Below are 527,755 nucleotides of genomic sequence, written 5' to 3' on the forward strand. Positions count from 1 at the left end.
AGTGAATTCCCATTGTTCACAGCAGAACATGAAGGTTGATGAATTTATCCTCACATTACTCTCTGGAAGGCAGAGAAGTGTCAACTTCTCATCTGCAAAAGGGTGATAATTAAATGCTGAGAGAATAAATGACTCGCACAAGGTCACTTGGGAAGTATGTGGCAGAGCTGAAAATTAAATGCAGATCTCCAGAGCTGCAGGTCAAGGCCCAGAACACAAAATCTTTCTGCCCTCGTGGCACAGTGGAGATCAGGTTCCCAGCATACCATAAGACCCTCTGTAGGAATGTGTGTGTTAGTGCTACATCTTGCATGTAGTTTATCTGTAGGAAGAATTGAATACATTTTAAAGAATCAGCTAAATATCAAAGATCACGCAAAGAGGAAAGCAACACAGGATCTACCTGAAAAGTTATGAAAGGCCTTTTCAACATCTTGTATAAGGCAAATATGCCCCTATAGCCTTCTTCTCTTGGGCATACTACTAGTACAGGGCAAAAGCTGACATCAACATCATGTTTAATGTGTAGAAATCACAAAATGCAACCATAGAGTTATCTTTGCAATTTAACATAAAACTTGTTAACAGATTAAACATTTTGGTTTAGGTAGTGTTTTGCTACAGGTAGTGTCACAGTTACAGTTTAATAACTATTTATCTGCACCTACACGTCTTGCTTGCTATGCAAACTTCTGCTAAACAAGCTCTTTTAACCTTCCTTCTCTTCTTTCATTTGCAGATACTTCCCGCCGATGTATGTGATCAGATTTCTCCCCATATGTGCAACAGGTTTCCTGCATATCTCCCCCTAAAAAAGCTTTAAACCCTCAGGCTTTCAAGAGGAAATGAGGCACTGGAACAGGCTGCCCAGAGAAGTTGTGGATGCCCCATCTCTGGAAGTGTTCAAGGCCAGGTTGGACAGGACTTTGAGCAACCTGATCTATTGGAAGGCACCCCTGCTCATGGCAGGGGGCTGGAATGAGATGATCTTTGAGGTCCCTTCTGCCCCAAACCATTCTATGATCTTAACTAGTATGTGGGTCCTCCATCTTGTGTGTTTTGGAGCTAGGAGTGACACAACATTGTCTCCATAGGGGAAATGTAGGGGTACTGTAAATCATAAAGCCTCTGTTCCGGTTTGAAAGAAACCAGCCTCCTTAAGAAAGAAACCAGCAAGGTATCAGGAAGATGCCTGGGAAGCAGCACAGAGCTGAGCTGTTACAGAAGTGACACTGGGCAGTGGGGCAGGGGGTACTTTTGAAGGTACTAAGAGAGGAGCACATAAAAAAAAAGGCGGAGAGCTGAGAGAGGAAGAAACTCATTCAAGTGAAGACCTGAACTAGCTGGATTCCAGTCCCATCTTTGATTTCATAACAACCAGGCAAGGCGTAACAGTATTCTGTAATTCTTCAACTGCTGGTGCTCCTTTTTAAGAGGTATCAGTACCATGATGGATTCTAGTGACTCTGCTCATCACTAATCCCAGGTGTTTGCCTCATGTCAGTGGTGATTCCTCCTCATGTCTAATGCATGTTGCTACACTGCTTTGCTGCTGTCTGAACTCTGCTGTAAAGTCCCAGAGTGGCCTTTGTTCTTAATGTGTGCACAGAAGAAAGCAGATGGGTAAAGCTTAACTCTGAAAGTAATAATAATAATAGTTGGGGTAATAATAATAAATCAGATGCTGTCATCACAGTTCTGAAAAATTGATACTGATTTTGCAAAATTTGTGTTTGTATTCAAAAAACTCAACTACAAAGTTGTGACATTAATTCCCTGCTTCACTTGGACAGCTCAGCTTTTCATATTGCATTCTAGTTTCCACATAATTCCATGGTGTTCCATCAAATAAAATATTAGGAAAAATTCTGACTATAATATTTTCTTTCAAGACACACTTCACCATCAAAATAAGCTCATATTTATTTTGCATTTTTCTAAAGTAATATAAGTATTCATGGTCAGAAATAGTATTTGGAGTAAAGAAAAAGATCAAATGCCTATAAATCATAGCCCAAAGGGGGTTAATAACTATACTCCATTTTTTCTAGTAAGTTAAAGTACTGAGGAAAAATTTCACTGTGAAAAACTTCTCTGAAATAACTGGGGGAAAAAACAACCAAACAAGTTTTTATGTTTCTCAACTTTTTTTATGCTTTTGCTTAATACTCTTAACGTGGTCACTATAGGGTGTCATCAAATTACACCTTTGGAATTACAATCAAGTTAGGATTATCCAAAGGCTTAATTCATCCTAAAGAACATCCCCAGATGAGACATCCAACTGTTCTGTATAAGAACCCAACTTTACCCTCTACTCCTATGTGAATATTGCAGTGTCCATAGACAAATCTCTGCTCTACTGTCAGTGAAGAGTAAATTCTGCTGCCCTGTCTTGCTCCTGCATTCACACAGCAATTTTGGTTCAAAAAAACCCCCAAACAATCAACAAGAAAACTTAAAGTCAATATCCTAAAGCCTTTCTTGCCCTGTTTTTGGAGGATGTATATGCTGGTACATAAGAATAATCTCAGACATCTTTTATTAATATCTCAGCAATACAACACTGTATCCCTATCAGGTCTACCTAACCACTGCCCACTGACTCCAGTTGATTACATCTGTTTACAGTGCCTTTGCAGAGATACTTTATAGATCTAATACACCAGAACTGCCAATGGCCCAAAGCTGATGAGTGGATTTGGCTGCTAGAACCAAAGCTGCACACCCCCTTCACAGCCAACATCTCTGCTAATGAAAAAGGAAAGGAAGACTCACCAAGCTGGTGTCACTAGAAGACTCGCCCCCTCCTTAACAAATCTTTTTTGTCCATCTTCTTTCTTCTCGAAATCCACTGCTCTTAGCCCTAAGAGGCAAATTTCAGTAGGGCACCATGCAATAGCTGTCCAAAACAAACAGAAAAAGCTAAACTCAGTAAAACTTGAGCAGCAGCTAGGTCAGGACTAATAACCTCCATGGAAGAAGAAAACTAAAAGTACTTTCAGTATTAATAGGGCAACTATGGGAGTAAGGACCATCAACAAGGGCTCAGGTACAGCAGATCTCTGTACACAAGATGACACCTCTGGTTGCCCCACTGCCAACACTACCCCAGTGGATCTTACAGCCAGGGCTGACAATAAAAATAAAACAGGACAACTCTCCCTGCAAGCTGCCACTCTGTCCTCTGAGCAGCACTACACACACTGTAATGGGGCAGCATAACCATTATCAGGAGAGGAGCTGTGGGAGCTGGGCTGAATGCAGACATAAGCTGCCCAAGAGACCACAAGGGAAAGAGAGATGCAGCATCCTACTCGGTTCAGGAAGAAGTATTCCCAAGTGTGTGAAGCAGACCCAGAATGCCCTCCCACAGCAGCTGCAGCCTGCATGGATGCATGGGTTTTGCACCCATGAATATACTTACAGTATGATAAAAGAAGTGGGGAGATGCTGCAGATGGGGAAATGAAGTCTCTACATTTTCATGGAACAATAGTTTGAGGGGTCCCACAGGGTCACATGCATCATTTTCAACCTGGCAACCCCAAACATGCAAGGTACTGGGTGACAAAGACACAAAATTAGGCACATAGAAATGATTTGTTTTCACACCCTGGGTGTTTCTCCCTTTGATGTAAACATCTCTTCCCATTGCTGCAGCTTCATCATCTTTGCTTTTGAGGGAAGCAAATTTTGATGACTCCAGCGGAAGAAAACCAAACCCTGGATGGGAGTCAGAGCTTTGACATCAAAGTCAGCAATGCCCCTGCAAAATGAGGTGCAACTGAGAAGCACAAGCACAATCACAGACACCTTTTTTTTTTTTTTTTTTAATTTTGCCTTCAGCATGCTCACCCTTCCCAGAGAGGAGGGAAAGGACACAATGACGGCTTCACCACACCTTTGCTGGGATTGGCAGCTTCACACTATGTGAATACCACATTCTTCTCTCCCTGATCTCTCATTTTCCACTCTCTAGTTAAAAACATCATCCCTGCTGTGCCCTTCACACTCTTTCCCTCTCAGATACACTTCAGCATCTCAGCCCTTTCCCTCCTTTTTGCCACCTTCTGTCCTCCATGCAACCCCATTCCCAGTCCTTCTCAACTGCTCCCACCTACACATCTCTTACTCTTTCCCTCCTCAGCCTTATCCCCTCTGTAACCCTTTCACCCTTTCCCTGCTCTCCTCACATCTACGGCTGTAATCCCATTGTCCTGGGTTGCAGTGTATTCTATTACCATCCTCATGAGCTGTTGCAATCAGGTGGGGCAGTATTTTCCTTGCCTCCTCCCCCCAGACTATCTTTCTATTAATGGCCCATCATTGTCCTGCTGCCTGACTCAGAGATAACTCCCTCCGGACTATCTTCTGTTAATGAGCCTAATCAACACTTTGCCTCATGACTTGTTACCCCACTGTGAGATGCTCCACCCAGAGGGAGGAACCAAGCATCCCATCGTGGATAAAATCTGAGATGCTGAACACTAGAGACAACCCTTCCACTGGATTTCCTGAGGACAGGAGCTACACAGCAACCACTGGACCTCCTGAGGAAGAGCAGACCCTTTTCTACAGGATCACTGCTTCAGAGGACTGCAACCAACATTCTCCCAGACTGCTACAACAGGGATTCAGGTTGTATCTTGACTCTGTCAGTTTGAGCCAGTGTTTTCTTTTTTTTTTTTTTTTTTCCCTTCTTTTTTTTTTTTTTCCCCTTTTCTTTAATTTCCCCATTAAATTGTTATTCTAACTTGGTGCCTCCCACTGGTTTGTTTTCAAACTAGTACACCCGTTCTCTTACCTACTCCTCCAGCCAGTTTGTACTCCATTCTCAAACCTTCTTGCTCCCTCAGCCCCTGTTCCCTGCCCCACACCTCACTTTTCTTTCTCAGCTCCCACACAGGTGTTTCTCAGCTCTCACCACTTTTCTGTGGGATCATCCATCCCACTAGGCCCAGCTTGCCGCCTTTTGTTTATACACACAGTCAGGTCTTCCCTCTCCAGCTTTGCTTCTACATCTGCCACATTTAGAGAGTCACCCTGACCTACTTAGGTTCCCTGACCTAGTTATAGCAGAAATACTAATTCTAAACACTTGAGAAAAAAGGGCAGTAGGAGGAGGGAAATAATATTATATTTTGAAATAAAAACAAATCCACCAGCACAGGGCTGCTGAGTTATTTCACCTCTGGCCATTCCCCCAGGGAAGCAAGAGCAGCAGTTCACTTAAATGCCAGTGTGGCCATAGACAATTCAAACCTAGACATCACCTGGAAAGATGGTCTGTAGTCTCTATCATCCCATTTTCCTTTTTTTATTCCAGCCCCATGGTGTCTGGCCTTACTCACCCAGAGCTTATCTTGAGCTCCACATACATATTTCATAGCAAATCTGGTTTTTCCCAGCGCTCACACCAGCCTTCCTTGACTGTGGATCCAAGCTACAGCAGCAACCTGTTTGCTCAAGAACATTTCTACAGCTGAGAGTTATTCAGAAATCAAGCAATGCTCTGCATCTATTTGTATGACCTCCTCAGCCCTTTTATTCTACTTCAGCTATTGTCACAGCTGTCTTCTCCCTTCTCCTCTAACCTGTGCTATTCACTCGCCTTGCTTCTCTACCTGGCTCCATGTTGCAGTGCTGTCACACCTTTTCTTTACCAGCTTGACAAATGGTGTCAGCAGTGCCAACACTGACACAGAAACCCAACCAGAAATAGCGGATATTTTTCAGAACTAGTCAGGAGTCTCTGGGTTAGCAAGGCCCATTCACTTGTGTTCTGTGCTCATGACTTAGTAGCCAGGAACCACTGCTCTGTGACAGCTGGGTCTATGATTCACTTCCAGCTAGGCTTTTATTTTAGTCACAGTTAATAGATTTCCCTGTAGTGTTTGTATTTTAGGAATCGTATTAGCTCCTTAGTTGCCTGGATGAGTTCATTAAATCAAATCATGTCTCCTTACAGCTGACACATGTGGTGCTGACCCTCCCTGTATAGGGCCAGTGCCCTGACTGACACTAAAAGCAGCCTGTTTTGCACCCTGAGCTCACGAGGTACTCCCACCACCACTGCTTCAAATCCTGCCAAATATTCCAGCAGAGGCTCTCCCTCCATCGCCAAAGTCCTGTCAAAAAATGTAGCTGAGTGCACTGTAGCCCTCTCACAATTCCACCAGATGTATTTATACAGGCATGAGAGTGTAGTCATTCTGCATTTATTTACTGTGATTTTGTACCTGTTTGCCAGTTTCAACATAAAACACACTTTTTGGCAATTGATTTCCTGGGTTATGCACTAATCTACTGAGCAAATGGCTTTGGAAATTTATTGTGCAGCCCCCAAATCCCTACATTGTCATCAGCCACTGCCCGCTAAATGAGCACTTGTGGATACATTAAACTGCAGTTTCAGCTCCTGCATTTCATTACCTGATTTCTCTGATCTGTCCCTCTACCTGTTGGTTTTGTATTCCTCCATGTACTGTATCTACCTTTGGGTCTGGTCCTACAAAGGCAGTGCACATCCACAGTCAAGTCAACCACCGTTGGTTTTGACTAACAGCATCACTCGCTGTTAAGATCCAATTTTTGAAATTATTACAGAGATGCCTCTGCCTGAATTAAAAAGCAAGCAAGACCACATGCCAAAGTCAATGGTAAGGATTTTATTTAACAGTGAATGTGAGGTATAAAGACAAATAGAAAGAAATAGAAAAGCTGGGGGAGGGGGGGGGGGAAGGGCAGAAAGAGAGTCAGAGAGAGACAGAATAAGTAAAAAGATATCACCATTCTGTGGGCCCAGTGGCATCGTGTTGGTCCTCTTCTTCAGTCTTCTCAGTGGTGGGGGTTCCACAAAACACAGAGTTCTATGGATTAATATAATTCAGGTATATGTGGGAATGCCCAAGCACTTACCCTGCAGGGGGAAGTTTTATACTGTCTTTTGCAACGAACTCTGGATCTGTTGCAACACTTTGGATCATGTGCGGCCCTCTGGTGGAAGGCCTCAGAAATGAGTCTGGGGGCACTTTGGGGGTGTTTGATGGTTTATGACATCTTTTAGGTCATGACAGCTGCCTCTCACGTGAATGTCCCATGAGAATGTGACCTTACCAGGGGCAGGGAGTATTACAGCAGAGCCCATTTGTGCAAAGGAGGATTTTCCACAGGGTCTCCTTTTTATCTGGCTTGTAGCCTCTGGTGGTGGGTGTTCAGCCCCTCTGTCTTATCCTAACCAGAGGTTACACCATCACACACCCAAAAGCTCTCCTCTTCCCTTTGGCTGAGGGAAGAAGAGTGTGCAAACCCAGCCTCAGCAAATATGTTAGAGGGCTATGGCCTCCGCCCGCCAAATCTAGCCAGAGCTGATTTTCAGCACAGCTGCTGAGTTTGGCTTTCCTTGTGGATATATTCTCCTCCCCCAGTCTTGTTTACTTCCCCCATCAGGTGGCTTACCTCATGGCCCAAATTCCCATCAGGAGGTATATTTGGGGGGTGGGCTTCAGTGGTCACAGATCAGCAGTTACTTCTTTGCACAGTTTGGTACAACGGGCAAAGTTCCTCAGCAATTTTAACAATGTTTGAGCCATTACCCATTTCAGTGTCTCACACTTGCCTCCCTGCTCTTTCCCCCATACGACTTTGCTCTCCCAGCCTACATCAGCACCAGCCAGCCCAGCCACAGGCCTCCACACCATTCTGATAATGGCCTCTGACCTGCATGTTTAGTCAGAGCAAAATTGAATTCTTCCAGCATGCAGAACTGACAAGTAGGGTCTGCAGTTTCAACAAGTCTTAAATCCTGAATACAGTGAAAAAGTGCCTTATGCCACAGGCAGGAACATCCTGTGTTAGCATCACTCCCTACTTCCATCTATAGACTGCCAAAAAGGGGTAAAAGGACTGGAAAAGGACAAAGCTGTGCCTGCACAAGCTATGTGCAGAGGACCCTTGTCAGCTTCTCAAGACAATATAGACCCAATGAATTAAGACAATTCCAGACATGCTAATTACATTTGCCTTAGCAATTTCTGATGGGATTTTCAGATGTCTCCAAGCATCTCTACCTGGCATGTGTCAGCCACACTTCACTGCTGCTTTTATGCTATTAATATTGACAGCCACTCAGTTTAAACACAGGTTAGGTTTGAAATCCTGTCTGTTTGCTTATCTCTGCCTTTTGATCTTGTTTGTTTCCATTCATTATAGAGAAATCCTTCTTTCCATAAAGCCCCTTTGAATGCGTCAGCAAACATGCAAACACAATGCTAAATGGATTAACTGGGAGGTACTGGGGTCTGAAGCTTGCCTGAATAGATGCTCCTGGATCAATCAGCTCTGTGTACCAACTAATGGTCTAAGTTCCCCTAATGGTCTGAGTTCTTTCTTTTGTGGAGTTCAGAACAGGTCCAGTGGCATGCTGGATATAACTCCATGCAATTTGAAACAAGCCATTCACAATTCAGTGTGTTTAATGAGGTTCTGGTAATAAGCACTGACTGCCTAGGAGCATGGGAACAGAATAACCAAACTGAAGCTTTGGAATCTTTGTGGAAGAGTCAGCTTAACAAAGCTGTTACAAGAGGGGACTGCTCTAACAGAAAAGACATGTATGAGCATAGGAAACACGGATGATGGTCTGTGAGCTCTAGGAGGAGCTGTAAAACACAGAAGACCTAGCCATGATTACTCATCAGATCATAGCATTTCCTGGCTTTGACATATTGTAAGGTTGTGGAGGAAGGACAGGAAGGAAGCAGTTGCTTATACTTCACACAAGTAGGAGTTGATGAGGTGTGTGGTCAGAATAGGGAATATGACCTTGCATTTCAAGAGCAACCAGGATAGACCCAAACCACCTTGGATTGCACCTCCAACCTTGATAAGCCGTTTTGTTCATTCTTAAAGTTCTTCTTCTGCGTATTAATGTCCTGATGATGAAAAGTGACAAGCTCCTGATGAACAAAAGCAGACAAGCAGACCCCATGAGAGCAGAAGGAAGATGCCTGTTAACTTTCGTGTTAGCTTTTGGGGGCAAAATCCCATCCCTAAAGTGGTTCATTTTTATCCATTCATAGAGGTATTTTGATGTCATAGGCAAAAACAGATTCTGATTTGGGGGGGAATTTTCAACCAGTTTAATTCACTGTCAATGAACAAAGTTCTAACTATCGATTCTGGTACTGAGACAAATAAATGAGCATACAGGGAAAACAGCCTTTGCCTCTGCCAAGACTCTCTTTCTCTACTTTCTTCTCCCCAGTACCCTTGCCGCACCTTATACGTCGTCCCTCTGACTGCCCCTGCGCGCAAGAACAATGCAGGAAAGCGGGGTCAGTGCCTTCGCCTCCTCCGACTGCAGCTGCAGCCCCCGCCCAGCCCGCCCGACGCGGCTCAGCTGCTCCTCTGCTCCAACGCGGCCTTGGACTCCTCCTCGGTCTCCCCTGCTGCTCTGGCCTCTGAGCATGGCACTTGCCGCTCTTCCCAAAAATGCTCTGACGGAGGTGCCAAAGACTCCCCAGGCGGCTCTGGGGCTCACACAGCGGCCCCCGGCCAAGCCCACCCGCGCCCTGAGCCCGCAGCACTGGGACGCGCTGCCCTTCCCCTCCCGCCGATCTGGGGAGGGAAAGCTGCCAGCTCCCCAGGGGAAGCTACTGTCCCCCACAGACCCTGTCCCTTCCTGCCCCCTGCAGAAGCCCCGGTCCCCGCGCCTGCCGCCAAAGGTGGCAGTGCCAGCGATGTCAGGAGCGGCCCCTGTGCCACCGACCACTCCTGCTTTGACTGATACATACATTTTCTGCCTATTATACATATATATTGGTTTTCAGGGAGAAAAGCATTTTTTGCTTTTAGCACACTTAGGAATTTAAATAAAAACAAATATATCTGTATTGACTGTAGTTATTATGCTTGGTTTCATATGGAGTAAGTGGTTCAAATAAAAATAGATTGGTTGGAGTGAATGTGCATCAGTTCCAATAATAACACAGGCAGCTTCAAGAAGCATGTAAGTTTCATTTAATGTGCACTGGGCTTTCAAAGACGAGGCAAGAAACATTGGATCAGAACAGCTTTTAGTCTACATTTTCTGTCTAAAGCTTCTGCATTTACCAGATTTCTGAAATAGAATGAAAGTCCATCAACAAGTGGAGAGAGGGGTCTGTTAGGAGGCCAGAGGGAGGAAGTGATATACGGTAAAACTTGACCCTGAGGTAGAAATTCCCAACTATAGTATCTCTCTACAGTTATTCCCCTACGTGTGGTATTATCTCCTTGCATAAAGATGGCTTCAAACTGGAGCAAACAAAAACGGTATAACAAAGGATCGTAGGTTTTGAGAAAACCACAGCTGAGGGCCAGTTTTCAAAGGGAAAATTAAGAACAACTACAAACTTATTAGAGGTTTGTGGTGGTGCAAGGGGCTGCAGCGACCCTAACCCCAGAGAAAACTCCAAAATCCATAACAATAACCAAAGTGTGGTGGTTGGGCACCAATGTTTAGTACCATACGCCGTGGTTAGGGTGAGAACTCCCTATCCCCCAGTTTAATAATTTGTGTATTTCAAGTTGATTGGTTAACACTTTCCCCTCCTTGTTTTATGTATAAAGTTCTGAATATTCATTTTCTTTAGTTAACTAAATTCTGCACCCCTCAACATGCCATTGGTTGTTTGGACATTAGTCCCACCTATGTGTTAATTCCATTGGTTCCCTCTACCTCAACCCCGCCTCCTATCCCATATCCCATTGGCTGTATCCTTTATCCCCGCCTGTCCTATCCCCACTATAAAATCCCTGGACACCCCGTCAGATCCTCGCCTCTTTGTCCCTACCCTTTCACGTGAGTAAGTGTTCTGCGTGGAATCTACATGAGGAGTCCCTTCACTCTGCTTATTCACCTCCACCTGCGTGCCCTCACACCCTGCTCAGAGACGGCTCCCTCGGGTGAGGAGCTCATCCCCTCCTGCGTCCTGTCTTTTTGTGTGGACCACCTAGGACCAGTCAGGTTGCGGCTAGACCTCCGGGCGCTCTTTGAGCTAGCACGCAACATGACCGAGTGTCCTGGGTTGCAGTGTATTCTATCACCATCCTCATGAGCTGTTGCAATCAGGTGGGGCAGTGTTTCCTTGCCTCCTCCCCCCAGACTATCTTTCTGTTAATGGCCCATCATTGTCCTGCCGCATGACTCACAGATAACTCCCTCCGGACTATCTTCTGTTAATGAGCCTAATCAACACTTGGCCTCATGACTCATTACCTCATTGTGAGATGCTCCACCCAGAGGGAGGATCCCATCATGGATATAATCTGGGACTCTGAACACCAGAGACAACCCTTTCCACTGGACTTCAGAGGACAGGAGCTACACAGCAACCACTGGACCTCCTGAGGAAAAGCAGACCCTTTTTTCTACAGGATCACCGTTTCAGAGGACTGCAGCCACCATTCCACCAGACTGCTACCACCACCCTGCCTAACAGGGATTCAGGTTGTATCTTGACTCTGTCAGTTTGAACCAGTGTTTTCTTTTAGTTTTTTTCCTTTTCTTTAATTTCCCCCATTAAATTGTTATTCTGACTTGGTGCCTCCCACTGGTTTGTTTTTCAAACTAGTACACCAAGCTTAACAACTTTCTTGGGTCTAGGCCATATCACTCAAGAAATGCTACAGGAAACTAGGAGAGGGGTGCCTTGGGCAGGATCCAGAGAGGCTTTCTGCCCCGATGTTCTGAATCCCACAGCTACTACAATCATAATATCTCCAGGTTAGATAAACACAAAAGGAAAAGACATCTCTTTAAGATATCAGATGTTCTTTGGAAAGCATCAGGGAAACAATCTAAATGCAGTGATTCATTTCCAGGAATGGTTGTTGATGGTCAAGGGATCAGTTAAATCCATCACCTCTGCTTTCCAAGATTATAAGATAGAGCAAAGCTGGGAATGTAATTCAAGAGTGAATATTCAAAAGTGACTTGTTCAGGTCCATGTTAACTCACCAGAGACCTAAAGCAATGGATTTACATCACAGTCTCCAGTCATGATGGAGATGTGTGATGGTCTTACTCTGGGTACTGCAAGACGTAACTGGGGGCGAGGAGCCATTTGGGAGGCCATTACTTCATAGTCTTTGAGTCTGTATGTTTTACCAATTTCCATCTTCACTCCTCAGATTTCTTCTGTGTCCTTCAGAAAGGAGGACACTGCCTGTGCATTGGAATCCCCTGCTTCAAGTACCCTCTCAGACCTGATGGCAATGAAAGGGGATTTATCATGGGATGAGAAACATGCTAGAGGAGAATGCTCTCACTGTGCCTTTAGGATGGGCCTTTGAGGTAAAGGATGGGATCCCATCTCCCACAAAAGCTCCTGGAAGTTCCCAGCTCTGCGGCCATCTGTTTCTCATGGGACCATCTGTTTCCAGTGAGCAACACCCCAGGAGAGTATGTTTATCAAGACTAGCAGGTTGAAGCTTGGCAGGATCTGCAAGTAAGCAATAGGAGGCCTTTAAATGCAGACTTTCTATTTGCAGTATGTGAAGCCTGCATGTGTGTGTTGCCTCCAACCACCCATATACCACAGGGGAAAGCATTCAGAAACAGGATCCAAAAATAGAAGAAACTGTGTGACTCACAGCCCTGCCACCCTGAGTTGTATGCTCAGCACAAATCCCAGGCAAAGCAGCTTTAGGTGCTACGCACCCTCCGCACTCAGAGCTGCAGGTGACCCCAAAGGAAAACCTGTACTGTATACATATAACAATAGATTATGTGCTAAAGGCACCTCACTCAACAGTGCTCTTCTGTTCAAATGGGCACTGTTCCAACACCACACTAAGAGGGTTTGGTTCTGCTGGCTGTGTGGGTCTTTGGTGAGAAACAGCTGAGAGGACCAGCTTCCTCTGGTGTGCAAAGCACAGGCCTGGCTGCCTACAAGGATTACAGCATGACACAGAAATAAAGAAGTATTAACACCATTGTCCTTGGCCACATTTCTATTTCCCTAGGATTTTCAGCTAAAAAAGTTATGCTTTACTTCTGCTCTTAAATGTATTGTGTTCAATATCATCATGGTCCTTCCACAGGATGTGCATATTTCAGAGGTCACTGAACTGGGTTTTTGTCTACAGAGAAAAAAAGGTACATGAGAGTTACAAATTTTTGCCTGAGTAATATCAACTTGTCAGATAAACAGCAACCAGCTGAACACTTTCTCAAAAAATTGTATTTCTAATAAAAGTATTTTTGGCAAGTTTCTTTATTTTTTCATTGTAAGATGTCCAATATTTCAATATATTTTGGCTTCTTCTGTAAGAACTACAAAGGATAAAAAGGATAAAAACAGGTTGTTTTAAAGCAAGAAAAAAAAAAATTAGGATTTTCCTTGCCAAACCCCATCTTGAAGACATGTTTGTCAAGTGTCAGTCAGAAAAGATAGGTAAAAATTTCAGCAGGGCAAAAAAACTCATATAATTATCAGCTCCAGCCATGCCCTTTTGCACCATGTTGGCCAGGTGAACTGTATGATACAAACAGCAAACAGGTTTTCTGTGTGTTCTCATGTCTCTCTCTAGTGGAAAGCCCTCATCACTACACAAATACAGATAAGAGGCATGGACTTGTCAGTTCAACAAGGGGAGACCTGCGCCCCACAACACCCCTGCATCTTGGGGCTGATGCTGCCCCATGGTTGGGGCAGAGCTTTCCTGCCTTGTACAAGAACCCATTCCTTTTGCCCTTTGCCCCCAGGCAGGGCCATGCTATGCCTTAACTCAACCACAATATCTTGGAGAGGGGAAGACATTAGTGTCACACCCAGAGACAAATCAGTACCAAAAAATGTTGGCATTTAAGGATTTCAGTCAGATTCATTTGAACTGCAAAGGACAAAAATAAAGAAATCTTCAAATGCCTTGTTAAATTCATTTCCAGGTAGGAAACCCCACAGAAAGAGGGAGGCATCATCCAAATTCTCATGGCAAACCCTTGGAAATGCAGCCAAACAGCTATCAGCTACCAGCCCGCTCTGCCCAACTCCTCCTAACCCCTAGGGCCAGGCAGGCGACTTGCCCCGCCAGAGCCCACTGGCCTCAGCTTGTCAGTCCCTGCTCACATCCCTACACAGCCATGGAATCATCACTTTAGGCTCTGATGCAGCAGTTCTGAGCCTGCTGGCGGGAGGCACATGCACCCCTGACCCTTCTTGCACTGCAGCCAGTGCCACCGCAGAGTCCCCAGGGAGCGTGGTGCAGGGTCCAGCAAACTGTGTTGAGCCTCCTGCTGGCGAGTGCCAAGCAGTGGCAGCCCCCGCCGAGCAGATGTTGTGCTTGCACATGGCTGGGTTTTCCTTTCTGTGGTGACAAATAAGCACCATTCATCTGGCAGAGATGGGAGCTGTACAGCATGGAGAGGGTGGGTCATGCCTTGTCCTTTGACTCTGCAGGGCTGGGGGAAGCCAGATGCTCTCTGCTTGCCAGGGAATTGCTCCCTACCTTGCCAGGCCTGGCTCAAACATTGCTGTCCCCATTTATTCACAAAGGGGCAAACAGTCCTGTATTGCATTTGCACAGGATAACTGTGGACTGTTAATCTGGAAGCTGCAGAGCCAGCACAAGTCATCCAGGGGCCCTGTGAGCAGCCTGCATTTAGACTGGCCACAGACTGCTTTTCAACACAGGGGGACCTTATCCATGGCAGCACTGGGGTCCATCTCTGTTGTGCTGGGCCTGAGAGCATTGCCCCAGAGAAACCATGGGATGGCTGGAGGCTGCAGGAAACTCCAAGGGCTTAGCCATGCAGCTGGAGTGAGCATCGTGTGATGGCACTCAAGACCCAGGTTTTCTTAGGAGTGCCAAGTTACCCAAGGTTTCCCTGCTGCCATGTAGTGTGTAAAGGCTATTCTTGCCTGTGGGCTTCCCACTAAGCTGTTTATCTCCTGCAGCATTGCCTCCATTTCACAAAGGTGGAAACTGAGAGATGCTAAAAGCAGAAAGCCTCCATTATAACTGCAAGATGCCTAACTGCTGGCTGACTTGATGAACAGATGTACAGAGGCTTGCTAGGTCCTGCTAATGGAGGGGCATCTGCAGGTGCTCCACACTTGGATTAGCACTAATGAAGCACTCCAAATAACTGGGCACTTCTGAAAAATCTGGCCTAAATGATGCACCTGGGTGGCAGTGTGTGAGGCATAGCTGGGAGCAACAGCAGTCTTCAGGCAGTTTCCCAGGTCTAAACACTAAGCCTTCTTTTCCTATGAACCCACATTTGACTGAATACCTTGTTATCAGTGGCTTCCACACATACACTAACCTCTGTTTTAACAGAGTTTTAAGCCCTTGGAGTTTCCTGCAGCCTCCAGCCATCCCATGGTTTCTCTGGGGCAATGCTCTCAGGCCCAGCACAACAGAGATGGACCCCAGTGCTGCCACAGATAAGGTCCCCCTGTGTTGAAAAGCAGTCTGTGGCCAGTCTAAATGCAGGCTGCTCACAGGGCCCCTGGATGACTTGTGCTGGCTCTGCAGCTTCCAGATTAACAGTCCACAGTTATCCTGTGCCAATTAACACAGATGCCATGACAGAAATTAGTATTGTGTTTTTAAGTATTTGATCTATGCTGGGAGGAGGACAGTGGGTGCAAATGGGTAGCATGGTCACCAAGGCCCTTGAGCTAAGCAGCACCCACAGTGTCCTCTGTTTCTGCCCAGCAAAGCTGAAGACTGTAATATACTTTACTCAGGAGAGACAACTACCACATATCAGGCATGAACTTTGAACCAGGGAGTAACAGGCATAAAGCTCTTTACTCATTTCGTTTGAGATACAAAATCAAGGGACTACTGAAAACAAAATAAAAATATTTCTGAGAAGTCTTGAAATTCCCCCTATTTTGCCTGTTAAAAATTGGCTGAAAGTGATACCTTTGATCGCCTAATTTGTAATATGACTTTAAAATGGGATGACAGCAGTGACTGCCAAGGCATGAACCTCCTTTTTTTGCCTGCAATATTTGTCTTTTACCAATAAGCTAATTGATTGAGTTTGGCTGTTGAAAGCCCTGAGTTTTGTCCCCAATGAACCCTGTATGTGTTTAATACCTATCAGCTAGAGGTCAAAAATGAAAGGTATTTAATCTCCTCCTCTCAGTCCTAGTCAGAACGATTTTGAAGTGATAGGTTTAAGGGCCCACATCAATTTTGTCTCGTAAACAATCGTTTCCCCACATTCTTTCAGTTACACTTTATCTCCAAGAGGATCTAAGCAGCAGGTATTGAGCCTGACTTTAAATCTCATCAAGCCCCAGCTTTCCCTGTGGCAATGCAGAGGGAAATATTTAGTGCCAGCCACTCTGCCACTTCACCTCCTGACACAATATTATTTCATTGTAACCTGTCCAGTGAGCAAATTGCCTCTTTGGCTCCCTCGCTGTCTCTGCACAAGGGCTGGGCTATTGATTGTGACAGTGTGCCAGTGTGCACAGGGTGATTCCTGAAGAGGAGGGATCGATGGGAGCATAATTGCTACCTTGTCAGCAGCAACTGGGGAAGAGGGGCTGGAGTAAACAACATAGTGGTAGAAAAAGCTGACACTGCTTCTGGAGCATCTTCTTCTACCATGGGGCGGGGGACACAGCTAAACTGCTGCTAGGGGAAAAGGCATCAGTTATTCCCATGGAAGTGGTTTTGCACTCACAGAGCCACTTACGGAGAATGAGAGAGCTGCAGACAAGGGGAAAGAATGGGTGAAGGATTCGTATCTAGAAAGGAGCCATCAGCTGAAGAGTTAGTGGAAAAAGTTGGACCATGGCACTGCAGGTTAGTTTTTCCTCCAAGGTTAGTGTGCATTGCAATCACAGACAATAGGTCTGGAAGGGAGACTTCAAGGGTTACATAATCCATCCCCCTACCCCAAGGCATGACCAACTATACTTACACCATTGCAAGGCTGCAACCTTGGCTCGGGGCAGCACACAATGGTATAAAATGGACCATAAACCAGCACTGTCACCTTTAACACAAGATCATAAGCTTCTGTACTGTAGACTGTGCAGAGACTGTAGCATACAGAGTGACCAAAATCATTACAACATATTACATGTTGGACCAATCCACTTTATAAGCAATGCCTCTGTATTAAAGTGCCTCAGTCAAATATTTTCCGAACTTTGCCTCAGAGAAACCATAAGCTCAGGGGAGTTTCCACTGGAAGCAGGTCCTTGCAGGAACTCAAGCCTGCTTTCAAAAGTTGGGGATCCTGGGCTAGGTTCCACGACTTTCTTCTCTGTTTTAATTCCATTGCAATGTCACCAGATTCATTTCTGCCACACTGATGATGCAAAGTCATGGCATTAGCAGCTCTCAAATTCGTGTGGAAAAACATGTCTTCAAAATTCAGCAGTGATCTCATGCCAGCAAGCAGACCCTCAGCTGGCCAGGGTCTGAGGTGACAGTCCTTTTTGCTTTCAACACACATTACTGTTTTTCTCACGAGTACCATCCCAACTTATCACAGCTTCATGTACTGCAAAAGATAATGTTTGTCCTAAGTGCTGCTGCTGTCTCCCTGGCAGGGACTGGCTGGGAAAGAGCCAACACATTGCTAGTTATCTCCATATCCACCTGGAAGTGGCAGGACCAGAAGTCATGGAGCATCAGGCTTGGCAGAGAGCAGGGAAGCAGCAGTGTGCTCCAACCACCCATGGTGAGACACGCAGAAGAAGCTAAGCAAGGAAGGTCAGTATGGAACAGCAGCAGTGGGGTGAAGGAAAGCACCGAAACTCAAGTCTCAGCAGCTTAGCTTTTTTCCAACCTAATGTTCAACAAGTACAGAAGAGAACAGAACCCAGACAAACCTGAGCTCTAACATTCCCCTGATGGAGAGCCTGTCTGCAGTACAGCTCGCTCCACAAAGACAGAAATTGCATATGGTCTCTTGCATGAGGTTCATATATCTTTTGTCTCTTCACTTGTCATGTCACATCATCTTAGGGACTGGCACAATATACCCCCATATGTGGAGACTGTGTAGAGATGCAAAGCCACTTACTAAAAAAGATTTGTTAACTCCCCAACTTCCCCAAGCTTTATCCGAGGCTGGAACAGACAGCAGCAGGGAGGGGAAGGAGGCAAGCATGTCACTTCATGTTTTGATCAAAGATTCAAGTTTGTTATTGATTCATCCAAGCCTATTTACCTCCCTCCCATCCCCAGCATCACTGATTCTGTCTCTGGTACTTAAACATCAAGCCAAAGAATTTCCTCCTCAAAACTGTGCTATGAGAAAGCAAAGGCAATGTATCGCTCTGAGAAACTCCATCTTCTCCATCACACACTGGCCTCCTGCCTTCAGGCTCAGCTTGCAGCAGAGAACAACTTTGTCATCACTTGTAAATGAAGTGGCTTAACGCCGATCTCACCCAGGGAGAATAAACACAAATTGCAGTGCTGTTTCACAGAGTTACTTCTCTGATGTTCCCAACAGTATGTAGAGCTTACCTGGTGCTTTGTCTCCTAAGATCTCAAAGCAGCAGACTTGCTGTCAACTTGATTGGGAAAAGGGCTTCTCCCCACATCTCAGTCCTAGAACGAGATTAACAGCCTAGAACAGACTTCAGAAAGTTAAAAGAGCTTGAAACAGCTATAAAGCTCTGTTGGGTGTATCTATGTTTATGATAGCAATTGACAATGTTACCATTAAATAACCACTTTACTCTGTACTGGTGTGGCCTCACCTCAAGTGCTGTGTGCAGTTTTGGGCACCAAATACAAGAAGGACATAAAGCTATTAGAGAGTGTCCAAAGGAGTGCTAAGAAGATGGTGAAGGGTCTGGAGGGGAAGCTGTCTGAGGAGTGACTGAGGTCACTTGGTCTGCTCAGCCTGGGGAAGAGGAGATCGAGGGGAAACTTCATTGCAGTTACAGCTTCCTCATGAGGGAAAGTGAAAATGCAGGCGCTGATCTCTTCCCTCCAGTGACCAGTGATAGGACCCAAGGGATTGACATGAAGTTGTGTCAGGGGAAGTTTAGGCTGGATATTAGGAAAAGGTTCTTCAGTGATTGAGCACTGTAGCAGGCTCTCCAGGGAAGTGGTGATGGCACCAAGGCTGCCAGAGTACAAGAGGTGTTTGGACAACACTCTTGGAACATGTGTTATTTTGGGGCTGTCCTGTAGAGGGCCAGGAGTTGGACTTTGATTATCCCTGTGGGCTCCTTCCAGCTCAGGATATTCCATGATTCTATGATTATACATAATAATTATATAATAGCAGAATAAAAAGGCAATCATCTCCAAATCTTGGCAGTCTCTCCGAAGAAAAGGTAAGGTGTTAAAGGAGGGTAAATCTAATAGAAAAGAACAAAAAGAAGGTAACAAAGTAAACCCAGGATGAGTATTAGCAAACATTTTTTGGAAATTCATCTAGTACAGGACTCAGAACTGGAGCACTTATTTCCTCTATTTGCTATAAGTTGTTATATTTTCTGAGACTAAATACAGAGGAAGATGCCCATGGAAAAACAACTCCCCAGGCTGGAGAGGACGGTATGCTTCACCCATTAACAGGGTGGCCAATCTGCATCAGTCTTCTAACCAAACCAAGCATAATTCCTCATGGACATTTGGCAGCCATCTCATACTCACTATCACACCATGTTTAGCGAAAAAATCCAAATCGATTGCTATTCATACATCAGATGGGCAAACAGACACCAGCTGCAGTGTAACCCACTTACTCTGAATTAGCAACGACTGTATTGCAATTCAGGCTTTGAGATTTTCTAAAATATAAGCAGGGAGAGACCATCATAATGTCTGTGATAATGACTGGGTGTGTGGATCATGGAGCTGAAAATTATTTCTCCTAAACTCCTTTCTTAGAAGAGGACATGTGTTCAGATTTGGCCGGTTGGTCTGAAACTGTGCCTGTGTTCATTCATCTCTGGTACATATCCAGTTTGTGTGCTGGGACATATCACCATGCTGATTTTGGTTCAACAATATCACTTCAAATAAATAAGAAGCACAGCCTTAAACTAACCTTCCACTGCTACATTATTTAATAATTTAATAACAATTATAATTTTGGAATTACAATTCTACCATGTAGAAGCCTGGATAAGAACGCCAATTTGGTTATACAGTCAAAATATCTCCTCTTTTCAGGAACACAAGCCAGTTTCTATTATAGATTCATATTATAGGTCAGACCTTCACCTAGCATAAACTGGCAACACCACTGTGCTGTACCAATTTATACCTACAGTAGATGTAGCCCAGTGACTTTAAAATAATCAGATCAGCAGCCCCATCCGCAGCACTAAGCAGAACCATACACAGGGATATATTGCATATGCCCACTCACTGTGAGTTATGTATTTATAGAGCAAGCTAAACTGAAAGGAGTTAAAACTGTGCACTGTGATGCATTCAGTCCTTTGATGTGAGCAACAGGGGTGATGGCAGTGTTGTATTGGAATTGGATATGAAGGCATGAACGTGCAGACATGGCTAAGTGTGACAGCTGTGCTAATACTTGGAGACTCACGTAGTACAGAATGTGCAGACTTTGTGATTCTCTTGCACTGAGAAAAGATTTTCATCACCCTCAGCTAAAGGTTATTGGTCTCTGAGGGCAAGGGGGGACATATGCATCCTTCCTTGCAAACTGCACTTGGGTGTAGTAGGAAAAAAGTTGATATGTCCCCATAACTTTATGGGCTAAAGCAGCAGTTTTAAAGGATGCCGAATCAGATGAATCCTGGCCTTCCACATTCAGGACTAGGTCAGCCTCCTAATGTCACAGGAAAGCTACAGACAGAGCAGAATGTACCCTTTCTCATATGCTGCTAGACAAGATGAACAAGAGAAGTCCAAGTTTGCATCAGCAGAGCACACATTGGCTCCAGCTCTTAGTCAGCCTCCCACACTGTCTTTTCATCCCACACAAGCAGCCTAGCACCTACAAATACCTGCATAGGGAAAACCACAGCTTGCAGTATTTGTAGAGGCTACCTGACCTGGCTCCTCTGAGAGCATGAGCAGGTACAATCAGGAGTGCTGAGCACTGAGAGTATAGCTTTCCCTTTGAATCTAATTAGCAATGCAAAGTTCCACCCGAAGCAGAGCCTGCCTAACGTACAAAATAAAAGTGGCCTATTTCTTAATGCTCTTATTAGCACTAAATACCTTCCCTCTCTACACAGACATGTGGCAGAGAGAGCAAGAGATGAGGGCTCTAGCCTTTGCACATAATCAGGTGGGGCGAGCTATCTGACCCACGCTTGCCTCTGCCTCCCCCCTTCCAGTTAGTGCTTTCATCATGTTGAGCTCCGGCACTGTGGTTTCCAGGCGAATTTCCACTCAGTGCTCAGAGAGCTGAAACCTTTAGATTAATCCCAGATCTGTCAGCCTCCATCATTTTCAAGCAGGGCTGTGAGCTGCAGGGCACTCCGTTACTTTCTCCAGCACTGAGGAGCCTTAAGCCTCTTGCTCTCACTCTCCTGGAGAGTGGGCAGCTCCATTCTTCTCCCTCCCAACCTGAGATGACCTGAGTCTGTGGCCAGTGTGGTTGCAGCAGGATTTTCTGGGAATCAGGTGATTAAATTGTTTCCTCTCCCTCAATTTTGACTGGATCTGCAAAGTTCCAAGTCAAGCAGGAGATAAATGCTGCCAGCAATCCCCTTGTTCCCTTACACATGGTTGCCCCAGCCCCCAAGCTGCAGCCACTCTGGCTGGCACCATAATCCTGCTTGTTTGCTGCAATTGTGGAAATGAGCCTAAATACCCTGCACAGAAACTCTTAAGCCACTTCACTGATAGTTTAACACTCCTCCTAGGCTAAACTTGAGATTTTGCTCAGATCTGTTTTGGTTAGACTGAACTTCTCTGATTCATCTGTTGGTGATCAACTGCCAGGGTAATTTCTTTCCCCTGCTCCAGCAGAATATCTTTGCCAGTTATCTAGCCCCCATCTAGCTCAGCAGTCATTCATGGACTTTGCATCCTTTCTTCTTGCTTACTTCTGTCTTGGTCATTTTACCCTGCTGCAGGTAGCAGCAATGGTTGCTAGCAGAAGCTGAAGTACCTAGAACTAGAGTGCTGCTGTGATCCTGCCCTCTGAAGCCCTGCCAAGCAGGGCAGGAGAGCTCCTCAAGGTGCCAGGCTCACTGCTTCAGCAATTATCCTTTCTGTGGGTACCTCCTCATCATGTGGGTACCACCTCCTCGTCATGTGGGTACCTCCTCCTCGTGTGCAGAAAGGGGAGATACTCTGGTGCTGGGTGCTGTGGGAAGAGTTTAACCCTTCAGCTCATAACAAATCCCACTGTTCCAGCACCCTGGCTAGCACTCCCTCCAGCCTGTACCTCCTGAATCCCTTTTGAGAGCAGCTGAATCAATGTTTGACTTGTACAAACAGCTGCCCGACTGCAATTTGGAAGGGATTCAGATGGGGATTACGGCAAAGCAGTGGATAAAAATCTATTACATGGCAGTATTTATTTTAGATCCCTGTGGCACTCAGTGTGAACTCTGGAAGCATCTCCTGTTCCTTATGCAGTAGCACAAGTGCAACGGAATCACTTTCAGGAGCATGTGCTGCCGAGCAGTCAGAGGAGAGGAGTGAGATCCAAACTGAGTACACATTTCCAAGCCAGACTTACTTCACTCCACAGTGGATCCTCCCAGGGGGTGGGAACAGGTTTAGTTTTCAGGAGGATTCGATATTGGTAAAATTGCATCGCTTTGATAGCCCTAAGGGCCTGTGCCAGCTCTGGTTTACCAAAGACCAATGTTTCTCGCTTGCTGCAGCTGCATCCAAGATCTAAATCCAATCCTGTCTTCTCTCTTTGGGCACAGAAATGATCCAAGCTCCGAGTCAGCAGTAGGACCTGCCTGGGAGGAGAACTGGAGCAATGTTGCAGCAAACCCCACTTCGTTGCTCTCTACTAATAGCTTAGCAATGAAGGGAATAGTTCAGGCAAGAGGTCGTGTTCCTGTAGGTGGCAATCTCTGAGATGAAGTGTCCCAGGAACAGGACTGCAACAACCCACTCTGTAGGTTACGGGTGTGTTCGGTCGGGACGGAGACGGAGACGGAGACGAATGGAGAGATCTCTATAAGCAGGTCTTGGGACACAGTCGGTTTATTGTAAAGGCGTGGGTAGGGGCACTGCTCAGAGCTGCCTGACTCAGCTCTGAGCAGGCCCAAGAGAGTAAGCAGGTGAGAGAGAGAGAGAGGGTGTAAGAGCAAGAGTGGAGGTAAGAGTAGAAGTGGAAGAGAGGAATAGAGAAAGAATAGAAGAGAGAATGGAAGTGAGAATGAATAGAAGTGTCTGAAGTCCTGGTTACAATACAATAAATCATCTTCTGTACTGAATATTCTAATTGTCACTAACCAATCTAATACAAGATACAAATCCTATAGCATTTACATACAGCCTATAAGAGTTCTTATATTACCATAAAGTGTTACATCTTAACTTCTAAAAACTACTCTTTGGACCCCTTCTGCTGAGCTAGTAGGGTCTGCTCTGACCCTTGGACCTGCCTGCAAGCAGAGGGTATTGTTCAATCAAGAGGGGATTATCTTCAGTGGCCATACCATTGTTTTCTAGTTGTTCAGTAACTAAGACCTGGTATTTCAAAAGTGGCTTTCATTTCGATGTTGCCTGTAGTTTTCATATTCCCAAAATCTTTTGTCAGGCAATCATATTTCCAAGGTTTTCCTGTTCCATCTTCCCCAACACCACTTAATGCCCACGAGGGTCACCACCAAACCACCACTGTTGGCCCAGCCTGGCCAAGCTAGTCAGGAGGGTACTCATGCCCAGGACAGGCATGAGTACCCTCAGTCCTTTTCCAGTGTACACGCACACAGGCTGCTGGCAGGAGGGAGCACCAGGGTAATGCTGAGAGGCCGCTGACTTAACAGGCTGTGACAGGGCTGTCCAGCAGCAAAGAGAGGCAGAGAAGCCACCACTCTTGAAAAAGAAATACAGATGGGGAGCGATCTAAAGACACTGAATTGCCCATCCCCAGCTTTGCCTTTTCTTGTGTTGAAAGTACCAAATTTTCATCTGCTGGAGGTACATCACGTGTCGAGGGAGACAGACCTCTCCACACCAGAGCTGCAATATTTTCTCCACAGGCTGATAATGCTAAAAGCAAAATGAGCACTGGCCAGGGCTGCCACCGACAAGGCAATGTATGTAGGTTCCCAATCCCTGGCAGCAGCATTTCTGGGCTGAGTGATGCAGAGATGACAGGAAGAAATGGACTGGAGAAGGGCTGGAGGAGCCAGAGCTAGTTTGGGCGGCCCTGGTGATGAGGGACCTGCCCTGAGCACAGCCACAGATTGCAAAGCCCAAAGTGGCTCTGTCCTAAGCACTTAACAACTCCCTCTGGGGACTGCTCACATGGCTGGATCTGTGCTGGGGTCATCCCCATGCCAGTGAATGAAGCTTTCCCATAGGGTGCCAGCACAAATACAAGGTAGCAGAGCCTCCTCTTCCTCAGCTCTTCCATGGGCTCTGCACAAGTCACTGCCCCTCCTGTGCAGCTGTATGGGTGACTGTCTTGATGGACAGGCTTCAAATTAACCAGCATTGCTGGGGCCTGGGATGCTGGGTCATTTTCTCAGCTTAGCAGTTTGAACTCTCAGTTTAAATTTTCCTATCTGTAGTCCAGAGATAAGCCTGCCCTAAAAAGATGCTGGGAAACTTAATGAATGGAAAACTTGCAATGTGCTTTAAGATCACAAGGGAGAAGATACAACAGATGGGAAAAATATTGCAATACATATAACATTTTATCAGATTATAACACATTTTAAAGTACTTCAAGTATCAATCTCTATATATAAAGATGTGCTCTATCATACACGATTTTTTACAGGACCCACACTGCATTGAAAAGAACTAAACTTCTAGAGGGCTAGGAAGAGGTCATAATTCAGATTTCTGTCCCCTGGACTCATCCTCTCCATATGGTCTTTTTTTCCCTCCACTTCCTTTTTCACTACAATCCACATTTCTGTTATCCCCCATTTCACCCTGTCTTCCTCTGTTTGCTGTTGTGAAGTTATTGCTCACTGGGTTTTGTTTTCACGCAGAAGCCAAAAAGCATAAGAAATAACATGGGGCCCCAGAGGCAACCACACCAGGATGGCAGCATTCACTTGTTTTCCTCTGGATGCTCTGACTGCCTTCAGGAGTTGCAACAGGACTAGGAATCTGTGACTCTCCGAGCTTTGTATGTCACTTCTGTGACCATACAGGCTTTACTGCTGGATCAAGCTGAACTCCCCAAAAAGGAGAGCTTCACTTTTGTGTCATGGAAGAGCCTCCATCCTTGTGCATGTAATTTGGTGCATCCCAGTCCCCAGAGATCCTGGCTTACCTGAGCAAGCCCAGCTCTTCCACCCAAAGCGAGACACTCGGGCATTACGCTATATTATGGCTAATGAAGTTGCTTTGTTTGTTCTATTGCTTCGGGGAATAAGTTAATGTCTCAGAATGCCCTTTAACGGTATTTGCCTTTGTTTATAAAATATTTATTTTGCAAGATAAATGCAGATAAGAGACTCCTAACAGGATCCTTCTGGGAGAAGAGAGCGCTAAGAGTCAAAGAGAATAAAATGGGTACAGACATACAGGTTGAGTTCTTATCCAGAACAGGATACACCACCCATCCTTTTTAACAGTGTAAAAGATAAAGTTTCATCTTCCTAATTCTCAGAATTTATTCTCCAGCAACCAAAAGAAAGTGGATGTGACATGCTTAGGGGCCTTTTGCTCCTCTTTGTCTGTGGTCTGACACTCCTTCCCTCCTACTGATGTAAAAGGACTGTGCTTCCCAACACAGTGAAAGGAAATCCTACAGGCTGATGGCTCCAAGGAGGATTTGGCAGGGCAGGAGGGGAAAGCAGGATGGTGCTGGTATAGGAAGCCTTCAGCAGCAGTATGAGGGGAAGGGAAGAGGGGAAAATCACATGGATGTACCACAGCCAGGATTCGCCTGTTTGCTGGTGGCCTTGCAGACTCCGTACACACCTGCTCAGCCTTTCTTTGAGTAAGCAAATAGTAGAGGAGAAATACAGATAAATCATAGAATGTTGAGGGGATGGAATGGACCTTAAAGATCATCTAGTCCCAACATCCCCCTGCCATGGGCAGGGACACCTCCCACTAGACCAGGTTGCTCAAGGCCTTATCCAACCTGGCTTAATGCAAGACGGTAAACAGTTAGGATCAGAAGTGAGCACTGTGGGCTGTCCCGGAGCTTTGCCGGAAAGTCAAAACAGCCTCCCAACTCCTCCCCAGTAATGTTAGCAGTTTGGGGGGGGTCCCTGCAGCCAGTCTATGACTCACAGGATCAGAGGTTTTAGACAGAGGAACAGAGGTTTTAGAAGGGACATGCCTGATGCATCCCAACTCTCTGACCCTGATGCCCCGAGGAGAATTGGCAGGTGGGGAAATGGTGCTGCTGTCTTGCACAGCCACATTGCATGAGTCTCAGTGAAGATGTCATCCCCTCTCTGCCCATGCACGTGGCTGGCATTTGAATCTGGCCCTTCTGGTCGGAGCCCACTGCAGCTCTCTGCAGGAAGAGATTCACCCCCACGGCATGCTTCTGCTGGGAGGGTGACTCGCCTGGCCTCTCTTCCCTGAAAGCAGCTGTAAGGGAGGAATAGCCATCTCTTCCTGATGTGCATGGGAATTGAGCTGAGAGGGAGTGGCGTGGATTCAGCCTCCAGCCACCTGCTGTACAGAACGAATGGGCAGATCATTACCCAGAGAGCTCTGTAATTTTGCTTTGCAAATGCTTGCCCGCTGGCACAGAGCCCGAGGAGGGGAAGAGGGAGAGGGTGGTTGCTCACAGCTCTGCATGCCAAAAAGGCACTTCACCATGCATGAGGCCACCAACACTTCTCCAGCCATGAGACCTTGCAGGTTTAACCCTCTCTGCTGCTCCCCAAGCCAGTGTTTTGTAAGAGGGGTAGAAGAGTGGCAAGAGAGGGCAGAGAGGGAAAGAAGAACAAGGAGTTGTTGAAAAGAGAGAAGAAAGCACTGCAGGGAAGGGAAGGGGACTCTGGCTAAGGAAAGGGGTATGTGGAGGCCATGGAAGTATGTCGAGACAGGAGTTCCTGCAAGAGTTGCATGAAAGGAAGAAGATCCCATCTCCAAGGTCTCCCAAGCATGCAGTCAGTAAGAACGCGCTGTGTACTAACAGCAAGAGCGAGGAAGAGCCTGACTGGGACTTGCTGCTAAATGCACCAGCCCGCTTGTAGGGAAGGTGGCTCATAGGCACATACTGTATGCACCTGCAGCAGCATGCCATTCCTCCTGCCTCCCCCACCTCTTCAGAGCTTTTTAATTTGTGGACAAATTTCAGCTAAATCTATGACACAGGCACATATCTATCTGAGAAGTTTCATGGAAACAGGCAAACCAACAATAGAAGAGAAATCAAGTTTCTATGAAGAGATGTGAAATGTGAATTCAACACCAGCAGAGAACCCATACAGGAGAGTGCTTCAATGAACGTGTCACGAAGTTCAAACTCCAACTCTCTGAAAAATAATTTTTCAGCCAGCAATTGTGCAAAACCCCAATTTGAGTAAGCTGTATCCCCATGCTCTGCTCTATGCTGATACCTGCTCACCTTCTAATTTTGTTTGAGCTCATGGCCTAGAGATGTCCCCTTCTCTGAGGCGTACATCAGAGATGGCAGCGAGGTGAACCTGCTGAGAGGAAGTGTAAACCCAAGTGCTCAGCAATAATCTTTAAAGGAACTCTCCCTGCCCTGCAACTCTGAGCCCCCACACACGCTGCCAGAGAATAGCTACATCCTACAGAAGTTCTCTACAGAGAGCTGTGGAGATCCCCCCAGGCAGCAGCACCTTTACTGCACTGACTTGGATTGCACCAAGAAATTGTGGGAGAGGTATGGCCCAAGAGGTTGTGTGTGGCCAGGGTGCTGCACACCAGAGAGGGAAGAGAAGGCTCTACTGCTTTCCACTTTTCCCAGTGTCATCTCCTGATTTCTGCTGTTAGGCCTATTCCCATCTGGGAAGAGGTTTTCAGGACAAAAGGAAAACAAGGCTTGATCCAGCTCCTACTTCTCTAGAAAGCTGGGAAAGCATGTTCTGTTTAAGCACCTCTAGACATTCCTTTTCTACATGCAGGTAACTCCAAAAAGAGCAACCTTTATGCTTTTCAAATACCATTCCCCAGCCTTGCCTTAAGGGCGGGCTCTGGCTAAAGTAAGCAACATGCCAACACCAGAAACATCCGAGAAAAAAAGTGTAAGTCATGTGGAAGCCGGTCTTTGGTATCCATGGCCAGATGCTCTCCTTTTTATAGCAGAACACCCATTTTCTACTTTGCAAGTACTCTCAACTTCTAAAAGCATAAGCCACAAGAAAACTAGATCCACTCTGGTCACCTGACCTATTGTACCAGCAAACATTCATCCCAATTCTGCTGACACTCTTACTTGCTCCAGTAGCACCACAACTTACAGTATATTTACTGGGCTAAAGTCACTTTAAGAAGCAATTTTTAATGTAATTTGATGACATTTTGATGAGTCACACCATTTTATTACAAATTTGGATCAGCCCTTATTTTTAAAATTATTTATAAAAGTGTAATATGAGTTTTTCAAGCAGCTGAAAAGCTCCAATCTGTGCCCCTTGATCCTACACATATACATGTAGACTTGACTTCAGCATCAGGGCTTTAGATATGACAAGGAACAGGCAGAAAGGAAGCAAACCCCAGCATGACTAAGAGAGCATTCAACATGTTGGTTGCTGTGATTTTTTACTGTTTTTCTTCCCTTTCTGCCAAGTTTTTCATCCAGTTCTCACCCATTCACAGTATGGTGCAGTGGAAGGTGAGTCTTTCCTTGGCAGAGCTGAGAAACTAAAAACCTTAATTTTAGAAAGAGTCCCTTCAGTCATGTTAACACCACGCAGTGTGATGTTGGAATTATAGCTGGGAATTAATGGGCCAGAACAAAAAAATATCCCCACACTGGAAAAAAGTATATATTGCTGTTGATTGCTTCATTTCTTTCCAAAGTACAAGAGAGAGAGTTCTTGTCAATAAGAAAAGACCAAAAAAAAAAAAAAAAAGGAAAAAAGTGCTGAGACTTTCTATATTTAGTAGCTTCTAAATTTTGGCACATTTGTTTGCTAAAAATACCTACATGCACTTATTGGTGTGGTGGAAGAATCGGTGTTCTGCTTTTTACCATCCAATTATCCAAGCAACAAGAGAGGCAGACAATCGCAATTTGATATTCCCTGACAGTTGTCTGCTGAACACAGAGCATTTAAATGCCCGTTTACAGAACATGTTGAGGAACAGAGTCCAGTTAGTGCGTGGCTGAAGTGTTTGGCAGCACACCCAGCTGTGCCAAGGCTCAGCCCAGAGTGCCAGCAGGCAGGATATCAGTGCCACTCCTCACCTGAGGCAGAGTGAATGGGGCCACGAGCCACCAAAGACAGCAGCAGGATGTGCACAAGGAGAGGGGACATGCCTGGAGCAAGGTGCCTGCCCAAACTCTCATCCCAGGACATCTCTGAGCAACTGGGATGCACAACCTATCCTCATTCCTGGATTAGGATGCAAGTTATTTCTTTAGGGAATGTGGGACTATGCTTACTCTGTTTCTTTTAAGCACTGCCCCTGCATGTTAGGCAGCCCAGTGCCCAGCACAGCTGAAGATCCAAGCTGTGAGCATCCTCGGCCTGAGGGGGCTTGGTTGTCATAGCCAGCCCTGCTTGGTGCCTGCATCTCTGAGGAAAGCTGCTGATGCTGTTGCAGAATTGTGCTGCCCATTGCAACCTGGCTTACCTGAGTTACCTTTTTGGACCAGGATCTAGGGGCAAGTTTCCTTGGGTTGGTTCTGAGCTTCAACCTTCATTGTGTGACCAATCATCAGAGTTTCCTGGGACTCAGCCTTCCCTTCAGTATAAATACCACTAGTAGTAAGTAACTTCCTCCAAGCACGAAGTGGATTTTATGAGTACACAGGAAGCTACTCAGAGCTATTGGTTTAAAGCACTGAGTTCTATCCTTTAAACAGGAGAGCCTTGAACCTAAAGTAGAAATTATTCCTAAAGAGCAGCATAACGACCAATAGGGATTTACAAGAGCATCTCTAGTCACAGTGATCTAGTCTCCCCTTCCAACAGAGTAACAGGGCTTGGGAGGCAGCAAGTGCAATGTCTTGACATTTTGACGTGTGACTCAAGATATTCAAGAGAAGAATGTCTAGCTGAACCTACTGTGACATAATAACATTTGGTTAGAAAAACATTTCTTTAAAATAGTTATCATTATTTCATTGCCAAATGAAAGGTGTATTGAGTGGATCCTAGAGGTATTCATTGGAAGGTCCAGCACTAGTCAGTATTTCCATTAATGACTTGAATAATGGAATAAAGAGTATACTTATTAAATCTGCAGATGACATCAAGCTGGGAGGGACTGAATACACTAGAGGACAGAAATAGACTACAAGACAATCACACTAAATTGGACAAATGATCTGAGAACACAAGATAAAATTCAACCAGGACATATTGATGTAATTAGACTTAAGCAGGAATAATCAACTTCATAAATACAGAAAAAGGAACAGCTGTCTAGGTGGCAATTCTACAAAAATTCTGGAAGTTCCTGCACACCACAGTCTGAAAAGCAGTAAAAAGCACGCCTCACCACCACAGGACAAACAAGTATCATATTGGGATGCTAACGTCAGTCTGACAGACCTGTGATGTAGATTTTTCCCTGAAGTGTTATGTCCAGTGTTGGGTGTCCCACTCTGAGACAGAGGCCCATTGGAGAGAGCCCAGGAAAGAAGGGGAATAGTCAAACATTTAGGATCCGTGGCAAACGAGGGTACACAGAACAGACAGAGGATGTCCAGATAAAGAAATGATGACAAGGGAAGCACACTGTAACAGTTTTCAAATATCTGAACAGCTGCTACAAGGAAAAAAGTAATCAGTTTTCCATGCCCATGGTGAATAACAGGCAATAAATTCAACTTCAGCATGGAAGATTTGGGCTAATCTGTTAAGAATAGCGAAGCGCTGGAATAAATTGCCCAGAGCTCAGTCAAAATATTGACAAAGGCAAAGGAGGTGCAGCTGGACATGCCTTGGGCAAGGAGACAGACTAGATGATCTCTCAAAGCCCCTTCCAATCCTGTTTCCTATATCTTTTTTGATCAGCAGTAGCAAGTCTAAACCGAAGATGTTCACAGAACTCTGCATTCCCCATCCCTCACATCAGGTATTTTCCACAATGAAAAGGGAGAGTTTTGAAGTTTTTACAGTACAGCAAAACACACACACCATTCCCTACCCAGCTTCAGCAAATCTCTTTTCTAAATACCCCAGACACACATTTATGTGCTCTCAACACTATGTGGAGCAGAGCCTTGAACATTAATCTTTCAGCAACAAAACCACAGTGCTCTTCCAACAAACCTGTGTAACTGTTCCTAGGGGTGACTACAGAGCCTCAGACCCCTGCAGCTGCCTGCACATGCCTCCCTCGCCCTATAGCCCCAGCTAGGAAAACTGTTTACATCCCAGGCTCACTGGTCCATGCAGTTCCAAAAATAGAGAATTTTGGGGGGTTGTTTTGTTTATGTTTTCCTGTGGGAACTTCTCATACACTAAATCTAATGCACCCACCCAACAAATTACAATCACATTCTAGAAAGATTATAAAACCCTAAAACCAGTGTCAGTCTCAGACTCCAAGAATAGGACCAATGGCAATTAATGTTTTTAACACCTGTATTTGAAATCAGCCCCCCCATCTCTTTACAAAAAGAGGAGAAGTCCTTCTGCCAAGAGCTAGAGCTGTTGCAGGACCTGTGGTGCAGGCAGCCGTGTCACAGTGTTCTGCTGGAGGGCAGAGCGTGCTCATGCAAATGGGCAGGGAGCATGTGCTGGGAGCATCATGCCCAGCAGTGCTGCCAGAGGAGCATGGCACGGGTTATGGAAGTGTATACTACCAAGAGGAGAAAAGTGACGGCAGCACTGCAACTAGTGGAATTACGGCAGACAAAGACGTACTGCTTCCTTCTTTAGTGATCATAAAACTTTCCTGGTGTTATGATCAGGAGTGCACGAAACACTGCCTCCCATGCCATACATGTGTCTCCATATGGACACATGGCTATTCTCTCCAAATTGAGAAGGTCATGCTTCCTATTCAGTCTGCCAGCAATGAAGATCATTAAGGCCATTTCTTAGATCAACCATAAAGTCACAGACCAGCACCTAGCAAAGTCAATGGGTAACATATTTTGATGCTGAAGAGCTTCTGAGGCAAGCTGTCCCCAGTTGTCCCAGCTCCTCCTGCGAGGGCTCAGCTGTGGCTGAGGGGTTTTGCTTCCCTGCACTCTGGCTCTGTCTGCCTGGCAGGGAGCTACTGCTGTTGCACACTGGGTGCCCCCACCTCCTGGGGACTTACAGGAAACGAGGGCATCTTAGCGGCTGCCCAAGCAGGACATGGAGTAATTTTGGTACAAGACAGAATGAGCTCCTCTGCACCTCATCTGGGGAGATGTGGGTCCCTGCAGCCTGAGTGGACGTGCCACAGGGACAGGGCACAACTACGCTTTTCTTATCAAGGCACTCAAGGAGGGAACGGGGGCCCGTGGGGCAGAGAACTATCTCTGCAGCTGGCCATTCTTCCTCTCCCATCTCTCGCCCACGGCAACTCCCAGCGATGCTCCCAACACTGGCTATGCCCCTGCTGCTTGAGTTAATTACAGTAATTATACCTGTGCTCCTCAGCTCCGGCTCACTTCTGTTGTCACTTCCCTGCCCATTCATTTGCAAATCTAATCACTCCGTGGATTTTTTCAAAAGAAAAAGGGGTAGGGAGAGCAAGGATACAAATGAAAAAAGAAAGTATGATTCCTGCAACAATATAACAGAAATTGAGGTGCCATTGAGCAGCACCAAAGGTTTTATTTAGTGCCCCCGTGAGGGCTGCATGCTGCTCCCAGTTCTGATAGACAGGCCTTTGCTAGAACAGAGTGGGGGATAAAGAAACAATTGCATCAGCCTCCCCCAGTGCCTGCTAAATTGCCTCAAGATACTTCCTGGTGCTTGAGAGCTCACTTGCGGAGAAGCAGGAGAGCTTCCTGGCATCCAGTGTTCCCAGCACAGCAGGATGCCCCCATGGGCACAGGCACCATGAACCCCCAGCAACCGCTCAGCTTGGTGCGGGTCCTACCCATTTCTTGGGCAGGTTTTATGTGGACAAGGGGTGCTGCAGGATCAGCTGTGGAAACAGAAATCCCCAGAAGGGCCATGGCTAGAAGTATGCACTTCAGGTCACTTGTCTGATAAGGATAGATTTGAGGTCAATCCTTTGAACACAGAGGGGAAAGAGTGTAACCAGAAAAAAAATGGGCAGAAATGGCTTCCTATTTGTTTTCAGGTGCTCTGAAGAAGAAGAGAAAGCAAGAAGAGGAAGCTGTGATGTGCCCTGCCAGATGACACTGGGACCAGTGTTACATTGCTGCCAGGCAGCAAAAGAGAGCAGATGGGTTTTGTCACCCAGTACTGTATACACAGTTTTGAGGAGAAAAATACAAAACTGTTATTTTTGCCTTTTACTGCCAATAGATAGAGACAGTGAAAGAGAGTGAGAGGCAAAGGGACAGCCTGGTTCCTTTGCACTAAGTGCAGCAGTTCAATTACACTGCACTGAAGCATTTTCACACCAGGATTACACCACTCCTTCTGTGTAGCCACACACTTCTGAGCTTGTTCACAGTATCATCCCAGACGCCAGAATTTCCCACTGTGTGATGACACTTCAGCACCAGGGCTTCTCTCTCTTATTGACCATGCTGGAAAAGCAGCCCAGGGGCTGCAGAAGTCCAGGAGGCTAAGAAGGTTAGGATAAACCAATTCCCTGATAAAGTACTAGAAGTATTTAAGAAGACTGAAAATAGTTGGTGTTTCTCATTATCAGAGTAAATGTTTCTTATCACTGTATGCTTTGTACACAAAATATTTATTGTTTTGCATATCTGCATTGGCAAGAGAGCACTTCTCTGGACAGGAGCAGGAGGTAGAAAGGCCTTTTGAACATCATGGGCAGGAAGAGAGGTAGTCGGGGAAACATGTTGGAACTGCAGAGCATTTCTATTTGCAGTTAATTTTTTGGTGAAGTGAAAGCAACAATTTTTTTTTAATGTAACAGACAGGAAAATGCAAACCCCCCAAAGTTATGCCTTGTTTCCAGGCAAGAAATATGAAATGAATACTGCACTGCAAAACATGTAACTGCACCAGGGCAAACTAAAGAGTCTCCAAGTCCTTTAGGTGACGTGCTCAAAAGGGTTTTCTCTCTCCCAGGAGGCTGATTGCTGGGGGAGGAGACAGAGGATCTACAATTAGGTTGATTAAAATAGTGGTCCCAGCATGGTCTGTTCTTCACTGTTGCCAGGAGACTAGAAGGCTGGGATGAACAGTTCAAACTTTTTGTAACAAAAAGAGGTGTTTACCTGAACACCATATGATCTTGGCCCTCTCCAAGGCTTAGCACTCACCATTAGTTCACAAGAAAAAAAATCCCGACCCAACTTCACTTTCTTAGACTTGTGTTAAGATGGGTTTTCCATGTTCAAAACTGCACCAATTCTTCCCTGCCTCCGTCTTCCTAGCCCAGAGCCAAACTCCAGGCTCTATGCTAACTGTTCAGTGGCTGTTCTTTCACTTTTTGTAATATTAATCTGGTCTTTCTTTCCAGATCTGGGCCCTAGAACCCAGTGAGCAGGTCAGTTCTAGGTTACTCGTCCCCTCTACAGAATCTACATCTGAAGCAAAAGCTGGGTGGGCAGCTCAGCTGATTGGCGAGGACATTGAGATGGGCAGCCACTCACAGTTATTTGGTGGACATGCACTGCCCTAAGTCAGTGACTTACGCTGGAAGAGGTGACTGTAATACATCAGGAAACAGAAGATCTTGGTGGAGAAACCAAGCCAAGCTATCTTACCAACTTGCTCCATTTCCCCCCCACTTTTCCCAGCTGGTACAGAAGTAAAAGGAAACACTAAGTATATTGGTGGGAGACAGTTATAGTCCAAAGTGAAGCCCTACTTTTTTCTTCAAGTCCCTTTTGGTTAGCATCCTAAAGCATACAGAAAAAAAACCAACAAAACAACAACAAACTAAAAAAAAAATCCGCAGTTGTAGCTGTTCCAAAGTTCTACGTCTGAAGATCTTTATGCATTTGAAGCATTTGATTTAGGCCCTTTGCTTCAAGGTAGGTCTTGTCTTCCCTAAAGCCAAGTGCATTAATAAAACTTAACCAATATGTCTTTTCTAGGGCTTTCACTTGCTCTACCTGTTACTACAAAAGCTGTACATGCCAAGCAATGTGTTTGGTTTTTAACACCCCAACGGATGTTAAAATCCTGAAGCAGGTGGCAAGGGGCTGTGATGGATGGATAGCAGGCATGACAGTTTTAGAAAAGAAGGCTGGAGATGACAGTGAAGGTAGAAGATTGCAAAAGTAGCAGCAAAACTAGTTGAAAGCTGAAGTCCCTGCTACAAATGTTGTACTGCACATGCAGGGTTTTAATGCCAAAAGAGAGAGCATCCTTGCTCCTATTAACACAGCAGCAATCAGGCAATAGCTGGAAAGAGGCATTTAAACCTCCCTGTGTAGCTGTGTTGCAACACAGTGCATAATTGCTCATCATGCTCCTTTCCACAGCCTGCACAGGTTCCCTGTTGGAATTCATAGAATCACAGAATGGTTTGGACTGGAAAGAACCCTAAAGATCATCTAGTTCCAACTCCCCTGCCATGGACAGGGACACCTTCCATTAGAGCAGATTGCTCAGAGCCTCATCCAACTTGGCCTTGAACACTCCAGGGATGGGGCATCCACAACTTCTCTGGGCAACCTATTCCAGTGTCTCACCACCCTCACAGTAATGAATTTTTTCCTGATATCTAAACCTACTCTCTTTCAGTTTGAAGCCATTCCCCCTTATCCTGTCACTGCATGGATCTTGTCAAAAGTCCCTCCCCATCTTTCTTGTAGGCTCCCTTTATGTATTGGAAGGCTGCAATTAGGTCACCCAGATGCCTTTTCTTCTCCAGGCTGAACAAACACAGTTCTCTCAGCCTTTCCTCATAGGGAAGGTGCTCCATCCCTACAAAGAACTTGGTGGCCCTTTGTAGATGCTGAAAAGGCTGGCAGAGAAATTTTCCTATTTTTTACAGCTGCTTGGAAAGTCTCCTTTCTCACACTAGCTAGCTGAAAACAGTGTAGAGGGTTTTGTAAATCAAGACTTTATCTCACAGGTGCAAACTTGTTATGCACAGTCTTGTTTTCCACACTGAAGAAAATATTTTGAAACAGGCATCGTAGCATTCAGCCAATCACTCTGGGAGGTGTATGGTCAAGCACCCAATAATGTTATATATACCACTTTTGCGAATAATGCTATATAAATGAGTCTGTAATTAATTAAATAATGCCATTTTATCCTGGACTTCCATGTTGTGATTTCTCGCCATCCCTACGGACAACAGCGACAGCCCTGCGCTGGATGTACTCCAACAGGTCCATGTCCTTCCTGTGCTGGGGACCCCAGAGCTGTACACAGCACTGCAGGTGGGGTCTCACCAGAGCAGAGCAGAGGGGCAGAATCCCCTTCCTCACCCTGCTGCCCACGATGCCTTGGATGCAGCCCAGGATACAATTTGCTCTCTGGGCTGTGAGCGCACATTGCTGGCTCATGTCCAGCCTCTCATCCACCAGCACCCCCAAGTCCTTCCCAGCAGGGCTGCTCCCAGTCTTTTCATCCCCAGCCTGTGTTGATATCGGATGTTGCCCCAACTCAGGTACAGCACCTTGTACTTGACCTTGTTAAACCTCATGAGTTCCCGTGCCCCACTTATCAAGCTTATCCAGATCCCTCTGGATGCCATCCCATCCTTCAGGTGTGCTAACTACACCACTCAGCTTGCTGTCACCTGCAAATTTGCTGAGGGTGTCCTTGATTCCTTCATCTATGTAATTAATAAAGATATTAAATAACACTGGTCACAATACAGACTCCCAAGGGACACCACTTGTCAATTGCTGTACTGCGTAGCCACTTCAGCATGGCTTGGTCATGTGACACCTTGGATACCATCCAGATCAGGCAGAGAGGAATTCACACAAGTATCTGAAAGTTTCCTGATTAAATCCCATCATGTGCACAAGGCCTTCATAGTCACCACACCAAGCTCACTGCTTCCTTGCACTCTTGTGGAGATACGGCACCATTCACAGGGATCTCTAGCCAGAGAAAGAGGGCAAGCAGCAGGAGTGCTACCACAAAGTCTGGTTTGGTCCTTAGTCTTCAGGTACTTCGCCACATTCGGACTGGGCAGCAGCCCTGTTAGTGGCCCTTCCCTGCATTTGCTCCAAGACATACACCCAGTATTGTGAACAAGGATCTCTGGCAGGCACATCCGGAGATCCTTGGAGGGGCTCAGATGGGAGCATGAAAGCACAGCCACATTAGAGGAGGATACAAACCCACTATTAATAGTACTAGAGAAGGAGCCTCAGATTTCTCACCGGCATTTTAATAGGACTGTTTCTGCTTCAAAACCACCTTGACTGGATGTCAAGGACACATTATAAAGGCAGGTCAATCCAGGTGTGAAGCAATGTAGTATAGAGATAGCAGCTGAAAGAGTGCCAGGGGCAAAAAACTAAGAACACACCCCAGAATCTTAAGCCCAGCAAGCTCACAGTGGAATTACCAAATGAATTGCTTCCTGCAACCACAGATGCTAATTACTTGTGTTTTAATTTTTGTACTTAACATTCTTCTGTCAAAATTAAAGTACATCTAATTTAATGCCCCCACACAGACTCCAAGCATCTTTTTCCTTGAGAGCATTTCCTGCTAGCCAGTACCTAGATACCACACAAGGAACAGTACAATTTTAACTCCTATGTGGCTTTTGCCTTCATGTCATGAAGACAGTAAATTGTGTAACAAGTAAAGAATGGGCCTTCAGTCATGTCTATCAACTAGATATAGCTACCCACCCTTCAACAAAGGCTATTGGGACAGTAACAGAGTCCAAAGAGATGCACCACAACATGTTAACAGCATCCAATAGATGCTTCTCAGGTTCATTTCCTGACTCTGCAAGAAGAGAAAGCCAGCCATTGAGCCCAAGGGTGTATTTGTAGCTTACCTTCAAAAATTCCTGTCTATTTACAAACTCTTCTTGGACAGCAGCCTCTGAGCCTTGCTTATATTCCTTCCATCTTGGATATTGCTCCTCTGACATTGTTCATTCCTCAAGTTTCCAGAAAGTCCTTGTGGCTAAGATAAAGAGATGAAAAAGTCAAGATTGCTTTGTAGGGTCTGCAGAACCAAAATTTGTTATTTAGCATCCTGACATCAAAGTAGGTGGTGAATTAGCAGAACTATATATCCAAAACCTATTTTGCCACAGATTCCTATCACTTCACAGAAGCTCTTTGCTTCCACCTTGATGACCTTTGCCCCTGATGGTAGGAGAGGAGGACGTTTGTCTCAGCTGACAAATGGTTTCACAGATACAGAGGAATCTGTGAGGTAGGTTATTGAGTAGCTGACACAAGGGGAATTAACAAGAGTATGGGTTATCTTCATAACAAATACAGCCTGCCATGGACCTCCATATTTAAGAGCAGCCTCTCAGGATCAATAGGCGTGGTAGCTTTGGTCAGTCAATAAGACCTAGCACTAGTCTCAGCAAAAGTCAGATGCTGCTTAATAAAACTTAGTTTATGTTTTGAGTCTCCCAGAGATGTTTCTACTGCAAGCTTCTCCTCACATGGCCAAATTCTTTAGAAGACCAGGGAGGAAAACAGAGGTGCTGGTGAGCCAACAGGCAGCAACATTTTGTGTCTGTGTAAGCAATGCATTGGTGCACTCAATCAAAATTCTCCTCAGTGACAAGAGGTGAGGAGGAACACAGGCCAGCAGAGACCTCCACAAAACACAGCTCCCTCCAAGTCTCTGCACTGCTTCGCTTTTCTCACACTTTCTCACATTTGTTCTCAGCTGCTATCACACACCACCCCAGGCCCACAACCAATATACCAGACAGGATGAAGGTCTCCTCAGGTACTCATTGTCAGGCTCACAAAGAAGTTCAAGAAGAGATCATATTCAAAAGCCACCACCATCTGCAGGAGCAGCACTTCCACTAGCCACCCTTCCCTTGTTTTTTTCCCAGAAAAAGAAGCAGGCAAATGCTCGCCTTTCTCCAGGTCACCAGACAAAAACAACCCCGCTCCTTGGGACACCCTCCCTGCTCTGGGCTCTTTCCCCTGCCCCTTCTTCCCTTTCTTCTTCACACTGCCCATGTGTCACACCAAATGAGCCACCAAAGCCTTCAGCAGAGGCACTCGTTAACTTCAGCAAGTGAAAAGGCAGCCAGAATGCAGAGCCGCAACCTCCTTATAATTTGTAATGAGTTGATGGGAAAATATTTCTGCCTGATTAGAATCTTTAGCGATCTCCTGATTACTATGAGTGGAATCTGGCTGGCCTTGTCTTTTGTCCCAGCCATAACTTCAGGACAGCTTCTCGTATACTGCATGTATCTCTTACCCTCAGCCCAGCAGGAAGGGGTATACTCACTCTTCCCCTTCTGTGCCACACCCTGAAACAGCAAAAGAGAAATACTGCTGGTGTTAATATATCAGCCCTTGCTGTAAATCAGGGTTAAACCTTCTGCTGCTTGGGAAAAACCTTTAGTCATCAGCAATGTCACCAAAGACGTCAGCCAAAGACACTGAGTCATGTTGCACCAGAGAATGTGTTGTGGTTGGGGGTTTTAAGACCCTTTATCAAGTGCTTGGAACCAAGATGCTCTTTTTCCCTTATATTGTATCTATTAAAAATTGTCCAGCTGAAGCATTGAGTACTGTTGAGTGATTCCACTTGCAGAGGAAGACTGCAAAATAAGTATTTACAAAAAAGCATGCACTCAATACTGCATGGTAACCACAGGGCTGGGGACTCCCAAGGCTGAAATGCAGCTCAGGTGCTATCATACTTTCCCCAGATATCTTCCTTGCTGGCAGCTTCAGGAGGAGCCAGAGAGGCCATGACAGCAAATGTTCCGTCATCCCAAGGGAGATCCCTGCAGGGTGGGCTGTGGTGCATCTGCAAGGCTGTTCTCTGAATCACATCGAGCTTTCTTGTCTTCTTTCAGCTTGGAACTACAGATGTCCCCACAAGACCCTGTCTCTCCACAGCCTCCACATTTCCCCAGCACTGCAGGCCCACCAGGCAGTGGCGATCAACAGAGGCCAGCCCCTCTCCACCCCAAATATAACATCTGAGACTTTATACATGAAGAGTCCTCTACCTTAATCTCCTGCCCATTGTCTCTAATTCAAGGCCCTCTACTCCTCCTCCTCCAAATTCTACAGACACATACCCTTGCAGCCTGTTCTCTTGACTTTCTCTCCAAAAGCCATGACAGACAGAAGTTCCTCTCATCAAGTGATTCCTTCTTCCACAGGGACCAGCAACATCTTTTCTCTGGGTCCCCAACATTCCAAACACCAGGCCAATGAGTGGGAGGGGACAGGAGTGGTTCTCCAAGCCCAAATTATAACACAAGCGATGCACTTGGTTTAAGTTAGTCCCTTATAAATACACACAGGCGGACTTTGAAAAAGGGGTAGGGTGAGAGAGAGAGAGATTAAAGGGAAGGGGGAAGGAAGGAAGGAAAGGAAGGAAAGGAAGGAAAGGAAGGAAAGGAAAGAAAGGAAGGAAAGGAAGGAAAGGAAGGAAAGGAAGGAAAGGAAAGGAAGGAAGGAAAGGAAGGAAAGGAAGTCCATCAGTCAGTGTTGGCTCCAGCATTGATCCAGCTGATGGTGTCCAGGGTGCTGGGGCTACACACCTGGGCTTTGTGGGGGTACCTTTGTATACATAAGTTTTCTCCACCCTGGAGCTGAGTTTATCTTTCTATGCAAATTAGTTATAATGCACAGTTCATTTTTTTCTGAAAATGGGTCAGAAGTTTTTGGGGGTCTTTGGTGTCTTCATCCTCCGCTACAGGATTAACCTTTGCTCAACAGTCCATGGCTACTTCTTGACCTCATTCCTGCACTTGCACTGTACTGTGTTGTGCTTATCACCAGGAGCCAGAACAAGGATATTTGTCCAAGAAAGGCACTGCCCTACCTCCATATGGCCCCTTTCTCCAGTCACATCATGTTCTTTCTTGGTCATTTGCACAGCATGATCTTACCAGCAGTCCTTGGCTCCATGGCTATCTGGATATTGGTGTTTGAGACATACATATTAGCCTCTTATCTTCTGGGCTTCTACAATATCTTTACTGTATTTTTAAAGACGCTCTGGAATTTACCTGCAGTTAACTGGAGCAACTGAACTGATCTTGGGAACTGAGATGCCTCATATGGTCTTGGTGATTCAACTTCAGCCCACACAAGTGCCTAAGATGAGCTGGTGATGTGATGGAGCCAAGTGATTCATATGACTAGGAAGGCTTGGACAGGACACCTCGGTGACCACTTTGATTCAGTCTTTGCCACTGTTGTATCACAAGGAATGGCTGGGCCCAGAAAGACACAGTCAATTGGTTTGTCACTGTGCCCTGCATTGGTTATAATGGTTTTAAGGTACTCAGTAATTACTGAAAGCAGGCACAGCTGCACTATATCTAAATACGTACATATATATTTATAAATGTTAAGAGATATAAACTTTCTTATTAAAAGTTTAGACCTGTTATAAACAGAAGTATAAAGTAGGAAGAAACTGCTCCACTTGACAAGTTTTAGGTGTTGTCCATTTGTGTGTCTTTTCCACCGCCCTCTGGACCAGCCAGGAAGAACTACTTTTAGAGGCTGCAGGATGGACTAGGTGGAGCATTGGTCTAATCTGGTCATTAAGATTTCAGTCTTATGTTAGAAATTGTGGTTTTTAATTGTAACCAGTGCTAATATTTTCAATTACTTTTTTCCATCCACTGTCCTATAGTCTGTGTAATACCAGATGTTTACAGTATGTGGTTTGTCCTTCCAGCAAAAGAAAACTAGAGATTTGTGCCTGGGAATAGTGTACACATTTGCTTTATACATGCAGCCCTGGAGCACAGGTGGTGAAGAGCATGCAAGTGCTCTCAGGGACCTCAGCCCAGGACTGGTGTGGATTTCCCCTTGAACTGACATTGATAAAAACCCAAAGCAGAACAGAGGTGCTTACAAGGCTCTCACTTCAGGTCTCCTGACTCTGTCCTAAACCTTGCAAAATCTCTGCGCCATATCACATCCTTCCATGACCAAAGACAATAAAAATAAATTGAAAGACTGTGTGTAGTGGGATCATCCATTGGCACATGCAATAACAATATAAACGTATCCTGTCTCTTGACACTAGTTATTGAATTTTTAACTCAGGCATTAATACTCAGGACTTGCAATGCTTTCAACCCCTATATATCAAAGCCCTTCTGTGAAATGAGATGCTGTGTAGGCTGCTAGGAGCCTAGAGATAACCCGTTAAGATTTGGAAATAGTGACTAATATACTCACTGACCCAGCTGCAGGTCAGAAAACTGACAAAACCCTCTGCCCAACATACAGCTGGTTTGGTATGAAGCCCAGAATGGCTTTCCTGGAGTAATGTGGTATGGAGTTCAAAAACATCTTTATGTGAATATTGTAGTAACACAGAGATGCCTTTGTAATCTAAATTCCCCACTTCTTAATATAGTCTCAAGCAGAATCTGTTGTTTGAATCCATAAGGCATAAAATACCTGCCTGAGCACTTCTCATTGCCATCCCAATACAGACAATGAGGTCAGAGATTAAACAGCACTCTGCTTCCCTACCTCTCCCATTTGTAACCGTGCAGTGTGTGTGTATTTATGGGGAGAGGCTGCAGTGTCCCACTGTGGAGAGATCAGTGGGCAGCTGTTTTCCATTGAACATGTGAGAAATCAATAACAAAATGAGGGTGCTGGTGGAGGCTGAGTCCCATCCTGCTATAAAAAACCCAGTCATCTTCTGTCTCTCCTGGCCAAGGAAGAGCCCTTGACTTTTTCCTGTATGTTTTGCTTTCTCTTCCCCTCCAAACCACACTGTTTTCTCTTAGAACTGCCCACCCCCTCCTTCTCCAACTGTTGTCCATGCTCAAAGTGATTAACTCTGCCCCTTTCTCTGGGCCTGTTCCTCTGAAGATTACTGTCTCATGTTTGGAGTGGATAATCCATCAACCAAATGGCCTGCTGCCACCCAGGGGTCTGTCGCAGTCCTTTGGCACTAGTGCTAGAAGGTCTCTGACTGCACAACCAGCAGAGCGTGGAGAAGGCAGCGCACCGGGAGTAAAACCAGCACAGGCTGGAGTTCAGTGTTTCAGCCAGCATGTGCACACATAAAAATGAGCACACATATGCATGCTCATACTAGCAGCTCCACAGCCTCAAATCCCAGGAGATGGCTGGAAGAGCAGCACAGGAATGAATTAGCTGTCAGGAGATGACTTGCCTGCTCTCACACTGCAGTGACCTCCATTACATCAGGAGGGGGAACTCTCCTTGCTAAGACCCAGGCAGAGTTCTCAGATGACTTATGGAACCTGAGTAGTGTTATTATCTAAAGCAAATATTAAAGTGAGCTGGAGCTGAACATCATGCCCATGCTGAGCCCACATCCTGTGAGCACACAGGGTTCCCTGAGCCCTGTTCTTGCAATGCTCTAAGAGTTCCCTGCCAGAGCTGGTGCTTCTATGGGATGGTTGACAATCTCCTGGCCTGGTGATGCCATTGCAGACTTGGCTTTCCTCATAGCCTTGCCAAAATGCCTCCAGCCTGACTGCTGTGCCTGTCCCAACTGCCCAGGCTGAGCCGAGATCTGAGTTACACCACTATTGAAGACTAAACTATTGGTCTTTGGAGTGATCTAAACCACACCCAACATCCCTCCACAACAAGGACTATTGAAAAGCAACATCAGCATCTTTACAATATGGCCCAAACCACAGCCAGGTCTCCTTCAGCCTGGAAAGGCAAATCAAGCATGAGAGAAACATCACTGCAGAGTGGACTGAGAAGGAAGGGTGCAGCAAGAAAAGGAACAGGGAAATGACTCGGCACATGGGTGTACCATGCAGACTGCTTTGGGCAGGTGGGCACAGCCCTACCAGCTTCATGCAGCCAAGATGGAGCAACATCTGCCTTGTGGCTAAAGCAGGGATCGAACAGAAGCTGTGCCCCATGCTAGTTGTCAGTCCCTCCCTGTGCCTTGTTTGCTCTGCCCATAGCACCAGCCAGCAGTGCCATGAAGTGATGGTACACAGGCTTTCAGTGCAGCAGAAACTGGAGAGAAATCAGGCTCAGAAAACCAGCTGCAAGTGGAACAAACATGCAAGAAGAGAGGCAAAGTGCAAGACACAAGCTTCTTGATGGGAGTGGGACTAAGCTGGCCAGGGTGCTGGCAGAGTGAATGGATATCTGGCTGATATAACAAGCCATTTAAGAAATCCATTTTCCTCTACTTTTCACCATCTTTTCTTTCTCTTTTTCCCTTTATGTTTCCCTTATTAGTCCATTTTTTAAGGGCAGACAGCTTATCCCATCAAGCTGCCCTGAGAGGAGGGACTGGGCTGTCTGAACCTTTACCAGTTTCCTACTGACAAGCTTCTATTCAAATCCTTCTCCAGTTTCAACCAAGAGAGGCATACAGACCCCAGAGAAAATTAAAGTCTTTTAGATCTAATGAAAATAGGTAGGTGGAGAGCGGAGAGAGGACTCTCTGAGCGTCCCCACTGGAGAGACTGCAGTGCGAGCTAAAATACCAAGCACCAGAAAACCTTTGTGGAAGAAATCCCATAACTACCACAGGCCATAGGAAACACATTTAGTCTGCCTCCGCACTCAGAAGGGCACTTGCAGCTGGACATGGAGCAGGGAATCAGCAGGCAATGGAGGCAGGCACAGCCCATAATGGCTGGATCAGCCCGTAACGGCTGGATCAGCCCATAACGGCTGGATCAGCAGCAGGCCTCTGCTTCTGCAGCCTCTCTGCAGACAGTAGAGACAGCATCTGGGAGCAGATGCATCCATTGCACCCAGTCTATCATGTGGGTTCCCTTCCTGGCATCCCTGGCCAGCACTGAACTGTGCATTCATGTCTGGGACTGCCAAAAGTGTTTAAAAGGCCTTTCCATCTCTCACAAAAGAAAGAGCATTCTCGTCCCTCTTTACATCTGTCCCAAGGAGACTGTATCCTCTACACTAACGATGCTGGGCCAGCTTTTTAAATAAGCCACACTGTGCCGCTAATGCTCCCGCATCCTCTAGGCAGAGGAAGGCCAATGAGCCTGCTCTCTGCACAAGTCTTCCCACACCCTCTCCGCAAATAAGCTCATGCCAGGTCACAGCCTGACTCCACTGCTGACTGCTGGCACATGAGTGCCCGACAGCTCCTTCAGAAGCTGCTGAACAATATGAACCAGGCTTAATGATGGATGTGACTCTTGCATGCTCCCTGCGGATTTTCTGTACTCTGCTTGGGAGATCCCATTTCCCCTCTGAAGGAAATAGGCGACAAATGGAAGGGCATTATCCCTCCTATTTGCACTGAAACTTCGGCAGAGCCAGCACATAAAAAATGGAAGGAGCCATATACCTTCCTCTTTCAAAAACAGAAGGGCTAGGATGCCTTCCAAGCCTAGAGACAAACTTAAGGCCAAGGCTGACATTTCAGGGACCATTGCCAGTTAACTTAATGAATAAAATTCTCTTCTTCAGCCATGCTCTGTGCATGCTGGAGAGGAGCTGGATTGTTTTCCTGTCCTAGTTCTGGATAATAATTTTTGCTGCATTCACTCAGAGACATCTGTCTGTTTTCATGCCTGCAGTGTAAGCTGGTGTTGAAGTTGCATCTGCTAAGAAGCCTCTCAGCTCCCCATCCATTAACTGCTTACTCTGAAGCACACATTTAACAAAAGCATGAGCAAAAAACGTAAGACTCGAGCTCCACATATAAGTCATTGACTACAGCCATGCCTGGAGAGATGGTGAGGGAGTGGTCAGGAGCAGGGTGGCCAGGATGCATGGGCTCCCCAGCACCATGCCTGTGCCATGGCCTTGGCAGCAGGACTTGCTCCTGGGGCATCCCAATGCAACCAAAACCTCCAGCATATGCAGTGCCACCAGAGAGCTACCGTTCCCAAGGACAGCCAGACACTCATGGCAGCTCTGCCCACCTGCTCGCTGGCCCCTGGGGGACAGACACACACTGCTTCAAACCCTTGCAGTCCTGCAGACCTGAATCAACATCACACCCACCCTCCTCTCACTGCCACCATGGCCCGAGCAGTGCTCCCCCGCCTCGCAAAGGGATGTTTCACCAACCACAACTGAAAGATGCTGAATAAAATAGCAGTGAGTTCCAAAACCAATATAAAAAGAGAAAGGGTGAAAGAAAGGGTTCAGTGTGGTATGTTTCAGGGGGAGTGAATGACTGGAAACAAACCCCAGATCCCTGAAAGCACAGAGAAAACAGGAACAAAAAGTGGAAGAAAACCACATAAGCAGAGGGGAGGCGGTGAGGAGAGGGGCTCTTGGTATTGATGTTTGAAACAGCCTCTTTAAAATGGAAGATAATGACACCGAAAATTATTCTGAGCTTTTCAAAGGCATAAATGACCAAACTGCCTCCTGACTCCTGAATTACATTATCCAGAAAGAACTTAATAGCATGTTATTATCGCGTCTCCTCGCTGACAGGATTTCGGCACTGAAAAGACAAACAAGAAGTGCATTCATAATCACAACTGCATTCACCTCTGCGATGCACTGGCCACAGCTAATTTCAGGTAAGTGTCTCAGTAGCCAGCCAGGGAGCTCAGCAGTGAGGTAATTGCCTTTGTCACTACCTGAGAGGGAGCAGCTGGGTGTCCCCAGTGGCAGCCAGTGCCAAAACCCTGCTGTATGGGGAAGAGGGGCATGTCCTGGACTGGCTGATGGCAGCTGGTGGAGACCTACATCCATGAAGCTGGCTCCAGTGGGTCACAGTGCATCCCGTCCTGGCAGGTACCTGCAAGGGGCCCAAGGCTCCATTGGCCCGATGGGAGCTTATAAGAATAGGAGCAAGACAAGACAGGGGGATATAGAGATGTGTGAGTGGTGGGGAGTGTGAGTAAACAGCATGGCCTGAACTGTTGTCATGGGTTAGCATGACAACAACCAAACCACTCCAACTGTCCAGTGACAGCCCCAGCCCTTGGCATATGTCACATAGTTAGTTTTCATGACCAGCAGCTCTGAAGGAGACAAACGTATTGCTGATTTCCAGAGCTGGGCAGTTTGGCCAGCCTCTCTCCCTATTCCCCTACCTCTGCCACCCCATTCCCATGCCTCAATTGAGAGGTCAGAAGACAACTCGGTCATATTGTGCTCCCTGCCAACACTCATGCGCTGGCAACGTCCTGGAGGGGCCTGGTAATCATCCTGGTGTAAATTGGGGATGACCCAGGCATCACATAACACCACTGTGCCACTGCCTGAGAGCAGTTTGCTTTGGGCTATTGCCAAGGCTTTTCTTTACATCTTCCTTGTGCTCTACTAAGGTGTGCCACTGCAGTACAAAGCACCTCTCTCCCAGGGGGTACTCCATCTTCTCCTGAAACCTCCCCCAATGGCCAGAGATGGGGCTGACTGCAGCTATGGCAAGACAGCATGGGAGCCCAGCCCAGAGGGAAAGCAACAAGGAAAGGAAAGAGGCAGAGAGCCGTGTCTGGCTCTGGTGAGCTGCCACAGCCACAGGATGCACTTGCATGGACACAGATCATGACCCAGCCCAGCAGGATCCCTGTGCAGAACCCCTATGGTGTTGATGTGACAAGGCCAAGCTAAATGCCAGGGGCAGCCTTCATGCAGTGTTGTGTCCTGCCCATGATTTATGTCCCAGGTTTAAGAGCATTTCATTTCAGCAGCCATGCTCTAACATCTGTAGGCCCCTGAGCAAGAAGAATGTAACTACCAATGATAACAGCCTGCTCTGTGCTCTGCCGCCTGCCTGCTACCATGTATACTTGTGGGGTTTTTTTCCCTTAGCACAGTATGGCAAATAATCCTTCCCCATTCCCAGCAAAGACAGGCTGTGGAGAGAGCTTATGCAGTGCACCCAGAGCCATCCACATCATCAGGGTGGGACTCCCCAGCCCAGACTTGGCAGAAGGCTCCAGAGTAGGGGCCACAGGAGCACCTGCTCCCATAGCAAAATCTAGGTGGTGCCAAGGACACTGCACATGGCACAGGAACACCCAAGCAGCTTTGCAATCCCGTACCCTCCCACAGAGACTCCTACGGGATCTGTTTCTTGTGCAGCCACTGCTTGGCAGAGAGAGCAAATGCAGCAACCAAAGGAAAGCATGGGAAGAAGACCTTGGACACAGCTCCCTTGAGTAAGACCATAGGGCAGTCTCAAAAATGAAGAAGTTCCATTAACCACATAACCTGAAAGAGCAAACTGCAGGGAACAGCCTTCGGCCAGCAAGGGCTGTAAGGGCAACCTTTCACAGCCTGTGCAGCTCTCCATCACATTCACTGGCTTCAGGAACTCTCATTTCCTGGGAACACAATTGAACAGCCAAGTAAGGTTTCTCCAGGGCAAGACTCTTCTCCCATAAAATTGATTCTTCAGCCTGTTGTGCAAAGTTATCAGCAGTACCACACTTAGCTGATTCCCAAACCACATCAGTCTGCTTTCTTCCCTTTGTCTTCCTCTGGTGCTCCCTCCAGTTCACATCAATGTGTTTTAGGCTCATTGGTACCCCAAAGTAAATTCTCAGTCTGCATCACCTCATTGCTTAGGTCTCCAAACTGGCTGTTTCAGAACAGCTATTTTCCCACTGACCTTTTGCTCCCAGAGACTACGGTGACAGGCTAGCCCTGCTCCAGTTTATCCAGTGATGCAGAGGAGCAACTGCAGTCCCAGCGCAGACTGGGTGCAGCACAGGCAGCCATAGGACTCACTGCCCTGTGATGTATGCATCTTATTTTGCCAAGTTATCCTTTCAGCCTTATCAGCATGATGGCTAGTTTAGCCTTGGTGAAGTACAAGACAGCAATAACAATGTCCATGATTTTTTTTTCATATTTTCTTTAAGAGCAATATGGTATTACCAGGCTTCATGCATGTCACTTGGTTTATTAGCTACCATTTAGTAACCTCTTCCATCTTTGCTTTATTAAAGCTAGATGCACTGTTGGGCTGAGAGTTGAGAGGAGAGCAAGGGCTCACGGGGCAGCTTGTGTACATCAATGCTGAGCCTGGAGCTGCAAGCCTGCAAACCACCAGCAGCTAATGTGCATTTTACGTGCAGACTTGTCCTGATAGGTCAGACCCAAGTCCCATAACCTTCATAGCAGAGCTTCAGTTACAGGAAGAGACTTTGAGTGTTTTTTATGCTCATATATATCAGAGTATGGAAAAGTAGCCTGAGCAAAAAAGACTCTGAATCAAACAGAAATAAAGTAAAACAAAATAAAATAATAGTAAAATGCTAAGGCTCCTCCCTACTCCACTGTTCATGCAGTCTAGGTGAACAGTCTTTAGAGACCACCAGAAGTTATGAGTACCTGGTTACAGCCAGCAGCTCAAGGGGGAAGCTGTGCACAGAGCATTCCAAGTTCTGACATCATGGCTGATCTGGAGTGACACAGAGAATGATGCTCTCTGGGTCACACAAGTCAACCCAAAAACGTTGTTACCATTTGACAAGGTCAGCATGAGCTGCACAGGGTCATCGGGATGTGCATGGGTAAGAGTGTGGTCAATGTCCTGCCCAGGGTCCCCTCAGGCACTGCTGTGGATGAACACACAGCCATGATTCCTGCAGGGGACAGAAGCTCTGATCACTACCTCAGACAGGTGTGTAGCTCCAAATGCCCTGTCAGGGTAGCTTTGAACTGTCTTGATGGGGCTGATTACCATCACACAGAGATCATTGAGCATCCCTCCAGCCCACTCAGGAACCCTTCAGCTGGAGGTGCGTACAATTTACTCCCAGTTTAAAACCTGTTTAAAGCCTGCATTAGCCACAAGAGGATGCTGGGGAGACACCCACTGCCTCTTCTCCAGAAGGCACTGTGACATGCAGGTTTTGCCCAAGAAGGACCCGAGAGGTGCCTGGCTGATAAAACTGCAAGGCAAGCTACCCAGGCTGGCATTTGCCAGCACAGGCAGGCTCACACGCAGCTCCACAACTGAACCAAACAAAAACAGTTGGTAAGCCCTGGCCTGGGCTTCAAAGCAAAGACAAGACCTAGTCAGGGATGTTATCTCGCGTCTGAGCACAGACAGTGAAACAGAAGGAGAGATGGGAAAGGTGAAACCCAGATCCAACCTCATCCCACAGAACTGACTCAATGGTGATGTGAGCCAGCTCCCTGCCTGCCCCATGCCATGGCTGTATGGCTTCGCCAACAGGCTGGCTGGGAGGGGCCACTGGGGATCTGAATCCTCTCCTGCTCTGAGGCAGACTCTTGCCAACAGAAGACCAGCTGAGCCACTCTGCTGGCCAGACAGGATGGAAATCCTCTCTGGGTGACATGTCCCAGCTTTGCACCACCCTCCTGGTAAAGTTCAATCCTAACTTTGAAAACTGTGACTTGTGGCCATCAGCCTGTGTTTAGTCATCTGGCACTGCCAGAAGGAGATTGGCTCTAATCCCCTTTCAGAGCCTCCAGCCATTATCACCTCATCCTTTTGCTTCTTTCTTGCAGGACTAAACAAGCCCATCTCCCTTACAGGCTATAGGAATAGGTCCTGACCATGTCATGTGCTCTCCACCAGACCCAATACAGTTTTCCAACATCCGTCTTCAACCAAGAGAACCAAAAGAGGACAGTTTCACATGTGGACTCAGTACCACCAAGCAGAGGAGGAGAACAAGTAGCCCTGGACATGATTTCCACTGTAAGTTCGTTTTTACCCGGGGTCCCCTGTAACCCTTTCCTGCAGGGCTGTTAGTCAACCAGTAGGTTTTCCTAGTTCTAGTGATACCTCACAGAGTAACATGTGATGTCGCCACCACCCATATGATTCTTGGAAAGGGTAATTTTCCTCAGGCAGATAATTCATTAATTAAATGTCAGTCTCTTACTGTCCAGCTCTTTTACAGTCCTGGCCAGATGCTGAAGGAAGGAGGATGACCCACACCCCACAGGCGCCTCAGTGGGGCTGACAGAGCACCAGCCCTTTCCTTTCCCTTTTCCGTTCCTTTCCTTACCTCTCCTCCCCTCCCATCTCCAAACTCCCAGGACTCACTAGCAAAATTAATTGCTGCAAACACTCAGAATCATGTGCATCCTCCCACTGCTCTGTGAAGAGCAATTTGCTGCCTGGCTGGAGTGCCAACACCATGCTAGCCACTGGCCACTGCCATGCTGCAGCAAAGCAGCTGGGGCCAAGTCCTCTCACATCAACAGGGGTAGGACAGAAATCACCCCCCCAGCTGGCAAAACTGAGGACTGCCCATGGGAAGGAGCAGAAAGCCTTTGGGCCTTGCAGGCTCTCTCCACACAGCACAGCAGGAGGCAGTGAACACGGAGTGGTGGCAGCAGCTTGCCCCCAGAGATGTCAGCTGCTGGCACCTTACTGCTCAGGGTGGCCCCTAGGAAGCTTTGGAGGTCCTGGCCTCCAGCACTGCTTGCAGCCTTGCTCAAGGTGTGAAGCTGCAGCCATGTGGCTCAGGAGCCCAAAGCAGGGGCAGCAGAGGAAGCAGGATTCCTTGGGAGCTACTGCATTCCTACAGCAAAACAAGACCTTCATCTCAGCCTGCAGACAGGAGATGGCTCTTTGATGCAGAGAGCAGCCCTTCTGCTGCTTTGCAGAGGACACCAAGAAGGAAGTCATGAGCAAAGCCAAAGATGCCAACTGCTTCTTCCCTACACACCTTGCTTCACCTTAGGGCACACCTATTCAAGCTACTTGAGAATCAGCAGCCCAAATCAGACCTGGATTTATCCCAAGGACTGGGAGCCTCTGAAGCATTCCTTCCACCTTTCAGCTTGGCAGCACCAGCAAATTCCCCCTCCCAGTACAGTGCATGGCCCCAGCCCGCACCCCTCTTATCTCAGTGCTGTTTGTTTGCTCTGAGCCATTTGAAAGCTGCAATACAGACTCTTGCCATCACCGAGACAAGCACAATCCCTGGGTGAGAAGGGCATGGACAGAGCTCAGGCTGCAGAGGCAAAAGCCAGCCCCGGCCTCTCACTTCTAGAGAGGAGCCAAGGAGGAAGAAATATCCATACCCTCTTTCTAGCCATTCAGTTGTTGGGGGATGAAAGGAATAAGGCACAGACTGCCCTGAGGGCTGTATCACTCCAGGCATCCCTCTTGCTGGGGCCCTCCCCCTGCCATGGAGCCCTGGGAGAGGGGCCCTGGGGGGGAGGCACGGGGTTTCCCTGCCCCTGCTCAGCCTCGTTCCCATGGGTTGGTTTGTGTTCCCTGCGCGGGCAGAAGGACCCTCGGGTCCTGTGACTGGAACAGTTCCTCAGCAGAGCTCTGGCCATGCGGCTGGAGAAATAAACATCTCTGAAACATCTATCAAGAATCTGTCCATATATATTTCTTTTCCATGGCCCTCCTTGTTTGATACACGTGCTGCAGTTTCCCTGCTGTAACAAATGGTGGATAATGCGGGCAGGACGACCCCCGAGCCCTAAGGACAGCGACTGATTTGTGAGTAAACTCTGGATTTCTCTTCTTGTTTCGTTTTGCTATTCTCTATCTAAACTATGGATGAACCTTGGAAAGACTCTTGGCTCTCCGAGCCGCATATGGACACTTATCTTAAACTTGAAAAGACTCTTGAACAACAATTTGTAAATTTTAGCTTAATTCAAGCTCAAAAGGAACGGAAACACTTCCTGGCATGGTTGCTTAAGAACTTTTTCTATGTTTCTTGGGATTTAATTCTTACCAAAGACTTTTGGAAGACCGTTTGGACCCAGTTAATTTCTGAGTCAAAATATATGCCGATGGAAGAATATTTTCATTAATATTATTTAATTACCGAGACTGTTGAACAATGTCAGATGTGTCCTTGCAAAGTTAAAACTGCTTCAGGGACTGTGCGACCCAGGCCACGTGGACCAAGCGCTCTGTGAGCAGCAGTGAGGCAATTCCCACACGCGGGCACAGTGACACGAGCTGCAGCGTCGGCAGCAGAGCGAGGCACGGTGGGAGCCCGCCCGGCCCCACGCAGCGCGTGGTGGAGCGAGCCCCGTGAGAGGAGCGGCGTGCAGGCGGTGGCTGGCAGCGGAGCAGAGCCGCACCGAGCCGAAACGCGCACTGGAGCGGGGCACGGGGGGGTCGTCACTCGGGGGCCCAGCCAAGACATGGGCGTGACCCCAGGCAGTGGCAGTGCAGCTGAGAGCAGAGGCAGCGGCATGCGGGGAGCTGAGCAGCGTGGCCCAGCCCAGCCTGTGCGGCCCCGAATGCGACCCCAGGAAGAGCGCACAGACACGAGCAGCCCTGATGGCGCCGGCAGCACTGACAACCCTGGCAATTCCAACATGGGAGCGAGCAAAAGCAAAAGAGAAAGCAAAAACGTAGCAAGACAGAAAACAACAACCACCTGAAAAAAGGAAAAAATCACTGTAGCTAAGGTTTTAGGAATAGTAAAATGGTATAATGTTAAACAAAATTATGGTTTTATAGAGAGATGTGTGAACCAAGAAGACATATTCGTTCATAGAACTGCTACTAAAAAGAACAACCCTGAAAAATGCATCCCAAGCTTGGCAGATGGAGAGGTGGTGGAGTTCAAAATTGTGCAAGGTAGAAAAGGGTTACAAGCATCAGAGGTCACTGGGCCTGATGGTGTTTCTGTAAAAGGCAGTATACATGCTAAAAATTGTAGTCATGTTAGACAATATCTCCATTATAAGTCCCCGCTACAGTCTCCCTTTCCTAATCCCACCTTTCCCTTTTACCCTATATCCTATTACCCCCAGTGTATTCCCAATCCATTTTTTCACCCATGGTTTCCCTCACAAAACCATGCCTTTGCCAATTGTTTTCTCAAAAATCCCTTTCCAATGCTGAGTGGGGGATGAAAAGAGGGAGGGAAAAAATTAACTATTGTTGTTTAGAGTTCCAACAGGTACAAATGGAAGAAACCCTCTCCTGCCTCAGTTTCCCCACAAAGCATGCCCAGAGAGTCCTGTCTCCCTTCTGTCAGCCTTAAGATGTTCCAGAGAATCTGTCTGGACATTTAAAGACTCAGGAGGGTGGCTTGTTTTGTTTTGAAACTGTCCTTGTTATCTCATGTTTATCCAGTTGCTTTCAATGTTAAGTTTTAAATCTCTTTTTGTTAAAAATAAATGGGTGAAATGTTGGGGCCCTTCCCCCTGCCATGGGGTCCTGGGAGGGGGGCCCTGAGGGGAGGCACGGGGTTTCCCTGCCCCTGCTCAGCCTCATTCCCCATGGGTTGGTTTGTGTTCCCCTGCGCGGGCAAGGACCCTCGGGTCCGGTGACTGTAGCAGTTCCTCGGCAGATCCCGGCCATGCAGCTGGAGAAATAAACATCTCTGAAACATCTATCAGGAATTGGTCCATATATATTTCTTTTCCACAGGCCTAGTTGATTGATATGTGTGTTGCAGTTTCCCCACTGTTACACCCTCCCTTTATTCCCACCTGATTGCTGGGCATCTTGGCACAGCCCGCCATGTGTGACACCTTCTTGCATGCTCCAGGACCCAGCAGGCTGCCCATACCCCTTTGGACTCAGGGCATGGGGGCAGAGGGAATAGTACCGGGGGACGCAGGGATGCACAGTGGAGGTGGGGGAAGAGCCCTGCCAAGTGATGCCCTGGAAGGGGGAGTCATTGTGAGGGGAATGACTTTGACGCTGGACAAGCTGCATACAAGTCACAGTTCAAAAGACATATGCTGTGGGAAGCAGGGTGTGATTCATTCCAAAGCTTCTACACTGCAAGTGCATGAGGTTTGTATGCCCTGCAAGATGGCAGAGGGCACCATGCAGCCTTGATCTGCAAATCTATATGCCACCCACTCATCATCATTAGCATTCACTAGATGGGCTAGGCAAAGTCTATGCTGTTCCGCCTGGACTAATGCTCTCTCTGGTTTTTCTTCAGCTGGATGTGCAAAAGCATGTTCACTTCATACCTGAGATTCTTGAAGTTTTGCATGGCAACTTCACTTTCCCTGACTGCCCCATTTTCCACCCCCAGCAGATGTAATGATGGTATATGTAAGTGCTAGATGAAATGTCCACTGGTTTCCCAACACATCTGAGACCACTAGGATTGGTGATCCCATAAGGCTACAACACAGTACTTCGTATTACAGGAGCTGAAAGATACCCATCAGTTTTGCACCTCTGGTCCCAGCTCTTACCCCCATGTTAGTCCTGAGAAAGAGTTGATGGGCTGCAAGGTCAGTATTTAGTGTCTGCACTAAACTTCATTTTGTTCACAGATGAAGCTGGGCAGACAGCAACCCATGTGCTGCCTGCAAGCAAAGCAGCAGAAGCTGTGTTTGCTGGTGGTGAAAACAACAATAAATGCAGGTTGGAAGGAGAGGCCAAGTGCACAGAGCTGATCCAGGTTACCCATGTTTGACAACTGCAAATTGTGATGAGAAAGTGTCTTTTCAAAACCCTGTTAGCACATTCACCTTTGAGAGCTTTCAGCAAAAAGACAAGGCAGAAATGTTAAAGGGTCAAACTCCATGTATTTGCTTGTACTTTCCTAAGACAAACCTTCGTTGATTGACTATGGGAAGGGCGAGAGCTGAGCACAACTGATGGAGGAGTCCCTCTGCTAACACTGCAACACAGCCTCCCAGCAGAAACTAATGTCAATAGACAAAGCTCTGCCAAATATACCCTGTTCTCTGCCTGCTGTACACTGCCAGAAACCAGTCTGAGGGGCTGCTGGTTCCCTACCACTTTTAGAGTCAGGACCTTCCTCAGGTAGCAGAACTAGCAGTCATGTGGTGGGATTTTTAAGGACTGAAAGAACATGCATAGTTGAGAGTACACTGTGAGCTTGACAGCCAGTGCAAATGCCAGCTGCAGGGAGCCTCTCCACAACATGGGATTCTCTAGAAATGAGGGCCTAAACATGAGATGAGTTTTCACTCACAGATGAGAGACCCAGACAGTGCTCTGGTCAGCATATCCAGCCATGAACAGGCAAAGGCATTTGCAGAGGCAGCTACAAGGCGAGGATATGCAGGTGGTGACCATTATTAGAGGGTCTCTGCGACTTTAACAAGGCACACCAGGCCACCATTCTGAAAGGAGCTCTACTTGTGATGAGAACAAGTCAGGCCCATACTGGCCAGCCTACCAGCTGTAAGTGCCTGAGCAAGGCAGTGATTCAGCCAGACTGCTCAGATGAGCAAAGATTAGTCATGTACAGGCTGCAGGCCCAGTATTCCAAGGCCCCTGTGACTCTTTGTCGACTCAGGAATCTCATCCTGCAATTACCACCACTCCATTCCCTGATGCCATCATACAACTGAGAAGTCAAGGGAATCTACGACCTGTCATTGCATGGGTCAGGAACAAGCTTTGCAAGGACGTTCAGTCTTACCAGGGTTTCTTTTTTGCTCTTAGCAAAGATCAGAGAGCACATCACTCCTACTGCTGCCCCCAAAGTCGGAAGGGCTCAGAGTTAATGCCAGGATCAGGTGATTGACTACACAAAGAGACCTCAAGCCCCCATTCAGTAATACCCTATCCACAATTCTGCCAATCACACACCACCTCTTGGCAGTCCTGAGCCAGCCAGCTCTGCCTACATGCTTGTGCGTGTACACAGCCACTGTCTGTACATCTGCAGTCCCTAACCCATCATGCCCAAGCCCACCAGCAGTCAGGTACTTTTTCTGGATTATATTCCTTCCCTTCCCTGCACAGCCAGCAAGATGATTGGTTCCCCAGGGACTCACACACACACACTCACCTGCACTCCGTGCCCTGCTTCCCTTCCCACTCCTTCCCAAGCAAATGAACTCACTTCAAGGCGGGGTCTCGCATCCGTGCAAGTTGGGAAATTGTATGGGAACTGGGAGAGTGAATGGCCTTCTTGTAGCTTGCTCTCAGGCACAGCTTGGCGCCTGAGTAACCCTCAGCTTAGCAAGCTTTCTGACAGTAGAGAGACATTCCCATCCTGTCCTTCATGTCCCCTTTCACCAAGACAGTTTATGACAAAAGCTGAGATGATGTGAGCAGTCACCACCATCCACCCTTCCTGCCTAAAGGAATTCTTACAAGCAGCAGAGATGTCTCCCAGTACCTCAAACATGTCTCCCATAAAGCAAGCCTCTAGATGAGACTTTCTGGTAGCTGTCCCACAACTGCAGAGTCAGAGCCATCAGACCTGTCACTTGCACCACTGAGCTAATGGCAGGTTTTTGTCTGAGGCCGGAGCAGTAAAATATCACAGGCTGTGACGAGGTGAAGTGCTCAGTGTGGCATGGGGATGGTGACATCTCACGGATGTGCTGCAGCGCACTCCCACAGGCAGGGAGGACGCAGGCTCAGCATGGATCTGGGCAGCAGGGTGTGAGGTGTCCTCCCAGCAGAAAGATGCTTGCTCCTCCATTCCATCCCAACACACATCTGATGCAGAACCAGAGGACTCAGATGTGGTACAAACCTCTTGGATAGAGGAAAGACCAAGTGGACATTTTACTTACAAGAAATTGCCGGTACTGCCTGGCATCACTCACTTGTGGAAACAGGACTTAGGATAGAGGCCCAAACATAACTCTAGTGCACAGTCAAGCATCCCTCCCCCAAAGGTCTTCATTTATTTTGTTGTGTGGAAGTATTGTACAGTACACATACATTACCAGCAGTTTCAGAGCCCTGAGTTGTCATTCCTACTGCCTCCCCTGAATTTGAGAAGAGAGGCAAGATCACTGTCCTCTTCCCCCACTTCACCTGCAAGGAAACAGGCCAGGAGAAGTCCAAAAACAGAGGCACCTGCTGACAGGACTGGAGATGAACCTTAGAAAGTCAGACTCCCAGTCTACCACTCTTACCATTTGAGTCCTATTTCCCTGGTGCTGGAAGAGAAAACCCTAGTGACAGCTTTCCACAAGGCCTCACTAGTCTGAGAAACCTTCTACACACCTGAACAGAAATCAGACTAAGGAGATTGTACAAACTAATATAAACCCTATTGCATTTTAAAGGGACTTACCACCTCTCTCTGAGGGTCTGAGAAATGTTTTGGGGCATTCTAGGTAGGGTTGGGATTCTCTTAAATTCTTTAAGATTGTTTAAGAAAGAGTCAAAGAGGTATTTGCTTCTGGTGCGATCCCACTAGAATCTAAGTGGAATTTAACCTGCACAAATGAGGAAAGAAAGTATACTTTCCTGTCTTTCCTGACACAAGGCATCATGCACCTACTTTCCCTAAACCACAAAACAATAGGGCTCTGGTACCAACTCAACTTCTCTGTACCACAGAGGAAGCTAATGCTGTAAAAGACAAGGACAGTGCAGTGTGTGATGTGGAGTAAGACCCAAAAACAGAAACAGTGAGAAAGGCAAATGTGCCATGGAGAGCAGAAAGGAGGGAGGGAGCACCCAGGCCTCTCCCACCAGTTCATGTCAGTATGTGAAATGGTGCATCCGTCTCAGGAGAGCAATGACCCAGTTCCCCAGCTGGGACCCCTTCAGCCACAGAAAGAGTTCATACAAGTTGATCTGCCACAGGCTTAGGGCTTCTGCGAGTGAGATCTGGGCCCTCCTGTAAAGCGAGTGACTCTTGTTCCTCTGGTACCTAGAATGAGAGAAACAGCTGCATTAGATCCAGCAGGAAACAGCCCAGGAGGAAGGAGGCCTGTCCTATATCATCCGTACAACTGACCCTCCCCAGGGGTGGGCAATATCTGCCATCTGGAGAATCCCCAGGAAGCAGGGATTTTCTCTAAGCAGTGCTTCTGAGGAGCTGGGGATTGCCTTTCTTAGAATGAATCTGGCAGGAGAGACAGCCTGCTTCCCTTGTGAACTCAGTTCTCTTCCCACTGTGCATAGTGATCCTGGGTTATGGCAGCCCTCTGCTTCTATGCCCAGCTTCACTTCAGCTCACAGGGACAGGTGCACACTCCTATTGCTTTTCCTGGTAGCACACTTGTAAGAGTCCAGCAATCCTGACACACAGATTCCAGGAAAAGTATTTCTCCACCTTTCTTTAGCAGGGGCTAATTTGGATTCATAGGTCCCTCATCAGCCTGAGAAATAAGTGTTATTTCATCTGCAAGGAGGAGGAATCTGAGGCAGAAGTGCATTGACTCATAAGACTCACAGATGGAAATCACTTGCACAACTCCTGTTCCTGGCTTTTAAACATCAGCCTGATCTTCAGTCAGCCCAATTCCCTCAATCAGGGTGCAGTGAACTTGCAGATCTATCCTACCCACAAATACCACCCAGTGGTAATGCCTGTAATGGGCAGGAAGCCCCTTCCCCTCCTCTGGGGGGACAAATCCTAAACCCTTAACCTAAGGCCTCCAACTCTATCCCTGTCCCCAGCCCCAGGGTGACAGGTTTGTCATCTGGAGAGGCTGATGGATGTGAGAACAGCGTAGACAAAGGCTGAGATGTGTAACTGAGCAGAGGTAGGACCACAATGAGGGGACAAGACCCACAGCTAAGAGTAATAGGCCAAGAAGTCAAGTCAGAGGCTTGTCAGGCCCCCTGAGTGGGGGCCTCTAATAAGCCTTAATGACCCTGACTAGCCTGGAACCTCCCCCAACCCTCTGGTCATAGGCCCAGGAACCCCAGTTAATCTCAGACCTGCACCTTCCGTTCCTGCCTGAGCTACACTGTAAGAGTAATGGTCCCCAACTCATGCCCTGCTGTGAAGCCCCATGGCCTGGACCTCAAGTCACATACTGACCTCTTTGCTTGACCTCAGCCCTGTCTTGTCACCAGGGACCTGCTTGACAACCACTGGACATAATCTACAGATTGACTTTGGTTTGTTCTTAGACCTGCCACATCACCAGCATGCTGCCTTATCATGAGGACTTTTGATTGGATCTGACCACCATCTCAGGGTCTGTCCTGCTCGCCTTGCTCAGCTGCAGTGGGACTGGACCCTGACTGGCCTGAGGTACCTGGGATCTCTCTCATCTCCTGGACCACAGGGACAGTCAGCTCCTGCTGCTCCCTGTCTGCCCTCTGGTGCCTGGATAAGAGACTCACGTGGAAACAGCTCTGATGCAGCAGCGAGACATGTTGAGGAAGGAGCTGGCACTGGCCCGTGTGTGCAGGGCTGACTCAATCCCCCTTAACAAGTCATTGGTCTTCAGCAGAAGCAGCATCTGGCGGGGGACATTGTTGAGGAGCTGGGTGATCTGGGGCAAGTAAGCAGCAGCGTTGGACCGGATCTCCATGTCCTGTGGCCAGCCAGGTCATATCAGGGAGAAAAGAGAGAGAAGGTGAGAGTACATGGGAAATCCAGGTCCAGATGCAGCTGAGATTTGCCAGGAAGAGACAGTGTTTTTACAGACCATGACACTAGGCCAGAAGCTAAAGAGCTCTGTCCTCCTTTCCTGCAGACACTGGGCACAGCACTCACAGCACAGATCACTCTTGCCATATCCCATCTGTCCCTTGGTGAGATAAGGACCTATCTCCTCACTGGTAGTATTAATAGCCTCTCAGGAGAACAGCCACTCACTGTTATCTCGGTTCTTGGTCCTAGGCAGCCTGCAGCAACCAGAATTCATTACTGCCCTTGGAGACTTCTCACCTCACGAGCCCCAAAAGGGGCAGAGCTGCAGGTAGCAGGATTGCTCAGGAAGGTGGAGGCATGCTGCAAGACAACCAGGCTGCTTGCTCTTTCCTGCCCCATGCAACTGATGGCTCTATGCTATACTGGTGAAGCTGTTTCCAAGGTCTAGTTTAGTCCTCTGTCCTCGACACAATTCAGCAGAGGTGAGAAAGCATTATGCAGTTAAGCATCATGTTAACCCAAAAGATCAAAAATTGTCATCTGTCAGATTTAGACCTATATCCTCTATTACAGCAGCCAGTAGCAGATAATTAAGGGAAGAGTTTAAGTCCAAGGCAATCCTTCATGTTCTCTGGTTCTCCAGATTCCAACTAATACATTGCCTACTGTAAGAACCCAGGGATAACTTACAGGCTACAGCCTGAGCCACATAAGATGAGCTCCTCTCCAAATACAAGCCACCAGAGCATGCAAGACAGTCAGCTCTGCCTCTTCTGCCTGTTTTTAGATCTGAGATTTCCCTCACCATCCCAGTAAATGTAGCACAGTGTAGCTGGGAGCTGATCCTATATGCAAACCATGTCCCTACCTCTTCTTACAGAGGCCATGTCATGAATCACGACATGAAATCCAAAGACAAGTCCCTGGAACATCTGAAATCTCCAAAATCCAGGAGGACACATGCAGAGGGGCAGTAAATAATTTCTTACAGGAAGGAGCTCCTTTGTGGGAAATGACAGCTCTAAAGCCTTCTCTCCTCTGGAATGAGGGATGGCCTCTATTTCATGATGTGGGATCTCACACTCACTCTTTGTGAACTTCAAACTTATTATAAAGGAACAGACCTGTACAAACTGAGTGTGCAGGTCATGATGGTCAGAGATGTACACAGCTCACACACCACCATGGCTGCTTTGCTACTGACAAACAAATCTTTGTGTCCTCCTGCTTCTATCATTGACCAGATACACAAGGCTTCAGCAAGAAGATGCTTAGCTCTCCTAAATGTTAATTGTTTTGTTCCATTATTTGTTGGCAGAAAATTCCTCGCTGATTATCTCTTATCCCTTTTCCCAGCCAGCATCATTGCAGAGCCTACATTATTTTCCACACATAGGTTTTCTTCTCTATTTCTTTTCTTTTTATTTTTAGCTCCAGCTGCTTGTCCACATCACAAAACAACCACATGATCTGTCATCAGAACTGTCATTTTCTGTCAAGGGCAAAGCCTGTGTGCAGAGGAAGAAGTAAGCTATGCCACAGGACCTGAGAAAAGCCCCTTGGCTGCAGCTGCTGACGCTGCTGCAGGATGCAGCAAAAGACATCATAAAATCAGATGAGATGAGGCTACCAGCCACCCTGAGCGATCAGCTGCCTGGCCCTGGCTTAAGGCAGGAACAACTATACCTACGGCAATCCTCTTACATTTGCCCAGCCTGCACCTAAAACTCTCCAGTAACACAAATTGAAACCTCCCCAGACCATCTGCACTAGCATTTCACTGCTTTGCCGTTAGATCTGGCTTTTCTCATGTTTAGCTGAATCTAAACTTAAACCCATGACTGCTTGTCCTGCTTGCAGCTCTCTTCAAGAAATTTGAAAATCACTTCTACAACTCTTCTTGACCTGCCTTTTCTAGATTTTTTTCTGACCTAACTTGCTCAGACTTACCTCAAGGGTAGCATCTGCTTGGCCACTAGTCCTTGTAGACTCCTACTGGACTTCCCCAGTTTCATCAAACCTTTCTCAAGATGCAGTGCCCCAGACTGAGTACAGTACTACAGATAAGATTTTGTTTAGGAAGGCTGGTTCCTTGTCTCACAGGCTGCTGTCATGTTGATACATCCTCATGCACACTCTCTGGAGCTCTGCACTGATGGTACCTGCCTACACAGCGCTCAGCTCTTGCTGCAGATAAAATCTTTCAAATTCACCTCTAAAGTAAGGGCAAGCAGCAGCTCATTTCCTAATGCCACAGCAAATCTGCTCAGCTCCCCATTATCTGCTGCAGGATTATCTAGTTTCAGCATTAATTGTGTCATGTAGGCAAAGACAACAGAGCTGGTTCCATACACGCAATTCAACTCAATGACAAAGTTCATTAGCACACACAGGGTACCATGAGGCTGCAGCTACACCCCTGGTGTAACCCTCAAAAGCAAGTTGGGAATAAACATTGCTCACTAGCTCAGATTCAACACTGGCCTGGTAGGATTGGAGTCAACGCTGTGCCAATTTGCTTTGGCACCTATGAATTTTTTTCTGGAGCTACCAGCTACAAAACTCACCAGATAAGCACAGATCTGTTAGATAGTCATTATATTATTTCTGATGTACAGAAAATTAACTCAGATAAAAACCAATCAAATTACTAGCTGAGGAGGGGTCCATTACCCAAGGTATCTGACCTACTCATTGCTATTGATAACAGCAAGCCAGTGCAGCAAATTCTGCCACATCCATCAAAATGAAGGAACTTTTAGAAGAGAATTTCATAGGACAATATTATAACACTACTTAAATGAACTTCATCCTTTCTACTATAAATATGTGCAGATAAAAGCAAACCATAGGATACAACACACTTCTATTTACAGACATTCGTCCATTGGCTGGATCACATCACTTTAAGTTCCTCTCTAGAAACAGCACAGTTGGCAGGGCTGCTACTATTCTTAAGGTGGGCTATGTGTGTATCAGGTGTGCGAGGAGGCGTGAGAAGGATCCCAGCATGTGTGGCTATGAAAGGGTGGAGAATGTAAGTGCAATTTCCCAGATTTGTAGTGATTGAGTTGACAGGATCTGCAGTTAAGCAACCTTGACTCCAAGTTAATAGGGTTTTTGATTGGGAGGTAATTTCCAGGGGTTTTTAGGAGTTTATATCAGTGCTGATAGTCATTTACATGAATAGTGATAATGCATTATCCTTCTCATGTCTTCCCACCAAACCTTTATGTCTCCTGTACCTTATCCTAGCCTCCTTGATGGTTTCCTGCACAGCCGCATTCAACAATTTTTTAAGAAAAGGACAATCTAGAAATGTTTCCCCAGCCAGAAACGGTGAACACTTAGGTATTCAAATATTATAAAAAATTTAAGCAGCCCATGACAAGTGAATCCAGGAAATTAAATTCAGCCACTACGAAACACATTGCAGAAGGAGTCCTGGCTTTTTCTAGCTCAGTTATCAAAGCAGAAATTGCTACAGAGCTGCCAGGGGCTGCCCAGCACTGCTGTAATCTCAGTGGTGCAAGTGATTTTAACAAAGAAAGGCACCTGAGGAGAAGCAAGGGCACATGTTAGGGAAAGACACACAAGACCTACCTCGCTGGCAGAGACTGGTGACTGGTCAATGCCCCTGTTGACAGACTCCCAAGATCTGGCAGTCAGCATGCAGGCAAAGAGAGGATACAAATCCCCCGCCCCAAGCCGTCGGCTGTACTTCTGCACCCTCTTCATATCAGCCTTGATGAGGGCCTGCCAAAGGCGGCAGTAGTCCATGCGGAATGACTCGCTCAGCACCTGGGAAGGGAGACATGGTCCCCAGAAGCCCACAGAGGACAGGAAACAGGGAGAAAAGTCTTGCACCCCTTACCTGTGCCCTGTCCTCCATTTCAGAGTCAAAAAATATCATTGGAGGGTCATGGAAGTAATAGGAAAAATGTATTTATATGTGCTTAGAGGGGCAAGGTTCCAGCTGAGTGTGCTCTTTCAGCCTGATGCCCAAAGGCAGCCTCACAAGGCCCTGGAAGCCCGTCACACCTACATACCTGGTAGAGCCCATGATCCAGGAGGATAATGTAAGCCTTGCCAGAGGCTGGGCATTTCTTCACTAGCACATTGCCTGGGTGTGGGTCACAGTGCACAAAGCCATTCACAAAGATCATTTCGCTGTAGAGCTTCCCCAAGTTGCGAGAGATCTGTGAGGAGACAAGACATGGTCACAGATTGCCACCCACAGTAAGGTGCCTGCCGGGGAGGGAAAGCAGCCTCCATGTGACAATCCTACAGGGAGCAAGGGTCTGTACGTGCTGATGTCCCCATGCAGAGTTCCTGCAGCTCCTCACACTGATGGATGCACAAGGTGGCTGCTGGCATCTACAGGCAGCAGGGTGGTTCAGGGCATTCAGGGAAGGATCCATCCAGGGAGCACCATGAAGGTGTTTGTGGGATCTGGGGTTATTTAAGGACACTTGTCTAGCATAAAGAAGAGATAGTACCTGTGGGTAGGAATGGGGTTTCTGATAATGAGGAGGAAAGTAGGACAGCAGATAGTGGCAGATACACATTCACAGGGAAGGCATGGAATATGCTGCCGGGGTGGGTGAGATTGCATGGAGGAATACTCAGGTGTTTCCATCCATGGATGGCAGCAGGACACAGTGGAGAAGGGGTGGGGGGCACTCAGCCTCTCAGTCTCCTCACCAGAATGAACATGGGTTCCCTCTCCCCTCCCTCATCACACTGTCTCCCACTTTCCCTCTTCCTTTTCTGAGACGCATGCTAATCTGATTTGCAATGTCTGTGAAGATGAAGAAGAACAGAAAAGCTGTTTAAATCACCCTGTCACTGCTGTGTCCCTCCACACTACTGCTCCTTATCACCAAGAGATGTTATTAAAGTTAAAAATGTCCTAGGAGCAAGCAAACATCCCCAGGGCACGGGATCAATCCCTTGCCACGCACTAACACAGCAGCCTTGCTCTGCCATCCCACCACCAGCCCTCCCTGCCATCCCAGAGAGGCACAGTGCTCCACAGCAGAGTGCTGAATAAGCAATTAAAAGACAGTCATTATAAATCATTCCAAGCGTATCTCCAGACACACTATGTAAGCAGCAAAGGGGCAGCTGTCCCCACAAGCAGAAGTGGTAGAAGAGGTAACAGGGATAGTAATGACAGCTCATCCTGCAGAAAACCAGACAGACAAGAAAGGGCTTGCTTTACCCACTTCTGAAATGTGGCCACCTCTAAGAAGAGCATTCATTATGAATAGTAGCCAAATAACTACAAATGAGGAGAAAGAACAAGAACCCTTCCTGCAGCACACCAACAGGGACAGCGGTATGATCAGGTGAAACAATCCTCTGTCCCTCAAATGGGACCTGGAACCACTGCTGAATCACAGGGAATGCTGGCCTGCTCCAAGATGATTCACCCACACAGACAGCACAGCACAGCCCTATGACCTCCTGTAGTGCAGCTTCCCTAACACCATGCAGGTGTTATTTTAAGTACTGACTGAGGGGAGTGATGTTTCCCTTCTGAATCACTGGCAGAGATCACCAGAGCCATGAAGTGACCCTTACAAGTCTCCTTGATCGGCAGGCTCTAAAATTAGATAGGACCAAAGTACCAGGTGCTGTGATCTCCTAGAAGAGATGAGTAGCCCTTGCTGACAGTCCAAGGATGTGCCAAATAGTCTGTTTTAAGCCCATCATGTCACTCATTCACAAAGCCTCCCAGGGACCTGTACACCAGAAGGAATGGACTCCGACATCGTGACTGATCACAGCATCAATCCTGACATTGGTGCACACACTGGACTAACCATGCTTGGCCATCGCTGTCTCAGCTGCTTGTCCTTCAGGGGCATGGAAAAGCACAGAATTATTGAAAATGAGGACTTGAGGACAATCTGGGGTCTACCATGATGCCTCATACCCATCAAACAGAAGTCCAGACAAGGGCTGGCAGTTCCACAAACCGGTTGATTGGTCATGGCTGAAGGGGTTGTGCAATCTCCATCCTTAGAGGTTTCACAGAGCTGACTAGCTAACACCCTGAGTAAGCTGGTCTGACCTCATAACTGACCCTGCCTTAGAAGGAGATTTGATAGAAGCCTTCTGGAGGTTCCCTTCCAAACCCCAAATATCCTAGGATCCTACAAAAACGCCTCTCACCAAGTTATCCATGCCACCCTCATAACAGCATCTTATGATATGGCTGCAAGCTCCAGATGCAGAGAAGGTCCCCCCTCCTGAGTCACCATCAGCAGAAAGGTGACTAAATAGGTCTATGGTCATAGCCTCTTGCAGCCCATGATGCAACACAAAAGCAGCTCGAGATCCGTCTTCCCATCCTCCCATGAAAACAGAGGGGTCATAGCCCTGCTCAGACCCACACGCTGCGTCACGGGTAGAAGACAATGTTCACTGCAAGATCCCCATCCTCTCTCTCTTCCCTGCTGTACTTACATTTACCTCTCCCCCAACATGCAACCTTGAGTATCTCCAGTATCTTCAACTAAACTTTATGGCTTCTTTAAGACATATGAATGTATTCTGTACTATTTCATTAGCATACAAAAGATATTTTACAGGGATTTATGACACAAGCATATAAACAGTCTTCACTTTTGGAAAAAATTTACCATGGAGCTGTGGTGCACACTAAAGTATTTTCACATAGTTTTGTTTGTTGTCATACCTCTAAAATGGGATACAAAATAAATTAAGATAGAAAGTAACAATACTGCCAAATTCTAAACAAAATAGGAAGCTTTACACTCTAGGTCTTAGAGTGTAATATGAATAACAACCTATCATTGTAATTCAGACAAAGGAAGTTCACATTTCTTGAGAAAAAGTTTAGGAAAAAAATATGAAACCTTTATATACACTAATTCTTCAGTACTGTGCCTTGTCACTTCGGGCCCTTATTCCACCCTTATTGAGAAGGCCACTGGATAAATAATATCTACAGAATTCACTTTGGAAGAATACAGCTAGGTGACATGAGAAAACAGACTTATGAAAACCTTTGCTCAGGAGAAGGGAGGAATTCAGCATGCATTTCAGCTGTGTAAGATCTCAGGGTGAAGGTGCATCACAAATTAGAAAAAAGGTTGCAATGATTTACAGAAGCGAAGACCAAAGTTAACACACAGGCTTTTTGTTATGACACAGAGAGGTCATCAGTCCTTTCCCTGTTTATCATCCAACAAAACAAGGTCTTTATCATTACCAGTGTCCCTCAGCATTGTTCTGCTGCACACTGTAAAAAAATAATAATCACTCTTGGAATTCTGCATTCACTTCCAGACACCTCATTAAGACAAGAGATGCAGACTACACAGAGGGAGTTCAGAGAAAGCAAATAAATGAGCAGGATGCAGGAGGCATTTACTTGGGAAAAAGATTAAAAGAGAGCTGAAGATTCCAAAGCTGGCTAAGGAATGGCAGAGGAGGAACAGTCTACCAGTTAGGTTTGAATAGCAAGGAAACAGAAGCACTTGTAGTTCTGTATGTGCTACAAGAAATACAACTAGGCAGAAGCGGGTGTAATCATGAATGGCATAATTTAGGCATAACACATATTTTAGGCATAACAAAAACTATGCTAATCAGCAAGCAGAGCTTAGCTTGATACATCAGGATGACATCAGGCTCTAGGTCTGGCCAGAGGCATGTCCTTGCCCATTGCCAGAGGGTGTGTTATTGCCTAAAAGAAGTTAAATTCGCCTGTCTGTGCAGCAGCAGAATATGATGACTACAGTCACCAAGTGAGCCTGTGGCCTTACCAGTCAATGCAAATACCAACCTGCCATTGCCAAATTATGCAACATGACCATGACACGGTGTCAGGGAAACCCCACACTTTCAGCCCAATGTTTTCATTTTGAAAAAAAACAGAGCTGAGGAATAAACAGATTGCTGACAACAATCAAACAACAGAGTGACAGATACTTGTATAACAGCCCGACCTAGGAGTAACTCTTCACCAACCTAAGCACAAGAAGTGCTTTTCATGTATCAATCTGGCAAGGATGCTACATGTCACAAACCATCCTATGTGAGTTACAAACAAATACAGAAGAAAATAAGAATGCAGTGAAGACATTAAGGTTTGTTACTGTACAGCATCACAGTCTTTCTATAAACTGGCCAAATTCACTGGAAATATGTGAGACAGAAAGTATAACTTTGTCAGCAGTTCCAAAAATTTACCCTTTAGATGGTCAGAACCTTTCCCCTAAATCCCAGCCTAACTTTAACGATGTTCAGTTTAAATATTTCTTTAGCTAGCATAATCCTAGCATTTAACTAGTTCCATTCATCTCCAGTATTTACTACCCCAATGTGTCGACCAGTCAGATAATAATCAGGATAATAAACAGCAGAAATTTGCCCCATTTCTACAGGGTGCTCCTTCACCTGGTGTGTCCTAGGAGTCAATCTGCCTTTTGCACAGTTCCACTGCATAAGAAAGACACACTTACACTGCAACCAATATCCTAAAGTTAATTCTAATATGGCACTTCTCTCTGACAAACTCCCAGTTTATTTAAGAAACTCTTCTCATTAGTTTTCAAGCACATGACTTTTCACTCAACATTGCTCCTTTTTATCCCTTTCTACTACTTCAGTCCTCAAGGCCAACAAGGGCTATCGCTACTCTGGTCCTCCTCCATAATGTCAGACCTCCCAGCCTGGTGTCATCAACAATCTCCTTGATACAGTTCTGTTTATGTTGAGGTCATCACCAATTTGTTAAGTAAGATCTGTTTGAAGAGCAAACCTCACAAAACTCCACTATGGTAATTTCTGTCCACCATTGCCTCCACGAGTTTCTCACCTACTTTGCAATTTCCCTACTAACCCCCACTTTTTCTAGTTAATGGAGTCATATCCAGCGTACCAAATATTTTAACAAGTACACCTACTGCATTTCTGTCATCTAATTCAGAGGATCCCAAGCTGTAGTGCAGCTTGATACCAGCAGTGATATATTTCTTCTTGTATATGTACACAGCCACAATATATTGCTGCCATCAGTTTTGAAAGCCTAGACAACCTGTCACCCTTGCCCATGTATGCAACTCTCCCCTTAACAAATCAGCACATCCACTGACAGAGCGATGTGACAGTAACAGAACTCTAGAAAGTTCATCACAAATGAGTATCTTTAAAAACACCAACACGCAAGAAATCTCTCAGAAAAGAAAGAATGCATGCAAATTTGAGCTTATGAGTATTCCTACAGTAAAAAGCACATATATCATGCTCATGGTTAGCTGCAATGTAACAAACCAGCCTGGTTTTATCTGGGGAAAGTCACTGATCCTTTCCTAGACTTGTGAGCAAGCTGGAGTGGTTCTGGCTCCATGCCTCTAACTGACATAAAGAAGAAAAGCAAAGGAAAAAATACTGTGTCATAGTCCTGTAGAGATGATCTCACTGCCTTGCCTCTGATAAGTCCTAGATGAAACTGCCTGATAGGGCATCATCCCTTCCTGTCCCACCTCCATCTGTGACTGTCTCTTTAGATCAGGAGCAGATACTAGTCTCTGGCCTTAATTTGGCTGTAATATTTGCCAATTATTTTAAGAGATGGCGACACTAACTTCTATTGATCTCATTAAAAGTAAAGGTCGTTGTGCAGCTCATTTCTCAGGGCTCAGTATTACCTCCTCCGGCCAAAATAATAGCATTGATTTTGGAACCTTAATCGAAGGTTAATTGGATTGAAGACTGTATTGGGTTTTTGCTTGCTTTCATTGTTGTTATTACAGCCATCATCTAAGGGTTTGCTTAATCCTGCTAGGGCAATTCTGCCCAATTAAACCGGTGTCAAATTAGCAAAGGGTGTGAATGGACAATAGCCACAATTTGAAGCCTTCTGTGTCTCTGCTCCAAAATGGCTCTTATCCACAGCAGATTAGGGTGGTCACAGTAGAGATTTTATTTAACACTCTGTCCTCTGTGATCCAGTTGTGAGGATCAAAAGTGCTGTTAGACAGTACTATCACTACACAGTCATCTAGCATCACAGCAAAGTGATGTCTGAACACACTTGATATCATTAAGACACAGGAATAGTTTTTAGGACTCCTGGAGTGCACTCCTAGCACTAGTTCTGTACTCTCTGTTGGGGACTCAGGAAATTATTTTCATGCTCAATGCTCCATCTTCCATGGCATTTAAGTGGGGAGAAACATTATGATTCATCCACCCAGGGAACTGAGGGACTAACTCTGCAAGTTTGCACAGATTCTCAAAGGGACACACCTAGAGAAGACTAGTCATTGTTTTTTTAATTGTTTCTTGCATCTCTGTCAGACCCAAAATGACCAAGGGGATCATCTCCCTTGGCTTTAAATGCAGTTGTATTTCCTTGGATTTAATGTAAAGCATCTTGCTGAGTCTTAAGCAATTGATTGACATTGATGTCAACCAACTTTCAGTTAGAAACAGGTTTGTGTGTAATTTAACTCTTTTTACCTGGTGTCTGTGCACAGTCCAAAAGCTGAAAATACTGGAGGTCACTATTCTTGCTTATCAGTGCCTTGTGAATTTCACTAAGCTTCAGACAAGATGAAACGTAGGACAATCTGCAAAGAAACCTCTCCCCAGACTAACTCAGCAAGTACAAAGAGCAAGAATAGCCATTTTCCTCAGAAAGAGTGCTCTTCTCCATGCTCCGCTTCATCTAACACTTGAGTGTTAGAAGCACAAATACTTGAGACATGAGAGGTTTCCACTGCTGACAAAAGGATCCCACCCTGGGAAATCCCACTTAAATTTTAGCAGCTACACGGCTACAACTCCTGACTCTTGGCAGAAGGGTAAATCCCAGACTGAAAGCATATTTCAAGTTGCAAAGCTGTCAGCTACAGGAAGGTACTGGGCTCTTTACTGAGCTAAGAGATACCGTTCCAGTGCAGAACCCATTTAGTAACAGAAAGAAGCAAAATGCCACAGTAGGATGAGGTAACAGATGGAAATAACTGCACACAGTAGCTCATCTTAAGTACCTTAGCTGTTTGCTTTCCAATTCTCAGCTGGACAAAACACTTTCCTAACTTCTGAATCAACCATGGCTCATGATCAGGCTCTTAGCAAGCTGAAGTATATAGCATCATTTCCTTTCCTTGACTCAAATCCAAATCAGGGTGATCATGGGGACTCTTCACTTGGCTACCTGAGCTGGCTGGTTAGTTTGAGGCAATACACCACATGCCATGACCGCATCTGGAAGCTCCACAGGTCCTACAGTCTGCTGATACAGCAGCCCCTGCAGAGACAGGCAGAGAATGCACAAGGAAGGACACGGAGAAGCCATGTGGCAAACCAAAGATAATGTTAAGATTTGTATACAAATAAGGTCTCTCTAAATTAATCAGGTATAATCAGAATGGATGCAAAAGGAGCATTTGTGCCATTTGGGATCTTCTTTAAAAATCCATGCTCTAAGTAGGCTTGCTATCCTTACCTTCCTCCTGTATACAGTATGCTACAAATCCCCTGAGAGCCCCTCAATCTAATTTTTCTCTCTTCCCCGCCCTACTGACTTCTTCCAAATATACCTCCCCAACCAAGACCGCAAATGTTCTTACGTTTTGAAATAGGAAGAGACCAGTTTCCAGGCACCCCCTTCTTAGCCCTGCCATGTTCTGGCCTTCCCTTAAAATTCCTGCCAGCTCATCCTTGATAACTCTCCTCTCCAGATTTCCCTTTCACTGTCAATATCCTAGTTGTATGTTCCTCCTCAGCTACACTTATACATGAATAAGTAACTGCTCCACAGGCAGATATTTCAGTGTTTGCACTTGTCTTTAGAAATCAAAGCCTTCTCTGATTAAATGCCATTACAATCCAGCACTTGGACGGATCCAGAGAGATTAATGTGCTTTTGGGCAGCTTTAATGATAATCCTGCTACAGACAGTATTAAGTAAATGTCAGTAACCTGGTTTGAAGGGAGCTTTCACCTCAGGGATCCTTTCCATTTAGAGGAGAGAGGCTCAGCTTGCTTTTCAAGGCTGCATTGTCACAAAAGAGAAATCCTGCTTAGTGAAGACTCCTCTTCCTCCACACCGTAAAACAAAATGGAGTAAGTTGATAGAGGGATTGATAAAATAAATAGATACAGGTGATTTATAGGGAGCTCACGCATCTCTTGAAAGCCAAGACTGCTGTCATACTATAAGCCAGGTTACGGTTTTGCAACCCCCTCCTCATGCTCCTTTCAGTGTCTGCTGCCTTTTGCTCATCTCCCCACCTTGCCATGCAGTCCTTTACCCAGGGCAACGACAGCAGCAGCGAATAATTAACCCAGGCAATATTTGTCCCCATCTGCTGCACCTCGCTGCAGGAGAAGTCTGGGGTGAGCACTGCCCCTACCTCATCTTACTGTGGCCATAATAACCTCTTTTCCCATCACATGATTCTGACAGGCTCAGTATTCCCTCCTTTCTACCTTGCTTTATTGGCAATGAGTAAAAGTTAATCATTAATTTCAGGGGGTAAGAAAAGGAAGAAAGAAAATTCAGTCCTGCCACTGAGCTGAGTAACATTCTCTACCTGACAGATGGCCAGAACTCTCTGAGGCTTATACTTTGCAGTAGTAGAAGTCTGTTGACAACTTTTTAAAAATTACTTCTTAGCTATCATTTAGAGACTAGCTCAGACTCAAGAAAATACGTGATTTCACTTCTGCACAGAACATACTGTGCCAAGTCATCACGAAACAACCTTCCCAAAGGCATGGATAAGCAAAAAAATTAGCAGAAATTTTCAGCCTACATTGCTCCCATCACAAGCAAAAGCTTCTGCAAGTTAGAAGAACTGAAATTAGCTGCTGCTCTACAACCTTGCTATCTCCAGCAGTTTGAGAAAATTCAAAGAAAATCCCAGGGAGCTACGCTATGCTAGCTACCTCAATCCCAGAATGGATCTGCTGCCTGAGATCTGTGAGGAAGCGCAGCTCAAAATCTAAATGTACATATTGCTCAAGAGTCCTCTCATTAATGCATCAAAACAAGCCCTTCTGACTATTTCAAGACTTGAGGAGTATTCACTCTCCTATCTGAGCGTGTGAGATAGATTTGACTCCTGCCTATAGCAGAAGTATAAGATAAACTCACTCAAAGAAACAACTCTCTTACTTTGGACCAGCTGACTTGTCCAGATGAATGGGGCTGACCATGTTTTGCTACAGACAGAACTTTTCAAATCTCTCTTAATAGCAAAGTCCATGAGATAAAAATAATCAGAAACTGAAGTTGTTCCTTTAGGTTGACAGGAACTTCCATCTTGGAACAAACCACGATGTCTTTAATGTAAGAGCATATGCCTCCTTGAAGATGCCCCTAGCTCTGCAGCATACAGGAGAGTGTTCCCCAAAAGGGATTATGTACTTTTCAAAGGAGCACAAGAACAGATCTCTCAGATTGATTGCTCTGTTCACATCTCTGTGTGCTTATTCTTCTGCCCCATCCCATCCTGTCTTGTCAGCCTCCATTTTGCATCAAGGTCAACATCAGTTTTGCATTGCCCACCATGCCCAGTTCAGAGACGGCTGAGAAACTACCTCATTGACGTTGATGCCATTCCTCTCCATATAGGCCCTGTCGTTCACCTGTCCCCCTTCCATAAACTCCATGAGAAGGACGCGCCTTGTTGAGAGCTCCCAGTAGATCCTCGGGACCTGAAACAGGAACAGATGGGTTAGGTCAAGCAACAGCTTGGGAAGGGAAGGAGAATGTATCACACAAATCCCAGAAAAGGAGTAAAACTGGAAGCAGCTGAAGTGAGGACTTGGTTTTTTGATGAGCACAAGAGAGGTAAATCCATCTATCAGCCTCTTCCCCAGGACAGCAGCAATGTGTACAAGGATAACACACTGATTTAACCACAGCAGAACCTGATCTCATGCAACATTTCTGGCCACACTCTACAGGATTTTGACCACCTCCCATTCCCAGTGATGTCTGAGAACTTTCTTACCTGCTCTGCAGCTCCTCTAGCTGGGCAGTTTAACTAGTACCTATTGCAAGTTTCTGAATCATCCACTCAGCTCCTTTAGACAGGAACTGCATTTTGTTTGCTACGCAGAGGGTCCACTTACGCAGCTTTAAAAATTACAAGCCATCGTCATAAATTGTATCTCCGCAGAGCCCCTTGGAACACGAATGCCTTTGAGCTGACAAACCCTGCATACTTAGGCCATCTGCAATTGAACTGGGAGAAAAATGGAATGTCACAAATAAGGGACTTGTCACAGAAACCACGGGAGACCCTTAACTATCTTATTGCCAACAACACAAGTAACGAGTGTAAAATGTCAACGCACTTTTCATCCAAGCTGTGGTAGATCAAGCTGAGTGAGGTACCAGAGAAGAGGTCTGGTGTCATCCAGAGAGGCAGTGACACAAGTGTTGCTCAGGCTGGCTCCCCATTTTCCAGCCTCCCTCTCCAGACAAATTTCCTCCATGTTGAAGTCCCTATTGTCAAGAGCCATTTCACTGAATTCCCTTTGGATACTCCTCATGTCACTGTGCTGACCAAACCCTCAATCTGCCCAGATCTGCTTTTGCACATGGGTGAAGCCACACATGTACATTTTACCAAAGACATAAGGGAACTCCGCCCATTCCCATTACTGTGCCCCACTAGAGAGATAATAATTTTGGATCATGCAGAGAGGGAGCCAGCCGTGCAGTCTCCTCTCCTCACCCTCCTGACTCAGCCATGGACTCAGCACCTTGGGGCAGGACAGGAAGAGGTAAGAGGTGTTATCCATTGACTGACCAAAACAGGTGATGCTCATCATTGCTCCTGAACAAGCAGCATTTGCTGCTCTTAACTATTGACAACGTCTCAGTCCCTTACACACTATCTGCTTCCCTCCTGTTCCTGTCCTGGAGAGACCACTTCTACTTTACCACGTGTGTGCCACTTCAGATCAAAGGCTCCTTTGCTGAGCAATTTCAGTGTTCCTCAGTCCCACCGTTCAACACTCCTGGTATACTTTGCATGTGAATCTTGCTTAGACTTTGATGCCATAGATCCACTATAAGTAAGGGGGATTCAGACACTCGCAGCCCTCCCAGCTTATCTGGATGCCCATTCTTTGCAGTTAGATTGGTGAGAAAGCCTGCTAACTCCGAAACTAACAGTTCCCCATCCCATCTAGCTCACTGATCCCTTAGATCACTTCCGATAACACTCATTCTTGTCTCAGGATTTACACAGGCAAGTCAGTGGGCTTGCAAAGCACTATTCATGCTGTCAGAGATGCCTCTCTCAATCACAGCCAAATTCTTCAGCGATTTTTTTAATTACTCACAGATGTTTGGCTCTAATGCTAGTGTGTGGAAATAATTTATCTCTGGCTTTAAAAGCTCACACAGGTTCACAGCAAAAAATCTAGTTCTCAGCTTTCTAGCGTGTTCAGGAAAATTTATGATACAGGAGCCCAATTCTTCTGTTGTTTTTAGGTGATGAACACGTCTCTGAATTGGCAGGTCAGACGGGAGGATCCATTATTTAGCCATCTCAAGTCATTTGTTATTGTTACACATATTGATATCATGATAGCTCCTTACCCCAGCAAGGAGGTGATTGGCTGTCTCCGTGGGGATTTACTTCACAGCATGCTACTTACAGCTGCAACAGATACATTCTCTAAGGTGCATCACTTCTGGTAAGTGCCCACTCAGCAAAACCACTCGCCTTTGGCCTTCCATAGCCCTGGTGGCTTTTAGCTGTCTGTGTCTATGGGAAAGCCACTGCTGCCACTGGGCTCCAAAAGGACTCCTCCAAACCTGGAGTCAGGCAATATGGAATTACAACCTTTGCATGGAAAAAGCAAGGAAAAATGAATGTATCAGCCTGTAAAGTCTAACAAAAACTCACCTTATTTCAGACCTCTGTCACTTCTATCTTGGGACTTCTGCATAAACAGGAGTGAAAAGCTCATTTAGAAGTGTGTATGCAGGAAGGTCCCCAGGAGGGTGTGTTTTTGCTGCCATTTTGTATGTGCCATGGGCACAGTCACATCAGTGACTGCAACCATGGCACTATGCGTGTTTCCAGAAAGCACACACTTGAGGCTTGTGCCTCTTATATGTCAGCAAAAGATTTCTGAAAGTGTGACTTTGAAGATGTGACCTTATGTCTTTCCAAGAATGAGATGTGTACATGTCTGGTTTTACTTGAGACATTTGTCAGTGACCTTAGTGTGTGGCAGGGGAGGTGGGGTAAAAATGTCAGTGGGCAAGAGCACACATGGGTGCAATTGGGTTTCTGTATGAAGGTAACATTAATGCATTAGCCACAGATGTGTATAAAGAATGAACATCCAATTCTAGAGTAAGAACGTGCTTTTTTCAGTAGGAAGGACTCATGTGAACATCCTTCCTCCTGAGATACAAAGTGTCCTCAATACTACTTGACATCATCAGTTTCAGTCTAGCTTTTCTGTTCTATGTCCATTTCTTGCCCTCAGTTGAGACAGAGCCCAAGGAAAGGTACCATCAGATGGCTCAGCAACGAATGGCAAATTCACAGTCTCTGAACAAGTTCAGAAAGAAAATGAAAATGAAATTCAGAAAGAAAACCTGGGAAAATAAGTAGCAGGCTCCAGAGACTGCTGGTCCCAAGCCACCACTCCCGACCTAACAGAGTGCATTCAGTAGGAAACAAACAAGGAGAAAGCATGTCTCAGAGCATTTTCTGGTCTGTATTTGGAGAGCAGTCTAGGATGAACAACACAGAGGGGCTGAACTCCATTCTCCCTCCTTATGGTTCCTCCACCTGGTGAATGAGAAGCCTAAGACTAAGTAAGGGAGACTATTAATGCACATACATATACAGAAATACGTGTTTCCTCACCTTCAGGAAGTCAAAGTTTTTGAGCATATGAGCAACCTTCTCAGCATTTCTGCCTTCATTGAGGAAATCCAGCTCCAAGGGCAGATTCTTCTTAGCTTCTTCCACCAGCCACATGAACTCAAAATCTGGAAAAATCTGCTTCACAACCAAGAGGAGAACCTGAGAACAAGGAAACAGACAATCAGTTCCATTCTGGCTCCAAAGCCACACAGCTACACACTGTGCTGTTTTGATAGGATCATTCCATATAACTTACAGATGAAAAAACCAAGTGCTTTTAGGGTTCCTGCAGTATCACAACACAACACAGTGTCATGCCTTGGTCATGTAACACAAATTCCGGCCTACACTTCCACAGAAGAAGGCACATCTAGGAGTTAAATGATGGCATACACATCAAAGGGAGGCCAGCTGGCTGCTGCCTAGAAGATAGTAAATCTCAGGAGAAGAGATGACATGGCCAGATCTCACCAAGGGTGTTGCCCTAGAGCAATTATCTTCTGAGTCCGATAATTCTACATGTCATTCTTTGACCATTTGAACAGCTCTCAGATAAAGCAGATGAGGAAGATCTAAAGTAAGACTTGTCACCCCTGTGTTACTTCTTCCACTGTTGAGCACAGAAAATCCTCTGGGCAGTTCAAAGAAGACAGTGGAATTTGGATACAGTTAGTAGGTTACAAATCTTTAAATAACACTTCTGGTGGGAGTCAGAGGGCAAGTTGCTCTTCAGCATCAGACAAAGCCATCCTCACAAGGCTGAGGAGGTATTTTCCAAGTATCATATATCCACCACATGGAATGCTCTTCTTAAAAGGATTAGGTATTCAGCAACACAGCACCTTGAAAAGCCCAGCCAAAAAGTTCCTTGAAACGTTTGCTTGAAGCAACATTTAATGGGTGAGTGAATCAACATTACACAACCGGATGGCATAATCAAAGCTGCATAGCAGGCAAGTATGCTTTCTGTTCAAAGAAAGGGACAGTTTCTCCACCAGAGTCACAAATTTACACAAGCTGACAATGTGGACCACACCTTAAGGAAAATAATTTTTTTGGCTCTTTTTAACTAACTGAGTCATAAAACAAGTAAAAAAACATAAAAATACAATGCACTTTGCTGTCTTTATTTCACCTGTTCTGTACATTTATCCGAAAACAGAAAAAGGCTTTTAAGTGTGTGTTATTGCACAGTTTCCCTTTCTCGATCTCCACCACTGAGGTGGGAACTCCTGCACTGCCAGAGGAACATTTAAAGTACACATAGGAAGCTGCTATCATTGAAATGTATGACAAAAATAAATTTATGAACCATCACTGCTCCTGTTCAGTTGTGTGACAACATTTGTTCTCCACCCCGTCTCAACTTCTCTTATCTAAATGTCAGTTGCAAACTCAATGTTCCTTTAAAAATGTAATCACCAGGTTCCAGACACTATTGAATTGTATTTTTTACTGTTATATCTAGAGGCATAAATCCTTTCAAATTTATGTCACCCAAATGAAATGTAACCAGCGATCTTCATGAACATGAACATAAACTTCATAGGGCCTCCAAGATTATTTCTTTGGTGCCTGACGCGAGAAAATTCATGCATTTTTTTTCCTTTCTTCAAATGCTCTTTTCAATCAATTTGCGAACTCGACCATCAGCAGGGACATACTAACAAGTATTTCACCTACCCCTTTTCTGACATCTGTCTAACATATTGTCTTGAAATAATTATTGATATAGAGAGAGCAGTGAGGTATCTCTCTCTGGGTTTATTAGATGCTGTACTGATTTTTAAAGAGTCAGCACTGATGCTATGAAACCTCAAGCTACCTTTCTGTGTTCAGATTCCTTCCCAGCAGTCTCTAAATAAGACCATCTCCATCAGTATTTAAATTAACCTCTTACCTAGCTGCAATGTCTGTCTGATTCTTAAAGGACCAGAACATTAGCACATGTGATCTGGCTTTCTATGCAACCTACACAAAAACAGTCCCACACAAGGATATGATGGTGCATGTAAGCCAATACTCCAAAAGAGACCTTTTAAAAACAAAACTGCATGTGTCACGTTCTGAGCCACCTGCCCATATATACAACACATCTTGAGGATGGTAAACTAGACTGTCTGTACAAGAAGGACAGTACCAAATTACCAAAACAAAATACACTGGTTTAGTTTCCAGTTTCCCAGGAGGAATGGTTTAAAGCCAGAAAAGACAGGAATCATTCTAAAATAATTTGTTTAAATGTCTCTTACCAGTATAACCAGAAATCATAGCAACATGGTGTGAGGAGATATGTTTTCTGTGACATCCACTGTTGGAAGGGCAAATGTCCCAAGGTAGACACAGGTTTTGGTTCATTCATACAGAATCCTCTTATTGCCCTGATCCCACACTCTTTCATTACCTGCTCATCCTTAATCCTTGACTGCTCTTTTTCTGCTACTCTGTTTTGGGAGGGACTGAAGGATGTCATAAGCCCCCTGAGAAGTGCTGTGCATGTGATTACTCACAGAAGCAAATTCATTGGGTAGACTACTGCAGAGTCCTGGAGAAGATCTGAATCAAATTCAAATCTGCAGCTGGACCCAAAGCCAGTTCAAACAGTTCTGTGTTCTCAAACCAGCACGGAAACAGACAGATCTTATCTTATTGGGACATCTTTTTGGAACCCAAAAATTTCTTTCACTATAAGTTCAAATTAAATACTCAGCTGCAAATTAATTTGCCCCAGCTCAAACCAGCTGTGTTTCTATGCAGACTAGCCAGGATTGCTCAAAGCAGGGTATTTTAACAGCCTAGAGAAGCTTTAGTTACGTGGTACTCTGAGAGGGTGCTGGCAGAATCTTTGATTTCTGATCTTCTGTGATGGAGAACTGTGTTACTTCATCAGCAACACCCTCCAAACACTCATCAGAACTCCTCAGCTTAAACTTCCCCTCTTTAGTCCCATGGACCTATCTGTCTGCCAATTAATGTGCACTTACTGTATTATACAGACACACACACATATATATACATATATATGTATACATATAGATATACATGCTTTATTAGGAGAGCAAAAAGCTTCAGTGTTACCACTTACAGACCTAATCCTTCCCATCTCCTCCACCTCAGCCCTGTGTCCATTTCCTGTTCTATACCATATTGCTGGCATCTTTGTCTGCTGCAATGCAGTACAGTGCCACAGTTTTTCTCCATTTCTTCCTTTCCATGGCTAGACTTAGAAGTTTGGGAAAAGCTACAGCACTGCACTGGGAAATATGAGTGGTATCCACCATTCAGGAGAGGAACAGGAGCCAGGCATTGAAACTCTTTTCCTAGCTAAATCCCTCATTTGTGTATTTTCCCCTGTTAGGTGACCCTTTCTGCATTTCAGTGTTTTTGTTTCTACTATGAATCAGTTCAGCATTAAGGAGCTCATCAAGAAACAAAACTGAATCATAGCAACCTCATCCACTGTTGAATCCACACTAGAATTTAATCGAAAAAAACATGCTAATCATGGGGAATGATCTTCCTTGGCCACATAGCCCTGACTACAAGAGAATTGAGACCAGTTAATGGGCACACAGGCTGAAAAGAGACTTCAGGACTCACTCTCTAGTTCTTAGATCTTATATGGACTTACTATGATGTCATTCATCTTTACCTGTCTTCTCCTTCTGCCCTCCTTCCCTCTTACCCTGTTTTTCAGTCTCTCCATCCACACATTCACCAGCACTGCAATCCTCACCAATTTTCTGTGTTAATCCTACAAGACAGCACTGATTTCTGTGGAGGTTTCAAAGATACAGGTTGGTGTTGTTATACCTGCTTACACCATGCGTGAATGTGGTCTTCATATGGTTCAATGGCAATTGTTCTGTAAGTTGAAGTCAACAGGTAGTTTTACCTCCATGAGCAAAATATCCTTGGAGCTCTGAGCTTGCACCTTGGGGTGCTGGATTTTCACCGCCACTGTTCTCCCATCCTGCAGCACTGCTTTGTGTACCTGGGCTAGTGATGCTGCTCCCAAGGGAGTGTCCTCAAAACTCAAGAAGAGCTCTTTTATCTGCCGAGAGAAGAGAAAGAGGCATCAGCTTGGGGTAACAGAGGCTATTCTCAGGAAAGCCCTGCCCACAGGCCAGAGAGTTCCTGTGCCAAAGCTGGGCAGACTCAGGCCTTTCATCCTTCTTCTGTCCCCTCCCTTAGCCTTGTCATTGTTTGGCCTCCAAGTAGAGCCTGCAAAACGTGCAAGTGCCCTGGAGATACTCTGCTTATGGAAACTTGTGGCAGAGCCCCAGCAGCACCTTTTATCTTGGACTTGTAGCAGGTAGGCAGTACATGAGGAACTTCTCCAGGCTGTCCTGAAAATGGGTTGGAGTGATTATGGTCAGCATCCTGGGTGCAGAAGCCAACAGCTGTTCCTTTGCACATACTTCTTTTGCAGATACTTAATACCACCCACCATCACCCTCTGAAACCTGACAGTGTGTATTCCTGTGCATTACAGCAGCAGCAGCTAGCTTACTTGGTGAAAGCCAGCACATGACTGGGAGCAGTGGTTAAGGGCTGCATTCAGGGCAGGGGGACAAAAACTGCTGTTTCAACCTTGACAACTTCGTCTGAAAACATGTTTAATGTGATGGACTTTGTCACACCTTCTGTAAAGTAACCAGTGCTCTCAACTCAGAAAAAGCACCAAGCAGGGACAGCAAAACACTTCGTGAGTAGGAGAGGAAATTATTAGAAGCTCTGGCTGAGAAATTCAGGGCTAGACTACAAGAAAAGTTGCAGATGAAGTAGATTTACCAGGAGCAGGTCCAGGAAGCAAAACCTGAGGTAGATGTGGGTGAGGCAATGGCAGAGGGGCAAAGGCCCACTGCCCTGCATAACACAGCACCCTGCTAGAGACCCTGAGTGCAGCACCAGCTAGTGCAGGCTCTGGAAACACTACTCCCATGGTAGTGTGGTATCGGCCTGGCTGACGAGCCAGGGCCCTCCACAGTCAGTCAGCTCACAGGAAGGGCCAACACAGATATGTGGCTTCAGGCCTAGTTCATGTAATGCTAGTTGAGGATTTTTGTCCTGCTCTGTAGGGCAAGGTGAACATAAACTCTGAAGTTTCCAGAAGTCAGCAAAGGGAACCTGTCCTACCCTTCTCATGGGCTCAACTGATTTCGAGTGAGCAGTTAGGAAGCCTGTAATTTATGCAGTAACAAAAAAGAAAGAATGTCAGTGCATTTTATAACCTGCTTTTTAATACATAATTAAAGATGGAAGCTGCAGCAACCTAGCAATTAAATATGAATAAAGACCTTCTAAGCAAAGTCTTCATGCAAAGCCTTAAACGAATACTCTTTTTGCTGAAAAGGAAGAAAAATACTACAAGGAGCAGCCTGTTCCCTCCTGCAGCTGGTAAGGAATGAGCCCCCTCCCACACCACCCTACCCCTTCTCTCCCAGCCCCTTCCACAGAAAACTATTGCTAGCAACGAACTGGAGCATTTGCAGTAATTAGATACCAACACAGACTCAGCTGACTCCAGTAATTCACTAGGAAGGTGCATTTTATTTATTTAATTAATTCTCGTAGCTCCTGGCGGCAAAATCAATTAAGTAAAACAACTGCATTTAAAAACAACTAGTTATGTGGTTTTTAATTACAGAGGGTCCATAATTCAAACCTATTGACATTTGTGTCTCAAGGGAAAATGTGTTCAAGACACAGGGACTTTTACCTTTATGTGCAGTTTATCTATTGCCTGAAGAGAGGATCTGTTAAGGGTAAAGATTTAAGGTGGTCAAGAGCATGCTGGGCTGCACAATTCCATAAGAAAGAAAAAAACGCAGAGAATTTGCCATATGAGGTCAAGCTGGGACTTTCTTCAGCTCTCTCCCTACCCTACATCCTCGTACCAGAGGGATGTACCCTTTACAAAGTGGTTACTAGTCTAGCTGTCATAAGGCTGGGTAACATCCCCCAAAGGTTAAAACACAGAATTGGGAGTTCACTGGCTTGAATCCACTAACGTACATTTATAGTAAGATCATATATAAATTGGATAAAATTCCATCTGCTCTGGATTTCAAAACCTCTTAATTGCCTACACTGTCAATCCAACCATTTTCACCAGTACTGAATGCATGCAGGGGAAAAAAAAAGCCGCACGTGTTCCCTCTGGCAGGAATAATATCCACCTCATTATCGTGTGACTAAATTTTCTAAAGAAACATAACTGAAGAACGCTGCATCTAGGAGTTATTTTGGATAGAAGACTTTCATTTAAAAACTTGCTACTTAGGACATGAAAGTCAGGTTAGCAGTCATGTCCAGTAGAGCCTGCCCAGTGGCCCTACTGCAATTCCAGGGCAAATCTGTGCACATTCACAGGCTGCAGGCAAGGACAGAAAGGCGAGGGACTGCAACAGGGACAGAGAATTGATGGATACCGCAGGAGTAAAAGGGCAGAACATGCACAGGGAGAGGGAGCAGATCACAGCCAAGCCATTACAAGAGCAGGTGTGAGGCTGAGATAAAGCCGAAGCACAATTATGGCTGGGCTCCAGGACCCCCCACTTAGCAAATGACCCTTGTTCGTTATGGAATTGTCTTTTCTTGGCTCACTGGAGGTAGCTAATGCCTCTGCTGCAGGCTGTGTGTCCCAGACAGGCAAAAGCAAGCAAGAGGCGGTATGACATGGAAGCAGAGAAGAGGTGAGCTAGGTTCCCACACTGCCTGCCAGGGAGTGGGTCCTTCCAAGGGAAGGTGGCTGCACCCGTTTCATACAAGCAGGGAGTTCTTGGAACAGGCTGCAGGCCCTTAGTGCTCACAAGCACCCTTAACAAAAACTGTCATTTCCAGGATGGATAATTAGCAAGCAAAGGTCTGGGAAGTCTTGGAGCCCACCTAACTTAAGGAACTCTCTAGTTTTTTCCATTCTACAGCTGGTCTCAAATGGCCTCATCAAACTCGCTGTTACCATCTGTAATCCTGGCAGGAGATGAAACAAGCAGTTTCCCAACAGGTTTAATAAAGGTTTAGAAGGAACTTTAGGGCTGCTCTTTCGAAGGAACAGGACAGCCAGCTGCAGGTTTACAGCTGTACAGGTGAGCGGTGTCCCTGCACACAGTGGTTTCCCTCACTCCTTCTACATAGCCAGGTCCCCACTGGGCACATGCTCCACCAGCAAATGAATGTGCACTGTACTTCACTGGAAGCACAGCCCTGACTGCTTAATTCTAAAGAATGAAGCTCATTTAATTTTAAATATGCGAAATCTTTTCATGATTGTTGGTATTAGTATTCACACCTCAGGGAACTGATATAAAAGCTCTTAAAGGATCTATCTACTTAGACACTTATTAGTATGTATTTGAGCTGAGGTTGCACCTAGAGACCACATTAAGCCCAGAGTGCCATGGTATGAGGTGCACAGCCACCATGGCCCCTGCAAAAGCTCATGCCTTCCAGGAGTTCCCAGATGTCAGCTACAGGCTTCCTCACATGCTGAAGTGCTTTCCCAAAGCACAGCTGCTCTTCCCAAGGTCTGCAGCACATACCACCTTGATGCCACAATGTTGAGCATCAGGATGCCTCAGTATTTTTTGTGAATCCTGTCCTTAAACACTTAGGAAGATACTGGAAGTCAACTGGATTTAAGTTCCCAAATCCTGCGTCCCTTCCGAAAGTATTGCCTTAGGTGACCTGCCTGGCATGTTCAAAGAAGTCTTTGACAGAGCTGGGATTTAACCCAGATATCCCAAGTTCCAGACTGATATCTTAATCTCTAAACCATAAAAGTTAAATGTGCATGTCTTGCTAGCTAATTTCTTTTGAAATATACTGCCTCTTAATCCCAACCTTTTTATATCCATGTGCTGCAGCAAATGATGGAGTATTACTGCCTGGTTTCAACTTGCCTACTTCACAGAGGTATGTTCTCTTCCCTCTCCAGAAAGGCTGCTAGCACAGTACCCTGGAGCAGAAGCCTGAGTCACAGAGCCCTTTCTCAGCCCAGCACTATAAAACATCATTCCACATGAGATGTGGTGGTTCTGCTCTGCCATTGTGAAGAATGTTGGCCATGTGTCAGCAGTTTGTTCAGGACAAATTTAGGGTGCAGTGAGATGCAGGATCACTAACAACAGAAGGCATCTCAACAGTCCCGCGCTGTTTAGCTTGCTGAACCCCACTGTCTCTTAGCCAACCATGGCTACATCTGGAGACAGTGGTGAGCTCCAGCTTTTGGTCTGATCTGTACTGTCATCCTTACATTCTTCAGAAGCTCTCCCAACAGACTGACCAGTCTCAATGACAGCAGGATGGACACTGGAGGAACGGTTCCACCTGCGGCAAGCTGGGACTCAGTCACTGTTTGACAGCCTAGAAAGTTCCTGATAAACCCTGTAAGCTTCTGGGAGTGCAAAGGGTACAGGGAAACCACAAATGAAAGTAGCCCTGTATCCAGGATAAACCCTGAGCTTTGGTAACAGTATATCTTCATGAAAGGTCTGTCATGTAGCTTTCAAATAATAAATTTGCTTCTGTTTAGTATGGTAAATAAGACAGAACAAAGGTAAATATGCCTCTGTTAGGGAACTTGGCCAGAGTCTGGCACAAGTGGGAACATGCAGCAAGAGCTGAGACCATCTCAGGCAGATGCCATCTCCAGACACTTCACTGTGCCTGACAGCTTCACCAATCACAGCTGTGCAAAATAATTCACAAAAAGAGGCCGAGCAGGGATAATACTATTCCTTTATTACCAAAACCAGTGCAAACTAAAACATTCAAAACCTCAACTACAATTTCACAACTCATCTCCTCAAAACCAACAAAACCTCAACTCCTCTTCTGATCACAGCATACTGTAATTGCTCCTGAGTCTTGCATTTTGTATTTGGAGACTTTAATCTATAAGACGTCCTGCTATTTTAAAAGGGAGTGACCAGGTAACACATGATTAATTTGGAACTGTTTTTGTCTCCAGGATACTCACCACAGGCCATGATACAACAGAGCTCCATTACCAAGAGTATTGTGTTGCAATGGTCAGGATCAGCTGACCAGTCACCTATCATTTTGAAGCCATGTAGCAGCACAGGAAAACGCACATGGAAAAGGTGGTATAAATCCATTCAAGACAAAGGGAATGATACAGCTGTGACACAAGTCCATGGAGGAAGTGGACAGCAAGAAACCGATTAAGGTAGGTAAATTTTGCACATTCCCTGTGCTGTGATTCTCCAAGCTGGAATTCACTTGGTAAGATGACTCAATCTGTTTTTTCTGCTGAGGCAGAAAGATAGAGATAGCACTAAACAGTTCCCTCTTGATCATGGCTCCATGGATGGCAATTTGCTAAGGTGAGCTCAGTCTGCAGGAGCTTTCTGGGAGCTACTGTCTGCAGCCTCCCAGACAAGACAGTGCAGGGCAGTGTGATAGTAGGATTCACCAGCTTGCGGGAAAACAGATCAACATAGTATCACGCTCTGGGAAGAAAAGCTGGGAGCTGCAGCTGCCACCATAACACTACGTAGTACAATGTCCCCTCTAGTTCAAGGAACAGAATACCTGAAGAGACATTCAGTTCTATGTCTGTTACAGCATTACTAGGGTTTGCGCTTCCCAGAACTTTTGGAATTCACTTTATCAACACTAGCATACTATTGCTCTCAGAAATCTGAATGGCTTTCCTGGTTGAAGAAATGTGAACCTCATCCTAGGCTGGTTATCTTTTCAACAAGATACACATAACAGCTCATGGTGCCAAGGACTCACTGATCCCTGCAAGACTGCAAGACCAGAGTTCCAGGTGTGAGAAAAATGTTACCTTGGTGTAAAGCAATATACTTGCCAGGCAGCAAGTGAGGGTTTTTTTCCATTGTCCAAGCCTTTCTATCCCCTCTATGAAAACAAAATGTCACAGTGTTGCTCTGAGAATTATTAAGACAGCAAAAACTGAAAGATTAGATTTATCGCAGTAGACAGTGGATTATGAAGAATAATTCATCAAACGTCAGAACAAACAGCCCACAATTTATAGGCGGCTTTGTTGAGTCAGTGAAATCTGATTGGACTTCTCCCCACCTAATGAATGCCAAGCTTAATTGATGGTTCCTAAATGCATCTGTCAAGAACATCTATTTATTAATTCAGTATTTTTAATAATATTGCAGATATATACAGAATAGTGGTTTTCTTGTCAACAGACTTGCTGGTGTTCATATTACATTTACACATACATGTGCATATATAGAGGTACACGCTGCATCCAAATGATTGCAGGTAAAGGTATGTGTGTATTCTCATGCACTGAAACAATTACCTTTGGCTTATTACACAAAATCCCTGCATCTTTCAGTGCACAGGATGGCAAAGTAATGTGGTTCTTTTCAGGGGGTGATATGCAATAAGGTGCCTGCCTAGAATTTGGAAGAGCTGAGCTCTAACATTGTTTCACCTCTCTGTGGAGAGGGGTTCTGTGTGTACCTCTGTGGAGAACATGGAAGGTGGAAGGACCTTGCATGACTGAATCAACTATTTCCTTAGAATCCCCAAGTGATGATAACAAAGAACCAGTGCCTCTAAGACTGATGTGGACATTGAGAAAATGCTCATTTTCTGTTTCCAGATGCAGTTAATCAGCACAATGACCTCTGGCCCATTCAGCATCTCACTTCTTTCCATCTCAGAATATAACATCTTGTGCAGCTAGAAATCCATCTAATTTATAAGGACAAAATTTTTAGCTTTCCCTTTAAAAACCTATCAGTATAATAAATATACAACAGTTATTACACACAGCCACAAACATGTCACTTCACGTGCCAATGGTACGCACTTGTTCCTGGCATGCCAATCACTGCTAACTTAGTTAATCACTGCTAATGTGGCATTACAATAGCACAAAACCAGGGCTGTCCATAAACCATCAGCCTTTCTTCTAGGAAAGGGCTGTGACACAGGTGGGGTGTGAAGTTCGTTTTTTCCTGTTATTTCTACCTGGTACCACTTTGGTCCTCTGCAGCCCACTACCTGCTAAAACCCTGAGAATCTTCTCTGGGATCCTACCAACAGCATTTCTCAGTCACAAAGCCATTACTGTTACAGAAAATGAACTCTGCTAAAGGAAGGGTCCTTGATCCCCATCAGCCAGAGACCAACGTTTGCTCACTCATTCACTGATACCTAGGATCCTGGCTACTTCCTGTTCTGCTCACCTATGATCCTCTTTCCATAGTCTCTCTTGGCTAGACAAGCAATGGAAAAGCCTACATGAAGCCACTCTTGTATTCATCACATCCATCCACTGAGCTGTGCAGCAATAGTATCAGTCTACTTTACTTGCTATAGTACCTTTAATTATTACAGAGGCATACCTCGAGGAAAAGCACCTTTTATTTTCTATCCCTGAAGACTCCTGTGTAATAGTCTGTGCTCAGACACGCTCACGGTAGCTTCATTTATTTTCCTGAGTAAGTCAGATCCTTAAGACAAGGCAGAGCTGTCTGAGACTATCACTCATCCCAGATCGAAACCTGGATCTCAGTGGTGACAGCTACAACAGGCAGTATGAGCAATGAGCAGACAGAGCTGATGTATGTCTCCTGAGACCCTGTGTGTGAGGTGGACCTCATCTCCCATCTCTCTAAAAGGGGAGCCACTTATCCATGGCTCCCACAAACAAACAACATTTAGTCTAACAAAAGCAAGGATTGTCATGGTCAGACTGGAACAAAACTGGCTCAGGAACATCCTCCTGACTGGCACAAGGACACAAATGTTTTTCACCGATTAAGCTACTGGATGTCCTACTATCTTCCAGAGACACAGGCTGCTAAAATTAACGGATTAGCTCAGCACCCAGACATGCTTTCAACAGTTTGGAGTTCTACAGGTTTTCCACTAGCATTTCACCACAGTCTCTTCCATGCTTAGCTTCATTCAGCTGTTCTTTGTCCAAGTGCTGGTTTCACAAAGCACTCTGAAGGCAGAGGAACTGCACAATATAATTCTGATGTAAGGCAGATATCAAGCTCAATTGTAAGAAAGCAGAGTCCAGACATCATCTGCAGGGCTAGCACAACATCTTTGGTAGCACAATCATATAGATGAAACCAGAGAAAGGAAACAGCAAAGCTGGGATGTGTCCAAACAAGTTTCTAATCCATCCACGTGTGTGAGCATTTTTCCTGGTCAAAGTACTCCGTATAGGTACCTCTCCCCCATGTCTTTAATCTCACACTCAGAATTAAATTCCAAGAAAATCTATTTCTCAAAAATGTCCATTACTAGGGGGAAGGTTTTGCTGTTGGAAGCTATGTCATAATTTTAAGCTGCAAGTCCAGTTCACTTCTCTGTGGAGAACATGGAAGGCGGAAGGACCTTGCATGACTGAATCAACTATTTCCTCAGAATCCCCGAGTGATAACAAAGAACCAGTGCCTCTAAGACTGATGTGGACATTGAGAAAATGCTCATTTCTGTTTCCAGATGCAGCTAATCAGCACAATGACCTCTGGCCCATTCAGCATCCCACTTCTTTCCATCTCAGAGTATAACATCTTGTGCAGCTAATCACCTTCCTGGTATCCTAAACCACTTCCGCACTCCAGCCTGTCTGTGACTGGCCTCCAACAGCAGCCAGTGCTTCCTGATCCTAATGGTCAAGCAAGAGCCCACCAACAACTATGCTTGTGTGGAAATGGAAGATGAAAAACGACAGTCTCTCTATGTGCACAGCAAACAATGTCACTGTGGAGTCTACTTTGCATGACATAAGTATCTTATAGCCTATGCAAACTGCACACGCCAAAGCAAAGCCAAGGTGTGTATATACATATATAATCCTGCTTGCTTTCCATTCCATCATGCTGAAAAAGAAAATAGTGACTTGTGAGCTACTTATTCACTCCAGCAGTGCAGGCTATGGGGCAGATGCCTCCCTGCTCTTCCCTTGCACATACAAATGCTCTGTTTAATTTGCTCTTTAATCTTTCTCCCAGTTCAGCAATGCTCATTAAATCCACTCTTTTTCTCTGACTGTTTGGGGAAATACTACTTCCTCTGCATCTCTCCTGTCTGTGAGGATGGAGCCACACTTGTCAGTTGTTCCGACAGACTGGATCACAGTCCTTCAAGAGCACACAATGCCTCCACTCCCAGCCATCTTTTGTATTTTAATTGAAAACATTCTTTCTCTTTCCTCCCCCGCTACAAAGGAGGGTCTCATTTATTACACCAGTGCACAGTGGAAGCACAGCAGAAGACAACTCCTTGCTGCATCCCATCTGCCCAAACGGATTCTTATTCCATGGTTGCGGTAGAGCAGTAGTTGCCCCATTCTATTAAGATCTTCAAGGCTTTCTGTGTTCTCTGCAGCTCTTCAGCTCCCAAGCAACAGAGCTGAAAGTGCTAACATAGCAGGAACATCCCAGTAGCTCCTAAGGAAGGGAAGAGTTTCCTCAGCCTTCTGCTCTTTTAATGGCTCTGTTAGTATACCTGAGCAGCTTGCTTATCCCTTTCCCAGCTTTCTGGAGATGTTACACAAAGCTCTGCTCACAACCTCTACCCCCACCACTGCATCTGGATAATAGCTCACATAAAATTCCCACTTCCTTTCTGCTGACTTGTAGTTCTGGCTCTGTACTCCACATCAGCCTGCTTCTAGCCAAACTACAATTTCAGCCTGTTTCTCAGTCATCTTCTTTCAGATAGTCGTATCTCTGTTCACATTCAACGAAGCTAAAGCACAGTTCCTAATTTTCTCACTCAAACCATCCCTTCTGTCTCCTTTCTCATCACAACAGAGAATGTCACCTACTTTCCGTCAAGCATGCCTGCAGCCCTGACCTTGTCATCAACAGTGACCTTGCTCCAAATCTCATTTCAAGGTCTGAATCTAGTACTAGACATCAAGTGCTAATGCTCATAAATGACAGGCGAAAACAAGCCCATTGTTGTCCCCCATCCCCTCAAAGTTCCCATTTCTCTTGAGCCACACATGTAGTAAGATATGTGGAGGTCCCCAACACACAGAACCCCTTGACTGAATTCCTGAAGGCATAGTCCCAAATGACATAACACCCCTACAGATGCCAGCAGCATGGTGCAAAGACAGAATATTTGTGAAGAATCATCAAATCATAGAACAGCTATGGTTGGAAGGGACCTCAAAAGATGGTCTAACTTAACTTTTCCTGGGAAAGCAGGCCTAGAAGAGATTAGAACGTTTTGAAAACCTCTAGATGGGGTCTCTACCACATTCCTGGGGAAGTTGTTGCTGTGATTGGTAGTTCTCAATGCAAAAATTTCTGACCTGTATCAAGATGAAGCCTCTCTCAAAATGCCACAGAGATGGGGCCAGTTGGCACATAAGCAAGAAGGTTAGGTTTAAGAAAACACCCAGAAGCGAATGAACTTCCAAGACCATTTTGACTCCAGGTATAAACACATCCCCACCACTCACTGGCTGAAACCTGTGTAGGAAAGGGTCAAGGAGCCACAACAAGCTCCCTGTTAGTCACAGCCAGGCAGAGGGAGGCTCAGAGAGGACTGCAGAGATGCTCCAAGTGCCCTATCAGCAGTAAGCCTGCACAACAGCAGCAGTCCTGTGAGAAATAACCAGCTGACAGAGCCTGAGGATATATGAGGACCTTCAGGAACACACATCACCTGTGCCTCATCTTAAATGGCTCTGATTCAGCCTTGAAAGCCTGGGGGCTTCAAGAAGTGTATAAGACAAGGTGGGGGATGTGTATGGGCAGTTTTATGTGACTATACAGAGAGTGATGAGGGGATGTTTGGAAGAGGCCAGGTACAAGGATTTGGTCAGGAAGTGAAGCTGTGCCAAGGCTTGAGCACAGAGTTAAAAAGGAAGCATGGGGCAGGGCATTTGTGTACACAGCTTACCTGGGAAATGGTAGGCAAAATCCATCCACAGAGAGGCAAATGAAGAATAGGATCAGGATGGTGTTTGTGTGTGTGCAGAGACAGGGTGTGCAGGAGGAGTGGAGGGTTCCTGCAGTGAGTGTGCAGAACAGCACTGCATTTTGCTTCATAGAATCATAGAATGGTTTGGGTTGGAAGCAACCTTAAAGATCATCAAGTTCCAACCTCTCTGCCATGGGCAGGGAGACCTTCCACTAAACCAGGTTGCTCAAAGCCCCATCCATCCTGGCTTTAAACACTTCTCGGAACAGGGCAGTCACAACTTCTCTGGGCAGTTCTGTTCCAGAACCACCTTCACAGGAAAGAATTTTTTCCTAATATCTAACTTAAACCTACCATCTTTCAGTTTGAAGTAATTCCCCCTTGTCCTATCACTACCATGCCCTTGTAAAAGTCCCTCTCCAGCCCTCTTTCAAGTCCCCTTTAGGTACTGGAAGTTGCTATGATGTCTCCCCCAGTCCTCCTCTTCTCCAGGCTGAACAACCTCAACTCTCTCATCCTGTGTTCACAGGAGAGATGTTCCAGCCCTCTGATGATCTTCATCACATGGGACAAAGAGCAGTAATGACAGAAGAGGCATTACACGATCCAGCAGCCTGTCACCAGGGTGGACAGAGGCACAGTACAATGATAACATGCAGCGGGCAAAGCCCAATCCCAGACAGATTCTGCCCAGTTATATCCTTTCCTCTGGTTTTGGTTATAATTACATAGATACAAGCAGGCCTGAAGTCTTACTGAGACACAACACTGCCCCAGATGAAGAGAACAGGGAAGTAGCAGTAGGGATCTGAGATGGACCTGGAAGTACATGCAGTCTGGCAGATGTGGGCAGCCCTGCCTGAATTGAACTGGTATCAAGAAAGGGATATAATAAGGTCACTACTTTAGAAGAATAATGCTTAAAAGGTAGTAAAGCTCTGCCAAAGATGTAAAGCTCATAAGCCAGTTACTGGTGCTAACAGTGCCTTGATGGGATATGGAAACACCAGCACACCTGGCAGACAAGTCAATGCAAAAGACACAGCTATTGTGCAGTGCACACCACAGAGACCAAAGAACAGGGACTAAAGAGAAGCTGCAGTAGAAAAACTTACAAAGAGGTCTGGATGGGGCTCTGGAGTTTGTATCCTTTACAGCCAAGTCTCAGAAAAAAATGTACAGAGATCAACAGAAGTCCCTCAAAAGAGACAACTGCATGACAAATTAAATCCACAACTGACTTTGCCAATAGTGTCACTGGCACTATGCATTAGTACATCCCTAATGACCAGTCATACAAACCATGGAGCCCTGAGCTCTCTGCACTGACGCCAAGAGAAAAGTCCTATACTAAGCCAGCCACATCCTGTCCTGTTTTCTTCTTGTCAATCTCTCCTCTGAGTATCAACTTTTCCTTTCTTCTCCTGACCATATTTCCCCTACTTTTCACATGTCTGCTCTGATCTATCTGTTCCTTCTACAGTTCACTTATTATCTGTCTCTTCCTCCTCTTCCTCCCATGTATTTTTCCTTGCCTCCAGATCTTCGTGTAGGGCTGCCAAATCCCTGCTTCACTGGTATAACTCAGCTGATTTACTTTCCTTAAAATGTCTGCTCTCATGTAAATTACCCTCCAAACCCAGCCTGTGAAGCGGGCTTGTTCACTAAACTCTATGAATAGGAAAGTAGGCACAGCTGGCCTATTCATAATCAACATAAAAAATAGATTAGCACTTTACAGATTAAACATTATCGTTTCGACGGTTAACATAAATCAACTACACTTACAGGCCTAGCATTGCTGCTGCCACTGCAGGGTGACAAGTACTGCAAAGAGAAGGGCTGACAGTCCAGGGTGCAGTGGGAAACAGTGTGAACCTAAGTTCTCCTCTGGCATCCCCAGTGTGTACTGCTAGAGGTTCTTACCAGGAGAAGAGTAGGCTACGGAAACAAAGATAGGGGGGTAATTTTGATTAATTCACATGCATTTCCATGCAATCTAGCAACCCATTATTCTAAAGTGAGAATCCAACTGCCTTTCTTCCTTCCCTAGGGCTGATGCAGCTCAAAAATAGAGCAACAAAGTCAGCCTCTGGAACAGGAGCAGGACAGGAAGCCTCAAAATACTAACTGGTACGTAGCTCTGTTTCCTATAGTTCAAAATATTTGGGCTTCTGTGGATGAAGAAAAGCAACTTGGTGGATTCCATCTATTCTAACCATCTCAAAAATCACCTCATTACAACCCAGGATTCACCTCACCGAAGAGAGGCCAAGTGCTGACACTGACTTCAGACGTGTCCTGTGGAGAGCAAAGCCAGGAGAGAGTATCCTGGAGCGGTCAGGCTGCACTTTCTCCCTCATCAGGTACACGATACTAAGTCACTGGAGATGCTCGCTCCAACACACTGTGATCAGTGTGCTATGGCTATGTAGTCATTAGAGAGATAAGGACCACAGAACCAGTCTGGTCCATATCTTTCCATTCCCTCCTGCTCACTCACCGAGAACCACCCAGTGTCTCAAATGTTTACGTTGGAGCAGCCAACCTCTAATTCCTGAGCTGGTTTTAGTGACTGCAAGGGACTGGCAAAGGCCTTGGCCAGGATATCCCATTAAGAACCAGCCTCACACCTCTTTCAAACAAAAAGGGAAAAAAATAGAAGAGGAGGAGATTAGGTTATAGTCCAAAGGACAAAAGACAGACTGGGAGAGGAGGCATTGGCTTATAGGTCTTTTTGGCAGCCAGGGTAAAGACATTAGCAGTTTACAAAGGGCAAGGCAGGAAAAGTTACACGGGGAGACTTCTTTACTATAACCCCTCTTAATAAGCCCTGGTAATTTTAATTGCTCTAGCCTCCTTCTAGCCTTTCTTGATAAATGGGAATAGCAGCTAATAGACCTGAACCAATCAGCTACACCCAATAAGGTGCTTGAAAAAATTAGCTTTGTTCTCCACACACAACTCATACCACCTCAGTTTCATTCATTATCCAAAATGAGCTAACTGATGTAAATTTTCTACTAATAATTTGAAATTTGAAAGGATTGGTGCTGAACAGCCTTTTCCAAGAACTTGCCAATTTGAGATGCAGTGGTTATGTGAGCTTTGTAAGTGAGAAACTCATAGGTTTGCTTCAGCTGAGCTCTCCTGGCACAAGCAATAGCTCACGTGAGTTTACTTCTTCAGTTGTCACAGACAGCTTCAGAGGTTTGGCTCTGAACCTCACATTCTGTAAAACTAAATACTGCAAAGCTTACAGAAGATAAGTGCAAAATATTCTTAATGTTCACAAACATAACATGAGAAAACTTCCTCAGGCTAGTCTGCCTACTAGGAACAAACAGATTTTGCTCACTAATGGTCTAAAGAACTTTGAGACCCCTTAGATCCCAATTTTTGCCTCAATTCTCAAAATATAAAAGCATGTTGAGTGTGTGGCTTCTCATAAGGAGAATTTCCAATGCTCCTAGCAGTTTTTTCACAGGGAAGAAAACTTGCAGGCAGAGTTGAAGCGTTTTTTATGGCTCAGCATCCTTCCATAGAAGCAAGAGCTGCCTGTCAGACAGATCCCAGAAGTGCCATAAAACAAAGCTTATTAGATCACCATACATCTTAAAAATTCATAAAAATTATATGTGTCTATTCTGTATGTTAGAAAAATGCAGATATGTCAAGGTCAGGCCCTGTAACTCCTTACTTCATCTTATGTCATTTGTTTCATCTACAAATAACCTATTGCCAAAAGTTGCCTGACTCACTGCATCATGTTTTCATGTTTCTGATGGGTCAAGAGCCAAGTAACTGTGCAGATGTAAAATTCTGAAAGAAATCAGGAGACAATAACTAGTCAGCATCAAGTAGGATATTAAAAGATCAGTGGGCAGGCAGATGATGGGATTCTCTGCTCCCTCAGAGAAAAATCAGGCATAGTAAACCCGGCCTGTGTAAAGATCAGAACATGAAGAATATTTCAGAGTATATCAGCAGTGGGCTTTGAAACAGAAGCCAGTCCCTCCACACAGCAGCTCAATGTTTCTGCCCCTACACAGATCCTGCTGTGTTAGAAATGCCTGGAGATTGCTGAGCAAAGGAGATACACATTTGAAAAAAGGAAGTCTCCATATGCAAGAATAAGGACTATTAATCCCAGATACAGACTCCAGTTTCCAGTGATTGTTTGGAATTGGAAGGGTTGCCCACATGCTGAGAAGTGTTTTCTGTCAATGGCTTGAGCATTGCTGTGCAGCACATCCACCACGTCTGCAGGATGCGGATACTGAATACAACCTGACACAGCTGTTTTGTGCACTGCCAGCCAAGGTGTATTTGCATCAAAGCAACACTTCTGGTGCAATCAAAACTCTGAGAAAACTGTACTGTAACACAGCTTACCATCTGCACAGACACTGAGCCAACAAATTCCACGCAGGTATGTCATACACTAACCCCCAGGCACCTAAAGAATTCGTAAATTGAAGGAAAAAAATGTCACTAAGCATCCAGTTCAGAACTATTCCTTACCAGGCCATTCCTCATTGCATTTTCTGATCTGAAGTTTTTCTCTTCCTTGCAGAAGGCCCTCCAAACAATCCTTCAGAAAATCAACTGTCCAACTTCCTATATTGTAAATCTTACTAATTTGAAAGAAGTCAAAGGAGATTATCCTCTGATCTATACTCAAAACCTTCTCTCTCCTAGACAATGGGGCCTAGAGTACCCAGGGAGAAGCTGCCATGAGCAGGACCCAGCCATCCTCTCCCAGGAGCTCTGCGTGGAGAGAAAACCCATGGAAAGTGGCAGTACCCTCTTCCAAAGCTCCCCTCTCAGTCAGAACAGCAGGTTGTCCTTGGCACGACAGTAAGGGTCAGTAACACTGAAGCTTGCATAAAGAGTGAGCAGGGACACAAGAAACAAAGCATGGTTCACTACCTGAGCCACATAAAGCTCTCTGTTTGCTTTCCCCATCTGCCCTTGGAGCAGCAGTTCTGGACAGCTGCTGCTCACACAAGGGCTCAGTGTAGAGGCAGCCACATTGGGATCTGCCAGTGACTGGGGCCTCTTACCAGAGACAGGGCAGGGCAAGCACAGCAGAGTCTGCAGCAGCAGCGGGACTGCACAGGCAGCCACTTGTGCCTTTCCGTTGAGTAATGCAGGACCATTTGTTCTGGGTGACATTAATGCTATTCGCCATCCATCTCAGACTCTTTAAATTACCTTTTTATGGCCAAAATCCTTCTCATAATTGATAAAAATCTCTTTTTTATATCCCAAGTTATTGAAAGAAATGTGAAGGTTTTTTATTCCTCATTACAGTTTTAATAAAAATGTGGTTTTTATTGATGCCTGCTTGGAAGCCCTGCCGGGTGTGCTGAGAGAGACTCAGAGTGGTGGGAGAAGGGCCTTATCCTCCCATCCCACCTTCCAGCTCCTCACACTGTCAGAGCAATGGCCACCACAGCTCAGCTTCCACTTTGGTCAGTAAAGAAGGGTGGGTAACATCATGCAGAATGAGGACCTCTGACCAACAATATCCATAGCAGGCAAAAGAGGCTCTTGCTGACCTAGATCTGGTTGCCCCGAGCCCATTAGTGATGTATGCACAGTGATGGATTTCACTGACCACCCCGGCACAGCACTGCTGGAGATGGTATTTTAGGACAGAACCAGGTTCACAAACTACAGGAGACCTGGGTGTTCAGCAAAGCCATTCTGTGTCAGTCCACAGCCCCAAGCAATCACAAGAGGGACTGTGCACTGTGCCACACATCAGTGCTTTTGGGCAGAGCATTCAACCACAAGGTTGCGCAACACTGGAGGAAGCAGGCTCTGTCCTGGCATCCTGGGTGGGTTAGACAACACTGCCAGCCTGGGAAGAGACTTTCTGGAGCCATAACAGAACCTGCAGAAACCTTCATTATGATATGAAGACCTTGTGATCTAGCACAGTAAATGAATCTTCTCTAGAACACCATATGGAACCAGCTACAGAAAGTGGCTCATACTACCTTGGGAATAACTTGGATGCTGTAGGACATGCAGCGTAATACCCAACAGCCTATTGAAGGCCTAGCTCCTCTCCCACAGGGCTGAGCATTGCTTGAATCATTCTGCAAATCAGAAATAAGCATATGTGTTGCCAGAGCTTAAAATGCTAATCAACAAATTCCAGAAGGTCGGGAATCAAGTCCATCCTCCTCCCTCTCACTGGCACGGCAAAGGCTCCCATACTATACCAAGAATTCACGCAGAAATAGGAGTAAAAAGAGTCTTTTCTCTTCCTTCTATTTCTCATACTCTCATAACAGTATGAGGACAGGGCAGTCTCTTGCACTGGGGATTAGCACCTTGCTGTGGTCCCATTCTCTATCTTTCCCATGGCAGTACACATGGGCATACAATTTTTGTCCCTCCCCATCAAAGGGCCATGCAGCATCACTGCAGATGATTGCAGTGACCATACTCCCAGGTATATATGGGCATGTTTCAACAACAGATGAATAATATTTCATGTACCCAACCCAAAAAACACTTTGGGAACTTTAGAAGTGCCCTGGCTCCAGCCAGGACAGGGTTAATTTTTTGCAGTAGCCAGGAGGGGGTGTGGCCCCTAAAGTTACTTGATACCACCTCATGACATTGCCAGAGGCAGGGGAAAGGGACTCTCTTTCTCTTCCAAGGAAAAGGAGTTCCTTCCAATGGAGTTAAAGTGGTGGACAGAACAGTCAGGTATTGTTTATTGTCAGGGGCTTTTCATGTAAATTGTTTCTCTGCCTTATACCTTTCATTATTAATATTGTTGCTGTTATCGTTTATTTTCTTATCTCATTGCTGTTTCCAGTAAATTGTTCTTATCTCGACCTGTGATCTTTGCCTTTTGTGCCTCCAGTTGGTTTTAGCTGGAGTACTAAATTGGAGAATACCATTCCTAAAAAGATAGGAAGCAATTTAAAGTGTTGCCTGGAAATAGAACAAACCTTCCCAGACAACGTTAGAATAATATAAAAGCAAACCTTTACTTGAAAGCCTTCAGGTACACAATATGATGAAAAACGCACATGGTACAGTAATTCTATGATTTTTTTTATAAGGTTAGTTGATTAGTATACCTATCAAATATCATCCAATTAGAAGAGCAGTTGGTTAGGTAATTTTTCCCTGGGTACTGCCCCATTGGAATTGGTCCAGAGGCTTCTCTATCCCACTTCTTGTTGTGTCTCCTAAGTTTCCAGTTGGAAAACAAAACGTCCTTGTAGGTGGTGCTCTTCTTAAGTAAGACTAAACAGTATTTCAGGAATGTGTTAGAAGGTTAGCTTATTGTTCTAACATGTAGGGGAAAAGGGTAGGAAAAGTACTAGGAGCTACAGCCATGCATTAGTAATCTACAAGGCTACAAATCTATGAAAAATATACAAAAAGCTAAAAATCTTTAGGCATCATTTTCCCCTTTAGAGACTTGACAAAAATTCTATATTGTCTAGTCTCTACCACTTACATTTGAAAAAGGCAGTATCCTTCTTAGCCATGGTTTTGCTGCAAAGCCAGTGACTTCTCAGACAAGGAGTATCTGTTTCTTACTTGCACAGCACTGGTGCTCTGCCAGGTACAATAGCAGGAATCCAAGGCCGAATCCTCCAAACATCACTGTGGAAATGCATCCTACTTCACAAATCACAGCACAGGAGGTTCCTCTACCACATGTGCTTTGTTTATAAATCACAGTCAAACCATTGATGTATCCTGCCCTGCTCAATCAACAAGCTCCTTTACGGTATGGCTGCAGGAGGTTTCTTGCAAATGGCAAAATAGTGCTTGAACAACCTGTAAAAGCTGCAATTAACTACGGATGAAAAGGATAGTCTCCTTGGAGGTGCTGGGTAATCAAGCAATTAAAAACTACTTCCCACTACCTGCATTTCCACAAAGCAGAGCCAGAATGACATCCTTCCAAATGACTATGTTTCCATCTGTTTAAGCCCTTTATATGATTTGGCTTCAGCAGAGACAAGCCTTGACCTCTGAGCTCTCCCAGCCCTTACTCCCAGCTTTGAACAAAGGAAGCATTGTAAGCAGAACTTTCAATCACTGGTGTGTTCTCAGTAGGGAGCCTGTCTTGTCTCAGCCTTCCTGGAGCACAGCAAACTCACCAGCAATGGCATAAGCATGAATGCAGATATGGATATCTGCAGTCAGGATTTCCTGGGATCCCTCATTTGCTCAGCTTCAACCATTTCTACTCATCTCTGCAACAGTTTCAGCAACTGTTAGATGTGAAGGTAAGTCAAGAGACAAGGAGAGACACTCACTCCCATGGCTAGTCACATGCCTTACACCAGCCTGTCATGCCCCAAGCAATGACAGCCTGGACACAGAGCACCTGGGCAGCCACGCTACACAAGCGCCCCATCAACATGGCAAAGACCCTGCTTGGGACCCCACTGCCCTCAGTTGCGGGGGTGCTAACTTTGTCCTTGCCCTCATCCCCAACCACACAACATCCAACCAGACACAGGAGCAATGACTGGAGAACCTGTTCCCTAGGAACCTGCCAGAAAGGAGCGGGAACTGGGATATTTCTGAACGGACAGAGTGACAGATGGGGAGGAAGGGAGTGTCTCCCACCAAGGAAAATTACCTCCAACATGAGTTAAGGCCTAGGTAGAGTATGGAGTATACAAACATCAAGAGGGAGAATAAGAAGTCTTAGGGAAAAGGTCAATAAGTTGATTAAAAAATGCCAATGTGTAAGGAAGGGCTGGAAGCTGATGAGAATTGGCTGTGAAAAGGGACATCTTGCTGTACACAGAAGTAATAACTGGTGCTGAGTGGGTAGAGCTATGCTGTGGCCTACTGGAATGTGCAATATGAGGAGGTACTTTGGGACTAGAAACAGGTAAAAGTGTGTGTTGGCGTAGACAAGAGTACACAGTGAAGCAAGGAGATGACCCAGTATCTAAACTCCTTATCATTGTGCGGCAGCAGAGAAGTGAGACCAGTATTAGGGAATGCACTGGACAGTAGTGGAGCCAGGCAACAGAAAGGCACAAAGGATATTTGGAAGACCAGGGTTGTAAAAGCTGCCAAGTCCTTCTGCAACCACTCCATCACATGACAAGGGATGCTGTGAAATGCACTTGATCAGAACAGAGTGGCATTACCTCCCCAATATGCCTGTATCCCACAGCCACATGACAGTCCTTTCCAACAACCTACCAGAGGGAGGAAATGCCCCTAATCCCAATGCTGTCAAAATTTCTTCCACCTTTTCTAGTTTCTAAGCACAAAGATTTTGTGCTTTAAGGTACACACACTGAAAGATTTATTTTCCAGAGCTCCTCATCAGTCTTCCTCCCTAAATGTGTGGTGTACACATTTCAACAGAAGTTGCCTGGCTCTGCCCTGCATACACTTGGTTAAGAGAGCACTTAGCTGAACCAGCTCTCTCTCCGTGTGTCATTAATAGCTCTGCAGAGAAAGAACATATTCCGTTTGCCTTCATTTTCCATGCTTGACACCTTTTCACTTTCAGAACCTTGTTCAAGCAAGAAAGATAAAAATAGAGGTAGGAGAGAGTCTTTCATTCATATCTTATCACCCATTCTTATGAACACAGCTTTTCCCAACTGCTCCAAGGAATATACCCAGAACAAGCCTAACCTGTGGTATCTCCACTGTCTCCCCAAAAGATTCTTGCTCTGTGATCTCACTGGTGATTGTTTCCAGGAGTTACTGCAAAGATTTCTTTGTGCAGCCTCTCCCACTGCTACTACTTGTGTTACCCTGCGAATCCCACCCCGCCCACCTCAACCTCTTGCATGTAACACCCGAGAGCATCATCACCTCCCACCATCACTCATCCAAACCACTGTGGCTGAGATTAGAAAGCCAGCATCTGCTCACTACTGATTATTTTTATCCCAGTGATCCTAATAGGTACACAAACTGGCCCTGGACTTAAAACAGGTTGGACAGGACCACCCACTAGTCAGCATATATGATGCTTCTCCTTCTGTGTCAAATCAGCACACATGCCATTCACCTTTACATCAGGGCTACATGCTGCAGCTCCCAGTCCCCAGCCATGATGCTGGCCTAGAATGGGAGATCCCCCATCAGCAGGGTGTCAAACAAGTCTGTGTGGGGACAACAGAGTCATGTTGAACTGCCATAAATCCACATCACAAATGCTCTGTCTTTGCTCAAACATCAGTCCCACTGGCATGGTCTCCATTTAAGCCAGTTTTCCCACAAAATTTGTCAAACATCCAATCCCATGATAAGATTCACAGGAGTAGGTCACATTAGAAGGTAGACTATTTCTAATTGACTGAAAATATAATGCTTCTATACATGAAATTGGCTTTTTTTGATCTTCCTGCCCTTTTGCAAGCTCTTGCCTAATTTGTTAGCTTGTCACATACCTCCCTAGGTATCTCTGTATTTCCAGTTGCTCTTTCTCCCATTTGTTCTGCAGTGATCCAAGCTGTATGTAATTACTTCTTGCCTACACTTAAGATTCATCTGAAGAGCCCTGCTCTTGGGCCTGATGGGAGAACTGGAAGTCTTACCACTGAATTCCTGAGCAGCAGGACTAGGCTTAGGCACCCTGGGAAGGTTCCCTCACTGTCATTTTTTCTTCTATTTGAATTCATTTGCAAGTTCCCAGGTGCGATGCTGGCCCCAGGAGGGAAAATTTCAGGATCCCTCTCTGCGCTCTTCTCTGCCCTGACACTCCACCATGCCCCTCTGCCACCTATATTTCAGCTAAGTATACCATATTTAAAATATACTGAGGATCTAGCTACACTGGAATTAAATTTGTTCCTGAAGCAACCCTGTTAAAACCTCTAGGCTCCAGATAGGACAGCTTTGGTGCATTAGGTTCTCAAATCCTTTCTGGTTTTAAATACTTTGATTTGGTACCTTGTAACTATTAACACAAGCATTTACATCAGCTTTTAATACTGCCCAGTTTTACACAGTCCTTTATTTTTATACATGTTATTCTCTTCATTTATCTCTTTTATCGTTGCTGTCTTTCTCTTGTTACCATTTCCTCTCCATCACTTTCTTCCCATTTCTACCTTTTTTGCCCTCCCTCTGTCTCAAAAATTAAATACTGCCCAGCACTGCCCATGTGAAGGAAGTTAATGCTATGACGTAATGCAGCTGTGGAGACTGTATCTGAACTGCTTCACTGGGAATCAGTGAGGCATGGAGCATTCATCTAGCTCCCAAGAAGCATAAAGAAACCAGGGATTATCAGTGGCAGCTAGACAAACACACACTTGAGAGAAAAGGTCCCACCTCTGAGCACCTACTTCAGCCTTTAAGAGACACCACACAAACTGTGCCAGAGTTGGGTGGTGTGGTAATTCAGTGTGGGCTAACCTTGGGGTGGCTTTCCACAGCTCCTGTGGAAGGGAGATTGCTACATGGAAGCCCATGGAGGCAGAGGCCTGCAGGGAGCAGCCAGCCTGCCTTGCTCCATCTATCCACTGAGCTATGAAACACAGCTGGTACCAGCCATGCTACAAGGACGGAGTGCTGACAGAGGGAGCATGTTGCAGGTTGGGGGCTGACCTTAACCCTGCCATTAAACTGTAGGGAAATATTAACGGTTATTCCTGACCACACAATATGTAGACCCTTAAACTACACCTAGGCAGACTCACCCCATCCAAATCTGCCCGTAATGCACCCTCTAGGTGCAAATATTTCACTTACCTTGTGTTTCCCCCCTACCTCCTTACCATGCAGTCAGACAAGCCAGAACAACCAGAACAGCTCCAAAAACCCAAAATATGAGAACCAACAGATATACATACTGCTTCCCTTCTTCAGCCTTCTGTCTTCCTCCCCCTCACACACACTTTCCCTAGCATCACCATTGTACACTGTTGCGCCCTGCCTCCCTCTTCCCTTGTCAGTTGTGATCCTTGAAATGCCTCTCCTCAACCTGGGCTAGAGTGTGAGGGGACATCTTGTAAAGAGCAAGATGCAAAGTAGCAGAACACCCTCTGTAATTTACTGTGCTTACTCCCCTCATATCTAATGAACACAGTCACCTACCTACTGATCTCAGTGCTGTGGGCTGCTGAGAGTTAATAATGGCACCAACTCCTGAGCTACTGCGTTACCTGACTGCAGCACCAAAAGTGATTTATGCTATTATTTTCTTTGGGGGTTAATTAGGGGCTCGAAAAAGTAAAGGGCTGTCAGTGCTAGCTGGAATTGGTCTAGTACAGCCAGGGGAGAGCAGTCATCCCTCACAGAGCTCTGCCAATATATCTTCGTCCTGAACATCAATACCTCCAGCTCCCACCCCTCAGTGTAGCAGACAGCCCTCCATCCTGACCTCCCACAACCCTGTTAGTCTTATCATATAGAGTACGCTGCTCTGCTGAGTCCTGCCATTTCCATCTGGCACCTTTCACACCCTTACTCCTCTGTTATCTTCTCCTTACCAAAACTTTGCCAATAATGCCCATTGATGGATAGGGAAAACTCACATGGCATTCTCCCAGAGGCAAGGAAGAGCTATCTTCCCTTGGTATCTCTTATAACTGAGAAACAGCAGTTTTCCTTCCTCTAGCTGTCCAGGGCCTGCTGAGGCCTGAGAAGCCACCACAGGCTACGGTTGCCCCTACCTCTTTGCCTAGATCCTCACGGATAACTTGCTCAATCTCCTGCCTGGTGCTCTGCGGGGCCTGGCTGTGCAGCACCTTGAGGGTGCGGGTGTACTCCTCAGGCAGGAGGTAGTCCAGCGCTCCCAGGTGCTGTCCCACCTTGATGAAGGTGCCTCGGTTGGAGCAGCACAACTCCCGGAGGCGCTCAGCAGAGCGCAGGTGCACCTGTGAAGAGACCAGAACGTTATTCAAGCCCTTTTGCTGTCTGTTACATGCACATGTCCACATATGTATCTTTTTTTGTCCAGTATTTAAGCAGACCAAGGATTTCCTTTCTTGATTCTGGGCATCATCATCTAACGCGTCAGTTCAGTATTAGGACTCTGTCTGGATTTAAAGGGTCTGAACCAGACCAGCACAAGATGCCCCAGAATATAAAGGGCTTCAACACTTGTTTGTACAGGCACCATGATCAGTAACAGCACATTAGTTTTTGGCTCATCCTTGCACAGAAAAAATAGTCTGGCCATACGGCAGCATTGGTTTGTCACTGTGATTCACCACTATGATGCATAGTTTGGGAACCCCTTGTCAAAAGACAAAAATCACAACCACAACCATTATATCAGACTCTTAGTGTGAGTGCAGTGAATTCAAATGAGAAGAAAACCACAGAAACCATCCCAGAAACTTCCAGGAACTTAGAGTCTGTTAAAAATCAAAATTACAGACATCTATTTGGGAGTGAGAAGGACAGTATGTGGGCAATCCTTCATCTTCCTCACCTCACTCTGACACGCACAAGGGGAAATTACATCCCTCCAGTCCAGCCAGGTCTTTGCCAACAAAGTCTGCAGTGACAGTGGTTTGAGCAACCAAGTGTTAGAAGACTTGCCAGCTGTGCTCACAGTGGCCAAAACGCAACTACCAAATCAAAAACCCATTGCCAAACACTTGTCTGGTCTGCATTTCAGCTCTTAAGGTTCATTCTGCTCCTCAAGAATAGAACAGCCACCACATCCTTCAGTGACAATGATTTTTTCTGCCTTTATTACTCTCACTAGAAAAGGCTCCTACCAAGGACACAGCTATATTGAATAATATTTAATGAACTTATATTATATAAGTTTACCCTAGTACATTAATAAAATCTAAGCAAATCAATAACAAAAAATAACTGTGCACCCATCTCCTGTAAACGCCTGACACCTATCTGCATGAAGCTATGGATCCTGAAAGCTTGATCACAGGGAAGTTTTCCAGCTTTCTGCCAGCATCTGTGTGAGAGTCTTGCTTTCACATGCATGCTGGCTGGGAACAGTGAGAGGTTTTTGTAAACCAATCTTTTATCTTGCAGCTGCAAGTTAGTTATGCAGTTTGTTATGTTACTGACTGGAGAAATATTTTGAAATGGGTGTTGTAGGGTTTAACCAATCATTCTAAGAGCTGGATGGTCAAAGGACCAATAACCTTATGCCATTCAAGCGAACCAGGTTATATAAATGAGTTTGGAAATTAACAAAAAAATTCCCTTCCTTTGGACCGAAGTCTATGCCGCTTTTCTTGCCATCCCTGGTACAACAGCAACATGAAGCCTCCTAATTCCTCTGGCTTCTGTGTCAGAAGTCATTGAAGGTCAAATCCTGTGTTTGCAGCCCTCATCTGCCCAAGATCCTGTGGTGATGGACTCCACCAAAAGCCTTGAAGTACGTGACAAAAGGAACAATACCACAAACATTCATGAACAGCACATACACCCATGCCATTCAGCAGCTATCTTTGCTCTCTGTGCAAAGTGGTGCCCATCATGGGACAGGCTGAGTGTCTCGCATTTGGGAACATGTCGGGGGCAGACTGAGTGCTGAGCTGCACGTGCATGAAACATAGGCCTAGGAGAGTGTGAGGAGAAAGCCTAATGTGCAAGTCTTGCCTTCAGTGTGAGACTTGACAGTTTGATGCACACGTGCTCACACACACACACACACATTTTCCTAGGTGGGCACATATGGGCAAGTGTAACTCGTGCTGGGTTAATGAGCTTCCCCCAGCATATTGCCAGCTCAAGAACACTCCCACATATATAGGCAGCAAGTAACACCCATGAGCATGCCTCAAGTCTCCCACATCATTCTCCTGCATTTTACACAACAGCTTCGAAGCTCCTGCTGTAACAAGCCTCTGCCCTGGCTCTTTCCCTGCTCTCCTTCCCTGTGTGCCGCAAGGACAAAAGGAGGCCAAAAGGGAACAAGGAAAGGAAGTTGTGATAAAAGATGAGACAGCAAGAAAACCAGGGAGGGAGTAATGGGATGAAAGAGAAAGGGAGAGAGGGAGCTAGAGCAGCTGGTTTGTTTGTCACAACACCAGGAGTCCATTACAGGGAAGCGGCTTTTTTGCAGCTCCAATAGTCACCCTCTACCCACAGCCTCCAGCTGTGGAGGAAAACCCTTGCCAGCAGTGAAGGAGAGTGGTGGCCAGCCACACCCCTCAAGGTGTTGGGCAGCCATAGCCAAAGGCACTGGCAGGAAACAGGGGCAAGGCTCTATACAGGTATGTCCCAGAAAACCCAGCACTGAGCTCCCAGCATTGAGCTCAGGCCAGTACAGGGCCCTACGATCTCCCATGCACAGCAGGAGCCCATCAAATGACTCCAGGCTGCAGCATGACTCAGGACAGAGCAGCAGCAGCCCAGGGCTGTAATGCAGTGCTGGGTGTCAGGCCAAGCAGCCAGCTCAGGATAGAGGTGCTGGCTCCAGTGCATTACCCCCACCACATGGATTGCCAAGGGAGATGGAAAAAACAGGATGGAAAACTCATGTAGCTAAAAATACAACTGACAGTAGACACACTTGCATACAGGGTTTATCTTCGTATTGGTTACTGCTGAGAAAGAGGTGGAAATAGCCCCTCTTTCCTCTAGCACAAGGCTGAGAGGAAATTTTGGCTCTCACAAATTTATCCATACTGTTGAGAAGCTGGTTGGCCTCATGGATGCAGGAGTCCTAGCCAAGAGAGACAAAGAGGATGGTTACAGAGGGCTCCAGGAACAAAACAGAACAAAACCCCCATGCACAGCATTCTCCACAGTGCTTTCACAACTGGCTTGGCTTAAACTTTTAAGAGATAGATGCCCTGACTGGCTGGCTGGACCAGGGAATTCCAGCTCCTGCACCTCTAGAGAGACAACATGACCAAGCAACTTGTCTCAGAAGAAGTAAATCTGTAACCCTACATCTTACAAAATTCCAGTCTGCATTAGAGGCAGAAGTACAGCGAGCATGAAGCAGGACTGTGAATGCAGCTTCCAAGCACTCTTTTCTTATCAACCAGATCAAGTTTTTTAGCAGAAAACTTTCCTAATGATCTCTATTATTTTCTTGGATCTCCCCAAGATAGGTCACAGTCCAGATGCAGCACTTGTTTCTCTGACAGACTACATTCCCTTAATCATAGACAAAATAAGAGCATCACATTCCTACCACAGTGTCCAGTAGTGGTGGCCCATGCTTCTGTTCTACCTTGAAGAAAACACAAGGTAAACGGAAATCCCCAGAATGGCTCAGAATTTTTCTTCAAGATACTGCTCTTTGTTGCAAAAGCAATTCTTCAAGACTGTTTTTATCAGAGGAAAGAGCTGGCAACAACAGCTAATTTTACACAGACATACTTGTATGCATCACCCCTAGGAGCACACTACAAAAAGAAAGGAAGCATTTCATGTACCAAGGAATATCAAGAATAAGCTTCCGTCAGAAAACCCTTCAGATCACAAATCCTGTCTGACTCTGTACATGGCTCTTTCCTCAGTCCACATGGGAATCTTTTTCTGTCTCAAATCCCTTCAGCAGGACAAATTCTACATTGGCCCACACGGCTATCAGACTCTTCTGCTTTACCTAAACCCTGGTTAGACTGGGATTAACACTGATTATTAAAGCTGTGAAAGTAACAACTCTCAAGCATGGAGAGGAGGCAACTCTGGGATGTAGCACATGCTCAGCAAGCAGAGCTGCAAAGAGATGTTTTTTGAATTATGCTTGATGTACAAGCAGACCTGGCTTCTCAAGTAATTTGGGTGCTTTTGAAGGAGCCTTTACTGACACAGATTATTGGCAAAGAACCGCTCGTCAGAACATCAAATGTGCAGATGTCATAAACTGATAGGTGCTAACCTGGTCTTTAAAATAAAGGAATTAATTTAGAAGAAAATAAATGCTCAAGCTAAAATATACCAGTGAGAACTTCAGTATTTGATATCTGGTGACAGACCTGGTGGCAAAAATGCTCAGAAAGGCCACTAAAGACAGTAAAGTAAGTGGTGGAAGCAACCCCTCATAGGAAATCCCTCAGAAAAAGTCAACCCAACTCTGCAGGCCATACTCTTAGCTGACAAAATGTGAAATGAGGATTAGGAATGCAAAGAGAACAGCCTGCCCATCACTGCTTACAATGGAGATACACTCTCCAAGACAGTATTTCAAGAAAGCCGTCTCCAGAAAACACCTGGAAGACTTCAATCACATAAAAATTAGAGATTAATTCAAGAAGTAGCTGAGATGCTAATAATCATAAAAAAAGAAAATCTTATATTAAAACTGCTAACTTCCAGAGGACTAAAAGGGAAAAAATGTTGCCCTATTTTCAAGAAAAATCCAGACTAATCTGGGAAACTATAGTCCTGCAAGCTTTAATTCTGTATCAACTAAATTAGTTGAGACAATAATTACAGAGAGTACTAAAAATCATCTAGCTAAATGTGATACAACTGATAAAAAGCCAATAGTGATTTTGAGGGGGGAAAAACTATTCTTCACCAGTCCACTAAAATACTGTGTGTTAATACAATGGCCAATAGAAAAGAGGCATTAGAAAAGAGGTATTTACTGGGGCTCTCAAGTGGCTTTCAACAAATATCCTCACAAAGAGTGAAAGGAAAACTCAGCAATTATTGGAGATACAAGAACATCACTTACTCATTTTATCCCATTCCCAGCTCAGAAGCCCAGCACTACAGAAAGCAGCAATGGGAGATTCTCCAGTTAGGACAAGGCTGCAACATTTAGTGCTGTTCTCACCACAGTTTCTTTGCAACCTCCTCTGAGCATTTTTAGACCAGATGATCCTGCAGAAGCCTTGTCTATCTTAGGACCTGCATTCATTTTTACTTGCAGGAAGATGAACTAGCACTGGAAACACTGAGAAATATGATGAAAAGGGGAAGAGGTCCAGGTAGCGCCCAGAAGGCAGAAGGAGCTCTCTACTACAAAATGATTGACCTGCATCACTGTCAAAAACAAACACCTGTTCTTACACCAAGGTTTCATTTTCCTGCTACTGATCTGGCAAAGGAGAGAACAGTGCAGTGACAACAATTCCATGAGATGCAACAGATATTATTCACCACTGTGGAAAAATAAGCCCTGCCAACTCCCTACCAAAGACAGGTGAAAAATCAATACACCAGGAGATCACCCTCAGCATAGATGGCTGCAAGGTTACACATATTGGGAGGTGCAGTTCGTCCTCCCCGCAGACACTGCTGGGTTCTCAATTAACTGGAACCATCCAACACTTGCATCACATTTTTGTGGACTGCTCAGCATGTTCAATGCACAGCAGGAGTCAGGAAAACCCAAAAAAGCTGTTTGACTGTGATAAAAAAGATTAAAATGTTTAAAATATCAAAACGCTATTGTATAAATTCAATGCACAACCCCACCCTGGATTCTAGGACATCCCCTCACAAAAAAAGAGGTAGATAAATAAAAAAGGACAGAGAAAGACAGGGGAAATATGACCATGTAATATAAAAGAGTCTGTTAAAAAAGAGATTTGAAATGTTTGGAGACTGTTTAGATTACAGAGAGTTGATGCATAAGAGAGAAAAGTTGGATAAAATAACGAAAGGAAAAAAAAGCTCCCATTCCTATTTCCAACTCTCATAAACCCACAAACAATGGCACATTCCACAAAGCAACAACCGTTTTTAAGTTGGTTTTTTTTTCATCCCATTTTGCACAATACAACATTAACCAGTGGCACTCACTTTCAGAGGAGAAAGAAACCAAGAGCTTAATGGAATTCAGAAAGGCTTTAGATATTTATGATAAAACAACCATACCTGATTTTATATGGAGCTTTTCATCTCTAAAAGTGCTTTTACAAACCTCTTTACAAAACTCAGGATCACTATTCCCCATTTTACAGACTCATAAGAACATTACAGGTAATAAAATGTCTAAAGGGCTTTGAACACTATTGCTCAAGGCATCAAGACAAAAATTACCCTATTGTCTGGCCACAATGAGAAAATGCAAACAGGGTGCATTATTGAAATCTTCAAAGAACCTATTTGGTGTATCCAACTCCCAAATTCCAGTTAAATCTTCTGCTGAGGTCAACCTGTTTCCAAGGGTCTTCCATATTCACTGAATTACCTGCTATTTGAAGGAGTTCTGACATTGGTGATGAACTCTTGCTTTCTTTCCACAGAACAACAGAACTGCTGCTTATGGTCTTTCATATTAAGCCTTTGAGAGGCTGGGAAGAAACTTCTGTGTGGCACACAGTAGGTGGGAGCATCCCAAGCATATATGCTGTGAGCCATCCCGGACAAGAACACTCTTCCAGAAATGCCTGCAGCAGGAGACTGACTGGAAGAGCCAGGCTGTCCTTTGGACTCCCTACAGAGGGAAAAGAGGATGTCATCATCACCTCTGTGGTTGGTATCCCCAAAACACAGTAAGTTGGGTAGGAAGAAAAGACATGTCAGAGAATACAGGAAAGGAATCTGGTCATAGTCGTTTCTCTTCCACCCCTGATGATGACAGAGCCATATGCACAGGACTAGTAAAACCGCAGAAGGAGCTTTAGATGACCCAGGACAGCACAAACCAGAGAGAAGTGAAAAGATGTCCACCTCAATTTAACACAGTGAGAAACTGAAATCGGTGGCCATGCCAAAAGATGTTTAGGGAGGATACGTCTACTGGTGATGTGAATAGGGTACTTTAAAAACAGCAGTACAAAACGTAGAACCCATTTCAGTGACAGTGTAGTTCTGTCTAAGGGGCTGTTATCTCCTCTTTCAACTAATCAGAATAAGCATACAGTAAATATAAACTACTACAGCCTTCACTAACACTAGCAGCCTGGTAATCAAACTGACTGTCAGCAAGGATGCTGCAGGAAGACACACAACTCTAAATGGAATAGTTATTGTCTGCTTTTTGTATTATCTTTCCTACTTACCTTTTACAAAAGCTCATTCCTAAGCACACTAGCTATTTCCCATTCAAATGCTTCCTTATACCAATACTAACTGATCATACTGCCAATGATGGATAGATCCACACCTCTGGAATTGGAATAAGTCCTGGTGCAATGTACCTCACTACCTAATAATTTGTTATTTGTATAAGTTATGTATAACTTAGTAAGATCCTTCAGAAATTCTGGCACAACAGATGGTTGCCAGTGGGACAGAAAGGAAGTGAGAAAGAGAACTTTATAGCTTGGAAAGGATTAAGGATGGAGATGATCCCCCAGACTAAAGTGACATCTTCTTAAGCTTCTCAGTTCCACAAACACAGAAAACAAGGAGTCACACAACTAGCAGGATGGCCAGTAAACTCTGCACTAATGGAATGTAGACAGTAGGCCTGCATCAGACAGCTGAAGTCTGGTGTTGGTGCTGTGGCCTTGTATCAGCAATGCAGCAGGTAGCTGAAATTAAAGCAAACACATTTCATGATTCGTGCAAAACTTCCCTGGAGATCACAAGGGACTTTTCCAAACCTAGGCCAACATTTTACGCTGAACAGATAAGCTCACACACTCGAGCCATCAGGACTCTGAATTTCTACATAAAAGCGCTCACAGATGCTGACATCCCACCTGTGCCACACATACTCCAAAGTCTTCAGCTAAAACCCCTATTCAAAACTTAGTTCATATAGGTGACTAAAGGCTGGCCTAGCAACAAACTGTAGCAGTGCAGGTGGCTGTAGCTACTCTTTCTCCTGAGGAGAACTCAGACAACCAGCTGTGGTGGTTAGCAACCCAAGTTTAGCAAGTAACTTTGCAGTCATGGTGAGAACCCATGATTCCCTTGTTTTGCCTTTTGCATGTTTTCCCCTGATTGAATATTTTGTCTCCTTGTTTTATGTATGAAGTTATGTATGTTCATTTTCCTTCTTTAATATGTATTAGTTCTAGAAAGTTCTTTGTTCCTCAACGCCCAATTGGATCCTTCCCTGAGTCCCTCCAATGTGTTGTTCCCATTGTTCCCTTCCTGTCAGTCCCACCTGCTTGTCTCTATCCCATTGGCTGAGATCCCCTTCCCCACCTATTCTGTACCCAGTTTAAGATCCCTGGACCCTCCCACCAATTGGTCTCTTCATCCCTGTCTTTTCATGGGAATAAACCTGTGTGGAATACCTACGGAGAGTCCCCTCTCTTTACTTCTTTGCCTTCACCTGTGTGCCTGCTTAACAGCGACAGAAGGATACAGCCCCTTTTGGGTGAGGAGCTCTACCCCGTTTTCATTGTGTGTTGGGCACTGAGTGCCGCCTTCCAGAGGGGTTTCAGCGTTGACCTCCGGGCTTCTTTGTGTCAGCACATGAGGGGTAAAACCCCCTTCTGCCAGCTCCCAGTGGCTGAAAACCCCTCCAACAAACTGCTAGTGTGAGATGTCACTTGGTTCAAGAAACATTTTTACACTAGGCTGAGGTCCACCTCTTTGGCCAGTCACTCCCCAAGATGCTCTGGAGAGGAGGATACAGTGTTTCTCAACTGCAGGGCAGAGCACCAGCAGTCACCTTGCTGAACCCTGCCCTTGCTGGCCAGCGCATGCACAACCAGCACTGATCACCTGTTTGTGTTCCATCTTCATTTTTCTCCAAGCTCGGTCATTTGTGCTCTGATTATCTCTCATTACTGACGACCTTGCTGTAATGAGTTTTAATCTGCCTCGTATTAATTAGAAACATTTTCATTAGCCAGCTCAATTTTAGGTAAATAGCTAATAGAAGCAACTGAGCTGCAATTAGTTAGCTGTTGGGCAGTTCGGGATAAAAATCAGAAGAGAGCAGCTGTTTCCCCTCTAGACACCTCTGTGATACAATGCACTGTTCTGTGTAAGTCTCCCGAGCCAGGAAAACAAGGAGCACAGGGATGGGCTGGTCAGAGACAAAGGGAAAATAACATGCTAAAATAACTGGGCCGTAGAACTCCTGTGCCTATAGCAGGAATCTGAGAGTCAAGCTGAGTTCCCTACACCCAGACTTTACCTCTGGTGAACAAGGTTCTGCTCTTGAGGCTATTTTACCCTGTGACTGTTCAAGAGGTCCTTCACACAGGCTCTCTCATGGGGCACATACATTATCATGAATGGTTAGTTACACATGAGGATAAGATCAGATCAGATTCGCCCAAGACAGAAGGATCAGACCCATGTATACACAGACATTTAGTACTTGCAAAGGCAGCAGGTTCAGAAAAGTGCATTCAGTGCCTTGTTGTCCTGATAGCTGGTATACAAATAGATCTGTCCTGTGCTTCATTGCAGAGAACCCAAGGAGGATAGGAAGTAATTCAACAGCATGTCTGCAGAAGGCACGGAGACATTTACAGAAGCCACAATGAAATGAGGCACATGTCTTGATCCACTGATCACAGAGCCTGCAGCTCCAGTTACGGAGGCAGGCGAAATGATAATAAATTTGACACAGCATCTCTCAAAATCTGGCTAACAAAATTAAATCAGTTCAGCTTGGATCAAACCACATGGGATGCCAGTGAAAACAAGCTGAGTACTGTAAAGACACCATCTTATTTAGCATTGTATTTAGCTGGGGGGCAGGGGGCACTCACACCCTCTCATCAGTCCTGCTAAGCCCTGTTTCATTTGATATTTTCAGTTGCTGGAAGGAACAGTATCAACCAAGTTGTGTATTACACACAGGAGTGTTCCCTAAACAGGAGCTGCTCACACGCCCTGCAGAAACCACATACTATTGACAGAATAGCAAGAGACGATGATGTTGTGCAGTAAAAATGACCTGAAAGGAGAACACTCCCCAGACAGCTATTTCCATGTAAGAAGACCGTGGAAAGGCAGTAGGCATGGGAAGTGAGGGCTGGTCTTGGGCCATGAGGAGGGTGGGGGGAAGAACTCAAACAAGGCCACAGTAGGAATTAGCTGTCACAGAAGCTCATACAGATTTGGCCACATTTTCAAAGCTAAGTGAAGAATCCTAGCAGGAGGAATGAAGCTGGAGATCTGACAGCCTCTTCCCTTAGTTCTCACACTCCATCCTGCAATAAAATGGAGCTGGAAAAGCCATGGACTCTGCAGGAAGCCCCAACATGCAGAAGACAGACTGAAAGGCACACTGAAAGGTGAGCTTTATGAGGATGGATGGCCCAAGCACCATTGAGAAAGCTCAGCTAAGTCTCATCTAGTTCAGCAGCTGAGGGTCCAGACAGGGTAGCTTCACAGTCTGCTCTCCTACTGTGGATGTGCAGAAAACTAGGAAGCACAGAGGCAGCCGTTGCAGCTGGAGGGGAGAAATCGTCACATCCACTTCATCAACGCTGAAGAATCTGGGCTGGCATTTTTCTCTTCCCAACAGTCGAATCCCACCCTACCAGCTGCACGTCACAGCTGACCTCCAGTCAGGACCCATCTGAGTCAACATCAGGCGATTAAATCGTGCAACAGCAGCTTCTCCTCCTTGTACATATGTAACTTCTCTCCTGGCAGGTCACTCCAACAGCCAGGGGAGCAGAGCAAGCCAGCTCCCTCTCTTACAGCCATGCAGACACACACCAGCATTCAGCTGGGTGACAGACTCCAGAAAGAAGGGTTTCTATTGCAGTGTCTCTAAAGAGAGTACAGCCCATTACCAAACTGACAGAGGCGGATTCCTTCCCCCTTCTTTAATCTGAGAAGCTCTGACCTTTAAAGTACAGACCTCTTCCCACAGGAACAGGATGCCTGAAAAGGAAAGAGACAGTAAAATATGAAATAACTAGAAGTGATTAAATTAGATTGACGAGGAAGTCAGGAAAGATAACAACCATGGGATTACGCTGTCAATTCCAAAAAACTGCAGTGACTGTCATAGCACCACATCCAACAGAGAGTGGCTGCAGTGCCGATAAGTCATCACCAATGGCAAAGTGCAGTTCTGTGTTTTAAAAAGTGCCTGTGTCAAAAAAAAAAAACCCAAACAAGGAATGTCCCTTTGTTACTCAGAAGGTCTGCTCCCTTCTGGATATCCATCAGAGTTGCTGACTTCAGTGAAAAAAAATATATATAAATAACTCCAGTTTTTTCATCTAGTTGACACCACACAGCTCCACACCAAGAAAGGCAGCTGGTGTCTATTAGCATCCCATCAATGTCACCAGTATGGGAGACTGAGCAGGTGTCTGTTCTGACTCATACACAATAGACTTCTTAAACTGCAATTAGAAGGTCCAACCCTTCCTTGCAGCCACTCCTATGCTTTCTCACTGAAAACAATAGGTTTCTGCAGGTGTCAGTGGAAGCAGAATTTGGAAAAAACTGGCTTGTGTGTGTGCCAGCGAAGGTAGCATTTGGACTACTGAATCCTTATGGCTGCTAGGAACGCAAGGAAGAGAGAGAACCTGTATTGGCTATGAGAGTACCGCTTTAAAAGAGCATGAGATAGCAATTTAATGAAGTAAAACATGAATATCTGACATGGCACCAAACTGAGATGAACAAAAGGAGAGCCCAGGTGAGGCCACATGTTATCCAGAGTAGACTGCTTTTGCTCCCACAATAAGCAGAAGGAATTACCTCCAGCAGTACCCGAGGCAATTGCTTTTACTGCAGCAGGTATCACAACGAACAACATGGTACATGCCTCCCCTGCACTTAGCTGTGGCTCACCAGGGTTGTGAAGGGAATAAAACTGAGATCATCTTTATATAAAATTACATATTCAATATTTCTCCATCAACAGGCTAGTCGAAGATAGCTAATGTCTAACCTTGGCTAGAAGGCAAATAGTGAACTCAAGACAAAAGGTATTGGTGCAAAACCTGACAGAACAATAATACTGACAAAGATCCTCCAAAGAATCAGATCTTACTGGCCAAGTAAAATCACTGTGTATGTTCCCAAAGACAATATTTGCACGGCAAAAAAATGACCATAAAGAATTTGCACAACACAAGATGGACATGAAGCAAAGAAATTAAAGCACATGCTAGTAATCAAAAATTAATACTATCTATGACTTCTAGCCTCAAATATTTAATATTAAAGCATTTACATACTCCACACAGAGATCCCATAAAGAAGAATGAAGTTACAGTGAAACTGGGAGTTGATGTCAGCAGGCAGGAGAAGATAGAAAATGACATAAACATGGTCTTGATTCGGTCTCTGGAAAAGAATGGAGCTTCCCTGTTCTCTCATTAAGGAGATCATGGCATGAATGGGGGCTGTGCATTGATTACCTCTGAAGATTTGCTCCTTTTTTGGATAGAGTGCTTCAGGGACAAACACCTGGCTGGAGATAGTAAGAGGGGACTCAGTCCCAACTACAGAGATCCTTTGATCTGTAGCTGCCTGTAGTTTCCTGACAACTTGAGGGAGACATCAAGGCAAAGCTGAGAACATGAACAGACCTCATTCAGGAGCTTTAATTGTACATTATTTCTATTTCGAAGCCTATAATTGGCTCCCCCTTAATGAACCTGGCATTCACTAGCACCGCATAGTAGCCAGTCAGCCACGAGTTACATACCTAACTGCCTCTTTGAAAGCACAGTTACCAAGTCTACATGGATGGCTGTCCAGACTACTCATACACTGCGTGAGCTTTTAAACACAGCAGTGAGAAGTACAGGTATTTCGAAGTCCTCCTCCTCTGAGCATTGACAGACTGGTTCAGTCACAGGGAGGCAAGGTGCCTCAATCCCCTCTACTACGGGAAAGCAGACATGTTTGAGCCACATTGCAACAGCTCCCAGAGAGCACTCCATAAGAATAATTTGGAGCAGGTAGTCTGCAACTTCCAGGGGGACACAAGCATACCAGCCATTGGAACTCAACCAGCATATTAGTTTGGCCTCCCTGACACAGAAAACCCTTAGAGGCAATAAAGCAGCCCAGATAATGACTTCGTGTCTTGTTCTAAAATCCGTAAAAATCACAAGTCCAGCATTCTTCACTTCAAGCCTTCATGATGCTGCTCAACCATGACCCAGATAGAAGATGCTGGTCTAATACCAACCATGAAGACCTCCCCTCCATATGGCAACACCCAGACTCTAGCTCATTTTGGCATATAATGTTGGGAAACCGAAAACTTAATAAAAGCAAGCTTGGAAACCCATTCTATACTCTAGTCCTAGTTTTTCAAATCCCTCACCTCTAAGAAAAAATATGCTGGCTTACAGAGAAGCATGTGTTTCTAGCAGTTGTATGGAAGCTGTTAGATTTTACTATTCAGTTGCCTTAAAGAAAAAAAAAGAAATCCCCTCTCTTGGCCTATTAATCTGTCATAACGAGATTCTTCATAATTAGTTTGTCCCTAACAGTTGCTTTGTAATAGTAGCAAGAGAATATTTCAGGAATGGCAATTACCTCTGGTGTCAAAATGATGAGGAAAACAAATGTTCCACCATCAACAAAATGCAGTGCCTTTTCCACTCCCATCTGATGGGGGGTGACAGCATTGCACATCAGAATTACAGTGCGGTTAATTACTAGGCATGTTGCTATTGAGAATTCATTTCCCCTCTTGAGAAGAAATTTGTTGAGCAATGCAGGTGGAAGGAGGGGCATCTGTCATTGGGATGCGATGTGGGTAAATGGTCTTACCAATACATTGCTTCTTCCTTAATTTACTACACATATGTCCAACAATTATAAGCAGCGAACACTGTTTACAAAGGAACTTTCCTTTATTAGCTACACATACATCCCACCATTTCAAAGATTTTGCAAAAGGACAGAGCTTGATCTCTTTATCGTTACTTTATTTAAATTTAGTATCCTTCAAATAAAATTCATGTCTGCATTAGTGGCTTCACTCTATCCATACTCATAGGAAATATAGTGGGTTGCTAGGCTGTTTGTAAATGGAAGAGTTCCTCAGGCCGTGAGCTCAGTGGATTTCAACATGTTGTGGAACCTGACATCTGACTGTCTCTGAAGTGAGATTTACAGGAATGAAACTAGGGCACACACAACGTAGAGCTCGTCTTCTCAGATGAGGACCAAGCTGTGCCAGAGCTGGGAATCCGACTGCAGAGAGGGACTGGGAAGGGGAAACCTGCTGGTCTGGCTGCCATTGACACAAGTGTGAAAAACTGTAGCCAGCAGCTGTCCTGCCTAGGTTTGGCAGTGTATCCTCCCAGCACCTGGGTCTCAGTTCTCAGAAAATTAAGATTGTGGCAAATCTTTCTTTACCAAGAAATGTGAGGCCAGGTGGGGTAAGCCTGCATCCAATGCGCCAACAGCACAAGGGCCAGGGAGGTGGCAGCCTGGGCTGAGACATCAGTGGGCAGAGGTAAGGACAGAGATGGAGCAGGCAGGATGCTGATTCAGGCCTGGTACAGGATGGTAGTACAAGTGAACAGAGAGCTCAGCTGTGCAGGGCCAGTGTGGGAAGCTGCATGCATTCAGATGGGGATACACCAGGAGAGGTGCATGCGTGAAGCTGCTTCTGCACGCATTTTGCTCAGTACTTAACCAGATTACCGAACACTTGCTACCCTAAAATCAAAACATAGATTTAAAAGAATCAAACACCACTTCTGGTACAGATTCAGTCCACTGTGGGAAGAGTGGAAGTCAGGGAAGCTGCAGAGGATATACCCTGCCAGTCAGGGCGGCAGGAGCTTGTATTGCTCTTGGGAGCCCCTCTCATGCATCAGATTGCAGTCACCTCTTGTCTTCAAGCACACAGTCCTGAACTAGCACCAGCTCAGAGTGAGGAAAGTGCAGTTCCAGCTAATAATTAGCCTTGATGTTTCTCAATCTCCATCAGAGAGATGATCTCATCTCCTCATCAGGAGCCATCATTCCAATTTAACATTCCCCAGTCACGGATCAGCACGCTGTATATTGCCACAGAATAACTCCCAATTCAGACTGCCACAGCAAAACCTCAGCTTACTGCAAGAAATAGAAGCAGGGAAGTTGTCCTGGAGAGGAAAAAGAGAGACAGAACAGGTGATGCCAGGGCATTGCAGAGATAAAACAGCTCCTACCAGGCTCTGGAAATGCCCAGCTGTGCTGCCTGACTGTGAATGCCAAGGAAAGGGCCCGAGGGAGAAAAGAGTATCTTCCCTACTTCTCTTCACACACCCGTCCTACAATAAACAAAGCCTGCTGCCCTTCAACAGTTCTGTAAAAAACAACTTGTGTTCAGATACAATAACAAACAGGCTGCACAGTTACAGAGTTCACAGGCAACTCAAAATGAGTATATTTTCAAACAAAGACTGCACAGGCAGTAAAGACATTTTAAGACATGGGGTTTTTTTGAAAAGCAATTCTGGTAGTGACCTTTTCAGTGAATTTACCTCTAAATTCAGCAAAACTAGCAACATAGTAAATGGATCCAGGCTTGGCAGAAGGCATTTCATAAAATACTGGATAGGTTCATACATGTGCAAGCTCACATGCAAATTCCTTTTTAAAGTGGAGCTCAGAACAGAGTGGAGGTTTTATAAAGATGACCCTTGTTTATCTGCTGGCTGTGGCCCTCTTCTGTGTCACATTGGCTCAGTACACTGACAGGAACAAGTTGTTACTGGTGTCAGACCTGCCAAAATGATGCTACTGCAGAGGAAGGAGCAGCAAGCTGCTCTGAATGGTGCACCATCAGCAGAACTTGTAGCCAGCAGAACTTGTAGCCACTGAGACAGAACTCTCAAGCCAAAAAAGATACAAGTAAACAAAACACCCAATAAAAATAAAGGCACCCCAAGCCAGTTCCGTAGGACCAAAAGTAGGCTTAACTAGTGTGGCAGTGAATGTGATTACCATCGTGGATTGACTCTTCCAAAGCCATCTTTGAACCTTTGCCTCTGTTCAAAAGTGGCTACTTCACTATAAGCACTCCCACCTGAACAAACTGGCACGTGTCTAAGGCAAACAGATGAGTCCGTCCAGATGTACAAAAATGCACATTTCTAGGCAGGGCACCTGAACATTCTAGCAAATAAAGCAAGGGATAGCTTTAAAACCTGACATTGAACAATACTTTTTGGTTTATTCCTAGAACTAAATCATCAACAACTCCAGTTCAAGAGAAACTTAGCTTCCTTTTTTCCTAGTCCGCAGGGCTTCCTCAGGCCTTACAGAGTCCTGCCTGGCCCTGGGGCACCAGATAGAAGAATACAGCAGTATCTTTCAGAGAGATCTTTCCCTCAAGTATGCAAACAGTGTAGCCCCCACATACGTTCAAAGGATTTGCCTGGAACCCACTAAGATGCCTCCCACACTGCAAACAAGTCCAGATGAGTGTTTGCAAGACACCACCCACCACAGCAATTCCCTCACCACTGACTTAACTGACTAAATGAAGACACTTGCTTGACAGGTCAGGTAATTGTGAGCTGCCTTCCAGCACATTCTTTTATCAGATCCACTTTGCGGAGAATGTGAGAAGGTCACTGGTTTAGCAGAGCAAATCTACAATATTCAGTCCTGCTCTGAAATTCCAACCTGGCCTGATACATTAAATATCCTCTGCATGCCACCAATTCTCTTCACCCCTGGTTTTATATCTAATTTGTACTCCTAATTTGGAGTCTTTCAAGATAGTGTTTCACTGCAAGCTAACTACAAGAACCTTAGAAAAAGGAATAGAATCCACAATATGGGTCTTGCCAAGGACTCACAGAGCAAACAAAACACTTCAGAAGTCCACTTTGACATTGCAACTATATGTCACTATCCCCAAACGAAACTTTTAGGTTATCTATTTTTCCTAGTCTCAGATAAGATCATTGTACTCTCAAGACAGCTGTCTTCCTGTTCTTAAAATAGGTTAAGTACTGGCTACCTGTCAGCTCTACGGATTTTACAGGTGGCCTCCAACAACCATATGGGCCGTTCCCTTAAAAGCTGGACTCAGTGATCCTTGTGGGTCCCTTCCAACTCAGAATATTCTGTGATTCTGTGTTCTGTGAACCATATAAACTGGTCAGTAGTTCCCGGCTACACAGTCCTTCATTAAGAAAACATCCCTAATCAGGGCCTGATCCAATGTCAATGGGATCAGTGTTAAGTCACTTACAGTAGCATCCTACGTAATTTCTGCTTTTTGCCTCCTTCCCTGTTTACACAGACCTTCAGCCTCTGAAAAATTCCATGTTCACATCTATTTGCACCACTCACACCTAGGGTGGAAATCTAGGCAAATCAACCACGCCCATGAGCTCTTCAGAGAAGATACCATCTCCTGCCATACCTCGACTTTGCACTGCTTAGCATTCATTTCACACTGGGACTCAAGGCATAGTCCAAACACTAAGTAAAGCATGATTATTTCTCCACTTCTCATTTGTTCCTTTTATAATGTTTCTTAAGATGCAAGCTCCTTGCAGCCTGCATCCTCCCAGGGCTTCTTAATGGTTTCCTCACTCTACCAGATGAGATGTTCTTCAGATACTAGTCTGGCTTCTATGTACCTCTCCAGCAGCTCCAAGAAAGCAACGTGGTAAGGGCCTCAGGGACTCAAATGAAAAGGGATAGCCCCACCTGGAGGAGAGACAGCTAAATGCTCCCCAGGCACACTGTCACTCCTGCTGGGAAGCTGAGACAGACACTCAGGAAAGTCGAGCACCTGACAACTCACAGTCATGCTCCTGGAGCAAAGCACTTCAGGGACAAGTGTGCACAGCCAGGAAAAAAGATGCAATAAACGAGGCACTGCCTCCTTCCCCTCACTTATCTCCTTCTTGCTCCTTCAAAAATGTCACAGTAGATGGTCCACTTCTCTGAATAAATCACCACAGATGACTGAAGAACATCTAGTTTCATAGGCACAGATCCCCCCAAAAAATGGACCTTCCTAATGCTACAAAATTAAAACCTAGAGATGCTATGGCCAGAGCATTCAGCTGACACCACTCCAGAAAGCACAAGGAGGAAAAGGAAGTGTCTTGCAATTAGAAGATTTCTTTTACAGCTTGTTATGTGATTTCAGTGCAAAGCTTTCATGCTTTATGCGTTAGCAGGAAGTTTGCTAGACAGCAGTGCTCAAATGTAGAGTCATCAAGCCACCAGCTGGCCCTGACAGTAGCTTTTCTAGACTGCATTAGTGTCGACCATGCCTTTTAGATGAAGAGATATCCTGGGGAGCAGGTAATAGGGCAACCAAACATGATCAGCTCAGGGACTGTGGATGACTCTGAAGCTCTTCACCTCTCTATTACTGGTTCCCATTTAGTTTGGTGACAGAAAGTCACTGCCACCTAATGGTTATTTCGTGTCTCATAGGGAAGTTCATTTGCTTCTCACCTCAGTTCACCAGAGGCTGAAGCACAAGTAGACCCACTACTGCACACACCGTCTGTAGTGTAGAACAGCCCACAGTCTCCATTCACAGTTGCCTTTTTGAAGGAATGCCATGGAGAGTTCCTGAGGACTTCTCTCTACAGATGCAGTCCACCTCCACCAGGAAGAAACTGTTTTAGGACATCACTTAATATTTAAGGCACATGGTGTTACTGAATCACAAGGGGAGTCCAAAGACACAGGCTATTTCATTGGTTTGAACTATCCAGAAACTATAGATTATTTTTGAAAACACACACACACACACACATTCATTCCTGCTCTTTCCAAGATCCTTCAGTTGGACAACTTCACTGTGAGACAAAACTCATTTTGAGAACACCCACTTCACTGTGAAAAGCAAACATAGCAAAGACAGGAAGAGCCTCCAAGGAGCAAGAAATCGTATTCTGTATAATGATGGCACAAGGTTACAGTTTCCAAATATTTGCCCAGGTACTGACAGTCCAATAACCGTAAGTTTGAATGAGGAGAACATCCTCATTCTGCTCTCAAAAGGAGGAGATTTAATTAACCTCCCCAAATGGCTTTTCCCTGACAAAGCAATTTTATAGCCAACAAAGTTAATTCAAGAATGGATTCCCACTGTCTTCTGAGATACCTTGACCACAGATCCTTTTTCTCCTTGCAGTCTCCTCCTTATTACAAAAAAAAAACCAAAATTCACAGCAGTAACCTTTTGTCTTACAGAGGAAAACAACAAAAAGATGTCCTGCTCAAGATTTTCAACTGTGGCCACTTGTGCCAAAATCTGCAAGACAACTGACCCATTGCAATCCTCTTACTACGCTGACAACTCAGAATTCCATTGATACCAGCCCTTAAACAAACTGCATGTTGTGACACACCTCCTGACTGACAGCAGGATCAACAGAAATTGACGCCAGCAATGTAGGAAGTGTCAGCCAAGACATCCAGGTGCTACATTGAGAGCAAACCACTGGAAATGTCACATGGTAGGCTGACTTGATACTGAGGAGACAAACACTGTGAAGGGCCAACACTCCAGGAGGCAGAAGAATGTCAGAGAAATGTAGCCTCCTACAGAATAAAATTGTTTTGAAAACAAAAGGTAAGGAATGGCACCGAGCAGGTTGCCCTCCATCTTCCTCTGGCCCAGTGCAAGCAGGAGCAGAAATGAAAAGAAATGCCCAAGCTTATATGTGCAGAGATGTCCAGAATCATTTAATGAAACAGATATGAAGTGAAAGAATGGTCATAACTCCCCTAATATTCCTGACAGTAGACCTACAGACATACGATGTCTTGGAGCCAGCCATGGCTACCACTGGCCTTGACACCAGTACACTGGCATTACACTGGCATCATATGCAGGAAAAGGGCCCACACACCAGGAAAGGACCCCTAACTCAGGAGAAAGATCAAGCTGCCAATGTGGTTGAGCCACCAGTGGTGAGATGAAGCAACCACTGGGAAGGACATAAAGCCTGAGCACATAAGCAGGTTCATCTCTGCTACAGGCAGGGGCAGGAATGAAAAGTGGTTGTTGCTGAGGAACAGCTATGGGCGCCATCTGGAAAGTGGATTCTCGTATCTCCTAGCTGACAGGAGATCCATGGAGAGGCAGACTAACCTCAGGACACACAGTGAATTCCCATCTACTGCTTGCTGCTTCATGGAAAGTAGTAGAATACCCCCAATCTGCTGGTGATAAAAAAGTGCTGAAAACTGAGGGGCTTAGATTATTAGCATCAAAAGTGGTCCACAAGGGACAGAAATATACAGTAAAATTGACGATAATTCCTTGGAGCTAAGCAGGAACCTGACTAAAAGTCCCAGGGGAACCCATTTCCTTCTTAATCTGCTTTGCATTTAATTGTTTCCTAATGACTCTGTCCCTGTTTGGCCCCAATAGGCTCAGGGGACTGGTGCTGCCACTGAAGCTTCCCATCTCTCATTCAAGGCCATTTAATTTAGAGACTCCAGTTTAATGTTTCACTGGAAATCCACGGAGAACAAGTTAAGCATTATTTGCACTGGAGTAGCATCACCAGTATGCTCTATCCAGGAGGAGATCCACAGAGAAAACTGTTTTTCCACTCCGAGCTGCAAGCACCTCACAGACATATGCAGCTGCACCCCACACTGGAGAGAGGCACAACAACTGCATTCAGACCTTTTGGCACTATCAGCATGGTCCCCAGATCTCACATACACACATATAGATACACCCTCCCTCACAGAATCTCTCTTCTAGGCACAGTACCAAAACTGCATCTGGAAATCAGCAGCCAATTTATACACACACTTAAAAGAAATTCCAAACTCTCAGTATATCAAGAGGAGGTTAAGCTGGCCTCACTAGAAGGACAGAAACAGAGTAAGATGAAGGGCTGAGAGTACCAGAGATCTATCCAGGACAGAAGCTAGTAGAAGCAACATCTGGCTAAGTATTGTTAAAACACAACACTAATTTGGGAGGGGCATTCACATCCTCTTGGCCCCATCCAGTGACTAATCTTAAGTACCAATTCCAATGGGGCAACTTCTTAAAAGTCATTCTGAGCTAGTACAACACCAACAGAATCAGCCGCCACAGAGAGTTAAAAGAGCTGCAAGGTGGTAAAGACTTGGTTGCCATCCACTTAAAACTGCACTGAGATTAACAGTTTGGTGTGCAATTGCCCAGGTCCAAAGTATCTCCCATGCCAAACTGATGCTTCACTGGCACAAACTCTACAGGGATGTTGCGGAGGAACCCGTAAGTGGTGTTCCTGCCAGACTCAGTGGTGGCACTCCGTAACACCTGTCAACAGCAGGACAGGCATCCCATGGTCAACGAGTTTCGCCAACTCATGCTATGCCTGTGCCAACTTCCTTCTGTCTCCTAGCTCATGCCCCTCTATGCAGCCAAAGGCTAGTGCTGGCCATGCTGGCATGCTGTACTTGCCACTGGCTCTGCCCCATGCAGGGGCTGACTCAGCTAGTCTTGGCTGCCAAGCAGGGAGGCCACAGCTCTGTGCAATGCTAGTAAACAGTGCCCTTTCTGGCTGCTTGGGGCATGGATTGACAAATCATCACAACCTGCATGACAGAGGTTAATGAAACCATGGAGATACATGGCAAAAGGTGAGGAATTTGCAACAGCTGCTGCAAATTCTGCCAAGCAATAAGCTGTCCACAGCACTGATAACTCCACAACTTGGGTGTCGCTCAAGGAAGCTACAGGCAGCCCTTCTGCAAACCAGACTTCAAAGGTACAGGGCAGAGACACGGGCAGACGGAAGTGAAGCTCCAGACTCCAACACACCTATCTCCGGTTTATGCCAGGGCATCAGTGCCACTCACCTGGGATGGGGAGCTACATCAGAACAGCTTAGCATCTTTAAACAGGAGAGGATGACAACAAGCCTAAGGAAGCCGTTCTGCAAACCATTCCAGATGTGGATTTTCTGCCAGAGGAATACCAAAGCATGCTGGAGTCCAATGTAACTGATTTCTACCTTACTCAAGGCTGTTTCCAGCCTTACATTCCCCCCAGTCTCAGAATCCCTGGAGAGCACCACTCCATGCATTATAACCCCATCAGTGGCCTAAATCCTATATGCACCAGGAAGAGAAAAGAGGTTAAAGACCTTACTTCAAACATGCTATGCAGACTGGCCTAATTTGGCACAAGCTGTACTTCCCACTCCAAAGAGGCCTTGAACTAGAATAGCAGAGAAACCCAGGCTAACATACATCACAAGCGATCAACTAAAACCAGGTGTCATTCACAGCTCAATGAACTATAGGGCAATAGGCTGGAATGAACAGTGCAGCACAAGACTTGAGAGGAGCAGTGGGGGTGCTTGTCTTCCTTCTCACTAGAAATGCTTTTGTTATTATTGTTAATTACTGACATCAAAACACAACAGAGTGTTTCACAATGAGATATACACTTCTTTGCACAATTGTCATTTCCTCAGAGATCTGCAAGTCTGATTCATCTCTATTATTTCCTTTTCGCCACACTCTGTTTACTTAAATTCCTCAGCCTTCATGTTACGGCCATTACCAAACAATAAGCAGAATAAGAAAGCACTGCCAGGCCACTCTCAGCAGCTGACCTCCACACAACCAGTCTGGGCAGCAGAGATGTGGTAACAGAGCCCAAATACATACACCAAGAACTTGAGTCTCTACTGGACTTAAGTGAGCACTGGATGCATATGGCTACTTTTGACAAAGGACCGGACCTCCTCCACTGGGCAATGCAAGTCCTGCAAGATGCTTATCTACTATGGGGCTGTTATCTAATATTGCTGTTAACAATCAGGTAGAAAGCATATTGAATTATTAAGCTGACAGCATTACAGGAATGGTTTTGGCAACACACCTGTGCCTTGCAGTTTCCAAGGAATGCAGTTCAGTGCTATTACCTACCTGTGATTTGAGGAATTCATACTCCTCTGATCCATATGGGACACTCCGAAGAGAGGTGAGGTAGTCATAGGTGATAACTGCTGTCTGCAAATGAAACCAAAAATGCTGAGCAAGCTCTGCAGTTATCAAAACAATAAGACTTCTGTTAAAGAGAATGTATGTACCTTAGGCTTCAAAGTTTAGGCTTCACAGTGAAGCCTAAAGCAACAGACTCATTAATAAATTAAATGAAAATATTTTCATTTCAATGAACACTTACAAAAAGAAGTGCAGGGGCCTGATTGATATGTAGCTATTAAAAATAAGCAACACTTGGCATTCCTATACCATCTTCTATTTGAGACGCTCAAAGCATTTTCCTAATCTCTGTACAGCACCTTGCACAGCAGACTCCCATCTTCGGTCAGCCATCTGGAGCTTCCACAGTAGGGTCTGCTGGTAGTAACAGAGGCCATCCAGACTCTGTTTGCACCCCATCAGTTATCCCACACTTCACACCTCCAAACTGCCTAACTTGCTTGCTCTGGGTAGAAGCTCAGGAGGGAACAGAGTGACTGAAGACAAACTCATAGATTAGCACAAGCAGCAGTACTTTTGGGGATATTCAACTGCACAAAGGACTATGGGGCCAAAGGGTCGAAAACCCAATTACAAAACCAGGATATGGGATCCAGCCAAAGCCTGTTAGACATTGCCATGGACAATGGAATTATATTCTTAAGTGCCTTAATGATTTCTGAAAACAGATCTAGGGTATTTCACAATTCCTATCACTAAAGTTCCTCTCTTTCCACAGTCAGAACATCAGTGAATGGAAGAGAAACATACAGGTCATGTTTGGAGGGAGAAAAGGGGATATACACCTAGGGGAGCCTGTCCACTAACTAATTTGAACTTCAAGATCGTTGCTATGAAGAACCTTTTGTGTAACTTCCATCAAAGTCAGTTTTCCTAAAATCTCCCTACTGAAGGGAGTATCTGGCACAGGATACTAGCCCCACCTTTCACCATAAACATGCCCAGGAAGGGTACAAAGTACGGTCGACTTATCATGAAAACCAGGGAGGCAAGGGAATCAAACCTGGTTTGAGACAAAGGCAGCGGAACAGACAAGAGGGAAAGACTCAAAAGCTCAGAAATGCATCCAAGAGTGGACCAAGCTGGGAATCAGTAACAGACACAGTCCCTCCTTGTGGAGGTTAGGTTTCTCATGTTTCCTGTTTTTCAAATTGTAAACTGAGCACAGCAAATTTTTTTTTCTGGCATTTCAGGCTTTCTTACCCCTGATGAACTCAGGAGCTGCACAGCTACAGAGACCACTCAGAAGAAAAATTTTTCAAAGCATCTTCACAACCTCAAAGGTTCAAATCAGTCTTGCATGAAGGCTTGAGTTGGTTCTTATTTTATCTTTGGTCCACGAGGGTAATTATCACCTCCAACTCAAAAAGAAGCAGCTAACAGATTGGCCTGTATTACAGAGGAAGAGGGAATTAATTAAGCGGTTGCTAATTACACTGTAATCTTAAACACTAAATTAATATTATGATGATCCTGATAGGCAACTCTGACATTGCCAAATCCCTCCCCGTGTCTAGCTACTGCACAGAATGTTCCTTCCACATAACCAAAACAACTGGTATACTCTCAAAAGAATATGGCAAATGCACAATGGCTCTGCCAGGTTTCTAATTTTACCAGAACACAGAAACTCTCTGCAGCATGAAGCTGCCCACGCCACTGACTTCGTTCTCATCCAAGACTAGTGCTGTGATTCATGTTACAGTGTGAGACTGAAGCTCGGAATTATAAAAAGATATACAAGTCTCTCCCTTTACAAATGCCAGGTTACTTTCACTGAGCTTGCATCCTGTCCAGTGTTAAATGTCCCACTTTGGTATCAATGAATTCTCAACACTGTACACTCTTCTACTGCTCCTAAACCTATCCTCAGATCTTACCAAGTCATGGGACAATGTTCCCCCTGAATAGCTGTCTACCCATATACAAGCAAGAGCCAATTCCCTAAACAGAGGCTTAAAAAAAAATTTTCTACTAGTGAGCTTCATCAGGCTTCTTACAGAGTCTGCAAAGAACTACTGAACTAACATACTTAAAATACAACCAGATTCAAATCTCTCTAATCAAACTCAGATTAAATCTGTCCAGAGTCTCATAGTTGTACGTCAGGTTCCTTGATCCTCGTGTGTTCCTTTCTCCAGGCTTCTCTTTTGTTTGCCCCACCATAACTTGTCTTAAATTTTTGTGTCTGCTGTTGCTGAACTTATTAGCTCTTAAGAATTGCAGTCTCTTCATTAGAATCTGAATTCTCCTTGGCTATGGCTCAATGATGGAATCAAGCATCCAGGTAAGAAGCCTGGGCACGGCTAGATTGAAGGACAGATACTTTAGGTACATGTAGATGTCACCAATATCCAATATCCAAAACCACTTGTTTGCTAGAGACTTATCTTTGATTTACAAAAAGAACAATCCCAAAGCCGAGCTTCTTAGAAGTGAATGTCTGCTCTACTGGCTTCACCTGGTCCACAGCTAAGGAATGACAGCAGTTCAGGCTGCCTGTGCTCAGACGAGAGCTGACTTCTGACTGTCCAACAAGGAGCAGGAAAGGTAGAGCTCACTGGTGCAGCAAGACTAAAGAATCTCTCAGAAACAACTCAAATACATGCAGTCATATATACCAGAGGAAACAGAATTCAGAAAGAGACAGAACATTCTTTTATAAAAGTATATACACAGATTTAAACACATGCTGCCATCACCTACAGAAGACTGAGCACTGGTAACTTGGTTTTGGGGGTCACTGCTTGCAGCTATGGGTGCAGAACCCTCTAATGCATTTAAGAGCAGGACCAGTGAAGCGCTTTACAGCCAATGACTTGTGACCTCCCTGAAGGCAAAGAACATGAAAGTCAAGCATGTCTGTGATTTGCCAGCATCTAAAGCAAAGAATACTTCTTTTCTCCTACATCCTGTTCTTCAGGAAAGTAATCTCTCACCATCACTCAAAACACAGACCAACTGCACAGCCTCATCACTGGAACTTCTCACTTACTTCTGTCTTAAACAGTAGATTACCAGAAAAACAGTGGCTTAAGAAAGACTGAGAAACACTGGTCAAGCACGCAGAACTCAAGGGCAGATTGGAGAACCCAAACACCCTGAATAACAGATTCTCCTCCAGCCACAAGAAGGTGCATTCCCTCTCCATGCTTCAATTTCCTGTGCTTTAAAATGGAAAGAGCTGCTACCTTATGGTCAGGGACAGAGGATGAAGCTTAGCACTTATTAAGTAAGAAGGAAAGATTACAGTGTGTATTTCTACCTTCACCCTTTCAAAATAAGCATTCATTTTTCTCAACAGTTTATGATGCTGCACGCACATGGCACCTGAGCCAACCCACAGAGCTTGTTTCTTATTGCATCTGCCCTCAGGAGCTGACTCCCTGTAAAACTCATTAATGAAGTGCTTAAAAGTCACAGAAAATGCAGACAGACAGCTGCTTACCACTGGGGGTCCGTAAATGATGGAGATTGTGGCCTGAAGTGACAGATGTATAATACAAGTGAGGTACAAGGAGACTGATACCCTCTCTAGAGTCTCTGCTCTCCATGTTCCTGGCTGCTCATGGATTCATCAGTGAGCGTCCTCAAGGAGAAGGCAGCAGTCTCCATTCCCAGTTTTCTGAGAAATATCAATGATGCTAGGCACATACAGCATTTATTTTACAAATCTGGAAACCACTTCAATCTCAGAAGTATGTAATCACCCGTACTCACTTTACTCTTGCTTTGAGAATGATCCTCAAAACACCAGTCCTTCTCTCCCCAAACCTCATACCAAGGGTCATAGGGCAATGGCTACCCTAGTTTATCAATACAACCAGGATCCTTATAACAAAGTGTAGAAATAGCATATGCAGAGAAGAGGGTTTGAACTAAGTCACTCTTAAAAGGCACTCAGACACCACACCTGGGTGACTGACCTTGAAGGGCGGCTGATGAAAATGTGGGCCCAAAGTGAGCCCTTGCTCTGAAGGTCTCACCCTATCTAGGAAAGCAGAGACAGCTCTCTGCAGCTCGGTATCTCCATTTTTCTCTTTCCAAAATGTGCAAACAACAGCTGTATTCCTTATATCCTTTCACCCCCTTTCTCCCCATTGTGTCAAGAACTTGAAGAGCTCCCCACAGATCTTCTGATTTCCTGAGCCAGCTGCCAAATGAAAATGCAGACAGGGAATGCAGAAAATCACAAGTTCTTGTGAACTTCAATTCCCTTACCCATCTAGGAATCTTCCTGCACATTACTATGGTAGAACTTACTGTGGCAATGGCTCGGCCCACACGAACAACTCCAAAATCATTAGGATCCAGGAACTTGTTTCCATACAGATAGATGCCAGAAGCAGCTGCTGTCAATGAGGCAAATTTCAATGCCCTTAGTGCCATGACTGATGAACCCTGCCAAGACACAAAACAGCAACTGTAACATCTGATAAGGACTTAGTGATCTGATGCCTACAGCCCCAGAGGACCTGACAATCCAAGTTTTAATTGCTCCTTTCCTAATGACACATTGCTACCACTGCCCCCAGCCAAGAGCTCATGCAATCACCCAGCAACTGCGGGTAAGTTGCTCATTGCTATTCCTAACTCAACAGTGTCTATGGGCCACAAATCCAGAAGTAACTCACTGCTAGACCTTGCATATGTGCAACAAAACATTTGTTCAGGATCCTAAAGGCTTTTCAAGGAAGCACAACAGGTGGACATGAGATCACCAGAAGTCAATTCTGATCCTAGCAACAGGTATTTCTTCAACACAAATTTTTGAAGATATCACAGCATAGGCAGATTATAAGGGGAACAACAGAAGATATAAAAAACCAGGGTTTCAAAAGAGGACTTGCAATATCAACAGCACCCAAAGCTTTTTAGAAACTCTACCAGGCTAGTTCTAAAAGTTCCACACTGATGATGAGTGGTCTAGGAAGAGGCAATGCATCCCAGGATGTTGTATGCCACTCCAGCAGTCAGTGCCAGACAACCAGAGAGAATGCAGGGGATGGGGGACCTGATCAGAGTGACCAAGTGAGATTTGTTTTCTCATTATCACCATCCCATTCTAGTGCCAGACAGGAACTGTACTGGCAGAACACTCATCTGCAGGAATCTACAGCCTATTCCTAGCTCTGTCACAGGCCCAGTACTGGCCTGGGGTGAGACACTTCTCAACCACATGTTTTCTGTGAGACAAGGGCGGGGAATGAACACATTTCCCACACTAAGCACTTTGGATCACTACATTCACTGTTTGCAGTATATAAAGTAGCATAAACATGTAACTCTTTACACATTAATATATATATTTTCCATTTCCTTATGTCATCTTAGAGGACTCAGACCTGAAAGAAAATAACAAATTAGGTACATTTTTCGTTCCTTTCCCTATGGCTGGTATTGGGCAGAAAATATGATTCACTATTCCTTCTGCTTCTATCACAAATCAAAAGGTATGGTCACCTACTCTGCAAGCTCTCAGGAGCACCCTCGACACAGTGCAGGCTCTCACCCCACCAAGATGGAGTCTACTAATCCTCCCACTCCTAGGCTTGACTGAGAAACTTTCCTACTTCTCATTATGAACCTTTAGCAGGGTCAGTCTGGCTTGTGTCTTTTCTCTTGGAAGCCTTGTAACCAAAAAACACATGCAGTGACACAGGTCACGTCTTTCAAAAACAGTTCACAAGAACACAATCAGCAAAATAAGCTAATATAACACAAGAGACCTTTGTACCTGAACCTTAGCTAAACTTTATTATTTCCTTTTATTTCCTTACATGCCCTAGGTAATTGTGAGGCAGAAAAGCTGAGACATACTCTGTCAGTGCCTGTAAGAATTGCCTGCAGCACCCCAGCTCTTTCTCCTGTCAGAATGGGTAGCTGGCTGACCAGGGTTCCTTTGAATCTATGATCAAAACTCAACAAAAAATAAACCTGGGCTCTTGACTGCAGCCAAACGAACACGCACTTTACAAAAAAAAAAGTTGCCCTCCTTCCCCTGCCTCACTGGAATTCTAGAAATTTTGGGGGTTCTTCCAGCAGGACCAATCTTTTTTTGTACAGAGATCTCTTGTATCCTCTGTCACCTTCAAAAGTCATTTTTTGCAAAGTGTTTTAATTAAACCATTTGTGCTCCTTGGACATTTCATTTATTGAAAAGTAAAAGGTGCAGTGACATTTTCTTAACAGAAAATATGCCTCTCTTTTTCATTATTTTTTTCCTTTTTCCTTCACTTTCTCAATTGCTAACAGAACATTTTATTGAAAGCAGAATGCAGGTCCATCTGTTCTTGCATTGTATTCCTACCTGAAGCTATAATCTGCAGTTTGTTACATCACATCTATTGCCATACCCGCCAGCTCTACACGAACAGAAGATGGGAACTTTAGGTAGCAAATAAACAGGCAGAGAAGCTGAATTCTTCAGCAAAAAAGTTCCTGCTTTCATGCTTAACATGTTGTAGCAATAAAAAGGAAATAATTAAAACCCCGCCAATATAAGGTACAGAAATAGAATTTTCTGGAATAAATTGTATTTCAAAGTTTTGCATAAGGTATAGGGGAGCCTTTTCCATGTAAATGAGCCATTACGACACCCCTAAGGATATCTTAAAGGCCCTGTCAGCTGTGAAACAAGCCTTGGGATGTCACTGCCTCTCGTTATTAAGCCCTGCGTTGATGGATCACCTCCAGCTCTTTTTTCACCTAGGTGAGATGGTTTCTTTGACTTTCACACAACTTCGCTCACGGAAGGGTCCCTCGCGTTACAGCTGGACTTCTGTTCCCACCAGAGGCAGCCGGGACGGTGCCGGTTCCCAGTCGGAGCCCCGAAGGTGACCCCATCGCCACTTGTCCAGACCGGGAGCGGCGGCGATCGCTGACCGCCTCGAGGGCATTGGGGACCCAGGGCCGCTCAAAGCCCCGGCCAGGCCGCTCCGGCCCCCGAGCCCGCGTCCGCCGCCGCGCCCGAGAACTGCCCGGGAAGGACACAAGGGGCCGGCGCTGCCTGCTCTCGGTTCTCCTTCAGGCGGGGCCGGGTCTCCCGGAGCGGCACCCGCGCCCCGCGCCGCTCCCGCCTCCACGAACAACCCCGGCCTCGCCAAGCCGTGCGGCAACCGGGTCTCCCACCGGGGCCGCAGCTGCGGGCAGCATTCGCCGCCTTGGCCCGGAGTCCCCGGCACGGGCCGAGGCCACCGCGAGGGCGGGAGGGCCCGAGCGCTCCGCCGGCGCTCAGAGCGGCACTTACCGACCGCCTCGCCAGCACTTCAACCCGCGCGCGCCCCACGCCGCTCCCCCTCCACCTCGCACACGGTACGGCCCGGTCCCGCGCGGCACGCCGGGAAACGTAGTCTCCGGCCGCGGCCGCTCGGAGGGGCGGGGGCGCGGCGGGACTGCAAGGGGCGGCCCTTGGGCGAGCCCACGGGGGAGCAGCGGGGGGAGTGGAGGGAGCTTCTGCGCTTCGACAGAGCCCGGGATGCGCTGACAGCCCCGTAACAACCGCGGATTGCGGGATTGTTACCTCCTCCCGTTCGGTAACTGCAGGTAACGCAATCCCGCTTTACCAGTGGGGCTCTCAGAAAACCCATCTTCTGCACTCTTAAAAAATTTCACGTTTAAGGATATTTCAGAGAATCAACTAGGTTGGAAAAGACCTTTAAGATCATCGAGTCCAACCTATGACCTAACACCACCTTGTCAATTAGGCCATGGCACTAAGTGCCACATCCAGTCTTTTCTTAAACTCCTCGAGGGATAGTGACTCTACTGCCTCTCTGGGCAGCCGGTTCCAGTGTCTAATCACCCTTTCAGTGAAGAACTTCTTCCTAATGTCCAGCCTAAACCTCCCCTTGCACAGCCTGTGTCCTCTTGTCCTATTGCTGGTTGCCTGGGAGAAGGTGCCAGCCCTCACCTGGCTACAACCTCCTTTCAGGCAGCTGCAGAGAGTGATAAGGTCTCCCCTGAGCCTCTTCTCTCCAGGCTAAACAACCCCAGCTCCCTCAGCCACTCCTCATAGGACTTGTGCTCCAGAGCCTTCACTAGTCCAGGCAGACAACATCCACAGCCTTCCCCTCATATACCAGGGAGGTCCCCTGGTCCTTAAAGCAAGTAAGGTTGGTCAGGCAGGACCTGCCCCTCCAAAATCCATGCTGGCATCCTGTAGGTGTAGTGTGATTGTGCTCAAGATGTTGTGTTCCATAAACTTGCTGGGCACCGAGGTCAGGCTGACCGGCCTGTAGTTTCCCAGATCCTCCTTTTGGTCCTTCTTATGGATGGGTTCATGCTGGCTAACCTTGGGTCATCTGGGACCTCCCCGGGGAGCTGGGACTGATGGTAAATGATGGAGAACAGCTTCACAAGCTCATCTGCCAGCTCCATCATCACCCTAGGATGGATCCCATCTGGTCCCATAGACTTGTGAGCATCCAAGTGGCTCAGCAGGTCGCTAACTGCTTCCCCCTGGATTACAGGGGGTGCTATTCTGCTCCCTGTCCCCATCTACTAGCTCAGAAGACCATTTGTCCTGAGGACAACGTGTCTTATTTTTGAAAATGGAGGCAAAGAAGGTGTTAAGTACCTCTGCCTTTTCCTCACCTTTGGTAACTATATTCCCCCCCACATCCAGTAAAGTATGGAGGTTTTCCTTGCCCCTCATTTTGCTATTAATGTATTTATAAAAATATCTTTATTATCCTTTTCATTTGGTTTTCAGTGTTTTCTCACCAAAAGCTCTGCAGCAGGGAGAAAGCTTGCATGCATGTATGGGCATATACAAACATATATCAGAAATCATGAGAGAAGGTAGAAATTACAAACTCAGAGCCCTCCTTTTCCACGTATGTGAGAGACGCTGAAGGGGCACTGATGTTTTTATCAACTAGAAATCAAACCTGTTCTTTAGTGAAGGGTATGGGTTTGACCTGGGCACTAAGAATATTTTATTTTGTGAGTCTGGGTATTGCAACACATCAGGGTTGGGTGTGAGCAGTCACCTACACAGCCATGTAGCATGTGGGCTGGCAGCACATCTGCCCCTGGTGCTGAGGGGTGCTCTTGTGCTCTCACCGGTGGGATTGCAATGACAAGAGTTGCAACACTTGTCCTGCTCCTGCTGGAGGTGAACCAAATGTTGTCTATCATGTGGTCAGATCCTCAAGCAGTGTAAATTGATAACCTAACCTGTGCAGCTATACTTAGCATTGATCATTCAGTGAAATGCACACATGGCTGTCTAATATTAGCTTGTATTTAAGGATATTCCAAAGAGATGTGCATCATAAATATCCCAAAACCTGCTGTTCTCCATTCACAAGAATGAGCCAGTAAAACAACTGTGTTCATCAAGAATAAAAGAACTGTTGGCGACTAGGAAAATAATTGCAGAATGGAAAAAAAACCAGCTTTCTCTACAGCTAGTCTTCACCTCCTTACTATAAGAAATGAAAATTATTTTATAAAATGATCATATTCAAGGTTCAATGCAAAACCAATCTCTCCACTAAAGCCTTCTTGCAATAAAGATTACAATAAAAGAGAGAAAGAACAAAGCAGTAAATGAAAAAATGCTGCTGAACCATCAAAAGTAATGTAAAATATTCATATTATGTGGAGCAAATACCTATCTTGATAGTCACCCACTTGAAACTTGGCATTTCTGATTGAATTTTTCTCCCATTGTGAAAAGAAGGAAACTCAGTGTTGTTTCCAGTCAATATCTTTCTGAGAAAGAGAACCTGCAATTCAATAATACCTGGGAACCCACGGTAGAAGTATTTGGGACAGCTACCAAATACCAGTATTTTACAGCTACCAAAATTAATCCTTAATACTTTAGAAGGATGTCAGAGACCATAACCAAATGAGACCAAAAGGTTCCTAATAATTTTTTGGGAGTTATTGTTCCCATCAGGATTCTGGAAACACTGAAACAAAGCAAGGAAAGCATCACTGTGCAGCATTTCCATTCATACTTGCAGGAATGCAGTTGCACCCAAAAGGATGGAAATGTTTGAAGCAAAAGATCTCAGCTTCTAAGAGTAATAAACCAGGACATTGTACTCAAGAAAACATCCTGATGACAAGTCTTTTTTCCTGGATAAATAGGTTTTTCATCCAAACCTCTGTGGAAAAGTGCTGTAAAGGTAATTTATCTGCCTTCTTCCTGGCTGTGGGACAATGGTGCGTTAAATACTTTCCTAAAAGATCAACATAATATTGGAAACATTTGATGGGTTCTTGTATTGGATTTGTGTGGCAAGGTTTTGGTAGTGGAGGGGGCTACAGGGATGATTTTTGTGAAAAGCTGATAAAAGCGTCCCCCATGTCTGACAGGGCCAACACCAGATGGCTCCAAGACAGGCCCGCTGCTGGCCAAGGCCAAGGCCATCAGTGACAGTGGTAGCACCTCTGCGATAGCATAGTTAAGAGGAGAAAAAAAGTTATTGTGCAGACGTAATTGCGGCCAGAGAAGAAAGGAGTGGGAATATGTGAGAGAAACAGCTCTGCAGACACCAAGGTCCATGAACAAGGAGAGGGAGGAGGAGGTGGCTATTTCCAGATCACAGAATATCCTAAGGCACCCAGAAGGAACATCAAGTCCAACTCTTCAGTGAATGGCCCACAGGGGGATCAATCCCATAGCCTTGGTGTTATTAGCACCATGCTCTAGCCAGCTGAGCTAATCTCAGGGTCATAATACTCCAGGTGCCAGAGCTGAGATTCCCCTGCAACCTGTGGTGAAGACCCCTGCAGCCCATGGAGGACCATGGTGTATCAGATATCCACCTGCAGCTTGTGGAGGACCCCACACTGCAGCAAGTGAATGCCCAAAGGAGGCTGTGACCCTGTGACCCCCTAGAACAGGACCTGTCAGGACCTGTGGACCTATGTAAAGGGGAGCCCACACTGGAGCAGGTTTGTTAGCAGGACTTGTGACCCTGTGGAGGGGCCATGCTGGAGAAGTTCATGAGGAACTGTAGGTCATGAGAAGGACTCACATTGGAGAAGTTTGTGGAGAGCTCTCCGTGGGAGGGGACCCCATAATGGAGCAGGGGAAGAGTGTGAGGAGTTCTAGCATTTGAAAGAAGGAGCAGCAACATACATTCATGTGTGATGAACTGACTATAATCCCCATTCCCTGTCACCGTGCTCTTCTGGTGGAGGGTAAGTAGAGAAAATTGGGAGTGAAGTTGAGCCCAGGAAGAAGGGAGAGTTGGGGAAGGTTTTTTTTTTTTTAATTTGAGGCTATTTCTCACTATCCTACTCTGATCTGATTGCTAATAAATTCAAAATAAATTCATTTCATCTCCCCCAGTCCCCATGTTTTGCCCATGACAGTAATTAGTGAGTGATCTCTCCCTGTCTTTATCTCAACCCATAAAGCTTTTGTTATTTTCTCTCCCTGTCCAGCTGAGGAGGGGAGTGAGACAGCAGCTTTGGTTGGTAATTCCCATCCAGGTAGGGTCAACCTGCCACAGTACCCCTTTTGTTTCCATCTGGCTTCACTTCATTTTCGTTTTCCCCACTTGTACACTGTGGCAGACCTTAATGTCAATGCCTGCACAGTGTGGGCTTCCTGCTAAATATTGCCTCTAAGAAACAAAGCAGCTACAAATTATGAAGGGCAGAGTTAAGGTGATTACCCTGCCAGCACACTGAGGATACAGGGCCCACATGGCCAGTTGCTGCATCAGCCATATGATGGCTAAACTGGCTGCAATCCCATAAGTTTCTTTCCCTTCTAGGACAGATGGGAGCTTTTGAACTGATGGGGGGCAGTGAAGCATCGCAGCTTAGTCTTGGACCATTACAAATTGTGTAGGAAAGACTTTATTGGAAGGAAGCTTCATGGTTTGGAGGGAAAAGAGGAAGAAAATAAAAAGTCAGGGAGATGTACGCCTGATGTACTGCTGAGGAAATGAGAAAAATTAGTACAGATTGAATGTGAAGTAACAACTCTGAATCACATAATTAAAAAGGCTGAAAAATACAGGGAAAAGGTCTACTGTTCTTGTGTCTACTAAAGCATGTGTAAGTTTTGCGATAGATTTTTGTGTTTGCAAATTCACAACCTCCATGGCTCAGGCTGATAGCGGGCGTGATAGTGGGGTGTCCATTTAAAGCTACTGTGCTATTGCATACAAAAATCAAAAATAGCGATTCTAAACTCAGCACAGCCACTGGTTCCTGACCACAGCCCACTGCTTCTGCCCGGGATGCTTAAAAGGCTGCCGCCCGGGCTATCAATCCCCTGCTTTAACGGCGAGATCCCACATGCTGGCAATGCTCCCAGCACAGGGAGCAGGTCAGCATCTGATTTTTGCTGGCCTCTCCTGGAAAATCTATGGGAGGTTTCTTCAGAATTATTTTGTTCCTTGCAGCTTTCAGTTAAACAGGCTGACACTGGGTCTGCTGCAGAGAGGGGAATAAAAAGAGGATTTTGTAGCATAACAATGCCGTGTGCTGATGTGCAGTGGGCAATTATGTAACAAAAGCTAAATCTTTCTATAATTAGAACAAGCACCTAGTTAGAGTGATCAGAGCTCTTTTGTGTGCTCCTGCACGGGGCTATGCAAGAAAAACCTTGGCTTGAAAGAAAGATGCTGGCTTGATTTCTCTTTCCTTTTCAACTGGTGAATAAATTAAATCTCAGATTACCCCAAATTGCTGTGAAAGATAAACTGTGAAAAGCGTTTCCTTTTCATTCCTGTTGAAGACATTGCATCCCAGGTGTGAATCTCATGAAATGCAGATGCAAACCCAAAGACTTGGCCTCTCTGTCTCAAGCACCGGAGCAGCAAGAGCAGCCAGACAGCCTAAAGAGAGGACAGAAGGTCAGCATCAGCCCTCACGACTGAGAATCAATGCGTTGTTTAGATTCACTTTGATGAAGAACATGACAAGATATCCGCAAAGGCTCTCCTTATATACGGAGAGGAGGCATGGGAAAAGAGAACTAAACCATCCCAGAAAGCAGGTGATCCTATGATTTTATGAACCCAGAGGAGTAGCTTAGAGGAGATATGGAAAGGTGTGGTGAGAAATTGCTACCAGAACACCTTGACCCTTCACTCTTCTGATCTCCTTCCTGTGGATGGTCAGCAACACAAATATTGAGGCAAATCTATCTTCTGCAGCTATAAACAAGTTCAACTCTAGAAATCACAGTAGCAATGCCAGTTCATACAAGTTAAAGATGTGGCCAGTGGGATCTCTGCTGCTAGAGTTGTGTACTTCTCAAATATTTTCTGGTTCTTTTCTGATTAGTTCAGGCCTGATTAGTTCAGGTCACCAGATGAAATATTACAAATATCTCTGTATAATGGTTGACAGATGTGAAAATAGACATGGAGGATAGGAAATACAGCAACCTCCTACCTGGAGGTAATTCTAGAAGATAACATACTCACACAGGTCTTCTGATAGGCCAAACCCACTCCATTCTTGGTCCAGCTTAAATAGAGGTTGGCAGGTTTTGCCTTTATATCAGCAACAGAAAGTTCAGAGCTGACTCTGTAAGCCATAAAATTTTAGAATAGCATCTTCTTACCAATCATACTGCACAGAGCCAATATTTGGATAAAACATCTCTCAACACAAACATGCTCATTGCCCAAGGTCATTCAGTCCCTGTGACTCAGTAGTAACCAAAGTCTGAATGTGACAATAGAAAGTGATATGCTCTTTGGAGAGAGGGGCTCTAGATGAGCAGCAAAATCCCCTTCTACCAGTATTTTGTTCCTTCAAGGCCTTTGCTCAACCTTGTTGATGTTGTGGTATCAGTTTAGACAATTGCATGCCACCTCCATACTTCTCTCATAATTTCTGTTGGCAAAAAATATCCCCCTTACTCTATTTGCTAAAGTTGTTGGTGCCTAAAGGGCACTCCACTTCTTCTTGCAGGTTGTTGGGAAGTGTCAGTGAGCCAACATGTCCTGTGTGAAATGATCTTATCACCTGTAAGTGTGTATCACCTTCACAAAACACCCTCAGAGTCTGTGGTTTTTACAGAAGTACATGAGAACATTTTTGTCTGACAAAGTTTAATTTTCTACAATATGCAACAAATAACAGAAATTAAAACAGCCTTCATTTCAGTCATTCCAGAGAACACAGACATGGCTTGAAGAATTTAAAGGTTTTTTTACAAAAGCACTAGTAAACCTTGTGATCTTTTCCCCCCAGCTATAATTATTCCTCCTGAGTGCTGCCTGTAACCCCTTAGGAAGTGTGAAGTACAGGGGTTGCAGATGTGGTTGAGCCTTTCAATTTAGGTAAATCTCTTCTCTTTCACTGTTTAGCATCCTACCTGTGGTGTAATTTATCCCCCGAGTTAAGAAGAGTCGTTTATTTTGATCATTTTTATCCGACTGTGTGCAGCAACTGGTAGGCATACAGATATCTGATATTAACAATAGCTTATTCCATTACTTGGTATCATCATCTTCATTTGTTACAAGATATTTTATGAACCATTTAATTCTGGATTTGCAAATGTGAAAAGTGCTGAGGTAGATAAAAAAGGTGCAGAGGATTTAACAGCATAAATGTACCCCAAAAGACTCCTCAGAATGCCTCAGAAATATGTTCTTAAAACCAGCTGTGATATTTTCATCAAACTAAAAATGTCCCTGCTCCCAGCCATCCCAAGACCTCCACAAAGCCTGAACTCCTTACTCACCATACCCAGGATCATTTTGGGAATAGAGATGCATGTGGAAACCTGATATCATTATTGTCCAGAAAGATACTGTCAAAAAAATATCATGATAAAACCAGAAAGGAATTAATCCTTTTTGTCTTACAGAGAGATTTATATTTGGGGAAAATAAGTTTCAGATTCTCGGAACCATTCCTTGCCTAATGCTTCTTTTCAGAGAAGCACAAAATAAGCTAAGTTGGAAGGGACACACAAGGATCATCGAGTCCAATGCCTGGCTCTGCACAGGACACCCTGAGAATCACACCATGTGCCTGTGAGAATAGTCCTGATGCCTCTTGAACTCTGTCAGGCTTGATGCTGTGAGCACTTCCCTGGGAGCCTGTTCCAGTGCCCAACCACCCTCTGGGTGAAGAACCTTTTTCTAATATCCAGCCTAAACCTCCCCTGACACAACTTCATGTCGTTCCCTCAGGTCCTGTCACTGGTCACCAGACTGAAGAGATAAGAGATCAGTGCCTGCCCCTCTGCTTCCCCTCCTGAGGAAGTTGTAACTGCAATGTGGTCTCCCCTCAGTCTCCTCTTCTCCAGGTTGAACAGATTGAGGGACCTCAGTCACTCCTCATATGGCTTCCCCTCAAGGCCCTTCGCCATCCTTTTAGCCCTTCTTTGGATGTTCTTTAATAGTTTTATGTCCTTCTTATATTGCGGTGACAAAAATATCACATATGACTCAAGGTGAGGCCGCACCAGTTCACAGCAAAGCAGAGTACAGCTCTGCCATTTGAACAATGAACAATTTGATCTGGTTCATAGGAAGTCCAGACCAAGGAGATACATGAAAATCCACAGAGATCGTCAATTCAGAAGGGAATATTAACTTTTCTTGTCCAATGTTGTGATTGTGGGACATTAAGTTTCACCTGACTGTTCCTGTATGGGCCCTGGTTGCTTAGGCTTGTCCAAAGCAGATCTGGTAATAATGAAACTGTCTCTTCCCAGGAGATTTCAGTTTTAATTCGAAGATAACAAGGGATAGAAAAGTGAGCACCTCCCACAGTTTTTCAAAGGTTAATCACTCTCATTGTTAAATATTTCAACCTAACTTCTCATTTGAATTTCCCTAATTTCTACTTCCAGTCACTGGTTCTTGTTTTGCCTTCCTCTGCGTGATTAAGGAGTGGCTTAATATCTTGCATTTCGAATTTGTATGGGTACATATACAAGATGGTCAAATCTCCTCTCAATTTTTTGTAATGAACAAAATATACTAAGTGTTTTAATTTGCTCAGTCAGGTAATTTTTCATGTGATGTTATTGTCAAAGGACAGATAAATTGAGTTAACCTCATTCTAATCTGGCAATATTAACGTTTACCTCTTAAACTTCACCACAAAACAAATTTACTTATTGTATTTTCCCTACACTTCCAATTAATGCTAGCCTTATAATACCTTTGTAGACTTTTAACACTCTTCTACATTCCCGTGTTGTTTTAGAAACTTGAAGTCCAGGACAAGAGTCCCTCTAGAGTTCACCACGTCCCTACTTCTACATCCATGGCCTGCATGAGACTTTTTTTACTTCATAGCACACAAAATTTGTGCTAAGCTGCTTGTCTCTCAGAATCGTCATGGATCCTCTTCAGAGTTGCTGGTTCCCAGCAGAGCCTGTACTTAACCCCACATTTCTTACTTACAGATATATGTTTGCACAATGTGATGTTGAAACACAGCTCATTCAAATGGATTCTACTTACCAAGTCATCTAGCTCACACTGTATGACTCCTCTCCCAGTGTCCCTGAACATTTTGCCACTCATTTTGAAACATACAGACTTTATGAATAGCAATTTCATATTGATTGCAAGCTGATGAAAATGGTGGCTAGTATAAGTCAGAGTCTCCCTTCCTCTGTAACTTCCTCAGAAGTACCTTGTGCAGCATTGATCCACTGCTGATTATTCCTTTGTATTTCAAAATGCTAGCTACTTCCCAACCCCAGTGGCACACTTCTTCAGGTGTTGCACAGTGCTAATTTTTTAATCAAAACATCATCAGAAGCAGAAGATAGAAGTAATGGTGTGGTGGTGTATTCCCCCCCCCCCCACCTTTTCAGGCCACACTGGGATCTGAGAAGTGCTCATTAGGCTTCAGCCTTGACCAGCAGCACCTGGGCTCAGCTCCTCTTGAGCTTATCAGAAACACTGTCTGCTCCCAGGAACTGAAGTTTCCAAACTTCACACAGTTTTAAAGTGCATAACTTCTCAGAATTTTTTTTCCTAGTAAACATTTTTCACCAGTTAAACCATATATGTAAGCATTTATATTTGAAACATGGTAGGTAATGCAGAGCAGGGACAAGAAATTATTCACACCTTGATTTGCAGCAGTTGCATAAAATAAAGACTGCGATGAGTTTACTGAGCCATATGGTTTTGAATAAGCTTGTACAGCCCCTTTGTATCACGTGGTCCTCTCTACCCTGGACTAAGGACCTTCCATATTGGCAAACTCAAAATTAGCCAAGTCAGACATCAAAAGTAAACCACAAAAAAAACAGAGGTTCAAGGGAAAGAAAATATTCAAAAGAACCAGTGTTGCTTATAGTCAGACAACTATAAACATCTGCGAGCACTGAGAGCTCACTGTTTGCAGTGAGAAATGACCTGCACAGTTCTCAGAGCAAGCTGTGAGACTGAGGAAATGAAAGGAGCATCTTAGTGCAGGAGCTGAAGCAGATTGCTCATGTACAGTTTTACCTTCTAAACAGCAAACTTGTATTGTGGCTGTCATATAAACTGTGTTGCAAAATAGCTCACAAAGGTGTATATTTTCCATACAGCATTAAATAATACTCCACAGCAAAGGAAGAAGGAGAAATGTCAAAGTTGGAGGGATAAAACATAATTTTTTCACTGAGACTAGTAAACAGCTGGGCACAGAATCCTTGGCAACTTCTAAGGGGGAAAGGAGGCTCCTGAGTCAGGTGGCAATATCGCCAGATATGATACTGTTACTAATTTAGTGACAGAAATGGGTAGAAGGGATGACAGATAAGTTTTGCTTAGGAAAATTATTGATAAATGGCATGTGACAAAGTCTTGTATCTTTAGCTTTGTCTACAGTGCTCATAAGACACCAACTATCTCAGAGAGAAGGGGAAGTATCTGTCATTCATAGAGATGGTGACAGAGCTGTTGTCACCACAATGCTAAACCAAAAGCAGATTCCCCCTGGAGATGATGAGTTTGAGCATAGACAGACTGCACAGGATTGCCCTCACCTTCCTCCAAATCTCCCTGTCCTAGAAGTTGCAGGAGATTAATTTAGCCTGCAGGAGTAGTTCGCCCTTATCACCGCGAGATGATAAGACAGACAAAATGACTAGAAGATTGCAAGACAGTTACTCTGTCATATCATATTCCTGCCTCTCATGGTATGATTTTTTGAATTTCTGGCAGACCATGTTTGTTTCTTTAGCCATTCTACCCTTTTCTTCTCTGTCTGGCTTCTGTTTCTCTTCTAGATGAACTGTGCCTGGCCCAGTGAGACTCTTCTCCCTTTGATTCACTAGATGCTACGTAACAGTAGTAACTGCTAATTAATAACTGTCTTTGGTTATATATGTTGCTATATATTGCCACTTTAACACAAATAGTGACTTGCCTATGTAAAGCTCCACCTAGTTCCCATGTATTACAACTCCCTGAGAAGTATTTTTCCATATTCCAAATTTTAATTATACTCTAAAGAGTGCATCTCTTGATTTGATTTAAAGAACTCCTGTGTAACATATGGACGGCCATTTAACATAGACAGCACAACTCCTTGTTTTTAATGCAGAAGTTTTTTTATTTTAAATCACTATTTTGACACCACTTTCAGTCTCTCTTCTTCCCTTCACTCCCATGTCCCAGTTCAATGATTTCTAAGCAGCAGGTATCAGAACAAATTTTATTCCAATGCATTTGCTCTATATTTTCTGCTTTTTACTTGGACATTTTCAGCTGGATGAACTGTGAAGTTATTGAACTTGTTGGAGACCGCGTGAATAGCACAGGAGAGCGGAACAGGATGGCTGAAGAGATAAACGGGGAGACTGTAAAACTACACCTTCCAGGACGCCTTGCGGCCTACGGCGTGCGCCACCGCGCCGCGAGTGGCGTTATCCAGACTACAACTCCCAGGCCACGCTGCGGGCCAGGCGCATGCGCAGGTGCCGCCACCTTCCCCCTCCTCGGCGGCCCGGCTGCCGAGCGGACGGCGGAGGCGGTCAAGATGGCGCTCACCAGGTGGGTCCGGCGGGCCCGGTCGGGCCGTGATGGCGCTGCGGCTCTCGGCCGGCCCGCGGCTTCCCCGCCGCGCTGCGGGCCTACGCCGACGGGAGCGGCCGCGCTTGGGGAGCTCGCCGAGGGGCCGCGGCCTCTCCTGGGCAATGGGCCCGCCGACGGGGCCGCGGCCTCAGGGAGCGCAGCGAGGGTCGGTCGGGCCTGGGGGAGCCCTGGCGGGAGCGGGTGTTTGGCCCGTGGTTCAGGGTCCTGCTTCCTTCGCGTGTTCCCTGCGGGAGGAAGGATCTCCTTTGCCTCGGTTGGGTCCGTGGGGTTCTGTCGAGGTTCCCTCACCGTCAGAGAGGGCGAGCGGTCTTTGTTGCGTGTTGGAGTGTCTCTCGCTGGACTTGGGACTGCAGGTCCAGTGGCCGCCCCGGAATCCCGTGTTTCTCTGGGTATTTTCTTAGTAAACGCACAAAAGGGTTCTGTAGATAAGAAGAGCTGAAAAAGAGGAAGTGAAGAAATTTGGGTTCAACTTGCCCGTGGCAGGGAGGTGTCAGGTGTTGAAGAGGGGAGCTTGTTGACAGATCTGTTTGTGGGTGTTTGCCTTGAGAGAAAGGAAGAGCGAGTCATTGGGACTAGAGACACAGGAACATAATATTTGTTTCTTATCCATAGCAGTGGAAAGAATACCCAGTAGTATGTGGCATTCCTGTTGGAAAAAGGGCATTGTCACACTTCTGTTCAAACACTATGTGAATGTGGGTGAGTTTAGTATTAGGTTTTTTTAGGAATCTTATACAATGTTGAGAAAGCACACATTGCCTTTGCCATTCTAATCTCGGAAGTTACTGAATCTCAGAAGTTGTTCTCACATTTATGAGTGCAATGCTCAAGTTTCATAAATTGTTTCTTAATCTGTAGAGAGTGATTGTAGAGAAAGTAGTAACTTAGAATGAAGTTGACTCAAGCATAGTTGAGTATTAGTGAGTAAAGTTACCAGAATGAACTTTTTATGTCATTCTCTTTTGGTGGCTGTCCATGGATGTCCAGTTTTTTGCCAGCTCCAACTCAGCTGTCCCAAGATCAGCTAGAACTAGAAGAAAGAGCAAGAGCTCAGAGATCCAGGCAGACTGCTCTGGTCTCATCACGAAGGGAACCTCCACCATACGGTTACCGGAAAGGATGGATACCACGGGTGCTAGAGGTAAATATTTAAATTCATACAAGTAGTAGTGTGTCTGCTAAAGGAGGAAAAAAAAATCCGGAGTAGAAATAAACTCTGAGCACTGTGAATGTAGCTGAGAATTGTGCAAAGCCTTACAAGCTGCATCATCCAGACTGCTTGATATATTCTTGTTTTGGAAGAGGTTCTAATCCACTGGATTTCTTAAAACATTTGATGGTAAACAGGATGGTCTAAGTCTACCTCTCTTCAGAGATTGTTGTGCCGTATTACGGAAATACATCTGTGGTCCTTTGGGTTTACAGTCTGTGAACGCAAGGGTCCTCCGAGAAAGACGTCCATATTGTTCCTCTGTCACTGTTAAATACACGTTCCAGATTATAGGTGAAGTAAGTGAACGTGTGTGTATCAGAGAAGAGAACACTCAGATGTTCTGTTCAAAAAGATAGCTGCTATTGGGGGACAAAATTACAGTTGGAAGAAAACTTAAAAATTAGTCAGATATTTGTTAAGTATGTTACTAGCAAAAGGGTTTTGGACAATGTTGTGTGTCATTAGTTGTAACCCTTGCCAATTTAATGTAATTTGAACTGGAACTGCTAAAAGTAGAAAGAAAATACAGATGGGTAGCTCTGATTACAAAACTGGTTGGAACAGTCTCACTGTGAGCTGGAAAAACCTTGCAGTTTGAAATGATCCTTGACAATAACTTTTGAGACCTTTTCTGGTGAGTCACAAGCCAGTGCTCTTGGGACCAAGCATGCTGTTGAGGTTTTATTACAGTACTTAATGTATGATCCTACGTTGTTTCCAAATACCATAATTTCATCAGCTTGTAACAACGTTACCCTCATTTATGTTTGAGTGCCATTTTTGTAAATCCAACACTGTTCTGTGGTGATCCATGTACTTCAAATAGTAGTTCCAGTGGTTCACTGAAAGAAAACATTCTTATGTGGGTGATGTTAAAAATTATACTTTCATTATATCCAGTGTAGGCTTTCCTTCCTACACTGTTGAGTACTTAAGTTAATGTTTCAGTGCTTGTTCTTTCTAAATGTTAATAAAGAAATTTTTTAAGAAGTCAGGTGCTGAAGGTTTGCAAAGAGTTTCCTGCACCACTTGGCCACAAATTAATACATACCCAAAAAGGCCTGTTAAGGGCTCCTTTCTGATTCATAAACAAGTGCAAATTCAAAAGCAGCAAATGCTTCCAAAGCGTAATCTTTGTCCAGTGATCCTGGAATGCCATTGCTGGAAAAAGCAAAACCTGTTCTTAATACATTATGAGTTATGCAAAAAAAAAAAAAAAAAAAAAAAAAGGAAAAATGACTGAATTTGGCAGGCTAATACTTAACAACAAATTGTTGAATGTGGGACATCCAGTGGAAACCTTCAAATAACTGAAACTATGTTTCAAGGAGCATTTGCAGATGGCATAAGCACACCATCCCTGTTTGGAAGTGTTCTGCTTGGTCATTTCCAGTCTCAGTCCACTCCATCCCCATAGTGGTAACTACTTGGTCACATGGTGAGCATGAAGGGAGACAGATCTGCTCAAGACACCCATTCTTATTTTTTGATGTGTTTCGCTACCAGACTCCATATAAGCCATGCCGTTGCAACAGAGAGCGGGATAGATGCTCATGCTGCTTTAAGCAAATGCTTCCTCCAAAGCATTGCATTTGAAACCGTAGCCTGAAGTTGTTTTGTGAGTGGTACCACTGGGTGCTCTGTGTTACTGAGCCAGGATTATCTGCTTTAAGAAGTCTTTTGGTTAGATATTTATTAAATCTTTTTACACCAACACATTGTAGGAGAGAGGAAATAAACTGTAAGAATATTGGGCTGTTGCATGCTGGGCCAGTTTTCAGTGTATTTACACGTCAAAGTAAGGAAATGCTTGACACATAGCATTGTAAAGCTATGAGCTACAGGCTTTGAAAGGAATGGAATGTTTTTTTATCTTTTTCACTTCATTATGGTGTGAAAAGCAACAAATAACCAGTAGAAGTCTTCATAAAAATGCTGCTCTTGTAATTTTAGTATCCGCAGTCGCTTTATAGCGGAAGGTCAATTTTTGAAGTTCTAATTAATAACTCACATGAGAATTAAATACTTAATTTTTTTATTGTCTGTAGCATAGTATTGCCTGCACATTCTAGTCAGTAATACCTGTTCTTACTTTGTGCAGGGAATAATTACTGCAAGATGGCTCTCCATTTCAGTGTCTTTTAATAACTGCAAGTTCTCTCATTAACTGCTCTCTTTCCAGTGAAAATAATAAAGTTACTGGAGCATTCTTGCCAAGTTAGTTTTTGTTGAAATCAATCTGCTCTCTCATTCCATTTTGCATTTTTTTGTCTTTTGGACATTCACTACTATTTTCTTTTCTGTAGGATTTTGGAGATGGGGGTGCTTTCCCAGAAATTCATGTGGCCCAATATCCATTGGATATGGGCCGCAAGAAGAAAATGTCCAATGCTTTGGCTGTTCAGGTGGATGCAGAAGGAAAAATAAAATACGACGCAATTGCTCGACAAGGACAGTCAAAAGACAAGGTAATACTTCTTCCAGTATGTCAGCTGGCATATATACTTGGAAGAGTTGTGCATACACATTGCATATAATTGAACTCATTGGTCTGGCATTAGCCACATGGATTGTGTCCTCTTTTCTTATGTAAGAACTAAAATAATGTCAGACAGAAATTGTGGTCCTCTCTGTAATATAAGAGGTAAGGCAAAAGTGGCGAGAATCTCTACACAGAACTTACTTGATGGCTTAGCAGTTTTCATTTTCCAATGAAGACAAGAAACTGGAAACAGTTCTGTGGCCTCATTTCAGTATGTAGAGAGAGGGGACAAAAAACCGGACAGAAAACACAGGTCAGCCTTCAGAATACCGCACTTTGTGTCTTACTGATGTAACATTTGGCACTTCTGGTTGTTTTCAGTGTTGTTGTGTGCTCTGTGTTTGCTGTTGTTGTTTAATTGCAGCAGAAAGTATTGCCAGTGGTTATACTCCATAAGTTTTGTGCTGAGTGCAGAGATGGCAAGATTCTCATGGAGTTTTTTAGGGGGGAACTTCAACTTCCTGTATCCAGTAGCCTTTCTAATACCAAGAGATGACTCTTGAGATCCTAACTAGTTTTGAGGTCAGATACTTGGGTCTGCTAAGTCTACTTTAAGGAGTGTTTACATCTGCCTTTTCAAGTGTTACCAAGTGGGCTACATGGACTTTAATTCTCTCAAGCAGGTGTTGGGGGCTGGAAAACTGCTCAGGCATGATCAAGTGTATGACCAGCTGTTTCTTCCAGCAAGCATCTTCTGTAAAGAATAGGGTAACACAAAGAGAGCGTAAACAAAGCGTTAACTACACAGAGTGTTTTAACTAGTAGATATGAATAGTTGTTTTCAAAATAATTTGACTTCTTGGGCTTTAATTTAGGGTGCCTTGAAAAGCTTATGGTTATGTAATACGCCCCATATTTTACTGCATTTGAGGAAGGGAGGAAACCAAAATATAAACTTTACCTCTCCAGCAAAAAGCTGGGATGGGCATTCTAAGAATATCAGGGAAAATACTTTTAACAGATAAATTTATTGTTTTAAATAGACTCTACTGCCAGTAGGATTTTATATTTAATTAATACTCTGAGTGTCAAAAAAGCATCACATCTTGCATATCCTCATCCTATGCCTCATATGTTACTGCAGTACCTTTGAAAAAGATGAGTGCAAATTGGTCTCCATGCTGTCATGTGGAAGAAAGCAGTTAGACTAAACAGAAAAAACCAGCAGTGGCAATATTTTTATTGAGGAGACTTTCCTTGGAGTTCCACCAGACTTTATCTAATGTCTGGAATTATTTTTCAAGAGGAAGGTGTTAAAATATTAATTTTATTTGAAGAAATTTTTTACTAAATATTTGATACTTCATGCTAAATAGAAATGTTGCTTTGTCGAAAGCATACAAAATAATTTCAAGCAGATAATTAGACAAGAAGTAATAATCATACCAATTTTGGGGAAGCTGCAGGCCAAATAATAAGAAAAAAATTAGTGTAGTTAAACCCTCATTTTTACAACTTGTCAAGTACATCTTTACTTACTTGTAGGATTATTTGTAATTTGCATGTAATAGAACTGTTCAGATTGGAATCTTAGTACATTTGAAAAATAACTAGATATGATAGTAGGCTTGAGGAAAAAGTGACTGTAATCTTTCACTGACTCTTACTTGGTTCAGAGTTAGGAAAATACTTCTTAACAGGTTAAATTAGAGTTAATTTAAGCCACTAATGTTTGTCATATTTGATTCATGAAGATCTGTACTTTCATTAACTTTCCATACAGCATCTATAGTGAAGGCAGTAATATTCTTGTTCTCATTCACCAAGATGGAACAGATGTGGGGCTTTTCCAAAACCAGGCTCTATAGAACTGTAGTTAGGGTTTTCTAACCCTGAGCTCTGCCTTCTGTGTCAGCTTGATCCTAGTTGCATCCAGCTGGATGTAAATGCTGAGATTAAAGATTTAAGTATTGTGATTCAAAGGGGAGTCAAACTGAGAGGAAAATTAGATCACAGATTCATAGAGTGGTTTGGGTTGGGACACCCTCTGCCGGACCAGTTTGCTCAGAGCCTCACCCATTCTGGCCTTGAACACTTTTCAGGGATGGGATATCCACAACTTCTCTGGGCAACCTGTTCCAGTGCTTCACCACCCTCACAGTAAAGAATTTATTCCTAATCCTGATCTAAACCTACTTTCCTTCATCTTAAAGCCCTTCCCCCTTGTCCTGTCACTACATGCCCTTGTAAAAGGTCCCTCTCCAGCTTGTAGGCTCCCTTTAGGTACTGGAAAGCTGCAGTAAGGTGTCCCTGGAGCCTTCTCTTTGGGCTGAACACCACCAACTCTCTCAGCCTGTCTTCATAGAAGATGTGCTATAGCCCTGTGGTCAATTTAGTGGCCTCATTTGGACTCATTTCAACAGGTCAACATTGTGTTTGGGGCCTCAGAGCTGGATGCAGCATGCCAGCTCAGGTGTCGGCAGAGCAAAGTAGAGGGGCGGAATCACCTCCCTCGATCTGCTGGCCACACTGCTTTTGATGTAGCTCAGGATACAATTAGCTCTTTGTGCTGCAACAGATATTTGAAACAATTTCACTGGAAGCAGCAGAACTACTATTGCTTGATTTGATTTGCTTTGCAGGAGAAAATATTGGCAGAGATGTCATAGGGAGCAGTTCTTCAGTGATCTGCGTTGAATTGAATAATGTGGAATATTTTCTCTTAAGACCTTCTGATAGTACAGTGTCAGTAGAATTAGATACAGAAGTTTCATTTTCCAGAGAGCTGCAGCCATAATTCAGTATTTCTTCAATCTTAATACTTAAAGCTAAAAGAAACAGATACTTAGCAGCCCGACAGAAATTAGATGGAGTTTATTAACCTATTCTAGGAGCTACTTCTTTGGTCTGAGTTAGGAAGAAAATTTTGCTTTCGCTACAGTTTATGGATTTTTCAAAGTTGAATTTAGTATTCTGCCTTCCTGTAGAGGCAGCAGTTCCATCACCCAGCCCCTATATCTAGATGACTTGTCAGCAGTTTCTACTATTGCAGTGGTTCATCTCTCTTGCATCTGTTCCCTTACATATTTAAAAAACAGTTGCTTCAGAGAATTTTCCCTGAAAAATACTGACACAAATGTGATAGTCTGACAAGCCTCCTGTTTGGGTTTGGCAGAAAATCTGCTAGACGTGAAATGCTGGCTAACATTAACAGACCTGGATGCATGACCTTATGGATCTGAAGATGGGGTTCCTTCCGTCTGGTTGTCGAGATGGATTTCTAGCCTAGCTGTGTGGTTAGCTCTTGTGCTGCTGTAAATTCTTTCAGCACTTTCTCTACTTACGTTACTAAAAGCCAGGCTAAAATAACGCATCAATAGTGATATATTTTGGCGAGACTGATGCTGTCCCCTTATTAGGAAAATAAAAACATGTAATTGCATCCTGTGTTTTTATGAAGACAGAAGAAAGAGTGAAATCAAGGAATGGAACTGTTAGGTACCTTACTTTTTTCCAGCAAGAATAACTTTTTATGTTGGAGTTGGATTTCTTCTTCATGGCCCAAGGCTGTGGCTTAGTTGTTAAAGGAGAAAAAAATCACAAAGCTTATTTACATCTTTTTTTTCCCCAAGATTGTCAATTCAATTGAAACATTTACAAGAGAGTAGTTCCATTGTTGAAGTCCTGTCACAGCTATGGAACAGGTCAAAAGAACATGAATATAACTCAAATAATCAAAAGTGTTACTTACTTGCAACCTATTTGCCTTTGTGTCAGAGCTTGGTTTGAGAGTTTGTTACCCTTTTTTTATCTGGTGTGTGTACCAGGCTTACAACCAGGTAATTTTAATGATTTCTAAAATGTTATATGCTTCATATGGAGAAACCATTCTTTGACAAGGAAGGAATTCATTCTGCATTGCTTGATAGTAACTTCTTGATGTACATATAGGATTGATGAGCACTGTACAGGGCTGGTTGGAATATATAGAACAAAATACGTCGAGGACAGGATTTCTCGTAGCAAATTAAGAAATTTCTATCAAGACACTTGAACCTGTCAAGTGCCTTGTGAGACTCTGAATGTGATTGATGTCTAAATCCTGCCATGGTACAGTATCTTAGCTAGTTAAGTAATATTATTCTCTTTCTGCTTGCAGTGGCATGCAGATTTCTAATCACTGCCTGTTAAGGCTGCCCCAGCCAGGGAATCGCATGGCTGTACCAAAAACTTGAGCTTTTTCTTTGTGTCTAGAAGGAGATTCTGCTTTTCAGTAGCAATCAGAATGAAATATCTAAAACACAGGCTGATGCTTCATTTCAAATTTTACAGACTGAAAAATGGTAGTGGATGGGCACAGTACAATGTCAATCAATCCCAGTCTCCTCTTTATCTTAGATTAATGAAATGTCTCAACATTACTCCTAAAACAAGATAAATGTCTCGAAAAACAACAAAAAGAAATGTAACTTCTTTATCTGCCTCTTTGTATCACTTCAAAAAAGGACTACAATGAAAACAAGAGTATCAAGTTTTTGATGGCAGCAGAAGTATTTGTATTTTCAGGATAGTTTAATCTATATTATGTATTTCTTCCATAATAAAGCATCTTGCCATTTGCATGCAATACTTCAAAGTTTAAATAGTTCATATAGATCATTTGTACCTCACTGTAAAGTAGTTTTTAGAGTGCTCTTGGACCACCACAAGGAGCACCTTCTTTTATTTTCTTCTTTTGTCTTTTGGGATGCTCTAAAGCTCCTTCAGCATACTTTGTTCTTCATGCAGCAAGACACTTGGACTTAAGAGTTAATTACCTTAGAGGAACTCTGCTCTTCAGATGTCCTTCATTCAGCATCTGAGACGCTAGAATATTACTGATACTAATTCAAAGGATTAAAATTTTAGGAGTGAAGGCTGAGAAGCAGAAAATCCTCTCATGTGATTAATTAATGCTGAGGCTAAAGGTTAATTTTGTAGTTGGACATGTACTGCATAATGAACTTGAAATAATAGTTCTTGACTTTTAACCCTTGGAACTAAAACTTGCTGTTTTGTTGGATACTTGTGAAGCATTAATGTAATACAATACATTTTTCCCTGAAGCCATCTAATAGTGTTCTTTCCCAATATTTTAAACCGGGACTGGAAGCTGCCAGCAGCTAGCTGCATGTTGTGTGAAAACTCAAGTACCTATATAAGGGAAAGTGTCAAGACCAGATTTCTCAAGTATTTATTTTTTCAAGAAAATAGTAAACCTAATGATGTGAAAAAATCCAGATGCTGGAAAATACTTGCATGAAATTCTTGAGTAATCCTTGAAAACAAAGTAAAAATTTGTGGGGTTTTGTCTGTCTTGAGGTCCCTAAAAAGGAAAATACTAGGAATGGGAAACAGAAAACTGCTGTCTAATGCCAGTTCTGAGAGCAGTTTATACAATTATATTTAATCAGATTGCTTTGTTTCTTCGATCACTCCATCTGTAAAATGGGGTCCAGAGTATATATATAACCAGGTCTTCTATGGGAGTAATTGAACGATATGTAATTGTAGTGCATTTATAGTTGTATATTAATTTTAATTAGTACCCAAAATATAGTCTAAGCCTGAAAGATTTCCTTTGATATATGTACATTTATTCCTGTTCATCAGCACAAGTAAAATCTAATATCTTCCAGGTTATTTACAGCAAGTACACAGATCTTGTGCCAAAAGAGGTCATGAATGTAGATGATCCTGAACTGCAAAGACCAGATGAGGAGGCAATTAGAGAGGTATTGTATGCACTGATGTGCCTAGTAAGCAGTGGTATGCTTTATGTCTTGCATATGGGATGAGATGCACACTGTGGTATTTTTTCTTCAGATAACAGAGAAGACAAGAGCAGCCTTGGAGAAATCAGTCTCTCAGAAAGTTGCAGCAGCCATGCCAGTTCGAGCTGCTGACAAACTAGCTCCTGCACAGTACATTCGGTATGTAGTGCTGGTGTTTGTGCAAGATGTTGTGATAGACAAAATGGATTAAAATTGGCATATTTGTTTAATTTCTGAGAACAGAAATTCCTCTTGAATTCTGTTCTTCTGTAAGGAATATGAAACTGGCTTACATATTTTGAATTAAACCACTAATGATCACCTAGTTTGAAGTGTGTAGAAATACGTCATTAACATGTCATGAGTTGTGGCATTTTGGTGGGGTTATTGTTTTAGCAACAAAACACAGATTTGCTAGGGATCACTATTAATGATGCTGCCCTGAAAGGAAAGTATTTACTGCAAGTTTCAAGCCACAACAAGACATGTAACAAAGTTCTTCCTCCATAGAAAATGAGCAATTGGAAAGAATTGGAATGATGAGGAGGCTGATACTCATTTATGATGATTTTCTGTTTCAAACACAGAAAAATTTCATGGCAGGGTTACACTTGGCTTGAGGTTAATTCTGAAAAAAAAGTATGTGAAGAGATTGGTATTGAACAGTAAGAAGTCACTAGGGCTTCACAGACATAGGTGGAGGAGAGTATTGTGACAAGCTGTGTGTATTGTACTTGTTTTTCTTCTATTTCAGAATCTAGGTCGAAACAGGAGAATATAGCCCTGAAGAGAAGTTACATTCTGTCTGGTGTAACTGAGTCTGCACTCAGTGCAGTATCATCTAGGCAGTTACCTGCTGCTGACATTCATAGTGGAATAGTCTTAAACTGTTGTGGATAACATGAAACCACAGCTAGAGCAGTGAACTGAGTAAAAAGGGAGGTGGGAAAGGAATATCTAGCTGTGTGCGGAAAACTGAGCACTCTGTTTTATTCAGGTACACACCATCTCAGCAAGGAGTTGCATTCAACTCTGGAGCAAAACAGAGAGTTATTCGGATGGTGGAAATGCAGAAGGACCCTATGGAGCCTCCAAGATTCAAGTAAGTGTTCACAGCTTGTTCAAGGCAAGTAGAAGATTCTGAAGTGTATTTCTGTGCAACATGATGATTGTAATTGTTTTCGTAATTGCTCAGAATTAACAAGAAGATTCCGCGAGGACCACCATCTCCTCCGGCACCTGTAATGCACTCTCCTAGTAGAAAGGTATGAAGCACCATAGCTGTTCTCAGTTTTGAATGCTTAGGTGGGTCATAAATTCTTCTTTGATCTAGTTCATTTCTGTGTACCTTCTCCTTACTGATCTTTTGATGTGATATTAAGTGATAAACTTGGTGCCTGGTGCAGTGTTTTTGTTTGTTTGTTTGTTTGTTTTCATTTGGGCAGTTCTGTAAGTTGCTGTCTTTTTATCTATCTTGTCAAAGGTTGAGTAGATGTCTCATGTATTTTATGCAGGGCTGCATTGCTAAATTAGTTCATGGCATGAATGAGTTGACCAAGGCTTTAGCCTGGGTACCCTTATGTTGCTTTCAGACAACACTGTTAAAATAATCTTCCATAACACTAAGTTGTGTCATTAAGGATTAGCTCCTTCTGAGAAATGAGTGTAGTGGTGGTTCATCAGTTTGGTTCAACTTCAATGGCTGCTAAGTGTGCAGATGTTAACAAGCTGGCTGAGAGTTACGGCCTGTGTGACAAAAGCTTAAGAGGATGGCTGAAGAGCTGTCGGGACTTTATTCAGTGTTGGCAAAGATACAGTACAAAAATAAATCCCATGGCAGAGAGTTTGGAACCAGCTGATCTTTAAGGTCCCTTCCAATCAAACCATTCCTTGATTCTGTAATCTTATTGCTCCTAAGAAGAGTTGGGGTTTTGTAGTGGAGTCCTGAACTTTCTACTCTGACTTATTTCAATAGTTTCACAGTTGCTTTTGAGAAAGAAAACAGTATTTCCTTTTACTATCATTCTGAAGATGACTTTGCTTCTTCTCTTAAATCAGATGACTGTGAAAGAGCAGCAAGAGTGGAAAATTCCTCCATGCATTTCAAACTGGAAAAATGCAAAGGTAATTAAGTTGTCATAAATTTATTTTTCTAATGTTGCACCCTGATGGGAAACTTCTGCGCATGATTTAAGCTTGAATAATACTGATTTTAAACCTCGAGAGTTAGGTAAACTGGCTGCTTCTAGCATGAAGAGCATATGATCATACAGCTCATTTTTCTTCAGTTTGGCATATAAGGGTTGTCCAATTGAGAGTATAGAACTGAGGGAAAATATGTTACTTCATGGCAGAGATTATAAATTTTGAGAGGAAAAAATTATATTAATTAACATCCCCATAATAGCGCAGTCGAAACTCAAAACCTCTCGAGGTCACAAAGTAAAGCCATCTAAACTGAAAAAGACCAGACTGTCAGAGACCCAAGCATGTTTCTTTTTAATACTCCAGTCCATATTTCTGGAAAGTTTTCCTTGTTGCATTCTTTCATTAATTAATTTTTACCACTGGTCAGCTAGCTATTTTTGTTCCTTGTTTGAGTAGGTCCTGTCCCATTGATTTTTATCAGCTGTTAAGTTTATGTTCCAAGACAGGGGAGAATTTATTCGCTGCAGTAATTGGTTTAATCATTCTGAAACATACTAAGCTGTTGTCCTGAGACAGCCCCTTCAAATGGAGGAAGGAAAAGCTGCATGTTTGGAGGTTACTTTTTTCTTGTGTACCCCAACACAGCTGTCTGACTGGGACCGATGCTAATTAGGAGATCAATTTTTAGGTTGCAGATGCTAAAACCAAAGCAGAAATTTTGTAGAGCTCACTAAAAAAATCTTAAAATATCATCTATTAATAATTTTGAGTTTCAGCTTTGGAAAACAAAACTGGTATTTAGTGTGTCTTGCTGGCTGCCTTGCCCCTTACTTTCTTATTTTGAATCAGCTAACCTCTTAACAGGTAGGGAAACCATTTAGGTAAAACAGCTGAGATACTGGAGAAGCTATTATCTGTAGATTTTTTAAGACAAAGCAAAAAGTGGACCTTATCAATTGAAAACTTTCTTTTGTCCTAAGATGAAACTTGAAGGAAAGCTGTGATTCAGATTTGGTGGGAGGGTGGAATTGGAGTGAAGCTTAGTATTACCTGGTAAGAATTTGAAGTACGTATGAAAAGGAGATCCATTGAGGCATAATAATGATGGGCTATGAGTTTTGTATGTGGTTTTTTTTTTCTTACACAATAAATATAATAATGCTTGTTATTACAAATACTGTTTCTGTGATTAACTGCCTCTCTGTTTCCACTGTAGGGTTACACCATTCCATTAGATAAGCGTCTGGCTGCAGATGGCAGAGGATTGCAGACTGTTCATATTAATGAAAACTTTGCCAAACTTGCTGAGGCGCTCTATATTGCTGACAGAAAGGTCAGGTAGTTCTTTAAACTGTTTTGTTCCATATAGTTTTACTATCTTTGTATGCTAATTTCCTTCAGAAAATCAGCTGTGAATAGGCTATAGCTTTTTGATTTGTTCTGCTTCTTTGCTAATGTAAGACTTAAGGTCTTATCCCCACTATCTTGGAATCATTGGCTCAGCGTGGGTTAAGTTATCGGAAGTCATGGGTCTTGTCTCTCAGCGCTAACTGCTGTGGCTGATGGGCTTTAAGCTTCCTAATTTTGGCTTCATTTCTGTTCCTGTTTACTAGCTAACTCCTTGACAGATCTGCTTGTATCCCAGGTGGTAGGCTTTCTGTATTTTTACCTGTGTCTTATTTGTGCAGGCTCGTGAGGCAGTAGAGATGCGTGCCCAGGTGGAGAGGAAGATGGCTCAGAAAGAAAAGGAGAAACATGAGGAAAAGCTCCGAGAAATGGCTCAAAAAGCCAGGGAGAGAAGAGCAGGGATCAAAACACATGTTGAAAAAGGTACATTTCTTTGTTATTAAGATGCTATGGCTTTTTTTAACACTGAAATGTGGAGCAATAACCTGAGAACTTACAATATCCAAATACCAGCTGAAATTTCTAAGCATTACATCAGTTCGTCTCTTCACTCTATTGGTTAAGTCACTGGCTGGTTTGATGGGATGCAGGTTTGAACCTCATATCGGTATGTTGGTGTATACAGGTTTAGGACACTGAGAATTTTGGAGTTAATAATGCATCAGTGCGAGTGGTGGCTTTCATGGACAGTTCTAAACTAATGTTTTTAGAAGCAGCATGTTGCAGACGAAGGGCAACTTTGTTTAGAAGAACTAAACCATCTTTTAAGTTTTCAAAGCTGGTAAAACACAATATTCTGTCTCTTGCACTGTTGTAACTGGTCTTGCAGAGCTGTAGTTTTGTTGGCCAGCAGGCTCTAAAATCCCTGCTGCCAACCTAACTAAATTGTCACCATTGTGATAAGTCTTACGTTCTGATTGAAATCACTCTTCAAAGATCAAGATGATGAACTTACAGAGCAGTTACGATCTATCTAGAAGGCGGAGGGATATGGTCATACAAAGCCAGATCCTGCAGCTGGGATGTACTAACCTCTTACCAACAGGCTGGGGGCTGGCCAGCTGGACAGCCACTCTGTTGGAAAGGACCCAGGAGTTGTAGTGGACAATATGCTGAATATGAGCCAGCAGTGTGCCCTGGCAACTGTAATGCTAAGGGCATACAAAGCTGGATCCGCAGGATTGTAACCAGTAGGTCAAGGGAAGTAATAATTTCCTTTTATTGGTGACCTGTTAGACTGCATCTGGGATACTTTGTGCAGTTATGGGCCTCCAGGTACAAGACGGACATTGATAAATAGGAGTCAGTTCAGTGGAAGGCCATCAGAATGGTCACAGGCTCAAGTAACTGCCTGTTCAGGTGATGCTGAGAGAATAAAGCTTGTTCTGCTAGGAGATGATGTGCCATTGGGGCCAAATAATGGGAACTTACCCACAAGATCATCCCATAATGATTCCTAAATGATTGTCAGAGCTCTTCACCAAGTTGCATGGTGGAAGAATGAGACAGTGGTCAAGAGTTGAAGCAGAAGGTTTCAACTATATGTTAGGAGAAAAATTTACACCATGAGGACAAACAGCAGTGGAACAGGTTGCCTAGGAAGTCCGGCAGTCTCTATCCTTGCAGGTTTTCCTCACCTGAGTGGGGAAAGCCCTGACCAACCTGGTTTGAATTCAGCATTGATAGCAGGAGGTTGTGAATTAGACTCCCTTTCAACCTGAGTGATTTTCTGATATTGCATTCCTAGACAGACAAGTATTCGAAGCTCTTGAAAGTTGGAAGAACATAGTTGTTAGGGTATGTCTGCTTTGACTCTTATCAAGGACAGTCAGTTGCTTGGGGCATAAGAAAGCTGTGGTGTTCCGTGTGTTCACTTTATTTAAAGTGTAACATTTTCAATAGCACTAAGGGTCACTACTCTTCTGTAAAAGAATACTGAATTGAATTACTGTGCCAATGTCTGGCATAGTTAATTCAAACTTCAAATATTTGTCTATAATGAGCAATCTTGTATTTGTTCAGAGGATGGAGAAGCTAGAGAAAGAGACGAAATCAGACATGACCGGCGCAAAGAGAGACAGCATGACAGAAATCTTTCCCGGGCAGCCCCTGATAAAAGGTGAGTCACAAAAAAAACCTGGTTTATTCTTGTACTGGCACTGGCTTCCCCACCAGGGAACCTGTTGCTGGGCTTTCCTCTTCTTGATGTGAGTGCCTGAATTTTATCTTGTGGAGATAGTCACTGGTACGAAGCACAGTTCATTGTATGAAAAGGTATTACTGTGTGAAAACATTGCAATATTCTCTTCAAAATGTAGAATTTTCCACATGAATGGGAGAGAGGAGTGTGCTGTGTTGGTTTTGTGTGGGTTTTTCTTTAGCAGAACTTCAGTATATTCCGGTTTAATTAACATGTTGACAGCAAAGATTGAAACCTGAATCCTCTAATTTTGGTGAGACCAGAGTTATCAATAGTGGCTTTGCTTCTTGAAGCTGCTCGTTTAAAGTAAGCTTAGATTTATGAAGGTAGGCTGAAATATCTTACTAGCTGAAGCCACTGAGATTTCTGAGTGCAAATGGTTTCTGGAGGCTTAAAATCTCTAATATGTTAAAATTGGATTGCTTGGCCTTCCCAGAATATAACTACACTGATTCTTGCAAAAATAAATATGACATTTTAGACCAAGTCACCTTGATGTGAATTGCAGATAGTGGAAAGCAAATTTAAATGTCATGCCCAGCTGAACATAACTTTTCCAAATGTTTCCTTTGCCAGGAGACAAATTTTAAATGTTACCTAGTAAGGAAGAACAACAGTCAAAATCTGGCTCCTGCGGCAAATTGTTAGCATCTAATACAGGATCCAGTTGCAATTGAACATGTCAACAACTATGGTTTACTGACCTCATAAAACTTTTAAATTTTTAATTCAGGTCAAAGCTGCAAAGAAATGAGAACAGAGATATCAGTGAAGTTATTGCCCTGGGGGTACCCAACCCCAGGCCATCCAATGAAATCCAGTATGACCAGAGGCTGTTCAACCAGAGCAAGGTAAAATACCTTTTCACAGCTGTGTAGCTTTCTATGAGAACATGTTCATCCTTCCTTAGTGGGTATGGCTAGAATACTAAAGGGAGCCTGTTCTCATGGTTGGTGTGGATGCACTCAGAAAGAAGTCTTTACATAACTGATTAGGGAACTGTTGATTTCCTTTATCCAGAGCCTGTGCAAAAAAAAAAAAAAAAACTCGAATATTCTAAGTGTATAGCTGAATTAAAGTGTTTTTGTTGTGATTTTTCTCACTGGGGAGTGGGGAGAAAAACTATTTTGCCTTCAAGCTGCAGTGACCTCATTTTCTTCTCTTGTACAAATGTACTGACCGAATAGGGAAATCTGCTTTCAGAGAGAAGTAAATACTTTCTATTCCCATTACTGCTTGTGTTAATAATACTTCTGAAGATATAAACACTTGACAGCAACATTTATTTTCTCTGAATTTTATACTATTCAGAGATGACAGAATATATTAGGCTTCAGCAAATCCCTCAATAGACCTGCAGTTTGTCAATCATTCTTTTTCATGTCTCCAGTGAAAGACTTGCAGGCAAGAACGGAAAGCTGATGAACCAAAAATTAACAAGCAGACACTTCTACTTTCACAGTTTATATAAGCCTCTCTATAAGTGTGATTTGGATCAGTCAGCTTAAATTAAGTTAGCTGACATTTTACAGATTCATTTGTGCTGTTCTTCACAGGGTATGGACAGTGGCTTTGCTGGAGGAGAGGATGAAATTTATAATGTTTATGACCAGCCTTGGAGAAGTGGCAAGGATATGGCCCAAAACATCTACAGACCAAGTAAAAATGTGGATAAGGACGTGTATGGTGATGATCTAGAGGCTCGAATAAAGACCAACAGGTAAGGAAATAAATTTAAGAAATATTCTTAATTAGTACTCTGAAGTTAGTCAGCTGAGAATCATCTTCTCCTGCAGGTTTGTTCCTGACAAAGAGTTTTCTAACTCGGATCGTAACACAAGAGGCAGGGGCAGAGATGGGCCAGTTCAATTTGAGGAGGATCCATTTGGTTTGGACAAGTTTCTGGAAGAAGCTAAGCAACACGGTGGTTCTAAACGGCCATCAGACAGCAGCCGCCCTAAAGAACATGAGCATGAGAGCAAGAAGAGGAGGAAGGACTGAATGCCTCTTCTCCTTGAGAGGTAGGGAAATGGACTGCAAGCTTGGACTTCACGCAAAAGGATTTTTAATAGTGGGTGTACAGGAGGATGGCGTTGTAACACAGCAGTTCACAACTCTGGCCGTGTGGATATATACACACACTAATTCTTCTACATAGGACTGCTACCCAAGGAGAAAGGAGACCACTCTGAAACATTTCATAAGGGAATTCATGATTCTTTAGCAAGTTCTCTGACTTTGCTGATTTCCCCATTGCCCAGCATCTCAGGGTAACAATGTAGCCCCCTTCCTACAGCTTTAGTTTTTGTAGGTAGCTAAAGCTTTGACTTGATCTGTTAAAAGCTTTCCTGCTGTATATAACGATCGTCTTATGCTGTAACAGATGCTGGGGTGTTTATGATTCAGTGTTTTAGTGCGGCTATACAGTTTTTTTGAACAAGGGAGGGGAAACAGCTGGATTCTGTTTTAAAACAAGTACTCATTCATAGTTTCTCGGTAATCTTTATTTTAGTTTCTTTACATTTAGTGAAATAAAGCCTCCTTCCACCACTCATGCACTTTGATTCTTTCTTTGACTGCGTCTTCTACGGGTCTGCTGTCTGAGAGTGAGCTGAAAACAATGGAAATTATTGAAATTAGCTAGGCAAGAAGGTTTATTTTTCATTTCATTATTTTCCATTGATATGGAAAGCAGAAGATACATTTATAACCAATTCAGTTTCATGAGCCCCAAGCCAGGGCTTTCCTGACAAGAAAGTTGAATATATATGGACAGCAATTGCTTGTTGTTCCAGCAACTGTCTAAACCTAGCCTAGAACCAAGTGGGAGAAGTGCTCGTGTTCTAGAGAAGCCTGCATTTTTTAAGAAATGAAAATAACTACTGCTTGCCGTCTGCTTTTTATTTCACTATAAAGAAGTCTCTTAGCTTGCACCTCTTGTGAGAGTATAGTCTTTGAAGCCTAGGCAATTAAGTGCATGTGGCTATCCTTAAAGCTTCAAGAATAAAAGCAGCAAAAATTTCCAGGAAACTTACACAAAATACTATGCTATTTCTAGTACTTAATGTGGTAATTGCATACAGATAACATCCTAGTTCAGCACAATTTATGAAGGACCAGCCTACTGCCTATCTAGTCACAGTTTAAGGAGTCTTAATTTCTGCTTCCATTTTTGTACCACAGTTGGAACTTGCAGGTTGGTTCTTCTTGGGAATGGGTACTGAAGTACCACAACCAACAATAACTTATGCAGTAATATGAACCATGTCAAGCAAAATACTTTATCACAATCAAAATACTGCATCACTGAAGTCTCCTGCCAATTCATTTTACTTTTACTTTCTACTAGCATTCAAAGTCTCAAAATAAGAAACTAGTTGTCAAAAGGATATTGAAGAATTTGTATTAATTAATCAAAGGCTTGAACTGATTGTGTCTGATAACACTAGCCTGCTTGTTGCTCATGACTTCACTCTGTAGTACACCCTCTGAGTAGTTGTATCAGCTGAAGCACATACAAGTCTGTAAGAAAATCCCCTATTTGGGGAACATACCAGATGCAAGTTTCTAACGATTTTGACATGAGAGCTGTTAACAAATCAATGGCTTTGGGCAGCCATTGACTCCCTGTCCTTTATTCCTTATCTGTCAACACCACGGCACACTAGACGTTGGGAAAACGGTGAGATGGCTTTGCTCAGTTTCTGTGTTGGAGTGACGCTGGAGGATATAGTTGTCTGGCTCTAGCTGACCAGTCAATGACATACAAAAGTGTCTGTGTGCCAGACCACTACACTGTCTTGATCCCATACACTAATGCACTAACATTTAAAATGTTAAAGATGGAGAGAATAAAACCCTACACTAAAGCAACTTTAAATTTGCCTTGAACACATGAAAGCAAGCAGCTGATTTCTCCTATATGAAATGACAGCTGAAGAAAAATAAATTTCACTAAAGTTCAAAACTTAGCATCACTTTCTTTATCACGTTTCCCCAGCCACTCAACATCCAGATCAGATGTTGGAATCCACCTGCAGAAACCTGTGTTTCAAAGTGCAAACTAGTTGCATAGTAAATCCCAAACAGTTTTACTGAATTCATATTACTTTAGCATAGCAGGAGTTTTTAGTCTCTTGCATGTGTGATCTCTCTGGTAGCTCTATGATCTTGACCCTTAACAACTCAAGCTGAGAGGAGGGAATAAACAGAAGTGGTAATGATTTAAAAAACATTGAAAGCACACTGAGTGACAAAATCCTTAACCACACTTTGAAAGACTGTGGTAATATTTTCATGTTACTGTATCCAACTGAAAGCAGAATTAGAGTCAACTCATCGCCTTACTTCATGAAAGGAATTAGCACATTACCTTGGAACCTTCAAGAATGTGGGAGTCCTTCTGTAACACATTCTGAACTTCTTCTGGAGTTGAGAATTTAATCCAGCAATAACGTCTGTGAAAGCCTGTATCTCTGTCCTAATTACCAGTTAAAAAAAACAAAATGCAATTACTATAGGAAATACTCACAGAGGCTGTTAAAAACTTTCTACAGATATTGAATTTAAGGATTATTCAGAAATGATCAGAGGAACTGGCACACTTGCTGTTTCTTCACACTAAGACATTTGCTGTCAGTGACAGCATGTGGGGTCTAGCAAAGGCTGTTCTACATACCTTTCAATTTGAATCTAGCAATAATTAAAAAAAAATCACAATCTTAAGATATGGTTGAAGCCTGGAATAATGCATAGGCAGTAGTTTCAAACTGCAGTATTTATCTACTAATAATAGTCACTCACAACAGAACTGACATTTAAATGGCCACAGTACATGAAATGCATTCAGCAAGATATAAAACAGCTACTTCAGAGACTAAGAAAGCATTCTGCAATTCAGAATGACAAACACTAACTGCACTGGAAAGAAAAAAGTTATTTTTAGAAATAATTTACCAGTCAGAAAAGACAATTGTCAATAAAGAGGTGATAATGAGGAAAAGCCAGGTGTATCCAAGTGCCTTCTATGTCTACTCAGATCCCCCTCAGAGCTCACAACAGCTCAGCCACTCTGATCATCAGGCAACACTTCCAAACCACCAGGGAAGTTTTCACCTACAAGGCACTGCCTGGTTTCAGTATCACAGTGATGTCTAAATTAGGCTGTCCTACACTGGGATTTTTGTACCTCTGGCAGTTTTAAGCATTAATGAAACTTCTTAAGTAATCACTGAATCTAAAGGTACACATGCATGAGTTTGTGGTAAGCCACCAGACTTTACAACAGAATGATGCAGTCTGTCCTGGGCCTGAGGAAAAACGATGTGACAGGCAGGTGCCTAAGCTTCAACTGTTCAAAACAACCAGGCTGTTTCAAACTATCTTTCTCCATTTCCACACTAATCCTCAACTGAGGTGAACCCATCAGCTCACTAACTGAAGTTCACTACACACTGAGCTTAATCTAACAGACCATTACTTCACATGGAGAAACACAAGCGGACAGAACCTTGATACTTTCAGCAATGGCCTGCAACTTACCCACAAAGGAATACTTTTTGACTGCTCATCTCTAAGAAACTGCATTAGATATCTATGATGCCTGACCTACATCCTCAGGAGATAAACAGCCTAAACGACAGAGGCATTGGTAGCTTGGCAGCACCCTGCAGAGGTTATGGGTTTTGTGTTAGCCTCGCACTCTGGATGGGGTCTGAATCCACAGCAGAAAAAGATGCTAGGTTCATACCCACACCTTTCGTTTTTGGCCAGCTAGACCAGGCACATAAAAACTTTATTCTCTGTCAGAAAAATAGTAACACGATGATAGAAAAGCTCAAAGCATTTTTACATTAATTATTGAGAAATGCCAGCATCAACAAGATGTGAAGGATGTGCTGTGTAAAGCTCTTTGAAAGCCAATGGAAAACACTAAGCTTCAATAAGGCCTAGCGCTCGCAGTCAAGTGGTGATGCTCCTGCGAGAAGGAGCTAAGGGTAGAGAGCACTGAAAACCTCACTAGAGTACAAGATGAGGCGTCCAGACTGCAGCTCGTAGGAAGCGGGGAAGCTGCTTCGGAGCAAGGCCTCAGCCGCAGGACCAGCCGGCGGCTCTTCCCTGCTTCGCCGAGAAGACACGAACTGCGGCCCGGAGGACGCGCGGGTACTCACGAAAGGCAGCTGGCACCTCTGCACCGACCCGAACTGGGAGAAGTACTCCTTCAGCTCCTCTGTGGGGAAACGCACCTGGTTATCCGGGCCCGGCGCCTCCGCGCAGCCGCGCCGCCCTGTGCCGGCACACGCGGCCGCCCAACCCCGCCAGGCCCAGCAGCGGTGAGGGATGGGAGCGGGGGCGCAGACTCACTGCTCGACACCGTCCAGGGAACCTCGGCCACGAAGATGTCGAAGAGCCGCCGGGAGCGGCGCCCCACCGCCCGCACTGCACTGGCCGCCGCCATGTCGGGACTGCGGCGAGAGGGGAGGACGGAGAGAAGGAGGGGCGGCCCCGCCCCGGCCGGCCCGAAATGGCGGCGGCGGCCCTGACCCGTGAGGGTGGGGAGGATGCGTTTCGCCGGCTCTTTCGATTCTATCGGCAGCGCGACGCGTCCGACCTGCGGGGCGTGGTGGACTTCTCCTCGCCGGGGGGCCAGGTAATACCAGGTTGCTTCTGCCCGTGCCCCGTGGCGAGCGGCTCGGAGGGCGTCCCGCTTTCTGCGCGGTGTCTCTGCGGGGCTGTGGCGGTGTCGCTGCAGCCCGTTCTCTCCACCTGCTGTTCCCCTTTGTGCCCGACGCCGAATCCCTGGTGCCGCCCCGTTTCTGGCTAGAGGACGCTGCACTCGAGCGCTGACCCTCTTAGGGATCCCAGTGATGTTTTACAAATGACGGCGTGACCTGGGAGGGGCAGCTGGGAAGGGCCCGTGGCCCCTTCGCGCGGGGGGCCCTAAGCCGGGCGCGCCCAGGGTCCCCCTGGGCCATGGGGCGCTGCCCGAGGGAGCAGGGTGCCGTGCGGCCGCCCCTGGCCAGCGCGATGCCTAGTCACGGGTTTACTACTTTGGCTGATACTTCATAATGTTTCATTAGCTCCCTACTCTGCACTAGGAGATCTTCAAAGCTTCTAATAGAACCACGTGATACTTAAGCAGCGGAATGTATTGACGTAAAAACCCCCAAGTTTCGCTCTCGGAGCTGACACTGTTTCCTGGGCCTCCTGGCCCTTGTCTTAGCCCTGAAGTACTTGGGTGAGCTGGGATCAGCTGCCCCTTGCTGTGCTGTTTTCCCCCTAGTCAAGTTTCTTCTCCCTTCTCACTCTTGTATAATAAATGCTTGGCTCAGTCGTCAGGGTGAGTTCAGCTGTTGCAGTGGGTTGGGGAGCACAGCTGAAAGCAGTAGCCATCATAGTAATTTACCATGCCTTTAGTGATGAAGATATGATCCTTAAAACTTGTCTTCTGTTTCGTCACCTCACAAAAGGATGACACATAGCTGCTGAAGTGTTGTTAACCAGGGATTTTCTACTTAGGAGCCTATGTCAAAAAAAGGAGTGGGGAATATAGTTAAAATGAAACTTTGCCTAATTTTTCATAGTTTCAATACTTAGTCTTTTCTTTTTAGTGTTCTATTCAGGTATTTATTTTTCTGTCTTTTTGGACTATAATTTTATTGTTGCTGATGGAACACAAAACCTGACCCATATGAAATTGTTAGAGGCATTAGAATTAACCAATGAAGGTTTTATCATTTCAGCCTTTCTTGAGCTTGCAGCAGTCCTATATTTGGTAAAGGATTACAGCATTATGGCTCTTCTGGGAAATTCAGAGTATTTGAAAACAACACAAGGATCTGTCTTCTCTCAATATGATTCTTTTTGTGCCTGTTACCTTCTAAGATCAGGTGACAGTTTACTAGTGAAAACATCTTTTATTCCTCTTTCCCCCAGGTTAAAAACATCTGGCTTTTCTCTTTAAGAGCTACAGGCTGGCAGACTGGCCCAGATAATACTGCTTCTTTTTTCTCAGAAAACTGCTTCAAGCAATTGAGCTCTTCAGTGAAGTGTGACATACCCCATCTGCCCTGTTATCGGACTTATTTAACTGATTCAGCACATGTAATTCTTCAGCGTAGAAACATCTCCTGTTCCTCAGAAGCCCAAGCAACAGCTGGTGTGGACGCACTTTGAGCAGGCAGTGATGTGGCAGAGTTTTGGTCAGAGGATGAGCCTTCCTGGGGACATTCTGTGGATAGGACTGTGAAGTAAGCTCCTCAAGGCTGGCACTCACAGAGCTGCTTTTGACAGAGAGCTGAAAAATGGGTAAAACTTAACTACATTGCCAGAAGGTGCTGTCCAGCAGTAATTCAGAATTTCTTAGAAATTCAATGTATGTAATTTAGTTCTGTTGCTCATAAAATGTTAACCAGAGCTGTCAGCTGCAAAGAGACTGATTTACACATGCACCACTACAGAGGCTGTGTGCAAAGGCCTTAATTTGATATACACTTTAAGTTGTTACAAAGTCTTGCAGTCTCTGCCTGTTTATTCCTACTGTGCCTGGCCATCTCTTTCCTTTTATGAGTCTGTACTTTTCCACTGCTGCATGGAGAGCTAGACTGGGGAACTAAGCCAGAACAAAACCAACATGCCTCTACCCTGCCCTCCTCAAGACAGTTCCCTGTCCTAAGGAAAGAAGGGAGTGAGAACACAGTAGAATGAGTTCGGTGGGTTTTTTTCAGCAAATGTTAGCTTAAATACACGTGTTATTGCAACCCAAGAGAATATGTCCAGTAAGTACATCTTGCCGAGCCTTGAGCTTGTGATCCTGCTGTTGGGAACAGAAGTGGCAGGGTGGCATTCAGAATTGACAGGGTTTCTGTAGTCCTTCACATCGGAGAGCTTTGGCTAGTTCATCACTGCACTGCTTATCCTTCTGTAAATTAGAGATGAGAATAGTCATCTACCCTATAGGATCACGAGCAACTTGTATTTGGAATGTTCTTCGAAGTATAAAGTGTTACGAGTATATTGCTCTCTAATGGAGGTTGATAATTACCAGAATGTTTTACAATGATGAGGCTGTACTGTGGAAAAATCATGATGAATTTTTTCTCATTGGTATATATTGTTTGGGTTTTCTTATGAGTGGGGGACACCTCTCCTCATCCCTAAGTAAAACCTGTAGTAATACCTTCAAGTGTGGTAGTACTCTTCCTTTTAGATGCTAGTTTTGGAGGAGTTTTGTGTTTCTCACTTTTTTTTTAACCAGAACTGTTTTCTTTTGCCAGGTGTTCAGATCACAGCTCAGTATTTCTTCAGTCAGTGATCAAGATGCCTACAGAGCAGGATTACAGCCAGTTAGCCAGTGGAAAGCCTATGGCCTCAGGGGGTATCCAGGTAGGTCCCTCTGATTTCAAGAAGAATTAAACACAACCTTGTTGCTTTGAATTCATGCAACTTCAATCTTACCTTTCTTGTCCTGACTGAAAAAGCTATTTTGGTTTGCCTAAGTGTAATTTAATGTTGTCATAAGTGAGGAGGATGAACAAATCAGCTAAAGGGTGGGATGCAGCAATATTTATGAAGGTGAGAAGAGCCAGTTGTTTCACAGTGAGATCAACCAGACCATAGCTCATGAGAATGGGTTCCTGTTGCCTTTGACAGAGACTTTATTTCTGTAGAATCTGTTTTTTCTCAATATATATCATGCACATTGGGTACATGGCTGAAATACAGTAGTTTCACAGTTGAAGTGTGGCATCTACTTGTCAGTGTAGGACACTGAGTACAGTAAGTGAATAGGCCTATTCAATATACAGAGTAATTTCATTAGGCAAATTATTTCAGAAATGGAAATATGTTTTAGTTTGCAGTTTACCTGGTAGAGTCACAGAGGGGCATTAGGTTGGAAAGCACCTCCAGAGGTCTAGGCCAACACCCTGCTTAAAGCAGGATGAAGTTGCAAGTTAGATCAGGATGCTGACAGCTTTGTACGGGTAAATTCTGGAAATCTCTAAGGATGGAGATTGCACATCCTCTCTGGGCACCTGTACCAATGTTTGGCCATGTTTTTTTCCTAAACCTTATATCTAATAAAAATTTGTCTTGCTGTTATTTGTGACTGGTGTCTCTCCTAATCTTGCTGTGCACGTCTGAGAAGAATCTGGCTCCCCTCCTCTCTCTGTAGGTAGTGCTCAATACCAGGATGTGTCACCAGCCCTCACCGCTGCTCACACAGTTTGTCCTCAAGGCAGCCTGGCCTTGGTTTGGAGCTGCTCTTAGCCCTTGGGCCCGTATTGTTGCATGGGGTTTTTCTGCCCCTGATGCAAAATTACCACTGTTGAACTTCCTGAGGTTCTCTTTAGCCCGTTCCTTCATTTGTCAAAGCCCCTTTCAGGTGCAGTAGTAGCCTCCAGCATATCCACTGCTGCCCCAATTTAGTGCAATCTGTAAGTGAAATGGGGTGAGCATCCCATCCATCCATGTTGTTGATGTAGATGTAGTTATCAGTCTTTGCCCCAGGATCAAAGAACAGAGCTCATAACAGCTGCTGGTGAGACTTTGAATCATCAGATCACTATTCTTTAAGCCTGGTGATCCAGCCACCTTTTGCTTACCCTTTCAATTTCCCCAAAAAATTTATGGGCCCCCAGTTTGGCTCCAATGATGCTGCAGGAGACCAAGTGGAAAACTTTCCTTAAGCCAAGGTAAACAACATCCCCTGTTTTCCCCTTGTCTGGACATCTCACTGTAGCAGGCAATAAGGCTGGTTACACAAAATTTGCCTTTCATGCTGTCTGTTCTCAACCACTGTGTCTGGAAGCAGCTGCCATGAAAGTTTGCTTCATAATTTTATCAGGGGTTTTGGTAAGGCTGGTGACTTTGTAGTTCCCCAGATCCTCCTTATTTCAGGGATTTTTGTTTGATTAATTTTGTTTTTTCTCATGTTTCTTTTGGTTCATTGGGACCTCAGTTTCTGTGGGTGGTTGCTATGAAGCCAGCCTACCATTCCTGAAACTGAAGCAGCCATGCTACCCATCTGGCATGTTTAATACACAGGGAATTGAACAACTTCAGGAGAAAGGCTTCTGCCTCTTCTTGCCTCTATAAATGTTTTGTTCCACTTACCTGTCATATTATAGCTGCCCTCGCTTGGTCTGCCTGCCATTTACTGTCTGTCTAAATGTCTTTCCTAGTAATTACATAGGGGCTGTGGGGAATCACAGGTTTTCCACTTAACTGCATTTTTCTTCTGCTTTGGCAAAGGAAACCTTTTACTAAAATGAAATGCAAATACATTGACAAATTATCTGTCCTGTTTAGAATCAAGTCATGTGGACTTGAAAAGAATAATATTTGATCATTTTTCAGCTACCTTTATCTGGACATCCTGAAACAGTAGGAGATGTGTAACCAACTGTCCCAATAGCCTTCTAAGTGAAGTAAGAATTTCTTTAGTTTGTCTGTGAGCGAATGGAAAGGAATTTGGTTTTGTCCACACAGTAAGCAATGAAATAGAAGACTAAGGGATCTGGGCGAATTTCTATTGTGGTTTCCTGAGTTCTGTGAGAAGCATGTGATGCTGTCTTTGGGTCTTTGTAATTGACACACTTTTTTTTTTATGAGAGGTTTTTCTTGCTGTTAGACATCTGCATGTCTTATCCTTCCTTTGACTGAGGTTGGAGACCACTTTCAATAGGTACGAATTAATTCCTAGTTTGTAGCAAGATACTGCTGCAGTAAGAGAATTGCATCTACTTCCTCAGGGCAGCTTTCTTTAGTATACAGATTAACAGAGTAATTCTTTTGCCCTTCTCCCCACATCTTTCAAGGCGAAGAGGTTTAGTTATGTTGTCTTCAAAGTTTGTCTGTGGTGTTTCTGAACTTTAGTCAGTTCAGAAAGATTGCTACAGAAATACATTTCTTATTTCTTACTCTTCTCCCTCCTATGTGTGCAAGTTACTGATTCTAGCACTATTAATCTTTGCTCTATGTTTGCATAGAATTTTGTAGTAAAACTCTGCAACTGTTAGAAATTCAGTTCCTGTCTTTCTTGATACAGTAAGCATAATAGTAACCCATTTTTTAGTTGTTACTGCTTTTGTAACTCTAGACCAGTCTAGTTTCTTAGGAGAAACTTAGGTCAAGGAAAGGTTTGGAGTGACATGAGCATGTTCCAAGCTTGTGATATAAAAGCCATAAAATCTGGATTCCTGTTCTCATCTCTGCTTGTAACTAGCCCTCCAGGCTTCAATGCCTTTATTAATACCTGGGGATAATACATACATAGTAGAGTGTAATTTCATGAATGTAGTAAAGTGCTTCAAGGACCCCACATCAAAAACTGTAGACAGGATGGGCAATATTATTATTCTGTTCTATGCAAACGCCAACAGAAAGTAAATGTAATGCTTCTGGCAAAGAAACTTCCTGTAGCCAAACCTATCAGAAGGCCACCGTAGTCTGAAAGTGCAGGAAACAGAGTGAAGTGAGTGACCATGTGTTATTAATACACTAAAGGCTTTTTTTCTAACCAGTTACTTTAATCTTGAGTCTGTGAGGTATGCTGGCAGGTTGCTCTTTTTGTATTTTTATTACCACTTTCACAAGGCAAGTTTGTATCCTGCTAAGACTCCTAGCTTTGCTGCTTCTTTTTTCATCCGTTTTTGTCTCTGTTAACTTGATATGACTGAGAAGTTCAAAAAGATACAGTAGGCCAAAACCTTAAAACCTCCTTTTCCTTTGTTCCTCTTACATCCTTACCTCTCTTTGCATGTGGATTTTGTGTTGGTGAGCCTTACTGAATTGACAGTCTCTGAGAGAGTGCCTTGATTCTCAGAGTAGGTACAGTACAGATTAATAGCTTTTCTCATATGGGCTACTGCTTGAACCCTGCCTGAGGTGTCTAAATGAATGTGCAGAATAGCTGCATGTTTATTTTGTTTTGTTAATTAACAATGCCTGCAAAGTATTTGCAGTCAACAGCAAGTGGTTTGGGATATCATTTGACTTTCATGCCCCTTTCTGAGTGTTACTGTATCAAAATGCAAATGTGGATACAACCAGACTTACCTGGAAATAAGCATGAAGCAAAGGAGCGGACACTACATTACTAGACACTGGCTCAGCCCAGGAACTTCTTTCTGAAGTAGCAATAGGAAGAAAGTATGAGTTCAGAGACAGGATAAAGTTAGTTTGAAGTGTAGAAAAACTAGGCCAGAATTACTTTAACTTTGCAGGGCTTAAGACAAAAGTCATGCTGAATAATTGAAAAAATAAAATTTGCTCCAAAGCAATTGGATTTTCATATTCTTACTCCTTTGTCTCCTGTATTCAATATGCCTTACACAGATATGTCCTTTATTGTCATTTTTTGTTTGGACCACAGGCTGCCCTCTCTGCCTTTTCCCTTGTGCCATCATTTGTTTTTTTCTGAAAAAAAAAACCCAATAAGTTTTAACTTACCTATAATAGATTTCATCAGCTTATATGCACAGTCAGTTTTTTTCACTACTTCTGACTCCTGTCCTTTGCTCTAGATTCAGAAAAAAAATAGGGAAACTCCTAATCATACTTTCTCTCCATCCTCTCCGTTTTTATTTGTGGTCAGGGTTTATTTTCATACCAAACCCATTCCTTCCGGGCTGCCAGCGTCACTGGGTGAAGCAATGTCTCAAGCTATACCCTGAGAAACCCAATGTCTGCAACCTGGACCTGCACATGGCTCCTGAGAAGACCATGGACCTGTGGGGACAGAGCAAGGAGCAGCTGAGGTAACTCCACTATAACCTTTGGTGGTCAAAACTAATGGAGCCAGATCTCACCTCTGAGAAGGTCTAAGAAAATGTAGCAGGAAAGGAAAGCTGAAGAAGATTGTGTACATGCTGGCAGCATACAGATGGTGTCACACCAAGTTAAAGATGGCTATTTCATGACTTCACATGCATCCTTGTTAATTCCTTGTTAATTCTCTGCTTTCATGCTTAGTGGGATTTTCTAGTAGCGTATTGTTCTAAAGCCATCAGTGAAATGTTAAATAGTGACCCTGGCTGATGTGGTGCTTGGAAGCTTGCTAAACTCAGTTACAGGTAGAACCATGAAGTCCTCCTAGGCCTCAGTTATCCTGAGGCAAAAGGGATCCTTTCCAAAACTCCCCACTAATGGTAGCACTTCTTCCCAGTCAGCTCTTAGACCCAGTACACTGTAATTGTGCTGTTAGCGGTACTCTCTTGAACTTCTTAAATCTACCAGTTTCTGTGTTCTTATTTTCTAAAGTATTTCTTTTAGTTTGGTTTTGTTTGTGGTTCTTCTTAATTCAGCATGACATCGAATTAAATGTATTAAATGTACCATTTCTATGGCAATCCTGTTTAATCTGAAAGATTCCTTCAGGTTCAGAATTCTGCGGCTGATGCAGTTGCCTTTCCTCTACCTGATTTGGAATTTAATGGAGAATTTGTCCCAGTTTTGAAGTCAGGTAGAAAGTTTAAAAAAAGAAAAAGTCTTTTAAAGCTTGAACTTTATTAACGTCACCTGTAAAAAGACATATAAGACAGACTGTTTACACAACCTTTTAGCCACTTGGATATTTATCATTACCTTATTGATTTCACCGCTCATTTTTCATAATGATTGTTTCATGTGATGGTGCAGAGTTCCCTACAATGCTCATCTTCCACCTCAGTCTCTTAGTGAGATTGACATGCTGAGATTTTTCTTCAAAAAAACTCTTGACATCTACAAGATACAGAATGGCAAAAGCAAGATTTGGACTTCTAGCCGTTTGCACCTAGGAGAGAAATTATGCCCTCACTTGTGTTTTCTAGGCTCGATCAGAATTAGCTACAGAAATGTAGACACCATTTTTGTGTTCCATCAAGGGATGAAAAATTGTTCTTTGAAAGGATTGTGCATTATGCCCAGTGGCTGAAAAAAGTGGGGTACTGTTCCAGCTTGACAGGCCTCTCCCAGCAGGACCTCCTGCGTGCAGAGAATGATCAGAAGTTCATTTGCAGCTGAATCCAGTTCAGTTGAAAACAGTGTTTGGAAGAGTGATGGCTAGCAGCAACACTGGCAGTTTTATGAAGTACTTGCCTAAGTCTTCAAGTGAGCAAACTGCTGTATTGTGCTTATACCTAGCGGCAGCAGATCAAAACTAGCCAGCCTCTCTAGTATCTGTAGTGAAAGCCTTTCTAGGAGGCGAGAAACAGTGCTTAACTAAAAAGAGGTCTACTTCCAAGATGGGTCACAACTTTAATGATTTTTAAAGCCTCAGGATAATGCATGCATGTCCTTGGGGCTTACCTGCTCTTTTTAGGATGCAGGAGTCACAAGGTAGGGTGAATCTATACAGTTCCTAGACATATATGCTGTGCTTTCCTCACAAAGTGGAGCCTGAGTATTGCCTCTGGTACTGGGGACAATTAAAAGCATAAAAGGGGATAGAGCATTCCCACAAGGGAGATATATAGATATGTCCATCATTGTGTATAAGGAAAAGGCTGGAGGGGTTTTACAGATGCAATCATGACCCTGCAAATAAAGACACAAGGGATCTTCAGACCAAAGCTCCCATGCTTGTTCTAACATAGTTATACTAGACCTTTTCTGTGTTTTCCTGCAGGACCTCATTGTTTCAAGATACACAACACTCACACTTTCCCCTTCTTAGCAATCACACATGAAATCACATGCAGAATACCAAGTTCTGGGAATGAGGACTTCCCACACGCATTTGGGCTCTTGCTGTTGTGCAAACACTAGCACTGTAGCGAAAGAAGGGCACTTTTGAAAGGCACATGCTAAAAATGTTTCATTATGAACATTGTTAATTGAAGGTTGTACAGGAACAAGTTGTGGGCTCCATGTTTTCTAAATGCTGTGTTACCTGCTTGTAGGCTACACAAATTGTTCCAAGCAACATGTATTTGACAGTTACTGTGTTGGTGTTTATGGTAATTGCAGTTGCTGTTACCATATGACAGATGGAAGTTGGCAAGACTACTTTCAGTAATCAGTGAGCTAAGAAAAATTACTAAAAGTAGAGAAACTGGCCTTTTACTCCTGGTCCTGTTTTATCTTAGGAGCTATCAGCATGGCATAGTTGAAGGGCAGGAACAAGCTGCATATCCAGGTAGAAATGCACACTAAATGCAGATGTTTGACTGAGACTTGACCATGGCAGCACAAATACAAATCTTTTTTTTGTAAAAGAGAGCATGTTTGGCTGAATTAATGAGGCTATAAATGAGAGCCAACCGTCTGGTGCTACTATTTATCTTCTCAGTGTATTTCCCTTTTCTTTTTCTTTTTTTACCATACCACGTGACTTGACTTGAGAAAAATAAGCTGAAATTGCTGGAATGAGTAGACTAGAAGATAGATGTGTATCTTCCTTTTTGTATTTGTCACTAACATACTTCTGTCTTATTTAGTTACTTATACTCTGTAACTTTTCAAGAGCTTTTCCATAGTCCTTCTAAAAGCCCGTCCTTGAAGCCTCTTGCTTTCATCACCTTCAAGTAAGAATGGTAAATTGGTGTGTGGCTTCAGACCACTCAGTCCCTTTACTTTAGGGTTGTCATGTGATAAGAACAGTTCTTTGTCCTGTGTAGCAGCCTGGATAAGGGGACACCTGCCGTCTAGACTTCTTGACGCTGTGGTCATAGCTAGAGAAGTCTTGCTTTTTACTGTGACTCAGTCTGTCCTAAGGATGTTTTATCAAAGCACCAAGTAGTAGAACTCACCATCCTTTGCAGTATTAGGCAGCATGCTCTGTTTCATTGTCAGGCAACTCATTTTTCTTTCTTGTAATTTTCCAGTAGGTACCTAGAATATTTTTTCCTTGCATTTGCACCTTTAGATCTTCAGATTCCAGTCTTTCAGGTGCTCAAATAGGACATGTTTAATTCTGATTTCTAAATCTGCGCAGCTCATTGTGTTGTTTCCATCTGACAACCTCTTAGGTACCATGTTGAAAATACAAGCTTTCAAACTGACAACAGTTGGCAGTAGGCCCCATAGCTTGCACACATTGCATGAACTAAATTTTCAGGGTCTTTGGAGGAAGAAAGTATTGGCACTGAAAATAAAAGTTCAGTATTGATTGTTTTTAATAGCATTGATTGGTTTTAATAGGCTGTGAAATGGATGAGTGAATCTCATTACTGTATGCTGCACTACCAGAAGACCCCTCAGAAATTAACACATATCCTATTTCTTTATATTTTGTCTCTGTAGAAGGAAAGGTTCCAGTAAATGGGAGCCCAGGAGCCTATTGGAGAAGCTGCGCTGGGTGACCCTTGGTTACCATTATAACTGGAATACTAAGGTATTGAGATTAAATTCTTCTCCATTTTTCTTAGCCATAAGCACTCAGAATGGCAAACAGAGAAGAACATCATGGAATAAAATGTTTATGATCCTACAAGACAGTATTGAGGAAAGGCACTAACAAACTGTGTTTTCAAGAACATTTTAATCTGTATTAGTTTACTGTGAAGGGTTTAACAGCAAAAGTCCATTGCTGCATTCTTTCCTTTGAAAGTTAACATGAGAGCATGCACTCAGCTCTAAACCTGCAGCTATTTCAGAGTAAGTGGCATTTTTGCCTACCAAAAGGGATGATTACAAAAGCATTGCTAAATAAAGCTGAGTGTGACTTCTGGGAAACTCCTCTTCTTGGGAGGGTTGAGCAGGAGCAAGAAGAGACTGCTGCTCTTGTGATTTTGAGCTTAAGGGAGTCTGAACCAGTATAGCACATTCTTACCAACCAACAGCTGTTTTGAGGATCCTGATCAAAATAAACTATTTTCGTAAGACTGAGACAGATGAAGGCTGATAAACACGGGCAGAGTGAATATGCATCTTACCTGTATACTGCAGATAACCAAATCTGCTTGCAGCTTTTTATTTACCAGGTCAACCTGTTATTGGATGGCCTTAATAAAAGTTTGGTTATTATCTTCCAGTCCTCTCAGAATCACTCATGGGAGAGAGAAAAAGTAGGTTTGCAACTGATTACTGTTTCTTACTCATGAAAGAATAAGATGCTTGAGAATAAAGATGGTTGTTTTGGAGCTCTGTTGATGAGCTACAGGACTGTCTTTCCATTGGCAGCTTCAGGTTGTGACTGAGAAGATCCTCAGGATGTTGGTACTAATCTTACTGATTTCAAGTTTAGCATCTAGATATAATGATTAACTTCACAATTCATTGAATCTCTGGCACTCTCAGCCTAGGCCATGATTTTAATGGTAAGAGGTAGACTTGCTGTGGTTCTGCCTGTGCTGTAGTCATTTTCTAGGCAAATGTGATGTCCTTCTCCGTGGCTATCAGCCAGACTTTCAAGTTCTTTTTCAATGTTTGTTTCCAGTTGTATTTGCTGCTCTGATGTGTTGGGTGTGGCTTTCTTTTTTTTTTCTCCCCCCTCTCATCCTTCCAGAAGTACTCAGCAAATCACCACACTCCTTTCCCCTCAGACCTTGCATTCCTATCAGAACAAGTGGCTGCAGCCTGTGGGTTCCGGGGTTTCCAAGCCCAAGCAGGGATCTTGAACTACTATCATTTTGACTCTTCACTGGGAATTCATGTGGATGAGTCTGAACTAGACCATTCTCGGCCCCTGCTGTCATTCAGGTGAGTCAAGGAAAGCACACTTGAGTGTTATGGAAAGATTGGTGGCTTTTTTCTAGGGTTGCATATGGTTATAGGAAGGCCGTATGATGTAGTTTGGGTATATAATCTTCACTGTCAGAAGATCTGATTAGCAGAAGGCTGTAGGTCAGGGACATAGGTTTTTCTTTAAGGACTGCTTGAATAGCATGGATGTAGTGCCTGGAGTGAAGAGTTCTTTTGCACAGAGCAGAGTTCTGTTCTAAAGCAGCAGTGTCAGGCACTAAAGAAGTATCTCAGCAGGGCTTCAGACCTGGCAGGGCAATTGCTCACACTGTGCCTGTCTTGAACCAGATCTCTTAGCCTGTTTGCCATGTTCCCACTGAAAAGTTGTTCTTAGGAGTCCATCTGTTTTTTGTGGTTGCTTGGGGTGTTTTTCATAAAGGAATTTAACTACTGATATTTTCTTCCTGTGCAGAAAATTGTTCTCTGCCTGAATTTGTTTTCTCTTCTCTCTCCATCCTTATACCATCTCTAGTTTTGGGCAATCCTCGATATTTTTGCTTGGGGGCCTGAAGCGGGAGGAGGCCCCGACAGCAATGTTCATGCACAGTGGAGATATCATGGTGATGTCTGGCTTCAGCCGCCTGCTGTACCATGCTGTTCCCCGCGTCCTCCCCAACCCCGAGGGCACAGCTCTGCCTTCATGCCTCGACCAAGCTCTTTCTTCAGACCTTCCTGTTGGCTCAGTCATTGAGCACAGCTCTGATGAGGATTGGCAGGTGTGTGCCAAGTACCTGCAGTCCTCCCGCATCAACATGACTATTCGACAGGTGTTGGCTGAGGGTCAGAAATTTCCAGAGGAATCTGGGACAAACAGAAAGGGCCAAGCACCCTCTGAAGACAGTCATCATGAGAACAGCAAAGCCAAAAGACATAAACCAAACACAGCCAGCTGAAACCAGGAGATCATACTGACATGGACTGGACAGGCAATCTCCATATGGAATTAGGAACTAGTGTAATACTGGAAGTCACTTGTCTGTATTGCGGTTAATAAACTTGTGCAGAATAAATGTAGTCCTTCTTGCTGTAATAAATAGGTGGGAGGAGAAAAAGAATTTAAAAGGAAAGGAAGGATGAGTTCAGGACTCAGGAGATGAACTCTATTGGCATTTTGTTGGCAGATGTTTACAGGTATTTTAAATTACCTGTATGTCAGAGAATTTTAAACTTGGTTAAGCTTAGATGGTTTAAGCTTCTGGTGAAGCTTGGTTTAAGCTTTAGGAGTGATGCTTATAAAGTATTTTGAAGTCATTGGGCAGAGAGTGTTAGCAAAAGATACACAATTGCTATGTGATAGAGAATCCTGTTGGGCTTGTAAAGCCCAGCTGAAGCAAAGTAACAAGTATGGATGAGAATAGGCTGCTATGGGTGTAAGACCTATCTGCAACATTTTCAAGATAATTACTTCTACGGCAAAAATAGGTCCAGTGGTCAGAAACTGGCGGCTCCTTCAAGCAACACCTGCTGTAAGCTTGCTGTAGTCCTGTGCTTTCCTTTTGCCAGCTTGCATCCCCTCAGCTGCAGCAGAATCTGCTTTTATGAGTGGTACTGAACATCTTATCTCAGATTTTAGAGAGAAACAATTGGGGGTGATATCTACTTAGAATATTTAGTAGCTCCAACTGGATCTCCTCCCAGCAGTATGTGACTGAGCCCAACATCCTCATTCTTTCAAAACTGCCCTCTCTTAAGTGCCTGTGTGTTTTGGTTCTCCAGTCCCAAGCTAGCATCTATAAGGAACAGAATGACTTGCAAATAGAAGCAATGAAGTTGTAAATTAAGTACCTAAAAAATTAATCAGTGACTATCTCTGTTGCCCAAAGATAAATATATTGAAACAAAGAAAAGCAGTAGCTTTTGTGCTAGTTCTTTTTAAGATTCAGACCTTCCTATCTACTTTTTAATGCAGTTTTAATTGTTGAAGTGGAATGCACTGTCCCTGGGGTATTTTTTTGCACTTTCCCAATGAATAAACTTGTACAGTTTTTAAATTAAAGATGTCTATCAGTTTTGGGCTGGCTATTTTCTTCTTTTCTTTTTCTCCCTGTTGGTTGTTTCAGTGTGTTGTTAGTGCTGCTGTATTCCTTGTGCAGTTCCCTCCAGGCTTTTCGATCTACTGCATCTGCAATCTGCCAGCTCTGGTGGAGGAGCCCTCCGTTTGTCTGCAGGGCTGCTTTGCTTATGGGCAGTTCGGAGGGCAGTTGCAGAGGAGTGTTGCCTGCAGCATCAAAGTCCAATTTGATACATATGTGGCAGCTTTTTCTCATGGGTAAAGTGTCTGGTCTGCTTATTTCATAGCAGGTGAATGTGTGTTTGTGTGCAATTAATTCCTTACACAATACTGCAGAGAGCTCCAGTAACTTAAGGTCTGAAATAATCAGGTAAGAGTTTCAATATCTTATTCTATGCTAGATGTGTGTCCTTTCTGTAGCCTAGGCCTGGTATATTTACAGCTGAGCCCTAGGAGAGTGAATGTATTACGCAGAAAGGTTACAACATGACCAGATAGGAAAGTTGACTGAGTCAGGCTCAGAAAACAGCAAAGATCCCTTAGTTGCACCTGAAGGTGGAGAAGGATGGAGAGGAATATCTGTTTTCCTAACTGAGAAGGCAGACTGACTGTTCTTCACCCTGGAGAGGGAGGCAAAGATTGTCCAACTCACTCATCTCTGATGATGAGACAAGACAAAGTCATGGAACTAGAAGGTGGTGAACTGGAGGTGGTTTCTTCATGTCACATGTCATTGTAACTCCATGGTTTTCATGTCTTCTGTTCCCTATAAATATATATGACAAGCAATTATTTATTCCAAGATTCAATTGTTCCTGTGATTCAAGGACAAGAAACCATACTGTTTACCCTCTGCACTGAAAATTGTAGTAAATGCTGCAAACTGCTGACAGCAGTTAGTCATGAGAAGTATCCAGTCTATTGAAGTCTTATGTTTAGATGTGACTGAGTTGAGAATTTTCTGAGTTGCTGACTTGCAGTCAAGCTTTTTACCTAATGTCATCGTGAGTGAGACAGCCCTGATCTAATTCTGTATAAGACACCCAGAAACTGAAAAGTCCATGACCCAGAAAGGGATATATGGGAAATGACCCAGAAAAAAAAAAGCATCCATGTACCAAGAGAAACAACAATAAGGAGAGAGAATTTCCTGAACTGCCAGCCTAGCAGGATCATTGGTTCTTCATCCACAGCAGCGTGGAGTACAAGTGAGCAAACCACAGGACTTCTGCAGGCTTTGCAAACTGTGGTTCCAGAATATAATTTCAAAGAGGCAGTAAATCCTGGCACGAAGGCAGGATAGGGCTGCATTCAGTAATACACTCAGGTACCATTGACCTACTCCACACAGCTTTCAGTCTCACATTGCACCGCAGTTGCTTGGGTTTGTGATGACCTAACAATGTTTTTTCATAGCACTGATCAAATTTTTGTATCTATAGGTACCACCAATAATTGCTTGTCTTCATATAGGTGCATGCTGAGATAATCTCAGTAGTTTTTAATTCATCTGAGAGAGAGGAGGTAAAGAAGAGGACATCTGGACCAATTCTGCAAGAAAATTTATGTAATGAGTTGATTGCAGGAAGATAATAATGTGTTTATTTCAAAGCCACCTGGAAATGAAGCACATGGTTTACCACATGTACACTGTTCATTATGTGATCTAGAGATAAAGCTAGCTGTCCAAAAATTACTGCTTTTTTTTTTTAATCAAGAATAAAGGGAAAATAAATCTCCAGTTAAATGAGAAAGTGCAGTGGGATGAATACTGGAAGCAGAAGAGGAAGCTGTCTGCACAAACTAAAAATTTTCAGTCCTTTTGAGTGTACTGTGCTAGAAAAGTTCAGTGTTACAAACTGGACTTTTGGCTAGTGGCCAAGACAGATTTACTGCATGGCCTCTCCATGCTGCCAGGCAGTAACTTATGGGCAAGCTAGTCCCTAAAGCTGTGCCTGCTGCTGGAATGATTCTGATCTTAGGTATTTTTCCTTTCTTTGAGAGCTTTGTTGACAGTTTTTCCTTGCTGTTTCAGAGCAGATATTTCTACAGATTGTAGTAAGGTGCACCTAAGCTCCTCTATGATGCTCTGTGCTCTGCTGAGGTAGTAGGTAGAGAGAAGCAAGTGGCTGGGTGAAGAAGCTGGGTAGGGACTGCCGAGACAGCGGCAGCATCTCAGTGGCATGGTTACAGGTCCAGGGTGAAGCTGGCCAGTATCTTATGCAGTGCAGACAGCAGCTCAGATCTGTCTTCTATTCATGTAAGTTATTCTCTGCATCACACCTGAAACAGGATAGATTTAACACAGAAAAGAGACTTGTCAGTGATAAGATTGTTTTCCACTTAATTAGAATGCAAAATTAATTGAGCTATAATTCAGTGTGCTCTAAGCGTACTTTAGTTCTGATGAAATCATAAAACTTGCCTGAGTCTGAACATGTTACCTCAAAAAGTTAACAGAAGTACATGGCCTGCAGACATCAGTGATCCAGAAAAATATGTTGATAGAGGCCTCAAAAGACCCATATATAAAAGGCTTTTTTTTTAATAATCTTTATGCAAGAAGAGACTTAGAGAAAACCAGTGACAGTCATCCACGGCCATTTACAGATGCCTCTGTAAATCCTAACAACCAAAGCTGGTTGAAAACAGTCTGTAGCACAATGCTATAGGTCTGGTACAAGGAGGCACAAGATGTGCCTGACACAAGTTTAGCACAGTACAAAATAAGTTCCATTATTTAAAACTCAGCAAATAAAAATCACAAATACCTTAATAAAACCATTTTTGTATACAAAGAATTGAACAATGACTATGTTCATATGTCCTCTGGTAAAGTTGAGGTGAGACAAAAGTTGCCACTCTCTAAGTGACAGCTTTGCTCATAAAAGCTGTTTTCGTGCATCATCATCTGGGCAAAAAGTAAAGGACCACAGAAATGGTGGTTGAAGGGACCTCTGAAGGTGTCTAGTCCAACCTCCCACTAGGAATTACTGCTGTTGCCTACATGAGACTTGGAAACCTTCCACAATGGAGACTCTACCATTTATTTCAGTAACTTCTGCCCAGTGCTGTCATTTTCACCTTAAGAAGAAATTTCACCTGAGTTTCCCAGAATACAACCTCTATCATCCTCTCTCCTTTTTTCTTACCATCTATTACTACCAAGAGTTTGCTTCCACTTGCTTTGTAACTCTCCTACAAACAACTGAAGTCTACAGTTAGACCATCTCCCCTTAGTCTACTCTGAGACACATGGAAGGACCGTGGGAACCACAATGTTTCCCCATAGATAATGTGCCCCACCTTTCTTCACTTTAGCCTTGTTCAGAACCTTGTCTGATTTCAGGTGCTGCACCACTCTCTCTGCTAGGGCTGGTTTCTGTCAACAAATTGACTACTGAACCCTAGTTCCTAAACCTGCTAGTTCCACTAGATCCGCTTTTTTACAGTGTTTCCTAGATTAAATAATTTTTTCCTCCCATCTCTATCATAGCAAAATAAAAGTAGTAGTTTTGTGAGGTGCAGAATGAATGAACCATGGTCCCCTATGGATTTCTGTTCCTGAAAAATCGAGTTCTCACTGAAGCTTTTCATCCAGATGAGTACTTACATGTATTTTTTCCCATGTGATCTCCCCAGAGTTTAATACATGCACAGTGCACCCTTTTCCCAAATCAGGATATTTATAGAGTCCCTCTCCTCTAACTGGTTACCTACTACTTGCAGGAACTTAATTTGCTGTGAAATTTATCAAATCTAATTGAAATAGACCAACAGGTTTCAGAGTTACTGGACAGGAGCATGAGGACACACCAAGTTTAACACATGCACAACCCATAAGAACATATGCTTTACTCCCTTAGGAAACCAGTCTCAAAAGGCTACATTTGTGCTCTTAGTGCAAGCTGGTCTGGACTTCTATAGCAGGTCCTGCTCTGGAGGGTTCTGCTCTTGATGTCCCAGAGAGGAGAGGAACAATCTGGAATATCAGAGTAATTTTAGTCCAGCAGGCACAATCCCCATCTGGTTCCTGCTGTTATATCACCCCTCTTAGAAGGAGCTGACTGTGCACATAGACTGAACTTAATCAGCTAAATGCTTAACTCTCCAGGGTGGTAAATAAGTCTCTGGAGTACAGCAGGGAGTCAGACCTGATTCTTATTCGAAGCTAGGGCTTGTATTCAGATAGGCAACATGGAAAGTACCACTTCCACTAGATCAGGGATGAAGGAGAAAGGGGATAAAATCTGGAAAAGCCTGTAGTAGCTTTCCCTCTTTTCAGACTAGAGATGTTTATTCCTCTTGATGAGGAAGTGAAAGCTTTAACCTTGTGGAGACGCTTCCCATCTTGTTTTTTGCCAAGTCAGTGGAGATTATTCTGTCTTTGACCTTTTCCTATAGGGCTGTTAAATGTCCTCTTCCACAAAATCCCCTTGTGTACTGGACTCTCCCCTGAGCTTCTCTGTGTAGCCTGTCCCTTTTTGTTCATGTAATCACCCATTTCAGCACTGGGGTTGTGCCCTCCTTCACCATCACTCAATGCTTATTTCCTTAATTCAAGAGGTCAGTGCTGCTGCCACCTGCCCACAATACAGCTTTTCTAACCTGTTTCATGATCTCAGAGCTCTTCCAAAGTGTAGGTCAGGACTATTAGCCCCCAGAAGTTCAGAAGCTAGGCCAGTTTATAACAAACTGTGGGGAAACTGAAATAGCGGTAATGTGAGGTGGCACTCACACTTATGTGTAGAAGTAGTGCTTAGGGACATGGTTTAGTGGTGGACTTGGCTGTCCACCACAGCCAAGGTTTAGGTTTAGCTGTTAGGTTTATGCTGGGACTCAATGATCTCAGAGGTGTTTTCCAAACTAAATGATTTTATGAATCTATGAGGCACAATGAAACACTATCCAAATATTCTTGTTGAACTATGTATAGAGAAAAAAAGGGAATCAGCCTAGAAGACATACAGTCTCTTTCTCCTCTGATGTTGAGAAGTCAGTATTTTACATTAACTTTTAGCTTCCTTCCAGGTGAATTTGAAATACTCATTCTGTATTTACTGAGGAAGGCCAGAAGAATCAATAAAGGCCTTGGCTTTCTAGAGGTGATCATCTCACCAATCATTCCTCCTCTGTTCTGTGCTAAGGGCTTAGATAAGAAGGTTTTGTTTTTTTTTTCTTTCTCCTTAACAGATAGGTCTCTTAATTAGGGTGGGGGAAAAATGACTGCAATTTTGCTGTGGCAAATTAAAACCAAAACGAGGTAGTAAAGAGCAGGATCTGGAGGGGAGGGGGGACAAGCAGAGACAGCTATTGATTTGGAAATGATGGAGTAGCCAAAAGAGAGCACACAGTCTGGAAAGGAGGCTCATCTTTCAAACCACTGTTCTTGCTTAAAACAATCAATCTAGGCAGAGGTGTTGGTTGATGCTAAACCTTTGGAGTTAGATTTGTTTCCAGACAGAATTTAAATTTTGGAAAGACTTGCTGGTTCATAATGGGATAACTTCTTACACAAATTTTGATATTATGGAGCTCGGAATCATGGAATGGAGCTGAAAAAAAGTAAACCTGAGTGGAGCATCAAGACATTTTTAGCAGCAGTGTTAACAAAAAAATGTTTGGAAATAGTTTCTTCCAAGCACAAAGTGTCATGGCCTGAGCAGGAAGAGAAATGGAAAAAACCATACACTGAATATGAGACAAGCACCAAAATGTAACACAACCTCACTACCAGGTGTTGAGTAGCACGTCCCATCTTTTCTAGAACAGAGAGAATTTATTTGGCATCATCTATCTGGTCCCAGTGGCTGAGACTAAGCTTAGGTACAGCTTTGTGCCACTCCAGTTAGCACACTTTCATTTTCACTGGCCTTTTCCCCCTTGGCTTTTCAGACAACATTCCTCTAGGGTTAGAGTCAGATGTTAGCCTGATCTTTTGTCAAATGTAACCAGCACCTGGAAAGGCTGGCAGAGAACTGCACTAATCTTGTGATGACTGGTTTGAGTTTGTCAGCTTGTTCTCATTGCTATGATGAAACCTGACTTGGCAGAACTGCTGATTGTCAGGTGTCTATGACAGGTCAGGAAGATTTTAGCCACACTACTGCAAATAATCTGCAGCCATTCTAAACCCTGCTTCACACAAGCCTCTTTTCAGTCCACATAGCTGAAACACACCACAGGCCCTTTTAAAGCAAGGCTTTTTTCCACCTTGTAGGAGAGCTGTCTTCTATTCTTCACAATGGCATTGCTCCATCAAATCCTCATCACAAGGGTGGTGAACAATTGGCATCTCTTTTGCTTTTGGCATAGCATGTACCTTAGCATATCTTCTAGAGGATCTGCTCCACGATCTTCCCAGGCATAAAGGTGAGGCTCACCAGTTCTCTAGTCCCCAGTCCTGACCTGTCAAGTATGAGTGTAGGGATATGATTGCCTCCAAGCCCTTCTGGCCCAACACTGTAATTATGCTCCAGGAGAGATCTGAGTTTGGCATGCTGTTTTGATGGTTCAGCATTTACCTGAGCTGAAAGTGGAACAAGTTTGCAGACAGGTCTTGGCTTGCATAGGAGTCTTAAGCACTGAATCAAGTCTTGCATAGTCTTATTACTACCACTGTCAAATTCACTAGCCCTTCTTCCCTTCTCGAACGAAGGATGCCAGGTGAGTAAGCATAAAGAAGTGAAGTATGCTCTTTTTGTCCCCATGGCGTACTCAACCCCGCCTGCAGCTGCAAGCATCACTGCACACCATTCTGGAACAGCAGAGGGGCTCAGTGCTGAAGGCTGCAATCCTTAATTCCACAGATTTTTAATACTTCCTTTCCCTGAATTTCACATCAGAAATGCTTTTTTTTTCATGTGGTATGAAACCTACTGAGAAGCCATGGGTCCCTTCTGGAGAGTGACTGTGCAAGTACTCTGTGTTTGATTCCATGAATATTGTTTTCTGCAGCAGAAAAGTGTAAGAGAAAGAAGCATTAGTCACATACATGCTTAATTGAGATCTAATAGCCAAGGTCAGTGCTCAGCCCAGAATAGATAGCAGAAGCCTCCTGTGATATATTTTTGTGATGAGAGGTTCATAGCACACAGACTGATCTATTATTGGGTTTCACTATGAAAAATTTAGCTATCTCCTGGAATATGCTCAAATCTGTTTTGCATCAGTTCCTTGCTTTTTCATTTAAAAATATCTTTCCAATGAGACCTCATGACCATGCAAATTAGCAAGTCTGTGCTGTGTGGAAAGATTGCTGCACCTCCACTGAAGTGCAGCTATTTGTTCTTTTGCCAACCCTCTGCAAGATGACAATACCTGTTTGTCAGTGTCTAGAATGCTTTTCTGTGATTGAAACAAAAACTCTTACAGGGAAAAGATGAGTACTCAAGGGAAGATGCTGCGATGGGCACAGCAGTGAGGAGAAGCACTGGACCTTTGCCTTGAGCTGTGTTCTGCATGTCTGCAAAATACCAGTGCAGCAGAAGTGACATGATGACCTACTTGCTGGTCTGCAGCACCTCCCTGGTTTCCTGTGGTACTTCAACCTACAGGACCAGTATGACCATCCACTTGGTTTCTTCTTTCCACCTTTTGCATATGGCTCTGTGCAGGATGCATCAGCGTTCCTCCCCAAACCAAGCATCTCCAAACATTTTTAGTCCACAAAGCCTTTCCTCCTTCAAGTTTTCCCCACAGACCACAAAGTAACCATCTCCCCAAACCTCTAACTGAGAACACAGGATAGACACCGTTTATAATAGCCTCACAGACCACTGAGAACTAGAGAACTGATGAAAGAAATAAGGCTTCTGAAGATAAAAGGAGTTAAGGTCTCCGAAGATGAAATACAGAAGTCTCTGAGGAACACACCTTAGCACCTGTAGTACCTGAAAGATGGAGCTGTACTTTCCTTGCCAGGAAAACAGCATAGGACATGATTTGATCCAACTGAATAAGAACAGAGAACATGTTCCATGTGGGCACTAAAAGCAAGTGTGAATACACTAGGTGGAAAAAAGCTTTATGTTCTGGTGCACATTTGTCTTCTGTCTGTCCTTGGAGTCTTGCAGTACCTATTGCTGGTGAGCTCCAAGCTCCTGGTGGCACCAGGACTGGAGCTCTTCACTGTGATGCTCCCTGGAGCACCTCTTGCAGCACGGGTGCGATGTCCTCCAACACACAGGTCTCTGCACACGTGCACTTTGTGCCTAAGGGCTGGCAGCTGGCTCAGACCTTGCTGCTCCTGAGGTCACTAAGTGGATGCACAGTGCCAGAACCATACTGTGTCACAGTAATTCGAACCACACCCCTTCTGTCTTTGCACTGCAGTAGTGACCAGTGTAGGAGGTACCCAGACAGTGGCCTCCTTCTACTGGAAGATGGAGTGTGCAGAAACCACCCCATATCCCAGTGTTTACCACTCTCCCACTCTGGAGACAGGGCAGCATCGTCCTCACCCTTTCTGAAAAGTGGGGGAGAGAGAATTTGGGGGTTTTAGAGCAATGCACAAACATTATTGCCTGGAAGTCTGGCATCTGTCAGGGAGAGGAGTGCGGTCGCCATGGTAATTCTTCGCCTCATTTAACTGCAAAGTGACCCCGTGTGGTTCTTTGTAGCCACTCCCAGCGCAGCAACCCCCTGCCCGCGGCCCACAGCTACACTACACATCCCCTGCTGGGCCACACCGCTGCCGTAGATGATACACAACATGGATGTGCTGAGCAATTCACACTCCTTCAGCTCTCTCCCCCTCACATCACCTATGCCTCTGGATAACCACCCAGTCCCTGCTCCTACAACTATAGGTCCCTCTATTGCACAGGCATAAGATGCTTTGGGAGCACAAGATCAACACATGCTCAGCCAGGCACCAAAAGATGCACCCACCGTGTCTCCCCCAGCCTTGCCACCACACCTGCCTCCAGCTCTTGTACAGTTTATTCTTAGATGCATTTTGTTTTCATGCTGTGGCATGAACAAGGAATAAATTCATCTTTGTCCTATTCATTTTCCTCTGTTTCTGTCTCTGACCAAAAAAAGAAATGTCCCTGAAAAGCAGGTTTATAAGGAAAAACCTGGGTGCCTCTCTGCAGAGTCAGCTCATGGGAAGCTGGTGATCAGGTCACTTGGTGCTCCTGACTGGACCCTGCTGCTCACAATTCTTGGCAGGTAAATCATCTCAGGAATGATAGGAAATCATCTCAGTACTGTTTCTCCTCAAAGCACCCTGTGGATCCCTCCAGGATCTCCAGGAGGCAAGGAGAAACTCCTCAGCCATATATACATGACAGTTTCAGCTAACAGGGTCCGTGGGAGTCAGCAGGCAGGGACTTAGTGAAGCCTCAAGTTCCCATATTGCATGGTGTAAGTGTCCCTTTCTACCTTGTGCAGTGGTGAGTTTTAACAAGCATGTAGCAAAGGCACGCAGCCAGGGATGGCCCATCACTGACAGTAACAGTCACCTGAGTCTGACAGGGTTGCTAACAACCAAGACCCACTTGTTGCTGCTTCACAGCTTATGTGCTCTATGCATGTGGCCTACAAAATGCTATTCGAAGTTCTTCAGGCAAAACATGTCCTTTAGAGAGCTAGCAGGGTTGCCTGCCCATACGCTTTTGTACCTTCATTCCTCTTCATAAATCTTTCAAGCTTGCTGACTTCAGCTTGCTTTCTCCCGAGGTCCCCTGCCCTTCCTAAAAGCACCTCAATGTCACCATCCTCAAGCCTGAATGCCCTAATCTGAGTATGATCCAGCTAACACAACCAGACATCTGTATATGTGTGAGGAGAAAACTGAAATGAGATTTCCCCACCTGACTGCCCATCATTTCTGAACAAGGCATCTCCAGTTCTCTCAGGACTGGTCAGGGTTGCACATCTCATCCTCCCCTATCTCCAGGAAGTGACAATTCACTTTCCCACCCTTGCTCCCCTCTCACCCCATCCCCATCACTGCTACCTGCACACTTGGCTGTGGCTGAGCTCACATGCCTCCGAAGGCGCTGGCCCTGCTTTTAGCCCTGCAGAGGAGGTGGGACACAGGCAGATCCACGGTGCTTGCAGAGCCCACAACCAACACAGCTGGGGCTGCTCCAGCCCAGAGAAAGCCCCTAATGCCTGAGCACACACTTCCCTCTTATGGCCATGCCTGATACAGCAACCACGCAGGCCTGCAGCATCTTCACCGGAGATGTGATTTTCCAATGAATATTTATGAATTTCCTATAAATTATACCTACGAAACATTTCCCGTAGTTTCCTCTTACACTTGTTGGATACAGACATGTCTCCCCTGCACTCGAGACTCAAACACAGCATGAGCTTTGCATCCCTGTCTGGCTGCTGCTGATCAACACACTGCACAGTGTGAGTGGGAAAGACACGAGTGCTCAGCCCTGCCTGCAGCATCACACTGTCTCTCTGATGGAAGCCCGAGTATCAATCCCTGGTCCCAGGGTAGATTTCCCCTCTTGGTAGTGCACAGCCTCTAACATTTTTCATCTCCTCTAGTTAAGTTTTACGTCCTTTGACTTTGGAGGGAAAGTTTTTAACTACCTAGTTATGGGCAGTTAAAGACTCTTCAATTTCTCCCTTGCCCCATTTCACTGTATGGCAAAGTCTCTCTCTCTTCTATCTATAATAATATCCTTGCCAAAAGAAGAGAAAGCAGCCTTCTGTTTTCCTGTACTGACCTTCTTCTCTGGACTGAACTTCAAGTTCTTTCTGAGCTCCCATCACCCCTTATACCAGATTTTGTAATTCAAAAGCAGTTTGCTGCACAGATGGGGTAGTTTCCCCTTACGTCTAATCCATCGCCACCTTCCTCCAGCCACCAAACCACTTCAGTTCACAGACCTGAAGAAAATTTTCCGTGGGATAATTTTCTGTTGGATGAATTGAACTGACTTACTCTGCAAGTACAAAGTTAAGCACTTAAAAAAAAAAAAAAAAAAAGCTCCTTTAGCCATGTCTTTTGCCAACTTGTCTATCTTCTTCCTTCATTCATTTTTTTCTAAAGAGATGTAGGAAAATAAGAACCTGAAAAACTGTGCTTGGTATTTGAAAGGTAGCAAATTGCTCCTTCCTTCCTCTCCAACCCTTCCTTCCTCTCCAAGCTAAGGTTTGGTCACTGCTCAGGTGCTAGAGCACCGTCCTCACTGTCTCTCTTCTCTACAGTATGCTGTCCTCTCATGTGCCATCTTTGTAATAGCATCAGTACAGGATGAAATGAAAGCTATCAACAAAGACGTTTTCCAGGGAACACCATTTTTAGTTCTGTTCTTCTCACAGGAAGAGGTGAATAAAGAGGAACCTGTCCAGTCTCCTGCAGTACTAACAGCACTGTCAGAAGCAGCAGCAGCAGTTATGTTGCCCTTGAAGTCAGCCATAGCAGCTTGATCATGCTCTGCTGGGCTCTGGGCCATTAACCAGAGTTTCTCAGAGTGCTCCACAGCCACTGATAAAGTGAGACCATACCTGTCTGCTCTGAGCCTGTTTGCCAGGGTTCTGATGGGAAGAGGGTAACCTCCATAATGCCAATAGATAGTTCCAGATCCTCAAAAGTATTTAAGCACCTAGAAAGAAGTTAGAAATTAAAATACTATGGGCCTCGAGGTCCTAATGAGGATGTAGTTATATTGGTATTCAATGTTTTTGCTGATACAGCTGATGGTGCTCGGTAAAGTTCTGCTCAAAAAAGAGCCTCATTCTGCTGACATAAGCTGCCTGCACACAAGGAGGGCTTCACTGCTACAGCTCTGCTGCTACAGCGATATCACATGCATTTACATGTAAATTAGGGCTTTGTTTATACCGCACAGATGCAGCCTTTCACTTCATCCTGGATGGGGAAGGGGGGCAGGGATAGTAATGGTCTCACTACTCTCATTTTATGGACTAAGAAAGCAAGGCACAAACAAAATGAACTCACTAGTTCAATATCACCCAACATGGGTGTCAAAAAAGGCAGAGATCCTGATCATAGTTTACAACCATGGGACTGTTTTTTACTGTAGAGAGGGGGAGACGAGTCATCACTTGGCTCATAGGAGCCTCATCATTATGTGAGGTCAAACTCCCGATGTGTTTGAGATGGAGGCATTAGGAATGAATACACCAAGGAACCCTGAACACAGGGCACAGAGGCCTGTTCAGATGCACTGTCAGAAACTAACTGAACCCGAGACCTAATGTTTCTTCTGCACTGCTCCCCACTCACCAACATGAGTGGCAACAGGCATGGGTGACAATGAATGTCCATGGAGGATGGACATGAAAGCTGAAGCAGCACGGGTGATTAAATACACACCACAGGAACCAAATATGAGATCAGAATCGACAGAGATTACCTTGCTTCCAACTACTGCTGCCCAAGTAAATGCGCACTGACTGCACCTCCATTCTGCCAGTACTTCTGTATCTTGACACCAGACCCTGTTAGGCCATATTTCCATTTACAAAAGCCAACATAAGCCAAGAATGATGAAATAACTGATCACATCCCAGCCATTCATTCCCAAACATGCCTCTGCATTCCCAAACGCTGCTGTATTAAACCATGTATCTGACATGGATACAAGGTGAATTGCATTATAGGACCAAACTAATCATTTTTTTCTGGCAAGGTTAACTTGTATCAGCTTCTCTCAGTAGCAAGTACAAGGTTCCTGAGCTACAGCCTTTGTTGGTCCAACAGTGCCAGTAAACAACCTAGAAAGACACAAAAACCACACAGTTCCACTGTGATGGTATAAACAAAGGCCCAAAATTCAGGCTCCAGAAGAAGCAAGTCATGTCATGTGAAAAGAGGAGATTTCCTCAACCCTTAGTGTGGGGAGATTTACTTGACCCTTAGTGTTTGATTTGTCTGTCAACACCCCAGGAAAGTCGAGATCCTTGTGCCTGACCAGTCTGTCAGAGTCCTGTTAGGACAACCCTTCACTGAGCAGTCCTGCTGGATCGGAGCGTGGTTCCACTGACTTAGAGAGGGACACGCACCAGCAGCATAAGGGAGATCCCTCAGTGGGTCTTCCTCTTTATTTCAGTACACTACCTGCTGCTGGTGACTTCTAGTGCCCATGAAGGACGCTCACTAACAGTTTATGGAACAACACTCTTTATTAATATAAAATTGTGACAGCTTAAGGTTTGATGGGTGCTGGTGATAGTATCTGACTGCAAAAACATATTCAAAGCAGTGCACAGAAAAGCTCTAATCCCCATTAAAATATTCAGCATGCATAGAGTTTGATTCTTACCCAGTAGGCATTCTCCACAGTGGAGAAGGCAAGTTCAGCCTGTTGACTGATCCCAGCAGTTATGATGGAGTCCTCCCTAACTTTTCCCCCACTCTCAACTTACTTTTATACTACTACTCTACACTTAGGTGGAGCTTGAGTGACTCCAGCCATACATTCCACTGTTACTGATTGGTGTAAAATTCTCTCACTTTGTTTTTAAAGATACAGTCAAGAATACAGAGCACATGCCCAGTAAAGGGTGGTCGTACCTTGGGGGCAGGTAACTTTGGGGTGGAGGTGTGTGTTAATATTACAATTAGGCTATAATGACCCAAGTTCATCCAAGGGGAATGATTTCACCACAGCTGTTGGCTCAGCAGCAAGACATCTCCTGTCTCCCTTGGCTGACAGGTGTTATGCAGTTTCTCAGTTGCAAAGTGCCATCGAGTTCCCCTCCCTGCGAGGATTTCAACAGAGCCCACATGAGGTGACTCCACTCCACCCTCTGTTCCATCCCCCTTAGCAGGTGCTATGGTTGCAGACTGTGGGTGTGGGGAACCATTGTGGAGTAGGTGTTGAGCATGCCAACCGCATTCTGTCCAGGGAGCAGCAACTGTGTTTCACTCTATAATTTCCATACCGTTACAACCTCTGTTAGGCTGCGAATATAACCTCTCCGTTTCCTCTGGTATTACCCCCAGTCATCTTTCCACAGCTGAGTGAAATGCAGTGAAAGTGGATGGATGTTACTGCTGGCCTTAAGCTGGCTGTAAGATACAGTCTAGTTCTGTTGCAGAGAAACAGACATCTCCATTCCAAAACACTGCCCAAGTCACTGCCCAAAGGAGGGCCAAATATCCAGAAAATTGAACTGAGGAGGGTGGGATGGGAACAGATACGAGTTTCTCAGTGCAGTTTTGTACTGCACTTAGAAGTCTTGGGGACAGGGGACATAAGTAAAAGCAGATAAAGCATAGGAGGCTCCGAACAAAGCTAGGACAATCTTGGTAGTCAGCCCTGACTAAAACCTAGAGAAAAACAGCTCTTTGTTATGGTCTGAAAAAAGGTGTGGTGGTGCATGCCCCCTTCCTCCCCACCTCTGGGTGCACTATCATCTGAGAAATGCTTGTTAGGCCTCAGCCTTGACCAACAGCACCTGGGCTCAGCTCCTCTTGAGCTTATCAGAAACACTGTCTGCTTCCAGGAACTCATGCTGTCTAATGAGCTCCTGCTTTTTAACAAACAGCCTTGGAAACTTACTTTTCTTGCCTGAATAACAACCCAAGTGGAACTTTTCTTTGAAAGTTTGATAGCAAAACCAACCAGAATTGCAGTCAGGATGGAAAATTACTATGGCTAAAGTCAACTCCCTTGTGACCCTATGAAGAGCAGTCCTAAGTGAGACCCTCTGAGCTCTCCAGGACTGCAGTGGGCTGTGACCAGCAATCTCCCTCTGAGTGGGGTCTCTCAGAGCTCACAAACTTTCAAGTCTGCTATACTTGGATGACTGCTGCCGATCGCCGACAAAGGAGCTGATATCTCCACTCCTTGAAGCTCAACCCTTTGCCCATTGAAAAGATGCAAAGGCATCCAACATGAGTATTTCACTGAATTAGAGGGGAATTTTTCACAGGCATATGTACGTATTCCTTTAGGTCTCTGTGCGTGCAAGTGTGAATATGCAACAGCAAATGTACTATGAAGGTTGTTTTCCTACATTCTTAAGTACTTTAGATTAATAAGTAAGTTAGGCATGTGAGTCATTGTGCTATAGCAAATTCTATAGAATTTTTTGTTAAATTGATTAAATTATCAGTTCAGTGCTGTTAAGTTTAAAGCTTTGGTCAAACCTGGGGCAAGTTTGGTATGGGTGTCCACTCTAAACCTTATGACTCAACAGGAGGGTCTCTCTTATTTGTTTTTATTCTTACCCTTTTCCCATCTCCAGCCTCCATGCAGATAATTTTTTGTTGGTTTAGACTGACTGATTTTTACATCTTGGTCTGATTTTTCTCTGTGTGCTTTAACCACCTAGTTAATAGTAGAGTGAAGCTTGCCAATGAACTTTGTTGTGCTTTCACTTTAATATTAAACCTGCTTTTGCTGATACTTTTCCCAGTGATTCTTTGAGCAACCTAAAACACACTTTTGTGACAGAAGGCTGGAGCCATGAGCAAGGAAATAGTGCCCTGCTGTTTGATTTCCTTACACCATTAGAAATATAACATTATACGTATTTCGTAAATAATAAAAAAGGTAAATACAGTTATCCGCTTCTCTCCTAATGAAGGATTAAACTTTTGCCACTTATATGTATGTATTAAAAGGAATAACAACTACAGGGGGTTAAATTAGTCTGTCATTTATCCCCTTTGCCACACTGGAATCCCTCACATACCCTGTTCTGCTGGCTAACACCCTGATCCTAACAGATATCATCCCCTCTGTTTTCTTGTGGCTCATCAGACCCATGCTCATACACATTCTTCAGTCCCTGGTGTTTCTTCTCTGATATCTTGCACCTCTGATCATAAACCTCCTATCCTGACTCCTTCCCCATTTCACAACAAAACCATTATGCAAGTCTCATTGGCTAGCCTGGCTTCTCCAGGCAAACAGACTGAACAGCAAACAGTTCACTGTGTTTAGAAATTCTGGTCCAAGTCAGTGCCCAAATACAGGTTCAGTCAAGGCTGCATTGTAAAAAAGAGGAGAAAGTAGTCTGAACAGTCCTTTTAGTATTACATAGCTTTAAAGGCTAAAATATTTCCAGAATAGTGTTATTTTCCAAGCCAGTGAAACAGAAGCTGTAGTGAGCCTAGAACTGTAGCATCCACAGCAGAAGGTGTTAAGGACAGGGAGGGTCTCTCTTGGAGCAGAAACACGATTCTCAGCACAGTTAAATTTGAACCAACCAACTCCATTGTTTAGAAATATGTATGTGCCTACTCTTGCCTCCACCAGAAAGAAGCAATCTGCTGTGGGCATTGATGGTTTACCTTTACTTATAAAGAGATGCTGAGGACAAATGATGGTCATTCCTACACCAGGCTAGCCAACCTTCCAAGCACTGCCTCTCCATCTGTCCATGAAGTTTAGCTAGGGGCTTACCAAGTTTTCCTGAGCATCCTCATAACTATCTGCTTTCTTCAAGGCTGTGAGGTCCCCAAAGAGCTTTCCACACTTATGCTAATTCTTCACCTATGCTACAGGCTGCTCTGAGAGGGTACAGTCTACATTCTTCAGGTGCATTCTGCCATTCAGACCCAAGCTTAAAACCAAGGTTCCCTGCTGCCCTGGAGGCATTTTGCAGCACAGTCCCTGTGCCTTCAGTGCTAGGCTGCTGTAACCATGACAGAAACACAGGACACAGTAACACCTCACAGCACTGCATTGTCCTGGTCATACTGCAGCCTTTTCAGCTACACCTTCAGCATTTTCTGCTTACTTCAGCCTGCACCTGGAGACTGTAGAAGAGGAGGAAAGACACCTGAAGAATGTAGACTGTTCCCTCTCAGAGTAGACTGTCTGCTATTATCTGCCTTGAATGCAATTGCTGAGCCACTGCTTTTTCTGCCTCTGAATTGCAAATATAGAAGTCAAAGGCTTAGGTTTATTTCTGACTACAGCTGCCTTGTGACCTTCCATCAAGACTCTCTGCATACCTTGCATCATTCAGACGCCCAGTTTTGTGTCAGTTTTCAGTTCTCCCTTTTCTCAAAGGAAATTCTTCCCCTCAGTCACAGCTCTGATGAGTTCTGATGATCTCTTAGCAGTGCAGAAGGCCCTTGTTCTCTGTTTGGGACATTGGAGTGGAAAATTTTCTGCTGCTTTGTCCCAGTGGCTACCCAATTGCTCCTTCCTGAACTTGCCCTTCTGCCATCTCCAAAGTTCAAAACTCTCCTCTCTGATCCCCAAACCTACAGATGGTTAGAACAGTACTCATAGACTCAGACCAGTGATGTAAGCTTTCTGTTGACATGAGCCTGCTATGCAACAATCCCTGCCTGTCTTGACTTGTTACTTATGGTCTACTCTTCCTTTTGACTCATTAATTTTTTGATACAGTCCTTTGCTTTGTTCAGTTGGCAGAGTAAGGCACTTTGCTCTGCCAGTTCATTGGAATAGTATCCATGAAAACTTAAATGTAACTTAAAACTGGAATTTGCTCTTCAGATTTTGTTTGGCTTCTCTATTTTGCAAATGCCGAGTCCAGAGGCACAAGCTGCAGCCACCTGTGTACACAGGTGTCTTGTGCAGTGCACAGAGCCATATCAGAGTTGCCCCCAGGTGTGATTCCAGGAGCTCTGTGGGATGTGTTCGGTGCTGCCTGTGGCAGTAGCTGTGCCCTGGGATGGCATCCCCATGCTGGGACTTGTCTCCGTGGATATCCTGGACTCTTCTGTCATTGCAACCCCAGTGTGAGCATGGCCTTCCGTGTCCCCAGCACTGTGCTGGAAGGGACCAGATGCTCCTCAAACCCCAGGTTATGCTGGCCCCATGCTCAGGGCAGGGTGAACTCCCTCTGTGCAGGGGAGCACTGCAGCTGCTGTGTGAGACTGTACAGTCCTGCATAAGGTAAACAGTAGCTCCCTTAATGTTATTTACATTTCCTAAACCAAAACTGAAACCATCACATTCTAAGGGTTCATGTTAGCTGGGTTCAAGGACAGATGAAGTGACCAGTCTGCAGGTACCTACATGTGAAAAGGGTTTATGCTTTAATAGATAACACAGCAGTAAGATCCAGTGCCTGTCAGGCAAAGCAGCTTATCCTCTCCAGAAGTAAGGCATTAGCAGGTGAAACTCCTCCCTGTGCAGGTGGGCAGGGAGTAGAGGATGCTGCCCTACATATGCCCTGTGAGTATAGACAGATGGACCATCTGCACCTCATGGCAAAAACTAGTCAGTATAATTTAACCTGTTCTGTTCAAAGGGAGAGGAGAGAGGAGGAAAATGCTTATAGCCAACTATGGCAACAGCGGAAAAAATCCTTCAAAAAGTTCTGCAGTATGTGGTCCCCTAATACACTTCTCTCTTGCTCATTTTTTTTCATATTTATTAGTTTCTTCATAGATAACTTCAACTCTGCAAAAGCCCTCCACTGCTCATCCAGAAATAAATCTCCCATGTCTCTTCCCCACCAGTGCTCCTCCCTGAACCTACACTGACAGTCCACTGGCGCAAGCACTCAAGTGCTAAACAGGGGTGTTTGCTGCTTTGATCCCAAGGTCCTTCCTAGTAACACCAGTGTCCCCCATGGCCCCAACCTGCAACACAAAAGATGGGACATGGCCCAGCCCCTCTCTTACTGCATATCAAAACCAGGTGAAAAAAGCTTACTGCTGAGGCAAGTCCATACCTGCTTCAGTGGCAGTTCAGATATGGGAGTGGCCACAGACAGCAAGAAAAGGAACAATGTCAAACACCCAGCTTGCGCTTGTTACTCTGAGACTGTGTTTGTACCCCGCATTACAAAAAGCCCTCTTATCCAAAAGTGACGTGGAGACTGGGCATGCACTGCTGTCTACAAATAGGCTGAAACCAGGCCTTCCTGAGGGAAGAAAAATGACCGCCTTTCACAGAAGCTAATTCGCTTGTTAGGTACTGCACGTTCATATCAAATTTGCAATAAGATCCGTGACAAAGGCTCCAAGATGTGACTATAATACATAAAAATAACTATCAATAGCAGCAAATCAGAGAGAAAAGGATGAGACCGTTCTCTTGAATTCATCTACTTGAACCTGATAACTCTTCATTTTGTTTTTTCCCCGTTGCTAAGTGCTAAGAAAAACCACAGCCCTTCCTTCTAAATTACACCAGAGATATCAAAGGTCACACTCTTCCATCTCTTCAGTGTGTGATTAAACATGTCAGGCTGTTTTCTTTCTGCCAATTAACACTCCTGCAGCTCCCTACTCCCTCACCAGGATGCATACAGGTGTTTAATAGCGCACAAATACAGACGCTTTGTGTTTTCCTTCTGGCCTTGTCTGCATGATGTTTGGTAACCCAAACTGTACTGAGGTTGGTAACACCTGTCCCCGAACTAAATAAGGAATTTAATTTACCTGGTCTTTAAAAGAAGTACATCTTTCCAAACCCTGTCAGGAAACACGTTTGTACATAAACCTAATATGGTTTTTAAACAGAGCCGTGGGCAGAGCGAACAGCCAGCCAGCTCCAGCTGTCGGGGGCGATACAGCCCAGCAGGGCGGCCAGGCTCACACCAGTCCTCCGCCCAAGTGTACATCCTGTTGGGTTAAGCTCTGCCCGAGGCTTGTCTGCAGGGTTCCCTGCAAGGGCCTTCGATGTCCTCGCGGACTCCGGCCGGGATACATCTCCCGAGTGCTGGCAAGGGCATTACAGTAACTACGTCTGATCTCCTTGCCGGAGCTCTCACCCGGGGCTCTCCGTCGGCTCCGACGGATGATCTCATCAGGACACAGCCCGAGTGTCTCGGGACAGCCCTCCAGGTGTCGGAGGAACCGCTTCATCAGCTCCCTCAACACGAAGCAGCGAAGGGCTCCCCGCTGCCTCACCCCGCCCCGGCCTTCTCCCTGCTCTAGCCACCGGCGTGCCCGAGGCAGGGCTGCCGGTTTCCTGGCGTGGATGGTGACGGCAGCAGCACCAACCCGCGCCGCTCTGGGCCCCTCCCCACCGCGTGCGGAAACGCGCTCACGGGCGCTCCGGGTCCCTCCCGGAGCGGGACGAGAAGGGCGAGGCAGCTTCACGCAGCCACGGCCCCGGCCCTGTCGCCACCCCCATCCCGGCACCGCCGCCGCCACCGGCGCCACGCGCCCCCGGGCCCGGGCCCGGCCCCGCCCGCCCCCGCTCCTACCCGCCCCCGCTCCTGCCCATTGGCTGCCGCCTCCGCCCCGCCCCACCCCTCCCTCCGCCATTGGACGGGCGCCGCGGCTCACTCGCGCCTCTTCCTCGGCCTCGAGCTGTGATTGGCTAGCTATTTCCCTTCCCTCCGTTCCCGGTCCCATCTCTGCCAAGTGATTGGACAGTGCTCACGCTCTGGCTCCGCCTCCCCGCGAGCGTTCCGCTTTGCGATTGGGCGAGCCGCTCCCTTCGCCTCGCTCCCCTCCCACCCGGGTGCCGCGCGGGCTCTCATTGGGCCCTGTCCGCCCGCCTCGCACACGCGCCGGCGCGTCCAGGCGGGGCCCGTCCCCCCGCGTGACGCCCGCGCCGGCGATTGGGGGAGCGCGGGCCGCGCTTCCGGTGCGGCGCGGCCGGGCGGGGGCGGCGGAGCGGGCGCGGCGGGGCCGGCGCGATGGAGCGGCCCGAGCGGCCCCGCGCCAACGGCTGCGGCGGCGCCCACGGCGCGCTCCGCAACGGCTTCGTCCGCGGCCCGCCAGGCACCCAGGTGTGCGCGGGGGAGGGGGGGCGCCGGGGCGGGCGCGGGGCGCGGCGGCGGGGCCCCGGAAGGCACCGAGGTGTGGCTGTGAGGGATGTCGGCAGAACCCAGGTGGTTTGTGTCGCCGGCCCTCGCCTGGGGAGAAAGGGCTGCGCCCGGGGGCTACTCGCTTACCGCACTGGTGGCGGCATGTGAAATGACTGACCCTCGAGTCACGGCTGTAACTTTACTGCAAGGCTTTTGGTGGTGGCAGAGCTTTGAACTTAAACCTCGCTATACCGCAGTAGGTCTGTGCTTTAGAAGAAAAGGTTTTAGCAGTTCTTCGCCGCTGTTTTGTTGTTGTAGGTGCGATGCACTGGGCTGTGGGTGCAAGTAGCGTTGAGCAGGGACTTCCCTGTAGAGCAGAGTTGGAGGTTGATGCAGCACTTCCCATCCGGCTGTATTAACACCCTGTGATGCAAGTGTGTATTTGTGCTTGCAGACTCCAGTTGTTTCTCTGCAAAACACTCAAATTTTGTGTTATAGTGTAAGGAACTTAATGGTTCTCATGAAGTCAGTCTCAGCAGAAGTCAATAAGTTGTGTTTCCTTGAACGCCTCAAGCTGCTTGAGAAAAGCCTTCCTCTGTCATCATGTCTCATGTTGCTACTGTTTTTCAGTCCTCTGCTGTCCCTTCTATTTTCTCAGTGTAGGCTTGTGCACTTATTCACTGTGTGAACTAGATTGAGAACTGATGCAGGGTAAAACAAAGCTTTTTTTTCCTTGAGTTATCATTAACTTAGGATGCTTACTGTATTTCTTTAACTGGATGGATGCTCACAGTCTTGCCCTGGCCCTTGGGAGGTATGGCACAGTACTGGGAGTGAACAAATGGAAGGAGGTACAATACCTTTGTAGTGGTTTGGTTTGCTAAACCGTGACAACCTTCGTTTGGCAGCAGTGTCAGCTTGTACTGGTTTGGGGAGCCATGGCATTGGTAGTCTTGCCTTGCAAGCACCAAGCACTGCTGGCTATAAAACCTTACACATAAATCTTTGTAATAAGACAAAGCATGGTGATGGTGAGTGTTCTTCTGTGAGAGTTTTTTCCCACCCTGTGCTTTCTAAAGAAGAAGGTCTGAATACAGTTATATTCTTCTACTTCAGGAGAACAGAAAATGCCGTAGGGAAGCACTTCCTCAAAGATTTTGTTCAGCTGGGTTTCTGGAAAACATGGGTGATGCAGTGTGTGAATTGGAAAAACCATAGATGTCAAACTGAGGAAGCCTAAAAGCCTTTCTGGTGTATGAGATGTTCTATTCACTTAGTAGCTTGCATGTGATACTATGCTCAGATATGTTTTGGAGACCTGAGGGATTTGAGATAACTATTTCTAAAGCGAGTGAGGGTTCACTGGAGAAGTGGTAATGAGAAATTTTACCAAAAAGCCAAAGCATAGCGGCATTGTCAGAGGGTAGAAGAAGAGTGTAGGAAAGTTTGATATCTTTCTGGCAGCTGCTTCCTGGTCAGAGATTTATAATTAGGAGTATTACATCCTTTTCTCCATAATTTTATGTGGGCTAAATTTGAAGTGAGGATCTGAATGTTAGAACTGGAGTGGAAGAAGCAACTGTTTAGGGGAACTAATCATGTCTAGCTTTCTCAGATAGCATCAGTGGTGGTAAGCTGCCAGAAGATGTGTTTGCTGATGTATCACAGATTTGGCTACTTGATTGGTCTTTCGCCTTTTCAGTTTTGGGTTTTGGGTCTTTATGCAGAAGAAGGGAAACATGTGAATGCTTACTTTGTGTTGAATATATTTGTCTGCGTAGGTATATACCAGGTACATACCACATACAGCACTTGAGAATCTGCAACTGTAAGCAAGTACCAAAAAGGAGGCAGCTTACACAAAAGAATGCAATTGTTACTTAGTAGAAAAAAAAAACCAAAACAGAAAATAAGGATGAGGAGAAGAACTTTTTCAAAAAAGCGTTTTGCAGGGTTTGTGTGAGAAATAAGAGGCAGAAAGAGATCTAGCTAAAATGATGGGAACAGGAGGGGCAAGGAAAACCATTGGTTTAAAGAAATGTTCCAGTCATTGTCAATTTATCTGGAAAACCACAGAGCTTCTGAGGGGAGAGCTTAGAGACAGGGCATTACCATGCCCTCCAGTAGGGCTTGATAGTGCAGGAAAACTTCATCCATTTTTAACGGTGTGAAAAAAAAAAGGAGTCCTCTTCTACCTAGGACATTTCTGCTCAGGTTACCTGTGTAAGTTTTGGGGTTTTAAAATTTTGATTTGTTTGTTTATCTTGTTTTGGGGGGTTTTATCCTAGAAAACCTAGAGCTTAGATTCAAAGGTTTCCTTATGATACTCCCTTCACTAGGAGTGGTATTTGACATAGAATGGGTTCTTTACTGTTACTCCAGCATGAGCAGAAGAGGGTGAAATTGTTCGCTTTAATTTTCAAAGAGATTGTATTTGTCTCCTTCTGAACTGCTAAACCTCTTTTTGATAAGAGGAGAGGGAACCTTGCTGTCTACTAAAACTGTGCAGTAACTGACTTTGGCTACCTTGGAGATTAATGGAATAGCATCAATGACTAGAAAAGTGACCATTTGAAGTTAAGGTTCTAGCATATTAAAAAACATTCTGCTGAAATACTAAGATAAATAACAGCTCTTGGCTTTCCTGAGATGTCTTGTTTTCAAATTACTTGGGTCCTGCTTGAAGTTAATCTGTTTAGAGATTGTTGCATTCACTGAATTTCAATCTCATTATGAACACCTTAATTAAAAGAGGTTGAAGAACCATATAGCAATTAAAAATTGTGGAATGTTAGAGAAAAGTGACTGTTTTCTGACTGTGTACAGTTGAGAGAGTTCATTGTTAGAAAGAATGGTAATTTATAGATGGACTTAAAATTGATATAGAGCTCTGGTGTAATACTGCACTATGTAAGATAAAGCCTAACATCTCAAAGGGTATTGTCATGATGTGAGGAATTGAACATAGATAGGAGAAAGAGAGCAAATGTTAGTAAAAGAGATGTGAAGTTACCTCTTCAAGTTGTGCATGATTCTGCTTTTTATGCCCTTCTGCTCTTTTGGGGAGAGTGTTGAGTTCAATAGAAAAATGGTGTTTAGGAGCTATCAAGACACTTGTGGGAAAAACGAGTGTGGGGAAATTGCTTTTTCTTTCTGCAATGCAATCTTAAACTGGAATGTATTTCTCCATTGGAGTGTTTTGCAAATGACTAATGGTTTTCCAGTGCTGCATCTAAAAAGATTTTTCTTGCTCAGAATAGGGAGATTGGGACATCTTTAATGGGAGAAGATGCCCTTATTTTCCAAGATAATTTATTGGAATCTACCTATTATTGTGAACAAATTCTTAGTAATGTGATTTTTTTTTTTTTAACTCCTTAAATGAGCTTCTCACATTAGAATGGTTCTATTATGCTTCTAGAAGTTAAAGAAGGAATAGTCTCAAACTAAAAACAATAAAAGTGGAATATAGGTTTTAGATATCAAGTTCTTAATTTCTGTTGTGTGCAGTATCTCCAAGTCAGTTAGATGGGAGCTGGAATTATATAAACAAGTTTTAATTTCCCTGGTGTTTCTTGAAGGTTTTCAAACACCAGCTTATAGCAACTTCCAGATAGCTTATTGCATGTGCATGCCTTTGTAAACAAGGTCTTGTACTATTTCCTCAGGAAGACAAGGAATAGTTTGGTTGAGAAGAGTGGGAGTACTGTGGGATTTGCATTCCTTTAAAACTGTCACAAGTCCTGAATTCTAACAACTATTAAAATAGCCAGCATAGGTATTTCTTTCCTGGAAGCTTTTGTATGCAGAAAACAGCTTGTGTAGTCCTGTGATTTGAGCTTGCTCTTCTTAAATAGAGCAGTCAAACTGCTTGTATGTTCATCTCGTGGGATGCTTCAGGATGCAGGGGAACAATAGCTTCCTCTTGGTTTTTAGATGCTTTTGCTGGAATTCAGGTTAGTGTAACTTCTTTCGGAGAGCACACTTAAGATGACTGCAGCAGATACTGCAAGTTTTTCTTGCTACAAATGATTTAGTGGTAGCAGTGACATGAATCTTGTTTCAGATGAAACTTAGGATAAGATAAATATGCTAAATAACTACCCTAGCCACTGGTATAAAAAAGAATTGGAGTACAGAATTGTGAGGTTTTTTCACATCTGTGTGCAAATTTAAAATTCAGACGGAAAAAAAATGATCCTGAGAATCTAAATCTCATTAACTTCTTCATGAAGTGGTTGTTCCCCCTTTGTCAGCATTTGGGAGACTGCATCTTGCAAATGGTGTCCAGTTTTGAGTTTCCCAGAAAGATGTTGACATAACCACATCAATCTGTGAATCCAGTGGAGGGTCCCCAGGAAATGAAGAGGCTGTGACAGCTGGGTTTGCTCAACCTTAGGAGAGAGAAGCTTAACAAGCTGGCTGCAGGATATAGAGAAAATGAGGCCAGGCTCTTGGAAGCATGTGGCAATAGTATGGAAGGCAGCACATGTAATTTAAAAGAATGGGAAATTCTGATTGCACATAAGGAAAATAATTTTTCCCATGAGGGTGGTAAGATACTGGAAGAAGTTGCCCAGAGAGGTTGTGGAATCTCCATCCATGGAGGAGTTCAAGACTGTTGGATGTGGCCCTTGGCAACCTGTTTTAATTAGCCCTGCTTTGACTTGGGGCTTGGACACGGTGACCACTGGACGTCCCTTCCAGCCTTGGTTATTCCATGGTTACAGGATTGCTGGAGAGTTTGTCCAGGTTTAGATGTTAGCATTTAATCCCCGAACCCCTGTAAAAATGTGTGCCTTAGGGCTTGTAGCAGGTACTCTGAGGCTTATATCAGACCTGAGGAAAGAAGTTACTACTTTGCAACTCTTGCTTGGTTTTATGATTGACTGTATTTATTGTGTTAGTAACGTAAAACTCAAGTGAGAAGGTTGTCTGATCTAGAAGAGACTGCAACCTTGTTCAGATATGTTAACTGACAAAACTCTTATTTTTGAAAAAGTGTACCTGTGCACAATGATCTTTTTCTAATACCAAATTCAGTTATAAAAGACTGTGAGCCTTTGTGGAAGGAATAGGTGCTCAACATTTTCCCTGGCTAAACAATTATTTGAGGCCATCATGTTAAATTAGTAGGTGTAGTGCCAGTGTTGTACTTGTTGAGAATTTGTGTGTCTGTGCTGGTATGAAAACAAATGCTCATGGTAGCTGCTGATGTGATGGGCTTCTCTTAGATTGGAGTATGTGCTACTGAGAAATTAGTTTGGGTGAAGTGTTAAAATATATAGACTATATTTGTACTGCCATTTCCAATTTAGCTGGTGATAAACCTTAAATGCTCTAAGAAATTGTTATAAATGTATACAAGTTAATTTTTTTTTATGATATGTACTTAAGTGATATGTCATGTTGTATTTTTCTGTTTTAATTGTACAACAAAACCAACGTTTTTCTAAATTTCATGTTTTCAGTTTGTTGGGAGGACAAAAGCTTTATCTGAATTATCTATTGACTTCAATTTCTCTAGATGGAACATAAAACATTGGCCCATCTTCAATGAGGTTTCAAGTTTTTTGTTTTGCCATCATTAAGAAATGAATTCTAGAAAAAGAACTGTTTTTAATTCAAAAGTATAGTTTTGAAGAATACTTACAGTTGAGAAAGCAGGAGTTGCAAAGTTTAGGAAGTAATGGGGTTTAATGTCTATAAAAATGAGAGCAGATTGTAAATATGTCTGGAAATGCTTTCAGAGGTATCTGAGAGCCTGGAGATTGACTTGTTAGGGAAGCACTGCAGACCTGTGCTGTCTTTGGAAATCTTTATTGTAAATCATATTTAGTAATTAAGCATGCAGTTAGGAAATTCTCTGTCAAAATTCTGTATGCCTAAAATCTACTGAACATAATAGATAAAGTTACATGTAAGGTTTAACGTTTTAAATTTGAGGTAAACTGTCAGAAAAAAAAGTATATTCTCAGGAGGATTGAAATTGTCACCTATATGTAGCAAGCAAAAAACCCCAAGTTTAATTGCATCCTCGACTTGCTAATGGGGGTGGGGAGAACCAAACAACTTTTAAACATTATGAAGATTTACACTATTTTTGTAGATGCAGTAAGTGCATCTTAAACAAGGGCTGTCAAATTTGTTGTGAGTAACTAGTTGCAAATAAAAATATTTGATAATACCTGTCAAGAAGAACAAATCTTTAATGAGGAATATACTCTTAAAGTCTGTTTTATAAAACAAGTTTATCACCTGTGAGGGTTTTTTTAAAAGCTTAAAATGTGATTCAAACTAGTTTAATTCTAATTTTGGTGGTAAATACTGGGTCTTTTTACCCATGCAACAGTCTGAGATTTGAAGTCTAAGCAAAGCAGTGCAAGGTGACAGTAAAATTACCACAGAATACATAACAGCTTAGAGCAGCTGCCATCATGGAATTCTCACTGCTGTGGTTTCTGTAGTGCTGATTTCCTCAATCCTTTGTAATAAACGTGACCACTTTTGCATACAGAGGCACACTCATGGATGTGGTCTTTCACACTGTGTTTCTAAAAATAGAAGCTGCAAACCTGTTAGTAAAATTTCTGCAGTATGTGTGGTATGTGGCAATGAGAAGCTACTAAATTTTAATAAGAATTTAGCAAAGTTGTGTTCCAGCATAAATAATCTTTTTAAGGTGTTTACATGAAGTCTGCCAGGTTCATCTTAATTTGTTCTTCCTGTCAGTATGAAATGAAACGGCCTCTTTAATACAGAGTGCTGGGCCTTTCCTGGGGTAGCAGCAATAAGCAGTTACAGTGTACTTAACTCGTACTGTGTGCAGTAGCACTTGTAGCATCTTCTGTCCCCAAAATACATGCCTGCCATGCAAGGTGTGTACCCAGAGCCCTGTGGTAAATCCTGTGTGTTGTCTATGGGAGCATCTGCCGATGTTCCCATGTTTGCGCATGGCTTTTGTCTTCTCACTCACAAAGGATACAGAGAGCATCCAAAGGAGGGCTACAAAGATGGCGAAAGGATCTAGAAGGGAAGCTTTATGAAGAGTGACTGAGGTCCCTTGGTCTGCTCAGCCTGGAGGAGAGGAGGCTGAGGGCACACCTCATTGCAGTTACAACATCCTCATGAGGGGAAGAGGAGGAGCAGGCACTGATCTCTTCAATCTGGTGACCAGTGACAGGACCTGAGGGAATGGCTTGAAGCTGTTCTGGGGCAGATTTAATTGGATATTAGAAAAAGGTTCTTCACCCAGAGGGTGGTTGGGCTCTGGAACAGGCTCCCCAGGGAAGTGTTCACAGCACCAAGCCTGACAGAGCTCAAGAAGCTCTTGGACAACTCCCTCAAATACATGGTGTGACTCTTGGGGTTGTGCTGTGCAGGGGTGGGAGTTGGACTTGATGATCCTTGTGGGTCCTACTCAGTACATTCTGTGATTATCATCAGACTCTGATGTGTTCTGCTTAGACCAGTGGAGTCCTTTCTAGCAGTAGCTGTGTGATGCTGCTGCTGCTGCTGCTGCTCAGTAACTGCTACAATACTGTTTAATGTGATTTGTTTCCCCAAGAGTTTGGCCCAATACAGGCATTACCTGTGGCTGATTCTTTGCTGCCTCCTGTAACCAGCTGAGTTGTGCTCTCTGATTCTCCTGCAGTTGAGTTCTTTAATGTGGTGGTGCTCTTCTGCATACATATACTCTGCACGGTACAGGAAAGAGAGATGTAGGTGAGCATACATGTGCTTTTTTGAATCACGTGTTTAAGTGAACTCTGACTTTTCTTTGTACTTGGATATGCCGTATATTCTACTTCAAAGGTCATGGCTCACTTTATGATCATAAGGCTTGTTGAAATCATAAAAGTCTTAATCTTCCACGCCTTTTTTCTCCTCCCATGGGAAGGAAATGAAGCACTGAACTGTAGCCACCTCCTTTCTTGGTCTCTGGACCTAAAATTGCTGCTCTTTTGCAGCAGCTTTGGAGCTTGCAGCATGTAAGCCTTCATTTGAAGGCTAATGTGTGGATTTATAAGGCATTCTTAGAAAAACAAATAGGCTTGTATTTAATGTGACTACAAATGTCTCTTCTGTAGTCAGCTCTAGAGGTTTTTTTATGGTCATATGCTTCATGAAGAGTTTGTGGAATTGCATTCAGTCTTTAATTTTTTGATTCAGCTAGGATAACACAAGCTTCTCAGCTGATGTGGTAGCTGACAGTGAATATAACCATGTATAAGCACATTGGTGGAAGAACACTGAGAGGTGAAATTGATTGGAGTATGGGTTGAATCAACACAGGTATTCCTAAAACAGCCTTTCTTAGTGAAATGTTGGGTTCAACCATATGGAATAACTTGTTCAGTTTTAGCGTTACAAGCCCAGGCACCTCCAAAGACCTGGAATAATTTGGTATGGTTTTATTCTGATTAAATTTGCATATAGATTTGGGTCTCTTAGTTGTTTTTTTTCTAACTACTTTCTGGTATTTGGTAGCCTCAGATCCTTTATTTTAGGATGTAGCCTTTCATCTCTTCTGGCTGAACTTCCAGTTACCTGGGAAAGGCATTGGAAGCTTTGATGTGATCTCTAGTTATTCAATCCTAGGTACTTTGCAAAGTAGTCATTACCAGTTTTCTGTCTGCTTATCCAGAAATCAGCTGCTAGTAGACAGGCCCAGGTGGCAGGTATGTAGTGTGCATGCTCTTGAATAGCTGCTATTCACAGCCTGATCTGACAATGTGAGGATGCAAAACTTCAACTTGTAATTCATCAAGCTGTAAACTCTGGTGTTTGGAGCTTTGGTGCGTGGTCTTTCTTGTATGTGGATGCAATAAAATTCTATAGATTTGGGTACTGGAGCCATAGTGATACAGTTAAGCAATCCTGAGAGTAATAGGGAAGAGGCAGCTTTCACGGTTTTTCCTTTGCTTTCACGGTTTTTCCTTTCCTTTTCAATTGGCTCACTGATTCGGTGATTGTCATGGTGCTGCTGCCCCTCCTCTCTCTCCAAAAGCTGCTGGCTCTTGTTTGCTGAGCTCTATCGAATGACTTTGTGGAGCAGAACTGTAAAGGCTATTACAGTCTAATGAATAACCTTCTGCAAATGATTATATTTTCAACATGGATAGGTTCAGTGTTGAAGGGATACTGTGCTGATAATCAGATTTAGTTGCTTTAGTTGTGCAAGCTGGAGACTGGTGCGGATGGCTCAAAGTGGGAGTGAGAGGGGCTGGGGCAATTTCTTTGGCTGGCATCGTTCATGAAGAAAACAGTGTATGAACCTTTGGCCTGCATTAAAGCCTTAAATTGCCAGCACTTGAGCTGCAATGTGGTAAGCAAGTGTACGTACACTTGTTCCAAAGCCATAGCAATTTTCTAACTCAAGCCACCACTGTATGCAGTATGTTTTTAAAATAGTACTTCAGTATTAAACCTGGCCTCAAAGCACTCCAAGTTAGTTACCTGCATCTGGCTTTAAGTGCTAAAAAGGGAAGTTCCTACTGTGTCTTTGCTATTTTGTTTCCACCCTTACACCTCTTCTAAAGTCCCCTCGACTATGTTGGCCAAATCAAAGCTTTGCTTTGCTTAGAACTGTGTCAGCAGAAGGGAAGAGGTAGAAATGACTGTCAGGAGGGAAGGTGCTGTTGTGGGTTATACTCGGTGACTGCATAGCTGTAGCATAATTGTATCCCCAACAGCAGACCCTTGCTTCTGAAAAATTGCTTTCACGTTATCAATGACAGACTTGAAATACAGACTTGCTCCAGCACCTGAGATGAGCAGGTATCACTTTCCAAATAATGCAGTGTCTGGTAAGGCCAGCAAGTATGTGTGCCTTTATTGATTCATCAGCTGTTGTAGAGGTTTGTACAATTCTACCTTACTTTCTCATATGATAATCTGAGTGACATAGGTGAATAATTGGTTTTATTGTGTCTGCTGGCTCACACCCCTCAGGAATTATTTGCCACTGTCTTTTTTTGACGTGTCTAGGTTCAGTTTCTTTCCTAGGTGTTGAGGTTTCTTTGATTAGTATATTTGAAGAAATACATTTCTTATTTTTATATATATTTGATGCTACACAAAGGGGATTTATATCTTGGAGAGTGTTTTTTCATATGTAGCCATTCTATTATAGTGCAGCCAGTCTATAACTTTTAGCAATGCAGACAGCAATTTGTGTCTAATGGCTAGGTTTCTGTGTTTTCATTCATTGACTTATGAGATCTGATCTTTAATGTAACTATTTGAAAAAGTAGTCTAGTTAAAACCATTATTTTTTTTCCCAGTGTTAATGTTGTGTGAACACTTGGCTTGTAGCTGTGAAGCTTTTCTGTAATAGTCACAAATATTGCATATTCCAGTAACTGTACTTGAGATAGACCTGCTGTATGTATTTGGCAGCTAGCAAATACCTTACCTTCAGATGATATGTAAGTAGCAAGATGACTTTTAGCGTGGATTTTATGCAGAAAGCTTTGCTTTGTTCTGGTGCTGACATATATGCTGTGTTGAGACTCTATATACAATGACTTTTTTGTCTGTGGTGTCGTGTCCGCCTCATGGATGAGTACAGTGTTTATGTCAGCATCTTTAGGCTAACAGCGACGGAGACACATGGATTGTGATTGTTTTGTAACACTAATATAGGCATCCAAGTCTGAGAATATATTGTTTAGATCAATAAAACTATTACTTTCTATTTTTTTTTTCTCTGTAGTAATCCTAGGAAACATCACTATTCTGTTATTTGTGTCCTCTTGGTGAAGGCACTTTTTTCATTTTGGTTTGCCCAGATGTAAGCAATGCTCTGTATGTAACTTTGCAGGCTAAATAATTTTAGTGAGATGTTAGATTAAACTGCCCTAGATTGGTAACTGTGACTTTGGTTATATCAGCAATATGGCAACTTCTGTGCAGAGGCTGGCAGTATTTATCAGTGATGGCTGAACTTAGCTGGAAGCACTTTGTGCTGAGTGGCGGGGGGATGCAGAGCCTATAACTGACCAGAGGGCTGGGGACTACTCTGAAATGTCTATCTGCCTTTTCTTCAATTAATACCCCAACTGCCTTTCTTTAAATTTTTACTATAGATAAATCATATTGTGCACAATGGAGGATTATACAAAAGGCCTTTCAATGAAGCTTTTGAAGAAACACCAATGCTGGTTGCTGTGCTGACCTATGTAGGCTATGGTGTTCTCACTCTCTTTGGATATCTGCGAGATTTCATGCGGCAGTGGAAGATTGAGAAGTGTCAAAATGCAACAGAAAGAGAAGAACAGAAGGTAACCACTCGGAAATAATGTTCAGGGGGAAATGATGTGGCTGAGGCTTGAGTATTTCTTTGGGGAGAAGTGGTGTTCAAAGTTTTCTGCTGTTTTCCTTGTCTTCTGGATGCTCTAAATACTATACAAGTACTGCTGTGTTGTTAAAAAATAATGTTTCTTTTGAGTTATTTTTCCTCAGAGTAGTTTCCTCATCTGTCTCACTGCAAAGTTGCATTGACAGTTATATCAACCTACTGAAGGATCCCCCAACTGCAGAAACAAGGGTTTGGGGAAGAGAGACTGCATGTGCCAGCATCAGTACCTAAAGAAAGGCTCTGGTTTGAGTCTGGGAGGCTTTCTGATGCTGATCTGGAGGCTGAGTTTTGATTTAGAAATGTTATTAATTCTTTTTACCTGAAGCAGTTGCAAAGAGAAGCTTGTGGGTCAGCTCCAGAGCACAAGCTATATGACTTTAAATTCATTTGGAGTCCAGAACACATGCAGGTTAGCTGGTAATTTTAGGTACTGACTCCTGGCTCACTGATAGTGATTAGAAAGAATTAATTCATGTTAAGACCTGTTCACAAAAGCTTCTGTTACCAGGTGAAAGGTCTTGCCTGCTTCAGCAGTTAGCCTGGAATGGATAATTCTGATTTTCAGTACTTGTAAATTATTTTCAGAGATCTTTATTCCCCACAGGAGTTAATTGTTGTTAGGAAAGCTACCATTGAAACTTGAAGTTCACAAGCTATTTTCTTGCTAACTTTTAATGTGAGCCCTCTTCTAAAGAGTGTGACTGTCAGTGAGCTTTCTCCAAAGGTCTTACTTACTCTTGCTGATTTGGGTTCTGTTTTTCTCAACTGCTTTGGGAAGCCAATCTGGCTTATAAAATGTTAAGGGAGGTCCTTTTCCAGTTGCTGGTTTCTGGTTCTCTGTGCAGCCACAAAAGCAGTTGGCTAGCAGAAAATAGGAGGACGCAGAAGGGACATCTCAGTAAGTCAAACAAATAATCAAGGGAAACAGCATTGGAGTAAAGTGCCTGGTTTTTTGCAGTAGATTAGCTAAGGATCAGTGCCTAAAATTACCTCATGGTAACTTCCTTCTGTGAACATTGTGAGGTAGAATTAAGCAGAGTCACAGTAGGGCACTAAATTCCAAAACAAACATTCTTACAGGAGTTTAATGAGTAAAAGGCGTTTCATATTGGTTTAAAGTACAGGAGTTTAAATTTATGCTATTGCCAAAACTGACTTGTGGAATATGAAAGTAAAAATCTTGGATCCCTCTTAATAGTTAAAATATCTAATTAAAGAATGCTGGTTAAATCTCAACTTGAAACTTGATGTGTTCATTAATGTCTTTTGAGCTACTTTGGTTTATGACACTTGAGAACATGACACCCTTACATTTTTCTGTATATAAAGTACAGTGGAGAGCAGTCAAAACAGTTGCAGAAATCTACTAAGACATTAGAATAAAAGTTTAAATATTGATAGGTATTCATGGTGTTGAGAATTCTAAAGGAGTAACTGAAGTGTTGGTGCAGTTACTCTATACTGTAATTGTTACATTTCTGTTGCACAGTTGTTGTGAAACGCTTGTCCTGTTATCAGTGTGTAAGAACTGCTTACAGCAGTCCTTTTCTGTGGGAGCAGTCATGGCTCTTACATGAGTGAGTGTACAGAAAGGGGGCAGTAGGTCTAATTCAGTAACACATTAATGATATTAGGCTCTCAGTAAAGATTGCCATAGAGGACCCTGAAGCACAGAGGTGGTTAGCAACAGATTATCCTAGTCCTAAAAGAAATGTAGCCTTGAATTTTTTTATAAATTAACTCAGCATTGCATCTTACCTCTTACCCTGAAAGACATTTGCTTAATAAGTATGCCTTCTGGACAGATGAATTGAAACTCTTTCAGCTTCTGTGTTGGTTATGGCTTCCATGAAGAGATGCATGTGTTCTGGTTTTGTTTGTACATAGGATGTCTGCAGATGGAGCTAATACAAAGTGCCAGTGAATATTGTGTAAGAATGAAAAATAGGAAATCCTGTTTAAAGAAGCTTTGGTGTTGGAGAAATCTCAGTTTAGTGTACTTCCCCAAATCGTGTTTCTAGCACTTAGATTGTAATAGCTGTTTCTGATATCAGACAAATAGAAAAGTGATCATGTGAGGTCTAGAACATACAGTACTTATCCTCACCCTTTGCTGCTTTAAGCTTTGTTTGCTGGCAAATGAATTGATGAGAGCACATTGCAGCAGGTCTAATGTGGGAGCCAGGGGTTATTTTGGTGCAGGAGGTGGAGGGGAAGGTGTGTGCTCAATAACTTGTTTTGAAATTATTTTCTCAAATATTTGAATCTCTCTGCTGGATGACAGCCCAATCATCTTTTGGTAAGGGAGTGCAGATACCAGTGTGCAGAAAAGGCTCAAAACTCACCTTTTTTATTATTACTAGTACATCAAATCAGAGGAGCCCTGTGATTACACTGGGGTACTTTCTGGTAGATTTGTGACCTCTGTGTGGAAAGTAACTTTTTTATTATTGAAATTCTGAAGAGCCAACTAGGTTATTATGATTTTCTTAAATATCAAGCAAAAGGATTAGCCTTACCTTTTTGAAATAGTTCATAATTGCTTAGGTGAAAAATTACAAAATTACGTAGTGTGAGGAAGTATTTTGTAAAGGGCTGAATGAACCTGTTCTGAAAAGCACGGAATTGAAGTATGTGGATTTTCTGAGGTGTGTTTCTGAAGGTGGTTACATTTAACTCATAACATAAACTTGGGTCCAAAATGTAGTATTAAAAACAAACTCAAGAAAAAGACTCAATTTTTCTGTGTTAGGGAGGGCAGTTTATTTCAGTAGAGAAAATCCTTCCTTAAATTGTCACTTAATAGTATAATCTTATTCTGCATCATAACTAGAAAACTGCAAGTGACTAAATTTAAAGAGCAGAGCATGATTTTGAACAGGTTTGAATTACAGCTATCTCTGATGGCAGGTAAATTCCTTGGAATTTATTAGAGCCATGAACTGATAGGAATGATTCCAGGAAAACCTAATATTCACTCACTGTTGAAACACAAAAGGGTGAAAAGGGACAGACTTTGCTAGTACTGATTTCCAGGAAATAGTTTCATGGGTTTTGGCTTTGTTTCAAATACATCCAGCTGAGCTTTTCCTGGAAACCAGTGTTGTGTAGCACATCCTCTCTGAAGCATTACCGGTCTGTTTTAGGCATGGGTAAACGGCAAGATGAAAAATTCTCAATTACTCTGGAATCAATTTATGCGTACCCAATTTAATGTGCTGTCTGGTCATACAATGCAGTTAAATCTGCAAAATGCTTATAGGATTTTCTAGGCAGGATGAAAATCACTTTTACCTTTCCTCCAGTCTAATTTGCCTGTTGATTACCTTACATGTTTTGTATATGGGAGTGACTGTGCAAATGGGGCTGGTAACTCTCTAATATACTGCTTCATGCTCTGTAGTTTGCCCAGTTAGAACGTGTTTCTAGCATCTGGGGTTTTCAAACACATGTTCACAGGAGTCCAGCTGTAGGAATATTTCAGGGGCAGTAAACTGGAGTCTTTTGTTCAGTGTCATCTTAACATCTGTGTAGCTCATCAGAGGCCTCCTGATGGTACAAAGGCTACCCACAGTTATTGCTCCACTTTTTCTTGACTCATGTAACAATGAGATGAAACTGGTCTTTCTGCTTCCTTTCAGAAGCCTGAAATTTGTTGCAATTGTCTGCTTGATTTCTGTTCAGAGTCAGTTATGTATTACCAGGGAGCACATTATGCGAATTGCAGATAAGCCCTGCTGGTGCTTATGGCACCATTTGTTAGCTTAGGTGCGATGTTGTGAAAACTTGGCTCTAAAAGTAGCATAATTACTGCATTTGCATGTCCCTTTGCCCTGAGCTAAAGGCTACAAAGCTCTTGTTATGACCTTCACTTGTAATATTAATTTACAGTATGATGAAATAATGAATTCCTTAATCACCTATGTTAAGGTGTTGTACCCCAAGGGAGAATTTTATTCTTCCCTTGATTGGCTGTGCTTTTCACTGAAATTGTTATGCTTTTCGGGCTTCTGGGAGACCACTAGTACTTCGGTGTCTTCATCAGGCATCCCCTCACTAATAGGGGATGTGTTCAATGCTTAAATTGACAGGAATAAAGCTGTTTAGGATTTTTTTAGCTCCATAAATGAAAGAACTTGCTGCTTTTGCTCTCTCTTTTGGAACCAGTGTAACTTTTGCAGTTGTTTGACTCTGCTTATTCAGAAGATTGCTCAAAGAATCAACTCCTAGAATATTTTTCCTTGAATGAAACTGTTTCATCTCAGACTGATATTCGTAGGGACTCTTACAGCTAGAAGGAGTGTTGGATCTGAAATAAGATGAGAATGTGATGGAAAAACAGCAAGCTCTGAAGGCCATTTAAAGGTGATAGTGGTTGCTTCCAGCTCTAGGACACTTTTGCAGCAGAGCACTGTGGCTGCATGTGTCAAAAATTTGAAATCATGGAATATACTGAGTTGGAAGGCACCCACAAGGACATTGAAGTCCAGCTCTTAGGCCTGCACAGGACATCCCAAAGAGTCACACCATGTGCCTGAGAGCATTCTCCAAACTTCTTGATCTCTGTCTGGCTTGGTGCTGTGACCAGTTTGCCTTAGGAGTCTCTTGCAGTGCCCTCTGGGTGAATACCCTCTGGATGAAAAGTATGGATTGATAGATTTCATCCATCCCTTCCTCCCAGGTGTTTACTTTTTTGGTTCAAAGATTGAAAACATTAAATTAGCATGAGGAATTCAAGGCTTTTTGTTGTACTATCTTCTCTACTTCTCTACTTCTTATCTGGAATGCCAGACTGCAGAAGCATGGAGGAGATAAATAAACCAGCCCCCAAACCAACCAGCAGACCATCTGCTCCTGTATGCCAGCTCCAAAAGAGGGCTCTCAAACGCCAAAAGTCAGTATCAGTTTATAAAGGCACAATATCCTTACACTTTCTCTTTACACGTTCTCAGATGCATGGGTCCTGAGAACCCCTCAGTGGGGTTAGGATTACTGAGGAAATAGACAATCCAGTTTTGCATTATGCCAAAGTACTTCCTGCCTGTCTGTTCCAAGGAACTTTCTCATGAGACCTATCTGAGGATGGTTTGTTGGAGGGAGGGGTACATGTATAGATAACAAAGGAGTTCACAGTATGCTGATACCTCAACTTAAAGTCCTTTACTATAATCCTACAACTTGGTACCCCAAAAAACTAAAGCTAGTGTCCCATATTAAACCTTAATTCCCTTACCCATAATTTATTCCTTGAATTCTTGACTTTTAAGACACATTTTTTCTTTATCATAATCCATTAGGTTCAGAGAACTTCTCTACTTCACAGTTAAATCCCTTTAAACTTAGTTCTAATGCTGGCTTGTAAGATCATGCTTTTGTTACGTATACTGGTGGTGCCAACCTGTTGTGGGTGATTGCCCTTATCTCACCAGTTGAGCTTGTTACTGTTCCGGCTTTGTCAGCTTGGGTTTCAGAAGAAAACTCATCTGATGAGTAATCTGGAGTGGGATTGGATTGTATCAATGCAGGCATACCTGCTTGGGTTGGTATAATGACTCATTTCCAGCTTCCCTTCCTAGCCAAGAACCTTGGCTAAAATATCAATTGTTTCTTGGATCACATAGTTGGTGTGCTTGGATAACTATTGCAAAGCTGAACTCTTGTGCATAGATGGTTGAGAGGAGTGGAAAATACTTAGAAGCATCTCAGTAGATTATAATTAGATTTAACAAGTCTCTCAAGTATTGATCTTCTAATGTGCCAGGGTTTCTTTTTGATCTCACTTCCTCCACCCCTCTACAAATAACATAGCAGAGGGTTTGAAACAATTGTGGATAATTATTTTGATTTTGTGTCATGAATTGGGACAGGAACATGGAAGAAATAATTGCCCTTCTGTGCATCTTAGTGCATAGAAATTTTATTCCCACTGTCTGTCTTTGAGAAAGGACATGCTTGTGATTCTCTGGAAGAGTGATTGCTAGCTAAATTTGGGTTGTTTTTCCATAGTTGAAATGATGAAAATTAATATCTTTGTGCCTTTTTGGCACAGGCAAATCAGAAATGGGTTTAGGTGCTTAGGCTTAGAAGTTGGCACTTTTGGGCTTGGTCTTTCCTGTGCAGCTGCTGGCAGGAGGATGCAAAGGTACGGACCTAAATGTTCCTTTACTCCAAACTGCAAGGACAAAGTTGTTAAATCATTACAATACGAAGGTAATGAAAGGAGTACTCCTCCTGCAGGCAAACATTGTAAGTAAGAGCTTGTCAGTGCCCGTTTGTGTTTTTATTAAAGATCTGCCATAAATGCTCCCAGTTTTGCTTCAGTGGTACAAATGTCTGACGCTGTAGTACTTGGTGAGATAGATACTCTGCCTTTCTCATACTGTCACCAAAAATAAAATTCACAATGTTTGCATTTTTCTTGTGCAAAACAGGAAGAAATACTCTGCTGGCTCATACCTTTGTAATAAATTCTACTTTTTCCTCTGTAGATGATTAAAAAGGCGCTTTTTTTTTCCCCCAACAGAAGCAAATGAATTATGCATTCTTATCGTTACTAAATGTCAAACTTTCTTTAATTAATTAGTAAAAAGGAAATCTTGTGACTTTGGAGTAAGAAAAAAAATGTTCTTGAGTGATCAGATGTCCTTGCTGCTGCAGTTAGTTTGACATTCTTGTGTTATCCATTCAAGGCAGTCACTTACTTTTCCTGGAAAACATTGGAAGGGAAGCTAAAATTCAGGAAATGCTCATTCATAAAAATCACATGGGACTTCAGTGTTGATAAGCTGTGCAGAAGAGCGGTGCCATAATGTAGCTTATTAGCTTCTATTCAGAACAAAAAGTTGTGAAAAGTTCTAATGGTAATGTGTAAAATAATGCTAGTATTGCTATATTAAATGCATTCCTTGTGCACAGAATAAAATATGGTAGAGCACCTTAGTTTTAAAAGTCTTTGTGTATTCAGTAGAGCAGTGTATGCTGTTTGGTGCCAAAAAGCCATTGCATGTTCCTTTGCTCTGCTTAATTCTGAAGGCTGACTATACCTCTCCTGCAAAGATTATATGCCCAAGGATTTAATGAAGGGGGTTATTTTATGTTTTGTTTTCTTGAGTTTTTTCATTATACCAGAATGACAGAAAAGAATTATTCTTCTTACTCTAATTTTGCTATTGTATATACTTTCCTTTTACTTTGAGTGCCTTTGATGTGTTTCAGGACTTTGTCCCATTGTACCAGGACTTTGAAAATTTCTACAACAGAAACCTCTACATGCGCATTCGGGACAGCTGGAACCGTCCGATCTGCAGTGTGCCAGGGGCCAAAGTGGACATGATGGAGAGAGTTTCCCATGACTATAACTGGACATTCACGTGAGTCAAAATTGAAGAAAACACTTGCAAGACCTGCCTTGAAATATAGGGTCTCTAAAAGCAAGTTGCAGGCTGCGAGGTTAAAGGAGCAATGAATTATGTTTAGTTTGAGCTTTCTAGCAGCTTGAATCAATGAATTTTGCTCTTTTGAAATGCATTTAGCCACCAACGCGATGATTTGTATATAATCTTTTGGCTACTTTACTGTACTATGATCTCCTGGGCATACACCTGCAATAAAATTCATACCTTTGTGTATGATAAGAACCTGGGGTAGATCCTTTGGATTGCACTGCTGCTTGTGTCTCTGTTCATTTAGAAGTTCTTCCACTTGAAGTAAATGCTGCTGCCTGAACTGACTCTAACATGATTGCTTTGAGTCAGAACTGAAGTAGTCTGTAGAAACAAAATCGGAAATACAATGAAAGGATTTTTACAAATTGGAAATGACATATCACCAGTTTGATGTGAAGAGGTTTGCAGCACAGTACTTGGTGAAACTAGTTATGTCTCTTCTTGGCTTTCAAGGGCAAAAGAATTAAAACAGATTTTTTTCTGCTAAACTTCTTCCTTGTTCTCCTTGTCACGTATTGTTAGCACAGAAGTGCCAGATGTGTTTCCTTTCTGTGGTTAGAGGATATCCCGCTTGAGGGGCTGCCAAGTTAATTGATAGAGAGGTGTTATTTTGTAATTGAAAAAAAACTTGTATGCTTCTGGGATGGAGGGGGAAACATGTCAGAGCAACAGATGCTTTGAGAAGCCTCAAGCAATTTTATATATGATAGCAAATTCACCTTTAAATGTAAACTCTCCTGGGAATTAATTTGAGATTGTAAGATAGGGAAAGAATCTTTTTCACTGATTGTTGCAGTTTGATGATGAGAGGCAGTACTGAAATAATGTTCGGTTCTATTGAGTTTTAACATTTCAATGTATAGTCTAGGAAAGTGAAATAATAATCTTCTGGTGTAAATAAGTTTTTAAATTTTGGGTATCCTAACTTATGCTGTTTTTAAAACACAGGTACACAGGGAGAGTGATAAAAGACATTATAAATATGGGTTCCTACAACTACCTTGGATTTGCACAGAAGGCTGGGGCTTGTCAAGAAGCAGCTGCTGAAGTTCTGTCCCAGTATGGAGCTGGGGTGTGCAGCACTAGGCAGGAGATGGGTAAGTTGGAGGATGATAGTATGTTCCCTGAATGTGTATTTCAAAGTCTGTATCTGATTGCAGGTCTTTGAACCATTAATCGTTCCAGCATTGAACTTTAGTCTAACCAATAAAGAAACTTTTACTTCAGTGAGGACAAATTGACTCCCTGGATTTACATTGCACAGCAGTTGTCTTATGTTTTCATATATGGGGTTTTTTCAGTGTTCCCTTAGGGGCCTTTAAAGAAAGCGTAGCTTGGTTGGTGGAAATTCTTTTTGCAGAATTTAGCAATAGTGAAAGCTTTTGCTTACTCTGCATTTCCCATTTGTTTTATGTGCAGGAAACTTGGACAAGCATGAGGAGCTGGAAAAGCTAGTTGCCAGGTTCCTAGGTGTGGAATCTGCAATGGCATATGGAATGGGATTTGCAACCAACTCTATGAACATTCCTGCTTTAGTTGGCAAGGTATGGCTTAAGTCATGGACCAAAGCTCACCTAACAAAGATTCTAGTGGTTGAATTTTCTAAAAGCTACTTGTTTGCTTTTGTGTTTCCTCAGTGGCAACCCCTGCAGATATTCTCTGTGGAAGCTGTAGGTCACAGTGTGCATCTCTAACCATTGCAAAAATCTCTTCTGGAAACAGCATCCATGGGACCAGTAGCAGCCCAGAACTTTCTCTCTGGCAAAAAGCCTAGCATGTTAAGTCTTGCTTTCTCAGGCTATTCCTTGGTGTGTGAAATGGTGGCTGATTAACAGACTGATTGGCTGGAGGTACTTTGGTGTTTTTGAGACACTAAGAACTGACTGTGTCAGATACACAGATAAGCTGAATTGCATATTGGTACATGGAGAATTTATTACCTTTGAGTGACAGCTAAAAAATCCTCCCTTTGAAGAAGTACCAAAGTTGTTTGAGGGAAATAAGGTCAAATAAGTAAAGACTCATGATGTGTGCCTCATAAAACAGTAGACAATTAGTCTGAGTGTCCAGTATCTCCAACTATGTTTTTTTAGTTATTGGAAAATGAAATAATAGTGAAATTTTTGTTTGCATCTTCTAAGGCAAAATATATGTTCTCTTAGCTCCTCCATAGAGTAAAATAATGTAAGGACTGGAACAGGTGGTTTTTTTTTTAAATTATTCACTGTCACCCTAATACTACTAGTCTATTGAAATTCTTTGTCCCTGTGTAGTGAATTATTTTCCTTTTATTTAATTTATTTATTTTTTCACTTCCTGATACTACTTTGTAAATCTTCCTCTTGCAGTATCTACAGATTATAAATTTGCTGTCTCGTTCTTCCTGGCAACTTTTCTTCCTGGTGATTCTGTCCGATTACCTGCAGTGTCTTCCTGCATGCTTTTTTTTTTTTTTTTTTTGTAACAAGGAAGTAGCACTGTCTAAATAATGTGCCTTTTCTTTTGGTCTGTTAAATTTTAAATATGAAATGCTTTGCACAATAAAAAAAAATCAACATTTTTGAGTCTGATGTGCTTCAAATCTAGTCTTTCTGGAGTCAAATACTTCTGCAGTGCTATAAATCTGAGCACTTGTGTTACTTCTGACATATCTTTTACCTGCATTTTTTGGCTCTTTGTCTTTCCACTTCTCTCCAGTTTTATGTTCAACAGAAAAATGATTAATGATTTCTGTGAGACCTTTCAGTTTTAGTACACACTGTCAGATACATTTAAGTAGATTGCTGGTTGTTGTCAGTACAAATTACTCATTCCTGCAAACTTACTCAATCTCTTTTTCTATGTGGAGCATATCTTCTGTATATCTTCAATGCCTTATGAGAATACGGTCGAGACACCTTACTCAGATCCTGAGTTTTCACCTTTGAACTTCAACAGGTTTTACAACCATTGAGAAAATCTGAACAGTAAATTTCAAGGCACGTAACATACCTATTTTTATACAGCTCCCTTGTACATTTACTAAGCCAACTCTTGTCATAAATGGGTACAGCAGTCTGTGTTGGGTTAGTCATGAGGATACTTAGTTTTTTGTACACTTGAAATAAAGTAGTAAGAAGCTTCTGCCTTATAACAATACAAGTGTCCTTATACTCAGGTGGATACTCCAAACAGAAAACACACTCTAGTGAAGAAAAGTTCTTGTCAGATGAACCATTTTGCAGCTCAGAATGTTCACTAAATGTTTTTTTTTTTGGCTGCCTGAAGTTGCTTCTCACTGCACATTTGATTTCTTCATTGTCTGCAAATAAGGACACATAAATCCTGAATTCTGGCACCACCCAGTACACAATTAATTGTGTGTGCACGACCTGTTTGGCAATGCTTTGGTAGTCCTCAGTAAAGCTCAGAGATTCCCATGCTTGATTAAACTCTTGGGCTAATTTTTTTTTTAAGACTGTTTGTGTCTTTCTGCATGTCCTACTTAACGTTTTCAACTGCAAAGCTGCCTGGAACACAAGATATGTTTGACGTTAATGATATCTGGATTCCTCTATTACTATTTAATTAGCTAAAAACAAGCTACTGAGTGTAGTTGCTCACATATACTGGACCACTTGTTCTTTTTCTGCTCTGTGGAATCGTGAAGCACTTAGTTTATGTTCCTACTGAATCCTCTTTTAATAGCAACAAATACAGTTTGACTATCCTAGATCCATCTCTACGCCATAATTTGATCAGCATTAGTCAGCAAAAGGAATTCAAAAGCTTTATCATTACTTAGTTGATCTTTATTCACTGTGCCTTGTTTTCAGCATCTGCTTAGTAGAAGCTGCTGTTAATAGGTATAGTTGGTGTAGACTGAAAGTTGTATTTCAGCACTGTTAAAGCATCACTAAAACCAGGTCTTTCTGCACCTGGTAGTTTTCATCAGTAGACACCCTCTGTTTACAGCCAAGTTGTCATGTGCCTGGTACAGTCACTGCCAAGTATGCTGAGTCTAGACCACAGATAATGGGAAATTTGAGGGTTACTTAGAAGTTGTTACACCATTCGAGGCTAAGCTAGACTCTCAAACTTGCCTGTTTTGGAGTAAGTGCCATTAATGTAGTTAGCATAATGTAGTCAGGAAGTGTCATTAGTGTAGTTAGTTAATAACACCATTCTGTACTGCCTTTAGCACGGAACTTTTTATCATAGCTCTGGATTGAGAGACTAGACAGTTGAGTTAGAACAATGATGCTTGAAGGATTTTTTTTTTGGTTGTAAGAAAGTAAATTAATTTCCATACATAGGTGGGTTGTGAAATTAAGTGCTCAGGACTGAATTACACGATTTATGTCCATAGCACTCTGTGGTAAAATGTGGCATTCACTTCAATAGGCCTTGTAGGATGTGGTGGTAAGCCTGATCTTCACTAAAATGTTTTTCTAGAGCCCAAGTAGTGTTACCTCCAGTTACTGTTAGCCTTGTCCTGGATGCTTTCTCAAATGTAAATTAGCTCATAAATGCTAGTGAAGTCTTATTGTAGTAGCGGCACCCAGTTTTACATATGATCATCAGGGATTGCTGTGCCAGTGGCTTATGTGATCCATGGCCCTCTCTCTACAGGCAGACAGTATTAGACTCTTTACTACTTCTTCAGTTTCAAATTAATTTGTTTCTAAATGAATGTCCTGTTAGCAGGGGGTGAAAAGAGGCTGCTGCTGCTGATCAATTTGTTAGGTCTACTTTCTCCATCAAATGCTTGTCCTTGTTTTTATGGAAAAGCTTTTTCTAGACTATTAATCTCTGCTTCCTCTTTTTTTTTTTTTTTTTTTTTTAATCTATCATCAGCTTTCTACCATTCCAAGAAGGATACTAGTACTGGATTATTATATTCATGTTTTTTGATACAGTGGTGTTTAACAGCAATGCCCTCTGATGTATACATGGTCTGATATAGTAGTTCCAAAGAGCAAACACTAGTTGGAAATTTTCATACTGCATATGCCAAAGTCTATGAACTATGTAATGTGAATGTTTGTAGCAGCCGTATGAACACATGGCATTTATTGCAGTTTCTGATGAAAGCCAGTCTTGAGCTTTCTCAGAATGTAGAATGTTTCTAAGTTCATCGCAATTCTAGTGCAGTTTCCTTTATTTTGGAGAAAATACTGTTGTCTGTGACACTCCTATAACTATAGGCAATGCTTTTCACAGTCGTTTCTAGTAATTCCCATTGCAGAGAAGAAATCCTCTTGATTATTCCCTCCATCAGTTGTTATTAGAGAAGCATGGAATGACCATCTTTCAGTGCTAGATCTTCATCATTTTGACACCCTTTCTAGATTTTTAACTGAGCAAAGTCACTTTTAAAGTTGCAGCACATTTGCATAGTAATTGGAGTGGACCAAGGTTATTTAGAAATATTGTTGCTCCCTTATATATTAATCCCCCAATATACATTCCTGTAGTCCACAGGGGTAACGCTGTGACTGAATGTTCAGCATATCAGTTATTGACCTGTAATCATCACTGCTCTCAAAGCATACATGTCCTGGTTTAATGTTTGTCCAAGGATTTATCATCTGGTTTTTTGAAAAAGCAAATGAATTCAATGTCATGTTTAATGGCTTCAGAAAACTTCTCCATTTCACAATGCAATTTTGTTTTCCACTTTCTGCCCCTTGTATATTACCTCCATCTACACATGGGTTTAGTCAGTGGTTGCTTCCTAATGTAAGAAATAGCGCAACTTGGATAAGGCCTTTAATCTAGGACTTCTGTGTCCTGTTTCTTAGCAGCACTGTAGACTTGCTGAGTGAACTGTGGTAAGCTGCTCTGCTCCCTGTTTTACCTGACTGCATAGGAGGATGAGTACTCAGCAGCAGCATGAGATATTCAGGCAGATTCATCTGCAGGACTTCCAGCAAAAGTGAAACTTGAGTGGTTCTTTCAGTTAAGAGAAGTTGTGTATTTTTATTTGCCATAATAAGGCTGCAAATTGGGTCTTAGCAAGTCTTGCCTGGACTAGCTGCACTTATGATAGAATTTTTTTTTCTTAAATGATCTTGAAGCACTTCAGAGCTGAAAGGTGTTACATGCTTGGCTGTGAAACATAACCTTTTCAATATCTTCCTCTTTCCTCTTCTAATTCAGGGCTGTCTGATTTTGAGTGATGAACTGAATCATGCATCACTAGTGCTTGGAGCAAGACTGTCAGGAGCAACGATTCGAATCTTTAAGCACAACAGTAAGTATCAGATGGTGGACTCTGCCTTTCTGCAGATGCTATAGATCAAATACAATCTTTTCTATCTTCTAACAGTTGGAAATCCAGTTTCATGCAAGGAAATCAATTGCTAGTTACCTGAAAGGTAAGAAGTCTGCTGCTACTGAAAGCAGAATCATCCTGAATAGGATATTTTTTATATGTTCAGTCCCAACTAATAACACTTTTATCCTGAAGCTGTTCTGGCTTACATCTTCTGCATATGGAGAAGAACATGCTACCTTTTGGCAACTCTAGGGGCACTGGTGTCTTAACATGGTTTCTTGTTCTACCGTGCTTGGGTAGCTCAGCATTGTTAGACTATTCTAACAGTCTGTGTCACATAATAATGCAGTCTTGCGGGGGCCTAGGTTACAATTTGGGGGATAAGGAAGTTTAATTTTAGAACTAGATGCTAACATGCTCCTACAGTAACAAAAGCTTATGACTGCAGATGTCCTAGCTAAACATTGAATTGAATAAACATTGAATTGGCACAATGTAGTACTAAAAGAATTTTTGGGACATGAAGCGTAGATTAAGTTTATTGAATTACTTGCTTTAAGTATTTGTTTCCAAAATACACAGATTTTTTAACTTCCTAGTTTCATCTTCCTCCAAAGGAGGTATTTATAATAACTTTCAGGTTAAAACTACCTAGGATTTCCTTCTCTCACTCTTGATGAAAGAGGTACCTGGTTGTTCTTGACTAGTAAGGCCACAACCTTCATTCTTCAGGTACTCGTAACACTCTTTATAGTGTCAGTCTCTGAGATCACCATGGCTCTTGCTCTCTTCGAAGTGTGTGGTGATAACAGCAAAACTTGGGTGACTGAAATTTTTTTTTTCTTTGTCCTACTTGATAGTGTGGATTCTCTCTGCTGTGCTTACTGTTTCTTTTGTGTTCACTCTTTCTTGTTTTCTATCATTTGAAATAATTTGTTTTACAAAAAAGTAGAGCTTATTGTAACATTCATTTTTTTCTTTTTAATTTGTTGTGGTTGGATGCTGGCCCAATACCAGGCACCCACAAGAGCTGCTCGCTCACCTTCCCCTGCCACAGCTGGGCAGAGGAGGGAAAAGGAAAAAAAAAATCAACGAATGCTTCGTGAGTGAGATAAGGACTGGGAGAAACACTTCAAGGGCAAAACAGGCTCAACTTAAGCTGTAAAGTGAATTTATTACTAACAGAATCAGAGGAGGATAATGAGAAGTAAAATAAGCCCTTAGAACACCTTCCCCCTGCCCCTCCCTCCTTCCCACCGACAGCACAGGAGACAGGGCCTGGGGGTTTGGTCAGTCCATCACCGGGATTTCCTTCCGCTGCTCCAGGAGAGGAGTCTTCCCCTGTGAGGCCGTGGGTCCCTCCCACGGGAGACAGTTCTCCTGACCTTCCCTGGCGTGGGTCCTCTCTCCCGAGCAGCGGCCGCACCGCCCCTGCTGCAGCGTGAGCCCCTCCCACGGGCCCACAGCCCTCCCAAAACTGCTGCGCCGGGGCTCTCTCCTTCCTCGGGGTGCAGTCCCCCAAGGACAGGCTGCTCCAGCCTGGCAGCAGGGCCCTCTCTCTCCAGCGGGTCTCCCACTGGATCACAGCCTCCTCCAGGCATCCACCCGCTCCGGCACGGGCACCTCCCCCACGGGCTGCGGGTGGATCTCTGCATCCCCCGTGGATCCCCACGGGCTGCGGGTGGATCTCTGCATCCCCCGTGGATCCCCACGGGCTGTGGGTGGATCTCTGCATCCCCGTGGATCCCCATGGGCTGCAGGGGCACAGCTGCTGCACCATGGTCTGCACCACGGCCCGCAGAGGAACCTCGGCTCCGGCGCCTGGAGCACCTCCTGCCCCTCCTTCTGCACTGACCTTGGTGTCACCATGTTGTTTTCCCTCACATGTTCTCACCTCCTCCTCTTCTTTTGACTAGAATCAAAACCTTGTGACTTCGTTTTGATTTTCGTCTTAAATATGTCATCACAGAGGTGTTACCAACCTCTCTCATTGGCCCAGTTTTGGCCAGCAGCATGTCCATCTCCAGAGCCATCAGCCATTGGCTCTGCCAATGGTGGAAGCTTCCAGCAGCTTCCTCGCAGGAGCCACCTTTGTGGCCCCCCTGCTACATAAAACCAGGCCGTGCCAAACTAATACATAATGTATTTGTAAATTTTGGTTGCTGAGCAACATCACAAAAGTTTTGCATTCAACTTCTGCATTTGTATAGACATACTTCTGAACATTACATCCAGTTGCAGAATTTCAGAGAACATTGGTGACAAACATAGTTCTGGCTATGAGGAGAAGGACTTAGAAGCTGCTGTGATGAAAAATAGGTGATTTGTCGGCATGGGGTACAAATTAGCACTGGTGAAATTGGGGAATATTCTAGAAACATTCTAGATGGTGGGTTTCTGTGGAAGAGAATGTAATGGCAGATTAGAATCAAGGCAAAATGCAAACAGTGGTCTTGGCCTGTCAAGATGATGTTCAGTTCATATTTCTGTATGTGTTCTCAGTCTTACTCTTGTTACACTCTGTGCTGCCTTTTTAACGTCATTTTCTCGAGATGTTAATGGCTTCATTCATACTCAGATTTTTAGAAGTGGGAGGGAGGGGGGAATGAAAAATTCCCCTGAAATTCCATGTTCGATGTTTTTATTTTTTTCCTGCTTTATTCTGTAGTTTGTCTTTTTTATTAAGGTCAGACTAATCTTCCCCTCCTTCCTGAAAAATCAGAGTAGAAGTTTATTTTCCATTGTTCTCCCTAACTGCACTAACCTTGTCTTTCCTTCATTGAGAGACCTGTTGGAGACAGGGACTACACTGCAGATTTCTTCATCGTTGACTTTCTTAATGCTAGCTGTCCTTTAACAGTCCATTAACTGACCTACTTTGCTGTGTAGTTTTTAGTCTAGATCTAGTTCACAAGTTCCTCTTGCCGCTACAACTGCCCTAGTCTACCAATGCTCTTTTCATTTAATGTGTGCTCTTTTTCATGCCCTAGTGTTTAGATCTGTCTCTTGCTCAGCACTTGGCTTTTATGCTTTGATTAATCCCATCTTCACTCCTTTCCTCAGTTTTTTTTCAGGACTGATTCCACGTGTATGTATTTGTTCCCATTACTTAGGTCTCTTAGGACTCATGTCAAGTGTTTGTAGCCAAAGTTAGTAAGATTTCAGAATACATTTCTCCTAACAGCTTCATCTGTCTAGTTTCTGATATGCTGAACATTGTCCGCTTTCCTACACTGGTGGTTCTCTTTTTTCCCTTTTCTCCTTTTGGTTTAGAAGCTTCCTGTTGCACACTTCCAATACCTTCAGTTGTAAAAAAAGGAAAAAAGTACACTTGCCCTGATTCTTTTCCTGCACTCTGGTCTATCTTCTACTTATCTTTAATTGATTATCCTTGAACTTGTTGTGTTCTAGCTCTATTCTGTTGTTCTGTTCTGAATTATTTCTATCCACAAGGACATTCTTACTACCTAAATTGCCTTCTCTTTTCATCAGAATGAGATATCTTCCTTTTATCTTTTTTTTTCCCCCCCGCTTTCTTTGTTTGTGCCTAATGTTCTAACTTCTATTTTAGTTTAGAATGATGAAATTCTTCCTTGGAGTTCATACAGTTACCTATTCCCTTCAAGCTCATCCGTGGGCCTGTAGGTAGATGAAGCCTGTGCTTATTGACTTGTGTATGGTCTGTCCTCCACCCTGGAGCAATTTGTGCCTTTCTGGAGTATTGCTGTCTTTAGTCATGTCAAAGCTCAAGCTAGTAGCTGTTTTGGTACCATTTAACAGTAATTTCTGGCGCAGATATGCAAAGCCTGGAGAAGCTGCTCAAAGATGCTATTGTGCATGGGCAACCTCGTACACGGAGGCCCTGGAAAAAAATTCTTATCTTGGTGGAAGGAATATACAGGTACAAACTATTCTTTATATTCCTAAGACCCTCCACATGAGATCTAAATGCTTAGTTTTTGGGTTTCTTTGCCAAATCAAACTATGAATATTGTCACTTCCTAGTTATTTCATTAGTCCCATCTGTGAATTAAATTACACTGTGTATGTCTCACATCCTGGGCTTTCTGTTGCTAGAACTATAGCTTCACCTGGTGTTATCACAATGTTTCCCACATCCTGATTAGATTGTAGAAATTAATTAATCAAAACGGATTATTTTTCTCAGAGCTGAGGTCTTAAGTTGCTTGTCCATTTCATTCTTTCTGTGCTCATTAGATTATGCTAGTGTGAATGGAATTGCACAATTTAAAGTTTTTGCGAAGAGTGAGTAGGAGCAGTAGGCATAGCTATGTTAGGCATTTAAATCATGGTGACTTTCAGCACAAAATGGGGTGTTTTGGAGTGTTACTAATGGGAGCCTAGTCAGTTCTTAGAAGCATCAGGTAAGTAGATGTCAAGTCAGAATACTGACATTAGGGTAGAAGTAAAATTGAGATAATTTTATAAATGAATTATCACTGAACACATTCCTGTGCCCTAAGTTACTGTTGCCACTACTGTTTAGTCTGTATGTCAGTATCCCAGACATGCTGAACAGGTAGAAAGTAGAGATCTGGGCCCCAGGTACAAGGAGGAGAGGTGCATCTCTGCAGACTGTGATGTGTCTAGCAAATTTTAGGTGTTTGTAATTACTGAAAGAGTGAAGAAATGAAAGCTTAGTGACTTTAGGCTCTATAAGGTGGTCCCAACTATGAAATCAACTTATACTGAATTTTTGTTTCTTAACAGTATGGAGGGATCCATAGTCCGTTTGCCTGAAGTGATTGCCCTTAAGAAGAAGTACAAATCCTATCTGTACCTTGATGAAGCTCATAGTATAGGTGCCCTGGGTCCCAGTGGCCGGGGTGTAGTGGAGTATTTTGGACTCAGTCCTGAAGATGTGGATGTTATGATGGGAACATTCACCAAAAGCTTTGGAGCTGCAGGAGGATACATTGGGGGCAAGAAGGTAAAAAGCTGGGAATCTCACGGTTGGTGGTGAAGTCCATTTCAGACAGGTGGTGGAACTCTTCATTAAGCATTTCAAAGTTAATCTACTCATCAAGTACCCTACTGTCCATTTGTTTCATAATTTTACATACTGTCTAATACTGTGAAAGTCTGCAGTGCAGAAGAGTCTAGTCTAGTAAAATACCTCATAATCATTTAGGTCTCACATGATGATCTCATTTTGCAGAGTGTACAGTAGTGATGTAATATCTTTCTAGGAACTGCTAGGAGCCAGGAAGCTGGGATTTCTTGATGTTACTTTTAATGAGACTTGAAGGAAGAATGCCAAAAGCTTAAGTTTTTCAACCTGTTTGGAGGAAGATCCTCTTAGATTGGTCTGGTAGAATTGATTTCCCCATGGTGCAAACAGTTTGCTTTCTGAAAAGACATCTTTTCCGTTTTTCTTTTTTGGCTGGTTGATTGTTTTGGTGTTTTTGTTTATTTGTTTAGGCATTTTGTTTGTTTGGGGTTTTGGGGGCTTTTGAGGGGGGTTTTTTTGGCTACTGTCTCTTTTCCATTGGAAAGTACAGCTAGAAGGTGTTGCCTTTGCCAAACCTCTAATTCTCAGAGGGATAGTGTAGACAATTCCGTGTGTCACCTTTCCCATATCCTAAAATATCTGATCTCATAGATCAGGCTTCTAAGCTTCATTTGAGGGTAAAATTCTATCATTTTCCTACCAGGACAATAATTTTTTACGTATTAATTGGGATAATTACTTCCACCAACCCAAATGGAGATGGAACTTAGAGATATTCCTTGTAGGGTGTTAACTGCAGTTAGATGAAAATTACTTTGACAAGTTCCCCAGAAAAAAACATCATATAAATCTTTTTCCAAAGGTAGTGAGCTAGTGGGATTGACTCCATGGCATAAGGTAAAGCAGCTAAGAGTCCTTTGCAACTGTGTTTTAGCTACTGATTGAGGGATTGCTTCAGAGGTAAGAGGCCTTAAATCTTCTTACCTAGTTTATTTCAAAGTCCCTTTACAACTTCCTTTCATTTAACTCTGTCCCTAGGCAGACAGCCACAGAACACTTCTGCACATTTTTATAATGCATTTGCAGCTTGTGATAGCTACAGAGTTGTCATTATTCATTTTATGGCAGCAAAAGACAGAATCTGTCCTGGCATTCATACTGATGTTTATAATATTTTGGTAGGGTGGTATCTTAGCATGGTTTTATTATCATTAACAAGCAGCCTAGATAAAAGGTGTGTTGGTCCTTTGTTCCTATATGACCTGCTTTTGCCCTCTAGGAAAGATAGCATGTGTTTAACTGTGAAACACAGAAGGGTTAGGCTGAGGTTCTTGTGCTCTTAAATTACACCTACTGCTTTATTTATATTGTGCTGATGAATGAGAGAGAAGATTTTGTGACCTGTTCCCTTGTTTAGTGGATTTTGGGGGGAAAAAAGTATTTTGAGCATGATCCATAAGCACGTATGGATCCTGCTCCCCACTATTTGATTTTCTGTGTATTCCTACTGTTGTAATGAACACTTTTGAAACTCACCCTGGGCACAGCCTAAGTAATACAAACATAATGCAAACCCTTGTTGCAATCCACTGCTGATGGTGTTAGCTAAACAAGTCTGTCATAGACATTTGTCTCTGATCAACACACATTCTTGCCCTGTGACATTATTATTTGTCATGTCCCTGCTGTTCACATTTCAGCTGTTCATTTCTTGTACTGTTAAATTAATCCTTGAGGTACTTGTTCTCTTATGGGGCATTCTGAAAGAAGTTTTTTGTGGTGCCTTGTTTTATTGTGATTAAAGATACGACAGAAGCATTTCTCTAAGTGTTGGGAAGGCTATGTCTGATGCCTCTTGTGTTTTGCTAGGAACTGATTGATTACCTCAGGACATACTCTCACAGTGCTGCATATGCAACGTCAATGTCACCTCCTGTTGTGGAGCAAATCATCACCTCCGTGAAGTGCATTATGGGTGAAGATGGTACAACTATTGGTGAGTCTTTCTAGCAGTAAGCATGTAGAAACAGGAAGCCAAAAAGAGCTTCTGTCACTTTGACAGATAACACATTCAGTGGGCGCTTTCATAATTATCTGTTAGTACACGTATGGTTGGAATTTCTGGATCGGTAAACCAGTTTACAATTCTGCTTGGCAGATCAGCCTAATTACGGCATAAAGAGTTTTCAGCTAGAGGTAAGTCATCTTAGTCTTGTCTAAGACACTATTTTCTTATATTTGCATCTCAGTTAAAGTAAATATGGAAATGTTTCTGAAATCCCTTTTTACTTGGGGAGCTAGAGGTATATTTTTCAAAATCGGTGAACTTAATGGCCTAGGAGAAGAAATTCAGCATATTTGTCTTTATTGCCTTAGTTTTCCTGTTTCATTGTAGAAGTAAAAGGGAAATTTGTACTACTCTCTGGGCATTCAAAGCCATAATGACAAATTCTTGTCTCATTTGATTATGGGGTTGTGGCTTCCTTCTGTTACAGCATGAAGTAAATAGCTCTTTAAGCTGCCTTGAAACTGAAATGGTTTGCATGTAGGATACTTTTGCCTCTTCACAGGTAATTAAAAAGTTGTGAGCAGCTTAGACAGGATGCTGGTGTAGTTTGCTGAGGGTCTGTTGGAGGCATTTAGAATTCCGACTGCAGTATATATTGAATTCTTGGAGCTTGAGGCATGTGGCCACAAGGTGGTGGTGGTGTATGCTGAAGAAATGAACTGGCTTTTGAACATGCATCATCTGACCAACCAACCTGTTGGATAACTTACAGTGGAAAAGCTCACTGGGGAAATGACTTGAGAATTTTTCTGTTATAATAGGCTTCATTTGGTTTGCTTATATTTTCTGAGACCAGGGTTAAGTGCCAGCAGTTGATGTTGGTGGTTGCTCAGTAGACGCATCCTCAGTGAGGCAAGTACAGCTGGGCAGCAGCCTGCATTTGTGCTAGCTTTGAGTGCTTCTGAGTGGTCCATGTGAGAGACCTGTACCAAGAGCCAAGAGGTGACTCCCTGCTCTTGAGTACAGATATTAAGCAAGCGTCAAACTACACAAAAAGTTGTCTTGCTGTAGTCTTAAAAGTAATTGTTTGAGCTTTTTATAGCTGATGATTTGCCAACAATCTGTGGTCTGCTTAGGCGTTGCTTGTTTTGGGTTTCTTCCAGTATCTGTTTTGCTTAATGAAACAGGAAGCAAGGAATGTGTAACTGATTTCTGTTTGCAGTATTTAAACTCAGGCATTTTTGTCTCTTTCTGAGGCTACAGTGTGGTATTTGTTCAAGCCAGGAGAATGGAAGTAACTTCCTTTCCAGACTTCTCCTGCCATTATGCCAGTGAGATCCATCTGAGCTGAAAGGCAAACCAGATCAGGAACGAATTTGGCAAAAGATAAGCTCAAAAGATCTTTTTTGTTCTCATGTTGCTTAAAATGCATGTCAAGCTACATCCTGCTAATTTGGTACCAAGAAGTACCAGAATTCCTAGGCACTCTAATGAGAAAATGAGTGGTTTTTGGTGTTTGATAGGTATTTCATTTCGAAGAAGTCTCCGTATGTCCACTTTCTATATGAGCTGTAGCACTTTTCATAAGTGATGGATTTAACATCTGGATAGTCAGAACCCTGTCAAATCTCAAAGGATTTCTCAGCTACAGGTCTCGTGAAAGTGTTACTGGCTTCTTTAAGCATCTAAGTCAACTTTGAGTTAAGATAAGCACCTCACAGGATGATTTCTGCATGAAAGTGCTTTTCTGTTTATTTTCTGCAGAGTGCTGTTTCCCAGTCATGCATTTTTTTTAATTGCCTTAAGGCTTTAGAGATAATACTACTTTGTAGACATTTTCTGTGGATGAAGTTGGCGAAAGTTCAATTGGATGAACTGAGCAGCTGATTAGTGATAGCATGACAAAAGTTTTTCTTTGTTTAAGGGCTTTGGCTGAAAAACTTCTGTTTAGATTCTGTGGAATTACAAGTGGGCTCTGGAGGACCACTGCCTGCAGTTGGTTTGACTGTGAATAAATAAGGAGTAGATGGGTGCTGGTAATAGTTGTTAACTGTGAAAGACGAGTGGAGAAAGAGTGTTAAACTGGGTGACTGGTAAGCACCTCTGAATTGACTGTGTACTACAAAAATTTCATTGCATTTAAGTTAGTCAAGCTGAATGAATGGATGAAGGAAACTGAGATAGTGCAGTGGTTTTACAAGAGCACAGGAGTGGAGCTGGAATCAGAACAGTAGATGGCTAGCTCCCAACCTCATGTTTTGGACCACAGCTAAATCTTTTAATGGCTTCAAGAATGCTTTCTTGAAAAGAGCCTTTGCGGCTTCTTTGTCTGACTGCTTCTGTTTACCACATACCATGTTGTAAAACCTGCTGTCCTCCATGGCATCAAATTATTGTGGAAATTGTCATGTCAGGTTGAGACAGTCTGTAGCTGAGGAATAAGTAGTAGGAACAGAGTAGTTTTTGAAGATGAAAGGGGTTCTGTATATCATTTTGCAAGAATATGTTAATTGTTTTTAGGTTAATTCTAAATCTAAAGAAGCATCTGAAGACTCTAAACTTACAATATAAGGTGGTGTAATTACTAAAACTTTACATAACTAAAAAAAGTGAATGTCTCCTTTCAGATTTTTCCAGCAAGTTGCCAGCAACTAAATAGGATATTAGTAGGAGGCAGCACAGACAAAATACAGATGCTATAAAAAGCTTCTCAACAGAGAATGTAAGATGTGCTTATGTGGAGATGTGCTGCCTGAGTTGGGACAGTAGTTTTCTTGTGTCTTGATTTCTATTCAAATTAATCTGTTAATTCTTTGTAATGTGTATGCATGTACGTGACTAGCAAACTTCAATCACCCTGAAGACAGTTACAGCAGTAGAATTATATATGAATTATATATCTATCTCTCTCTCTCTCTCTCTCTATATATATATATGTATTTTACTTGTTCCTTCATCCAGACTGCAAAAAACCATGCCAACAGCTAAAGCAATGGCAGAGGCACCTTAGGGGTTCTTGGTAGTAGTGTTGCAGTATTGTAGCTCCTCTACATTATCAGATCAATACTCTGTCCTATTTTACTTTGCATGACTTGTCTTGCACTGTAATTGGCTAGAAGACCATCATGGGGTCTTAAACGAAACATACTTGATCTGTGATCCCTTTGAGAATTTCTTCAGAGGAACAGTCATCCTCAAGAGTGTTGAACATGTTGAGCATATAGACTCTTCAGAGAACTCAGGTGACAATGTACATATCTTGTATATCATCACATTTGGCTTTGATATATAGTAGAGCAAGGTGAGCAGGAGAGATGGAGAAGGCTTCTTTCTGCAAAAACCTTTTGGAACTGTTTTCCAATTCAGAGTCACTATGGTTGAAAACTTTAATGAAAAAGTGTTGCAGATGCTTGTCAGCAGTTTGGTGAATGTTGCTCTTGCTCTGTTCAGCCACAAAATGAATGAATTTCATATAGTTTTGTAGATAAAGGAGCTTTTTAAACAATGATAATAAAAAGACACAATAAGCAGTCTTTTCAGGGTCATACTACACATACACAAAGATGACAAATTGATTCTTGGAATGGAGTTCTGGAAAGCTGTAGCATAGAGCCACTTGATTCTTGCTGTTATTTAACTTGACTGTAGGGAAAATGAGACAGCTTGGGTCTTGTCATGGTAAATGAGACATTGTTTTGATTTATGATGTTAAGTACTTGGCCTGTCGTGATGAATTTTTCAGCATCAATGGTTTGGTTTGAGTTGAAAGCTGGATTTTTTGCCACTACAGTCTCACTAGGACTGGGAATCCAGCTGGCTTCTTTCTGTTATTTACATAAGAGCCAATGATACATCCTGTACAACTGGAGTTCTGTTATCACTGTAGCTCTTCAGGACCCAGCCTGTTTGTTGCCCTGATAACATTGCTGGGGGCACGTGGAAGAAAATCATAAGTAACCCAAGTGAGATTCAGGCAAATCAAAACATGCAAAGTGAAACCAGTCTAGGGACTGGTTAAGCACCTTCAGAGCTGAAACTGAGTTTGCTCTCCTGTGTACTAAAACTGAAGATCAGCCTTAAAGCCAGGTGTCCTTTAAGTTTGAACTACAGCTGGCAGTACTAATGGCTTGTAAAAGAGGTGAACTACTTCTTTCCACAGGCCTTAACTCAGTAATAGTAATTATACCTATTGACATTTGTAATGAGTTTACTGACTTCCATGTGAGTTTTAGGAGGCAAATATCCCACACCTAATCACAGCACCGTACATAGCATGCATAGAATGAGTTGTGGATAGACCTTGCCCAAGATGGCTCTTAAATTTTGAGTGAATGTTGTCTTGAGCACTGTATAGAAATGAAGGATTATTATCCAACACAGTTCAGTGGAGGCAGCAGTTGCATTGGCCATCCCAGCTGCTAAACTGTTGGAAACTGCTCTTTGGAGGCTGGTCAGTCAGCAGCACACAGTCTGATTGGTATTTTTCTCAGCACCTCAGTTGTGAAGAGCCAGTAATTGACTCCACCTCATCAGTGAAAACATTAAAAAAAAAAATTCTACTCTTGCCATTGCTATGTGCAACAATATTGAGTGAGTTAAATCAGAGAAGGTAGTTAAGCCAATTATAACCAGAAGTAATAAGAACGTACAGCTGTCTTGGCAGAGAATTGAGCATAACTGAGCTGTTCAGAATTCAGGACCATTGTTATACTGTCAATATGCCCAGGGAGAAGCATGCTGGGGGGGGGGAAACTAAACCAAACAAAGCTCAGATGGGCTGCTTAAATTCTGGAGGAGAAAAGACTGCAATTAGTATTTTAACTTCCATGTGGTTAATCAGGCCCTCACATGAAGAAAGGACCTCAGCAGTTCAATCATCTGCCTAATCAGTAAGTTTCTTGAAGTTGGACATTTTGTAACATTACCTTTTTCTTTCCAAAGACAAACCACAACTATATGCACGTACAAACATAAGGAGTAATAAAGGAATAGCCCATGTTTCAGCACCTGGACCTGAATTTTAAGTAGCTTATGGTATATTTATAAATGAAGTCTGTACTTTGCCATTCATTGCCAGCAGTAGATCCACAAATGGAAGCAGTGACTGCTGTTGTACTCCAAGGGGGAAATACTCCTTCTGCAGGCTGATGCTGAAAACATTCAATTATCATTAAAATCGGTTCATTTGAATTTCCTCCAATAATGCACTTGTTAATGAGGTGTTAAATTATCACCTTGGGAACCTGGGGACCAGTCAAAACTAATTTGAGCAAAGTGAAATTTTTTTTGTTGCTGCCCTTGAGAATCTCAAGCTGAGCTGGGAAACTGTTGGAAAAACAAATACTCTGGGGGTCATAAAGAGAGTTTCCTGCTTCTCTCCAGGGGTCTAACAGTTTTAAACATCATTCTCTGTATTTGTACTTCCAGTTGAGGATCTTTTAAATCCAGCTTGTTGCTGCACCCCTACCTGCCTCCCACAGAGAATGGCAAGCCTCCAGAAAAATTGCTTTAACCTGGGCTGGGCAGGAGAAATCTTTCAGCTTTTGATGCTTTGAAGAGTGTTTACAGACATTATCAGAGTTGTGCCCTTTGTGTTGTACATTGAAATGTGAGAATTCTTCAGTGCCTCTTCTTTTGGACTTTATTCAACATTGTGGTGTTTGTACAGAGCTTATAAATCTTTGTAAGTGTACACCTGCTTTGTTCTTGTAACATTCTGGTTCAGAAATATTGCTTTGTTGAAGTAATTTAATTTTTCTTCATTTCTAATACTACATTTGATTTAAAATGTGTATCTTTTTACTCTCAATAGCATATGTGGTGCCAGGTTTTTACAGAATGCTGGTGTGCAGCTACTACAGGGAAAGGAGAAAATACTGGTAGCAGGTTACTAGTATATTGTTAGCAACAGTGCAACTGATACACTTCTAAATCATTAAGGTAACATTAAGGTAAAGCATTTCAACAGGAGCAGTCACACATGAGGTGATGTGCACTCTTTCTTTGGGTTAGTGTTAAATAGAGTTCATGGTTCCTGGTGTGGTACATGATTTACTAGAGCAGAGTTTTTAGAAAATACCTGAATGACCCACACAAGCACTGCCTCCTATCATCAGTCCTGGCAACTGCACCAAATTTCTACATATTAAAAATAATACTAGTACTGCAATAGTTTGTGCAGTATAGAGACTTCTGTGAAGACTGTGGTAGAATTGTTTCTGTCTTCTTTGGAAACAGGCAATAGTCAGTAATGAAGCCTTTTCTGTGGGCTGTGTTAGGCTATGTGGGAGTTGCAGGCCAGCTGAGCTACTGTCCATGCCTACTTTAGTGGGTTCTGATGGAAAATGTGTTTGGCACAAGGTCAACTCATGCCATTTCCCATCAATGCAGTTGACCTGCCACAAATTCCCAAATGCAGACAATCTTGACAATCTACAATGTGTACTTTTGTCCTGCTAGAGTGCAGATGTTTGCTAATGTTTCAGAATTAAACTTTCTTAGATAGTACAGATTTAATCTTTGAAGGAAGAAGCTGTCTGAAAAACCTGCATGCCAATTAATGTGTTTGAAGACCATATGGCCAGAGGAGAGATTTGAGATTACTTTGAATAAGATTGAGCAGATTCTGTTGCAGTCTAATTTCAGTATTGGGGTTTAGTTCAAGACAAATTGACTTGTCAAGGACAGGATAAACCAACCTGTAGGGCTTCTTTCTGCCACAAGTCAGCTTCTGTTAATGCTCAGGTTATTGCCTAATTGTTGCATAGTGGAAAAGTTGTGGTTACAATACTGCCTGCATGGGGGAAAATGTGTTACAGAGTATGCATGCTTCTCAAGTTCATGTTGGCTAGCAGCTCCTAATATTTCTTAACTGTTTGTCCATGGACAGTGGGATTGAAAAAAAAAAAGAGAAAGAAAAAAGGCAGCAGTAAAATACTTCTGAAGCTTTTTAAGACTTTCAAGCTTGCTTTCCAGCTGGTCAGCTTAATATTGTATCATATAAGTGTGTTGGCAAACTCAGTCTCTAAGTGGGCAGTGGAGAACTCATTTGTCCTGCAACTAGCATCTCTAGAACTAAGTACTCTGTGCAAACAGATGTGTAACTCTTGCAGAAGAACTGTACCAAGAGCTGGAAGCAAAATGTTTAGTACCTCCAATCTGAAATACAGCTTGTCTTTTCTAGGATTGTAGCTATATTCCTGACAAGTATCTTTTTGTTCAGGACCTGGCATTGTAGAGGCAATTGCGGGTTTTATATGCACAGCTTTGATCTTTCCAGGATCCCTGGAAAACAGAGCTGTGCAGGAAAAACAAGTCTGTAAATGTCGAAGGAGAGGCAAGGTCTCCAGGGTTTGGGCCTTTTCAGGCACAAAGCCTACTCTTCCACCTCACTGCAGTTCCAGGTGGCAGGATACCAGGAGCTTCTTGCCAAATACAACTTACTAACATGGGAAAGCTCAACACCCTTCCTGTTGAAATTATTGCCGTTTTAGGGTAAATCTGAGAGCACACTGTGGAAGGACAAGTATGGCTACTATAACAGATAACACAGGTAGATGTGGGCAGCTCTGACTTGGTGGGAAACTTCCAGGCTATAGTTTTTATCATGAGATAACTTGGCTATAAGCATCTTTGATGTCAAAGGAGAAACTTGAAATGTTGTACAGGACCTCTTATTGAATGGATCAAAGTCTTCACAGAAAGATGTATGAAAATGTGTTCTGTGAAAGATTGAGGTGCTGCCTTCTCAATAACTTCATACATAAGCTTCCTACTGAAAAAAAAACAAACCAAACCAACTCGTTCAGAGTGAAAGTTTTTTTAGGACACATTAGTAAAGAGCACATACATACTTGCAGCATCCTGTCTCTCTCACTGTGCCTCTTCTTAGGTGAAATCTGTAGCAATATTATATTGGGAGGTATATCAAAGTCCGGTTGAAGTACAGAAAGAACTTTGGAACTTAATGTGCTCCATTCCATAAGGTCCCATTTAGTACCACTGATGAAAAGTAGGTGTTGAGGACTATTCTGTTCACTTTCTTTATCCCATAAAGGATTCTTCTACCAAGAGACATAGTTAGAAGGTAGTCTGTCTGCCAGGCTGCTTTTCTGGATTTTCAGACTAACACAGAGATAAATACTTCTCATAGTACTTTACAGTATCAGTTACTGGTCAAAGCGTACTTCTCTGTAGGATCTCATTATTATCTCAAGCTCATGGAGCCTATTTCGTAGCACTTTTGGCATCATTTCTTTATAGAGCTGACTTCTGTTCAGTTTGGCCAGAAGATGGTACTTCAGTGTTTATGGCGGCCACCTCCCAAAGGAGTTTGCCAAAGAGTACAGTAGTCAGACGCATCCTGCCCTTCAGGTGATACCCCCTCAGGGATACCTCACTATCCAGGTAAGAGAATGGATGCCCTAGCTCTATTTGTTGCTTTCTAGATGAAGCTGATTATTGGCTATTTCTAACCAAAGGTGGACACTTTATAGCTGGCTGGTGTGTCTTTTCCAGTGAATGACAAGCCTTGCTGTGCTAGAACTTGAGCATTAATCCAGATGCTTCAGCAGCAATGCTATTAGAAGCTTTTAAGGTGTTGACATGGAGTGTGACCAATCAGCTGACTTTTGCTGAATGCTGTTTCTTGCACTTAGAGCATTCCTATCTGATTTTATATTTAAGGGCAGCACTTCAGTATGTGGCTAATGCAGCGGTAGGGAATGGGGGAGAAGATTGTTGCTAGTCAGCTGCAGTTAATTTGCACTGTTTCTTAGTCTACCTTATTGCCTGTGATTTATATGATGTACAAATCCTTCTATTTGCCTGAACTGGCATTGAGTTTTAGAAGAACAGATTAAGGCCTATGGATGTTGTAAAACCTTGTGCTTTTATACTGGTTTGATGTAAAACTAAAAAAAAATGCAGGAAAAAATAAATCTAATTTTTATGACTAGCTAGCAAGAGTTCTATAGGGAAGCTAGTGTGTTAAAGCTCAGTCAGAAGAGCTACCAAATTACTGCTCTAAAGTTGAATACTTGGCTGTCTTTCCAGTCTATGAATTCCATTGTGAGCTCCTTAAAGATGTGCCTAATGGCAGGATAAATATACAGGCAAACTAAATGTTAGTTAATAAATAATAACTTTACCATTAAACCACACTGACTATACTTTGCTGCATTTCCCTGAAGACTATTCTTGTATTTGAGAATTTTAGGGGAAAATTGTTCTGTTTTTTTCCTGAACACAATGGAGCTAATTCTTTTTTTCCGAGTTTGATTTTGGGAGGTGTTCCCTGTTAAGACAGGGCATTCAGTGACATTGGTTATGGTTGTCAGACTCTTCATCTTTTCTAACCCTACAGCTTTGGCTATAACCTGTGTTGTATGCAGTCATTTTTACCGGATTTCTATACTTTTCATTTTCATAATACTTCATACTTGTGCATTCTTTCTTCATTATGTTTTGAGAAAAGTGAGCACAGTTTGGAGTAGAAGGTGCTACATGACCACTTTGGGATTTTTTGTTTGGTTTTGTTGGTGGGGTTTTTTTTGGTGTGGTGTTTTTTTGTTTGTTGGTTTGGTTTGGGTTTTTGTTTGGTTGGTTTTTGGGGTTTTTTTTGTTTGGTTGGTTTTTGGGTGAGATTTTCTCCATTAGGAAGAAGGCGCTAGTAGCTTGTAGCCTGTCGATTTTGGATATGATGCCCTAATATCCTGGTTGAGTCCGTAGATTTTGGTATTTAATTAACTTGGAAATTTTACTACCAAGGGAAACCTTTGGAAAGTGTTATGTAGATAAAAAAATATTCCACTACAAGTGTTTGCGTTGTCTTGGGATTCGTTCTTTTGACAATTCATCACGAAGTGAAGGATTTGCATGTCTTCATGGAAGCTCTGTAGATACCTGGTAAACAAGGGGAATTACACTGTGTTCTGGGAAGTGGATGTGTAGGATCTGGGGGTTTTGATAGTTCTTTTGTAATGGCATTTATTGGAATGGTGGAAGACACTGCTGCTGCTTAGGCGTGGTCTTGGATCCATGTGGTGGTCTTCATAAGACAGCTTAAGTTTTGGGTTTGATGTATTCAGTGGGATTGAAGGCTCATATGGGGGACTTTGGGAATATTTTTCATAGCAGCATTTTTCCTAACACAGGGCATAAATGTTCAATGACTTCCCTTTAGATTTGAGGGGAGTCTAATGTGGCCACAAGGGCTGTATATTCCATATACCTTTGTTTTTCTATAGTACTAATGTATTGTGGAGTGTTTCAAGTGCCTTTCTTTTAAAGTGTTGTCTGTATAGATCACACCTATTAAACTTAAGCACTGTGCTTTTGCTTGGAAAAGCTGGTGTGCACTGCAGCTCTTTTGCTTTCTGGGAAAAGAAATACGGTTTTCTGCACTTCTTATTGTGGTCTATGCATGTAGAGAACAGCTATGCCATATAACATAGGGTGAACTCCAGCCTAACAGCAGCAGAATGGCAGAAAATGTGCTAATAATATATGAGTTTAATAGATACTTTTTAAAATTTGCTTTATCTGTTTTAAGGTGGATAGCTTCAGAAGAGATTTTATGGTAAAATGAACTTTGGAGATGGAAGGAGTGCTTCCAGTGATGATATTTTTGTTTTCCTCTTGAAGAAGTACTTACAGTGCTGTCCTTTTTGTTCTCCTCATGGTTGACCTAAAGCTGATTTCATGTTTTATACTTGACTGTATCTTTCCATTTTTGATTATAGCTCTCTTAAAATGTGGAAAGGGGCTGCTTTGCTCTTCTTACTGCACATGTTCAGCTGGAGGTGATAATCTATCTGGTTCTGTAAGGTTTTTTATACCTGTATGATATTTTACAATTAATAAACACAGTAATATTAGCTTAAACTAGGTGACTGCTACATCATGTGTAACATGTCCTGCTTGAAACAAGAGGTCTTCATCACATATTTTTGTATATATTGTTAATAGCCATTCATATCCTCCATCTTCTCTTGTACTACATAGGAAAAGATTTCTTTACCCTTTTGTGTTGCTGTTTAAAATCCCATGGAGCAGTTTGCTTTGGTACTGACTTCCATTGTAAAAAAACATTCCGCACAAAACAGATGGAAAATATAGTTCACGCTCTTCATTGCTATGTTGTAAAGCTACTGAACTGTCTCCATGGAAGTAGATTATAAACATCCTTAATATAATATGCTTTGTGAAAGCTTGCACATTCCTTAGCTTCTAAAGAAATGTGGTGTTTGTATGTGTTCCTGATGTTTTTGCTCTCTGTAGCTTCAATCTGCCATAAAGGCCTGCCAACCTATTTGTACTGTACAAAGATTTGAGTCTTTTTTTGTTCTGTCTCTTCTTCAGTGATGCTTTCTTTTGAGATTTTTAAGAGCAAAGATGTGCTTTTTAAATTTCAGTGTCTGTGGTATCATAATAAAAAGAAAATAGAAGGTTTTTAATGCTTGCTTTTTTCAACAAATCAATTAAAGGTAAGTTTTACTGAAACTATATAAAGGTAATTTTTTTCATGGTTCTGACTTTATGGTGAAGGTGCCATAACTAGTTCAGAAGAGTAGTCTGATGAGCGCACATTTCTTTTCTTTCTTCTCAGCAGGACACAAGAATAGCTGTCAAACAGGATATATACAGCTGTCTTTTTAATGATTATGAACACTATTATCATGACTGCATTTGTGATAATACAAAATCTGTATGAGCTAATGTGTAAGTAGTGTTAATGCAATCCCACAAATCCTCCCAGTGATTTAATGTACAGTTAGATAATACGTGTACCCAGGCAACAAAAACTTAATTTCTTTGTTCTGGAGGGATAGCCCTTATCACATTCTTTAAAATTACCTCTTGATCTGAACCAATACTTTATAAGTTCACCTTCAAAATAAAGACGACTGTAAATCATAATTGTTAGGATGCAGGGAATTTTAGTCATGTGACAGCAGTGCAGCCAGATCCAGTAAGCAAGGTATAAACAAGCAGGAACAGGTATTGTGAATTACATTTCAGAAATTGTTTTCTGGATTGTCTGGGGGGGGGGGGGGGGCTGGGATTCTTGCAGGCAGTGCTGCTATTCTTCAGCAGATCCTTCAGCTAGTGTCAGAGTGAAGTTGGCTGGTAATGTGCTTTTGTCCTCACTTTCTGTCACAGTAGATTTTCTTTGTCTGTATGGCTAATCTATTTGGCTATGTTAATGCTAGAGAGAACTTAAACTGCTTTCAGTAGAAATTTGGCCTCTGGAAAAGTCCTGTGTGGAAAAGTACAGTGGTGGCTTGTGGGGTTGGAGTTAGGGAATCCTTCTGAGTCTTATGAGCCTAGTCTCTCATTGCAACAGGGCTTGAAACGTATATGAGGAGATGAGTGTAATGTGACCATGAAATGTAACTGTTGTTCCTATGCAGTTCTTTGCCTATGAAATAATTTTGTGTTCAGCCGGTCTTACTCATTTTTAGATACACAGGCACATGCTATTGCTTTCTTATTCTTTTTATAATAGTAAAATAGAGTTAGTGGATAATTTTATCAACTTAATGAACCAGGCATTATCTTGAATTCTCCTTTAAGTGGAAAGAAAGACACAAGCTCTTTCTGACAGCCTTCTGACAGGAGACAGTGTTTTGGTTTGGTTTTGTGTGGTGGTGTTGCCTTGGACAAGATCCATTCTTCGTCAAAGACATCAAATCCTACTTCTGTCTGGGTGGGTTTCCCATGAAGAGTCACACTAAACACAAAAGGAGAGTATGGAGTCTTTTGTTCTCTGTTGTGTGAACTTTAAAGTAGAGACAGTTGGTGTTTCTGCAGTGTCTGGTATACCATTGAGTTAGTACTGGGGGAAAAATTTTAAAAGCAAATTACCAGATACGCGTGATTCTAGTAGTCATTAAAGAATCTGATGCTACCAGCAACCAGCAGTCTTTTTAGACTCTCCTAAGTGTTAAAGAAAACAGGTTTCTGTAATTCAAAGTGCATTTTGACTGCGGAGAAGTGGCAAGAGATGGTATTATGACTTCCTTCCCATCTCTTGAAACTGAGTTATTGAAATTAATTGCAAGGTGGCATTACGTTTGAGGATGTGGCTCTTTTACATGGATAACTCCAGTAGATTATTTATGTGATGTGGATCTACTATTTCATAATTTCTGTATCTTTAAAATCAAGAGACTGTTGAAACTAAACAATGGGAGCAATTCCATTTTACTTTGCATGCCATCTTGCATAAGATAACAGGCCGTATAAATGTGAATCGGAATTGTGGTTGGATTTGGTGCCTGTTTTGGGGGGCGATTGGATTTTTTGTGGTTGATTTGTTTTGTTTTTCCCTGATGCTAACTTAATAATTCAGATCTAAAGAAAAGAAATCAATGCTTGCTGCATGACAGTTTTTGCATGTTAGGCTTAAATGAAACACTGATATACAAAGCCTGTTTCACAGCAGTCCTTGAACATTGTCAATAACCATAAGCTTTCTGGCAGCCCAGGTGTTTACAGGTTTTGAGAGAACCACTCATCCAGCAGAGCTTTTGGAGGAGCAGGCCTAGGGGGATGTATGTCCTGCTGAATAGTCCTTCCCTCTTCTTTAGGTAATGTGTGTGCAGACTTCAAAGACTGCTTGAGGTCAGCAGATCATTTCCTCTGATTATCACACAGGGAGCCTGAGATGGTAATGGCTCCGTATCCCTGTTGTGTGTCATTTTCTTATCTATACAGAGGGAAAGGGCAGTTTTTAAAATTAGGATAAAAAGCACTGCAGCTCAAGTGTTAAACTTTGTAAAGGCTGCTGCTACAAGCTCAGTGGTTCTTAAGATTTCTTTTAAAGGTTGACAGATTGTAAACACATGCATTTTGTTGGTATCCCTTTAGCTGTGAACTCCTGAGGGCTGGATGTACCTTGTAGAACAAATAAATGGTCTGGTGAAAAAGCTCCAGGTTCAGAGGGCTGATCTCTTTGGCAACCTGAGAACGAATGTGTGGGAGGAGGTACTGTTATGGCCAAGGCATCAACTGATGAACCTCACATAACAGCACAAAAATTCACACACTTCTGTGACAAATATGTAGCATGTCTCAAATGCCAGACTTGTGTAGGAATTATCCTGGTATTAAGACAGCTGTAATGTTTCCGTATTAAGTTACAAACAATCCTGTCTTTTGGAGGTACCAAAGAGTTGTGTGTTGTTCCTGTTGTGAAGCAATATTTTAAACAGGAGAGTTTTGAAAGTTCATCCATTGAAATAGTTGGTGTATTCTATTGGCTGTATTTTTATCAGAATGCTGAAAATACCTGGTATTTTTAAAAATGCTAGTCAGTATGCAACCCATGATGTTGCATACCAGTGGAGCCTTTAAAAATCTGTATTCCCCACAACTGTACTGAAATTCACTTCATTACAGCTCACACAAAGCTCAGCAAAAGTGATCATTGGTGCCTTGTGTTTTTTGTTAGTTGTGGGCTTTTCTGGGGGATGTCCCCCTGTTTCATTTAGTTACATCTCAGTGCAGATGCCAGTTCATTCTGTGTGTCAAGAGAGACTGAGGTGTTTCAGTTAATAAAATAGGTTAATTCTGGTTGCTGGCTCTAGAAAATTCAGATTACTTAGGAAATATAAATTGCAAACTAGAAGGAAGAGTCATAATAAAACCTACAGGAAAACTGTTCAGGCATGTTTGTCCTTAGAGTTGTATTACATGATTTTAATATGGTGTTAATTAGAAGCTGATATCACTTCTTCGGTCACTTACTGGAGCAGGAGATTGATCAAGAGGAAGGTTCTGAACATGCTACAGTCTGGTTCTGCCTTGGTGTAAGTGCTGACCTAATTAGCACCTGATCATTGGTGCTGTGGTGTAGCCTATGTTCTTTGGCTTTATTTTTTCAAGTACTGTGCATCAGTTGATATTGGTGGTTCTGAATGTATTTTCTTCACGTAAAGACAAATGCCTTCAGTTGCCTTTAGCTTGATTGGGGATTGACTGGTTTCTGTTTACTTTTTCATTAACATGGCTTTAATAGTAGTGGCAACACTAATGCTTTACAGCTGTTGGGGAATCTCAAAAAAATGGTTTTGTAGTATACTCTGTGTAATATGGCACAGTTGGAGATAACAGTATTGTACAAAACAAGAACAGTAAAAATATTTTGTTATCAAGGTGAGACTAATTGTCATGTATTGGAAAACAAACAAAAGCCTCTAACTTGGAAAGGGCATTGAGCTTTTTCTTGTGTACGTCTTTGCACAGTGAGTGTGAGTTGCTGCACACCTGTGTCTGGGCTTTGGAAAAGCCTGCAAAATCTCCTTTGAAGGCTACTGCATAGGTGCAAGAAATGCTTAAAATCTGAGAACAGTTTTAAGTGTTAGTAAAAATAGATCTGTATCTGTGTGTCTGTGGAAGTTTATCAGTTGCTGTCTCGATTGTGTTATGTCCCCACTGCATGTGCTTATTAAGAGTGAACAACAAAGAGATTTTCCAGTGATATTTGAAGTTCTGGTGGGACTGGACCCTGGTATCCTAAGGTAAGAGCCACCCTTGCTCATTCAGACAGAGAAGACAACTTATTCTTTCCCTGTGAAGCTTTTTGTTCATGCACATAACTGTGCTTCTTGGGAGAACCAAAGGATCATGCTTTATCTTCTACTCTTTTTTAATGAGTTGTGGGTCTTCTGGATGGTAAGTCATCAGCTACTTACTGCACCTTCTGGAGGTGATGAGCAGAAATTTGTCAGCTGAGATTTGTGTAAAGTCTTAAATGCTGTTCAGTTGTTGTGGTGGTTTGGTTTTTTTGTTTTCTATCATGTTTTGCCTGAATGTATTTTTCTTCTAAGGCTGTAATTCACATGTAAAATATAGTAGAATCTATAATAGGATCCTTTAGGCAACTGCTATGTGAAGAAAAGAATATACTGATCTTAGCTAGAGAGAGGGTCAATCAAAAGTAAACTGAGCCAAGATATCTTTTAATACATTTGTTACCACTGTGGAACTAAAACTACAGGAATATTTCTGTTCTATTCTGTTAGATGTAATTCCTGGAAACGGTCACACTTGGGTTTCCAGCTCATGTTTAATTTCCCAAGCTAGAGAGTTATTCTACTTTTTTGAGGTGAACAAAATGTTCTGGTGTTATGAAAAAAGGATGTATTTCTTAACCACTTCATTAAATATGTACTGTTGAAAGGAGGACAAGTTGAAAGTCAGTTTTTGGCGTGGAAGTAGGCTCAGAAAACGCTTTGAGTGTTCAGATAATTACTGCTTTTTATTTGGTGGGGTTTGAAACTCAAGGGGAAATTTAGTATGTGTGAAATTCATCCAGTTTCTTGCATTGCTCCAAGAGAAGGTACCATTTGTGGTTGTATTGTAACTTGTTTAATTATGCTGCAAGGTCCATTCCTCTGATTACTCCAGTATGATTGCCATGTGTTTCCAGATGTCAGAGGAGTGTTAACCTACTAGTGTTTTGGTGTGTGAGAGACAGCTTTCTGTTCTTCTTTAGCTTTTATTGCTAGTTAATTTTAATTCTCTGTGCTTTACAGTCTTTATCTATTAGTCTTCCTCCCAGAATAAATGTTGCTACTCCAACTCCTGAGATGTAGAAATGCAAAGCAGAAGAGGTGCGTAACAGAGCAGTGAATATCTTCCATAGTTTACTTAAAAGGCCTGTGACGTAGGTGGCATTTTAATGCAATACAGCTACTTTTGCTGTAAAATTTGTGATGAAAAAAGTCTGTGCAAAAAGCTTTTAAAGAAGATTCAAAATGTCTTTACTGTTTGGGGTTTTTTTAAATTGTGTGTCATCAATGTTCTCTGAGATACTTGTGCTATGTTTTTAACAAATGGTCTCCTTCACTTCTGTGAGTCTAATGAATCCTGGAGCTGCACAGTGGGAGTCTTGACAGACTGGAAGTTGCATTAAACAGCTTGGGTTTTTATTGAAAACATTGTCCTTGGTTCAAAGGAAAGGTAATTATTCTGCCCTGGAATGATAGCAGCCCCTCCTTTATTGACAGCACACCATCTGGTTGTGATAAATTACATGGCCCTGGCAAGGCTGCAGCTTTTTGGTAGCAATGGGTGATGTAAAACCTTCATGTCCACATGGTATAAAATAAGAAATAAAGACTGTCTATATAAATGACACACTTCTCTGTGTTTGGTGTCATGGTTTAAGCCCCAACAAGTCACAAAGTTTTTGCTTTTTTTACTGTCTTTTAGATGTATCTCTAAAGGAAGATTTCAGAAAGCAAGGTAGTGTATAGGATTTTTTTAGGAACTAATTCTTGCTGCAAGGTAAGTTCCACTAATCTCTTGAGGGAGAGCTTGAAAAAATTATGATGGAAATACTGAGTATTTCAGGTGTAATTGACACCATTTATTTTACTTTACCACCCAAGGACTGGTAGTGTAGTTCTCACCTAGCAGTAAGAACAATGCAGATTATTAAAGGGTTTTTCTCAAGAACTGGTTGTACTTAAACTTGTTTGTTGCTGTATCTTCAGGGAGGTAGGTTCTTTTTCTGAAAGCTTGCCAAGTAGTCAGTTTACATCTGTAAGTAAAAGTTCAGAGTGCTGTTAGGTAGTTTGCTAGCGAATTTGTCCTCCTGGCAGCTACTTCTTTTTCTTGCTGTCCTAGCCAAAATATTATTTCTTCCTGAACCTGTGTAATTTTATGATACCGTTTAATGATATGATATATTCAGCTCAGTTCTTGTGCCCTGACAAAAATAAACATCTGAGGCAATGGTGATTATTAAGCAGAAATGTCTGCAAGAGTCTTGGAGGGTAGAGGCAGTTTTGGTTCTCCTAATGTCTGAATTATAACTATAAGACAGGTTTAAATGTTTGCGAGTAGAACATACTGCATGTGACTTCCTAGAGTGTCTGATTTGTTGAGAATGTTGGCTGGTTCCTACTTCCAGATTTTATTTCAGAAACAATTTTAAATTCTCTTGCCACACATTACTATTCTTGGTTTAGAAATTTCTTCCATTTGTTGTTTTTATTTGCTTTAAAAACATAATCACAGCAACACTATGATAAAGCTTATTCTTGACAAGCTCTTCTGGTATCTTTTCTGAGGCGAGTTGCTGCCGAGGAAAGCGTCATCAACTAACTCTGCAAAGCATTTCAGTCTTTTTTATTTGGGCTGAGATAGCGCTAATACCACTCATTACTAGTTCTTACTTTCCTATCACTTCTTTTTTAAGACTTGGATCCTTGCAGTTATATTTGCATGATGTGGCATGAATAACATTTCGATTTAGATGTGTATTTGTTTGAAAGACAGGTGTCTGCCAAGGAAGGCAGGAGCCTCCCTTGAAATGAAAAATGCAACCCCCCTTCCCTCCGAATTACTATAATTTTGAAATTAAGGGGCTTTCAGGCAAAGATACGAGGAACAGGAATAACAGTTCTTTACTCTTTCTCTCTCTCTCTCTCTCTCTATATATATGGATAACCAGGCATTCAACAATAACTACAGCAGTAACAGCAAACAGAACCACAAACCCAGTCCCAGCCTTCTCGGCTGTCAGGCCCTTTCCCCTCGGGTGCAGTTCCGATCACAGCCGGCAGGGGCGCTGGCGGCTCCCGGTGAGCGGGGCGGGTGCGATGGTTCCACTCCGGAGCGAGCTCGGGGAGCATGCGGCAATGGCGGCCTGGGATCCCGGGAAGGGATGGAACAAAGGCTTCACAAACCCCTGGGCAGCTGATCCCGGTGTCCAGCCGGACCCTCAGGAACAGCAGGCTGGAACATCAGGGACGAGCACAAATCCCGGGTGGCAGACGAGATGTATCGAACTCTGGAGCTGCAGCGGGAACCCCGGGAGGCCTGGGCAGGCAGGGCGTGCGGGGCTACGATACAGCAAAGGCTCGAAGCAACGGCGGGGGCAGGGCAGCCGCAGCTCGGCTCCCAGCGGGGCAGGGAAAGGCAGGCTTGGGAATCCTGGGGTTTCTCCCTGAGGCACCTGAGCAGATGGTGAACAGGTCCCTCTTCTAGTAAGGTGAGGTGTTAGGGTCCTGGTGCAACAGCTGCTCCAGTGAGCAGGCTCCACTCATGGTAGAAGGAAGGCAGCAGAAAAGCAGAAGCCTGCAGCAGATTAAATCCCTCCACAACGATGGCAGCCTCTTTCTCCTTCAAACTCCGAGAACCACAGCCCACAAGTCCAGGTGAAAGAGAGTAGCCCGTTGGACCCCTTCCTCTGTGGCCAGGTCTTTTGTTTTTCTTAAGCACCCAGTAATTTGTTGCCCTGGCAACATTTATGGGAAAAATTCTTTAAGAGAAAAAGAAAACTGAACGACTCCTAAAACCCCAACAAGATGTAAAGAGGAAACACTTTGAACCTGGCATTGCTATGCTTGCTATTTCTGTGGCTAGGCAGTTTGGACATGCATGTGGGGATTGGCCACAGGTTAAAATAACTCTGAAGACACGTTGAGTTGTTACTAAAATTCAGTCAAGAATTCTGTGTATAATGAGCAAAGTGCCCTGGCAAATTTGACTCACTGTTTGGCTTCCAGGGTATATAAGAAGCGGATGTGTATTATTCTGGGGTTTGGCAGCTTAGACCTTCACCTTTTGTGGGCAAAATGCCTCAGCAGCTTCAAGCTATTTAGGCTTATGCCTCCTATCTAATATGTGCAGTTTGCTGATGAGCAAAAGTTACAAAGTGCTTGTTATTATTAATCTCTCAAACCAATAGACTTGAAATTTTATCCTCTATTGTGGAAGATGGCTTAAAGTACAAGGTAGTACTGAATGTATGTAATAGTAGTGTGTATTAATTAATGTATGTAATGTTTTCTGCACCTAGTAAATGGTAAGTCATTTGATAATTTTAGGATTTACCAAAGAGGAAAAGAGTTTCTAAAAACTCAAACTATGAGGGTGCTCAAGCATTGGAACACACTGCTCATGGAGATTGTAAAGTCTCCATTTGTGAAGACAGTCAAAACCCCAACTAGACACAGTTCTGAGCAACCTGCTCTAGCTGATCCTGCTTGAGCAGGCAGGTTGGACTGACTGATTTCAAGACATCTATTCCAGCCTAAAGAATTCGTGAAAAATGAAAGTGGTACCTTCTGTGTCAGTAACAGCTCTTTTCACCACTTGGGACATTTTATATTTTTACACAGAGAATAATAAACCTGCAGAGCTTCTTTTACATTCCACAAAAGCCTTTTTCAGTGCCATAGGAAAGATGCAGAGTGGATGTTTCTGGAGCCATTGTCTGTGCAAGATGCATCCTAAAACGACCTCATTGTATTGACACTTGTAACATCAGTTCCTAATGCTTCATAGGTGATTTATGTTTGTTTGCTTATGGACAGTTCCAACCTATGGTCAGAGAAGCTGACTTGTCCTCTGATGAGATTCGTTCTGACGGTCTTTGACAAGCCGATACAATGTGTCAGTTAGCCCATCCTTTTAGATCTGGCCAGGTGACAATAATTCTAGCATCTCATCTTTTGGACAGACCATAGATATATTACACACTTTCAGATCTGATTGTACAGAATGACATCAGGAGGTCATCAAAGCGTTTGGAACCTCTCTCTGGAGTTGAATGATGCTCATGTGTAGAACACTGTCACACATATAAAGGATTTGCTAATTGGTAAGCAGGCAAGATCCAACGGGACATCCTTACCTTGCTAAGTGGGCTGCTTTGTGCCATGTAGAAGCTGTTACATGTCCCTTGCTCAGCACTTCTGGAGTAGCTGTTTGGTTACTGTCTTTCAAATTTACCAATTGTTTAGATGGGTTTCTTGCATCTGCCTTGGCCACTTACGTCTTTGAGATGCCATTTTCTACATTCAGTCACCCTGTAGTTCTGAAGTACATACAGCAGTCCAATAAGGGTGTTTCCTTCAGTAAAAAAACTTCTTCTCTAAGGCAAATTCCAGTTTTCATTCCTACTATACTTATATTACTCATAAGGTTTGTCGGTGATCTTGCTGAAAAGGAATGACTGGCAGCTTTTAGTAATAGTTTTTCTTCCTGATGATGTTTGACTTTCATCCAAATCAGAATATTATCTTCTTGCATTTTAGATGTATTTAAGCTTTGTACTTCAGGACTGAAACTTCTAATGATGGAGAGCAATCCAGTCTTATTAAAGGCTTCAGTGTATCAGTGGCTGCAGTCACTCCATGAACTATTAGGATTGGTTACAGAAGTCTTCCCTAGTAGTGGAAGCATGCTCTGCTAAAATATTCTAACATAGCCCAAGATAATTTAAAAATGTTTTTCAGACACCTGCAGGTCAATCAATCTTACATTTCAATTGTGGCTTTATCAGAATCTCTGCCACTGGTACAGTATATGATAGTGATGTTACATTTGATAAAGTAGCTCTCTATTCATGTATGTTTTAAAGACCTGGGCCCGTTGTTCACTAATTGTAATGACAGGGACTGCTTGGAGTCTTCTATCCTGATTTTTAGATTTACCTTTCTTAACACTTGGTGTGTTATTTTCATGCATAATAACCTTCCTCTGAGTCTTTAGTAGGTTACTGAATTCTGTAGCTGAGAGACTGTAAAGGACACATGTAAGGCTGAACATTAGCCTTGTTTCAGTCACAAGGGGGAGGATGCAGGTTGCTATACAATTGTACCAGCTACAAAGGGAAAAGTATAGAAGTTGATTACTAATGATGTATGTGCACCCAGAAGATCAAACTTACATGCACACAAGATAATTAAAGAATTGGGTTATCAAGAAATAATTTTCCTTCCACTTTAATTAGTTTGGATTAATAATTTCTAAGTTTCAGCTATCAACATCTCTAATGGAATGTACTCATTTTATGTATTTGCAGCTCTTACTAAATATTCAGTATATGCTCATTTTAGGAGCCAATGTTGGCCAGATTTGAGGCAGGATGAACTTTTTTGCTGTAGGATCAGTAGAATTCTACTGCTTTAATCTCTCTCTTTAAAGCTTGAATTTTTAGGATCTTATGGAAAGTATTTTTGCTGTAGAAAAGCTGACTCCTGTAGTTTGATAAACATTGGCTCAGTTTAAATAAATTGGTTTTAATATTGCTTTTATTAACTCCTTAATGTTTATTCGTTCTGGTCTCCTTAGCATATGTATCTTATTTCAAAGTCTTTCTGCTCACTTGGTGAAGCCTGCTGTTTGAAGCAAAAGATGACTAATCAAATAATTATAATACTCTCATGGCTGTGCACAGAGGAGCGACCATTTTAGCTGATTTTATTACAGTGTCATTTTGTAACATCTTTGTGTTCCCCATACTGCAGAAATCCTTTGACATGAGCTAAGACTGTTGTGCTTGCCTGTTGACACATATTGTCACTGCTCTAGAGAAGTTTAAATAATACAGAGAGCAGGGCAGTATGAAGAAATCATATTTACAAATACTATTTTATTGGCTACAGCAAGGTTGGGCAATGCTACTTCTGTGATATTTGAAGTGCATATCCAGCCAGATCATTCAAGTTATTTCATGGTCACCAACACAGGTATTCTATTAATAGACTAATAACCTGTGAAACATGTGCTATTTTGAACAGTTAGTAGGATCCTCTGGCAAAGTGCCTCCATTGTGGCGTTTCTGTACTTAAAGGGAGCTTATGAGAAAGATGGGGACAAACATTTTGGTAAGACCTGTTGCAGTAGGACAAGGGGCAATGGTTTTAAACTTCCAAGAAGGTAAATTCAGACTAAATAGAAGGAATAATTCTTTTTACAAGTGTGGTGGAACACAGGTAAGTGTTTTTTTAAAGTAATTTCCCCAAATAAGTGGTGGATGGCCCATCCCTGGAAACATTCCAGGCCAGTCTGGATGGCGCTCTGAGCAACCTGGTCTAGTGTTAGGTGTCCCTGCTTTTGGCAGTGGTGTTGGAACTAGATGATCTTTAAGGTCGCTTCCAACCCAAACTCTTCTATGATTCTAACAGATTGCATCTTTCCAGTCACATCAAGCAACATGATTTCTTCTTGGTGAGAGCTGCTTCTTTTTATGATGAAGTTCATGGGGAGAGCAGGCTGCCTTGGAGTTCTCTAAATGCAGCTGGTAGTTGCAAACAAAATCAGAAACTGCAAATACAAAAATACTCCTCTGGGCTCTGGAATATGCCAAAGGCTTCAATCTCACCAGTATATATAAACTCAATGAGTACACAGTACATGCACCCAGCTGTTTTTGGCATGCCTTTAGACTCCACTGGAACTATTTAGTTTGATAGCAAATGCAATGATGGATATTTAATATTAGCATAAATTTTCTCTGAGATATTTTAATGCCAAGAATATCAACCATAATTTTTCTATTCTCCTTTTTCCGTTTCTGATTCTCTTTGGCTTTACTGTTGCCAGTTTTTAAAATCAGATTTAGCTGTTTTCCTCTCTCCTTTAAAGTACTGAGCATTTTTACCATCACCTCTACAGTGGCTCCATACTGAGTACCCATGTAATCCGGGCAAATCCCCTGCATACAGTGTTGTTAAAATCCACAGTCCTGGGGTTAACTGAGAATGGTCATGAGCCAAGCCTTACACTGCTTCTCCTAAAATAAATTGTTGCTTATGCTGCTGCCATATGGCCAACGAACATGAGCTCCCAGCCGTCTTTTGATTTCCTCATCCACACTTTCAAGGGCACTGATTCTTAAACTGTTCTCTTCCCATGTTATTGGTAGTTTCTCTCCCGAGTGCTGAACTCAGGAAGCATGCAAGTATGTCAGAAGAATAAATAACTTGACTCAGCTGTCCCCTTAGCATCTCCTGGGTGAATTAAGCACGGCCTTGCCATGCTGCTGCAGTGCAGCCTTTTGTGGGGAGCACATGCTGTGAGCAGGTACCGCGGCTGGGGACTCCAGGGGTGCAGCGCTGGCCTCTAGTGGAAGGTGCCCGGTCCTTCTGGTGACCTCCGGCTTGAAACATACAGCTCGAAGACTCTTCCCATTCCCAAATTAGCTTTAAACCTGGATTCTCCATCAACCCTGCAAAAAAACCCAGTGAGTTTACTCTGTCTTCAGAGTGGTTTGCTGAATACTAACGTTTGAGCTATTAGATGGTAATATAATAGCAATGAGTTAAGGAATTATTCTAATTACTTTCTTTAGGTTTCTCATTGTTCTGGGAGGCTCTCTTGGTATTTGTTGATGTGAACTGGTATGTTCTAATATAAAACTGGGGGAATACAGTATTCTGGCCCACACATTTTAATATATCTCTGTGCAATCTCAGGTTACATTTTATAATTGTCTACAGTACTTTTCTGAAGATCTATAATGAAAATCTGCAGACAGTATCTGAAGGGGAGGATGTAAAATTCTTACTGCAAATGTTGGCAGTGACACAGTGTTCACATGAGCAAACTTGGAGGAAGCAGAGTGAAACATGTGGAGTCACCTTGTCCCTGGAACTTAAATAATGAGATAGGAAAAGTATTCTGAAAGATAAGAAATCTTTAGGTAATGTATAATAAAATTTTCTTTATTATCGATTGTAGAGTGACCTCTCAGAAGAAACCAGCAAAACTTTGCTTTTTACCCTCATCTTATTTATAAGCTGTTGTAAATCACTTTTTTTAGGCTGACAGAATAGATTGTTGTAGGGGGTCACCTCTCCCTTATTTTGTGCATGAGTGATGCCTTTGGGTGGGTTGTGCAGATGAATCACTGTTGATCCCTCTTTCTGCTTTGGGTTGTGAGTTTGTGTCATGAGTCTGCTTTCTCACAAATGATGTTACAAGCATCTCGAAATCAGCACATGCTAGGTCCTTAAGCATCCATTACGGCATTTTTAACAACACTGTGCTCTCTCTGTCTCTCTTAGTGCAACTTTTCCTTAAAAGGTAAAAGTTCTGGCATACAATCATTGTTGAAGTGGAATTTTGTTTAGTGTTCCAATCTTTTTTGGTTTAAAATCTCACTCAACTTTCTCTGGTTTTAGGTTACTCCCTGTAACCCCTAATAGGTACTACTTTGTTTCTAATCTAACCGTTGCTTCCAGTCAGATATTCATTAGTTGTGCTTGTCCTTTCTGCTAGTTAGCAAATCCAGAAACATTTTGCTATTTTTTTTTCATCATGCAAATACTATTAGATGTCCTGCTTGACTTGTGCTTTTCAGGAGAAGCCTTCAAGAGGGGAGTTCTCTATATCTTCTATGAAAAACATGTTCATGGCAGTAAAAGGGTAGTAGTGCTTTTATGTCTTCTCAAAAAAAGAAAAATTGGCTGTTGTATGGGTTTTTTAATGATGAGGTATTTACAAGTATAATGTCCAGAAAACAACTTGACTTATTATGTTAACATTGCAAAAGATCTTCATAAGCCCTTGGGAGGCAACTTAGCTTCTGAAAGCTTAGTGGAGAATCTGTTAAATCAGCAGAAGAATATTGAATTCCTGGTTGAGATTTGAAAAATGCTTGTTTCCAAAACAGAATATGCTGAATTATGTCTTTCACTGAAACAGCCAACCAAAAGATGGAAATGTAGGAATAATAAACAGAATGAAAGTATAAGCCTTTGCAAAAACAAGGGGGTTTTAATGTGGAAAAATTTACAAGCTTGATTGTATAATAACGTCACTCTGACTTGAAGAAACAAACTTTTAGAGAATGATATATGTAACCAAGTTTTCCTCGCCAGTTTACTTTAAGCACTTCCCAATGTCTGAAAATACAGGCTTTTTGAAGTAGAAATTTTATCTTATTTTCTTTTGTTTGGCCCATTGATAGCAAGGTATATGGAGAAAAAGCACTATCCTTGTTAATGAAGTAGTACTTTATCTTCTGTGTCATTGATGCTGGTGCTCTCAGAAAAGCAACCACAGAGTATTGCAGCCTGGTCCATATCCTTTCTGTGTAGGTTGTATTTAGCCAATGTTTGTTTGGAGAAACAGGACACACTGGCATCACATTGCTCTTTGTGCCTTTGTAGTGGATTGTGATTTCCTTCTCTTGTTTTGTTATTTTGTTTTCTGTGATGGAGGACTTTTAGTTGCATACATGTCTGCTAAAAATTGTAGTAAGCTTACATGGTCAAGGATTTCTGTAAAATTGGGTTATAGAGTGGTCATGTAGTTTTGGAACAATGGTAGATGCTACAGAACCTACCCTTTCCACAAGCTCTTTTTATTCCACACAACAGTCAGTAAATATTAATGCTTAGGTTATAAAATGCCTTTCAGCATTATTTCCTGAAAAAGTAGGTTGAGATCTGCTGCTTTGATCTCCTTTGACACCATATGCATGCTTCTTTCCATCAGGGCTGACCTGCTGGGAAGCAGCTCTGTGGAGAAAGATGAGGGGATGCTGGTGGACAACAGGCTGTCCATGAGGCAGCAGTATGCCCTTCCCATGGCCAAGAAGGCTAGTGGTATTCTGGACTGCATTAGGAAGGGTATTGCCAGCAGGTAAAGGGAGGTGATCCTGCCCCTCTGCTCAGCCCTGGTGAGGCCACAGCTGGAGTGCTGTGTCCCCTTCTGGGCTCCTCAGTACAGGAGAGACTTGGAGCTCCTGGAACAGGTCCTTTGGAGGGCAACAAAGATGCCAAGGGAGTGGAGCATCTCTCTCTAATAAGGAAAGGCTGAGGGAGCTGGGCCTGTTCAGCCTTGAGAAGAGACAACTGAGAGGGGACCTCATCAATGTACACAGGTATCTGGACAGAGGATGCCAGAAGAAGGATCCAGGCTCTTCTCGGTGATGCCAAGGAATAGGACAAGGGGCAGTGGGCAGAAACTGATGCACAGGAAGTTTCACCTGAATATGAGGAAGAACTTCTCTACTGTGCCAGTGACTGAGCACTGTAACAGATTGCCCAGAGAGGCTGTGGAGTCTCCCTCACTGGAGATCCTACAGAAATGTCTGGATACAATCCTGTGCAAAGTGCTCTAGGATAACCCTGCTTGGGCAGGGAGGTGTGAAAAAATGACCCACCTTGGTCCCTTCCTTCCCCATTCTGTGTATACATGCACTCAGAGCTGCCATAATCCCCATAAGCATTTAGTTGGCCAAGTACCTTCTTTTAGTTAGCTTGATTTTTATTTTTAGCTCTGAGAAAGACCAAAACTTGTTTAGTTCTGGGAAAGCATTTGTACAAGGGAGGGAAAAGTTTTATTATATTCCCTGGATTGTGGCTGTCAGGAGAGGAGAAGACAGGAGACCTGCCCAGGTAAGCAATCCTATAAAATTCATAGCCCTAGCAAAGTAAATCTGCAGAGGTCATGCTAGCATCAGTAAAGCTGTGGTATTTGTCAGGGTAAACCGATTGCCAGATGAATCTCTTCCTTGGCTGAAATAAGCTCTACTAAGAGAAATGATTCTGCCACAAATTAAGGATGGCACATCTATCAGTAGTTAATGTAATATTTTTCACCTCCAACACCTGGCAAGAATTCGTAAGATGGGACCAGCTTGGAAAACAGTGTGAAGTGGATTACAGTAGAGACTGAAAGCAAATTTTCCACAAAGAATTAATAGAGTATTTTCATCTTAAAGATGCCTTATGGATCTGATATTAACTTGCTATAATCTTCCTACGGTGGTTTAAAACATCTTTAATATGTACCCGACAATCTTGTTAACAAAACCTATTTCTTGTTAGACACATACTAAGTCTTAGCAGAGGCCATGTGCTACTGTCAGACTACATCTTCACAAGTTCTTACAAAATTCTTACAAATCTCTGCTAATAAATGTTTTCATTTCCTTGATCACATAATGAAAACTGAACCTGAAGGTGTTTGTGTTACAGCATGAGCTGTTACTGAGGGACTGAGTAATTGAGTCAATAAATATGTATCACAAGTGGAATGATTCTGCATGTACTGAATTCCAATCTATTTGTATCAAGAGGGTTTTTTTTATTCTACGTTTTTCATTTAATCATTAAGAACAAATATGTTAGTTTTCAATCAGTATGTAAGGCAAAGGCATGAAATGGCTTAGTTTAGCCTCTCTTTCCATGTTGACAGCAAAGTAAATAGGTTAAATTAAGGCTGCAATAATAAAACTCTCATATTAGTGTTGAACATCTGCAAGATCGGTTAATGAAAGAATATAGAGTAACTTCATCATAGCTGCCTAATGTGAACTGATATTTGTTGACCAACAAGAGCTTGTGCATACAATTTACAGTTTCACTGATTAGGAACCATTTTTCAAGATATGTCCTACTATTTTGCTTTGAAGTCTTTGTAAGAACCAATTTAAAATGTAAAGCTTCCTTTATATTGCAGCAAGTATCTTTGTTTTAGATCCAGGAGACAGTGATCCCTAGTGTGACAAGCAGATAAAATCCTGCCTGTGTGTGTTTTTTGCCTATCTGAAGTTGGTTTGCCCCTCTGAGTTCAGTGTCAGTTGGTAGTCTGTCTGTGTATAATGCAACATGCTTTTTATTTCTCAAGAAGCTGTGCTGATTAAGTGTTGCACTGTTTGGAACAGATTTGTGATTGCTTTCCAGTTACTGCTTAGAGATCAAGGCGGGGGGAGGGAAACAAGTACATCCAGGTTGAACTGAATTTTCTTTTGTGTCCAATACTATCTATGATAGCTTATTTATCAACCTTAATAGATGACAGAAATGTTATAAATACTAGATTTTTGTGAGAGAGTAACTTCCACAAATTCTTGGGGTTCTTTGTAGAGATGATTTTTTTTTTTTAACATGGAATTGAGAAGTTACACAGACATTAGCTCTAAGAATTGTCTTCTTTTTTTTTTCCAAAGGCTAAGTTCATCCTGGCCTTGCAAAAATTTTTAATTGCTGAGCAATTGTTGTTTGTTTATTAAACTGAGTTTTGTAAATCTGGGTTGTTTGAGAATTCTTAAGTATCTGGACCGTTAGTTTAAGCATAAGCCTTTATGAGAGAGTGAGGTTAAATACAGGTGAGTTTCTCTGTTGATGTGTGCCATTGGTAAACCCATTGCAAAAGGAATTTAGATGTGCTGTGGTGGAATGTGCAGCTCCCTTTTTATCCTGCTGATAATTATAGTCAATATCAACTCAATTTTTACTTCAAGAAAAGGTGGGCTTACATATTTCTTATATAATAACAGAATCACAGGGTGGGTAAAGTTGGAAGGGACCACAGTGGGTCATCTGGTCCAACCACCCCGCCCAAGCAGGGTCATCCTAGAGCACTTTGCACAGGATTGTATCCAGACATTTCTATAGGATCTCCAGTGAGGGAGACTCCACAGTCTCTCTGGGCAATCTGTTACAGTGCTCAGTCACTGGCACAGTAGAGAAGTTCTTCCTCATATTCAGGTGAAACTTCCTGTGCATCAGTTTCTGCCCATTGCCCTTGTCCTGTTCTTTGGCACCACCAAGAAAAGCCTGGATCCTTCCTCTTGGCACCCTCCCTTCAGATATTTTTATGCATTGATGAGGTCCCCTCTCAGTTGTCTCTTCTCAAGGCTGAACAGGCCCAGCTCCCTCAGCCTTTCCTTATTAGAGAGAGATGCTCCACTCCCTTGGCATCTTTGTTGCCCTCCAAAGGACCTGTTCCAGGAGCTCCAAGTCTCTCTTGTACTGAGGAGCCCAGAAGTGGACACAGCACTCCAGCTGTGGCCTCACCAGGATGGAGTAGAGGGGGCAGGATCACCTCCCCTGACCTGCTGGCAGTGTTCTTCCTAATGCACCCCGGGATACCACTGGCCTTCCAGCTGCCAGGGCATACTGCTGGCTCATGGACAGCTTGTTGCCCACCAGCACCCCCTCGTCCTTCTCCAAAGAGCTGCTTTCAAGTAGGTTGGCCCTCAGCCTATACCAGTTCCTGTGGCTCCATCTTCCCCAGATGCTGGACCCTGCATTTGCCTTCATTGAATTTCAGACAGTTCTTCTCTGCTCATTGCTCCAACCTCTTGAGGTCCTGCACAGCACTCCAGGGTATTGTCCACTCCTCCCAGCTTCATGTCATCAGTGAACTTGCTGAGGAGGCATCTATCTCTTCCGTCCAAGTCATTGATGAACAAGTTAGACAATACTGTGCCCAGTATTGGACCTTGGGGGACACGACTAGTGACAGGTCTCCAACTAGACCTTGTGCCACTGATTACAACCCTCTAGGATCTGCCATTCAGCCAGTTCTCAATCCACCTCACTGTCCACTCATCCATTCCTCACTTCCTGAATTTACCTGTGAGGATATTGTGAGAGACAGTACCTAAAGTCTTGCTGAAGTCTAGGTAGACAATATCCATTTTCTTCCCTCATCCATCCAGGTAGTTGTTTCATCATAGAAGTCAATCAGGTTGGACAAGCATGATTTACCTTTACTGAATCCATGCTGACTATCCCTGATCCCCTTCTTGTCATCCATGAGGACAGAGATGATCTCCAGAATCAGGTGCTCCATCACCTTTCCTGGGACTGAGGTGAGACTGACTGGCTGGAAGTTTCCTGGGTTCTCCTTCTTGCCTTTTTGAAGGCCAGGGGGACATTTGCTTTCTTCCAGTCCTCAGGCACCTCTCCTGATCACCAGGACTTCTCAAAGATGATCATGAGCTGCCTTGCTGTGGTGTCCGTCAGCTCTCTCAGCAGTCATGGATGCATCCCATCAGGGCCCATGGACTGGTGGATGTCAAGTCTGGCTAGGTGTTTTCTAACTCGGTGCTCCTTCACCAGGGGAGAGTCTTTACAATACTCCTTTACCCTTCTTGGTCTTCTCAGCCAGAGATTCCTGAGGACTGTTCTTGTTGGTGAAGACCAATGTGAAGAAGGCATTCAGTAACTCTTGCCTTCTCTGCTTCCTGCTTTCATTATAACTTCTGCCTTTCTGAGCATTATGACCTCTAAAGCAGACACCTTTACAAGTGATGAAGTATTATTCACAGAATCACTGAATATTCTGAGTTGGAAGGGACCCAAAAGGATCATGAAGTCCAACTCTTACGTGAATGGCCCATACGGGTATCGGACCCGCAATTGTGGCGTTATTGGCACCATGCTCTAATCATCTGAGCTAATCTCAGGGTCATTCTTTTAGCCTGTGGGAACCTGTCCTGGCGGAGACACTAATTTACCTCTAGTGGTTACAAGGAATATGCATCTCATGGGCTTTCAGATTCATAATGGAGTACTTTCTCTAGGGTGTGGAAATTCTATTCTTTTTTTTTTTCAGGTATATGCTAGCTGCATTTTTAAAATAATATTGCTTGCATTGTATATTTGTGACCTGAGAGTGTTTCTCCCCTTTAGATGGTGTGTGACCTTTACTTCTGATAAAATGGCAGCATGTGCTTTAGGAGATACATGTGCACTTTAGACTCAATGATGCCCAGGCTACTACAAGCAAAGAAGTGTTTTACTGAATTGTAAGAGCAATCTTGATATGACTGCAGTAAACTTGTAAAAGGGTATAGAAGAAGTACAGGAAAAGTTATTAGTTATCCTCTAATTTCAATGTTGCTCTGTCAGTAGCTAGTTTAAGCCATTTACAGGACCCATGAGGGACTTGAGATCTGTTGATCTGATAAACAGTTCTAGCTTTTTGAACCTTCTGAAGAACTCAGTTCCAGTAATCATCCCTTTCTTCCCCCTTTCCTTCCTTTGCTGAAGGTCATCACATTCCAGTTTCCTAGATGAAAGGATGTTACCAGAATCATTGCACAACTCCTATGCAAGAACAATTGGCAGGGTGGTGTCTGATCTGGCCTTTTTTATGGTCTTAAAAATGCAGCTGCATACTGCCAAAAAAGCCAGTTGCTGGAGAATTGCTGCAGTCCTGACAATTTTTCTAGGCCTACTACAGTTGAGCAGTTGTGGACAAAGCTCTGAGCTTTGGAAGATGCTTGGGCTGGGAAGGGATTTAGAGGTCCTGTTTGAGTGCTCAAGCACTGTTTGGATTGTGAGTGGGATTAGCAATGGTACCTATTCGCTGCTGTTTCTAGCACTGCTTAGTTTGTCTTTGTGGTCCCAGAAAACATGGTGGAACTGTAGTAGCAGTTAACAGCTTGCTACACAGATGTGTAGCAGTGGGGCTGAACCAGCAAATGTTAGTAGAGCTGAACACTGGATATATGCTTGTTGCATAGTATTACAAACCCTATTCAATTAGCATGTGGCATCACTCTTCCAATTGCAGGATTTTATAGTGGAGGAGGAGACCAAATATCTTGACGTACAGAGAAGAGTAGTTGCACAGAACGCAGGGAGAAAGGCAAGCAGAGGACAAGGAACCTGTGCTCAATTTTTGTTTGATTCCTGGTGCTTTGCTTCACCACGACGACAGTTCTCTTCAGATGGTAATGACGTGGTGGGTAGTGAGCAGATGCCACTGAATATGTTTTCAAGTTCTTGGTATATTATTGTAGCCACAAGTTTTTAAAGAAGTAATAATTTCATTAAATGACTTGATGGCTCTAGAGTGAAGTAAAAGCTGATAGACTTTTGAGACCCACAAACCTGAAGAAGGCAGGCATCTTCCACATCTCTCAGTTGCTGTTAATAGGTGATTACATCTCTGTAGAGTACTGAAAGACTTGTTCTTGAGACTTGTTTACATTGCAAAGCACTCTTCAATCTATAAGGACAAATCTAGAATCATAACTTGTTTTTATTGGTAGGAGTTTAGGGAAGACTATGAAGGGGTTGCCAGCTACAAATTAAGATTGCTCTGTAATCTTTAGTCTGGAAGGCTCTCAACAACATACAAGAGGGTGTGAATGTGTAGAGGGGAAAACCATAAAGGTGATGAAGTTCCTTCTGCTTCAACTGTAAACTCCATGCTTTATGGGAACACAGAGAAGATGTATGTATGGCAAAAGCTGCATTCCTTGTCAGGGAGAGGGGCTGATCACAGCAGCTGTGTACTTTACCTTACTACTCCATAGTGGTGAAATCTGATTTGTATTTTGATGCGATTGTACATCACTGACCTGACATATCAGAAGTTGGTGCATTTCTCTGTAGGAGATGTGCAGATGCAGCTTTCTCAGAAGGTACCAAAATAGCTTCTTTTCTGCATGTAGTTTGCTGTGGACACTTGTGTGTTTATTGATTGCCTCAATATTAGAAATGCAAGTAGTGGCTTTTGGCCCACTATTTTTAGTATCTTGTAGTAAGCCTGGTTCTTTTAATTTTACTGAGTTTGTTTCTTTTCTTCAACTTCATTTTGCAGTCTGGGTTATTTAAAATGCTCAAATAATTGGTCTGAAAACATAAGAGAAAGCTGGGTCTGCAGCAGAGGATCTGATCTGATGTGAATAAATTAAAAATTTAGTTTTGTAAGTTCAAGAAGCCTTTGTGTTTTAGTGAAATCTTACTGCTTTTTGGGGAAGAGGAATTAAGTTTCTGGAGAAACTCTGGGGGAGAAAAGATTAAGAAATAATGCTGTTAATGGAAAAGAAGAGATGTCTTAAGTGGCAGTCAGTGGTATTAAAAATACCAGTTTCTACCCGCTAATGATAGGCCAAGTTTTGCAAACTTAACAGGTTTCACCCTTTTTTCTTATACTGTGCCTTTGATGGGATTTTGCTTTTGATTGTCTGGTTGTGGGTGGAATGTCTGATACTCTTGGTAGCAAATACTGTATAGGTTCTTAAAATTACATTTGTTCTGGCCTGGAGCAGAGCTATGTGGGTGTTGGATGTTTCTTTGAGACCTGGCATTCCTTTTAGTTAATGACCTAATGTTATCTACAGCTTCAAAGGAAGACGATTATGTCTAGCAGCCACCTTCACTACATAGCATAGATCTGTGTGCTGTACATTTAATGGTTCAGTTTGTGAATCACCCGTCTGGGCAGGGCAGTGTTTGGGTAATCAATTACCCAGAAATATACTTTGTGGACCAGAGACAAGAAAGGTTAAGTGTTACTTATTATAGTCTCATCAATGGCATAGTGCTTAATCTCTTAAGCACATTAGACTATTAGTTGATCAGAAATGCATTATGATCTGCTTAAGTGAGATGACGTGAACCTTTTTCTGGGCAATACAGAAATGTAGTACAGTGTGCTAGGCTAGAATTTAATTAACTGATAAATAGGTTGTTCTATGCATAGATCTGAACATCTGGAATATTTAAATTATACTAGCTGTCTAATGTCCTGTGTTCTAATTTTGACAAATATCAAAGTACCCCTACAGAAATGGCTGAATACATAATAAATTGGCTTGGCTGCTGCCACTTAAGTGAAGTGATCTGGATTATCAGAAGTAATCAGTTTAATTTAAACCTAGATCATTTTAACTGAGAAAGGTTAGGGAGCAGCCATGCGGTAGTTCAGCAAAGAGATCTAAAGAGGAAAGTAGTAATTTACAATAATACAAGCAAGCGGGATAAAACATGGTGAACAACCCCAGCTGATTCAGTAGGTTTTCCATTAATTATTCAAAGTGTAAGCAAACTCTTCTTCAAGATGCAGTTACTAGTGAATTCTGAGCAAACTTTGAATCTTATTTAAAAGCAGGTAACTGCCCTTTTTTTGCCAGGTACCTCTTGATTGAAAGAAAACCTGGTATGGAAAAACTAGGCAGTGCTTGGACTTGATAGTTGTGCTTGTCCTGGTCCATTCAGACTTGTCAGAAAATGCATGATTAATCTTGGTTACATAAAGGAGAAGAAACTGCAAATCCCAATTTGCATTTGTTTTTAACGCTTCCATAAGCACAAGCAGGACATTAATGTCTTGTACTTTAGTTTGAGGTCTTGTGTTGCAGTTACGGATGTGACTTACAACAGTTGAGTTCACAGTCTCACCTTCATTTCTTTTCTAGGGAGAGCACGTGTGCAGCAGCTAGCAGAGAACACGAGATATTTCAGGAGACGACTGAAAGAGATGGGCTTTATCATCTATGGAAATGAAGATTCCCCTGTTGTGCCTCTGATGCTGTACATGCCAGCAAAAATTGGGTACGTTTGACAGCATAACTTCTTACCCATCTTCTTTAAAGCTAGGTTGGTGTAAGAATATGAAGAGTTTTCTAAATATAAGAAAAGACCCGTTTGATTTTTGCTTTTATGAACATTACTGAGTGTTATAAAATATGGAAACTTCTGTAAGTGATCTTGAGAAAATTGAAGCTTGTAGCTTGGGGCATCAAGAAAGCACTTCAGGGAAGCAATTTTGCCTCTATGTGTCATGCTTTAAAGGTTGGGTTGTGTGTTTCCATTATATTTATATGTAAAGTTTATAAATGTGCTAAAGAGGAGCTAAAATTGAATGGAAATGAACATTAAAAGTCACTGGAAGAAGTCTTTCAACTAGCTCCTGGATCAGAAGGAGCCAGTATTTCCATTGATGAACTTTGAAAATTAAAAAAGGAAAAGCAGGGGGGCAAGACATGATGGGAGCCAACAACATGTATTTAATGAATCCCAAGTTTTTAAGAAGTCCAGATTTAATCACTCGGGTATTGGTATTGTAAATACTAAAACAACTGTAGCACATAGGTTTATAAATGCTTGCTGATTTGTGTGGTGCTGTGTGAATAATTAAGGCTAAAATTCTGCAAGGAGGCTATATAATGTATATATTAAAAATTTGTGCAACATAAACAAAAACCTGATTTCAAGGACAGCTTGGCTTTGATTGCTACTTTTTAGTGTCTGTGTAATGCAGTGCTCAATCAACACTTTCAAATTTGGAAAACATAATTTCATTTTAAGCTGTGCTGAGCATCTCTAGTGCTTTACTAGCTCAGGCTTCAGTCTGGCACTTTTTACAGAGCTAGATACAGTTGTTCTCCACCCTTCTCAGTGTAACACAGTTTTAAAAGGCCTGTTACCTTTATGGGTGCTGCACAGTACATGTCCCACACACTGAGGCAGCTGTTTCTGCTGCCCAGTTTCTCTACCAAGCAGTACAATCTTTTCCTTGGAAATATTCATGGAAATATTTATTAGCTGAGCAGTTGGGCCAGTATCTTACTTTAAATGAGCAAGAACGGAGAGCATCAGATTTACTTGATCCTTTCTTTGTCCCTTGTAGCCTGTTTTTAAAATAGTTTGAGAGTACTAAATGGATACAAAATGAAGTGTATCAGGAGGCACATATTTGTAAGGAAAATAGTTGTGGAAGAAAATTTAAAAACCTATTAAAAGAATGTTATTTTTATATGTCCTTATAAGCTTCTTAAGTTCATTGCTACTTCTCACAACAAGGTCAGTTCAAAAAGGATTAACCATTTCCTGTGGCCTGTAGAAACACCCAGAACCGCACTGCCATTACAGATAGGATCAAGATCTTTGTGCCTCTCATTGCATAAGTCACAGCCACTACTTTCTTTAATCTCCTTAAGAAATGGTTTTGTTGAAGGTAGTGTGTGACAGTTGTATGATATTTTTGCACCTTCCTTAAAAATATTAGGTATCATATTAGATGATCTCAATTTACTGTGGTGATTGTGGTTCCCGTGATACTTATGAAGTGGTACATTCTGTGATGCAATAATGTACTTTAATCAAATTAAATTCATGAAAACAAAACATCTTGAAATTGCAGAAACATCCACTTTGGGGCATTGCAACATGAGGGATTCCTTTGTATAGTCAAACTTCTGAGCCAAAATCACTGTTTCCTATTGGAAGGATTTCCAAGCTTAGGTTACAAATCCATTTAGAAACAGCCTGCTAAAAGACCAGTCTCTGCCACATACAATCTTTCATCTTTGTTAGAACTTAATACACTGAAACCTTTTGAGAAGGACCACCTTGGGATTGAATTTAAAAAAGGCTTTTGTGCACAAGCATTTCTGCCTCTAAAAAGAAAGCACCAGAAGCTCCAAACTGTGGTCTGACAGCCTTGCCTCAACAAAGGCCTGTATGGGTTACCATATTGAGTCCTTCATGCTTCTGCTTTGCCACCACTGGAATAATTGTGACGATCTCGTTCTCTCTGGCAGTGCGTTTGGGCGTGAGATGCTGAAGCGGAACATCGGTGTTGTGGTTGTGGGCTTCCCTGCCACCCCCATCATCGAGTCCAGAGCCAGATTCTGTTTGTCTGCAGCTCATACCAAAGAGATGCTTGATACAGTAAGTGTCTCATCTTGTCTTCCTCCTGCTCATGCCTGCTAATAAACAGATACAACAGTTGTCTGGATTTTGTACACTGGTTCAATGTTTGGTAGGCAAACTAGCTGAACCTAATCTTCAAAGCCCTTTGTAGTAGGGCTGGCAATGACTCCATCTCTTTCCTTGCTTCAGTAGTGCAGAATGGCTGCTTAGACTAAATCTCAGAGCTTTTCTTGTCCTGTTTTAAAAGGAGACAGTCTCATTCCTATGAGACAATGCTTTTTCCCCTCTTTAAAGGCTGTACCTTGCATTGAACTAGTTAGAAAGAAACATTCTGCATCTTCTGACCCTAGATGCTAATGGTAAGAAAAAAAATAAAAAGGCCTGAGATCTTCCAAAACATTTATATTCCTCTCAAAAGGAATCACTAGTGAGAATTTTTATTCCAAAGATTACTATTCCTGTTCTTGTTTAAAGCTTCAGAGCACTGTATCTTAAATGAACCAATCCTAGGGAGTCTGTGCCACATGCAATGCCTTACTTACTCTTACCAGCACTTCCAGAGGGAATGGAAGTCCCCTCAAAGGAGGCCTGCATCACAGTTAGGAGATGCTGCCTTCAAAAAGTAAGGATGGTGGTTACTCTCGGACTAATAGAGTTGAAAGAGGATTATATGAATAAGCCTGACATACTGAGAATAGTCTTGGTGTGGTAGCTACATTCAATTTTGAGTCTTCTGAATAATCTTTTTTGATGGACATGTGTACATGGGTTGTCTTACGCACTGCCAAAGTTCTGCATTGCACATTTTTCCCCACTTTGAGGGTCTGTGACTTAGAATATAAACTAGGTTAAGTAATGAATTTGGACTTCATGAGACTAGACTCTGTCCTGTTCAGAGACCTACTTGAAAGAATCCCATAGGATACAGCCTCAAAGAGCAGAGATGTCCAGGACAGCTAGTTGATTTTTCCTCCCCACTCCTTCCCTGAAGAATGATCTATCCTGACTTAAAGGAGAGTGAATGTGGTGGGAAGCCTGCATGGATAAATAAACTGACAAAAATATATAATGAAAGTGTGTAAGAGGTGCAAGCAGGGGCAGGTGACCGAGGAAGAATGGAGACACAGTCCTGAGCATGCAGGGATGGGGTCAGGAAAGCTAAAGCCTGCCTGGAACTCAGTCTGTTAAAGGACATGAAATGCAGCAGGCAGAGCTTTTATGGGGGTATTAGTAGCAAAAGAAAGAGTAGAGAAAATGTGGAGGACTGCTGCTGAATGGCACAGGGAATCAGGTGACAAATGCATGCAAGAGGCAAGGGTACTCAGTGCCTTTGTTGTCTCAGTCTCCTGGTGAGACTTCAGGAATCCTGAGACCATGAGATTTGTGGAAAAGTATGGAGCAGTAAGGACTTACCTTTGGTGTGAAGGAGGCTCCAATAACGGCACATTTAAACAAAATCAACATGCACAAGTCCATGGGACCTGATGAGCTGCATCCACAAGTGTTGAGGGAGCTGGTTGTCACTGCAAGGCCGTTCTTGATTATCATCTTTGGAGGAAGAGTTTGTGGTGGTTGGGGGAGGCTCCTGAGGACTGGAAGATGGCAAATGCCACCTTCGTCTTGAAGAAGGGCAAAAAAATCTGGGGAACTGCAGGTTGAAAAGCCTTGCCTTTGTCACTGTTATACCAAGAATGACACAGTCCAGGATCAGGTTCAAAGGCCAGAAGTGGCTATATTTAATTTTATAAATCAGCTTCTATAGCTTTGTTCGCAAGAGTGGCGTAACACCCATTTCCAAAATATTTTTCCCAGTGTGGGAAACAAAGACACAAACAGCTTGCACCTGCAATATAGTTTACAAAACCTCAAACCGTTTTCCCAGCTAGTTAGCGTGAGAACGGAGACTTTCCGCAGGCGGCTGTGAAAAATAGGAAAATCTCTCTGCCAGCCCTTTCAACATCTACACACCTTTATATTGAGAAGATTGTGGAGAAAAAAAATCTTGAAACTATTTTTGAACATTTTGTGGACAACATGATTGAGAGTGGTCACGGAATTAGGAAAGGGAAATCGTGCCCAATGTCCAAATATGATCAGGTGGGAACACTTCAATATGTGAACAGCAAATGGGACATATGACAGATATTTACTAATGTCTTGTAAAAAAATACAGACTCAACCTTTTCACTCTTTGCTGCTGCAGAACTTACATAAAAATCAACAGCTTCAAATGGCACACTTTTTAATTTTTGATAGGAAAATTAGTAAGGCAGTGAGTGATGTGAGCAGTTTCATAATGTATGTTTAGTGTTATTGAGTAGTATTAACCTGCTGTGTATCTGTGGTGCTGTACTTGCTGCTCCTGAGCTGTTCCTGCCTTGTGAGAGATTCCCTAACACAACACTCCAACAACAGACTGCTTAAGGAGTTCCTTCCCAGCTACTTGTTCTGCTACTCTTGCCTTAATCATCTCAATTCAGTTTTCTGTTCCAAGTAAAGGTTTTGAACCAGTATGTTCAGAGAAGACCCTCTCCTTCGCTTCCTTTCCCCATGTATAAAATGAATAGTATCAGACTTGGCTCAGAGCATGGTAATAGACCATTCATTGACACAAATGAGGGAGCAGTAACTTCTGGACAGGTGGGCATGGAGTGGGGATGAATGGATAAGAGGTGGGAGGAAGGAAAATAAAGAAAACTGAAGTCTCTGAAATCATACTGCTGCAAATTGAGCTAAAACTGAAACCATACAAACTTGATGTGAGGGCACTACGTGAGCAATCATGCAATTTTACAGTTGGTTAGGTTCTTGATCTTCTCTTTTAGTGACTAGCTGGGGCCTTTGCCATAATAAGCTGCTTTTGTAGGGTCTGTATAAGTACCACACTTGTTCTCTTCCAAAATCTATCTGTAACTTTTATTACTCTGCTTTAAAAGCCTCTTTTCCTGTCAATTCTTACTGCATTTTCCAAAAAATGTTTCAAATTTTGTGCATTTAACATAAGACTCATTGCTAGAGTACCTCTGTAAGTGTTAAATGTACTAAATTGAGGAAATGCTTGTTCAATATATTAGAGCTTGTCTGCCTAAGAAAATTAATCCAGAGCAAAATGAGGTGTGAATTTTGAAGTGAATGAAGAAATCCTGATTTAGCTCAGTATGTAGAGGCTTTGTTCCAAGTTAGTATAACCCCCTTTAAGGTTCAAAATAGCTGCATGCTCAAAACCCAGAGCATTGGCAAGAGAAGTTAATAAGGAGCAAGTGTTTTTGTCAGTGACTTTGTGCTGTGTTTTCTTGTGATGCAGTGAAAGGGGATTGATTTCAGGCAGCTAATCATTAAGGCAACCCTCAGATCTAATCCCTCTGCTAACTGTGGCAACAATATCCAGGAAGAGGAAGAACTAAAATGAATGGACGTGGGGAGAGCTGGCAGACAGCTTCTTCAAGTCAGTGACAGAGCATAACTTGGTATCCCATCTGTGTATTCATGGCTGCTAACCAGGGCTCTTGTGGTATTTTTTAAAAGAAAACTTACCCAGGTTTGAAGCATAGGGAGGAGAAGCTTGTCTTGCAAATGGTGATATTTGTAATGCTTCCTTGTTCTTATTGAATACACCCACATGATGAGGAACAGTTCTTAGTTACAACTTTAACTGTTCTATGTAAATAAAACTTCCTTGCCTAAAAATATTTGGCTTAGGATCAGAGTGAAGTCCCTCATAACCTGCATCCCTGTGGGCTGTGCTTTCTTTTCAGTGATGAAAAATATATTGCACTCTCCTAAAGTCAGAGTACACCAATGCCATTTCCTTTGTAGTCTTTGCTGGTCACATGGCTCTTTTTGTTTTAAATTAATAAAATCCTAAATCTGCATTCAAGAATAACAGTTAACATACTCTTTCAACAGAAATTCAGCTTTAAATTGTTTCCATATGGGATCTTTACTTAAAGCTCTAGCAGACTGTGCCCACGCTTTTGTTTTGTTTTGTTTTACCGAGGTCCAACTTCTGGGTTTGTCGTTCCCTGAGATTTTAGAGTGCAGAGGGTTTTGCTGCCAGATATAACAAGCATGAAGGGCCGTTGTTTAAAGAAACAAAAACTTGAACTATCCGTCTAGGAAGAAAAAACATGTAGAGGTATCAATGCCCATCTGCCAACTGTCCTCAAGAGACAAGCATTTGACCCAGATTGGAGCATTAATGCTGAATTAGTGACATTCTGAAGCAATGCTGAATGTACCTATCTCAAATAAATGTAGTACAATTCAAGGCAGCAAAAAATGCCAACCTTTGAATCCAAAAAATCACATTGGACTTGGAAGTGATCTTCTGAATTCATTTTTTGTCCCTTGCCTATATAAAATAACTGGCATCACATGCTATTGCAGATTTGTTTGCAGCAACTGATTTTGTACTTTGCTCTGTAGAGAAATGAAGTTTAGGATTTGGCTTTGAACAGAACTTATTGTGGACAGTGTCTTATCAGAGATTGCCACATAATGGAAGCATGATTAACTGAGCTGGGACTTTCCTCATTTCTTACACAAGCAGATGTTTGATCTCTGGTAAACTTCATAATATTTGAGTTCAGGTCAAAATGGTGAAAGGTTGTGCTAATTCAGTAGCAGTGTTCTGGGTCATCAATCGCTTGAGTGTGGCCTTTGTGGCAACCTCAGTGGGCCTTGCTTTCCAAGGAGAAAATGCTTGGGGTCCTACCCAGAATAACTTTTTCTTTCCTTGGATTGTCTGGCAAAAATCTCCTGTGCCATGTAGTTTATGATACATAGCTTTCACCTCTAATTGTATATGGCCAGTGCAAATTAACCAAATGTAGATAACACAAATGCATCTATAGAACTTGTTAGCTCACTATTGTAGTTTGTCTTCACTATTTTGCAATTTAAAAAATGTGGTAGATCAGATATGCTAACACAGGTTGTTTTCAAACTGAATGATACATAAAGAGGAGCCAAACCTCCATGTACATTTTCTTCTACTTCAGCTTCATTATCTCCAGGAAGGGAAGAACATTATTCTCTGTTTTTCTATCTGTAAATAGTCATGGGGTTTGCTGGATGTTATGATCCTGTTTTGGAACTGGAATAGTCAGGTGGATGCATAGGCAGTCTCAGTTAAGTGACCAGTGCTGTTTACGTGGTCTCAAAATTTCTGAATGCTAAAATAAAAAAAAAAAAATCCTATGCACTTCTGAAGGTACCGGCTTCTAGCACAATAAAATCTCAAGTAAAATGGCTGTCAGAGTAGTCTGCAGGCATGCAAAAAGGAAGATGTGCTGATAACTTGCATCTGTCTCCTCTGCTGATCTACTGTGGTCTCTTTGTCAGGCTTTAAAAGAAATCAATGAAGTTGGGGACCTTTTGCAACTGAAATATTCCCGTCGCCGTTTGGTACCTCTCTTGGACCGGCCGTTTGACGAGACAACATACGAAGAAACAGAAGACTGAACTCCCTCCATGTGCCTCAGTGGGAGGGACACACCCCATGGGACACTCCGTGGCACACAGGCCACAGCATCCGTGAACAACACACTTAGGACTGCTTAGTATAAAAGACATTTCCTCACAATACTGAAGTGGCCACATCAGCTCCAAATGGCATTTTGTAAATAGGGAGAGGAGAAAAAAAATTCTTTGATTCCCGTGTCTTCAGGGTCTGGCCCTAGAGGTGCTTGGCTTTATTTTTCTCTTGTTGCTTTTTTTTTATTTATTTGTCTCAATGAGTTCACAGCAACCCAAGTTGGCTGTGGCTGATCAGTTCAGACTTTGTATGCACCATTAGCCTCCCAAATGCTGGCTGAGATGTTGTGAGCATGTGTGATGCTGGCATGGCAGCATTTTCAGTGTCACTGCTAGGTGTCTGATCTTCCCAATAATGAATGAGCTGACCTGTCTGTTTTTGGAGACTTCCTAGAGAAACTGTTGATTGCTAACTTTGACATATTTAACAAGATGGATAATCAACCAAAGTAGTTTTTTTCATTTGCAGTTACTTATGTTTAAAACTTGAATTTAGCCTTTTTAAAATAAATGTGTTGTTGACATGTTGCTGACAGGACCATTGTTCCCAAACATTATTTAGTTTTGTAAGCCACAGGCAGAAGGACTTCTGGAACTGTAGCCTCTTTTCCTTCCCAGTATGGATACCAGATTGTCTCCTGGTTTTGACACTAATTGTCCCCTTGATAGAGGATAAGTGATGGAGAGGGGTTTGTTTTGTTTTTAATACTTCTGTTTAAAAAAAAGGAAAAATACAGATTGTGTTTGTGTTGCTTTCTCATCCTCAGGTTAGTTTCTCTTGCTTTAGAATTATCATAAAGTCATGAACAAGTCACTGCTAAGTTCTAGGAGGGTGCTCTTGGGTGCGAGTAAACTAGAGCAAGTCTTGTGCTTATTCTTAAGTCTGTGAAAGACTGCTGCCTTTTGCCATGCTAACTCACTGTTTCTTGTCATCCATGAGGTGTTCTTCACTGGCCCTGTTACATGTACGGACAACTTGAATCTTGTAATCATACATTACATTTTGGCTAGCCAGCAAAGTCTCCAATGGCAGCTGCATGTCTGTAGGCCTTCCCTGAAGAGAGAAAATGTCCTCACAATTGCATTTAGTTTGACATCTTTATTCTTTTGTACTTCTGTTACTGATCAACACTGCTCAAATGAGTGTTTATTGAGCCAGTTGCTGTTTGGAGTCTTTATTTGCAAGTTTCATACTGTCCCTCTGTTTAAAATAGATGCCTTTGCTCTAACACACCTTATGGTTGCTACTTAGTCTTTACATCTTGAATTCTTTCAGAGAACAGAATGGATCAACAAAAAGGTACCAAAAATTTTAAATAGGAGTCAATTGCAGTATAGTTTCTGTATTTTCTACTTAGACATATATGATTTCTGCAAAGATAGTAAAATGTTAACATTGTGTCAATTGGTTTGGGACAGCTCTTCAGTTTGGGTTAGCAAGATGCTTTTTGCAGGTGACTGAGGTTTTAGAAACCGACTCATCACCATCATCATACTAAAGCAGAGGGCAGCTCAAAGCTCTTTGTGTGGTGCTGAAAAAAAAATCATTCTTTTAAAGTTCTTTTATGTTCACTCTGCAACTAACAAGGAAGGAGTGCTTTGGCCACTAGAACCAAGTAGTTCTGCAAATACATCTGGTGATTTAAAGCAGAATTGGCTTCTATTTAATAGAATATCTAACTTCATGCATTTATAGATCTTGTTCCATTTTAATGTAATGGAACTTCAAAACACTGGTTCATTTTTTTACCATTGAATTTCAGAAATTTAATTATATGAGAAGAACTGAAATTGACTTTTTGAAAATAGGTCCAAATAACTATTTCTGTCTTAGTCCATTAATGTTGGTTGGCTCCTCTTCTGGAGCTGTGTGTGTGCAGAGTTTGGGGAGTCTGTATGTGCGGCTTGGATAGCTTTGAAATAGTCTCACATGTTCAGCCACAGAGTGAACAAACCTCAGTTAGCTGAGCTTTCTCGCCTGTGTTCTGCCCAGGGCTAGCTCTAACATTCCAGCAGATGACCTGCTTTCTCACTTCAAGAAGCTTTACCTCAAAGAATTATTGATTTTTTTTCTCTCTGGATTGTACTAGGGAACAAGAGGAAGTTAGTACAGGAAGCCCTGACTTCAGCCCTGATCCTATTAGCTTGATCATGGAATGGTTTAAGAGCAGACAGATCTGACCAATTTAAAGGCTTGGGTCAGTAGGTAGCTGTTTTTAAGCATTCACAAATGTACAGTGTGTTTGTCTGCTGTGTAGTCAAGTCAGTTTGAAAACTGTGATGTATTGGGTTAGAAGTGGGTTATGATAGATTCTACAAGTCTTGAATCTTAACCTTGTCTCTGGGAATCAGTTTTAGAGCAGCTTGTCTTTGGAAGGGAGAAAAGCATCTGGAAAAATCTTCATAATATTGATAAATCCTGTGTAATACTTCTGAAATGGTCAGTGTTTAAGAATTACTAGTGTCCATTTGGTTTCTAGTTGCACTTGTTGAGGAAATTGTGTTCAAGCTTCTGCCTTTTCGTATCTTTCTGCTGTGTCACACTGTCTGCATATAACTTTGAATTTTGGGTTGCAAAGACACTTCAGAAATAACTCTGGCAGTTAACTTGGTTACATTTCAGCCTTGTCATATCCTTTTTGGGAAGCAAATCCCCCCACTTCTCTCTGAGGCCTTTTGTTTAAAAGAACCTGTTTTGCCAAAGTCTGGTAAAAATAATGAAACCTGTTGAAACTGCTTCTGAAAAAGTAAGAGTTACAAGGCCAAGATTTCATGCTTTTAATTCAGTAATTCACTGAGCTTGAAAGCCAGGAAAACCTTTTTGCATCTGCTAAAAAATCTCCAATACTGGTTTGTGCTAGGCAAACCTACAGCATGTATGCTGTCACGATATGTCTAGGATGGATTGCTGCTTTGATATTTATGTACTGACCAGAAATCTGTCTCCTTTTTCTCCTGGCAGTAGAAATGAATGAAAGAACCAATCTTGAGAGATCACAAAGGAAGAAAAGCTGCTTAAGAAATAAGACTTCAGTCCCTGCCAACTTTTCAGAGACATTCTAATTGAAAATGACTCCTGGTATTTCTTAAGAGATGCAAAATTCAAAAGAAAATGAAGGCTGCTTTTGAACAAAGGATTTTGCCCTGTACTGTATATTGGCTAAACTTACTCATAAATATATAATAGTTACCATCTCAGTAGCTCTCTGAAGAACTTAGCAAGCAAGTTGTTGCCTCTGTTGAGCAGAGTGGAGAGTTTAGAACCATTACTGTTTTTAAGGCTAATGGCTATATTCTTTCACTCCTAAGAAAATTGAGAAGCTCCTATTACCGAGCATCAGCAAAGAGTGGGAGATGTGCTTCTTGTTAGAAATGGGCCTTCCCAAGCAGACCTTTGTCTTAAGGAGCCTGATGCATAGTTTTCCTTTCATTCTTTGGCAGAGAAGAAACTAATTTTTTTGTGTCAAAATATTCAGGGCTTTCATTTTTATTTTTTACACAACACAAACTTTTGTATAGTATGTATATGGTATATTTAACTCTTTAGTTGCTGTATCTTTTCCCTTCTAAGTAGCATCCTTAATGAAGAGTTCTGGTTCTTGAGTTACAGGTGTAGTATGCTTCTGCTTTAGGCAAAGACTCAGGAGCAAGCTGACCAAACATCTTTCTGTGATGAAGTCATTCAGTGAAGGAATTGCATTATCCATCCTCCTCTTGCTGTTTCCTCTAAGAGTGAAGATGTGGTACTCACTATCAGAGCTGCACCTTCACAAAGAACAGGCAGGGGAAGTGTGCCCATATACTCAGCAACTCTGTGCTGTGTGGATGAAGGACTGATACAGCAGAGAAGGAGAAAAGGGGTAGCTAATCATCACTTATTTTCAGCTGTACAGGGATCTTCCATGTGTACTTGAACAAGTATCCCTAAATCAGGAATGCAGCTTTCAGTGCCTAAATGGACACTCCTCTAAAACTTTTCCACACCAAGTAAATACTTCTCCTTCTCTGCAAATTTTGATTTCTTTACCTCTGAAAAGCATTTGGCTTACAGCTGTTTGCTCATTCAAAATCCATGTTACCTGTTCAGGGAGATCATAGGAGAGGCTGGAGGAAAGTGTGAGCATGACTCCTCATTTCATCTAAGAGAACACCTTGCAGCATTGGATTTGGAGCACAATGCATGAGCCCCCCTGCTGCATCACAGAGAAGGAAACTTGTGGAAATGTATCCCAATATACAATGCTCAGTCAGAATTTATGCAGTTTACATATATTATTTTTACAGTTTATATTTAGCCTATGAAAGTGTCAAGCATGGTGTGGGTGGCACCTTCTGCATGGAGATTTGAGGCACCTGCAGTCTGTTCTGTTTTAGCACTAGTGAAGTCCTGAGCTGTTCAGGAATGCTTAGTATGACCCCTCAGCAGGTGCATTGTTGGCTTTGGTGCTGGACCTGACACCCAAGTGGCATTGGACCCCTACTTGGGAAAAGCACTGGGAGTCATTTGACCTGCGTAACCTGAACATGGTTTTAAAAGAAAAAAAAAAAATCTCTGATGCCATTTGGATGGCTTTGTATTCCTGAAAACATCCCCAGCCTTCCAGTTGTTCACCTGTTCAAGGATTCAGACATCATACTAGAGCACAAACATGAAGTGTTTGTGTGAAGTATTGTGCTTTACCTTTCACTAAAAAGAAAAGCATTTGCTGCAGACATTGGAGCTGTTGTGTTCATATCCCCAAAAGGGGCTGGGTGAAGCAGATGATGACTGTGGTGTGTGTTGAAGGCCTTAAACTGTGATTCTTGGTATGAAGAATTGAAATTAAGACTGGCCTTGAAGAATGCAGTGGATTTTAACCCATGGAAGAATACTCTGTGCTCTTAGTTAAGCAGTTATGTACTGCTATTTTCTTGGGAGGGAGGTTTAAAACTCAATTTGTGTGTGACCCTGGCTAGCAGCTGTTTAAGGAGATATCTCCACGTGGGAGCCAGAAGTAGTTGCAGTTCTCTGCACTGATGTTCCTGTGTAGCTTACATGGTTCCTGTGTAGTTCCATCGGTAATTTGTTCCTGGGCTGCTGAAAGTGGGAAACTTATTGAGAGGGTCAGGGTCTTCAGAACCAGTGGCAGCTAGCAAATTCATTTCCTCAACAGTAGGTGAACAGGTCTCACATGAATATGCCAAGGGTTGGTGCCGTTGCAAAGATACCCACAGTGAGGTGAAACATGCACCAAACCCATCTGACCGTTGTAAACATTCTTCTTTTTTTGCCAAAGCTCATCCCATTCAGACAGTATTTCTGCTACCCCCTAATGGTATATTAAGTTTAATGCATCTCTGGCCTCCCAATATCAACTTCAGACCCATTTGAGAGAGAACAGAGGAATGCTGGAGCCTGAGGCTTTAGGCTAGCAGCCCTAAAGCCAATGGTGGCCCACATTTCCACAAGCCCTGGGCAGAATTACCAAGTCACAGCATTTCATCTTAAATTGCACTGTATTCTTATGCCTCTGTGTTGCTATAATGTACATATATATTGGATTTTTTTGTAGATAAGACATTTTAGATAAAATTTTTAAATGGGCTCCCCCCAAAGATATTTTATGCCAGATGTCTAACTTTTTTTACACTTGTGATTAACATGAATATGGATGCTCTGTGGGCAGGGAAAAAGATAAATGAATGGTACATTGGCTTTAAAAAGGTAACAATGCATGTTTTAAAAAAAAACACTGGAGAAAAAAAAATGGGAAAAAATTCATTCAAATATATTCTATGTTCTGCATAATAAAGACTTTAAAAAAACACTATATTGTGGGTTTGGTGCTTTTTTTCTTAATGAGGCTTTTCCCTATTAAGGAGACCGAACCCTCTTCCTCTTTCTTCCCAGTCCCTCTCCTACCCACCCCCAAAATAAAAACCTCAAAAAAATTCAACACACGAGTTTCATACTGGAATGACTGGATAAAACCATAGCCTGTTTGTGAGCTGAGACAGATCATTGTTTCCTTCTGGCCTTGTACTCCAGAGCCAGGAAACCTTGCATGTGAGATGGATGCTTAGCTGGCTTTTGGCAGTCTCCAGTCCATCGTACAGCAGCAGCTTTGATGAGCAGTCTAGAAAAGCCACTTCTGTTGCGGAGAGACGCCTGCAGTGGTAGCTGCTGTTCCTGATGTGCAGCACTCCCACGATGAGTGCCCGTTCTGTAGCTCGTTGCTGGCCCCAAAATGCTGCTGTGCTTGAAAACCAGGCTGCTACCCTTGGGTGCTGTTAGAGTGTCAGGCTGCTCTCAGCTGTCATGCTGCTAATGAGATGTTTGAAAAGGCTTCTTGATCCATTTCGCAGGGGATTCTTGACCTCACATCTGTCTTGCCGTCTGTGTCTTGTTTTAAACATTTCTTTCCATGCCCTAGGTCTGCATAAACCACATGTTGGCATTTGAAAAGGAGGTGCAGGTCCTGATTTTAGCTGGGTACACAAATGGGCCCAGGTGATTTGCAGCTTTGTGCTAAGGCTGCTATAGAAATGTTGGGTTTTCCCTTCCAGGTCTCCCTTTTTTGGACCGTGCCAGCACTGGCACTTTTCATTAGCGGGCTGCAAAACCTCCTTTCAGTGTCCTTCCCTAATAATTTTTTTCATAATCCTTTCCCTAATTTTGTTCCCAGGCTCATGAACGCCTGTGGAGATCCTGGAAAAGATATTCTCTAGACCCCAAGTAAACAGCCACTCCACGTTTCCAAGAGGCCTTAAGGACTGGATAAGATGCTGCCGGCGCAGAAGAGAGCGGATCACGGAATAAAGACTTTTTTTGAGTGGTAGAAACTCTCCCGCAATTCGGGAACAGCCAGGGCTTTCACCGGGGAGCACAGAGCCCCGTTTCTGCCTGTCGCGGGCCGGCCCCGGGACGGGGGAGCCCGTCCCTCCCACCCGCAGAGCGGCCCCAGCCCTGGCGCTCGGAGGAAGGGGGAAAAGGGCGGCTTTTGCAAGCTCTTTTCGCCGGGGGCGCGGCGGGAGGCTCGGAACCCCCTGCCCGACCGCGTCCCTGCTCCCGCCCCTCCGTCCAGGGCACCTCCATCCTCCCGCCTCGTGCGGCCGGGCCGGAGCCGCCGGGGCCCGCGGCCGCCCCGCCCCGCCGGGAGGGCGCTGCAGCGGCGGGGCTGCCCCGGCGGGAAGCACCCGGTGCCGCGGAGCTTGTGCGAGGCCGGCGCCGCCGAGGCGCGGAACAAAGAGCCCCGGGCCGGCCTCGCCGGAGGGGCAGCGCCCTGCGGGCACCGCCGGGTGGAGGGGGCGGTGGCCGCCCCGGCCATGCAGCTGCCGGCAGGGGAGGAGCGGAGCGGGCGGTGGCGCCCCGGAGGGGGCAGCGCCCGGAGGGAGAGGGGGGAGGTCTGGCAGTGCCGGCAGCCTCCGAGCGGGGCAGGGGCGCGGCGGAGCCCTGCCCGGGGCCGGCAGCCGCGGCGGTCGCCCGGGAGGGGCTGGAGCGCGTTTCATGCGAGTAGGAGCGTCTCCCCGCCGAGCGGCCTCCCGTCCGCCCTCCGGTGCCCGGCGTTGCTGGCAGAGCCGCGGCAGCACCGGGGAGTGACTCGGCGAGGGGAGGAGAAGAGGAGGAAAAGAACTCGGATTGCCGAAAGGATTAGGAAGTGGGGTGGGGAGGCGAAGCTCTCTCCCTCCCTCCCTCCCTCCCCGCGCACATTTGTGAAGCTTTTCAGAGTTATCCTTCAGCATCAGTGGTACCGGCAGGCGAGCCCGGGGGAGCCGCGACAGCGGAAGGTGCTCGGCAAACTGCAAGAGCGATCAGAGGGAGCGGAGTGGCCCGAGCCGGCGGACCCTACCCCTGCCCTTACCCCGGCCCCTGCCCGCGCCCGCGGGGCACCGCACTTCCCGGCTCCGGTGGTTTTTATATATATATATTTCTTCCCCCCCCCCCCTCCTCTCGGCGGACAGGATTTGGAGCATTAAGGGCGGGCGTGCTGCCGGACCTCCTGCCCTGAACGTGCGAGGTGGGGAGAGAGGGAGAGATGCCTCTGATTAGAGGGAAAGTCGTGCTCATCCTCGGATTCGTCTTCCTGACAACTTTCCTGGCCGCGGTGAGAGGACTACCCGTGAGGGGGAAACAGCGCAGCAATAGCCCGAAGGAGAGGAGCTCCAGGCTGGAGGAGGTAGGGCGATCTTTGGGGAAATACAGAGAGCCGGGAGGGTGCTAGGACGAGCTCTTCCTCAGCCTCTGCACCCCCTCCCGTGCCCGGGAAAGCTGAGGGGGACAGCCGGTCACCTGGGTGGTCACTGGGGCTCTCTCGGACGTGGTTGTGCGTCTCGGACGGGAGCAGCATCCAACACGTGTCCCGCGGCCCGGCCGCCCAGAGCTCCGGGGAGAGAAGCAGCAGCGGGGAGAAGCAGGGTTTGGGGGCCCCCTCTTATGGGCTGTTTCCTCACCCGCTGAGGGGCAGAGCCCTTTCCCGGCCTGCGGGATTCTTGGACAGCCTCAGGTCTTCACACTGCACAGAGGCTGAAGGACAGGGGATGCTTTAGGCTTGCTGAGCTCGGGGCCGAGTGCCGTGACCCGCTGCCCGGGAAGATCCGTTGCCCCCGGCGCCCAGCATCCCAGGTGGGAGAGAGGGGTCCGGCTGCAGTCAAAGTAGCAGTTGGTGCCTTGCCAGGAATGCCAGCTCTCCTCTACCAGAAACCTAAGACACGATGGATTTCAGCCACCATCTCTCCTCCCCTCCCCGCCGAAACGCCCCTGGGGCAGGTTCCGGAGCGGCCACGCTCCCTTCTCATGCCGGCGACCTGCGCCCCTGCAGTTCCCCCCGGGGCAGGCGGCCTTGAGAGCCCCGCGGCCGGGAGGGGGATGTTCCGGGGCTGCCTGAGTGCCGGATCTTGTCCCGCGCTCGCTGCCGAACGCGGTTTGTGGAAGGGGAGACTTCAGCAGGCAATGAGGGTCTAGTCAGACTGGGAGCCAACTGGTGGGACCTGATGGGGATGACAGGAATGGAATGGGAAAGAAACTACCGGGAGAGCGGGTGGTAAGAAAGACTCTCGGATGGTCAAAACAAGCTGTTTCCATCTTGAAATTGTTCTCTGGAGGAAAAGTCATTCAGCCAGCAGAGCTGTGTTCAAAAAGTACTCTCTCAGATAATGCTACTGCTAAAACTAGGTGGAAAGGAATGATTGGGAAAGGTGGCGATAGGAGGAATTTGAGCATGACAGGGTCAGAGCAGCTCAGTCCTCGCCGGCGATACACAGGAGTATGGAAAGCAGCAGGTTTGATCTTCAGTGTCAGTCAGACTGGCAGAGGAGGTGCGAAGCGATGGGAATATACTTTATTGCTAGTTAATGCCAAAACAGGGTCTGATCTGTGGAGGAGTCATGCTGGCAGCTCCTGTCGGATGCACTAAACTCCATGCCAGCATGAAGCTCAGGGCACAAGTGTGAGAAGGGAGTCTGCCACATGAAATGCTTGGCTAAGGGGCAAGAGAGGGCCGAGTACTTGGCACCCAGCCAAGTACCACTAGTCAAGCCTGGTGATGGTTTTGAGTGGCGTGTGGACTGAGCAGATGCAAGAACTGCTGGGGATGATGTGCTGTAGTGCTGGTAATACCATGTTGGTGCTGATCTTTGCTAGTGAAACTTCAACCATAGATGTAGATGCTGCTTCAATTGCCAGACGAATGCCAGGCAGAGTGCCCTCAGGCTCTGGCTGCAGAAGGAGTAGGGATTTACACTTGAAATCCAGGAAGGTATTGCACCCCTGTGGCAGGGAGCAAGGGTGGGGACAAGCTGTCTGTTAGGAAGTTGTGCACGTCCCCACCACGGGATCCTGCGGCACAGTCTCAGGCTCCTTTTTATCTGACATCTAAAATACATGGGAGAGCATGTGAGCTGCTGTCAGTCGCGGTTTGTGAATGGCTGTGAATGGGGAGCGTTGTGCGGCCAGCCAAAGATCACATTCGGCACTTACACAGCGCGGCCTCTGTCCCCGGGACCTTTGCTTCTTGCAGAAATACAAACATACAACAAGGTTATAGGCAAAGGTTTGAGGGTGGAGGTTAGGAGCAAGGAGGAAGTTGAAGAATGGATTCCTCTGGGAGTCTGGCGGTGCTCCTGTGCGCACCCTGCATCCCTCAGAGTACTGGTGGCACACTTCTCATGGCAGGGAGGAAGCAGTAGGTATTCGCATATGTCTTCTAGCTGCGTTTTGGGATGAAATCCTCTGTTTCTGGTGCATGCAGGGGACAATTTAGAGTAGTCATGCCCAGCTGTTTGAACTAAAGCAGAGAGCACAAGCGCAGCAGCATGGTGGTTAAAAAAAAATCCAGAGTGATTTTGGGTCATACACACAGATGGTTCCTGTTGCAGCACTGATACGTCCTGTCTCTATGGCAGCAGGGCAGCCACAGCTGGAGTATTGGTTACACTATGGGTAATGCCCTACAGATGTGGGTAGAATGAAGGGGGCTGTGAGGAGAAAAATAGAAATGACAGAGCAGAGCAGATAGACAATCGAAACCATTAAACAATTACATAACTTGGATTTATTTTAATTTAACAACTTTGTTTAAAGCAAATGTTTTTCCTTGGTTTAGAATTGAATGGGAATTTTTGTAATCTGTGCTGAGCCTTAGAGTTGCACTCCTATACTAAAAAAATTTAGAAAAATTAAAACAAATAAGTTTTCCAGTAAGTTTTTTGGGATAGAAAGTCTTCTTATTGTAGGAAGGATGGAGAGAACACATGATTTATTTTTAGGTGCTAGCCTTATCAGTGTGTCCAAAGTTCTGTACCCCAGTCAGGATCCATTATTTCCAGCATTACCAAAGGAGCAAGTACTTGCATTTACATTATCTCAGCAATGACACTGGTCAGCAAAGCTTTGCCTGAATTATACTGTGCTCAGCATAAGCAACAGATGTAGTGAGAATATTTTGCTATTTCTTCAGTCTATTTGATTAGAAGTTGAAAAGACAGAATGAGAAAGTTGAAAGGCAGTTTTCTTTCCAAACTGTGACTTAAATCTAACAAGAGAGGTACCTGCTCATTTGGAGGTTTGTTGGTGACGTTTGAGAAGGCAGGTGGGTTCAGAAATAGCAGACAGGTGTACAGCAGGGGTTTTAGAAGGGCTTTTGCAGGTTGAATACATCATACTTTGATGTGGGCAGAAATGTGGCAGGATGGAGCACTGACCACTAAGTGACTCTTCAGATTTGGGTAACATAATAGTTGGAAAAGCTTGTGTCCCTTGTGGAGACAAGATACAGCTCATCACATCACTTAATAGTTTATTTATTTATGAAGTCAGGAGGTTTAAATGAAAAATATGTTTTGATAAACTCACTGGATTTCAAAATATTAGCTCTGAACATAGTTAATAGATGTTTGGATTCTTTCCAGCTGATGCCAATGAATTCCAGTGTTCTCCTGGTAAACAGAAAACAGCCACAGTCCTAACATGCTGCAAATGTAAACGTTAGGAGTGATTAGATCTGTGTGAACCCACACAAGAGCTTCAGTAGTTGTGCACAGGAATAACAGTGCCAGCAGGAATGGTGATGGGGGTGTTGGAGCATCCTGGCACTGACAGGGTGAGGCAGAACAAGCCAACAGTGTTTTATGGAGGGTCCAGCTCTGGTGGGCTTGGTGGGTGCTCTTTTGCAGGAGGGAACCACTCTGAGAGAGGAGCCCAAGAGTAATGTCAGCAAACTTCCCAAAGCACCCGGGGTGTTACTGCAGAGCTGGGACAGGGTTCAAATCCAGGCTGGAACTTGCTGTTGGATTTCCCCTGGTCTGAGGCTGTGAGCAAAGCAAATCTGGCATCTGCGATAAGAGATAATGGAAGGCAACAAAAGAAATATCAATCGTAGCATAAAGGCTGAGTTGGCTACAAATCAATGGGTTTGTGCAGCACCTGATATGACTGGCTCCTGGCCCCTGAGAAATAAGGAAACAACAGCACAACACATTATTTACTGGTTAAACCAGGCAGTGAGAATAGCAGTGGGAAACTACATGTAAAACTGAAGGTCTACACCTGATTGAAAATCATTGCTAGCAGTCTTGATTGAAATCAATCTGCCCTGTGCATAGGGGCGTGAGAGTGCTTAAAAATTAAATGTATAGCAGTGATGTGATGCCTGGCTGGAGAGAGCAGACAGAGAGCGAAAGAGCTCCAAGGTGACATGGTGTGGCTGTACTACATAAGAAGAGTGAAAGAAATATCAGCTGGGCTTGAGTGGAGTTTGTCAGGAGACTGTTAAGTCGGGGTAGCCTTGTCATTTGGGAGCCTTGACACAGCCTAGACACATTGGTTTGGGGAGACCACTGGGGTGATGGGCTGGACAGGCACAGAGGTCTGCGGGAGCCTGCCCTGTGCCTCTCCCCCAGCTCTTGCTCCCTCTTGACTCCTCTAGGGCTCTGGCCAAGGAGAGGATCTCAGTTGGCCTAGAGCGGTCTCACCCTCTCACGCTGCTGTGGATCCCCAGCTTGTGTTGTCACCCGTGTCCGCCCTGCGGGGAGCACCTTGCCGGGCTCCCGTCTCCTCGGGAGAGCCCCGCTGGGGTACGAGTGGGCAGCTGGATCGGTGCTGGCTGCCTGCGCAGCCACATCCCTGCCGCCACTGCGGGCTGTGTCAGTAGCAGAGTCATTTTGCCTGAGGATGTGCTTTTTACCTTTTCATTTCTTCAGCAATTAAGCGTTCTTGTCCCTGGCTTTGTCCTTGGCGGAGGTCGGATTTGTGGGTACAAAACGTTCACTGAAGCATCCTTCCGCTCTGAAAGGGGCTCTTTGTGCGCAGGGAGGTACTTCGCCCTTTGTAGCAAATTTCCTTTTGAGAAGTGCCAAATTATCTTAGTCAACACAGTTGAAAACCCTCCCGCCCTGGGGCTGAGACAGCAGCAGAAACAAAGGAGAGCCGGGTGTAGGGAAGCTGCCCAACAAGGGGGCTTCTTCCATTTTCACTGCACAAATAAGTCTGCTGCGTCCCCATTGTTATAATCAAAGGGGTTCCTGTAAAAGGCACATGTAAGGGGAAGAGATTAGGCATAAATCGCCCAACAGGGTATGGCCCTGCACTCTCTCTGGGTTCCCAAAATTGTCTGACTCAGTGCAGACCCTTTCCTCAAAAGACAGGCAAGCTGGGGGACTCATCCTGCCTCCAGCCATGATCTTTCTCAGACCAGTGGGGTGATAGAGGGAGTGTGCTAGAGATTAATTCCCACTTTCCTCTTGTCAGTGTCTTATGCACAGGGAGTGCACACTGGTCCACTGTAGCAGTAAGTACTCTTCTTCTCAGAATAATCCTCAAAACACGAAGCCTGATACTTCCCATAGGGAAGCTTGGGGACAGTCTGAGCTGCAGGCAGGCCCACAAGGTGTACCCGTGCTGTCCAGCTCCTTCAAAACAAATGTTACCAGCCAGAGGCTCAGGTTTTGTATAATATACTGGAGCAAGGAAGAGATTGCAGCATATTTCAGTGTTAAATCGTTTTTGTTTCAGACAGAAGCTTGCAAAAGTGCAGTGTAAAGACTATTTTTTTGTTTGTTTGTTTTGGTAGAATGTTTTTGTAAGGAACCTTCATTGAGCAGCCTGGTGCTTTTATGTGGTCAGCTGTAAATGTCAGCCTGCATGGTGTTGCTTCCAAGCAATTCCGTTGCTCCATGTTCCTTCTGTGTAGGGACTCTGGGGGCTTGTCTGAGAAGCTGTTTGAGATGTGCTTTCATCTCAGTACTTAAGAGATGAAGACAGCAAAAAAATGGTGACCTACCTGGCTCTGAGTCCTGGGCGGCCCTTGGCATGAAGGGCACCAATGCCTCTTGAGGTTCAGGTTGTTTAGTCTCCAGGGCAAGGATACAACTTCAAAGGGAACAAAATGCGGTAAATTGCTGCCTTCTGCTGTCCCTTGGCACCACAAGATGGGCACAAGGTAGAGACCTGGCTGCAGAAGGCCAGGAAACACCCATGCACTCAGGGAAGAGGTGGTGAGGCGTGGGTTTATCTTGGATTAGGAGCTGATGGTTGGCCTGCTCTGTCAGGGTCTTATCTAGCACTCAGGATTTGGGCTGCAGGGCAGGTGTGGGAACATGTCACTGCCACTATCATGCAGGGCTCAACTGGAGACTGGCACATGGCATGGGTACCGTGCCCTTCAGGTGAGCCGCCTTCCATCCCAGCCTTGGCAGCCCTAGCCTAGGGTGAGCAAGGCGTCCCCAGCTCTTTCCCAGCAGCTGAGCCCCAGGGCCCTGCTGGCTGAGGAGGCACTATTTGCTGGATAGCCTGGAGGTGCTCTCGGAGGTGCCCCACGTGGAAAATCGATCTCTTTCCCTCCCTGGGGTGTCCTCTCTTCCTTACCACTTTAGCACTCCCTCCTGCTGCCCTCCCTTCCCTGCCCTTCCCTTCACCTGCAGCCATTCCCACAACAGCCAAAATCACAGGGAATGCCAGCTGCATTGTGCCGTACCATGCAGCACCTCCATCGAGACAAGGTGTTGTACAGATGTCTTCATGTTAGCAGTTCCCAACACCTTCCCCTCTGGAGACAGTGTGGTTTTATTACATGCTAAGGCTGCTGGCTCCTTGAAAGTCAAAGCTGGCTGGGGAGAGGAGTTGAGCTTGACCCCAGGCTGGGGAGCTGCAGCCAAGCACCTGGGGCAGGGGCTGCTGGCTGAGCGTCATCCCAGCTTTGCCTCTTCGGGAAGACAAGATGCAGCATCCCTGCCTGGATCCCTTCCTGTGCAGGGCATGGAGATACTCCGAGTCTGGCTCAGGTGCCCATTTGTTGAAGGGATCCCTGATGGATTTGCATTTGTTTGGTTGGCTGCATTCCTTGTGCTGCTGCTTGCACAGAGGGGCAGCCTGTGCGCCCTGCGTGGGACAAGGGGAGCAGGTGCCCCCTGCACTCCCTCCTGCCCTGTGATCCCCTCCACCACCTCTTCTAGCAGGCAGGGGGAGGCTGGTGTTGATCTGGTCCTGTCAGTTTCTACACCTGCTTTGCAGTATTTGGGGTTTTCTTCCTTTTGCAGTTTTGCCTGGGCTGTGGCAGGCAAGAAAGCCGCAGCTGGAGCAGCGGGAGAGTTACGGTGTGCAGACTAGCAAATGCAGATCATTAGCTGGAACAAGTTAATGGTTACTGAAGCACATGGGCTTTAGAGCTGGAACAAGTTAGCAGCGACTCCCTCTGATGCATTAGGAGCTTATGTGTATTACTGCTCAACTATGTTAACAGAAACCATGTGCCCCAGCAAGAGCATTTGCCAGAGAGCACCAGAGGGTGTGGATGTGTGTCTGTTCATCTCTCTGGGGGACCTCTCCATGCAGTCTCCTTTCTCCCATACCAAGACTGCAGCAGAAGTCTCAAGGTCTTCAAGTAATGGGTGCCTTGCCACCAGCTGGTGTCATTGCAGCAGGCACCACCCATCAAGAATTGTCCCTTGGGACCTGTGCACTTGGACAGAGTCTCTGGTGCGAGGACAGCCCCATCTGCTGTGCTGGGACGTATCAGCAGAGCCAACTGTATGCTCCAGCTTCTCCACTACAAGGCCTGTGTGGTTCATCTGTCTAGAAAGCAGACCAGTCCCTCCTCCAGGGCAGGTGGGGAGGAAAACCTGAGCTGTGGTGAACCTTCTGGAGAGTCTTCTCCAAGTATGACATGGGAGACCCGCATGTATCCTGCCTTGCTGGAGGCTACCTGAGGAGCAGGTCATTTTCTTTGTCTGCAGAATGGGAGTTTTGCAGACAAAGAATTTTGTCTCAGTGTTAAAGAGAGAAAAGATATTTATGGTAGAGAAGCATCTGCCAGTGAAATGATCTGCATGAGGAGGGCAACAGTGTGGCATGGTGAGGTGAAAGGCCACAAGGCTGCTACTTTTCCTCCTTATGTCACAAGTGATCTGGGTTGGGAGGATGCCATGGGCAAGTTACTCATGAGCACACCCACAAGAGAGCCGACTGGGATGAGAGGGCCTGGGCTGTGCCAATGGGATGCATGGTGAGGAGCATTCTCAGTAGCCTGGGCAACCTCCTCATTTCTGGTCTTGCACAAAGTCAGCTATGCTGTGTCCTTGCTCCTCATGGTGCTGCGTGCTGCTGCTTCTCTGTGCTGTGGTGTCTTCTGCTCCAGGGCTGGCTCTGCCTCAGGGGCAACTGAGTCACCGACCTTGGAAAGAGTTTTGAGATTACAGTTGTTGCAACTGTGAGACATGAAAATAAATGTGAAACATGAGGAGGCCTTTGATGCTGCCTCCTGCAGCTCCCTACCCAAGACAGTTGGGATGAAGCTAGCTAGAAGAGAAAGTGATACCGTATGATCTAAAGTATTTTGATAACTGCATGAAAATTATAATCATGAGGGCGTAATAATTATCTGCACAGCCTACAGTTTGCTGCTGGCTCCTGCTGGTGTGTCGTAAACAGGATCTGCCCACGTAATAACCAAGTGCCTTGTCTGTTCTGTAAGCACTTGTAGAACTCTCCTAAAACCTAAAGGGAGTGTTTACTAAAAGAAAAGAACAAGCCAACAAAAACAAACAAACAAACCAATAACCCCCCCTCCCAGCACCCACGTAAGTTGATCCTGAGGTGGACCGGATAGTACAGCAATTGGGAAGTCATGGCTCTGCTCTTCACCTGTGCCACAGCCCCTTTGCGGGCAGGAGTGTAACCCAGGGCACAAGAAGAGGGAGGCAACTGGAGGTGTTAACTTGTTTAAATTACCTCTGGCAGATCTTCCGGAGCTCACATGTCAAAATCCTGAGTGATAGCTCCTGCTAAGCCACCTGCCTATAAGTCTAAATGTGTTGTGTCTGATGACTGGGGTTGTGGCTCAAAAGGTCTTAAAGACAGTAACAGGAACTGAGCAGCATCTTTGCATTCCCTGTTATCTCGTAGGTACCCACCCAGCTCTTGACACCGCTAGAAGCTGCTGTGCTCTGTCACGGCTCTGGGAAATCCCTTAAGTGGGTGATGAGCTGATGGCTGGCAGAGGTCACTTGCCTAATGTGCATCCCATGGATTTTCCATCTGGCTGAAAGACTGCCAGTAGACAGGTTATGTGCTGGTGGATGGGTTATGAGCCAGGAGGATCAAACTACAGCCCTCAGGAGGCTGCAGTGGTTTCAGCTGGCTGGGCTAAAAAAGCCCTTTATTTGAGCAGTGCCTCATAGAGGAGAAAGCATGCACTATGGGAGGGAGGCATCATGGCACACTGCATTTGTTCCTGGTGATTACCCTGCTGTTCAACCTTACTTTATTTTAAAGAGACAACAGTGTTACCTGTTAGCAGTAGAAGAACCTTCCTTTCTCCTAGTCCCACCAGCAAAAATTGTCATGAGCCTTTCTGCAAACTGCAGCCCCAGAGCTAACCCCAGACATGCTGGGCTTCCTTCTAGTGCAACCAACCAGCCTTCTCTACTTCCATAGCTTTATAGTATGGCTTTGTAGTAAAATCCTGCTCTGGAGTTGTTCCCGCCCAGTTTCAATCCAAAGATGTATTTTTTTAATACTTCCTCCAGATCCTTGCAGCTCATTTAGGTAAATATAAAAAGAAAAGTTTTATGGTAAAAAAAAAAAAAAGAAAAAATTTTGTACTTGACTAATTCATAAGTGGGCAAGTTTGCAACAGACTGCAGGACAGATTTTAAAATAATGTTGGAGAGAGCTTGGGGGAAAGAGAAGGAAGGTCTATTCAGGAAAAGATCAATAGTTCTTCTGGTGGTTTCTTGTTTCAATACAGCATGGTAAAACTGTTCAAAGGAAACCTAACACAAGCAGTAATGATTAAGCAACAAAAGCGCCCATTCCTTATAATTATAGCTCAGTGTGATACCGGCCTTTAGCAAATACGTCATTTTCCTCACTGCAGTGTTAACAAGCCCAAAGCACAGCCTGAATGTTGCCTCTGATCTGACTGCTGTGTGCACAGGTTTCTTTGGTTCAAGTTGAATGAGTTTATGTGCTCTATAATTGGCTTGGGATAGGTGTGGGTAGAAGCTGCATCCTCTGAGCTTGTGCTATGCTGGTGACTTGCTTGCTCCACTGGCTGCTGATGCACAAGCTCCAGCAGTGCTTTGCTGCCAGAGGAGTTCTCTCAAAGGTACTTGGGTTGGCTTAACCCCATGATGAGGGGCAGCTCTGCTCAGCAGTGTATGTAGTTACAAAGAGCACTGCTGTTGGGTGCTCTGGCAACTTGAGATGCCTACAGAGATGCTGAGGAACGTGCTGGAGGGACAAGTACCTGTGGTTAAGTGGCAGTGTAGTGGTGTTCCTGGTTGCCGAAGTGCAGTACAGCACAGGAACTAGTCCGTTGATGTTTTCAGGTTTTAAACTGCTGTAGGATCTGAAATGTCATGTCTCTAGTAATTTTTACTTAAGAGCTGCAGCATATGAACGTTGGCCATTTGCTTTCTTAACCTTAGAGACATTTCTAAGGCTTTCAAAGCCTTAGAGACATTTCTAGCAAAATCACAAATTTTAAGAGCAAAAGAAATTACTAGAGCCTTGAATTTCTTCCCTAGTGCAGTTGCAGTACTCATGTTGAGCCCAGTGACGTGGGTTTGACAGTCTCCACGAGAGAAGTTGTCATTTTTCTTGTTAATTGTTCCTGTGGTTAATTACCTATGGCATTAAAAGCCCGATCCTTATTCCTCAGTTAAATTTGTCTGGCTTTGACTTGGGCACATTGTTTCCTATTATGTGTTTCTGTTCTGGATTAGAGAGTCTCTGGTGCCTGATGGATTACTGCCTTAAAGAACTGGAAAACCAAGTCATTGCTTTCTTTCTTCAGCATGACAAACAAATTGAATTGTACAAGTTTTTCACTCAAAAAGTCTTTCCATCCCGTGAAATGTTTTTGTGGCTGCTCTCTTCATCATCTCCAGATTTTGAAGCAATTCTAATAGAGATGTATGGACTAGAAAGGGAAAAATGTCAGCCTTTAGTCTCTAGAGCAATGATGTGTGGCCTTTTCCCACACCTTTTCCACACACCTTGTTGCCTGTGTTATGTACAAAGTAGGCATGACACCAGGGTGAATTGCTAACTGGTTACTTCCCCTTCCAAACATCTCCTCTAAGGTTGTGCCTCAGGGTGTTTAGGTGATCAGTCCTACATGTGGGAGAGCCTGGACTAGGTGGGAAGGGCTCCTGGACAGGTAGGTAGGCAGGAGTGAGCTGGTTTACAGCCTTCAGTCAAAATACGATCTTCACAAATGGAAAGTGCATGCTCTTTCCCGAGTGCTGCCCCAGAGTTTCTCTCAGGTTCCTGCCCTGGGAATCCTTATTCCCAGACAGGTAGGATATGCCAAGTGTATGCAGGAGCAGCTGTGGCAATTCCTTGTTCAGCATTTTCCTTTGCTTGGTGCTGGCTGGTCGCAGGAGAAGGCTGGAGCTCGGCTGCCAGACATTAATGGCTTCCCAGCACTGCACTCTGCTTCTGTGGGGTGGTAGCAAGTGTTCTTCCATGATGGTGGAAGGAGAAGGGAGCTGCTGATGACCAGCTCTGCAATGGTTTGCAGCCTTTCTCCTGTGCTCTATAGAGAGCAGTGGAATAGAGTGTTCCCTCTGGACAAGCAAAGTCTTCCCTTAGCCCACTGCAGTGGCTTAGCTCCAGCCTTGATGGCTTTATCCAGCTGCTCCTTGGCCAGTGCAGAGGAGAGGGTGGATGTCACACAGCAGGAGTGCAAACCTCAAGGGCAGCTGCTTGTATGGCTGTCAGGGGACCCTTGATGACTTGGAGAAGACACATCTGATACCATAGATGCTCTGACCTGGAGGGAGCACTGGGCCTCCTAAGAGCTTGTTAAATCCACGGATTGATTGTCTGGGGCAGGGCACTGAGCCTTACTCAGGAGGGACATCTGATGCAGGGACAAATTTGAGCCCAGCAAAGCTTCAGATGCAGACGTTAACAGGAGGGAAGCGTTGGGTGGTACATTGTAGTGACCATTGCTGAGGGGCTCTGGGCCATCCAGGGCAGCCACCCCTGTCGTCCTTATGCCTCCAGAGTATCTGGGAGCTGAGGGGATTCTGTTTGCCCTGCAACACTCTTGCAGCCAGTTCCCCTGGAGCAGTTTTACATTTTCCCTGTGGGAACAGTACTCTGAATTTCTTGAGCTTGTTTGGGTGTAAAATCTGAATTAGGCATTGAGTGTAAATTTGGAGACTTTGAGTCTGTTCCTGGCTTGCTTGCTCTTGGGTGTCCTTGGGTGAGCTCAGATCTTGTTGCTAAGAGGAGACCTCCCTTTCCATGTGTATTAAATTTGGGTTGCCTGTGAAGTGAGCTTACCCGGCCCAACAAGCTCTTGGCAAATTGGGCAGGAATGCCAGCCTTGCAGGGCTGTTGCCAGTCTCCTGTGCAGGGGTTGTGCTGGGCATGTGCAGCTGGCAGCAAACCCAGCACCAGCAGGCAGTGTCATGCAGCCAGCACTGGGACATGGCTAGGTTTGCCTGCTCAGCCCCTCTTGCTATTTTTGTTCCACCTGGGCTCCTTGCGGCCTGCCAAGGAGTCCTGGGGCATGACAGGAGACTTAGCAAGGGGCTAAGGCCCTGGGAGATGGGCTGAGACAGAGCCAGGCATCATTCCCATGCATCCTTCTCAAAACCTTTGTGGTTTGGATGGGGACAGAGGGCTCTTGGAGGGGAAGGTGCATGCAGGGGGGTGTTTCTGTTCATGTTTGCTACCAGCAGTGCCACAGGAGCCCTCCAGGCCAGGGAGAGGGGCAAGCCCCAAACGCTCTCTCTGGGCAGCACAGGTTCTCTCCTCTCTGCAGCCCTCTCTCCTCCGGGCCCATCTGGTGAAGTCTGTCACCGGCCCTTCCCTGCGTTCAGCCTGCTCTGGGCAGCAGCCAAGGGACCAGCAGCGTCCCTGCTGCTCTTTTCCCTCCCCCGGGGATGGAGGGATCGCGGGCTTTGATGTACAGGGACAGGGCTGGGGACAGGCTGTGTGCGCTCATGAGAGTCTGGCTAGGCTCCAGCTGCCTTTGAAGTGCTCCAGTGATCAGGATGAAAGGGAGGGGAGTCCTTCCCCAAACCATCTGGCTCTAATTGCAGGTAGAAATGCCTCTCTGCATCCCCCCCGCCCGGCGCCGTGGGGAGGGGGCACTCCATGCTCTTCATTAATCCCACAGCTCTCGACTGGGCTGACGCGAAGGGTGAGAGCTTGGGAACAAAAGGGGGTTTCAGCTGGGCAGCCAGAAATAGGCAGCCGCTGGCGGAGATGCTGGGAGTTCGGGCACCTCTGCTCCCAGCCTTGAGCTGCGGGGCCCTGCAGACCTTCCCAAGGACGCCCGTGCCGCAGGGGGGGCTTTGCCAGTTGTTCCCATCTCGGGTTTCTCGGGCACACTGGAGCCTGCTGGCCCCTTGAGTCACGCTCTTTCGTGCCAGTACGCACCGAGTGCGGGACGAGGAACGTGGGAACTCGGAGCGGGCGCAGTCATTTGGCAGCATTTGCTGGCCGCCTCCCTGGCCCCCCGGATGGCTGGTGCTGCCTCTCCGGCAGGGCTCCCTGTCTGCTGCCGCTGCTCCTCCTGGGACTGGAGGGCTGGCTGCGAAATGCCATGTGCCCCTGGAATGGCAGCAGCACTTAGAGCCTTTGGCAGCACTCGTGAGTTTTGTTGACTTGTTTGGCTGGGCATCTTCCCTTTCCCGAAGAGCTAAAGGTAGCTGGGTTATATCTGCCAGCAGTTTCTTTCCCTCTTTGTGGTAGCCTTTGGACACCATCAGAAATCTCAATTAAACCTGTGTTGCTTGAAGTCATCTGCCCTAATACCAATGCCACAGAACTATTTATTTGGGTGAGGTTTTCCCCTTTGTCATAAAGCCCTTGTTGTAAACTTTTTATATAAATACATAAAATTATTAAACTTGAGCTGCGGTAACTCTGTGACCAGAAGCAGCCCTTGCTGTTAACCCATTTGCAGGGACTGAGAAATAGCCAAAAAGGGAGAGTGAGAACTGGAAAGCCAGGCGAGATGGGCAGTGGGATGGCAGAGAGGGTGGTCATGGGGTTGGACAGTACCAGTCTGAATAGACCTGTAAGTTCAGGTGCAGCGGGACTGAGTGCTGGCACAGCACAGGGCACTTGGTATTAACTTGATTGATTAACATGTTAATTGCTATCTTGATGCTGCAGTAAGATGGGGTGGAGGAACTGTTTGGGGCAGACCCGTCCTTGCAGGGCAGCAGTTTGCTCCCTGCCCTGCACTGCCACCCTCAAGAGATACTCTCTCTGCCTCTTCCCTCTCCAGGTCTCAGCATCATCCAGCCCCCGTTCGGCAGGAGACGAGGAGCTGCCACCATCGGGCAAGGCACGGGGGCTGAGGCGGAGTGGGCAGGCTGGCCCGCGGCGGCACAGGCGCAGAGGGGTGGCTCAGCAGCCTGCCAGGAGCCCAGCGCTGCCCCAGCCCAGTGGTGCTGGCCGGGAGGAGAGCCTGCCGTTCATGCTGGACCTGCAGAACTTGCCAGGGCTGGCCAGTGTGGACCTGAGTGCCCAGAACCCCAACATCCAGGTGGGGAGTGGGTCTGGGAAGGCTACAGGGAGCGTGCATGAGCACTGTGCTGAAAGTGGTGCTCTCCAGCCTCATTTGGTTCCTTAAGAGAAAGGATCTCATGAGCAGGGTCTGTGTGGCCACTGTCACCTGTTTTTTTGGTGACTACCAGCTGCAAATAGCTGGCATGGAGAAGATCCTCGACTGAGGAATTTGCTCACAGCCTTTTCCCTGGCTCCCCCCAGCCCCTCTCCACAGAGCAGGAGCAAACTATGTGGGTGACCCCTCAGTTTCTGAGGGTGGCGTTGGCCCCTGTGGGTGACCACCAGCCACCCTGTGCTTCCCGCTCTGTCCGTCCCTCTGGATGGGGAGAGACCATTTGCGCTCCTCATACGGTCCTGCAGCCCAGAGTGTCTCTGGCCTCTCAGGCTGGGAACCAGTACATGGTCTGGTAGGCCTGCCCAAGGGTTGTGCCCCAGCTCACTGCCTTGCCTTGTATCTGCCCGCCAGGTGACCATTGAAGTGGTGGATGATCCTCAGGCTGAGATGGAGATGGACTTGCTGAAGGAGACAAGCAATGACTGGTCTCTGACATCCTCTGAGTGGTTGTCTCACAAGGACCTGTTCTGGCCCCTCTTCTGGGAATACACTGACCCTGCTGAGGGGGACGAGGAGGAGGAAGATGAAGAGGAGGAGGAAGAGGAGGAAGAGGATGACAACCTGGATGTAGGGGACAGGGAGGAAGAAGAAGAGGATGATGATGAAGAGGAAGATTACACAACAGAGTATGAGGAGGAGGAGTCCATGCTTAGTGGAGTAGGAGGTAACTGGGACCAGCGATGGCCTGGGCAGAAGAACTGGATCTTTAAAGAAAAATATAATTACGGTGAGTTCTCTTGGCATGTGCAGCTGCCCTGCAGACCAGCACTGCCCTCCCCTGTCCTGCCTGGCCCACAGCCCTGCACCAGCAATCACAGCACGCTGGTGCTCAGCTCTTACTTACAAAATAAGCCAGCGTGCCAAGGAGCAAGGCCAGCACTCAGCTGGGGCTGCCAGCAGACATGCCAGTGTCCTGGCGGGAATTGCCCGTGCATGTAATCACACTGGAGCATGGGCTCTAGCGAAGGCATGCTCACATGAGAAATACAGTGCAAATGTTTTATGACAAGTGCTGCTGCCATTGACTCAGGTCCCTGTAGTGACATCAGTGCCAGAAGCCTTTTCCACAGACCTGGGTGCCCCCCAAGAGAGGAGCTGCAGAGGGCTAGATGGCAGATGGGCCAGGGCACCTCAGCAGCTCCCTCCTGCAACTTCCTGGCCATGACTTCAAAACCAGCCAACCTTTGCTAACACATGGTGATGCTTCAGCATCATGGCCAGTGTGTTGTGCAGGTTTGGTGAGGATCGGGATGGGCAGCAATACCTGTTTGGGTTGGTATGAATGGAAGCAAAGTTGTGAGAATGAGAGCTTTTGCTCAGGGATGCTTCCCTGGGGTTGGCAGCGAGGACGGGGTTGGCCCTTGGCATTGCGTGGCTGGGCACTTCCCTGTGCCCCAGGCAGCACTGTCCTGTCAGGGATGGAGGCAGAGCTGCAGGAGGTCCCAGGTGGCTGTTGTCTCCCCTCCTGCTAAAGCTTTGCTGAGGTCCATCACTCTCTGCCTCTTCCCTGCCATGCACAGACTATGAAGATGAGGAGGAGTGGAGCCCATGGTCCCCTTGCAGCATCACCTGTGGCCGTGGCAACCAGAAGAGGACCCGGTCCTGTGGCTATGCCTGCACAGCAACGGAGTCGAGGACCTGCGATCTGACACGCTGCCCTGGTGAGCCCCTGGCCATATCAGTCCTTGGGGACTGTCTGACTGACTTTGATGTGGGCTGGTTCCCCACTGCTGCAGGCTGGGCATTGCTCATGCTTCAAGAATTAGGTATGTTTGATGTGATCAGGGCTAATGACCATGGGGATTTGTTTCCACAAAGAAGCTATGATTGGGCTTCATGGCTCCCCAGGTAGTTGTGTGGGGCCTAGGGGTGGTAGAGCTGGCATCAGGCTTGGTGTGTGACTTCTAGCACTTCTCTCACACTGGGAGCTTGAAATCCTCTCCTGACATATTGAGAGCCAGCTCTATCCACTGGGATTTACATAACAGCCTCAGGTCCGTTGGGCCAGTCTTGCTGCTGGCCCTTCCTTCCAAACACAGGGCCATGTTACCAAAGAAGTGGCAGGAGAGGCTCTGGGAGACGGATGGTGTCTGGTGCATATACAGAGGAAAAAAACACCATTCCTCCTGGTGTTCAACCAGGCTCTTTGTTTTGTTTTTTTTTCTGTCTCAAGGAGCAGAAGGAGAAATGGTCTTCCCCACAGAGGTGACACCTTTCAAAAGCGACAACACCACAGAGCTGTTCAACTCAGGTCAGCCTCTGCCTCTGCCTTGCACTGGGGGCTTCAGTGACAGACCTTGGGAGGGTCATAGCTGGCTTGTGGGCAGGGCTCTGCCAAGGGGTCCTGTGTCTGGTGTCCAGACCTAAGCCACCCAAACCACTACATTGTGCAGGCTTCAGTGGTCATGCTGGGAAACCCAGTTGCTCCCACAGCTGTGGTACAACACTGTCCTGCTTTATGGTTCACTGACTGAGGCCAGCCTGCCACGTGCCCTCTACCATGAGGTAATGTTGCCAGCCTGGCCCCAGCACACAACCCCTTCCCTCTGTCACTGCCTCGGGAGTGGAGCCTGGCTCCAGCTCATCCCAAGAGCCTGGCTGCTCCTGCCTGGTGGTTGCAGGCTCCACTGGTGGTGTTGGCATGGCTTCAGGCAAATGGCAGCTGGGTAAAGTGGGGTGCAGAATGTGCATGCCCTCACCCTTTTGGTACCCTCCCCCCAGAGGTGGACAGCTGTGAGAAGTGGCTGAACTGCAAGAGCGACTTCCTCACCAAGTACCTGAGCAAGGTGCTGACGGACCTGCCCAGCTGCCCCTGCTCCTACCCTCTGGAGGCCGTCTACAGTGCCGTCAACCTGCGGGATGAGCAGCAGGGCAAGAGCTTCCGATGGCGGGATGCCAGCGGCCCCAAGGAGCGCCTGGACATCTACAAGCCGACGGCACGCTTCTGCCTGCGCTCCATGCTCTCCCTTGACAGCACCACCCTGGCTGCCCAGCACTGCTGCTATGATGAGCACACCCGCCTCATCACCCGTGGCAAGGGGGCCGGTGTCCCCAACCTCATCAGCACCGAGTTCTCCCCGGAGCTGCACTACAAGGTGGACATGCTGCCCTGGATCCTCTGCAAGGGCGACTGGAGCCGGTATCACGCCGTCCGGCCCCCCAACAATGGGCAACGGTGTGCTGACAACCCCACCGAGGAGGAGTACCTCTCCCAGCTGCAGGAGGCCAAGGAGTACTAGCCACAGCCACTCTCCAAGGTGCCACGACCACCACTGGCTTGCAGCCCTGCGCAGCCTGCCCAGCCCTGACCCTGCTCATGGGTCAGTGGTGCCAGGCAAAACGGGGAGGATGCGCCATCTGTCTCATCCCCTCAGAGAGGTGTCTCAGTCCCCCTCTGATTTCTGAGGGTGCTGGAGGTTATTGTGGTGCAGTGCCTGCCATGCCACCCAGGGCAGTCCTGCAGTCCAGGGCTCCTGGCCTGGCATGTGGGGAGCAGCAGGGGCTGGGAGGTATGAAGGGAACAAGGGGCTGCTCCTGTCTGCTTTTATTCTCTATGACCTTTCAACACAGCCTGTAAGCTGAGCACAGGGTGAAGTGGGCTCAGCTCCTGCTGGCTTCACGCCACATCTGAGGAGCTGCTGCAGGCATGGCTGCCTGCCCTTGTCTGTACACCTGCCCTGGCACATGCTGGTTTATGTCTGAAACGGAGGATAGGTCTTCCTGGAGAGTGCAGGGCTGTCCCAGCCACACATACAGAGCAGGGCCTCCCCTATTCTTGCGTTTGTGTGTGCACAGTTGGGAAGGAGCAGGGAAGGACTTAGAAGGGTCCATGGGTCCGGGGAAGGGGTTTGTGGGGCAGGAGGGACTGGCTGCCTGGGCTTCCTTGGCAAGATTGCCTTGCCACCAGAGTTTTGGCTGCCACAGCTATGCGTAGATGGACCTCAGAGGAGGTCAGCATGGGGACACACCACCTTGTGTGCATTTCAGCCCCTCTGCCTTGGTGCTTGGGGGAGGGGAGCAGGGTGGTAGCATCTGTGCAAGTCACAGCACTAGACTTCCACCAGTCCTTGGTCCCCTGGCAGTCCCCAGAAGGTCTCAGGAGCACCTGTGACACAGCCTCAAAGAAAGTCCTGTGTTTCCCACTCACAGCCCTGCCAGGGGCAGGAGGCACCTTGGCCACTGCTCATGGCATTGCTGGCGAGGAGCAAAAAGCACTGAGCCAAGCAAGACCCTGCTCCATGCCGTCTGCCCACGTCCCCAGCTTCTCCATTCTGTGTCTGCCCAGGTCCCCAGCTGGAGGCAGGCCAGACAAACCGAGCCATGGATCCTCAGGCTCACTTCCGGGCCAGGCTCACAAGTGTGGCTCCAGAGGAGGAAGACACACACATGCTAATAATGTCAATACCTGGTGTCCACAGATCATGAATTGTGATGCTTTCTGTTGGCACTTTGGTCTTGCCTGGGTTTTATTCAGCTTTTCACAGGTCCATGGCAGTGTCTCACAGCATATTTTGGAGGCTTTTCTGCAGAGAAGCTAGGCTGAGCACCTTTGTCCCTGGACATTCAGTTGCTGAACTGGCAGAAAATTTATAGCTTTTATTTAACAAATTTGTTGCATCAGGGGAAATAAGCACACATAAAGAAGAATGGAGTAATTTCTACACTAGAGGTTTCACACAAGGCTGCTAGCTACTCCGTGTACTTCTGCAGGGCACTGTTGAACCAAAAAACTGGTTGCAGAGGTCCTTTGTTGACCGTCCTGTGCTATCTGTCCTGCTTATGGGAGCTTTCTCCAGCATCAGTGAGTATCCTTGGTCTGAAAGCTCTTTGGGGAATCTTTTGGGGATGTCTTTGTATCTACTGAGTGTATGTTGATCCTTTTGCCTTGGTTACTGATAGAAGATTGCATCCTTGGTCATCCATACCTAAGACTTCATAGCTGGTAAAACAAAAGTATCCATGAAATTATGACTGAATTTTCTTACTCAACTGTTATTACACCCCTGTATCCCTAGACTCTGGTTATGGGTTCTATCAAAATACAGGCAGACATCATCCATTTCCCAACTGGCATGCAGTCTGAGACGACCAGTGTTCTGTAAATGGTGAGAAGGAAGAGAACCAAATAAGCACGGATAGAGACCTAGACCCTGGAAAATTATCATGATCACTACATGTTCTCTAGCCCAGATGATCATTCACTTGCTAGTTTCTGGCAAAGAGATAGGTCATATAGAGGTGGTCAAGAGGGGGTGACAGTGATCTGGTGGCTTGGTTCTGGGAGCCAGGGAGCCTCAGCAAGAGACATGGAAGCAAACAAATTGAGCGGCTGAAGCCGTGGAAGAATGAGCTTGTTAACAGCAGTCATTCAGCAGAGCGTATTTCCACTCCCATACCATATGCTATCATTAACATCATCAGATTCTCACAGGAGTTTATTTACCATCAGTGCAGACTTCTTAAAAGCAACGTCCTATTGAACGTGCCTAGTGTTCAGTATTGGACCACACATGGAAGCAGGACTTCTACAAACAGCCTTTCCTGAAGACTTGCAAAAGCTCAGCCAATTTGTTTGTTAGACTGGCTGCTCTCTAAGGAAGTGTTCTTACAATAAGTGTTACCCAGGATTTGTACCCTCCTCCTCTTTATACTGGCTATGTCAACCAGTCTAACCCCCAGAAAAAACCCTGTAATTTCTGTAATAACTGGAGTTCCTGTCCAAGGGCAGGTAGAAAAATCTATTGCATTGATACCCCCCCATTCCCCACTACCCCCACAAAAGCTAGTTGAGAGCCAAGTAGCTGTTCTGCTTTGCTGCCTCTGTGGTTTGGACAATACAGACACAAACTGGAGCATGAGAAAAAAGCAGTGTTGTTCTTCATATAAGCACCTTACACACCGTGAGGCTTTGCAGAACACCATGAGAAAAGTAGGCATTAAGCAAGTGTTTATTTTTATATCCCGTCAAAGATTCTGTCCAGCCCACTGCTATTTAAGTGCTGAATCTCTAAGCTTTCACTCCTTAAGTTTATTGTGGTTTTTTATGTATAATATATATATAAAATGTCTTTTATTCCTACAAAATTTCACAGAGAAGAATTCTTTAATCTGATGCTGCAATAAAGCACTTTATATATGTATATGTCACGCTGATGTCATTCAGTTGTGTCTGAAGCATATGTTGCTATTTATTTTGGTTGAGAGGGATGATCTGTTTAGCTATATGTCTTGGGTTCCCAACCTCAGTTGGGGCCCTGATGGCTTTGCTTCCTTCCCGTAACATTTGCATTTGAAGTTGTCTGGCTGCAAAACTCACAGGTAAGAAAGACTAGCTGGAGGCCATCACATCATGGAATATGTGAAGTTCTGCTTGCAGCGAAGGAAGCCTCCTACAAGAAGACCATCAGGGTCAGTGCTGAGAAGCAAATGCATTGCCTGTGCCCCAGCCCTGACCTCGGGTTTTATTCCATGGTCAGCCTGGCCAGAGCTGGGTACTGGCTGACGGCCCCTGCCCAGGGGGAGCAGGTGACTTCTCAGTGAAGGATGCTAGGAGCTTCCTGCAGGCCTTCTGCAACATCAAAAACATTGTTGGATGGAGCCCAAGCCGGGGGGAGCTGGCTGCGCTCCACTCTGCTCAGAGAAAATCACTCTTTTCTCTGGAGGGGCAGTCAACAGTTACTGCTGTGTATAGTAACATGCCTAATTTTTATCCTCTGTAACAAGGTCTTTGCTGTGTTGGATGATGAGCCCTGCTGTGAAACTCGTGGGATATAGAAATCCCACAGCCAGAGGATGGAAGCAGGAAGAATTCCTGCCCTAATTCTGCAGGTGCTGAGGACCTGGAGATGTCACCTGAAATCACAGAGTGAGTCTGTGGCAGTCTTAAGCTGCACTTTTGCCTGCGGCTTTGAACACAAAACTTCTTGACTAGTTGCTGTTGAGTTGTCGTAATCTGCCAGCCTGGGCTGGAGCTGAGCTGTACCAGTCCCCTGGCATCCGGCGTGCAGTGGTGTTTGTTTGCACACAAAAGGAGCTGTGCCCAGATTTTGCTGGGGCACAGGTGAGGTGAGTACAGCCCATCTCTCAGGGATGAACTTCAGATTTTCTAGGAACATGTTTACAACAACAGAGATCCCAGTACCTGTGTGATTTTTTTCAGGGCTCCAGCTCCAAGAATCCACTTCTTGGAAAGCACACAAAAAGCCCAGCTGGGCCCAGAAGGATCTCCTTTGGAAAGGGAAGACAGAATGATAATGCCAGGAGAGTTTAGCCAAAGCCTGTGCAGCACGCCTGAACTGCAATGCCTGGTACTAGCCTAGGAAGGAGCAAGATGTGGTTGTGGTCTGTAGATCTTGAATAAAAACTGTAGTTCTAGAGGAGAAACAAACCTTTCAGACACCCCTGTTCTGGTCTGTGAAGGGACACACCCTGCTGTGTGGCCGCATTAGTCTTCTGTGCTGGTGGCACACCTCTGGAGCAGAAGATTGGAAAAAAACCAAACCCCAGCACATTACAGGTTTTCAGCTCTAGTCCTCCTGACCTCACTTTTCCACTTGGTCAAGATAATTTTCGACCCTAAACTTGTCTTTTACAGCACCAGTGGTAATGTTGGGGTTTTTTTTATGTTAAGTTACTAATTATCTTCGATACCAAAATGTAATGGATTCATGAGCTTTATTAGGCCTTCCCTTATTTACTAATAAAAGGATTATACAGAGCACTGCCTACAGTCTTAAAGAAGTTCAAAGACCCCTTTGGTTTATTGTTTGATGGTTGCTCCTTACTCATCTTCATGTGCCTATAATAGCATATTGAGGATCCACCTCTGACTTTCATCACTGTGAAAAGTTCACTTCTGTTTTCTGGTTTTTTAACCTTTGTTTTCTTTAATTCACAAGACTTTCCCTCTTATCCTATGTCAGGTTCTTAAAGAGCCTTTGGGCCAGAGTATGCTGAACCTTGCTTTTCTCCCTAATCTTATACATCCCTCCCTTCCCCAAATAGCTGAATGACTGCAAACTGTGCCTGTCTCCCCACACTTCCAAGTAAAGCAAAGGTCTGGGGTTTCTCATTAGCATCGTGTAGCTGCACCAGAGGTCAGCTGTAGCTGAAGGAGTGTGTGTCTGCTGGCAGCAGGCAGATGTAGTGCAGCGACCTTCTCTAGCATGACTTAAGGCTCAGATCTCCATCCCCAAGTAAATGTCTGAGGCCTTAATTACCATTGCTGTGCCCCATTAGAGCTGGCACAGCCTGGCATGCTCTGCCTGAGTGCACAGCCTGGCCTTTTAGCACAAGCTTTCCTTCACCGCCGGGTTAGTCCAAGAGATTCACGTGTGAACAGCAGCCAAGGCACGGCTACATTACACAGCCTGTTCTGCTGCTGTGGGGATGGTGATTTCCAGCCTGCGGGGCAGGGAGCCAGCTGGGGAAGCACCAGCATAACTGGGGGTAGTCAGTTTTGCTGGAAGAGCCCTCAGATGGCCTCTGAGCAAAGCCATGAGTCCATGAGCCCCATGCATGTGGGTTGCTGGCTGAGGCCAAAGCGTGTCCTATTAGACTAGCAGCAGGATGCCTGAAGTAAACCCTGCTTGTGATGAAAGGAAGGCAATTAAAATTCCACTTCAGTTGCCTTCCTGTCCCACTTCCTAACCTTCCAGCAGCAGGTGATTAGCATGGCCTGCCTTCTGCTGCCCTGGCCCAGCTGTGCCAGCAGAGCCTGCAGCAGGCGAGCACTGCTACCACAGCATAGCTGCTGAAGCATGGCAAGGACATTGCAATTCAGCTGTCACGTTTGCCTCATTGACTTAGAATTAGACTTATTTCAGTTTTTAAATAATTTTGCTTTTCTTTTACTAAATTTTTGGCTGTAAATTCACTTGCTAGCCCTGTTGTTTAAGGTTTCCCATGTTTCTGTCCAAGATTTCCCAAAGAGAAAAGCATACATGCTGTACAGTGACATCAGTGTGCCTCCAGCATGTTACCCACCCCCCTGCAGCCTACCAGGTACATACAGTAGTTCATCTGTGCACAAAAATCCTGGCAAAACACCTGCATCCATTTTCCCAGCCAGAGAGTGCTTTAGGGAAGACAACCCTGCATGACACAGGGAAGCTCTACCGTATCTATAGCTGCCTCTTTGTACAACTTCCTTTGCTCTCGCAGGTCAGCTCAAGGATGAGCACACACTACAGAATTGAGTTCCATGCTGCATTCTTGATGTCTGTCTGTACACACTTTATCATGATTTTTTCATACTTCAGCACTTTGGAATAGTGATAACAGGGAAAATGCTCTTTAAAAGGAGACTCAACTCCATTCAGGTTTTTTTTTTTAAACAGGCACTCAAGTTATTTTTTCCTGTCTTCTATTGCAGGGAACAGTTACACATACCATTCAGATTTAAAAAATGAAAAAAAACCAACAAAAATCCCCAAACCAGTAAATTTCACCCAGTAACATTACTTTCTTCTAGCTTACTAGGGGAGCTCTGCAGGAAACACTAGCAGAAAACAGAGTATGCAAGAGAAGCTCATGCCTCGGAAAGAAAACCAAGCACTTCTGTCAGCCTTGAGGTTAAACAGATGGACACTTCTGATAAGTCAGATTTTCACCCCTCCTATAAACAAGTTTATTGCTTTTGAAGACAGCTCCAGGAACTAAACTGTATTAGCAGGTGAGAAAAAGCCATTTTTTTCTTCCTCACCAGTTAAAGCAATAGCTGAAGTATGATGAGTGGAAAGTACTGCACTCTGCAGACTCTAAATTGAGGTGGGATTTATTTCTGAAAAAAAACCAGTTTGCTTTCGCCTGAAGCTCTTGGAGGTAGCTGGCCCTGGGCCCCACAACCTTCTAGAACCATTCTGTAGGTGGGAGTTTCCCTAGCACTGGTGTACACGATTGTCATTCTTGTAGAGCAGACTAGTGGAAGTGTAAGAAATGAATGTGTTGAAGAAGGGGATGTGCAAAGGAAAGGAACAGCTTGAACAGGATCACAGATCCCTTCAAAAATGTATGAAACATTTACTAGCGGCAGATCAAAAGCAGAGAAAAGGAGCAGCTGCTCAGACTAAAAACTGCATCAAGCTCATGCTCTCTACTGCCCCAGAAGTGAGGAGTAAATCACATTGGCATCAGCACTCCTCATTGATCAGTGTTTTTCCAGACAGATCCCTCCCTCAGCCTATCGCCCAACCCTTTGAACTCAAGCCGATTTGAGGACACAAATTCCACAGTGTTTTTTTAAGTTAGGTTTATTTAGCAATAGAAGTATGTACATGTAAGAGAATCCCCTGCAGCACAAGACATGCACAAAGCAGTGAGGGACTGAAAGTGGTGCTGCTCCATGGCCTTCCTCATCACCTGTCATCCCACTTTACTCAGCAGCAGGGCCAAGATTAGAAAGGAACAGGCGAGAAATTTATCAGTCCATGTGGCAGAATCTTCAGGCAGAGCCTCCCAGTAACCGGTATTAAAACAAGCGGGCCCCATAACCAAATGTCTGTTTAATGCCCTCGAAGTAGTAGCGCTGCCAGCCTTGCTTTGTTCTTTCTTCCTCACTGGCAGGAATGCCCTTGCCTTCCAAGCACACCTCTGTCTCACCACCTTTGTCATTGAAGTTCAAGGTAATGGTTGCAAAGTGCCCTAGAGGAACCAAAGCAAATCTGTCAGCAGTGTGTAGTACAGTACATACAGCCCTCAGGGGCTGCTCTGCCCCTCCTTTCACAGGGCACCACTTAAAAGACTCTTCGAGGTCCTTCGCAGAGGATCTACTTATGGCAGCTGTAGCCTGTCCCTAGAAACACAGGTAGGAGAGGGCTCCCTCTTCCTGGGGTTTGAAGCAGTTGCAGCTACAGCTGCACAAGCAGCTACCTTCATCCTTCCTACCTGGTCACTTCAATCACACAGTGGCTGAAGATGCAGACATGATAACGTGGGATAAGAAGCTGGGATAACACTGGAGCAGCTCCGAGAACAGTGTGCTCCCTGATGATGAGCCACAATACAGTGTAGCAAACGGGGCTGGAATCCTTCAAAGACAGGCAAGGGCAGTAATACCATAGTACATTTCTGGACTACTTACCAGCTGGCCAAGATTTAAATCTCCATTTCATAACAAGTTGCTTCTCAGGAACCTTCAAAAGGAAGACAAAGACTGAGTGGTAATTTCTTGTAAATCCTACAGTCTAATGGAAAACATCTAGAATTGTGTTGATATGAATGAATCCTTAGAGATCCCTTGAGAAACACACAAGAGGGAGAGATTTTAAGTGTCATTTTCTTTTCAATCCCCTTCTAGAAAGGTATGCAACAGTACAGCCCTGAACACTGAGACAGAGTCCCTGTCCAGAAGGCTTTCGTGGCAATTGGGCTAAAGAGAAAAAGGGTCAGTTACTATCTTTAACACTCCTCCCACCCCTGGTAAGTAATATCACACAAAACCAGGGGAGATCTATGACTGGAAGCCACGTTTTCTCCCCAGACTGAAGTCCCGTGCATTAGTTCATACTGCTAGGAATGCTTCAATCACCACAGAAATTAGAGATAACTATTGGGCACCAGGTAGAGATAACTATTGGGCACCAGTTATTAGAGATAACTATTGGGCACCACAGTTAGCTAACAGAAGCATTGTTACAGAACTGATAGGAAGTTACAGCCTGATAAAAGTGCTGCCTCTGAGCAAGATACACCTGAACTAGTTAGTACTTACTAGGTCAACAAACTCTCCTGTGACACTGCCATCCAGCAACTGAAACTTGCCTCCTTTATCGGCCTCCAAGGTGGCTTGTGCGTGGGTGAAAGCTTGAACCATCTGAAAAGAATTCAGGAGCAGACCTGTATTACTTGACATTATCTTCCTGCAAACTTATTGCCTCCCGCCCAGCTACAAAAGTGCTGGAAGAGGAGGTAAGTCAATAGTGTAAGGTCTTCAGCAAAAGACAAAACCCCTGCCCTGGCCAGAAAAGCAAGGTTTCAGCCACTGCAGCAACATTTCGCCTGCCCAAGTAAAAGAACCCCCAGCTTTCTAATGCTTGGTGTTCTGAGTAACACATTGATTTACTTTGTTGATTTCTTAATGAAACCTAATTCTAAGAAAAAATATTCTTTGCTTTTTCATTTTTCTTATCAAAATAGGAGGAACAAAAGACTAAGACCATGTTTAAATATGATACAATGCTGCTCTCTCCTCTTAAACTATGTAATAGTGTGCAGAAAAGTGGAAGCTGTTCCCAAAGTACGCTTTGATACCATCTAACCTTAAAAGGAAAAAACAAAAACAGACCAGAAGCACACAATTGTAAATCCCAAGTGATCTGGCCACATGCAGTAAGGGATACACCTACAGATAGATGCTGACAGCAGTCTGGAACTTGCTTCTGGTTGGCATTAATCCCCTCTTGTCAGCTGTGTGAAAAGATGCACACATAAGCTTTGAGCAACTACTCTGCAGAACAGCTTTCTTAGTCCATTCTCATGGATTGTGAGTGGCCTACAGAACACCTTAAAAAGCTTGTTAGGAAGAGCCTCCTATACGCAAAGAACAACTCTCAGAACAAGCCAGGCATTACCTCCTGAGTAATGAATACCCGGTAGAGCTCCTCAGGAGATGTTAAGAAGGTGTCCTTCAAGCTGATCTTACAGGTAGGGATCTTGACTCCAATAGATTTGGACTGTGATGGGGCAGTACTGCTCCTGGCAGCCGTCTAAAAAAACAACAAGGAAAACAAACAAATACACACTTTTTTTCACAAAAAAAACCAACAACCAAACCAAAAATCAACAAATGGTTCACATATCCACGGGGAAAAACAAAACCTCTTGGTAAAGATGCAATTAGATACAAAAGTACTTAGATGTAAAAAGCAGATTTATCATTTTGCTTGGATGAAACATCATGTGCTGCCAATGGAAACAAGTGACACCTATGCCACAGATTGCCAGTTCCTGGATGCATATATCCTATACACAACACAGGTTGCTCCTGTAAGCCCCAGAATCTAATACAGTATACCTTTCTTCACTGATCCCAAAGCATGTTTGCAGTTTTGTTTACCTTGCGGTCTTCTGCTTTAGGAGCCACCTGAGGTGCTGTTTCCATATGTTCACCATTCACTGTGGGCAAAATCATGCCCTGGGTGAATTCTGGAAAGACAGGAATGTGCCCATGAAACCAATAAAAAAATCAAGTAAACCTTCTGACTGTACTCTGAAATACACAATCAAAAAGGGCTTCCTGGTTTCCCCCTTGCTCTTGCTAGCACCCATGACTTGAAACAGATTTTAGAAAAAGTAAACAGACCTCTTTTTACAAGCAATTCATTCTTTCCCTCACTACTGTCCACCGAAGGCCCTGTCAGAACCTGGAATTTACCTCCTCTTCGTAGCCTAGACATAGCATCTTCCACACATTGCTCTCACATTAATGTTGGTTAGCTTTAGACTTTTTTCCTCTCTCACTCTCTAATAAAAATTGCAATCACGTCTCAAGAACTTTTGCCTTGCTGGCCTAGACACACCAAACCAAGCTTTTCCATTTCTTTTCACACTGGCTCTTCATTTCTTGTATCACTGCAGTAAACAATAGTAACTTCTAACTCCCTCCTTGATTTATCTTTATCAACACCACATGCCAAAACTACACATGGAAACCCAGGCAAGGCCTCACCAGCACCCTGTCCAGCAGCACTAACACTTTTGTAATTCAGTCAGAACCTTCAGCCTCTTTCAGAATTACATTTGCTTTTTCTCCAGCTCAGTCACTTCTGCTTTTACCAATTATACAACATTTTGATTTTTTCTTCCTCTTCATCCATTCAGACTGGCAAAATTCCATTATAAAGCAGAATTTTATCATATGTGCATAAACCTGTATCCTGCAATACTTGGTTCCCACCTGTTCTCATTTATTGCAGCCCACAACATCATACAGTTTTTCCTGATTAGCATTCTTATTTTTCACTGGGTGACTGCATCTCCCAGCCTGAACACTATAGTGCCTGAAAAAACCCCAAAATTACAGAAATTTGATCCTGGAAAAACGGAAATCAGTGGTGGTTTGTACCCACCATATCTAGAACATGTAGTGTAATATAGGTAAATAGATATAAAAAAGCAACTGTAGCATTCCCAGCCTATATTTGAGAGGAAAGCCAAACTCAACCAAAGCACATTGATTTAACTCCAACTGGTGGACTCATATTTAACTTAAAAAAAAAATGTATTTGATGCAGATGCTGAAACAGCTCATTAAAAGACAGCAACAAAACCTGCAGAGCAATTTCCAGACATCAGTTATTCTAAACTCTAAGTAACACTAGATGTCTTTACTAGTGTTGCAAGAGGAAAAAAAACAAACAAACAAACCACAAACTGGAGAAGATATCACTTTCAAAGGGAGAAGCAAACTGAAGGCCAGATTGTGCCCACAGGCAGTGACTGTGTCACTGGGTAACAAACACATTTTACTGGCTTTCATTTTCTCTATAGCTGAGCTTCAGCACGTGAAGGGCATTCTCAGTTTTAAAATATAAATCCAAAAATACTGTTTATTACTGGGTTATCACAAAGTCAATCTTTCTGGGCTGTGCTATACTGCCTAGAACCAGAAATGCTTCTTACCAAATTCTAACAATTTCCAAAAATACAGAAAAGTTACTGTTATTGCTCTGACACCTTTCTGTTGAGATGGAGTGAGCAACTCCTCTCTTTACCCCCATCCCTTCTTTAGAATTAGTCCATATGGGTTCCCATAACACTTCTCTCTCTCAGTTACATACCCGTTTTGAGAGTGCTGATGTAAGTTTTCATTGCATCTCTGATTTTCTTTGCACCCTCTTGCTTCATCAGGGTCTTCAAGTTAGTGTCAGGCTCATCTTTAGCAAGGCTGACAAGGATCTGAACAACAAAGACAAGCATTGATTAACAAGGACAAATGTGCACACTTCTTTTATTAGTCAATTCAACATCACAGACTTTGGCTAAACTTTCATAAATAGCCCTGAAGTTTTACTCATCTTTCACTTCATCTCTCAGCCTACAGTGTTGTACGTGTGTGCCTAAATACGTTCTTGTGCTATAGAGCCCTCGTACCCAGAAGACAGGAATTAATTTGATAAAGATACATGGTGGGGGAGCGCCTCTCTGTCAGGGAGAGTAGTGACAGAATGAAAGAGAATGGATTTAAGTTGAAAGAGGATAGATTTAGATTAGATCATTCTTTACTCTGAAGGTGGTGAGGCGCTGGAACAGGTTGCCCAGAGAATCTGTGGATGCTCCATCCCTGGAGGTGTTAAAGACCAGGTTGGACGAAGCTCTGAGTAACCTGGTCTAGTGACAGATGTCCCTGCTCATGGCTGAGAGGTTGATAATGTATGACCTTTAAAGATCTCATCCAATCCAAACCATTCTTTGGTTCTATTAACTGAAACAGTTTCTAGGAGTAAAAAATTCTACACAAATGTTCTAAGAAAGGTAACTGGGAAGGAAATATTAATGCTGTGAGTATTCCTGTTAGCATACTCCATACATCCAGTTGTGCTTACCTCAACTTCATTGATGTCATTTTCATCCGAGAGGTTAGGAATCTCCACATAACCTTTGTACTTCACTCCTGTCTTTGAGGTGCCTGCAATTATAATTATATTGTTCAGATCAACCTTTCTTACTCTGGTTCTTGTAAAAGCAAACTTGTATTGTATCAAAATACAATACTTCCCTTTATTTTTATTTCCCAAGTGAGAAAAGTATCCTTACCCTTCATATTATACATGAATCTGACCTTGAAACAGGAGGAGTGCACCTCACTCACCAGTCCATGCCAGCTTGATAGCCCACTCATAGAAGAAGATAAGTTTCCCTTTGCGGTTGTTAATGGAGGCCTCTCCATCCAGTTTGCTCACTTCTGTCACCTCACACATCCCTTCCTCACCCTCCACCCTGACAGGCAGGAGGAGAGCTTTCAGCCGCTCCGTGGACCAGTTGGAGGCATCCCTCTCCGTCCTGCAGTAAAACCGAGCGGGGTGAGAATCCGGGACAGGCCACGCTACCAGCATATATTGGGACTATCCAGTGTTCCCCGATTTTTGTCGCCCTGCCCCGCTTCAACACAAGCACACAAGACATTTCTTCTCCAGGCCACCTCCACACATTCCCCCGGCAACATCGGCTCGGGCAGCCCCCTGCACACGCATGGAGCCGGGGGCCGCCCCAGAGGATCAGCCCGGACACCCCCGCCTCAGCACCAGTCCGCAAGGAGGGGACGGGAGGCGTCCCCTCTGCGCGCGACTCCGGCCGTGCAGCCCCCTCCGCCCCGCGGCCTCCCGGGCGGATCTGGGAGCAGCCGCCCCGCTCACCAGTGCCAGTTGTTGACGTTGGTGGCGTCCGCCCGCTGCTCCACGATCCAGCGCGGGTCTCCCTCCCCCCACTTGGCCATCGGGACCGGGATTGCCGCCTCCGCTCCGAGCACCCGTGGAAGCTGCTAGAACCGCCGCGCCGCCTCCCGCTTTCCGCCCGGCGCGGGCCCTTCCGGCACGCCCCCGCGGCGCAACCCCGGCTTATTGGTTCCGCTCGGCTAACTGGTTCCGCCGCGCCGCCAGCAGCTGGGGCTGGGGCTAGTGCTCGTGCTCCCGTCCTGTTCTCGCCGGCCCACAGCTCCCGGAGCCCACAGCTCTCGGAATCGGTCCAGAGCCCCGATCCCGGCTGCCGGCCTAGACACCGCACTGCCGCGCACACCGCCCGCTGGGACTGGTAGTCCGAAGGCACGTCATGTGGCCCGCGGGGTACGCCGGAGCTCGTAGTGCGTGAACGAGGAGCGGCCGCGACGCGTTCAGCGGGAGAACTAGAAGTCCCGACGTGCCCCGCGCGCAGCTCCCCGCCCCGCTCTGCCGTGCCCTGCCCTGCTGTGAGGACGGGGGCGCTGCTGGCGCGGGAGGGGCGGCGAGGTGAGAGAAGGGCCGGGGGCGGCGGGGCCGGGGCCGGGGCCGGGGCCGGGACCGGGACCGGGACCGGGACCGGGATCAGGATCAGGATCAGGACCAGAGGCGGGGGTGGTGATGCCCCCGAGGCAGCCGCTCCCTCCCTCTGCTGAGGCAGTCGCGCGGTGCCGTTGCAGATGAGCAGGGTGCGGGCGGATGAGGAGGAGTACTGGCATAGCTCCAAGTTCCGGGCCTTCACCTTCGACGATGAGGATGACGAGCTCTCGCAGGTAGGGAGGGTCCGACCCCGCGACTGGCGGTGAGACACCCTCGCCGGGAGGGCCTCCGTGGCCGTCCCAGCCCAGGACTGGGCCCTGCGGATCGCGGCGGGTTGATGTTCTGTGGGTGGATTGTCACTTCCTGCCCACTGCGGAGGGTACCAAGGGCTCCCGTCTCTCCCCCGACACTAGCCAGTCCGAAATTTCATGTGGTTCCTCGCCTACCCAGCAAACTGCATCTTCCGCTGGTTGAGCTGTTAATGTCTGTGTAGATGTCCTTGGGGTTCCCAGTGGTGAGGAAGGGCTGCTTTGTCTGCTGAACAGCTACAGGACTAGAATACCACCCCGAGAAGAAGCAATGAAAGCTGAAGAAGCTGTATTCAAAGTTCTTTGGGAGATTGTTTGATGGTAATAGGAAACGAAATGCATTCTGCAATTCTGATGGTCCTTATGCAAGCTCGCTCTTTTGTGTGTAGCTAAAGGAATCCAAACGGGCAGTGAACAGCCTTCGGGATATTGTTGATGATGATGATGATGACCTCGAGAGGGTCAGCTGGAGCGGAGAACCTGTGGGAAGTAAGTGTAGAAGTACTGCAAATTATTCTTGACACAGAGGGAGTTTAAAACTGGTGTTTAAGTCAAGTCACTTAGGTCAGTGGTATTATTTGCTATCTAATCCTGCATGTCTAATCTGATTCTAGTCTCCCAGGTCACATTGTGAGCTACTTGATTTACCAGATCCACTGAAAAGAGAGTGAGCAGAAGCCCAAATTGTGTAGAAAAGAGGAGTGCAGGCAAATGGAGGGAATTCACTGTGTTTTTTCTAATATGTAGCCAAGCGCTGAGAAGGTATTTTGAAGGTTGTGGATTGATATTCATCATGCTCAGGTGGCCTGCGAGATTCTAGGTGATCATTTCCTTCACACTGCTGCCTGAAATGGCACTATTTAAAGTTTCTGTGTTTTGACCCCACAGCACTTTAAGCAGATAATTCAAGGTTTAATGTGTGTTTATAGAATGATTCTTACGCTTGAAATTTGAAAGGAAGCTGTAAACATTAAGCAGATGTGTTTCTAGTGATAATGGGAGCAAGCTCATGGCCCACACACAATGCTGTGTGCTGTGCTTTTGAGTTCATGACCCACAGAATGTGTGACACTTGCTAACCAGTGTCAAACAATGAAAATTTATGTATGGATCACCCAAAGGATCTTCAAAGACTGATCTTCTTGTCCTTTGCTATAGCTTCTCCCTCTTCTTTTCCCACCCAGGGTCTCTCTACCTATTGTGGTTTTTTGTCTGTCATCCCGATCGTAAAATATGTGTGTTGTGCAGCTGTGTGAAAACAAGGGGAAACTGTGTCTTGAACAGGCAGGAGGGAGACATATGCATTGTTGCCAGCAGCATGTGCACACTGAGAGCTGTTTTGTCTGTGTGGGAAGAAAAGCTGTCTTAGTCTTCCAGTGTTCAGGAATGCATGCTCTTAGGCTTCTGCAATTTGAGGTAGGCCAGGGACTCTCTGTCTTGCTTTGTACTTTCGGAGCAAGGACTATGCTTTGCCCCATGCAATAATATATAAATGGTGGGGGTGTCTATGTATTCTTTTTACACAAGCTGTAACCAGCTGTACAACGTTGCTGAAACCAGCCATTTCTGGAGCACAACATGCCACTGCTTAACAAGCAGCATGACATGAGACTGGGATTCCGCATGGAGAGATGCACTGCGTCTGCTTAGTGCTGAGGGTCAGACTTGGCAAGATGTGCTTGTGCAGAACTGACCAGCACACATTTGGTAATGTTTCTGCCATGCCAGAAGATCATTCTTTACAGACTCTTTCTTGGTTAAAAATGACCTCTGTCTGCACACAGGTATCTCCTGGTCAATCAAAGAGACAGCCTCCAGCAGCACTAGCTCCCTGGATGGCCGAGACTCCAGCCTACAGAAGGGGTCTTCCTCCTATGCTGCTCTTCCCAAACAAGCTTCTTCCTACTCCCTAAGCAGCCTGTTCAAAGGTGAGGGTCATTATATACCATATTGACAAATGTATTTTCCCTCAAGACTGTCAAGGGGCAGTTGTGTTATCTTATGTAAATGGTTTTATCTGAAATGTATTGCAAAACAGGGAAACTCCAATCTTTTCTCAGGGTGGAAGTGTATTGCTCACTGGTCAGAAATTGAAGACTGTCTTGTGCAGTAGATTGCATGCTTTTGTGGAGCGGGAAGGGGCTTTGGAGATTACGGCTTCTTAAAATCCAGGTTCCACAGAACAGCAAGGTAGAGCACAGCACTGTGTGGTAATCTGTTTGGTTGGTGGAAAAGAGCAGGCTGCAAAGGGACTGGCTTGACCTGTGTAGCCCTCATTTGGTTTTCAGTTCTGTAGAGAAGGCAGATTGATTATCCTTTATTTGGAGCTCAGCTGGCTGCTGTTGGTGTCGGTTCAGCAAACACATGATAGCGGCAGTGGCAGCGTAGCTGGTTACAGGGGGAACTGTACAGCAGGCCTTGGGCAAACATACACAGCTTGCAGGAATTCAGCTCTGTTCTCTCACAGCCAGACAACAAAGCAGCTTTTACGTTGTCTCTCTTTCCCTGGGGCGTTTTTTTACTCTCAGCTTGGACAATAAAGTGATGTAGAAAGGCATCCAAATCGCAGCTCTGATGGATGGAGCTGTCCATGTTGCCGTGGCCTATGTTGCAGTGCTATGTGCTTGAGCCTCTGCTCTGCAGGTAGATGAGTGAATTCAGGCTCTAACCTCTCCTGGCCTCCGCACCAAGAGAGCAGATAGGGATGGAGTGTGAGGTGGTTTGCGATGCCACAGACAACTTCAACACCTTAGAGTGTAAGCTGGTGAGCCCCAGCTGTGCTGGTGTAGTATTAATCACTGTACAGAGTGGCTTGTTCTACAGTGGCATAGCTGCAGTAAACTGGCTTGCAGTCTAGACTTACATTCCCTGTGCAAGAGATGTTGCTGGTGAAGGGACAGTCTCTCATCAGTGTTTTTATTTCAGGACGAAACAAACTTCCAAGTTTTCAGTCCCTTTCAGATGGTAAGTTTTGGGTCCCCGCCTCATTTTGGGAGGGATGCAGATTTACATGAAACAAAGCATTTCCAAAAAAAGGGGAAGCGTCATCTGCCTTACAGTGCAAAAAGGGAAACTGTATCATGTGCTATCTAAAAGTTCAATCATGAGTGGTTCTTTCCTCAAAGAAATTAAAGAATTGGCATGGTGATCTGGGGTAATTACTTATGTACAACTGGCAGCTGTTTGTGTTAGAGCAATGCTGTATTGCCATTTGGTGCTTAAGTTTGGGTCTTCTGCCATGAAAACCAAGAGTGAGATGGGTTTGGAAATGGATGTGAATCAGAATTTTTATGTGCTGCTCAGCTGTGCCTTTCCCTCTCAGCCCTCACTGACACGGGAGTTAAAAACTACGCCCCAGAGCTGCGCAGACCTAGAGCTGAGTACAAGGTGAGCAGCCTGTGCATGTTGTATGTCGAGATTAGTGGACTTGCTACTCCACTGGTTTCATGGGAAGTGAATAATTGATGTTTCAGACAGAAGAGGACAATGCAGGGAATAGGACAGGGAACTGCAAAATGCAGCCTTGCAGTAATTTAGGTGTTCTCTGCTTTTGCTCAGAAGTAGGGAGTTTTCCCGGGGTTCTTGGTTACTCCTTTTAGTGAATAGCCCAGCAGTCTTTGTGGAAAGGATTCTTAAATAGTGCTTTGTCTGTAAGGTGCTTTCATGCTGGGTCAGATAAACTGGCATCACATGTGGTTTTTACATTTTTTTAAACATGAAAGCTTTGAAATTTCCTGTTCATGAATCACTGGGACAACACGGAGGGTGTTGTGCAGAGGCAGTGTTCCAATTGGCAGGAATGTTTGTCTACTAGATGTGCTGTGATAGGTGTTGGAAAATATAGAGGATTTTGGGACTGGGTGGATTCCTCTTACTAGGTGTGAGGCTGTAGTTCCATGTCCCTAGGTCCAGGCAGTAACAGGACTGAGCACATATTCCCTACAGATACACACATGTACAATGCTAACACATCTGTCTGCATGGATTAACACTGACAGAAACTAATGCCTTTATGAACAGACACATACAGAAACCACTCAAGCTTGATCCTGAGCTTTCTTTCTGTCTGACCAGTTCCACTAGTGGAACATACTCTATGGGTCCGTCCAGTAGCTGGTCTTAGACATCTGATTTGTTTTGTAGCTGAATCCCAGACCCCAGTCTCCTCCAGTAGCTGGCACTTGCATCCTTGAGCTGCTAGGGTTCATGGTCTGCCTCTCCTTGGCCATCTGATCCTCCCCCGGTTGGTGTATTTATGTCAATTAGCCATTAGTGACATAACTTAACAGACAGCACTTCCTCAAAGCATGGCAGGAGAAACAAGTGTGCCCTTATTAATACACAGTGTTGTGTTCTATTCTGGGCCTGCAGAAGCAGCGAAACAGGAAGGAGAAGGATTATACAGCCCCTTAAATGCAGACAGGGGTGGTGTAAGTGGGATGGAACAAAGAAGGGAAAGTTAGTGGCAGCTTTTGATAAGTGTCCTGATAGTGATAGGCTGAGAAGCTGCCTCTGTCCAGAGGTGCTGGAGGGAACCCTGGTGCTCAGGATATTTGACAACTCAGCTGTACATTGATTTGAGAGACTCATGTGCAGAGGTCCCCTAATAGGACTGGGTCAGATCTTTTATCCCTAGATTTGGGCTTTCAGTAAATCGTCAATGGATTTTAAAAGTCCTCAGAGCTGGTTCTTGCTGCTCCCTTTCTCTGGGCCTTTTGAGGCAGAAAGCTGAATTGCAACCACTGGCTTGAGTGCCTCATGGAGACCTAGATGACTTTATGGTATCTGAGTTCAGGAGTGGCTTGGGCCACTATCGCTTTTTATCCAGCTTTTATCGTAATGTCTGCAGGCTGCAGGGGGAAAATTCTGGTCGTTGCAGCAGTGGTAGCATATTACCTTAAGATGGTCCTCCTACAGGGTTCGATGCCCTTGTCACATTGTCCTTGTCTTGTGCGACTCCTCAGGTGCTTGCCTGAGGGTGTTGTCCCTGCGCTCTCCATGCTGCTGTGGAAGGCTCACCAGCAGAAGTCTGTCTGAATTGTAAGAAGAAACTGACTCCTTGCCCCTCAGTTTTGGGTTAGTCTGTTTTGCTTGTATTTTGTTTGTCCGGAAAGCAACAAAATACATAGTTTTCAAGGAGGACAACCTGCTGCAATGCACTTCTTATAAAGGATATGATGACAGACCTTACTGACCTTACTGAGGCAATAGAAAGGCTGTGTTAACATATGAGCCTTTAGTTTCCCCCCACACCAGCATGTGCAGAGTCTGAGGGCTCAGCATTTGCACCTGAACAATGTACGTACACATCCTACTAACACCTTCTGTGGAGTGGCTGGGTAAGTGTGAGTAGCTACATGTGGGCTATCACTAATGCAGCAGAAGTGGAAAGCAGCTTGGAGACTGCTGACATGATCTGAGGCTTAAGAGTGCTTTATTTTTCTTGTGGCAGGATTACAGCAGTGATTGGAGCCCCAAAGATACAGTCAGGCGAATGCAGAGGGGCAAGGTAAGGACTTTACTCTCCCATCTGCTTGTAAGAGATGGAGGGTGGGTGGTCCTAAACTGCTTTACACTTTCCTATGCTCCTGGCTGTTCTGGGAGCAAGGAGGGGATCTGTGTTGCTTGCAACACCTAGCAGGGATGGTGGTCTGCCTGTCTGTTACTTTGCCAGGTGGCAGTGATGGGATCACACTAGCTCAGGAGCAGCAGGAGAACTTCAGGGTTTTGTTGCTTTGTTTACTTGAGTTGTCCCCTCAGCAAGGCTCTGACAGTAGGTATCTGTACTGCTGTGTCCCTTTCTACCCTTTCTGCTCCCTGGGGCTGGGTTTATTTTAAAAATCTGAGGGGGTGGGCCTTTATCTCCATTCTGAGTTGCTGGCAAATGGAGGGAGGAAGACTGAAATGGTCTTGGTTTCACTGGAGCTGTAATCATAGTCTCAGCCGCCTCAGTGTGCAGTGAACACATAGGGAGATTGTGGTTTTACTCTGCATGTGTCTCCTTAAAGGCTGAGATGAACGAAAGGTTGAGAGAGGCCACAGATGTGGGGTAAGAAGAAGGCAGAGAGTTATGACTCTACTTTTCTGGTCTCCTTTGTGGAAAGGGGCCTGCAGAGTTCCCCCCTCCTGTCAGGGCTAGTGGTTTGTGGTGTACGGGAAAGTTTTGTCTTGTTACAAGGGTGTTTGTGCTGAATATACGTTGTCTGCTGTCCTAGCCTGGGCAGTAATTAGGGTTGACTGCAACCCCTCTGGACATTTCCAGGGATTATGCAGCATGTGGTTTCAGCTAAACTTTTCCACTCGTTGGGAGGGCGGTTATTCGTGTTGCCGAAGGGTTTTTGGGAGAGGAGTAGATAATACCTTGGGGATTGGTTCAGCCTGAGGACTGTCTCATGTCCCACATGCCTACTTCTTCCTCTTCTGTCTCTAGGTCTGCTCTCTAGAGAGATTTCGCTCCCTGCAGGACAAGCTGGTGCTCTTGGATGAAGCTGTGGCAGGGCATGATGGGAATGTCATTACTGCTGTGAGTCCAGCTGGGGCAATACAGGGCTGGGACTTCTGGGTGGCCCCACAGAGAGCTCTTGTGAGAATGCAGTCAGCTGGCCACCCAGTCTTGCAAGACTAGGGGGTGTTCTTTAGTTCAAACCCAACAGTTACTAAGAAGTGTCAAATCTTAAGACTGGGAAATTCCATATTCCTGCTGTCTTTCCTGCCACTCAGCAGAATTAATGTTAATTGATGTTAATAACAAGGAATCTGATCCATCAGCCTTACAGATTTTTGCAACTACTTCTCGAAGGTCAAGGTTTAATCTGCTCATTGCAGCACAAAAGATATGGGACTTGGGATCTGGGGCCTCACCAGTTTTTCTGGCTTTTAAAGTATCAGACAGGAAATTGGATTGTGTCAGAGCTTCCTTCATCCAGGCCTTTTAATTCCTTGGATTTTGCATGGAAAGGTTTTCCTTTATAAATTTTGGTCTCACTCATCTAAACTCCAGAGTAGGAGCTAAGGCAAGCATCTAGGCGGCTGTGGCCCAGGCTCATTGCTTGGTGTGGGTGTAGTGGGTACCAGAATTAAGTTCAGTGCTGTAAGAGCTGTGTTTTCAGAGCAAAAGCTTCTCTAGGCCTTGACTTGTTTGTTTATCCATCTTAATTCTGAGCTGTCTCTCTGTGCTCACAGGTCCTGATATTCCTGAAACGGACGCTAAGGAGAGGTGAGCGTGACTGGGGCTGGAGTTTCTATACTGTGTTTCAGTTAAGGACAGAGGGGATAATTCTCTCACTGGATGCAAGTTAGAAAGAGAGCATCTGGGGTATTGCTGTTTTACTAAGCATGAAGTATTTTTGTAGCAAGTGTAATGTGGGAGGCAGGGGGGATGATGATGCCCACAAAGACTCCAGAGAGGATCTTTAAGCAGTGGTAGGTGGTGGTGATGGGATGAATGAAAATGAATCTGTAGCGGCAGCACATGGCTGTGAATTCAGCTGTCAGCCCAGTGACTGGGCTCTTCTGTGCTCCAGCCTCCAAGACTGTGATTTGAGATGGGATAAGGCTGTTGAATCCTGCCAGTCACTTTCAACTCCATGCACCCTGCTAAGTCCCCTCTGCTTGATACTGCTTTCTTACTTTACCCACCTGCACATAAACTCTCTCCCCTGTAGAGATCTTGTTTCGGGAGCTGGAGGTGCGGCAGGTGGCCTTGTGCCATCTGATCCATTTCCTCAGAGAGACGGGTGAGCAGAAGTTCCTTCTGGATCTGCTCAGGTGAGGCTGTTGATGCATCTTGTGGCAGGACTGAGCACACTGCTAGGAACCTGCCTCCTAGTTAATGCTCGCTAATTCCCTTTTGCAGGTTCTTAGACAGGACTGAGGACGTTGCTGTGAGTATTCCCAGGAGCATAAGCTCCCTTAGTGCAGGGGGAGGCTGGTTGCAGAGTGTCTGGTAGTCAGGCAAAAGCTTTTCATCCCCATTTCACCCTCTGGAATACTGTATCTCCCAAATCCATGAGAACAGACTGCTTCTTTCCCCTCTTTTCCTCCAGCTGTCTCAGTACCGGGAGCATTTGAACATCCAGGATGTAGAAAAAAGGAGGGAATTTCTGAAAGGTTGCATTGGGTAAGAAAAAACGCAAAAGCTTGGGAGGGATGTGGATTCTTCACAGATGGTGGTAGTAAAGAAAATTAGACCTCTGTCCCAGTGCCATGGCTTATGTGGTTTGAGAGCTGATGTCGGTTTTCCCTTAGCGGGAGTGGGGTGTTGTGGACACAATGTAGACCAGAGAGGAAGCATTTGTGGTGATCACTAGTCTAGCAGCTTTTGCTGCTTATTCAGGGGGAAAGATGCTGCAAGGGACTTTCTGATCATTGACTCTTCAGATTGTAATAGGTGAAAGTTTAGGCACTTGAGGAAGTTGATAGCATCCACTTCAGGTTGCTCTGTGAGAGGTGCCACATAACATTTCTTTGGAGCCTGTCTAGGAGAGAGCCAGTTGGAGAGGGCAGCAGGTCAGGAACTTGAGTACCCACTAGCCATTCAAGCTGGGGAGAATGGGAGCTTGTTTGGTACAGAAAAAAATCCTTCGAAGTGCACTTAGAAGTAAATGAAGGATTCTGTACTTAAGAGTTGGTCACAGTGTCTCTTTCCTTCATGTCTGGCCAGGCTGCCATTTTCAGCTGAGGATACCTCCCACATCCAAGACCATTATACCCTGTTGGAGCGACAGATCATCATTGAGGTATGAAATCTTCTCTGCTGGTCAGGAGATGACTGGGACTGTGAGATCTCTTGCTGTCCCTAACTTACACCACTTTGGATCTAACCAGCCTGCCCTGGCTAGTGTAGTTGTAATTGCTTTTCAGGCTGCTGTGCCAGGCACTTGTGAAATACCAGATCTGAGTTTTGACAGCATGTTAGAGCTGTGCTTGCACATTGCTGTCACAACACTCTCTCTAGGTCTCTATCCCACAGCTACACAGGGAGCTGTCCTGGCTCATGGTCACCCTGTCTGTCTTCCTGATTCCACAGGCTAATGATCGGCACTTGGAGATGGCTGGGCAGTCAGAGCTATTTCGGAAATATCCTCGCAAGGCTTCAATTCTCAACATGCCACTAGTGACCACCCTCTTCTATTCCTGTTTCTACCACTACACAGAGGCTGAGGTGAGGATGATGTGGCAGAAGACAAGGGTTGCATCTCATCCTTGTAGCCCTCAAGATGTGGGGTGGTCAAGCTGTGGCATGCTAAAGGAAGAAAGGGAAACAGAGATCATATTTCATCCCCTGGGACCAGTTTGGAGTTTTCCTTTGTGCTTCAAGACATTCAACCCAGCACAGTTTGTCAGGGAATTGCCTCCTAGAAACCCCTATAAATCCCATGAGGCTGAGATGCATGGTACTGGTCTTGGAAATGCTGGAGGTGCACCAGTTGAGGATGTAGGGAAACCAAACCAGAGAGCTAGTAGGGTAGTACAGTTGCTCTCTTCTGCCAGTTCTGACACTGACATGAGCAAAAAGCAGTAAAACCTTGAGAAGATTGCCCCTGTGAAAGGCAGATGTCTTATAACAGGTGTCTGAATCCCACCCGTGGTCTGCCCTGCTGAGTTTGCACTGACTTGTCTGCTTTCTCTAGGGAATGTTCAGCAGCCCCACCAACCTGAAGAAAACATTTAAGGTGTGTGAGTCTCCCCTGTTGCGGCAGCACTAGCTGAAAACATGCACAGACAAACTGTATGTAATGAAGGGGCTCAGTAGGAGGAATTTGAGGGGCTCAGCACTGAGCTAGAGAGGGGGCCATGGCATCCTTTTTGAGCAGGACCCTTCTGGAGTCTCAGAAAGGCAAGTGGGAGCCGTGTGGAGACTTTCAATGGATGTACCCTGTCTGCAGCAGCACTTGCAAATCCCCACTTCCTGCTGTCTGCAGTGCTGTCCATGGCATCAGGCAGCATCTTGGCTGTTTGCCTGGCTGTTGGTGTGGATCCTGGAAGGGCTGGGGCAGATGCCATTCATGTCCAGCCCACACAGACCTTCTGAGCTGTGCTACTGCTCTGACTGCAGCTTTCTGCCTTGCAGATTCCTGATAAGCAGTATGTGCTGACTGCCCTGGCTGCCCGTGCCAAGCTGCGAGCCTGGGGTGATGTGGATGCCCTCCTGACCACCAAGGTGAGCTGCAGAAAGCCTTGCTGGGGACACAGTCCCAATAACTGGTATCTGCTACTGATAGCTGGCTTGTTCTTGAGTTACTGGACAGACTGGTTTTATTTCAGCAGGGCCTCTGCTGCAGGGTGTTGCAATACTTTCCTCCTTTCCCTGCCCAAGACCTCTGCTGGGCCTGGCTTGGTTGCAGCAATAAGCTCAGAGAAGGGGGCTGCCCCTGAGCTCTGTTGCCAAAGGGATTGCAGCCAGCCTGTATCCAGCCACTGTGTGAAGGGCTCTGCCATGGGCTGCACATGGTGGCTGTGGAGTACATTGCTGGCACTGGGAGAAAAAACCCACGTTTTCTTGTGGCTGGAGGGATTGCCCTTTTGGGTTAACATAGGTTTGGTTCTCATTTCAGAACTGGCTGGGTTATACCAAGAAGAAGGCACCTATTGGCTTCCACCGGGTGGTGGAGATCTTGCAGAGGAACAGTGCTCCTGTGCAGGTGAGCCAGGAACCCCTGCTTATGTCCTGCTCTGTGTTGGGATTTGGTGCGTGAATGACTCCTCAGGTGAGCTGCTTCCTAGCTGGAAGTGGGAGAAGTTTGCCGATCTTCTGGCTCTGCCAGGTGGGCGCAGCACTCAGCTGAGCAACCCATGCATCAACAGGAAACGTGAGTGCTATTGAGGGCTGGGTCCTAGCTCTGACTGCAAGAGGGACAGCTGGCCCAGAGTTTGCTGGGAACTCTCTTCCCATGTGAATTGCCACCTTTCTTTGCTACGTTAAGTTTTCTCTTGCTTAATCTGGCTGGCAGTGTTAACCTGATCCATAGGAACGAGGTAGCCTAAGACTGTTGATAGGAGGAAAAGTGCCAGCAAAACCTCAACTCTGGACATGAGGAGAACAGACGTCAGGCTGCTCAGGGAATTGGTGAGATCCCCTGGGAAAATGTTTTTGCTGGCAGTGGGGTCTATCGGTCACCATTTAAACATCACCTTCTAAGGGTACAGGAGCAGGAAATTCCCAAATGTTGGAAGTCAAGTAGGCAAAGCAGAAGGCCACCTTGACTGAATAGGAATCTTCTCCTGGAAATAAGGCAGAAAAAGAAGGTGTAGAAGTAAGGCCAAATGAAATGGGAAAAATACAGAGATGCTGCATGCCACTGTAGGGAGAAAATTTCATGCAACCAAAGCTCTACTGGAGTTGAAGCTGGCCAGAACTGTGGGGAACAATAAACAGAGTTCTTAGAAATATTTTAATAGCAATAGGCAATGTAGAAATAACATTGGCCCATTACAGGATGAGGATGGTCACCTCACAAACAGGTGATGGACCAAGCGGGTCTCAGTGCCCTGAGCAGGAGGACCATGACTGCGAGAATGATCACCTCCTAGTCAGCCCTGAATTTGTGCAGGATCTGCTGCTCCAGCTGGATCCCTACAAATCCATGGGGCATGATGGGATTCATCAAAGAATCCTCAAAGAGCCAGCTGATGTCATCACAAAAGCTCTCTCAATGATTTTTTGAGTAGTCTTGGGAATCTGGAGAGATCCCAGATGTCTGGAGTCTGGTTAATGTTGTTCCAGTTTTCAAGAAGGCAAGAAGGAGGACCCTGGAGACTGTAGGCCTGCTAGTCTCATTTCAGTGCATGGTAAAGTTATGGAGAAGATTATTCTGGCAGGTATTGAAAAACCTGGAGCACAACACAGTCACTGGTCACAGCCAGTATGGCTTCAAGAGAGGAAAGTCCTGCTTGTCAAATCTGATTTCCTTTTATGACAAGGTAACCGACCCGGTTGATCAAGGGAAGCCACTCCATGTAATGTTTTTGGATTTCAGTGAGGATTTTGATACTATCTCTCACAGTATGCTTCTGGACAAAATGTCCAGCACACTGCTGCATAAACAGGTGATGAGATGGGTGAGCATCTGGTTCATGGGTTGGGCATAAAGCATTACAGTGAATGGGGTGACATCAGACTGTTGACTGGTCACTAGTGGGGTTTCGCAGGGCTCCATCCTCGGCCCTGTGCTCTTCAACATCTTCATAAATGACTTGGATGCACGACTGGAAGAAGTAGTAAGCAAGTCACAGATGATACAAAACTGGGAGGAGCTGTTGACTCCCTAGATGACAGGGAGGCTCTGCAGAGAGGCCCCAGCAAATTAGAGGGCTGGGCAGTCACCAAAACCATGTGGAGTTCAGCAAGGTGATGGATTCTGCATGTGGGATGGGGCAACCCTGGATGTGTGGACAGACTGGGGAATGAGAGGCTGGAGAGCAGCACCATGGATCCTGGTCACTGGCAAGTTGAACATGAGCCAGCAGTGCCCTGGCAGCCAGGAGGACCACCCGTGTCCTGAGGGGCATCAGGCACAGCATCGCCAGCCAGGCAAGGGAGGGGATTGTCCCACTCTGCTCTGCACTGGGGCAGCCTCACCTCAAGTCCTGGGGGCAGTTTTGGGCACCACAATATAAGAAGGACCTAAAGCTATTAGAGAGTGTCCAAAGGAGGACAATGAAAAGATGGTGAAGGGCCTTGAGAGGAAGCCATATGAGGAGCGGCTGAAGTCACTTGGTCTGTTCAGCCTGGAGAAGAAGAGCCTGAGGGGAAACCTCATTGCAGTCTACAATGTCCTTGTGAGGGGAAGAGGAAGGGTGACCGGTGCCAGGACCCAAGGGAGTGGCCTGAAATTGTGTCAGGGGAGGTTTAGGTTTGATATTGGAAAGAGGTTCTTCACCCAGAGGGTGGTTGGACACTGGAACAGGCTCCCCAGTGAAGTGGTTACAGCATGAAGCCTGACAGAATTCAAGAAATATTTGGGCAATGCTCTCAGGCACATGTTGTGACCCTTGGGGATGGTGCTGTGCAGGAACAGGAGTAGGACTCAATGATCCTTGTGGGTCCCTTCCAACTCAGCTTATTCTGTGATTCTGAGCTTTGCAGGCAAAGCCTCTGGGATCTTAAGCAGTCTTGTCAAGGTCACTTGTTCCCTAAGGAAGGGGCCAAGTCTGTGTGATCAGCAACTTTGAAAAGTTTTGGGACTGAGGTGAGGGAATGAGGCAGGAAAAACCTGTGGAAGAGAGCTGAGACATTCTTCCGTATCTTGCAGGTGCTGCAGGAATATGTGCGCCTGGTGGAGGATGTGGAGACGCGGCTGAACCTCGCTACCAAATACAAGTGCCATGATGTTGTCATAGAGGTAGATTCCTGCTGTGTGAAGAGATGAGACATGGGCCTGCTTTTTCTCTCTAGCTTTTCTGTTCTCTGCCATGTGCCTGGTGATGTTTGTTTGTCCCTGTGGCCTGGAAAGAGTGATAAGGTTCCCAAGTAGGAGTCCATGAGCCAGGAGAGTGGCTCCTAGCATTTGTGCTGTGAAATTGTTCTGTGTTGGGAACTGGATGGGGGATTGTAGAGTTGCCCTGCTCATCTGCAGGGTACTATCTAACGGTGGAAGTGTCCCTTTCTCTCAGCTGGGTGCTGGTTTTGCTCTTTATCTAGACCTACAGGGATCTAAAGGATCGTATCCAGCTGACAGCATATAAATGCAAGGTGGAGCGGGGCTCTGCAGAAGAAGAGAAGATAAACAGCATTCTCAACAACATGGTAAGAGATGCTTACTTTTTCTTCCAGACACTCATCAGAAACAGATATAGATTAGTTGTAAGGGCATGGCTGTCCTACATACTTTCTGTCCCTGCTGGGAAGCTAATCTTTTGTTTGGGGTTGCATTCAGGATAGGAATGAATGGTTATACTGATAAAAATGGCACACTCTGGCTATAGCTGTCCTTGTCAGGGATTGGGAGTCACTAAGTTGGCCCTGAAGGCTCTATGTTCAGCATGGCTGTTAGTCATGTCTTGTTCTCTCTTTTAGCAAATCCGGTGGAAGAACTGAGCACTTGGGAAACAGCCTGTTTGGCCGTAGCCTTGTCACTGAAAGAAGGAACTGCAAAACCCAGTCCAGTGCCAACAGAGCAGCTCTGTTCCTACTCATTGCATGATCAACGTTCGTTGGTGACAGTGGGTGCCTGTGGCTTGTGGGAGCGTGGTGTTCAGGCTGGTTGAAGACAGCTACTAAAATGTAGCTGGCAAAACCATGGTACTGATCCATCAGGGTTGATTCTTTTTGGAATCTGATTGTCTTTGATGTGGCTGTAAGCCAAGCATCACTTGTGTGTGTGGAGGAAAGTTGCTGGGCACAGCAAGATTAATGTTTGCTTTTGGTGGTGCCTGAGTTTATTCTTGCAAGAGGAACATGTCAGTCACACTTGTGAGCCTCTCCACTAGACAGTGCTGACCAGTCCCTGTAACAGTCAAGCTGGCTTGGGCATCACTAATCATGGCTGCGGCTGGAGTAAAACCTACCTGGACTGTGTTCTCCCCATGTGAAAGTGTCGGGGGAAAGGACCAGCTGTACCTTAATTTTTTTTTTTTTTTGGTTTGTTCTGGCTCGCCCTAGGAAAAGAGGTGTGTGAACTCCTGCAGAGAGCCAGGACAACAACCTCTGCCAGTATCCTTCTGCTAGCACTCTGCAGCATTTGGAAGATCCCTTTACCAGGGAAAGACTAGTGTGGAGGTGGTCAAAGTCCTGATGGGTTGGATGGAGAGCAAACAGGGACCTCTCTCCGTTGCAACAAACCTGCTGGCCCCAGCAGCTCTTTTCTCAGAAAGTGTTATGCCAGGAGGGATTGAAATGCACTTTCTCAGAAACACAACTCCTCAGGCAACTGTTGGCTTCATCCTTTCAGACCTCACTTCAACTCTGTAAATAAAGCTGTCTCTTTCTCCTTGGGCTGTTTGTTTCCTTTCCCCACTAAGCACATTGTCACTCTTGAGTGCTAATCCTGAGCAATTTATCACCTCCCACAAAATGAGTTGCAGGGTGTTTTTTAATGTTCTGAAAAGCACAGTGCATGTCACCGTGGAGTGACATTGCTTGCAGCAGTACCTAATTTCACACCTTTAATGCCATCAGCACAGATTAATTAATTTTAACGTAGGAGAGTTTGCTGCCACAGGGGGTCACACAAACATCAGAGTAAATTTGGATTCCAGCCTCCCTGTTGCACTGTGAGCTCTCTTTTTTTTTTTTTTTTTCTGTTGGTGTTTGTATTTTTTCTTACAGAATCATTGGGTTGGAAGGGATCATCTAGTCTATTCTTGCTTTAGCAGGGTCACCTAGAACACGCAGACCAGGACTGTGGCTATTTGGGTTTTCAGTATTATCACAGCTGGAGATGACTCAGCTTCTCCAGGAAACCTGTTCCTGAATTTGGCGACACTCACAGTACAAAGGTGGTTTTGTGTCTTCAGATGGATCATCACATTGCAATTTGTGCCCAGTTCCCCTTGTTAACTCAGAGAAGAGAGGAATCAGGGATTATTAAATAGCTTTTTACAGATCTTGAAAACTAGCCAGATCCCAAGTCTCAGCTGGTTCAGCTAAAGACTTTAAATCAGCCTGCAAGGACTGGGCCAGGCAGCTGAGCTCTCTGTATGTTATTCCTTCGTGTCACTCTGCTGCTGCCCTTTGCCAGGTAAGAACAGTGATGGGCAGCTGCCAAAGTCCCTGTCTGCCACTTTCGGCAGGCAGACAGTGCTACTAGTCTGGTAGCAGTGGTTTGTGTTTCACCTGTATGTGGCAAAGCACAGGTAATTGTGTTCCAGGGCCCAGAGGTGCTGGTTGGTCACCTCTCCTGTCTCTCTGGGCTTTTGAGTCCCTTTCTCGTTGCTTAGTGCAGTAGCCCTGCAGAAGCAGAGCTTTATATGCTTTTATAACAATGCTCAGCTGCTGGCCTAGGAGGACATTGTGTTCCTCTGCTGCCTCCTGTCACACATGCTGGCTGTCTACTGTCATTTGTCCTGTCACTGTGTACAGCCTTAACACCTCCATCCCTCCCTGTAAGAAAAATGGACCATGTCATTTCAGAGCCTGGAACTGTCACCAAACTTGGGAAGAAATTAAACTCTCTGACACTATCTTTGAGATGTCAGTGAGTTGCATCACTTTATTCTGGCTAGGATGTGCAGTGAAAATCATTCCAGTTGCACATGTCCCTTGCAAGACTTTTCACATATTTTTACATTTATAGAAAACAATCTTTGAGCAAACAAGCTCTATGTCATGAGTGTCTCAAGTCAATTTTTTTTATGCTAGCAGACTCAAATCAACACACACCTCATTCTTCTTAACACATACACACAAATTATTTACATTGATGCCTCCTTTAGAGTTAAAAGAACTCAAAGCATCTGGGCAAATTTCACTATTAAAGCTACTAACTTACATGTGGCCTAAAAACACTTCACAGTGCACCTTTCACCACACAGTTTCACTACAGGATTTACTGCAGGACTCAAACCTGCAATTTCTGGGTTTTACCACTGGATGGGACTCGAATCCATTGTTTCTACAAAAGGGGACCAGAAACATCGGAACAACCACCCTGTAATTACTGCATTGCTGAGTGTGCCTGAAGCACCCATGGTGCTCACCATGCCATCATGGCCCAATGGTTATATGACTTTATATACAGCCTGTAAAGGACTTCTGTTTACTCGGTAGACTGAGCTACATAAAATACAAGCTCTATTAGACTTGTTACTGTTAGTTTTAGCATCCCTCACCTAAAATGGTCCTAGGTCAGAGGTTTCAAACCAAACAGGTCTGATTGTCAGTGTGATTCCTCACAGCAGTGTGAGATGAGACTATCTCTTCACATCTGTGTGCACACTGGTAACTGATACTTGATTTTGTTCATCCTGCAAGGAAAATAAAATTCCATTAATAGCTGGTGGTCATTTTTTATGCAGGCCTGAACAGCATCACGTGGCAGAATTTGCCTCACCAGAAGGCACTGAAACTATGCAATGACCTCAGCTTTCCTGAATGCTGCCTCATCTGTGCAGAGCAAAAACCTTCCTGCCCAGGTTTGTGTGCAAGAGTTTTGTCAGCAAAGATTTTGCCCCTTCAGTTACTCAAGAGGAGAAAGTAGAGGGTTGAATGCTGAGGTACTGCTTGTCTCTTTGCTCTGCAACTTGCCTCATCTCACATAAAACATGGGCTGCCTTGTTGGGTTGGAAGGTGCTGAACTCTGTGCTGTCCTTAGGATGCATCTCTGCCAGAGGAATTGCCTTAGATGGTGTATTTGCAATAGAAGACCTGGACTGAGTTATTTTGCCCCTAGTTCCTGTTTGGCTACTTATCATGCTTGTCTGAAGCCACTGATCAATATTAGGGCACAGGATGCCAAAAAAAAAAAAAATCCTCTGGGAATATCTAGAGAGGACAGTTCTTGGAGGTAATGATCTTATGACAGTTCATGAACTAAATTATTGAGGATGTTAAGTGGAGAACACTGCTTGAGGGAAAGGATTCCTGCTTTTGCAGGACTGTTCTAGAGCCATTAGTCTCAGTTATACTTCACTTGGCAGAGTGATGCCTGGAACATTTTATATTCAAGTCTCTGAGTCTGATTGTTTCTCAAAGGCCCAAGAAAGAGTCTTGTAGTCAGACACTGAAGAAAACCACTGTTACATTATTAGGAAGCTGCTTTGGACTGTTGTTGCCCATAAATGGTTCCACTGGTTTTCCCTTCCCAGAACCTTCCACTGGTTTGACCTGACAGCTGTGCCACTGAGAAAGTATCTCTTTAGCCAGCTGTTAGAAAAGAGAGGGCTTGTCTGCTGCTATCTGATGCCTGGTGCTCTTACTGTACCAGGCACCCCCTGGAGACTGGCCTACAAAGCAATGTGGGCTGGTCAGCACCAAGACATCTCTCACTTCAGCCGTAGTGGAACCTAGTGTGATATTGGATGACAAGTCTCCATTCTCCACAGCTGCTTCCAATAGTTTCTCAAAATTCCAGAGGAAACTGCTGAGTATGATTCTAAATTCTCATAAACCATATTGAAGCCCATGAGGAATGCTTTGCTGAGATCTCATCCCTCATGGGACTAAGCAGGGCAAGAACCGGCACTGTTAACTCTCAGACTCTAAACTATTCCAGCCAAAAACGTACACATTTTCTTCTACGAGTTTCACTCTCTACACTGCTCAGCAAACTTGCTTATCCCTGGTTGCCTGAGCTTTTCTATTTTTTTTGTCTGAATTTGCTTACTACATAGTCTGCTTGGCCTCTGAACTGCTACAGTTTTACAGTGTTTCTATTGCAACTTCAATACAAAACTGAACTACAAAACCAAATCAGAGTTATTTTGTAGTGGCTACAGCTTCAGTGTAACAAACTATACAGGATCAGGCCCAGTCTTTTTTTGTTGTATTTTTTTATTCCCCATGAGGGATCTCAAGAAAGCCATTGAATCCTGACAACATACTAATGATTTTGTCAGGCGCACTCTTTCTGTTGAGCTAGGCTTTCATCGGCACTTCTACTTCCTTGCTGGTGAGAATTCATCCCACCCTCACCACCACAGACTATATGATATGTCCTTCAAGGAAAAAGGAAGTAACTGGATATTCTGTCCAAATCCACCTGGGACAAAGCAATTTTTACTCCCTAAATTCTTTAATTCAGTATTCTTTTATACTTTCTGCCGCCATCTATCATGTGTTTCAGTAGTGTTTACCATGATAAAACACTGCCTGCCTGGTTTTGCCTCACAGGAAATCATTTGTGTGGTGAGGCCAAGGATTAGTTTTGCATGTTGCACTTAGACCCCTTGCTTAATTATGATTGCTGACAGCAGCTGTTGCCACACCTGTACACCAGTTATTTTATATGCCATTTATCTTACATCTGGGCTTCAGAGCAAGCCTGGTCTGCAGACACTGAAGCCTGGGAGAAATTTATTCACTTGAGCATCTGGGAAGTTCTTATCAATTGCTTGTGCTTAAAATATGTCTATGATTGGTTTTTGGTCTCTTTTAATCAACTGTGAAGCAGAAGTGAAAGACAGACAATGCTACAGTCTGTTCTACAACCTCCACTTCACTTGGTTCCTGTAAGCAAATGAAGGATTGCAGAAAAGATACAATGTGGGAATGGGTTTGGTGTAATCAAATGTCTAAGAGCTGCAGTGGCAGTTTTTGGAATTGTGAAAAAGTGGAACTGTACTTCCTTGAACAATCTGCAAGGTGATGAGGGTACAGTCTGCTGTGGCTGCTGGGCTTCTTGTAAAGGCAAAAGTGCAGCATGAGTCTCTAATTCTGCCTCTGCATGTCCTGCGATGCAGGGAGAGCATCCACTCCCACCATGGTCTGGGATCCTTGCAAAGAAGGAACTGTAGTATAGGGGTCCAGTCCTGCTTTTTGGATAAACTGTGAGAAAGTGAGGGCATCTGCTTTCTTTCCTGTCGGTGCCTTTCTCTCTAGGAAGAGACCCATATTGTCTCTGTATGGGAGTGTGATGGATCTGCTGAAGAGAGGCTCCTCAATCCCCAGCAACTCTCGCACGTGTCGTGAAATTTCCTGAAATATAAGACAAAACACCAGAAATTCTCATTTCTCAAACCAAGACAACAGGGCAACAGCTAAAACCATCCATTCCATGTTATAGCAACAGGAAAAAGAAGTGATATTCTGAATTTTGGTACAGTTTCATGCTTGAAGTTGCAACACATGGGGGATCTGAACCCAAAAGCCCCATGTGACATTGTAAAAGCAGCGCAGATCACTTTCTCTCCAGATTTACTATCAGGGATGACATCACATCTGGTGTCTTAGTGGCGTAAATATAGCTCTGCTTTCCTCCTTGTACTTCAGGGACAAACAAGTTATGGGTGAATGAACTGCAGTCTCTTCTGCTTAATACAAAATCATGGATGTTTGTTAAATTATAATGTGAATGACAATCTACACAAAGGTGTAAAAAATTATCAGCAAAAACTCATATTGTTCATTTAGAAAATGATGAGTGTATGGTTGTCTGAGCCAGCTGGACCTGGAACTGTGAGTGAGCAGTCCCTTGTCATTGTTTTTGAAGCAACTTCTGAGAATTTAAGCATCTAATTTGACTGAAGCTTCAAAATACAATCTGCAAGATTTTACTGATCTTTCACAGTATTTGCTCAAAACCTTCCCTCAACTTTAGCTTGACTCTGAAGAGTAGTACCCTACTTTTTGTTATAGCAAAAGATCACCAGACTTGTATCTTGAGTGGTTTTAATATTTAAAATACCAGTACAGTGGGATTAAAACCAGCAGTAATGTCACTTGTCCATAGCATAGCTTCCACATAATTAGCTGCATAGTTCTCTACCAAACTGCCATTTCCCCTAAACTGCAAACAGTTTCTGTCTCACTGAGTTGATGCTATCACTCTTATTTCTATAGTAACTGTATCAGTTTCGACTGCTCACAGCCTTTCGTTTATATTTCTTGTTGGGAAATTGCAGCTTTAACTTTTCACCTGCTCTAATACACACTTCCTGAAACACCCAAAGGGCCACATCCTGCAGAGCTCTGCATGCTTGGATTCTATCAGATTAAAGTTCTTTAAAATACAAATAACTGGCAGGATAGGGCATGACCTTTGAGAACATCTAGGTTCCACTGAAGTCTGTGAGATGTTCCCAATTTACTTGCAAGCTTTGGAAAACATTACCAAGACAGTCTCATTGCCAAGCTTGCGGCAGTGTCCTGGCTGTCTATTGCTTATCTAAAGGATTTTCAGTTCCCACAAGAGGAAGAATGGGTTACAGTTGATACCTCTAACCCATGGCCTAGTATTACTCAGCAGTTGAACTAACACCATACATAATCCCTATACCCCAATATGAGGGTAAGGCTTCCAAAGGCTATAAAACTCTTGCCACTTTTGGAAAGCACAAATGACTATAGAGTCTCAATCTGCTTGTACCAGAAATATTAATGAAGGGTTGTGATCTGAAAAACTTGGTGTAAATTGATGCCTTTCTCTCAAAACAACAGGCAAAGTCATGGCACTAGTTAATGTTTTTGGTGGCATATTTAGTTTCAAACAAACAGTTAAGATTGTGCAACCAGACAGAACTGTGGTGAAATTGCATTTTGGTACTGTAGAATAAAACAAATTGCGTTAATAGTCTAATCACTGGAGCATAAAGCTTCTTCTCTCTTCCTGGAGTGAACTTCTACCTGTGTTTTCTGGTGAAAGCAACTTCAAATTGTGATGCAAAACAGATGATTTGGCTCTATAAATGCAGCCCAAGTCCCTCAGTGGTTTCCAGTAGGGAAGGGAAAGAGGGTAATGAAATTTAAGTCAACTTGTTGATTTTCTGAACTTTCAGGAAGTTTTGGAGGGCCAGGCTGTAGCCCCGAAATTCAGCCGTAACTATCAGTGTTTGCTAAAGAAAATATGTAGGTTTGAACCGAAAAAGACCAATTACATGTTCATAAAATGAGGAAGATACAGAGCTCGTGTTTGTGTCCAGCAAAGCGTAAAACAAGGAAATAACAAGTGGCCCTTTTGCTGCTTGAGATCAGTGGCTCAATTGCTGCAGGTTAAATCTAACTAGATTTTCAGAAGTTCTACAAATCAGTAAGTGGAAAATTACTTAAAAGAAATTCTGAGGGTGCGTGCATCTTGTTAAGCAATTTTATGGGGCCAGAGGGGAAGCATAACTTAAAGAAAGGCTAAGCACTTATGGTACCCCAGAGAAGCAGCCCTCGATCTGCAGCCAGCTAAAGACCTATACCTGAATAGACCTATGCTCTAAAAGCGTGACGGTTTGTGTAAATTCGGTTGTCCAGTTTCAGGCTCGCTGTCCGAATCAGCGCTCTGCAGACAGGCCATAGCCCAGCCCGCCTGCCCGCAGGCAGGGGCAGCGCTGGGCGCCGAGGGGCTGAGGGGGGAGCTCCGGGAGCCGCAGCCGGGCGCACCTGCATGTGCCCGAAGTCGGTGACGCCCATGGCGGGGAGGTTGGAGCAGTTGGCGAGGATGAGGCGGCGGCCGGTGATGCCGTTGGCCCTGAAGCATTCCTGGGCAGGGAAGCGGAGGGAAAGGCGGGTCGCACCCTGCCACTACCGGCCCCCCTGCGCTCACACACGCACACGCTCATACACACACTGAGTTCAGGGCCACCGGTCCAGGCGGTGCCGAGGGCGGGGGTTTCTCGCCCGGGCCGGCAGCCCCGCACCTCGTACTGGGGGAAGCCGAGCTGCACCACCCACTCAGCCACCTCGTCGGCGCTCCAGGACAGGAAGGGGCAGACGGGCCCCGGTCCCCCCACGCCCTCGGGCTCAGGGTGCGGCCCTTCAGCCACCCCAGGCCCCGCGGGACCCGGGCGCGGTTCCATCGGCTCCATCCCCAGGCCACCACGGCAACGCGTTCTTCCGGGACCCCGTTACCTTGGCAACCATCACTTCCTGGAGGTGCGCCCCGTTCTCCCTTCCGCCACTCCCTCCCTGCTCTCAGCCTGCCACGCCGCCCGCGCCCCGCGGCTCTGCAGAACTAAATGTTGATTGGCTGCGTTGTCGAGGGGGGAGGCTGAGGGATGAGCACCGAGGCGCCACCATCTCCCTGCGGCTCGGCTGACACGCACTCGCTCGGGTGTTTCCGTCCCCCCCGCTCGGGTGTTTCCGGCCTCCCCGCTCCGGCCGCGCTCGGGTGTTTCCGGCCGTCCGCCGAGCCGTGCCCATGTCGGACGCGCTGTCCGCCGCCGCCGGCTCCCGGTCCGAGCCCCCGGGCGGCGACACCGCGCCCCGGGGCCCCGCAGGTACGGGCAGGGTAGGGCAGGGGGCAGCCCGGGGGCAGCCCGGGGGCGCGAGTTTAGCGTTGGCCTTACGGGGAGAGTTTCCTTTACGTGATGGATTTGCTCGTTTCCGCCGGAGAAGCCGTTTTCGCGGTGTCAGCTCCCTTCGGAGGCAGTGCGGTGCCCGCTGCGGAGAGCAGCGCCGCGGGTGCCGCTCGCGGTGCCGGCTTTGCGGAGAGGGCCGGGCTGTGGTCTCTGCGCGACTCGGCAGCTCGGGCGCCTGGAACTGCAGCAAGAGTTCCTCCCGGTGCGGTGGGAAGAGCGAGGGTTGATGGAGGTTTGTGCTTTCCCCGGTGAGAGAGGCCCCGTCTAGCCGGGAGCTCGACTGCGCCGTGGGCTGCGTGCCCCTGGGCTGGAGCTGCCTCCTTCTCGCACCGACTCTTGAGAATGGCCAGCGGCTCCAAGGGGCATCAGCGACCTGCAAAAGCTGGAACTTGTCCGTGCCCTGTTCCCTGCCTTCATGCGATCGGAGAGCAGCGCTGTGGAGCGCGCCCCGCAGTCGTATGGGGACAGAGCTTTCTCTGAGTTCAGCAGACTCGGGGAAGACCAGGAGCCATCTTTATAGACAGTCCTTTTAGCACGGACCTAGCAATTTCCATCTCGTCAGTGCCCTTTGTGAACTGCTGCATGATTGCTTTTTCCAGGGCTTTGTCAGCTCAGCTTTACGTGATGAAATTTGGCCTTGTTCTGGCCTCCTAAAGCTAGGATTAGTAGTTCCTGAATGAACCCTGCTTCTGAGAATGGCTTTACACCAAAAACATGCATAGATTTTTGTTCTCCCTTTCCTAGGGTTGAGTCCCTTAAAAGTCTTTGTTCTGCAAGGTTCTAGATACAGCTCATAACATGAAAAACTGGTTGGCACAGCTCTTTGTTTCACAGCTGTGTCACCTTGTCAACGTTTGAGTGCTGGCTGCAGTTTTTTCTTCCTGTCAGTGTATTACAAACAACAACATTTATTTCACCTTCTCTTCATATATTCTGTTTGTTGTTAGAAAATGAAGACTCAGCCCAAAAGACAGAGCCTGCAGATCAGCTAGCTGATTCTTTGGAGTCCAGTACTTCGCAGAGCGGGTAGGAAAACCTTATTGTGTGTTATGCCCCACATGCATGACAGTCTGTTTCACTCCCCATGACCTTTCCTGTGTGGCAGTTTGTTCTGTGCAGGTAAAACGAAGGGGCTGGAGACTGGATTGCCTGCTTTGGGACAGTATATACCGGAATCAGTATGGGAGGGCCTGTTCTTACAGGTTTTAAGGTTGTTTTAAAGCTTGTGAAGCATACTTCATGGCTCAGCTATTCAAATCACAGAGTCATACAGCTTGAAAGGAACCCTGCAAGGTTTTATAACCCATTATAAGAGCTAGTACATTTTCAGGGGAAAATTTCCTGTGTCCTGTCTGAGGGATACTTCAGTAATTGAGCATGCCCACTGTCTATAAATCTGGAGGAAGCTGTTTTCTTGACAAAATTTTGGCTTTTTTTTTCATCATTTGTTTTCTGTGTCTCTCCATTAATGCTGCTGATCAACCCTGTTATCAGATGTTTGATTTGTTGGTATCTGCTGGGCATGTGGTGTTTGTAGCTAAGTAATTTTATTGGTTAGGAGCAGTAATACTGTGCAGTGAAGCTTCATTTGGCGTTACACATTTTTTGCACAGGATACAATTTCAGAAATGTGTAAGTTAGTTACAGTAGGTAAACCACAACTTCATCAAAAAGATGCAAAAATCCAGGAAAAAAAACCCCCACATCAAACTACCCTTCTTACTAAAACAGCAGTTTGATGCCATCTTGGTTTGATGCTGCTGACATCTCTATCAGCCTTCCTGTCTGTAAATGAGTTCTTCCATCTTTTTATTATATTCTCTAATTTTCTTTGAAGAGATTAATACAGACTGTGAGCAAAATGGCCAATGTAGATAATGGATACTTGTGGACATTACCTATTAAATTTGTCTTAATTTAGATCTTCTGTGAAAGGGGTGGAGATGGTCCAAAAGGTTTGTGTGAGGAGGAATCAGCTGAATCTGTCTTTGTAAGTCTGCTTGTAAAGCTTGTGTAACTCTTCCTAATCTTTCAGTGAGACTCTTGGGTATCAGTGGTATCTAGAGGAAAAAATTCCCAAGCTGTAAGCTCCTGTGTTGATGGAGAGCTTTTTGAGCAGATGTGTGCACCTATGGTAGCAACTGACCAAATAGCCCATCTAGGTGTGTTCATGCAACTGCTAAACTAAAATGCAAATGGTCTGGAAAACAACAGCATGGAAGTCCAAGAATTCTTCCTTTAAAAAATTGTTCCCACCACGTGTCCCTTCTTATCTTGTCCATCTGCTGCCATTTTGTCAACCTGTTACTCATCTCATTTTAGTTGTTCTTACAGACGTTCTGGTCTATTGTGCCAATTCTAGGAAAGGAAATCACTGTTGAGAGAATGTAAGTAAAAAATGGCTTTGTTTCTGGATAGATTCTGTAGTGCCATAGGAGTAACAATTTGAAAACAAAAGCCACATTTGCCCTGTTCAAGTCTTCTCTGTGGATGCAGAATTTGTCTTAATTGAGCTGTGTATATTTTATTTTAATTATTCCAAACTATACTTATGGTCTGCTTCCTTGCTAATGAGAGTATTTCTCATTTCTGAAAGGAGACATTTGAAGAAATGCATGTTTTTTCCATTCATGCTGTGTTCTCATGTTTCTGATCCTTTAGAGCAAGGTAGTTGATGTTGGTTTTATAGTGCTGTGAGAAGGTTTTGATTTTCAAAAGCGGAAATGTTTCTATTCTTACTTAATACTAGCTTGCTTCTCATAGAATTTTCACATACGTAATGAGATCATTACAGAGGACACTCTTCTGGCATCTGAGTTCATTTGGGATGATAAGTCCAGCTATAGACAACATGCAGCAATTTTTTTTTCAATATAATTTAGAAGAAAATCCTCAACAGAGAATAAATGCCAAAGATGTTTCCTTTCTTGCCCATTCTTTTCCTGCTATGTGCCATTCTTATTGTTTTAGCATGTCCATTTTCTTTTGTTACAGTCCTGTACTTGGACCTCTTTGCTTAGGTTATTGTGTTGCCCTTTGTATTTCTTACTGCTTATCTGTGGATTGTATTTGAATATGGCAAGGAGACACCGGGGTGCTCTCTGTCTCTGTTGGCGTTGCTAGTAGGAAAGGCATAATGGGTGACTTAAATAGAGGGCATTCTCAGGATGGCTGTCAAAATTGTTCTGAATTCTTTCACTGATCCAGTTGACCTCTGATGGAGTATGCAGATGCCATGCAGTAGCTGGCATAAAAGTAGTTGTCCTTTCTTGGGCAGAAAAGTTGCTGCTGCTGTCTCTCCTTAGTATACTGTTGGTGAGCCAGCATGCTGTGGGGTGAGTGCAGTGAATTTCTGCCATCTAAAGGATGGTAAATCCCACTGAAGTTGCTCCCCCTGGCTCACATGGAAGGTAGTCATGCAGAGATGGCAGGACTGGGGAGGGGTTCTTTGTCCAGTTGGCAGGTGCTGACCACAGAAGCTTGTTCCTTCAGTTCATTTGAATTCAGAGCAGTGACTCCTGTGCTGGCTGTGCCCTGGGTGCAAGTGCTGAATTGTACACTGTCTTCCTCCAAAAGGTCACAGATTGGGGCGCACCTGAGTACAGGCACAACAGAGCACTCAAAGGAAGAAGTTGGCATTCTGGAAGATCAGAAAGTGGCTGAACTAGAAGAGAAGCTGCCTGACCAAATCCAGTCCCTCAAAAAGGTAGATGTATGTTTCTTATGTCTGAGAACCAAGAAGTGCAGCAACAGTTCTCCCACCCTACTTATGTGCTTACCACAATGGGACTGAGGCTCTAAGGGTTGTGTTAAGAAAAAAGTAGTATTAACATAGATTCGGTTACATTTTGTCCTATACACCCGTGGGAGATAAATGGTATCAGTCTAATTTGCAAAATCCCTCTTGTGTCTTCAGTTAGTCCTTGCTTCCTAGCTGACTGAGGCTTCAAGGTAATTCTCACCTTCTGCTCTTACCTGGTGCTTCTGGAAATTCCATTCTTGCAGATTAATGGAAGAGGGAGCTGAAAGTCCCTTGTTTCTTCTTGTGAGCAGCCAATTTGTTTGCCTTACAGATAGCCAGGAAAACCTGTGCAAGTGACACCCAGTTCAGGACCTGTGAGTTTGCATATATGAGGAGAGAGGCCCTAGTGAACCAGATGAACTTCTAACTAGGATGCAGCAATGACAGTTTGATTGTGGCTGTAGTCTGGATGCACACAGAGCTGAAAGGCTCTCCCTAGAGAGATTGTGTGTTGGGAATTCTTTCCAAGAATAGTCAGCTAAATCTATGAGGCTGTTGCTTTGTTGAGGGGTGACAATTAACTCTGATGCAAGTGCAAAAATGCACCTGCTCAGGGACTCCTGGGGCAGCCAAGGGGGGTGTAATTTGTGACACTAATGCAGTGTTTTACTTCAAAGTTCATTACTTTGGTGCAGTGGGGGAAACAAAGCTGAGAGGTGTCTCAGAGCTGGCCAACACTAATAATAGAAGCTTCTGCAGGTCTGACTTGGTTTCATAAAGATGCCTGAATTACTATGGGTTGTTTCAAATCCAGGCAGAGACTTTTTAACCAGGATGGTCTTTGTGACAATGTTCCTTTTGTGCTTTGTGCAGGAAGCTGCTGTTCGGGTAACCAACTACCATGTACCTCAGGGAGTGGGGGATATAGTCATGATTCAGTCCGATCACACTGGTGCTGTGGATATCCTTTCAGCTGAGCTGGAGACTGCAGACCTCCTTGGGGAGCAGAGGAAAGGTGAGTCCTGAAGGCAGAACTCTGGATAATTTTTTAAGTGCCTGCCCTGGCTAGAAGAGCAGAGACTGTCCTGGAGACACTAATTCCTGCTGGAAATTTGGGCTCCTGGCTAGTGGAAAAACTTCACATCTGGAGCTTCTGGGAGCAGGCCCCTTTTCAGAAATAGCGTCACTGTTTTCAGGTAACCGTTTTTCAGTAGTGAAAAGTCATGTAAGCCTGTGATCATTTCCCTTGTCTCAGCTCAGCCTCCCCCTCTGGCTGCACCTACCATGTGGACCACCGAGAAGATGAAGGAATTCAAAGCCAAGATGGGAAAGGAGAAGAATGGCCGGATGGTGGTGAAGCGAGGCGAGGTGGTGACAGTCCGTGTGCCAACCCATCCTGATGGGAAATGCATTTGCTGGGAGTTTGCTACGGATGACTACGACATTGGGTTTGGAGTCTATTTTGACTGGACCACAGTTACTAGCACTGCCATTACTGTTCAGGTCAGTGAATCCAGTGATGAAGAGGATGAAGAAGAAGACGAGGAAATTGAAGGTTAGTGCAGGTCTTATAAAGGTTAATTTGTGGTGCTTGTTGCCATGCTGCTGAGAATATCTGTCAAATGCTATAATTTCCATCTACTTTGTTTAGTCAGCCCATTTGCTATCTCTGCAGCCTTTTGGGTTCTTGGTTAGAGTGATAAAAAAGCATTTGGCCCTTCCTGCTTCAGCATATCTTAGTGGGTGTCCTCTCCAAGAGCATTCTTAAAATTGAACATGTTGAAAAATAAAATCAGAATTTGCTCAGTCAACTTCTACCTGATAAAAAGATTAAAGTCTGAAATTTTAACCTGACTGATTTTCTTAGACTCTCAGACTGAGAAATTTTTGGTGGTGAGTGGAGGCAAAAAGATTTTGTTTTGGGGTGTTTGTTTTTTTAGTTTGTTGGTTGGTTCTTATTTTGTTTTCTGTTTGGTTGGTTTTTTGTTTGTTTTTGGGTTTTGTTGTTGCTTTTTGGGGGGGTTGGTGGGTTTTTTTTGTTGTAGTTTGTTTTGGGGGTTTTTTTGCTTGTTTTTTGGTTTTTTTTCTTGTTTTCTTTTTTTCCCCAGTACATCAGTAGCTCCTTCTGACTGTATTTGAAATGTCCTCTACCCGTGTCACTGTACTTGGGAAATACACAGCAATGTTGCGTGTTCTGTGGCTTCAGTGTATGTGTAACCAGTGTAGCTGGGAGGCTGGCATCTGAATTTTGCAGGCCCTGTAAACAGGGGTAGGTTCCTGTATGAGGAATCCTCTTGGAGAAGGGAATTGAGGATGTAGACACTATGAGGTAACAGCTAAGAGCTTTCCTGCCTCTCTTTGCTTCAAGTCTGTATCACGGGACTGCTGTTGTGTGTATAAAAGCAGTGAGGTGTCTAAAAGGTAAGAGAGGAGACTGGACTGGCAGTCTAGTAAATACTGTCCCATCAGTATTCCCAAAGGAACAGGTTCTTGGTATGACCTTTGTTATGATAAGGAAGACTGGACTTTGTGGGAATTACTTGCAGAAAGGTCAGAGGAGATGCTCTGGGTAATGCTGTCACAGTTAGCCTTCTGTATAGCTTCACGTCTGTGTTGCATTCTGGTTTTAGTCTTTTTCTGGCTTAACTGGTTCTGGCCTGCTTACTTGTCTCCTCTCTCCCATTCAGGACTGTCCCCTGTAGGTGATGTAGAGCGGGGTTCCAAAACCTATCTGCGGAACCGCTACGGAGAGATCATGCCTGTGTACCGCAGGAACAGCCATCGGGAGGTACAGGCAGGCAGCCACGAGTACCCGGGCGAGGGCATCTACCTGCTGAAATTTGATAACTCGTACTCTCTGCTCCGCAATAAGACTCTGTTTTTTCACGTCTACTACACCAGCTGAAGAAGAGGGAAAGGGCAAGGATGGCAGGCAGGTGATGGTGAGTGTAGCAGGCTGCCACCCAGCCCTGGTACCACCTGATGGGTACTGCTGTGTGACAGAACGAAGGTGCAATTCTGCCAGCTCTTCTTCGAACACGAACTGGTTTCTTCCCACGCCTTCCTTCTCCATTGTCCCAGGGAGAAAGGTAGTTGTGACTGCCTGGTTGTTCCCAGGCAGCTGCTCTTTCTCTAAAACTTTGGGAGGTCTGCTCCGTGCAGGCAGTGGGCTGGACCTTCACATCACAGCTGGCAATTGCCCAGAAGCCAGGTTCAGGTGGTTGTGGTTCTGATCTGTTGTGCTGGTACAAAATGAAGTGAAAATAATCTGTTACTGTTTTGTGAATAACTTTTCCAACTCTCCTGCTGCATCTGCGTCACTAGAGGGCAGCTGTTAGCTTCAGTGAGCCAGAAGCACAGCTGGCTTGTCACTTAGCCAGGGCAACCCCATCACCTACCATCACTACAGGCACCAGCAGTCTGTGCTTCCTTCACTCACGCAAATGGGTGGTAGTGTAGCTGGCCAGCAGCAGCCCGTGCTGCAGTGGCTTGGCAGTGCTACAACAGGTGGGCCCCAAATAGCAGTCACAGCTCATGTTTGAACGGGGTGGGAGCAGGGTGCACACCTCATAGTCCATAAGAAAGCTTTCCTACAGATTAAGAATTGGATGTTATATCTGTTGATTGTAGGTGTATGTAGATGATTAAAACCTCAGTGATTACCAAAAGTTTTTCCTGTAATCCAGATGCGAAGCAGAAAACATTACTTACTGCCATGCTGAATGAATACAAAACGGTTGGAATACAACCAATAAATATACAGGAAATGTTTCTTAGTAGCAGCATGTTCGTTCACTGGTATTGCAAACATATTTAGCAAGGAAAAGGCTCCCAGAGAAATGCAGTTTGTCAGCTGCTATTGCTGTTGCAAAGGTATTGTTAGGAAGTTCCCTGGCATGTTTTGGTGACTAGTGATGGTATTAGTTATCACCTTCTGCTTAAGTAGTGACTGAGTTGAACAAGGAGAAGTTAATCCATCAGAGATGAATTTTAAAACATGTTTATTTGTAACTGTTGTTTATTTTAATACTTTTAACTTGAAATTGTTCTCTTTTCTAAGAATACTGCTGTATTTACATTTTGATACCTCTTTGCAGAGACACAAAATGACTTTCCATGGTAATACTAGAAAAGTTCTGAGTTTTATTTTTAAATCATCCAGGTAAAGCACCTCTACTTGGTCCATTCCTTCTATTGAGAGGACATGATGGACAAAATTATTTGGGGTTGTTAAAGCCAAAGATTTTGCTCTCGTCGGAGGGCTGCATATTTCCTATTAAGGATATATTGTAATGCTGTGCAATTTGCTCCATATTCAAGCTCTTACTTTTAACTATCTCTGCTTACTGATTCACTGCACCAGAGCACTTAGTAGGTCAAAATGGTAAGAGAGGGAGCAGTCAGTACAGTAGAGCAGCCCAAGCTGGGAGCAGGAGGAGTGAAAATTGCAAGAGCGCTGCTTGGAGCACAGTGGCTTTCTGGGGGAGTGGGCGAGAAGCAGTGTTGTTGCTGCTTTGGACCCTGAGATGGGGAGAAAACAACCACCTTCCTCAAAAGAGAGAGTGTGTTCACCAGGGGCAGGGGGAACTGCACAGCTGCCTTATTCAAGCAGGTCAAGCACAGGGAGACAGGAGCTTGGTATCTGTCAGAGCAAGATGCTCTTTCATTTAGCAGCTTGGAGAAGGCTGTTCCTTCCTTTAACCTCTCTTGGATGAAATGAAGAACCATCCTGCGGCCTTTCTACAGCATTTGAATCAGGCCCGAGCAATTTAGGTAAGGTGTTTGGTTTTTTTTTTCATCCTTTGTCTATCAAGTTCCTAGATATTGCTGATGGAGTGACACACTTCACTCCTAACAAAGGGGTAGTAGTATGTTTGCTGACACAAAACATCAATTTAACAACATTTCATAGTTGGTGTGTTGTGTATAGACTAGGGAATGAGAGGCTGGAGAGCAGCACTGCAGAAAGGGATCTGGAGGTCCTGGTTGATGGCAAGTTGAACATGAGCCAGCAGTACCCTGGCAGCCAGGAGGGCCAACCATGTCCTGGGGGGCATCATTGCCAGCTGGGCAAGGGAGGGGATTGTCCTGCTCTGCTCTGCACTGGGGCGGCCTCGCCTCAGGTTCTGTGTGCAGTTTTGGGCACCACAATATAAAAAAGACATGAAGCCATTAAAGACCATCCAAAAGAGGACCACAAGGATAGTGAAGGGTCTGGAGGGGAAGCCATGTGAGGAGTGGCTGGGGTCACTTTGTCTGTTCAGCCTGGAGGAGACTGAAGGGAAACCTCATTGCAGTTACAACTTCCTTGTGAGGGGCAGGCACTGATCTCTTCAGTCTTGTGACCAGTGACAGGACTTGAGGAAATGGCATGAAGCTGAGTCAGGGGAGGTTTAGGTTGGATATTAGGAAAAGGTTCTTCACCCAGAGGGTGTTTGAGCACTGGAACAGGCTCCCCAGGGAAGTGGTCACAGCACCAAGCCAGAGTTCAAGGAGTGTTTAGACAACACTCTCAGGCACATGTTCTGATTGTTGGGGTGTCCTGAGACAGGAGTTGGACTTGGTGATCATGATGGGTCCCTTCCAACTCAACATACTCTATGATTCTATGAACCTTTTGTACCGAGTCACTGGAAAACACCTTAAAACTATTTATGATCACACAGAAAACACTATGGACCAATGTCAGAAGAGAGGCTGCACATAAAATACAACAGTTGGTCATGTCCCAGAGCAATAGGATCAGCCACATACATGTGTGGTCAATACTGCCAGGGTTCTTCAATCCGTTCTGCAGGCTCTGGGAAAACTTGGTGGTGTTGAAACTCAGTGGTGAAGCTCTGCAGGACTGTTAGAGGAAATAAAAAAGAGCAATTACATTCTTCTTAGAGGTTTCACTAGGTTGTTCCTTATATTATTTTCTATGTTGTTAATTTGGAAAAAATACCTTTGTTCATCACTCAGTGCTTGTCATGGAAGTGCTTTTGTAAAGTGGGTACAAGCTTAAGTCAATCTGTGAACTCCCAACTGTCACAAATTTATGGAATTTCACTTAGTTCCATTACCTAAAAGACTGCATCAGGTAGAATCGTACAGTAGAGGATCAGACTAATAATTTTCTTCAAACAGATGATGTAGGAAGTAAAAGATACCAACGACAGGAAAATGGCAAGTTTATTTAGTAAATGCTTTAATAACACAAGCCAGCCTCTGAAAATAAGGTCAGTGCTGGAATTAACTGTCCCAAATTGTCAGGAGCTGGGACTATACTTCTCTTTCAGCTTCAGAGGGTCTTAGGAGAAAGAGGGAAAAAGGTCTGCATTCTTAAAAATTGTGGTCTCTATCCATCAGATACACACTGTAACAGCTGATGTGAGGCAGGAAAATCTAAGGAAGTGCAATAATTCCCATCCAGACAGAAATTTCAAAAATTCTCAAAAAAACCCAGGCTCTTTAGGTCTTTAGACTGAGAAAAGTGTTTAAGTAACTGGTTTTAAGAAATGAGATTTTTTTTTATGGGCGGTTTTATAAAAGAAGTAAACATTTCATTAAAAGTTCATTGAAACTGTCATTGCTAATAAAATCTGAAACACTCAAGAAGCACAGTAACAGGTTCATTATATTTTGCTATTCATACCAATATAGTAAAATAATTCCTTAACAAGCTGATAGCCAAACCCAGCAGTAGAAGTTGAGTGTTATGAGGGCAATTTGCAGCTCAGGCCACCTGAGTTACGCATCACATTCTGCAATTGACAGTATCCTTTCATAACAGCTTCTGGTTTAAAGGAGAGTTGAGTTAGAAAAGCAAATCACAAGCAAGTATGTTTGGGGATTTTACTCCCCCACCCTTTCTAAAGTATTGGTTTGTGAATAATGAAAGTTACTGATTAAAAATGGGACAAAGAGATTCATGAAGCATCATTCAGACAGCAGGCATCAGTCATGTCAGTCAGCTCACACACTTACAGTACAAAATACTTGGACAGACAAGGTCTGTAAGGTAGGGCTGTGCCAGGAACATCAGAACTGACTGACATGGCTGCAACGTGCAGCTCCTCCGCTGCTTACGGACTACAGTACATACATGCCTCATGAAGCACTACATGCAGCAGTAACTGGAACATGCCCAGTTCTCCCCAGATGTTCTAGAGGCTGTTCTCATGGCTTCCAGACCCATCCTCTCTCCCTCCTCACCAGGTATCCTGCACTCAGGTCAGTGCTGTGAACCAGATGTAACCCATCTCCTGCACACTCAGCCCCACAGGTACAGCACCCCAGCACATGTAACCTGTCTCCCACACAGCCCTGCAGGTACAGCAGCCTGGTCTAGTTGAAGGTGTCCCTGCCCATGGGAGAGCAGTTGGAACTAAATGATATTCAAGGTCCTCTTTCAATCCAAACCATTCTATGAGTAAATGTGACAATAGTTTAACAAGATTTGATGGCAAGGTATACTAATTGTTTACTGCATAGAGAACAGGGTTAGACAAAAACTGTTAGGGAGACCCTCTACTGAGTCATGAGGTTCAGAAAGGACCCTTTTACTTTTTAACTCCTTTCTGGAGGGGAATTTACGTGTGGCTGGATCCAGACTTGGTCAGCAGTTTATGTCTAAAGGATATTGTGTACAGTCAATTGTGTATCTCACTTAGCTAAGATTTCAAATTTTTGCATGATATTAAGCACTTAGTGAGAATTCCTTAGCAAGGAATCTTTCAGCCTCAAGAAGTTAACCCTAAGAGGCATCCCTAGTCAAGTGGAGATGCTGGTGCACAGCCTGCTGCCATGCAGGAGAGGGTAACAGGCCCTAGGCTGTCCACTATTTAGAGTAAGATCGTTGACTTACAGTCATATTTCCTTACTGGCTGTATTTTGGGTTTCCTTGTGCCCAACTGGCCCTTTACTGTTGAGCAAGACTTATGGCCCTTAACTATTGTGTTCTTACCTGCCTTCTCAGAGTCCAACTTAAGCCAGATACAGTCCTCCTGACCACCACTGGTGGCTGGCTATTGCTCAAGCAGAAGAGAGAGGGGAGAGCACACTGTCACTCTAGGCACAAAACAGAAGAAGATGGAATAGACCCTTCGGTCTGACCACAATGTCAGCATTGCCCCACTCAATGGTTGCTGTTGGTCTTTGGCTGTGAGATCTGCAGAACCCTGTGTGTATGTGCTGGTTAACATATGATGCACTATTTGGCACCTAGTCCATTTTCTAATTAATTTTTATTTATGTTGAAGTGACCTCTGACTTGTATGTACATGAGATATTGCAGAATTACTGATCCTCAGCTTGTACAGCTTGTTGCAGGCTAGTGGGTTATCTCTATTTAAAACTCTATACTGTGGCCTCCCTGTTGCTAGCTTGCAGCTACTTCTCCCTTCTGTCTCATAATAAGGTTTGAAATACATTTTGTCATGTTTTAAAAAATTAATAAGGCCTGCCTTACAACCAGTTTTGATCACTTGCTGACACATAAATAGTATGTGCCAGTTTTCAAGCCATTAGTTAATGGTTTTTGTTAAGATAAATTGCACTGTAGATGGCAAACCTATTGTTCAGTTCCTGCTTTCTGAAGTGTGGACCAATCTTTAGTAAGGCTCAGGTCAGTCTTTTGGAACTGTGCCTGTCTACCTGGTCTCATTGACTTAAACCCAAAAGCAGCACTGAATGTGGAATCTCATCTGAATGAGTATGTGCCCGGTCTGCAAATGCAGCCTGCCCACAGACAGGCCTGCTGCAGTGGAACTGAAAGCATTTGGTGTGTATTGTTCCACTGCTTAAGTTTCCCAGAAATATCTGATATCTGTTATGAACACAAGATAGTTTTAGGAATATTTAATCTGCAGGAAAGCTTCATAGTTGCACAGGATAATTCCTATTTTTGTTTATTTTCTTATATTTCCACATTATACAAGTATGTTGTTTCTCAGCTATTTAAATAGCATTCATTATCCAAATGACAACTCCTTTTTGGAAGGATACACAGTTTTTATTAATTTTCTGATAAGTCAAATAGCTTGGCTGTGTGGCTAGTGATTAACAGCAGCCGTTCCCATTCAATATCAAACCCACAGTTGTTTCAATGAAATAATCTTATTTTGCATGCGTAATTTTTTCAGTTTGGTGTATTTCCTGGATTTGTATTTAATCCTGCTAGCTGGTACGGAAACCCTTCTTATTTAAATAGAGATCTTTGGAATTAGACCTTGAGTCAAGAAAGAAAAATAAATTTAAAATGCAGTTGCACTTCAGAGAGGGAAATTAATCCTTGGGAAACAAAAATTTCTTCTTTGTTTCTGTGGAAGGAAGATTTCAAATAGGTTTTTAATATGTGTTTCTTTTCCCTCTAAATTGTGTCCAGAAATTCAGAAAGCTAAATCACAGAAGAAGCTTCTTTTGCATTTTTGGTTTGCTTTTGTGAAAGCACAAAATTGTTTTACATTTTGTTTTGAATATAATTTAGATCTAAATAAAGTTTATATGTTCAGACAGAGATATATCCTGTAGCAAAGGACTTGTATAAGTGTTTAGCTATAATAATGGTACTAATTTGTTGGACATTTTTTATGTCAGAGAAGGTAATAAAGTCTCAATTGTTTTCTCTTTTTTGCTTTAGGTGTAACGTAGCAGCAGGAGTTTAAAATGTATGTGGTTTACTGAGAAGAGAGAGTTAAAATTGCTTAAATCAAGGACCACTACTGGTACTGATTACATTTGCTCAGACTCTTTGGAGGCCTGTAATACATGTTCTCAGGAAAGGTTACTGGGATCAGACACAGGCTTGTAGCAAATTAATGCTTGAGACCCAGTTAATATGCATGAACAGGTAAGATGAGAATGTGTTAAGAAGAAGAGCTTAGTTGCCTGACTTCAGGTGCTAAGAAAGTCGAGTTACTATGCACTGAGTCTAGAAGGCAGCCACGTGCCTTTCTTTGTGGCTCTACGCTGTCAGCTTGTCTCTTTGTACCTGTGTGTGCATGTAACCTCCATCTATGGCCTGCAGTGGGTCAGTTATTGTGGTGCTAGACCTGGTGAGGTGGGTTTGAGATAAACCTTATTACAGGTCTAGTTGCTGAAAGATTTTGTCGTTCTTGTGGGGAATTAGGGTAGAGAATGAACCCCTAAATGAGTTCACTTTCATCCCCACTGCTTATACTCTTCCTTCTTGTCTCACTACCCCTATTAAAGCCACTCTACAGAGGATTTATCACAAGGTGCCTTAGGAACAAAGAACATGTCTGAAATAAGAACCATAGGTGTCATTAATACAAGAGATTTCTTCTTATTTCTCTGCCCATTTGGGTAGGGGGTGGTACTTGCTAAGGTCCGGCATGGAGAGCCCCTCTAGGCTGTTCCTGGAGATCTAATCTGTTCATAGACTGCCTTGTTACTGTAAGATGAGTTATACAATGGTGTTTGAGTTTCCTGGTGCCATACGTTCTTTGCCTTCATATGCTGCTGTCAGATGTCTAGGAACACCAGAGGAGTACTCCTTTTGATATGCTGACACTAAACCCAAGGACCAGAGGAACACTAGATAGAGGAGTGTTTCTTATGGGCATTCATAATTTTCTCTAAAAAGAGGGTCGAAATCCAGAGCTGTGAGTGGTGTGTGCTTATGCATATTGAGGCTGGATGAGAGACCAAAGCAACAAAGTTTTTTGTTTGCATTTTTTTTATTTCTACAAGTGTAAAAGAAAAAACTATTTCTCCTTTTCTCATATCTGGGAAAAATATTGGATGTGACAGTGTCATGTAGATGAATGAGAACTTCACAACTGGCAGAATGAAAAGCTGGGAACTGATTGTGTTAAATACATTGCTAATTAGACTGTCAAAGAAGCCAGGAGTCAACGTGCTAAGGCATTTATCTAAAGAAGTTGATTTGCAGTAAATACCAATTAAATAAAGTTTTAGAAGGTACATAAACAGCAGAGTTCAAATGTATATTGCAATGAGGAGAGTTTTCTGTGGGGATATTTCACATTTGTCTTGAGAGAGTCTCTGGCTACTTATTCTGAAACTGTGGTGCTGTTGCAGCTGAAGGTGCATCAGGCCAGGTGGATGGTGGATCTGAGTCCCCTTGGCTTTTCTAGGTTCCATTCTGGATTTGGCATGTTGCTTTCTCAGAATTATCATACATTAAATGTAGCCTTTATTGGGAAGGGAGAGAGGAAGAATTTTCTGATCCATCAGTGAGGGTTATCTCTTTTAAATCTGTCTGGACTGGTGAGTCAAGTCCCTTGGGCAAGAAGCAGGATGCCAGCCACAAAGCTCAGAGCTAAGGAGACCTTGCCAAGTAATGACCTTGATGTTTAGGAGCTGTGTTTGGAAATGATAAATAGATGGAGATGGTCTCCCTGCAACCTCCAGGATGCCCTGGGAACTGCTCTCCTCAGAGGGAATCAGGCTCCTTTCCACTCACAGCTCCAAGCCATTAGCACAGGCTTTCGATGGGGAGCACCATGTAGCTGGTCATACCTTTTTCAGACCTATGTTCTTGTGAACTGTGATGGTTGTTTGTCAGTCCTTATCTATGTGATGTGAATATTTTTGATGTCCTGTGATTTCAAAATTGAGTTCTCAGCACCAACTATTTGCTTTTCATGTGCTCACCAAGAGGTGAGTTTTAAATAGAGAAGAGGATATTTTAACAAAATGTGGCACTGGGCTCTTTCTGAAGGGCACTTATGAAGGCTATATTTATAGTGTGCTTGCATTCCTTCTACAACTGGTTTGTATTGTTTATATTTGATGTGTTGTGGTTGATTTGTAATAATATATTGGAACTTATTCCCTTTAAATAAACTTTTCACTATGCAACCAAGAACTTTGTCTTCTGTTTAAAACAAGTGAGTATCTTGATATGAAAAATTCAACTACAGACCTTCCAGCAAAAGAATGTAGTTAGTTTTAGGAGCAAAGCAGAGGCAAATACTCAAAATGTACTTTGCAGTGTACAGCAGATTCTGATTACAAATGGATAGGAAAATGCTCTGTTGTCAGCTTGTGATGAGGGTTCCAGCCAGGAAATTTTTTGTCTGTTAAAATGACTTGCTGGAATGTTTTTCTTGAGATTGTACTGAATGCTTGAGGAATTGGAGAGGAAGAAGCAAGTAGCTAAGCCCATATAATGAACATAGGTAGAGTTTGAATACTTTACCCTCCAGTTCTTCATACTGGTACTTGTCACCTCCATTTGCAGAGATCCCCTAGCTCCTTTATTACTTCAGCTTTCAATCTGGAGGATCAAAAAACATCTCTTCAGCTACCAGATACTCATTAAATTGTCTAGAGAAAAGTGTTTGCCCTTCACAGCTCCTCACAGCTGCTTTGCCCATCAGCTTTATCATACTACAAAGGCTCTATTTACATGTTCTGAAAGAAGCACCTGCTGGTCAAAATGAGGAATGATGCCTGCAGCTGGAGTCATCTTTTCTCACCTATTTCATTTTAAGTTTGGTAGGACAAGTGCTGCAGAGGTTCAATTCTCTGTTCTAGTCCAATGTTCCCTTAGAGCACTTTTATAAACTAATTGATGGGCAGGAGCAATCATAAACCAAGTTGATCCAAAGGACAGATGATTCTGCCAAGTTAAAGATGTTTCATTGCATTTTAAGAACACCAAAGAGAAACAGTGCTACAGCTACTTAATTACCATGCACTCACTATGCATCCTTGTGCTTGGCTCAGGCCCATGGCCAAGAGGAAAACTAAGGAAAACAGCGGGGATGTAGGGAAGTGATGCAACATTTCACATTAGTTCTTCCCATCCACCCCCACTCTGCCACTCCCCTTCTCCCTGCTGTAACTGTTGTGGATGGGCTGCAGCAGAAACACTGATCATGAGGTGCTCTGCGAAGGCCTTGCAGCAGCCTTTGTTGCCTCTGCCAGGAAAGTGGCTCTTCCCTGTTTCAGGTGAATAGCCTTTAAGCTTAGCAGAGCTACCCATTGTTATACAGGTGGTATCAGTTACCCAGTGGAACCTCTGTAGTAACACACACATACACACATGCAATTATTAAGGAGTATCTGCCACCATCCTGCCTTTCTTTGATACAAGCCCCGACTGCAGAGTAAGAGAAGCAAGGTTCACACCTTCTCTTTTTCATGAAGGCTACAAGAAATGTGTACAGCTACAATCATTTAGGAATTGGCAAGCAAATTATCCCTCTCGGGAAAGGGACATGTGTCTTGGGCTCTAGAAATGGTGAATGTCTGGAGCACAAGTTCTTTGAGAAGTGGCTGAGGGAGCTGGGGTTGTTTAGGCTGGAGAAAAGGAGGCTCAGGGGAGACTTCATTGCTCCCTACAACTACCTGAAAGGAGGTTGGAGCCAGGTGGGAAGAGGCCTCTTCTCCCAGGCAGCCAGTGATAAGGTAAGAGGACATAATCTCAAGCTGTGCCAGGGCAGGTTGAGGTTGGGCATTAGAAGGAATTTCTTCACAGAAAGGGTGATTAGATACTGGAATGGACTGCCCGGGAAGGTGATGGAGGCACAACCACTAGAAGTGTTTAGGGAAAGACTGGATGTGTAGTGCCCGTGTCTAGTTGACAGGGTGGAGTTTGGTCATTGGCTGTGCTCGATTATCTCAGAGGTCTTTTCCAACCTAATTGATTCTGTAATTCTACAGAGGCTAATTTGGTACGAAGGCAAGGCTGGTCCCGAACTCCGAAGGCCTGAACAGCCAGCCCTGCTGCCCCAACCTCCTCCCTGCAAGGCAAAGCTGCCGCCAGCCCCGCCGCTAATGGAGATGGCCGCGCCCCCGGGCGCTCCCAGCACGGGCAGGCCGGCCCAGGCCGCGCCCCTCCGCAGCTGCAGGGCCGGGGCGGGGCGGGCCGGCACCGCCCCCGCTGCGCCGCGGCGCGTTCATGTCGGTCCCGGCGGCCCCGGCCCTGCTCACCGCGATGCTGCGCGCCCGCCGCCGCTGGGGCCGGCCGGGGCCCGCGGGCAGCGCCCGGCAGGGCGGCCTCGCCTTCTACGTGCTGTGGGCTCTGCGGGAGCCGCCACGGCGGCTCGGCAGGTGGGACCCGGCCCGGCCCGGCCCGGCCCGGCTCGGCTCGGCTCGACCCGACCCTGCCCCGCGGCTGCGCGGGCGCGGCCGGTCCCTGTCAGGGTTGGGCTCCCCCGCGGGCCGGGCACCTGCACGCTGTGCCCTGGCCCTCGTTTCTGGAAATGCCGCTGCCCACCTGGCTGCGCTGCCCCAGCCCTTGGCGCCTCTCCCTTCCCACTGCCTTGCATGGTTTCATCTTTAAACGGCACAACCCCTCTCCTCTCACCCTTCCCAGGCGTAAACGTATTTTTAGATGTTTTCATATATTTTCTCACCTTTTATTTTACTCCTTGATTACTATCTCTCGTTCTTCTTCCCTCCCGTTACAGCCAGTCCAGCCAGAGGGGTTTCCAGGCTTGGCTGCCCCTGCCATTGCCAAAGCAGCTGGTGGTGTTCGGGCTGGGCGACTGGAGCTGTTACTCTCCGGACACGAGCATCGCAGTGGATGTGCTGGTGTCCCCAGGCGTCGCACCACAGCGGGTCGGCACGCTGGAGCCCACCCGCAGGTTACAGCAGGAGCTGTCAGGGTGTCAGGAGGGGCATCCTGGAAAGCTTTCTCATCTCTGGTGCTACCTGATTCTGCTGGTGTTATGCAAAAGCTGCTCAGGCCTGCTGGTCCTCCACCATGGTGTTTCTCTCTAGTGATGACTCCAGCTTCCTTTTGACTGCTTTCCTGGTTGGATCTCTTTTGGCTTTGGGCTGTTATAATCTACTATGGGAGCAGGAATTTTGCCCTGGTCAGTGTCACTTGTGGGCTGAAAAGCTGTGGTCCCTTGTGCAGGTCTCTGGTGTGGGAAGATGACTGGAGAACAGATATTTTCATGGCCTCGTTGAAAGAGATGGACAAAGGCAACCCTGTGAGGCTTGTCCTGACTGTCAATGGACAGGTAAAAGAATTGACGCTTTCCTTTCTTCCTGCCCAGGGTCCCAAATGTTGTCATTTCTGAGCCCCAGAACCTCCTCTCCCTGCTCTTCTTTTCCTTCTCTGCTACTCCAAGGTAGAGCTGACAATCACGGATCTGTTAATGCACATCTGTGCTGAGCCTGAAACTGCTGTGATGCTCCAGGCCTATCCTCTGAACACAGTTTTGCCAGAACACCTTGTGTGTCGCAGGAGATGGGCAGCAGACAGCTGTTCACTTCCAGTTCCACTCTCTCCTGAGTCTTTGGTACTTACATAGTTGTTTTACCTTGAGCTGAAGCCAATGGATTTAGTGTGTTGCAGCACCTGGCTTTCCTTTTCCTTGTTTATTTTGTTGGTGTGGGAGATGGAGGCAGGTTATTCCATTGCAGGGAATCTGTCCCTTGCAAGACATGTTTTTGCTCATCCTTTTTGTGGATGGAGGCTAGCACACTTAGGTCCTTTTATTCTGTCACTGTTTCTGCTGCAGCTGCTCCGAGGTGTCTCCAGCAGTACGCCTGCCCATCCCTTCCTTGTACCAGAGACCACCCAGTCACCAGTGCTCCCAGCGGATGATAGGCCCCTTGGCCAGGACCTGGAAGATCCTACTGGGGTATGTGTATTTTGGAGCTGTCTCCTTGTTATTTCACCTTTTTTCTTAGTATCTTCTCCCTCACCAGTAGCCATTCAGTTAATGTCTAGCTGAAACATTTGCTGTCATTTTTTCAGTGGAGATACAGCTAAGCAAGTTCTGGAGCCAAAGTTTCTCTTGTGCTGAAGAAAGATACATTCTCCATTGAAATGGTTTGAAACCTTTTGAAAGGTTGAATTTAGTAGTCCTTGGTGGGATGATCAGCTTTATTCCTAGTACATATAGCCTTTTTGCCCTTCCATGTTCTAGCTGTGCCCAGCAGCCAGCAGTCTGAAAGCCGACCACAGCACACAGCAGCAGCTAGCTGCTTTGCTCAGCACCCGTTTGGCAGCTGATACTGATGGCACGTTGGCCCTTAAAACTCAATGGGAGGATAAGCCTGAAAACAGTTACCACATCTCTGGCCCAGTAAGATGCAATTCACAGTAGCCTTGGGTATCTTTCTTCAGGGCTGATTTGACTGGGACTCATGTCACAGGTTAAGAGTCAGAGCTCAGAGGTGGCTGCCAGAGCATCCGTGCCTGTGAAGAAGGACATCCAGCCACCACTGAGGACCCTGGTGGTACCCTGTGCTCTGAAGTCACCAGCTGGCAAGGTGGAATCCAGTGAGGCCTGGAGGAAGAGTCCTGACCAAGGACCACCAAGAGTCCACTCCAAAAAGCCCAGGAAAGTTTTGTTTGAACCCACAGCATGTGAGAGAGATCTCGATGAAGAAGGTAACTCTGGTAGCTTCCAACTTTATTTTACAGGTCTTGTCTGAATGATCTGTCAATGCTGCTAGGCTGCAACTTCCCAGTCCATTTCTCTATATACCTCCAAGGCATGATGGGCTTGTATGTTTGGCTTTGAAATACTGAGAATGCTCTTTATTACTGGATCAGCTGCTTGATGAGTTTTTGCCTGTTGGGAAAAGGCCAGAAATAGAACATGGGATATTCTTAGTGCCAACACTTTGTACTGTGACATAATGCCTATCTTTTCATACAAGTAAAAGTGTTTTATAAATAGGCAAGTATCATTAACCTTGTTTTACAGAAGAGTAAATTGAGGCACAAGAAAGTTACTTACTGTGATGTTCTGTAACTTCTGCATTAGTCTGTTTGCACCCCTACTTAACAGCATACCACGTGGTCCATAGAAGACATTGGTTATTATTACAGTATAGAGAATACAAAAAGGAATATATGTATATAATAATATATGTAATTAGTATAATTGTACTGACTTTTGAGTAGTGAGAAGGTAACTGCCAAGGGGTTTGGAAACAAAACCTTAGGCTTCTGGAGTGAGTATTCCAAGTCAGCTCCAGAGTGTGACCAAGTTAATGTGTAAGTTTGGCAATAACTTAGTGATCCCCATAAGAAATGACTTATTGGGACTTGGCTTGCTTGTCATAAATGCAAATACAGCTCCATCATAAAGTTGTTTCTGCTGCAGACAGTGTGAGAAGGGGGGAAACGAACTTCGATCAGAGGGGTAAAATGCAATGGTGACAGCATTTGGCAGTCAGTGTGCCCTCCTCTTACCTATCTTCTGCATTTCTTCTGATGAGACTTAGTTCATGATTCTTCGTCTTGCACCTTGTTTGTTGCAGTGAGGTAGCTTTGTGCTGGAGGTTGGAGGAAGGAAGGTCAAAGGGCTCCTACACAGTGGAGCTGAGCACTTTCCACAATATGTCTGCTGGCTGCTTTATGGGGCCATATCTGTGTTCCCTTTGCAGATCTGGCGGTGAAGGAGTTGCAAGGTGAGATTTGGTTCCTAGACCCTGATTTGTCTTTTCAGTCACTCAGTGATGATATTCCTTCCCTTCAACGTCAGAAGCCTCTCATGCTTCACCCTGTATCTCCCCAGTGATCAAGAATAACAAGTAGGTTGTGTGTACACACTCTTCCTCTTCATGCAGTTGCCATCAGTACAGGTGCTTCCAGTACTGTCAGGCTCTCAAATATGTTTCTTTAGCCCCTCTGAATCTCAGACACACCTCTGGGTACATAGCTCTTTGAGGAAAAAAGGTAAGGTATGAAATAGACTTTGATTTAAAAGTATCTTTCTAGCTTGCTCAGCCAACTGCAGGGGCCTGGGAGGGGAAAGGAGGAGGAACAGAGCAGCACAAGGAATACCTCTGGAAACAGCCCCAGGCTTCTGATTGTTCCATCTTTGGCACTGACAAGCTGTCCCTGGGTAGCCTTCCCTCACAAGGAGTGGCGTGGGGCAGGTAGCACAACTGGGAAATCACTTCTGGAGATGGGGTAGTAAATGGGGGACATTCAAGCCTGTCTGAAGTGGCAGCCTGAATGCATCCTACATCCAGCTACTCCTTGCTCCTGAGGTCTCTCTAAGTACAGCAATTACTCCCCTGAGCCAACTGGAAATACTTCTCAGGAAGGTAAGTCTTTTTGCCCTGCAGAGGGAAGGGACCAGGGGCCCTTGCCTTACCATTTCCTCTCTCTGAGCATTCAGGTGGCTTGTTCTTCCCAGCAGGGAAGAGCGCTGAGGGTGTCTTGTCTGACTGCTCACAGGCCTGTGCTCTTTCCTCCCCAGGCAGTCCCAGCCCTCGGTGGTGCCATGCCATGTGCCTCAGTGACCTGGGGACAGCTGTTCTCATTGGTGGAGAAGGTGTCAATCAACAGTCCTGCAGGGATGCTCTCTGGAAGCTGGAAATTGGTGAGGACTTTAGGGCTGTCAAAGGCAGTGGGGACAGTGGGACTCGAGGACAGCTCATGCAGATGGGAGGGGATACTTGGGCATCTGTGCATATGGAGGGGACAGCAAAGGCATCACATCTAGCATGTCACCAGGCTGAGCTGACAGCACAGAGGGCCTTGAGAGGCTCTGGGATTGTACTTGAGAGCCCTCTAGGAGCTAAGCTACAAGTTCTGGAAAGAGTTGGGGGGATTTTAGGGGGTAAAAGCAACAGTGCAGTTTGCAGTCTGTGCATGGTCACTGGTGGGAAAGTGTGAGATAAAATTCCAGTGCCTTGTCTTTCTGCACCTCACTGGTCTTTTTCACCGTGCTATTCCCCTTCATTCCTTACAGAAACAATATTCTGTATGAGCTCCCTCTAGCCCTGAATCAAAGGAGAGGAGGAGATGAAGGGAGAAAGGTTTTGAGTAAAGATTTTATGGCATATTCTTTAAATCTAGAGAAATCAAGAGCATTTTTGAACTCGCATACCATGTGTCCGATGTTGCTCCCACAGACAATGATTTATGGCTTCCAGTGGGTTTCCAGCTACAAAATGCCATGCCATCGTGCTTGCATGGTCACACAGCTACCTACGACCCTGACACCAAGCGTATCTACATCTTTGGGGGCATAAGGGAGGACAAAGACTACGGCAGGATCTACATTCTGGACACAGTCACCTGGAAATGGCTCTTTGTGGCTGTGAGTACTGCATCTCTTCCAAGACAAAAGTGCAGGAGGGGTGGCAGGTTCTGCCTGAATGTGGCAGTCAATGTGCCCATGTCCTTAGTCCAGTAGTCTTGGTCCACTGTTGCTGCAGGTTGTCTGAGATGCGTAGTTGGGTTTGACATGTATTAGGAGGCTGTGTTGAAAAGCCACATGCTGAACAGAAACCAGGAGCTGCGCCTACAATGAATGAAGCAATGTGAAAAAATGGGTGCTGCAGAGGGCTGTGTCTGACCAAGCCCAAGGGTGGGAGGTACTCTACAAGCAGCAGAGGGAAATGGCTTCTCATTTTATATGGTGCCATTTGAGAGCAGCACCAGATGCTGACGTGAAGAGCTGGTGAAGCACCAGATGCATTGATGCAGCACCAGATGCTGACGTGAAGATCTTCTCAAATTGGGGACCGCTCTGAGGACAGCAGAATTCTGAGTCCTGTCAGCATAGGACTATCCATCTCATTCCTGGCTAAAGCACAAAATGGCTTTTACAGAGTAAACCTGGATGAGATCTTTCTGTTCCCTGACATCTTCTGAGGAAGGTGTGGGAGGTTGACTTGTTTTCTTATCAGAGCATTCTGGTGGTGTGGAGCATGCAGAGAATATACTGTCTGCCTGTGCAGCAAAGGTCTGGCTGGGGAACCAATAAAGTGAAAATTGAGACTTACCAAACTCACTGCATGATGTGGGTCCCTTTCCTATGGGTCATGCAGCAAATAATGCACTTCTTGTAACAACTATATATATTGAACTTTTTCTAGGCTAAAGGGAGGATACCAGTGCTCACCTACCACAGTGCAACTATCTACCACAAGGAGCTCTTTGTTTTCGGAGGAACTTTCCCCAGAAAGGCATCACTGGCAGTTGCACCCTGCAGCAATGTGCTTTATGTCTTCAATCCAGAGCATGAAATTTGGTATCAGCCCATTTCAGAAGGGGAGAAGCCTCTGCCTAGGCTTGGGTGAGAGTGCTCTAATTCCAGCTATCCAAAATAATGCAGGAAACCTCTGCTCACCTTCCCTCCCACACCAGTGTGATTTCCTAAATATTAGGTGATTGTTCTCCACCACTTACTCCTTAAGATAGGGCTGTGTTTAGAGCAATGTGACTCAGTACCTCCTATTATGAATCCTGATGGAATTCTGTCCCTGGGCTGCAGTGGCTGTGGGTAGAGGCAGGTGTAGACTGAAACTATGGCAGCCCAGTAGAAGAGGCCAAGGCTAAAATGGAAGTTTTGGGAACTTGCTGAAGATGTTTTATTCACTTGCGTTCTCTCTGCCCAGGCATTCAGCTACTCTATTGAAAAACAAGCTGCTGATTTTTGGGGGTCGGAGTACTTCTCTCTACCTCAGTGACATGCACATTCTGGATCTGGGTAAGAAAGTCTGTGCCATTTGGCTGCCTTGGGAAGGTCTGTTCCAAGACAGGGGCTTGGGAGTGAGGTGTGCTCAATGGGAAAAGAGCAATAACATTATACAAACTCCTGACTAAGCAATGGAGATGAAAAACTATGGGTTAAAAAAAACCCTTTCTGGAGCAGTAAGGGGGGGGGGGGAAATGAAGAAAAAACAATGGCTTTTTTGGAAGAGGTTGGGTAATAGAGAAGGCAGGTTGTTGATGCAGCAGAGTATAAGTTTTTGTCTAGTTATGAGGCAGAGATTTTTGGACATTTCACCTGCCTTTTCTCTGGCTTTCAGGTTTCATGGAGTACACACCAGTCCCTCTCCTCGCAGGACAGCCTTCTGCACGTTGGTAAGATTCTGTTGCAGACCCAGGAGCTATCTTCTTCTGTCATTTCTCTTTGAAGCCAGGTTTAAACAGTGCTTGTGATCAGACCCAGCTGCATATCTCTGTCCCACTAGTCAAAATACAGTGGATCTTTGCTATGGGGCTAGGAATTCCTGTGCTGTCCTTGTTGGTGCCTGTATGGTGTGGGGGGATATTCCTTAGTCTCCCTGGAAATCTGCCTTTCAGGCTAGGGTTAGTTTTCTGCTGTGTCCTAGTAAACTGTATTGCTTGCTGTTTGGTCTTCACAGTGCCTGGAGAGGTACTGTGCCACACAGAGGAAGAAACCCCTGTACCAGGACTATGCTGTTCCTAAAGGGACAGAATTGCTCACTAGAACAATGATCTAAAGCAGTGCAGAGCCCAGCTAGCCTGCTATCTCACCACACAGAGCAAAGCGTAGGAGTTTTGATAGCTCCTTCTGAGATAATGAGTTGCTCTTCAGGCCTGATCTGCGGACGCAGACAAACATCTCTTTTAGGGTTATTCTGCAAGTCAGGGTAGAGAGAAGCAGAAGTCAACTTTCTTCCTGCCGCTTAAGCTCCCAATCTCCAGATCAAGTCTGCCTATCCCTGCCCATTGCTGACTGAGGCCATCCCAGCAGGTTTTGTTGTAGTCACCATTTGACTTTGCTTTGGTCACAGTTTTCATGCAGCTCTGGCTGTGTCGGACCAGAAGGTTCTGATCAGTGGAGGCTGCAATGCCAAAGGAGCCTTGCATGATGTCTTTGTTTTCCACCTAGGTGAGTGACTCCCCTGCCCTGTTTTGATAGCTGAAGGTGACTCTGGGGCTACAGTGGTGTTTCTGAACACCTGGTCTAGTCCATTTATCTCATCCCTTGCACTAGGAATGGGGTTGTCAGTACTGATAGCCCCTTTCTGTTTCAGATACTCTCTCATGGAGCACAGTGATCCACCACGACCTCTGCTCTGTTCCCCGAGCTGGCCACACATTGCTTGACCTGACTCCTGCCCACTTGATGGATATGGACAAGGAGAACAAAGAGGAGCAGAACCTGCACACGGTGTTAGTCTTTGGGGGCTCCAACTGTGCTGGGACCTTTTATAACAGCACAGTCAAGATCCAGCTCGACCTAGGATAATGCATGATACTCAGAATGACCCTGAACAGCAAGGCTCTTTACCAGCCTAAATACAGATATAGATGGCAATAAATGAATCCAAGCAACATAGCAGTCCAGGTATCTGTATGTAGGTGAATGCCACCTTGGTACAAGAGATTGTGGGTTTGTAAAGTCTGAAGGCCATGAATATTGTTCTCTTAGGGTACCTGATATGCAGTATCTGGGCTCAGGTGCCAAAACATTCAGTGGGATCTGAGCTGAGTCTGCACAAGAACACAGATACAAGGTTATGGGTTCCCTTCTTGTCCTACAGGTTTTAAGCTGGAATTCCCAGGGTGCTTTCAGCTTTGAAGGTGATTCAGGTATTTGGTTTCATTTGGGATGAGTGGAGTGGGATCTACTCCTGCTATTTGGAAAGTCCTCATAGTAAAAGTACAGGCATGATTCTGGTTTGGAGGGAATCTGGGGTGGGATTCCCTTGGACAACAGTCTGCAGCTGAAAACTAGGAAAACACCTAGAGCCGTATCCGAGGATGGGCAAAAGAAGAGAACGTAATTTTCAGTGTAGGGGAGAGAGCTGGCTGTGCCTTGCTGTCTATGGCACAATCACCTAGCTTTGCTCTAGGCAGACCTTTTATAAATTCCGTGCGACTGCTCTTGTTCTTGCAAGGGGTAACAGAGCTGCTGACTTGGCTCCTTCAAGACCCCAGCAAGGGTTAAGCTATCTTCTATCAGAGACTAGATCTCATTGTTTGTATCCATGGAACTGATGACTGTGCTGTGGCTCTGAGGCAGCTGCAAGGATAAGCACACTGTGTACAGATTGCCTGATGCTCTTTATGTAGATGGTAGAAAGAAGTAGCCCCTGTGGGGAATACAGAATTGGGTCAATGCCTCACAGTTGTTTGTGGCCACATTCCCCAACCCAAAGCCATACAGAGGGAACTTCTGCTTTAATCTGCTTCATGGAGATAGACTAGATATAAAAAACTAGTAGCTGCAGGTGTTCCAGCACAGGCATAGCTCCTGTAAGTCATCCACGCTATTTCCAGGCTCTCTGTCCTTCTTACCATCCAGATGAAAGGAAGACAATAGTACTAGGTATTCCTACTGGCACTGAAGTCCTACTCAAACTGTAGGTGTTGTCTTCTTTATCACATCAGCTTTCTAGATTTAATGAGTAGAAAGGCTTCAAGCTCGCAGCTCTGCAGGAGTATCTGGCTGCCGGGAAGGGTGGCTGATTTTGAAGGCCTCTAACTCCAGGAGAGCTTTGTTTATTCTGGTTATTGTGGGGTATGGACCCATGTCCACTTTGAATCTGCAAAAGGAAAAGAATTTGTGAAGTACTATGAGTTGGAGAGCCAGTGCAGCAGTGAGCAGAAGTGCAGAGCAGTGTGATAGGCCTGCCTAGTGTGGGAGAGTCTCACAGGCATTTACACTAACAGAAAAGGTTCATCCTTGTAAGTTTAAAAACAAATGCTAGAAAGATTAATCAGTGTCTGGAGAGGTTGTAAAGTCTCTTTCTCTACAAATACTCAAAACCCAGCTGGATGCAATCCTGTGCCACTTCCTCTAGCAGGGAAATTGGACTGGATGCCCTCCAGAATTCCCTTCCAACCCCAGTGGTTCTGTGATTATGTGATCTTCACCAGGCTTTTATGTAGTGTGCAGCACAAGATAAGAAGACACTGCTTTTCCTGGGAATCATGCAGCCACTGGTATGGGTTTAAGGCTTAAAACAAATAAAGTCTGATTCATCTTTTCCTCCTGTGTGCAATGTAAGAATAGAGCAAACAGGGACAGAGAATGTGGAGTGTGGGCAACCTCAGCTTTTCTAAGGACATAGATCAGGTTTCCCCAGGGGCCTCTAAGAGGAGACCACAGAGCCTTATTTCCAAAAGAGACAGTATTTATGAAATAGGAAAATTCATGGAAAGAAGAAATGTAAGTGGATAGGGCAGGCAGAAGGGATACTTTCTAACAGGCACAAGGAGCAGCAGAAGGTAAGCTCTGACAGCCCAGCCTAAGTAGGTGTGTTGAAGAACACCTCAAGCTTAGCCCTAATTACCTTTCAGCATTGGCAACTTGAGGCACTAAACACAGATCAGCCATGGAAACCTGCAAACGTAGAAGAGAAAAGGGGTTAGAGTAACTCAGAGCCTGTCCCATCACACTTCCCAGTGGTGGCACGCTTTGAGACCAGGATAGAAATTATTTTATCAGCCAGTACAGAGGAGTTGTCATGATGATCTAATTCTTTAATTCAGCATTAATAATACAGCAACAGTACAAGTAAAAGAACTTCGTAACAGTCACTAGTAGAAGCCATTAGCTTTTAGGGAGCTTTATATTTACCAGCTGATCATTATGACCTTAAGGACACTGTGCTTCCATGGCAACTGCCTCTGAGCAAACAGGTCTGCTGGCAAGCTGCAGAGGGAGGTGATGTAGGAAAAGGGGGTGTTTGCATGGCTGGGAAAAGATAAGTAAATTTTGTTTGTTTGCACTGCAGGAATATTGAGCAGGTCCTGCCAATGTCAAGACTTGATATGTGATAGGGCCTCTGCACACAGGCTCAGAGACTTGCAGTCTGAAAGGAAGACTCAAGGACAGCCTTCCTGCTGGCTGCCTATCTGCACAGACAGAGGCAGCTGCCCCTCCCCTGCTCCCAAGGTCACAAAGCCCTTGGGTGCCTCTCAGAGCACATGTTATTCTCCAACACTAGATCTTGTAAGTAGCCTTTGCCTACCAAGGCTGCTACTAGACAATCCTCTGCATCCCAGGATATTGCAGGAGCCTTCCTTTCTTCTGAGGCTTTTATAGGAAAGATCTTTTGCCTGGCAGCAGAACTAATAAATGGAAGAGGCCTGAGCTGCATCTAGTTTGGTGAGGGTCAGTACAGCTTTTATGTGAGCTCTGTGAAATCCATCCATATTAAAACTGGATAATCAGAACAGAAAAATACAAGTTGGTTAGAGGTTCCATAGAACAGAGCTAAGAACTGAACCTATGTTTCTTGAGCCAAGCTTTGCCCCTATGACAGGTCACTTTGAAGTCCAAATCCCATAAGGATGAAATGATGTATCATCTTCTCCCACACCCTCTAGTACCAGCCAGATCCTAGATCCAGCTGCATAATCTGGCCATCAGCAGGTTATAGGCAGGGACAAGTAAACATCTCCATAACTCTCTGCCAGTCAGTAACGGCCTAAGTAGGATCCATGCAGCTGTTTTTTGTTATGGTGAAGGCACTGCATGTAATTCTAGACACTGGATGGGGTTGTGTTCTTGTCTCCTCAACTCCTTTTCTTTCCTATTTTAGGGGAAGATACTGGGGTTTTCAGTTCTGCAGTGGCACACAGGGCTCTCTCAGATACTTACTTCATCCCCCACACAATAGCGTCCAGCAGTATGCTGCAGAATCTGCTCCAGTGCTGTCAAGAGAGGTGGTACACTGGAGTGAGGCATTGGAAACTCAAATTGAAAGGGACACCAAACACTTTCTAGACTGGGAATATGAATGAGGGCATCTTAACCCTGAGCAGAGTATGAAAAATGAGAAATCTGGGACAAAAACTAGAAGAAACATAAATCTTAGTATAGTTATGGGAGTCTTTTAGGACTGAAAAAGTACTTCAGCTTTTTTGGGCTCAGGGTGATTTCAGCTGCTTCAGACAATGCACCTGAAATACTACGAGGATAATGTAGAAATATGTGATTGGGGACGGGAAAAAATACAAAGGTTCAGTCAGTTTGTGTCTGTGCAAAGTGAAGGTGGGCCTGTCATTGCAGCACATGGGGGAAAGGGTTTTGAGGAAACAAAAAGCACCATTTCTCTCAAAGAGGCCAAGAAATACTCTACTACTTGCTAGACTCTGTGGGAGTTTGCCATTAGATGTCAGATTACAAAAGCATATATATATATATGTAAGTAGCACTTTAGAAGTGCTGTGAGCCCTTACACTTCAGAATTAATCAACTGCTGCAGTGTGCAGGATGGCCCCAGGCTTCCCCTCTTCCATGTACAGCAAAGGAAGTGTTCTGTGGACATCTTTCCTCTGAGATCCTGGGAAGCTACCAGTCCTGGACAAGGGACTCTGGGCAGGAAGAGCACTGTCTCTGCCAGCAAGGCAGGACCCCAGCACACCAGCCTAGGAAGATCTGTGGTTCTACTTGAAGAGGCAAGTAGAATGCCAGTGGTGCAGCATTTTGTAAGGTCAGCCAAAATGCTGATAATTTTGGATGTAGGATGTACCTTGAAAGCCAGACGCGATACAGTTCTGAGCCCATTCCATTTTTTTCTCCCCCATTTGTTTGAGGACACTCAGGTTCTGTGAAGGCAAAGCAATCTCCAAGTTAGATGACTGCTGCTGGCTGGATCTTGCCCACTGTGTCATCCTGTGGAGGAGAGGGGAGATGAGGACTTGCCAAGGCTGAATCACTGGCCTGAGTTCAGTTGGTGGGGTCAGCCCTGACCTCACCTTCACTGAATCATGCACCCTGGTGTATCTTTCTCTTGGCACTACCCTTCTGTAACAGTTGCCAGGGTATCCCTTTGCCTCTTCCTTCTGGGTTGCTCAATTCTCTTTTTCCTAAAATGTCCTAGACCCAGCAGTAAAACTATATGGATTCAGCTCTTTCTGGAAAGAACCCTTGGGTGCTATAGGATTTGTTGTGTTGGAAGTACTGTATTGTTGCCATTGGCAGATGAGGCAGAGGTTAAGCACATTTGATCTGCTAGCACAGCAGTCTGAAGTTCTGCCACCCAGTTGGCTAGCAACAATTTAAGGAGACCGAGCATGTCAAGAGACACAAATCCTTTCTAATTTTCTCATTTGCATGGATCTGACTAGGCAGTACCTGGAGTGGTTGAATGCCAGAGGCAATGTGATCAGCGATCATTCTGACTTGGGCTCTCTTCTTTGGATCTTGGGGCAGGAGCCTGGGGTTAGGATGTGTCTCTTCTAGGTAATTAATTATAGCTAGCTGTAATGAACAAAGAGATAATGGGAGGTTATTGGAGAGCCAAGGAAAACTTCACATCCTGGACACCTGGGAAAGGGGAGCTGATCCAAGAGAATACAACAGGTTTCGAATGCAGTTTGTTACCAATCCAAGGAACAGAATAACCCCTCTGACATCTGCTTGTGACCTTGTTGTCATTTGGTCCAGCTGTAATTTCTGGCAAACCATGAAACAGCCATCGAAGTCAGACTACAAACTGCTCACTGAAAGGAGGAGTTATGAACCAAAGCAGAACTGAACTTAAATCCTTGACAGTAGTTTCCCGTCAGGGACTACGTGCTATTTCTGTTCCCAAGAGGGATCATAAATGCCATCTCTTTTCCAATGTATAGATGCGAGCTCTGGGGAGAAAGACGGGGCAAAGCCATCCCATCCAGATTGCACAGCAGGCTGCAGTGAAAGGTTAACAGGGATGTGGCTGATAACTCACTGACTGAGAAATGGTGATGCCATCAATTTTCAAGGCTGGGACTTGCTGCATTGGATTCAGTGCCTTGAATTCAGCAGAAAACTGTGGAAACAAACCTGAGATTACTCTACAGCAATAAGAAATTCTTCCTTGTTTTCTTCTCCCAGAACCCTGTTACCAAATTTTTTTTCTAACTCTTTTTTTCTCTCTGCCTTAATACTAATCTTTGCAGGAAATTATGCACTATTAGGTACTATTAGCCTACAGCAAGCTCTCACTGGGGCTCAGGGATCACTGCATCCAGGGCCAGACTGCCTTATCTCTTGACAAAGCATCACTGCAATGCCCAGAATGGGTGGTCCTGCGTCAGTACCACCATTACTGTCCTAGTTCTCTCCAACTCCATACCAGCCCATTGAGCTGGTGGTACTATGAGGTGCACAACTCCCTCCTATGGACTCCCAAGTAAGGTCTCAGTGAAGATCTCTTTCAGCAACCCACCTCTTCCTTTTGCCAGGCCCTTTACAGCCCTCTGCAATATCATTTAGCATCCTTTGGACAGCCCCTACCCCTGCCTCCATGCACTTTCTGGTGCTAATTGAATGAGGCCGAGTCTGTTTAAAGTGCAGTGCAGCTTCTCTGAAGTCTGTGCTCCAGATATATTCGGTTGTTTCAGTAAGCAAGAGCAAAAGATCTTTGGCCTTACGGATTCAGTCACAAATATTTGAGGGAGGAAAAAGCCTCTAGTCTCCTGCAGTCATATTCTCCTTCTGTTTCACATGCCAAGGAATACTGGCTGAAAGCAACTATTAATTACAGAGAAGTGGTGAGGAATTCAGTAACTTTGCCTGTGAGCTTTCTAGTGCTAATTCCAAGTCTCCTAATGATCCCCAAGTTCAGTACCCCTGGAGAGAGCAGTGGTATCTTTATCCTTACCTGCTGTCCTCCATCCTTAATGAGGTTCACTGGCACCAGGTCATAAGAAATTCCTTTCAGAGCCAGTGCTAGGGAGAGCAGAGTGTATGGCTTCAGACAGGTACACTGGGACCAGTTTCACTGGTAATGGGCTCAGGGAAATGTTAGCATCTACATTTGAAAAAAGACCCTATCCCTCAAGGAGGGTGGCCTAAGTCCACTGAGAAGACAGTGCTCTGGCAAATGAAGGACCAAAGTACTAAAGATCAGTCCTGGCAAAACCACTGCATTTTTCAAAATACCTGTTGCAGCTCTTTGCAGCACAGCCCTTCCTGATTCAGCTTATAGAGGGCAGGAGGCCATGTGCTTACATGTAAAACCTTTCTGTCTCAGTACAAGTAGGGACCATTCCCAGCCCTGCTTAGCTCTCAAGACCTGGGCAGGCCAGAGTCTGAGGTGGTATCATGAAGCCCTCTTATCTGTTCCCCTCTATTCCTCTTGCCCCAGGTAAGCTGCAGTGTCCCCCTCCCTCCCTGTGGGGAGATGTCTCACTGTTCCAGGTTCATGTTTGCTGACCTCTGTTAATAAGTGATTGATTAATTGGGTTAGTGAAGGGCAGGATACTGCAATACTGGGACAAAAAAAGGGAGATCAACACTGAATCTTACCGATTCGCACTCTCCAAGAACAGGAACTTCGGAAATAGCTGTAAAGTATCGGCTGAGAAGAGAAAGATGAAAGGGTTATATGCTGGGAGCACCAGAGTATTGTATGTAAGGAGAAGAATGCATGAGCAGAAGTCATTTCAGGAACTCTAAGACAGGGAAGAGCAATGTTTGGAGGAGAGAGGGCTTCTTTCTGAAAGTTACTGTTCCTGATTTGGGCATACAGGTAGCATCACTCTCATAATAGCCTTCTGGTTATTCAGTTGCACCTGATGTTTCCAGCAGTACATGACTGACCTTGAAATTATTCCCTATAAAGCTTCCTTCTTTGTCCCTATCCAATATTGCTAACTTCTATCCCGTCTTAGATTTCTGAAACTATTTCTGCACTGATTGTGCCAAGCACCTGCACTGGGTATTTGCATGGCATGAACTAGCTTTTCCAGCCATGCAGGGAAAAGCCAGAACTCTTTCCAAATAAGAAGAGCTTCTCTGCTGTTTGAGACGAAAGCCACAAAGACAGGTAATTCATCTCTACCTGAACTATAACACTGAGGCAGCTTTCCCAGATGCTTCCACCCTGGCCAAACTCTCACCTTTTCAGATGCCATGGTAAGTGTGTGCAGTCACCTCCACAAAATAAAAGCCACCTCTGTGTTTTCCCTTTTAACTCAGCTGGAATGGGGGAAGGCTTCTCTCCTAAAACCAATCAGGAAAGGACTGTGCCCCCCAGGCTGTGCCCAGGACACAAAAGCCAGCCAGTCAGATTCAATCCTCCAGTCACTGCAGTCACCCTCTCCCAGCCCTGATATCAAAACCATTAACAAGATTTAAGCTTGGAAGGACATTTGGGAACCATTCTTATTTCTGTAGCTTTTCATCCAGAAACAAGGTATCTAGAGAGCCTCCCAGGCTGTCACCAGTTGCCAATGCAGAAATCTAACCATGGAGAACAAAGCAAGAAAACCAAAGCTGCATGCAGAATTTCTGTTTCACTAAGGAATGACTGCTAGCTCCTGGAATGGGCTACCTTTGCAGGGAGATTCCTTAGTGTGCTGCTGTAGCCCTCCTCCCACCACTACTGGCCACTGCAGGGGATTTTCTACATTGCAAATGTGGGAGTAGTTGTTACTCTGCTCCCAGGCCAACTTTGTGCAAAATAAAAATATTTATTTTTTATGTGTCCTGGTCTTTTCTTTCCACACAGGAGGTTAGTAGTCATGTATGTCTCTAAATAAACCTGTAATCATGTCTCTCCTTGCTTACACAGATCCCATGACATGCCATGAATCTCTCTGTGTCTCTACCCTCCCAAAATGCATAAAAATTTTTCCAGAGACTGGCAACAAGACAAAAGAAAGCAGGGAAAAAGAAAGCCCAATAATAGTCTGTCAACAGAAAACCAGAGAGAGACAGACAATCTTTGTGCTCCAGTCCTCTTTGTAAACTTGATGCTTCTCTTACAGTTTAGATTGGTTCAAATAACTTTAAATGAGGTATGTCTTTGACTAAATTAATCAGATTTACTGGAAAATTACTTATAACTGAGAGGAAAGTGATGGCAGTACTGGTAACACTTGAGTGGACAAAGTATTTACTGATTTTCTTAAATTCTCTGCTCCTGGGATCAGGGCATTAGAAGTATCAGCTATGTTCGTTTTTCAAATGTCTAGCCTGCGGAGTTGCAGGGAAAGAAACAGAAACGATGGCTTCAAAAGAGAAGCAGAGCATTCATGAGACACTGATTTTACTAGCTTTTCCTGAGGACCTTGCTAATGGTTTTTTGGCTCAGAAATTTATGTCCTTCACTACATGTTTTGGACTCTGGCCTCTCAGCTGGCAGAGACATTTCTCCTGATCCTCTCTGCAGTTCTTTTTTTGTTTTTACAGCCTGTGCTATCATTTGGAATAAACTGTGCTAAGATAATTGCCTTGCTCTGTAATTTCAAGGGCCTGGGGGATTTCACCAAAAAGAACATGGAAACCAACCCATCATTCAGCTGGGAACTGTCTCCAGAGGCTGTGGGCCTGGAGTGATCTCCTGAGTTCATGCTGTTTTGCTCCCAGCAGCAGGGCAGATCACAGGCAAAAATAATCAGCTAAGTCAAGACTAGAGACAGCAGAAATGTTTTGTCCTCAGTAGGCAGGTCCCAGAGTGACACTGTATCTTCCTCAGAGGAAATGCTGAGCGTGGGCCAGAGAAGTATCAGGAACGAACTTCCTGCATTTACAACCCTGTGGGATAAAATCCCCAAAACCTGCAGTTTAGACTGGTTGGAGCTGGGATGATAGCAGGAGGACAGCATTTTCTTGGTGTCTACTGCAATTTCTGGTTTGGTTCTGTTTTCATTTCTGGCAATCAGTGAGGAAAGTTTGGGCTTAAATACCAGTCCAGAGTAAAGGTTTGGGAAATGCATTTCACTGTTGTGAAAGATGGAAGAAACACTCCAAACTTTGTGTTGACCTCTCAGGTTTCCTGTCTTCTTCAGTATGGTCTCCTCCGGATACCACCTCTTTCCAGGTGATATACGGGATGCACTTGGAAAGGCCAAATCTCTCACCTTTCCTGAGAGCCATCAAGCCCAGCAGCCTGCACACCTAGACTGCTTGCTCCTTGGGGACTGGGGTAAGGGGACACCTCGGTGTCTGAAAGGTACTGCTTAGACTCTGCTGGGTTCAAATGTAAGGCAGAAATAACAGATTTGCTCCTAAATTCTCAGTATCTCTGCAGCAGGACTTGGTGTGAACAGTGCAGGCGAATAAAATATGGTTAGTAAGCACCACCGCTAAAAGCATTAGCACGCTAAAGCATTTTATTTAGCATGGGGTTAATTCCTTGCTTTCCACTGCGACAGAGACCCGGGTGCAGACCGGGGCAGCAGAGGCGCTGTGCGCGGGGGTGGACTCCTCCTGGGAACCGCCATCCCGGGCTTCCCGGGATGCCGGGGCACCAGAAGCCGATCGTGGCCGCGGTCCCTGTCAGCCGCCACGGCCGGCGACAGGGCCGAACCGAGCGAGGCCCGCTCAGGCCGAAGGCGGAGAGCCGCCGCCCCAAGCCCCACTCCCGCCGGCTGTGGCTCCGGCATCGCCCCCCGCTCCCCTCCCGCCCCGCGGGGAGAGCGCGGAGCCAGCGCCGCGTACCTTGGCGGCGGCAGCGCTCATTGCCATCCCGGCCTCCGCTCAGGGCTCGGCGGCTGCCCGGCAGCTGCCCGGCACCGCATCCCCGGGACTGCATCCCCCGGCATGCCCCGCGCTCCGTGCCCAGGATGCGCCGCGCCCGGCGCGGTGCAGCGCGCGGCGGATCCCCGCGGATGCCGCCGCGCCAGCGGGAGCCCCGCCGGGGGCCGGGGGGGCCGGCGCGTCCCGCCGCCCCGCCCGCCGCGACCCGCCCGGCCGCGCTGGCCCTCGTCACCCTCCTCAGCTTCGCCTCCCGCTTCCACCGCCTGCGGGAACCGCCGCACGTCTGGTACGGGCCGGGGCGGGGCGTTCGCCCCTCCGGCCGGGCACTGCCCGAGCCCCGGGGTGCGGGTGGGTGCGTGTCCGCCTCCTCTCGGCCACAGCGGCCGGGACTGCGCCCTGACGCCCGGCCCGCGCCCCTTCCCCGCCCCGGCCACGTCCGGCGTGGGAGGGATCCCTGTTTATCCCAGGCAGGTGGAGGGACGGGACCGCGGCAGTGAGGGCCACGAGGAAGCGCTGCGCTTTCAGGCTGGTCCGGCCCGGGTCCTGCGCCGCTCCCCGCTGCTCTCGGGACGTGCTGCAGAGAGGGCACCGGGTCCCGGGGAGATTTTGGGGATCTGTGTGTAGCAGGCTGACTTTTTAACCTAAGGTCAATTTGGAATCAAAAGGGCAAACCAGAGGTTTTGGAGTGATAATATCAAACTCTTTTAAAAAAGGACCTTTCCTAGAATGGTTGAAATGCTGTCCATGATTTCCCACTGAGTATAACACATTGTCTCATATGGAATGTATGGCAGTAACCCCCTGTACTATAAAAAGCATAAGTAAAAACACATTCCTGGGTATTTTTTTTTTCTTTTACTGTCTTCAGCGTTATAGCAGATTGGCTATTGTGGTTTGTGTTTTGTTGGTGTGTTTTTTGCAGTTGGGATGAAACTCATTTTGGGAAGATGGGAAGTTACTACATTAATCGAACCTTCTTCTTTGATGTCCATCCTCCTTTGGGGAAGGTAAACTGCTTTTCTGTTACATGTTTTAGAAGCCACAGGAGTGGGCCAATAAAAGTCTGGCTGCCTTCTGGCCAAAGGGTGTGAACAACAAAGTCTTTCCTAACTGTTGTTAACATCATAACAATTTGCATTCTGTGTCCAGAGCCTCAACTTGCAACGTTTTGTCTTCACAAAAATGCTTCTAATATAAGAAAACCAAACAATATTGCATGTTGGGTTTTTGAAAGGTTCAACATGAAAAAATCAATGTGACACTTGGAGGGCATATGTAATAGAAGCCTACATTTTAAAGGAAGCAAACAGTTCCTGATAACTTGTGAGCAGATGAGATGCCTTCCTCAAAGTATCCTGAGGGCACTGATTTCCTGTTCTGTAAATGAACTTGTTTTAGCAACAGTGTGTAGTGTGGATGAAGGTGCATCCTCCTGCCTCGTCAAGGTTATCTTCCTTTCAGACTGAGTCTCCTGAAACTAAAGGGATAGGGAGCTATGGGAGACTACAGAATTCTCTCTGCTCAATTCCACACTTGGTATTTTTCTTGAGCTTGCAGTCATCCTTATAGACTGTAGCCAAAATAATTCTGATTTTGCCTTAGACAAAGGGCAATATGTATGCATGTGATTCCTGTAAATAAACTCTTTTTTGGATGATGTGTCTGAATTATTTGTCCTCTGGATCAATGTGGCTTCTATAAAAATCTTATGTGCTGCTAGCTTGGATACTTCTTCCTCCAGTGTGATTTTTCCTGACCAGTTTTTTTCACCTTTCCTTTTCAGATGCTGATTGGACTTGCTGGCTACCTTAGTGGATATGATGGTACATTTCCTTTCCAAAAACCAGGGGATCGATATGAGCAGCACAACTACATAGGAATGAGAGGGGTAAGGCTCTGTGGCTGGCATCAAGCTGGTTAGCTTTCCTGTGCCTTCCAATACAGAGTGTTACATCATAAGAACTGCTCTTCTTGATCAGGTCAGAGGCCTATTTAGCCTGGTGCCTTGTCTTTAAGCTCCTTTGAAAAGTATTAGTGGTTCTATTGTGAATAAGTCTTAATGTCTGGCTGTGAGAGGCCAGATAAGAAACTAAGGTGAAAACTGAGGCCAACTCTTTCTGCTAATTAGTGAGATTACACTGCTGCATGGGATAGATATCTTGCCTGTTCTGCAAAGCAAACATTGCTGAGTTTGAGCTTCTCTCACTCCATTGTGCCTGGCTAATCTACTGAGGAGCCAAGGATATCAAAAAGCCAGGATCATCCACTGGCACCTGCAGTTTGCCACCACCAGTGACACAGAGCTGAGTATGCTGATGGAGCCTGGGACAGCAGGGCAGAATTCAGAGATGTATTCTATCTGAAACCCTGGCTGTACTGTATTTAGGAAGACCAAGAGCCTTATAACTGACAGCAGATAAGTCAAAAGGAGAAGCAGTGGCCAATTACTAGAAAGAAAGAAAATAGAATAGAAAGAAAACTGAAAACTGGGAAGGCATGTTTTCTTAGTTTAGTTTCCAGAGGTTCATGGTTTTAGATTTCCCTGAGCCAAAGGTGGGAGAGGTGCTGGAACCAGACATTAAAGAGAAGAAATTCTACTGTGGTCTTGCTTTCTTTTGTTTTGATTTCTGCTCTTTCTCCTCCAGTTATCCTTGGTCTTATTTATGTAGGAGAGGGGAATCTGGTCTGCTAAAGATATAAGGTGCAGGTGTATTTTGTTCTTAGATTTCATAATCTAGTATCTTGTTATAAAAAAGTTGTGTGTAGTGGGTGTGTAGTGCATCTGCTTGACACATCCTTTTATGAATATCTGGTGTAGTCTAGCAAGAGTGTGACTGACTTGTTACTAACACCTCTGCAGAACAGAGTAAGCCTCTGTCCTCTGAACAGGGTCTTTGTTCAGTTGGCTTTTGTCTGATGTTCTTTGTGACTCAGTTCAGCTGCTGCAGCACCTCCTGTTGTTGTAGGTATGGAAGATGAAGGAAAGGAGAGGGTGTGAGCTCTTGTTCACATTGGGTGGGGTTATAACTTCTCCCATGATCTTTTCCTGCAGTTTTGTGCATTCCTTGGCTCCTGCCTGGTTCCCTTTGCCTACCTCACAGTATTGGAACTGTCAAAGTCACTGCCAGCAGCCTTACTCACAGCTTTCATCCTTATTTTTGGTAGGTGTTCCTCCTACAGCAAAATTGAGTATCTTAACTGTTCAGATAATTTAATTTCTGGATTATCATGTGTTACCTAACCAGGAGATATTTGGGTTAATGAGAGACCTTCTGAAGTCTCTCAAAACAAAGAAGCAAAGTAATTCCACTTTATATATATATATGAGGCTTTTTAATTGGAGAACTTTACAGTCTTGTTTAGTTCATAGGTACTTCTGTTATTTGCATAACCACAGTATTGGATTAGGTTTCACCTTAATTTTAAACATTTTTATAAGGTGGATGGTCAGGAATGATTTTGCCCACTAGTGAAATATTGATGTTTCCCATATGAATTATAGAGATGTTTAACAGCCACTACGTTACTTTAGAAGAGTTCACAATAATAAATTAATAAAGTTCCACGTTGAATTGAGCCAAGTGGAGAAATTGACCTTGCAAATGGAGTTACCCAAATAGGGATTTTGTGAGGACACACAGGTATTGAGGCATGGAAACTTAAAATATCAAAACCATATTAATTTTTTATAGGTACCATATGCAAGATGATTTCTCCTCTGGCATCCTCTGGCACCATGGCGGTGCCATAGGTAGATCATTGCTGGCTGTAATCTCCCTCTGAGTATGTTACCAGCACTTTCCAAGTGGTGTTTCACAGATACTGCAGTACTGCCTGGGGTTTTTTTTTTGGGGTTTTGTTTTTGGGTTTTTTTGGGTGGATTTTTTTGATTTTTGGGGGGTTTTGGTTTTGTTTTTTTGGGTTTTTGTTTGGTTGGTTGGTTTTTGTTTTTGTTTTGTTTTGTTTTTGTTTTTTGTTGGTTTTTTTTTTTTTTTTTTTTTTTTACCCAGGTAGAAGTTGAAATGTTGTGATCTCCTTCTGTTTCTGAAATTTCCCTCCTTCTTCTTGTCTTGACTACATTGAGGAAACTGAATTCCCACAATCTTAGATTCACTTCAGAACTGCAAGTCTTTTTGACATTGCTGTGTGTCTCTTTGCAGACACAGGCTGTATTACTTTGTCCCAATATATTCTGCTGGATCCCATTCTAATGTTCTTTCTCATGGGAGCTGTTCTGAGTATGGTGAAATGTAACAACTGTGCAGACAGGTAAGATACAGATGATAATTTTGTTAAACTATAGGTATTCAACTTGCACACAGTTGAAGTAATGTCTGCCATTGGTGATGTGTGAATGGCTGAAATGAGATTATTTCAGGAAATTTGAAGGTGAAAATGACTGTTGGTAGGGGAGAGAAATTTTTCCTGTGAGGGTTTGTGTAGTTAGGGAGAAGGTATTGTGACTGGGGTACACCGAGAGAGTATTAAATAGATTACTTTAGCATGAAAGGAAATGTCAGCAGAAATAGTTTATGCAGTTTATGGAACCACAAATCTGGAACAAGAAAGTTAAAGCTTTTTAAAACTTCCCAGGGGAAAAAGTTAATAAAGGACATGATGGGTCAGAGAAGGAGGAATGAAGGATGGTTGTAGCATATTCAAGGCCTTGGTCCTTAATGGCAAAATTATTGTTATCTTGAACCAGTTACTTTGTTTCCAGGCTGGAGAAACACAGCTTATCTGTGGCTGTAAGCACCTATAAAAATCCTGCCATCTGAGGTAAATAGTGTAATTTGCTTGATTTAGAGAAATTGCTACAAAAACTTAGAGGGAAATACAGCCAGGATGATCCTGAATAAAGTAGTCAAGTTGCTAAGGATTTTTGCTGTAGACCATCCAGAGAGGGTGGTGATTTATAGGTATTGGAATATGTCAAAAGGCTTCTTTGTGGCTGGGCTGCAGAGAGTAGTTTCCTTGAAATGCATCCCAAATTCAAAGACATAAAACCTCAAAATTCTGTGTTATATATGAGCAGTTTTTTATTTCATTAAACATTCAAGAACTGATCATATCAATCTTACTGTGTCTACAGTTCATGTGGCTGAAATGCAGCCTGCAGCATCATGTACTGCTATCCAAGGCCATCCTTATCTACATCACGTTCCCCAGGGAGTGCAAGCACTGAATTACGGGGCAGTGCTTGATCAGCTCTGTGTGCCTTGACCTGAATTTATTGTTCGTATCTTAGAAATAATCCTGTTGGCAAAGTAGTTGATATTCCGCAAATTAAAAGCCAACTCTATAGGTATTGTGTTGCTTAGCAGGTCATGGGGATTTTGTCTAGTCAAAATAAGTGTCAAGACATTAGGAATCAGTAGGAACGGGGTTTTAAATTCTGCTGTCATTTTTTCTCATCTCTCTTCTGTGGTTCAGTTTTATGTCAGTTTATAATTTGTTTGCCTTTTGCTGCTGCTTTTGTTTGTGTTTTGGATAGATATTTTCCACTAAGGCTTTCTTGCTTTAGTAGGGGAGGCTGCTCTTTGTCTCTTGTTCTTCCCCATGTTCTTAAATTTCTGAGAGAACTAAGTTTGCACTTTATGGAGCAAAATTTTTGTTTCTGTTCTCCGAACTTCCATCTAGTCAGACTTTCTTCACACTACTATTTCAGCTTATACTTGGTGTCTGTGTTTCCATCCTTGAATGGGAGATCTATGGTTGCCCCAGCTTAAGTGTACCTGAAGCCTGTGTCAAGGCTTCACAAGCCTGTATCTGAAACCAGTATCCGTGCATGATTCTAAACTAAATGAAAAACTTGATTTTCCACTCCTTATGAGCTCCTGAGAAGATGGACTGGAATTTTGTGGGGTAACTGATTTGTTATTTATTTTTGTGACCGCAGGCTGCCCATTCATGTAGCCATCATTTTATTTACTGACTTGCTCTACTGGTCCTACAGGCCGTTTTCTGCTTCCTGGTGGTTCTGGCTGAGTCTGACCGGTGTGAACCTTGCTGGAGCAATGGGGGTAAAATTTGTTGGCCTTTTTGTAGTCCTCTTGGTTGGCTTGAACACAATCTATGACCTATGGGACTTGCTGGGGAACCTGAGCCTGTCACTGGTGAGTTTCAAAGACTTTACTTTAAGAGTTTCTTTGTTTTGTTTGCTTTGTAATTCTCCTAGTCTTTGACAACCCTAACAGAGATACTCTGTCTGCAGCAAAGAGGGGCATCTGATATGGGTGATGAAAAACAGAGATTAAGGTTATAATGAAGAAACTATCGCCAGACTTTTGGAAAAAACCAAGCACACTTATATTAGCAGGACATAATGTATACCAGCACACCAGAAAGATTGTTACTTTTTCCTGAGAGAAACTGTTACCATTCCAGTTGGATGAATTTTCAGTCTAAGCTAAAAATGCTCATTGGGAATGGCTTTGCAGTGGCCCAAAGCAAGATGTTGTCCAACACTGTTACATGACCTTCCAAGGAGTATGTGCTGCCTGGCAGACAGGCATGTCTTGCAGCACTTAGTTTGCATGAGCAGCGTGAGCTCAGGCTCTGCTTCATGAGAGTAAGGGGGCATGGGCTGCATAGCGGGCGCATGCAGAGCATCATGAGCCATAGAAATGCTCTACAACTTGCAGTATCCATAGCCAGTCCAGAAGAAGCAGGCAGCCATAGCCTTGAATTCACACACATTTAGTTCTTCTAAGCCCTAAAAAATTTGGTAGTGGGTTTGAGTGTCCTGGTCTAATATATTGCATTTTATGTTTGTGGACTGTGAAATCTGCTATTTGGAGAAATACCTTGATGTACCATTTGCTGTCTTGCAGCCAGCAGGAAGACAAATTCTTCAGTCACATCTTTTAAAAGGTGTTCAGCTCTCCTCTTGTCTCAGCCTCTTCTGAATCTTGAAAATTCTGTTTCTTTCACTTACTGTTTTTGTCTCATTTGTCTTATAAACAGTGGGGGCATGGGGGGACTTTATGTATTCCTGCTGTGTGAAATGTTTTCTTTGATTAATATGAATCAATACAGGCTGCAAAGATTCAATGTTCCAACTCCAGAGAAACACTTCTTGAGCAAAGTCAGTTAATTGCATTTGAAATAGAACAGATCCATCATGTCTAAGTTTTCTGCCAGCAGACGGCTGCACAGTGATTTCATTTGTGCTGCTGGCAGCAAAGGCAGCAAACCCTCGAGTGTTAGAATATGTAAAGAAATTTACTCCAGAAGGTAGATGCTTTCTGAATAGCTATTTGGCAACCTTGGTGCTTGAGGAGAAGGGAAAAAAAAAAGGTGAGGATTAATCTCCTGAAAGCCTGAATAACTTATCTCTGCATTTGTTAGGAAGCTACTTATGATTATTTACATGCAATTTTTTGGGGACTAACTTGATTTCTGGAATTCTCAGCTTGTGTTGGTCCACTGTTCTGGTTTGCTCACTGCTGTCTTTCACATGCAGTTTCTTCTTTTTTGACTTTGCATTGAAATCTTTAGTTAAAGAAAACCTTGTCATGAAAATTGAAGCATCTTGAGGCCTTTTTAAGTAGGGAACTGGAGGTTAGTTCATGTGCCTCTCCACTGCCTATATTTGGTTATGTACCATCAATCAGCATTGTTCCAAGTGTCCAGTGGTTATTAAGTGTTCTGCTGAAATACTTGAGCTGAACAGCTCTTTCCTTTGTTACCTTCAGCGCATTTTGCAGTGTGTTCAGCTTTTTCTATTACTTCTGAATTAATTGATTCTGGTACTAAGGGATGGAGAATGATTACCTTAATGATTATGAGGATTATGAGCTTAATGATATGATAGGTATCATGTTAAAAAAATACAGAGAATAGCAAGTGCATCTGATTTCATCCACTTTGAAGTTAGTGTGGGCATTTAGCATACAGGTTTTGCTATTTAATATTTTTTCTTCTTCCACAGCTATTTATTATCCACCCTCTATTTTACATTATTTACTCTACTACCAGCAGTGTCAGTAGGATGTGAAAATGTAACAGCTTCTTGGGCATCTGTTTGCAAAACACGTTTTCAATTGGTTGAAATAAAATATTTTGCTTTCCTGTTGAGACAGCTGAAGAACAGGTTTTGCTGCTGACTTTTCTGTAGCTTCTGGGTGAGCAGCACTAGAAGTTGCAGTGTGAGAGCATTCTTGCTAAGCAAGGTGATTTCTGTGAGTGAAACATATCTAGGTCCCCAAGAAGTCCTGATTACATTCACATTTGCATAGACTTATTGGGGAAGCAAATTTTCATTTGCTGTCTTGCTCAGCTTTGGTAGTTACTATTTTGGAAGCCATCTCTTTGCTGGGATTTTGGGTCAAGATATGTACCACTGATAAACAAGTTAAGGTCCTTGCTCTCAAAGTGTTTTCAGTGGGAGCTGCCCAACCTCCTTTGCCAAAGGTAGGGATGCTCAGCACTTCGGCTAAACTCTTCTATTGCCTGTTTTTGTCCTTTTTCCCATGACCCTAAAATTTCAAGGTACCATAGCTCCAGCTTTTGGAGATACACAGCAAGGTTTGCCTCAGTTTTTACCTCTCTCTGGGCTTTTCTGAGGTAATTCTGCAGCCTGGTAAGCTTTCTTGCACAGCAAGCTCCAGCCATAGGACTGCTGCTCAGTCTTGTGAAATAAGGAGTGAAGTTGTTCCTGCAGCTGCACTGTTTGATCCAGGCTGTGTTTGTTACAGGTCGTGTTTGGGAAGCATTTACTGGCTCGTGTACTCTGCCTCATCGTGCTCCCGCTTGCCCTCTACGTGGCTATGTTTGCTGTTCATTTTGCAGTGTTAAATAGAAGGTATTTCACAATGTTTTCTCCAGAAGAAGAATTAATTGTCTTTGCTTTGAATTAAATGCTTTTGGTTATATAGTACTCCACTTTCAGTGTCAGAAGCACAGCCACAAGCTGTGTGTTTGTTTAATTCCCTTCCCCAACTCTGGCCAAGCTGGCAGTGAAATTAAATTTGAGCTTGAGACTTTCTGAAATGCCAAGCAAGTAACCTAACAAAACTTTCTGTCTCATTTTTTTTTCCTCCTTTCTTTCCAGGACCTGAAAATGTCTCAACTCCATTCTTTGTCTTTTTGTAATTAAAGTCATTGCATTCCTGAAAAATGGCAGTGATTAAAAAAGTCTGAGTGTGCCTGAAGGGAGGGCTCTTTTCTGAATGCCTGCAACCAAGGGATGCTTTTACAAGGAAAGAGCTAGTAAAATGGCCAAGTAATGTTTTCCATATGCCAGCATTAAAAAATGAGGTGAATAAGCATTTCACTGTAGAAAAAGAATAGAAAAATAAATGTTATTTTCCAGTTAAAGTCGACTGGTCTTACCACTAACCTCTTAGCAGAAATAAGACTGCAGGAGCCACAGAGAAAGGCTTTGTTAAATCTGTCCTGACAGCAGGTCAATTTATGTGTTGTAAGAACACTTCCAAAGACAGTTCTGGTGCTTTGTGCAGTGCCAGCACGTACATTTTTGTGACCTCAAGCCCTTGTAGCTCTGGACAGTTTCCTGCAAGACTGTGTCTATCTGCTGTGATTATATACGTTAGAGAAGTGTGCCTCTAGGGGAGCTGCACCCACTCTTCTTCTTCTGATGCCTAGTCTGGTTTTATAATTTTTCTTCTGTAAAAACAACTTGGTGATGCATGACAGAGGTTTGTATGCATGTTCAGTGAGACTTCGAATTGTGACATTTTTTGCTCTCTCTTGTAGTGGTCCTGGAGATGGTTTCTTCAGTTCAGCATTTCAGTCCCAGCTGATTGGGAACAATCTTCATAATGTCTCCATTCCAGAGCGTGAGTGTCCGAATGAATAAAGCACTCTGAATGTTGTCAGTGTACATGAGAGCTTAAATAAAAATGGTGTCTCCCATGACTCAGTGCAGGGCAGTGTGGATTATGCCTTCCATGGTCGAGGTCAGATCCGTGCTGTTCCTCTGTGCAGCTTTATGTATTGAGAGAAGGAAAAAGGCTGAAAATACCACTATGTTCAGTGCATGGTCACTAGCTGTTTCATCATATTCCATCTGGAGGGAAAGGTGCCATTTTGAGGGATTTGACTTGTGTGCATGCATTTTGTTATTCTTTGGTTCTATATTGCTTGAGACAACAAAAAAATTATTGTCCTGCTCACCTTAGATTTGTAAGTGTTCAGATGTGGGTTTTGTTTCCAAAATATGTGTAAATGGAAACTATCAACTTGTGTAATACAGTGTGCCACTGGTCCAGCTGTGTTGTATTCAGAATGGATCTGAATTCAGCGAAAAGAAAGCTCTGGGGTTGTTCCCTAGTCCTCAGGTTGGCTAGGGACTACTGAGCCTTTAATATGGTTTAGCTTTGGTATTAATTGAGCTTTTTTCTGCCTGTTCCCTGCTCCAGAGCTGCCACTGGAAGAGCATCAGGTCTTCCAAGGCTGAGTTCTCCCACGTGCTGGGAGGGAAGATGTCTTAAGCCAGGGTATCAGCTCTGCTATCCGGTAGCTGAGCTTGCCTCCCTTCCCTCTTGTATTGCTGTAGGGGTCAGCAGTGTTTTAATTTGACTGTATACTCTTAGGGAAAGCTATCTCAAAACTCTCATTATGAAATTACATACCAAAGAGTGCCTTAGCACTTCTGTTTCTGTTAAAACTCAGTGGGAGAGTTTTAAGTGTTTCAGCCAAATGTTACATAACTGTTTCACTGAATCCGGGTTAGGGATGGGAGATAAGCTTGCAATGAGCCCTGTGGAGTAACTTGTCAAACAGGAAACAAACTTGCATCAAAACAATGGAGAATGCATGCCTAATCGAGCACTGTAGACTAGCTGGGGGAGATACAGGAGAGCTGCCTTATGTCTTTTTTCCTCCTTCTTTCTCATGCAGATTTGGCTTACGGGTCTGTGGTCACAATGAAGAACCTTCGGATGGCAGGGGGATACCTTCACTCCCACTGGCACCTGTACCCGGAAGGCATTGGGGCTCGCCAGCAGCAGGTTGGTGTGCTGTGGTAGTATGGCCTGCAACTGACTCCCTTTGCATTTAGCATTAGGGGTGATGTGATGGGAGCTATGTGTTTACTCAGCATCTGTTACCCTCTCAGTACCACAGCTGTGCACTTGGCTTGGAACTCCAACTAAAAAGGAGGCTTGAAGCGATCCTACCATGTTACACCAGAGGGGTGACCTACAGTAACAAGGCTTTGCTATAATAGCATGACCAGTGTCCATAAATGGAGTCCAAGAGGACTTCAGAATAGTCTTCCATAATGAAAGTTACCTCAAGGAAGGCTGTAAAACTGTGTTTAAAGCAAGTACATTACCTTGCAGGTCTTCTGGCTGTAGATTAAAAGCAAGGGAATAGGACTGCTGTGTATTGTTTTTACTCCAGCCACTGGCCTCTGTGACCTTACATGAATTCCTCTCCTTTGTGCCTTCCTGCCTTCATCTGTCACCGAAGAATTTGTAATGCTTTGCTCATTAAATTAGATACTGTACATTTGTAAGCTAATGTAGCCATATGGAAACCATCTGAACTAAGGGCTTCTCATTAAATGATTAAGCAATAAGTGAAAGTAGAAATCAGAAATCATGTAACTATCTCTAATTAAGATGTACGAACATTGAGTGGAATACTTATTTTTGTCCATCATCATCAAGCTTCACAAATCTTTGCCGCTTCTGCACTTTTACCAAGATGTATTCTGCAGCTTGATTATTAGTGTCTAAAAATTGTTCTGAGGTCCTTGAAAGAAAGTTACCAGAGAAACACAAGTGTTTGGTTTTTAACTCCCTGCTGTCTCTGTGGTGAGAAGGAAGTTTTCAGAAGTGAAAACTTTGTCTCAATCTTTTTTTCCTGCTACTTGTCACAATCAGAATTTCTAATACTCTAGCATGACAATAATGTTTATGACAGTATATGGAGATGTCATGCCAAACTGGCTCAAGCACAGGCAAAATTTGAGTGCAGATCATGCTTTATGATACTAAAAGCAGGGAAAGGCAATTTGGAGAGGACACTAATGGGAGTTCCCTGTGGAAAGTGGGAAGGGATGGCGATTTTCCCCCTGTGCTCCCTGCCCTGATGGTAGGACAGCAGTAGGGTTCTAGGGTAGTTTCAGGGCTCTGGAGAAGGGAATTTAGGACTTGGAGGAGGTTTAGAGAGGAAAAAGTGATTTCTCTGCTTCCACTTTTCCCTCCTCTCCTAATGGCTTGACCTCAAGGTATGAGGTTCTATCTCCAGCTCTCCCTTTTTCCCCACCCTCAGACGCTCCTCTGTGTTCTGCCTCTCACCCACCCACTGGGCCATCTGCTCCCACCTGAGTGGAAGGCACAGGTGTGGCACTGGGCTAGGGTTGCACAGAGCATGGCTTGCTGTTCTGTAAGAGTAGGGTGGGTAAAGGAAGTACAGTTCCACATGCTCTGGGGAGCAGAACCCTGGAATAAGATGGTCTCCCATGTCCATGGTAGCAGTAGATGTAGTTACTCTGTGTGAGGCTGAGCAGGCTGGCAAGGGTTAGCTGTGTAGCATGCGTGGCTGTAACGTGTTATCGCTGAATCCTGTTGTCAAATCTCTACTGTCTGTAAAACCAGTGCTGCTTCCATCTCCTGGTTCAGAGAGTGGTCAGTGATTATTCAAGAGTTCTGGTGTGGATATCCTGTTGTTGTAGAAGGAGCCTCTGAAATAGGGTGAGAGGAGGTCAGACTGTGTTTGGAGACTGTTCCCCATGGTGCATGTGAACTGCCATGAAGTGTAGTGCTTCTGAGGATGGGCTATATACTGGCTAAGAGGTGTCATCTGGGTTAAGCAGTGGCCCATAATTTGTTTCCTAGGGGGCACTGTCAGAAAAGTAATCCCAGGATTTCTGTGTTGTTGGTGCATTTGGGGCTTTGATTTGTTGGTGAATGTGTGACTGCTATCAACAACTTTTTTCTTGTTAGGTAAAATAATTAATCCTGTCATTTCAGGTCACTGCCTACTTACATAAAGATTTGAATAACCTGTGGATTATAAAGAAACATGATTCAGATACAGGTAACAAATACCAGTAAAGTGCCTTTTACAACTGCTGCTTCTGTTTTTCACATAAATATTCTGAGTTCTTTCCAGGGCAGAGTATCCTTCATGGTTACGAGAGGGAGAAGAGGAAGAACAAGGGGAAGCTGTCTCCATCTTGATTTACATTGTGTGTGTCTGCTGTGTTTTTGGTTCTTCTCCAGATTGTACAGCTGAAGTAAATAAGCTTTTCTTAGCTGAAGGTTGCATTGACAATTTTTCAGCTGTGTAGGGCTGCAAATAACAGCAGAGAGGAAATTAGTGTGAACTGAGTTAATATTTTTTGCAGTCTGTTATTGTGGCTAGGAGTCTTGGGGAAGTTGGGTTCTGTTACAATCCGGTACATCTTGTTTGACAGATTTTTGTGGATGATTGCTTGGGACAAGATAAGAGTACTGAATGTGATGATCTGTGGTTTGTATGGAAAGCTGTTGATTTAGATTATGTAGTGTGTGAGGCTGAGGCATGCTTGGTCTGGCAGTTTCCTTTTTTTACCTGCCACATGTGTTTATAAAAATTAACAAGAATTGTCTAAACAGCAAAAAATGTAAATAACATAGATATCTAAGAAAAATTATAATCAGTGTTGCAAGAGTCATTTATAATTCACATTCTTTGGAGTAGCTCTCAGGGTTAGAGTCTAGAACAATGTTTTACACCAGGCTTAGAGTCAACACAATACTTTATTTTTGCTTTATTATCTGCTTGAGGCATGAGTATCAGCAAGAAACTTTCTAAGATCCTGGTAAGTTTGTAAGTGCATTGATATGATCAGTTCATCTTCCTTCAGCAGATCTGTCTGACCCCTCAAGCCCTGTGGAGTTTGTGAGGCACGGAGATATTATTCGTCTGGAACATAAAGAGTAAGGATGATTTCTGGGATTCAAAGAGATTGTGTGATTGAATAGAACTGGTAGGAGACTTGTCCTGCTGGAGATTATGGTTAGATGAGCACAAGCAGGCTGTGTGACAGAGGTATCTGTATATCTGAATTTCCAGTGTGAGGTTTGTAGTGTTTTTCTTTTATGGTTAATGTTTTGAAAAGTGTCTATTAAATGAGAAACTTTCAAGATAGCCACACAATTTATTAGAAATACCTACCTAATCAGCACGGAGATTTGTTCAGGTGTGTGAGGTGTGATAATCAGGGTAACTTTTCCAGAGAAACAATTTCAAAACCCTCATTCTGTTCCCTGTCTCCATGCTGAATTTGCTAGGCAAAAAGAGTATAGGTTTTTTTGTCAGTGTACTGCAAGTATCCTGTTCCTATATTCATAGGCAGTACCCACCCACTGAAATTCTCGAGAGCACTGAGATCATAGCACTTCGGATGAAAATGGAAGCTGGACACTTCCCTCTCTGCAGGGAATACCTTAAGAGGAAGCAGGGGAGCCCTAGTGACTTGATATTTGGGCTTTGTCTAGTCTAATGTCACTATGCCAAAATGCTCTGTGCTTTCACAGCTTTGATTTCTTAACAGAACCTCTAAACTTGTGAGTCTGGAAATCATGTTGTACTGTATTCAGTATGACATATGTACAAATCATTGCTTAGGTTTCCAAAATGATTATAAGACTATTTTAAAAAAAATTTTAATTTGGGAGTTTACTATCAAATATACGGTAATGAGGATGATAAAATCTTGATTAGGCAAAATGGGTTGAGTCCCGATGAGGTCTCCAGCACGGGAGTGACTCGGCGGTGCCGTGGCAGGATCCGGCGGGGCCGGGCTGTGGCGCAGCCTGCGGGACAGAGACGTCCGTGCGGATGTGGCCGGGCGGCGGCAGCGCGCTGGGCACTGCCAGCGGCTTTGGCAAGGACTGGTGGGCCATGGCCACGTTTCTCTGGTTGCCGCAGTTGGCAGACCCTGCCAGGGTAGGAGGCTCTTTGTCTGCACTGTGCTGGTGCTAAATGGTGGCCACTGATTTCCCCGTAAATGGCACAATCTTTCCCCTCAAAAGCAAAACTGATAATCGCAAAAGGTCAGGATCTTGCTTTTCTTCTTACAAGACAGGTCTGTTTGTCACACTTTTACTGTTAATTTAAAAAAAACCAAAACAACAGAGCAAAACGAAACAAACCTCTTTTCCTTTTAGAGGTGGTAGATTGTAGTTTGAGGGTTGGATTTATTCGTGCTGTCATCCTTTTCTGTCACTGCCCAGTGTGGCATAAGCTCAGAGTCACATGCTGGGAATTGACGGTTTCACTTCACGTCCCCCATCCTGTTAAGGCTGCATCGTGCTGTGCCCTCAGCTGGAATTCAGTGGTTAGAGTACTGGCAGATCTCTGAGTGGCTCAAACCAATGTTCTTATCACAAATTGACAAGGTTCAAAGGTTTGACTTTTAATTTCATTTCAGAACTTCTAGAAATCTGCACAGTCACCAGCATGAGGCTCCCCTGACAAGGAAGCATTTTCAGGTCACTGGCTATGGAATAGTAAGTGAAGGCAAGATAAAACAAAAGCTGCTTCTTTTTTGGGAGAGTTCATATAATGCCAAGGCGATTTATTGTTGCTTTTTTTAGTTTGTTAGCCAGGATGATAGATGGACATCTCCCATCCTGAAGGAAAAACCAGGTGTAGTATGATTATATGATGTAGTTATCTCATATTTAAGGTCTATTTAATGTGAACACAGATGAAAAAAAAATTTAAACTTTTACTGTCAGTCTAGCTTTGGCAGCATTCAGCTCCAGAAATGACAAACTGAGCAACCTTGAAGTTGCTCTGACAAGTATTATTTTATATATTTGGCCTTGTCACATAGACAAGTGTTTTTTTGACAGAATGATGACAGAATTTTGAATCACGAAGATTAAATCTGCTTTGAGGGCTGAATTCCTAAACACAAAGATCTGTTGCCTAAACCCCTTTTGTGAAGCAGCCAAGTTACCCCTGTTTATGCTGTAACTCTGAGCTACAGCCAAGAATGAATTGAAAGCAAACAAAATTAAGGTTGGAAAGATAGAGATATATTTGTGAGTGGTTGCTTATGTCTAGAATGATGTCTTCCTGATGGGGAATCTCTCCTCTGAACTGTGAGTGAGGGTGGTCTGGGCTAGTTTGTTTAGCTTTGCCCCCAGTAGAGTTTCAGAATTTCCTGTTTGCAGTGCTTCAGTTCTGTATGTCTTCTAGTTTGGGCATTCTTTCATTTCTTTTTTCTATTTTTGTAATTTTTTTTTCTCCAATGGTATGTTTGCCTGACAGAATGGAACAGGAGACTCCAATGACTTCTGGCGGATTGAAGTGGTAGGCAGAAAGACTGGGAAGCTCATCAAAGTCCTGCGGAGTCAGGTCCGGCTAACCCATGTGGCCACAGGGTGTATATTGGGCTCTTCTGGAAAGACTCTGCCAAAATGGTAAATAGTTTGTAAACCCCATCCAAGGGGATGCAAGGCCTTGAGCTGACATGTTCCTTTACTCAATGGTACTTTTAGACTAAGCAATAACCGCATTTCCTCTATTTCTCTAAAAGAATAAAAATGTAACTAGCAAGTGCTAAAAATATGCCCAGAGGGGAAGATCTGGGTTAGGATTATGCAGTCTGTTACAGTGAAGGTATAGGGCTCTGAAAAATATTATCCCTTACTGAGAGATCCAAGAGTGGCATGGACATAGATCTCATCCTCTGGTAAGGCCAGGACAGGATGACAGACACGTTCTTTAATTCCCATTTTTAGCTTGGGGTTTGCAAATATCACTGGAAACTGGGGCAGTTCATACCCTAGTTCATAATCTTCAAAACGGCCTTCTATTGGTATTAATTTACCTTGTGATTAGAAGACCTTCTGCCATTTTTGCATGCAGCATCTGAAGCAAGGCAGTGGTTACAAGCTGCTATTAGCAGGGGTCGGGGTTTTGTATGTCCTTGAATTCTATATCTTCGTCATTAAAATGAGGTGTATGCAGAGACATCCAGGCTCATGCCCAGGAAGCTGCCCTGTCTGTAAAGCTCCACTGTGTGGGATGCTGACATGGATCCTGAAGCAGAGGCTGTGCAGTCATGTCATGTTGCTGCTGTTTTGAGAGCTGCCTCCTTTTCTGCTGCTCTAGGTTTCCCTTCACTGTGTTGGGGTAAAACCACATTGTAAGGAATCCTGTGGATGCTGAATCATAGTGAAAGCAGGCAGGTATCTCTGGCACCTGCATGGCCAAGAGTGCAAATGCCACTTAGATGTCACCATAAAACTGGGCTCATGGGTAAATAATGTGTTCAGTTAAAAAAAAAAAAGCCAGTTTCCATCAAGAGCATTCAAAAAGGTTGTGAGTTGGGTTTTTTTTTTCCCACTAACAACTTACTATGTGAATGGAAGTTATTGCCACAAAATACTGATAATAGTAAGAGCTGAAGGGAAAAAATGCTTGTTAACTGCAAATCAGGATGGTTAGAGTATATCAGATTTTTATATTTTTTATATTTAAAAGGTAATAATCACTGTCCTTCAGAGAATTTAATAGTAATTATTTAATGGATTACTTAATTAGTGAAATTTGCTAAGTGGTGGTTGATAGAAAATTCCTTATTAATCTGTCATATTACTGCCAGATTTGATGCACTTTCTCCCAAAGTCTTTGATGTGACCTACTAGACATAGGGTGACAGACTAAAGAGCAGTTATTGGTATCTTCTAAGGTAATTGTTTTGTTTCTGTAATACAGTTGTTGTAGGTATGGGTTTACTTAAATTGATGATGGTGGTTTTCTTTGAAGGGACTATAAGGGTTGAATTGGAAGTAGTTTCTAGTTGGCAAGGTGCATAATTTTCAAAAATCCCACTGTTTATATATGGACCTAGGGGTTTTTAGGTGAGAAAGTGAGAAATGTGGTTCAACTGTTCTGTGGGATTTTGATGTCAACTGCCTTGCAGATCTATTTTGGTTTCTACATGGTTCTCATAGCATGTAAGAATGCAACTGCTGAAGCGTTACAGAGAAGTATAAAGCTAAATGGGGAAAAATTAGACATGAAATGGAAGTTTTGAGTGTTCTGTGGGGTGGTGGTGAACTGTTCTGCTGATCCTCAGGGGCTGGGAACAAGTGGAAGTCACCTGCACACCATACCTGAAGGAGACACCCAATTCCCTCTGGAACTTTGAAGATCATATTAACCCTAAATGTAAGTAATTTATTTCCTTTTCCTTTGAGGGTGCGTCTTGGCTTGCTGTTAAAGGAAGGGATAAGGTATCAGATAGCAGTAACTGGCATTCTGCATTTGAAATGCCTGTGATCTTTCCCAGCTTAAGTGCAAACCTGCTGAACTTGAGCCTGTGCAGGGATGTAGAGCCCTTTTCTATTTCGCTGATTGTACTGGAAGCTGGTGATAATGCTTGAAGTGTAGTGGAAGTATAAAGACTTTTTTAAGGATTTTGAGGTATGAATGTATTAAAAAAGCACTCCAGTACAGGCTGTTATTTCTAATATTGTTTAATTGGGAATTGTTGTCATTGATATGAGTGTGTCATATATATTTCAAAGATTTTTTTAAAAAGCTAGGATCCACTCTGTTCTGGTGTATTTTTTTTCCTTCTCTTACTGGGGATGTGCTAAATAATGACTTTGCAGTACCATCAAGAAATGAATAGTGTGTGACAGAGATCTAAGTTTGCCTGTAATGACAGGTTGTCATGGGTTAGCAAAGCATAGTCCCAGAAGTGATGTTCTTGCAAAGGGGTGCTTACATCTCCTCTATGACCTGACAGAACCTATCAGCTGGCCAGTTTGAATATGGACAATTTTTTAAGCCACTTAAATTCTGACCGCCTTTGTGATCCACACTTAAGAATAGACAAACTCTGGGCAGAGCCCTCTCTTGTTTCTGGTGCTGGGACAGGTGGCTGCGGGCCCTGTGTGGGGACCAGCGGGCCCAGCCCAGGCCCTGCTCGGGCCAGACCGGGCCGGGCCATGGCCATCCTGGAGCCGATGGACCTGTTCCAGCCGTGGAACCCCCACAGTCCTGCTACGTGCAGACAGAGCAGCCCGGCTCCCCCTCTCCAGTGCAGCCAAGATTCAGCTGAAGCTGCCCTGCTGTCCAGCAAAGATCATGTGACCAACAGCGATAAGCGAAATTCCAGCTGCAAGGCCTGGGTGAGATTAACCCTTGTCGTGCTGTGAAGAGCTGAAAACCTGAGGGAGGAGAAAGGGGAGATGCTTAAAGCTGAAATTCTGTTGTAAAGCTATGATGTATCAGAGTACCCATTGTAATTTCATGAAGGCATGGGGGGTGGAGCGTTCAACTTGTACTTGTGAGCAAAAGCACCTGTGCTGAGATAGGCAGGTGCTGAAGCAGCTGTAATTCGATGACAAGTTTGAACAGGGAGAGATGGAAGCGATCAGGGCTCTTACTCCACATGGAAAGGGGAAGACCTCTGTTCCTAGAGATGCTCCCAGAGATAGTCCTAGAGATGAAGATGAGGAGGACCCTTTGCTCCCAGGGAAGGAGAAGGGCCTCTGTTCTTAGAGATGAAATGCTCCCAGAGATGGATGAAGAGAACTTTTGTTTCTGAACAGCTCAACCTTAAGATTGTACCCCAAAAACTTCAAGAATGGACCCTTGAAAGCAGTTGTGGAAAAGCTGCAAGTTGGGGAAGGGACTCACATGCGAGCAGAGAACCAACCCGGGCGGCTGTCTTGTTGTGATAATGTTTTCATAGCAGGGGCAAGAGAGACTCCTCCTCCTAAATGGACTGAACAAGGGTATTACGGAAGTGGTAAACTGACTGAACATCTCAAGGGTTGTCTTTTTACATTGTCAGTGGGAGAAGGGAGAAAGGTGGGGGGGAGGAGAAGTGTTCTGAAGGTGTAGTATGATTTTTTTTCCCCTCTTTCTTCTTTTAGGTCTGTTAATAAACTTCTTTATATTCTTTCAAGTTTTGTGCCTGCTTTGCTTTTCTCCTAGTTCTTACCATAGAAGGTAAACAGTAATGAGTATTTTGGACCAAACCACTGCACAGGTGGGCCTTGCAGCCTCATCCAGGAGTTACATATGTTTCACAGGCTCAACTGGCCTGGGTTATTTAACACAATTTTCATCCCATGAATTTCAGGTGACTTGGGCTGAGTTCCAAGTTATTAAAACATTTAGTTCTTCCTGTTCTTCCTCCTGTGAAAGCAACCAAGGGAGAAAAATCCTGGGCTGTTGACTTTGTATAATTTCCTCTTCTGTTGTAATGTATTTTACATTCCCATACTTATGGCTCATTTACAGATAAACAGCAGGCTATGAAGAGTATGTCTCTAATTTCAGCCAGAAATACAAATCTATTTATTTCATGGACTTTTATCTATTTTGTATTGCTCCTGGAAGTAAAGGAGGAAATTGAGGAGTGCAACAATTGTAAAATTCACTGGGGGATACTTTTGACTGCAAGCCACTGTGTTTAGAATATGAATAAATTGCATAGAGAATTAAAAGAGGTTCTGGAAGTAGATTTGTTGTAGGAGGAGAGAGTTTAGTTTATTATAAAAAAGGCAAATAAAAGTAAACCATACAAACTTCTAATCTATTTTTCTCTCTTTTTTTGAAGTGCCCAATATCAGCCTGGATGTTTTGAAGCCTTCTTTTGCAGAAATTCTGCTAGAGTCCCACATGGTTATGATCCGGGTAGGATATCATTGATTCTAAATTATAATTTTCTTCCTCCTCTCTCCTGCATTCAAAAAAAAAAAAAAACACATAGCACTTTCTGAGAGATCTGGGTGATGGCTGCAAGCTAGGGCAGAATTTACATGCCCAAGCAACCTACTTGAATCCTACTTGAATTTATACTTAGAAAAAAGGATGGTCTTGGAGCTAAATCGTCCAAGTCAAACTTTGGAAGCCTTAGGCTTAATGCCTGGATCTGCTGTTGGTGTGATCTAGCTACTAATGTTTTCCCTACCTTCTTGTAAGGCTTAAAGTAAAATTAGTATTTGTGAGGCAGGAGGATATTACTGTCGTCAAATCAGAAAAATCAGCTAAACAGAATTTTTAAACAGAATTTAGAAGCACAGTAAGTGTTTGGATTGAAAATGGAAAACTTCTGATATTTTTCAAGTTCATCAAGGAGCTGTGATTTCTGGTTTACTTTTTATCTCTGAATATATATATATATTTAAAAAGAGCAGATTTAATATTTGCAAGGTTGACTGCTCTTGCAGTCCTTTTCCATGATTGTTCTTTGTACACTTGGCCACAGCTCTTCTGCTTCCAGCTCCTCAATTCTTCATCTGAAGAATAAGAAGTTACTATTTTGAGAAGGGAGTCTGGGGTTTTCTCTGCTACTGTTTGTGAAGCTCTTCTCAGATTTTAAAGAGGAAAAAAGTAGTCAAGCACATTATTGTTAGTACTTGTAAAGTGTTTCCATGGCAATTAGTGATAATCCTGTCTCAGGTAAGGAAGCACCTGCATGAGTTTCCATGGGAATAATCTTTGAGGCTTTTCTTTCATAGTGGAGGGAAACCTGTCACACTAGTCTCTTAATGAAAAAAAGGTTTTGCTTATGCAACATGTATCCTCAGTGACAGAAAAGCTGGAGAAGAGAAATAAGAGAATACTGCCCCTTATGCTACCCAAAACCCATTTTCACTTGCACAGTAGTATTAAAACATTCATAGTCCTAATTGTGACCATTGTGGAAGATGATGTGTTTATGTAGGTCAAAGAAGAACTTTCACTCAGGAAGAGTATTGATGTATGTTTGTGTACATGGACATTTCTGGCCAGACATTGCAGTATAACTGCCTGCTTATTTAAATTTTATGTTGACTTACCTGCAGGGAAACAGCGGCCTCAAACCAAAGGACAATGAAGTTACATCCAAACCTTGGCACTGGCCCATCAACTACCAGGTATATTGATCAATCCATTGTCCTTTCTATTTTCAAGTGCTTTTGCAGTGCCTTTTGAAGCACAACACCTTGTAGTTGCATTGAAGATGCTGTCAGCTTTCTTTTGTAGCACCTGAGATGCATGGATGGGAATTTGTCCCACCTTAAACACTGTGCAAAATACAAACTGGACTGATGAGTATCTGTTTCTCTCCCTTCTGATCTCTTTCCTCAGGGACTGCGTTTTTCTGGTGTCAATGAGACAGATTATCGGGTTTATTTGCTTGGAAACCCGGTAAGTTGGAGTGGGAGGTTCCAAGCCAATGTCTAGCAAATTTTAGCTTAGTCTTGCTTCTGCCAATGACAGTGTTTCTTTTCCTTCTCCTTTTGGACTGTCTCTCTTATTGTACTCTTAATGTTTGCATGTCACATGCACATGTCCAGCGTAAAGTCCCAAATCTTTCTTTTTCTCTTGTGTAGGTGATTTGGTGGCTAAATCTGGTCACTATTGGATTATATCTTCTGATAACACTTTGCACTGCAGTGGCTCTGAAGAGAGGTGTCCAACTGACGTCTGAACTCAAAGGTGAGGTCAGTCTTCCTTTTCATGAATGCCTTTTGCAGGCACCTTAAAAGTGTGTGGATGGGAGGACTTCTTATGTCAAGGGTTGGAAACCATTGAGCTTGGATTATCAAGCGGTGTCCACAGGGAAAAGAGTGGGAACTTCATATCTGTAGTTTAATAGTGAACACCACAGATCTTCTACAAAAGCAGTGCACAGCTACTTACATTGGCCGCAAGGGGTACAGGCCAATTAATCAATGTCCTGCTCTCAAGCTTTGCATGTGCCCTGTACTCTGTAGTATGCACAGTGTTTTAAGACAAGAAATACTTTCTGATATTTATGCAAAGCAAATGACAAATGGAAGAGATAAAATGATCCTGTGTTATGTCCATTGCCAAGGTTATGGAGCTTTTCACAAGCCCTAGTTAGTCATACTCTGACCATTCCAGTTTACATCAGTGGTTGCTTCATTTTGTAGATCTCCTTGTGGGAAGTCAATTCTAAAATGTGATGGGAAACTTCTCATTTATACAATAAGCTATTGGCTAAGCTGTATACAGACACCAGAGCTCTTAGTCCTTTCCCCAGGCTCTGAAAACTAGGCACCACTTCTTTCCAGGAAGGGCTGACAAAGTGATCATCTGGATGGCTCTTGTTGCAGAGACAATGAAAACAATCAGAAACCAGAATCACCTGATTAGTCTGATGCACATTCTGAGAAACTGCATGTTTGGTCTTAACATAGAGGGTGGTCAACCTCCTGCCATGCCTTGAGGCTTAGGGCTTTGTATATCTTTTCTGATAACTGTCCTCCTGAAGAGTGCTTGTATATTTATAAAGAATGCAGATAGGGTGTTGCAGAGGCTTGAAGCAATTCCAGACCAATACGTGACTTCCTGTAAAGATCATTCCTGTTGAGTTTACTTAGTGTGTTAAGGTTTGCAAATAGGAACTGTAGCTGAGTTTTTCTCTGCTGAAGTCTGTTTATTTGTGTTCCAGAACTGTCCCGAGTTGTGCTACGTAGTGGAGGGCAGATCACACTGGGCTGGCTCCTTCATTACCTCCCTTTTTTTATGATGGGTCGAGTTCTCTACTTCCACCACTACTTTCCTGCCATGCTTTTTTCCAGCATGTTGACAGGTAAATACTAGAGTCTTGGAGAAGACAAGGTAGGGGAAAAGGTGATATGCTGTTAAATTGAATGTTTTTCTGACTAAAATGTTTATTGTTTTTATAGGCTTTATGTTTGCTCATGCAAGGTGCTTGAAAGCATTGACTTAGTCAAAATGTTTTTCACAAAGCAGCTGCAGTGCCAATTTTTGTTTGGTTTTTTTTGGTGGTTTTGTTTGTTTGTTTGTTTTTGTTTGGTTGGGTTTTTTTGTTATCACCCTGAAGAGGCAGTCATGTCTAGTGCTTAGGGCATTTAAATTTAGAGATGGGATTCCTACTCTCTGCTATTCACTGTTCTTATAGATTCTTGTATATAAGTTACTTCCCTCTTTGTTTGCTGCCCCCACTTTTCTGTCATGTCTGTTTAATATTTGGCTTTGGTAGTTTTTCCTGTGATTTTAGACCAACTTCATTAGCATTGGGGGCCCAGATCTCTTTTGCATTTATTCAAATGGAAAGGTAGGAAAAAAGAACCTTTGCTAATACAAAACAATCTCTATGGTTTTGAAGGTTACCAAGGTAAATGAATTTAAAAATTGACATGGTCCTCTGGTGTTAACAGAGTTTCGTCAGCCTAGTCTCTGAACATAGCAGCTCTGTTCTTCTGAATTCTACCTCTTCCTTCTCCTAGGAATCACCTGGGATGCACTACTGAAGTTCTGTGCTGGGTTCCTGTCACCCAGCACTACAGCTAGAAAGGTATATGGAGGCGGGTTCCTGGCACTGGTTCTGCTCATCCTGTACAGGTGAGTGCTGAAAGCTGAGCTTTGCATGCATGGAATGTGTGACAGTTGCCATCTCAACAGAAACTTTGCTGCCTGTTCGTTATCCTTAGCCTTTGTTTCCTTTTCTCTTCTCTGCTGAATTTATCAGACACCCTCAAGCCCAATCCTAAACCCTCAAATTTGATTAGATTCAGCATCTGTGTCCCAGTAATGTATTAAAGAACATCTTTCCATTGCAGGGAATCTTTCTTTTGTCACAGCACACAGTGTGAACACTCTATGCTCCTGCAAACCCACCCTTCAGTGGTTTGTGGTGCTAATCCCCGTGATGGTGACATATTCCTCAAATACAGGCAAATTTTTCATTGTCGTAAGTCTTATTAGGTTCTAAGAGAAAATACCACATGTGATAAAACTGTGTATATTGGGTTCAGCAGAGATTAGAAGGTCCCCAGTAGAACTTAGAGCAGCCCAAGGAGAAAGGTCCCATAGGCTGTGAACTTCTTGAGACAGAAAACTGCTGTGTTTGATGGGCATTTGGTCTCTTTCCACAGCTTCTACCTCTTCCATCCGCTGTCCTATGGGATGATAGGACCCATGGCCTCCGACCCTAACAGTCCCATGGCAGGGCTCCGGTGGATGGACTCCTGGGAGTTCTAGAGCAAAGGAAGCCTGGGAGCAGCGGATCAGAAACATGAGGTCTACTGCATGTCAGGCTCATTCTGGTGCTTTGAAGACATGTGACTATAAAATGCCCTCTCTGGAGAACTCGGGGTATAGTAACCCTGTAGCTTTGGCATTTGTTTGCACTGCCTGCATTGGAAGATGCAGAAGATGAGAAGGTCCCCTTAAATTAAAAGATTCATGTCCTGAATCCTTAGGTTATATTAATGGACAACTGGCTGCCTAAATGCTAATTCTTTGAAGCAGTATATGTCAGTCAAACAGCAGTGGCATTCCAGCAGCCAGACCGGTACAAGTTGGAGGCTGTCTGCGGTTGCATGTACACTCCATGTGTTTGTGTGTCTTCCTTCTTGTAATCTAAGCACTACTACAGTTTGAAGCACTATAGGACTTCTATCATGATTAACAACTTTTCTTATGGTGAGGTTTTTTTTTTTTTACTGTATCTGGGGACCTTCATTCTACCTGCCTTGGCTGTCTGTAGGTTTTTTTGTTCCGACCCTGAATTTTTAAAAAATTTGACTGAAAGGGTCTATTTGAAATCTCCTGAGCCATTGTGCCTTGCCTGTCTCACAGGCCCTCTGCAGAGATGGAAATTGTTTATCCCTGTATACTGCCTTGCTTTCTGGTCACCTTTAATCATTTAAACAACTCACCTAGCAGGCCTGTTTCCAGAGCCAGACTGCTCCAGTTCAGCACTTTGTAGCTTCTTTCCAGTTCTGTCTGAAGCTGCCAAAGAAATTACAGTGGAAATGGCAGGTGATTTATTTTCAGCCCCAGTACACTGTGGAGACCAGCATGGCAGTGTACTAGAGACTGTAATGATAGCTTGGAAATCTTACAGACAGCTGTCACTCAGCTTTTGTTCCCAGCTATTTCAGTGCCAGTGCCTGTGCTTTTAAGGGAAAGCTTCACCTCAATGAATGTGGCATCTGCAAAACTGGCTGCTGGTGCCAAAGTATCTGCTCAGTGTATTCCCATATTGAACAAGTTCCTTCTCTAGACTGCTGAACATCAAATGACAAGGAAATGTGAGGCCAGGCAAAAATTCTTTGTGAGGTGTCAGGAGCCATTGGATGTTGAATCCACCCCTTCAAAGAAAGAAGAATTTGATTTATCAGGTGCCTTCGTCCTGTGTTAGGTGTATTTTTATTGATGTCCCTTTTTTTCTATTTCCTGTTCTTCATCCAGTGTCAGTTTCTTGTCGCAGTTCAAGTTGCTACCTTGTAGCATCCAACGTGAACGACACTTAGATCCCAGCTGTGTTCCTATCTCAAGAAGTAATACTTGAAAAACTCTTCTGTGTATGTTCAATGAACTCACGCCTTCTATTTCAGAGTTCTTGCTTTGCTTCACAGCCTTGCATCAAAATTACGGGTAGAGGGAGAGCAGCAGGTGCGTGTGTCTGCCTTTAAACATGGACTGTGCATTTATTTCTCTTACCAAATCTTGGATTCCAGTACATTTCCTACCACACAGAAGGGCTGCATTAGCATAGTTTTGCGGGGTGGGGGGAGGGACGTGACTAGACTCCAGTCAGACTTGCTTTCATTCTTCTTTGGTAGAGATCCATGGCATTGTTCAGTAAGGCAGCTGCTTGCTTTTGTAAGGCTCTGGCTTGGTATGTCACATCTCTCCAGAAGATGACTCCTATAGGTGCTAGCTCAGATGGGATGGACCTGTGCTTTTGGTTCTAAAGGTTTTGAGTTGATCACCTGCTGCTTATACATGGTGGGAAGTCACTGCAATAATTAGCCGCTGGGTTTGATGATTCTTTTCCACCTTTTATTGTAGGAAGTGCTCCTACCTGCATGAGCCAGGAGTTCACAGAGGTGATACATAGGCAAGAAGGATGTGGGGGAAGGCTGCAAACTTCTTCAGAATCTGCCAGATCTGACAGCAGCAGCAAATTAACTGTTGGCAATGTGGAAGGCAGACAGTGCAGTGCTGCCTTGTAGCAATGTGATTCAGCATCTTCTACTCTTGGTGAGATTATTGACTTTATAATACATTGCTGTCCTCAATAGGAGCTTTTCCTAAGGTAGTCCATTGTCATGGGGAGGATTTGCCAGAAGAGCTGGCAAAAGCCATGATTTAAAGTGCAGAGTTTTTTCCAGCACATCCCCTTAGCATTAATAACAAAAAAAATCTAGGAAGCTCGTGAGTGTTTTGGAATTACAGTTTCTAACACTCTTTATTCATCAGATTAAACCTTGGGAATGCAAAAATTGTGTTAGTAACTTTGTTTTTTTCAGTTATTATGAAGGGGTCAGTTTTGTAGGAGTTGCCTGAGGAAGATGAACCAGTCTGTTCCTTGGCTAGGGTCCCTCCATCCTTTATTATTAATAATCTTTTGGATGTGGATTGGCAGCTGAGTGCTGAAGGCAGCAAATGTCATGCTCCCATCCCACCTTCCTATGCACAAGTCCAGCTTCTGTTTCAATACAAACAAAAGGTTTATTTTTCTTTAGGTCTGTCACTTCAGAAATTCTCTTGGGAGCATTTGATTGGCATTGAGACTAATCTATTTCTTAAGTCTTGTGTGCTGGTAAGGGGGTGGAGACATACAGTGAAAAAAAAAATCTAGCTGTTCCACAAGGGGGAGCAACTTCCAGCAGAATTTTTATTTTTGATCTGGAGTTAAAAGGATTGAAAGGTCTACATTGAAGACTAAAAGCAGACATTTCCTCTGCACCTTCTGGACTCCAAGGGTTGAGTTTTCAAGTAAGTGTAAATTGATGCAGCTCTGTCTTCTTTCAGGAGAGAAATACTGAAAAATTATTCTAGTTAGAATTTGACCTTCAGTATTTGCTTCTTAAAACAAAACCTGTCAGGCCATTGCTGAAAGATAATAGTAACTGATATTTTGTGAGGTCAATAAAATACAATAATTTGGATTCCCTTCCTGACTCTGTCTTGAAATCTCTGAGTGGTGCAGACATGAGGCGGTGGGTGCAAGGCACTCCTCACTTTCAGGATGGAATTTGGGCTGCTTCGGTTCAGTTTTTCCGGTTGGGCTTGTGGAATGAGTGCAGGTTCATTTTGAGAGCTGCTCATTAGTTGTCCTCTCCAGTCGTGTGGAAAATAGCTGACGGTGCTTTCTAAAGCCAAAAGGTGCTGTTCTCTGGAGCAGCTGCTCTCTTTGAACCTTGCTTGACAGGGCTCCTTTTATCACTCACAATGTATTTCATCAAACCGTATCCATGGATTCAAATCATAAAAAGCTGCAGGCTGCCACGTTCCCTGCTTCAAATTCTTTTTTGTATGTAAACTCTATTTTCAACTCTTGAGTCTCTGAAGGATAGATAGAGGGCCTTTAGGCTCATCTAGCATTATCCTAAGCAATCCATCCATCTTAAAAGGTTTCTGTTAACAGTCGCTTCAGGACATCGATACGCACACATCTATTCCAGCAGCAGGGACTGGCCTATTTCCAGGAACTGGACTACTCATGCTATGAGACACAGATGTGACTCTGAGGAGGATTTGAATGGAGATTTCTGTGCCAAGGTTGCTCTTGGTCCAGGTGGAGCACTTTGTGTCATCACTGTTTGCCGTCATTGTTCGCAGCCCTGGGAGCCACCACCACTCTCTAGTCTGTATAGGGTTTTCTTTTTGCATCTTGATAGGAAAGGCTGATTGATGCACAAAGGGCATTGATAGGATATACTTTTTTATATCTTCCTCCTTCCTTCTGGTTCTTGAAGTATACCCAAGTACAGGACATGTCTTTGCTTTCCCCAATTTTTGGGCTATGCATCCATTTCGTACGGGTGCTGGAACAAGGGGTAGGACAGGACATCTTGTAGTAGCCTGAGTGGATGAATACCTGTCACATGTACTGAGAGCAAAACCAGAACCTTGTTATGGAAAGGTAAACATGTGTTACTTGATAGTTGCCTCCCATCCCTCCTGAATCCCTCACAGAATTGTTTCTAAGGGACTTGAGAGCAAACCAACTGTTAACATGGAAACACAAGGCATTTACCTGAAATTCTCCATTGCCGCGCTGAGCAGCTTCCCTTCCATGCTGTGACTGAGTGAGCCTCTGGGTTGGCACTCTGCACAAGCACTATTTCCTCCTCTCAGGGTCCTGCTGGCAATGTGAAAACCTCCTTAGCAGTGCCCTGTGTTTCTGCTGGCTGAGGAATGTAGGTAAGGTTGCTTTTTTCCTCCTTTACAGCAAGTGACCCCATAACCCCACACATGGGCAAGTGTGTCGTGAAAGCAAAAACGTGTGGACTGTTAGAACAACATAAGGCTCTTCCCTGCTGGGAAAGGAAGGCTGAGGATAAGAACACCACCTCCGTAGCATACTCGCTTTGGGGCGGGGCTGTGGGCTGCAAGCAGTCAGGACTGAAAATTCTCTGTCTTTGAAGTACCAAGATCTTGGTTGTGTTGTTGGTTGCAAGTTGCTTCACTTTTTAAACTTTTTTATGCTCTTTACTTGGATGTCAAGGGCTCTGGTTATCATGAGTAATATCTGAAGTGGTGACATATTAGCATAGATACCACTCCTGCTGAATTTGTAATTGATCATAAAATTTTGCCAAGTGAGCTTACTGTGTTTTCCAAGAGACACTGTTTAGAGCCATCCTTGAAGAACTTGCCCCTGACTAAGCAAGAGTTTGGAGCAGCAGTGAGAGGGGTTCTTCTGTACTTCTGTCATATATCCTGACCTTTCTTACTAATGCAGCCGGTGGGTGCGTGCGTGCGCATCTGTCCATGAACTGAATTCTTCTAACTACAGTGCAGTTACTGTACCGTATGGTGTAGATGGCAGAATGTTCCCTTGAGCTATAAATGTGTTTTGTACAGGTGATAATGGAAAATGAGGTAGAATTTGGAACTTAATTTTGTAATAAATACCTCTCCTTTAAAGCAATCTCTTTTTGTCTAGGTCTTGGGGTGGGTTTTTTTCCCCCTTTCATCTCTTCCTCACATACATGCTTGAAGTAACAACGTGAACTTTAAATGGACCCATTGGAGAATTTAATCTAGGATAGTGATGATGTACATCAGCTTTTAGCACACAAGTGTTGCTGGACTGCAATTCTAGGAGATCAGATTTTACTGCAATCCAAGCAATGTGTTCGTAAGCACAATAGAAAGTGAAACTGGTACATTTGGACAAGAATAAAATACTGTCTGTTGAAGCGGGTTTATTTCTCCCTATTAAAGATGTGGTAAATTGTCAATAGGTATAATAGGTCCATTTAATGGGTGTTTTCATCAAGCTTCTGACAGGTTACCTATCAACACTTCATCTGACAGGTCAAGCACTTCATTCAGGAACCCAACATTTTTCTGTAAGTTGTGTTCAGTCCATAGTGTCCATAACACCAGACTGGTGCACAGTTTTGTACAAATGAGGCCCTTGCTGTGAACTAAATGCGAGAATCTGTAATAAAACTGAAACACTGAAAATCAGATTCTGGCTTTATACAAGGCTGTAGTGAGGGGCTGGGGTATGCTTTTGAGTACAGTGTAATAAGGGGTTGCTTGGGGTGGAACTAGATGGGAAGAACCAAAAAACAGCCACCTTATCTGGGACTATGCATTGATGCCCAGATGAGTGCTGGAGGAGAGCCAACCAGTCAGTTTGGACATGTTCCGAGGGCTACTGAAGTGCAGCCAGGGCAGCTAGGAACTGGACTGTGGCCTGTACAGGGTGATACAATAGGCTATTAAATGGTTACTGAAAAGCCTATTGACTTCTTGTATTGTTTCACACAGTGCAAGCTGGTCTTCGGATATTGTCTGATCAGGGCTATTGTTCTGGAAGGGAGGACTGCTGATACAGAAGCTGTGCTAGAATGTAGGGAAATGACCAAAAAAGAAGGAAGTGTTGTTCATAAAATGCTGATAATATCTGAAGTAAAATTTTACTTCTCACTGCCCTCTAAAGGAAGAATGACTTCTTTCTGCAGGTAAGTGATCTCACGTGGGTGAACACTGGTAACTGCTTCCAATTTCCACTTGATTTGAACCTGCTGGATTTGTAGGCTTCTAGATTCCAGCCATCAGCCCGTTATCTGTTCCTCAACAAGAATGAGGCTTTTTTACAACCTGGTGTTTTAATACAGATTTTGTGCTCTGTCTTCAAGATGCCTCTTAATCTTCTATTTTCTAACCAAATAGAAGCTGCCAATGCAAGTTGCTTCCTTTGGCCCTCAATCTCCCATGACTCCGTTCTCATTTTTTTCGGTTTACCCATAAGGTTTCCCAAACTGCACCATGTCTTCCATCAGTCTCCTCATGCTCATATGCTGAAATCATAGGGATTTCATCTTCACTACACCCACCACTGCTGCCTGGTTTATGTCCTAGGATTGTGGCTGAACACCTTGGAGTTGTTTTCTAATACACCACCACTAACTCTGTAACTCTGGCCCATGTAAAGCATACTCTGGAAATAGAACGTTTGTGCTTTAGAGAAAGGGTGTAAGTCTAACAAGCATTATAATAGTTGTAAATTGCTTTTCCATTGTTATCCTTCTTGTGTCATTGCTTTATCTCTATATTGCATCCAAAGCCCATCATCTTGTTGTCATGAAGCTGACAAAAGGTAGTCTTAAGTCTTCATTCACCTGACCTAATTTTTTCTCCATATATTTTAGGATGAGGTGGTCTTGAAGTACCTGGGTTTCTCCATTGATCAGAATGGGAGTTTAGATTATGTGTCCTTATGAAAGCATCAGTGTTGGATCAGCTGAGTCACACCCTGGCAGTGTGCTGGTGCCTTGCAGTGCTTTAGGGACAATAACTGTTCAGTTACTAGGTGGAGAATGAAAGCAGCTGAAAAGTGGGGAGAATCAGTTAAGATGAGAATGTGAACATGCATAAGATCATACATTCTTGGCTTGTATCAGAAACAGTGTGGCCAGCAGGACCAAGGCAATGATTGTCCCCTTCTCAGCACAGGTGAGGCAACACCTCAAATCCTGTGTTCAGTTTTGGGGTCCCTCATGTCAAGAAAGACATTGAGGTACGGGAGTGTGTCCAGAGAAGGGCAACAGAGCTGGTGAAGGGTCTGGAGCACGAGTCTGATGAGGAGCAGCTGAGGGAACTGGGGTTGTTTAGCCTGAAGAAAAGGAGGCTCGGAGGACCTTATTTCTCTCTACAACTACCTGAAAGGAGGCTGTAGCCAGGTGGGGGTTGGCCTCTTCTCTCAGGTAATAAGGGACAGGATCAGAGGAAATGGCCTCAAGTTGTACAGGCCAGGTTTAGTTTGAATATAAGGAAAAATTTCTTCACTCTGAGGGTGGCCAGGCATTGAAACAGCCTGCCCAGGGAAGTGGTGGAACTACCATACATTAAAGTGTACAAAAAACACATAGATGTGACACCTGGGGACATGGTTTAGTGGTGAGTCCAGCAGTGCAGTTTGCAGGTGAAAAATTCCTCATTGTACTGGAGAATTATTTTTGACAAAGCCCCAAAACTGGAATGGCTTAGATAGGTGCGGAGGAAAAGGTCTCAAGCCAGAAGTGTCCCACACGTAGAAGGAAAAATACATGGGGTTTGCTTTGAGACCAGATGGCTGAGTGCAAAGCTGAGATATGGGAATGCTGGCACAGCCCTGACATGAAGGAATGGGTGCAGTAAAATACAAAATCTTTGTTTTAATAGGTCATATAAAAAATGCTATTCCTGGAGACAACTACTGCAGGTCAAATGTTTGTAAGAGATGGCCTAATCAATAGTGTCAATTTAAATTGCAAGGAGGAGAACAGAGAGTGCAAAGATCAGAGAAAAGACAATCAATGACCACTTGAGAGACCAGCAGTGCTTCTGACTGAAACAAGTCCAGGGGGGAGCTACAGAGGAGTCTCCACAATGAATCCTTTTACAAGCTTTTGCCATGATGTTTCAGCAGCTGAAGGATGAGCCAGTCCAGATGCATAAGGACAATCGGAAGGAGATCCAAGACCATATGCACCATCCCTAGATAGGACAGAAGCCCAGTAGCTGTGCTAACACAATGCTTGCCAAGTTGCCAGGCATATTAGCTAGAGCACCATGTTGAGCTAATGAGGCTGGAGAGCTTTTTGCTTGCATCCCACCAGCTTGGGGTGCACATACCTCCAGAGCTGTTATGGTCTTACGACCAAATTCAGCTTGTGTGTCAGGACTGACATGGTCTTGAACTCTTTGAACTCACTTTGGCAGAGTGATTTACAAAAGGCAGGGGTTGCTTCCTGGAAGATCAGCCTGGTGGTGTTGGGTTATCATTGTGCTAGGGAGCTCAAGGTGAATAACATCTGGGGTAAGGTCTAAACATCTACAAGTGCCAGACCTGGTCTGACAGCTCAGTGTAATCCCCTTTGACCTTTCTCACCACTTCATGTCTGGTCATCCCAGGACGGTTTTCACCTGCCTGTACAAATATTCCCTAGCTGGCCACAGGATATTCAAGATAAACCTGGGGATGTCTAGCAAACTGAATTCAAAAAAAGTTTTCATTTTAATCTGCTGTTGAATCCTCTCTCTGCTCCTTCTCCCGCTGCCTATCCCTCTCCCTTTAGCCCAGATCCCCACCAGTGAGGGTGGTAGTGCTGCCCTGCTCTCTCCACAGTCATGGTGGCAGCAAGCAAGCTCTGCAGCTCATCTTAATCATTTTATGTACAAGATTATTATCTCCTGTATTGCTTTTGATTCTTGTTATGTAACCGTATTTCGTGACTTGCTTTGCTACTGAGCTGTGCCGCACCATGGCCTGAGGGGGTAACTTGAGAAGACTTTGGGAAACATTGCATGATTTCTGCTCCCACCTGACGATGGTGATGGGAGTCTGGGAAAAAGAGAACCTGTCATAATCTCTGGGTTTGAGGCTGGGGACAAGGGGAAACAAAGGGGATTAGCCAAGCCCAGGACTCTGTATCCTAAGTGAGCAGGAAGCCTGAGGCAGATAGATCAGAGTGTCATTATTCATGAAGACTCACAGATGTAGAATTGGAAATGAGCAGGACTTCAAAGGGAGATACGGGATTGTTAGTGCAGCAGCTGGGATGAAAATTGACAGTGCCACAGCAGCACGTGCAAAGCAGTCACCCCTGGGCCAGGCAGATAGGGCCTCCCTGGGCAGGGAGGGTTGTTCTCCAGATGCTGTGAACCCGGAGGGCTGGGCTGGGGACTGGCATTTGCAAGCTTGTTCCTACTTCTGCCACACTGTTTCACGAGACTGGGCAACTTTCTTTCCATGTGGGTAAACTGAGGCACTGAACAAGTAAAGCTGACACTTGGCAAGGGAAGTTAAGAGTGTTGGTACTGTAACATGAAGCAGCTCTAGATTACAATAATGAAACCCACTGCAAACTAAAAAGATTATAAATTTGTGTTCTCCCAAAGCACAAAAGAGCATTCTTATCCTCTTTGCATGTCAGCGAATTTCTCTGAAAACCTCCCTCCCCTTTCTTCAAGTGGTCTACCAATGATTTTGGAGCAGTCTGTGCTGCTGACCTGTTTGTTCTTCACTCATGAGAGTTCCAGGGACCGTCTTGCAGAAATCCAAGAGCAGTTCAGGAAAGAGCTGAACTGCCAGGTTAGGTACATGGAGCCAAGGGAGCTGGGAACCATCACAGAAAAACCTCAGACCATGGAAACATCTGCAGTTCTCAACCTTTTGCTGAGATTCTCGTGCTTGAGGGCTCACAAAACATTTGGAACAAGAAGAGAGGTTTTCTTGTTTGCTTCCTTGTGCTTAAATCCTCTCTGGACTTGACTTGTGCTCTCAGCACCTCAGTGCTGTGACAGCAGGAGGAACTGTGACAGCCTTGTAGCTGCAAGGGAGAGGCTGTTTTGCACACAGGCAAGAGCACCGTCTCTCCCAAACCCTCGGTCTTTTAAATCACTTGATTGGTGGTTTGGATGTTTCTTATCCCTGAGCTCTCCCTGTCTCCCATCTCAAGTCCCTCCTTGCAGATCCTTCCTCCTGTGTTGGAAGACCTGTGCTGCCACAGGGGGAAAAATGCTGGGTTTATTAAGAGAGTGGAGATGCATCCATGCCAGAAGGCAGCAAAGGGATGGATTCCCTGCTCAGATGATCAGGGAAGATGGGGAAACTGCTCCTGAATGTATCCTGCCCAGAAAGAGCTGTTGCTGGGGGGCAGGGAAGAGTTCTTAGACTCTGCTGTGTGTCATATCTATTTGGGGTTTGGATACCAAGAGGTGGGTGGGAATTTGGCCAGACCATTGCCCCTTTCATCAGCTGAGGCACCCATATTTTCCATGGAAGGAAGGCATATCATTGCTGAGAGAAGGTGCAGGGGGGAACATTTTGGACAAGAGCCACCATTTTCTTTTGCCATCATGGCTTCACTGCTATTGTCTGAGACACCCTTTCCATCAGGAACAATGGCTAAACCTGTACTTAGTTGTTGCCCTGGGATAGAGTAGCTGATATGGTGCCCTGTGTGGACAGGAGAAAAGGTGTCCCACATCCCAACAAATCTTCAGGAACTGATCTCTGTTAACTACAACTTGCTTTTGTGGATTTTCTCTTCCTCCACTACCAGCCAGCTCTGAATATATTCAAAATGTTGCTAGGCAAATAATCAGCCTTGGTTGTTGCTCTGACTGTACATATGTGCTTCAACTCTGCTCCTCAGTATCCCGTGGCCCGGGATGACTCTCCATGCTCCTTTCCAGTGCCCTGGCAGCACTCCACTGCCTATCTGTTCTACCCTTTATTGTTAGCAGGGCCAGGCTGAACTGTCCAGCCAGGCTCTGGTGAAGCTCCACATCTGTGTGGTTGTGACAATCGGCTGAAATGTCAGAGTACCTTGCACAGATGACATATGATGACACTTCTTGCTTGTTGCTGGTTCGCTCGATCAGCCGCAAGATAGCTAAAGGTTAATGTTTGCGTTGGCTCTGCAGGGCTGGTCTTCTCCGCCCTGCTCGGATTAACCCTATATTTCCCGCTGCTCTCCCAGCTGCCCTTTCAGGCTCCTTGCAGTTTCAGCGGTTATCATCACAGTGACTTATCATCAGTGTGAACATACCCTTTGAAACCACACAGTTAAGATGCTGTTTTATTTGACTCCTTAGTCCCATCTGACAGTACCTTTTTTTTTTTTTTTTTTTTGAGTTTGTTGCACTCTTCCTTCAAGCGCCCAACTTTAGGACAGGGTTCTTCAGCTTCCTTTACTGCATGTGGAGCTTTTCCTATGCAGCATCTTATCTGGTCTGTGCTGGGAATGCAAGGTCTCAAAATCCTGAGAGAACAGGTAATTTATTTTGGCACTTGCAGAGCCGTCTCGGGTGGCTTCCTGCTGTCACTGCAGTCAGTGCTGTCACTCCAGCTCTATAGGAGAAAGGCCCCTGGGAGACAAGCTGGGGCTGAGAACATAACATTGTGCCTTTGAACTTGTCTCCTCCCAGGGAATGTTTTCAGAAGAACTTCCTTTCTGCCTACATTGAGTCAATGCGCTCCTGGGATGGGTCGGAGGCTGCTGTCATTTCTCCTGATTACCAGAAGTAAGTCTGATGTACAGAAGCAGAACTTGTAATAAGATCCGAACAATTGTTATTTTGGTGCAGACTGTGATGGTTTCAGTAATATTTGCACTTTTGTATTGCTCTCATCCTTCTGAAAACCTTAACTTTCCTGACTTCCCTTGTGCTCCTTGAGACCTCATTTGCCTTTTCTTGCTTTGTTTCCTCTGTGCTGCATAAATCCTGGCGCCAAATTAAGAAGTGTCTGAACAGTAAAGATAAAGAGAACCTGTGCATCCTGAACACATTTGACAAAGATGACATCTTCTCATCTGCTATTGACAACTTTGCCTGGTTCAGCTGGCATAATTAGCCTTAGACACGTACCTTGCAGTGTCTAGGATGCATCTTCCTGTGGAGATAGCAGGTGGCTGCGTGGCATCCAAAGTCTCAGTGGAAGTGGCCAAGAGCAAGAGGATGCTGTGGAGCATCGCTGAGGCCCTCCCAAGCAAAGTTACACTCAGAGGGAGCTGTGCTGATGGTGAGCGAAGGTGGCCGGGTCCCGGTGGTCTCCTCGCTGGCAGGGCTCTGCCCTGTTGCTTCACTCGTAAAATCAGGACGACAGGAAATGTCAACCGTGAACCAGCTGAACTTTCTGCTCTGTCCCGCGGCCCCGGGATAGGGAAGTTTGGGCATTTTGAATTACTTTTTTCTTCCTTCCATCCCTCCTTCCTTCCTTCCTTCTCCCGAGTGGGAAATACTCGGTGAGCTCTTCCTTCCCCGGCCGGGGCAGCCGCGGTGGGGCAGAGTGTCCACGGGGCTCGGCGGTGCCGGCGGGCGGAGCGCGGGTGCGGCCACGGCGGGGGCGGGGGCGGGACCCCCGGGGGGCGCGGGGGCAGCGCCGGCACCCCCCCGGCGGAGCGAGGGCGGGCGGCCACAGCTCGCCGGCCCCTGAGCCCGCGGAGCCGCGGCACCAGCGCCTCGCCTCGCCTCGCCTCGGGCGGCGAGGGGCAGGGCCCCCGCCCCCGCCATGGAGAGCGGGATGCCGCTGTCGGGCGGGCAGAGAGCGCTGATCCGGGAGAGCTGGCAGCGGGTGAGCGGCAGCCCCGTGCAGCACGGCCTCGTCCTCTTCACCAGGTGAGCGGCGCGATGCGGCCACCGGCACCCCGGTCCCGGCCTCCTGCCCGCCCGCACCGACCCGTGCGGGAGGGGTGGACGGGCGGGCTCCGCTTCTTGGAGAGAAACGCTTCCCTGTGCTTGGCGAAGGCGCGTGGCCGGCTCCCCTCCCCCGGCCTCTCTCCCTTCCCGTGGCTGGGGTCCGCGGAGAGCCGAAGCCCCTCCGCCGCCGAGCCGCAGGTGCCGTGCGGCAGCGGCGTGGGGCAGGGCTGGGCTCCGCTCCTCGCTGCTGCCCTACCTTTCCCACCCTTCGCGAGTGAGAACTTTGCCACAAGGAGACGGAGAGTGAGAGAAAAGCGGCGGGCAGGTTTTGTGCGTTTCTGCCCACCGATCCTCTGCCTTGTCACCGCGACTTCTGCTCTTCGAAGGGGCTGTGTGTCCGCTTGGCCCTGGGGAGAGTGTGGAAGGGGCCGCGCGGTCGTTCCCTGATCAGGGAAGTGCTGTGCAGCCCCAGACACAGACTTGGCCGACAGGGAAGGATCCAGTCGCAGGGCAGAGGAAATGGTGTGCCGGGTGCAATGGCTGATACCCAGCTTCTTGCCTCTCCTAAGCAGATTAATGTACCAATTATGTGAAGAGAAAAAAGGAAAAATCAATGAAAAGTCGCTTGAAAAGGACAGTTGGAGAGTTGATGAGCAGCTTCTGGAGTGAGTGGGATCCAAATCTACCAGAGCAGTGACAACAACGTGGGGGGAGAGGGATGCAGTAGTTTAATGTGCGGGATGAGGAGAAGAGAGACCGTCTTGCCTGAATTACTGGTGGCCTGTTATATCTACCTGGGTGGCTGCTACTGAGTCCCATATGTGCCTGACATACAGGGGCAGGGGGCGGGGAGAGAGGAGAAAGGAGCTGGTGATGGTGTCGAGTGGGGCATCAGCTGAGCTTTTACATGCCCCACTTTGTCCAGATGGCTGCTGGAGCTTGGAGGCCTTCCCTGATTTGGCAGCTTTGGGGTTCAAGGGGATCAAAAAGTGGGAATGGGAGGAGTTGACACAACAACCAAGACTTTGGGGAGAAGGGCCAGGCTGGGAGGAACTCCAGAGGGCTGAGACCAGTTCTCAGGTGCCATGAACATGGATCCAAGAGCTGGGGCTATGGGATAGAGAAACAGAAAGGTTTTTGTCTATAGGTAATCTGGATTGCCCCAAACTAAAACTTTTCAGAACTTTTGGATCTTTTACAGGTGGGGAGGGATCAGTAGGTGGGAAGGGAGGCAGAAGTGGGTTGTGGGTGTGCTGCTGATGGGGTGAGCAGGACTTCAGATAAACCTGAGGAAATGAGAAAATGGGGCGTTCTTTCTTGCTGTTGCAGGTTGTTTGACTTGGATCCTGACCTGCTGCCCCTTTTCCAGTACAACTGCAAGCAGTTTGCCAGCCCTCAGGAGTGCCTCTCTGCCCCTGAGTTCCTGGATCACATCAGGAAGGTGAGAGAGGGGCTGTGGCATGGCTGGAGCACAGCCTCCATGGAGGAAGAAACCCTTAGGCAATGATTTGGGACTGTGGTGTGTCTGACCAGGGAATGCATGGGAAGTCTCCTTCTGAGATGGTAACTGCAGGCGTTGCTCATGCTAGCAGAAGGCCAGGACAAAGTGTCCTACAACAGCAGGGAGGGGATGAGAATGCAGATTATGGTGGCTAAGAGGCACCATGCTGATTTCCATGCCCTCATCTGAGAGTGGATTGCTTCCTGTGAAAGCTGAAAGAGTCCTTCCCCTACCATGGAGGTGCCTACCAGAGAGCTCACCTCTGTCCAGATGAGGACTGAAGCCCTGTGCTTCGCTGACCAGGAGGTGGCACAGAGCTGGGCAGTGGGCCAGGCTTCCCTGGACCCACTGCTATGGAGAGGCTGTTGGTGCAGCTGCAGAGCCAGAAGGCCCACAGCACCTCTCAGAGAGTCTCTGAGGGAGTGCTGCAGTACACACTCACCTCCCCCCAAAGCAGAGAAAGGAGCAATGGTGAGGAGAGGCTCAGGCATGCATACAAGTACACCTGGTCAGCAGAGACCCTTTGCTGAACCCTGAAGAGCAGTCATGCTGGGGCAGAGCTCAGCCTTGGCTTGCAGATGCCTTCACAAACTGCCTGGTTCCATCTTTAAACCAGTTCGGTGCTTTGCTTGCCTGTCTTTATTCCTTGTGTAGAGGCTGTTTCAAGACTGAGCTCCTCTGATAGCTGCAAGCTTTTTGTTATTTTCCAGCCTCTCTCTATTGGTAAAGTTAAGATTATTGCCTTGAGCTGAAATAGTTCTTTGCTCTTGTTGGAGATAAATTGCCTGTTGAAATTATAGAGCACAAATCTATCACCTCTTGGCTTTGCTGAGGTAACCATGCCCTGCCTTTAATCTCTTCTTCTAATTTGGTGTGTTTGTTCCCTTCATCCTTCATTAAATCTTTTCTGTCCTGTTTCCATTTGGCTGTTAATGCTCCTGGGAGATTATGGTATATGTTTTACCTGACCACGTCAAGAGATCTGGCTGTAGTTTCCACCCCATCTCTTCAAAATACCTTGGCTGATGTTAGAATTGGAGTGGCCTTATTCACAATTGCACCATTTTGGCAAGTTCTAACTGGAAACTCTAGTCCTAGCAACTTCTGGGGTTCCCATGCCATTGTCCTGGGGCCCTAGGAGCTGTAATGACTGCATCAGCATTAGGTCTTAACCTGCAACTGCTTTGCTGTATGGCTGTTTATCCCCTCTGGGACAGGGTGGTCAGCAGTGCTGCCTGCTATGTAACTCTGGTAGTGTCCCATGGAAGGTTGTGGTGTGTGCTGCTGCCAGCCTCACTGATGTGACACACGCATCACAGTAGAGCAAGGGAAAGCTCAGAGGGCATCTGGGCTGGGAGGGGGTCAGGCTGACAAGGGTGAAGTAGAGGGTCAGACACTTTGTTTCCTCTGGGAGGGAAGCAGAACCTTTCTGTTAATGCATTTCTGCCTTTCTGCTCCTGTGCTAGGTGATGCTGGTGATTGATGCTGCTGTGAGCCACCTGGAGAACTTGTCCTGCCTGGAAGAGTATCTGTGCAACCTTGGCAAGAAGCACCAGGCAGTTGGTGTGAAGGTTGAGTCTTTCTCGGTGAGGTGTCCTCTCTTGTCCCGCTGTGGCTGTGTTTTCACCCCTGCCTGCAACCCTCAGCTGTCCCCATCCTTCTTCTGGGTCCAGCTGTCTGGAGAGAAAGCTGGTGGCTCGGGGCAGCCTGTCCAAGGTGCTGATACCAATGTAGTGACACTGCCCCAATGAGGGGAACCCTTGAGCTCCCCTTGTTTTCTGCGCTTGCCCAGTAAGCCCAGGCAGAAAGGACAGATGGGACCAAGGCATTTCCACTGTTTGAAGAGGACCATGGTTTAGGACACTGCAGTCCCTCCCGTGCCACAGGGTTGCAGGCTCAGCCTTTGCCCTGGATCCTTTGCATCTAATGCTCTGGGCAAACCTCACCCCACCTGGAAAAGGGAGCATTCACCTCTCTGTGTCTGCACTGGGATGGGGTTACTGCACCTCAGCCCCTGCTTCCTCGATGGCAGTAAGACCTGAGCATCTTCCATATTAAACCCTTGATTACTCCTCTCCTGCCATCAAGCATGGACAGGAATGCAGCAGGTTCAAGAAAAGCTTTCTAACCAACACATGGTTATCATGGTATATCATTCCTGATATTGCTAGCTTTTGTTCTCTTCAGAGGGAGCAGGGTCCATTTTGTTCGGGGTAGTGATCCCCACCAGCCCTGCAGTGTGGGGGTGCTCCTGCATGGGGCTGCTCACAGCTCTGTGAGGAGCAGTGCCCAGTGGAGAAGCCTGAGAGGCATTGAGGCAGTGTGGGGTCTGACCCACTCTCCTGACATCAGGGCCTTGCTCAGCTCTGCTGCTCCACTGCTGTGCCAAGGGATAGGGCCAGCTACCTGCACCTGGGAGCCACAGAAATTGGATGTGTACCTTTCCCCCGGTGTTACATGTGCAGTGTCAGCCTTTGCTCTCTCACTTCCACTCCCCACTCATCCATGGTGAGGGCCAGCATAGGGCAGGAGAAGGGGATGACATGGGCTGGTTCTGGGTCCCCTCTGACCAGCCAGGGACTGGAGGGGCCTGGTACTGTTGGTAGAAGAGGAGCAGGTGCCCTGCATTGGCAGAAGTCAAAAATGTGACAAAGGGAGACAAGGGACTGCATGTCATCCTCTGGTGCTGAGCCTGACACCTCCCCGTTTGGTTTGCAGACTGTCGGCGAGTCCTTGCTGTACATGCTGGAGAAATGCCTTGGTGCTGCCTTCAGCCCAGAGGTGCAGGAAGCTTGGAGCAAACTCTACAATGCTGTGGTGAAAGCCATGCAACGTGGCTGGGAGACCCTTCCAGAAGGGGACTAGATCCTGCCAGCCATCCCTGTCCCTGACCATGCAGCAGTCCTGAGCACGGGGAACACTCACGCCACACTCTCTGCCTCCCCCCACCTCTGTCTCCCAGTGTGCACCAGCCCATGGCTGTCTCCACGCTCACACGTGCTGCGGGGCTCTCCCGTGATTCCACCCTGCTTCAACACGAGCGTGTCTCTGCCTTTGCTAAGGGCTGGCAGGGTGCGTCCCTGCAGCGAGGCCTGGCAGTGCCACAGCACAGGTGCCACCCTGCCCCGAGTTCCTTAGGGAGCACCACCACCCATGTACCTACTCTGGTTTTCAGCTTGCTCATCTTCCCTCCTCTTGCACCCACCCTAGTTAGGTGACAGCTGGCATAGGCCTCTTGGGCTTATTTGCCTGAAACCCTGTTTGCTGTGCTTTACCTGCCAGGTCTGACACTCTTCAGTCCTCCTGCACTGCTGTACCTGGTTCAGCTGTGGCAGTGATGGATTTGGCTCCATCCAGGGGGAAAGGCAGCAAGAGGGCGGGTCACACCACGTGTCTGTCCTCAAACCTTGCAGAGTTTTCCCTCTCTCCCTTCACCAACACATTACTACCAGATGGTTAATCCCAGTGCTTTCTTCTGCCTTGCCTCTGATCTGGATGGGATCCCTGGCTTTTCCCCATGTCAGGTTGGCCACAACCCAGTAGGTTTCCTAGGGATGCTTCAGGCAGTGGTGTCACATTAATCCCAAGATGAGACTGTGTTTGGCAGGGCTGAGCTGCCAGCTGAAAGGCTTTGTGTTGATTTGGCCAGTTGGCTTAACCTTAGAGCCATCTGAAATGCAGCAGCAGCAGTGTCTGTTTACTGCTTTATGTTAAGGAAAATAAAGTAAATCCAAGGAAAAGATGTCTTAAAATAAAAATGAAGGTTGCAATCGTGCCATAGCAACAACTTCCAGAAATTCTGGCTCTTGGCCAGAGGAAGCATAGCTGGAATCTTTCTGCTGATGCTGTCAGAATCTGGAGCGCTTCCCAGCTGCTCACAGTACCCATCTGCAGAGTTCCTCACCCTCATAAGCCTGAGGAGATAGCATCTGCTAGAAGAAATCCCAGAGAATTGGTGAGAGGCAGCACCTGAGGGCTCTGGTGAGGGGGTTGAATGTGAGTGCTTTGAGAAAGAGTTCATCTTTATGGGGAAGTCACTGTGGAACAAGCAGAACCATGCTTCTAGCCACCACTAGCCCCAGAGCAAGGACATGGAGCAATTATTCAGTTACAGGCAGCACTTTTTTTGTTGCTTCTTCTTCAGGACAGGAGGAGCCTGGTGTTGAGGTCTGACATGGTCCTGTCCTGGAGATACATTCCTCCTATTCTCAGATGTCCTTCACTCTGGGGCACGAGAAGGCTGCCTGCTCAGCGTGACAGGTCTTCTAGGCCCATGCCATGGAGGGGATGACGGGGTGCCCTGTGAGATGGATCTCTAGTTCCCTGCCGCAAGGCCAGATGGTAGCCATGGGCTTCTAGCATGTAAAGAACCCTCCAGCTGTGTTTGGGACACAAGCTAATAGGTGTGAAACAGGCAGTGAACATCCCCATGTTCCTTGTCCTCCCCATGGGACTGTGTTCTGCCTCTGCAGCCCTGCAGTGTCATGGTGTGTGTCCTGGCCCATGGCTCTCTCCATCAGCTGGGTCAGGTGAAGTCCTCCCCATTCTTGCACCTGGCAGTCAGGGATGGAGGAGCTGGGGCTGGGGTGAGACACAACTTTGATGGCATGGTATGGGGCAGGAGGGTTTGGGAATGGGGATGTCATCTTTGCAACCCTGTTACGGGGCATCAGCCTTCAGCATCATGGGAGTGGGACACCTTCTGGCTCCGTGTGACAAGTACGCAGCTGTGTGATGGGTGGGGTGTGGGTGTTACTGCCCAAACCATCCCTGCTCCCTCTAGCCTTCCCAGCTCCTTGTCTTCTGCTCTTCTCTGCCACATTTTGTGTAACTCCCAAGAGAACTGAACTACTCTATGTGCCTCTTATACCCAGCTGTACTGTTTATTAAAGAACAACAGTGAGTCTTAGCCCTTTGTGATGCCTTGTGTTTATTTTAATATAAAAGTCCCAAGCAGACCTGAAAAAAAGGATGACAGAGAGGGGTTTACTGGTTTCTTGTTGATTCCAGCTTTGGAGATATTGGTCACCAGGAGCACTTGTGTGGTGCAGCTTGACTGGCATGAGAAAGCATCCAGCAGCAAAAGCCTGTTGGGAGTTTTTTGTGCCTGGTGACTGAGTGGGTCAGCAGTGGAGGGGCTAAAAGACACCCTGCCACTAATTGCTCAGACCCTTCAAGTATAACAATCTCTAATGGAATTAGAATTTTAAGCCATCAGCTTAAAAATCTCTTTCCTGTTGTTCAGCTTCTGCTTTTGTTTTTTGACATAGCACTGGCTCACCTGTTGCTGGTCACCCACTGCTGGTCACCTGCAGCAGCAGAGCATGGCCTCATAGAGAAGTCCTGTCTGGCTCCATGGAGCATCCAACCTGCCAGCTGAACTGTGGAGTCGTTCTGGCAGCCCTGCCCAGGGAGCAGCTGGTGAGGATGCAGGAGGTTGTGTCTTCTAGCATGTTCTAGCTTTGATGTGATGGGTTTCCAGCCCTGGAAGAGTTGGGCACTGGATGCTGAAGAATGGTGCCTAGAGTGGGGAAGCCAGCTCAGGCTCTGTAATAGCATTTCCCGAAGGCTGGAAATCCCAGCCTTGGCACAGGAGAGAAGTGAAAACATCTTGGGAGAGCCATGCTGCTCATCTAGGATGGGCTTGTTCCACAGGGCAATGTGTGATGGGCTGTGAAGGGCAAGGAGAGCAGCGGAGATCTGAATGCAAAGAAATACCCCCTTTGGGTCACTGCTAAAAGACTCCAACTCTTTCTGGCCTCGGGACTGGTGGTGGGAGCCCAAACCTGGCACTGCAGGGAGGGGCCACCACGGCAGCCTCCAGCAGCACCCCCATCTTTGCCTGTGCCTGCAGGGCGGTTTGCCATGGCTCCCACAAACTGCGCCTCTGCTGCGGCTGCTGCCCAGCAGGGATGCTCCTGTCACTGTCTGCCACCAGCCGGCACACTGGGAGACTCCATGCAACTGCTGGCCCTGGCTGTGGGGGATTCTGAGTGTGCAGGCTGCAATTAGGGAGCAGGTTCCTGAGAGGGTTCCCAGGTGGAGGTGCAGCGTGATGGGGCTGAGGGCCCTCGCTAGGCTGTGATGAGCTTCCTGGTGTGAGGGCCGGGAGAGCTGCGACTGGGGGCAAATACAGCCCTGGCTCACAGCCAGTGCTCCTGCCCAGCTCCCTGGCACAGCAATGCTCTGTGTTAACTCTGTTTACCACTCATTACAAACCATGGGGGGCCTCTGTAGGGGCATGCAATGGGGGACTGGGGTTTTAAATTTTCCAGTTTTTCACCCAAAGGGAAGCCCTCCCCATGCCTTCTGCGCTGTGCCATAAACCAGAGTGGCAGGGCTCATTCCAGGGAAGCTGTGGAGGAGCCAGCAGGAGGAACCTGCTGAAACCGGAGGCAAATCATTCAAGTAGGAATTCAGGTAAAAAGATTGTATTTTGGGAGGGAGGAGGTGAGAAAAGAGCACTGTTTTCTCAAAATCTAGAGAAGGACTTCCAAAATGGTGTTCACTCCCTTCCCTGGGACTTGCTGGTGGGCAGTTCATCCTCCGATGGGATGGGTTCCTCCTGCCCCTGCCCCTTGCTGTGGTCCCAGAGGGGCTCCAGGCTACTGTCCTGCGACCTCCAGGCAGCACCTGCACCTTTGGTGGTGTTTTGAGCCAGCTCTGCCAATGGAGTGACTGCTGACAGAAGGCAGACAAGGAAAGCACGACTGTCCCAGGACTGCAACCCATCGCCAATGTAGAGATGGTGCCAAGGGCTGTGCCAGTCTGTCTGATGTGACACAGCAAGGTGCTCTTCCACTCCGGAAACTTTGCTGCTTCTGCCCATTTGTTGGAGTTTGTTTTTATGGGGATCATAGTGGGCAGTCTGGAGGTGGGAATGTGTCCAACCAGTCTCCTTGCCACTGAAGCCTCTGCAGGAGATCCCCAGGCAGGGTCAAATGCAGCCCACAGGTGGGAAAAGGCTCCAGTGGCAAGGGCTCCCCCTATACAGAATCACAGAATCACCAGGTTTGAAGAGACCTTCAAGATCATCATGCCCTAACCTCAACTAAACCATGGCACCGAGTGCCACATCCAATCTTTTTTAAACACATGCAGGGATCGTGACTCCACCACCTCCCTGGGCAGACAATTCCAGTACTTCACCACTCTTTCCGTAAAAAACTTTTTCCTAATATCCAACCTATATTTCCCCTGGCGCAGCTTAAGACTGTGCCCTCTCGTTCTGTCAGTTGCTGCCTGGAGAGAGACCAACCCCCACCTGACTACAACCACCCTTCAGGAAGCTGTAGAGAGTGATAAGGTCACCTCTGAGTCTCCTTTTCTCCAGACTGAACAACCCCAGCTCCCTCAGTCGTTCCTCATAGGGCTTGTGTTCCAAGTGCCAGGAAAGATGCATGGGGTGACAACGCCAGGCAGCAGCTGGGTGAAGTCATTTTATTCAAGGCACGGTCATAGCAATAAATCACAAGAAGGTACAGGCCTCTGGCACATTCCTACAATGGGGCAGCCAAGGGCAATAAGACCAGCAGCCCGAGCTCCCGAGGACACAGTGCCACTAGCAGGCACTTGCTTCTACCCTCAGAGAGGCCACCAGCATCCCCGTGCCCTGCCTGGGGCTGCCTCTGGAGTGGGCAGTGAGGGGAGCAGCTGAGCTGTGGACAGCTGCAGGGCACCTGGGCAGGAAGCCACAAACCCCCCAGAGAACTTTTTGGGATTGGAAAGGAGCGTCTGAGCTCAAGGCTCCCCCGAGCCAACTGCTTTGTGGCTCGTGTGCTGCAGCCACTTCCCCAGCATGCAGGGGTGTGGGTGGGACGGGGGCCATGGGACTGCCAGCCGGCTGAGCTGAGATCCACCAGCCTCACAGAAATGCCCCAAGGGCCCACTTGATGCTCTCACTGCTGGGCTACCTTTCAGCCTCCCCCCAGCCCAGAGCTGGCACACTGTACCCCTCCTCCCAGTGGCACTACTAATGCTAACCAGCGCCACGGCTGAGCATGTGCCTTCGCACAGCAGCACTCCCAATGCCAGCCAGCTCTGGTGCTGGCAGAGCTGCACTTTCCTCCCTTCCCTCCTGGCACTGCCCTGGGACAGTGGCAACTCCAGTTGCTCTGAAGCTAGCAGGAGAATCAGGGACAGGAAAATCAGCCCTGAGGCCAAAGCAGGGCAGAGTGAGGAGCCAGCATGCCCAGGTGGGCTATGGTGGGAGAGAAGCTGAGCAGGATGAGGATAAACCCTTGTCCCCAGGGGCCACCACAGCTACTCTGGATGAGCTGGAAAACTGCAGGGATGTTGTATGGGCAGGTAATGGCACATTTACACTAACCACAGCAGGACTCACACTCAAGAGGCAGTGTGGCTACTGGGGGAGCAACCCACAGCTGCAGCTTGTGGACAAGGGCAGGCAGGATGTGGTGGACCAGGAGGACCTGGAAACTGGGTCCTGCCAGACTCCACCTGTTCCACCTGTTCTGTTGCATTAGGACAGAACTATGCTGGGTCCCATGGGCAGCCCCAGTGAGAGCATGAGCATGACGGGGTGCCACCAGGGAAGAGGAGTGACAAGGAGCTGTCCTCAAAGCCATTAAACACACTTGTCTCTTGACCTCCTACTTCTCCCCAAGAGCCCAAGGACACAGGCGTAGTGCGGCAAGATGGGGGGATGGGGTGGGAGGTCGAGGAAGAGCTGGGCTTGCATTTGATGTCTGCCTTGGTGCAGGGCTGCTGGTGCTCATGTAGGGGCTCTGGTGGCCAATGTAGGGACACTCACCTCCTCTACCAAAGCACATGCATGTCAGCAGTCCCTGCTAAAATGGACAAAGCGGGGCAGGCAGCAGCCTGCAGGCCAGCAGCAGGGGAGGCAGCAGGACAGCTGCCTGAGCAATGGGTGGATGGGTTGAGATGCAAGGGTTAGGGGTGGCTGTCCCCTGCCTCTGAGGACCCAGAGGACAGCGTGGTGGCAGGCACATTCATCTGGGCTGTCTGGGCTGCTTCCTCCTCTCAGAGGGGCCAGGGCCTTCCTCCTGCCCCCAAAAGCACGGCCTCTCAGAGAGACCCTCTCCCTATACTGCTGCACCCCCTCTCCCGCATTGTGGGCTGGAAGAGGCAGGTGGGGACAGGGGGACACTAAGGGGCTTAGCCAGTGCAGGCAGCGGGAGGTACCACCAGAGCCTCCTGCCACTGGCCATGCAGTGGTGTCTCCCCCTCACATCAGTCCTGTTGTCTCCTGTCCCATTAGCAAGGTGGCCCCCACCAGTGCAGGGAAGGCTCCTTCCTGCCCCACGGCACGTCCTCCGCTCTCAGCACAGTCTGTTCCCAGCTGGTGCCAGGGATGTTCACTGGTAGCGAGCCTGGCTCTCTATCACGGGGCCGCTCCTGTACTCGCCTTCCACTGTCTCCAGCTCTGTCTCGAAGCTCTGCAGCCCCCCATCCTCCCCATCCTCCGCCGGCTCCAGGTGGTTGCCCATGGTGCCATAGGACTGGTGTGCTGGAGAGGCTGCTGGCGTCAGGCTCAGCTCAGGCTCCTGCAGGACAGTGGCCACAAAGAGCTGCCCCGGGGGGCAGTGGGCCATCAGGACCCATGGGAGCCAGAGCAGGTGGCCACATCAGGGCTGGGGAGAGGTACTCACATTGGAGTTAGGGGTGGAGGAAACACTGCTCCGCTCCACGTCATTGAAGGTGCCCTCAGATTGGTCAGACATCTGAGGAGAAGGAGGCCATGAGGAAATCATGGTTTGGGGGCCCAGCTTTGGCTGGGGACAGCCAGGTGCTATGTCAGACTCCCCATGGTAAGTGAGGAGGGGATGCAGTGGGGTGAAGGAACCGTGGGGTGGGTGGCTGCGTTCACCTGGTAGCTGGAGGGTTTCCGCGGCTGCAGCTTCTTCAGGCAGAGGCCAAAGAAGGAGAAGATGATGCAGGAGAGGAGGACCACAAAGGTGAAGAGGGTGACAGGCCGGGTGGGACCTAGAGCACAGAGACACCGGGGCAGCACATAAGCTTCCAAAAACCTGCTGCATGTCCAGCTGAGCCCCAGGCTGGTGACTGCTTTGGGTTTTACAAGCTCTCAATCCCCTCCTCAAAATACAAGCTGACACCTCCTTCATCTGCCAGGTCTTCCCAACACCATCCCCCTTACCACCCTCCATGCCATGCCTAACTCAAGGGTGACACCAGTGGCTCGTCACTCCCAAGCATCAGCACGACCCTCAGCAGTGGCAGGGTGCAGCCCCAGGCTCTCCCTACCGAGGCGCAGGACGGAGAAGAAGAGCAGCCAGAACATGCAGAGGATGGGGGCCACCACGACCTGGCTGATGGCGGCGACGTGGAGGCGCTGGTTCAGTTTGGTGGGGATGTACACGTAGTAGATGTTGTACCGGTCAACCATGTGCTTGAGCAGCATGTAGAGCAACCCTGGTGGGACAAGAGGAGCCATTTGGGAGGAGGGCAATGGGAACAGCCAGGACACAAGGATGCAGGGCAGGCACTGGGGATGATGCCCAAGGGTGCCCTCCTGTACCATGCAGGAAGCCCGCACTCCCATGCTGCTGCTGGCGGCTGGGACAGGCTGTTCTTGGCATGGCTGGGACCATGGGCATGGGATCATACTCACCAAAGGGGACGATGATGGGGCAGGTGATGCTGTAGGTCATGACAACAGAGAAGATACAGCAGGTCCAGGCGTACTCTAGTCCAAACTGGAACTGGTAAGCTTGGCTCTGGGGCACAACCAACAGTGTCATTGCTGCCTCCATCACTGCAAAGGCTGCACTTGCCTTTGCACACCAGCCCACAGGACTGCCTCATCCCCACTAGCCCCCAAGGGGCCTGAAGAAGTCCCCACATGCATCCCCACAAAACCACGACAGCCTGAGTTTCCAGTGGGCGCATCCCTGCTGTGCTGGGGGTCACGTAGGCTCACAGGTGACCAGAGCCACATACCCGCTTGACATGGAGCCGCTCGGGCTCGGACTTGGCAAAGCAGAGGCGAGCAGTGTAGACGAGGAGGCCTGGGATGCGCAGCAGCTCCATGGCCGTGCCAATCAGGCTGGAGGTGACTACGTAGTTGACGAAGAAAGCGCCGTTGTCTGGGAGGAAAACACACCTGCCCCAGGGACAGAGAGAGGTGAGACAGTGAGAGGATGCTCAGCAAGAGCTGCTGGCGATGGACAACAGGTGCTCCCGCTTGCCTGGGAAGTTTGGGAGCTTCCTGCTACTCACTGGAACTTGACTTCAGCCTCATCCAGAAAGTGGGTGTCGAAGAGCCAGCGGAAAAACAGGTCCAGGCTGGAGGGGAGAGAAGAGGAGCAGCTCAGAAAGAGGGCGAGCTATGTGAGAGACACCCAGAAGGCATGTGCTTTCCCCTGCCCTGATCAGGCAAGACCCTCTGGACCCAACACTGCCAGAGCAGCCCCCTCTGCCACACAAGATCACCGTGGAGTGTGTGCTTGCCTCCTGGATGGCCAGTAGTGCTGTAGGTGGGGCTATGCAGACCCCTGACCAGGTCCTTTTAGGGTCTGCTGAACCCAAGCAGCAGCTGATTACTGCCACCAGCCCCGCTGGGTCAGCTGTGGCAGCCTGGTAAACTGCTCTGCTCCACTCCTCTGCAGGGAAGGTTTCTGTCTGTGACCATCTGTGAGTGGCTCAGCACTGCTAAAGAGTGTTCTCCCCCCCAGAGACTGCTGTGTTTCAGTGGCAGTGGGACCTTAGCCCTTTGGGGCTGGATTGCCAGGGTGAGGAGCCTGCATGTGATCCTGGCAGCTTGTGAGCAGGGAGAGCAGCATGGCAGGGTGGTCTGTACCTGCTCAGACCCAGCGAGGGCAGGATGATAACCATGAACACCAGGAAGAAGAAGCACTTGTGCATGGTGATTTGATTTTCACTTGATCTGCAGAGAGGGAAGACAAGAAAAGCACTTTTTTGGGAAAGAGCAGCAGGTGGAGTGAGGGGCTGGGCTGAGTCTCTCTTTTCACCAAGGAGTAACTCCCAGCCACACAAAGCTGTGTGCATTTGATCTGAGCATCCCCTGGGGTCTTGCAAAGCCTCTCCCAGGCCAGGGTGTGTAACCATGAGGAATTTGCTGTAGTGAAAGCTCTCGTACTCCCAGCCTCTCACCTCCTTCATCCTTGCCCTCTCCTACCATCCCTTCTGGTATAGACCCAACAAGAGGCAGATGGATGTCTAGTACAAGTTCATGAACTCCCATTTCCCCCAGAAAAAGGAAGGGAGATGGTGAAAAAGCTCCTACAAGGACTTATCAGACCAGGCACAGGGGCTGAGGCTGATGAAGGGTGAAGACAGAGAGAGCACATTGTAGGAGTTGGGCAGTTTCCTCTACTTTAAGCATTCTGAACCCATACCTCTGCCTTGGAGGGCTGGGAGCATGCCTGGGATGGCCCTGCTGCTGCCAGTCCACCATCACACTGTCCCTCTCACAGACTTCTTCAGATCCATCTTAAAACCACCTGACTTTGTTAGTAGCCTGAAAGTGTTCAGGACTATGGGAAGCAAACAGCTTCTTTCTATGGAGAGAAACACCCAGGGGGCCCTGCTCCACAGTGGGGGTCTGCCATTCCACTGCCTGCCTCCCTGCAGGGTGGGTTCCCCTTCCACTGCGGTTCCTCCCATCTCTGGTAGCCCTGGGGGACTGTGGGGGCCTGCCCCATTACCTCGTCCAGTGAGACTCGAAGAATGCTGAGTAGTAGACAAGGAAGGGCAAGAAGACGGAGAAGGCCCAGAGCAGCAGCGTGGGGAAAAACTGGGTGATGATGGGGTTCTGCAGGAAGAGAGATGCCAGACACCCCCTCAGCAACCCACCAGAGCACAGCCATGCTGGAGGTAGTACATGGTGGTGCAGCAGGTGGGCTGGGGCATCACCTCCCTGAGCAGGGGCATTTGTTTCAGGAGATAAGAACTTGAGGCCAGCCAAAGGCACCACAGCCATGTTCTGAGCCCCAGTGCCCACCCAAAAGCTCACAGGTCAATGAGCAAGAAGGAGATGTGCTGCTGGCAGCTCCTAACATCTCCTGAGCTCTTTCCAGACCTTTCTTCTTGAGTGGACAGCAACCTGCCTGCCTCCATGGACACCAGCACCAAAGCTCAGGTTTGCATAGCTGCCCCAGGGCTCTGCCACTGGAAACACAAGCAGAAGGGGATGGATAGCAAGCACAGACATGACCTCATCAATGACCTTGTTTCTCATCAACGCTCATCCTAGTGATGGCTCATCTTCTTGGGCCAGTGTAGAGCTGGTACCCTCCCCCTGTCACAGACAAGCCTGGAAATGATGACTTTTTAGTACAATTGGCATGGTTTAGGGACTACCTTGAGGCTCTCCACAGGGTGTGTGACATTGAACATGTCCATAGTGTTGACAACGATGGCTGGCGTAGTGAGGAAGAACAGGAGGACAAACAGGCAGATATTAAGCAGGAAGAATCGCACCCACCAGGATGTGCCACGGACTGATAAATTCTCCCTGTAAGAGGAAAACATGACTTGGACATGATGAAGAGGAAAAGCCACATGTCCTGGGCCTCCCAGCATAGCTTCATGAAGCTCTGCCTCCAGCTATCTGCACCAACCATCCTGGCAGACATTGTTTTGAGCTCGCCCTCTTCCCCCCCCTGCGCTGCTTTCCTGTCACATGCAGAGCCCCCTGGACCAGAGAACAGCCACAGCAGAGGTCCATACCACCAGGAGGTTTTGGAATCAGGCTGGAGAAATCAGAGTCTGGCAATCACCCCCAATCTCAGCTGGCTGAGCCCTGCCACCCTTGGGGTGATCACCCCAATCACCCCTGCTGACTTCTGCTATGGCAACAGGAGGGATTCTTAGCCCCTGTCACCCTGGGAAAGTGTCCTACAGATACAGACACAGGCTCCCTTCAGCTATACGGGCTCCCTATAGCTATGGGCATAGGCTCCTTATAGCTATGGACATGGGCTCCTTATAGGTATGGACATGGGCTTCCCCACATCTGCTTGTTCCCCCTTCCTCCCTCCCGTCTGCCGTGGGGGTTCACCAGATGATATCGCTGGGTGCAGGGGCATAGCGAACACCCCAGTGGTGTGACTTGACCACGGTGGTGACAGACGACTGCTGGGGGTGCTTGCGGCAGTGGATGTGGCTGTAGTCCTTCAAAATCCTGCAGGAAGAGGGAGCCAGGGGTCAGGTCTCACTTCTTGCGAGACCCTTCCCACAGCTCTAACAGGGCAGCCAACTCTGCAAATGGCAGAGGCATAGAGGAGAGCGACCCGTTGCCTGGCTTTGGCTGGAAAATCTGGCAAGGTGTCCCAGTTCCCCAGCAGTGGTGGCCAACAGGCTGGGGAGCATCCCATGGCCGTTGCATGAGGGGCACTCACACAGCTGTCATCCGCTCGTCCTGGAAGGTGACGAAGGCCATGTCAAGCCGCTTGAGCGTGATTCGGTTGCGCTCCGCATTGAACTCATCTGTGAGTTTCTCCTCCAGCTCCCCGTAGTACTGCTCAGCATCCACCTGCGGGAGCAGCCAGGGCTGTGCCGCACACCAGGCTGGGGCAGGGGCAAGCTGCCACACTCTGCCTTGCCCATGGTGCAGGTGTGCTGCCTGCAGCCCTGCCTGCACCCTCCTACCTCATCAAAGCCACAGAAGCGGCAGCAGAAGATGCGGGCGCAGGGGTGAGTTTTGATCATGATCTTCCCCTCTTTCTGTGCCTTGGTGGTGAAGTAAAGCCGCCCCTTCATTGCTTTGCGCCTGCCAGGAAGCCGATAGGGGTGAAGGTCATTTGGGGAGCCCCAGGTATACAGACAGAAACCCAGACTGGGTGCCTGGATGTGGGGGGCAGGAGCAGTACACCCATGCACAGAGGCAACACAGACGTGCACCCACTCACCTCTCTGCATCCAGCTTCATCAGCTTGCGCACGTCGAAGCAGAACTGGACATTGGTGACGGTGCAGCTGGGATAAGCCTCGCTGCAAGCACAGGGGCATGGTGGCACCAGGAGCCAGGGGATGGGGACAGTTCCTGCCACCTGCCTGCCACTCACCCAGCAAGGCTGTGGCACATGGCTACTCACTGGAAATGCTTGATGATAAGGGAAGGGTCTGTGATCTCCTTGGGGATGTGGGTAACCATCAGTGTCCGGGCAACCTGGGGGATGAGAAGAGGCAGAGGGATCTGCAGGATGGATCTGCAGGATCTGCAAGATGGGCAGGGATCTGCAGGACATATCGCTGCCACCCTGTTCACCCAGAGGGGAGCTGGAGCACCGACTGCCATCCTGGAGGCTAGTCAGCACAGATCTCCTCAATGCCCAATCCCAAACCCTGGGGGCATAGCCAGACAATGCCATACCCCAGACAGATGGATACAGCAGAGCTTCAGTCTCAAGAGACAAGACAGCAAGAGAGAGATTTGCCTCCAGGCTGTCACTTTATCCAGAAGCTGGTGAAAATCAGCCATACCTCTCCCTGCCAGCCCAGTTCCAGGCTGTTCCTAAAGCCCTCTGTACCTACTGGGACCAGCATTTGTGCAAAGCAAAAAGCTATCCATTAGCACTGACCAAGGCAGGGTTGGAGGAGAGGTGGTTGCTCACCTTCTCATTCTCTCTATATTCCAGGTGGACAGAGTGGTGAGCCATGCAAAGGACGGTGAGGATGAAATAGATGAGGGCAAAGATGCTGTGCAGCCACAGGAGACGGTCTCTGGAAGAGAGGAAGAGGGGATCAATGAGCACTGTGATGAGCATGTGGCATGGGAACCAGCATGGCACTCAGTATCTCACCCATGGCCACCCCTTCCACCCAGCAGGACCTCCCCGTGTCAGCTGTCAGACACCCACCCCAGGAACTAGAAGAGCAGCACCCACGGTGTTGACTGAGATACTACAGAAATGAGGCCACGCAGCATCCCCGAGAGCGCTTCTGCCAGCACGGGGGTGCAACGAGCAGGGCCACTGTGTTGGCTGCCCTGACTGTGCTCATGCGTAGAACAGAGAAACGCAGAGCTACTGTGAGCGGTGTGCTGCTCACACGGAGCTGTGGTGAGTTCTGTGCCTAGGTGCTCCCAGCAGCGCCCACCACAGCGGCCGCACACACAGCCCCCCTGCCTGTGGGAGCACCTACTGAGTTGGGATGTTGGCGATGGTTGTCCGGCCAAAGTGGGTGGGGTTGTGTCCTGCAGAGGAAGAGGAGAAGCAGAAGATTAAGGGAACCCAGCGCAGTGTGCATGTCCCTATTGCAGTTATCGGCTCTGGTCTTTGCTCCCTTCTTTTCCATCCCCCAGGTCCCCACCAAGTCCCCACTGCCCTGAATTTCCCAGCCTCTTATGTTCCTCTGTCCCACAGCTGATGGTGGACTCCTGCTCACATGGGGGCTTCTGAGAGAGGGGTTTTGTTGCCTTCTGCCCCAGAGGCACAGTGCTTGCCCAAAGGCTTGGAAGCTTGCATGGCACTCCTGAGTCATCCTGTGACTAGGGAAGCACCTACCCAGGAGGTCCCCTGAGAAGTTCACAGGCAGGATGACAGCCACGGAGAGCACGCAAACCAGCATCAGCAGGACCAGGAGGTGCCGCTGGAAGGAGAGGTAGGTGGTGGCATCGATCCCACACTTGCTCTGAATCTCCTCGTCCCTGGAGAGAGGCAGGTGGGGGTGAGTGTGGCTGGTTCCGCCCCACCATCTCCCGCCATGGGGACACTGGCTTTCTCCAGTCTCTCACAGCCCACACCAACTCATGACATCCTGACTGTGGCACAAAGGATTTGAGCACAGACAGAATGAGGGACCCAAGCAGCCCTCCAGATGCCATCTCATTACAGGACTGGTTCCTATCAGGAGAGGTTGAAGCCCTTTTCTTTGGGATAGGATCTAGGGGCCAGGAGGAAATGCAGGGGTGAGCTCTCTGCTCTCTCCTCAGAACGCATGTTTTAAGAGGGCTCTTCTCTGCTGCTGGTCCCAGCAGCTCCTGGTGATGAGCTCCCCCAGCGGTGCCCAGAGGTGGTGGGGCATGACCATAATGCCAAGGGCACACACTTACTTCATCTGGTAGATAGAAAGGAGCCAGGAACAGAATCCCTAGAAGGAAAGAGAGTCAGGATGAGACAAGGGCAACCATCCCCACCTCCCTGGTGAGGAGCTGGGGACACATGCAGAGGTGGTGCAGGGGGCTAGGGGGCAAATGGAGGTAGTGCCCATGGCAGCTCAGCAATGCTCAGCCCAGTGGGAAAGGCAGCTGCCTCTGGAGAAGCAAGGAAAACACATCCAAAGAGCTGGTGGGAAGCTGAGCAGGACCTCTCTTCTAGGTGGCAAGAGCCCTGAGGGACCATGCAACCTTGAAAGTGGTGATAAGAGAATTCCTGTGAGGGGGAACAAGGAGTCTGCTAGGGCAGGAGTATAAAGGGACAGGGAAGTCTCTCTACAAACATCAACCAACCTGATGGCTGTCAGGTGCATATTTTTGGCCGCAGAAAGATTTGCAGAGGAAGCTGAGGTGAAGCATTAACCTACTGTTTCAGGGGTGACTTGCTGGACCTCAGCTTCCTCTGAATATTTAGGAGGCTCACTGTAACAGGCTCCTGTTTCCAGAGCTCCCTCCTCTTCCCATTCCCTGACAGCCCCTAAAATTCAATGCACTTTTTTGACTACTCTCAGGTGCTGAGGTGGCACTGCTGTAGAGTGCTACAGGACAGCCTAAGTTCTCGTGTACTAGCTTATTCCTTGTCACGGTGTACGCACAGGCGTTTTCTCCCCTATGCATTATTTTACATTGTACTAACACCAGAGATCATGCAAGTTCAAGGTCCCTCTGCAGTTCTCCAGGTCATGGCTGTGCCAAATAGCACTCATCCATTTGGCCTCTTCACTACTTTCTGGAGGTTATATAGAATAATAGAATCATAAGGTTAGAAAAGACCCCTAAAATCATTAACCATTAACTGAGCAGTGCCGAGTCCACCACTAAATCATGTCCCTAAGTGCCACATCTACATACCCTTTAAATACCTCTAGGAATAGTGATTCTATCACTTCCCTGGGCAGCCTGCCGTTCAGCGAAGAACTTTTTCCTAATACCCAATATATTCCAATAACATGCTCTGCTACAAATGAAGCCATTTAGTCCTGCGTCTTGTTACTTGGGAGAATAGACTGACCCCCACCTCACTATGGCCTCCTTTCAGGTAGTTGTACAGAGAAATAAGGTCTTCCCTGAGCCTCCTTTCCCTCTGGCTGAACAACTCCAGCTCCCTCAGCTGCTCCTCGTAAGGCTTGTGCTCCAGAGCCTTCACCAGCTCTGTTTATGCTGACCTTGGATAGGAGGGACACCAAGCATGGGGGATTCCTTTACTCTGCCCTGTGAGAGCTGGCATTTTCTTCCTCCTCTCCATCCCTTGACTTTATTCATGCCTGGACATTCCCTCCTATCCTACAGCTTAGCTTCATCTGATCAAAAGCCACAGGAGGCTTTGGACATGCAGGCATACCCACATCCCCAACAGCTCCAGAGGGGTCAGACACTCCCTTAGCACAGCCCAGCAGGTTCCCCTCCTATGTCCTACTCCAAGGCTCTGCTCCAGACAACCATGCCTAAGAGGCTCTGCAGACCCCAAGCTCCCTGGGCTGTAATTTCTTGGGTTGTCCAGAAACCCTCTTGAAAAAACAGCATTTATCAGCTGATTCCACATTCTTAAGGATTCCCACACACAGGAGAGAGGTTGCACACTCCAGTCAGTATCCTGGCTTTTCATCTCAGGGTGAGTGAGAAGTTCTGTGCCTGCTCCTTGGAATTTCTGATGGCAGTGGAAATTTGTCAGGCTTTTATTGCAACTCGTCCTCCAACCTCACTGCTGGAGGGGTGTTTTGGTGCATCCCCACAGAGTTCGTGGGCATGAACTGGTCAATCTCCTTACTGGATAAAGGCACCCAAACCTCCTTTAGTTGTCTGGCAGCATTTTTGAGTCCTCCAGTGAATAGTTTCTATCTTCAATATCTAACAGCACTAGAAACCCTCTGGCATGTTTCCTGTTCCTGATGTGCAAAGAAAAATCCAGTACTTCTTTGCATCAGTCTTCACTGACAAGACCAGTCCTCTGGGATCTGTGACCCAAGAGATCAGGATAAAGGAATGTTAGAAGACAGACTCTCCCCTGGTAAAGGAGCACTGAGTTAGAAAACACCTAGCCAGACTTGACATCCACCAGTTCACGGGGCCTGATGGGATGCATCCACGACTGCTGAGAGAGCTGGCAGACACCACAGCAAGGCAGCTCATGATCATCTTTGAGAAGTCCTGGTGATCAGGAGAGGTGCCTGAGGACTGGAAGAAAGCACCATGCACTGGAACAGATTGCCCAGAGAGGTTGTAGAGTCTCCTTCACTGGAGATATTCAAGATACAATCCTGTGCCATGTGCTCTAGGATGACTCTGCTTGAGCAAGGAGGTTGGACCAGATGACCCACTGTGGTCCCTTTCAACTCTACCCATTCTGTGATTTTGTGATTCTGAGCTTTTTATGATCTCTACAAATTTCCCCTCATAACTGCTCTTCACTCCTCTTAGTGTATTTTACATCTAACCTGGCAGAGTTGAGATTTTCCTCATTTGTGAACAGTCTGACTTTTTAAAGGATGTCTTCTTGCTTCTAATAATCTCCTTTAATCTGCTCTTTAGTGTGCTGGCTTTCCCTGTAGTCTTTCTCACTTATTTTTTGATGAGCAATATACATTTGCCTAGAGCATCTGGTACAGAGCCTTTAAACTGGCCTCCTGCCACCTGCAAGGATTTTGCCTCTTTTGGTTCTTTCCTGCCTCAATTTTTAAATAAGTCATGACATTTGTTCATAGTCATACCAGTGACTGATGTTTGAGCTTTTTCTGCCAAAAAAGAAAGGGGCAGCAAAATGTGTCCATCTGTGTTTGTTTCCAGCAAAGCCTAGTGTGGTAGAGAGAAACAGAAGACTACTTTAAAGCCCCACGATGCTGGCAGAGGAGGAAATGTGGTGTGGGAGACTTTGTCCTGAGGGGTGGGAAAGGTCCTTGCAGGCATGCAGCAAGGCTCTGGCCATGCATCCAACTAGATTCCCACAGCTGCAAGGACAGCCGTGCCGCTATGAGACGGTTGCCCTGACAGGGGCATCCCTCCAAACTGCCATTCAAAATAGATGCCTCAAAGAACCCAGGACAAAAAGCCCTGAATTCCCCACTGCTAAAGGATGTTGAGCACGAGATTTAATTTCTCCCATTTAACTTCTGACCTGGGTTTCTGATGAAGAACAGGACAGGCTAGGCCAGGATGAGCCCAGCCCAGGTTCCCACTGCCACAGCCACTGGCACTCACCACATCCTTGTTGTCGGCATCCAGAGGGCTGCTCTCTGATGGGGACTTCTCCTTCTCACTCTGCTCTCCATAGAAAAGCGACGTCAGGCTTTGCAGTGAGGGGACGAGTAGATGGGTGAGGCAGAAGAGAAGCAGCAGACAGGAGAGGATAAGCACCCTTGGAGAAGTCTCTCCTAGGAGAGCAGCCCAGAAAATGCCTCCCCCCTCCCTGCATCCTACACTGGGCCTGGAACAGTGATTACTGCTGGGCTTGGGACAAAGGGATTGCATCTTGCTGCCTTTGCACCAACGAGTCCCCCTGGCTTCTCTGTGGCCCTGACCCATGATGGGCTCATGGAGGTGTAGCCTTAGGTCCATTACAAGAGACTGTTGAACCAGGTATTTCTATTCCATTGTTTTCAGATGTCTCAAATGGTTTTACAGTAAAAAAGGAAAGTAATCATTCCTTTTAAGGAATTGCACTTTAAGTCTTGATTGCCCTTTGATCTCACTGGTAAAGGGAAACATCACGTATTCATTGCCAGACAGCTCCAGAGTCAGAGGCCAAGAGGAGCTGGAGAGGGGAGGAGGCAGGAGAAGGACTTAACAGAGCTTGCTCTTGTGGGCTGCCCAGCCTTGCACTGACCCCTCCTGTGTGCACCTGCCTGTGCAATGAAAGATGCTTTGTTGCCCAAGGTGAGCTGTGCTCTGGCAGATAGGCTGTTCTGGGCAGAACAGCCCACCTGGAAATATGGTCTGGGCTCCCTTTTTACCAGAACACTGCTTATTTTTGTGGAATTCTGCACCTAGCCCAAATGATGGGCCAGGCAAGTTGCTGTGGTGACATGAGGAACAGTCTTATTGCTGTGTGTCTCCCTCTGCCCCCTCCACCAGCCAGTCCTGCTCATCCCAAGAGAGTGGCAGGAGAAGAGGCAGTGGCGCAGTCCCCACTCAAAAGCAGCTCTTTTGGCCTTTGTCCTTCCCAGAACAGTGCCCTCAATGGCACCAAGAGCACTGTCACCAAATGGTAGAGGGGATGAAAGCTGGCCTGGGCTTTCCCTCTCCCTGCCACAGATGGTGGCTGTGTCTCCATGGGAAAAGCGGGCACCAGGCCATTGCCAGTGGGAAGAACGGATAGCAACACCTGCTGAACTTCTCTGTGTGTCACCCCACAGTGTTGGCCTTCCTTCCAGCCCTCTTGAAGAGAATGGAGCCACCACCTGCAGCAGCTTTGCATCCTCCTCACCTATCATTGTCCATCAGCAGTGCCAGGCGTCCGTAGTCCCAAGCCGCTTTCCGAAGACATGAGAAGACTAGAAGGAGAAGCTGGAAGAAGAAGAAAGAGGAGTATTTTGCTGCAAGGTCTCACCCCATGGGATCTTCTCATATCCCTCCTTTCTGCTTTCTCACTCATGAGCCCAAGCTCATGCAAAACTCTTGCTCCAAACTGTTCCTGCTCCGCAATCTCACCACTGCTGCCCAAGTGTCCTTGGCTGCCCACCATGATGAGGGCAAAGCCCTTGGACTTCTGTGCTCATCCCTGTTCCCCAGTCAGCCAGGTGCACCAGTGCACAGGCTGCACTTGCGTGTGGCTGTCAGTGCATGTGGGGGCTGCAGAACCCTTAGAAATGGCACCCTCCTGGCCCTCACCAGCCAGAGGGTGAAGTTGATGGCGAGCACGGTGGGCACACCACCAAACGGCAGCCCCTCCAGGACGGTGCTGCGGGAGCGGGTGCTGAAGCACTGCTCCTCCGTGCTGTTCACTGGAGCATCCAGGAAGATGAGCACATCCAGCGAGGTGAGGCCGGCACCATCAGGTGCTGGCTCCATCGAGTATGTGCTCTCCATCAGTGCCGGCGTGGGGTCTCACCCTGCAACACAGAGGCAGGGGTGTGGATGGAGAAGCCATTGCTTGAAAAGAGGCCATGGCTCTTCCAGGTCTCTTCCATCAAGGTCTGAGGAGCTCACTAAGGGTAGGGAGGGGAGAGGACTGGCTGGTGACCTCGGAGCTTCTCCAGTCCCAGTCTCTCTCAGGGAGAGGTTGTTGGACACAGAGGCATTGCTGAAGAAATCTCACAGCTACTTCCTGCCCTTTCCCCACCCCATTAAACCCCACACTATTTGGTTGTCTCTGTCATACCTGAGACAGGTCTCTCACCACCTCTGCTCCTCAGTCCTGGAAGCTGGGTTGAGCCATGGCCACTCTGATGTGCTCAGCAGGCAGGAATGAGAAGCTGAAGCATTTGTTTGAATTTCTGAAAAAAACAGCAATGATGATATTGACAACTGGGCTGCTGGGGCTGCACTCGCTTCTCTCCCCACAGCCAGATATCTACTGCCTATGGAATATCCCTAAGCCTGATGTCTTCCTCCAGCATCAAGATCTGTGTGACTCAGGAGTTAGGGGACTTCCCTTTCATCGTTCCACCTGCTTTCCAATTGCTTTCCAAGATATCTTGATCTCTTCAGAAGAGTCAGCTTCTCAAAACCCTAAATGCCAGGCTTCCCACCACCTTCCCCAGGAGCTGATACCATAGGTTACAGTCCCCACTGGCAGGAGACACTTAAAGGCCATTAATGGCCAAGACAGTGGCTTGTTTCCATAACCTTTCCTACCACCATGCTTTAGATAGGAGTGGATCCTCTCCAAGCCTGCAGTGCCTGGGGCACCTGGGAATGACCACTCTACAGCATGGTTTTTACTCATGGGGATGCCACAGGACAGTGCCAAACAGCTACTGCACTCACCATACAAAGATGAGGAGAGGGAACCAGCACAGCAAACACTAACTAATATGGGGTGGGAACAAGTGGGCCAGAGTCTCTTGTCCTCATGTACCTGTCCTGCCTCTGAGCCTTGGAGTGACTCTCAACACCTTTAGCCAGCTGCTTCTGGTGCCTGGAGAGCTGCATGGCCTTCAGAGAACAGCTATGTCTGTGGTGAGACCACACAGTCTTTGGAGGCCTTGAGCAGCCAAATATAATTTTGAAGCTGGCCTGGCCATGAGCAAGGACCTTTATCAGATGACCTCCAAGGGGGCCCTTCCAACCACAATTATTCTATATCTCTATTCTTAGGAACTTGTGCTCCTGACAAGAACATTTTCAGGCCTGCCTGAAGTTTATAAGACATGATGGGCACAGTATATTGCGGTCAGTATATTGTGACCAGTGCAAAGGCTAGGTGAAAACTCAAGAGTGGTTTATAACATGTACTCCTGTGAGCTTTGCATCCAAGCCACTGGGCATTCATTCTTCTCCTTGCTTTTTATCTATATTCCAGCCACAACTGAGACCCTGCTATGGCCCCTGCAGTCACCCAGCACCAGGTGATCCCTGCTGGAGGACACTCAAAGCCCACATGAACAGGACGGAGGAAGAGAAGCAGGACCCATGGTTTAATTAAGCAGTGGAGGAGAATGCAAACAAAGACAGATGGGACCTCCAGGGATGTGGAGATGCAAAGTGTTTATGGCTGTTTTTGCCACCAAGAACAAACAGGATCAACTCTTCTTCAACACCAAAGGAAACCTAATTGAGAGGTCCTTGGGTAGCACAGAGACATCACACAGAAAATGACTTGGCTTAGAAAGAGGATATTCCTAAGCTCTACACAGATTTGCTTTTGTTAGGAAACATTTACTTGTTCTCTGTCAGTGTGACAGATGGTGGACTACAGCGGCACCTAATTTTATATGCATGGCTGTGGCCTCAGCCTCTCTCTCTTAGAGCTTGCAGTTTGCTGCTTGAGGAGTCCTGTCCTAAAGTCACGAGGCACCCAGACACCCCCATCCCACAGCTGACCAGAATGGGCAGGGCAAGAGTGCTGCTGCAGGAGCTGACATACATTACATGCCTGAGAGACTGACTCTCTTTGACCTCCTCATCCAGGGAAAGAATAAGCTTAAGAGGAGGGAGGTTTTCAAACACAAGAGTTGACAAAAAAAGAAAAAAGAAAAACAAAGGAAAAAAAAGAAAAAAATATCTGACAGCCTGGACACTGAGGATTCCCAAGGGATTCTCAACTCAGGCTCTCCAGAGTGTTGAAGAATTTAAGAACTACTCTTGGTGCCTGCAGTTTTCAAATTAAATACACAAAAAAAGATGGTGACTTGTTATTTTCATTTCTGAAGCATAAATTCCATCCCAAAGAAAAATCTTCACTGGAAGCCCAGGAGTGGCTCGGATGATTGGACCAAGGCTATGAGCCCAGAAGAGCCTGAGCCTCACCCCACTGCAGTATTAGGTTGGCATCTGACTACCTGCATAGATGCCTTGAAGGGATGTCAGAAGCTGCTGAGCTACAGGCCCCAGGACATGCAGACACATGGCAGTCCCTCTTCCTGTGCACATGGTGCAATGTCAGCTGAGCCACGGGCTTCCGTGTCTGCTACAGACCTGCCCATGCTGCATCTTCAGTTCTCCTTGGAGGTCCCTATCCATACACACATCCATCTGTCCAGTCTGTGGTGTCTGGAGACATCACTGCCCAAGCTAGGATGGCTGAACATTAGTGAGACTCTCAAAAGAACTGCCAGGTCACTTGAGATATGCTGATACTTCTCCAAAGGGCATCCCAGTAGACTTGGGGCTGATACTTGCACCTGGGTGTGGAGTGATGGATGGGCTGGCAAAGCATCCCTGTAGTGCCCTCAGTCACAGCCTGCCTCCCAGCCATGGCTGGGAGTCCTGTACTTCAAGGGCCAGCATGGTCCCACCAGGATAATGACCCCTGAAAAGGGACCTCCAGAAGAGACCTGTAAGAAGTGAGGGGGCTACTCTGGCAAGCAGCAGCTGTTTGCCCTGGCTTGCCTGCCTCCTGCTTGCCATCAGGCAACCACCCGGGGCCACTAGGACCTCTAGCCGGGGTCTGCTTTTTGCTATGGAAATGCTCTCAATCTGTTCCCCACCATGTGCATGTCTCCCTCTCTCCCCTCCTCCTGTAAGCAGCAGAGCTATTGCCATCTGGCATTTTCAGCTGCTAAATAATTCACTGCCTTTTTGTTAACAAGGAGAGTGTGTCTCTGACCGAGGGAGCTGTTAGACCATCAGCAAATAAACAAGGAGACTCTTAGCAACCTCCAAGTCCCTTCTCAGTCACCACCACTCCACTACCCAGCAGTAAGATCCTGCAGCTTGTTTCTAGGCACCGGCTTCACGCTCGTAGGAGGAACATCCTGTTGGAGGATGGCAGGGTGAGAGGGATTTTCACAGGGATCTGCACAAGCTGTGTTTCTCTATCAAGTGCTTGTTGCTATCCCCTTCTCTCCCGTATCAGATATTTTGCTCCTGGTGGCCAAAAGCAACGGGTTCCTCCTGGAGATGGTGCTAATATGCTCCCAGCTCTCCTGCCCAGAAACCTCCCAAAAGCAAGCCTTCACCTTTCCAGCCCATTTCTCTCCACACAGCACTGCTGATACAATGCCGGACTGCACAGAGAAATTTCAGAGTAGAAGATACTTGAAGACCCAGTCCAACTCTGTCCTCTCTCTCTTAAGCACCTCCAACTCCAAAGGAGTCCAAAGGAGCTGTGATATCATGCTCAGGCCTGTAAACACAGCCTTTGCAGCGTATCACAGCTCCTCTGAACCTGATCTCAAGCCACTTTCCTGCCTTTTTGCTGGTCCTTTCATTGCCAGATAGCCACAGAAACTCACCTCCAAATACCCAAATCACTACTTTTCTAGGCCATTTGTTCCAGCTAGTCTCACCTTTTATGGTGCTGCTCTCAGAAAAGCTTATGCAAATTATATAGCTGCAGTGTTACCATTAAAATAACTAATGGGAGCAACCAGCTAAAAGTAAGTCATGTATATGTTCTAGCAACAGCATGCAGCAGAAGCAGTGGAGGAGATTTCTGCTCATGTGCACCAAGAACAGCTTAAATGCAGACCTCTAGAACATGTTCAAACTCTCTCTGGTTGGAGAGGCAAGTTTTTTGGCATACAGAATGAGAAATCACAGGGACACTGTAGGTCACACTTAAAGTCATTGTTGAAATGCCCAAGCTAAATTTTCACATCATACAAATGAGAAAATTCAGAATTTTGCAATACTCAGCTGATGGCACTCTGCAGTAGTATCTGAAAGGTTCAACAAAACCCACAGCATCACCAACCCAATTCCTGTTCCCAGCTCTGCCACTGCCATTGTGCTTTTCCCAATCTTTAGGGGCCAAAGGAACAAATACTGTTGTGAATAACAGAGCTGGATGGGTACCTTCACCTCCAGAAGGTGTCAGGACAGCTACCCATCAGCTGTGTATGAGGCAGGGCCTCCAGATGCCAGCCACAGGCAGATGTTCCTCAGAGCAGCCACTGTCCAGAGAATTGACAGCAATGCACTAGTCAAGAAACACAGGGGTGGACAGGGCTGCAGGTGGGAAAATGAAGCAATAACATAAAGGCAGAAATTTCAATATATGGTCTATCCATCATAGGTCTTACTTAGAGGAAAGATACTAAAATAGGGTTAGAAAAAAGTCAGAAAACATGTAGGGCAATTCTTTCTCCTCTTTGTGGCCTGTGAATGGACAGTGAACGCATGAGATTTTCCATTGAAACTGATTTGCTGGATAATTTCTATGAAGCATTTTCAGTGCATGTAAGGTTTGCCTTGAATATTCACTGCCCTCTTTGTTTTGTTGATACATCAGCATATGTTTCTTCTCTCCGGTTGGGTGGGCACTAATCCAGAGAATCAGATTTCCAATTAAAGATAAGGCATGTCTTTTATGCGAATGCAATTTTTCATAATTTCTCTTTCCCTTGAAGCATCCTGCCAGCAAACTCATTTGCTAGGGGATTCACGGACAGCTGGAGTAGCAAAACATCAAAACAGTCTTGGGAGCATTGAGATGACTAAGCTGGGTTTCCCAGCATGCCTACATTCATCCAGCCTTAGCATCCCACTCTGGCACAGGTGGGATTACTGACTTTGGCTGGCTAGAGGGCAACCAGGGCATGGGGCTGCTGATGGAGCAGTCTGTGGCCACACAGAACAGCCAGGCTGAGGACCTAGAGTTAGAAAACAAGCATCTATGCTACTTGACTGCTTCAACATCCTTCTTCCATCACAAAGTCATGGCCAGGCTGTGGAAGGGAAAAACAAGGACGCTGTAACAGGGAGATCAGGTTCATGCCCTGGTGGTGTGCACAGGACCAGGCAGGCAGGCAAACCTCCAGCATCCCACCCTGCAGGACTGCAGTGACTGACTTTGCAGGACTGCAGTGACAGGGAGGGCAGGAAATCTGAGCCACTGCCACTTACTCAGCAGGGCTAACCAAGTACCTCAGGATGGGAAAAGGCTCAGCAGCAGCCTGCACTGAGCTCAACACACCCCCCGGCAGTTTTGGCACCACAGGGCATGGTGACCTCTCCATTCCTGTAACTTGGTACGTGGGAGAACAGGCACACCTTGGGCCACATCTATCCCCAAGGGGTATGAGCACAGAGGGGATGGGACCACAGACACAGCCCTCCAAAACCCCACAGAGGTCCAAGGCACTCCTCCCTGGCTCTCCCTTCAACCTTCCCTCTTAAGATTAATGGCCTCCAGGTCCAAAAAGCAAAGAGAGATTCTGGCTGCTCATGGTCGGTGAGGTGAGCACCTGTGGGGCAGCAGCATCCCTGGGCAGGGCTCATTGACACCGGTGTGAATGCTGTGCCCACACCCTGTCAGGGTACGAGACAGACAACCCACCAGCAGAAGACCCCATCCTATCACCAGCAGGATATGGGACATGCACCAGCCTGTTCTGTTAGCCTCTTGCAAATCAGATGCATCTTTCAAACAAGGAGGACCATACCACAAGCAGCAACATGTCTTGTGGGCTATGGAGGATGGCATTAGTAAGGGTTGGAGGCAAAGGACCACTCTGCAGCAACAGATGACTCCTAACAGGTACAAAACACCTGCTCAAATACTACTTTTGTCATTGCCAATGAAGATATGATCACTCGGAGAGGTCAGAAGGACTCATATTTCATTGATTCTACTCCATTTCACACCCACACCCACCACTTAATGAGAAAACAAATGTGAGTGCATGACTGCGTAATATAAACCTGCTTAAAAGTGGATAAACTTCATCTTCCCTACCAGTAAGCTCTGGCACTGCTCTCTCGCTGAGGAGTACGAAGCCAGGCTCACTGCCAGCCAGGGCAGGGAGGCTGGGGAAAGAGCCAACCCATGAGCCCACCCAGGCATGCAAACCCCACAGTGAGGTCCTTCCCCTCAGCGGTGAGTTTGCCTTTGGCACTGCTGCTCCTCCCCCAGTGCTTCATCATTCCCAACCTGCCCTGCCACACTGTTCGTCTAAATAATGTAACCCACTAGGAGGCTGAGACTGACCCCGTTTTGGGGAGCTAAGCAAGTTTTTCTGCACTTAGGACTGGCAGGTTGCCACTACCTTCAGGAAACCCTGTGCAGGGTCATGCTGCCCCAGGGACTCACCTGAAACCAGTACAAACCCCTCCCCTGCTATGTGTTCCTGTGGTGGCTGTCACATCACTCACAGCTCTCTGCCCTCCCCTTCTTCCCCAGAACCACCATGCAGGGTGGGTTTTTGGCACTTGGGCAGACTAAGTTCCATGAAGTTTTTGAATGAGAAGGTATCCCAATCCCCAGCCTCTACTGGGACTCTCTGCAGGACAATGGTTGTGGCCTTCCAAACAGCCACCTGCATAGGCCCCTTCTCCTGCAGGGATGCTGTGGACTGAGCAGGCCAACACTGACTTGCTGCAGTGCTCCTTGGCAGAATAAAGCCAAACCCCAGGCAACCAAGAGCAAACAGTGCTTACAGTGAGACCTACAGCCAGGGAGATTTGTTTGGGCCAGTGTGTGTGGGAGATGCTGTGCACAGAGCAGCTCTTCTCCAGCGCCTCCTCCACACATGTGCGAGCCAGCGGCTGCTGAAGCCAGCGCACTGAGATTGGGAAGGAAGAATCAGAGCGGAGTTTATTTATTCCACCCCCAGCCATTTTTGCCACATTTGACTAAGCTGCCAGTGCAGGTTGGCTCTAACCTGTATTTGGTTTGCATTTCACTCTCCTGCTGTGCACACAGCCCGCCACAGAACATTTTGTGTGTGCAATGCACCAAGCAAACATGAGCTAATGGGGCTGCAAGCTCCCCAGAGCATCATGCACCCTTGTCCTCTGATAAAACTTAAATCAACATTCTTCAGCACAAAGGATTACCTGGACCAGACCCAGCCCACACAGAGAGCAGGGCACTGCTGGGCTGCTGGTAGGTGATGGCTGGGAGCAGGGAGATGGGAAAGGGGCCTTATAACAAAGATGGGAACAGACTTTTCAATACACCTTGTAGCGACAGGGTTTCAAACTAAAAGAGGATAGATTCAGACTAGATATAAGAAAGAAATTTTCTAAGTTGAGGATGGTGAAACACTGGCACAAGTTGCCCACATAGGTGGCAGATGCCCCATCCCTGGAAACATTCAAGGTCAGGTTGGACAGTGCTGTGGGCAACCTGGTCAGGTTGAAGATGTTCATGCTTACTGCATGAACATAGGCATTGGACCAGAAGACATTTAAAAGTCCTTTTCAACCCGAACTTTTGTATGATACTATGACAAAGCCAGGGTTGACTTCAGGGAATGGGGAGCTCACACATGGGAAAGGGAAAGGGTATCACGCTAGGGTTCTCAGTTAACCTATACACATGCATACACACGTCCATTCAGAAAAGCAGTATTTCAGGAAAACAGTAAAGAGACATCGTGGTACCACCAGATTCCTGCTCCAAGCTGGGCTGATGCATGCTGTTCACAGTCCCAGAGGAACCCCTGCACTTGCAATTAATTAATGATGATACATGCAGATGAGAACAACTCCCAGCCCCTGCTGCCTGTGTGACTGAGCTACATGGCAGCAGTTGGCCCTAGGGAAGGGCTTGAACTTCCCTGCAAAGGGTATCTCCAGGTTCCTTATCAGCTGCCAGCTCCAAGCCAGCTCCAGCATGTGCCCCCATGCACAGCCTACTTTACAGAGGCAGCTCCCATTTGGCATTGAAGAGCGAGGAAGGCACATCTCAGCAAGGCTGCAATAGTGGTGGGATGTCAGGCAGTTACAAGCAGATTTGTTCCTCTGCCACCCAGGTTACAGTGCTCACAGAGAGGAGGATTTTAAGGCCTTTGTGAAGGAAAAGTGCCACCTCCACTGGGAAAAACACTCCCTTGTGGAAACCTGTACAGAAACCAGGAGTAGCTGTGCCTTGGTCAGGGCCCAGACTGAAGCTGTCACCACAAGTCACAGGCATCTTTCACAATGCCACAAGATGCCAGGTGCATTTTGGTTCCTGGAGATAGGGAACAAGACAGGATGGAAATAGGGAAAAGGCAGCTCTTTCCTCCCCAAGTTCCTTCCACTGTTTGGGGAGTAGGGAGCTGTGGGAGGTAGAAAGAAAGAGTGGGACGTTTATCTGATGCCTTTTATAAAGCCACTTGCTGCAGAGACTGCCAGCCATGGGAGCAGCCAGCACGGCTGGGGCCATCACCTGAGGGAACTCCACCCGAGGGCAGAGGGAAGGAGACTGGCAAGGAGTTGGGTTGTGCATGAGAAGGATGCAGACTGGGAAGCCCAATATTGCAGTGGCTGGGCCAGGCAATACTGGTGGCTTTGCACCCTGCTGTCCTGCCTGGCCAGGACAGCATGACACACCTGGGGATGGCAGGGACCTCACTGTTGAGTTGGTGAAGAAAGCAGGCACATTTCAAGCCCTTGTGCAGCTGCTCTCAGCTGCTGAGCTCCAGCCAGCCCACCTCACGGCTGATGCCCATCAGCCTGCTGCACAATGTGTAGGGAGCCCACCTCGGTGGGCACCGAGGGCCTGGCACTCGTGCTGCTGGGCACAGCTCTGCTCCATTCCAGCCTGCTGCTGCCTGACAGGGAGCTGGGAGCACCCTCCCACCAAGCACCCTCATCCCACAGCTTCCTAGGGGCCACTGGGCAGTGTTACGGTTATCCTGTTGATCCCCTTCGCCTGGGTTCAGACATGGTCCTCCACACTGTTCTGGGGTATGCCTTGGTGCCTGGCTGCCACCAGCCTCTCCACCCTTCACTTCTCCCCATCTTCAAGCAGTCACAACATCCTCCACAGCTGACTCTGCTGCAGAAGCAAAGAAACACTCCTGCCCTGCCCAGCTCCCCTCTCTGCAAGCACAGAAACTTCTTCCTGAGAGCAGTGGATTACAACACTACATACACATACATACACACACACACAAAATATGATTTTAGTGCATGTAAAATCTAGAGCAGAGCCAGAACATTTCTATTGCCTGTGGTTGGTGCCAAGGGCAGAGTGAGGTTTAGGCTGCAGCAGGAGCCCATGAGCACAACCGCTCACCAATCCTGGCCTTGACAAGGCTTTCCTCCCACCTCTGCCCAGCTTCTGAGCAGATTTGGGTAACACCATATGACTGGGATGAATCACACTGCCCTGGGAGCACGGGAGCTGGCAGCTCAGTGAAGGCTCTGGCACCAGTGGGTTGCACAAGTGGAGATGGCCCCAGCAGTCACTGTTCAGTCACATCCAGCCATGCTAGTTACATCCAGCAGTGCCAGAGGGATTAGCACTCTGCACACCGGTTTGAGTCAATAGTGCATCAAAGGGAAGGGAAAGCTTTTGATGGTGCACACCATGCAGGGCAATCTTGGCAATGCTATTCACCAGGGAAGTGGAGGGAGCGGGTAGTCACTCTCCCCCGGTCACTGAGGCACACATCCAGTTGTCTCTGCAGCCCACACAGCTTTTGGGGGGGATGAGAGGAAAGCTGCTGCTTCAGCCAGGAAGGAAGATAGCTCTCCCAGGCACATGTGGAGTTGCAGACAAGTGGCTCTGCAAAGCATGACTGTTTCGACCTCCTTCTAGTGAGACAGGTGCGCATGTATGGTGACAAGACTTGTCCCCATCGTTTGCATCATCCCCAGGAATTCCCCTGCCCACAACACCTGAGCACAGCTACAGCCATGTACCTGCTGCAGGGCACAGGAGAGCCAAGCAGAGCAGAGCAGGCAGCCCATCACACCCACCAGCCTGCTCTCATCTCCTCCATGGTAAGGATCTGGGGAGTCAAATGGCCCTGGAGCACCAGAGATAAGAAGGAAATCATAGGACTTTTGGGACAAGAAGTGGGGTTCATAATCCCCCCAATACACACCTATCACAGGCGGGTGGCCCAGCACAGGGGATGAATGGGACACAGATGGTCAGCAAACAGACTCTTGTGCCAGTGCTGCAGGCTGGCACTGCCTGCACCCACTGCGCTGCTGTCCTGCCCTGCTCTGGCTATACCCACTGGCCAGCAGCTGCCCACACCAGCGCAAGGGGTGTTGGGAGTGACGGATGCGATGGAGAAAAACACAAGAAATGTTTTTCTTCCCTTTAGGCAGAGAAGGAAGTGTCACATCTGGACATGTACAGCAGCCAGGCTGGGAAAGGGACAAGGCATTGGGAGAAGAGAAGCCGTGGGCTGGGAGGCACAGCATCACCCAGAGGATGTGAGACAGATGGCAGATTTGGCAGTGGGGTGGTCACAGAGCGACCTGCAAACTTTTTCTGCTGCAAGAGCACACAACACAACACTGCACAGGGGCTGCCAGCCCAGCCTGGCATGTTTGCTGGGGGGTTGCATCCTTTCAAACATGTTGCATCCAAAAGGCAGCATCAGAGATGCTTCATGCGCAATTCAGCCTTGGAAAAAGGCTGTCTAGGATCAGGGAGAAAATCAGAGGGAAGGCAGAGAGATTGTCCCTGGCTTCTCTTCACAAGCCTACCTTCCCTACATAAAGGGCCACACAGCCAGGCTGGTGCTCAGGGAAGGGCTGGCAGCCCCTGAGCTGATTTGCCCACTCCGCCAGCAGCACAGGGTCCCCAGGCAGCCACCCCCTGTGCTCCACATAAACACTGCTCACATGGAACAGGTAAGAATGGGAAATTAAACATGAGGCACTGCAGGAGATGGCTGCAAAAGGAACCTCCCCAAGTTCATGACTCCTCGTTCTTCCAGGGTGGTTTGGGCATAGTAGAGCCAGCACTAGGAATATAGCTGGCTGAAGAGATTTGGGGACCCAGTGTCAGCAGGATGGTATATCTCTCTCTGATCCTCCTACCTGGCAGTGATCAGTGTCGCAGCAAGAACCACTGCAAGCATCTCCACAGCCCAGCAGCTATTGAGGCCCTGCCACAATTAGCAGGAATCAGACAGGCTCTATGTCCATTTTGGAAGAGATGTTTGGGGATGCGGCATTGATATGGAGTTGTTTGGGGAGTGGCTGGATATCCTTGCCGAGTCCCAGACAAGGCTCCTGCTTTATCCCTGGCTTTGGATAGGCTGTTCTCCCTGCCTGCATCCCCACCCAGCATATCCCAACTTGCCACCGTGTACTGTGGCTCTGCACTGAGCACCCCAAGAACCTGATCCCATATTTGACCTCTGCAGCACGAGCAAGGCATTTAGTAAATGAGTGAGGGTCTTCACCTCCTCATCCACTATCTGACTGATGAAAGGGGCAGTTTGGTGCTCACTGTGCTGCACAGCTGCCGTCCCTGCTCTGAGAAGCATCTCTCCACCTGGAAACACTGCCAGCCAGTTTGGGAAAATGCAAGGTACGAATGCATGAGACGTCAGCACAGCTGCCACCTCCCAGACTGACTCCCTGGGGCAACCAGCACTGCCAGTAAAGCATGGACACATCCCGCAGCGAAATACCCCTCAGCTTCACTATTGCCAGCAGCACACCTGCACTCACTAGAGACAAAAATCTGTGCAACCACAGATACTATGGAGGTTCTGGCCCATCCCACCATCCTTGTACCAACCACAGCCCTGGGAGGGTGAGCAGAGCTCTGAAGAGGCAGCCCAGAGCGGTGGGCATCAACATTTAAGTCGAATTCCCATTCATGAAGCTGAATTCCCACTGTTGCTTCTTCCCTGGGGATACACTGATACCTGCAGGACACACACAGAGCCTCCAAACTCTGCCCAGCTGCTTTCCATGCTTCTCCTGGCAGCACAGCTGTGTCATGGGGCACACGAATGTCATGCTGGAGGGAGGGGACCAAGCAGTAACAAAAGCCAGGTGTGAAGAGCCACAGGAGGACACTGGAAAGGCTCCTCCTAATGCTCACCATGTCATGGAGAAACCCAGTGCTAAATGAGCTGCAGGACCAGACTGAACCCGAGAGCTCCACAGTGCTGCTGCTGCTGTGCAGAGCACCAGGCTGTCCACGCACAGGGCATGGCCACAAAACCCAGCTCCCCAGCTTAGCTCTGCTCAGTCAGGGGGAGAGATACCTGCTGACACAAACACTCTCCCTGCTTTCTACCTCTCAAACAAGGTGAGCTGTGAGGAACCGAGAGCTTTCCCCAGCGTGTTCAGGGAGCACACAACCAGCCTGCAGCACTGAGAGCAGGCCTGGAGCCGAGGGTCGGCAGGGTCCCATCAAATGCCTGTGCAGCTCTTCTCCTGCCCCAGGGGATGGGGAGGACACAGCACTGGCATGGAGGGCTCCTGTGGGCACCTGGGGAGTTAGATGGATACCCTGAGTATTGCTCAAAGCTTGGACTTTTTAAGGCTACACATATAACAGAAATTTATGCTGCCTCCAGGATATTTTCCACAAAATAAAACCAAAAATAAACAAACCCCAAAACAACAACAACAAAACAACAAAAAAAACTAAAACAAAACCCCCAAAAATCTCCTCAAAACCCCCCAAAACCAAAATAACCCTCCAAAGCCCCCAAAAAACAAAAAAACAAGGCCCAAAGAAATATGGAGTGAAATCTCTTCTCTGCTGAAACAAACTGCAACATGCCTTTTAAGAGGGCTGGAATTCACTTTCTCATTATGGAGGGAAAGAAACCTCCGAAGTTTACCTCTGTGCAGGGACTGACCAAATAAGCAGCTGGTCCTTCAGATGTAGCTGCCGGGATGAAGGAATCCTGAAACCTGGAGCACACACAAAGCTATAGTCATCACAGTGTATGTATGTACCCAAGACAAGACTTAGGGCATGGTCATAGTTTCTCCAAGTTCAGTTACTAAAATTTTCCACAGCTAGCTTTTTCCAGCCCAATGTGTAGGATATCAGAGGACTGTATTTGCAAAGACATCAATCCTCTGACTCCTGAAATGACTGAACAAAACACGAAAGTCTTTAAAACGCACAATTCTCAGGAGGTTACACAGCCACTACCACAATTATTTCCTTTGTTTAGCCTTTCTTTGTTTTTAAAGAAGGAAAAATTTGATGAAACTTCATGAAAGAAAACATAAGAAATTAAAAACTTGGGTAAAAGAAAATTAAGCTTGATGAAAACCTCCCAACAGAAAAATCAAATGAAACTGCTTGATGAGAAGATTAGCAGCAGTAATATGAAAGGAAAAAGCAATAAAGAGGACTTGGAACCAGAACAAATAAAAGAATTATGATTCTTGGAAACATACACCTGACTGAAAAGCAATCAGATTTTGTCTGAACTAAAAACTTTTTAAATTAAAGACAGCAAATTTAAAATTAGAAGTTCTTAAAACCTACATGCTAAGACCCCAGATGTCTCTCATCAGTGAAAAGTAAGTCACTGGAAATTCATGCAGTATGTCCTTGCTGCCAGATCCACTCAGTGGTTGAGCACCTGGAGCTAAAGCCTGATGAACTGCAAAAGTGGCTCTGACAGCAGCAACCTTTTTTGAAAGTAGAGGGGAAAAAATGTTTCCATTAACTTAGTACACTGATTAGTTTAGTAAAAGTTCTGAAAAATTACTGCAGGTTAATGCAGGAAAGCCTGGTTCCCTTTCAAAGCCTAATGAAGATGAACTGTGAGAGGATAATTTCTACTAGTTCTGAATTCTTAAATGTCAGAAATAATCAGGTTATATCACTGGCTATATTTTGTATCTCCTATAATACAATTCTGTTCCTATGATACAGTATTATAGTAATACAATATAGTATAGCAGTATAGCATTGTTAAATTCATTACATATATAAATAATGTCTTCATACATTTTAAGCAGTTTTATTTAACCAACTAGAAACCACTTTAAAATGCTCACACTCTGCATTTTCAATTGGACTTCATTTTCCACTGAAATATAGCTGGACCAAATTTATAATAAATAATTAAGTGATATCTAATAAGAAATGCATCACTCACCATTTTTTAATGCAAGAAATATAGACATTGTCTAAAAAACCATATGTTAGCTATAAACTCACTCACTTAGCATAGTGCAGCCTCCTGCTCAGCCCTAAGCCCTACATCATGCTCATCACTGAGAATCAACTTAACTTTAGGAAAAGAGCAGAAGTGTACACGATTAAAAACAGGTACTTAGGTCATGACTTTATGATCATTAATTTAAGTCCTGACTTTAATCCATCCATTCTATTCAGCAGCAGGTCAAGAGCCAAACAAGGCACAGAACAAGTTTACTCTGAAGTCTTTAAAGTTTGGTTCATTTTTCTGTCCTCTTTGCCATTACACTTCCAGGTAGTTGTGCCCTCCCTGAGAAAAGCAGCCCAGAAACACAGTGAACAGGGCACATCCCCAGCCTGGAGCCTGCAAGCCCTGGCAGTCTCCTAGTCTTGTAGAGACCTTCAGAATGCTGCAGACAAAGGGAAGCTAGGCAAACTTCAGCCTGTGGTCATTTCTCTAATGCTGCCTTGGGGATTACCCCACGGTGACTGAATTTGTCAGACAACAGCACAAATAAGCTCAGAAGCATTGAGGCTGAAGGGCCGCCTCCCTTCTCAAAGTAGGGTCAGCTGGAAGAGGTTCCTCAGGACTGTGTCCCAGAAGGTTTTGAATATCTCAAAGTATGAACACTCTGCTCCAAACCACAGCCATGCCAAGAAGACCATCCCAACCAGATCCTCCAGCCAGGTATGTCCCAAGCCCCATGTTACTAGAGGCTGTTCCAATGCTGGCTGGGATCCTGGCAGCACAGGTGCCTGTGGTCCATGGCCAGCCACTTCCATGCCTCAAGAGTCAGCCCCAGCTTGCCAGCCCTCACACGATCTCAGCACCTCAGCCTGGTGGGGAAGTGTCACCTTAGCGTGGGTCACCTTGCTGCATGGGTAGCGCAGCGAGAGGATTCCTCTGGCAGGGCCACCTTGGCTTGGACAATGCAGAAGCCCCAGACCTTGCCTGAGGATACCACAGGCTCACTTCGGGCAACAGCTGGGAGCCACTCCCCAGCTACATTTCCAGAACTGTTGTTTGCCCTAACTCCTGCACCCCTAGCTCCTCTGAATTTTGGTCTCCCCTTGACCATTCAACACAGCACATTAAGGGGCTCATTGTCTCAATCTCCATCACCTCCTGCCCCAGCTGTCTCCTACCACCAATTCCCAGCTAATAATAAAGCATTCTTCAGTGAAGCAGGGCCAGAGCCCTTTCCTATCTCTATTAGAGGAACTCAAAATTACATGATGACACATTTTTCCACCTCTCACAAGCTGCCTTTTAGCACTTGGGGGTGCAGCAGAGCCTGTCTTGTTCAGATCCTGCCTTCCTCTCTGTTCACCCACAAATCTGTGGATGACAAGACACAAGACTTTGGTGCTGAGGAGAGGGGAATCAGGTCACCCAAAGTTTTCACGTGCTCCCACTGAACAGGAGCACCGAATCTCTCTGCTCTGGTACTCCATTTTAAACACATCTTTATTTAAGATCAAACTATGACTGCAAGAAGCCCCTCCTTGGTGAAAATGGTAACCCCAGCTTCTCATGGAGACTCTGCTTGGAACTACACAACTGATTCCAGTGTTGAAATGCTTCTATACAGTGGTATTCATTCTCATCAGAGGCTGGACAACATTATGGTAATTTCAATTAGGAAGCCAATTTCTCAGGCAAAGAGGTTTTCTCTGCAGCCCTCAGCATGGCTGCAGTTCTTAAGCCAACACAGCCATCAACCAAGAGAGGGCCATACCAGCTAGGACAGGTAAAGCAGGACAACACTGGGGCTAAGGTAACCATCAAGACAAGTCATAAAAAGCAAACCTGGTGAGGAGGTGTGAGATCAAGCGACAGCTGAACTGCCTGGGAGGTGAGGATGACACAGGGACCACGGCAGCAGGCTGGGAGAGGCAAGCCCATGGCCCCCTCCAAGCTACTCGGCAGAGAGGCCCAGGGGGACCTGCCGTGCCCTTTCTCACCCATTAGCCAGCAACAATAGCGGCCCGGGGGATGGGAAGGGCTGTGCTCCGCTCTCTCTCTGTCCCATTGTTGCTGTAATAGTGTGAGCAAACTGCTGACATTGTCCCCACCTAATAACAATACGTGATCACAGCCTAATTACTAGCCTCAGACACATTTGAAGCAGTAACTTCAAACAAGCTTTCAAAGGATATTTAGGCACCTTCAAGTGCAGGTAGATGCCAAGCGGGATCTTTTAAAGCTCTAAGTCCTCTTGTGTTTGAGTATGACAGCTGGTTAGGGACTGAATGTGTTCAAGCCACAGCCGAAGGAAATTAGGACTGGAGCTGCTTCTCCAGTCCTGAAATAATCTCAAAACAACTTGCTTTTGCTCTGAGCACAGTGTGTCAGCAATGCAATGTTTTCTTCAAACTTAGGGCTAAGTACACAAAATATATTTACAGCAACTAAAGTAAGAAACACAGGAGTGACAACAGTAGAAGGCTTTGGTGTTTGTAGGACTCGTGGAGGAGCCAGCACTTGCACAGCACACTGATGTTTGCCTAGGAGTTTAGGTGATTGATTAGTTTAATATCAATTCAATTCACTTGTGGGTGTTAGAAACGTTTCTCCCTCTTCTTGCTGCTTTTGGAAAGTCCTCGAAGTCTCTTAAGATGAGACTATTTCCTGCAAGAAATATTTTAAAGCAGAAACACTCATCCTTTTACAATTCTGCAGATGCAGGCTCTGAAGCTGTGCTGAAATCTGCCTTATGTTCCCGTGGGCCAGAAGTCTCTGCATGGAAGGAAAACAGTATTTACCTGCGAGGGCCTACGCACACCCCTGATCAGCACCCCCAGCAAGCACCGCTATTTCTGTCCTTCACAGGACCACCCTATGCTTACCATTGTCAGCAGCCACCAAACCAGAGATGAAATAGTTAACCTCAGGGAAAGCTTTGAAGAGGAGAGTAGTTACAAAGCAATTCAAACGTTATCTTAAAAAAAAAAAAAAAAAAAGAAGACCTGAAAGGCATTGGAATGGAGTTTCAGGAGCCAGGATGGAGCCATGGGAAGAAGGCAGAGGTTTCAGCTCACAGGGTAGCCAGAAAAGCCCATATGCGCTATGGAGTCAGAGGCCGCAGGGGTGCTGGTGGCCTCCCTGTTTTTATTTATTACTTATTTGTTTGCCAGTGGCTGTTTGCCAGGATACTTTAGACAAATCCTTCCTGAAGGAGCTGCTTCTGCTTCCCTCTCCATCTGTTGCCCAGCCTTGACCACCACTTTGCAGGGCAGCAGGGAAGGCAGCGAGGCCAAGGCTCTGGTCTGGTACCAGAATCACTCTTTCTGCTTCCTATTTTTTCCACTTTCTCCCCTCTCCCCGCTGAACAAATACTGCAAACCACTACAACAGCACCTTTTCTCCCAAATGGCATATTTTGTTGTCTCTCTTCTGCTCAGACAGGCAGCCTGACTGGTTATACGGAACTGTAAATCTCCAACATGGGGCAAAGTGCTTTCTCATACCTTGTTTCCCCACCCAGTTTTCCCTCCACACCCTGCTTTCCCCTGAACTCTCTGAAAGGGGAGAAGGCTGGCATGTACATCAGTCCTGGAGATGGTGGCTAAACAGTTAAAAGGAAAAAGATGTTCATGCAGAAACAACATCTGTCAGCCAGACAAAGGTCTCTCTCTCTCATTCTCCTGGGTAACACTCCTGTTCAGGAGGTTTCTGAATAGCAAACCCACTGTGCAGTACTGCTGCTGCTAGTAAGGATGGGGAAGCAAACAAGGGAGAAGGCAGGGCCTTCATCCATGGACAAATCTGGATGAAGTTGTAAACTGAGGGAGAGCAGCTTGGCCAGAGCATTAGATCACCCTGACCTACCAGCCCTCTCAAAATCATCACTATAACGAAACTGGAGGGAGAAATGGGGAGAAGTTCCCCCTCCTCTCCCCTGCCAGCACAAAGCATATCTAACACCGTCAGGTGTAGCTCCCAGAAGGACGATTCTGTGGCCAGGATGACGTGAGGACTGAGCACAAGCCACGACATGACACAGCGGTGGGGTGACATTTTATCTCGCATCACAGGCCAGTGGCGCAGGCCAGTGCATGTGCACTGGGAGATGATACTGAGGGGCTGGGGCTCACTCCCTGCTTCTGCCACCAACTTGTTCCAGCAGCCCAGGGAAGCCCCTGTGCCTTGCTGGGCCTCAGCCGCCCATCAGACAGGCAGACGCAAGCATTACTTACAAACACTTTGGTACATGGTCCAAGATGAAGGCGGGCAAACAGTGTCTAAACAGAGCCAAGTAACCCAGAAATCTCCCACAACACCGACCCAAACCCGTCCCTGCCTCCCGGACCCGCGGGACGGCCCTGGCGAGCTGTCCCGGGGCTGCTCGAGGAGATGCCGGCTTACCCGCCCGGTGAGCATCCCCCGCCGCAGTCGCGCCCGGCAGGCGCAGCTCGGCGTGGGCGCGCCGGGGTCAGTCCCACCCACGCTTCCTCCCCATCCCAACCACCGCACCGCCAGGTCGTGCCCCCGGGTCCGTCCTGCACCCCAGGGGCGCCCCAGTCCCCACTCGCTGGAGCCCCGCTGCCCGCCGGGCCCCCAGCCCGCTGCCGCGCCCGCCAAGCCCCACAGCCCGGACCGCGGCTCCCGTCCCGCACTGACCTGCTGGGGGGTCCGCTCGCTCCGGGCCCTGCTCCCGCCGCCTCCCTCCTCCCCTCCCCGCGGTCGCCTCGGGCTGCCCGGCACCGGCCCGGGCCCGGCACCGGCAGGGGAAGGGGCCGGGGCCGCCGCCGCCCCGCCCCCCGCCCGCCCCGCTGCGGCGGAGAGGCCGCGGTCCAAGGGCTGCGGTGCTCGGGCTGCTCCCCCCGCCTCACCGGTGCTGGGCCCCGGGGCCTGCGCCGCCGGAGCTCCGGGCCCCGCGTGGGGAGCCGCAGCCGCCTCCCGGCCCGAGCCGGGGTCGGGCAGCCCCCGCCGCTCTGCCTACCGTGCGCCCCGTGGCATCCGTGCGGGGAGGAGGCGGCGAGGCGGCGGCCCCGGCGCTCGGAGCGGGGAGCGGGCGGGGAGCTGCCGGCAGAACGCCTGGGTGCGGGGTCTGCGCGTCTCAGGCTATTTCTGGGTGTGAGGCTGTGCCCGCCTCATCCGCCGCTCCGAGCAGCTTCCGCGGCGCTCGGGCTCCTCGGGATGGCTGCCCGGCGTGTGCCCCGGGGGCGAGCGGAACGGGCCTCCGGGGCCATCAGCCGCTGCGGTGGGGCGCGCGGGGTAGGGCAGTGGTAGGGGCAGGGTGGTGGGTACATCTGAGACCTCAACACCGTTTGCAAAACCTCTCCCCTTGATGAAGCATCGCTCAGCTGCTTGGCAGGGGTGGCAGCAGGGGTGGTAGCTAAGAACGTTCCTACGGGTCTTGTTCCTGCAGAGGGTCTCTGCCTTCGTATGGAATGATCAGCAGGACAGACAGGGACCTGACCCACCAAGTGCAAAGGAGCACTGAGAGCCTCGTTTTCCATGAGCATCCCAGTTTGGTCCCCATTTCTCCAATCCGTGATGATGCAGGCAGTGCACTCTGTGCTGGAGAAACCTCCCACAGCACCTTCAGGGCTGCAGTACCGGGTGTTTCGAATGGCCGGCACCCAACACCCAAGTGATGGTCAGAGACTCACCTGCAAGTGGGCTACCAGGGAACAGTCACCAGAATGTGACTGCAGAGAAGCCTCACTGACATGCCAAGTGCTTCATTGCTCCTGCCTCGTATGTTAGACCTGGGGTCCCACATCTGTGGCTTCTCCAGATGCTGAGTAAATAGTATTGTTCTGCAGCATCCTCTGAAGGCTTGTTTTGGCTCATTTCATCACTTTTGGGCTGAAGAAGCACAGTCCAGTGGTTAAACTCCAACCATTTAAGTAAAAGACCTTCCAGTCTTACAAGCACAACTATGAAAATCGCCAGGAGAAGCATCAGGGAATGAACATAATATAACAGCTTCATTCATACTGCAAGTGGAAATGGCTGGCACAGCTCACAGACCATGAGGAACCAAGAGGTGAAAGCCAGGTGTACCCCTTAGTGTCTTTCCTTTCTTTTTTTAGTCTCCCCAAGGCTGAGGTAGCCCTCAGCTGACTTCGGGTCTGCTGGAGCATGGTGCAGAGAACAGGCTGGCTACAACATGATGTCTTTTGATAAAACTTCAGTTTCACGTAAATGAGTCTCATATAAATGAGACCTTTATCTCCAACCAGTGACTTCTAGGAGCTACCATAGCCCAAACAACACATGCCCAAGACTTTAGGGAACAATTGAATAAAAAAATGTTTCAAAATCTCTTTCACTGCTATCTTCCTTAGCCATATGTCTGATGTGTAGAAGCCACAGAGTTTGCCTTCTCATTCCAGACAAGCCAGTGGCAGTCCTACAGCATCACCAAGGTTTGGAGACCTTGCCTGCTGCCGTGCATCAGGGGACACTGCCTACCTCAGGAGAGAGCAGAGATGACCATGCCAGCTTAGTGCAACACGTGCTCTGCAAGCAATGAGTAATGGGAGCTTGTGGGGGAAAAAATCCATGAGGATTTTCTAAAATGCCTCACGACTGTGATCTGCCACTGGGTCCCCAATATTTGATCGCCTACTTCTCAGCAAGTAAAGACCGTTTTTCATAAGCCATGGCTTCTCTGACCGACTGAACTGGAAGCCAACATGTTCGATGACTTAAATTGGCAAACGCTGCTGGGAAATCTTAACTTCTGAGCAGATCTGGCAACCTTGCTGCTGGTGAGCTGCCCCAGTCCCAAAGGTGGGAACACCCTCTCCCCTTCCTTTTACCTGCCAAGACATCAGGGATCACACAAAGCTGGACAAACCTAGCTGGCGTGTAAGTCATTCCCTGGAGATACTTGTTTCTCCTGCCTCTGGCACAGATTGTGCCTAGCTGGAATAGAATAGAATAGAATAGAATAATAAACCAAAAAGGAAATACAGAGGAACCCTAAAAGGGAGAAAAACTCCTTCATCTTCTGTTACATACTGGGCCTCACTGGCCATGATTTTGGCCCAAGAAGAGCCTTACAGGTGCGGTCTCACAAGGGCTCCGGCATCCCATGGATTTTAAGTCCTCCACATGCCTGAGAAGCATGAGCGGTGTGTGGCTCAGCTCCAGCTCTGGGTGTGAAGGAACACAATACCTCCTTCCTGCATCGCTCATAACCCTGCAGCAGTGTGGGAGAGACGTGGAGCTGCGGCCAGAGGCAGCAGGAGGATGAGGCACAGGGAGCTGCTTGGAAGCTGGGACTGTGGCACTGCATCCTGCTGTGTGAATCTCCCAATTGTAATTCCTCTTTTCCATCATTTATGGCCTTAATATTTACGCTGAATTTCTCCAGGCAGATTGAGGGACTCAGGCTGAATTCGTCTAGACATATTTCAAGCAAGATGGTGCAACTGTTCCTGAGAATGACATCTGTAGAAAAAGGCTATTGCAGCTATGTTTTTAAAAAAGGCTGTTGGTTTATCCTTGGGCAGCACCAGTGTCTCTGAGCTTCAGAGGCAAATACTGGCAAAGGTGTGGCCTTTACCTGGAGATGTGCCTTTGAATACTCCTATGGGGCTGATTCGTGTGAAGCCGGAAATCTGTGAATTGCCCTGACCAAGGGCAGACTTGAAGGGTCAGGGAATTAGAACACCTTTTAGTCCCTGATCCCTGCCCCTGGAGCCACCTAGACTGTGTTTGAGTCCCTGGCTGACAGCCCAGCTTGGCATGGCATGGCACTGCCGGGATATCCCCATGTTGGCTGCTCCCCACCAGGATGAGTGGGCCAGCTGGAGTGTGCTGAGCGTGGCATGCAAGCCCTTGGCAAATGGTTGCCTGTAGGCGACCATCCCAGGGAGCCCTGACCTCCCTAGTGCAGGGGTGGGAGCTAATGCAGGGCTCCATGGGACTCTGCAGTGTGGGCAGACCTGGATACAGAACCTGAGAAGGGAAGCTTGAAATGGGCAAAAGCACAAAATGGTATAGCACAGCCCTGGATGTGATCCCAGACTTTCTTACCTGCAAACTGCTTCTAGGACAAAATTACTTGTTTCCTTGGAGGGCTGATAGAATCATTGCATTATTTTCATGCTGCGAAAGCAGGAATGAATTTCTTCTCATCCCTGGGCAAGTGGGAGATTAACCCCTGGGAAGAGATGGAAGCTCACGCCTGCGGAGGTCGGAGCTACGCTCACCCCGCGGTGTGGGCGGATTTTCCCTGGCACGGAACTGCAGCCCTTCTGTGCCGACTCCAGTCCCGGCCATGGGCGCCCGGCATTCCTTCGATCTGGGCTCCGGGAAACGGAGCCCGGGCAGTTCAGACACGGTGTACGGGGCTGGTGAAGCCCGGGCACCGCGGAGCTTTCTTTCCCCAGACCTGCCGGCCTTTCCTAGCGCTGCCTGCCTCCTTCCCGAAATATCTCCGGCCTGCCGTAACTAAGGAAACGGAGCTCCTGTCGGCAGCAGCTCCTTGCAGTGCGCACATCGGAGCGCGGGGGAGCTGCGGGCACCACCCCGCGCTAAGGCAGCGTCAGCCCCAGCCGCAGCCCGGCCAGGGAACTCCGGGCTGCCCCGCAGCCCGCTCCCAGAGCCCGAATGCGGGGCAGTACCTCCCGCACAACCCCCCTGACATCCGGCAGAGACGGCTGCCTCAGAACCGCAGCCCCCTGCACTGGGGAGGGCTCTGTGCCCTCCACTGGGGGCTCCTGGCGGGGACCCCCGGCCCAGGCAAGGTGCTTCTCCCTTCCCACAGGAGACATGGCACTTATGCCGTGCAAAAGGAGAGGCTGGAAGAGCTGCAGCAGAGGCTGAGCCACCATCACACCAGCCACCTGTGTTCCGTTAATTAAAAAAGTTAATTTCTTAATTTTCAAGTGCTCACCCCGGATCTTCTCAGGGCTCTTTGAAGGCAGCTTGCCATTGGGAATAGCTGAGAAACTGGGGCCGCAGCTGCTATGCTGGGAAATTGTCTCTCCCCCATGCTGGCTCCCTTGTGGTTTGGCGTCTGCATGCTTATAATTTCAAATCTGCTCCAAAAATCACCCACCACCCAGGCTGCGTGACCACGCACTAATCAGTTGCATTAATATATGCTAATTGGCTCTTCCCAATTGCCAGTCAGTGGGGCAATGTGGCTCAGTACTTGCAGGCACAAGATTTCTCTGTGACTCTATATCTCTGTTTTTGGGTAAGCAACATATTCCCATGGTGCTGCCCAGACACCACCAGCCCTGCTCCAAAAGGCACCATAGCTGGGCCCTCAATGCAGGCAGCCCAAGTTGTCCAAGTCCCCAGTGCAGCCTAAACCCAACATGTTCATCTTCACAAATACCATCCCCAGCCCTCCTGGCTGTCAGCCACTACTGCCTGCAGCAGTGTCTCTGTAGATGCTCCCATCAGGTCCTGTATCACCACAAGCAAATGGTGCAACCTCTTGCTTGGTGCTTTCCTCTCTTCAGCCCAACTAATCAAATGTTCCTCCACTTTTCCCTACCCTGATACTGCCTTAGCAACATGGAACACTTCACTCACCTCCTTGAAGAAGGACCCAGTGGAGAGCTAGACAGTCAGGCTTGCACTTGATAGCACCAATTGAGCTTTTGTGCATCAAACATCCTTGCATTATTCTGCAAATAGGTAGTGTGCACTTCCCCAGAGGTCAGGCCTGCTGCTCACCTACCCTGTCAATACCAGACATTCTGACCTGGCCCGCTGTGTCTGCTCTCAAAGCCTAGGACGTGCCGTGTCACTTCCTTGTGGAGATGGATGCAGAAAGGAACATGGGTTCATTTACTCTGTGTAAAATACATCTCCCCCTCTTAAGCAAATGTGTGTGAGAAAGAAACAAAATAAAAACATGGTTATACGGAACTTGAAATGGAGGTCATGGATCAGAGTGAAATATTTTCTGGAAGTCTCAGGGAAATGATCCCTTGGCTTCAAGAGGTGAAACTGGTAATTCCTGACATAGGAGAAGAAGATTCAGGCTGAGCACTTGACCTTCGGAAGCAGAAAATGGCATTTTTGATGATGTCTAGAGCCATGAAAGACTGATTGCAGATAGACCAGGGAAAAGTGATGGTAGTTTTAATGAGAATGTCAGTGGATTATAGGGAAAAGATGTAAGCTAACAGGCTGAGCCGGGAGAGGCAGTGAGGAAGATGCACATCATGTAATGAACCATAATGTTCCGGCCAAATGCGGGGCTCTGCATGCAGGCTGTGTCTCTGCCCACATGCCAGCCTTCCTGGGAGCAAACACTCAATGCACTGATGCTCTCCCTGGCTCGAACAGTTGCCAGCAGCGCAGCTAGCTAATGCACAGTGGCGCAGTCCCTCGTGAAAGTCATTAACTCTAAATAGGCTGTCTCATAAACAAAATATTCAACAAAAACTTATTTTCTAAGTAGCTCATTGGCCCTTTTTTATGTAGAGAAAAGCAACAGAATGAAAAAAAATACAAAATGGAAAGAAAAAGGAAGGGCTGTACTAGGTCAGAAAAGAGGTTTGTGTAGGCTATCATTCTGTTTCTGGAAGTGGCTGGCAGCAAACCTCTTGAGAAGAAATTAAGAACAGAGCAGGTGGATGCTGCTCCTTTAGTGTCCTCTCCCATTCACCAGCAAACACATTGCTCTTGAAGGAGATTCAGAAGCATATAAATTGTGGACATCCACAGCACTTTGCAGCAAGATGTTCCCTGGTGAAGCCACACATTGTATGAAGGACACAATGTCTCCTTGTGTCTCTTCTGACCCACTGACAAGCTACTTTCATCCATTTCTCTGCCTGGAAGATGTGGTCAACGTTTGAGCCTAATTGACAACAAATAATTATTTATTAACTTCCCTGCTCATGCTGCTGGCTTTACCTATGGTTTTACTGTGTGTATAATTTATCACCTTCAACTTCATTCATCTTCTATGAAGATGGGCTGAGAGAGTTAGGGTTGTTCAGACTGGAGCAGAAAAGGTGCTCCAGGGAGAGCTTATAGCACCTTCCAGTACCTAAACGCAGCCTACAAGAGAGCTGGAGAGGGACACCTACAGGGGCATGTAGTGATAGGACAAGTGGCAGTGGCTTCAAACTGAAAGAGGGTAGGTTTAGATTAGATATTAGGAAGAAATTCCTTACTGTGAGAGTGATGAGGCACCGGACCAAGTTGCTCAGAGAAATTGTGGCTGCCCCTCTCTGAAAATGTTCAAGCCCAAGGCTGGATGGGGCTTTGACCAACCTGTTCTAGTGGAAGGTATCATGGCTAATGGCAGGACATTGGGACTAGATGATCTAGAAGGTTCCTTCCAACCCAAACCACTCTATGAGTCTATGGTTCTATTTTTTGCACCTCTTTTATCCCTCCCTTCCTTCTCACATGCACTGAAATGAAGGCACCACTCAGATGGAGATAATACGGAGTTTGTCAGGCTGGAGTTACACCTGGGAGAATCTGGGAATGCTCAACTGAACTGAAACCAGAAGGGAAATGTGAGTGAATGACAAACAATTTATGGCTAATAATGCCATCCCATGACAAGCAGACTCCTAAAACACTGGTGGTCACTGCTGATCACAGCCCTACATCTGGTCCCTCATCCACCTTCCTGGGTAGCTCTGCAACTGGCAGCTCTGCCACTGCTTCAGCAGACCTCCCAGAGCTGCAGGGAGAGCTCCACCATGCTGAGACAAGGCAGATGCGGCAGCTCTTTTGCTCCCTGTTGGTGACCAATGTAGTATGTGGCATAACGAACAAGGAGAAAGCACTACATCTCCCAAGCAAAAGCTTGGAGGACTCCTGGACCATATTTAGCCACGTTGCAAAAGAGCATCCTACTGCAGCGGGTAAAAGACACATCACATCTGATGTATCTTTTATCCTCCTGTACTGAGGACTGCAGTCCTCACCAGGGGCAGTTTGGGGAGCTCTCGGTGGGGGATGCTGGTCTGCAGGTGGGTCCTGCTCGGGAAGAAAGCACTGCCCCCAAAGGTTGATCACAGCTGCAGGGCTGGGGGCTCCCCGGCGGAGCTGGAGAGGGAGACAGGGCAGAGACTTCTCTTGGGTAGGGATGGTTGGCTCCCATCCCACGTCCACAAATGTCCCCGCCCTGTGAGACCGCGGGCAGGCCACGCACTCCTCCCCGGCTCCGCTCACCTCCTTCCTCCGCCCCCTCCTCCCGCAGCTCCCGGCGCGTTCCCAGCGCCACCTGCCGGCCTGGCCCGGCATCCCTGCCACGCCCAGGGCCGTGCCGGGCCGTTCCGTGCCGGGGGGCTGTGTCCCTTCCTGTGCCAGCCTATCCCCAGCACCCCGCTGGTCATTCCTCAGGAGGTGAGAGACTCACCTGTCACGCGTGGACCTGCAGCCCTCCCTTGGTTGCAAACGTGTCTCGGAGAAGGGCCAGCAGCAGCAGCTGGAAAACCGGGCAGGGGGCGGGTGTCCCGGGAGGTTCGACGGGGAGGGTCGGCGCCGGAAGGGTGCCTGGGAAGCCAGTGCCGCCTGACCCTCTCATCCCGGCGAGCACCCCAGCCTCTCTGCTGGCTCTTTCTGACCCCGACCACCCTTGTTCTTTCCAGCTTTCATATCACACTGAAATCCCCTCCATCCCTGCATCTTCATCTCTTCCACTCTTGTTTCCCACCTCCTTTACGTCCTGTCCTCCACATCATGCCAGGATTCCTTCTGCCTGAGCTCTCCACAAGGCTCTTCTTGGCCCTGGTCCCCTTGAACCCCCGAAAGTGACCTTGTCCTTGCTGTCCACTGTGCAGCCGCTGCTCCCTCTGCTCCCAGAGTGGAAGGTGCCTGCTACCCCCGCCAGTTCTATGGGACAGCTCCCTTTCCCAAGCTGTGAGTGAAGCAGATTCTGGCTTCTGCTTCTGGAAGGCATTTTGGAACCCAGCTACTGGCTGTGCTTACCCCAAATCCACCAGACACGAGTCTGAGAGAAGCAAGTGAAGACAAGTCTGGAGAAAGTCCCTTCTCACTGCTATGGAACTTCTCCCTTGTATTTATTCCTCATTTTTCTGTTTCCTTCCCTAGCTCCTCAGTGGGTCTTCAGATGGGTATAATTCCCCTTTCTTCTTGCTGTTTACACTGTGGTCCTCAGTAGTTACCCCCTACAGTCCTCCCCTGAAGAGAACCACTGCTTCTCCAGTGCAGTCCTCTGGTTTTCCTCACTCGGTCACTATCCCTGTAAGGAGGGAGAAATGACTGAAGGTGTTGTCCCCACGGCAGACACTACAGTGGCTCTGTAGTCCCTGGACTATCACTGGCCTTTGGAGGTGCCCAGAAGCTTGGGGATGAGGGAAATTACCATCTGACAGATGCATGCTCTTTCTTCTGGCAGACTCACGTGTAGTTGACCTTGATGAAGTGCCATCAGCTTAACCTTACTCAAAGCAGTGCTAAGATCTTCATTTTTTTGATACCAAATACATCAGGTGGTTCCTGGAAACTGGCAAACAGCTATCCATTATCAAATCGTGTCTTTTTTTTCATACAGCTGAGAAAAGAAAGTAGCATCTCAATTATTTTTCCTTGGCTCATCTAGGGAGATGATATTCCTAGAGCAAGGTTTACCCTTCAGCCTTGCCTAGCCCAGAGGTGGTATTGGCCTCAGGGGCCTGGGATTTGCCCCCAGCATTTGTAGGAATAACTTGCCCAGTCCCACCCGCACCCCCATCCTTATGGCACAAAGAAAGAGTTGCCTCCCCTGAAAGTCCAGGTCACACGGGGGCTGGGAAAAGGTGAGCGTGGGGCTGCCTCCAGCCTCCTGAGAAGAGGACATGGTTCTGCCTCTTCTTCCTGAATGGTACTTTGAGTTTCTTCTGTTAAAGCAAGCCAGATTTGCTCCAGGAAAAGATGCTGTTCCTCACCAGTAGGGACAGAGAGCTGCCAAGAGGATGCCCTGGCTGGTGATGGAGCTGAATGGGTGCCTAGCTCAGAGTTGCACAGAATGCAACTTGACTCAGGGATCAGTGTGGGAATCGCTTCCATGTGGGCACCTGACTGGCAGAGATAATGGCCCTTCTTCTGCACCAAATCTGGGGCTTAAGCATGTGCTTGGAAAGTGAAGTGCCTGGACTCAAGGTCCTCCTAAATCTGCCATGGTATGAGCCTAGCGTCTTTCATACCAAAATACTGGATGGGATGGGATAGGATGGGATGGGATGGGATGGGATAGGATGGGATGGGATGGGATAGGACCATCTCCTCAATGGAGTTGGGCAAGCTTATGTATTGCAGGTGGGAACAAAGAAAGGCAAGAAGCAAGATGGTCTGACTCAGCATTGAGTGGCTGAGGGCCTGGTCTCTTCTCCCAGTGCTGTTAGTGCATCTTATGTAAGAGATCATAAATGAAAACTGCAGCCACTGGGATGGGTGGAAATGAAGCAAGCAGAGTCTGGCCCTCCATGTAGCAACATGTAGTAATCAGTTAAAATCATTGCCACCTACAGTGTGGCTGGGTGGTGGCTGTGTGCAGTACATGTAGTGCACTGGCTGCTAGCTAGCATTTTTGAAGAGCAAAAGTAATTTAGGAACTCCTCTTACAGACCCAATGGAGGGACATCTTGATAGCAGAGGCAGCAGCCATGTGACAGTGGGGGGAGAGATTTCTTCTCCCAGAGCACTGCTGCAGCAGGCAGGAGGATTAATCCAAGCCTATTTTCTGGAATTGATTTAACATTATGTTCGTTTATCTGCAGCTTCTGCTGAAACATTTCATATTTCAGATCTGATTTCAATATTTCCAAGACTGAAAGGCTTCCTTCTCTAGGGAGCAGCAGTTCTACAAGAGAACAACAAGTAGGAGCCCTAGGGAAGCAGTAGAGGGAAGGAATATTTTATCTTTAGTAACTGGTCATTTCCATTTTGGAGGCAGTGAAAGAAGAACCATCTGGTGTGTGCTGAATATTCACTATGTAAACAATGACTTGGTTATGAATATGTGCATGTGTTATTGTTTATTATTTATAGGATTCCCTAGGTGTGCTTGACACTTCACAACCAGAAAGGAAGATCAGGGCTCCTGCATCTTGATATGCCCAGTATAAATTTGACACAATGCTGAAAGCATCCAACGATGGCAGACGAGGGTTGGGCAGCCAGCTGGGGGTGGGAAGGAAGAAGCCAGACCTGTGAAAAAGGGCAGTGCACGATTTTTGGAGCAGGAGCTGCTTCTTCTGACGGAAGATTGCTTTGGATGCCCATCCTCACATGTTCATGCCTGTTAGTTTGGGGTTTAATCCTCCCTTGCAATAAACACCATTTACATTTATTAGTTTAATTTTCTACTCCTTAAGAGCTCTGTTCCTGCAACGTCCTGCCTGGAAATGATGCAGAATGTCAGGAACCTTGCTCCAATAACTTTCCATGATAGTCACCTGGGAGCGATAGCTCTGCTCAGTTGTCTTGAGCTTTATGGCTCAGGAGCTCCAAATCAGTCAGCTGAGACAAATGTTTTTAGAGATGTTTTATTGTGTACTTTACCTGATAGTCAAAATATCTTGAAAGCAAGGAGAAGAGTCCTACCATGACACTTTGTTGTTAGGATATAACATGTGGTACTGAGGCCTGCTGGGGATGACAGGAACTCAAGCGCACCCAGACACCTGCAGAGGATGCTCAGAGCTTTGCAGGAACAAAATGCCCATAGTACTTCCCCTTTTCTTTTCTTTCTTTTTCTTTTCACTACTGGAGCTTTTCCATAGGGGGTTTTGCTGCAGCATTCAGCTATTCCTCTGGTGTGGAGACAGTATTATGGGCAGCGTTTGATGAAGGGAGCAGCTTTAGGCACTTGAAGGGAAGAATCTTGAGTCTCTTAGGGGAAGAATTCCCACACCATTATGAGGACAGAGCTCAGGAGCATTTGCAGGGCGAGGGGGATGGAGGAGAGAGTGGACCACAGCCACAGAAAACAACCCTGGCCTGAGCTCGGGCCCAAGAGTGCCTTCCTTCCTACAACACTCCCTTCCCACCTAACATCAGTATTTTCTCTTCCTGCTGTTATGCTCTGACACACTGAACTTCACTTGACTGCAAAAGTTTGTTTCCTGACACCACCACCAAGCAGAAAATAAGTGAAATGTGATTTTTGCAACAGCCTTCCTGACACGGTGGGGTACACCATAAATTGTGACTTAGAGCCCTTGCTTCACACAGGCCTGTTGCTCCATTGCATGGGCTGGCTAAAATGGACAAGAGCATCATGAACAATGTGATATTCCAGCTCCTTGGAAACATGCTGGCCATTTGGTCTTTCTCCTCTGCTCCCAAAAAATTATTTAGATGTTTATATGGCTCCAAGAGAGTGAGATAGGTTGGGAAGGACAATGAGACATGTAAGGACTTTCACACAAGAAGAGGCAGTATTAGTGGCTGCTCTGATTTTTTGTGGCCAGAGCTCTGTATTCCTGCTGAGTGCCTGTAAACAGCTGGTATCTCATAGTCATGGCACTCCCCTGTTAGTCACCATCAGCATCAGAGAAATGTAGCCATTGTGGCAGCTCCATGCTTGCAGGAAGAGAAGCAGGCCATGCAGCCAGCACCAACTGAGGCAGAGCGTAGCAAAGCAAAGTAAGCTAATGTTTTGAAGGATGGCTTTGCTTGTGCCTTAGGAATCAAGTCCTGTTTAAAAAGAAATACTGTGAATTAGAAGACCACTAAGACACATTTTACAAACCAGTTAGTTTTTTCCTTGTCTATATATATCCTTGGTGTTCACACTACTGGGAGCACCCAAGTTTTGGACTTTCTGGCAGAAACGACAGCAGCCTGTGGGGAGGCATTGCTATTCAGAAGTTCAAAAGGTGTTTTGTTTGATATGCATAAAACATCTTTTACAGCCTTCTCAACAACTCATTCTTTATTTGGAGGCAATTGACCTTTTGCGAATAAACAGTTCACTCCATCTTCTGAAGTGCTGCCATTCTCTAAAGAACATTGTCACAGGGAAAGGTGGAGAACAAGCTCTTTGGAAGAGTGGGGTTCAAAGTATTTCCCCCAGCCAGATGGGAGATTGGCCAGACGGGAGCTGAAAAAGAGGTTCAGTAGCTGAAGTCATAAATTCAGATCCAGCATGTGCTTGACAGCATGCTAAAGTCATGACCGTGGGTCGCTCATTTAGTTACCATCTCTTCCTTTGGTAATAAACATTCTCCTCATTAAACCCTTCAGCACAACTGAAGCACCACAATGGGCAATCTACATCAACTAAAACCCAGCTGCCAAAAACCATACTGTCAGTCTGCCTGATCTCGGTGCTGGATGACCCTCTCAGGCGCTTGTACAACAGGAACAATATCCCAGGACCCTTGCTCTTTCTTTCAGAGGTTTTTGAACACAGACCAAAAGGTAGAATTAAAGGACTTGAATAGCTTAATGTAGAGAAGACATGGTAGCCACTTTCAAGTATGTAAAAGACTGCAGTGAGGAAAAGATTTATCTTTCTCTGAATCCACTGGGGTAAGGACTAAGACCTTAGACTGCTGCAAGGGAGTGCCACGTTATGCATGAAATATTCCGAATGGGTAACAAGCAGCTGAATGGATTGCCTGGAGGTGGTGGAGAATCTCCATCACCTGAGATCTTCAGGACTTGATCAGACTTTTGTCTTCAAAGGACAGGTAAGCTTGGAGCAAGGATATGAAAAATTGGGAAAGATGGTTGAGCTGGCCTCTGAAGGCCATTTCTCACTAAGAATAGAAGCTTAGCACTAGATTTGTGTTTAAGCAAGATCAGGTCCATCCCGACAACCTATGTAGTATAAGCCAGAACTGAATGAGGAAAGGGCTGAGCACCCTTTTGCTCTCAGTAATCATGCCTCCACCTAGGCAGATTTGAAGCTGGTCAGCATAAAGGCATGCAGCTCAGCCATGCTACATTTGTTTTGCTGCTAAACTGAAGACATCTGGCCTCCCCTGATACTTTTTGTGGCCATTCAGCTTTACCTAATCAAACAGGAAACCTCTCCAGACATTGTAGGTGTTCAAATTTTGAAGGCTAACTACCCAGAAAAAGAAAAACCAAACCAAACCAAAACAAAAACCACTTTATAAAACTTGTAGTTAAGTGACAATTTAAATCAAGCAACACCTGGTTTACCACAGAGAGCATTCATTTCTTTACAAATGTAACAGCAAATAGCAGAAGTTAAATGACTCATTTCAGAGAAAAATCACCATCAGACTGTATCTTGAAAAATAAACTAATGGTACGGGCTAAGGCAATGCACATTTTGAGATGAAAGAAATTATACATAATTTGGGATTCAATTTAAAGTGAAACCTTCAAAGATGTTGAGCAGGCTGTATCAGAGCATGGCATCAACTGGAACAGTATTTTATTCTGTTTGAAATCTCTGAGCACAAAGAATTAGGAGATCTGGGGACAAAGCTATGAAAACTGTCATCTGCCAATCATCAAATGTAGCCCAGATGACTGAATGAGAGGTTGGAATCACCAGCTGGCTAGCAACTCTATAGATCATGTCAGTGGCTTCCTACCCTGCTTGCTAAAGGGACATATTGGGAAAGAGTCCATATTAAGGGAAGTCCCTGCACACAATTGGCCAGCAGGGGAGAGTGGAGTGGTGACACTCAGAATCATCAAGGCTGGTGTCGAGAGAGGGACTGGCTGCGGTATACTGTGCTAATTTCTGGAGAATATCTGCATAGTAAGTAATAAGAACAATAAATTGCTCTTACATGTTGTTTCTTATGCCCAGCTGCCAGATTCTTCTGAACAAAGGCAGATAGCAACATCCTTGCCCTACTCAAAAGACAAGGAAATCTTGACACATGAGTGAAGTGATTTTAACTATGGTTGAAAAGCAGAATGGGGAAATACTCCACCTCCTGGGTCAAAACCAGACTCAGAGAAGAGAAAAGGAGATAATATTTTTGAGTGTCAGACCCCCAAGTTGTCTCATGATGTTAATTTCACAGCAGAAAACCCAATTCATGCAGTAAATGTTACTTTTTAATGCTTGCTCCAAATTAACTACTGTTCCCACTTTTTGCTTACTTCCTGTGCTAATCTCCTTATTTACCCATTTCTCTCTTATATACACATGCATATACATAGGCAAATTCATCCCCAGTCGACTTCTCGCTATCCTGCAAACAGCTCGTAATATCAGCACAACAGCACTGGAAGAGGACTTTTTTTGCTATATTGTAAAATATTGTTGGGGTTTTAGTTTAGTCTGTTTTTTCTCTGTTAAAGGAATTTTCTCCCATATGCATGTTGCTAGGGGACAAATAGCTGTACTTAAGAAAGACAAAAGGGGAGTGGGGCGGACCTGGCTACTCCTTTGTCTACACCTGGGTGTGGGGTCAGTTCGCTCTGAGCGTCCGGGGAGAGAAGCTGCAGAGAAAGGAGCTGCTGCTTCTTTCTTTTTGGCCGTTCTTTCTTCCTGCTGGAAACAACGCCGGGACCCTAAAAGCCGCTTTCCCTGCCCTGCTGGAGACCGAGCTGTGGCTGCCCTGCCCCGCTGCTGCTTCGAGCTTTCGCTACGCTGTAGCCCTGCTCGCCCTGCCTGCCTGGGCCTCCGTGGGTTTTTCCCATCTGGATACATCTCGTCTGCCACCCGGGATTTGCGTTCGTCCCTGCCGTTCCAGCCTGCTGTTCCTGAGAGCCCGGGATCAACTGCCCAGCGGTTTGTGAAGCCTTTGTTCCATCCCTTCCCGGGATCCCAGGGCACCGGTGCCGCGTGTGTCCCGAGCTCGCTCCGGAGCGCCCCCTGCAGCCGCGGGAGAACCATCGCACCTGCCCTGCTCACCGGGAGCCGCCAGCGCCCCTGCCGGCTGCGAGCGGAACTGCACCCGAGGGGAAATAGCCTGACAGCCGAGAAGGCTGGGACTGGGTTTGTGATTGCTGTTACTGCCATAGTTGTTGTTGTTTTGTTTGACTGGTTATATACATATATATATATATATAGTAAAGAACTGTTATTCCTATTTCCCACATCTTCGCCTAAAGGCTCTTGATTTCAAAATATAATAACTTGGAGGGAAAAGGGGTTATATCTGCCACTTCAAGGGGGGCCTCTGCCTTCCTTAGCAGACACCTGTCTTTCAAAACCGAGACAGATCTTGGCGCCCAACGTGGGGCCTAAGGGCATTAAGAGATAGAGGTGAAAAAGGAATAACAGTTCCTGGATAACTTTATTTTGTGTGCTGGATATTGGAACCTTGTTAGGCAGCACTATGTGGTCTAGTTTACCCTGGTTCGGGTGGCATGTAGCCGTGGCTATATTCTTCCCCTTTGCAGCTCCTTACTTGAATATGGGTCCTCTGACTAAGGCTACCATTGCTGTTATCCAGCTTGCGTTATGGGTCGAGAAGGTGAGGAATTCATGGGTTTTTAACTTCCTCCGGAATGTGGGCACATGGATAAACAGCTATCACACACTGAGCACATGTTTTTGGGGTTATGTTAACAATGGTACCTTCTGTGAGGAAATGACACCAGGGGAAGTTTTCTCCCAACCCCTCAACCAGTTCTTTGGGCCCACCCCATCAATTTTCGAAGGGTTTAAATTCCCTCTGAATATTAACCATCTGCTGCTGATAGGCCTACTCTATTTAGCATTCAAGGATAAGTTGAGATTGGCTTGGATATCTACCCGGACACCAGCCCCAGAGACTAGAGATCCTACCCCAGAGCCTGATCCTGCCCCAGAACCTGACATGGCCCCAGAGAGTAGAGTTCCTACCCCAGAGCCTGATCCTGCCCCAGAGCCTGACACGGCCCCAGACACTAGAGATCCTACCCCAGAGCCAGAGCCTGCCACAGCCCCAGACACTAGAGATCCCGCCCCACAGACTGATACTGCCCAACAGTCCACCTCAGAAATGGACTACCCAAACTGGGTGGGGGTACTGGCAAAAGGGATGCAGGAGATGTGCCAAGAGATGGGTCAGGTGCGCCAGGGGATATGCCAGGAGATGGGTCAGGTGCGCCAGGAGATATGCCAGGAGATGGGCCAGGTGCGCAAGGAGATGTGCCAGGAGATGGGCCAGGTGCGCAAGGAGATGTGCCAGGAGATGGGCCAGGTGCGCCAGGAGATATGCCAATTGCTAAGGGAATACACCTCCTCAGCTAGTGAAAAACCCTCTCCCTGCCCCAAAGAGGGTGAGTCCGATGGTGCAGCAGTGGAACCCACGGATGTTACAACCATCCAGGCTTCAGCTGAACCACAAGGACAACCACAGCCAGCAGCAGTCGCCCCTGTGCAAAGGAGGAAGTATAAGACCAAATCAGTACGACCAGTTAATGATGATGGGCAACCAGGGCCCTCACAACCAGCAGGAGAGCCAGAGCCAGAAGTCATCACTGAGTCCCTGTCGCACGACAGTCTCCGTGCTATGCGAAACGACATTGTGCGAAGGGGGCGTGAGCCTTATACCACCTGGCTGCTTCGGGTTTGGGACCTTATGGGCACAAGTGTGCAACTGGATAGTGGTGAGGCAAGGTATCTGGGATCGTTGACCCAGGACCCAGGTGTGGACCAGATATTCGTGAGGGAGCCAGGGCCCCTTTCTCTCTGGGAGCGGCTCTTAATGAGTGTGAGAGAAAGGTTCATTCACAAAGAAAGAATGCAGGAGTATCATCATAGAATGCAGTGGAAGACACTCGAGCAAGGGATCCAACAGCTAAGAGAGGTGGCAATATTAGAGGTACTCTTTGGGAAGGATGGACAGCATGATAATGACCCCGATAAGGTCAGGTGCACAGGACAGATGATGTGGAACCTGGCAAGGCTAGGGCCATCACAATACACCACCTTCATTGCAACGATTGATGCTGACAATACCCGAGAAACAGTGGGCTCTGTTGCCAACAGGCTCAGGCATTATGACAGCATGATCAATGGCCCGCTAAAAGCTCATGTCTCTGCTGTGGTCCAGGACCTCAAAGAGGAAATGAAGGAGATGAGGGAGGAGATGAGGGAGGAGATGAGGGAGGAGATGAGGAGGGTCAGCGTGGCACCAGTGCGAGTCACAGGCCCCCAAGTCAGAGCCCGTCGTCCCCCTGCGAGAGAGAGAGGGTACACCCCACGAGCTGAGCTGTGGTTTTTCCTATGTGAGCATGGGGAAGACATGAGAAGGTGGGATGGGAAACCCACCTCTGCCCTGGCAGCGCGGGTGCGTGAACTCAAGGAGGGAGGCACTAACCGAGGGGGTTCCGCTAAGGTGAAGGTAGCCTCAGCCTCCCGTGACCGAGCTGCCAGGCACTACAGAAGGGAGGATGATATGTCGGATCCCCTTGAAGGTACCTCGAGCATGTACACCCAGGGAAAGAATGATAACCAGGGCTAGAGGGGCCCTGCCTCTAGCCAGGAAGAGGCACGGGAGAACCGAGTTTTCTGGACGGTGTGGATCCGATGGCCTGGCACATCAGAGCCACAAAAATATGATGCATTGGTTGATACTGGGGCACAGTGTACTTTAATGCCATCGGGACATGTGGGGGCAGAACCTGTATCCATCGCTGGGGTGACTGGGGGATCACAGCAGTTGACCCTTTTGGAAGCTGAGGTGAGCCTGACTGGGAAGGAGTGGCAAAAGCATCCGATTGTGACCGGCCCAGAGGCCCCGTGTATTCTGGGCATAGACTTCCTCCGGAATGGCTACTACAAAGATCCAAAAGGACTCAGATGGGCATTTGGGATTGCTGCTGTGGAGGCAGAGGGCATTAGGCAATTGAACACCTTGCCTGGACTATCTGAGAATCCTTCTGCAGTTGGGCTCCTGAAAGTGGAAGAGCAACGAGTGCCAATTGCCACCTCGACAGTGCACCGCCGGCAGTATCGGACAAATCGAGATGCTGTGATCCCCATCCACAAGATGATCCGCGAGCTGGAGAGTCAAGGGGTGGTCAGCAAGACCCACTCACCCTTCAACAGCCCCATCTGGCCTGTGCGCAAGTCTGACGGGGAATGGAGATTGACTGTGGACTATCGTGCCCTGAATGAAGTGACTCCACCGTTGAGCGCTGCCGTGCCAGACATGTTGGAGCTCCAGTACGAGCTGGAGTCCAAAGCAGCAAAGTGGTACGCCACTATTGACATTGCCAATGCATTCTTCTCCATTCCTCTGGCAGCAGAGTGCAGGCCTCAGTTTGCCTTCACCTGGAGGGGCGTGCAGTACACCTGGAATCGACTGCCCCAGGGGTGGAAGCACAGTCCCACCATCTGTCATGGACTGATCCAGACTGCACTAGAAAAGGGTGAGGCTCCAGAACATCTGCAGTACATTGATGACATCATTGTGTGGGGGAACACCGCAACCGAAGTGTTTGAGAAAGGAGAGAGAATAATTCAAATTCTCCTGCAAGCTGGTTTTGCCATCAAGAAGAGCAAGGTCAAGGGACCTGCCCGAGAGATCCAGTTCCTGGGAGTAAAGTGGCAAGATGGACGACGTCAGATTCCCATTGAGGTCATCAATAAGATCACAGCAATGTCTCCGCCGACCAACAAGAAGGAAACACAAGCTTTCCTAGGTGCTATAGGTTTCTGGAGGATGCACATTCCCGAGTACAGCCAGATCGTGAGTCCTCTCTACCTGGTTACCCGCAAGAAGAATGATTTCCACTGGGGCCCTGAACAGCAGCAGGCCTTCGCCCAGATCAAACAGGAAATTGCTCACGCCGTAGCCCTTGGCCCAGTCAGGACAGGACCAGAGGTGAAGAACGTGCTCTACTCTGCAGCCGGGAACAAGGGTCTGTCCTGGAGCCTCTGGCAGAAGGTGCCTGGTGAGACTCGGGGCCGACCACTGGGATTCTGGAGCCGAAGCTACAGAGGATCTGAAGCCAACTACACTCCCACAGAGAAGGAAATCCTGGCAGCTTATGAAGGAGTCCAGGCTGCCTCAGAAGTAATCGGCACAGAGGCACAACTCCTCCTGGCACCCCGACTACCGGTGCTGGGGTGGATGTTCAAAGGAAAGATTCCCTCCACGCATCACGCCACCGACGCTACTTGGAGCAAATGGATTGCCCTCATCACGCAGCGCGCCCGAATTGGAAACCCAAGTCGCCCTGGGATCTTGGAAATAATTACGAACTGGCCGGAAGGTGAGACTTTTGGGTTATCTTCTGAAGAAGAAGAGGAGCAGGTGACACGTGCCGAAGAAGCCCCACCATATAACGAGCTACCAGAGAGTGAAAGACAATACGCCCTCTTCACCGATGGTTCCTGCCGAATTGTAGGCGCTAGCCGGAAATGGAAAGCCGCTGTATGGAGCCCCACACGACAAGTTGCACAGGCTACTGAAGGAGAAGGTGGATCGAGCCAATTTGCTGAGCTCAAAGCTGTCCAATTAGCTCTGGACATAGCTGAAAGAGAGAAGTGGCCAAAGCTCTACCTCTACACTGATTCATGGATGGTAGCCAATGCTCTGTGGGGTTGGCTGGAAAGGTGGAATAAGGCAAACTGGCAGCGCAGAGGAAAACCAATCTGGGCTGCTGAAGAGTGGAAAGACATTGCCACTCGGGTAGAGAAGCTATCCGTGAAGGTCCGTCATGTAGATGCTCACATCCCCAAGAGCCGGGCTAATGAAGAACATCGTAACAACAAACAGGTAGATCAGGCTGCGAAAATAGAGGTGTCCCAGATAGACTTGGATTGGCAACATAAAGGAGAACTGTTCCTAGCTCGATGGGCCCATGATGCCTCAGGTCATCAGGGCAGAGATGCCACCTATAAGTGGGCACGAGACCGAGGGGTGGATCTAACCATGGACAGTATCTCCCAGGTTATCCATGATTGTGAGACATGCGCTGCGATCAAGCAGGCCAAGCGGGTGAAGCCTCTGTGGTATGGCGGGCGATGGTCCAAATACAAGTATGGGGAGGCCTGGCAGATTGATTACATCACACTGCCTCAAACCCGCCAAGGCAAGCGCTATGTGCTCACAATGGTAGAAGCCACCACTGGGTGGCTGGAGACCTACCCTGTGCCTCACGCTACTGCCCGGAACACCATCCTGGGCCTGGAAAAGCAAGTCCTTTGGAGGCATGGCACCCCTGAGAGAATCGAGTCTGACAATGGGACTCATTTCAAGAACAGCCTTATAAACACCTGGGCTAGAGAACATGGCATAGAGTGGGTGTACCACATCCCTTACCATGCACCAGCAGCTGGGAAGGTTGAGCGGTGTAATGGACTGCTTAAAACCACCTTGAAGGCACTGGGTGGGGGGACTTTCAAAAACTGGGAGATGCATTTAGCAAGAGCCACCTGGTTAGTTAACACTCGAGGTTCCACCAGCCGAGCAGGCCCTGCCCAATCTGAACCCCTACAAACAACAGACGGGGATAAGGTTCCAGTGGTGCACATGAGAGGTATGCTTGGAAAAACTGTTTGGGTAAAGTCTGCCTTGAGCAAAGACAAACCCATCCGTGGGGTTGTTTTTGCTCAGGGACCAGGTTGCACCTGGTGGGTGATGCAAAAGGATGGAGAGACCCGATGCTTACCTCAAGGGGACCTTGTTTTAGGGTGAACTACCCATGGCTCTGTACTTGTATCAGTATCAGCATGTATATTTGTATATAATTTGGGTAATGCATAGATTTATATGGTTAAAAAAGTTAAGTTTCATGTAACATGTTAGTATGGGAAAAAATTCGGGGTGGATAATGTTGGGGTTTTAGTTTAGTCTGTTTTTTCTCTGTTAAAGGAATTTTCTCCCATATGCATGTTGCTAGGGGACAAATAGCTGTACTTAAGAAAGACAAAAGGGGAGTGGGGCGGACCTGGCTACTCCTTTGTCTACACCTGGGTGTGGGGTCAGTTCGCTCTGAGCGTCCGGGGAGAGAAGCTGCAGAGAAAGGAGCTGCTGCTTCTTTCTTTTTGGCCGTTCTTTCTTCCTGCTGGAAACAACGCCGGGACCCTAAAAGCCGCTTTCCCTGCCCTGCTGGAGACCGAGCTGTGGCTGCCCTGCCCCGCTGCTGCTTCGAGCTTTCGCTACGCTGTAGCCCTGCTCGCCCTGCCTGCCTGGGCCTCCGTGGGTTTTTCCCATCTGGATACATCTCGTCTGCCACCCGGGATTTGCGTTCGTCCCTGCCGTTCCAGCCTGCTGTTCCTGAGAGCCCGGGATCAACTGCCCAGCGGTTTGTGAAGCCTTTGTTCCATCCCTTCCCGGGATCCCAGGGCACCGGTGCCGCGTGTGTCCCGAGCTCGCTCCGGAGCGCCCCCTGCAGCCGCGGGAGAACCATCGCACCTGCCCTGCTCACCGGGAGCCGCCAGCGCCCCTGCCGGCTGCGAGCGGAACTGCACCCGAGGGGAAATAGCCTGACAGCCGAGAAGGCTGGGACTGGGTTTGTGATTGCTGTTACTGCCATAGTTGTTGTTGTTTTGTTTGACTGGTTATATACATATATATATATATATAGTAAAGAACTGTTATTCCTATTTCCCACATCTTCGCCTAAAGGCTCTTGATTTCAAAATATAATAACTTGGAGGGAAAAGGGGTTATATCTGCCACTTCAAGGGGGGCCTCTGCCTTCCTTAGCAGACACCTGTCTTTCAAAACCGAGACAAATATGAATCCACTATTTTGACAGAGATAAATCATATGCATCAATGTGCAGGAGCATTTTAATGAGAATGTGGGGAATAATCTGCCTTGCCAATCTTCCATTCCAGTGGAAACCAGTTCTTCCCTTCCCTTCCCTTCCCTTCCCTTCCCTTCCCTTCCCTTCCCTTCCCTTCCCTTCCCTTCCCTTCCCTTCCCTTCCCTTCCCTTCCCTTCCCTTCCCTTCCCTTCCCTTCCCTTCCCTTCCCTTCCCTTCCCTTCCCTTCCCTTCCCTTCCCTTCCCTTCCCTTCCCTTCCCTTCCCTTCCCTTCCCTTCCCTTCCCTTCCCTTCCTCCCCTCGCTTTGGCTGCAGCTTTTGATGTTCCCTCCACAGGCAGGCTTAATGTCTTTCATGAGATGCAGTCCCTACAGTCGGGAGTCTTTCATGACATGAAAAGATTTCTCTGTAATTTTTTTATTATTATTTTGATGTAAGCTGTTAAAATATGGAGAAAACACTGTCTGATTATTTAAAGATAAAACCTAGACTGGGTCACGTATCTCTATTGCAAGGCTCAGTCTACCTTAAATTGATGAGTTGATGGAATATTGGAGGATTTTTATTCTCAGTAGTCGTGACAGAAGAATGAGGAAGGTGGGAGTGAAAACTAGATCGGTTCTGAGCAGCTTCCCCTTCAGTTCTGCCAGAGGTGTCTCTTAGCTGTTCATCACTGCAGATCCAGTGCCTACAGGCTTGGTTTGCACTTGCTTGTGTTATTGCCATGGCTTTTCTCAGAAATGGTGAACCAAAAAAGTTATCTGGGAGAAAAGTTATTTCTAATAAAGAACCTTTGAACACTCAGTTGCTGTCATCACCTTCCATGCTAGTGCACGTGCAGGAGATAAGCACAGCCGCTTTCTCCTCCAGTCCTCTCTCCCTAGAAACTGAGACATGAACACACTTTCATTTTGCTCTGAACCTTCAGGCAAGGGGAGAGTCTCTTGTGGAGTAGCACAGCCTGTGCTGAGGGGCTGGCCAGTAAGCCTAGGACCTAAGATTAGGTAAAATGCATTTTTATTTGACTTTTCACCAGTGCAGAGGGGACACAGCTGCAGCCCAATAGCCCTCTTCTCTCCTGTTCTCCTGTCATGGGTGGCTCATCTGTGGAGGGAGACAGGGATGCTATTCATCAGAGCTGGGAGGGTGCAGCACGTAGGTGTGTAGGAGAAGGAGAGGCTGTGCACAGAGCCTGTGTAGACAGTACAAGGATAGCGTGGGTGGGCAGAGGAGGGTGAGGGTGTGTAGCTATCAGAGAGAAAACATGTCTGCAAAACTTCTACCAGCACCAGGCTACTTCTACTGCCCAGGCACCACCTGCCCAGATCAAAACCTTTCCTGCTTGTGTTAAGGGAGGCTTTGAACCTGCAGAGACTCCCCACCCGCCCCCCACATTTCACCTTACCTTTAATGCTGCTTCCAACAGGGGCAGCTTTGGGGCAGCACGGGGACACACAGAAACCTCACCTTGCCTCCCTCACCCACACTATGGGAAGGAATGGTGTTCTGCGGGCTGAAGCAGCAAAATGCCTCCTCCCACACTTCTGATCTCCCGTGGGACTTGTCAGAATCTCAGAGGCCCAAGAACATCTTTCTCTTCCTCTGGCCCGGGTCGTGCTCGGTGGGAGGTGGCAGGATCTGCAGCAGGTGCGAGTGGTGCTGAAGGGACAGCTACGGTGGGGACGGGCAGGGGCGGGGGCAGGAACACGGGGAGGGTCGGGAAGGGAGAAGACCGGACAAGAACAGGACGTGGGAGGGAGACATAGAGAGGGAGGGAGAAGGAGAAGTCCGGGGTTGAAAAGCACAGGGACGAGGACAAGCACAAGGAGAGACACGGGTCATTGGACGGAGAGAGACAGACACGGGGCAGGGGCAGAGAGAAGAGGGACAGGAAAAGAGCAGGAAGGGAGAGGAAGAGGAAGGGGGAGAGGAAGAACAAGGCAGACTCCGGGCTGCGCTCCGGCTCGGCTGCCGTGGGGTTCTCGGCATAGCAGCGGCTATAGCAGCGGCTCCGCCGGCGCCAGACACGCCGGTACCGGGCGGCACCCGCCGTGCCTGGGGACAAGGGGACTGCAAGGTGGCAGCGTGAAGCCCGCAGCGCCGCGGGGCCGAGGCGGGTCCGGGGCCGCCGGGGCTCTGCAGACACCGGCGCTGGGGAGTCCTTGGGGCTGCCGGCGTGGGTGTGCTCGGGGTGCCGGGGCAGCCACACCACCACCCAGCTCGCTGCCCCGCCGCGTGTGGCCCCCCGGGCTATCCTGTGCCCTGACGATGCAGGCTGAGCCCCGGGGCCGGGGGTGCCCGCCCGTCCGGCGGGGATGCGTCGTGCCCGGGCAGAGCTGCGGCTGCAGCTGCGGAGCTGCCCCGGCTCGGTAGCCGAGCGCCGCAGGTTGCATCCGGACAGCACTTGACCAGCTGTTTTGTATATTTTCTAATTTCGTGCAGAACAGGGCAGCGGTCATAGAGGTAATCTGTAGATCCGTGGCTTTAAGGGATAAATTAGAGCATTGGATTTGATCCGTATTGCAGTGGATTAGAGCAACCTCTCCCCCCTCCCCTTCTCCTCCTCCCACCCCTCCTTTCCAATTCACTCCCCCCTCCTCCAGCACCACCTTTTTTCCTCTCATGCAATACCAAAACTGACCCTGCCTGGCAGAGAGACTCTGCTGGGCGAACAGAGCAGTGCTCACATCGCCAGCACACCGCGGGAGCCGCCTCTCCCCTTCCAGCCTCTGCAGCCCCTCCGGGGCACCGCTGCTGCAAGTTCCCCGGAGGCTGGCGCCGGGGCCGGGGTGTCTCCTCGGGGGACCGGGGAGCGGTCGCTGCCCACGGGCTGTCCCTTTGTCCCGGCCCGGCCGGGGCCGTGGGGCGGCGGCGAGGGAGAGCGGCCCCCGGAGGGCATTTCCCGAAGGCAGCGGGGCCGGGACCCGGCAGGAAATGGAAGGATGAAGTGTGCAGCCGGAGCGGTGATGTTCCTTCTCTCCTTGCTTTCCCCCGCAGGAACGTAATCCGCAATGCTAGTTCTCAGGTTGCTCAATGTTGTCGCTCCAGCCTACTTCTTGTGCATCTCCCTAGTGACCTTCGTCCTCCAGATCTTTGTCTTCATCCCCAGCATGTTCAGAGACCCTTCCACTACCCCACTTTTCTCGCCTGCTCTGCTGCATGGGGCCCTCTTCCTCTTCCTCTCAGCTAATGCCCTGGGCAACTACATCCTTGTGATCCAGAGCTCCCCCGAGGACTTGGGCAAGGACTTAAACTTGGGCAAAGGAGCCGAAATGGCAGACTGGCTGGATGGAAACAGGTCCCCTGGCTCAGCCTTACCCTGCACTCACTTCTGTAGACTGTGTGCCAGAGTCACCCAGAGGCATGACCACCACTGTTTCTTCACAGGGAACTGCATCGGGAGCAGGAACATGCGAAACTTCATCATGTTCTGCCTCTACACCTCCCTGGCTTGCCTTGACTCCCTGGTGGTAGGCATGGCTTACATTTCTGCTACACTTTCCATGTCCTTTGCGGACCCACTGGCCTTCCTCACTCTTCTGCCTCACTCCATCAGCCAATTCTTCTCAGGTAAGGACTTCTTGCTCAGAGGTGAGGAGCATGTTCCTCCTCCAGGGCTTCTGGGATGGGGGGACCTGATCTTCCTTGGATAGCTGTCTGTGTAGAGGTGTGGTATGGAAATGGGCAAGAGGGGCAATTGGCCTTCTTTGGAGGCTACAGCCAGCCTTCTCAAAAGGCTTCACCTGAAAAAGAAGCTGGGACCCACTCCAGGTTACAGCCATAGCCATATTCCTAATGCATTAGGCTCTAGAAATGCCCCATAACCAACTTGGTGGTGATGGAATAGGACTATCTGTTATGCAGAACATGTGTTGTAATTAGACAGAGGAGACAGATTTCACTGCAGGTATGGGGGATCTTTTGCCTGTCCTACAGGTTGAGGTGGGGGGTCTTGTATGTTTTTGTACCCTACAAATCTGCAAGTTCCCCATATCCCAGCAGGTATATCTTCATTCTCTTCAACCAGGTCCACTCACTCCCTTCACTGACACCCACCTCCTGCCTCCTGGCAGTGCAAACTTACTGAGATTTTTTCATCCTTCTAGCACAGGAGAATTGGGGTTCAGACAACAGAAACCAAGAAAGGAGTTAATGTGACACGATTAGGTACCTGTCTTGTGACCCCAGTCTGGGACACAAGTCCACAGAGAACCAGGGGAAATTCTCTGTGCTGTTCTTTGCAAAAGCTCCACACCAAAAGCAAATACCTCCTTCTCCTTGCCACCATTCCTCACCCATCTTTCTACTTCTTCCCCTTTCCCCTCTCTCCCTGCCTTTCCGTAAATCTCCACAACCCTTCTCCTTCCCTCTCTTGATTTTGCTCCCATAACTCATCCTCTGCTCTTGAAGAGCAAGAAGCCTTGCCTCTTCACCTTTCAACACACCCTCAAACTCTCCAGCCCCAACCCTTTCTCTGTCCAAATCCAAGAGTTAAACAGATCCTGACCTCAGAGAAGGGATTATGCAGACAGCCTAGACTGTTACTCTGCCCTGAGAGCGACTGCAGAAAATTGCCATTTCCCCCTTTGCAGCTCCTGCCTCACACACTTACATCAGCTTTTACTAGACTAAAATAGGTATCCCATATATTTTAGCTTTCGAGGTTCAGCTGAGCTCAGTAAGAAGAGAGTCTCTTTTGGCTACTGCACTGTCAACATAAGTGTTGATTAAGATCTGAGTGTGGAGACTCCAGTGCTGGGGATACAGGAGCCAGAGAGGCCCCAACTTGCTTTTCAGATTCCAGGCTGGGTTTGCAGGGTTGCCATCTGAAAACAAACAAATATCTCTCTACTTGGCAAATTAGCAGATTTGTCATGGTAATCACTGAGAGACAATAAACATGAAATCCTGCCATGACATTTTTATGGAATCATCTTTCCAGCTAGAAGAATTTTTGTAAATAATGTTGCATGAGCTTTACTAGCATTAAAAACACTGGGAATGGTTTTCCCCTGTGCCTAAGCTCTGCTCAGCACAGCAGTCTGGGAGGGGGAGCAGGGATGTGGGAGGAGATTATCAAGGAATTAGTTTTCTATGACTCTGAGGGCTCATGTGCACAGAGGTGGGTCCTGGCATATATTTGCTGAGACACCGAAGTGCCCCAGCTCTGGTGTCAGCAACTGTGGTGCCAAGACAGCATGTGCGCAGTGTTTGAGCGGGACACAATGGGTCTGGGTGCAGGGCTAAGAGCCAGAACACCCTTGAGAGGGTGCCTTGAGAGGCAGCAGCATCCAGCAGCTCCCACCAAACCTCTAGTTCTGCTAAGAAGAGAACTGCTGCCTCACACAGTAAGATACAGGCATGTGGTATCTTGATTGCTTGGGAGGAAGGGCCTACTGGTTTCTACCAGCACATTTAACCTCCATTTCAGGAAAGAAAAACACAGTCCTGAACAGTTACCTGGAAGGGTTGCTCACACAGTATTTTTCAGCTAATGTAACTATTACTTAAGGGTTGTTGTATGATCCAAACAGAGAACTGTGATAGCAGGGAAGACACTTTATCTTTCTTCTTCTCCATCATGCCCACTATACTGCAGAAGTAGTAAAGGAGGATGAAGGGTGAATCTGCTGGTCGGCAGGAAGTGTTCCCTGCTTTCATGCTGGGAAAGTTTTCAGCTGGCTCATTCTTCCCAGACTGTACTCAGGCATGGATTTCAGAATCAGATCCAAAGTCTATAACTGCAGCCTACAATACAGCTTTTCTGGCATGGATAATATATGGCAATATAAGCTTGAGATCACACTGGGTCACTTAGAGCAAAAAAGAATCTGAGACTAAAAGAGACTGTGGGGATGAGGGACAAATGGAGAGCACTATTGTAAACACATCAGATTGGACCCACAAAAGAAATCATAGAAAAAGCTTTATGTAGGTAACCTGAAGAAAAAAATTTTAAAATCACGTGTCTTAACAGGATGGCTCAGAGAGGCTTAATATTTTCAAGGAGAAACAAGGGTAATTACTTCCTGGATGCTGAATTTCAGCAAGTCATATAAATAAAGCTTATAGCTGCCTTGCAAAGGGTCTAAAGAAAATGTCTCTCTCCATATCCCATCTCAGTATCAGCTGTAGGAAAGAACAAATATCTGTCACACTCTGGTCCAGTAAAAGAGGGACGGAGAATCCAATATTTGGCTCTGGGCTTCTTACCTGGTAGATTAAGTTATTCTGACAGAATTGGTATGAGGATTTGTCATTATCCTAAGGGGCTTGTTCTTCTCTTGCTGTGTTGCATACGGAGCCCACTGAGCTGCATGGGATCTAATAAGAAGGGAAAGATGACACTGCATTTAGGAAGAAAATGGAATGATTCCTGCGCCTTTTTCAAGTGAGGACAGTCTCTGAAAGCTTGAGGCTGTAGTCAGTGTCCTTACAAATTATCCTCAGAGGAGCTGGGCCCAATCTCTCACTTACAGCACTGCCAGGTGGAAAAGATGGGATTCACAGATTGCAAAACAGGAAGCAAGAGATGCATATCCAGTGACCCTTGTATCGAACTTAAAACCTGAAGCACCCATGTACGTCTTTTAGGCAGTACACCTCTATTGTCCATGCAATCCCTGCTCTATCACTGTTGCTCTTGTGGGGCCCAAGGTCTGCCAGAGGAACAGAAGCATGTGAGAACTTTTTTATTTCTAAACCTTACAGGAACCAGTGAAAAGATATCAGACATTTGTACCAGTATTGACAAACATTTCATTTCCTTTGTGTAAATATGCCTGTGTGAAAATATGGGTGTTTAATAATATACCAATAGACACAAAATATGTGCATAAACATCATATGGGCACACAGAGAATATTATATTAATGGGTTTAGATCTGCTTACACACTGAAAGGTCACTCAGTGACACCTGCTGTTATACTAATATTTTCCAGAAGGAGTTCTAAAATCATTGTAGAGGAAAGGGCCTACAGAATATTTTTATTCAAATATATATTCATCATAAATATATACTAAAATCTCACCAGTTGAATTAGGAGCTTCAGACATTCCAAGTATTTTGTGTATTCTAGCAGCAGCTAATAAAAGGAATTTGGATTGTATTTCAGAAAGGTTTCTGTTTCTTTCTTGCACTCACATGAAAACTGCCTTGCCCCAAAGGTAGGAAAGTCATTATTGATTTATTTTTCTTTTTTAACATTTATATATATATATATATGTATGTATGTGTGTATATATATATATATACACACACATACTCATATAGTAGAGATGGAGAAAAAGAGAGAAATCTCAAATATTTCTGCCTTGTGTTAATACAAACAGTAAGGCTTCTAGAAGGATCTACATGCTGTAGGATCCACTTTTCTTTTCAAAATCCTAGAAATCTTAGATTCAATGTGATGAGGGGGTAAATCCCTAAATAAATTAATCATGGTTCAAAATAGTGCTGGAGTCTTACAGATATGCTTTACTTCTGGCTGAATTTGTCCCTGTAATCTAGATCCTCACATTAACAGCAAAAGGAGAAGTGTACAGAGACCATTATCATTTTAGTATTTCCCCAGCAGGTCCATTGCATCAGACACTATGAAGGAAATAATTTAATATGGTTAGAGCAACCAGCCTGTCTTGTTCCTACCTCCCCACTTGTGGCCAGAGAAAACAGGTGGTTTGTTGGTTCCTGGGGCTGTGTTACACTGTATGTGAGGTGTGTTGTCTAAGCTCTTTCTTTTATTGTCCTCCCTCCCCACAACTCTTGGTTTGCAGGAGCTCTCCTTAGCTCTGAGATGTTTGTCATCCTCATGCTCTACCTCTGGCTTGGGATTGGACTGGCCTGCGCCGGCTTCTGCTGCCACCAGATGTTGCTGATCCTGCGTGGGCAGACACGCTACCAGGTGCGGAAAGGAATGGTGGTAAGAGCCCGGCCCTGGAGGGAGAACCTGCAAGAAGTCTTTGGCAAGAAGTGGCTGCTAGGACTTCTCATCCCTATGCTGAACGTGGAGAGTAACTACCGTAGGCAGAAAGAGAAATAAAATCCCCGTGTGTGTGTGTGCATCCCACGCACAAAACACCTTCCCTGTTCTCTCCCACTGTCTCCTGGATCACTACAGAGCTGGGCTACTCCATCTCTCGGGATTGCAGCTGCTGTGGGAGGAAAGGATGGGCTATCAAACAGAATAAATTTAGCATATTAACATGGAAATCACAAACCATGTAGACGAGATACTGCAGCTTAGTAGTCACATCACTGCACCTGCATATGTGGCAACAGTCTTTGAACTAGCAGAAAAATTAGTCAGGCCCTCCTGTGGCTTCCTGTCTGAATCCTCCAGTCCCCAGCCCCATTAGTCACCCTATATAGTCTTAACAAACAGAAGCAGGAGCCTGGGCTGTTGTGGAAGACTGTAAAAATGGTGTCTAGTCCTAAGGAGGGTTTTGTGGGGTGCCTTTTTGGCTCTTACATACTTGAGGTAACTTCACATGGGAGCATCATTCCGGAAGTGTTTGGACAATGATCTCAGGTACATGGTGTGATTCTTGGGATTGTCATGTGTAGGGCAAAGAGCTGGATTTCAATGATCCTTGTAGGTCCTTTCCATCTAAAGATATGATTCTTGATTCACTGAATACTGAGAAGCCCTTAATGACAGAACTGCAATGCAATCAAGCTGTCCTAGGAACAGGCTATGAACATGGTTAATGTATCAGGTAAATCTTCTCTCCACAGGCTAGAAAATTAGGAGGAAAACAAAAAGAAATTGACAATTTCTCATTTCTGTTCTTAATCTGTTCCCTACACAATGATAGGTCAAGACTGTTGCTCTGCCACTTATTTGTAGCAGTCCTTTGTCCAATGACAGAGTCCAGGCAAAGCTGCCCTTCTGACAGGGAGCAGCAAGCAGATAAATCACGATCAGATGGAGCGACAAGGAGAGGAAACCACAAAGGTGAAGGAAAATGCTGTGTTTGAGAAGCCGTGTGATGAGGCAGATTATGCATACCTGTGAGAGAGACAGAAGGAATGTGGCCATACAGCAAACAGTTGGGAGGGTGCCAAGAGCATTGCTGCTGTGTCAGAGCCCTGATGCATCACCCTCTCACAGGGGACACCTGCACCATTAATGCTGTGAAGAGTTCAAAATCCCAGAAGACAGGGAGGTTTTCCAGCCCATCAGGGCACTTCATTTTGCACTAAAACAAACAGAAAAATGTTTTTCTCAGACGTCCCTGCCACACTTTAGTTAGAGGCTCTCCAGGGCAATTCCCTCTCGCATTGCTGCAGAGGGGTAAATTTATCCATGCTATACCTCCATTAAGGATGTTAATAGAATTACTACAGGGATTAATCAACTTAATGTGTCAGTTGTTTTTTAGCTGCAGCAACAGCCCATTAGATCAGTGCTGAGATCCTATGCTTATAGATGCCTTAAGAAAGGATACCGTGACATCTCTACCAGGATCATAGCACTGGATTTCCCAGCAGCTGCAATGAGAAGCCTCTGTTTTGGCAAACTGCATCAGCTTATGTGGGCTGGATAAGAATCCATTGCTTCTCTTTAATAGGCTGGGGAGTATGCTGACAAGCCGTGAAAAATGTTATTTCTTCCTCAGAAATGCTCTTGGTGCGTTCCCGGTAGTGGAATGCACCTTGCTTTCATCCTTGCTTTTCTCACAAGGCAGAATGGAGGCACTTGTTCCTACAGGCTTTGTAACCGTCTTTGACCGCTTTACACTTGAATACACATTTGAATCAATAACAAACAAAGTCTATTGTGATGAGCAGAGTAACCTTGAAAATATACTGGAAAAACCCTTAGCTGGATAACTACAAAACATGGAGGATATACATCCTTCCACACTGTGTGTGTTCACATGAACACACCATTGTTTCCCTGTGTAATATGCTGTATTTTCTCTAACAGTAAACAATAAAAGGTGTTCTGATTTTTTACATGAGCTGTAGTGTGCTTTTTGACAGTTAGCTGTCATTAGCTGTCTCTGTACATTTGTTACAGCATACACACAAATGTGTCAAAGGAAGAAATTAGGATTTGTTTATTGGCTTTGCCAATAATTCATCCTGTGATTTTTGACAAGTCCTTTCATCCTCTCTACTTTAATGTAATGACCAATCTAAAAATGCATCTAATAACCAATTTGCAGACCCATTCCAATTTCTATTTATAAATTACACTACCAAATTCATAGCTTGTCAACTCAAAGCTATGGGAAAATTAAGCTATTATCATCACTCACAAACAGCATCTCGACATAAATTATTCCTTCCTGGCAAATGGTGTCAAGGTGAGCAGACAGTCACCTAGACACTGGAATGAGAGCCAGAGTCTCATGCCATACACTTTGCTTTGGAAGGATGGTTCTTATTCCACAGACTTGCTGATCCAGCTTCTCCACTTTTGTAGACTTAAAGACAACAGACTTTTGAAATTTCAGCCAGAAGCTACCTCCCACCAGCAGAAATTATGGTTTGACATCTTTGCCCCCTGCATTTGGCTTTTGAGGGACACTGCAGTCTCGGGCAGCTCATGGCACTTGGCACCTGCTGCCACAATGCCTCGGACTGTAAAGCTCCTTAGGGCTGCACACTGAGAAGGGCAGAAAACTCAGAGTTTCAATGAGCCACTCTGCAAGGACAGAATTCATCCAGTACAAGTAAACATAAACAACATTAGTTGCCCATGAAGCCTGTTGCCTCTTCCCATCAGGGCTGGATTATGTCTAGATAATGGGTTACAGCTGTCTGCCCTCACCACAAAATTTCAGTCTTTGCAGAAGCACAGATAGATCCCAGTTTGAGTCACTGCAGCACAATCACGCACAACTATTCTTCCTGTCAGACACCTGTGTTCCTGGCTGGAAATTGCTACATCACCATTTTATGTAGCTAAGTGGTTCATTTGCAGCAAACTACCGGGTTTCAGCAGTTGTGGGGGACTTTCAGATGGATACAGCCTTTATAGTTACAACCCTCTGGGATGGAAAGAGCTATAAAAATGTAACATTAGACTGACCCTGTATATTGGCTTAATTCTCTGCTCTTTCCCAAGTGTGCAGACTGCCCTGTTTGGGGTAGTGGTTCTGCAGGAACAGTTAAGGGTATTTTTTTAGTCAGCTGCCCTGACATCGCTTCCTTGTCATACCTTTCTATACTTACAGAAATCCTTGGCAAGAAAATGTAACAGGGTTCAACAACTGTGAACAGAACCTTTGCTCTTAGCTATGATTTAGTAAATGAAGGCTGAGCTCAATGGCAATGTCACAAATTCTAAATCTGTTCAATGGCTCTAAAGTTTTCTAAGGATAAATAATAAAAGCTTCTCATCTTCTGTGCTTAAAGAGTCATTACTTACTATTTGCATTTCATTACATAGCAGCTGCAATAGCAAATATATTTTGGAACATGATTTCTTGTGGCAATGTCTAAATACTCGCAAAGGTTTTAAAAATAAAGCACTTAGGCTTCTCTGGCTTTGGAAAATCAGATGACCACCAGATTTCTTCTCTGGTAATACTAGTGGCTGAAGTAAAAGCTCCCTGTTGCTAAAGACCTTGCACAGAAACCACAGACTTTTGCTTAGTGTGTTGTCTATTTTAAGTGTGACTATCCGAAAAAATGGTGTCACCTCTAAGGTCTCAGAAGTCTTTACAATGGCAGTATAGAGGAAATTAGCAGATGCAACTCTGAAGTAAACCAGAAGTCTGTTCTTATGTATAGTAAGAATCTCATACAAAGTAAGTAGTAGACGGTGTTCCTCTTCATACTGCACTCCTGGGCAGCCCTGAAGGCCTGCATGCCAAAAGGTCTTCATTAGATATCCTCAGAGGATACAGAGTTAAAACGTAAAAGTCTCAAGTAATAAGGCACAGGGAACATAGGAGAAAAGATGACATGAAATAGCATTTATCTTAAGAAATAGCCAACTCAAGGGAGATGATCACAGTCTAAAAATACTTTCAAGGAGACAGACCAAATGAATGAGAAGACTCATTAACTGTAAGGATATAGCTGGAGGAGGACAAGCAGTCCTGGACTGAAAGAAAAGCTGAGGTCGAGAGCAATCAGAGAAAGTGGCCCCAGTGAGAGCAGAAGTGATTTGATGTGCATAGGCATGAGGAGAGCCATCGGGAAGTATGAGGTATGACAACAGAATTCAAGTTAACTTCATTGATTGTTGGCTGAATGGACACAAAGAAAGTTAACAAAACTCATTGCTAATCACTTTCTGCTCAAAAAACCTCAAAGCCCCAGCAGAGCCAAAAGGGTTTTTTTCTCTTGAACAGCAAATTAATGTTACAAGAACGACATGCATGGATAGAAACCATAAGCAGCAACAGCAGAGTCCATATAGTTCTCTTTGAGTTATTTAAAGACCAGCCAGAACTATCACAGTTGGAGTAAAGCAATGACCTACTTGTCCAATACAAATATAGGGAGAAGAAAATTTAAACCTATGTGGAGTCTCGGTGTCCTGTTAGATATTTAAATCTATGGAAACGTCAGACAACTTAACAAACAGCAAGATGGTCTCTAATAATGAGATGTCCACATGTGGGATTTTTGCTTTTCCAGCTCTTTTCCAGAAAGCCTGGGGAATAAAGAATCCTTGGAGATTACACCAAAAGTCAGCAAACATGGACCAAAGAGTGCTTCAGTCCTCTTATGGAGACATCCTGGCAGCAGCTTTGTCTTTATTATACCAAAGAGCTTTTAGCATTGGTTGTCCTATGGCAAGTGATGTCAGAGCTCCAGCACGCCAGTCCCATGTCTCTTAAGGTTTTTAGAGCCAGATTTTCTAGTCTCCCCAGATGTTTACAAATAAAAGTACCACTGTGTAGTGGGTTGATCCTGGCTGGACACCGGGCACCCACCAAAACCCCTCTATTACTCCCCTCTGCATCTGGACAGGGGAGAGAAAATATAACTAAGGAAGGGTTCATGGGTTGAGATAAAGACCGGGAGAGATCACTCACCAAATACCATCTCGGGTAAAAAAGATTTGAATTGGGGATATTAATTGAATTTATTACTAACAATATCAGAGCAGGATAATAAGAAGTAAAATAAATCTTAAAAATACCTTCTCCCCACCCCTCTCTCCTCTCCTTCCTGAAGTCTACCTCTTCTCCCCCAGAGCGGTGCAGGGAGATGGGGAATGGGTGTTATGGTCAGCTCATCAGATTGTTTCTGCTGCCAATCGGGGAGAGGAGTCCCTCCCCTGCTCCAGTGTGGGGTTCCTCTCACGGGATACAATCCTCCACAAACTTCTCCAACATGAGTCCATTCCACGGGCAACAGTCTCCATTAACTGCTGCAACATGGGTCACTCTTCCATGGGGTACAGTCCTTTAGGCACAGTCTGCTACGGCATGGGTCCCCACAGGGTTACAAGTCCTGCCAGCAAACCTGCTCCAGTGTGGGCTCCTCTCTCCATGGGTCTGCAGGTCCCTGCCAGGATCCTGTTCCAGCACAGGCCTCCCATGGGTTCAGAGCCTTCTCTCAGGCATCCACCTGCTCTGGTGTGGGTCTCTGCCACGGGCTGAAGGTGGATCTCTGTACCCCTGTGGTCCTCTATGGGCTGCAGGTTGACAGCTGCCTCACCACAGTCTTCACCACAGGCTACAGGGGAATCTTGACTCCGGCACCTGGAACACTTCCTTCCTCTCCTCCACTCGGTGTCCCGCAGAATTGTTCCTGTCACGTATTTTCACCCCACACTTCTCTGGCTGCAAGTACATCTGCTCAACAACCTTTGTTTTCTTCTTAAATACATTATCACAGAGGTGTTACTATAATTCCTGATTGGCTCAGCCTTGGTCAGCAGCACATCTGTCTTGGAACCACCTGGCATTGACTCTGCTGGACATGGAGGAAGCTTCCGGCAGTTTCTCACAGAAGCCACCCACTAGCCTCCCCACTACCAAAACCTGGCCATGCAGACTCAACATACAGTGTCATACACTGTTTGCATACTGCCTCCTTTAACATGTTGTCAGTCACCTTAATAGAAGTTCCAGAGCTGCTATCAATTAAAAATAAATGGAGCATGTTGATCATTTACTTCACAAGAGGCAAGGCAGGGGATGGCAATAGCAAGCTCTGTGTGCCAAAGTTTCATTTGTCTGCTACAGATTTTACTGTATATCCAACAGCTTAGGGGAATGCACAGCCTCTGGCCTGTATTTCAGCTCTTTTACTCAGTCTGTCTTTACCACTAGTCATTCCAAAATTATTATGCCTAACTGGAAGATTTTCATTAGCTGTCAGGTCAGTCTTTTAGCTGCTTGTGTTGGACAAGAAGAGATGAAGACCTGAACCTATGTATCATCAGACTCATGAAAGTACAATAGATTGGTTTGTCATCACAATACCCTTAATAATCTTATATATTCACTCGGCAATGGAGTTAACACAGTGGACCCACCCAAGAGTCCGTACGAGTTAACAAGCAACTGCTGAATGCAGCCTTGTCACAGAGACTATTATCAAGGAATTATGTTATCATCCAGAACTGCTTGAGACTAGAGAGGAGCTTTATGGTCAGTGACAGGAAAAAAGGAGACAGATCATCTGGAACTCCTAATGGTTTATAACTGCCAGGAGAGAACACTTGACCAGTACAACAGAAGCAATCTTTGTAGGTCTAAACATGAACTGCCAAAGTCAAACAGTCCCACAAAGTCCAGATGCTATGAAAGCTACTTAGAGAAAAAACTTCAGCATAGCATTACCTAAAGGAAAAAGTGATTCACTAATTAAGAATTCCCAAGAACCCAGTGTTAAGATCAATGTTTTGAGTCCTTCGAGACTTGGAGAGCCCATCCCTCTACTGACAACTTTCAAGAATCAGTTCTTTATTAAAGTCCACTGAGTTTGATACTTAAAGCTGTCACTAGATGTTCTGCCAAAACATCCCATGCTATATTGAGTGGTTTACTCAATACTGAAGACCAACATAGGTCATCCCAGTAGCAGCCATTGATACTATGATTTTCTTCTCCAGGGAACACCTGTAACAGTCAATGGGATGGATTTGTCTGAGAAAACCTTGATTAACCAAGCAATTTATTACACTACAGAAAACTTGACTGAGATTATTATTGTCAAGAGAAATAATTTTTCTCTTCAAGCCACAGTACAGGTATGAAATAAATCTTCTGGACTGATCTATCAGCAGTATGCACTAGAAGTAGTATGCACCAGACTGCAATTTACTGACAGCTCTTGCTGTCTTCCTTTATGCTTCCACTGTCACTAACCATCCAAAGAAATAAGTTAATTTGTGAATATGAAGCTACTGAAGAAGCCTAAGAAAGCAAAATGTTGCAACACAATTCTACCTATGTATCAGCTATACTGTTTATAGAGACTTAAAATCCCTTTTAAAGCTCTGGAAACAAAGCTCCAAAAAACATAGTAATTTCATGCCGGGAGAAAAGGTGAAATTTCAAATCAAACTCTGAGACCCAGTTTCTGTCTATCAGAACTGGAGTGTTTTCCAGGTGTGTGGATTCACCCCACAATCACCTCATATCATTCCATTGCTTCAGGATAGACAGGCATGTCAGAAATTTGACTGTATAACCAATGCAGCTGGAGGCACAGCCAGCCTAGGCAGAGCCAATGCCTGCTGCAGGAGATGCCATCAGCTCAGAAAAAACTATCCAGGCTGTCAACAGGGCACTAGAAGCCTCCTAGTTCAGGTAAGTGTTACAGCGGGGATTCTGTAACACAATGCACCAAACCAGGAGTCCTGTGGAAAGGAAATATATATGAACAGATTCTTGATAGATGTTTCAGAGATGTTTATTTCTCCAGCTGCATGGCCGGAGCTCTGCCCAGGAACTGTTCCAGTCACCGGACCTGAGGGTCCTTCTGCCCGCGCAGGGAACACAAACCAACCCATGGGGAACGAGGCTGAGCAGGGACAGGGAAACCCTGTGCCTCCCCTCACGGCCCCTCTCCCAGGGCTACATGGCAGGGGGAGGAGACCCCAACAGATAAGGATCTTTCCTGTAGGACAGAAGCTTCCTATCGGATCCAGCTACATCAGTCTGCAGGCCAACACCACATTTCTCCCCTTGACCATCTCTTTTTGACTCTGCATACAGACTACTCCTCATGAACTAATTTGGCCAAAACTTGTCCAGCATCATCCAATCAGCTATTAGCATGTTCTGTGAAAGGATGAATTTCAGCAGGGGCTTATTAGGATATGTATTATATTGATGGGAAAAGAGAAGGATAGTGTGAAATACATGAAGGAGCATGCCAACCCAGCCTGCAAATTATAGCATGAAGGACAAAGTGAGATGAGCCTGCAGAATAAGATGGCAGCATTTTAGACTGCATATGGACTTGAAGCAAAAAATTACAATAAACCTTTTCCATAGTTCTGTAATGCAGAATGAAATGGAATATTATATTCAGCTTTGCCTTTATTAGTCAATCAGATGGAGTTCAAAGAAAAGACGTAAGTGATTAAGAAGCTGAGAAATGGATTTGTAAGATTTAAAAAATTGTCATATTTATCTAGCTCAGGAAACTACAACTAAAGTGGATGTAAGGAAAATGTGGTAACCACCCATGTATTTTGGAGGGTGGGAAAAATAATTCATGTTGGACAAACAAGCATCAACTGGAAACAGCGTTCAGTTTAAGAAAAGGAAATTATATGTTAACATTTCAGGAAATACTTCCAAACAGTTCTTCCACTGTCAGCTTTTGGAATAAACTTAGGTTGGAGAAGCTGAAATCTTGGAATCTAGGGAGCTACAGAATGAAGAGGGTAAAGAACAGTGAATAGGGAAGTGCCTGCTGTTGCTGGAAAAATAAATAATAATAGTGGGAAAAATAAATCAGAGAAGCTTCCACTTTTTACCTAGACAGTTGTTCAAGCTTAATCCAATAGGAGCTATCCTTTTCTATTCTGCGTTTCACTTCTTACCATCTCGTCTGGGTTCAAAATATTTATTAGCACCAGTGCAAATTTATTTAATAAAAGTAACATGAAACAGAAATAGTTGTGTAAATAAAGTTATATATAGGTGATATGTGTTGAAAGATGCAAAAACCAGTGTTTTGGTCTTCTTTTCATAAGTATGGTATAGAGCTTGATTCCCACATGGCTTCTGTTTGTAAATGCATCAGCAATGATTGAGAGTAGGCCAACAATATCACAATGTTATATTCCTAAAGTAGGTTTCTAACACTGTCCCTGCCCAGCTCCGTGGGGTCCCGCGTGCCCCCACAGCAGCACGGGTGGGTTCAGTGCTACAGTCGGGAGCAAAGTGCTGAGAAGGGCATTTGCGTGCGTTCCCGCAGGACCATTTAATCCTGCAACGCTGTGGAAGGTTGCAGAGGCAAATAGGATCGTGATCCCAAAATTCACAGTTTTATCCGGGGGCGGGGAAAAGGCAGCGCCAGGGAACGGGGACCAATGGGGAAGCTCTGGGGGAGTGACGAGGGGCAGAGGCTGACAGGCAACCCGGGAATCCAAACTGGGGTAGATGAACATAACAGACCAATGCAGCCTGGGGGAAGCCTTCCTGGTCACCCGAACGTAAAGTGGTTCTTGTGGCACTAGGGACTTGTCTTACTGAAAACTCTCTGTCCCTTGTCATGTATGTTCACAGGCCACCACAGTTTTTGTTCGATGATGACTTATGGTGTTATTTCTCAGAACTTCAATAGGACTAAGAGATACCCAAGCTGCTTATGTTTATACCCTTTTTCATACTTTAAGGGACTGTCAGAATGACCTCTCTGTGTCTGTGCAAACTGAAGAAAACGTATTTCTATTTGACTTTTTTTTAACCTTGAAATGAACAGTTAGGTATGTTAACTTCCCATAACACAGCTTTCAGATGGTTTGGAAAAATGCTACCAGCTAAGAACTTTGGTAATGTCAAGACCCTCAAATAGAGCAGCTACATAAAGACATGCAAACTGAGATGTCATAAAAGATTTAAGACCACTTTTGAATTCTGACATAATTTGAAGACAGTCTTTCTTTTTCTTCTTTACTCTTGCTCCTTTTCCCCCTCCTTCAAGATAATACATGGAAAGATTTGTGATAAAACACAGCAGGTCATATAGAAAAGACTTACATGGAAGAACTGGGAGACCTTTACAATATGTGGGAAATACCAAAGAGGAGAAAGCAGACATTTCATTAGCTCAGCTATTATTATTTATAAGTCAACTAGAATGACCTTTTATACTTGTTTGATAAAATTTACTTACTGAAACCCCAGTGGAAATGTGTCCAATTCATAATTTAGATTTCCAGCAAAAGCCTAAAATTAAAGTTCATATTTAAGTGGAAGTGTTAAGAGGTTGTACAGATTTTCACTCCCCACAGGAAGTCCCTGAGGCATAAGAAGCATTTATCTGGTGGTCAGAAGTCTCCAGCACTACATCAGAAAAAGTAATGATTTTGCAGCTAACTAGCCAAATGTCGAGTCTTTTAACAAATGTGACTCAATCATCTGGGTTATATAGGTGCACAAATGGCAAGACTGTGCCCCTGAAGATTCTTCAAGGCATACAAAAATTCCACTCACTAATGCATTGCTATAGATTAGAAGCCATATGACATTACTTCAAAAATTTACACTGTCTCAAAAGTCAGTACTTAAAAGTCCTGATCCTTTTTACCTTGGGTTCTGACAAATCCCAGCATCTCTCCAACAAAATAGTGCAAACTATGTAAACCCATGCGAGCAAGCAGGACAGAAGCTTCATGGATGAAGACAATAATGAAAACACTCAGTCCTACAAGTAGCAGAGAACTGCAGCTCAGTCCAGGAAAAAAGATTTGAGTATATTAGCTTCTAGCATGGACAGAATCCCATGACTGCAGCTGCACTACTCACACCCTTCATTTTACTCATGTGTTTTGCAGGTATGTTGGTTAGACTGCAGTACTCAACGTCTTCCAGGAGTGCACTGAAAGCACTTTTCTGATTTCAAATATTGTGCCTTTTTAGACAGAATAATGTGACATCTCCTAAGTCTCCAGGCTTTTGACCCCAGTTTCATATGTTGCATTATTACAGTTACATGAAGAGATTTACATGCTGGAAAGGAAAATTACATGCATGGGCACAAATTAATACATGAGCGGGGCACAACAGATGTCTGTTTACACCACAAGAGGGTTTTTTAGTGTCTGCAACACAGCCAGCTAGCACTCTATCCATTCCTCTAGCCTTATCAACCTTGAGATATTTATAAAAGTTTCCTGGATAGGCATAGCAGTAGAGATTTTAGTCAGCTACATTTTTTCCTTTCAGTTTTCGAAACCATAAGAAAACAGTGCCTATACTCACTTGTGGAATTACATTAGGGAAATTAACCCAGTGAGTATGTAGTTTAATCTATTAACATGAAAGAAAATGTAGGTTAGTATAACCACACAAATGCTCAGCCTTTAGAAAATCTAGCACCAGAACCATGACAGCCCACAGCCATGACTTGTTGTTCCAATTCTTATACAAGAAGCTTGAAGCACTTTATAATAGGGAACAAGTTATGCTTTTCTCATTTTACAGCTGAGAAGATCAAAGTGCCTTCTACAAGGGGAAACAAGAAACTGAGCCTGGGGCCATCTCAATTCCAACCATATGTCATTGTTTGAATTATTTCATGCAGCAGTAGCAATGCCAGTGCCAAGTGCTTTTGAGGTGGGTGTGATTTGTGGGATTAAAGCAACAAATTTAAGCCTACAGCGTATTTTTTGGCTGGAGGAGAGGAGGGAACACTCAATGAAAGCAGCAAGTTAGTTCCTCTTCACCACCAAGATACATTTCAGTTTATACATCTAAATCAAACGGTGAAAAAAAATCTCTGTGTTTAAAAACATTTTTAAAAAGAAACCTGGAAAACTGGTCTACTGTGTGGACAGCTACCTTAAAATCTATTTTCACACATCTGTGAGAAAAATCTTTGGTAACACTGATGTTCAGTGTTCTTTTCCTTTCCTTTGCCTTTGTTCTTTCTCCTTTACTAACAGCTGTCACCTACTTATGGCAATAATTTTGTGGAATTTACTTCATCTTTTTCAATTTTCTTCACGTCAAATTGCCAAGATTTTAGGTGTCAGCCATATGGCAACCAGTCCCTCACTCAAAGTTCTCTTATTTTATCTTCTACCTGATGTGACAATTTAAGACTATAGAAAAGCAATGGAAAATTACAGTGCATTGACAACAGCATGCGATTTAAAACAAATACTTTCTCATGCCAAGGAAATACTGAACATTAATAGTAATCACTGAAGTAAGACTGAGAGCTGATGCTACACATCATAAATATCACATTTTCATTGAGACGTTTTTTGAATTAATTAGAAAGAGACCATGGCAAATCTCAAAATAAGGAAGAAGTCCAAAAGTATATGTTAGACATGTCAGTGCTAATGGCACTTGTAGGACATTAAGTGTGAACACAATTGCCAGTATCAATTTCATGCTGTTTTGTGTGCTTAGGTTAGAGAAGTTCTCATCTGGAGCTTGGGTGCCATGGAAATGTACGAAGATCCAAGAACTGAGTGCTGCTATACTTGTTCTCATCCCAAACAGAAAACGATCTCAGGCAAATTGGGACTTATTTTTAGTCATATTTATATTTTGAAGGGAGATAAAATGGATACAGTAGCCCATTTACTGAAAAATGATGTGTTAAGGACTGATCTTGCATCAGAACAGGGTGTGATAAAGAAATAACAAAAGCATGCCAAAAGATAAACTAAGCTGTGGAGAACAATGGAGTGTTTTCCTCCCTTCCCCATACTAATATGAGAGGTAGACAGTGGTTTGTTATTGCTATTGTCATTATATTTTATGAAATAGTGAATCTCTGCATGGCTACTGAGCACTTGGTTGTCACTGAGCTGACTGCCAGAGCAGTGAGATGAAGCAAGAATGTGAGCATTCCCCTGAGGTGTTCTTCTGCAGATAAACAGATGTTATAATCTGGAAACAGAAGTGGTATCAAGGCATCACTTGCCCCCTGGAAGAGAAGGCATCCATCTCCTTCCACTCACCCAACAAAGCCCACTGATATGCACTTCACATCAGACGGCTGTAGTGTCTCAGGCTGGTAGGTGCTGGAGAAGCAGTGGAATTTGAAAAAAAAGCAAGCCTTAGAAACTGCAATTATCCTTCCCGTAACTTTGCTGGCTCCAGGATCCAGCAGAGGCCGTGTATCATTCTGTTCCTCCTAACACCACTGTTTTAAGTTTGGCTGTGGAAAAAATTGAATGGGCTAACAATTTTAACATGCAGGCAAGTTTGACCTTTGCATCCCAGCCTTTCAAAGAAATAGAGCCTTTGACTTTGGCCACGAGGTGGGTGTTCAGACCGCCCAGCTTGTTTCTGAACTGCTAGAAGGTAGTCAGGGCCATTGGTTTATCTGTGCACCAACATATCATTCTCAGTGACAACGTCTGTCTTAACTACAGTCTCTCAACGGTCTCTACCCAAACGCTGCTATTGCACAGAACCAGGAGCACTACAGCAACAGACCTCAGTATGGTTACTTGCTCTGCTCTGTCCCAGTTTGGGTTGGCTGCAGCTCCCATTATACATGTGGAGGCGTTCCACTATTTAGATAATTACCATCAAGCTCAAACTTTCATCCTTGCACAATCAGTTGCAATCAAATGTTTTGGATACTTCCTGGCCATTTATCACATAATTAGTCTCAGCAACCCACTTTCAGAATGTTCTCGAAAAGCATTAATGTGTAAGTGTTCTGCAAGCATGGTTAGTGACAGGATGTTCAACAGGGAGAACCAATTTCACTTTGATATAGACTATCCTATTCTGACTCCTGAGCATGTTTGGATATGTATAACATTATCATTTGCATGGGAGACAATACTTAGCAAGAACACAAAACAACAGGCATTGCTAACATTCACGCCGGGTAAAACAGCTTTCCTACTGTCCACTCGTATTTCACACTTTGCACACTAAACACTGCCCATTTCACAAAACTGTCACTGCACTGAACTCTGCCTCTGGCAAATGTAGAACGAGACCTATCCAGCACCATGATGTTTTGTGCCAAACAAAACCCGTATTTATTTTTTTTTAAAGTACAATTTTTAGGGTGAAAAAACTGTATTTGTACTCACTCAGCCAGTGATTTTCTCAGGAGATGCTCTTTCATCCTCACTTGGGATCTCTCTATTGGTCTCCTCTGCCATTGCAAACAACTGAGCAGTTCTGACTGTCTATGTAGGCATCTGCTTCTTCAGCATGAGGTGGTAGAACCACTCATCAAAGTTGGGGTCCTGTTTCTCGTACAGGCAACCCAAACCAATCCAGGTGAAGGACGTGAAGGTTTACCTCATTTCTTTAGAGAAATAACATCATCTGCCTTTCCCACAGTCCAGACTATTTCCAGAGTGCTTGAGATTCACTGAAAAATGAATGCTATGACGAACACTGAAAAACACTTAAACTTTCAGCCAAAAAATTTCTTCATTTTCAAAAAAAAACACCTGAGTTTTCCATTGAAAACATATGCATTTTTCAAACAGTCCTGTCTGCTAAAAAACAGTAAGGATTGGTTTTCTGTTATTGGATTTCTTAGTCCTGGCCTAAGTACTTGGCCTAAAAATAAAATCCATACTACTGCTATGGAAAAAAAGTAAGATTGTGTTAAGTGAGCATGGTAAGAAGCATTTCACTTCCAATTAACTAAATTAATTTAATCACAATAAGAACATGAAGAAAATAATTAAGAACTTAATGAAACTCCTCTTTTGGCCCTGGAAAGTCCATTTTCTCCATTTCTTAATATGTATGAGATGCAGAAGAAATCTTTGCTGGCAGAGCTTCAGTTCAAAATAAAAATTATAATGCTGCAGTGCACAATGGCAAAAGCAATTCAAAAAAATTCCTGTTGAGCGATTAGAAAAAAGATGTATTATGCCTCTCAGATCATAACAGTAGCTTGATTTCCACTTCAAAAAGTAATTCAGAACATTTCAAACAACACTTATTACGAATTTTAAATTCAGCAAGTCTGAATAAGTTGTGACTAAAAATTTCACAGAGTTTATCAAGAAGCTCTCTGGACCACCAATACTATTTAAATGAATTTCACACTACTAGGAAAGATTTCAGAGGACTGAGGTGAGGAAAGAACTAAGAGAGCATCAGCTTTTCCTTGAGTAGGTAGACTGATTTAAGTTGACACAGCAGGACAATGGAAAGCAAAATAATGGAATAACCCATAATTTTTGATTATTCCAGGACATAGAAAGCAAAACTAATTGAAATTACTGAAGCTTCTAAGAAATAGAGCTGGTCAGATAAAACTGACTCCTTATATTGATCAGCTAGAATTAAAAATTGGTTGAAGACAAAGCCAACACACATGTAGTATTTATACTAGTGAGGGGCATTTAAAAGTGTGCCACATGCAGACTGAAGCTGGATTTATACAAAATTAACTGGTTGGTATGAAATACATTGCAACTATGGTTTCTGAATTGTATATAGACATCCATTAAGCAAAATCTTCTTATTCTTATTTTAAAAATTGGTTCTTTACTATAACATTATTTAATATTATTTTCAGTAATTGAAATACAAGATAAAATTACCTTTAAAATCTCATCTAAAGATGAAAATGTCTCAAAGGACAGAAGCAGAGAAAACTAATGAATACAATTGGCCACTTCCTAAAACCAGATTGCTTTGTTTTCTGGCTGCAAACTGCATTCAAAGGAATGTGGAAACACACAGGCACAGGGATTCACCAACCACGGAAGCAACAGGCACAGGGATTATTTAGACTTCCAATCGGATGTCATGACCAAGACTCCTATAAAAATGAAGTAGAACAGCAGCAGGGAGAGTGAATATTGTGCAATTCTTTCAGCAGTCCTGTTTTGCTATTAGTGTTCCAATTAAAAATGCATTTATTTTAAAGGATCCAAAAAAGAGTGCCACAGACAAAGAGGATCCAAAAGGCTTGAGTCTATTTACTTATTTTAAAAACGAAAGCTGAAGAGTGACTTGTTCAGTTTGCAAATGCCTACAATGAAAACAGCAATGTCACAGCACGCACTTTAGTTTAGCAGACAACAGACAAAAGATCTGACAGCTGGATACACAAAGATGACAAATTCAGGCTCAATGTAAGAGGCATGTGTTTAACAGTAAGTAATGATATTTCAAACAATTTGGGTGGATTCTTAATCTTAGGAGCTTTCAAATCAGTGCAGGATGCTTCTTCTAAGAACAGCTTTAGTTAAACAAGAATTTGAGGAAGTCTTGGAAACTGCTCTGCAAGAGAGCAGACTGAACACATGGTGTTTCCTTCTGCCTTCTGAATCAGATTACACTGGAACTGCTACATTTTTTTTCATGGAAATACTTCAAATGAGGTAGATTTAAAAAGGGAAGAGAAGTGAGCATGAGCATTTTTGACACGTAGGACCATGCAATACTGTTGGGACTATATGGCTGCATTATACTGCCACCTGAAAGAAGCATCACCTAGGTACAGCAAGAGTGTAAAATTGTGTAGGTAGGGAGGGACCCTACATTTTTGTACCAGAAATTATGAAAATGAAAGCAGTAACAGCATGCTATGTTCAATCTAGTGGATGCCAGAAATTTTTCATGCCAGGAGATTGCTCAGCCCAAGCCTGCAACGTTCCTTTCAGAACGTTTTTATCATGAGAAAGAAAACCAAGACAGATGCAACACACTTGAAAGAAGAAATTCACCTGTAGGGCCTCGGTGAAGTAAAGGTGAAAAGGCTTGACATGCTGCAGATAGACTTAACCATGTAAAGGAAAAGGTAGTCAGAAGAGACAGAAACTCAAGAATTTCCTGCTTGAATTGTATCCATACTTTTATGAACATAAAATTTGCAAACACAGAGTCTCCAGTCTCAGGAAATAAAATTATTTCAGTTGATGGCACTCCTTTTTGGATACAAGGCAATAAGATTCAAATTGTCTTGTGTGGTGCCAAGTAAGAGCTTTGACCAGAATCTCTTGTATCTTAGGACAAAATCTCATGCCACGAGGCTGCTGGATGTTTTGGACACGACTGCCTAGTTCTCCCTGCAAGAGTCATGTTTGAACAAAAGAAAGACCATGTCAAGACAGGCACATTTTGAAGAAATGTGTTTTGGTGAAAAGCTGGTATACAGATTTAGTTGGAGAATGTTCTTCAAAAGAGAGTATAAAATTTTTTACTCCAGTAATTCTTTCAGTAGCCAAGATTTTTACTTCACAATTTCAAACTTCTGCATACCCAGCTGACAGGATTAAGACACAGCGTGGGAGTTCACCCTGCACAGACGGTGAGCATAATGTACAGTCATCATGGAGACAACAGTTCAGAGATGGAAAAATCCTTCCAGGTTGTTCATGACAGATCTATGGCAGCGGTCACCCACGACAATGTATTTTTAGAGTTCTGTACAGCCCATTTCTATGCATGCTCCTCCCAGAGACCCTTTAATTCATACATACTGTTAAAGCTCACATGACTGTCTTCAGAGAGATACACCATAGTATCAGTTTTGGATCTGCACTTTCCCACATGGGCAACATGCTGCTGTGGAGCTGTATTTAAAGCATGCTTTGGAACCAGCAACTTTGCAGTTCAACACCACTAAATAACCCACAAACTTTTCAAGTATATACTTTATTTCATTCGTATTTCACAGTCAGTTTCTGTAAAGTTTTAGCAAAAAGGTCGTGTTCTATAACAGAGGCGTTAGGCTACTGTATTCAGAGCTAGCAACGGGCTTTGAAAGTACAGAAAATATTTACATTACAACCAGAATAGCAGAATTTCAAAAAGACATAGTAAAAGTAATCAAAAATACCAACATTTATTAAAACTTAATATAAAAATCAGTCTGTCTGACCCATCAAGCTACCCCAATTGTAAGTTGTCAGCAACAGCTGAAGCTGCAGCGGGCTATCTGACCAATTAGACCCAGACAACTGCCTTCAGCTAACTTCTTAATAGCAAGTCTTGCTGCTTCAAAGATCAAAAACCCCTGTGAGTTCATTGCTTACAGTTTCCATACAGAGGCTAACATTTCTGTTCAAATCTACTGGACCACTTCAAGATCCTGCCCAGAATCTGGACATACCCTGGTCCTGATGTAGTCAACTAATTTTCTCAATGCACTTCCAAGCTAACCTATTTTATTACATTGCAGCCAAGAAAGGAAAGCCCTTATTGTTTTAAATCTCTATCAGGGCTCCCAGGAATAAAGGCAGCTAAGAAAACTGAACAGAATGGTACCTGATGATATATTTATCACCAGGGACCTTCAACATCCTTTTTTTTAATAGATGTTAAGGTTTTCCATTATCTAGGGATATGCTTCCTAAGGGGCCCCAGATTTAAGTATGAGTTCCAGAGTGGATTTTTCTAGTTGAGTAAATACTTTTTAAGTCTGGACTGATGCCCAGGAGGAGATTTCTAACCAGCTGCTGGACTTTATTCACAGATTTATTGAACATATATTTATACAAATTACACCAGCTGAAAGGCCCATTAGCTGTAAGCACACCCACTTCAGCCCACCCTCCGTACTGTCAGGGAAAAAATACATGTGCTACTATAAGGACTAGGAGAGATTTCCATCAGCTAAGTCTCCCTAAGTCAGAGGGCACTGCCCTGCAAGGCAAGTTTTTCATTCTTTTATACTCTATCAGAGCAGTGGAAATAGAATGGAGAAGGTCACCGATAGACTCATTTTTTCTTGTCTCAGACAGCTACAATTTGACTTCATTTTTTCTGCCTCCCTTTCATCTCCAGGTACCCTGAGCCCATCATCTTGTTTTCTAGGGCAACCGCTTCCTATAAATACATATTCTGAACTTCAAATTCTCCTCTCTATTTAAAAGATAGAATAAGAACTTTAGGAAAAGTAGGAAAAATATCCTACGCACTTTCTCATACCTCTCACCTCTAGGCCTATTACATGTATTTGATCAATGGATCTGCCTCCTCTCCTTGTAAGAAGTTCAGATGAAAACAAAATCTTCTTATTTCATAAATGGCCTGAGGTACCATCACATCTATCCTGCCAAATGTCATTTTGTGCAGATATCACAACTGATAGATTGTGTCTACACTGGACATGTCCTACATTATTACCCTGTACTGTGCTGCCTTCTGGGTTTGCTGGCTAAGTTTCAGCATCACCAGGCTGCAAGTTATGAGACATGGTGGTATCACAACTGTATCAGGTATATTAAAAAAAAAAAGAAATGCCAGAACAGTGTCTAAGAACACTTTTATACAATTCCCACATACTGCACCAGTCTTCAGCAGGTAGGCAGGATCCCATGAAAGGCATGGCTACTAGTTTGCTACAGCTCCACTAGGGCAAACCCTGCCACAACATTTACTCTCTAGGCCCATGGCTAGTACAAAGAGGACTCACATGCCTCAACTTGGTAAGACACGTAAAACATTTCATCAGTGTATAAAGGGTAAAATCCCTTACAAGAGAGAAGGCCCTTACAGTTTCTCTAATGCACCTATTTGAGGAAGGACTATAAAAGTATTCTCTACAGACTTCTGCAATACTGACTCCTAGAGGCATCAGAAAACGTAAAGGTCTAGTCACAAATTAGCAAGACATCCACTCTACTTTCAAGTTCCTTTTTTTAACAATCTGAAACAGATGATAAAAGGAATCACAGCATCAAAATACCTAGTTACCTAGATGGCACGAGTTCTTTAAAACATTGTCACACAGAAAGGAACATATCACAGACTATTCGGATTCCTTAACGTTCTGAGACAAAGCTGTTCTCAATTTTCTACACACACTGGCTCTGAAAAATGATCCCTTCAGATTGCAGGGAGTGATGTAGTTAAGTGTCTAGATAAACTGCAATGAAATAAATATCTGAAAAACAGCTTTTTTAACATGACTACTGTGGCTCTCCACTAGCAAGGTCAGTATCTTATGCACACAGCGCTATCAGCAATGTCTCAAGGCAAGCAGCCCAGGAATGCTATCAATCTATATGGAGGAAAAAATGTCTTGGAGTTTGTTTTTTGAAGTTCAAACTTAGGTAGATAAAATTTTTAGAGCGTTTATCCAAGCTGACACACCTCCCACCCTCGCTACATTCATCTGATTTCTCTAAATAAAAAAAAGAAGGAAGGGGGTGGGAGAAGGACTTACTTCACCTCACACCAACTCCCTTCACCTGCTTGGAACTGATGATGGCCCCACAGTGGGGCCTGTTCTGCTGCTGCACTCTCAGTGAGAAACAACTATCTGAAGATGGCAATAGGAAGATGCTTGCAGAATACTGCAAATGACTGTCTTCCCTTCAAGAATGGGAACACGCCAGCAGAGCCCATCCAAGTTTCTTCAGTCCAAGGAATTACAAAGAGTTAGCATGAAATTCACTGCAGTACTAAGTACCTATTCTGTCTAGAACCCACCATGCTATTCCAGTCCCAAAGCTGGCTCTGAAGACAAATTGTTAATGGCAATTACAAGTCTTGGACTCAAAAAATGCTCAAGTAAAAGTTTGAGATAGGAAAAAGGAGGCACAGAAATAACTTGACCAACATCTATGCAGATTTTTACTACATGTTGGGATAAGTGGGGTCTTCAAGGTTGCTATCAGCTTTATCAGATCCTGTTAGAGATGCTTCTAGCTCTGCCCATGACTGTGGAGCATTATTCTTTATTGCCTCTATGAAAAGCTGCGTTTGATGCTTCAGCCGGTCCAGCTCGGCCTGAGTCACCTGGTTCTGATGAATGAGCTCCTTGGTTTTTAAAGTGATCTCCAGCAATCCTGACCTGCGTAGCACAACAAGTGTATTCTGAAAGCGTCTGCACTTGCTTTGTTGTTGCAAGAGCAGCTCAGGGGTAGTGCAAATCTCTTCTGGTATCAATGGAGGGCTCCACACTGCAGACGGCATTGTAGTCTGTGATGCACTCTCGCTCTCATGAAGGGTGCACTTTGTTGCCTGCAGAGTTCCAAAGGGCAAAAGGGGAGTCAAACCTGGCACTTTCTGAGTGTCACTGGAAACATGATGACAACCAGGAAGAGCTGACAGTTTTCCACTTGTCATCACAGCTGAAGAACTTTGCTGGTTAGAATCCTGAGGGGTCTTAAAGCTAACTGGTAGGTGGGCAAAAGGACTAGGAGGCAAGCCTGTGCTCATCAGTACAGGAGAAGTCTCCATCTTGAGTGCTTCAGTGCAGAGTCGTTTATGGCAAGTGGTTTCCTGACATTCTTCTAGATCAAAGGAGTGATCTCTTTTGCAGGGCTGTGGTGCTATTTTGGGATAAGAATTCAGGATGGGCAGGTAATTAGTGGAGTCATTTCTCTTTTTCCCAACAGAGTGAGGATTAATGGGAGGTGGGATTGATGGACGAAGAAACACTAGCTGTGGCTGAGCTGGAATCACTTCAAAGGATGGCTGCACAGTCCAAGACTGGAGCTGTGATGAACTCCCCTGAGAAGCACAAACAGGGAAAAACCACAAGTCTTACAAAAGCATTGTAGAAGATGATAAAAAAAAACTTAAATGAAACAGGTAGACTGTGCCATTTTTCCATATTTGATATATACTGTCCAATTAATGTCTTCTGAAGAGTTTTCTATCAAACTCATCCTTCTCTTTCTCTGACAATGGAGCGTAACTCTGGAAATAAAGCTGTAATCCATAATCCTTTTACTATACAACAACAGATATATTTTAAAACAATTCAATCTGAATTTATACATGCTTTCCTAAATGAGGATTACAATGAAAGCCTGTATTGTTCAATGTTCATTAAAAAGTTTGACCCAGACTTGGGATCAAACTACAAGTGCACAGGAAAGCTGAAAAATAATTAAGCTTTGTGGTTATGAAATATATTAAGAGTCAAGGAAAGACTGCAAAGACATTTTAGGAACAATTCAGACACCCTCTTTGTTGAAATGCAGCAAGTCAAATCTTCTCAAATCTATTCTTATAGCAAGCTTTTGAAATGGTTATTTAAGATACGCAACAGTTGTTCAGTAAGTCTTGTAATTTGAAGTACAATACACGGTTTCAATCAATTTAAAACTACGAAGCAGAAAAAAAAAGGCTGAATATCAACCAATGCAAGGAGAAAAGCCTGCCAGAAGTCCAAAGGAGTTTAACTTCATACCTCTGGTGAAATAGTGTGCACTGATAAACCTTAAGAGCATTTTACATCAAGAACAATGCCAAAGTTTTTACTCCCTCCCACAAGCCATACTCTGGAATATAGGGGTAAACATCCATTTTTACAAGACATTACCTCTTTTTCCTCCAGCACCTTACTACAGATCTTCATGAGACCTTCTGGCCAAAAACATGACTGCTTTTCTCCAAAGATATCAAATAGTCTAGTAAGAGACACTAATTCTTTCTAAAGCAAAATCTCACTTCTTAATATATTCAAGCCATCACCACTACAATTATACTAATACATTGTCAGCTGCTTTTTCGATTCCTTACAACTTGGAACACAACTGGCAGGCCTGCTGAAGGCACAGTTTTTAGCTACCACAAATACATCTTATTATTTTTAGTAATCTGAAATCCATATCCTTTCCACCAGCCTCATAAGTTTTAAACTGGCAAACGCTAACATGCTTTGCTAAAGTCCATTCCCCCAGTAAAGGACTTGGAACTTACCAAAAGCAGGTATTACCCACTGATTAGGACACTGAGACTTGGAGATAACATTCAATTACCTACTCTGACACAATGTTTCTTTGGTTCAGTGGGCAAGATGCTTATGGAATAGGGGTACAGAACAGCTACCTGTAAAAATAAATATTACTACCTTAACACAAGAGAAAGAACATTCAAAAGAAAAGTATCTGGAGATGTAAGGAGTGAGGAAGCATATAAATACTGTAGCTATACATACACAGGACAGAACATGTAGCCTTAAGGAGCAAAGCTTTGGAGTCAGAAGTTGCCATTTACTGCACTGAACAGCACCTAGCACAGCAGAGCCCCATAATCATTGAGACCAAAAGAGCTGTTGTAACTGCTTATCTTGCTCTTGGGTTTCTTCCTATCTCTGTTGTTTCTTCATTTCCTTCTCACATTGCACAGTGTTCTTGTTCTCCTACTCAAAATCTCATTTTCAGTAGAGAAGGACACCTTTATTTTACTAATCCTGCAAATTGTTGTGTGTTTTGTTGCCTTTTTTTAATGAAAGCTATGAAGGCTGATTTCCTGATGTACCAGTGCCACTTGTCGAAAAAGCCTTCCTACTTATTGAAGACTTTCACAAGACTTACAGAAACCTTACCACAACCAGAAGAACTGTGTTTTAGATAATTAATTGCCACTTGATTTTTTTTTTAGTAGCATTATTGTTAGCTGTTTACATTCTGAAATTGGACCAGCAGATAACAGCAGGTAACCATCACTGTGGAGGATCACAGTGGTTCCAAGACAGGAGAATGATGCTGATTGAAACTGGAAGAAATAAACAGCAGTAACTGGATGCTGCTTTTTCTTTTTTTTTTGGTCCAGCAAGTCCAACTGAGCACTGCCTTGAAAAGACCATTTTAAAAAGCCGACCATCTGAGATAACCAGGCATAATGAAAAGAGGCAGAAAGACATTTCATTATTATTCTGATTCAGATTTGTTGCTTTTCTTTATTGTAGTAAATGTTTTTCCATTTAACAGTACTATCTTTAATCATACACAGTTAGACTTAGATATTATGATGCACTGCTCAAGAGAACCAAGTGTGGTCATTTTATCCACCTCCAACTATTCCTTGCCAAATTTCTTTTTTGCTATACTACCAGGTTTTTTTTTATATATGTGTATGTGGTTGGATTTTTATATATATATATATATATACATCTCTATATATAAGCTACTTATTATTAACGGCTGCTTTTTATTGCTTGCAACACAACTTGGAGTTTACCACTGGCATCAGTGCAGGTAATGTCTTAATTCTTGAGCTCTGGGCCAAAGGCTATCAGCCTTTGGTGAAGCTTGCCTGTATAAAAACTACATAAAAACGTCAGCATTTGTTTACACAGTGTGTTGTCCACACATCTAGGAACGTGACTATAAAATAAAATTGTTTCTTGTCAAGATAAAGCATGATGCTCAGGGAACAGAACCACCTCCCCCACAAAAGCATAATCTACTAAATACTAACAGTGTATATTACGTCTTGCTTGTTGTCGTAACAGATTCAGTAGAAAAAGAATCAGGATCTAAATTCTTTTTCCGCCTTCCCACTGTATTCTCAGAAGTATTCTAGTAAAAAGAAGCACTGAAGAACTTTTGCTCTGCTCCAAAAATGAGTGAGTATAGAGCAGGAGGTCTACTAATATGACAGTACTTTGGACTTCTCACATCTTCTGTTAAAATGTAAAATTTACACAGAGGGTCTCACAGATGTGCCAGAGGAACTATACATTACAAAAATACTGGAGAATATAAATAGGGAATGTAATTGTTGCAGTGTGAGCCATCACATGCAATTAAGTGAAATAACTATTAAAACAGAAGCACCACAGCTAACTCTGGATAAGATTTAACTTTTCTGGATTAGTGTTTCCCATTGCATATGAAGCACTTCTAGAACCTAAGAGTTAAGGAAACAAACCTATCATCCTACTTCACCATCTTTACTGAATGAAAAAGACAACAGCAGCTTCCAAAAGCAAATCACCCTTTTCTGTTTAATCTTTGGTGCTATTTACATAACATTCTTGCAGATGTATTTTGGGGGGACTCCTTTGAGACAAAGAGGTTTATTAGATGGAGCAGTTTCCCGATTTCACATTCCATCTTAGTGATTCCAGCTGCCTCTCAAAAGAACAGAGAATCACATTAGAACTTCTTAAATTACCAGTTGCTTTCTGGACTGTAGCAACTTTGCAAAATCTTTTTTGAAAGGAAAAACGTTTTTTAAAAAAATTAAGAACATGCAATATTTTTAAAGGTATTATTTCTTCCCTACCTGCTTAACCAACACATTTTTCATAACAACCATAGGAGATAGTGCAGGAAAGGAGCTGCTTGTGGTCCTTGGGCATTGCCAAGGTCCATCCTCTGCATTCCAACACAGTGCATTCAGCACATCCTCTGAGTCCGTCTGCTCCATAGCACTTGGGCACTCTGAACTTCCATCTGCCAGATGTAGAATTCAGCTGTTAGTCGTTTCACATGCAATATGCTTATTACTGCCTTCCAGTCCTACTATTCTGCCTCCTTTCAACGAAGTCACAAAGAACAATAAAATTTACTTCTGTAATATTAACAAAATTAAAGCTGCTGTGACAGCTGTTAGACAGCCTCTAATAAAAGGCTTTGTATTTCAGGTCACAGATACATTCTTACACAGACATTTTCTCCCCCGAAAATCTATTACTTTTTGTTCTTTTGTATTTAGTCTCCAAGGGACTGCATAGTATCATGAAGGTTGCTCTAAAAACTTATACAGGAAAGCACTACAGGCTCCAGCATTGCCACATCCATAGTTTGTGATGCAGGCATTTTGTGTCTTGAAATTTTCTATCTAAAACCCCAGTAAAGCAGGTATCTTTCATAGAAGTGCTTTTTTTCTCCTTTAAAGGTCATTTTTGCACACTTTTGTTGAGTACTGAAACAGCACACCGTGTCTATTATTTTACTACTGTTATAACCATTACTCTCTGGTTTATCAGGCTCTACTGACAATATGGTCAGATAGTAAGAGACACTGGGCAGCATAATCCAAAAATTCATTAATCACTGCAAAGAACAAAAAGCAATTTTGACAACTCCATTTCTAGACTCTGAAGTCTGAGATTCTTCCATTAATTCTAAATTCCCATGCCATTCAAATTCACAGGATGAACTTTATAACTTGGTCATGTTCCACTTCAAAAGACTTTGGTGGCAGGATGATTACAGGTGAAACCTATCTTGCATAGAAAGGCCCTCCAAGATAGTGAGACACAAACTCTTTTACTTAGATTTGTTAAACATCACCAATTAAAGCACAGCCTCAGCATGGTAACACACAACAAAGGTAACACAGCAGTTTTCTAAACCTGAATATCCGGAGTCTTTGTCAGATTCAGCTGCCGCCATACTGAAGCGATGGTTGAAGCTCTTCATTTCTGTCACTTTGCCCAACAATTCCTCAAGGGTGTCAGTAGATGACTATTTTGTCCAAGTGCTTGCATAGTGCTGCAGGCAGTTTTTAACATATTTTCCATTAAGGAACTACAAAAACAGTTAAAAACAAAGAAGAAAGACTTTATCTGAATCTAAAGAAAGTTCCATCAGTATAACACAGCAACAGTGGGTAGTTGCATATCTCCTTTTATACTGCCAGTGACCTAACTGGGGACTTTAACAAATATATCAAAATGCTGAAAGAATGAAATTTAGATCAAAACCTAATGTATTGGACATGTCTTTCCACTCCAAAAAGTAAAACAAACTAAAAATGAAAGGCTATTCATAAACAACATTTATTTCAAGAATTAAAATTACTTAGGGCATTATTTATCTTATGAAAGCTTTGTTGTCCCAAGGGCTGAATTGCAAAACAAGACAGTTGTGCTGGGTGAAGTTCTTAAAACAAATATAGCTGAACCTGCAAAGCTGTGTTTTTGCTAACACAGTTTGTTTCATTCTCAAGAGTAGAGTAAGTCATGAGAGAAAGAATGAGTGATCAGTCAACACACTGGGGGCTAAAGAAATCCATGCTGCTAAAAGAGCAACACATAGTGCAATACACTCCTAGGGGAGACAGGGCCTTAGAAATGCCCACACCCAGAATGTAAACACTTAAAGGCTGAAACTAAAAGCTATGAAAATCAGAAAAATGTAGTAACATTATGGCCTCCCACACTACATACTTGTCACAACCTTCAGCTGCTTACTGAGGGTAGGCAGCATCTAGTAAGACAAAGTTTCTGCTTCTCTTACAGAAGATATTTGAGAGTTTGGCTAACAGAAAACTGACAGAATGAAGTGCAGAAATTATTTCTACTACTATTTGTTGAACTTATTTTCCCATAAAGTAACCCACTGAAGTTATGTCTCATGTTAAGTTTTATATTTAAATTACAAAAACAGGAACTCAGGAGTCTGCATCAGTCAGGCCAGCAGCACGTCAGCAGCAGTATCCAGTACAAGCTGCTTCAAAGGACATTGCAACAGACATTCTGGAATAATCTACCCAAAAATGAAAGTTTCTTCTTCAGGTCTTGCCAACTTTGTTAGACATGTGGTCCAAAATCCTGAGTCTTAGCACCAGTAATGAATTCTGAAATGGGAATATGACTATCTATCACAAGAATGATGGAATAATGGTCAGCAGAAGAAAACTTCCTCAAGTAGCTAGTTGCATCATTTTTACTTTCCATCTTCAGTCACACCTGCCTGCCAGCCAACAGGTATGGCACAAACACGATTACGTAAGTGCAGACTAGATGCTATCCTTGTAATGGAAGAAGTGGTTTAAGTCCTGATCCACACTTTCATTACTTAGCCCCTTCCAAAACAAATGTATTTTTTTAAGAAAGTGATATGCAGAAATGCTAATCTAAAACAAAACCCCGAAACACCAAAACCACCTCAAACCGAAACAAGAAACAGAAAGAGAGCTAGAAATAAATAAAACAAGAACACCTCATCTGCCAGTTTTGCATCAAGGGAAGATCTGAGAAGGGCTGACACATCATCTTCTCTTATAGAAAAAAACAAAACACCACAACCACAACGGAAAATAAACAAACCAGAAGTGCCACTCCCCCGAGGCACGGGCGTGAGAACCCTCCTGCTCATCCCCGGGCCATAGCCGTCCCCCGGGCCCGGCGGGCAGGACCTCCGCCGCGCACCGCATTTAGAACCGGGCGCCCACGCCGTCGTGCAGGGCCGTTCCTCCCGCTGATCCCACCCAAGCGCCTCCCGGGCCCACACGCCAGGCTCCTGCGGCACGAGGAGAGCCCGCGGAGGCGGGCCGAGCCACCCGGTTGCCGGGCCTGAGCCGCCGCCCCGCCACACGGCGAGGCGCGGCAGGTACAGCACAGTGCCGGAGCCCCAGGGCCGCCACCGCTCCCTCACGGCGGCGGCCGCCGCCTCCCGTCGGGCCGGGCCGGGCCGAGCCAGGCCGCCCCTCACCTGGGCGCGGGGCCGCCACAGCTCAGCCGCGCCGGGCCGCGCATGCGCCACCCCCGCCCCGGGCACGCCCCGCCCCCGCGGCCGCCGAGGGGGAGCGCGGCCAGCTGCGCCCCGAGCGCGCATGCGCAGGGCGGGCTGGCGGGAGGGCGAGCCTTGAGCGTGCTCATTGGCGTGCCCGGGCGTGTGGGGAAGCCCGGCAGGGTGAGCGGAGTCCGGGGTTTGGGATGGTGCTGCGCCTCCCGAATACTGTGCAAAAAAGTACGATTCTTCCCCACACAGAAGGTGAGACTTTTGTGCAGCCTCTCTCACTCTATGAATGAGAGATGAAACACAGGCACTTCAAATATGAGGAAAGCAGCATCAAAGAGGTCTCAAAGTTGTCTCAAAGAGGTAAACACGACAAAAAGAGGACTCACAGAATCACAGAATCAGGGTGGAAAAGACGTCAGATCATCGAGTCCAACCTATGACCTAACACCACAATGTCAACTAGACCATGGCACTAAGTGCCACATCCAGTCTTTTCTTAAACAGTTTCAGGGATGGTGACTCCAGCACCTCCTCAGGCATCCTGCTTCAATGTCTAATCACCCTTTCTGTGAAGAAATTCCTTCTAATCTCCAAGATGAACCTCCCGTGGCACACCTCGAGACTGTGTCCTCTTGTCCTGTCACTGGTTGCTGGGAGAAAAGGCCAACCCCCACGTGGCTCCTTTCCGCCTCCTTCTGAGAGTCATAATTTCACCCCTGAGCCTCCTTTTTTTCTGGGCTAAACACACCCAGCTGCTCGTCACAGAATTTGTGCTCCAGATCCTTCACCAGCTTCATTGCCCTTCTCTGGACTTGCTCCAGCACCTCAGTGTCCTTTCCTGAATGGAGGGACCCAGAATTGACACAGAACTCGAGGTGTGGTTTTACCTGTGCCAAGTCCAGGGGAAGAATCGCTTCTTCCTGTCATGAGTAAAACCATAAAAACCAACCAACTTTTACATGATTGGAAAGTGTGAAATACACGGATTTGGTTTCCATGAACTGCATATAAATCAAGGGCAAATAAATAGGAGAAAATGAGTCCCCGGTTCAATGAATGTAACTAGAGTAGCTATTCTTGTTCTGAGAACTGGATAAATGCTACCAGCACCCAGAAATCTGTCAGAATATTTTGCATTTGGACATGAAAGCCATTTCATTAGAGAAAACTGAAAAGGCTGTATGGAAGACCTGAGCAAAGAGTCAGTGAATTCCTTAAATAGAAATGGAAAGAAACACTTTCATTGTTATGATAGCCTTGTTAGAGAACCTGAAATACGCTGATTAAAGAGATCAACAAGATCTAATAAATTCCTGAATGAAAAAGAGAAGGACCTTTAATCTCAGAATGGTCTCATAAACAGCTTGTCAAATACAACACAAAAATGTCTGAGATTACATGAAATGAAGTTGTCGTTTTGAAAAATTGGCACTGATGGGTTCCAGTCCTACCAATCTGAAATGCTGTGAGAGAACACTAGTGTCTCTTATTCTTAGGATGTATTTTTGAGCACTGAAATGCCAGAGTTGGCTCTGATTACATCTAAACTGTAGTGTGAGATGTGTGATCTCTAGACTCTGGATTTGGATGCCTTACTGTTCAGGAGTTTTGAGTTCTGAGGAAAAGCATGCTAAGAATGCTGTTGTATTGTCTTATTTGCACAGGCTTGGTCCTGGGTTGCCTTATACCCAGAAACAACCCTTACTGTCCTGCACAGAGGCCAGATTTCTCAGGATATGGGAGTATGTGCGGATACTCAGTGAAAACAGCTCACCAGAGGGCAAGTAGCCTGTGTTTGGGACAGACAACCTGCTGTTCAGTTCAAGTGATTCAGAACAGATTTGGAATTTGTGATACCAGGCCTTCATCCAAGGGGCAGCAGGTAGGAGAACTGAAATACTATACTGTTTAATAGAGCAGTTTTCTTGGATAGTCAAGGTAAACCTCTGTTCTAAATAAATTAAATTTTATCACCTGAATTGTCCCTGAATTATGTTGGCTTAAACCTGAGGTTTATATTGAACGTTATAATCTAAATTCTTCCTCCTCCAAATATGCCCTTTTTGTAATTTTGATAATATTTCTGTCACTGCCCCTTCTCTCCCTTTTCCTTTCATTTGATTCTTCGTTGATCCCAGGTCTTATTTACTGTGTGAGTTCAGTGATTACAGTCAGTGCCAACCGGATGTTTTCCTTTTTCCTTATGTTATACAGTAGTTGATTTGTTTATCCTAAAGGTGAGTGTTTTGACAAGTAAGTATTAACTTTTTGTTCACTTCCCTGTTTATTCTGGTCATACAACAGGAAAAGAATGAAAAGAATATGAGTGAAGTATGACTGCATGTTTATTCAGTGTAGGTGTTTCAACACGTATTAAAAAAAGGTGTTGAATCTCTTCTTTCAGGAGAAGATGCAGAAATCATCTTTCATGGCTTAAGAGGGACAAAGGCAAGTTTTTATCCAATGAGGTGGTTAAATAATAGGTCTTGTGTGCTTACTGAACGATTAATAAAGGTGTTGATGCATGGACTTCATAAATGCTTATGGGACAAAGAATCTTTTGTCCTAACACAGAAGTAGAAAGAAATGTTTGGCAAACTTTGGCAGTAAAGCATAGCCAGGTCAGAAGAATGTGGTTTCACATTACACTGTCTGAACTGGAAAGGTTAGGTCTGAAAACACCATGTACTCAATCTTTTTTCTTCATATACTCACCGCTTTGTTTTGCTATCACAGACAAAATACAGTTTAACAAGTACTATATTGTATTCAGTTACTCTGCAAGTAAATAGTTTTATTCATCTCACTTCATTGAACCAGTCTAATTTGTATGATATTTCAATACAGGTATCTTTGTTCCTTCTGTTACTCGCTTCTGTAATTTTAATACATAAATAGAAGAATATTGTTCAAATGATGCCTCTTAAGTTTTCATTGGTCTCAACAAAAGAACAAATTTATGCAGATAAAGTGTGTTGTTGGACATTAAAACAATATTAAAGCTCAAAATCTCTTTGAAAAGACTTTCCACATATGGATTTTGTAAATAATTAATATCTCATTTAATAAATATCGAAGCAGGAAACATTGTGTGAACGTGTGCTCTGACCTGCAGTCTATCACAGGTTATAGAATTTCACCAGCAGTTGACTTAACAAGATTTTTCTCTAACGAAAGTATTTTAGTAATGGCTCATCTTCTTCTAAATTTCAACTGTAGTTATGTATTCTTTTCAAAGTACACGTTTCATATTGTTATATCCATCTGCAACTTCATCTTTACCATAAATGTATCCAATTTAAGAGAAGGCAGAATGATGTTAATTTAAAAATAACCAATGATTAGCAGAGATGGCAAATCAAAAATAAAGCACTTCTGATGCTCTTACACTCTTCTGTACTGTTCTGTGTTGAAGGAGAACAAAAGTGGATTTAATATCCTCTTTGCAACTCCTAGACTTTTGGGCCAACTGAGGATTTGGGGAAGCTGTGCAAAAGAGCAGTGACTGCTTTTAACCCTTGCAGCATTAGAGCACTGCAGCAGTCCAGAGTACTCTGGAGAGCAGCAAGCCCTTTTGTATTCCCTCACTTCCCCAGCACAGTCATCTTCTCTGTCAAGTCTTCAATATAGTGTGTGGAAAGCTACAGGGTGTAGAAGGATAGATTTACTTAATCAGTGCAGTGCTGTCACGGAAATCTCCTCATGATAGTGTTTTTTTTCTGGTGGAAAAACCTACAGGATTTACACTGTTGTCATGGAAGAACTACTGTTTTCTCCAGAGTAGGCTAGATGTCATATTTTCCTGGAGTTCAAAAATTACTTGGATTGGTATTTCAGGTGTTGGTGGTGGCTTTGCGAGTTTTTTTGTGTCGTAAGTGTTGAGTTTGGTAAGACCATCTCTACAGACTCTATAATATGGATTGTACCTTGTCCAATGTCTTCATTTTTCTAGTTGCATCTTAATTTTGTGAGCTTGAGAATTGAGATAAGCATCTTCACATTCTACATGGCTTCTGTATGCCTGTGTTATTTCTGGTAACCACTGGGTGTCGTGATTCTCTTTGGATTACAGGATATAGAGGACAAACTTGGTCCAATCAAGGACTGCCTATGGACTTTTTTTTTCAGGGTGAAAAGGCTTTTGTCTAATTTACATAGAATTACAATAAGGAGTCCAAAATCTTACTTTCAAGTAATGTTAGGTAACTGTGTGATTCTTGAGGCTGTCCTGTTCAGGGACAGTAGCTGGACTGTGATGATCCTTGTGGGCTCCTTCCAACTCAGAATATTATGTGATTCTGTGATTCTTCCTTTATGTACCAAGGGCAGCTAATACGAGATAGGAATGCTAAAAACAACAGCCTAATTCTCTACATGATTTATTCCCATTACCATTTAGCCATTCAACTGAATGACACCTTGTTTGGTAGAAAAACACTAAGATGTCAGTAGGTAATTAAAGAAATCCTGACATCATAAATGTATAATGTATCAGAATTAAGGATGAATTTGTGATCTCAAATATGTATTTTCCTAATTTTTGGGAACTATATTTGACATGGCTGTGTTTGAGATTATGATTTTGGTAAAGATTTTGGCCTGTTATTTTCATCACTTTTGCAAGCAAATGAAAAGGCAATAATTTGTAACTCTATATGCAAGGATAAAAAAACATATTTCATGTGAAAGAGGACTTGAATCTTGAACCTTGGGTACAGACCCGTGCTGCGGAGGACTAAAGACCAACCATATTGGTTGCACATAGAAGGATTACATTTCCTACAGACTAGTCAGTAGGAGATCATATGATGTGGTAACATTGATACAGCCGTGTGCTGTGCCTCACAGTATGGATAGATGAGCCAAGCATATAGACTGGACGTCGGCTTTCCGAGAATCTCAGATGCCACTGTGATTCAGTTGCTTTCCCTGTGGGCTTGTTATATTAGGTGGCTGAACTAATCTGGTGTGTGGGGGTTCTCTTAGTAGTGGTTGAAGCTTTGCCTAGCAGTATGATTGTGAAACGTTCAGAATTATTAGAACCATTGGAAAGACAAATATAGAACTGGCTCTTGCTTTGCAGGGCAAAGTATGTTCCCCTATTGTAGGGAACAGTAGTGGGGTATATTTTACCTTTACCTTAGAAACCTGGACTGCACTATCACAGCAAAACACTGAATAGTTTGTGTCCAGTGGTATAGGAATTGTGAGGGCTTATAGGAGCAGATCAAGAAAAATCTGCTAAGTGCTGATTTTTACAGTGGACTGTGTATAATGTAGCCAAATCTGAACAGATTTTTATGACACTAGAAAAAGGCAGTCCCTTTGTGGTAGTACTTCACAGATCTTCAGACCAACTTTTAAAACTTGATGGGTGTAGCAGCTCTTCTGAAGAAGTCTTGTTAACAGGATGTCAGTATCAATTAAAATGTACTTTTGTTCTGGAGTCATTTATGGGCTTTGCTGAGGTCCTTAATTACTGTTTGCAACCTATGGTCAGGGAGAAGCTAAAAACCAGCGTTTATTTCAAGTGATATAGCAGAATGGACAGAAGATACAAATTGGATTCCTAGTCTACATGCAAGGCTGATTTCCGCTGTGCTGGATTCATAAGGAGCTACTGGGGGCTCACCAGTCTTGAAAATGGGACCACTTGTTTGCATGTCTTTGGGAAAATAACAGAGTTTCTATGAAATGTCCTGACAGTAATTGTCTTTCAGATTGTATTGATTTAATACAAGGAAAACCTTTAAGGCAAATCTGTCAATATCGCTGAAAAGTTTATTGAAAAAATACGTAGTTTATTTGTAAATACAATGTTAATCAGTACAGTACAGAATTAAATAAAATAGCTATGAAATGTGGTGGTTTTCCTAACTGAAATACAGTCATTGGTTTTGGTCAAAACTTTTGAAATCTTGGACTTTCTTGGAATGTAGAAATACTCTTCTTGTTTTATTAAAATGAATATAGCCGTCTAAATTTCCAGCCTTCCAGAACAGTATTATGTTTATCAGACTTCTCAAGTGTGATTGTTATAGTGGTCAGATAAAATGGCAGATTGCATAGTGGGAATAGGAATGCCTGAAAAATTTATATTTCTGATTCCAAGATAACTTATGTAATTTGATTTGTGATACCCTGCTGTAATATTTTTTTTTCTTTGTAGCATTGCTGCACAGAGAGAAATAGCATTGATATTAAATGCTTGTATGTTCCTGCAGACCAGAGAAAGAAACCTGTAATGGAATATCAGAAATGACAAGCATACCCAGGCTGTCACAATCTTGTGCAGCTCTGCTATGCCAACAAATAAACTGCTTCAATAGGGCAAAAGCAAAATGTACTAAGGTCAGTTGAATATTTACCAGATGTTATGGCATTTGAGGCTCCAGGACTAGCTCTGTGTAGATGGAAGACTGAATTAGATTCTTTCAGTTTTGCCAAGGGCTGGAAAAATCATATCTTGTCAGGGAAGACAGTTTTAATCTTTTTTTTAAGGAAATTCTCCACATGATGGCAGTAAAAAACCTCTGGAATTCAGAGGTAGTTTGTTTCACCTTCAAAAGCCATAGGGAAAAAAAACCCAACCCAAGATGAAGAACTGAGTATGTGACTGAGCTTTTAGATTTCCCATTTTTCTCCTGGTAGTTCTTAAATTCCCCAGATAGTTTTCCAGACAGCAAGACTACATGCAGCCTGGAACAAGGAGAATAGGTCACCTGTCACATTATGCTAGGGCACAGTGTCACTCACAGGCATGCCTTCAAAAGATATTTTTGGTTTCTTATGCTGTGTATTAATGTGCAGAAGGAGAAGGTAAGGAAAAAAAGAGGTTGTGTTTAATCCCTATCCACAAACTTGTCTCTGCCCAAAGAACTTGGAGACTGTAGCTCATCACTTCAAGGCACATAACAGAGAGCCCTTGGATAAGCACCCAGTTTGCCCCAACTGGGCATTTGACCAACTTGGTTTGATTGCTGTAACAATGCCAGACAGGGATTAGTTGTGGAATGAGTTTGCAGTTGAGACTCAGCCTGTCTAGAGTGCTTGGATATCTTGGTGTATGGAAGCACTTAGAGAGGAGTGTATTTAAAGAACCCAGAAGCAGCTGTGTGGCTAAAATTAAAATGCGTTTTTCTTGTATTGTTTTTGCTTGGTTTCCTGTTGCACACTCTGGACCTGTCTTACGAGAGCAAATGGGCAAAGGAAAGGGATGAGTCAAAGGGATGAAAATCAATCCTAGAAATTCCTGCTTTGCTTTTTACAGCCTGGATACACCAGATATTTGACATGAAAAGGCCTGTGGCTAAAACAGTCTTTGAAAGTCTGCTCTTTATATTCATATGCCTTTCATTCCATTCTTCAGTCATTTAGCCCATAGATTTCCTTTCTCTGTGTGTGCAAGGATTGCTGCTCCATTCCTTTCTCCCCATCTTTCCTTCCCAGAACATAGGAGGTCTAATTCTACAGTACCTAGCACCAGAAGTGCTGTAGCTGATCAAAATGTTTTTGAAAATATCAAATATATGTGGCAGAAAAATACTGCTGTGTAAGTGAAAGCGTAAGGTGCAACATACAGAAGTATCAGAACAAGATCTCTGATAAAGCAAAGTTAAAAATATAAACAAGGTTAGTTTATAATCTGTAGAACAACTGCTCCTTTAGCAGAGAGGTAATTTTCTTTGAAAAAGTGTATTACTTAGAAGTCTTAGTGTAAAAGACATTTAGCAATGAATTTCTATTCAGATACTTCTGACATGGGGAATTATTACCCCAGAATACTGTACAGGGACTTAGGAAATAGTTTTAAAAACTTGGTCAAAGTGATATAGGAAGTCTGTGGCAGAGTCAACAAAACATGAGAATAGTAAGGGCAGTTCCTGTTCCCTCTCTGATCATGTGCCTTACAGAGATTGTATAGCCTTGCTGTCAGACCAAAAACTTGCTCAGTTTGATGCCCTAAAAGCTGCTTTGAAGCTAAACACAAAACTCTTAGGCTATGGGCAGCTTGGGATATGATTCCATATGATCTCTTAGCAAAGCAAAAGGACATGTTTATCTGTCATAGTGAACGTAAAGGAGCTATTCAGAGAAGCACAACTACACTCCACACCAACAAATCTACTCATTCCATCTGCTTAAAATGCCCTGAAAATATTTTCTAGTAGATTAAAAAAAAAAAAAATACAAATATATGTTAAGCCATGCAGCTTTCCTAAAGAGTAGAAATACTATTAAGGAGTGACATAAAATGACCAGCCCACCTTGCCACTGATAAATGGGAAAGTAGAAGTCAGGGGTGTTAACTCCCCAGGTTTTGAAACCATAGACTGGTCAGAAGTAAGAAACAGGATTCCGTGTGGTTCATCTATATTTTTTTAAGGGGATTACATTCTTTGTGTACATGCAATTTTTCTGTTCATGACAAGGAGAGTTGCATACTGTAGCCTGAACCTCCAGGTAAGCAGCATCAAAAGGCTCACATTTGCAATTTGAACTGTCAGGGTCTACTCTACAAAAAATGAAACCTAAAAACTAGGGGATGGTTAACAGAGTCTGAATAAAACAACAAAACTGAAACTGTTACTTGTCTATATCAATCTTATTCAATCAGCAATCATTTTGGCCAATGTTTTGCGTATTATGCCAAAATCTCTCAGGGTGAAAGATTCAGGAACAGTAGCCCCATTAAATGCTGCTACAGACTGTGGCTTTCACAAGTACCAACTTCTTTTTTTTTTTTTTGGTCGTACAGATAATGCATCTCTGGTAACCTCGTACATTTTCTGCAAGAAGAAAAGATGGTGATTACATTTTCTGGTTTGTTTTTCCTCTTCAGAAACAGCTCAGTTGTGAATGACCCTGTGTGATGAGTAAGAGAAATTCAGTATGCAGTTTTGGTGCTACAAAAGGGCCCACTGGCAATTTCAATGCATATTTCCCAAGTCCTCGGAAAGGTCATTGAGGGTCTCCATTACACGCAGTCTAGAGCCTGCTACAATTTTCTCATACAATTTAATCTGCTGCCTGGATGGCCTCCAGTGTACAAGCAACTGACAATCTACAGTCTTTGGAATTGATTTCCTGGAATTGTGGAAGGCCTGCTTGGCCTCCAGATGACAGATGTGTGCTGGAGCTCTCAATGCTGCTGCTCTACAGAGATGGGAGAAAATTTGCCTCATTTCAGCATTTTCTGTAAGCTTTTAAATCTTCTTTTAGTGATTTTAAGGATGAAGTTATCACTAAGATATAAGCATCATTCCAAGAGGGCATCTTTAATAATAATCCTTTGCTTTCTGTACCATTTATAATCTAGGAACCTTTTTGGTCTTATAAATATTCTCTAAGACAAACACCTCATGAATTTGATAACTTGTCGTAGTCATTTTGCATTTTGGGAACCAAAAATTAAAGAATAGATAAATGAATTGCCAAAGTTCATACACCAGGGCACTGTCACCACCAGAAAAGTTTTTAATCTTAAGAGTTTACTTCAGTTAATGTGAATTCATGCTATAGCTCTCTTGTCTTCACTAGGATTATGCCTGTACTTTATTTAAAGCACATGAAAAGTACATGTTCTTCTTAGTAAACACAATATCTGCACAAGTAGGAGAGTGAGAAAATAACTTGAGATTTCCAACCTATTTTCCAACTTTAAGACCAAATATTCCTCCCATTTTTCTTCTGTAAATAGCAAATGTTCCTAAATCTGGAGTATAGGTGCCATTCTCTTCATCTTACAGTAGATAAAAGCAAACTCCAAATCACAGACTGAGAGTCAGCAGAAAAACACCCAAGTGGTGAATGCACATTGGGAAACGTTTGGGGTTTTCATTGGAAAAAACTGATGTAAACAGTGCCATGAGAACAGGTGTTTTTCCCTTGATGACAGTCTAAGCAGGCAATCTGAAGCCTGAGTGATCTGCTCTCCTTTCAAATCTGGAAATGTTTCTTCAAACACAGAAATTCGGAATACAAAATAGTAGCAGAAAAGCTGGGATTCTTAATATGAAACTCCAACTCAACTAACATAGTAATGGATTGTTAAAATGGCTCATTTGATGGAAATACAAGGGCACACATGGTGGCTTGTCCAGAAAGAGGATACATACACCTGGTGAGAAAACAGGGAGATTTCCATTGCAATCCCAAGATTTCCATCGCAATCCCAAGATTTCCATCGCAATCCCAAGCAATACCTGTTGTATAAGGCTTGAGTTCAGTTTTGGCTTTTGTGGGGTGGCACTTTTTGGGGGTGTTTTTGCTTTCTTTGAGAAACTAGCCAAATGCTTTAGGGCATGAAACTTCATAAAAACACGGAAAAAAGTTTATGTAGACTTCAGCTGGAAAGGAATATAACAGCTTACAGTGAGAGAGCAAAAAAAAAAAAAATTTGTGAGGGTCTTGATATAGAAAGTAGAGGAAGCAACTGGAGAGGTTAGAATAGCAGGCTTGTGCTAAATAGGATGTGGATGAGAACATGAGAGTGAAAGAGAAACTTGTGTGAACATGAAATGAAAGTATCCATGATACTTTTGAAGGAAGGGAGGGAGAACAGCAAAGTAGAAGAAAAAGGATTTCAAGAAAGCAGACTTCAGCAAATTCAGGATACTGGGAGATCACATGTCATGTAAGAGAAATTTAAGGGAATAAAGGAATTAAGCACTTCCTCATGAAAAACATGCTCTTTGGAATTTAATGATCCCAATGCAAGGAAAGAATAGTAAGTATATAGCAAGAAATCATCTGGTTAAATCATATACATTGACCTCAAACATGTGAGTCATACAGGAAATGAAAATTATGTGGGATTACTAGGATTAGTATAAAGGAATGCATAAGTATGTAAGGACATCAAAAAGAAATCAAAATCAAAAATCAAAAAGAAATCAAAAAGAACAAGGCACAGAAGAAGCTATAATTAGGAGGAGCAAGAAACCTTTTGTAAGTGACCAGCTTAAAAAATCTGGTTTTATGAAGGGCATCACAGTTTATGTCTATGAAGTTTGTACTTGAATTCTGTAAGGGATAAGAGAAAGACTGAGAAGCTATTCAATACTAAGCTGAGAGACAAAACTAGTAATGTCTTAGATCAATTAAATGCCTTTTTTATTTCAGTATTCACCACAGAAGTCTGCTGTAATCATGTGGCTAATATAATTATTATGAAAAACTAAGGACCATGATCTTGCAGACTAATAAAATGGACTCTAGCTTATTTGGAGCACTGGCCAAAACTATTTAAAGCTGTCAGCAGGCATCTCTGATAACATAGGGGATGCTTGCTAAGGCTCTAAGAGATTGAAAAAGGAAAAATGTAATGCTTAAAGGAAAACAAAAGAAGAAGCCATGGAATTTTTCATCAGCCACTTTAACTGCAAGTCCTAAAAAAATGCTAGAACAAATAAAATGGACAAATAATCAAATGAATTATATGTAAGCATCTGGAAGATAGCAAAGAAATGTCTAACAGACAGAATGGATCTGTTGAGAGCAGCCCACATCAAATCAATCTGTTTTCCTTCTGCTTTGGGCTAATAGATCTGTGAACAGAGGGGCAATAATAGATGTTGTGTATCTTGACTTCAGCAGGTTTTCTAACCATCTTTACATGTCATATATAGGCCACATTTTCCTAAGCAAAGCAGGAAAACTTGTAAGAACATCATGATGGTAAGATTAGTACTGAATTATTCAGAAAGCATACTCAAAACAATCATTATCAGTAGCAGTAGTAGCAAAACAACAAAAGTAATCAGCACTGTCAAATTGGAGGGCTATATCAATTGGGTTGAATGGGCATCTCTCCTGTGTCTCATACTATTTGGTATTTTCAGTAGTGGCTTGGGGAGTACAAAGTATGTTTATTCCATTTACAGATGGCAGTAGGCTGACCACAGCAAGCTGAAGGACGGAATTCAAATTTAAAATGGTCTTGTCTGGTTGGAGAAGCTGTCTGGAAAACTGGATGCAGTTCAATATGGAGAAATTAGAAGTTTCGTATTTGGGTGGGATTAAACAGCTTTAATAGCTTGGATTATGACTGGTTAGTCCTTTAAAAAAGGATCTGGGGGATGGAGTACCTCTCCCTTGTATGCAAAACTAGAAATGTAGCCTGTAAGATACAGGAAATTATAATCCTCAGCATCAGTAAAGTCTCACCTAGAATATTTTAGTTAGCATTTATCATTACACTTCACAGAGCAGGTGGGTTAACTGGAATGAGTCCAAAGGAGAACAATGAGAGTGCTCACGATTTATGAGGAAAGTTTGAAGAACTGACGGTGTTTAGTCTATGAGAAAAGTCTGAGGTGAAACATGTCTTCAGATAAGGCTTCTAAGCTACCCCAGAAAGAAGGATAATAATTTTTTTCCATATTCAGCATGGATAGGACAAGAAGCAATAAGAGTTTTAAAATGCAGCTAGAGAAATTCAGGTTAGATATTGGGAGGAATAAGTAGAAATTATGAAGCACAGGCATGTGTTGGGAAGAGATGATGTCAAATCTCTGTTACTGGAGTTTGTTATGTTCACATTACCTGTGCTCAGAAATGGTACTGATACTTTTCCCCTGCATCAGGATTGTAGATAGATGAGATGAGCTTTCAAGGTATTTTCCAGT

At 45.0% G+C, this 527,755-nt stretch overlaps 18 protein-coding genes and 1 long non-coding RNA gene across 41 annotated transcripts; 11 read left to right on the forward strand and 8 right to left on the reverse strand.

Moving 5' to 3' along the window:
• Positions 1-18,889: 18,889 nt before the first annotated feature.
• On the forward strand, positions 18,890-23,824 carry LOC116445923. The gene is made up of 3 exons (XR_004240944.1): positions 18,890-19,053; positions 20,272-20,275; positions 23,811-23,824. It is a non-coding gene; the product is annotated as an uncharacterized LOC116445923 (long non-coding RNA).
• A 34,067-nt stretch (positions 23,825-57,891) lies between these two features.
• Positions 57,892-135,406, reverse strand: ADCK1 (aarF domain containing kinase 1). Of its 5 annotated transcripts, none has more exons than XM_032112405.1 (11): positions 135,306-135,406; positions 132,320-132,457; positions 127,979-128,062; positions 105,040-105,243; positions 81,366-81,524; positions 77,471-77,629; positions 74,166-74,282; positions 64,625-64,774; positions 64,179-64,376; positions 60,323-60,516; positions 58,360-58,895 (listed from the first exon to the last, which is right to left on the reverse strand). In XM_032112405.1, exons 2-11 carry the CDS (start codon positions 132,443-132,445, stop codon positions 58,724-58,726), a joined length of 1,563 nt encoding a protein of 520 aa, XP_031968296.1. In that variant the 5' UTR covers positions 132,446-132,457; positions 135,306-135,406; the 3' UTR covers positions 58,360-58,723. The 5 variants fall into 5 exon arrangements, with proteins under 5 accessions (XP_031968294.1, XP_031968295.1, XP_031968296.1 ...); XM_032112401.1 differs by lacking the exon at positions 135,306-135,406 and adding an exon at positions 134,765-135,262; XM_032112402.1 differs by lacking the exon at positions 135,306-135,406 and adding an exon at positions 134,747-135,262.
• Positions 135,407-146,905: 11,499 nt separating this feature from the next.
• On the forward strand, positions 146,906-164,868 carry SNW1 (SNW domain containing 1). Its single transcript, XM_032110971.1, has 14 exons — positions 146,906-147,009; positions 148,039-148,192; positions 150,571-150,732; positions 156,425-156,520; positions 156,612-156,718; positions 157,557-157,661; positions 157,755-157,824; positions 158,618-158,683; positions 159,924-160,040; positions 160,396-160,537; positions 162,137-162,233; positions 163,048-163,165; positions 163,871-164,034; positions 164,111-164,868. The coding sequence occupies exons 1-14, from the start codon at positions 146,996-146,998 to the stop codon at positions 164,313-164,315; spliced, it is 1,617 nt and encodes a 538-aa protein (XP_031966862.1). The 5' UTR covers positions 146,906-146,995; the 3' UTR covers positions 164,316-164,868.
• SLIRP (SRA stem-loop interacting RNA binding protein) lies at positions 164,801-169,137 on the reverse strand. Its single transcript, XM_032110973.1, has 4 exons — positions 168,678-169,137; positions 168,485-168,543; positions 166,687-166,794; positions 164,801-164,925 (listed from the first exon to the last, which is right to left on the reverse strand). The coding sequence occupies exons 1-4, from the start codon at positions 168,769-168,771 to the stop codon at positions 164,866-164,868; spliced, it is 321 nt and encodes a 106-aa protein (XP_031966864.1). The 5' UTR covers positions 168,772-169,137; the 3' UTR covers positions 164,801-164,865.
• On the forward strand, positions 168,813-182,992 carry ALKBH1 (alkB homolog 1, histone H2A dioxygenase). The gene is made up of 6 exons (XM_032110972.1): positions 168,813-168,963; positions 171,590-171,698; positions 175,912-176,074; positions 179,541-179,631; positions 180,745-180,938; positions 181,453-182,992. The coding sequence occupies exons 1-6, from the start codon at positions 168,838-168,840 to the stop codon at positions 181,871-181,873; spliced, it is 1,104 nt and encodes a 367-aa protein (XP_031966863.1). The 5' UTR covers positions 168,813-168,837; the 3' UTR covers positions 181,874-182,992.
• Positions 182,993-184,570: 1,578 nt separating this feature from the next.
• LOC116445276 (spidroin-1-like) lies at positions 184,571-203,230 on the reverse strand. Its single transcript, XM_032111739.1, has 2 exons — positions 202,642-203,230; positions 184,571-185,274 (listed from the first exon to the last, which is right to left on the reverse strand). The coding sequence occupies exons 1-2, from the start codon at positions 203,228-203,230 to the stop codon at positions 185,231-185,233; spliced, it is 633 nt and encodes a 210-aa protein (XP_031967630.1). The 3' UTR covers positions 184,571-185,230.
• A 278-nt stretch (positions 203,231-203,508) lies between these two features.
• On the forward strand, positions 203,509-283,960 carry SPTLC2 (serine palmitoyltransferase long chain base subunit 2). The gene is made up of 12 exons (XM_032111052.1): positions 203,509-203,610; positions 214,719-214,913; positions 222,206-222,360; positions 223,384-223,532; positions 223,855-223,979; positions 228,577-228,670; positions 232,490-232,595; positions 233,426-233,645; positions 235,536-235,662; positions 270,377-270,512; positions 272,504-272,633; positions 277,959-283,960. The coding sequence occupies exons 1-12, from the start codon at positions 203,518-203,520 to the stop codon at positions 278,076-278,078; spliced, it is 1,650 nt and encodes a 549-aa protein (XP_031966943.1). The 5' UTR covers positions 203,509-203,517; the 3' UTR covers positions 278,079-283,960.
• Positions 283,961-286,143: 2,183 nt separating this feature from the next.
• Positions 286,144-305,156, forward strand: ISM2 (isthmin 2). Its single transcript, XM_032112852.1, has 6 exons — positions 286,144-286,306; positions 300,377-300,637; positions 301,127-301,502; positions 302,296-302,436; positions 302,949-303,026; positions 303,497-305,156. Exons 1-6 carry the CDS (start codon positions 286,166-286,168, stop codon positions 304,012-304,014), a joined length of 1,515 nt encoding a protein of 504 aa, XP_031968743.1. The 5' UTR covers positions 286,144-286,165; the 3' UTR covers positions 304,015-305,156.
• A 5,851-nt stretch (positions 305,157-311,007) lies between these two features.
• AHSA1 (activator of HSP90 ATPase activity 1) lies at positions 311,008-317,325 on the reverse strand. Its single transcript, XM_032110691.1, has 9 exons — positions 317,128-317,325; positions 316,584-316,774; positions 316,318-316,400; positions 315,553-315,670; positions 313,830-313,918; positions 313,345-313,479; positions 312,486-312,587; positions 311,856-311,907; positions 311,008-311,416 (listed from the first exon to the last, which is right to left on the reverse strand). Exons 1-9 carry the CDS (start codon positions 317,205-317,207, stop codon positions 311,244-311,246), a joined length of 1,023 nt encoding a protein of 340 aa, XP_031966582.1. The 5' UTR covers positions 317,208-317,325; the 3' UTR covers positions 311,008-311,243.
• Positions 317,326-317,615: 290 nt separating this feature from the next.
• VIPAS39 (VPS33B interacting protein, apical-basolateral polarity regulator, spe-39 homolog) lies at positions 317,616-332,988 on the forward strand. Its single transcript, XM_032110683.1, has 20 exons — positions 317,616-317,715; positions 317,886-317,978; positions 318,443-318,542; positions 319,838-319,981; positions 320,979-321,017; positions 321,376-321,440; positions 323,506-323,562; positions 324,484-324,576; positions 325,236-325,269; positions 325,718-325,820; positions 325,909-325,936; positions 326,099-326,172; positions 326,716-326,791; positions 327,082-327,216; positions 327,686-327,727; positions 328,126-328,215; positions 328,610-328,696; positions 331,307-331,396; positions 331,696-331,800; positions 332,071-332,988. Exons 2-20 carry the CDS (start codon positions 317,886-317,888, stop codon positions 332,089-332,091), a joined length of 1,476 nt encoding a protein of 491 aa, XP_031966574.1. The 5' UTR covers positions 317,616-317,715; the 3' UTR covers positions 332,092-332,988.
• Positions 332,989-336,292: 3,304 nt separating this feature from the next.
• SAMD15 (sterile alpha motif domain containing 15) lies at positions 336,293-340,575 on the reverse strand. Of its 3 annotated transcripts, XM_032110693.1 has the most exons (3): positions 340,486-340,575; positions 340,018-340,116; positions 336,293-337,626 (listed from the first exon to the last, which is right to left on the reverse strand). In XM_032110693.1, the coding sequence occupies exons 1-3, from the start codon at positions 340,495-340,497 to the stop codon at positions 337,360-337,362; spliced, it is 378 nt and encodes a 125-aa protein (XP_031966584.1). In that variant the 5' UTR covers positions 340,498-340,575; the 3' UTR covers positions 336,293-337,359. The 3 variants fall into 3 exon arrangements, 2 of the variants coding, with proteins under 2 accessions (XP_031966584.1, XP_031966583.1); XR_004240587.1 differs by lacking the exon at positions 340,018-340,116 and having other exon boundaries at positions 340,486-340,569; XM_032110692.1 differs by lacking the exon at positions 340,486-340,575 and having other exon boundaries at positions 340,018-340,467.
• Positions 340,576-340,686: 111 nt separating this feature from the next.
• On the forward strand, positions 340,687-348,507 carry TMED8 (transmembrane p24 trafficking protein family member 8). Of its 5 annotated transcripts, none has more exons than XM_032110687.1 (6): positions 340,687-340,853; positions 341,882-341,960; positions 344,511-344,640; positions 345,550-345,691; positions 345,932-346,231; positions 347,364-348,507. In XM_032110687.1, the coding sequence occupies exons 1-6, from the start codon at positions 340,775-340,777 to the stop codon at positions 347,579-347,581; spliced, it is 948 nt and encodes a 315-aa protein (XP_031966578.1). In that variant the 5' UTR covers positions 340,687-340,774; the 3' UTR covers positions 347,582-348,507. The 5 variants fall into 5 exon arrangements, with proteins under 5 accessions (XP_031966578.1, XP_031966577.1, XP_031966580.1 ...); XM_032110686.1 differs by lacking the exon at positions 340,687-340,853 and adding an exon at positions 340,885-341,166; XM_032110689.1 differs by lacking the exon at positions 340,687-340,853 and adding an exon at positions 343,257-343,321 and having other exon boundaries at positions 341,880-341,960.
• A 10,045-nt stretch (positions 348,508-358,552) lies between these two features.
• LOC116445277 lies at positions 358,553-366,671 on the forward strand. Its single transcript, XM_032111741.1, has 15 exons — positions 358,553-358,704; positions 359,064-359,240; positions 359,516-359,621; positions 359,733-359,903; positions 360,126-360,248; positions 360,766-361,003; positions 362,008-362,031; positions 362,617-362,673; positions 362,829-362,951; positions 363,487-363,674; positions 364,456-364,655; positions 364,978-365,069; positions 365,392-365,446; positions 366,124-366,221; positions 366,367-366,671. The coding sequence occupies exons 1-15, from the start codon at positions 358,553-358,555 to the stop codon at positions 366,579-366,581; spliced, it is 2,019 nt and encodes a 672-aa protein (XP_031967632.1). The 3' UTR covers positions 366,582-366,671.
• Positions 366,672-367,380: 709 nt separating this feature from the next.
• On the reverse strand, positions 367,381-376,834 carry GSTZ1 (glutathione S-transferase zeta 1). Of its 3 annotated transcripts, none has more exons than XM_032110639.1 (9): positions 376,719-376,831; positions 373,581-373,632; positions 372,934-373,001; positions 372,019-372,099; positions 371,424-371,549; positions 370,819-370,894; positions 369,945-369,997; positions 368,632-368,681; positions 367,381-367,881 (listed from the first exon to the last, which is right to left on the reverse strand). In XM_032110639.1, the coding sequence occupies exons 1-9, from the start codon at positions 376,743-376,745 to the stop codon at positions 367,755-367,757; spliced, it is 660 nt and encodes a 219-aa protein (XP_031966530.1). In that variant the 5' UTR covers positions 376,746-376,831; the 3' UTR covers positions 367,381-367,754. The 3 variants fall into 3 exon arrangements, with proteins under 3 accessions (XP_031966530.1, XP_031966531.1, XP_031966533.1); XM_032110640.1 differs by lacking the exon at positions 376,719-376,831 and adding an exon at positions 374,174-374,412; XM_032110642.1 differs by lacking the exon at positions 372,019-372,099 and having other exon boundaries at positions 376,719-376,834.
• A 101-nt stretch (positions 376,835-376,935) lies between these two features.
• On the forward strand, positions 376,936-413,212 carry POMT2 (protein O-mannosyltransferase 2). 3 transcript variants are annotated; one of them, XR_004241048.1, is made up of 22 exons: positions 376,962-377,043; positions 377,680-377,764; positions 378,541-378,645; positions 379,810-379,918; positions 380,918-381,026; positions 382,714-382,873; positions 385,457-385,563; positions 386,478-386,560; positions 387,624-387,733; positions 389,705-389,771; positions 390,583-390,655; positions 392,152-392,230; positions 393,000-393,151; positions 394,816-394,907; positions 397,315-397,391; positions 398,546-398,617; positions 398,832-398,891; positions 399,077-399,182; positions 400,162-400,302; positions 400,964-401,078; positions 401,612-401,831; positions 413,127-413,212. XR_004241048.1 is itself a non-coding variant. In XM_032113315.1 (22 exons), the coding sequence occupies exons 2-21, from the start codon at positions 377,705-377,707 to the stop codon at positions 401,715-401,717; spliced, it is 1,983 nt and encodes a 660-aa protein (XP_031969206.1). In that variant the 5' UTR covers positions 376,962-377,043; positions 377,680-377,704; the 3' UTR covers positions 401,718-401,756; positions 413,127-413,212. The 3 variants fall into 3 exon arrangements, 2 of the variants coding, with proteins under 2 accessions (XP_031969207.1, XP_031969206.1); XM_032113315.1 differs by having other exon boundaries at positions 401,612-401,756; XM_032113316.1 differs by lacking the exon at positions 413,127-413,212 and having other exon boundaries at positions 376,936-377,043; positions 401,612-407,171.
• A 910-nt stretch (positions 413,213-414,122) lies between these two features.
• Positions 414,123-420,748, forward strand: NGB (neuroglobin). 3 transcript variants are annotated; one of them, XM_032113317.1, is made up of 5 exons: positions 414,123-414,317; positions 414,911-415,003; positions 415,668-415,779; positions 417,306-417,425; positions 418,558-420,748. In XM_032113317.1, exons 1-5 carry the CDS (start codon positions 414,211-414,213, stop codon positions 418,702-418,704), a joined length of 579 nt encoding a protein of 192 aa, XP_031969208.1. In that variant the 5' UTR covers positions 414,123-414,210; the 3' UTR covers positions 418,705-420,748. The 3 variants fall into 3 exon arrangements, with proteins under 3 accessions (XP_031969208.1, XP_031969211.1, XP_031969209.1); XM_032113320.1 differs by lacking the exon at positions 414,911-415,003 and having other exon boundaries at positions 414,126-414,317; XM_032113318.1 differs by lacking the exon at positions 414,123-414,317 and having other exon boundaries at positions 414,339-415,003.
• A 2,517-nt stretch (positions 420,749-423,265) lies between these two features.
• On the reverse strand, positions 423,266-457,465 carry TMEM63C (transmembrane protein 63C). Of its 5 annotated transcripts, XM_032113312.1 has the most exons (25): positions 451,700-451,824; positions 451,038-451,110; positions 438,272-438,386; positions 437,782-438,002; positions 437,378-437,457; positions 436,153-436,240; positions 432,856-432,893; positions 432,308-432,450; positions 431,946-431,997; positions 431,417-431,525; positions 430,898-430,971; positions 430,713-430,793; positions 430,453-430,573; positions 430,203-430,336; positions 429,863-429,985; positions 429,163-429,316; positions 428,508-428,614; positions 427,640-427,726; positions 427,060-427,125; positions 426,781-426,943; positions 426,452-426,557; positions 426,085-426,252; positions 425,690-425,805; positions 425,472-425,543; positions 423,266-425,390 (listed from the first exon to the last, which is right to left on the reverse strand). In XM_032113312.1, the coding sequence occupies exons 4-25, from the start codon at positions 437,977-437,979 to the stop codon at positions 425,178-425,180; spliced, it is 2,493 nt and encodes an 830-aa protein (XP_031969203.1). In that variant the 5' UTR covers positions 437,980-438,002; positions 438,272-438,386; positions 451,038-451,110; positions 451,700-451,824; the 3' UTR covers positions 423,266-425,177. The 5 variants fall into 5 exon arrangements, with proteins under 5 accessions (XP_031969203.1, XP_031969201.1, XP_031969202.1 ...); XM_032113310.1 differs by lacking the exons at positions 451,038-451,110; positions 451,700-451,824 and adding an exon at positions 457,306-457,464; XM_032113311.1 differs by lacking the exons at positions 451,038-451,110; positions 451,700-451,824 and adding an exon at positions 456,984-457,089.
• A 23,664-nt stretch (positions 457,466-481,129) lies between these two features.
• Positions 481,130-488,869, forward strand: ZDHHC22 (zinc finger DHHC-type palmitoyltransferase 22). Its single transcript, XM_032111085.1, has 2 exons — positions 481,130-482,477; positions 486,685-488,869. Exons 1-2 carry the CDS (start codon positions 481,919-481,921, stop codon positions 486,948-486,950), a joined length of 825 nt encoding a protein of 274 aa, XP_031966976.1. The 5' UTR covers positions 481,130-481,918; the 3' UTR covers positions 486,951-488,869.
• A 15,733-nt stretch (positions 488,870-504,602) lies between these two features.
• CIPC (CLOCK interacting pacemaker) lies at positions 504,603-515,167 on the reverse strand. 3 transcript variants are annotated; one of them, XR_004240636.1, is made up of 5 exons: positions 515,097-515,167; positions 513,014-513,188; positions 511,939-512,108; positions 509,626-509,754; positions 508,253-508,428 (listed from the first exon to the last, which is right to left on the reverse strand). XR_004240636.1 is itself a non-coding variant. In XM_032111087.1 (4 exons), the coding sequence occupies exons 2-4, from the start codon at positions 513,078-513,080 to the stop codon at positions 507,550-507,552; spliced, it is 1,116 nt and encodes a 371-aa protein (XP_031966978.1). In that variant the 5' UTR covers positions 513,081-513,188; positions 515,097-515,167; the 3' UTR covers positions 504,603-507,549. The 3 variants fall into 3 exon arrangements, 2 of the variants coding, with proteins under 2 accessions (XP_031966978.1, XP_031966979.1); XM_032111087.1 differs by lacking the exon at positions 509,626-509,754 and having other exon boundaries at positions 504,603-508,428; XM_032111088.1 differs by lacking the exons at positions 509,626-509,754; positions 515,097-515,167 and adding an exon at positions 514,712-515,037 and having other exon boundaries at positions 504,603-508,428.
• Positions 515,168-527,755: the final 12,588 nt, after the last annotated feature.

Source organism: Corvus moneduloides, chromosome 6 (genome assembly GCF_009650955.1).
Source record: "Corvus moneduloides isolate bCorMon1 chromosome 6, bCorMon1.pri, whole genome shotgun sequence".
NCBI lineage: Eukaryota > Metazoa > Chordata > Aves > Passeriformes > Corvidae > Corvus > Corvus moneduloides.

What these genes read in the sequence shown, in the direction of transcription:
- LOC116445277 (XM_032111741.1), top strand. Translation starts at nt 358,553, where the DNA reads ATGTCGGTCCCGGCGGCCCCGGCCCTGCTCACCGCGATGCTGCGCGCC. An exon ending in CCGCCACGGCGGCTCGGCAG is followed by an intron (nt 358,705 to 359,063) that starts GTGGGACCCGGC and finishes CTCCCGTTACAG; the next exon opens with CCAGTCCAGCCAGAGGGGTT. An exon ending in GAGAGATCTCGATGAAGAAG is followed by an intron (nt 361,004 to 362,007) that starts GTAACTCTGGTA and finishes TTCCCTTTGCAG; the next exon opens with ATCTGGCGGTGAAGGAGTTG.
- LOC116445276 (XM_032111739.1), bottom strand. Translation starts at nt 203,230, where the DNA reads ATGGGACCGGGAACGGAGGGAAGGGAAATAGCTAGCCAATCACAGCTC. An exon ending in GAGCCGACGGAGAGCCCCGG is followed by an intron (nt 185,275 to 202,641) that starts GTGAGAGCTCCG and finishes ATCCTGTTTCAG; the next exon opens with GTGTGATGCAGAGAATAACT.
- CIPC (XM_032111087.1), bottom strand. Translation starts at nt 513,080, where the DNA reads ATGAAGAGCTTCAACCATCGCTTCAGTATGGCGGCAGCTGAATCTGAC. An exon ending in CAAAGACTCCGGATATTCAG is followed by an intron (nt 512,109 to 513,013) that starts GTTTAGAAAACT and finishes TACATCTGGCAG; the next exon opens with ATGGAAGTTCAGAGTGCCCA. An exon ending in AAAATGTGTTGGTTAAGCAG is followed by an intron (nt 508,429 to 511,938) that starts GTAGGGAAGAAA and finishes TGTGCTTCTCAG; the next exon opens with GGGAGTTCATCACAGCTCCA.
- GSTZ1 (XM_032110639.1), bottom strand. Translation starts at nt 376,745, where the DNA reads ATGGCAATGAGCGCTGCCGCCGCCAAG. An exon ending in GCATCACCATTTCTCAGTCA is followed by an intron (nt 371,550 to 372,018) that starts GTGAGTTATCAG and finishes TGTTCATTACAG; the next exon opens with CTAGCTATAATTAATTACCT. An exon ending in CAAGTTGCCAATGCTGAAAG is followed by an intron (nt 367,882 to 368,631) that starts GTAATTAGGGCT and finishes TTCCTTTTGCAG; the next exon opens with ATTCAAAGTGGACATGGGTC.
- TMEM63C (XM_032113314.1), bottom strand. Translation starts at nt 437,979, where the DNA reads ATGGAGAGCACATACTCGATGGAGCCAGCACCTGATGGTGCCGGCCTC. An exon ending in CTTCTCAGGGGACCTCCTGG is followed by an intron (nt 431,998 to 432,307) that starts GTAGGTGCTTCC and finishes CTTCCTCTGCAG; the next exon opens with GACACAACCCCACCCACTTT. An exon ending in ATCGCCAACATCCCAACTCA is followed by an intron (nt 431,526 to 431,945) that starts GTAGGTGCTCCC and finishes CCTCTCTTCCAG; the next exon opens with AGACCGTCTCCTGTGGCTGC.
- ADCK1 (XM_032112405.1), bottom strand. Translation starts at nt 132,445, where the DNA reads ATGGCACTAAGGGCATTGAAATTTGCCTCATTGACAGCAGCTGCTTCT. An exon ending in ATGAATTCCTCAAATCACAG is followed by an intron (nt 105,244 to 127,978) that starts GTAGGTAATAGC and finishes GTCTCTTCACAG; the next exon opens with GTGCACCTGCGCTCTGCTGA. An exon ending in CACCAGTCTCTGCCAGCGAG is followed by an intron (nt 60,517 to 64,178) that starts GTAGGTCTTGTG and finishes GGCTGGCCACAG; the next exon opens with GACATGGAGATCCGGTCCAA.
- SNW1 (XM_032110971.1), top strand. An exon ending in CAAACTGGAAAAATGCAAAG is followed by an intron (nt 158,684 to 159,923) that starts GTAATTAAGTTG and finishes TTTCCACTGTAG; the next exon opens with GGTTACACCATTCCATTAGA. An exon ending in GGCTGTTCAACCAGAGCAAG is followed by an intron (nt 163,166 to 163,870) that starts GTAAAATACCTT and finishes TGTTCTTCACAG; the next exon opens with GGTATGGACAGTGGCTTTGC.
- ISM2 (XM_032112852.1), top strand. Translation starts at nt 286,166, where the DNA reads ATGCCTCTGATTAGAGGGAAAGTCGTGCTCATCCTCGGATTCGTCTTC. An exon ending in GGAGCTCCAGGCTGGAGGAG is followed by an intron (nt 286,307 to 300,376) that starts GTAGGGCGATCT and finishes TTCCCTCTCCAG; the next exon opens with GTCTCAGCATCATCCAGCCC. An exon ending in CCCAGAACCCCAACATCCAG is followed by an intron (nt 300,638 to 301,126) that starts GTGGGGAGTGGG and finishes TCTGCCCGCCAG; the next exon opens with GTGACCATTGAAGTGGTGGA.
- NGB (XM_032113317.1), top strand. Translation starts at nt 414,211, where the DNA reads ATGGAGAGCGGGATGCCGCTGTCGGGCGGGCAGAGAGCGCTGATCCGG. An exon ending in TCCTGGATCACATCAGGAAG is followed by an intron (nt 415,780 to 417,305) that starts GTGAGAGAGGGG and finishes CTCCTGTGCTAG; the next exon opens with GTGATGCTGGTGATTGATGC. An exon ending in TGAAGGTTGAGTCTTTCTCG is followed by an intron (nt 417,426 to 418,557) that starts GTGAGGTGTCCT and finishes TTTGGTTTGCAG; the next exon opens with ACTGTCGGCGAGTCCTTGCT.
- SAMD15 (XM_032110692.1), bottom strand. Translation starts at nt 340,442, where the DNA reads ATGGAGCCGATGGAACCGCGCCCGGGTCCCGCGGGGCCTGGGGTGGCT. An exon ending in CCGACTTCGGGCACATGCAG is followed by an intron (nt 337,627 to 340,017) that starts GTGCGCCCGGCT and finishes CTTATATTTCAG; the next exon opens with GAAATTTCACGACACGTGCG.
- ALKBH1 (XM_032110972.1), top strand. Translation starts at nt 168,838, where the DNA reads ATGGCGGCGGCGGCCCTGACCCGTGAGGGTGGGGAGGATGCGTTTCGC. An exon ending in ATTATAACTGGAATACTAAG is followed by an intron (nt 179,632 to 180,744) that starts GTATTGAGATTA and finishes TCATCCTTCCAG; the next exon opens with AAGTACTCAGCAAATCACCA. An exon ending in CGGCCCCTGCTGTCATTCAG is followed by an intron (nt 180,939 to 181,452) that starts GTGAGTCAAGGA and finishes TACCATCTCTAG; the next exon opens with TTTTGGGCAATCCTCGATAT.
- VIPAS39 (XM_032110683.1), top strand. Translation starts at nt 317,886, where the DNA reads ATGAGCAGGGTGCGGGCGGATGAGGAGGAGTACTGGCATAGCTCCAAG. An exon ending in ACCACTACACAGAGGCTGAG is followed by an intron (nt 327,217 to 327,685) that starts GTGAGGATGATG and finishes TGCTTTCTCTAG; the next exon opens with GGAATGTTCAGCAGCCCCAC. An exon ending in GCCATGATGTTGTCATAGAG is followed by an intron (nt 331,397 to 331,695) that starts GTAGATTCCTGC and finishes CTCTTTATCTAG; the next exon opens with ACCTACAGGGATCTAAAGGA.
- SLIRP (XM_032110973.1), bottom strand. Translation starts at nt 168,771, where the DNA reads ATGGCGGCGGCCAGTGCAGTGCGGGCGGTGGGGCGCCGCTCCCGGCGG. An exon ending in TCCCTGGACGGTGTCGAGCA is followed by an intron (nt 168,544 to 168,677) that starts GTGAGTCTGCGC and finishes GTTTCCCCACAG; the next exon opens with AGGAGCTGAAGGAGTACTTC. An exon ending in AGAGGTGCCAGCTGCCTTTC is followed by an intron (nt 166,795 to 168,484) that starts GTGAGTACCCGC and finishes ACTGGTAATTAG; the next exon opens with GACAGAGATACAGGCTTTCA.
- SPTLC2 (XM_032111052.1), top strand. Translation starts at nt 203,518, where the DNA reads ATGGAGCGGCCCGAGCGGCCCCGCGCCAACGGCTGCGGCGGCGCCCAC. An exon ending in TTGGTGGAAGGAATATACAG is followed by an intron (nt 232,596 to 233,425) that starts GTACAAACTATT and finishes GTTTCTTAACAG; the next exon opens with TATGGAGGGATCCATAGTCC. An exon ending in GATACATTGGGGGCAAGAAG is followed by an intron (nt 233,646 to 235,535) that starts GTAAAAAGCTGG and finishes GTGTTTTGCTAG; the next exon opens with GAACTGATTGATTACCTCAG.
- TMED8 (XM_032110686.1), top strand. Translation starts at nt 340,944, where the DNA reads ATGGATTTGCTCGTTTCCGCCGGAGAAGCCGTTTTCGCGGTGTCAGCT. An exon ending in AAATCCAGTCCCTCAAAAAG is followed by an intron (nt 344,641 to 345,549) that starts GTAGATGTATGT and finishes TGCTTTGTGCAG; the next exon opens with GAAGCTGCTGTTCGGGTAAC. An exon ending in CCTTGGGGAGCAGAGGAAAG is followed by an intron (nt 345,692 to 345,931) that starts GTGAGTCCTGAA and finishes CCCTTGTCTCAG; the next exon opens with CTCAGCCTCCCCCTCTGGCT.
- POMT2 (XM_032113316.1), top strand. Translation starts at nt 377,705, where the DNA reads ATGGGAAGTTACTACATTAATCGAACCTTCTTCTTTGATGTCCATCCT. An exon ending in ATTCGTCTGGAACATAAAGA is followed by an intron (nt 390,656 to 392,151) that starts GTAAGGATGATT and finishes ATTTCATTTCAG; the next exon opens with AACTTCTAGAAATCTGCACA. An exon ending in ACTGGCCCATCAACTACCAG is followed by an intron (nt 398,618 to 398,831) that starts GTATATTGATCA and finishes CTCTTTCCTCAG; the next exon opens with GGACTGCGTTTTTCTGGTGT.
- ZDHHC22 (XM_032111085.1), top strand. Translation starts at nt 481,919, where the DNA reads ATGCTAGTTCTCAGGTTGCTCAATGTTGTCGCTCCAGCCTACTTCTTG. An exon ending in CATCAGCCAATTCTTCTCAG is followed by an intron (nt 482,478 to 486,684) that starts GTAAGGACTTCT and finishes CTTGGTTTGCAG; the next exon opens with GAGCTCTCCTTAGCTCTGAG.
- AHSA1 (XM_032110691.1), bottom strand. Translation starts at nt 317,207, where the DNA reads ATGGCCAAGTGGGGGGAGGGAGACCCGCGCTGGATCGTGGAGCAGCGG. An exon ending in ATGACATCAATGAAGTTGAG is followed by an intron (nt 315,671 to 316,317) that starts GTAAGCACAACT and finishes TTTGTTGTTCAG; the next exon opens with ATCCTTGTCAGCCTTGCTAA. An exon ending in ATTTAAATCTTGGCCAGCTG is followed by an intron (nt 311,417 to 311,855) that starts GTAAGTAGTCCA and finishes TGGTTCCTCTAG; the next exon opens with GGCACTTTGCAACCATTACC.